At 40.7% G+C, this 576,716-nt stretch overlaps 1 protein-coding gene and 3 long non-coding RNA genes across 46 annotated transcripts; 2 read left to right on the forward strand and 2 right to left on the reverse strand.

The window, feature by feature from the left end:
* Positions 1-66,847: 66,847 nt before the first annotated feature.
* Positions 66,848-90,565, reverse strand: LOC107308058 (uncharacterized). Of its 8 annotated transcripts, none has more exons than XR_014942087.1 (7): positions 85,287-90,565; positions 82,695-82,763; positions 79,208-79,292; positions 78,872-79,030; positions 72,248-72,303; positions 70,203-70,862; positions 66,848-68,695 (listed from the first exon to the last, which is right to left on the reverse strand). It is a non-coding gene; the product is annotated as an uncharacterized LOC107308058 (long non-coding RNA). The 8 variants fall into 8 exon arrangements; XR_014942084.1 differs by having other exon boundaries at positions 82,695-84,928; XR_001552617.3 differs by having other exon boundaries at positions 66,848-70,862.
* LOC107308057 (uncharacterized) lies at positions 84,817-132,267 on the forward strand. 19 transcript variants are annotated; one of them, XR_014942070.1, is made up of 8 exons: positions 84,817-84,951; positions 90,559-90,658; positions 93,533-95,149; positions 95,891-100,221; positions 117,869-118,207; positions 118,667-118,782; positions 119,526-126,674; positions 130,523-132,267. It is a non-coding gene; the product is annotated as an uncharacterized LOC107308057 (long non-coding RNA). The 19 variants fall into 19 exon arrangements; XR_014942071.1 differs by having other exon boundaries at positions 119,526-123,104; XR_014942073.1 differs by having other exon boundaries at positions 122,939-123,104.
* A 2,268-nt stretch (positions 132,268-134,535) lies between these two features.
* On the forward strand, positions 134,536-401,193 carry KLF12 (KLF transcription factor 12). 17 transcript variants are annotated; one of them, XM_085536081.1, is made up of 9 exons: positions 134,536-134,751; positions 206,138-206,201; positions 237,671-237,760; positions 299,432-299,975; positions 318,238-318,373; positions 328,958-329,017; positions 367,238-367,395; positions 375,421-375,464; positions 392,316-392,455. In XM_085536081.1, exons 2-8 carry the CDS (start codon positions 206,181-206,183, stop codon positions 375,450-375,452), a joined length of 1,041 nt encoding a protein of 346 aa, XP_085392207.1. In that variant the 5' UTR covers positions 134,536-134,751; positions 206,138-206,180; the 3' UTR covers positions 375,453-375,464; positions 392,316-392,455. The 17 variants fall into 17 exon arrangements, with proteins under 17 accessions (XP_085392207.1, XP_015707124.2, XP_085392208.1 ...); XM_015851638.3 differs by lacking the exon at positions 375,421-375,464 and having other exon boundaries at positions 392,316-401,193; XM_085536082.1 differs by lacking the exon at positions 392,316-392,455 and having other exon boundaries at positions 375,421-375,553.
* A 101,925-nt stretch (positions 401,194-503,118) lies between these two features.
* Positions 503,119-510,217, reverse strand: LOC146762764 (uncharacterized). Of its 2 annotated transcripts, none has more exons than XR_014948447.1 (3): positions 508,663-510,217; positions 505,528-505,602; positions 503,119-503,796 (listed from the first exon to the last, which is right to left on the reverse strand). It is a non-coding gene; the product is annotated as an uncharacterized LOC146762764 (long non-coding RNA). The 2 variants fall into 2 exon arrangements; XR_014948446.1 differs by having other exon boundaries at positions 505,401-505,602.
* Between the last annotated feature and the right edge of the window lie 66,499 nt (positions 510,218-576,716).

Consider the following 576,716-nt stretch of genomic DNA (forward strand, 5'->3'; position numbering starts at 1 on the left):
CTTGCATTGCCTTTTTCTACTTATCTGGGATGAAATGTCTGTTCTCAAGGCTCTCCCTGTTACATGGCAAAACCATGATTTAGAGTTAGGGTAGTATGGTTACATTGTGGTTGGACTTGATGATCTTTAAGGTCTTTTCCAATGTGAGCAATTTTATGATTCTATGAAGTAATAGCACTATAGTACTGATATGTGAATAGCCAGTTTTCCTATTTTCTGGTAATTCTGAACTTGTTTTACTTAAGTTGACCTGTAAGGTAATTTGTGATGGAGTATTAAGCTACCTGAAAGCAAAAGACAAAATAATTATAGCAATGAATGAGGTATTTCTTCAATATTTTTCTTTCTTTGCGCAGCTTAAATATATTTTAAATTGATAATCTAATTTTTGAAATGAAATTTTATTTCAAAAATATTTAAAGCAGGACATTTGAAATAGTTTTTATGCCGTTTTATTAAGACTTTGGAAACAATCCAGAAAAAGTTGATAACATTTGTCAATCAAAACACTGAATAAACAATGAGATTACTGTAAAAATGTTGATCCTATTATACTATTCACAGAGCCATCAGGCAGTATTAGTTGGAGGACTGTATCTTCATCTGAACTATTGTGCAAGTATCCGCTGTAACTGCACAGTTTGCACCACGTCTGGTATCTTTTCCAGTATCTCATTTGCTCAGCATCCCTGGAGTAACTAAAAGAATTGCCAACATCAGAACAGACCAGATCCCCAGTGCATGCTGCCTTTATACATCTGGGATCTTCTTATCTCTTTGAATAAATGAATGGAAAGAAGAAGGAATCATTGTTGAGTGATCTTCCAGCTTTGCATGATTCACTGAGAACTATATATTCTCACCACAAATGGCTCAAAGGCTGTATACTGGGAATTGTGCTATTTCAAGCTTTGTAGTGTGTAATACAGAAAAGTAGCTTTATGGCTCAACTTACTTGGTAATCCTTTCTTAATTATGGGAATACATATGAATCTAAAATGAAAGGCTATGCTCAAAAGAAAATTTAAAAAAAAAAAAAAAGGAAAAAAAAAAAAAAAAGGAAGAAAACTTTCCATGTATACATTCCTCTTTAGCCATGGAAACAAGAGTGGAATATAAAATCTCACCCAATCTTATAAAAGCAAAAACTAGGTACTTAATTCAAAGCTAGTAACCATGGGCTTCCTTTATAATAAATAGAAAGACATAGGTACCTTCACAGAAGGATTCATTTCAGATGGCTTGTTCTGATACCTACATTAGAACGAGATGAATAGCCTTATGAAAGTGCCTATTTTTTGCCATTGATTTAAAAGGGACCCCAGTGTGACTTAGACACCCAAGGTAAGTGAGATTAATCTTACCTTGAACCTAAAGGGACAATATGGTTTGCTTTCTCTAAATGTACATAGACTTCAACAAGACTAAGGAAATTTCCATTACAGATCAATAGTGTCCTATGCTTCCTATTTTCTGAAGAACACATTTATAAATGTTTGCTTAAGGTATTTCTTGGTAGCTATTATAGACAAGAAAATGAAAGAACAGGACCTTCCCCTCTCCCACATTGTCCTCAGTGGGATGCTTTTGAGTACCTGCATTAGCATTTTGCTTGCCTGACTAAGCCAATTACCAGTATGCAGAAAAGCAGTTCTGAACTTCAATGGGGGCAAGATCGTCCAAAAAAAAAATATGCTCCAACTTCTGTAGAAGGAGAAATGATGACTTTATTAATACACTACTGCTGTCAGAATAGGACGCTGGGGTGAATGAATGAATGCCACTTTTGAATGGCTGTGCATGTATCCTGACCTGGTAAGTGTCTCACAATGGGCGCAATTATCTTTACCGTGATGCCATATCATTAGTTGTCATCCTAATTGTCACACCAGTCACTTGACAAAGATTTATTTGATGTGTAGTACTTCAAGCCAAGCCCTGGGATATACTCACGAATTAGACATCTCCACGTTCTGAAAGAATTGCACCTTTCCAGAGATGAGGATGACAGGATCTCTACAGCAAGGCTTAATTACAGTTAGATTTACAGTGTACTGCTGCTTCTAGTAGTTGGTGTGTGGTAGTTAAATGTGTTTCTGAGTGGGGATGGCAAACAAAGACTCAGTCCCTGAGCTGTATTTTCTCAGAGATGGTGGGGGAGGGGACACAATGCACTCATACAAACAGAAAACCTGCAATAAATGCATATTGATAATTACACCGTGCACAAATTGACATCTTTTATAGTCTCAGTGTTTGTCCTAGTGAAATTTAAATGTGGTCGTGTTGATGTAGTCAAGCTCCCCCCCCCACTCTCTCCGTCCCCTCCAGGCAGTTGGGGTCAGCAGTAAGGACACAGAGCACACGAAGCACGGTTGGCCACAGCGAGACCCAGCTGCTGAGCTAAGGACGATATCTTTTCAGTAGCTGCATCTGGCTCTTTGGCAGGCTCCACAGGCTGATCTGCTGGCAGGCCTGGGTTTGCCTCTGGGTCTGTCATCTGTCATGCTGTTCTGCTGCTGATGGGCTGTCTCTGCTGCCTGGCTCTCCCAGACTGCATTTGCCTTTCAGTTGCGTGTGCTGCCGCTAAGCGCTGAAAGATGAGGGGATGGCAAAGATGTGTGGTTCAGAGTGCAAGATCAGGACAGCATCCTCAGCAGCAGAAATATGCTTGGCACATGCACATTTATGCACAATTTAAAAAACAGCCCTTCAAATCCGGAACCGACTTGCAGACTACTTGCTATGCTTCGCTGCTAGTCGGTAACACAGCTCTCCAGTGACTGATGCATCTTTGTTTTTAATTATGACACCTTCATTTCAGCATATACCTGATGATGACATACACAATCACTGATTAGCAAAGCAGAAGACTTAATGAGCATGGGGTTGCTTTGCAGGCTGCCTGTAAAATAAAATGGGAATGTAACAGATATTTCTCCCTTCCCTACTGCATGGTGCATAATAACTTGAAGAAAACAGTTAAAATAAAATATTAACGGGCTCACAGAACTGCAAAACCAGCTCGCTGTTAACATGTCCGGTAGTGAGAGAAAATTACAGGTTTCATTGTGTATGCTGCACCATCTGCCTACGCACAGCCTAAGCCGTAGGCTCTCCCGAGGGAAATTGCTGTGGATAAGTTATTCAATTAGAACAGCATTATTGGCCAGCTACCTTGGAGAATTGGGTTGATGATGTTGTGATTATCCTGCTCTACATTCCTTCATGTCTCAGACAGGCTGCATTGCTTTGCAACTTCCTTAAGTGTTCACTCAGCTGTACAGTAGGTGAGCAATTGAAATGGGGAATATCAGGGATGTCTGAAAGGAAATCAATTTTGAATGAACTTTCTCTGCTTAGCCACAGCCTACATATTCTGAGTCATATTGTATTTTTGCAGGCTTCAGTGTACTAAGTGACAGAACTGGCAGTGGGAAAAAAAGAGAATCTCATTGTATGCATTTAACCTGCGGCTGGGCACCAGGACTCCTGTGGCAGGTTACAAAATAGGACAATGCTCCTTCAGGTGTGACATTCCTATTACAGGTACAGAAACCTTAAAAGACTGCAGCGAGACTTGTTTGGAGAAACTCCTTTGACTCCTTATCACCAAATCTAAAGGTAAATTTCTCTTCTTTGAAACTATTTTCTTTCAAAACAGAACAAATCAGGGTCTGATCCCAATCTTGCAAACTCGCTTTTTTGCTGGTCTCCTATTGAAGATAATGACATCTGAAAAGTACTGCAATATTCTCAAATAGTTCTCTCAGTCTCACTTTTCTGCCTGCATTGGAACTTACAGAAACCCATGTTGTTTTTTTGTGTGTTGTATTTTGTGTTCCTATTGTTTTTCCTATTGTTTTTTAATAAGAAATTCTGTACCTTAAAAAAAAAAATATCAATTTTTAAAACTAAAATCAGAAATCCCCTATCATTTTTTAGCTGCTCTACTTGTCCCTGGTCTACTTCACTACTATCAATGATGGGATTTTAAGACTGCAGAGATTTGCTGTGCCATTTCTTTTCACATTCTGTGTCACTGTCACACAGCATGTAGAATTTTTAGTCTCACCAAATGAATTGGTATCCCTTTAAAGTAAGCAGCAAAGGTTTATTGCTTTCCCATTGAAACCCAAACACTCTTCCATTTTTTTCAGTTGATCCTACACTCAACATTATAGTCATATTTCTTTTGTGTCTGATCAAGCCTGGAAAGCTTAACAGGGACCCTTACAGTGAGAGCTCCTTGGAGAGGCACGTTTTTTAGTGTGCTTTAAACAGAGCTGAGCTCTCCCGTAAAGGTGACTTATGTGAACTCTGAGTTCACACCACTATCAGTAATTTTTTCCTCCTTATTCAAAGCTGAATGTCTTGTTAAACAAAGATGTACATCATCCACAAGGTCCACAGGAGGGAGGCACTGAGAGGTGACAAACGAGGTCATTGGCTTTGCAGCTGAAGAGCCTTCAGATGAGCTCTGATATGTCCAACCTCTGGAAATAGCAGTGATGTCACATGGCTGATAACAACAGGTCATCTTGTTTCATTTTTTATTGTTTTCCTTTCACTGCATATTTTTTCACTGTATATCACAATTGGGCAGCTGGGAGAGACCCTGCCTGTTCAACTTGTCCTTGGCACAGAGCCTTGCTCAGGAAGAGAGGAAATAGTCAATTGTTCCAGATGCCCAGAACACGACAGGCCATGGGGGATGAAGGGGAAGGACTTCTCAATAATGTTCTGCAATTCTTTGTGCTGCATCTTATACAACTTATTTCCCAGATCCCACCACTGCACCTGTGTGACTCTAGACTGGTACAGAGGCTTTAAACTTTATGATTTCAGAGTACCAAAACATAAGAACTGAATACTGATGAAGCGCTGCTGTAATGTGTTCTTGTGCCCCTAATGAAAAATATGATAGTAATAATGAGAGTCCTTACAGTCAGTCAGTAAGAAAATCCAGTATCTACTTACGTGGTGTCTCTCAGTAACCTTTCCCGCAGCTGAAGGTATAGAATAAAAAACCACCTGCATGCCCATTCCATCAACTACCCATTTCAGTCCCCTGAAGAATTTTTTGATCATCCTCAGTGACTTCATCACTGCCAGCCTGAACTATCAATAATGGGTAATAATCAGAAGAGCGAAGCAGTCCAGGAAGTTTCGTAGAAATATCCCTGACCTGTGCCCCAGAGAAGCAGCACACCTCCCTGTGGGTAGGGTCAAGACAACATATATGCTCTTTCGTTGCTCTCAGCAGGGAGCTGCCTCTGACAACCACCCTTCTGTCCTTTGGTGGGGAGACAGTCTTGAGGCACAGGGTTGATCGCTTCACCTGAGGCAACCTCACAGGTGAACCTCCCTCCACACCCTCACTCACCTCTCTCTCGAGTTCCAGGGCCTCAAACCTATTTCTCAGAGGCACCTCGGGAGCTGAGGATGGTCAGGATGGGAGATACCCACTTCGCCAAGCTGGTATCCATTTCCACTCCTCCTCTCTCAATTTGCCTTGTTCTGCTTGGCAGGGCAGGGAGTCCAACACTGTCTAGTGAATATCACTAGAATATCACAGTGAATATCGGCAGCTTCTCCATTAGTAGGGCTATAGTAACTTCCTGAGGAGGCCTAGGAGGAGAATTTATGGGGAAAGAAAACACCTTATTCCTAATAAAGTAACCTTGCTTTGCAGTGATGAATACTTGATTATACTGATGGCAAAAAAATATTCTTCAGGCAAACCAAGATGAATGTTTGCATGGTTCTCATCTAAATAGTGCTGGAGGGAGCTGTGGTAAGATCTGGGCAAGTTCTGCATCTGAGAAAATGTAAGAGAGTCCCGAATGGATCTATGCTGTTCAGCCTGGAAAAGAGAAGGCTCCGACCTGATAGTGGCCTTTTAGTATCTAAAGGGGAGCTACGGCAGAGAAGGGGGCAGACTTTTAAGCAGGGTCTGTGGTGATAGAACCAGGGGACAGGGCTCTGAGCAATGTGATGTAACCACAGCTGTCCCTGTCCATTGCAGGGGAGTTGGACTAGATGACCTCCAAAGGTCTCTTCCAACTCTAAGGATTCTGTGATTCTATGAATTCTAATTATAACTGAGGGTGTGGGTTGGTAGAGCTCAGGCTGTCTCTGCATTTCTATATTTGTTGAATGTGACAAGAAGAAAGATCAAGATCCTGAAACTTAAGTCTTTACTTGGCACATATGCCTTTTTTTTCCACCATATTCTTTGCTTTGATAATTTCCAAAATAGGATATTTCTTCTTCTTCTTCTTTTTTTTTTCCTTTCTTTTTTTTCCATTCTAAACTAGGTAGTTTTACAAATTCATGGCCCAAAGTATTACTCTGCAGCTGAAGTTCAGAAATATATGAATAAACATATCAACTGGATTGAAAAGACATATTACTGAGGTCACTGCAACAACATATTCATGTTACAATCAAAAAGACATCTCCAAAATCCCTGAAAGTGTTCTTTACTAATTATAGGAAGAAGCTAAATGTCCCTACTGGGCAATGCCTTTAACAGTCAGACATCTGTGTTGTGAGTTTACTAGAGAAGGCAAGAAGTATGGAGTGCAAAGCAAACAGTACCTTTCCAAAGTATCTGCTTTTATTTAGTTGCTTTAAATCTCTATTTTAGAGCATTCTCTTCAGCTAAGTATTGTGTTTGGAAAAATTCCAGAGCTGTCCAATGTTGGTAGAGAACAAGGAGATTTTTCTGTACACATCTGCCTTTGAGAATTCTACAATAATGTATATTTGTGTTGTTTCATCTTTGTACATGCTTTCCCCTCAGGGAGAGTTCTGCATTTGGAACCACATGTTAATTTAATTTAAGAGTAGAACTGCAGCAATAATGGTTTAGCCCTGTGGGAAACTGGTGGTGATGGTGAAGAAGTAAGCTGTACAAGATTGAGGCTATCCTTTCTGTCACCTTCTTATTTGTTGTGAGCATAGGAGCACATATGTACAATCAGGGTGTGAACCTGAACATCTAAGCTAATTTTGAGAAACTGGTGTCAACACTGCCGCAGAAATGCGAAGTCATCTTATCACAAAGGTCAGGAATGTTCTTTCTTCTTACTTTCTTTATTTTTTTAAGATACTTGATTTTAAAATAGAACCTAAGACTCCCACAATGGGAAAAGAGAATCCCAGAAGGACTGGAATGCTGAGAAATGCAGTTGATTTTTCAAACAAGGAGTCAACTACTTAAGAGGTTAGTTTAAAATGAGGAGGGGGAAAAAAAAAAAAAGGACTAAGAACACATAAAAATTCTTAATTTTTAATGCTGGTATATAAATGCTGGGAGACAAAGGATAAGACATTAAGACATTGCTGAAAAAAACTGTTCTCCCAACACTTTATAATAGCCAATGCCTTCCTATTGATTTTTATGAACACAGCTAATTGTGCCAGGAACAAGAATTAACATTTAAGAAATAAGCCCTTGATCTTTAAATGGTAGCAGAATGGATTGAGACAAGGGGAACTATATTGGCAGAAACCTTTTTTGGGGTTGATTTTCCTGTAGTGCCCTTGGTGTGCTACTTCACAAAGCAAAAGAAAGAAGGCATCTGCCAGCATCAGGCCCAGTTTACAATCTTTGCTGATGTCCATCTGACTCCACAGAAGCCAAACACTGCCCTAGGCATGATTCTCAGGATTAGGGACAGGCTAATCCCTGAAAAAGGAATGTCTGTTCTTTGATAAAACACTGAATGAAAGAATATTTTGATACCTATGAAGCACTCCTACAACTCAGGCATTAAATTCCCTTTTATGGTATTGAAGAGCATGTCTTTTGTGCTGTAGAGTTTTACAGATGATGATGGGTAAGTCTTTAAATGCATCCAAGTTAGCATGTGGTAAGGGGAATGTACACAGGACGCGTTCTTGCATGACGGGAACCTTGCAGGCCATGAACCTGAGTTCATTGAGCCTTTGTTTTAGACTAATACCCCTTCCACAGTTTACCAGGTCTGTTACAGCCAGAAAAGAATGATGTTGAAGATACAGGAAGTAAATACAGGATGTTTTGCTCTAGCTTCCACCTCACATAGATGTGACCCAACTGGGTATGCTGTACAAAAACACCATTCAGTCCAGTACTGGCAATGTAGTAAGGGTAACCAGACTTGGCATGCACAGTATTCTTAAAAGCTCAAGATAGTGTCTCCAGAAACAATCCTTAGACAGCAGGAGATTATGTCTTTGCATGCATTTCATAGCTTGTTTCACCTGACACTTAGTTCCAAAACCATTCTCTTTCCCTTTGTTAACGCTGTGAAGTTACCAGTACTTGCCTCCCTGCCATTTTATCAGCATCCTTCTGCACAAAGCTTTTCTTCTGAAGGGTTCACACTACTGGGCAACTACCCATGTTCCTTTCTTAGATGATGGAATGTGCAAGTGTTTGGATAATCAGCAGCTCATTTGTTTCCTGTGTATCTATCAGACTGTAAATACTCAGAAAATAACCTTTGATGACACAGCGGTACAGTTGATAGATTAGAAGGAAGTGAAGCCATCCGGAGGGATCTGGACAGTCTGGAGAAGCAGGCCCATGAAAACCTAATGAGGTTCAATAAGGCCAAGTGCAGGCAATCCCAGGTATTTATACAGACTAAGGGAAGATCTTGAGAGCAGCCCTGCGGAGAAGGACTTGGGGGTCCTGGTGGATGAGAGGCTGGACATGAGCCAGCAGTGTGCTTGCAGCCTGGAAGGCCAATTGTGTTCTGGGCTGCATTAAAAAAGGGGTGGCCAGCAGGGAGAGGGAGGTGATTGTCCCCCTCTACTCAGTTCTTGTGAGGCCTCATCTGCAGTACTGTGTCCAGGCCTGGGGCCCCAGTACAGGAAGGACATGGAGCTCTTGGAGCGTGTCCAGAGGAGGGCCACTAAGGTGATCAGAGGGCTGGAGCACCTCTCCTGTGAGGAAAGGTTGAGGGAACTGAGCTTGTTTTGCTTGGAGAAGAGAAGGCTCCAGGGAGACCTCATTGCAGCCTCCCAATACTTGGAGTTTATAAACATGAGGGGGAATGGCTGTTTACAAGGGTGGATAGTGATAGGACAAAGGGGAATGGTTTGAAACTGACACAGGGGAGATTTAGGTTAGGTATTAGGAGGAAGCTCTTCATATATAGGATAGTGACGCACTGGAACAGATTGCCCAAGGAGGTTGTGGATGTCCTATCCCTGGAGGCATTCAAGGCCAGGCTGGATGGGGCCCTGGGCAACCTTGTCTAGTATTAAATGTGGAGGTTTGTGGTCCTGCCAGTGGTGGGTTGGGGGATGCTTCATGATTCTTGAGGTCCCTTCTTGACTTGGACCGTTCTGTGATTCTGTGATTCTGCGTGACTGTACAAGCAGACATATTTTTATAGGGTTTTTTAAAAGCAGTAACTGGGAAAATGTGATTTCTGCTGTTTATGTATAGTCCGTCTTTTGTTAATTTAGCAAATCTTTTTCATCAAATAGGGATTATATCCTCAGGAATTTATCTGATAAGGAGATCCTCTAGAATCTGCAGCACTGCATCTGACCCTCTGTTTCCACCAGTATGGCACTCAGCCAATGAACTGCATGGGCACAAGCTTGGACCTCTGAGTTATAGCCCAGATGGTATAAGACCTTTTGTTTTGACCAACTAGCCAAATCATGAGGTATTGTAACATGTTCCCAAAAGAAGATATTGATAATGGAGTTAAGATTTCCTTGAGGAAACTGTATGTAATAGGTATAAACAGTCTTGTTTGCTTGATTACAAGAAGAACAAAACAAGAAATTATTCACTCACAATTTCAGCCATTTCATCTAAATATACAATTGAAAACTCCTCTATCTTTTTATCTCTGCATTTTCTCTGTCAAACTACTATTACATCATTGATATTTCCTTGTTCCTCTTGTGGGTTTTTTTCTATAATATTTCCATTGGTGCCATTAATTCGCCTAAGCAATTTCTGTATCGTATGTTCCAGATGTCTTGTTAAACCTGTTTTTCTTATTCACCCCTCTTCTTTTTATGTTTATTCTTTGAAATGATAGTGGGATTTAAAATAAGTGAAACAGCATAAGCCTTAACCAATCCTTCTGTCCCATGCTAATCTGTGTTAAAGGATTTCATACAAATATTTCTTCATGATTCTACTTTCAGCGGAGATATAACTCTGACTGCTGTATACTGTTAGTGTCATTGATTGGCTTTGCTATCAAGTTGTAAAGCACAATAAAATAGGAACTATTCATAGCTGGTTTCTTAACATTTCCTAATATTTCTTAATATTAAAGTTATTGCCCACCATGACACTGTGTGTTTCTACTGTGCTACTTATGTAACACAACTAGCTTGGTCAGAATTTTGCTTGGTTTGTATTTTTGGCAGAACAACTGTCCTTGCAAGTAAATATGGCTTATGAGCAATAGTTATTGTACACAGTTTAAACACTTGCCACACTGTCACGGAGAAGTTCCTTATTCTCTTATTTTGTACATTTGTTCTGGTACTTGTCACTCAAAGCAGAAACAGTCTTGTAGAGAATTTCAGATATTAAAATACACTTGCTTGAGACTGCTCCAGTAAATAGTCAGTGACAGGCTTTGAAGTTTGTGTTTGTAAGGGTAAATGAAGGCACAGAACACTGCTGATTTTGTGTTTCAGTCCTACAGAAGATTGGCAAATAAGGCAAAAATGAATTGCTACAGAGAAGAGATCTACAGAACCAGACGGCTCAAAACTTTCTTCTTTAGGACTAGAAACCTCATTAAACCTCTTAAAGCTCAGTGTGTTCACTGAGTAGTACTCTGAACAAAAGGAGACAAGATTTTGAAAAATCCAATACTCCTGTTACTGTGGATGAAAGTTGGTGCATTGAGGGCCACAACTGAAAAAATCATAATCTCCTTTGAAGGAAAATGTTCCCCTGTTGCTCGTTAGCTCACTTCCATGACTTCATTTAAAAGCAGTCACAGAGCTGGACCTACCTTAATGTGACAATATGAAAATGAAAAAAATAAATACTAGAATATCTCTATGCTTGAGAACACATGGTATTTTCACCTTTGATTTTCACCTTCTTACACAGCAGTAAGAAATGGTGGCAGGTCACCCCAGTTGCCACATTCCAGAGAACTGTGACTCAGGAGCACTACCTCCATATGTCATAATATAATGCCTAACTTATTAAATACCAAGCTCAGCTCTGAAGATCTTGTTAGCTAACTGAAAGTCTTGAAAGCTGCATGCTGAACTTGATGACAGGTCTGTATTTACTTTGTGGAATGTCTTGAGCATCAGACTCTCTAGTCTGTCTACAGGGTAACAACACTGGATCCACTTTCATTAATCTTTTCAGTGTAACTACAGAAGTTGAAAAAGTACTAATAGCAATGAGCTGTGTATAGTGAAATAGGCACTTAAACTGAGAAGTCAAGAACAGCTCTCTGGATCTGAATTAGGTTCCGTCCTTGTAGCAATTATTGACTTTAACCACTTTTCTGAAATATGGCATAGAGTCAGCAAATGATCTACTTTTTAATTTATTTTTTTTTTTAATTTGTCCTCTGCTTTTCAATTAAGAGGAATTAATCTTGCTATTGATAGTCATAATTACTATAGCTAAACATTCCATCTCTGCAGGAATCCAAACAAACAGAAATATTCTAGTACTAGAAAAAAACACTCATATGGAATTTTACTTTGCCTCTTTTACACTAATACTGTTCCTTAGATGCCTCATAAAATTGTAGACTGAAGTATTCCTTAGTATCAGATGCTGTTTTATTTCCACTGGTAGTAATATGACATACTAAAAAAGACTAATGGAGTGAAAGACCAAATTCTTCATATTGAAGTCACATTTGTGCAGGTGTCATCTCAAAGTCAGTGAGTCCTATAGTGCCCAAGATTGAGAGGCACTTAGGACAATGAATGAAAATTAAATATTCCCATCATCCCACCATGAACAGGATAGGATTTGTTTGACCAAACAGGTATTTCCAACATAGATACCTACATTTGAACTCCCATTATAAGTTCAGTGAATAGAAAGGGTATAATTTATCTCACTCTGAAACAGAGATGAATAAATGAAAGTAACTAAGCTCTAGTAGCGTTTGTCTCTTTCCATTGAATTGAGTTACTCAAATAATGAAAGAGAATTAGGCACTTAAAATAGTAGTGGGCATTCACATCTTTGGGATTGAGTCCTTGACATCCCTAGTGTACATCCAGTGGGACTTGGAAAAGTAATGAGATTTCAAGATGCAGTAAGGTTGATTTAGGTGAGATGATATAAAACCTGCCAGTAGGCATTTTGGTGGGTTTTGTTTTGTTTTGTTTTATTATTATTATTATTATTATTATTATTATTATTATTATTATTATTATTATTATTATTATTATCTAGAGGAATGAAACTTGCAACAGCATCAGATTTTAAGAAGGTACTTAGATGGTGGATCTAGCCTTGAAGTAATGAAAAAAATGTCAGGATATCAAGGTGAGCTCACAAGGCCCTTTCCAGCCTACTTTTTTGTAATTATGGACAGAATAAGGATGAAAAAGTACAATGAAGTTCTCTAAGTAGAATGGCCAATCCACGAGCTTAAAGGCAATTCTTTGAAGGTTGCTACCGTTTCATAGGCAACATGGACTTGCTTGACTCATTACAGTCATTACGTCTCATTGCTCAATGAATCTCAGCTCAAGACTTCTTTATTCTGTTTTAGCTGACTTTTGTTTTTCATAATGGCAATTTGCCTTGTGTTTAATGTCAACTCTAAGTGTTTTGGCAGCATTATGCTCAGTGCCCTTCTGTAATCTCTCACAAGTCTGAAAAAAATATCAGAGAAAATAAGCATTTTCAAATGTTTTTAAGAGGTGTTCTTTTCCCAAAGCATATTCATGATGTTTATTCAAGTTTTACTAAATATGCAGTAGTTTACAATGCAACAAAGATGCTTGAACTGGTAAATCAACAATAGGGGAAATCAGAAGGAGGAGGAGGAGAGAGAAGCTGTATTTCCATTGAAGATATGACAAAGCAAATGGGTACCTTTTGATAAAGTAGAGAAAGAAAGCTACAGAGTTGCAAATGCTTCATGTGATTTCTGCCTTTACTAGAATTTCAACAAGTCCTTGTCAGAGGATGAGGGAAAGCAGAGCAGCCTCTTACTGAATTCACGCAGCTATTGTTTTGGAAGTGCTGACCAAACAACTCTCAGGTGCACAGCTACAGCTGGGGAAACTATGATCATTATTCTGAGGACTTATCATGGTAAAACTAAGCATGGATTCTTAATTTTTACCAGATGGGACCATGACTCTTACTTTTTGCAGAAAAGTATTTAGAATCACTCTGAGAATAACTGTGATAGCCAGCAGATTAGTGCTAACACGAATTTCATGCAAATTAAAATTACTTACTACTGGCAGGGAGAACACAAATGAAAATGCAACAACTTGCCAGCACCACACCCAAAAGTTCTTAAAAATGTGAATTTAATAATGTGAATCTAACTTTGTGAGTTTTTCTTCTTTAATATGTTGCATATGTAAAGACCTGGAATAGTGGTTGAGATATTCAATACAGGAGTGAGGGATTCCTCTCAGCTAATCTTACACTCTGTCTGCAATGCGGATACTCCCTTTTAATCCTCTCATCTTGCTTTATAGAAAAGGGAGAGTTGTAAGCACTTATATGAATAATGATTACTAAGCCCTAATTTTTAACCAACATTCAACTTTGTTTTGCCAGCAAAACTCTGATTGGAATGAATTACTCAGTCAGGGTGCATTACAAAGAAAGAATGACTATGACTCTATGACTGAAAGAAAGTTAACCACTACAGCCTGGTCTGTAGTGACCATACTGTGGTTGAGTTCATGCTTTTGAAGGATATGAGACAGATAAAGAATAAAATTAGGATGTTAAATTTTATGAAAGCTAACTTCCAGCTCTTCAGGGAGTTAATCAACAAAAAATCCTGGGAAACTGTCCTCATGGGCAAGGATGAGCTGGCAGATCTTTTGGCAGCCACCCAACCAGTGTGAAGAGGTGGACAAGACACTTCATAGACAGTTGGGTGAGGTCTCAAAGTCTCTCCCCCTTGTTCCTGTGGGGGACTTCAATTTTCCAGACATCTGCTGGATTTATAATACAGCAGACAGGGAATAGTCCCGGAGGTTCACAGAGCGTGGGGGAGATAACTACCTGACACAGCTGGTGAGGGAGCCAATGACAGGAAGCAAAATCTTGGAAATGCTGTTTGTTAACAGAGAAGGTCTTGTGGGGGACATCTTATGATGGACAGTTGGCTGAATATGAGCCAGCAGTGTGCCTAAATGGCTAAGAAGGCCAGTGGCATCCTGGCTTGTATCAGCAATGGTGTGGTGAACAGAACTAGGAAAGTAATCCTGCCCGTGTACTCAGCATTAGTGAGGCCTCAGAGAATCACAGAATCACAGAATGACCGGGGTTGGAAGGGACCTCAAGGATCATGAATCTCCAAACCCCCTGCCTGGCAGGGCCACCAAACTTCCATTTTTACTAGATCAGGTTGCGCAGGGCGCCATCCAACCTGGCCTTGAACACCTCCAGGGACGGGGCATCCACAGAGTCCCTGGGCAGCCTGTTCCAGGACCTCACCACTCTCCTAGTAAAGAACTTCCCCCTAACATCCAACCTAAATCTTCCCTCATTCAACTTAAAACCATTTCCCCTTGTCCTACTATTATCGGCCCTTTCAAAGAGTTTACTCCCCTCCTGATTATAGGTACCCTTCAGGTACTGAAAGGCTGCAATGAGGTCACCCTGCAGCCTTCTTTTCTCCAGGCTGAACAAGCCCAGCTCACTCAGCCTGTCCTCATAGGGCAGGTGTTCCAGCCCTCTGACCATCCTCATGGCGCTCCTCTGGACTCTCTCCAACAGCTCTATGTCTTTCTTGTACAGGCTCCATACCTGGACACAGTATTCCAGATGGGGCCTCACAAGAGCAGAGCAGAGAGGGACAATCACCTCCCTATCCCTGCTGGCCACCCCTCTCCTGATGGAGCTCAGGATACCATTTGCTTTCCGAGCTGCAAGAGCACACCGCTGGCTCATGTTAAGTTTCTCATCTATCAGGACCCCCAGGTCCTTCTCTGCCAAGCTGCTCTCAAGGACTACTCCTCCCAGTCTGTACAGGTGCCTGGGGTTCTTCCGGTCCTCAAGTACTGTGTTCAGTTTTGGGCACCTCAGTACAGAAAGGACATGGAGGTGCTGGAGCAGGTCCAAAGAAGGGCAATAAGGCTCATGAAGGGCTTGGAGAATATGCCCTACTAGGAGAGACTGAAGAACTGGTGCTGTTTAGCCTGGGGAAAAGAAGGCTGAGGGGAGACCTTATTGCTCTCTTCCAGTATCTGAAAGGTGCTTACAGTGAGAATGGGGTTGGTCTCTTCTCACTGGTGACAGGATGAGGGAAAATGGCCTCAAGTTGTGCCAAGGTAAGTTTAGGTTGGATATCAGGAAACACTTCTTTACAGAAAGAGTAGATAACCACTGGAATAGTCTCCCCAAAGAGGTGGTTTAGTCACCATCCCTGGATGTGTTTAAAAACCATTTGGATGTGGTTCTCAAGGACATGACTTAGTGGAGCATTGTTTATTAGTGTAGTATGGTTAGGTTGTGGTTGGACTTGATCTTTAAGGTCTTTTCTCACTTGTGTGAGACTATGATACTTAGGAAAGGAAGGAAGAGACTGGTATGGATGAACTGGGACCTGCTGTTCAAACTGAAGAGAAAGAAAAAAATGCACAGGCAGTGGAAACAGGGACAGGTACCATAGGCAGAGTATAAGGAAGCTGCTTGGCTGTGTGGGGATGGTGTCAGGAAAGCTAAGGACCAGCTTGAACTGAACTTGTCAAGGGATGTCAAGAAGAACAAAAAGGCTTCTACATACCTCAACCAGAGCATGAAAGTCCAGGAGGGAGCACTCCCCTAGTGAGTAACACAAGCAATCCAGTAACAACAGTGAAGGAGAAGGCTGAGGTACTTAACTTCGTTGCCTCAGTCTTCCCTGATAAATACTCATCACACAGCCCTTGAACGTTTGGTTTGTTAGGAGACTGGGGAAGCCATGTCCCTCCCAGGTACATTGACAACCAGGTTTGTGATCAGCTGTGAAACTTGAACATCCACAAGTTTATGGGTCCTAATGAGATGTATCCCAGAGTCCTGAGGGAATTAGCTGATGTAGTTGCCAGCCCACTCGGAATGATATTTGAAAAGTCGTGGCAATCAGGTGAAGTCACTGGTGACTGAGAAAAAGGCAATGTCACAGCCATTTTTAAGAAAGGTGAAAAGGATGACCCTGGGAACTACCAGCCTGTCAGTCTCACCTCTGTGCTTGGGAATGATCACGGAGCAGATCCTCCTGGAAGCTATGCCAAGGCACACAGAAGATAAGGTGATATGGGACAATTATCATGGCTTCACCAAGGGCAAATCCTGCTTAATCAACCTAGTGGCCTTTTATTATAGTGTCACTGCATCAGTGGAAAAAGGAAGAGCAACTGATGTTATCTATCTTGACTTCAAAGAGGCCTTTGACACAGTTCCCCACAAAATCCTTCTCTTCAAATTGGAAAGATATAGAAATTGATGGGTGAACTGTTCAGTGGATGAAGAATTGACTGCAGGATCAAGTCCAGATAGTGGTGGTCAATGGCTCAGTGTCTAGATGGAGAATGGTGATGAGAGTTGTCCCCAGAGGCCAGTGCTGAGGCCAATACTCCTTAATACCGTCATCAGTGACACTGACACTGGGGTTGAGTACACCTTCAACAGGTTTGCTGATGATGCCAAGGTATGGGGTGCAGTCAACACACCAGAGGGATAGGATGCCATCCAGAGGGACCTACATAGGCTTGAGCAGTGCACCCAGGTGAACCTCATGAGGTTCAACAGATCCAAATGCAAGATCTTGCAACTGGGTTGAGGCAACCCCCATTACCAATACAAACCAGGGTGTGAAAGAATTGAGTGCAGTGCTGCTGAAAAGGACTTTGGGGTACTGGTGGATGGGGAGCTGGACATGAGCCAGCAATGTGCCCTCACAGCCCAGAAATTCAACCAGACCCTGGGCTGTATCAAAAAAAGTCTGGCCTGCAGGATGAGGGAGGTGATCCTGCCCCTCTACTCTTTACTAAAACAAGGCATTGTTCTTTTTCTTTTTGCGTATTTTCTTCTGCTCTCCCTAACTTGTGAAGACTAAAGTAGTTTCAGAAGGTAAATGTATGACTCTATTTGGCATGCAGCATGCTGGACAAAAGTGTTAAATTGGCAATGAGGGGAAATATTTGTACTTGTCAACTTTACTGATTGAAAATTAGAATTTTGAGTAGAAAGACATAAAAATTGTTCAGATAAAGAAATTACCTGGCAAACAGTTTTTGCCTAAGGGAAAACTAACTTCTGATGGACCCAATTCACTCAGAACTTTAAATATATATATATTCTCCTAGATCTTTAATAACTGTTCTTTCTCATCCTCTATTTTTAGAGTTATACACATTCCATTTGATGTAAGATTGCACCAAGCAGTGTTCAAACTGATGTTGTACATGCACAAAGTTAGGAAATCTACATTTAATATTCCTACATCAACTGAAACTCATTCTCAAAGTACATCTCCAAGCCATTATATTAATTTTCAAGTTTTTTACCTCACTCTGTTAAAAATAAGAAGATAGTTGGTTGCTGAAGGTGCTCCAGGCTTAATCTTAAATGAAGATGATATCAAAGCACACATATAACAATTCTGGGATTTTGACATGTCCCAAATACAAATAGCATACAAGTAACAAGTAGAACTTTCTCATCTCACCCAAAAATCTACCTGTGCAGTACAATGGTCTCTATCCCTTATAAATCAACTGTTTTATGGAAATTCAATGTTGTGGAAATTTACATCATGCCTAATGGTTAACTTTTGCAATTGCATATACATCAAGAATGTAGTATGCAATTTACAAAATTGAAAAAGGACATTATGAAAAAAGCCTCACAGATAGCCTTTTTTTCTTTTCATAATGTATAGAGTTCAGTTTCAGAATGTATAGAATCGTACTGTGTGTGTCACAGGATGACACCCTCAATCGTGTAAAAAGAACCTACCAGTGATGTGAGAATTTTATGAAAATTTCCCAAGTATTGTGCAATAAAAAGCCATCATCCACCACAGCGCAAATTCAGCACAGAAAGAACAGGACTGTGGCACTGAAATTAGCAGAACACACACTGAGGAACTCATTGTCTGTCCCTTAGGCGGCTGTGGCTTTAGCACAAACACCTTTCTGTATGGGTCTGGAGCCCTTCAGTGTGATATGTAGGGTGTGATATTTACAGCTATATGGATCTCAGGCAACTTTGGAGTCTAGATTTCCACTTGGGTATAGAAAAAGAACTGAGTTCACAGAAGTGAATGCATTATAATCATTTTCATAGGGGGTACTGTACAGCTCTTTAGCTTCCTTGAAATTTATATTCCTCTAAAATATTTGTTCATTTCAGTGAAGTTTTATATATATTAAAAAAATTGAAACTAGTCCATAAAGTCGTCTTCTGTTGACCCCCTTTTGGTAGGGCAGTAACTTTTGCTTTTGTTCAGTCTTTCCTCCTGAGAAATTTGTGAAATAAGATCCAGATGTGGAGTTTGAGTACTTTTCTTTCTTCTCATTAGGGAATGAGACTGCTTCTAAGGGCTTTTCATCTGTGGTCACCTCTGAAGTACTGCCTCACTTGTCATTTCTTCTAGTTCAAATCCATGTTGTTTTCAGTACATCGTATTAAGTTGTACTAAAATAACATCTTTACTGAGTCAAAATCTTTCAGTATGAGTCAAAGGACACCTAATCCTTCTCAAAGTAATTGGGAAGAGCCAGTGACTTTTCTAGCCTCCACTGCTCTCAAACACCAAGTAAATGTCAAATTGCATAAATAATAAAATTATAAGTAAATTTAATTTTAAATAAAAAATGATTCACCTTAATGCTTAATATCACTGAATGAGGCACTATCTTCAAATTCAGAAAGAAGGAGCTGTCTCAATCTGCTGTTAAATAAATTGCAGGTTTAAAGCACACATTAAAAAAAGGTGTTAATTATGGCCACATTTTGAAAAGCTACTACTTGTTATTTCTAAAATGACTCTCTTTTTGGGAAATTATTATTTGCACATTTTTTGCACACAAGTATTATAGTGTCCATTCCTTTAACCGTAATGCAGCCGCTCAGATCCAACACCCACACTGACTGGGAAGGCAGAGGAGCATAAGGGAGAAGGTTTCAAAGATTATCCTGGAAGCAGGACTTTTGGTTTGATAAGAGGAGTTCTTAAAAGATATTTTCCCACGTCACCATCATAATAAAGATACTTATTCCCTACCAAACACTGGATTTTGGAACAGGACGGAATGGGAATAAATTGAGTACTTAAAGCCATCTTGCAGATGCCTTTGGAAAAAAAACCAAAAAACAAAAAAAAAACCCTGTGCAGTCATCAACACTAGAATGCACAAAATTTTTGCCAAAAGTCTTGAAACTTGAAACTTGCTGCTGATTTCGCCATTTTACTGATGAAAATTTGGAAGCTAATAATTATCTAACGCTAAAGGAAAAAAGATACTGCTTCAAATGTTTTAGTCGGTGAAACGTATAGTTCTTTTTTCCAAGGTGCTATGATAAATCTAAATTAATACCACACATTTGCCTCAGAATGATTTTCTGCTTGTTTATGACTATGACCAAAATCCTTTTGTCTGTTCTCCGAATTTAGCTCTGGTTTTTTTTTCTATCTAAAGAAATACTGTTCTTGGACCTCTCTAGAAACTTGACTGAACTCTGATTTCCAATGTAGAGACATTCATTCTTTGTGTTGATAATTGCTATAATCTAATTTTCCTTCATCTCATCTGGTTGTCCTACTCTTTGTCTTGTCCCTTACCTGATTTTTCTCACCTCATACCAGACCTAGCAACCACAATGAGTCTTATTCTTCTCACTTTTCCCAACTGGAAAGATTCTATAAGTTTCAATTCCATAGAACAATAGAAAGACCTCAGGGAAGTGAACCTACTTACAAAGGATCCCCATGGTTCTTGAATGGTAAGATCAGACCACATCCCCAAAAGCTCCTAAGAAAAACAGCTGAGACAACGATCAGACCCATGTGATTATCTCATTACAACTTCTTGTATCTGTCCCAAAGGGTAGATGTTGCAGATCCTCCTGACAGGAGGCCAATTTAGGAGGCTACAAATTATGGTAAGTATTTATTAGAATATCTTTTACTGTTCAATTTCTTATTATTAATAGAACGTGGCCTATGTCATACAGACTGTTGCTGATGCCAGTACCACATCAACTGTGGCTTCAACAGGACTGTCAGCCTTTGGAACGTCACTTTTTTAGGGAGAATTTCACTTTCTAACTCTCAATACATTTTGTTTCACCCTTTGGCCTGCTGTTTCCTGAGAACTATTTCTTCTTCCACACCAACAGCTACTTTACATTCCATTCACACAACCCCCAACCTAAGGGGCTCTTAAGAGCAGCACACCTGGTAACTGAAGGCCCCTGGAGATGCTACAATGTCGGTTGCATTTTACAATATAAGAAAATAAAAATTAATAATAAACTAACATATTTTTCAAAGTTTAATATTTTTAATATTTAAGAAAACAAAAAACTAACAAACAAACAAAAAAAACCCAAAACGTAAAATCTTTGTGTCTTCATCATCTGGCCTATAATGTATGCTATCCCCATTTTTCTCATTAAACATGTACTTAAGATCAGTGTATTTTTTGTAGCCTGGCTCTGCAAAGCTTACTTGCAGATGTCAGTGGGGTTACTTGCCTATATGAGAAGTGCTAATCTGAGCAGAATTTACAGAATTGGGCACTATGTTTTGAAATGTATACTATGAAATATACAGACTCACAAAAGAGACACATTAATCTACAATATGTTTCAACTGTGCAACCTTAACACTGTGTTTATATAGGCTTCTTACATTTAGTGTGCAATATGTTTGAGAAAACATATGGCACATAATCCTCTCCAAATGGTTTTAGAAATGAAAAGGTGTCCTCTGTGAGCCTCTGCCACTGGGGAAGGGAATATTCTCTTATTTCTCTGGATACAGGAACCCCATGATGAGCAGATTTGCATAACAATTAACCTCTAAAAATAATTTATAACCTTTCAGATGAGAAGTCAGCTTCAGGGTGGTTAAAAGGGGAGACATTCCTTATTAATATTACTGTTTGTATAAAGGAGGCATCCAACAAGCATAGGCAGTCCCTCAGAATATGACATAATACTTCCTATGTACAACAGAGAGTGAAAGGTGGTGTATTTCTTCCATTTTCTCTGCAGAAGCACTAATATCTCAAAAACAAAAAATAAACTTAAAAAAAAAAAAAAGAGTGAGAGAGAGAGAAAGAGAAAGAAACTTCATTTATTAGCAGAAAGACTAATTTGGCCTAATAAGATGTTTAAAAGTTTGAACACTTCATTGTTTCTGCATTCATGCAAAAAACACAAGACCCCCTCCATTCCTCACAGCCTTTCTGCCACTCTGGCAGAGGTGATGTTCTGTTTTCATCTACTCTCCCCCTGGCTTTAGGATACAGACAAAGGGAAAAGCAAGGGCAGGGAGAAGGCATGAAGAGGAGAATTTATAGTCTAGATTTGCTGTGGTACTGTTACAAACAGGGCTATTCCTAGGATAACACTGCATCTGAAGTTAAAAGCTGACTTTCCACAGAAGGTAACTCGATTATTTAGAGAAATTTGTTCTGTCTTGCACTCACTTACAAGGCTTTCCCTCACTTCTTCCTCCTTGTTATTCAGAAGGCAAGACCCAATGTAGAAAGAAGTCAAATGCCTTTCAGCATTACTGGAGTACATGCTCACTTCCTTGTGCTGGATGTTGAGAGAATTCACACTTCTTTGCAGAGTGTGACCCAAACATCCCACGCACTAATGAAACTGTTCTACACGAAGATAGTCCTACTGCTGTTTCCCTCCAGTATGACCATCTGTCCAAATTACTCAGTTTGGTGTTTTCAATGTCTTGATGCTTGTCTGCTGTTGAACAACTTCACAGAGGATCATTCAAGTGGAAACAGCAAATGAAACCTTTTCTGAGGTAGAAATGTCATCACAAACTAACAAATACAGGCTTTATTTTCTGTTTTCCAAGCACTGCAAAATATTTGGCACCAGCAAAACATGTTATCTAATAGAAGTAAATGATAATAATGGTAGCCCTGAAGGTGGTGGTGGGGAGTTGTAGCTTGATAGTCTTTGGGGGCCCCTCCAACCGAAGCCATTCTGTGATTCTATGAACAAAAAAAGAATTACCCAATCAGATTTTGATAAAGCATTATTTTTTTGCTTCAACATTAGGAAATACTGGAAGTCTCAGAAGAAACCCTGCCATGAGACTTCATTCCGCTCCTTTGCAATCCCAGGTGGTTCAGCTAAGCTTTGAACAATCAGCCAACATACAGCTCACTTAGCTAGGTTAAACCACTGATGATATTAAGGTTTATCAATTGAGCAGCGTTATGTGTTCTGGGAAGAGATTCATCTAGCGCTCTGGCTGCTCAGGCAGTCTGCTGCCAGGTAAGGTCTGATCAGAGTTCCCACATTCTTATTGCTGTCCGTTACACTCTGATTCACCACTCTATTTTCTGATAATAAGCAATTAGAATATTTCATTGAAATACTTAACTGAGCTTACTTCTGTTTGGGAAGGAAGAGCAAACAAATCCCTGTCTGTTTTCTGACTCATAATTTTATTTGCACGGTTTTGAAACTATCAAGAAATGATAGTGTGTTAATACAGGGCTTGTGTTAGGACACCTTTCATCTATCAAAGAGATGGAAAAAAAACTTGTTTGTCCATCATTCCTACCTTTACTTTCTCATTAACTACTATAATACTGAATGATGCCAATTGGATTTACTGTTTATGAGAAAGGTGTCCATGTCGAAAAGGCAGGGAGAAAGGCATCTACTTCTGCGTTATGGTAGAACTACATGGAGAAAGCTAATCACTGCAGAATGAGCATTGCATCTCCCTTTGCTTATACACAATGAGCATTTCAGGGTTTCAGAGGTAGATGCCCTAAATACTATGCCAGAGTAATATGATTGCACATGTTTTATGAGGCAGATAGTTTTCTTTTCAGTGAGTATATGGGAGTAGATAGAAGTTTGTAGCATTCTGAAGTATCCCTGAGAGACAGCGACAAAGAGTTTCCCTACACAATGAGAATTTCTAACCAGGTAGCAAGACCTTGTACAAAATGCAGACCATAGATCTTACTTCGAATGGTGGCTTAGATGTAGCACTTCCAATTTTAAACTTCCCATTCAGATTCAGAATCTAACACTGGCTTCAAATCTTCCAGAGTTCAGTGTAGAATTTCTTTGGATTGAGTCATTTTAATCAGAAGTGCCATTTTGGCATTTTGCTGTTTCAAAATCAGAGAAGCCAGAGTGGAATGTAGATCAGTACTCCCATGGTATTAATTAGGCAAGTGTCAAACAGTTATTTCTGTTTTCCTATTAGGTACTTATTATGCTGTCCTCCATCTCAGCATCTCATTTTTTTTTTTTTTTTTCCCACTTGCTGTATTGATACTGGCTGTGAAATTGTGTCTCTACTGAAGTGATCAGAAATTGTGCTTCTGCTTCTACTTTGCCAACAGGTTATCCATTGACTGTCACTGCAAGGATGTTGTTCTTACTTTCCTTCACAGTGACCTGGTCTTCTTATTTGATCAGAGTTCCTCATCAACAGTGTAGCATGTAAAATATTAGACTTCTGGCTTTCTTCTGCAAAATATGAAACATTTGCAGGCACAAAAATGAGCTTGTTTTTATTTATTTGTTTGTTTGTTTGTTTTTGTAGTTGTTTTTTGTTTGCTTTTGATCGTATATTCTTCAAGTCAGAAATATGTTTTCCCTGTTGATTACATCCATAAGTTTCTGTTGCATATTTACTCAGACACTCATCTTCATACTGTTAAAGGATCTTTGAGATCCTTTGAGATCTTTGAGTGCAACTATCAAAACTGGAGAACAGGGGTGGTCCTGGATAACACTGAAGTGATGCTGGATGACACCAAAGAACCTTTGAAGCAGGTGGCTCTGAGTCTCCCTCTCATCTATTAAATAGGAAGATTGGTGGCCCTGCCTGTGACAGGAGGGTTGGAGATTCATGTTCCTTGAGGTCCCTTCCAACCTGGGCTATTCTGTGGTTCTCTGATTCTATAACCCAAGCTTTTCAGGTTCTGAACATGTTCTTAGTTCTGTAGTTAATTGAGGACAATGGATTTCTGATTTATGATTCTTTGATTCTACGATTCTATGGTTTGATCAGAATTTGAGCTCTTACTTCTAGGTCTGCAAAGGCTGTACTGTAGACAAGATTAATTTCTCTCTGTATGCTACATGCCATTTCAAGAGAACTATCAAAGGAGATATCAATTCTAAGCCAACTATATAGTATGGCATTAAACACATAGAGGCCACAACGATGAAGCACTATGATCAGGTTTATTTCTCAGTTTCTATTGCTATACTGATTCTGATTGTCATTATCTATCTGAAATGCATTTGAGAAGAACATTTCTATGCTTTTCCACAAGACTATTGTTAGAGAGGTTTCAGGTCAGTTGCCCAGGACAGGAAACCGTAAACTTTACTCAAGTGCTCAGAATGAAGTGTTTCTGTTAATTCAGCTGATAAACGGCTGAGGTGAGAGTCTTTGAAACAGTGCTCCTTTTGAGTGTGTTTGGAAGTAAGAATAACAACACACACTTGGAGAAATGCAGCTCAGGAGACTGAAAATCATGTATGCTCAGTGCTGACAATCTGGCTTGGAACACTGGGCAGTTGTAATGCTAACTGGATATCATCCCTGTAAGTTCAAGGCCGCTTCAAGTGGTAGGCAGATTGTTACTAAAAACAGACTCAGAAGCCTGAGCATTTTGTAGGAAATCCTCCATAGGCAGGGGTGACTGGAATTATGGAACGTATTCTGCTGCCCCCATTCAAGAGCACAAATTTCTCTGCAGGTGAGGACGTGAGGAGAACAAATGCCTGATCATGGTGAATAGATGTCATCTCAGACCCTTCCTGGGGGGGCCTTTCCTTCTTCGTATTCTGCTGGTGACTATATAGTTGCAGAAAGCAGAGTGCTCCCATCTCTGCGCTGCCATGAGATGGGTGCCAGGGCTGACGCATCTCTGCTGGCACATGCAGGAACACAATGTGTGGCTTTCCGACTGTGCTACCATGAGATCATCATTGGGCCCTCCTCCTGCCTCCCACAGAGCTGGGTGCATGCAGCTGCACCACAAAGCCTTTAGCGGCTGTCAGGGAGAGCCAGTGTCTCACCTCCAGCCTATTGAGGAGCCCGCAGAAAATACAGCCCAATCTCGCCCTGGGAAGCACCAGCTGTCTAGTCTGCTGGGTTGGACTGGAGAGTGGGAAATAAGAAATCTGGGGAAACTGTGAGCATGTAAACATCAGTACCTCCTTTCTTCCATGGGGATTTCAAAGGTAAGTTTGTATAATGCCAGCCTGCGCAGCACTATTGTCATATACAGCTGAAGAACTGAGCAAAGGGAAAGATGATACGTTGTTACTCAAACTTTACTGGATACTTGTGCATTTCATAGAATCACAGAATCATAGAATGGCCTGGGTTGAAAAGGACCACAATGATTATCCAGTTTCAAACCCCTGCTATGTGCAGGGTCACCAGTGCATCACCACCCTCTGAGTGAAAAAAAACTTCCTCCTAATATCTCACCTAACCCACCCTCCCATCTCAGTTTAAAACCATTCCCCCTTGTCCTGTCACTGTCCACCATGTAAATAGCCATTCCCCCTCCTGTTTATATGCTCCCTGCAAGGATTGGAAGCAAAATATTTAAAGCAGGCAGGTGGCAGCTGCTGAGATGAAATTGGGAAAATGAGCCCTAGTTTGAATTTATATCTTTGGCTTAATACTCTGCAACTCTGTAGTAGTCCTGCCAGCTTCCTTTTTGCCCAAATAATGGTTCAAATATCTACCCAAATTTCTCATTAATTACTGTTAATTGGTAGAGGGGATCAGCTATCTGCTAGTGAAAAGAAGAAATCCCAGTTCTTCAGTCATTTGTGCAAGAGACTTGACATCTTTAGGAGATCTTCAGTGCTTTACTCCTCATACCATTTACACAGATAGGAGCAAGAGCAAATTATTTTGCCTGATCCCAGGTAGCCTGACATTGAGAAGAAAGTTATCAAGAATGTGGCTGCAAGTTGAACCAGAGTCTTCTGAACACAAAACTCAGCCAACCCTACCTGAAATCAGATACTGCTCCAGAAAAAGCTGTCCTGCCAGTGCTGCTGCCATGAAATGAACAGTGCTATGTTTAATGTCAGGGAAATGCTGAAGAATGTCACACATTTTACTGCTGAAAACCTTGCGTTTTTGGAAGCTCCATGAATCATAAGGATTGAAGAGAGCACCTTACATTTAGCAAAGCTCTGCTCTGAGAGCATCTAGATGGCTAAGTGAGGTCTGTTTTACTGACTTCACAGGATTACAGAATCACAGAATTGTAGGGGCCTCCAGAGATCATGGAGTCCAGCCCTACTGCAATGCAGTCTCCTTACAGCAGGCAAAATGTGGGGGAGGTTACAAATCATGGCATGTGTTTCACCTGATGCAAAGTGTATTGATTCACTGTTCCACAAAACATGATGGAAATGAAAACCTATTAGCACAAACCATCGTGTTTTCAGTGTTCGGCGCTTCCCTGTTCCTCTAATTCCTGAAGACAGAATGCTGCTGGGCAATAAACCTGGATGTTCATTAGAATATGGACAATTCTTTCTGCCACTTCAGTTATCTGATAGACAGTGTTTCCCACTCTCAGTGAAGTAAAGCAACTCTGATTGCCTTAGGTCCTAAGGTTTCTCCTTATCTTGTGGCAGAGATACTGTATGGTTTCAAACAGCTGTGGAGCCCATCTGCCTGAAAACGGACAGTTGGCACTACATTCCTACCATGCAAAAATCTGCCAGTAAGTCCATTTACACTGCAAAGACTTTTGATCTCCTGTAATGTAAAGAATAGCAAACTCTGCTTCACTGTGGGAAACTATCACAGTTTTGTTTCAGGAGCACATTCCAACTGTGAACACAGTAAAATCAGATTCTAAGCACTACAGCTTCAGAAACAATGGATTCCATTCCGAGCTTGGGAAAGAAGGTCTGAGTGAGTGGTGTGGTGACAGGAGGCTTTCATGGGTCAGCTTCCACATAAGCAGTGTGTAAGTAGAGCCCTGACAAGAGTACAAGGGCATTTTAAGCCAACATTACTAATCTATCTTGTTTGGAACATGCATTTGAAAAGGATGACTTCTTTAATGTTTCATTGTCTAAGACTGTTTATGAGGGTGGGTAGTGATAAGACAAGGGGGAATGGTTTTAAACTGAGACGGGAGGTTTAGGTTAGGTATTAGGAAGTTTTTCACACAGTGGGCAGTGATGCACTGGAACAGGTTGCCCAAGGAGGTTGTGGATGCCCCATCCCTGGAGGCATTCAAGGCCAGTCTGGATGTGGCTCTGGGCAGCCTGGTCTGGTAGTTGGTGACCCTGCACATAGCAGGGAGTTGAAACTAAATTATCATCGTGGTCCTTTTCAAACCAGATAATTCTATGATTCTACGGTTTTGTGATTCTATGATAAATTAACCCTAAATTGTTGTAGTATCTCTATACTAAGGATGTAGACCTAAAGCAGCATCATAGCAGTAGTTGGGTGCTCTATGTACCATTTAATTACACAAAACATCCCTATTTCTCAGCCTTTTCTGAAATATTTCAACCTCTCATTCTGTTTCCTGCCTGTACTATACCATCTTCCAGAGCTCAGTTTAAAATTTAATGCATTAATAAATGCCATCAATAAAAATATCCTGATAATTCACATGAGGTGCCATGAATAATTATAAAATCAATCATCAAAATGATCTTCCCTAAAATTATGCATTTTTCCTTTTCATTGCATCATTAATTTGAGGCCTAATCCTGTGTACTTTGGCCTTCCAGTGCTCCTGCTGGTGTCAAGCAGAGCCTCATTAAATTCAGATGTTCTGCCCTGCTGGTTCAAATTCCAGCTTCAGAGCCTAATTTTTCAGTTCCTCTGACTTCCTCCCAGTTTCTGAAGAAAGCCTGAGGAAACCTACTTTGCTTCAGCTTAATTTTGCGGGCTTTTTACCTCCTCAAAGGTCTCAGAGTTGCTGATCCTGGAAAATATCCCTTCATGAGCTGCTCTGGGAAAACAGGGAGCAAATGTGTCTTTTTTCACCTTCTGCTGATAGTAAAGATATGTGGTGAAATTGTGGCCTTCTGTGCTGAAGCAGATACTTCAAAATCATGGGACATTTTTCAGACCCGCCCTTGGTATGTTGGTGCAGACACACAAGTCATTGTTAAAGAACATTCACATTCAGCAAGGATCAACGCCACAGGTATCACGCGGAAATGCTGAATTCCCAGTAGTCTGCCCATTCAAAATGACTGACTTTTGGCCTCTGCCTGAGGAACGGATGAAGAAAACTGTTCATTTTATCACAGAATGGCCTGGGTTGGAAAGGACCTCAAGGATCACGAATCTCCAACCCCCCTGCTGCAGGCACGGCTGCCAACCTCCACATTTAACACCAGACCAGACTGCCCAGGGTCCCATCCAACCTGGCCTTGAACATCCCCAGGGATGGGGCATCCACAACCTCTCTGAGCAGCAGAGAAAACTGTACAAACCATTATCTCTGTCTGCGTTATCACCCACCACACCCAGCTCCTTTTCCTGCAAAAAACCTGAAGAGTCTGTTCCATTCTTTATTATCATGAAACAAAACCACCAAATGAATATATAAAGACATTCCAGTTAATTTCATTGGCCAGCCCCAAATGCTGAACATATTTTTACGAAGCGTTCCTCCCGAGATTATGGCCTGAACTCGTTTTCTCTCCCTCCATCCCCCGACTTTCCCATGTTCCTTCCCCTGGAAAGGCTGAATGCCGCTGATTGTGCAAATTGAAGCCCATCAGCACTTGTCATCTCTCATGGAACTTACCCTTTGACATTCAGCTTCCACTCCCCACTTGGAGGCAGAAGCTTCGTCTTCACAAAGCACAGAAGTTGTTTCCTTGGAAAAATCAAGAAATCTGTTCTGTGGGGAAATTGGAGACCTTAGGGAGACAAATTTAAATGTATTTCATCCTTATTTAACTTAGTGTATTCTTGTGACAGATTTTTTTTTTTTCAAGCTCACGATAAACTGAACAGACAGAATAGGTGCACAGTCCAATTTTCCTGGTTTCATCGCCCAGCTATAAAGCTGTAAATGGTGATTTTAACATTTAACCCCACACTGCAGCACACAGAATCATAGAATCATAGAATGTCCCAGGCTGGAAGGGACCTCAAGGATCATGAACTTCCAATCCCCCCGCCAGAGACATGGCCACCAACCTCCACATCTAATCCTAGACTAGGCTGCCCAGGGCCCCATCCAACCTGGCCTTGAACACCTCCAGGGACGGGGCATCCACAGCCTCTCTGAGCAGCCTGTTCCAGCACCTCACCACTCTCGTAGTGAAGAACTTCCACTGGTATCCAATTTAAAACTTCCCTCCTTCAACTTAAAACAATTTTCCCTTTGTCTTGCTGTTATTTACCCTTGTAGAGAGTTGACTCCCCTCCTGTTTGTAGGCTCCCTTCAGGTAACTGGAGGCTGCAATGAGGTCACCCCGCAGCTTTCTCTTCTCCAGCAAGTCATCTTCACAAAAATTCACTCTTTCTTTGTTGACTTATTGTGACAGTAGCCTCTCTTCTACCTTTAACTGCAGCCTGTCCTATTATGATATATTGATATAATTCTATACATAATAAATAATACTTTTTTTTCTTTTTTCTTTTTTTTTCTTTTTTTTTTTTTTTTTTAAATCTTAATAAGAGAAAATGAAAGAAAGGTGCAAGGACTTTTCCTTCTTCTTTTATCAGAAATTATGAAGTCTCAGGAAGGGGCAAGCCTGTCCTCATTTACACCTGTTAAGCCTCATTGAAACCATTAGGGTTGAGCTACTGTAGCTGGTTCCAGCTGGCTCACAGCCTGTCTCCTTTTAAGTCAGAGCACCATCTCCCACAGGTAGCACAAGCTGAGATCTGCTGATTGCAGCGCCCCATTTATAGGAATTGTAATAGACCTACTACAAGCCCCCAGTATTACTGATGCAGGGAGTTACTCCTCCCCAGATGCAGGATTCTGCACTTGTCCTTTCTGAATGTCAAGAGATTCCTCTCTGCCGATCTCTTCATCTTGTCAAGGACATTCTGAATGGCAGCACAGCACTCTGGGCTATCAGCCCCCATCCCAGTTCTGTATCATCAACAAACCTTCTGAAGAGGCACTCTGTCCTTTCATTCAAGTCACCAAGGAGTAAGTTAAGCACCACTGGAGCCAGTGTTGATTCCTGGGGAACAACACCAGCTACAGGCCTCCAGCTAGACCCTGTGCCACTGATCAGTGCTCTGAGACAGACCATTCACACAGTCCTGAATCCACCTCACCATCCACTCATCCACCCCGCACTTCCCACACTTGTCTATGAGGATATCATGGGAGACAGCATCAAAAGCCTTGCTGAAGTCCAGGTAGACAACATCCACTGTTCTCCCCTTATCAATACAGCCATCTTTCCATAAAAGGCAATCAGATTGGTCAAGAATGATTTCCCTTTGGTGAACCCATGCTGACTACTCCTGATCATTTTCTGGTCTTCCACAAGCAATTATCTCCTTCAGATCCAGACAAAAAAGCTCAACTTTCAGTATCTCTTTGTCAAAGTAGAGCCAGCTTTGGGCTGCTGTTAGCTTTGTTATTCTTTGCGTGTAAGTACTACTAAGAATTGCCTATATCGAACTGAATTCAAACAGTGAAGTACAGCTGATGCTTAGACCCTTGTAGCCAGATTTTCCAATAAAATAAGGCCTATATAAAATGTACCTTCTGTACAGAGAAAGCACATCTTCCTGATTCTTAAACCTGTAATGAAATGATTATGTGAGAGAGACCCATTTATTCCCAGGATGCTGGCTGAGCTCAGTCCTCATTCCCTCAGCCTCAGTCAGATCCTGTGTGTTATAAAATATGTACAGGAAGGTGTATGGTGTATATGCACAGTCCCATGAGGGATAAAGCCACAGAAAACCAGATTCTGTTAGTCCTAGTGTCACTAAACTACCTGTGATTTGATGCATACGCAATGGAGTGAATAAGCAAACCTTCCCAGAGTTTAGTTACACTTTGTCTGCTCCATGTTAACTACAGTTGTGCGGCACATTCACACATCAGAAGTGGGAAATTCAGAGCAGGTAAGCCATAGGAATGCCATGTTCTCTTCTAGATCTGTTTTCCTGTTGTTTTTTTCTCCACTTTTCTCTGGAGTTTAATTTAGTCACACCAATTATCCAGATTTCCTTGTGGTTTCACCTGGCATATCACAGAAGCCATTGCCATGCTGTGCGTGCCTTTTTGATTGCTGTGCTGTTGAGAACAATTTGAAAGATAGATTGTAGAGGACCTAAACATTTCTTTATGCTTACAACTCCAAGTGGCATTAATAAATAACTATAAAATAGTAATATTACAACTATAATTTTTCACACAGATCCTTCTGAAATCATTATGTAATTATTTTCCTTATCAGCCATACAAAGTCTATGTATGGAAACTGGATGTTGAAATATAGCAGCAGCTAAACTCATAAACAACTAAGTATTTCCAGAGATGTGTGCATAAATATGTTCACTCCTTGCCGTTCTGCTGTTTTAGGAGTTCTCCAAATATGAAAATGAGTCCCAGAATTATGTTGTTGAACTCCAAGCATGACAGAAGCCCTGTGGAAGAGTATGTTTTCAAACCTACAGGTCCGGAGGAGGGCCACTAAGATGATCAGAGGGCTGGAGCACCTCTCCTATGAGGAAAGGTTGATGGAACTGGGCTCGTTTAGCTTGGAGAAGAAAAGACTCAGGGAAGACCTCATTGTGGCCTTCCGATACTTGAAGGGAGCATATAAACAGGAGAAGAAATGACTGTTTATGAGGGTGGATAGTGATAGGACAAGGGGGAATGCTTTTAAATGGAGACAGGGGAAGTTCAGGTTAGATATTAGGAGGAAGTTTTTCACTCAGAGGGTGGTGATGCACATGAATAGGTTGCCTGAGGAGGCTGTGGATGCCCCATCTCTGGAGGCATTCAAGGCCAGGCTGGATGTGGCTCTGGGCAGCCTGGTTTGCTGGCTGGTGACTCTGCACATAGCAGGGGGGTTGAAACTGGATGATTACTGTGGTCCTTTTCAACCCAGGCCATTCTATGATTCTGTGATTCTATGATTGGACCTAACTTGGTATTTGTTTTGGACTCAGCAAAGGATGTGTAAAATTAGGGATAACTTCCACTGGCAAGAGCTTTTCCTTGCCAATGTCTTTGTGCTTTTCTTTACCAAGAGTCCCCACTATAACACAAACACATAGCTGTGCTTGCAACTTCTCTGACTCATTTGCAACTGTACAATAAGCCTATGCAATGCCACCTGTGGGCAAGAAAATCTGTAAGAGTCCATATCCTAAATTTGGATTTAGGGTAATTTGAACTGAGGTGGAGCCAGCAACATACAACCCAAATCTTCTAACATGATTTTGCCATCATGTTTGCATATGAAACTTCTTGAAATCAACTGAGGGCAGAAAAAGGTATTTAGATATGGCCTTGCTTGAAATTTGTGTCAGCTGTAGCTGATATCTTCACTACTCCTTTCAGCAACCCTTCCCATTCCCCATCGAGTTCTTTACAGACAGAGTGGTGAGGTGCTGGAACAGGCTGCCCAGAGAGGTTGTGGATGCCCCATCCCTGGAGATGTTCAAGACCAGGTTGGATGAGGCCCTGGCCAGCCTGGTCTCATATTAAATGTGGAGGTTGGCAGCCCTGCATGCAGCAGGGGGTTGGAGCTTGGTGATCCTTTAGAACCCTTCTAACACAGGCCATTCTGTGATTCTGTGATTCTCAGATTTAGGAATTACCTTGCCAACATCCCCAGCACTTGGCTCTTCCTTCTATTCTCCAGATGTTACAGCTGTTACTGCCGCTTGTGCATCATCTCCTCCAGCATTGCAGTAGCCCATTCCTATGTCAGTGGTAATATTTCTCCATTATTCAAATGACACCGAGGTTAGAATTTGTCTCCTTTTTCTTTTTAATTCTTTTGTAACATGCAGTTCTCCTTTTAGTGCCACCTTTACTTATACCTTGCCATTGATGCATGACCTCGCTGGCTAAAAGAGTCATTTTTCTGCTGATACTTTAATTCAAATCTACCCATGGGTGGTGGATAATTTTAATTGCTACCAGCAGGAAGCAGGGCGTATTCCGACCCAGACACCTCTGTCAAGAAATAGTGGTCATTCATGACATGCTGGAAAATAAAAGTAGCCGAGGGCATTGTCTGACTTGAACTGAGCTGACAGATTTTTATAGTGTTATGTCTGAAGTCCAACAACCTACATTTAGAAAAATATACTGAATATTATGTTGGGAAAAGGCAAGGAAAGTCACTATACAGATTAAAATGTGCCCTATGACCTCCAAATCTCAGGTAAAACTGGAGATCTAAACAAAACCTACACTGTGCTTGGATTTTAGATGTGTGTGTTATTTTTCACCTCAAGAAACAGTTCTCTTGTATTTACATATTATTTTATAAGCATTTAGAGGGCTGTAATGAGTGACATGGGATACGAATTTCTTTGTCTTTCACAAAAACACTTAGCTTTCTTAAAAAGCAAATTTCCAGCACAAATGAGCATGTTCTGTCAGTCTTAGGGAGCTCTATAATCAATAGACCATTCAGATGTAGAAACTAATTAGGATGAATAAAGATTATGGAACCTGGCCAGAACTAAGTTTCTACACGCTTTTCTCATCGATGTATACATGTAAGTTAATAACAGAAGTGCTTTCACTTCTGAAGAGCTCTTCACTGAATCTCATGAGTCTAAAAGTGGTGTGGAAACACATCAGCTGAGGATCTGGCAATTTTCCTAAGGTGAAGCGGCAAAGTGGTGTCAAAGGAAGGATATTGGAAAAACCTTGTGGTTTGATGTGGTTTGACAAATGAGCAAGTCAAACTCTCGTGTACAGTAAGCTTGTGTGAAATACCTTCTGTAAAGCATTCACACTGTTGTGTCACTGATGTTACAGGCAAGTGTTATAAAAGGATGAGGAGAGTTATAGGAGACAGACCCCAGACAGAACAATGTATGGTGAAGAGGCTCAGAACCTTACAGGTTATGTATACAGAAAGAGGTACTGGAATACGCCTTGAAGAATTATATTCAGAAGCCACTCTGGTAGGTATAGGCTGCATAAACAAACCAAGCATTGCTCTATTCACTCCCTGGCAAATTCTGTCATAACAATTCCTGATGAAATGGTACTACAGAACTATATGAGCCCATTAAAACAGTGCTTATAACGGTCTGCTCCCATCAGGCTTTCTACTTGGGGAGTACAGTTGCACCTCTGATCTTGACGTATTCTCCAATTAACCCAACTTATCCCGGGACCTTGACTGTCTGGGGGAGAGACACAAACTGCCATGATGTCTTCTCTCTCAATTCATTGCTGCGTCACACTCCTTATATACCATCCTAAATCCCGCGCAGATGCGTACACCCGCTACGCAAAACCCGATGCATGCAAGATATTTGCTCTCTAGAACTTCCTGAAGAGAGGTTGTAGTGAGCTGGGGGTTGGCCTCTTCTCTTGTGTAATCGATGACAGAACTAGAGGGAATGGTTTTAAGCTGCGCCAGGGGAGATACAGGCTGAACATTAGGAAGTATTACTTCTCTGAAAGGTTAGTCAGGTATTGGAATGCACTGCCCAGGGAGGTGGTGGAGTCACCAACCATGGGAGTGTTCAAGAAACATTTCGATGTTGTGTTGATGAATATGATTTAGCTGGGAAGTATTGGTAATGGTTGGACTAGATGATCTTCTAGGTCTTTTCCAACCTTGATAATTCTGTGATTCTGTGAGAGTACCTGTACACACACCTACCTAAACCCCTCGCCACTCTTAACCTACAGGCCTAACTCAGCTATTCTAGAACACTCCATCTATTCAGAACTACTGTATGCACTCATAAATCCTTACAAAGACAGCTTAGTACCCCAACATGATCTGAACAAATACCACATGGGCGCCAGTGCTCAACATTTGACCCTTTGCATTTCTCCAGCAATGACACAGACTTCTCCAAGCAATCAAAACAGGCACAGCCACTAGGTTCTGCCTATACTGCAGAAAGCAACTATCCTGCCTTTGAAGCATCCTGCTGGATGTACAGGTGTTATTATATCCTAACCTGTCTTCTTTGACAATCTTAGATGCTGACAGTTTCACAAAATCTTCCTTTGAATCAGCAGCACTATACAACAATAATAAGAACAAATCCAAACACTGATTGTATTGCAGCCTTGAGTAATGTTGCAGCAAGACCATTTTTTCTACACTTAATAAAAACATCCTGTCAATGGACTTCTGTACATCCTAACTGGATAACATCCAGAAGTATGTGATATGTGTCAAAAATCCTTACTGGATGATATTTCTTCTTGTCAGAACGGCAAGAACATCAATACTGGGAGATCTTCAGAGCCAAGTGGGGCACTGTTTGCTCAGCTACAAACCCACTTTCATCTCTCATAAGCACTCAATGCAAAAATATTCTATTGACTTATCAAAGCTGATATGGGTTGCTAAAGGAAAATAAGAGTAGGAAATGAAGGTGTTTGTCAGAGATAGGTAGAATGAGATCAAGACACTCTGCGAGTAGCTGACAAGCCAAAAGATTGCAGGTCAGCAGTAGCGGTGTGTGGTTTAGCTCTAAGAAGCCACTTGTCACTGAGCTGAAGCCTCAGCATTGCCCCACTGCTCTCCAGCGAGTGCAGCAGGCCCACTTCAGCCATGTGAGTGGAGCGGATGTTTGTGCATCGGGTCTGTTAGCTGCACTACTGACAGCACCCCATAACCTCTGAACAGTAAATCACCCAGTTAGCTGAAACAGTCTGGTTCCTATTAGCAGGGTTTCATTTTCCACTTTGCTATTTACTAGTACAGCTGAAGGGGGGATTTCATGCCATTAAGCTGCAGTCTTTGCTAAAGTTAGGCAGGTAGTTTTGGCACAGAAGATTGCTGCCTTTACTTGCCCTGCTAGATCCTTACGTGGCCATAGAACTGTCCTCCTGTGTAGCTTGCCTAATGTAACAACATGGTACCCAGCCCCTTGGGGAGCTATTTGTCAGCGGCCGTTGCCACATACTCACACTGTGAACTCTCAAACGCAAATGTGGAAAGAGTTTTACGCTGCCTGCTTGGTTACTAATTTCTTGCTTGTTCTCAGCATGCCCCATCATTCATGAAATTCCATGTATTCATAGAAACTTTCTAAACCGATATGAATGGATTACTTAATTTTATTTTTCTGGCATCTTTCCAGTGGCCTGCCTTGTTTTAATCAAAATGGGTGGAATGCATATTGCATTTGTTCACACGGTACTAAATCACTTTAATAAACCCACTGCAGAATTCAGTCAAATGTTGCAAAACTCAGTGCTGACAATCTGTCAACACTTGGAGGCATTTTGCTTAGTGGGATGTTACTAAGTACTCTGCCCACTGAGTTTCATTTCTGAATTCCCGAAATAACAATAATTATTATAATAATTAAAAAAACAAAAACAACAACAACAAAAAAAAAGCACCTTTTTTTGTTCTTATGGGAGTTCTCACATATTTCAATCTAATTTATTAATAAAAAGATGCTATAGCATTACTAGTGCAGTCACAAGCACTTTCTTCTCGCTTGCAATACTACACTAGAACAGATTCCTGCCATTCAGCCAGGAAAGGAGGGGCTGCCTTCTGAAATAAAAATCAGCTAAATGAGAAAGGTATTTTAGGGAAGGGCAGCTCTCCCCCTAAGGTGCTAAATATAAATCCTTGTTGTCAGCTAAAAGCCTCTTGGCTGTGTGGATGCAGTGGGAAGAATTAGCACTAACACACCCACGTTACTGTGATGCCTCTGCCAGGCTGACAGTGTGTTTGTGTTCTTTTCCGTGCCCATTCATTCTAACAAATTCATCACCATCCCTATTTTTAAAACGAAGATTTTCCCATGAGCAGTCCCTGCCAGATTTGCAGCCCCTTTTGTCTTAGCTCAATAAACTGGGAAGGTTCCCTGCAGGAGCTGCTGGGATGTGGATGTGAGCCTCAGGGAGAGGCAATTATATAACCGGCGTCTCTCCCCCAGCCATACGCAATTGATCACCACAACTCCAATCACATTTGCTGAGCTGCATGCAGAAATTGTACGTGATCATCTGAATAAAACATAATCTAAGAAATGACAGTCTCTCCGCAAATATTAGGTGAGCAGAAAAAGATGTCAAATTTGCTGGATAGGTTGCAGGGTGTGGAATATTCAATCAGCTTAACTTAATATGTGTGCATTATATACCAATATTGCTGTCGTTCAAGCTGCAAGAGGATTTCAGCATACAGGCAGATTCCAACAGCAGTGAATGGGTCACTACGTGGAGATATAAGCTGTAGGATAAGATTTTTGCTTGATAGTTTTTAGCATTCTCAGTGTCAGCACAGCGACTAGAAAGCCATTAGAAGAATAAATCACTTAAGGAAAACTCTGCTTAAGATTATTATAGTGGTCTTAAAATGTTGTCTGCCCACACACCTGCTCCTTCAGAAGTCTAACGTAATGGTTAATATTCCTCAGGTCTCCTCTTCAGGAATATTCACTACCTCTTACAATCACAGAATCATAGAATGGTCTGGGTTGAAAAGTACCACAGTAATCATCCAGTTTCAACCTCCCCTTGCTATGTGCAGAGTCACCAACCACCAGACAAGGCTGCCCAGAGCCACATCCAGCCTGGCCTTGAATGCATCTAGGGAAGTGGCATCCACAGCCTCCTTGGGCAACCCGTTCCAGCGCATCACCACCCTCTGAGTGAAAAACTTCCTCTGAATATCTGACCTAAACTTCCTCTCAGTTTAAAACCATTCCCCCTTGTCTTATCACTGTCTACCCTTGTAAACAGCCCTTCCCCTGATTATACGCTCCCTTCAACTACTGGAAGGCCACAGTGAGGTCTCCCCAGAGCATTCTTTTCAAGCTAAATAAGCCCAGTTCCCTCAACCTTTCTCCATAGGAGAGGTGCTCCAGCATGTTTTTCTCTATGTACAGTAGAGCCTGACTTGCAAATTACTTGAAAGACTGTTTCATTAGGAGGCTTGTCAGTACAAATGCCACAGAATCCAACCTGGTACTCAGTTGTTCTTGTTGATTTGGCCCCACACAATCCAGCAACTCTCATAAAATCTCATAAATTACAGAATCTAATCATTCTCATTGCAGTTACTTGAAGATCTAACAAGGGAGCACCAATTAGACCTTTAAGGTATGTAACTGTAAAAGACCAGGGACCACCTTACATCCATTCACTTCTCACATCCCCCTTTGAGGAAAATCACCTTTCTGTGTTAGATGTACCTGAAAGAAGTCATTGATCTGTTTAATGAAATGGCTCTGGAAAATGCAGTGTTTGCAGAAAAACAAAGCAGGTTCCATTAATTTCTCTTTAAGAATCAGTGGGTGTCTTGAATCTAAAATCTCTAGCAGTGTGACTTGCATAGAGACAGCTGTCATATGGTTCCACCTGCATTTACCTGTTCCTGTGTTATGCTGTGGCTGCCCCCTCAGCTGTGCAGCTGAGTAGCATTCTCAAGGCTCAGCCCCTGCCTGTGCCTGACCCCAGGCAGACCTGCTGGCCAGCAGGGTTTCTCTCAGACATCCCTCTGCTCAGCCAGCAGGGGCACAAGACTCACAGACTCTCTTTATGTTAAAGGATCTAGGCAGAATACCATGCCTGGGTATTCAGACCCTCCTATCCAATGTTTTAACTGGCACATGAGAGTGAAAGCAAACACATGAGCTTCTTGCAGAGTTAGCTGGAGTGTGCTGCTCCACAAACACATGGGCACGGTGCTTGCTCCACTGCACAATTTCCTAGAAGCCTTCCCCTTGCTCTCAGGGCCTTTCTCTTCAGGCCTGGGGCTTCTCCTCAAAACTGAAGAACTTCTTAGATCAGCTATTTAGCCCAGCTTTACTTCACCCCAGACGTAAGTCCAAGCTTCAGATTTCCCTGTGAAAGCACCCCCACCTCATTCTTTCTTCACCTCAGAGCTGGCTGTGTATCTTTCCAGGTTTATATTTCACCTAACTCACATATGGATTCGTTTTGCTGTGTCTGGGAATTTGCCACTCCCAAACCACCGCACCCTGCAGAAAGACCTTTCAAGTAAACTTTCCATAGGCTTCAGCTTGCCTGATGTGCTTTTGTTCAGTCATCAAGGTTTTACAATTGATTTTTAACTCCAGTGTTGTTAAAGTGATAGTGAAAGGACAAAGGGGAATAGTTTTAAACTGAGACAGGGGAGTTTAGGTAAGAAATTAAAAGGAGGTTTTTAGCTCAGAGGGTGGTGATGCACTGGAACAGGTTGCCCAAGGAGGCTGTGGATACCCCATCCCTGGAGACATTCAAGGCCAGGTTGGATGTGGGCAGCCTGCTCTGGTGTTTGGTGACCCTGCACATAGCAGGGGGGTTGAAACTGGATGATCATTGTGGTCCTTTTCAACCCAGCCCATTCTATGATTCTGTGATTCTATGATAAAGAATGGTGAACTCTCACTAAGGCAGTTAGCTCTGTTTTTTCATATTAATATGGAATATCAGCCAGAGTCCCTTGAGTGTAAATAGACAGCTTTTCCAACTCATCACACAGGTACTCCTGTGGGAATCATGTCAGACACTTGGCTTTTTCATAGGAAGCACATTATAATTTTTTTATGGTATTAAGAGTCAAAGGAAAGTGCCTTCCTTATATTCTTATGGGGGTAAGCTGAGGGGCATGTGAGGCATTTGGCTACAACCTACTCACCACTTTCATTAGCAAATTTAAAAGATAGCTTAAGCAATGAATCACTCAATGCTTTGAGCTTTCACATAATTTTCTGCCTCGTTATCAGTGTCTTATTTTCCACTAAAAAAAAAAAAAAAGCACCATTCCAAGTTTTTCACTTATGTGTAACAAATTACATTATATTAACCATAGTAAGTATTATGCAAGGACAAGGGCTTTCAATGACAGTCACAGGAGAGCTGTTCACTTAAGTTAAACGTGGTCACGTTTTGGGGCTGTTTTGTTTTGCTTTCCAAGACACAAGAGCCAGTGATTCCTGCCCTCCATTTTGGTCCCGTCTTTCATGCTCTGTTATACATAAAGGGAACTAATTACAGTAGAGGACATTGCAGAGACTGGAAGAAGGATCAATGCGTGTATTCCCCTAAGAGTGTTCAGCCATTAAACCAAAGCAGGAAACTCCCTAAAGCTAATAAAGTCTTTCTGTTTTTACCCAAAAATGCTCCTAATCTTCCTGTGTCTCCTCTCTGCTTACTAGCACAAAGCTATTCTCATCATCACATTTGGGACTTTTAATATAAAAAGCGTATTTTGTTTTCCCTTTTGTAATAGCCAAAGCATTATTATTTATTTTTTAAAGTGAACTACACTATTAATACAGCTTATGAACAATAGTACAAAGCAACAATCTCCCTGTAGCGAAAAACACATTTAGGTTCAAATACTTGAATATCGTTTGACTCCTGAGTAGGCTCACTTTTTCTATCATAGGCTACTAAGTTATTTCACCAATTAGCTTTAGAGTTCCTGGTGAGTTACTGTGCATTGGAAATAAACAGATGTTATGCAAAGATTCGGTTTCAAAATTGTCAGTTCTAGCAAAGCAACACTTAAAACAGATCTCCTCGTTTTTATGTGTCTATAAAATGGCCATGTCTGAGACAGAGAAGCAAATACAACCATAGCTCCTCCCCACCTCTCTGGCTGCTTGGCCTGTATGTCTCTCTCATGGAATACATTCCAAATAACCCTCCCTATAATATTTAATTCAAATCTAGCCATTTCTGTTGTGGCTGCCAGCCCAGTTGTTCTAAAGTTAGGTTTAGACATGATTAGACACTGATTTATGCATTCTACTGCCTTCCTTTTACAATAGCATCATGAACAAAGTGACTTGGGAGGAGTTTTCAGAGGGAAAACTGCATAGGGAATATCAGTTATTACTGAAAATGTAATGAGGACATCAAGCAAGAATGCACTCTCTCAGCTTTGAGGCTACACAGGCTCATTAAAAGTAAAAAAGAACTTAGCATTTAATGATGCTTTAAAACTGTTATATTTAATCTTAATTAGAAACATGACCACTGAAATAGTATTTCTGTCAGTCTCTGTCTCCATACTGCTGTTTTCATAATTTCAGTAGGAAAACTTTACAATTTTGTCTATTTCCTGGTAAGCTGCATTCATGGAAAATCTACGTTTCCAGCATTTTGAATCCTTGCCACAGTCATTCTTTTTGATTTATCCTACTGTTATTTATTCTATCAAATTAAAGAACAATTAAGGCAATGAATTTTGAAAGAAAAGCTCCCCTTTGTGCACTAACATCTTTTTTATTTCTACTAAAGCCACATAGCTCTGCAGGGTCCTAATGCCATAGCAGTTAAAGCAGCTTTCTGGGCATTTGGATGAAGAAGCTGTAGGCAGCCAAACACAGTGCCTTGCCTACCACTTAGTGTTGTCTCAGATGAGCTGGACTTTCAGCTTTGAATGCCTCATTAAATCAGTGAAATTCAAGTGAAGAGGTCTGAATCTGTTGGGTCCGCCCTGTTGAAGGTGTCAGAGCAGCACTGTGGTCCTACCAGCCACTTACTTACAGCAGGCTGCTGCTTCCAGGCCAGGCTTTCCCAGTTTTGGGAACACTGGGACATAAAACCAGTGATCCTGGTACCAGGGGCAGAGATCTGCCTGAGCATCAGGAAATAAAAGTGGAAGAAGCTGAAGAAAAGCAAATGGTTCTGCATGGCTTGTCTCTGTTAAAAATAATAATAATAATAATTAAATTAAAAAAAAAAAAAAGTTGAGAAAACTGAGATGTTCAGCCATGGTCTTGAAGCATATTGAGAGTGGTGAGGTGCTGGAACAGGCTGTCCAGAGAGGTTGTGGATGCCCTGTCCCGTGGAGGTGTTCAAGGACAGGATGGATGAGGCCCTGGGCAACCTGATTAGATGTGGAGATTGGCAGCCTTGCATGCGGCAGGGGGTTGAAGCTTGGTAATCCTTGAGGTCTTTTCCAACGCAAGCTATTCTGTGATTCTACGATCCTATGATTCTATAATTCTGTTTCAGGTTAGGCTTCTGTTTCTCAGCTGACTTGCACATCATTATCCACCGCGGAAACACAGCTGTGAAAAAGGGAAACCAAGACACGATTCATTTGCAAATTCAAACTTCAGTTGAAATGTAGCACACGTATCCACATTATCTTAAATTCTAAGCATTCCTTATAATCAGTGGAGATCTGGTCAAAACAGGTGAGTTTCACTGGCTTTAACAGGGTTGAGGGCTACCTCTCATTTGGGTCTCTGGGTCCAAAACTGAACCTAAAGGCCTTGGACTGAGACATCTTTAAAAAATCTTGACCAAAGCAGAGTCAATAGGCTTGAGGGGAGTAATATGTTTATTCATGCAGAACTTGTTCAAGTGCTACTACTGCAGTGGGAGACAAGCTATCAGCTTACTAGGAATTAGTTAAGGGATGAGCTGAGACACAATGGCTTAGGGCTGCAACTTGCTGAAAGGAGCCATCCTGCAATTCAGCACTGCAGCTGTTTTTGTTGAGAAGTTGGGTACTGCTTTGTCTAATAATAGTACGGTCACATAGTATGTAAAGTTAATCATATGGGCTTCATAAAATTACATACTGCTGCCAGGATCAAAAAATGAAATGTACAGATTGCATACTTTCAACTATAAAAAGCATGGTCAGATGAATTACAGGCATTTTTATCTCTCCGTGTAGTTTGTAAGATGAATTAGAGACTATTTTATTTTTCTATTGGCTGTAGTCATAAACACTGAGGCAAGACATAAGCTTTTACTAGAGGTAAATGAACACCTTGGTTATTGATATCTCTATTCTGGCCCTCGAATAAAGTAGTAAGGCTGTTACATCAAAATCAGTACCCTCAATACTGAGCATTTTGCATACATCAGTTTGTTCCTAAACATTAAATTGTTTAATTTCTAATCAAAATCATAGATGAATTGTAGGAGTAATAATAAATATTGTTTTACTACTGAGAGAGTGTAGTAGAGTATGTGGTAAGACCACTGGTAGGATGAATGCCTTAAGAAAATGTTTAAGCATTTTACTTAAAAACTAAAGTCCATTCTGGTATTCTTCGTTATTTAATTAAAGTGAAAAGGACGTAAGTGATTACAGACATGGGAAGGAGCAAGGTCAATAGCACTTTAACACTGCTGTTGGTTCTGTTCAGTCACTATCTAGCAGTTTAGAGAGGCTACTTGGGGCTCAGAGATGTGTCACCAGTGTGACTACAGGTGCATGCTACAGGAAAATATACTTATCTCAAGAAGTACTCCAAAAATTTGGGACTGATACTCCAGAGGAAGGATAGAGTCAGAAAAAAAGACAGGCTTGCAGAAGGAACATACAGACTACACTACATTATACACCAGAACACAATCCAGTATTTTTATTAAGGTATGCAAAAATAAGAGGAATTTCAGTAAAATCAAAAGACAGCAACACTCAATAGACTTATTTTAGGCTAAATATTGTTTGCCAAGCTGTGGGCAGCCAATTAGCACAACACGTATGTGAATCCTAAGCACAGAGGGTGTTTATATGAATAATTAAAACACACTGAGCTCTAAGTTCAAAATTTTAGGTATGATATCCCCCACATACTGAAGCGCATACAAATATCTGCATGGTAAGAAGCAACTCTTTAGCCTCCAGGCAGATGGTTAAATAGCTGCTTGTTGGCTGTGGCTTGAAAATACTGCTGTAAAATCCAGTGTCGGCTGATAAGGGAATGCACCTTGAGTTTGCTGGGTTGCTGGCCTGGCCTGGTAGGCTGTACCCACAGCCTTCTGCCCCACATGGGCACAGGAACTGCTGGAGTGGCTTCATGGCAGCCAGGAGCCTGGGCTGCATCCACCATTTAAGTACCGCTGAAAATGTGATCAAGAACTAAATTCCAAGTACAGGGAATTAGTTCCACTTAATCCACCTGTCTTATAGGCCTTAATGAATCTCATGAAAGAAAATTTTGGAACAAACATAGTTGCCAACTCATCTCCACATAAAATGTGAACAACAACTCATTAATCTTAAGATCCTATTTGAAAGTGAAACTCTAGTGCACTTGTTCAATTAAAAATAAATATTGCAGTGCCACTGGCAAATTCTTGCTTCACTCTTCTCATAAAATTGTATGCAGTGTCTTAAGTGTTCTTGGCCTATGTTTTACCTACAATAGTCAATACAGTATATTCTGCCTGAGGAGCAACTTCTTCCTACAATATAGTGACAGCAGCAAATTATTAACAAATTATGTGCCTACTCATGCACACATAGATGGTTGTAAGTATTTAACACTGCCCATTACTCAAGTGAATCATTTCAATGGACCCAACCCTCATCTACTCTAAATTGCCTCAGTCTTACAAAAAACTCGTCAAGTAAGTGCAGAAGATGTGAATAAAGCAATTTCTTATGCAGAGACAGGCAAATGCACATACTATTGCAGAAATACACATGCCCAGGAGAACATAAACAGCACTGAGCATGTAGAGAAACATATAGTTGTTTAATCTGTGAACTGTTGAGGCTTTCAAAATAAACAGTATATTTACATCATAATTCAAGTTTTATTGCAACTCTTTGAACTCCAGACAGCTATAATTTCCTTTTGTCTATTAGCCAACAGGAGTTTTACCTCAGTTTGATATTTTGCATGGAGTGAAAGAAAGAATGACTCAGATAATTGTGTTCAAAGCTGCTGGGTAAAGCTATTTTCCCTCCCTAGAGGTAATGTTTTTCTATGCCAAGCTTGAAGTTTTGAACTACAAAATAAAAAGTGTGCAAATACTGATTTTATTAGCCTTTTAAGCAATTCACTTTGAAATAATGGGAGGGAAGATAATCATACTTTTTATATGTGTATTAAATCAATTTTAGAAAGGAAGATGCAATTCTATTATTTAATATTAGTATTTTTCTTAGTCTTCTTAGAACTTCCATACATGGGAAGTGTTTGTGTTGTTGGCATCCTCTGTATAGTCAGATCCTGAAGTTCACATCACCCCCATCACCAGTTTTCTGAAAGTCAGCAGACTGCAAAGGCAGAGCCAAGGAACTGGGAGTCTCTTCTAATGCTATTTATATCAGAAACATATATCAATTTTATGATAGTAAATGTATATTCTATGAACAAAAATGACTTATTAGTGTGCCCAACCCAGCAGCAATGGCACAAAGAAGGGCTAACATAAAATAAATGAGAGCTCCCTGAATCTTTTTTAAAGCCCAAATCTTCTGCCTTGGCATGCAGAGATGAACAAGGTTTCTGGCCTGTTCTTACTTAAGTGAGATAGTTTGCCCTTGCCTGTTAGGTACTGAGGATTAGGAAAAGCCCTTTCAATTCAGAGTTATTAGTGAACAAAATAGGCTGCCAGGGGAAGTAGTTCCAGCATCAAGCATCAGAGTCTGGAACTAATGAGCATCTAGGGACTCTTACAGTGCCGGGTATATTTCCTGAAAGAGATCACAGAATAGAATCACAGAATCATTGAATCATTAAGGTCAGAAAAGACCTCCAAGACCATCGAATCCAACTGTCCGCTTTCCACCAATATTTCCCAACTAAACCACATCCCTTAGCACAAAATCTACATGTTTCTTGAACACCTCCAGGGATAGTGCCTCAACCACCTCCTCGGGCAGTCCATTCCAGTACCTGACCACTCCTTCTGAGAAGAAATTTTTCCTAGTATCCAAAATGAACCTCCCCTGATGCAACTTGAAGCCATTCCTTCTTGTCCTGTAAAGAGTTATGTGAGTTTCATGGTTTTATAATTTTTGGTTATTGGTATTGCACATCATAGCATCATGTAGTGCACTGGGAGTTAAAGAGTCAATGCTCTAGATCTGGGCACCTGCCCCAGAAGAGAAGAACTACGTATCCCAGAGGACTTTGCGTTCAGAGAGGAGATAAAACCCCTGGCAAGGTCACCAGACCTTCCCTTTTCTCTTTTGATCTCAGCAGTTTATGAGCTCCCCAGATCGTCTCACCTCAGCATTAGACTTAGGCCTTTGGCTTTCAGACACTCTCTCATTATATTTGATAGCTTCAATTCTAATTATATTGTAGCATATTGTATTACAGTGTGCTATCTTGCATTTCTATATCTTTTTTAGTAAAATAGTTTGTTTCTCCATAGATCACTGCCGCTGTGTTGCTTTAGGCTCATCTTTCTACCCTTTTTTCTCTCTTTTCCCTGTTTCCCTTTTCCAGGGCACAGATCTGCAGGTCCCTCCACCCAACTAATCACAGAACCTGGCTGAACCAGCCCATAAACCATTGACAGTGGGAGATGAGGCTCATCCCCCACCTCAACACCACCTTCCTTCAAGCATTTGTAGAAAGCGGTAAGGTCTCCCCTGGGCCTCCTCCAGACTGAACAATCCCAGCTCCCTCAGCTGCTCCCCATAAGACCTGTGTACCAGACACCTCACAGCTTCTTTGCCCTTCTCTGGACATGCTCCTGAGCCCCATTACCTTTATCATAGTATCATCATCATAGTATCATAGTGTCGTGTGGGTTGGAAGGGACCTTAGAGATCATCGAGTCCAACCCCCGGAATTCGAGCCTCCTGTGTAGCAGAGCAGCACTTCTACCACTTGCGCCACAGGGGATTTGAACCTGGGCCCCGGTGTTACAAGGCAGCATTCCTACCACTGCGTCACCGGGGCACACTGAACCCCAGATCTTTTTCCTCTGCACAGTCTTCCAACCCCTCTGTGTTGAGCCTCTAGGGTTGCCTAGTGTTGGTGTGACCAGAGTGCAGAACCTGACACTTGGTCTCATTGAACTTCATCTTAACACCATCAGCCCAGATATCTAACCTGTACAGATCCCTCTGTAGGGCCTTCTTACCCTCAGGTAGATCAACACCAACTTGGGGAGCCCCAGCTTGGTGTCATCTGCAAATTTACTGAGGGTACACTCAATCTCCTCATTCAGTTCATCAATAAAGATATTAAACAGGACGGTCCCCCATACTGATCCTTCAAGAGCACCATTTGTGATTGGACATTAGTTGAATCAGATGAAGAAACCCTACACTGCTACCTCCATTTAGGAAAGATGCCACAATGCTTGGCCAGTTCTCCCCCCTACTTACTCTCATCAACCCTTTTGAAGTCCAACTGTGTAACAAATAGAAGTAACCATCCTAGTGAAGCCAAACTCATGGACACACGTACAACTTATTTCTACCAAATGCCTATTCTGCTCATTCTATTAACTGTATTAATATTTTGATTCTTGCAAAGCAATTCTTCTTGGCTTGTTTAGATGAAAGTGTGTTTTAAAAATGAAATTCTTGTAGTGCTGTGACTATTGACCCACCCACAACCTTTGCAGGTAATTCTGTTTCCTTTGGCAAACCTCAAACAGCCTCCTTGTTCACAATAATGAGTAGCAAATCTCATTTCAAAAGGTCTATTTAGCACTTGTCTTCTGCAGGGCACTAGCTTAAACTATCTACATGCAGGTTAATTTCTTGAGTCACATCAGTCAGGTTGTAAACATCACTTGAGCAACACGGTGCTGCCAAAAACTGACTCCATGGTGGCGTAACTTCACCTTGACCTCAGAGTCCCTGGTCAACAAGTCAAGTACAGATAAAAACTGCAAGCAAGATGCCCGGAAAGAAAGTAGTGAGGAAGTAAGAGAATATGTATTTGATCAAACACAGCAACAAGCTTCAGAAATACACCTAATCAAACATTATTTTCTCCACTGTACATAAGAGATCATCAAGGAAGTTCAGTAGAATTAAATGGCCTGTTTTTTGTTTTTTGTTTTTTTTTTACAGTTGTAGCCTTCCTTGCTAAGAGACAAACTATTGTAACATCCAATGCTAGGGTAACTAACAAACTCATGAAACAATCCTGATCGGTTAAGTATTGGAAGACCTATCAAACATGTCTGAAATGAACTAACAGACTGTAGGCGAAGACAAAACCCTGACTGGTTAACAGAATTGGCCCCTGTTACCCATATATTCATCCAAGGCTTGATCTTGTGAATGACTGCACCGGTCTGACTCCGCCAACAGGAGGATGGTAAGGCTGAGCTGCTTCAGACCGAACCTGTTTTCTGCAACCATATTTTCTAACTGCTGCAGTAGGTTCCAACCAAAGTTAACATATCAGACCACCTGGCCCTGACCTTGTTGATGAACCACAGGGAATGCACTGTTGGATAACGCCCCTACCACATCCCACTCACCTTTTAGCACTGCGGCTCACAAAATAGCTGACCACTCCCCCCCCGGTACATAATTGCAGCCGCCCCCTGCGGACGCTGAGGTCTATACGTGTCCTCGTCGGTGTGAGGAGCACCCCGCTGAAACTCAGGCGGGGGCTGTGGTGGCACGGCCGGGGCAGTAGGCGCCGTCGCAGGATCCGGCGTGCCAGACGCCGCAGCAGGATGGCGCAGTGACACCTCAGGGACGGTCGGCGTGGGGGAGGAATCGAACAGAGACCGCGGACCGGCCCCGAACATCGTAACCGACGAGCCTGGCGCCTTCCCGTCATCTCCCGCGCTTCGGACCTGCACGGGTTGCTGACCGGTAGCACGTTGCATATGGTAGCGTTTCAAGTAGTTAGGAACCTCCCGCGAGGGAGCCCGCAGTTTATTAGGATTTTTCTGTTCGTCTGTAACTGCGTTCCCAAATAGTCTATAACTGACCATCCTCGAATGCTCGCCACTCCTTGACTTCAAAAAGGGCGGCATTCAAGTCCTTACAGTGCTCTTTAGCCCGACCTGCCGCGACCAGCGCCGACAGCGTTTAGGCCCCGAGCTTCCTTCAACCCCCGCTTCTCTAAGAAGCTTTGTTAATAAAGACAGGGCTACCTCAAGCTCCATGTCGCTCGTCAGTTGCGGCTTGGGTGCACTCCTGGCCACCGTCCTTTCCCCCGCGAGCACACTTCTCGATCATTCCTTGTTTGTCCTCAAGAACGACCGAGTCCCTGTTCGGGTGCCATTTTGTGAGAGCCGGATTGTAGAACTCACAGATAATTCAACGTGAGCTAACAACTGAGTACAGCTTTATTATGGCGCAAACAACCTTTTATACCCTCCAACTGCAGTCGTGGCATAACATGATTGGATAACCCAGACACAGCACAACAAATGATTGGCTGCCTTCCACCCCAACTAAACAGTTTAACAATACCCTGACACCGTGACAACTTGAGACCCTCACCGCCTGGTCCCCGCCCCTCTGCCTCACAAAGCCTTCTCACAAGGTCGTTATGTCCTTAAAGCCATCATGTCCTCCCTGTTCTCTCAACCAACTCTCAACATTCGGGTAAGCAGTACAGGAAAAAGAATGTACAGGAGAACTTCTGTAGCACTCTTGCCTGGTCAGGTTGGCTAAAGCTGAATCATTAAGCTGAAAGAGTACTCTGATATCCTCCCTTTGGCATATACACTCATATTCTACTGCAGGTTGGAGAGGCTCCAATATCACCTGTAGTCCCTAGAAGAGATTTCTGTCTCCCCATATTGTTGTGCTGCCCGTGGAGCATCCTATATGATGCTTATGGAGCTCATATAGCTCTGTTACCCTCTGGGAAAAGTTGGAAATGTCACTGGGAGATGGAGCTCTTAGTGTAGCGTTGCAGTGGAACAGGTTGTGCAGAGAGATGGTGGATGCCCCATCCCCGAAGACATTCAAGATCAGGCTGGAGCAGGCTCTGAGCAACCTGATCTAGCTACAGATGTCCCTGTTCATTGTAGGGAGTTGGACTGGATGGCCTTTAAAAGTCCCTTCCAACTCAAATGATTCTGTGATTCTATGAAGTCTCTGAAGACTGATATATAGATAGGTTCAATCCAAGAGGGGGCATGCTTTGATATTGTGTGGCCTTAACTCAGGTTTAAGCCAGACTAAAATAAATGCAAATGAAAGCCTGCATTTTCAGCACTCATTTCATTACATCAAACTTTATATCCATTACTCATTCAAAATAGCAAAATCTAAAATATTTATAATAGAAGTAGGTAAATAAATGAAAGAAAAACTCTGCTTTACCCATAGTTGTGCTAAGCTTATTTCTAAAAAAATATCTGCTTCTTTTTCATCTCACTTGCTCACTCTCTTCTGAAACGTTAATAGTCTGGATTTTGAGCTTTGCCTATGTCTTTTGCCTTTGTTGAGTCTGTTCTGAAGACTGCACCAAGAGAACTTGCTGCTAGGAAACAGCACTTCCAAAAAAGCATTCTCAGGTGGATTTAGATAGCTCCTCTCTCCTGATTCTCCCTAGATGGACAATGGACAATAGCCTGTATGCCAATGTTCTGTTGTAGAAGAACATGAAATTCCTATTTCCTCCATAACTGGCCACTTTCTCCATTCAGGTAAAGGCTGTTTCTCTTCTTTTAGCACACAAATGTCTAAATGCTATTTTTGCACTAATTATAGTAAACAACTTTTTCTACTAGACTGAAAATTCTTCCTCACCCTTTTTTCCTGTCTACTTGGCACATTTTAGAGAAGAATCTGCATTTCACTATGCACATACCTATATCAATCCATACATGAAAAATATACATTGAATGAACAGGCAAGGTGGAAACACAGAAATATTAGGAGAAAAGGATCTCTGGAGGTCTATTCCAATAGCATGCTACATCAGGACAGCCAAAGATAATTGTTTTGCACTCTGCGGTTTCGTGACTTCTGTCAGACACGATTTTGACTAAATACTTGAAAGCAAGAACAATTTGAATCATAGAATCACAGAATTGCTCAGGTTGGAAATGACTTCAAAAATCAAGTCCAACAGCAACCTAACCATATTACCCTAACAAACAACCCTCTGCTACTGTGTCCCTGAGCACCACATCCAAACAGTTTTTAAACACATCCAGGGATGGTGACTCAACCACCTCCCTGGGGAGCCTATTCCACTGCTTAACAACACTTTCTGTAAATAAGTGTTTCCTGTATCCAACCTAAACTTCCCCTGGCACAACTTGAGGCCATTTCCCCTCATCCTGTCACCTGTCACCAGTGAGAAGAGATCAACCCCGCTCTCGCTGTAAGCACCTTTCAGGTCCTTTTCCCCAGACTAAACAGCCTCAGTTCCTTCAGTCTCTGCTCATAGGGCATATTCTCCAGGCCCTTCACAAGCCTTGTCACTCTTCTTTGGGCCTGCTCCAGCACCTCAATGTCCTTTCTGTACTGAGGTGCCCAAAACTGAACACAGTACTTGAGGTGAGGCCTCACCAATGCCAAATACAGGGGCAGGATGACTTTCCTAGTCCTGCTTACCACACCATTCCTGATACAAGCTAGGATGCCATTGGCCTCCTTGGCCACCTGGGCACACTGCTGGCTCATATTCAGCCAACTTTCCATGAGTACACCAAGGTCCCTTTTCATCAGGCAGCTTTCCAGCCACTCCTCCCCAAGCCTGTAAGGTTGCCTGATATTCTTGTTGAAGGAAAGTGACCCACAGCTCTTTCTCTTAAGGCTTACCACAGTTTGGTGATTTGGACCTCATTATCTTCTACTGCTGTGAGAGGCATAAATAAAAATGAGATGGAGAAGACTTCCTCATCTCCTGTTGTCTGACTTCCAACAGTTAGTGGACAAATTATGCTCACCTGTAGGAAAAATGTCCAGAGAAACAAATGACTACAATATTGTTCTTTGAAACCCATTGGTAGAATGATTTTCCTTTAAAGTGAAAGTGTTGAAATATTTATTGCTCAGCAGAAGTAGATAAGGTACCAGATGCCTGAAATTATTAGTGTATGAATTCAAATATATTAAATAATGAAATTAAATGTATTTTAAATTTTTATTTATTTATTTTTAATCTGGAAAGTTTGTTTTAAGGATATTACCAGATACCTGTAAATTCCTGAGTTGGACATGAATCACAGGAAGACTTCGGGTACATTGTGACTTATAGTCATCAATTTAAAGCCATTGGTTCCATTAGGAATAATCCTCAGACTGTGTTTACATTTCCTTTGGAGGCTGCCAAGCGTTGGAAGAAGCAACACATATAAAAAAATTCCTAAGGGTTGTGAGGACATGGAGAAGATGCTGTAACTACTGGACAGTTCAGGATAGTTGCTAACTGCTTGCAGCTGCTGTTTGATGCTATGCTCACAGCAGGAACAAACGTCAGCACCTCCAACAGGATCTTGGTGCTTTCTTGTCCATCCTTAAAGAAGTGTCGAGCTGCTGCAGTACCTTAAAGGATTGCTTAAATGAGGTATGATAAAAACAGCTTCAAAAGAGGTCAGAGAAAAAGTCTGTAACCTTACAAAACCTTGGCAGCATAGAGTGATCTCTGTATTTAGCCTATGATTTTATTTACATTTCCCTTATCTTTGAAAATCTACTTATGTTAAAACTGTGAAGTGGAGAAAAAGTCTATTTTTATTTTTTTTTCAAATTTGAAAGCTCCTACATTAATTCATGAGTTTTGGTAGGGCTGTTGTTGGCATGTAAGATATAGTGGATAAGATAAGCTTTCTGAATGCATCTTCAGTGCAAATGCAACTTAATGTGCTCTGTAACAAATTGCTCATAGATGGTGATGAAAATGGTATTCTGCGTCTCATCGCCAGTATACTTCTTAAGCTACATCAATGCTTTATATTTTCCATGAATAAGCTTATAAATTCATAGCAAAAGAAAGTGAAGCCTTTATATTACTATTATTTATTCATTAGTCTTCTATGGATTTAATACTCAGAGACAGTAGATACTTTACCAACACAGTGAGATAAATGCCTGTCAGAAGACTTTAGCATCTAAATAAGTAGCAAACAGAAAAAGGCGGTGATATTGCATTCCTGGTTTCTGCTTCACATTATGCATAATAGGTTTGCATACTTTATTACAAACTTAGAGGATAATAGGTCGGTACATGACACCAGGGTGTTAAAAAGGAAATACAACTTAATTATGTAGGTTTCAAACAATTTGTTGAGACAGACTGACACAGCAGCTGTAGTAGCTCTTTCAGCAGTGTTCTGCTGTCAGCAAGGGCCAACGATTTATTCCAGCATCTCTGCTGGTTTGTGCATTTCTTAAGGTTTCTCTCTTGGTCTCTTAATATTCCTACAGTATTTCTGTAGGAATATACAGTCTCTATTTAAACATGTGGGATCTCAAAGTCCCTCATGAAACTATCCAGCTATCCTTTTTCTCTCATGATAATTCAGTCTTTTAAAATAAAGGCTTTAAAGTACAATATAATGTATAAAGCATGTGACAAAGGGATTTTTTTGCTTTGTATTCTTTGGTTGTTTTTCCTGCTTAGGACAGAGACTCAGTTTAGTTTTAAACTGTGGGTTTTGCTTTGCTCCAAGTGCTCCTTTCTTCCTGCAGTGTGAGGTTACAGTGACAGGGGTACCAGCTTCAAAGTGGTAGTATGTACACAAGGAATGGCCTGAGTTAGTATTGCCAATGGATGAAGAAGTCATTCACTGTACAGCCTAGAGAAGAGAAAGCTGCTTGGTGACCTCATTGCAGCCTCCCAGTGCCTAAAGGGAGCCTACAAACAGGAGGGGAGTCAACAAGGATAGATAACAGCAGAACAAGGGGAAATGGTTTAAAGTTGAGGGAGGGAAGATTTAGGTTGGATATCAGAGGGAAGTTCTTTACTATGAGAGTGGTGAGGTGCTGGAACAGGCTGCTCGGAGAGGTTGTGGATGCCCCCTCCCTGGAGGTGTTCAAGGCTAGGTTGGATGGGGCCCTGGGCAACCTGGTCTAATATTAAACGTGGAGGCTGGTGGCCGTGCCTGCGTCAGGGGGTTGGAGATTTGTGATCCTTCCAACCTGGGCCGTTATGTGATTCTGTATGATTCATTGTGGTGGATGACTTCTGTGGACTGGTGTGGTTTTTTTTATGTGTTTTTTTTTTTGTTTGTTTGTTTTTTGTGTTTTTTTTTTTCTTTTCTGTGTGTGTGTGGTTTTTTTTTTATTGTGTTGTTGTGGGGTTTTTTAAGCACTTTAAATAATAATAAAAAGCTTTAGTTTGTTCTGTGTAGCTCCATAACTGATTTCACCTCATTTGCTGTTTTCAGGAGTCAGATGTCTGGCTATGAAACCTGCTCACCTATGTCCACCATTTATAGGTGCATAGCAAAATTGCACTTTAAAACTCAAGCCTGAGGTATGTGTGTACTTTAAAAAGAACTGTTGGGCTGGAAAATGAGTCAGTCCTTAGTTCAATTATCAGAAGAAGGATAATTTTTCTCTGCTTCAAGTTAATCCTCCTTTGAGAAGATTGGCAAATTAACTTTTTTTTTGCACAGAAAAGATTTCTAATGTAAATATTTAGCACTTAATTCAGGAACAATATTTCCAGCTCTTTAAGTGCTCCATTAAGAGGTCTTTAGATAAACTTCCTGAAGATTTTTAGTCAGAGTTCAACAGTTCACTTCCATAACAATGATTCTAAAAACCTGTGGAGTATAAAATGGGATTTCCTTTCTGTGGGAAGAAAGTTCAGTGATATGGAATGCATTGCAGCAGATGTACCAATGTAATGTTACAGAATGGTGCACAAAAATTATAGCAAATCTATAATTCCAGCCTTATTTTGTAGTGTTAACTTCCAACATGGTGGAAAGCCTGTAGAACAGGAAAGTGATTTGCTTAGGTAGAAGAAAAGATTTCTGGATCAGTTGGTAGCATCTGCCACTAATAGAGAATTAGGGAGCAAATTTCCTCAAGGACAGATTATTTCCTAATTGTCTATTTTAAAGGCTCTTCTTCTTTACAGTTGGCATTTATGTTGTGGTAATGCCTACAGATTGAACTACTACTGCATGCTGAGCAGGCACACAGGAAGTAACTAGTGGCAAAAATAACAAGTAGTTAAAATAACAGGTTATCCTGAATGACAAGAAAAAAATTAAAATCTATAGTCTTAATTTCCATGACAATTCTTTTTGTTGTAAAAGATGGAGCCAGTTAGTTAAGTGACTGTTAGTAAACACTATAATTCTCTGTAGATTTTCATTAGCTGCTGTAATAGAGCCTTCAACACATCAGCTTTTAAAAGCAACCAGATTCTCAGAGCCTCAAATAATGTCTGAATTATTTTTTAATAAAAGATAACTTTTTCCTTTTTAAGTCACAGTCACCAGGAAAGAGGGGAAATGTCCACTCTCATTCAATTAATGGATATTTTGTGCCTAAACATTCTCTCAGAATTTATTTTTTTCATGCTATACCTTCACAGGAATCTGTCAGGGGTAAAATTCTGAGCCACTGTATGTGGAAAGAAACTGATTCTTTTCTTTCAGTGCTGTTATCATCTTGCTTCGATACAGACACAAATGATGAAATAAACATAACAAAGTAGGCCAGCTAATTATATAATCATGTGAGCAGCTATAAAAAGTAACAAGCAAGAAGCATAAGAATAAAGGGTTATGTACACGTCAGTGCCTTAGGACACAGAATGTGTTTTCCACTTTGCCATCTAGCAATGCTTCAAGTGTCTCTTCAAATGGATGATACTAATCTTCAGATCTAAATATTAGTATGATGAGAAAGTATAAGAGCTAGAGACAGGAAAATTAACCCTCCCAATGTTCTGGAAATATCTTAAGAATGGACAGTCCATGTATAAAGGAATGAGAGTGTATTGCTTATATTTCTGCAGAAAGGAGAAGTAAAATTCCCTCAAATCCTTCCAAGTCTACATAAAGACATAGGGATCAAAAAATCACAGAACCAGAGGGGTTGGAAGGGACCTCTGAAGATCACCTAATTCAGTCCCAAAGCAGATTCCCTACAGTAGGTTACACAGAAAAGAGCCCAGATGGGTTTTGAGTATCTCCAGAGGAAACTCCACAATATCTCTGGGCAGCCTGTTCCAGTGCTCTGTAGCCCTCACAGTAAAAAATCCCTTTCTCATATCCAGGTGGAACTTCCTGTGTTTCAGACTGGGCCCATTGCCTCTTGTCCCTTTGCCAGGCACCACTGAAAACATCCTGGCCCCATCCTGTTCCTCTCTTAAGATTACATATTAATAAAATCCACACAGAGTCTTGTTTTCTCCAGGCTGAATAGTCCCAGGTCTCTCAGCCTTCCCTCATACAGGAGATGCTTCTGGCCCCTAATCATCTTTGTAGCCCTTCACTGGACTCTCTGGAAGTTCTCTGTTTTTCTTGAGCTGGAGAGTCCAGAACTGAACACAGTATACAAGATATGGCCTCTCCAGGGCAAAGAAGAGAGGAAGGATCATTTCCCTCAGCCTGTTGGTCGCATTACTTTTAGTGCACCCCAGGATACTGTTGGCCTTCTTGGTCACAAGGGCACACTACTGGCTCATGGCTCAACCTGCTGTTCACCAGGACACCCAGGTCCCTCTCTGCAGAGCGCCTTTCCAGCAGGCCAGCACACTGTACTGATGCATGTGGTTATTCCTTCTCAGGTGTAGAACTCTACACTTGCATTTGTTGAACCTCATCAGGTTTCTCTTCACTCAATTCTCTGGTCTGTTCAGGTCTCACTGAACGACAGCACAGTCACCACAGCACAGTGGTGCATCAGCCACTCCTCCCTGCTTTGTATTATCAACAAACTTGCTGAGGGTGGACTCTGTCCCTCCATGCAGGTCACCAATGAAGATGTTAAACAAGAATATCCCTTCCCCATCTACACTTATATCAATATCATAGTAAACAATGCAGTGAAAATATTTAATAACAGTTCTAGGAATGCTTTTTGCTACTGGGCATCAAATGTGTCCTAAAAGTAATTTTTTAAGACTTGAAATTTCTTTGTGTCTCCTCTAATGCTGACATTATCTTTAACTAGATCCAAACAGCTTTTCAGAAATGATAGGCAATGGATATGATCCAAAACATTAGCTGAGCTGGAAAACAAGATCAGCAGATTGGTTCTCTCTCAGCTTCTGTACATCACATCAATTGATGTGTAGGTTTACATTGTCTTTTTCTTGTTTCTCTCTGTCTTCTGACTGAATTGCTCATCATACAGCACTCAGAGATCTTCTCACGTAAGTTCCTGTATGGCTTAGTTCATCAGGCATTCTTCAAGATCACTGCTTTGTTGCAGTATGTTCGCCTTGTTTCTTTTTGCTTTGCATTAAAAAGCCATTAACTCCTCTTGAGAGTTTGCTTTCTGATAGTAAGTTTTTATTGTCCAAGCTCAGCTGTCAGGCTGGCGTGTTACAGCATTCCAACAGTTCTTTTATTCTTTTCTTCAAAACACTTAATTTCAACTATATATTTCTCTCAAACTGTTGATAAGTGTAATGCATCAGAACAAAATCTGGCTTCTCATTCATTTCAGTTTGCTTGCTGCTTAAAACCAAAACACTCAGAATTCTTTTAAGGTACTTATTCTGTATGCAAAACAATAAGCGGTGAGCAAATTGCACTCATTGTGTCACAAGTTTTAGGAAGGACTATGCAAAATCACTTCCCCCCCCCCCCCCCCCCCCAACATCTAAAACGATTTAAATTCTACTCTGAATACTTAACCTTCTGAAGCCATGTCTGCATATTTTACATAACAATTATAATTCTGTAATGATATTTTCGTGTAGATATTATATACACCACATGTTCTAAGAACAAACAAACACCAGTTATAGATAAATACCTGCATTGCTTTGTTCTTCTGCTGTTGTAGGAATGATGCTCATATTGTTTTACAGCATTTTTTGTATATGCTGTGGCTTAACGTCTTTGACATGAATCATGTTTTGCTCTTATTTTCCATTAGAAGGTTTATTACTTCCATATATATAAATATTTTCAGTTTACTATTTCTTCCTTCCTCTCATACTTTACTATTCAGGATTAAGTACAGAGAAAGAAAATACAAATTCAGTAAGTTGAAATTAGAAGAGTGTAGACTAACCTTTTTTGAGAGCAAATGTTTTTCCGCATTCCTGTGGGGGAAATATAATCAACCAAACAACAACACAGAAATGAGTGGCTCCAAAAAAATTTTTTACACCAGATGAGGAGTTTCCTCCTTGCTGGAGTGAAAATGCCATTTAGTGGCTCAGGACAAACTTCAGGTTGAGTTTTTCCTGAGCCAGGTCAGGTGGCCTAGTGAAGTGGAGGAGTGTAAACGTCCCCATCAATAGCCAGCTTCTCTTCTATTCTGGGTTGGTTTCATGCTACCACCAAGTCCCTTCCCATGGCAGCCTTCTTCTACCGTGGCTGTGTTGAGGTGCTGATGATTCTGTCTCTATACACTTTGTCAACACCATGAAATGAGGGGGTGATAGGAGCAGATTCCATCTCTTGGGAGAAATGACACAACCAACTCTCTCCCAAGATATATTTGAAAGATTTGCTTTGAGGTGAGTCAGTCTGCAGCACTATCTGGCCCCATAGATATGACTAACTATGGCCTCATAGTTAGGATCAGAGCTCAATGCTTGAGTTCTGTTCAGCAGTGTGAATACTCTCATTTGAAATGGAGCCAAATGGAGTCATGGAGAATGCATTATACATCCTGGAGGCAGAGAGACTGGGTGGTACTGTCTCCTTGTTCTGCTATGTCATGTTATTTGTCAAATTAATTGGGAGATGACAGTGAGATTCCAAAAATAATTTTTACTTCTTAGTAAAAATATTTGAGGTTCAGTGTTTTCAATCACAACCCAGAAATGTACAGATTTGGGAAGATTTGATGGAATGATAAGATTTCCTGCCAGTAGTTCTACTTGATAAGAAATTTAATTATCAACATCTGCACATAGATTTGAATGAAATTTATCAGATACTGATTGTGTTTAGAGGTATTTGAGGTGGATTAGGAAGACCCGAAGAAAACTACTGCTGAGGTATTTTTAAAACACTACCTGAGTTTATTTAAAAGGAGCTTACATCTTTATAAAGTAGTTCTGTGGGACATGTTATTTAAACACTGGAATTTAAACTTGGGATCTTACTGCAGCTCAGTTGCTGAGCCCTGGGCAGGTCAATGAGAGAAAAGCTCTGTTTCGTCCTACTTAATTCTGCTTAATTTCTTACTAACTTGAAGGCAAGACTGCATTCTCTCAGTATGACATTTGTGACATGGGGCAAAAAGGGTCAGGGGCTGGGAAATAAAAATCTTTGCAACAGTAAAAGAGTCTGATAAAAAAAATAAGACCACTATGGCCTTTATCTGCTGGCTATGGCCCTATACTGCACTGTATTTAAAAAAGAAAAGAAAAAAGAAAAGTACCTTTGGCCTTTGGAACTACAGAAAAAATGGCAACTTACCAATGCAGTTGTTCATTTCTAATCAGAAAAAGATTTGGTTGGGGGTAGTTGGGTTTGGGGATTTATTTATTTATTTGTTTATTTTTGCTTTAGGCCTTTCGTTTTCATTTGACTCGTATAAGTCATATTTCATTCTCTTATATTTCAAGCCTCATTTCACATCTTTATGCACAAGGTCAGAGAGTATAAGTCTAATAAGTACAGTGGTGGTTTGCCCTGTGGGTATGTGATGTGTGCTCCTGTGTTCTTGTCTTCCACCCCTGAGCTTACTAAATGGCACCCAAGAGATTAATATCCATTAAAGCCAATGATTAATGTAAAACTCTAGTTTTGGATTCTGTACAATAGAATTGTTTATGATACTGTGGAAGCTAATAGTCCAAGCATTACAGCTTTTTACTAAGTTTTACACATGGATAGTTTGCTACATGGGGTGCTTTAAATACAGGTTTTATTTTCTTACTTGATTTTGATAAAATAGAGCAACTTATTTCATTGTTGAGACCAATCCAGAAAATGGATTCAGTGATTATATTCTGTAACTACTTGCAAAGGACAGCAGTAAGATAAAGAATTCCATGACAAACAAAATAAATGCCTCTTTTCCATTTGGATTGCCAAATTCCAATTTGGAATTTCCAATTCCAAAATTCCAGTTTCCAAAAAGTATTTTCTTTGCATTGTTAAATGATTGTATAACACTAAGCTGATTAGCTACCCAGTACTCCATGCATGTGCTTTGCAGGACTCTGAGCGATGAGTTCAGTGCTTGTAGGGACATTGATTCTGCTTCATGTAAAGCAGGAGATAAGTCAAGAAGAGAACAGGGTGTAGTGATGTTACACTATCTATCTCATCACTCTGTGATCCCAAATTACTATCAAAAGTACTTTTTGCTACCCTCAGGTCAAGTTTACATTACTGGGAGATCTTGAGTACTGTGTTCTGTTTTGGGCACCTCAGTACAGAAAGGATGTTGAGGTGCTGGAGCAGGCTCAAAGAAGGTCAACAAGGCTTGGGAAGGGCCTGGAGCATATGCCCTATGAGGAGAGAAAAGGAGGCTGACGGGAGATCTTATTGCTTTCTTCCAGTATCTGAAAGGTGCTTACATCGAGAGCACGGTTGGTCTCTTCTCACTCATGACAGGTGACAGAACGAGGGGAAATGGCTTCAAGTTGCACCAGAGTAAGTTTTGGTTGGATAACAGGAGAAAATTCTTTACAGAAAGGTTTGTTAAGCACTGGAATAGGCTCCCCAGGGAGGTGGTTGAGTCACCATCCCTGGATGTTTTTAAAAATTGTTTGGATGTTGTGCCCAGGGACATGATTTAGCAGAGGGTTGTTAGTTAGGGTAATATGGTTAGGTTGTGGTTGGTCTTGATGAGCTTTGAGGTCTTTTCCTACCTAAGCAATTCTATGGTCCTATGATTCTGTCTGTGTGTAGCCTACAGAGAGCCTTTCATCCATAGTATATGCCCCATATATATAGAGAAAAAAAACTCTGTAAAGAGTTGGCCAGTAAATCCAGTTTGTGGGCTTGTACTATGCAGCAGGCCAGCTTTAGTATATGGCAAGAGAAGAACTTGGTCCTTTTCCCTCATGAGGACAAAAGAATCTTTCTGAGACCGTTCTGTGTGCTCTGGTGTGCAGCTAGTGAGATAGTCTTTAAAGAAGTATTTTTTTTATAGATGCTGATTCATGAAATATCAATGTTCACATTAAAGATCTGGTTTCAAATTTCCCACTTTATGAAAATTCTGGGAAAATTCTCAAAGTGGTATGAATAAACAATGAGGAAACAGTGAGTTCTTTTTATTTAAACAACTTTTTTGCTTTCAATTTTTAAATTAAACATTAAAGTTCAGATGAACAACAGTGTCAAATTACTGAACCAAACTTTTTTAAATAAATAAGCTTCTTATTTGAAAATAGAAATTTTCATGACTTGATCTGCTTTTCTTTGTAAGAGAAGAAGAATGAACAAATCAGCTTGTTTGAGTGTTGTCCAAATCCCATTCATTTAATGGCTCTTTGTAATTAGGTGTCACCAAAATGCTGTGTTTTTTGTGGGTTTTTTTTTTTTGGTTTTTTTTTTTTTTTTTGGCAGTACTTCTTTTCTCAGTGTAACTTTTAGTTCTGATATTCAGCATGAACTCTATTCCATAGGATCATGGGATAGTTCAGCTTTTACCTGAAGACACATATTTTATCTCCTTGCTATGACTAGTAAAGTTTCCCTGTACTTTGTAAGCAAAAATTATAAACATAGAACCATAGAATCACTCAGGTTGGAAAAGATCTCCAAGATCATCAAGTCCAACCACAACCTAACCATACTACCCTAACTCTAACAACCCTCCAGTAAATCTCACATCCCTGAGCACCACTGAAAACACCACAACTCAATAAACCACAACTAAACAACACATGAAAAACAACATACAAGCCATACTTCATACAATGTGTATATATTTGCATGGCAACATTCAAATGAATATCCCTATCTTTTTCTCATGTGAACAGTGTTATATTGTGCAGCAAAACCATGACTCCAACTACTGTAAGAGAAAATCAAGGTATTCATTTTTAGAAAAAAGAAAATTCTTAATAACTTTTATTGGTTTATTTCATTTTTATTTCAGTTTAAAAGAGCCAGATATATTCACCAAAATGCTTCTAAACTTTACAGCTCCCTGCTTTGCTTAATGCCCTGCAACGAAACACAATCCCCTGCATGCCTTTATCAATTTACTGCACATTGTAAAATCCTTCTCTTTTCTCTAATAATTAAGGGGGAAAAAAAGGAAAAATAGAAAGGAAAAATGCCCCCCAACATGTTAAGACACCTCCTATGGAGTTTATCTTCAAGCAGCTTGCATAATTTGTTTCATTCAAGTTCTTCTGAGTACTTTAGAGCAGAATGGTTCATTTGAAATATTCATCTTTTGATAAGTCTTGAGGCTACAAGATGGGCCAGGTGAGAAAAGAGTGCCTGGCACCTCGCTGAATAAGAGCTGTGATGATGAAATCAAATTACCCAAACTACACACACGCAAACTACTTATTTTCACTCAGCCATGTATTCTTGATTTTATTAATACTGTTGTGTATTTATTTTTGCATTATCAGTTTTCAAGTCATAAGTCACTAAGACTAGAATAGAATGGACTATATTTCTGTTTTCCCTGCCAATGGCATAAGCTAACCCCCCACAGCTGATGTTTTGCATAGACTCCCTCGTGCATTTTTCTGTGGGTGGAAGTTTTGGCTGTCTTCTTTCCTTGATGAGCCGTTTTTAGTTTACAAGCAGTATGTGGGGAACTTGTGGCATTTGTTTGACACAAGACATGAAGAAAGTGGTCTTGTACCCCATATCAAAGGTGATTAAGGGGCTGGATCATCTCTCCTACGAGGAAAGGGTGAGAGAGCTTTTAGACTGAAGAAGAGAAGTCTGAGAGGGGATCTTACTAATGTGTGCAAGTATCTTAAGGGAAGGTATCAAAAGGATGGGGGCAGGCTGTTTGCAAAGGTGCCTGGAAACAGTACAAGAGGCAATGGGCCCAAATTGAAACAAAGAAAGTTCCATCTGCACATGAGAAATAACTTCTTTACTATGAGGGTGACAGAGCACTGGAAGAGGCTGTCCAGAGGGGTTGTGAAGTCTCCTTCTAGCCTGGGGAATGTGTTCTAGGTGACCCTGCTTGAAGCAGGAGCATTGGACGAGATGATCCCAAGTGGGCCCTTCCAACCTCAAGCATTCTCTGATTTTGTGATCAGTGTGTAATAAATATTTCATCTTCTTCATCTAATGCTAAAACTCAGAGACTAAAGTAAATGAAAGCAGATGTCAGGATTCTGCTAACTTATAATTAGCTGCATTTTGTTTATTTTCATTGCAACTGTTGCAGGATGCCCCCTCACTTGAAGTCCAGCTGCTCTAAAAAATTAGAGTGACAGACAGCAGTTCTAAAGACACTGTAATCTCCAAGGATAAGACAAATAAATGTATTTTTAGCTTCTATAGGTTAGTGATTTGAGCATCCTGTTGAGAAATCCCATTACCCACACTGGTACTCTCCATGCAACAATTTCTTTCCCTAGGAAAACATCTTGATGGCTGAATATTACACTAGACATACAGATAATGTACCATTTAATCCTGTGCGTGTGTGTGTGTGTACCATATTCTGAGTAACTTTCCAAAAGTCAGAGAAGCCTACAAAAAAGACAAGATTTAATTCCAGCCTCCTGGCCAGTTCGCTGTCCTATAAACTAAAGACTTCCATGTCTACAAAAGTAAACAAGCAAATAAATAAGGCTTCAGAGCTACCTTTTTGTTTTGTTTTGTTTTGTTTTGTTTTGTTTTGTTTTTTGTTTTAATTTAAACGGCAGAGATAGCTGTGCCTGATAGATGTAGATACTGAATGCAGGCACAAGGTGCATTAAAAATATCTAGGCAACTTTGTATGTACAGACTTGGCAATGGGCTCCTTGAAAGACTGACCTTGGAAGAGCAACTAATAAGTATGTAACTAATGAGGACAAGCTTAAAAATCTACCTATACTTCAGATGAACTAATAGAAGTACACCATATATGCAGTAACAAAAATGTAATATTTCTCTTCAGACTTAGTTTAAGAAAAGAAGTCTCTGTCTTATTAACACACAGTCTTATTATCACAGTTTTCACCTCTATTTCCTCTACAGGTAATTCCCAAGAATGAGACATCTTGGCTACCTTATGAGATAACTCAGAATGCAGTGTAACTTCAACACATAAGAAATGTAGCTACAACGCAGAAAGCTGCATATGACCCAATTACCTTAGATACCTGTAGACACAGTAGAGAAATAAACACTATAGCTTGATTCCTAATAATTGCTTAGTGAAAATGTCCAGCTTAGGTTGAAATAAATAGTATGCCCTGGAGGGCTTACATCTCTTCACTGACTTTATGGAGGGCCTCCAGTGACAAGCTCAGATTCAGACATCTACTTCTGTGCAGCTGAATTCCATCACTGCATAGATTGAAGCAGAAAATCTAACCTTACTCTATCAAATTAAAAATTAAAACACGCACATGTAGTAATGGGAAGTAAAATTCATAGGTGGAACAATTATCATATATTTTTATTTCCTTTGTTAGGTTATGATGTTGTCTAATCTATGTAGTCACTACATCAGGGCTGGCATATATGAAAAGATCCTTAGTAACAAATTTCTTCATCCACTTACAGGAAATATCAGCTGTGCAGTCTGGAAGTGAGGTTCTCAATATCTTTTTCTACCAAAACTGAAGATTCCCTCTCAAAAATTAACCATCTCTTATATTAATTGTGTAAAATGACTCTTCCCAATTAAATGTTATGATCTATAAAATGGGTTTATAAATATTGATGTGTCTTAGTCTTATTATGAATATTAACAAGAAAATCTTAAAATGTAGCCATCCTCATTGTTAGCATGTCTACATTCTCAAAATAGCATTTCAATATGTATGTATGAAACAATAAGGTGGGGAAGTTAGTGGATCCAGTGCTAAAATATATCATTTACTAGACTTTTTCATAGACAGGATGTCACAATCTAGAGCACTTGTATCTGTTTTCAAGGCACTGACTTTTTGTTTTAAGCATAAGTAAATGCATCTAAAACCATTATCATTTGTCTTTCTTCATCCCTAATTTGCTATGTAACTCAAATTTAATCTACCAACCAAATACTCTGCCCTTTGCTGCCAGCCCTTCCAGCTAGAATTGCTTGCTCACTCTTTTTTTTGATCCCTTCTGCAAAAGGTCAACATCATTCCTTGTCTGACTCCACAAATTCAACAGATTAGTAAAAAAAAAACAAAAAACAAAACACTAACCACCAGACCAGGCTGCCCAGAGCCACATCCAGCCTGGCCTTGAATGCCTTCAGGGATGGGGCATCCACAACTTCCTTGGACAATACACACTACAATAGTGTGGTTTTGTTTTGGTTACTTTTATTGTTCCTGTGAAGATTTTCTGCCTTATAGTTACCGGTACAAATTAGCTCTTGGACGACGCCGGTGCTTGGAAACAAGAGCTGCATGCAGATCAAGACCTACAGCCAGTATTTCCTCACTAGCTGCCATTTACTACAGTCACTAATGTTAGAGCTAAAAAATCAGTCTCGGCATCACTTTCCAAAAGTATCATTTATCCAAACCATACTGACATAATTAATATCTTTCATTATTAATGTGCCCCTACCTGGGACACCATCTGATCTCCTAGGTTTGAGAGGTACGGGGATAAGTGAAACTGTCTACATGTCAGACATCCCCCGGTTTCACCTGGGACCTTCAATCCATGCAGATTCTGTGCTATTTACTGAAAGTTAGAAGTTAGCATAGAATATGCACTCTTTTAGATAGTCGGCTATGATGAGCTGCCTCTATTAATTCCTCATACATCTTGCTGTATGTAAAATATTTCCTAATTCTACCTTCTCTTATTTACACTGGAGAAACTGAGCCTGTTCAAAAATCATGTAGCATTACAGCATAAAATCTTTATCAAATTCTTCTTTTTCTGAGAGCTCTTGGATCATTCATGGATCCAGTTTCTCACATGGCATGACAATTACAGAGACCAAAGGTACTCTGATTAAATCAATTCATGGCTGTCGTCATTTCTGTAAAAAGAAATTTCCCACTTTCTACATGCCATCTTGAGATCAGCCAGTGTGTAAACAACTAACGTCAACGTCATTTTACTCATGACAAAATGTGGCAGACAGAGGATTTGCTTAGCACAGGGAAACTGGCTTGAGCTGTCTCTACTTCAGGAGCAGCAATATTTTTACATCCAAGGACAGGCCACACAAATGATGGAGCTCTGTGTCAAAGTATTAGAGAGCAAACAATTCAATTAGAATTTGGGAATAGTCCTCCTTTTTACATCTAAGTAAACGAGAAAAAAAGGAGCTACTTTTCTGCTTAAAAAAACAGTTGTAATGGCAGGAAAGAATTTTATCACTCCTAAATCTATTGTTATTATCAGAATAATGAGGTGTTAGAACTAGCTAAGCATACTAACCGTATATAAAATACAAGTAAAACACATAGAAGACTTTATGAAACCACTTTATGAAAAGATATGAACACCAATAGGTGAATTAAATGTAAAATATTCATATGGGACTCCTCAAAATACATTGTTTTGAGACTATTACTGCTGCACAACACTTTAATTGATTTTTTTATTAACTTACTCCTCCATGATGCCTCTTAGAAGCCACATACAGAAAGGTATCCTTCATCACAGTATGCTTTGCAATTACACATTAATGTGGTAAATATCCAGATCCATACTCTTCTTGCCATGCCACATACAGTCATGTTGCATTTTTGTTTATTTGTTCTTAATGGATCTACTTTTGCTGTGTTGACTGTAAACACAGATTTGTAAACAATATTAAAACTTAAATAACACTTCTCAATATATGCAGCTATATCCTCCTTCATTCTGGAAATGAATGGTAGGCATCTGTTTCCAACTGAGAGAGGAAATATCTTTGCTTACTTGGGATAATATTTATTTCAAAGAAGTCTAAGGGTGATCTTGGGAACTAGAGATGACTACTTTTAAGTTCAGACAACTGGTAAAAAGCCACTATGAATAACAGAATAGAAGGAAGGCAGATAAACATGGTATATCAGGGAATAAAATTCCAGTTTCCTTTCCCATACATCTTTGGCTGTACAATGGCCTTAAGTAGACAGGCAACATGCTGTTCCAAAAGTACCAGAGCTAACAAAGCTTGGTTTCCTGTGGATTTGTGTCCTGTGTCTTCACTTCACATGCAAAGATTCACGGGGAGGCCACGTCTTTGAAGGAAGCCTTTCCCACTGCTTTGATGAGAGACTTGAGGTACATGTAACCCAGCAACTGGGGACCATCCTGTGACCACCTGAGTGCAGTGAACAGACTCAGCGTTTTGTGTAGCAGTTTGTGCAGAAGGGCACAAGAAGGTCCTGTTCAGTCTTACTGGCATATAGTCCCTCAGGTATGGTCTTGATACACTGCGAAGCTCATTCTCCAGGAGCTGTTGGAGTTGCTGTGTCGGCTATGGCAGAAGCTCCCACCCAAGCAGTGATGCAGCTCTGCAGTACTCAGATTACAGGGAGCACCTGGGGCCACTCTGTGGAGGCTGAGAGCCATCTCTTCTACAGAGGGTGTGTTGCAGTCTGGAGGAAGTAAGCAGTCTGCAGGGCACTCAAGTAGATGAGCAAGAGATGGATAGGTATTATCAGAGGCCCTACAGCTTCAGGGATCTTAACTTCCTGTTGCAGAGGAGATGCAGGTGAGCTCTGTGCCACGTGAAGCAGTAAGTCAAAAGTCTGTAGAAGATTAAGGTTGGAAACTGGTCACTCCAGATTTAGTGTTCACCAAGCTGAGGAGAAGCTGAGCACGGCTTCTAGCAAAACAACAGAACTGATGCATCATGAAGGAAGAAGTAGTGAGTGCTGTGGGTGACTCCTCTAGATGTGCTCCAACAGGTCCGTGTCTCTCCTGTACTGAGGACAGGGTTGTGCCAGGGTAAGTTGAGGCTGGATATCAGGAAACACTTCTTTACAGAAAGGGTTGTTAAGCACTGGAATAGGCTCCCTGGTAAGGTGGTTGAGTCACCATCCCTGGATGTGTTTAAAACCGTTTGGATGTGGTGCTCAGGGCATGATTTAGTGGAGGGTTGTTAGGGTAGTATGGTTAGGTTGTGGTTGGACTTCATGATCTTGAGGGTCTTTTCCAATCTGAGCAATTCTATGACTCCACCATTATCCCAAGTCATTTTCAACAGAACTGTAGTCTATCCTTTCATCCCTCAACTTGTACTTGTATCAGGGGTTGCTATGACCAAGGTGCAAGACCTTGCACTTGGATTTGTTTAACTTCATGAGGTTCACCCGGGCCCCTGGAAATAAACAGAAGGCATCACTTTCAAAAAGACCTACATGTATGTATATGCAGAAGACCTATATTAAAATAATTTTAAGGTTATGAAGAAAGAAAAAAAAAAAGCACTTATAAGTTAGAAACCTCTGTCATTAATTCTGCAGTGTTTCTGTTGTTCGCTTCTCAAGAATTATGGATAGGTTCCTTTTTTTGTCCACAGAACTGTGCCCCATTCAATGCATCAGATGGTTGCTTTTAAATTAATAAGCAGTTATTTGTTCAATACTTACAGTTCAGACTCTAGCCCCAAGCTTTATTTATGGCACAATACACAAGCACTTCCCTGAAAATTTATTGACTTCCTTCTGGGCAGAATCAATTAAAAATCTTCAAATTAAAAAAAAAAAACCTTCATTTAAAATAATAATAATAATAATAATAATAATAATAATAATAATAATAATAATAATAATAATAATAATTATTCTGTGTCAGATTCCCAGGATAAAGAAATTTCATTCTGAAAAAAAGAAAGAAAGACAGGAAGAAAGGGGGAAGAAAATTAAGGAAAGAAAAAGAAAGTAAGAAAGGTGGAAGACCCGACTTAAAAGCATTTTTATTATGCTGTTTTTTAGCATGTTTTCAAAACAGAATGTACTGCATTTTGCTATTAAAGCAATAATGTATTTTTGTATATGTATGTTTATTAATTGCATCCATCTCCAAAGATTTGACTTTTATAACAGAAATAGCAGTAAAGGCCTAAAGATTTTAATATTCAGCTATGTTCTAAATTGTTGCAGGGCGAAGCCAGTTTCAAATTTTCATTTTTTCCCCTGCATCTCCTATGGAATGCTATTCTGTATCTTTATGATGCTCACTGCTATAGTTCTCTGAATGTGTCACACCACTAATTGCATTGATTCTACAGAACACCAAGATTTTTGAAACTTACTTTACAAGCCAATGGAGGTAAGGAGGGATTCATAGAATCATATAATCTTTTGCATTGGAAGGGACATTTAAAAGCTATCTAGTCCAACTTCCCTGCAATGAACAGGGACACCCACAGCTAGATCAGGTTGCTCAGAGCCTCGTGCAGCCTGACTCTGAATGTTTCCAGGGACAGGACTTCAACCACTTCTCTGAGCAATCTGTTGCAATGCCTCAACTGTCTTATTGTAAAAAAGTTTTTCCTTATATCCAATCTAAATTTTCTCTCCTTTACTCTGAAACCATTTTCCTTTGTTCTGTCACTGTGCTAAAGTGACAGGACTTTTCTTTCTTAAAGCCCCTTCTTTCTTAAAGCCCCTTCTTAGATACTGAAAGGCCATTATCAGTTCTCCTCAGAGCCTTCTCTTCTCTAGGCTGAACAGCCCCCGCTCTCTCAGCCCGTTCTCATGGGGAAGGTGTTCCATCTCTTGGATCTCTCTTTTGGTCCTCCTCTGGACATGCTCCAGCAGGCCTATGTCTCTCTTGTACTGAAGACTCCACACCTAGATGCAGTACTCCAGGTGAGGCCTCACCAGCACAGAGGAAAGCAGAAGGATCACCTCCCTCAACCTGTTGGTCACGATTCTTTTGATACAGTCCAGGATAAAGTTGGCTTTCTGGGATGTGAGGGCACATTGCTGGCTCATGTCCAGCTTGCCATCCACCTCAAGTCCTTTTTGGTGGAGTTGTGCACCATCCTTACACCCCCAGCTTGTCCTCATAGCAGGGTTTGCCACAATGCAGGTGCAAGACCTTGTTCATGAATTTATTAAGCCTTGTGAGGTTCACCAGGGCCCACTGCTTGGGCCTACATATGTCTCTTTGGGTGGCATCCTGTCCACTGAGTGTGTCAGTTGCATCACACAGCTTGTTATCAGCTACAAACTCAATCCCACCGTTGATGCCATTGATGAAGATGTTAAAGAGCACTGGTCCCAATACTGACCCCTGAGGGGCACCACTTGACACTGTTCTTCACTCAGACATTGAGCCACTGAACATAACTCTCTGAGTATAATCTCATAACCAGCCTTAATCCACTGAACAGTCCACTTGTCAAATCCGTATCTTTCCAATTTGGAGAGAAGGATGTTATGAGGGACTGTGTCAAAGGTCTTACTAAAGTCCAGATAGATGACATCAGTGGCTCTTCCTTTGTCTACTGATGCAGGTATGTCACATTCTGCTGTAACCTGAATGTGTAGAAAAAAGAGAAATCTGTAAACATGAAGACTATTTAAAATGATCTCATAACAATCAACAGGAACATTTTCCTAACTATAACCATTTTTCACACACCGGCTACAGTGAAAGACAACGAAGCTAGATCCAATTGGAAACAGAACTTATTATTCCCCTCAGTCCCTCCATAAATTAAGCCATCATTAAGAAATGAAATAGTGGAGAAAAACATGAGGTAGTATTTCTGCATTAGATCACAGCAAAACAGTCATGGTTCTCTTGCAAAATCAAAATGTTCTAACACTTAGATATTACTACTCATTAAAACCAGTTTGAAGGACAAATTGAAATATGAACTGGAACAAGCTCTTTATCCGCTTTCTTTTGCTATGAAATAAACTTTTATCTTTCCACGCAGTGTGCTGCAATGTTCACAACTGAACTGTAAAGTATGATGAATGTGACATTACTGTTACATCTACTGAAGAGCTTTGACAGACCTAGAACTTTCCCCCTCCCAGACTGTCTGCAGTGCTACACACCTTCAAGCTACAGAACTAGTTTCTTAAGCCTTTCAACAGCACTTTCACAACAGAAAATTGTAAATATTCACATATTTTTCATTTCATTTGAATGCTGCAGTTTAAGGGAGATGACAAAATGAGCAATTGGTCCCTCCAGTAAGACATAAACAATGACTACCCAACAAGGACAAATGTTAACATGAAGTCATGGCACCAGTGAACCAGGAGTATATATGCTTGCAAATGGATTTATTATGAAACAGTACTACTGATTGCTTCATAGATTACTTTGTGTAGCTATGTTTTACTTTTGGATAAGCACTGCTGTCTGCAAAAGTGATTAGGGATTGCTGGTTTGAAACTGATCATCTATCAACATAAGTCATGCCCATTTTTAGTCACATACATTCTTAACTTCTGCTGAACTGCACTGAGCTCAGGCATTGAAGTTGAAGGCAAAATATTGTCCTGGTGGCAATTGATGGGAAAAAATAAAAGTGCCTTGTTAGATGCTGTAAAGATAAATGCACTTTGCAACGTTGCAATGGTAACCAGTTACTGTGAATACTGCAGTAAATGAACAAGCTGAACCCCCATATGTATTACATGTCTCTTTTTGCTACTTAAGAAAGTTCCACCATGAATCTGAAAACTTGTAAAAGTTTTCACAGCATGGTGGTGGATGTTTAATCGCCAAGTGCTACAAAGGCACTGGGAAGCTATCTGGTTGTTGTGATTAGTCACTCTGCATCAGTTCTGACTGACAAGCACAATGAGAATGGGATCCAGTGAAGCAAGAAGTTTACTTGGTTTGCTGAAGAAGTCAGGAGGAAAAAAAGAAGAAAAGTTTCCTGACATTTCACATAGATTACCTTTCAGTCACTGGGAGATTGTCCAAATGTTTCCAGTCAAACAGTCTTTACGCAACCTGGATCATCACCAAACCAAAAACAGAAAGCAATTACAGGCTGAGAAACATAAAGACCAAATCAAAGGAAATACATCATATAATATACAGGCTATACAATGTCACTGCTTTCTTACTCTTCCTGGGGGAGTTTATTCACAACATGCAATCTGTAGCATATCTGACCAAAACCAAAACTCACTGGATGATGTTGTCAGACCAGAAGTCTTGTTACCAAGTTACACACAATTCTTGGTACAGCACAGTTGACTGTTTTGTTTTTTTTTTTTGGTTTTTTTTATGCACCATTATCGTGGAGAAAAAATCTAAGAAATGCCAAGAATAATTTCTAGCTGATTCCTCACATGCCCACTTCCTTCGTATTTTTCATGAATCCTTGAAGTGTTAGAAATGCCTAGCATCTATTTTAGGACTTTCATCCTCCCACCAAAAATAAATTCAGGAACATATGAGTGTGGGTTTCTAAAGGCCAATTTATTTAGCTAAAGGAAACAAAACCTTGTGTTTCTATGTTGATTCTAATCCTATGTGGTTCTGTTCTCTCCTTGGAATTTACATTCCCAGAACCAGGTAGTACTATAATGGTAAAAAAAGTGAATACCATACAATTCGTATATAGCAATAGGAGATTAGCAATAGCAAATGGAGATGGCCATTCAGACATGATAGAAAGAACGATTTCTAGACAATACTACAAAACAAACAAGCAAACAAAACAAAACAAATACAGGATGAGTAAAAATAAGAGCTGATTCTGGTTATGCTCTGAGCGTCCTGGTCTGGTGGTTGGCGACCCTGCACATAGCAGGGGTGTTGAAACTAGATGATCATTGTGATCCTTTACAACCCAGTCCACTCTGTGAATGATAATTAAGAACTGAATGCCCAAAGCGAGTCCACATTTTTCATTAAGTTGTTCAAGGCAGTATAAAAATCAAAAACATTCAAGCAGATTTGAATGTAATTTCAGTATAACAGACATTACTGATTCCGTTGATGTTCCCATTCTAAATGAAGGAGCTTGTTTTACAGCATCTTATAAGAGCTCAAAAGACTTTCATTACTAGCTAAAGTGTTTTCAGGTATACAGTTGCAATATTCATATATGCACACAAAGCTTGTGGGGAGAATTCACCTAAGGGTATGTGCCTGGATATATATAAACTGTGGGCACTCTCTTTGATCAGCCAAGTGCGTCCTGAGACATAGCACAAGTCAATTACAAGCAATCGATCCCTGCACCCACAACTCCCCTTGCCTCCTGAACATACCTCGCCATGTTGCATGAAAATAGCCTGGAATTCAGCAGGGCCCAGGAGCAGAGCCAGAAACTGTGGGACACCCAATGTGCAACCACCAATACAGCACAGAGAGATACAGGTGCTTGGCATAAATCTCAGGTAATATTTCACATTGAAAGCACAAGAGTGAGGGCAGGCAGAGTAGAGATACATCAGCATACGCACAGGGATGTAATTATTATTCCAAAGGGGATTCTGACCATCAGCAAGCCATTAGATGTGATGACAGCTTCTTTGTTTTTCTTGCAAAATTCTACCATAATACACAAACTAAACCTGATTGGAAATGATGTGGTATTTTTTCTGACAATCCCAGTCTTTGTCCTCTGTATGTGTATGGTTTGTCCTATACCACTTTTGTGATTATTGAAGGAAGATAAGGAGAAAAACTCTGAGTTAAAAGGTAGGATATTTTTTTCAACAGAACAAACTGTAAGTTAAGTCTGTTCCTGGTTTTGTGTCAAGCTTTGAATCTCTTCAATATTTTTCTGTAGCTTTCATGAATAGATATTGCAACAGACTCCAAGGTTATTATTTGCAGGGATTCTTAGATGCTAAAAAACACAGTGAAACAGAATATAAAACGTTCCTTCAGCTAGTAAGTTGTCTCTTAACTAAAAATACTCTAATTGTTTCAGCTTATTTTCTAATGCATTATCAGTTCCAGAATTTAGTAGGTGACACAAGTGGATTTTAAGAATATTTTCTAATTTCAATGATAAACTACTAAAAAAAAAAAAAAAAGCTGCACTAAATAGATTGTTATGAAACTATACTGATTTAACTGTCGCCAAAATTCTTCTTAAAATCCAGTATCAGTAACCTTGTATTTTATAAATGCAAGTTTAGGACTAGAGGGAATGGTTTCAAGCTGTGGCAAGGGAGATTCAGGTTGGATATTAGGAAAAATTTCTTCTCCATAAGAGTGGTCAGGCACTGGAATGGCTGCCCAGGGAGGTGGCTGGAGTCTCTGTCCCTGGCAGTGTTCAAGAGGAGTCTGGATGAGAAGCTATGAGATAAGGGTTAGTAGCTTGTGGTAGCAATGGTGATGGGAGGACGGTTGGACAAGATAATCTTGTAGGTCCTTTCCAACCCTGTGATTCTATGATTCTATGATCTGAAATGTGCTGGATACTAACAAAGCATTAAAGATTTCTGCCATGTGTTAGCCCTTTCTTTAACTTTCCCCTAGGCAGCTAGTATTGACCACTGCAAAAGACAAGATGTTGGATGATTCAGTCTTCTGATCTAATCCAGGACATTTGCGTGTTCTTCCTGTAATTTTTATCTCTGTAAATCTGCTTGTTCCATCCCTGAAGCTCTATCATCTTTAGTATTTCTGAAGCTTGCTCCAGTTCTTATAATTTACCATCACATCACTATCTCATTGCAAGTAATATCTGTCTACAGCACAAGAAATATATATATATATATATATATATATATATATTTCATGAAAGAGTCAGCATACATGGTTACTAAGAGTAAGCAATTGTGTAGGCATCGTTCTTGAGAATACTTTTCTGTAAGAAAAACACACAGTGGTGGTTTATTTTATGGTACTGTAAAAAGTGATTATGAAGTAAAAAAGGCTAGCGACACTGACTACAGCAACACTTGTATATGTATTTCTTTCTTGGTTAAGAAAATGGCTTTATGCAAATAAAATGCATGAAGCACCTGCAGTTAGATTAAGAACTTCAGCAACCTGACCTCTGCAGTGATGGAACCAGTTTTCCGCAAACCTTTTAAGTAACCCAAAGTATCTTAGTAGTCATGCAATGACTTAGGAACTCAAAATACCACAATGATGAGTAGTATTATGGTGGTTTAAGTGGTTGAAGTGACTTTTCTTGCACTCTTCACACTCTCAGCTCTTAAACTATATTGCTTTAATTTTCAGGTATGCTGAGCTATCAAATCAGTAATCGAAAACTGTGAAAACAAATTCTAAGTTTCCTATCATTCAGGCAATCAGTTTTTGGTTTTTCTTTGCCAGTTTGAACTCCCAGAGACTGAAAATTTATGAACAAATGATAGACTTCAATCGTATAATAAAAAACGTTCTGCCTGGTCATTTGACAAAACGGATTAACGACAAAAAGGAAGAGGATATCTGATAATTTTAATAAGTGACTGAATAAACTTACTGCATCAATGATAAAGGATCCAAATTAGCAGCAGATGTAGAGAATTATTCCATTATCAAGTAAGTAGACATCTAATGGGTGGAAATCTAGCATACTGTGGAGGATGTTGATCACATCTATGAATGAACATCTAAGAATGATAATGAAACCGAGTCAAAATGGCATACATGAGTGTCACGGGTTACTTAGATTTACCTATGCCCGTGACAGGGGAAGCCACCCCACGCCCCCCCCGGGGCCTGGAAAGGAGGGGGAAAAGGGGAGTGGGATAAAACAGCGACAATCTAAGGAGGAAAAACTTATTTTACTAAATATGATATCGAAATACAAGATAACACAATATAATATAATTAAGGCTAACAAAATCGAACGAAACAGAGAGAGAGAGAGAGTCTCCGAAAACCGAGAGGCCTACTGTGAACTCTAGGCGACACGGCTGGAACGCTTCCCACCCTCCGAGAAGTTCGAGAGAAGAAGGAGGGCACTCCAGCCTGGGAACGAGATTATATAGAGTCCTGGTCCCGTGACTTATTGTTACTCCTGTTGTTCTCTGGGATATGTAGTCTTCTTCTGTGGACTGCACATTCAACAGAAGTATCCATACTTGACATGATGTTATGATGTGGAATACTGATAGCAAAATTACAAAATTACAAAACCATGACAATGAGTCACAGAATCACAGAATGTCCCGGGCTGGAAGGGACCTCAAGGATCATGAATCTCCAAACCCCTGCCTGCCAGGGCCACCAAACTTCCACATTTACTAGATCAGGTTGCCCAGGGCCCCATCCAATCTGGCCTTGAACACCTCCAAGGACAGGGCATCCACAAACTCCCTGGGCGGCCTGTTCCAGGATCTCACCACTCTCCTAGCAAAGAACTTCCCCCTAACATCCAACCTAAATCTACCCTCTTTCAACTTAAATCCATTTCCCCTTGTCCTGGTATTGTCAGCCCTTTTGAAGAGTTTACTCCCCTCCTGGATATAGGTTCCCTTCAGGTACTGAAAGGCTGCAATGAGGTCACCCCGCAGCCTTCTTTTCTCCAGTCTTTCTGTTTTGTCCAAGTCCGTACTCCTTTTGCATTCAGATTAAGGACAAATAGGCTCTCACTGTGGTTTTTTTTGTTGTTGTTAATTGTTTTACATACTTAACTCTTGCTCGGAGAGGTGGATTGTGCCCACCAGATCAAAGTTCAGAGAAAGGATGTGATTAAAAGTCTGAAAAACTATAACGTGTCAGAACTGCTACTAGTGGCAAGGAAAGACAGACCGTAGGTACCCACTTTAAAGAAGGAATAACATACAGTCTGAATCCAGCAAATGCAGCAAAAGAAGGATAAAGAAAAATGTCGGAGCTGGTGTCTATTCAGACTCTGGAAGATGAAAAACATGTGAGTTGAGATTAAAGTAACTGCTTAAAAATGTTCAGTACTTGCATAATTAAAAAAAAATATAAACACTTCAGGATTACATTAAACTTTTTCATTGACCTATATTTATCATTCTATTTACAGGTATTTCCAATAAAAAAGTGCAATGCTCTCAAAAGCTCACATTCATATTATGTATCTTAAAGTGTCTGAACATCTTAACTTGAAACTTATTTGAGCTGCAGTTCCTCCACAGCTGTGAAGCAGCTCAGAAAAAAATCTGACCAACAAAGAATGGCTGAGCAGAATGATCCTAAGTGAGACTGTATGCATAATTTACAGAATTCATAAAGATAATGACACACTTATACTGCATATCCAGTGTAAGAATGTAGGGACATGGGCGTTAGCACCTTTCATGCCTGACTCAGAGCAACCATCTGAACATCCTGGAAAAATGTCCTAACTGGTTTGACTCGATGGCATTCTGGCTAAGACTTCGCTTCTTCTCTCTGTTGAACATTTTATTTTGCATAAATTACACATTTGGTGGCGAGTGAGAACTCAGAAAGGTTTGGACTCTGGCATATCCTCAGATCAGAGAGACTATAGGTCTGTTTTAGAAGCTTTATAGAACATTATAGCACAATTCTAAAACAACAACAACAACAAAAACCAACAGAAAAACAACAAAGAACTACCGAATTATCCAAGGAATGAAGTGCAAATCCTTGATTTTGTGTGTGGTACATATTTATTTATGTTTTATCCAGTTTGGAAAAAACACATATATAAAATGTGTAGTTGTCATATATTTGCCATTTTAAACATGAATTGACAAATATCTGTGGACATCCTGTTGCTGTCTTTCCTCTAAAGGATAAGCCATCGACCCTGCAGCGAGGGCTATTTTGCAAAGGTCATAAAAAGTCTTGGGTTTAAAAAGAAGCCCCTTACACAAAAGTGGTATGGTGTGTGGGACATACAAGCTGTATGCACAAACAGAAGTACAGTAGGGGCTCTTAGAATCTGTCAGTGGTTTTCAGTCCATCTACTCCAACACAAATATTGAAACTTCTAACAATGTCAAATAGAGGGTTCAAGAAAGCAGCTAATGAATCTCCTGTGCTACATGTAGCATTAGTTTTGAAAGCTGTTTGCCCCTATATCTCTAAGCTCTGTATTTACTGTCAGACCATACAATAGACCATACAGTAAGGGATGTGGTCATACAAGCCCACTATGTGCTTCACGCTTACTACATTTGTTCATTACACATTTTCAGTCCGAACACAATAGCACAGAGAATGGTTAGAGGGTATAAGTAATTTTTTGTGGATTTTTCTCATTCTACATAGCCCAGAACACTCTGAACCAGCTCCAGGAAAACAGGAGCTTGCCAAAACATTAGTTCAAGCAGGTGGTTCCAATTCATAGGACCTTTACCTTTGCTATGCTTCAGAGGTTCTTGGAACAACAAAAAACCTCACATGCCTGCATTGGCAAGAGTAGGATATAAAAGGCAGATGTTACTCTCACCTCCACCCATTGGAATCTTTTTGCTAGATTAGCTAGTATCAGAACTATTAGTTAGCTTCTCAACTGGCCACATGGGAAGGTGGTTATAACAAGGCAGCTATAAGCCATGTGCTGCCACTTACCTTTGTGCCCCTTACTGGGAAAGGAAAAAAAAAAAAAAAAAAAAAAAAAAAGAAATGAGTCAGAAGAATGGCAATTTCTTACCTGCTAATTTGTTTCTCCACATGCCCTAATATGCAAGCCCAAACACAAGCTGAAACTCCTCCTGACAGCAGATGGACTCAGGGAAAATACAAAGCTCCTGGGGTGTCAGATTCCAAATGCAGAGTGAGGATCTGTCTGGCAAATCTCAGACCCAAAATTCTAGAACAATGAAGGGAAAAAATCTATTCCAGAATGTGTAGCAGAAAATTTTCAGGAAGATAAAATCTACAGACAAAGAAGAGATACTATGATTTTACAAGCAAATGCTAATTAAAAAAAAAAAACAACCACACACAAACTAATTATTCACGGAAGCATTAGACAGTTGATATTTACCTTCTGTCCTCTGTCTCTCTCTGAACACTCTGATTGCAAGGCTGGTCTGTGTCCCTCCTGCTGTTGTTTTTACCTCCAGCTTTGTCTGGAAATAGGGTTAACAACATAGGATTTTGTTATTCCTTGATCATTTCTTACTCGGATGCACATGACACATGGCCAGCCCACTCAAGCAGGACCTGTAACCAAGCAGCAGACTACCTTGTAATGTGATTAAAGCTTATCACAAAGTCATGTGACAATGAAAGATGACTGGACATCTATGAAAGGACTGAGCCTGATAAGAGCAATATCATCTCTCACTAATTTCAGAGCAGTAAGAATGTGCTGGAAGAGCAAAACCTAGGACAACACATCTAACAAAAAAAGTCTGATGGGCAGTAGATACAGTGTGGTTTTGCAACATCATGCATACATGCAACATTTCTATGCCTTTACCCTCCAAACCTATGCTAAGCAGCTGCTCCATAGGAATAAGTAACCCCTCAACAATGATGTCAAGAAGTGAGAATTGAGTGAGGCCTCACCTTGAGTTCTGTGTTCAGTTTTGGGCACCTCAGTACAGAAAGGACATAGAGATACTGGAGCAGGTCCAGAGAAGGCCAACAAGGCTTGTGAAGGGCTTTGAGAACATGCCCAATGAAGAGAGACTGAAGGAACTGGGGCTGCTTACTCTGAGGAAAAGGAGGCTGAGGGGAGACATTATTGCTTTCTTCTAGTATCTGAAAGGTGCTTACAGATCAGCAGAAAAATGGCATTTGTAGGTTTTGGTCCTTGCTTCTAGCAGAACTGTAGTATTAAATGAGTGAAAGGCAGTCAATGCCCACTGGATTCTGCACACTAAAAAGAGTATTATATTCCCCATTTCTGGGAGCAAGAGTGACCTGAATATTTGGCGCTGTATCTGATGTGTGTGTATGCGTGTATATGTATGGGCTTGGCATTGAAGCACCACTGCTTTTTCTTCACCTGTGTTTCAGGGAGAAGCATTCAGTAGATATGCTGTGAAAATGTCTAGCAGATTAAGTGCCTTAAGGGTTTGTAGATGGAGCCTGTTCCCAACTCTCCCCTTACATTAGAAAAAAGGAAGGCATTAAGCTATATATTTTAGCTGTAAGTGTCTCAAGAACTTTACCTCCTGACAGGAAGGTATCTAATCAAGCTAGGCAGCAGACAAACAGGTGGCTTTTGGATCACAGTCCCAGGTTCCCACTCATGGATGCTTCAAGTCTTTTACTGGTTTCTGCCCTGTGAAGGTATTCTATAGCAGCTGTGACTTCAAGCTGATGTTGATGTGAAAAGGTGAAAAGGTTGGAGGATGTTCAAGTGTCTGACTTAAACATTTCACCAGGAAAAGTGCATTCTCTCATGGCACGAGAGCATAAGGTTGAGTTGCTTCTCCGAGTCCTAAAATTTAGAGTCTCAAAAGCCTGCCAACATTCTCATAAAATATTGAAAAGTATAAAAAGATGACCTGACTTTCTGTCACATAAAAGTTATCTGAAGGCAGAAGAAGTCTTTTTAATTTTCAGAAGAAAAAAAAGATGGAAGAATAAGAGAAATTCTTAAACTGTCAAATGTTTCTCTGAGGGAACAGAAATAAAAAATGGTCATGAAGAAAAGAAGTGGTGGCAAATCTCAGCAAGTCTTTGCATCGTTCACGTGGGGTTCACATGGGTACACGTATGGGAGAAGATGGGTCTTGTCCCATGCTCATACCCAATCAATTTTAAGTTTGACTGGGACAAGAAGTCTTAATGTGTACCAGAGACACCTTAAGAGATGTCTTCAGTGTCTATCAGATTTTCTTTCTCTGAGTTACCTTCTTAGAAAAGTGTGATTTTCTTGTTATTTTTCCTTAATTTATTCCCAATGTCTGTATATCTGTTTTTACTGTTATTCTCCAATGTATCAAATTGGTTTTCCTTTATACTTCTGTTTTTTTCTTTATACTTCTCTAAGGATTCTATGATTCTGTGATTCTATTTCCAGTCCTTCCCTGAATGAAACCACTCATTTAACGCTTTTAGCCCTCTACTTTGATCCTATGATCAACCTTTAACTTCAGAGAACAGTAAGATTTCTGCCATTCACTCTTTCAGTTTCTTAAATGGTACTCACATTATCTTCCCCACTTTTTTTTTTTTCCCCATTTAATAAGGGTTTGCACTCTATAGCAGTAAAGATTCTGGAAAAGAGAGATCTTAAGACAGCTCTGTGTTTCTAGAAATGGTTGAGGCTGTGTATCTTTTTATTTTTCTTTTTTTTCTGTGAAGAAAGAAAGAAAGCTTTAGAAGGGAGGTATTTTTCTTAGAAAAATGTTTGAAGAATTACATTTGTGGAAGTAATAGACAAGAAAATACCTTCTTCTGAACGCATAGACTGGCTGTCACTGCAATAGAAGTGGGTCTCCCTCAGGTCCAAGGCAGTAACTGACAGTGCTGCATGGCAGTCTTAAACAGTGCTGGCCACCAGTGTTTAGGCAAGTAAATTAAGCCTGTAGGGCTTAACTTCAAGTATGCCTGCAGGACTCAGCACCTGAGTTGAAGAAACTAAGCACAGATGTCCTGATGAGAGCAAGGTGCCTTGTCAGTGCAGTCACTGGAGACCTAGTCAGCTGAGAAAATGGAAGTATCTACTTCAGAATGCAAACCTGTTCGAGTGTATTAGGTTAGCAGCAGTTGCCTAAATGTGAGTTTGAGTTGCCCTGGCTAATCCTACCTGGCCAGATGTCATGGGTCCCTGAGAGACCCTATGTCATGCTGCATCTGAATGCCTATTTTCAGTGTATTAAAGAGTGAGGCTCAAATAGCTCCTGAGGAGGAACCTGAATCCATTGTCTGTAATGGAAAGTTAAGACACCTCAGTCACATTCTCATAGCTAAACCTCTGTGATTGAAGCCAAAGCTGAACTTCACTCTAGGGGACTGTCTTTGAAATGCAGTGTACAGAAAAAAAAGAACTACCCCCCTTTTAGAGTGGAAACATTAAAGACACTCTCAAATACCTTGGGAATCATAGAGTATAGATAATTCATTTCTGTACTTATTTCTCAGAGTTCAAACCCCATTCTGAAATGTTGGGAATAAGCAGTATGTCTCCAGTAAGACTCTGAGGTTCTTTCTCCCTTCTGTTTCTGCCTTCCTTATGATCACATCAGCGTTGTGGCTGGACCTTCCCTGAATTCCTCTGAACTTCTCCCAACACTGCTCGCCCCTCCCTATCACATCCCCATGCATTCCTATTATCCACTACTGTAATATCCCCTTATTCCAGAGGATCACAGAAAAGAATTACAGGCATGACATGTCATGATTTGCATGACAAAAAGGAGCTTTTAATAAGTACCGTTCTCACAAAGGAACACCATCCATGTATCACCATGAGCAGTGACTGAATCCTTACTGGCATTTTTTCCAAATGTAATGAAAAAATAAACCACATTTATTCAAAATTCAAAGATCATTTTGTCTTGCAGGTGACTTACTAAAGCAGCGTGCCTTCCTAACATTGGCTCCACCTCCTCACATTGGTCCATCTACAGCGGTTGTTTAAGCTGTTGGAGGGAATACAGTGAAAGACTGAAATGACAGTGCAGAATCAAAACTCTTTTAAACTCCCAGTGCTCCTCTTCAGTTCTCTCCTTTGGTCATCTTTCATTCATTTTGCAAAAGAGTCACTTACTGAATACAATAGGGACACATTGCAAAGCACAACCAGCTAAACAATTGGGGGTAGTTGCTTTTTTTTTAAATACATATGGTCCCTAAAATAATTTTCTTTAGAAATCAGGCAGTGGGAATTAGGTGATATCACCCTCAGTAACACTCTGATTCATGTATTTCAATAAACAGCAATATCTTCATAGAATTAGTATTCTGGGATCATTAGGTATTACGTAATGTAAATTACATTATAGATTAAGCCATGAGATACTATAAAAGCACATGGAAAAGCAATGCCACTCTTCTGAGTGCCAGAACTCACTTCATGACTGCACATGCACAGCATGCTTCTTTCAGAGGATTCATAACACATTCTTGAACTGCTTGTTGTTCAGATGACAGCAAAGTTCCAAAAGACATTAATTTATGCTACTTAGGCTTAGTCTTGCTTTTGCTGACTTTCAACTTGTTAAAATGTACAGGTACTATCTTATGTCCAATTTTGTGTTATATAGTTTATGAAACCAGAAAGTTATCCCACAGATAATCTCATAGGAATCACAGAATGGCCTGGGTTGGAAAAGATCAAAATGATCATCCAGTTTCAATTCCCCTGCTATGTGCAGGGCTGCCAACCACCAGACCAAGCTGCCACAGCCACATCCAGCCTGGCCTTGAATGCCTCCAGGGATGGGGCATCCACAGCCTCCTTGGACAACCTGTTCCAGTGTGTCACCACCCTCTGTGTGAAAATCTTCCTCTTAATATCTAACCTAAACCTCCCTCATCTCAATTTAAAACCATCCCCCCTCGTCCTATCACTATCCACCCTCATAAAAAGTGAAATTATAAAATTGTGAATATACAATTCAGTTCAGAAACCAGGTATTTTTCTGTTCTCTTCCACTTTGTTTTCAGATTATCATGATGAACCTTACATGGAAAGAAAATGCAGTAAATATTAGAGCGACCAGATGAAGCCAGCAATGTGCATTTGTGCATACATTGTGTGCAGGGTGGGATGATCTTTTGAGGTCCCTTCCAATCCCTCACATGCTGTGATTCTGTGGAGACCTCAGTACAAACACCCCACTCCAGGATGCCTGGAGGGAGGGCACAGCAGCTCCGAGCAGATGTCCACCACCACAGATGAGAACTCAGCCCTGGCCATCCACACCAAGTGCAAGTGTCTGCTGTTTCCAGGAGGAAGACGTGTCCCTCGCAATGTGAGCACATCTGTCAGCAGAGCATTTGCCGGGGGAGCAGCACGCAGGTGATGCAAACACCACCAGAGATGTTATTTTCGTGTCAGCCCTCCCACTGCCTTAGTTCAGTGGATCTCAGTGGTATACAGTGAGGGGAAGGGGAAGCAATTTGAACGTTATGCGAATGTTCACACAGCAGGGGTACGGAAGCAGAAACACAGCTGCGTGCCCACGGCCTGGGGGGAAAGCCCTTTGCTCAGAGACGTTGAAGACGGCTCAGAAAGCAGCGCGCAGGTGCTGGGACCGCCGCCATCTCCTCTGCCGGCCCTTGTGAACGCGACGACCGCAGCCTGCCGCCGCCCGAGCCACTACGACCGCCTCTGATCGCAGCGGGCAAACGGCACCGGAGCCGAGCGCCGTGGGGCCGGGCAGCGCTAAGCCGGAGGGCAGGGCAGGGAGGCCGCCGCCCCGCAGGCCCTGCCGTTGCCATGGCTACCCGCGGGCTGCCGAGCGGCCCAACGGTTGCCTGGGGTCAGCGGGCAGGGCGACGGGAGGAGGCGGGGCCGGCAGGGCGGAGGGGCGGTGGCTCGTTGATATGCGCGGCGCCTCACCGCGGCGCCGGGATGGACAAAGGCGGGTTTCATCCGGCGGCGGGGCCGCGCACACAAGTCGGCCTTGTGCTGGGCTGCAGATGTGCGGCGGGGGCGGGCAGTTTTTCGCTTCCCCGCCCTCCCGCTGTGGGGAGAGGCCGTGGGTGAGTCCGGCTCGGCGGCGGGGCCCGGCTGGGAAGGCGGCCCGGGGGAATGAGGCGCAGCCCGGCCGGCAGGTGTCCCCGGTGGCTGGGACGTGTGCTGTGGGGCGATTTAACAAACAAGTAAGGAGTATTAACGGTACTTAATTTAGAAACAAGATGAGGTTCTGTGGTGGTGGTTTTTTTCTTTTTCCTCTGGTGGCCAGAAGCCAAAGCTCTCCCAGTGAATACCTCTGGCAGAATGGAAAAACCAGCCCTGTTTAATTAATGTTATTCCCGTCCCCGACAAGAGAAGGAAGAAATATTCCCGTTCTTTTAGCTGTGGAAAAGCCACGGTAGACATGTTGAGCCCAACCCTCCTGCCTGCCTTCCTCCTCCCTTCCGTACACCGCACATACAGGCAGCACACGGACACAAAGGGAAAGGGGAGAGCAGGGAAAACATTTCTGAGCAATTACCTGAGCAATTGGATACGGTGCTGTAGGGCAGCCTGGCTATAGCTCTCCTCCCAGGCATTCCAGTGACAGAGGTAACCTTTGCGGTAACCCCTCTCTGAACCACGCCTCATTTAGTACACTAACCCACCCAGCAACGAAATGTGTTTGTCCAGAGCGCGCACAGAGCAGAGCTGGTAGCATTTGTAATGCAGTGGGATCCAGGATAGATAAAGCCACATGTTTGTGCATAAAAACGTTAAAATCTCACTGTGTATCTCTACGTATCTAATTCTCTCTAAATGTGCAGGAGCAATAGCTATAAATCAGACAGCAAATCAACCTCTTTTTCAGCTGCCTGCTTTCCTGTTCCTATACTGTTTCAAAAATTGGAGTTTATTGTATTTCTGTGCAAGATATAAATCTATGGCACATTGCTATACACATCAACATTCATACAACATTCATATGGAGACCTGTAGGTAAAGAAAATATGTCTGTATTAATTAGACTCATAGAATCAGAATGGCCAGGATTGAAAAGGACCATAATGATCATGGAGTTTCCACCCCCTGCCATGTGCAGGGTCACCAACCACCAGTCCCAGAGCCACATCCAGCCTGGCCTTGAATGCCTCCAGGGATGGGGTATCCACAACCTCCTTGGGCAACCTGTTCCAGTGCGTCACCACCCTCTGGGTGAAAGGTTCCTCCTAATATCCAACCTAAACTGTTGAAGATGTTACAATGAATAATATATGGTGATTTAGGTTTTTCAGGGCATTGCTTTCTGTTCAGGTACTAAAGTTTGAGTTCTGTCTTAACTATTAAACATTCAGTTTTCCCTATGGATTTGCTTTGTTGCAGATTTGCTCTGTGACTGAGGGCCCTATACTTTTGAAAGGATTATTTTTTGCTTATGGGAAAAGTCTGCTGCAAGTTTTAAGATGGGGTTACACTTCTTTTCTTGGCCTTCATTCCATTTACACCTTTTCTTTATGTGCATAGAGCCTGTGATGGTAATTTATTACTTAAGTTAGTTATAGCTTTTCGATGAAGCTAGAGGGACATTTAGAAAATCTCTTAGCAATGTATTAGCATGGAAATGCAGTTCCAAGCAGTAGGAACACGGTGATCTCAAGCAATACTTGGCAAAGGAAATCACTGTTTAAACCCGACCATGGCTTAATTTCACAGTCCCTGCTTAAGTGTTAAAAAATTTCAAACTGAAGTACTCAATAGGCTACCAAGTCTGCAAATGAAGTCAGAATTTGTAAGGGAGGGTGCACTGCTCGTAGCACAGCACTTTTAACGCTCAATTACGAAGCTGCGCACAGAGAGGCTTTTGAGATTGTTGCTAATAGAAACTGAGCCCAAGTCGCAGGGTTGTGGTCTGGCTGCCATCACCACTCTGCCTCTGTTCCCTGCCCGCCTGCCTGCTGACTGACCTCACCATGCCTGGCTGAGCCAGACCAGGGGTGCTGCCATGTTCTACATGGCAGGGCCAAAATGTTTCAGGTGCGAGGGCTGGTGCCATCCTCGGGGACAAGGGTGTTTTGGTTTGCTGAAAACCTGTCAGCCATCACTTAACATCACCGAGTATCATGTAACAAATACAAAAGCTACATGACAGTGGGAATGTCTCCTTTGCTACTGATTTAGGCTGGAACGGAGTAAAGTTTCCATTTACTTCTTGCTGTTGTGGAAAGAGAGCTCTATTGACCTATTTTGACACCCAGCCAGAGAGGTGACTAAATAAGTCAGAAGCTGACAATTTTTGTTTCCAAACTCACCCACCAGAATTTTAATACCGTGCTTTGTTTGAACTAAAAGGCTGTCATTTCAGTGCTTTTATTCACCGTTGATCGCAGCATTATGTATTTCACATAGTATTCTGGAGACAGACTATTAGCCATCATTATTGTATTCACCATATAAAATTATTGCATATGGAAGCCTAAAAAAAAATCCGGTGTATTTTCACGTTACACAGCAGCACTTAACAGTCTTTAGTGCAAAGATTATCATAGGTTTGCTTCTTTGCCTCCTCTGCATCCCGGGTAGAGCCGGATCCTTCTCTGCACAAGGCAGTTATTTGAGGTTATGCAGTTGATTTCTTCAAACCAGGAGCAAACCTTCAGGCCTCTTAATTCTGTGTGTCACTGAGCATGTCCCAAGATGGGAGCCATGGGTATGCAGGATACAGCAGGATCCAATCGTGAGTTAATTCTCCTGGGAGTAACTGATCCTCAGAACAACTACCGCGTGCACAGCTTCTAAAGGTGCTCACTGCTGATCCACAACAGCACAGCAGCAGTTCTGCAGACCAGCCAAGGAATTGTCACTCCAAGCAGTAAAGCATAGGGAATGCTTTGTAGAAACAGCCCACTAGCAGGTGGTTACCACCTCTAGTATGGATTGTCAGCAGGTCAGACTGGATTACTGCTGGCACACTGCAGAGTGTGCTGCCTCAGTGTTCTTGCCCATCAGTTCAGCCAGGCAGGATTCCATTCAGCAGCATTTTTGCTCTTGTGAGAAGGGAAATTTGAGCTGGGCTGTCGACAGTACTGACTGGGTTGTTTTTTTCCCAATAGGTATAAACATCAATTAGGCACTGGAGCTCCACTCCCTATCAATCAGTTGAAAATCTCCCTCTTCATGATGTTGTGTGGCCTCAGGGCTAGAGCAGAAGCTGGGTACCACTTTGCTTCGATGTGACCCATGTGGGAAAACTTCTGCTGAGGTTCCCTTGTCAGGGAAGGAGCTCTTTAAACTTTGCATTCATTACCCTTTTAAAGAACTGTACCACATTCAATCTGAATGTGTAACTAAGCCTTGCATTACAAGGACAGACATAAACTTTGCCTTCTTTTTGAACAAAACTGAGCATCTCAACTGGTACTAGGGGCAGAAGAATCTCTGCCTTCAGTACCTAGAAAAACACTTGTTATGACTGATGTGGATGTTAGGAAAAGTATGAAAAATCTATTTTATTGTAAAGTTGAATCTGTTATTGAGTGTGAGATGACAGTAATTATTTTTAACAATACTTCAAAACCGGTTTTGAAAGAAAATGTGGGAGTTCAAATATGTCTGACATTTACAAGTCAGAAGCAATACCACTGATTGACAAAAACAGCAGTTTTAAAAAATAATCTTCAAGTGCAGTATCTAAAAATGCTGAAATTATCGGAAATAAATCTAAGCATAGGGATATAAAGTTAAAGAACTGAAAAGAAATTTAGTGGAGATATGGTGAGCATAGCCACTGATGTAACTTCTGGTGAGATCAAATATGATAAAGAGAATAGAGCAAGAAAAAGCTTGCCATTTCAGATATCCCCTTTTCTGTAGCAAGCTCAAAATCCATATATTGCCTTTTGCTTTCATGGATAGAACAAGTATTTTTCAAAATAACGTCTTTCTGCTACAAACAGTGTGTTTACAATAAATGTCATCAACACATTAACTGTCTTTGTTTGCAATATGAATTTAAACAAATGAAACTTTTCCAGTGTTTTGATGTTTTGGCGAAAAGGTGAAAGGTTGTATGTCTCCCATTATCTGCAGTAGTTGAGAAGCCAGAGCACAAGCAAGGCTCACTAGATGTGTGTGTCTTCTTCATAAGCTTTGTCCTTGGCTATTTAGTACAGCACTGACCTGTATGTCAGAAGTATCTCAGGAAATCCATAGTAGTATCAGAGTGTTGGTTCACAACAATAGAAATGCTTGGAACCCAATCTGCTATACTCTGCACTATGTTTTCAAGCAGATGGCAAGCATTCCTATCACTTCCGATTACCTTGCAATATTTTTAAATGTAACCTTTTAACGTAACCGAGAGTTAAGCATCTGAGCTCTCAGAATGTCGTGATTTGTTCAATTTATACAATAATCATTAACATACCTTGTTGTTTCAAGAGAATGCTTTTTTCACCTACAAGAATATGACTGGCTGAGAGAATTTAAAATGCATGATTCCCAGGAAGATGTGGCCTGTCTTTAGAACTTCTTGGGGAACTTGGATTATTGGCAACTGGCACCTTCCTTCTTTGGATGTAAAATCTGCCCTTCTTATTGCATCAAATTCCCAGTTCTTCTTAACAAGCTTTTTCGACTCCTCATGGGGGCAACTTGAACAGTCTTCAGACTCATACTCAAACTGCATTCTAAGAGCCAGACTGCAAAAGATTTACTCCTTCTCTCCAAAGAAGATGCAAAATTCCTTTTTCAAGGCTGGCTTGCTGAAGTACCTGCTTAGAAGTGTAACACTGAAAGGAATGCATACTTCTCTTCTGTAAGCATGCGTATTCTCCAGTGTTTCATACATAAAGGCTTCTTAAAAACTCTTCTGGAGCAATTGATGTATATGTCACACCAGAACTGAAGACAAGGAAGGACAGTGGGCATACTTCTGCCTGTGAGCCAGGAAGGCTGGAAATCTACGGAGGAGAGTTCCTTCATTGTCATTTTGTAGCAGCCATCAGGTGCTCGCTCAATCCTCATGTCAGCTTTCTGGCTGAGTGACTAAATGCCCACCGTAGTCTTTTTGTCTCCCCAGCATAGTTCAGCCTTCAGAAATCTAATTATGACAGCAAACAGGAACTTGACAGAAAAGTGATTAAGTTTGCAAAGGTTAATTTTAATGAAAAAATAACTTACGGTACTGAGCAGTCTTTTCTGATATGAGACTCACATATAGTGGGCAAGTGGTAGGAGGAAGAAAATTTTGAGTGTCTTTCAAGCCAACAGCTTAATCATGAGAAATCTTTGGCTCCAAGTTTGGGTTTTGTTTAAAGTAAATATCTTCCTGGCAAGGTAGGCTTCACAAATGAGGAAGTCATTTTCTGACACTTGAACTAATATCATTTTCTAACACTAATGAATCTGCATCTCCAGCATATGTACGGTCCTCAGATTCTCTTTTACAATATGCAACAGTTGAATAAGAATATTGAAGTGAGCAAAGTTGTTACGATTTTACTGGACTACTTGAGAATATAATGTGGCCAACTTAATTATTTGTACCTTCATCAGTTAGCATATGCATACAACGATGCTTTCTGACTTTGAAGTAAAGAACTGCGCAATTGCCTTATATTAGTTACAGATGTTCTGAAAGTGCTTGTAGAACATATTGGAAATTTTTCCATACAATTCTAAGTTTCAAGTTCTAGGAGTTTCTCTTGGATTCTGTGAGAAGGATGCTCTGAAAACATGCAGTGAATTATTAACCCTGACAATGAGACAGGTTTTGGATACCTTAATTTATATTGAGTATTGCTCTGTTATCACAGAAATGAATTTGGCTTGCTCTTCTGTATGGAGACACAGAGCTTCGAGGTAAGCTATCAGATGCAGACCCAGCCTTCATGATTTTTGGAGGGAGATACTACGGTAAGTGTCTGGTACCTTCATGTTAAAAGATGAGCTAATTGGGAGAGATTTTTAAGATATACATGTATATATATATATATACATACATATATATACACATATAATTTATATATATATGCACATATATAAAATATACATATATATTATATATATTTAATAGAAAGCAGTATTTAATGTTTGCTTACACATTTATATAATTGGCTACATAAGTAAAGCAAAGTGCATACATTAATATTTAAAAACAGAACACTAACATTCTACAGAAGGGAAAGCTGCTGCTTCTGTAAGCCACTGCAAAGTTATATTTGGGACAGTTACCAACAACTGTGAGAGCTAGCCAGGCTTTTCCGAGACATCATTCACATATACGCCAAACAGGAATAGAAAGGTGTCAGTGCTTCTCTTTGTAGCAGTCAGGATCTCAGAGTGGTCTTTGCATTGTTCCACAGTGTTGGAGAGGCAGGCATGACTTTGCTGAATTAACATGGACAGGCTCCTCTGAAACCATTCATATCAAAACAATTTCTGAAACACCAAGACAAGAAATTAAACTGGGATTTGGCAGATTAAGGACATACAATTATATAAACACCCACGACAGGAGAGAAAAATGTGATTCAATTAGTTTCTGTGATTTAAGTTGGCTGCCAGATTGTGCTTGACAATCTATACTCATTCCTAATGTCAAGCTGACCTTAATGTGTTTTTATCATGAATTCTTGTTGACAACATACACCACCTGCACAGTGAAATCCTGCTATTACCACAATCACAAAGGGTGATTTTATAGTACATACAGTAGATGGAGTTTCATTTGGTCATATGGGTTTTTGTGAAAGAGCTCCATATTTTATAGCTGCTTGTAGTTACTGTCATATACTGGACTATGAAATCTTGCTGAAGCGCATTTCAAAAATAACACTACTGTGAATTCCAGTGCAGAAGGCACTTGCTAGCTTTTGTGATAGTCAAACACGAGAATAATTTCTGTTACTGTAACAGATGCAGCAATGTACTTGGAAATGTATTTCCATTTCCATACATGCCTTTCTTTGTTGGACAGGGCATACTGTCATGCACATGGCCTTTTGCCTTGTATTGGTTGGAGAAATTTTAAATTGTAGGAGCGATATGGTCGGTCCCTGACTTCCAAAAAACCTGAACAAACAGAAACTGAGAAAGTTGAAATAGTGAGTACTGTGGGCTGTCACAAAGCTGTGTCCTATATAACCAAGGAAAAGGATGAGAAAATACCTGAGTTCTGCCAGGCTGACAGAAGGTGGAAATTATATCTGCAAGTTTACAAGAATGCCTTGGAGTAATTGATCTTAATAGCAAGAAATAGAGTGAGAAGTGTTTATCACCCTTGAGGTAAGGTGAAAGTAGATTTCATGGGGATAGTAAAATAATCTTGTGAGAAAGCAGCTGTCCTTCTTGTTGAAGCAAACAGCAAATAGAAATAAAGACCAAGGAGCTGTGCACGTAATTGGAGACTGACCAGACTCAGCAAGAGTTAAAGAGTCCGCATAAGCAATTACAAGCACTGAGGGAACAGAGACTAAAACAGAGGAAAACACCGGCTTTTCTAAGATTTTTTTCCTGCCTTTTATAACAATGAGGTGTTTGAGGATATATTATATATACATAGAAGTACAAAGAAATACAAAGGAAAATATGGAGAAATTCTTATCTGGTACATAAAATTTGTGATTAGGCCTATGAGAGTAAAATATGTGCTGTTTTGAGGCATATGACACTTACCTGAAACAGAAGCATAGTCTGAAATTTTAATAAGCAAATTATTCAGTTTAAAATTCTAGAGAATGTAAATAATTTTAAAAGAGAATGAAAAAACACATGGGAATTCATTTCTCTTGCAGCAATGGATAGTACAACGTATCAATACACATAATCTCTTGTAGTCTTGGAGTATAGATGTAAATACTGTGCTTCACGAGAGAAACTTAGATCTATATCAGTTATGGCTAAGAAAAGATTTTCCTTTTCTACCATTACATTTTAAATCTCTCTCCAATTGTCTATGTATAGATTTCAATTCTTTTATCATCCTGTATGGTTTTGATTGTGTTGCTGTAGTACTGTGTGTGGTATCAAAACAGCTGTAACCTTGGGGGCTGTGGGTGTCCCTAGGTCAGTACAAACTGTCCCTTCTCTGGATGTGTTCACCTATCACAGGATCTCTTCTTCCAGCAAGTCACTTTATTTCTTAAGAATTCTCAAATGCTTACTGGTCTACAGTGAGAATTTTCTTAATGAAGTGCTCTGGCACCTGATATTGTGCTGGTAGGCTGCCATTTTCACAAGGGCTGAGCAATACTAAGGCAGATCACAGAATCATGTGAATTATCAGGATATTTTTATTGATGGCATTTATTAATGCATTAAATTTTAAACTGAGCTCTGGAAGATGGTATAGTACAGGCAGGAAACAGAATGAGAGGTTGAAATATTTCAGAAAAGGCTGAGAAATAGGGATGTTTTGTGTAATTAAATGGTATATAGAGCACCCAGCTACTGCTATGATGCTGCTCTAGGTCTACATTTTTAGTATTAGAGATGCTACAACAATTTAGGATTAATTTGTTTTATCATAGAATCACAGAACCATAGAATCATGGAATGTCCCGGGTTGAAAAGGACCACAAAGATCATTTAGTTTCAACCCCCCTGCTATGTGCAGGGTCGCCAACCACCAGTCCAGGCTGCCCATAGCCACATCCAGCCTGGCCTTGAATGCTTCCAGGGATGGGGCATCCACAGCCTCCTTTGGGCAACCTGTTCCAGTGCGTCACCACCCTCTCAGTGAAAAACTTCCTCCTAATATCTAACCTAAATATATCCTTGATCACCGAGGTTAACTGCTTCGGAGCTGTCCCGGACCGGACAGAAGCGTGGGCGTTGCCTGCACAACGGTTCTGCATTCACGCCCCCTTGCCTCGAAAAAGCTTCAGAGGCGGAGAGGAGGAGTCGGTGTGTATGAGTCACGCGGGCCGTTCAAACGCGGAGAAACGGTAAGCCATCCATTCACGGGACTACACAGCGAGGAGGGTTGTTATCGCTGTGAAGAGAGAGGTAAGTGCGGGGGCGCCTGTTAACGGGCTGGTAATGAGGTGAGGATGGTGCAGGCACTACCGGCAGCAGGGCAGGGCTGATCAGACACACTCCTTTTAAGGCTACCCGAATAGTGCTGGTGAGTCTGATGGTTTGCCATGGCTACGCCCCGCGGGAAGGCTGCTGCCAGGAAAAATGTGGAGACCCAGATAGAGGTCCCATGCTCATGTAAAAGGAAGGCTGCTGCTAAGGAAAATGTGGAGACCCCGACTGAGACACTGAAACAAGATGCTAGCATGCAGGTCTCTGGCTGTAGTGAGTGCCAGAGCCTGGCCTTTGAAGTGCTAGGTGAGGGAGACACTTGTGACCAGCTCAGTGACTTGTTCAGCCACGTGGTTGACCGGAGGGCGGAGGTGGAGAGGCTGAGGAGCATAAAGGATGGGAGATTGTGAGAGGGAGATTGGTGGTGCCAAACCCTATGGGCCTGAGATCTTGGCAGCCATCTGGGGCTCCACATGGAGCACATCACCTTGCAAACAGGTGACAGAGGAGAGCCAGCAGGCAGGAAATGTTCCTGCTGTAGTGAGCCCCCTGTCCTCTCCTCCCCCTAGCAACAACAGTGAAGAATCAGGGGGTGTGGGGCAGTGGCAAAAGCTCTGTAACTCTCTTCCAGAAGGGCACCAGGGTGATATTCACCAGACTGGTGAATATCCTACCCTGCTGTTGCCAAGCAGACTGAGGCAATCTGAGAGAGGAGGAGTAGAAATGGATACCAACTTGATGAAGTGGGCATCCCCTATTCTGACCATCCTCAGTTCCCCAGGTGTGCCTCTGCAAAATAGGCGTGAGGCCCTGGAACTTGAGGGAGAAGTGAGTGAGGGTGTGGAGGGAGGTTCACTTGTGAGGTTGCCTCGTGTGAAACAGTCTATCCCACACCTCAAGACTGTCTCCACTCGGAAGGATAGGAGCATGGTTGTCATAGGTGACTCCCTGCTGAGAGGAATGGATGAGCGTGCATGCCAGCCTGACCCTATCCATAGGGAGGTTTGCTGCCTCCCTGGGGCGCAGGTCAGGGATGTTTCTAGGAAACTTCCTGGACTGATTTGCCCTTCTGATTGTTACCCCTTATGTATAATTCAGGCTGGCAGCGATTAAGTCACTGATAAAAGCCTGTGGACTATCTAGAAAGACTTAAGGGACTGGGTCAGGTAGTTGATGGAACAGGCTTGCAGGTGCTTTTTTTCTTCTGTACTTTCAGTGGCAGTGAAGGATACTGGGAGGATCCAAAAAAAAAGCACCTAATGAATAAATGGCTTAGAGGTTGATGCAAACACAAGAGTTTTGGTCTTTTTGACCATGGGACTATTTACTCAGCACCTGGCATGATGGCTGCAGATGGAAGTAACCTCTCTCCAAGGGGTAAGTGGATCCTCACTGAGGAACTGGTGGAACTCATTATACCTAGTTTAAAGACTAGGTATATGAAGGGGGAAGAGGACAAAGTGAGAGCTACTGTGGGTAGCTTAAGGGCTCGTACCAAACTTGATGGGTGAAGAAGGTGCAGTATAAAGGGATGGAGTAGCGCAGGGAGATGCTGCTGTTCTAGGGGATCCTAGATACTCTAGAAAGGCATTGAGATGGAAAGCCCAGCTGAACTGCCTTTATACCAATGTACACAGCCTAGGAAATAAGAAGGATGAGCTGGGAACTGTGATGCACTTGGAAAGTTATGGCCTTGTTGCTTTCACAGAAACATGGTGGGATGATTCCCATAACTGGGATACCACCATTGAGGGGTGGTTTCAACTCTTTAGAAGGGATGGGCAAGACAGGAAGGGTATGGGAGTTGCCCTCTATGTCAGAGACTGTGAGGAGCTCCCTCTGAGAAACAGTGAGGAACAGGTTGAGAGCCTGTGGGTTAGAATTAGGGACAGGGCTAATAAAGGCTAGCTGGTGATAGGGGTATACTACAGGCCTCTTGATCAAGAGGAGGCTGTTGATGAGGCCTTCTTGCTTTGGATGCCGGAGCCATCATGCTCACAGGCTCTTGTCCTGGTAGGGGTCTTCAACCGTTCAGATATCTGTTAGAAAGACCATGCAGTGAGCTGCAAGAGGTCCAGGAGGCTCCTGGAATCCGTTGATGATAACTTTCTGGTTCAGGTATTGGACAGATCAATCAGAGGTGAAGCACTGCTGGACCTGCTGCTCACCAGTGTGGAGGAGATCATGAAACATCTTAAAGTTGGAGGCAGCCTGGGCTGCAGTGACCATGCCCTAGTTGAGTTGGTGATGTTGAGGAATGTGGGCCTGGCCAAGAGTGGGGTCAAGACCCTGAACTTCAGAAGAGTGAACTGGCTGAGATCCCCTGGGATGTTGTCCTTAAAGACAAAGATGTTGAAGGGAGCTGGCTACTCTATAAAGATGCCTTTCTGAAAGCACAAGAGCTCTCCATCCTTCTGAATAAGAAAGCAGGCAGAGGAGGCAGAAAACCAGCATTGCTCAACGAGGACCTGCTGGGCATACTGAAGGCAAAGAAAGGTGCACACAAGCTCTGGAAACAAGGGCGTGTCACCTCGGAAGAATTCAGGGATGCCGTCTGGACTTGTAGGCATGGGACCAGGAAAGCCATGGCACAGGCAGAACTGAGCTTCGTAAGGGATGTGAAAAATATTATGAAGACATTCTGGAGGCGCATTAGCCAGAAGAGACAGGCCAAAATGAGTGTACCTCCTTTGGTAAATGTAAAAGGAGAATTGGCTTCAATGGACAAAGAGAAAGCTGAGTTACTGAATGAGTTCTTTTCTTCGGTCTTCACTGGCAGACAGGATTCTCATATTTCTTACATCCCTGAGCCCTGCATCTGTAAACCTCTTGGGCCCTGGGCAGCCTGATCTAGTATTAAATGTGGAGGTTGCTGGTCCTGCCTGTGGCAGGGGCGGGTGGAGAATCATGATCCTTGAGGCTCCTTCCAACTCGGGCCATTATTTGATTCCATGAAGGCTAAGGGTATCCTTAGCTGCAGCAACTGAGACTATGGGGTTGAAGATTGTGAGAGAAGTGAGCAAGATGAACAGCAGAGTTCCTTCCCCGAACTTCAGAAGAGCAAACTTAGGTCTGTTCAGGGAGACTTTCATGGGAAACTATTCAGCAGGGCAAAAGGCCTCAGGATAGCTGGCTGATCTTCAAGGACAACCTCCCCAGAACACAGGAACAGTGCACAATGTTCAGAGTTGAGCAAGCATGGCAGAAGGCCAGTGTGGATGAACATGGAGCTCCTGCCTAAGCTCAAACACAATAAGTACACAGAAGATGGAAACAAGGACAGTCTGCTTAGGAGAGATGAACAGACACTGTTGAAGCATGTAGGAATAAAATCAGGAAAGCCATAGAGTGACTAGAGCTGAAATTAGCAAAGGAAGCAAAGGGCAACAAAGAACAGTTTCTGTAAGTATACCAGTAGTAAAAAGAAAGCTAAGAAGAATGCAGACTCAGTGCTTAGTGGAGCAGTAAGTCTTATGACAAAGGATGTGGAAAAGGCTCAGGTACTGATCTTTGATCTCTCTGGTCCTTGAACTACTTAACTGTCTGTGGGTGTGAAGCAGTATCCCGGGTAGGAGTAGATACAAGTGTGGGACATTTCACCCACTTAGACATCCACATGTGATGATATGGAATATACCTAAGGTGCTGGAGGGACAAGGCTGCTCTCTAGCACCTTTGAAAGGTCATGACAGTTTCTAAGGTGGGAATGACTAGAAAAGGGCAAATATTGTACCCAGCTTCAAGAAGGGCAGGAAGGAGAATCTAGATAACTACAGACAGGTGCCCTCACTTCAGCTTTTGAGATGGCAATGGGGAATCTCCTCCTGGAATCCACTCTGAAGTATGTGAACGGCAAGAAGGTGGCTGTGAGTACCTAGTGTGGATTTATCAAGAACAAACCATGCCTGACCGATTTCATTTATTTTCAGTGATGTTGTGCACAAGAAGAAGGTGGCATGTTTTGGATACCTTTGCTTTACCAAGCCTTTAACATAATTTCCAATGATCCACTTATTACCAGTTTAATAAGATATGGGCTAAAATAGTGGATGATAAGGTGAGTGGAAAAGTGGCTGAGCAATTGGCTGAATAGACTCAACAAGTTGTTTTCAAAGATTTAAAGTGTCTTTTCTGGTTGCAGTAAATAGTAGTATCCCTCAGGGATCAATACTGGAATGAGCAATGTTTTGTCTTCCTATTAAAGACCTGGATGATGGAGCAGGCTACATTCTCAACAGGTCTGTCAACAAACTGGGAGGAGCAGTCAATGTTCTGGAAGGTAGGACTGCCATACAGAGGGACTTTGACAGACTGGAGAAATGGGATGATGGGAATTTCATGAAAGGCAAAAATATGAAGTCTTGCATCTGAGGAGGAATAAACCCATGCAACAATGCAGGCAGTCAGAGAAACAGCTTTTCTGAAAAGGACCTGGGGATCCTGGAGGAAGAGTTGAACATGAGCCAATAATGTGATTTCACAGCAGGGAAGGCCAACAGAACCTTGAGCTGTATTATTAAGACTGTAGGCAGCAGATTCATAGAAGTGATCTTTCTTCTATGTGTGACATTTATGACACTGCATCTGGAGTTTTGTGTCCATTTTGGGACTCTACTATGCATGAAAGACATGGATATGCTGGACTGAGTCCAGTGGAAGCCAGTAAACAGCACTTGAGCTGAGGCATGTGGCCTGTAAGGAAAGGCTGCGTGAGCCAGACCTGTTCAGCGCTGAGAGGAAAGAGTTAAGGATATATCTTGTTGGTGTCTTCAACAGAGAGTGCAAAGAAGATAGAGCTAAACTCTTCTTGAAGGTGCACAGCAATTGAATGAAAAAATGGTCAGGTGCTGGAATGAGCTGCCTAGGGAGGTGATTGAGTTAGAGTCCCTGAAGGTGTTCAGGAAATATTTACATACTGTACTAAAAGACATGGTTTAGTGGAGAAATACTGGTAGTAGGAGAACATTTGGACTGGATGATCTTGGATGTCTTTTCTAGCCTTGGTGATTCTATGATTCTCAGGGGTAACATAGGAAATTTCAATTAGATAGATTTAAGAACTTTTTTTCTTTTTTTGAGCCATGAGGGTAATCCAATACTGAAAGGGAGACAAACACTGTAGGACACGTAGTCTGTTCTTTGAATGTTCAGGACTGTAAAGGACAGAGACCTGTTGGATGCAGTTTGGATGAGAGGACTTCTGAAGATGACTTCCAGCATACCTGGTTCTGCAGCTTCATGATTCTGTGCTTCCTGAGCTAATTCTCCCAATGAGAAATGCATAATGTGAGGAAAAGTTTCAAAAACTGGATTTCAAAATTTTCTAAGATGGATGAAGATATATCTACAACAGCAACATCAAATGACTTCTAGAGGTCACCATAGAAGTCATTAAAGGGTCACAAACTATAGAACTCTAAAAACACACTGTTCTGGTAGAGGGAGTGTCCACAGTGTCTTGTAGATGTAACATCCTGCAATGTTTAGTATTGAGTCTATTGCTGTAATTGTTCCAGCAAACACCTGTAATAAATTAAAGATCCTATTTTTGTCTGGGTAGCTAGAGGTCAGAATCCAGCTTCAGCCTCTGAAAATGATTGATATTGAGCCAAAGAGCAAAGATTGCCAACCCGTGTATGGCAAATATGCTTATTAATAATAAACATAAAACTGCACTAAAATAATATCCATATCACTAAGCCTGGTCAGTCAAGAAACACTGTTGCTTTTGTTTTTGTTTTGTTTTGTTCTTTTTTGTGCCATCAGCAATGTTTTAGCCAAAGTATGTAAGACCAAAACAAAAAAGTGAAACATGTCAGAAAATTGGGATATTCCTCACATGAGTAATAACCCCTCAGGAAAGAAATATCAAAAAAGGCTCAAAACTTATAACTGTACACAGTGTAGATGATGAGTATTAATTGCATCCTCTGTGAACTAGCATTCTAGCAAGGCTGCTCCAAAATATTATTAAGGGCACTGCAGCATATTGCAGAATATGTTGGCAATGCCAGAAACAGAGGGAAAACAGTAACACGGCAAAAACATAAGACAGCTGCCAAAGACTGATTTTCTTTAAAGGTGGGATATGAAGATACTGGGGCTTTTTGAGAGTGAGGAAAAAATATTGAGGTTTTTTTACATGTCTAGGGAGGATAAACATAGTGGTTGAAATGAGTTTAATGTATGCACATTCTGTGCATAATTGTACAAGGGGGAACATATTTGACAAGAAACCAATAGTAGTATATCAGTGTCTGTCTAGGAGCATCTCAGTTGTTACCACGCAGCAACTCATGAGCTGTTGGCTCTTTACAGTCACTGTCAACCAAGATTTTATTTCTGTCCTCCAAAAGCACAAGTCTCCACCACTGGAAATTTGAAGAAAATGAAAAGAAAAAACCAAAAAAGCATGAGCTGCAGCACATCATACATAGCTCAGAAAAGAGGTAAATAAAATCCTTCCTTCACTTTGACTGTTGCCATATGACTGATTTCAGAAAGTTTGTCAATGAATGTGTTAGAAAATTAAAAACATGGGAACTGTATTTTAAAAGGACCTTATGCATGATCTGGTTGCGTCACATTCGTAGAAACTGTGCAGAAGATTGTGGCAACTGTTGAAGAGTTAGAATTCAGAAACTGAAGGAAGCAGAATTCTGTCATAGTACTTGGTTATGAGCAACTACTCAATTACATGTGGTATCAACAGTGAAATAAACTACAGAGAAATGGACCGGTAAAAAGTCCCACTGGAGTTAAAGCTCTATGAATGTGGAATACAACTAAGAAAGATTTAAGTAGCCCTTCTCCGTTGATTCAAATAGTGTTTGGAAGAATCAAAAGTCAGAAATTGACTATTTCTGACTGGAGGTAGCTCTGAAGCATTCAATGTTTATAATATTCAGTTAACAGGAGGCTGACCATGAGACTATTATAGAAATTTAAGGAAAATTTTACTCCATACAGAAATGAAAAAAATATAAGTGATATCTTTTTAAATTGAGAATAAAATAGAAAAATGGAAATACAAGCACTTGCGACTGATTTAAGGGCTTTCATTCAGCTTCGCTTAGCAAACAGTTCAGGTGCTTCAAGATGTTACTGATTGCCAGCTGTTTGCTACGGGCTCTTTGTAAGAGGTTATCACTCTTTAGCAGAACTGACAGGAAGAAATGTATGTCCATGCACAAACTACTTCAGTACAAGACCTTATTCAAACCCATCTTCACTGGTGATTTAAAGTTGGCTGTCAAAGTCTTAAATCCACTAAGACAGCCTTAAACATTTAAAAGAGGTTTTTGTGTGTTGGGGAAGGGAAGTTCACGGGCTGAATCACAGGGTTGAAGGGCTAAGTGAAGGGGTAACTGTGAAAAGACCTGCCATTAATTAAGATGTAGGACTTAACGCTCTTACAGACACTACCTTGGAAAGAAGAAGAGCACTGGAGTATGTCATCCAAGGACTTTGGAAGATCTCAGTGAGTTTCAGAACATAGATAAGAAAATCAAACTGTCTTCCTTTAGCCAATCTCCTACACCCTCCAGCTCAAATTTCTAGGGGAATACTCTTCATCCTGAAATATAAACTGCTTTGAAACAGGATGGAGCTGCTGCTCTGCAGAAGGAAAGCAAATGAAACGGCTGACAGCATGGGTGCACTTTCCTGATCAGAGTAAAGGCATAGTAGAAAGAGGGTGGTTTATTTCATTTCTGTGTAGGTTCTAAACAATGAAACCTGTAAAGTGGGAACATTTTCTTCCAGACTAGACTATGCAGAAGTATAGAGAAGAAGAGTTGGAAATATTTTTCTGCATTTCTTAGAGAATAAAAACAAAAAAACATTTTTGATCAATCTCCCCCCTACTGGGAAACAATGTTTTTGAAGATCACAGTTTGAGTTGTTTTTAACAGATGTTTCACGTGGAAATGCCACCTTTCTGACAATCTAGAGGTTGTTAAATTATTTGCAGATGAAATTTGGATGCGAGAAAAACATAGGTTGTCATGTGACTCCTGGGTGCTTTGGGAAGAGAGCTTCTGGTATAAAGAAAAAAAAAAAAGAAAAAAAAGAAAAATGTAAATTTCATATCATGGAAATAGCATACCTCATTAGGAAGCTAACCCTATCATGTGTATGGGGAAATGAAAATACAGCTGAGGCCATCACTTGCTTGCCTTAACAAGCCAGAAGCAATGTTGGTTTTTTTTTCCTGTTTCTCAAAACTGTATGTTCAAAATCAGAGATCACTACAAATACAGAATGTTGATGAGAATGGAGAGGGGGGAATTTTGGCTTTAGTAATTAGATGTTGAAAGTTTTTGTGTTTGTTAGTCATAAGGTTATTTGTGAGATGTGAATAGAAGCTAACCATAAACCACTTCTTGTCATTGCCAGAAGCACTTCACAAACACCCTTTCTACACCTTGGAGAACAAATATGTATATATATTTAAGACATACATATATGATTTAAGATTGAATTTGTGTCTTGGAAACTATTTATTGATTGTATGTTCTTAATAGCAGGGCACTGCAACTGGCAATTTAGTCTGGCACAAAAATATTTCAAACATTTCTGAAATGCACTTATGCATTGCCAGATATTTAGTCCTGTGAGCTGCTTCTGCATGTATGGATACAAAAGAGTAGTATGACAAAGATGGAAAAGCTTCCAGAACAGATATTGCACAAAAAGTACTTAAAATATTCAAATAGGGAACCTTGGTCTCAGAAAAACTAGAGATGAAAAGGAAATATGTTTAAGTTTGTTGTGTATACCGAACAAATAGGACAAGTCAGATGAAAGAGCTCATATTGACACCACAGAAACTGTTGAACCCCTGGAGCAAGGTAGACATGCATTTGTTTATGCTGGCTGAAGAAGACAAACATTTGTCCTAGCTTGCTGTTTTCAATTTCCTATGATAGCTTTACTAGAAAATACAACAACTAAGTAGACAATTAGGCAAAACAAATTATTTTCTGATAAGAACTAAGCACAATGCATAAAAAAAAAACAGCAGATACTTTGTTGAGTGTAGTTGTGTAACAGCCAATCCTTGTTATTTCAAATCTAAAGTGTTGTTAGAAAACAATATCACAATAATTAAGTATTCTAAAATAACATACACAACCAGACTGATCTGTATTTAGATTAAATTACAGAAGGGCAATGATTAAATTTAGGTTGTCATCTGTTGACATTCTCTTTGACAGGATGCTGAGAATTACTAAACCTGATGTCTGCTGTATAAAGAATGAAATAGAGCAGGATAATAAGCCTGACATGATCTCATGACCCAAGAACTGCCATCACTTCATAAAGTGATGCTATACATCAAAGGATAATGGTCTCAGAAGACAATGTCATGCTTGCATGAGAATATCACTCTTTATATATACTGTGAAAGGATGCACCCATCCTTTTCCTTTTCACAAACAGTAGTAAGAGATCTTGCCAGAAAATGCTGAGGCCACCTTTTCTGAGAAGGCATCTGACACAAACCAAAACAAATGTTGATTGCTGAGCCTTATGAAACTACTGGACATGGTTTAGTGGGAGCTATTGGTAATAGGTGAATGGTTGGACTGGATGATCTTTTAGGTCTTTTCCAACCTTGGTGATTCTGTGATTCTGTGATACTGTCCAGGATCAAAGGCCCTTACTAGCTTTGACTAGTCTACATGGGGCTTTCACCTATACCCTGCCCACAGACAACCACCTGCTCACGTAGGACTTCCATTGGTGCTTTACACACTGAACAGCCCAAAGATCTCTCCATGGGAGAGAAGGGATGCCTCTGAAGTTCACCAGCTATCCAGGTATCAGCAGTGAATGGCAGAAATCCCCCTACTAGCAGCAGCAATTAATCATTTTAACTGCAAATCAAAAATGTAGTAGATTGCCGATTTTCTTTAAAGTGGATATGATATGGCTGGATGCGCTGATATGGAGAGCATCCTTTGAACTGTTCAAACTGATGCCAGGTAGTTTTCCAAATCATTGTCCACAGACAGTAGATAAAAGAGTTGATTCTGTCAGAGAGCTAGCTTCATTCTGCTGAGTATACATAAACACATGCCGAATGATGTACATAGCAATGCTTTGTTGAAAATAAAATTCACAAGTAATTCTGAGGTGAAGGAAAACAAGTTACTGGAAGTCTTTGGGATTCTCTTTTGAATGAAATCCCTACCCATAGTTCCTACCTTGCAGTTTTTGCCAGAACAACTCAGCACTGTATGGTTAACTCAGTCCCACAACTCCTGAAAGCATCCTTCTACTGAGTCTTTATAACACTGTCCTAAGAAACTATGACAGATTTTCTGTCAAAAGAATTATCATGATCATAAAACTGCATAATATAAGCCACAAGACTGATAAAAATTAGTCCTAATTTAAATTCAAGACTTACAATTTAACTAAATAATGTCTTTTTAAAAAATCTGTTTTTGTTTAAAATGTCCAGTATCACAGGATTTATCATCACATAGGGTTACTTTTGTTCTAGAAAGATGTCTTAAAATCTTTTTTGTATTACTGTACTGCACAAAATTTAGATCTTCCTTTCTCCTAAAAATTACACTGAACCAGCATCTTTAATTATGCCATTTGTTCACAATTCTCATGTGTTAAAGTTTTACCTTGTTTTGGTCTGAATGTGTTTAGTTTCATTGTGGAACCTTCAGAACATTCACATGTTTCTTTGTGAGACCAGAGAACCCTCTGTTATTGAGTTTAATATCAGCTACAAACACTAGCTTTTCCAGAACAACTGGTCACAGATTCAGGAGGAAAATCTCCAAATCGTAGGATGGTTGATCTCAATATGAGGTGTCCCTCAAGGATAGTGTTTTGATTCTTTGTGTCTAATCTAACTCTTCTCTGGTCCGACTTGTGGCCATGTCCTCAGGTCCTGTTCTTTGCTTGGGAGAAGAGACCAAACCTCTCCTCATCACAACCTCCCTTCAGGAAGTTGTAGAGTGCAATGAGGTCTCCCCTGAGCCTCCTCTTCTTCAAACTGAATAATCTTAGCTCCCTCAGCCGCTTCTTGTAAGACTTGTGCTCCAGGCCCCTCATCAGTTTTGTTGCCCTTCTCTGGACGCTTTCCAGGGCCTTGATGTCTTTCTTGTAGTGAGGGGCAATGATGAGATGTTGTAAAGAGAATCCAAGAAGCATTTAATGGCTGAATTATCCCTGACCAAATTCAGAAATGAGTCACCGAATCTAGAACACCTGTAATTTATACATTCAATTCATAGTCCAGCTGAAGATAGAATAAAAGAATTAAATTCCAGTTACAAATGTTATATATTTAAATGTCTACTTAACACGTGCATTAAATGGATCATACATAGCTCTTTAAATAATATAAGTTTCAGATACCTTGTGCTTGTAAGACTGCCATCTCTTTAACATAAAGGATAAATTCCAGCCACGGGGCTGGGCTGTATTTCATTTCCCCTCTACAGCTTTTAGTAAGATAACCCAAATTCTTTCAATTTTTCACAGAGCATTAAAAACATATTTTCATTGTGGATTATATAGTATCAACTGGTAATGTGCCGTCTTGTGATGGACCACAAAACATACTATAACCTGCAGCAAATTTCAGATGTATGAAAGAAATTCTAGTTGAACAACAAACCATGAAAATCTGGGGGAAGCTGGGACTCTTTGACTACAATTAAAGCATGCAGAAAATTTGTTCTACCACCAAGTTTTCCAGTGTTACATGTTTGATAAGGTTTATTCAGCTTGTACGGCATCATGAATACCAACATTTGTGCCTTAAAATAAAATAAAAAATAAAAAAAAAGATGTTGTTTACATCCCACTGTATTACTCTTCACAGCAGGAGACCATAGTTTCTTGATGTCCAAGTCTGTATTTATTGTATGGATGCAGTGCTAATCACTGATAAATCTCAGAAAAGTCTTCTATCAACAGGACAGTTCCTTGCACTGCCTTGCCACTATCAGCAAGGCACAGAGTTCCTGGCTTTTCCCATAGAGCCTGATGCCAGTGGATAGTTTCCTCCTCTGTACATTCAGCTCCTTGATTTTCGCTAAGAATCCAGAAGAGTCTTCCTAGGGACAGCTGTGATCTTGTAATTTCATAATTTTGTCCTCAGGGTTTTCACTAAAACTTATTTCAAATCGGCAGTTAGAGTCATTTCTGTCAGACCAATTCAGAGTCTCCACATGAAAAGTGAAATATTATTAACCAGCTCAGTGGTAGTAGGTTTCCAAACATTCTGGATATCACTAAGTCATTTTGTTGCTGGTATTGTGTGTCATGTTACCAGAGAAGTAAAAAGATCCACTTTAAGTTGTTGGCATTTGAATGTATTGCAACAACAGAGTGTTTCTCTCAGCAAGCTTTATGTACATCTAATACCCTCACAAAGTCACATTTGATGACTTGTATACATCAATGTTACAGTAGTTGCGGAAAAAAATAACTGTAGGCTGGTTTCATGGCCAGATTAATTTTAACTGCAGCCTTGAATTTTTACTGCTTTTTGATGATGGAGGACCATAATAATCTGTCACAAGTACCATCAGATGTCACTATCACTGTATGTAGAGTACTGGATTGAATTTGGTACAGTGGCTATTATTGCTAGCATGAAACAGGCTTACCGCTTCATTATTAAGAAGCAAGGAAAGAGCAGCACATGCCTGACCTTTGAATAGCATAGGTGCTTTGAAAGGACAAGTTCATTTTCAGATTTTCTTTAAGCTGGTCCCTTCATCCAGAGCCCCTACTGCTCGTAATGGTTATTTTTAGACAATTTTTTTGCCACATAAGCAAATGCATTGTAGAGTACATATGTAACTTGATGGTTAGAAATCACCTGAGTACACTGTCACTGCATCAGGACAGAAAGACTGGCATCTAATCAGGAAACACAGTGATTTTAGCACATTTGGTCTTGAGAAATGCTGAAGAATAGCACAGTCAAAACCAATGTATTGTAGTGCTGCTGAAAATTTGGCCCTCTATTTCTTCAGTTGACACATTCAGCATGTGGATAGCCCCAAATATTTACCAGTTTCTTCACACTTTTTATTACTCAGACTACATCTTTAACTCAGGAATGGTATAACAGACCCTGGCTCTGAGAGGGGCACTCCAATCATTGCATTCATCAGTTTTTTTCCCAATTCTTGCTGACATACTCAGTGGAAGTAGACCTAGGTTCTATAGTTCCTTAACTTAGAAAAGCAATAATAACAGAGACCAAGTCAGACTCAGTTCTTTTCTATACCTTGAAACTCCTATCAGTATCATACAGCCACCAGCACTGCTGCAAACAGTGCACACTGCCTATGCCCACAACGTACATCTTCACAAAAGACATTACAGGCATATCAGTCTTCTTTTCCTCGCAGCACCCCTTCTGAGACGTTTTTATGATGGGCTGGAAAATACTGATGGAGACAGCTATGACAACTCAGAGTCAAGTTTGCACACTTTCTTTCCTTTTATCTGATAGAATTACATTTTTATTTATTATTACTTTTTTTAACAGACGTTTCTGTAGCTCCCTGTACTGTTCTTCATTCCTTCTAGCATCTCCCCTGCAGCTCCTCACCAGACTGACGGAATTCTTTTGAGACACAGCAACTGGGTGTTCTATATGTACAAGAATTCAGTAATTGCAGTAGGCTTGTGAATAGCGACAAGAACAAGGTATTCTAAGAAAAGCAGATGCTGTAGATAATGCATGAAAGCCACTGGGCCTTGTAGGTATCAGTTATCCAGAAATGCTGTCTCGCCAGGTCAGACTGAGCAGTCAGCAATCACAGGAGTGGAATAAGCATTGCCAAAAAGGTGTTGGTTATGATAGGGATATGTCCTGACTTCTATTTTTGAGTCTATAAATACTTTTTGAGTACTGTTCTATATTTTATGAGCTTTAATAGGCCAGTGAGGTTGTGTTACTGTCATGACCACTGACTGCTCAGAGAAGTAAGTAAAACCCATATTTCTAGGGAGACTTACGAAAAAATGATATGATTTTTTTTTCCCCAGATTAACACACCAGCAGTTATTCTTGAGGGGAAAGACTACACTTCACTTCTTGGCCTCATAAATCCCTATTGCAGATATCAGGACTACTGTTAGAAAATATCTGTTGCTATACAAACAAGTACAGCATGCTTTTCTTACGATAAAAGACCAAAGAGTGACAGGCTAAAACACAATAAAGTAGGCTTGTAGTACAGAAAATGTTACCTTTGTTTCCACTGTGCGTTAAATATAGCATAATATATGTGTCAAACAGGGAAACCTAATCATCAGAGTAAAGAGTAAGGTTAAAGACTTGATTTTGAACAGCTTGTCAAGATGCTATAAAACTGAAAGCTGCTTTATGGTTTGTCACAATATAGTGATATGTCTTGTGTATACTACTCCTTCTGTATGACTTGCATAGGGATTCAAAGTCACTTTTCATATACATCTTGTGAATTCAGTACCAAGTTGCTGACTTACTGTCTCATGTTTCTGAGTTTTGAGCCTAGTTGCAAAAATTATTACCCTTTAAAGCCTCTTTCTGAAATTTACTGGATTAAAATTAGAAAGGATCAATTTAATAAAAGTAGCAACACTTTTTAGAAGACATTAATCTAACCAAAATTATTATGACATTTAAGAGCACAGTGTAAGGTGCTCACTGTTTTAGCATTAATCATGTGCTGGTATGGATGGGATTCATTTCACCTCACTACTTCACCATCCAAAAATAAGTCATCTCACCTTACCTACTCACCTAAATTCCTAAATTAAATCAATGTGTAGAGACAGGAGTCCCCAAGGGGCGCTCCAGCCCATTCTCAGATAGATGAGAGAAACAGCCACCTATTTCTTCCCAGTAAGAATAGACAGATCCTAAGTGATGGGAGATAGGAGATTAATTTATTTGCCCACTAGTAAAGATCCAGGGCCATTTGAGGTCTCTTTTGGTATCCAAGATATCCATGTGGAGGGGAAGACATAGCCAACGACTGACCAGACCCTTCTACAGTGGCAGCTTGGAGGCTAAACAAGTAGATTCTATGCAGAACTGTGGATATCTTGCAGTTCTATAAAATGTACTGAATGAGTGACTGTTGGACTCTGAATCATGTGATGACTATAAGGGGAGCTTCATCACAAGTACCAGCACTTACTTGAAAAGTATGTACCAGTACCATGCTGCCTAAAACTGGTAGGTTTACAGCACAGAGGGAAAATGGGAACTGACCAAAAGTTTCCAAATAAAGATGTTCAAAAAAATAAGATGGCCTCATCAAGATGGCATGGTGCAAGGTCTCACTTCAGCCCTTCTGCCTGCTTTGTAACATGGTATTGAGCTGAAGATCTAAAACCACCAGCTGAAATAATTCCTAAGGAATGAGTGCAAGGATGGTGCACAAAAAATTGAAACAGAGTATTACAAGCAGTGCTTTTCACCACTGGTACAGATTAATGGAAGTACATTAGCACAAATTAGGCAACATTAGGCAAAGTAGTTTGCAATCACCCAGGCTTGCCTGATGCCAGCAGTGGCACCAGCAGCAAGAACCACAACATAGTTTTAGAAGAACAGCATCCTGCTGCTTCAGTTGGCTTCTATCAGCAGTCCAGGAAAGGGTCAAAGACTGTCTTCCTGAACACACTACTGGGATTGTTAGAGGACAAAAGGGACATTCATGCTTAAGGCAACAAAAAGACACATGCGAAAAACTGCTGTGGCTTCCCAGCTTCCCAAGCCAAAGCAAAGTGAAAGCTATGAACCACCCACACTGCCGTTACCGCATCCCTACTCCGCAGTCCAAGTACTGCAGGAGAGCAAATTATTCTTGACTTGAGCAATGGGACTTGAAAACCAGGCTTCTGCCCTCTACAGTCTTCGAGTTACATGAGTATCTTAAAAGCATACCCTTCATGAAAGGTGACTTGTTTGCAACAATGACTGTTTTTTTGTTGTTGTTGTTTGTTTTTTGGTTTTTTTTTTGGTTTGTTTTTTTAACACTGTATAATGTTTATTCTTAGATAGGAGCTGAAGCAAAGATTCTTTTTTATACATATAATCTTTGCTTCTCAACATCCTTACCTGGCTCAAAAAATATGTTTTCCCCAGCCATAGCTGGGCTTCTTTCCTCTTGGCCACTGATGGCCCCCATGATGGTCTGGATTACTCTACTGATGCAGAAAATGACATGCAGTCTGAAAGCAGCACCTGGCACAAGCATGGTCTTGTCACCTTAAATATCTGGTGGAATGGCTTGTTATTTCATTTGTTAAGTACTGTTAGCAGCCTCAGTGGTACCCTTTATTTCACAAATCCTCTGCCTGACCAGGCAAACATCTCTGTTTGCTTGTTTATTCTGAAGGTTGTCTTACTCTGCCTATCCATAAAAGGCTGAGGAGTGCTGCCTGAGGCTGCCGTCAAGGTTCAGTCCACATACACTCTCCCACCCATGCACATTTGCTTGTAGAGGTGGCCCACTGTGCACAGTGGTGAGCTATAAGGAAGGAGAGCTGACCTCTGATTCATACTAGACATTTGGAAGCTGTTCAGGAGTTTCAGGGACAGAGGCAGCCTGGGCAGCAGGAATCAAGCTTGTGACAAGGGCAATCACTGCTGTGTGCCACTAGGGATGTGGACTGCTACTGAAAAGACATTTGGGGCATCATATGCAAGGTAACATTTAATGAAATGTTGTGTGCCCCGGTGGTGCAGTGGTAGGAATGCCACATTGCAACACCAGAGGCCAGGGTTTGAATCCCCTGTAGTGCAAGTGGTAGAAGTGCCGCTCTGCTACACAGGGGGCTCAAATCCCGGGGGTTGGACTCGATGATCTCTAAGGTCCCTTCCAACCCGCACAAGACTATGATACTATGATACTATGAAAGACTGACTGGTGACCAATGGCCTCCCATACTGACCCGTCTTACAAGTGGACTTCTCCCTTAGAGAACCCAGTAAGATAACATTTCTAGCATCCCTACAACATGATTGGGAAGAACAGCAAGTTCTCACAACCGATGTGACTTCATGCTACACATCAGGAATGAATATTTTTTAGAAATACTTCTTTTCCCACTGACATCACTATTGAGGATTTTGCAGCTTTCCCTTCGAGGTGCTCCCAAATGATGTATGCCAGTGTGGCACCCAGCCCAGCAATGAGCAGAAATAGCACTGGAGGTTCTGTGCATAACAGTAAGGACGGACTTTTAAATAACCAGATTAAAACTTCAAAAGTATATATATTTTTTAAATTATTTATTATTTGGTTGGTTGGTGGTTGGGGAGGAAAATATGATGCACACTTGTACTCACCATTGCCATTTCATCATAAATTTAATCTTTACCCTCTCAATATAACTTTGCATTTAAACTCTTCAGTTCTGCCTTCCTTCTAATTGCAGTATCATATGCTTTGAATATACTTTTCTTTTTCGCTTTACCCTCACTGAAGTGTTAAGTGGGAAAAATGATTCCAAACCTCAAATTCTGTTTATTTAACACACGTTGCATCCCAGTCTGGAGACAGCTGCACTTTCCCTGGATGTTGAATGATAACTGACAACGCCAAGCTGAGCGGTGTAGTTGATACATTGGAAGTAAGGGAAGCCATCCAGAGGGACCTGGACAGGCTGGAGAAATGGGCCTGAGAAAACCTGATGAGGTTCAATAAGGCAGGGTGCAGGATGCTGCACTTGGGCCAGGGCAATTGCAGGTATTTATACAGACCGGGGGAAGATCTCCTTGTGAGCAGCCTTGTGGAGAAGGACTTGGGGGTCCTGGTGGACGAGGAGCTGGACATGATCCAGCAGTGTGCGCTTGCAGCCCGAAAGGCCAACTGTGTTCTGGGCTGCATTAAAAAAGAGGTGGCCTACAAGGAGAGGGATGAAAAGCTCTGTGTATATGCCACATGATTGTTATGAAGAGTTAGCTTATAGTTGCTTTCTTTTCTTTTTTTCCTTGATGTCATAGACTCATGTATCAGTGTTAGAAGTTGTAAAGCAGTTCAGCATACAAAAGAAGAAAAATGCATACCCAATATTACCTTGCTTGCTGGTATTTGCCTGTTGAAACAAAGAGGTCTAGCAGTTTGCTGGCTCTTAAAATTATGCAGCTGTGTCTCACAGAAGCTTAGCGGCCATGGCACAGCAGTAATTGTATTTTGCCTTGGAGTTTTCTAAATTATCAGGGCATGAAAATAAATAATGTAAAATGTGAAGTGGTGGATTCTCTGGTGGCTAGGCAGGCAGGTACAAGCAGTCTCTCTTCATTACTGTTTGTATCATGGCACTGCCACCGGAGATCAGTGGAGAGCTGGGCCTGATTGCGCTTGGCACGTACAGCCAGGTAGAGCTTGCCCTGGAGGGGCTGAAATCCAGAGACACAAGTACCAAGAGGGAGGGAGGGTGGCCCTGCGTCACACAGGAGGCCAGAACCTCTTTCCCCAAAGCTGAAGCCTTCCATATCAGAGTGTTTCTCTCTCAGAGCTCTCATCTCCATCTCACGGGTACCCTTCTATCCAGACTGCCTTTTTTTTTTTTCCCTTTTTCTTTGTGCTGCAAAACCTTTAATGTTCTGCCCACGAGGTACACAATATTGATTTAAAAAAAAAAAAAGTGGTGAAAGAGAAAGGAGGGTCTGCTTAGAGCTGTCAAGGTTAAACTCTGAAATGATTAGTCACCTTCCATTTCAGTCAGTGCAAACTACCAGCGTTTCTCAACATTTCTTTTAGCACTCACTTACTCGAATAATTAACTCCCGTGACCCTGCCTTGTCACTTACTGGTTAACATGGTCAAATGCTATCATTAAACTTCCAGCATTAGCTGTGCTTTCCATGCACTGATGTGAATACCCTGACTCAGAAGCTCACATTTCTAAATGCAGTCATGTGGGAACCTCTCAGGGGATTCCTCCAGTGGTCCCCATGTGTTGCAGTCCCCTTGTTTCCCTGATCATCTCAGTTCCTTGCCCCTGGGCGGCCGCAGAGGAAACGTGTCTGGAGGGAAAGCAGGGCTTTACCTCACGGTGGCCTGCTTTATCAGCCGGGCCAGGAAGCTGCACAAATCCCTGGCAAGCATCCACCTTCGGCTTTCTGAGAAGCAGATAGCATGTTTCAGCCCATGCTTCTTTTAAAGAGGCAGGCTGGTTTGGGTGAATAGTTAAAAGCATGGAGCACTGGTGCATCATATTTGCCCATATACATATACACACATGTATGTTCCCATCCATAGAAAAATGCAAGCAGTGCAACACCGCGGACTTCGCAGTTCACTGTAGCTAATAAAATTCTCGGTATATTTATCTCCCGAATTCTTCTGTACTGGACTGAATTTGCACTCTTTAAGCTGATGGAAAATTTTATATTAGAGGTAAGTACAGATTTTGACCCAACTATGAAACTATCATTTTGCACCCCTTTTGGGAGTGGGAAAGTGCAACACAGTAATCTCCTGTCCTCTTGGTACATGGGAATGAGCAAAATGTTATCAGTCTCAAAGAAAGATTTCTGTTCCTGCCCTTTCAAATCCCTACTTTGCATCACACCATAATCACAATATACAAAGTAATGGCAGCAGTTGAACAATTCATGGGAGACTTTCATTTAGATTCAGTCCAAACTTTAAGAGCTGCCTACCCTGCATTGCCACAGAGTGGCATGTTTTTAAGCTAGGAAATATGCTGCATTCAGCAACATCATGTAATGTTAATTGCTGAATAATCTACCCTGTGGTCCCCAGTGTCAGTGCTGTAGGTGACAAGCGGGGTTAAAAACTGCAACTCTGGTTATTAATTTTGGCTTTCTCTAGCAAAGATATTCTTTTGGTTATCATTGAACATGATTTGGGGACAGTAAAAAAATAGTTTTAAACCCATCCTAGTGGAAAATCTCTAAGCTGCTCCTTGGTACATCTAAGAATTCCAATGCTCCCTCTGGGAACAAAATCTAAAACAAAATCTGGTATGAAGGGAACGGATTTGCTCCAGTGCCAGAAGTGCTCTAATTAATGTATGTGGTGCTTGTGGTGATAAATGGGGTCTGTCAGAGGGTAATAATTAATTATTAATAATCTGAACTTCTCAAGGTCAGTTTGCCCTTAGGCTTCTGAAGTGTTCACCGCAACCAAAACACTGATACTGTAAATAAACAACTCTTGATTTGCTACACACAGAGTACAGGTATGTTCTTGCATTACAGCTCCCAGCTCCCCTCAGAAGCAGGTATTTCATTTCTAATACTCTGGCTACTGCCCTCCTACCCTCTGTTTGCACTCACTTATGTGTAGTGCAAATGGCAGCGTTGACTCACTCATTACAAAGCCACACAGCCTCTTGGTAGCAAGGACTGGTCCACAGCCTGCTTGAAGCCAGTAGCCATTATGTGGATGAAGTGCTCCTGTTCCTCTGTGTTAATATTCCTACCTCTGAAGTGATGGTCTACCTTGTAGCTGGAAGGCCTGTTAAAAAGGACGTTAAATGTTAAAATCAGGGGGAGTTTTTAAAAGCAATCATAGATCATAACAACAGGGAGAAAAAAAGAGAGAAATATATTTTTAGGGTTGGTTGTTTTTATGTTTTGTTTTGTTTTGTTTTGTTTGTTTGTTTCTTTACTGAAACTCTAATCTCTGTTCTGGATCTGTCTACTCATTTACCCTCTGGTAACTCTGTCAGCTCCCCCTTTCTCAACAGTTCCCTCATGGAAAAACCGGGCAGGAAGAGGTCATTGAAAACATTCTTGGGGATTGAGGCTACCAGGGCTTGCACAATTACGCAAGCAGATCCTTTTGAAAACAACTTTTAAGAAGGAAATGGGGAGCTTACAGTGAACAAATGAGAACAGTGCTTATTGTAATTGCGTGCCTAGCACTGACTTTTCAGCCCGATAATATAATTGTGGCTGCCCTAAGGTGTAGGACAGTGCAGTAAGGTGGAAAAAAAAAAAAGTAAGTAGATGTCATTTTGGTCATCATTTTAACCTTTAATCTGTAATTTAAACTCCTAAAAGGAACAATACAAAACAAAACAAAACAACCCACAACCCATTAATCCTTAATTTGAAATTAACTCATTTCTTTAAAACGTGTGTTTAATAGTAAAGAAAATGTACTGTGTGAGCGTAAGTGGCAAAGCGCACCCTTCCACTTGTAGTGTACTTACATAAGTCCTTTTCCTGTGAACACTCCAGGCTCTTTCATTTTTTTCACATGGGCTTCTTTCAAGGGTTTTGAAATGGTGAGCTTAGATCACAAAGCTGAGCTAGGTAAACACAGTTATGGATTCTGAGTAATCTTTCATTGCCAATCAAAGTAATGACTTTCTTTTGCTTGCCCTCTTTCTTTCTCTCTCTCACTTTGATTTATACCCTGGAGTTTTGCTCAGTGATTTTTCAGAAGCTCCAGAGAAGTTAAAATAAACATGTTTAGCGTTGAATAGATTCATCTTCTCTCCATATTTTCCCTCAGGTCTTTTGCCACGTTCATAGAGCTGCCTTACAGAATCTCTGCCTCTGTCTGACAGCCCCCGCCGCTGCCGTCTACAGCCAGAGACATCCTTTAGGAGGAAGTGGGAGTTTCTCCTATGCAGGAGTGGCAGCACTGTGCTCTTAAAATTGCTTGCCGTCCGGGTTAGGAAACATGTCCTATGTAGGTCACTGGTCAAATCGTCACATCTGCATGCACAGACACTGAGACCGAAAGCCTGCTGTGGCAGTGGGAGGCTGTGCAGGGGCAGGGTCCAGGTGCAAGGTCAGGGTCCAAGTTTGGGAAATACTTCCATTATTGACTCAGTGTGTTACAGATATGTTCTGCACGTTCAGAGGGAAAGGATAGGACATGGAGAACTTTTGGCTCTCCTCCTCTCTTCCTCTCTCCACTCTGTTTTTAGTTTTGGAGTTTCCACCTGTTCAACACAAGTGCACAAAAGCTGACTGAAAATAATTACACATGCTGAATCTTACACTATTCAAATGTACACACAGAAGGGCTGAGTTTTTTGTAAGAATTATCTCATGTTTTCAAGTGATGCAGCAAGTACAGCCTACCGTAGTGTAATAAACAGACTTAAAGCAGAGGAGCTACTTACCATTAGTAAGGGCATCATTTTAAGGTAAAGGCTTAAAATTATTACATTTTTTTTTAAATGCTGCTGTCTTTGCTGGATTATATTACAGAAATCCAAGGCTGGTGTTTAACAGGCACAGGGTGCAAGCCACAAGAGTGCAGCCATCATTGCACTGTGTTTATCCAGTTCCCTGTAGATTGATTTTAATGTGTGTTTATTTTTATGCTGCTGCCTCTGTGGAAAGCAGGAGCTGGGAAAAAAAAAAAACAAACCCTCTGGCACAGCTGTACAGCTGTCCCTAACCAATACTGTAAGGACATTCAATAGTACTACCAAATACATTTCTAATACTCAGTAGCTGCTGCACATTTATTCTGTGCATGCCTCTCCTCCTTTTGCTCAGCTTGGTTTCTGGTTCCTTTGCTATTGTCGCTCTTGATCATTAACAGACCAGTGGCATATTGCACTCACAGCTGGCATGGTGCTTTCCTGTCTATATGCCTTCATGTAAGAAAAGCACTGAATCGATGCCTTGCCAGTGTGCCTAAAGGTTGAAGGAATAACTAAAAAACTGCTGACACGTGCTTGTTTTCTCAAAATAAACCTTGTGCCCGTGACGTTATAAGCTCCAACTGCCCAGGGGATTTCTTCCTCCGGCTGTGTGGAAGTTGACAGTGAAAAGAAACCTTCTGACATGGAAATCCTTTCCTTTCTCCAGGTTGTTTTCCTACTAACCAAGATCACTGCCAGAGCTACAGTGCAGCAAGGGGAGCCAGGCCTCCCACCCAGCCCTGTGCCAGTGGAGGCCTCACGGCCAGGCCCACCCTGGTTCCCTGCAGAGAGCCCTATTTCCAGTCCCATCTCCAGCCCTGCAGGCCCTAGGGTGGGGCTGGGGCAGCTGCTGTGTGGTAGGCCTTGATGCTCTGGAAGACTTACGATTCCATGAACACCAACATGCAGCTCAGGGCACCTTGGTGCTACATGATTGGAACAGGGATGCGGCATGAGCTGCAGGAAAATGGTGTCTCAGGCCAAAGAGCTCCTGAGGCTTTGTGTGGAACACTTGTGCTTTCACTTGAACTCTTGCCTACAGGGTTTGAGGTGCAAGCTTCTGTGCCTTCTGGTGCTTTTCCCATAGGGTCTGACATAAAGAACTGAAAATCAGGTGGGATACCCAGGGCTTCTAACTTGCTTTGCACAAACAGAGTGTAATGTGCTGAAATGGGAGTGTCAGACTTTGGCTTTCTTAAATTTCCTGCCTATTGTTGATTTATATCAGATCTTTAAAGCTATTTAAACACAGTGTGTTGTTTGCATTTCCTCAGTAAAAATGAGTGAAAAGGATGACATGTTTCATTGAAGTTTTATACGTGCATTATTGTCAGAAAGACCCAAGGGGTTCTTCTGGTGTCAGCACATCCATAGGGCACTTGTTACTAACATGCATAATACACATCAGGTAGACCTTGTGGCTCTGAGACGTTTGTCACTCTGTCTTCCTTTAAACACATGCCTATAATACTTTGTGTATGACAAAGACAAAAACATACGCATCTGTGGTGTGTATGTGTATATTACAGATAGACACCACTCCATGAAACTCTCTAGTCTCTCTTATAAAACACACAGAATTTATGCCATATGTGGAAAATTTCTGTACCAAATTAGATGTTAAAAGTTTTATGCATACTCAGTTGATTTTTCAATCACGCTACCAGGAGCTTTTAAGAAAAAGAGATGTTTCAAAGCTATCAAAAGGAACTGTTTGCTATATGATTACTGCCAGTGCTTACTTTCAATTAAAACTATCGTGACAAAAAGCAAGAATAAAAAGTATATGAAAATAAGTACCTTGAGAGCCATTCTGTTACGCTAATTCTTGCAACTCTTTGTTCCTAAGAGCGCCAGAGGCCAGTTACAATTCTGGGAGCAGTTCACAAGGATATCCCTTTTTACCAATTCACACTTGGTCTACACTAATGGTCTTTTTCTTTCTTTTCCTTTTCAAAGTGGCGATAAAAGCACTGAGCTCTGTGGCTGAGTTCAAAGCTTTGCATCAGTGGCTGGAGACAGCAGAAGGCAGGCTGCAGCCTGCAGCCACAGGGAGTCGTGCCTTGGAGATGGGGACACCACTCATACCACATCGTTGTGGCCAGTGGGCAGTCAGCAGCTCAGCCTGGCCGCATGGTCTCCAACACTGTGAGGGCAAACCGCAGCAAGCATCTGGACAAGCAGAAAATATAACACAGCAAGGCTTCTTTTGACCTCTTTTTCACTCACATGCAAAGCTGCTTTTACTAGAGAAGTCCCAGGGATGGAGCTTCTTTGGCAGTATTCTCTGAATTCCTTGTGAGTATGTTCTTCTGAAGAGTGCAGACTTTGAGCCTCGTATGTGTAGAATAAAAATGTCCTGATGGAATTACCAGCCACTGAAACATGGAATGTACAGGGCCAGACCTATACCGCTGATGCTTTGAATGGCATTATCTCTGTGTAAGGCTTTCGGTGAAGACTGTGCGTTCTGGGAGAGGTTCCAATTTAAGAAGTATGGCAACCAGATTTCTAAACCTAAGCTGTGCCTTTACCACTTGCTGGTATTTCTATCAAATCAACAAGCCTGCACAAGGCCGTGTTTCTTAAAGTCAAGCCTTGTGCAACAACAACTTAAAAGTCCAGAAAGGATATAGCACCTAAAATGTGGGGAAAAGAACCTATATTTTCAGAACACTATACATATATATATCTTTTTTTTTTCTTCGTAATATAAAAAATGATATTTTCTCACAAAGTAATTTTACTTTTTTTCAGGATATACAACTGAAGTGCTGAGAATACTGTAATAGTCATTCATCACAGCACAAAAGAAGCAAAGGCCAAGTCGTTACAGAACGCATCCAGCAGCTGCACTGATACTGTTTTGACAGGTACAACAAAAATATTTCTCACTGAAAGACAGCACCGTAGACTGACTAATATCAGGGGTGCAAAATCAGGGGAAAAAAAAAGAAAGCATAATTTGATTTATAAAGAATAGAGCTTTCTTGTTTTAAAACGTGCAGATACACCGGGGTGGGGAGCTAGGAAGTTCTGTGCTGTTATGAATGAGGGAGATTAATCCCAAGTAATATATCATAACCTAAATGTCAAAAACGTTGTGTGGGTTAAACTGATAAGTTGTTAACGTTAAACAACCAGAGAAGAATATCAGTCAAAAACTGTTCCAAGTGAAGATTTGATAGGTAGTTTCTGAGAAAGAAAAAAAAAAAAAATAAAAATGCTTATTTCTGAAATGGGCCTTGGAGACATTCAGATATTATTTAATGGGAAGCGAGCTTTTCCTGGAACAGGCCACTGTGCAGGAGAGTGACTGAATAGCATGAAAGGCTCCAACTGCAGAATCACAAGGCGGTATCTATCAATCCAACCTTTTCATTTCCCAGCCAGACATATGGCTGAACCTTGTAATTTAAATGCAGATGATCTGTCCCAACAGGAGTGCCTGAACACCCTGGAACCAGGGTCATGTTTCAGTAGGGGTGTCAGGAATGGTTTCACGTTGCATAATTTGAAAGTATTTTGTTCTCTACCAAATTGAAATATTTTTCATATTTTAGAAGATGAGCTTTTTACTCCTTTAAGAGGAAAAACATTTATTTTTTATTTCCAGTACTGCCTGAAAGCTGGTTTGTATCCTATTTACAAAGTAGGAATGAATCTCCCCATTTACAGTACCAGGATGGCTGAAGTTCAGAGTGTTTGGCACCGCAGCCTGGATGGAACTGCAGTGTACATCACACAGTGGTGAGCTTTATGTCTAGGGCCTGCTGATGCAGACATGTCATTTAGTCATGTAAATGTAGGGATTTCATTAAAAAGCAAAGTAAATAGGTTTGTGCGTATAGGTACATAGGTCTTAGCACATGCAATTACTTGCCAGACTTTTGAGCAGAAGGCAGTAAGAGCAACATACACACGTATCAAAATTATCCTGGGACCTGGACAAAATGCAAAAGCCTGAATTGCAGGGATCCATGCTGCCCACTCTCCAGCACTGTCCAATCCACTAAACACTTGCTCTTAGAAACGTCTTAGACTGCCATCAAATCCCTCAAAGCAAAGTTTTGAGTAGGCTCAAATACAGCCCAAGCTGAGGAAATTCCACACATTTCTCACCTAAAATCTGTCATGCTCTGGACTAACCAGACAAGATGTCTGGCTTCTTCTGAAATCCCCAGCAGCACATAGCCTAGTGTAGTTTGAGTTCAGCTTTCAGGATCTCTGGTGATAGCCATCTCGCCTTGGAAATGGGGCACTTCTTGAACTGAGAGGGTTTTAGTCTACAGCTCCTAGACACCAAAAGAATGTTTATGTTGCTGTGCAAGGGACATTCAGAGAAGAGGTGAGCTTTGCTGCTGCTAAAGCTAAGACACTTTGTAGGTGGTGCATAAAAAGCCACATAGAGAAGAGGAAAGCATGAAAGATAAATTTATATTTGAATATATTTTTAAAATATTATAAGAAATTGTGTTGACAGTAGGAGGAGATGATTGTCCTCCTGTGCTCAGCTCTGGTGAGGCTGCACTTTGAGCACTGTGTGCAGTTTTGAGCCCCTCACTACAGAAAAGACAGTGAGGTCCTGGAATGTGTCCAGAGAAGGGCAACGAAACTGTGAGGGATCTGGAGCAGAGGACTTATGGGGAGTGGCTGAAGAAGCTGGGATTGTTCACTCTGGAGAAGAGGAGGCTCAGGGGAGACCTCATTGCACTCTACAACTTCTTGAAGGGAGGTTGTGATGAGGTGGGGGTTGGTCTCTTCCACTGTGTAACAGTGATAGGACTGCAGAGAATGGCCTCAGGGTGCACCAGGGGAGGTTCAGCTTGGATATTCAGGAAATTCTTCTTCAAAACAGTGGTCAGGCACTGGAATGGGCTGTCCAGGGAGGTGGTGGAGTCACCGACCCTGGAAGTATTCAAGGAACATTTAGATGTTGTACTAAGAGACATGGTTTAGTGGGGAAATATTGGTGGTAGGTGGACAGTTGGACTGGATGATCTTATAGGCCTTTCCCAACTTTGGTGATTCTATGATGATTCTATGATTCTAAGAAAAAGCCCTTAGCAGCTGCAATAGGGGAACAGAAGAAGGAAATGAGACAGTGTGGACTTGGGGCAGTGGTTGCTCTCAAGGAAGGTAGGGATGCTACAGATAGCACAAAATGTTCTAAAAAGGATCTCATTTGGAAAGACATGGGCATCCCAAAGTCCCAGTAAAGGGTACTGCCTGACAGGTGCTTGATCTCAGATCACTTCTATGCCAGTAACTGACAGTGCACAGCATATGATTAGCAATGTAACTAAGAATTAATGAGGTCTCTAGCACCACTTTAGCAAACATCACCAGGGGTTAGACTACATCAGGTCTAGAGCGGATGGAAAAAATGAATGTGTCAACACGGCAATGATGAGGAAGCCCAACCATTGGGGCTCTTCTCTCAAGTGAAGGAGAAATGTCCTAAAAAGGCTACTTTTAGAGCATGAAGTGAAGTGCAAATTACAGTGTGGGACCCAGTGGAAGAGACAGCAGGACACAGCAGCAACAGAACAGGATTTAATTGCAGAGAAAGCCACACTGCACAACTGATCTTCATAATCTTGGTGTTATTAAATGGTGGGCAGAGGGAATATAAGCACATCCTGGGCATACCTTGATGAATTACCATTATGGTGTACGCCCAAACAATGGAACTTCTGTCCTAACTTGTGTGTAACGAAATGAATCAAATGGAACACATCCCAGCATAAGAAAAATTCAAGCTACAGTACATTTATGTGCAAAAGATGTGTGAAAATATATCTCTCAGGCAAGTTGTTACCACATTTATTATATAGAATTGTATGTATAGCGCTGTGGAGGGCCTTTGCATAGTCAGAGAATTTACATCCCTCAAAGACACACAGAAGAGAAATTAGAAGCCCATAAAAACTTCTTTGAAGAGCTTGTTGCAGTGTTTGTTCTTCCTAAAAGTTCTTCCTAAAAAAACTACATGCAGGCTCAGTGAGCAAAACTGCAGATGGAAGCGAGAAAGGGGGAAAAGGACAATATAGTCATTTTGGGAGTGTTCCCACTGAATCTCCAATAGTGTCTTTAGCAAAACACATTCAATAGATTAGGAATCGAGGAGTGTTTCCACATTTTTGGATGTTCATCAGTTATTGATAGATGAGAGAATGGTTTGACATTTGACAACCTTCTTTTACAAGCAAAATCTTAAAATCTCTGTGTTTTGGAGAGAGATCTTCACACGCTCATTCTCCAGTCCCCTGGCTTTCAGGCATGTTGCTGCATATTTTGGTTAAAAACCCCAACCAAGAAAATCATCCCTTTCTTTGCCTTCAGGCCTTTGAAAACCTAATGTAATGAATTCTTCCTTTTGCCTCTCACCTAAATAAACAGTGCTCTTTCTTTCTTTTTTTTTTTTTTTAAATTAAAAACAAACAAACAAACAAACAAACAAAAAAGCCCTAACAAACTAATGCCATCAACAACATTAACAAATGTCCTGTCTGTGAGCACAATTAGTAAGAAAACAGCCTTAGTGGTTTTTAGCCTGCAGACACCCTGTGGAACTCCACAGCCATAGATTCTAATTAAGGGATTGACTTTTCAAGAAAGATTAAAATAACTAAATGCATTTAGCTTTGCTAAACAATGGTGGGGAAGGAATAAGAGAATCTTCAGCAACAATAAGAAGATTGTAAACACCAACAATGGACAAGGGCTGTTTAAAGTAAGAAAAAAGCACTTGATCAGGCACCAAGAGTAATAAGGAATAATAGATGCACAAGATAGAATATGTTCAGTGTCGATTATTGGTATTCTTATTACAGCAGAGCTTTTTTACAAATGCAGTGATGCTACTTGTCGAGGAAAGATTTATGTATGACTGAGGAGAATGGAAGGGCTCTAATTACCCTATTAGCACTGCCAAATGTAACATCTAGTCTTGCATTACCATTTGTACAACTCTACATCTACTTTATCATAAAAGTGTTTGAAGTTCTTCAACTGTTTGCTTTTTAGACATCTTTTACAGAAACGCTAATTAGAAATAACATCTAGAGAGCTGCAAACCTTCAAAGGAATGGAGGTGGAACTACCACCTTCCCAACGAGTGAGTAGGATGACCAGAAAAGCAGCTGAGGCCATACAGGATGATGTGCCTGCTGTTTTGATGCTGCATCTAGGGGTAAGAAGTGTTCTGTTTCTAAACAGAACTAAAGTGGATCCTTGGCTCCAGCAATGGGATTTTCTGTTTCAAGCAAAGCTGGAGAAAACTCTGCTCAAAATAATCTGCAACCCCAATGCATTGATTTCTCCTAGTTACTTCAGAGACAGCTACATTTTGAGGTTAGAATACTTGACTGGCTCCAAACCCTCTGGGAAAACGTAGATTTAATTCATATTTAAAAGGCCAAGGTCAGCACTATCAAATATTTCTAGGTTATCAGAAGTCTGGCTGCAGTAAATTCAATTACTAAAAATTGTCATTAAAAACACTGTAAAGCAATCTATCACATTTTCTAGGTCTTGATAGTGGAACTGTATGCTGTCATTGTTGAAAGACGTATAGTTTTTGAATTAGCCTGGATTGTATCCATTAAAGCTCTCGTGTAAAAAGATGTACACTTCCACTGATGTCTTAGGAACTGGAGATAAATGTGGTGCCAATGTACAGATCCATGTGTCAAGACTCAGAGTTAAATCCAGCAAAGATTTCTCCTTTGGTCACCTAGGGACAGTTTCCGATGGACTCTCAGAATGTTTCTTTTCAAACAGCAATGCATCATTTTTGCCTTTACTAGCAATAGATGTCCCACTCTTCTCCCCTGCATGAGGGCTCACCAAGTGAGCATCTTCCCTCTGTTCCGCAATGCACACATAGCTGGGAATGTGCATGATTTCATGACATTTTAATGTGTAGATTTTATCAACCTTTGCCAGCAGTTATTCAAACAGAAGGATATCCGGGGATACTTTTTTATTTTATTCCGGAGCGTGTGTGCAAGTGTAGCAATACAGCATCTATCATGCAATTGTGATGGCCATGTTTCCAAATGGCCTATTGCACAACAAAAGGTCAGCAAGTAACCACTTAGACATACAGAATGACAGACTTCTTTTCTACCTGACATGCAATCTTCTCAGAAAACGAAGACAGAAATTACTAAGTACATTTGAAAAACATGGAGTGAGAGGTGTGTGTACAAAGCCAATTAAGGAAAGAATTGCTTTTTGCTGCTTTTTTCCTGGTGCACTCTTTTGGAAATTTACCTCCATATACTAATTAACCTCTGGGTGACTTTATGTAAATTAGATGGCATGTTTTGCAGTGTTGCTGCGGTAGTGTAAATGTCTTAAATTTATATGAAGTGCTTTGAAGGTAGCCAACAAAGTTTGTTTTTAGTGTATCACACTACAAGATAATAAAATAACCAGGCTTTCTTGGAATGAGAGGTAGATGAGAAGAAGAAAAGATGAGAAGTGATGTGAAAGGTATTGGGAAGATACACAGAATTCTTAGGCCACGTCTCCAGCTTGCTAAACATGGCCAGGACAACCAGCTCAATGTAGATGTTCAAATTGCCATTATTTCAGGACCTGGCATTGTACGCTGAAACAGATATTAAGGATGTTGACTGACGGTCTAGAACCCTTGGTGATCTTAAGAGAAGTAATTTCAGTAACCTCAATCAGAGAGCACCACTTAGGGAATTGGGCAATTGATTTCCCTTATGCAATACTGTTCCCTTATGTGTACCGTGCAATTAGTTTTCTTGGGGGTCTGGCGCATTGGGACAACCATTTTTATTTTTATTTTTTTGTGGGAATTTATATGGATTTGCTTTTATGTCACGAAGAGTGCAGAATTAGCCTTGGGAACCTATTGCTGCCCACAAATATACAAATTATTGGGAGGGACCAAATCAGTGTAGAGAGAGCCGAAGTTTACAATGAAGCAAAATGTAGTTCTGAATGCCCTCTAAGTGAATGGTGCAACAAAGAAGTCTGGTGATGCCAATTAGATCCATACATCTATTTTAGGATGAAATGTGCAAGACCCTAAAGAGGAGTGTCTTTCCCTATTAGAAAGAGGCAAGAGTGGTTGGTCCTGATGTAAATACCTGCAGTATGCATTTAGTCTGAAATATCCCAGTCCCTCAAGCGTGTCTAATATAGGGAGGGAACTGTGTGGGGAGATGAGAGAATTAGGGTATATATCAAGTAAGTGCCTGCTGTCTGTTATTATTTATAACACGTATTAAAGTATTATACATTAACACATGCTTATTACACGCTATACTGCATGTCACACATTTATTGTTGGGGCAGTTTCGCATTGTTTGGAAAAAATGTGAACTGCCCCTGGGAATGATGGCTAAGGTGCTCAACTTGGGGAGAGGGTACGGGCCCATGAATCCCAGTCCTATAACATTTGCTTGCAGCCCACACTTAGGCAGTTTAAGTCTATAGATGAAGGAAATGCTACTTTATATCTGTTTTCTGTCATTCTTCTTGGTTAGTTCAAGAGACCTCCTGCTCAGTACTCTGGCTGTTGTGAATCTGAGGTACCTAATTCTCCCCGTGATATACAAGAATTGCTACTTCACACTGTATGTTAGGAATTCAGTAGTAGGAACCTATGAGTTATGTGTGGGGAAGCTCAGTGTTTGCATGTAGTTTGTAGATGCAAAGCCACATGTCTGTAAGTTAAGCACAGTAGCAGCTAGCTTGTAGGCTTGCAGATTCTGCTGGATTTTAGCCTATGAAATGCTGAAGCATTTGGAGCAGTGCCAAATAACTGTCTTGTTCACCACCTATATCGAAGAGTGAATATTTAGGGTGAGAGATCTACTTCATGACAGTCTGAGGGGGGGAAAAAAAAAAGCAGCATTTCAGAGAAATATTAAAGGAAAAATCATATAATTAGTTCTATCAAAATAGCGTTATGCGAAGTTGAATAATGCTGTTACATGCAGGGACGCGTTCTCAGTCTGATAGAGAGGCAGGCATGGTTAAAGACATAAGGATGATGAAGGTAATAGTTGGAACCTTCCTCCTCACAGCATCCTGACCATCGAAGTCTCCCCAGTTACACTACTAGGAGAGCAACCTGCTAAATTTCTTCCTTTCACTTACTTCTTCCTTGGTCAACTGGTTCTTGAGTGAAGTGGGAATACATATAATTCTGGACGATGGTGCAGAAATTTATGAGACAGAGCCTTCCTTTCCTGCTTTCTGCCTCTTTTTGGATCAGAAGGAATACCGAGTCTGCAACAGCTTCAACACACAAGGGTCCCTGGCTTGGCAATGCACTTTCAAACCTCCTCCCACTGGAACCCACATTTCTTCGCAACATCTTGGTGGCATGGGCAGGGTCCCCTCCTGGCTTTGGCACTTGGATGGTGTGACAAAGGAGGAGTGGAAGTGTGTGGTGCTAGGGCTGTAAGGTGTGCTGCAATCAGCCCCATTTTGCTGAGTGTGAGCATAATTTTGCATTGTTATAAAAGACAGACAGAAGACATTGGCAGAGGAGAGGCATTGCTAACATGCTTTTAAAAAATAGATAAAGAAAAAGAAAGGAGAGAGCGTTCAAAAGGAAATGCAGCAGATTAAGCAAAAGGACGAAGCTGCCTTTTCTCTCTACCCCAAGCTGGCCTCATGCTCCGGTGTGTTTCCATGGAGGCTGTTGCTGTCACTGCATGGCTCATGCTGGAGTGTCACATTGGATGGGAGCCAGCTCAACAAGAAAAATAAAGTGAGTTTTTAAGAGGTAATGTGGTAAATGTTCTTCTCAGTCTGGCTACCAATATGTGCTGTCTAGCCTGAGGCGCGCAGCACATATGGGTGAAGCTACTGAGGTTTGGTACTTTTAACTTCTCAAGTTGCTTTTTACCAAACCGAAGGATACACATTAGATGCATTGACAGGGGGGAAAAATAGGTAAGGAAAGGCAAGGCCAAGCGGTTTGATCTCAACAGACTGTCAATGGCAATTTCTGAATTCTTGCGCTGGGGTTTAGAGGCTTTTCCACATACCGGGGGATTTTCCCCGCTGATGAAGCGCAGGCAGGGAGGGCAGCTGCTTGCAGCAGCACACTGGGCAGCACAGCAGCCTGGCCACGCCGCTGATGCCCAGGCAGGTGACGGTGTCCTAGGCAGCAGCAGATGCTGCCATTTGGGCCACCTGCTTCAGGCAGCTGCACTGGCACCCCTGCCCTCCTGCTCTCTCAGCAGCAGCCTGGCTCCAGTTCTTCCTTTCCTTCCTGGAAATTCAATTTTACCTCCACTGCTGAGATTCTGGCCGGCCCGTTTGGGGGCTGTGTTAGAAAGGGCAACCTCTGAAACAAAGTACAGTTGATGTCTGCTTGGGGAAATCTGCTCTTCCCTCACTTGGGGTCTTTCAAGGCACTTCAGCAGTCACTTCACGCTGTGCCCCTGGGCTTCTGGGATAGCATCACAACCTCCTTCTCTTTTTCCCATCTGTCAGCTCAGTCATGACAATGGGGCAGGCTGGAGTTTCTTTCAGCTCATTCGATTTCTATGGTTAGCATTTGCCAAGTGCTCAACCGTTTGTAAAAATCATGTCATCAGTTGTCATTAGGAAGAGAATTGATAACTGGTATTTTCTGAGCCTTGCAGTCAGTCAAAGGAATTCATTCTCTTCATTTAAAAAAACCCACAAAAGCGACACAAACAAGCCCAAACGTTAAGTAAGCAATTGCCACAACACAATGATTGGGTTTTTTAGCTGTGAGATTGATACCCAGTGGCACAACTATGGCTAATAATCTGTGAAATACCCTTTTTAAAAATTACAACGCATTCCCCCAAAGAAATGTACTCCTTTGAAATGTGATGTGTGCAAGTGAGTCCAGATGAAGCCTCTTACGCAACTGTTAATCCAGAAAGCACCGTGGTATGTTCATTTTGCCCAGGTAAAACAGTGGGAACTTCAAGCCCAAGTCATGAAGTAAGAGAAGTGCTGAAAAGAAATGTTTTCTCTGTGTCCCGATTCCATTCTGATTCCAAATCTCTTGTACTCTTGAGGCAGAGCAAATTGCATCAGAATCCAAGAGAGGCTGGTACTGGAACAGCTCGGCTGTGAGGCCTAGAAATCAAAACAAAAGTTATCAATGTGAATGTCTTAGTTCTACAGGAAAGTGTCTGTAACACAGGGTGGAAGATGGGAAAGGAGACAAAAAGAGAAATGCTGTCTGAGGAAAGAAAAAGCATGTAAGTGCTTATTTGCTCAGGGATTTGTCTTGTAATTTATTTAATACCTCCACAGAGAACAAAGAACTTTGCTGAATTAAAAACAACTGGAAACAAACCACAGAACTTCCTGAAAATATTTGCTATACCTTACACCTGACAAGAAAAGCATAAAAGATCGTTAAGATAATACGAGCAAAGAAGACATCCCAAGTGTTTTAGCTGCTTACAAAGTACAGAATCAAAGAGTTTGGAGCCATAACTACCCAGCTGAATGTGCTCTATTGCCAACCTGTCTACAGAACCCTTCTCATTACCGTGAACAAAACCCAAGTGCTTTTGCAGCACTTCTTCCTACTTTGAAACTGCCCTTCTGCATCTCCCTGCACAGGACTTTCTCTACAGCTCCTGAAGCCTATGCACAGGGAACAAATCACAAATGAGCACTTTTGCAGAGAAACAGTGGAGTGCAACATAAGCACGAGCCACGGAGAACACATCACAGGGTGAGCTACGAGGAAAGATGGTTGCGTGACAAGTTTCTGTCTTACCAAAAGAGATGAAGTCACTCCAGTGTTGATATAAGAATTCACCTCTCTGCTTAAGAGATCCCTCATTTTTTGTTGTCTCCTGAACAACCAAATAGCGCATAATTCAATATACTGAACTAAGACAGTGGAATCAAATATGAAGCTTAAAATGATGTGAGAAGTTTTCTCAGAGTGATCTGAAGTCCATAAATTCAGCTGACATAGTTTTGAAAGGAAAATTCAGAGCTGCTCATTCCATCCCTAGGCTTTGAACTGACGTGCTCCCTACAGCCAGAAAGTTCTTTGCTCCATTTGTTTTCCTTACAGAAATATTAACACCAGAAAGCTGCAAATGCCAGAATTTTCTTTCACAGAATCTGTTCATTGATGACTTCTTTCTCCCTATTAACTTTTGCCAGTGTTAGATTACACTAAATAAGAAGCTGTCCCTCCTGCCATTCTGGAGTTATTCTCTTCAATAAGATCACAACCCTTCAATGGCTCTTGCTGAAAGAAAGCAACTTAAAAAAAAGTGCACGATCACATCCAAGGTGATATAAAGGGCACACAGCTTTCAGATCAAGGGAGCAGAGCACTAACACTATGCAGCTCCACTTTCCTAGAATATATATCTTGGCAACATTGCTAATCTAAATCTTGCAAATTGAATATTTTGATCTCTGTCCCTGGAGAAAAACATACTCTTATTATATTAGATTATAATTTTCTTCTGTTACGCACTGATGCCAAACTGTTCTCTGCTATACCCTTCATTATATAAGAGAGGCTATGTTGTGTACACTAAGGTTGCCATTTATGCCTTGACCCAGGTGTTCAGGCTTACTCAGGAGAGTGGGCTGAAGAAAACACCTTCCTAATTGTCAGTCTAAGAATGAACAACTGGCTGGTACAAAGTACAGGAGAACACTGACATCTACATTACGAAGCTCTGATTTTCATACCTGAGGAATACCACTGTTGATGTTTTCAGTGAGCCCTGTGAAATGTGGTCACATTGTCACTTGTACATCTGTGTTTCAGCTAGGCCACTTTGGTTAGTGGCCACCTAGAAGCTGATTAAAATACCCCAGCACTTGGCAGCACAGTGCTATACATATCGGCATGCTTTATAACTAGATTGAAAGAAACAGAAGCTGATGTCCTCACTCCAAAAAGTTTGCAATCTAAGTCTTTATCGTGGCTTTTAGAAAAAGGGGCAAGCACAATTTATTCACATTAAGCCTAACACCAATGTAGGTGTGCAAAGAACAGAGGAAGTACCTGGCAGCTGATCACAGGCTGGATTGCGAGACAGGAGCCATATCAGAAAGGCTGTATCTGCTGATGTGGTCAGTTCCTTGGCAAAAAACATTCACGTGCCTTTATTCAAAAGGGAAGGCTTGTGAAAGGAATTAGCAACACAATCCCTCAGCTGCAGGTATTTGAATTGATTATCTGTCAACCCAAAGGTTCCCCCAAGTTCAGCAAATGAACACAATCTGTCTTCTAAAATATATAATGTAATTTGTTACCGCTTTTTTTTCTTTTTTTTTTTTTTCTTTTTTTTTCCTAGCTACGCATCACAAATAAAAAAACACTTAGTTTTTGGTTTGGGTAATAAGGCTGAGTTCTTCTTCTTTTAACTTTACTTGATATTTGAATAAGAAAATTAGATACCAGCTGAAATGGAAGGAGCAATAGGAAACTTAAGTATGTATGCATTTTTATAACTGGTGTTAATTTAAATGACAAAGCAGTTCAAACCTCAGCACATTACTGGTTTATTTCAGGTGTATCTTTATTTATTTCAGGCTTGCATTGTTAAAATATGCTATTGATTTTCTGTTTTCTTTTGTTCTGAGGTTCCAGTGTGCTCTCTGCTGGTGATGCCATTCCCCATTTCCCCACCTTGGAAAACAACTGATTCATTTTTATTACTGAACCAAAACAAAACAACAACAATAACAAAAAAAAGACAAAAGTAAAAGTATAAGTTGCTAAACTGTTTTCAAGAATATTATTTGCTTGACTTTTTGCTGGATTAGAATCTAAGATGAAATGCAAATAGGACAACGGCTACTGGGGAAAAATAATGAAGAAATCTGTATCGATGAAGGACAGACATAGGAGGGGTGAGAGGTTGAGGGACAGGACATAGAGATTTTATAAGACTTTGCTTTTGATTAGATTTAGAAAGCTCCGTTAAAGGTAAAAAATCTACAGGAAGATTGAAAATAACCATTTGAGGTTGTAAGAGTGAATAACAGCAAGTATGTAGTACTGGTTTGCAACATGGTAGACCAGGAAAAGGATACTGGAAAAACCCTCTCACATACACAACTATCGGGTCCGCGATCACCAAGAATGTTCTACTGTCTGATTTGTTCTCTTGGCTTCTGAAATCATGTGTTTCTGTTTTTAGAATTGATTATAGCAAGACATCTAAAAAAGAAAAGATGTTGTTCTTTCCAAATCTATGATTCTTGTTACGGGAAGAAAAAAAAAAAAAAAAAAAGGCATCCGAAGAAATCCCATTGATGAACAGAAAATTAAAATTCTTCTGAGAAGAAAAAGACAAAGAAGGGAAATGAGAAATTTGTAGAAATACTGAAAGCCTTCAAAGCACTTCTGTGTTAAACATTTAAGCCAGAACACTTCCAAATAGATGGCGCGTGCTCAGCTTTGGTAAGCTGCACAAGACTTGAAACAGAGGGTTCAGGTATGTGGAGCGAGCCAAGATGGTGATTTAGTAGGACAGCTTTTCCATAAAAGTATGTGATTGAGAACTACATTTCTCTATAAATCTGTGTTATATATCAAATACTAATGTGTAATATCCCTGTTTCTATATCAATCTATTGATATATAATCACGTAACACATTTCTCCTGTGACTGTAGCTACACACTTTAGCTCTAGGTACTGGCCGCAAATTCATGCATATGGGTAATAGCAGGCAGCAGACCATGTAAACAGCCAGCATAGCACACAGTGAAGCTCACAGAGAACACCTTTCTATCACCAGCCCCTCTTCTAGATGATTTCCTTAGAGATATTAGATAAACGAATAAAATATTTCTTAAGTGTGATAAAATATATATTGATGTTTTTAAATATTTTATCTGGGATTGAATGGAAATGAGCTCCGTCTGCCTCTGAGGGCACAGCGACGTGTGCAACGCGATGTTTCCCTGCTACGCACCTTATCACACCATCTACATGCAATCTTCTTCCTGCTACCGCTATTCATTTTTCATGTGCCAAGTATTCATTAATCCTTTAACCTCTGTAGGTAAAACCTAGTTTTTCTCTGCAGAACACTCAAGGCTGGGAAATCATTGCTCCCCATTCCAAGAGCTAATACTTGCGTTTTTATTGATAAATCTGAATAAAACCTATAAATCTGCCCAGGTAACATTTCCAGTAGAGTTCTGTAGTAACCTACTTCCTGCAGGATTGCATTTTTTATCTTTTAAAACATGGTGCTACAGTGTTAACTTTTGACTCGGGTTAAATCTTCTGAAAATGAAGGAATCACATTCCTGATCTCTGGTGAGTTTTTGGAGCTGGCAGTATGTGTGAAGTAACAATAAATCTGCTGTTTGGGTCATTAGACTGTATTTTAACTGTGCGCTCCCTCTTCTCCAAAGGAAAAGATTACACCAGAGACAAAATAATAGCAAATCACACCTAATCTCCTTTATGGCTTGCAGAGACGCATTTATATACAGCGCGAGGTGGACTTCTGTTTCTGTCTGTTTTAGCATTTCTTATTTGCTATTCTGACTTTTTTAACCTTGTGGAAGCAGAGATAATGCACACGGATGGAGAGCAAAGGGCTTGCTTTACCCACAACGCTCATGCCCAGAGGAGGCCGAGTGCCATTCATGGTAAGGGCAGAACACATCAAGGAGTACGTGGCTATATTTCAGGTTAAAGGAACAGATGCTGGTTCTGGTTCCTCAGGCTTGCTGTGTAAGTACCGGGTAGAACATTCGTTTGTATGTACTGAAAGTCACAGCATTCAGCAGTAGTTATTTACCTGGGCCTGGCCTGGCTGTCTGTGTAAATACGCACACCCTATGGGCTGTTATGAACATGGTTGCGTGGCAGGCCAGCCTCACAGCCAGAGAGTGACTCCTGTTGTGCTTTACTCACCAACTGATTGCTATGAAGGCCTGAGAGGTTACGGACTGGGTTTTAAATGTGAGGATAGGCACTGAGGCCTTACTGCAAACATTCTGTTTTCTACACTCTCTGACTGGAGAGCAAGCCAGGGACCAACACGGCAGCAGAACCTGAGGAGGTTTCCTGGCCTCCTTATGCCGAAGGCCTCCTGAGCATCACCAAGGGGCACACCAGCAGCCAGGGCTGGTCACAGCCTATTGGCACACTGCACACGGGCCCTGTTGTTTCTCCCTCAGGCTCCTGTTGCTTGAGGGAGAAGGCGGGGAACAGCCATTTCAGCTCTGCACTCAGCAAAGGCCATTGGGCTGGCTGCAGGGCTTGGGCACCATGTACATGTAGGCCAGATGCTTCCACCAAAATGTCTCACTGTATAAACATGGATGAGGGCCACTCCAAAAGTAACGCCTCCCATTTCATTATGTTGGCCCACAACGTCAGAGGCGGATGTTGGTGGTTTGGGGGTAGAGGTTGAACCTTCTCGACAATATTCCATTACACATTGTTGCTGTATGACAAATGGCAGCAAAAGGGCAGTCTGACAGAACGGCATCTGATATGGGAGTGCAGGTGAAGTAAAAGTACGTAACAGAATTCCGCCATGTGGAAAAAATGGCACCCACTGATATTCACTGATGCTTACTGAACACTGATGGAGACCAAACAGCGGATGTGAGCACTGTGAGGCAGTGGGTGGTGTGGGTCAGCAGTCCCAACAGTGACAGGGGGTCACCTCCGTTTGTGAAGAGCACAGACTCTTCTTCATCACTGGTGAATATGCATAGGTAATGGTTGTTACCATTGAAAGATAGTGCTTCATAACTGAGAATGTGCTCTACCTAACAGTTTTGTGTTCTTTAAATTGGTTGAATTTCCATGGAAATAAATAGGAGGCATTACTTTCGGAGCGACCTGCACCTTAGTATGCATACTCTGAAGATGAAACAGGCATTTACTTCTCAAAGTTTAGCCACCAAATCTCAGGATTCACGTTTTTGTTTCCGAAGTGCTTTAAAGTAACGCTTTCGGAGCAACCATGCTATAACGACTCTCACTAATTTCAGGATGTCGGACTGCCTCTGTTTGTGCTGCCACGAGAGCCCCAGCTCGGTACCCGCAGTCCCTCCGTGTGAAACCCTTCCCATAAAGGAAGTTCTCGGTTTGCAAAGGCGTGACCCTGCCCCTACGCACCCACCTCCCTACAGAAAGAAAAACAACAACAAAAAAGCGCCAAACAAATCGCCAAGCAGCCCTCACGGAGTTCTCGCAACCTGCAGCGTGTTTATTTAAGTAAAAAATTACAACGGGAGGTCGGTACTGCTCGCCGCCCACCCCTGCCAGGTGACCGCCCGCACCCCCACCCAAGGACGGGGCCCCCGCCCACCGTTCCCTCCCGGCGGCCACACTGCGGGAGGCGGGGAAGGGCCACCGCCCGGGCTCCCCGCGTCCCCTCCCTCCCCCACCGCCTCGCGGGGCTCCCTCCCCGGGCATCCCCTCGGCGCTCCCCTCCTCACGACGCCCGCCGAGCCCTGCGCGCCCCCAACCCGGGCCCCGCCGGCGGCCCCTCCCCCGGGCCGGGCGTTCCCGTCTCCACCCCGGGGGCGGGCGGCGCACCGAGCCCCGGGGCGGCTGCGGGGCGGAGGCGCGGCCCCTCCCTCTCCTCCCTCCTCCCTCCCCGCCCGGCGGCCGGTGGGGGCGCTCGGCGTGCCAGCGAGGAGACCGGCGCCCGCCGAGGCGAGAGGGGACCGGCGCGGCGCCTTTGTCTGAGCGGAGCGTTTCGGCTCGGCTGCCCCGCGCGGGGCTACGGCCGCGGCGCTGCGCGGTGTTGTGGCGCGGGCGCGGCTGAGGCGGCGCCGGGAGCCTCCACCCCCCGGCCCACCCTGCCCGTGGCTCATCATGTGACGCGGGTAAGTCGGCGGCGAGCGCCGCTCTTCCCCGGGGTGCCCCCATTCATTTCCTGGGGACGGCGGCGAGCTGCGGGCGGGCGGGGGGCGCTGCCCGGGCGGAGGGGGCCGGGTCGGGCCGGGCGGCGCGGGGACACCGCGCCGGGGGGGAGGAAGCGGCGCTCCGGCTCTGCGGCTCCGCTCAGGTCTGTGCCCGTTCCGTTTCTTACCGGAATAAACGTAACGTCGGCGTTATTTTGGTTTTCGGCTGTCCCGGTCAGATCTCATCACCGAGATGAAGTGAAATAATTAAGAAAAAAAAAGAAAGAAAAAAAAAAAAGCGAAACGACCCGACAAAAAGCAGGAGGGAGTGATGGGGCCGGGGCTGCGGCCGGGCCGGGGGTCCGCGCGCCCGAACTTTCCCCAACTTTCCCGCTGAGGCCGCTGCGGGCTTTGGCCGAGGGGCAGCGCGGGGCCGTTCGTGCCGCCCCTCCCCGCCCGTTGACCTCCGCCCGGGGCGGCCGCGGGGTCCGGGCGCTGCCCCCGCCCGGCCGGGGAGAGCGGGGGGAGCGGCGGAGTGACCCGGTCCGCGTCCATCCCTCGTCCCTCCGGCGCTGTCAGCCGCGGCGGCCCCCCGCGTTTGCGTGGCCGTTGTGTGCGCGGGGCGCCGCGTGCCCGTGGCTGTGCCCGGGCCGGCCCGGGGGAGCCGTGCGGCGGAGGTGCGCTGCCTTCCGTCCGTGCCCTGCTCGGGGCTGTGCTGGTGGCTGTCAGCGCCGTGAATAGGAGCGGATGTGTTTGTGCCGCCCGGGGTCGGAGCGCCTCGGTCCGTGCGAGGTGCCGGGGATAAGTTCGCTCCCCCCGCACCGTGGCTTATGACAGCCTTTGGCAGCCCCCCGCTCCGATCTCCCGGGTAAGTAAGTAAACCATTTCCTCCCCCCACCCCACATCGTCGTAGGATAAATGGCATTCTCTTCATTTTTCCCCTTCGTCCCCATCCTGCCCATCCCGGCAGGTAGCGACCGCGGCAACTTCCCAGGGCTGCTCTGTAGCGCGGGCACCGGGCTCCATTTTCTGGAGCTCCAACTCCGGAACGTGAGGGAGCGGCGGAGCGCTCCGTGCGGGATCGGGGCCGGGGGAGGAGAAGGAGGAGGGGGGGGGGGGGGCACGGGCAGCGCTGTGTGCATGATGTCAGGCTACGCGCACCGCGCCGCCGGGCTCCTGCGCGGTGCTCCTGCGGGGGTGCCCGGAAATACCTTTCTAACGGGACGTAATCAACTCGCCAACACCGCCTGGAAGCCGCCGGGTCGCCCACCGGGAGGTACGGGCGAGCCCTCTGCCGCGCTGCGAACGGAACGCCGCGTCCCCCCCCCTCCCCTCGCTCCGACCGCCCCCGGCTCCGTCGGTCGGCGGCGGCCGCTGCGGGTCCCCGGGCTGAGCCTGGCGGATGACATCACCGTGCCGCCGGCCGCAGTGCCCGGGCTGCTCCCGCACCCCGCCCCCCCCGTATCTCTGGAACCAGGCGGTGGGGGTGGCCGGAGAACGAGGTGGTCAGTTTATTTTTATTGTTTTTTGTTTTTTCCCCCTCCCTTTTTCCTTATTCTACCCTCCCAATTCGTGGAGCGGTGCATAGCATTTAAAAGGGGCTGTGGAAGAAATCATCTTTTCCCTGCCATCCGCCGGTGCTTGGCTGCAGGGAGAAGCGCTGCGGGGCATTTGAGGAATGATTGAGTTGCCTGCTGGAGGGAGTTGGGGATTTGGGAGGTGCTCTTTGGTTTCTGCTGCTGCTAATTAAGTGGTATCCGACGTGTGGAGAAGGGGAATGGGAGATGAGGGTGGTTTTTGTTTTAATTTCTATTTTACTCTTTTTCTTAAACAGTACTTCCTTGTAGTAGTATTTCCAGGCTGCCTTCTCCTTGTTCCTCTAGAAAAGACCTTTGCTGAAAAGGTGTCTGAGAGCTCAAAAGAGGCCAGAAGAAAATCTGTAGCAACTTTATAAATGAACTTTTAAGATGATTGCAGGACTGGCTAATAACCATGGAGCCCTCTGCCTGCTGGGATTAGCCAGATCTGAGCGAGTGCAAACTGAGCTTCACTTCTGAAGTGAGGTTTAGATACTGCAGTGTCAAACCAGTTCTTGTGCCACAGAGAGGGGTTGGGCTGCAATCCCCAGTGGTAGGAATAGTGCTTCTGTTCTTGAGCTTGCGGACTTCTGCAGTGCATGACTGAACCCCCTGTAATTAAGTAGAAATACAGACCACGCTATTCTGGCAGAAAGTCTCTTCCTGGTGTTTGAGGTGCACTTGACCACACTTAAGTGTTGGCTGAAACCCTGTGAAATTCAGAGTGTGAGTTTTAGTACTTAGGCATCCTGTTGTTGAGCTTTTGGATATGCATCTACCCACCCAGAGAGTTTATCAACCAAAGGGAAGGTGTGTGCTGTGTAAGCGGCGCCTGCTGACTCCACCTTCCCACTGCTATGGTGTGGCAGCCTTCATCTTTGGGGCTGCTGGATCATCTCTGAGCTGTTCAGGATGGCTGATCTCCTTGCCCATTTCACAAAGACATGAACGTTCTTTGTGTTGGGTAACAGATCTGCTCAGTACTAGGTTGGTTTTGACCAGGTCTTTGTTCCACTCAGGTTGAATATACAAGTGTCTTATTCACCATCTCATATTAATAATGCTGGGGTAGTACTCCTTTTTTCTTTTTTTCCTTGAAGTGTTTCATTTTTGGTTTCCAAAGATTTGCCTCGATTTATTGTGTTGGGACATAGTTGTGGTTTGCTTTTTCATAGAATCATAGAACGGCCTGGGTTGAAAAGGACCTCAGAGATCTTCTGGTTTCAACCCCCTCTGCTATGTGCAGGGTCACCAGCCACCAGGCCAGGCTGCCCAGAGCCACATCCAGCCTGGCCTTGAATGCCTCCAGGGATGGAAGCACTTTCCTGACTTAAATACAAACAAAATAAATAATTTCTTGAACTGGAAATTTCAATTTTAGAAAAGCTGAGATGGATGCAGCAGTGAGACTTTGACCTTCTCAGCTCTTGACTGGTGGTTGTTTACTACAGCTGCAGCTGTGTGCTTTTCACAGAGGAGGAGCTGTGCATGCAAGCACGCTCACTTTCCTCAGCCACGAAGAAAAATAGGAAGAGGCACGATGGTTCAAAGTGAGATTTGAGAAAAGCGTTGAGTCAAAGCGCAGCTTTTCCTTTACTAATGTGTGTGGTATAGCTGTGCCATAAGACAAATACTTGCATCTTCAGAGTGCAAATGAGAAAGCATGAAGTGATGATGTTCCTTATGCAGTGAAAAAGATTACTTTTTTAGTGAAATACATGCTAGATAAGTGAAATGCTTCTATGCTGTAGCACCAAAGACACTTAAATGGTGTTTGCCAATCAAAAGCTGTATGTAAACTTACTCTGTTGAACTTCACACAGACCTGTACCAGCTAAATGGGTTGTTTCTATGTCAGTCCTAAGCATGAAAATGAATGAGCAACAAGAGCTATATTTGCAGGTTGTGTTTTGCTGGGATAGTTTCTATCTGGGCATAGAGCTCTGTAGCAAAGTTGAATAGAGCACTGATGAAGCTGACTACATGTGTGTAGCCCGATTGCTCTAGTGGGTAGAATTGGACCTATATGAGGAAAGTTGTGCGGTCTCTTTTGGTTTGCAATATAACTGCGCTGGTGCTGTTAGAGTTAGAGCCTCAAAAGGTGTGAACTTTCTCATACTTCATTGAGGTTTGGTGTGATTGGTTGAAGCTGGCTTTGAATCTGTGCTTTTGTTTTTGGTCCCAAGCAATAACTATAATCCAAAGATAGACAGCAGTTCTTTAATCAATTCTGTTTATTGTTTGGTGGCAGGGAGTTCTTCAAAAACAAAACAGACACTGTGAGACAGAAGGAAAAAAAGAAATCAATGTGGCTTTGCCAAGAAGTGAGTAGATCTGTGCTGTATATAACATTGAGCTGGGTGTGTGTTTTCCTTTCTTACTTTCAGCGCAATACTTCTTGGTATTTTTCAGAAGAAGTAATTTAGACTTTAGTCTAAACTACAGTCAAAGTATAACATAGATTTTTTTGTTTGCTTGTTTTCTTTTTGTGTCTATAGCAAAATAATGTGATTTGAATTGGAGAAGGCATCTTGACGTTATGGCTGTGCCTGGCTCATGTTGCTATTTCTCTTTCATTTCCTGCCTTTTTTGGCAGAGGTGATAGCATGAGCCATTGCAGCATTGTTCAACTGAAATACACAGTACGACTTGGCTCAGGAGTCAACGTATGGGCTCGTGTGAAATGTCTTCAAAGACTGCATGTGGCACAGCACAGGCCCATGGGTAAACTTGGGTGCTGATCTAAGTGGAGCTGTCCTCTTGCTTTGCTGCCTCTTTGCAGTGTGACAGTGTAGAGGTGACTGAAGCTGTATCAGGCCACCACTTGTAGCAGCCCCAGTGGTCTCTGAATAGTGAAACACAACCAGTGCTGGATCCTGAGGTGTTGGCTCTTCTTCCCCTTCAGGGAGCTCCCTTGCCCTCCAGTCTAGATACAACCTACTGACCAGGCACATGTCCACAGCTGTGCACGTCAGCTCCACTCAAGAGGAGTCTGTTCATCTGCAGGTGCAAGGGTAGGACTTGCCTTGCTGATGGCGCTGACTGTAGTAACCGTTGTTTTTAACTCTACTGAAAAACCACACGGTTAAGGATGCAAAAGCTAAGGTATGTCAGAAATAAAGCTGCATATGTAAGAGTCAAGGGAAATCACGTGATTCAAGACTAATGAATAAAGTTTACCGAGACCATTGTAGCTCGACGTTTCCTCTGAACGCAATCCTAACAATGTCTGGGTTTTTATTTTTATAATCTCTTGGTTTGTTTATTCATAGATACCTTTTTCCCCCTCTGGAACACAAGAAAGACATTTCCTCGTGGTGTTTATCCTTCTGTGGGTTGCTGGTAGCGCTTGTGTTGATGGGCTTTGGAGTTGCAGCATAAACCAGCATCACTTGGGTTAAGGCACGTCTGGTAAGCAGTAGCAAGCTTTTGTCCTCTGCGTGAACCAGCCCTTAGAAGAGGAATGAAGTATGCTTTTTGCTAATGGCTGGCACAGTATTTGCTACATAGCAGAGTAATGATGGGACTCAGAAATCCCCAGCTTTGTTCCTGGCTGTGGGGTGAACGTGCTGTCTTTGTTTAAACACAGAACAATCAAATGCATGACCTTGGACATCAGCGCAGCAAAGGGGATAATTAATCAGACCTATCGTGTTGGAGACCTGAGCTCTGGTCTCAGCTTTGTCAGATGTCGCGTTAGGATAACTGCTTTGTTATCCCCCTGTAAGGTGACAAGCGATGAACCCAATTTCTAATTAGTGTGGGCATTATCCAGTGGTCAGTGCTGCAAAGAGCACAAGGTGATGAATGCTAACACTAGTCCTGCTGACTATCTAAGGATGGTTTCTTTTTCTCTGCCTTGGCCATAAAGCCCATTGGTGACGGTGAGATTGCATCTGTTTCCTAGGGGCTTAGATCCCTGTCTGCAGTGCAGTAAGCACGGTGATGCCCTCGGCCTGCAAAGAGGAGTGTTCAGGGCCTGTTAGCAGAGTTGGATGCCCTGCCAGCACGTCTCTGGAAGCCTGAGCATGTGTGGACTGTAACTTGGGTAGTGGTGTTCAGCTCTGTAACAGAGTGGCTGTGGCACAGGAAAAGGTGATTCTCTAACTCCAGAGGTTTCCATTAGCAAAGTATTAATGTCTTTCTGTGGATCTCTGAGGGAGAGTCATTCCAAATGAAAACATTCTGAATTGTTCTTTAGACTTTTTCCTTTACCAATATAGCCAGAAATACCTGATGTATTCTTGAATACTTTGATATAAAACTTTGAAGAAGCAGACACCGAAAACTTCAGCTGAGATGATTGTTAAATAGAATGGTCTAGCACTAGAAGTTTGTTGCATCAAAATGAACTGGTTGTTGGTTAATGTGAATTACCAGTTGCTGGCATTTTTAGATGATGTGCTAAAAAATCAGGATACTTTTCAATGCAGGTGTGATAGTATATGGTCATCCTTGCTAGAATTAGTCACAGTAGTTGCTGGCTTTTCCTAGGTAAGAAGGAAGGATGGCTGTATTATGCAGTGACACTTGACACAAACCTGAGCAGGACTTACAATAATGTAGACAGTCTTTATTTTGAGTGTGCTATGCTGGCATAAAACAGTTTGGAATAGTTTAGGAGTAAGAGTTGGCAGTGCTGCAGGAGAGCATGTAAAGAGCTATGATTGATGATGCTTTAAAATCTTTTTAAGTGTTGGACAGTAGCTGGAGCCATTCCAGTTTCTTTTTCATGGAATCTTACAGTTGCAAGAAAATTTGGGTTAAGTGGGAAATAAAAACATTTTCTTAGGAAAAAACGCTGAAAACAGAAGTTGGGAAAATCATTCCTTTTCAGTCCATTGTACATCAGTAAGTTACAAGACAACTTAATTTTTCACTGTTTCTATCTAGTCAATTAAATCTTTTGTATAGATGGGGCCTTGCAGAATTTTGAAAGGAAAAAGTTAACAAAGTGAGTTGTAGTGTTGGGTTTTCTCCCCTTCTGACATGGAAGGTGTGCAAACCCAGTCTAGTTGGCGCTTAGATTTGGAGGCTGCTAATTCAGAAAGTATTAACGTTTTCAGTTTCACTTTCCAGGTCTGTACTCAGCTAAATCAACATTTTGTTAAGAAATGTCTTCAATGTATATTTGAAGAATATCTATCAATAGTTCTGGGCCTTGTGTTTTTGAGAAGATCCATGGTCACATGAAACAAATACAATCATAGAATCACAGAATCATAGAATTACCCAGGTTGGAAAAGACCTTGAAGATCATCAAGTCCAACCGCAGCCTAATCAGAACCCTAACTCTAAAAACCCTACACTAAATCATATCTCTGAGTACCACATCCAAATGGCTCTTAAACACAACCAGGGATGACGATTCAACCAGCTCCCTGGGGAGCCTATTCCAGTACTTAACTACCCTTTCTGTAAAGAAGTTCTTCCTAATATCCAACCTAAACTTGCCCTGGCGCAACTTGAGGCCATTTCCCTTCGTCCTGTCACTTGTCACTAGTGAGAAGAGACCTGCTCCAATCTCACTGTAAGAACTGTACAAGCACAGGACAGTCTGAAAAACAATATTAGATTTGGAACATTTATTATTTTATTTTTATTTTTTTCCACATCCCAGCCCATATTCAGGATAGATTTATTTAATGCTTGCTGGAGATGTGCTATCTTTTAGTTTCTGTGTGCTGCGGGATTTAAGAAGGCAATATTTCTTTTTCATTGCGACTGTAAAGAAGCATGTGGGCAGGGGCAGTGGTGGGAGTCTCTGTCTATGCATAGTAGTTGAAGGCACTTGTGGAAGGCAGTTCTGGTGGATAGCTTGAATAAAACTCATTTGTTGCCTTAAAAGAAGAGCTTTGCTCATCCTTACTGTAGTGGTTGAAGTCAAAATACCACAAGTGTTCTTAAGGTTTAAAAAAAATAAAGTCTCATTGAATAACCCCAGAGAAAGTCTAAGGTGATTAGCTTGCACATAGGTGTGCACACTGTTCTTTTTTAAAAACAAGTGAGAGGTGACCTGCGCTGATCAGCTTAAATCCTTGGGAAAACATTCCTGTCTCTGTAGGATTTACTGGTGGTGAGACGGGGAGATTCCATGCTCTGTGTGCTGTTCTTTTTTGTGTGGTTACCGCACTAACAACATGCACTGTGAGAGCAGACACCTTTAACCAGGCGGTGGTTTTCTTCAGTGGCGAAAAGAACCAGGAACTTAACTGTTTGGTGCCTAAGTCATTTTGTGGGCATGACCTGAAGTCCACCAGCAGAAGTGAGAAAGGCTTGTACTTTCACATCCCTGTCAAGTGTGGCTACAGTTCCTTGTGTCTGCAGCTTTCATTAACTCATCTTTTTCTTCTTCTGGAAAAAACAGGACTTAAAAATGCAGGACATTTCTTTCTGTGATTAAATTGACTACAATCAGAATTAGCTCCTTCATATCCATCAGTTCTTCTCACTGTGTACTTAGCTGTTGCTGCTTCTGCCTCTTGTGTTTGCCTGCACTTCTTCAGATGAAAAGTACTGTTTTCTACCATGTCTTCTGTTGTAGCCCTTCCACTAATGACATGAACAAAACAGCCTTGTAATGAAAAAGCTTCTTTAATTTTTAAGTTCTATTTTTTCCACTCTTTTTTCTTAATCTTTCTACTTGTACTCCTTTGTATACCTCAACCTGTGGGCCAATAGCCTGTCTTTTGGTCTGTGTTTGTTGTGATGGTGGATGTTGTTGCTAGAAGTAGAGCTAGATATTTAAGATATCATAGTATCATATCATATTATAATATATATACCATAATATAGTATATCATAGTGTATTATCATAGTATAATATCATACTACTGCAATACTATAAATAGCAACATAAAATTAGCTAAAAATTAGAAATACAGAAGTACTGTCTGTTGAAATGTTCTCCATATGTTATACAATGTTACAATTAATTCAGCAAAACTGAGAAATTTTATCTGTATAGATGAGTCAGTAAAAGTAATTTCTGAAGAAGTGAGGCATGTGCCGCAGCAATCATTTGATACGATCTAAAAGTTTAATTCCTGTCAGACATGATAGACTTTGGGTTTCAAAGTTGAATGAGTAAGTTTTTGTGGAGTCTGAGGATTGGCAACTGTGTGAAGTACAAGAGTTATGTTCTGAAAGTGTCTTAACAGCACTGTGAATGCCACAGAGAAAGTGAAGCCAGACCTGACCAGCGTGTAAGTACTGAAGACTGGTAAGGAAATTCTGTCAGGATAAATAGGCTTGCATTCAGCTGTAACTGTCAAATTTGGTTCATCCTTTCACTTCATAGAATGACTGATTACTTTGGAGACCCATCTGGAGGCAATAAGCTTAGAACTGAACTCTTTACTTGGGGTTTAGGTGTATTTCTAAGCCTTGTTCCTATAAGACTACCGTTGTTCTTTCTGTCTGGCATGGGTATTCCTATCTCTTTGTATGGTGCTCTTCTGCCTAAACGTAAAGCCCAGATTTGAGAGTGAGGTTTAATTCCCTGTGTCCTAAGCTAAAGATCATGTGGCATAACCCCAATACAGAGGTGTGTAAATGTGTATTTTTAGATCTGTGATGATTTAGTGAAAAAGACTTTAAAGCCTATATTTAAGTTGTTAATTAAGGAGTAAGGCTGAATTTCAAGTTGTTTCCTTCAGAAGGACTTGGTGGGGTGGGAAGGGGGAAAAAAGGCTGATCAGCCTCACTTTGGTGCCTGGCAGAATATGGATGTTATTCTGGTAGTTAACAAGTAAACACCTGAAAGACAACATAGTTATAGGTCAGGATTCATGAGGAGAAGTTCTGTACAGTAGATGTAATCTCCTTTTTATGACAAGATTACTCACCTTGGATTAAGGAAAGCTGTTGATGTAATCTTTAATTTCAACAAAGTTTTTGGTGCTGTTTCTTGCAGAATTCTTTAGGACAAAATGTCAACATAAAGGCAGACAAACGCATAACACAGAGGGTGAGCAGTTGGCAGGCAAGTTGGGCTCAAAGGGTTGCAATAAAATGGTTTTATACCAGGATGACTGCCAGTCACTAGTAGGATTCCACTCTGTTTTAGGGCCAGTTACCTTCAGTGTTTTAATCAATGATTTGGGGACTGAACTTGAAGCCATACTGTTCCCACTACTTGTGGGAGTACCTGTGATTGCCTTGGTAGTAGAGAGACTTCACCAGGAGAATGACAAATAGGAGGGCTGGACAATTGCCAGCTGTGTAAAAAGAGCAGCTGCCAGGTTCTGCATTGGGTGTGGGTTTGAGGGGAGGGGCTGGTGAGCAGCTTTACAGAGAGGGATCTGGGGGTTCAGGTTGATGACAAGCTGAATGTGAACCAGCAGTGTGCCCTGGTAGCCCAAAGGGCCATTGCCCTGGGGAGCAGCAGGCCCAGTGCTGGCACTGGGCTGTGCGGCCTCACCTCCTGCACTGGGGGCAGGGCTGGGTGCCACAGTATAAGAAGGACGTAGAACTATCAGTGTCCAAAGGAGATCTCTGAAGGTGGTGAAGGGTCTGGAGTGGAACTGTATGAGGAGTGGCTGAAGTCCCTTGGTTTGCTCATCCCAGAGCAGAGGAGCTGAGGGGAGGCTTGATGGTGGCTGCAGCTTCTCACAGGGAGCGGAGGGGCAGCGCTGAGCTCTGCTCTGTGTGACAGCGACAGGACCTGAGGGAACCACATGGAGCTGTGTCAGGGGAGGGGTGGGTGGGGGTGAGGAACAGAGTCTGCTCCAGGGGGTGTTGGGCACTGAACAAGCTGCCCAGGGCAGTGGTCAAGGCACAGAGCTGTGGGAATTCAAGGAGTGTTTTGGACAATGCTCACGGACATTCAGGTGGAATTTTGAGTAGTCCTGTGTGTAGTCGGTTTGGACTCCCATGATCCTTTGGATCCCTTCCAGCTCAGGGTATCCTATGTTTCTGTGGGGTCAGGTTGTAGATTTGTTATTTTGTAGATCGGATAAGACTGTCTCAATATGCTAATTTGATTTGAATTGAGTCATCAAGAGAACGTCACTTAGGCTTGCATTAAGCCAACTTGCTTTGCTAGAGTTGGAACACTGATGAATATGTGATCATAATGCAGAGGATGTAATGCAATGAAGAATCACCTCTATTAAGTAAGCAGTTCCAGGTATTTATAATTGCCGTAACCTTTGTGCTTTAGTTGTACCCTGAATTCATCCATATATTTGGCTTCCAGCCATTTAACCTTCTTGTACTTCTGTCTCTTAAGTGAGTGGTCAGCCAGCCTCCTGTCAATTCCTTCTCTTTTTGTTTCCAGAGTTTGCATAATTGAACAGTGTTTTAATTTGCAGCTGTTGAAGAGGGTGAATTGATTTAAATCATTTTTACTTCGAAGTAGGAAGCAGGAAACCTTTGTTTAAACAATCAGTTTAAACTTTTTTTTTTTTTTTTACTGTATACTTACATGTTGTTTCCAGTGCTGTCTGTTGTCTAAATGATGTTCAGCATTCTGATAAGCAGAAGTCTTTACACACTGCATATGCTGCTTATATATAAAGTATATTTCTGTATTAGCAGGATTGAAACTGAATAATCATTGTGGTCCTTTTCAACTCAGGCCACTCTATGATTCTGTGATTAGTGGAGTTGATTTTTGTTTAAATTTTGAGTTATTAAAACTGCAGTATGACAGGAGTTGCATTATTTCCTGGATGGCTTAGTTTTAATAGTGACTCATTCAAGCTATACTTGGGTGGAAACTGGAACTCTCTTAAATTGTAGGAATCATCAACTTCAATTATTTGTATTATTTATGTCTCTTTTCAATGTGCCTAGTTATTATAAAAACCATAATAACAAGTATTTGCAGTTAAAATTAAGTTTTATATTAAATAATGGGAAAATGTAATAAAAGAAGGAGAAACAGATGACACTCACAGGCTCTGTTTAAACTGTACTTGAGAGTTTTAGAACCAGTATGTATCATTCTTCAGCATATTATTTATATTAAGGAATTGGAAGAGAAATGAAATGTGTTTTTTTTTTTTTTTCTTTTTGCTCCTAAATTTTTTCAGCTTCTGTGTGGGCTGTTGTAGTCATAGAATAGGGTGTGAGAGAGATGATGCTCTCTTGCACCTGCTTGATGGTTAATGTGTTACATTTCAGTTCTGTTTAGCCCATAACTTCTATCAGATTAGTAATGGTCATTTCCTTGAAGCCTCAACAAGTGAGAACAGCTTGAATGTGGACAGGAGAAGTTTAAGAGTTTAAATAATTTTTACAGTTTTAGACTTCAGTATTTCAACTTTTATGAGAATAATCACAGAATCACAGAATTGTAGGGGTTGGAAGGGACCTCTAGAGATCATCGAGTCCCCCCTCTGCTCTCATGCTTATGTATCTGCTGCTCTATTTCCTCAGTCTTCTCAAGGCGATATGTCAATAAAGCTTAATTTCTATGTATTCTGATCATAAAAAAAAAAAAGATAATGGAAGAGTTTGTTTTCATAAGGGAACCAAACCAAAGATAGGCTTTTCTCTTTTTTCCTCAGCTTTTTTTTCTTAACTTCTTGAAATAGGCCAAAACAGTTTCTTTATTTTTATTTACTTGGCAGCTTTTCCAATATATGCAATTTACCTTAGTGCATTAATTCTGTTTCTGCTTGTATTTCTCTTGGAGACAGATAAAAGTATGTAGGATTCAGCGTGATCAAAAACTGTACAAGTGGAAGTGTTGAGTCTCTTCCTCCTTCTTGAGGAAGAAAAAGGACATTTGTCACTTTCTTCCTCCAGGTTATTGTAACTACTGTAGATCATGTTGGAAGGATTAGGTATAGGAACAAGTACCATTGTGCAATATAGCCTTGTGCAGCAAGTCAGAAAACTGAAAGGAGCCGTTCAGAGGAAAGATATTATTAATGCTTCAAGCTGTATGGGGAAAAAAACAAAGCAGCTCACCAGGTAAAGAACACTAGAAATACGTTCAGCTGAGGCTCTTTGCCAAAATAGTATCTTGTTCTGCCTTTGAGAGTTCAAATCAGTGTTTATTTATCTGTGCTTTAAAAAAAGGAAAGAGAAATATGTTCTAAAAACACATTCTATACACGTCTCATATAAAACTATTGCAGAACTGATTGGACTGTGGGGAGACATCACCTTTCTAAAATCAAATTGATCTTCCATCATCTGTTACAATCTTGATTTTTGCTCCACATCCTCCTGCTTGTAAACTGGCTTTCATTTCTCTCTGTGATAGCTTTATTTAGGCTTCCAGTGGAGCGCTTGAAGTGGGCTTATACTTTACCCTATTGGACTTAGTACTATTCATGATTTTTGTGCTCTTTGTGGACCACCAGTTTATTAAGAAATAGCCTCTTACAGTCAGGGAATAGTGTTTCAGGCTTCTGAACAGCTCTCTGTGGAGCATTTGAACTCTCTATTCTGAGTGCAGTTCTTCACATGGCAAAAAAGAAATGTGAACCTAAAGCGTATACAGCCATTAGCTTAAAATCCTAATACACTATTAATGATTTCATTTTTTATTAAAGTGGAAGCTTTAGATGTTGCGTGTTGTTCTTTACCAGTAATGTTGCTTGTCTTCTCCACCCAGTGTCTGTTAGGCTTTTTATCTTTTTACTTTCAAGCTGTTTTATTTTTTTGAATGCAGCATTAGTTTCCATTGCACGCATTTCTAAATGTAAAAACCAGTCATTCCTTAATTTATATTTTTGTGTTATAGATCACATAGCACGTTACAGGTCCCTGGAGTCCTGAAATTCTGCTGAAGATTTATTACAGCAGTTCCTGAAAACACTGTGGTAAAGCAGTAACCCATTATTTTCTGAGTTAATGCAGTAGACAGCTGGAGCTGCACGTGGCATCTCCTCGCTGCTGATTGTATTACCTTAGGGAAAACCTGTGATACCTCACTGCCTACCACGTGGAAGGCAGCTCCATTTCTTCTTCACAGGGTGACTGTTGCATGTGTTTTGTGTCCTTCTGGTTTGGAACTGGAGGCATTCAAGGCCATGCTTGATATGTTTCTGGGCAGCCTGATCCTAGTGGTTGGCAACCCTGCTCTTTACTAGGAGAGTGGTGAGGTCCTGGAACAGGCTGCCCAGAATGTTTGTGGATGCCCCGTCCTTGGAGGTGTTGAAGGCCAGGTTGGATGGGGCCCTGGGCAACCTGATCTAGTAAATGTGGAGGTTTGGTGGCCCTGCCAGGCAGGGGGCTTGGAACTAGGTGATCTTTGAGGTCCCTTTCAACCCAAGTGATCCTATAATTGTGTCTCAAGGTCAAGGTAACAATGACTTGGCTTGTGGTCTAGGGTTTTCCCTGGAGCCATTTCCTGTTCTTGCACACTGGGCAGGGTCTGCCTTTTGTATATCTTTTGTATTCTGTTGTGTTGAGGAATGGCTCCAGTATCTTTTGAGAGTGTTTCTGCTGTTTCTCATCTATTTCCCACTTGTGTGATTGGGTTCTTTGCGAGTCTCTTCGGGATGAAGACAGATTGCAGGATAGAGAAACTGAAATCAAGGACTGAAATCAAGTTGTAGGGCTTGGGAGTGGGGGAAGGACACAAGTAGTCCCAAGAAAAGTAAACTAACATGTGCGCATGTGTTTTGTTTTGAAGTGGCATAAAGACAGCCCACTGTCACTGAGCAGTGATTCAAGACCTTCTGAAAGCTACTGGATGCTGAATATACTTTTAAAGCAGCACTGACTTCTCTTACTGCAACATGTTGTTACCCATTGAAGATCTTAGTAACGTATCAATCCTCAGCTATAGAATGGTATTTGTCATACTACAGACAGTTTTGAGACCTTTTTTTAAACAGGACTTGGCTTTCACTGCTTGCCAAGAAAGTTTGTATAGCTAATGTAGTGCCTGATACATTGTGTAAAGTTCTTTTTTTTAGTGGCTTCAGTTTTTTTGGTGCTGTACGAACAATTTTGTAGCCTGTTGAGAAGCTGCAGGTTGATTTTATGTGGTGTTCTCAAATTTGGATTCCTGTAGGTTGTAGATTTGTGTGGATAACAATAAATCTTACTGTCTTGCTCAATGAATTTGGCTTGGTGTCTGTTCTGTCAGCAGTAGGTTTTGGCCCTTTCTTGAAGGGCTGATATTTCTCTTGTTATTCTCAGCCACCAGAATACATTTTGTTACCAAATGTGTGTTTGTCTTTTTTTCCTGAGTGAATCAATTGCAACATCCTGAGGAATTTTGATGATGTATTTTCAATGCTAAACAGTTCTTGGGAGTGTCTTACAGGTAGATGTGAACAGATGAGAAAATACGATGTGTATTGTTTTTCAGTCTGGGTTGTTTTTTTTTTTTTGGTAAAGCTTGACTCTTTGTTTTTCAGCAAGGATTTTTGGGCAAATAATATTCTTCAGGAATGTAATTGTAGAATCACAGAATCACAGAATTGTAGGGGTTGGAAGGAACCTCTAGAGATCATCGAGTCCAACTCCCCTGCCAAAGCAGGCTCCCTACATGACGTCACACAGTCAGGCGTCCAGCTGGGTCTTGAATATCTCCAGAGAAGGAGACAAGGAGCACCATTACCATTTTTTTTTCTTCTGGAAACTGAAATCTTACACAGCTTGGCAAAAATAGGAAAATCATTTTCTTTTTTGCTTTGAATTGTCCTAAGTTTGCAAGAGCACAGAAATACTGATGTAGGCATTTCATTCGCTTATTTTTAAAGTTTGAAGTCTTCATATGAATCAAAGTGAAATTCATAGGTTTGTTAATGTTTTTTTTTCTATGTTACTTTTTCTTCCTCTCCAGATAGGTTATTTCATTGTTGCTTTGCTGATAACCATTCCTTTTCCAAAGTTCTCATCCACAAAATTACTTAGAATCATAGAAACATGGAATTACCCAGGTTGGAAAAGACATTGAAGATCGTCAAGTCCAACCACAGCCTAACCAGAACCCTAACTCTAAAAACCCTACACTAAATCATATCCCTAAGCAGCACATCCAAACGGCTCTTAAACACAACCAGGGATGGCGATTCAACCACCTCCCTGGGGATCCTATTCCAGTACTTAACTACCCTTTCCGTAAAGAAGTTCTTCCTAATATCCAACCTAAACTTACCCCGGAGCAAACTTGCCCTGGCTCTGTGTTTTTTATTTTGTTTACAGGCTCCATTAAGCTGGTCGTTCCTTAAGCCGATTTAAAGGTTTCCTCTATTTTTTTTTTTTTTACTTGACAAGCAAGTTCTATTAGAGTGTGTTGTTTTAAATTTGATCTTTTTCTTCATTAACATTTGAACTTGATTGTGAGATGCGTATTACATTTTTAGGGTGGTGGTGATGTACTCAGACCTTTGTAGGTGGTGCACTGGTTGATAATTTAGAGTTTACTCAAGAAGTGCTTTATGGTTACAAATGCGAAATGAATGTACTGCTATTTACCCCGAGCATTTTAAGATCTGGGAAAATTACTACAGAAAAGCAAAGTAATACTAGGGTTATTATATATATTCTTTATACTGGGAAGTCCACAGTTATTTCTATATGTTTTTATCGTGGACATTGCTTCTGCAAGCTGACTTTTTTTTTACTGGACAGTATAAGGAAAAGTAGAACTTCTTTCTTTTGTGAGACCTAGAAAAACTTCAGTGAGCCGTGTAACCATGAAAAGTATATTGAAGGAGCTGTTTGCAGGAGTTATTACCCAGTTGGTTTCCTTGGAAACATGAAACGTGATTTACAAATATTGACTTGAGAAAGCTGCAGCTTAGAGGAAATCCTGAATTGTTGGTTCAGGCTTTTAAATTAATATCTCAGAAGAGTGTTGTCCATACTGAAAGTTACTGCATGCCCATGAAAATTATAATTCTGGATTTATATGTTCCTTAATGTAATAGCTAACTCTGTATGCAGGACGGTAGAGAATCTTCGGGAGATTTGTTGAATAAGAAGTGCTGAACTGGGATTCTTGGCTCTGTTTGCACCTGTGTTAAAAAACTCATCTCCCACTGAAGTTAGTGTATGTGTTCATGAAAATCAAGTCATTACTGACTTGCATGCAGCTGGTAGGCTGCAACTTGGGATTTTTTCTTATGCTTCCCAAATGCTTCCAAGCACCTTGGAGGGTGATTTCTATGGTCTTAATTATGTTTATTCGGGATGGTTGGTGAGAAATTATAGAATGACTTGGATTGGAAGGGACTTCAGGGATCATCAAGCTCCAACCTCCCAGCCTCAGGCAGGACCACCAACCTCCATTTAATATTGGACCAGGCTGCCCAGGGCTCCATCCAACGTGGCTTTGAACACATCCAGGGACCAGGGCATCAGGCAAGTGAATTGCATGTAGTGAATAGATTATTCTTATCACACAGAGAAACATACATGTATTTACTTCCAGTGGCTGCTGATTGTAGTTTTGTCTTGCTGGACTTTTAGTATTTTTAGAATAAAAGTACCGTTATCCCTGGAGTACGATGTGTACTATACAGATCATCTTGAAGCTGATATTATATCCATCGTTAGGGAGAATAAGCATCTGTAGAGGAGAAAATTATACAGTAGGGTTTTGTGTATGTTTCAAGAGAGCTGAGCTGTATGTAGAGTGGACAGTGATCACCTCTGTGTAAGTAAGTAGCCATGGTTCTGTTGGTCCAACTGTTGTATTTCCAGCTGTGGTTTTAGATCTGCTTCTCTTAGTGGTGACTTTTGCAGTCACTGTTGACATCAGTCTCACAGAGTGCCTGTTTCTCATCTGTTGGCTGTAGGCATCACTTATACTGGATCTACTGTCAGCAGTTCTTCACGATGAATGGTATTTTTGGGTCGTGCTGATTTATGCTCTGCTCTGCTTGTTATCCCAGTACGGTTGGCTGTTGACCCCCTGAAACTTTTGTGACTGCAAGAGGTGGAAGAGGTGTTTAGTGGCTGCCAATGAAGAAGTACTTCAGTCTCTTCCCGAAGTAAGGAGTGTGCCTTATGTCCTCTGCCTTTCTATTGAGAGGAATGACTGCAGAGCAGAAGTTAGATCTTTGGTTTCTCTGGGAAAATGTCCATCCACCCTGTTCACCATAGTGCTGGTTGCTTCATAGTCGTGACCATAAGAGTGTGGCAGTGCACAGTTTGTACAGAGATATGTGTTATTATGAACAAATGGTTGAAAGTTTTAAGTTTTTCCCCTAGAAATTTAACAATATTTTGCATCCTATTTATAAGGAGTATTTTATTTTTCCTTGCTTGGCAAATATAAAGACATTACAGTGAGTGGCTTAAGGTAACCTTGTATGGTTTTCTTAATAAGGGCAGAAGAATGAATCTAGGTCTACCTACATCTGTGGCTGTAGGAGTATTTCATATTGGAAGTGGTGAGATGAAGGTAGGAAGTTGAACAGTGCTTGAACGGGTGGTTCTTAAACATCTAGAAGCGCTGGTGGCTTGACAGGCAAGAACCACTCGGTTGATGTGTCACAGATGAGACATCTATATGCACAATCTATCTATCTATCTATATATATATATATATATATAGTGGGATTTAAGAGTCAGAACAGATAGAAGACCACAAAAGCCATCTATGGATAGATAAGTATCATTGCTTTCCTTATGAGGTTGGTTTAACTGAGGAGAAGGGCTTTGTTGATTGCTTCTGTAAATAAGGTGTAACATCCTGAAGGCTGTGAGGAAGTTTATGTCAGTTATAGATGGTGAAAAAGGATTCAGCTATTTTGTTTTTGTTTTTGGTTTTATTGTGGCTAGTTCTGCCTGTTGAAGGCAGTCTGCTCTTGGCTTTCCATGTGTAGAGGCTGCAAATGACAGTGGCAGAGACTGTGAAATGGCAGAAAGATTAATTAATGGGAAGAGGGTGCCAATACAAGTGGAATTTCATATTGAATGACCGATTGTAAACTAAATGCCTCTAGATGAAAGCTAACTTTTCTTAAACTTAGAAGGAATGCAGTGAATGTGGGTGGAAAGTTATCACAGTATTAAAATGAAAAATGAAAATGTAAGAGATACTGGTGTAATACTCTTAAAAGGATCCAGAATAATCCTTTTATCAGGATGCTTGTTTTCTAAACATTGCATACTCATTAGAATAGTAGCCACGTAACTAAGATATGCTGCCCCTAGGGCAGTGATCATGAAAAGAGAATATTCTTTAGCCCTACTACACTTCTCCAGTTTTGTTTTTCTACGGTGTCGCTATTAAATTGATGGTTGCAAGATCTCAGTCCTGCAGGAACATCAGGAGAGCTTCCAGTGTTCAGTATTTTCGTGTCAGAGTATTGATGTTCATAAAACCATACAGTCACCAAGGTTGGAAAAGACCTCTAAGATCATCCAGTTCAACCATTTGCGTGCCACCAATGTTTCTCCACTAAACCATGTCCCTTGGTACAACATCTAAATGTTATTTTAACACCTTCAGGGACTGTGACTCAACCACCTCCCTAGGCAGCCTATTCCAATGCCTGACCAGTCTTCTGGAGATGAAATCTTTCCCAGTATCCAAACTGAACCTCCCTGGTGCAACCTGGGGCCATTCCCTGTAGTCTTATTGCTAGTTATGCAGGAGAAGAGGCTGATCCCCACCTTGCTACAGCCTCCCTTCAGGTAGTTACAGAGAGCAGTGAGGTTTCCCCTAAGCCCCCTCTTCTCCAGGCTGAACAATCTCTGCTCCCATAAGACCTGTGGTCCAGACCCTTCACAGCTTCATTGCCCTTCTCTGGGCATGCTTCAGGGCCTCGATGTCTTTCTTGTAGTGAGAGGCCCAAAACTGAACACAGTACTCAAGGTGTGGCCTCACCAGTGCTGAGTACAGGGGGATAATTACCTCCCTGCTCCTGCTGGCAGCTCCAGGTTTCTTGTTGTTTCCATTAAGTATCAACAGATTTCCAAAATAGTTAGGTGATATTTAGCTATTTCATGAGTAATACTGAAGGCTCGCAGTGTCTTACACGTTTGTCATGGCTCTAGACAAACAGCATCAATGTCAGTCTTCAGATATGTTGGGTTTTTATTCCAGCTGTTCTGACTTCTGGGAGTAAGGAGTTGGAAGAAGTCAGGGATGACATTAATCACAGATACGCAGAAATATGAGTTTTAATAGAAAATAAACACCTCTTACTTGCCCACCTTCAGCCTACAGTGTCTTTGAACCCCCAACTGTAAAATGCTTTGTGTCCAGGCATTAGAGCTGCATGGTGTAAGGTGCTTTCTAGATGGAGTACTTGACTTCTCTGTGTGTGAGCACCAGCAATCTAGTGTGATTACAGAAGTTCTTTTCTTTAGCGAAAGTAGCAGAGATTTTTTCAGCTCTGTTGTTATTCAGAAGAACAACAAATAATAAAAATACATAAAGGTTAATGAAGAGCCTAAGACAAAACAGTGCATGTACTGATGTGGAAGGGCTGTACAGGCAGACAGTAACTCGTGGTATGGAAGCAAGAAAGTGTGTTAACTCTGGATTTACTGGAAGTGTAGAGTGAAAGCTCTTGCAGAGGAGTATCTACTAAACAAGATAAACCACTGCATCCCAAAATCTCAAACAACCTTTGGTAGATTTCTTTTATTGAAACAATTTTGCCCTTTTTCCCTTGAAAAACAACAGGGACAGTGCATGGTGAAGTTTCACTTTCAGAACTAGTGGGTATCCACTTCTGGAGCTAGAAGGGTTGGTGTGGGCGGGGTATTCTTTCCGGTCAACTGTGTCCTGAATGTCACTGCAAGCCAAAGTACAATTATTTCTTCATGGTTTCATCATACTGTTTGGATTTGTAATAGTGAAAATTTCTGTAGTTGGTTGGCAGACACTTTGGGGATAAGGATGGGCTTCTCTGCATAGCTCTTTTCTTAGATAACTAAAGTGAAGGTCTTTTTCAGGGCTTTAAAGTCTTGGTACTAAGTTACCTGTAGTATACGTGACTGTACACTTAATTCCTTATCTTTGTGGTTTGTCATTGTGACCGGGCTTCAAGTTTGTTTTCTTTGTAAGTAAAAAAGTATTTTTTTTTCCTTCTCTTTGACATTAAAAATCTGAACTGAAGTTGTGAGGTGGTTTCATCAGTAATAAATTCACAGCAACTCCACTCGTGTGTAATTGCATTGCCTTAAAAAAAAATGAGTGGAATATAGACTCTGTCTACTTTCATTTCATGGCAGGAGGGAACAGGTAACTTCGATGCAAAACTACGAAAATAAAGGAACTCTATCATTGTTCTTATGTGAGTATAATACTTAAAAGAAACCATGAATTCAAGCTTACACTTGCATTCCTTCTAGTTCTTAGAAGTCTCTTCTGTTTTGCTGTCAGTTCCTTTTTAATTAGTGTCCAACTGTAGTATTACTTTCTCCTTTTCCTTTTGGATCCTAATACTGTCCTTTCTCATTTGGATTTTGAAATGTAACCAGGTAATTGGTTGACAGCCTTCTCCAAATGCACTTAGCAAGGACTGACTTCTTTTCTAACCCCTGTTTCCCATCAGCAGGTACCAGTTAGCGATGCAGTAACACGCAGAGGAAGATGACTGTGGGGCTGCAGACTGGGGGCTTTCCGTTTCCATTCCTGTTACAGTCTGTGTGATTCTGGGAAATTTCTCTTAGCATTAAATCCTCTTGGACTCAAATGATGATAATAGTTGGGGGAAAGCAGCATTCTCGTAGAGGTGCCAAAAGCTGGAGGTTGCGTTAAACTACTTTGAGACAGTCGAGGTGTGATCTAGAGATGCCAGGTTGTTTCTACTTATCTGCTGAAACATCAGGATTAGTCTGAAAATTTACCCTCAGCGCTTTGAAGTTGGGTACTGAGAATGTGCCTACTTTTGAAACAGCTCAGCTATTTGTATTAGTTCTCATATTGAGACATTGAGAAATGATGGGCATATATTTGTAATTAAAAATAGGATAGTTGCAAGGGGCATTCTTTACAGTTTACTGTACATAGAAGGTCTTCCGTAATAATAATTGTCTCCAGTTACATCTTAGGGTTTTTTTTGTTTGTTTTTCTTGGCTCACAGTCATACATCTTGCTTTAATGTCAATCCTGGTAAGCTGGTAGTTTATGGAAAACTGCTCCTTTCATCGCTGTCTATTCAAATTGTGAGTGGCACAAGGTGCACCTCGTGTCATAACTCTTTGAAGTGACGTGAACTTTGCTTCAGTCATGGTTTCAAACAGTTGAAAACAGCAATAGTTAGCTGTTATAGTTTTGGTTCTTTGGTCTAACATACGAGAGTCCTTATGGGACTGAAGATTTAACCTCAGCAGGTGGTAGCATTGCAGTGACAATGGGTTCAGGTCTCACAGAGGTTGACTTTAGAGGGAGGTGTATGCTTTCTGTGATGCTGCTAGAATGAAGTGAGGGAGGACAGCTTGGTTCTTTCTTTTCAGACACAAAGTTTATCAACATTTACAGTATGTCTGTTTAGTGCATTGGTGAGCTATTAAGCTGGAATTAGAAAGGTGAAGTGTAACACTACTTTTTTCTGCCTCGATACTGAGCTCTAATCAGAATCCAAATGAATGCTGTTCAGTACTTCTAACACACTTCAGTTTCACTAACAGTGGAGCCTGACTAGAAGGGCATGGAGAATAGCAGAGAGAGAGCACATGGGTGGTCCATTTGAGGAGGAGTTGATCTCTTCATTTGGGTCTGTCCAAAGACTTGGTGTCTCTGAATTGCTTCATCTGCTAGGAGAGCACAAAAGCTATTCAATTATGTTAATCAGGGATTCTGCATCATCACAGAGTTGAGCTGTGCTTTTCTTGTTCTGCTGGAGATTATTGTCCATAAGTATATCACAGATGTTTTACTTTCAAATAATTTCATTCTTTTGTTTGCAGTGCTTACAAGCCTCAGTCAGAGGTCAGGATTCACTTCTAGTAAGGGGTCCACAAACAAACTCCTGAGGGTCTAGGATTAAGAAAGCTGGCAGTAGATGGACACATGCAGGCTAACAAGAGAACACAAGGGAGAATGGAGGACAAAACATACAAAAAACCAAACCAAACAAAACACAAAACCCTGCAAGAAAATAACAAACAAACCTCAAATCATAATGAGAAACCCACAAAAGTAAAAGCAACTCAGACAAAACTAGTGGAAAAACAGCTGGTCTCAGCAAATTAGGATCAAAGAGAGGGAAATTTAAAGCTGGACAAATCCCTTTAGTTGCTGGAGTGACTGTAGTGCTGTGTATATATAGATACGGTATTTTCTATGTGTTCCATTGGCTGTCCCTGTGCTGTACCCTGTGTATTTACATCATTTCAGTGCAATTGTTACTTGCACAGTAAAAATGCAGCAGTGACGGTTGCCATTCTCAGGGTTTTTTGCTCTTTTTGATGTAATCCTGACTCTGTGTTTCACACAGGAAACATCTCCTTGGATCACAGTGTCTCTGCTACCTGAGGTACATCAAGTTAAGCTTCCCTTAGCTTGTAAACGATTTTAAGAGACTTCCCTGTTTTTGTTTCCCCTCACATTTTGTTTATTATGATTCATTATGGCCTTTCTTTCCTCCTGTTTCATCTTTTGGGTTGATATCCAGCCCAAGGGTACGTATGGACATTCCAATCTATTGCCTTTGCACAGATGTTTTGTTTTACAAGGGAGTAGCTTTCCCTTTACTGTGTAATGAGGTTTTTTTTTGGTCTCCATGTCTCTGTGCTGTGTTTTTGTAGATATTGAGCCCTCCTGGTCAGGAGCTTCACATTAAAAATAAATAAGAATGTGTCAACCAGTGTTAGAAGTTTCTGTGGGATGTGTGAAGAGAGGTCATTTGTTGTGGGGGCTGGAAGCAGAGGGATGGGTACTTGGGCAGGACTCTGGTATGGTGTGGCTGAGGGATAGAGCAGGGCCTGGGCTCCTCAGGGGAGTGGGATGGATCCGTGCTATGGAGTGAAGCAGGGGTGGTGGCCTGCAGCAATGAGCTTTGTGGGTTGCAGGGCACATGCAGGCTGCAGGCAGGGCAGGCTGGGGTTATGTTACCAGCTGGGAAGGTGCTGTATTGCTGTATCAACTGGCACTGGAAGAGGGGCAAAGGTGGTGGTCATGGTTTAATCACAGTTGAGGGGGTTTTGCAGAAGCCTGAGATGTGTATGGTTTTGTTGATAATGGCATGCAAATCCTCTTGCTTAACAAAGGTTTAGTAGGCTATCAAGTGACACTGGCTACTGGCATAGTTCTTAACTTGTGTGTCGTAACATGCAGAGCTGAACAAGAAATGTGACTTGAAGAAAACTATTTTGTATGCCTTTCTCTGAAAATGCTGTCAGATTAAATGCTCTCTCCACCCCCCTCCTCCCTCTAGCCTTGTATGACTGCATATGTATCTGCAGGCAGGATTGGTTGCCTAGGGCTTTGCTCCATGGCCAGAGCACTGTGTGCACTTGACTTGCTGATCTTTTCTTTGAGGCCGCATAGGGCTGGCACTTGGTGCTCCCAGCTCCTTAGTGGGTTGAGGCTTCTCCAAGCATGGCTGCTTCATTCCTGTCTGTCTTCAACAGCAGCTGGAGCCAAGCACCAGAGCGTTCAAAGTGAAAAGAAGTTCGTTGTGTTCTGTTTTCACAGAAAACAACACAAAGAATTTCCTCAAGGAATCCTGAGCAGGACTTGGTACTTGTTCTGGGCAGACCGTGCCTCTGATGTGTCTTTCAGATTTTTCACCTAAAATTTTCTGTGCAGTTCAGCTGTCATGTGCACAAGGGAATTGGAAACTTGGGAAGATTCTACTTGAACTTCTGGGAATCTCCACACTCAGCCATAAACAGGCTCTGCGGGGCAGATATCTCACTTGGCAATTGCTTCTGCTCAGCAGTAATAAGAATTATGAGATACTGAAGAGCTTTTAATATTTACTTTGAATAAATTGGTAAAGTGGGATGGACGGCAGCCAGAGGAGATGAATCAGTTTGTTAAAGGTACTGCAGCAAATCACAGCTACTTGAGTGCTATGTGCTAGCCTCCTTATCCCTTCCACACAGAAGTGTCCCTGCCACACCACAGAGAAGTGAAACTAATTTGCAAGCCAGGTGGTAGATTTCTTTTTTACTTTTCTCTTTCTTGTCCCCAGTAACCTTTATGACCCTCTTATTGTGGTTTGTGTGTGTGTGTGTTTTCTTTAGTAGATGTTCTTGGAAGGTTTCAGGCTGCCAGTGAGCATCACTTGGAGCTAATTCCCCGAAAGTGACTTCTGTGAAGTCTCCAGTAAGCTGTGTTGATATGGTCAGATGATCCAGAGCAGCGCTCCTCAGCTTGTAAGCATCAGAAAAGAAGTCATAAAGTGCCAGGTACCTTTGCAAGGAGCCATCAGACCTCTTTGGCTTTTACTTAACGTTGACTAAAATAATGGGCCCTTGTCCATTCTTGACTTCTTTTCTGTTTTTGTTCCCCAGTGAACTGAAGCCTAAAGTATTTTTGTGCAAATAATGTTTACACTAGACTACAGAACTGTTTGGAACCTGGAAGGAAACAAACTGAAGGCCCTGTTTGGGTAAAAATCATTTCCCTTAATTTCAGTCACTGTAGTTAGGATCCTAGTTTAGGCTAGTTCCCTGGATTTCCTCCGTCAGCAATAGAAAAGGGTGATGTTTCTGCAGAGCAGTTCCTCCCACCCATCACAGAGATTAATCTGAAAGAAGGATAAGGTGTTGTATAGGTGTGGTTGGTAAACCACATTGTATAGGTGATGTTAGGTGAGCTGAAATCCAGTCTCAGTTTATAGTGCAAGTTGTGCAGTTGGAGTAACCTTTTTCCTGCGTTATTCTTCTCTTAATATGTATTTAATTAAAAAATAAAGACAAAATAACAAATCCTACCTGCTGTAGTTGTGGTGGGTTATGTATCTCTACAGCAGAGACTGTAAAAGTCAAAGATTTTCTTGAATTATGTAATGTGCAAGGGATGGTTATCGATCAGTTGGTCACTGAAGGAGTGGCATGGGAATATGTGTAAATCTTTATATTTTGTCACCTTTTTCTGTCTTTTATTCGTACTTCCTGCCCTTCTCTTGTACAACTTAGTGGAGTTACTCAAGTAAACATGTACTTCTTCCCAGGGTTACTTTACCATTCCTTCCAGTGTTTTTCTTCTTAGTTTATTCCCTCACTTTTACCCTTTGCCCACCTGTAAATATACTCAATTTTGATGGAGAAAGGATTTTTAAGTAGTTGTTTTCCTCATCTCCCTCTGAAAAGCTATCTGCACTTTTGTCCCAAGAGCAATTCATAAAAGGCAAATTTATCCTCCCATATGCAGGCAGTAAGAGGAGACTGTCAGAGCACTGTTCTAAAAGCTTTTCTCTGTGAATAGGGGGGAGAAGAAACCTCAACTGAGTATTCTTAGGGCACCGATTAAGTGTTTAATTAAGTTTTGTGCTTACGCTTCCCTGAAGTACCCAGCAAGGTAATCCAGTGCCATGACTGCATTGGTAGGCTTGGTTCTGAAGATGTGTTCTGGGCGGAGCACTTTTATAATGAAGCTGTGCAGCAAGGCCTGAGCCTATCCCTTCCTCCATTCAGTATCACAAGTTTTCATCTGAGTTGTTTCAGCCTAGTGGCATCCAAAAGTTTCCCCTACGTAAGGCTGTGATGTAATCTCTGAACCTCTGTTTCTAAGAAATAGATTAACCCAAGAGAAAGTGAAGGGAAAGTGAACTTACAGATGATCATGGCCGACTGAGTGGACAGAAAATGGCTGGTGTGAACAAGTGTAGAGATATTTGACTTACGAGCCTATTATTGCCCTTGAGGATTAGTAGCCTTGATTAAGAGGCCTAGGTGGTTCAGGTCTTAAAGCCTTTCTAGGCATTCCTTTGTGTTTGCTGGTTAAGTAACCAGGGAAAGCAAAAGCATAAGGGGATGCTGCTGTGCAGTACTTTGACAAATACTGTGATTAATCCAGAGGAACACCATCCACAGTTGATACTTGAGCTGTCAAGTTTAGGCTGGATATTAGGAAGAACTTCTTTACAGAAAGGGTAGTTAGGTACTGGGATAGGCTCCCCAGGGAGCTGGTTGAATCGCCATCCCTGGTTGTGTTTAAGAGCCGTTTGGATGTGGTACTGGGAGATATGATTTAATGTAGGGTTGTTAGAGTTCTGATTAGGCTGTGGTTAGACTTGATGATCTTCAAGGTCTTTTCCAACCTGGGTAATTCTATGATTCTATGGAGCTGTAGCTCTGGCAGCTCCAAGGGAAACTGCACCTCTTGTCAGCTCATGCTCCATTTTGTATGCCAGTTCTTTCTCATTTTCCTCTGTCTGTGGTGCTTGGTCTCTCCCAGCAACTCTTCCACTAATATTTGTCTTGCAGGTAGCAAGGAGAAGGTAGGCTACTGTTCTGATGCCAGTGGGCTGGTATTTAAGGTGCACGTTCCAGTCCTTTGAGGCAGCCTGTGTGTGCAGGAGAACGCTGTGCTGGCTAAAAGGGTGATCAGAGCACACAGCTGTAGAAAGAGACAAGCCAGTAGGCTCTGCTGAGGCCAGCATTGCTTCTCCTACTCTCATGGTGTTGTTTCCAGCGCTGGAGAAGTGAGACCTCCAGAGAGTCATTGTTGTCTTTCCCATCTCCTCCAAGGTGTGAGGTACATGTCACACGCTCCTCGAGCCCCATGAGGATTATGGTATGTAGTCCGTAGGTTGGGTGGGCCTGCCTCCTGACTCCTTCCCTATCCTTTCCTGAGCGCTTTCATATTTTGCAGCTGTTCTGCTTCCCAGCTGCTGCTGCACTGTGTTCCCTACTGGAGAGGGCTTCACCACTGACATCTTTCCTTTGCCAAAAAGTTGATGCATTTCCAGCAGGGTCTCTCTCCCTGTCTCCCCCCCATCCTTCCAGAAGGGGGCTTTACTTGCCTTTCTCATCTGGAAGCTCTGTACTTTGCTTTGGCCCAGCCCAAATGTCTGGCAGCGGCTGCATCATGGGCATTGTTTATACCAGTGAGCCATTGCAGTGGTGTGTGGCTGTGTCCAGTCTGAAATGACTCCTCCGTGTGCGGTTCCCAGCACCTCTGTGATATGTAATTACTAGTGTCCCTGTGTGCTTTCCTTCATATCACTTCCTAAGTGATGGACAAAACAGAGATCTGTGTAGTCTTGCAGCAACATTGCTGCTCTGTCTGCATGACTAAAGAGTCCTGAGTTCTCCAGTTCTTTGGGCTGTCTCACCTTGACTTTGGGTGGTGCTCATCTGCAAATAACCTGTTGAATGAATTGCTGCTGAAATTTTCATCTGTATTCTTGGGCTGCCTACTTGGGGTTAGTTTGTTGTCTAGCATTAAACTTACAGAAGGATTCTTTTCCTTCTGTGTATTCATAGAACAGAAAATCTGTGAAAGTGATGGTAGAAGTCAATTGAAAGCTGTGCAGAAAGCTTCTCTGACAGTCACCCTGCAGTATTAGTATAAGTAATGCTTGTTTTGTTACAAGTAGGGCTATCTACTAAGAGCCTCTTCTTGTGAAGGATTACCCTTAAGCATGGGCTTGGGTTGGATGCTCTGTTCAGCTGGGTTTGTCTCATTGCTGTGTGAAAGCCAGGCAATTTGAAGCACTAAGAGGGGACCCGTTCTTAAAACTTCTTTAAGGTCTGCAGGATTTGTACACAGCGGAACGGCTCCATCTGCTTTTCATTTCTGTATCAGGCTATCTGCAGTTTGTGGGTCTGTACTTGAGGATCTTTCTATTCCCATTCTTGTAATTCACCTACTAAGTTTCCCTTTTCAGACGGCAAACCATCAGCTTTATTGTGTTTATTTTTGTCTGAATCATAGAGTGGCCTGAGTTGGAAGGGATGCGTGAGGACCGTAGAATGTGGATGGGGCATCCACAACCTCCTTGGGCAACCTGTTCCAGTGCATCACCACCCTATGTGTGAAAAACTTCCTCTTAATGTCTAATCCAAATCTGCCCTCACTCAGTTTAAAACCATTCCCCCTTTTCCAATCGGATCCACCCTCATAAACAGCCATTCCCCCTCCTGTTTATAAGCTCCTTTCAAGTACTAGAAGGCTACAGTGAGGTCTCCCTGGAGCCTTCTCTTCTCCAAGCTAAAAAAACCCAGTTCCCTCAACCTTATAGGAGAAGTGCTCCAGCCCTCTGATCATCTTAGTGGCCCTCCTCTGGACCTGCTCCAAGAGCTCCATGTCCTTCCTGTCCTGGGGGCCCCAGGTCTGGACACAGCACTGCAGATGAGGCCTCACAAGAGCTGAGTAAAGGGGGGCAATCACCTCCCCCTCCCTGCTGGTTACACCTTTTTTGACACAGTTCAGAACACAGTTGGCATTCCAAGCTGCAAGCGCACACTGCTGGCTCATGTCCAGCTTCTTATCCAACAGGGCTCCCAGGTCCTTTTCTGCAGGGCTGCTCTCAAGGATCATCAAGTTCAACTTCTGGTTCCTCATAAGACCGCATGAAAATCAGACCATATGATTGAGAGCATTGTTCAGACATCTGAGATCTGCAAATGGCTCCACCTGTGGCTTTTGCCAGTCTGCAGCATCAGGTGTGAAAAAGGGCCCAGTTCCCAGCTGATTGTGCTTTGGTGTATCCAGCTTTCCTGGGTCTTAAATAACTGAGTCTTAAAAATGAACTAAGGACAAACCAACGCACACAGAGTATTCGGAGCTGATGCACTTTTCTACTCTGTGCATCAGCATTCCACCTAATAGTGTATTTTCCTCCTTCTCAAGGTTCCTGCTTTGCAGTTTTAGACTATTGAAAGTAGAATTATGGGCTTTGTTGCTGCACCATGACAGGATGAGATGCTCAGGAGATACGCTAGGAGCACAGCAGCTCAGTGATGCTGCCAGCAGCTGTCCATCTGGGAGAAAGCCAAGTGCTCCCCTAATAACCACACAGAAGTGCCCTGTGGTCTTGTATATATGACTGCAGTGCTAAACGTTTGTGCTGTTGTACTGACTGTTTTAGGTGAGCTGTCGTGTGTATTTTTTGGCTGGATGTAAATGAGGACGAACGTTTCTGATAGTCTTTTAATCATTCTGGCTTTAAATGAGAAACAGGCTCTGAAAACTAGCAGCCTGAGCAATAGAACTGAAGCTTCTGAAGTGGAGAGATGACCTTGTTAGTGACCTGCATGGTACTGAGATGGTTGTTTACATTCTGACATAATGCAGTCTACACCTTTTTGCCTTAGGAGATCTTCTCTTGCATTTGCACAGATGACTGCTGCCAGTGGTGCTTTCTGTCTGCAGCATGGGCACACCTGAGCCTCATTTGATGTCCTGCATAGGTGACTCATGTCCTTAGTGATGTAATTGTAGAAAGGTGTAGAGCGGTCATGGGCCAGAATAGGTGTCAGCACAAAAGCACGCAGACTGTGCCACCTGATTGCTGCACTTGCAGCACGCTGCTCTCCAGCCAGCCATGCAGAACTGGCACACTGCAGTCCCTAAACAGCAGCTGTGCTGTGCAAACTGGGGTTGGGGTAAGACCATGGCCTTGGTGGTGTTTCTTTGTCCCATTGTACAGGTGCTGTGTGCTGATTTGCACATGGAGATCTAAAGAACTGATAGTAAAATGTCTCCAAGTGTTTTAAGGCTGTGTCTGAGCAAGGCTTATGGATGCAGGCATTATTATAAGAGCACGTTGGTATGTGTTTAAGCTTAATTAAGAAAGCTTATTTTTGCAGCAGGGCAGTTGTCTAATGGAGTGTTTTGTGTTTCTTATCAGGCTTGGTCTCTGTGCCCTCAGTCTTGTAAGTGCACCAGAAGAGTTCTGGGCACTACCACTCTTTGTCTTTTCCTTGCCGTCCTGGCACAATTTCATTGTGCCCTGTAGCCCTTCACATCCCTCTCACTGGTTTGTTTCTCAGGCTTCCTGTGTGATGGCCCATGGCTGGAAGAGCAGCAGTGTGAAACAGAGGTTTTTCAGTTTGGGCATTGTCCCCAGGTTTTCTGAGCAGGAGCACTTTTCCTCTGAAGCAGCATAGCAAGGTACAGCGGTAGCACAGGATATGTTTCTTTAGTTCTTTGCCTCACTTCTTGGGTTTGGAAGGTTGTCTCTACAATAACGAGTTTAAGGCTTGCTTGCTTCTCATTGGGAAGAGAAGGTTCTGCAGCACCTGAAGCCTTCATGAGCATCATCCTACTCACCAGGTGTGGGTGGGTATCTGGATGTTTCAGGTTTCGTTCAGAAGAGAGAATTTCCCCCTCTCTCCCCTGTGATCAAAATGAAAGTGCACGTTCAGACCTGAGCAGTAGGAAGAGAACCAAAAAAATCAAGTATGTATCTATTCTTTTTTCTGCTTGGGAGTTGGCTAGTTCTGCCAGATGGGCTCTTTGAGAGCCAAGGCAGCTGCTGTGTTTTAATCACTGCCATGATGCTCTGGGTCAGCGGGAGGTATGGGCACGCACAAAGCAAGCAGGGGAGAGGGGTGGCTTTTTTTTTCTTCCCATTTTCTGCCCCTGTAGCAGAAGTTGTTGGTGATTGGCAGCTTCACGGTTCAAATGCTGCTGAGGTTTTGGTACATGGAGCAAGTTGAAGGGGCTGGAAACGTCTCAGTCAAAAGCATTAGAGGGGCAGCTCACCATTTAGTAGCTCATCTTGCTTTCATGTGCTTGTGGCTCAGTGTCAAGGTGCTGCGATGCATGTGTCCAACAGAGCCGCTCACCTTGGGTAAGTGAAATAGTGACTACAGGGAACTGCAGGCAAAACTCTTTGTTTAAAGAAGGAAATTGAAATTTTGTGACTAAGTAAAGGTCAGAAATGCCGGGGCTGCTATTAGCTGACTCTGTCCTGCAGGAGATTATCAGAAAGGTGGTACTACAAGAAATAGGACACACATCATTTATAATTTATCAGCTTATAGGAAAACACATTTAATGTCCTGCTGTGCAATAAATGTATCCTCTACAGGAGCACCAAAGAGTGCATAGATTCTCTGCTTGTTTCTTAATTCATCCCTTTTCACCTACGTAAGAAAAGTCAGGTTGTCCTTTATCGCTCCCTTAATCAAGAGCTTTATTTTGCGTGCTTGAGTCTGCATGGTTAGAGGAGCGACTGACGCATGGTTTGATCCTGGGATCCTGCCTAGAGGATTACGTACTTGTCACCACGGTGCATTTAAAGGTGTACCACAAACTGCCTATTGCAAAGAAAAATAATAATGAAAATGGTGTTATTCTGAAACAGCAGATACTGCTCTGCTACCCGCAGGACTATGCTGGCAGGTTCTGAGCTGGCGGAGAGGAGGCTGTTCTGGACGCAGCAGCAGAAATGCTCTCTCACTGCTGTGTGTAGTTAATAGAAGCAGACAGAGTTGCAGCATGAGTGCATTCAGGGGTCACAGCTGTGAAGGATGCCATGCTTCAACCTGATTTAGCAGTGGGAACCTTGGCAGGAAGTTGCCGTGTTTATGAGAAGTAGGGTAACCACAACTGCAGGCAAACCTGAAAGATTCCACTGTGGCTTTCATTATGAATAGCAGGCAAGAGTGTTGAAAACTGGCTGTAAAAAATCTGAATACCAGAGAGAGAGAGAGAGAGAGAGAGAGAGAGAGAGAGACGCTGTGTAAAGGAGACATAAATTCCGCTGTGATGTCTCCAAGTAACAATAAAAACGCTGGTTCCGTCTGCCACAGTTGTTCGCAAGGTAGAAAATGATCAAAGATGGAGTAATTCCAAACCACCAGATTTTCTTTTTTTATGTTTTTCAAATATGGAATCGATGTTGGAGGGCACTGGAGGAAGAGGACAGGCAGTGCCATTTTGGCCGCTTTCAGGAGATGCAGGGTAGATGTGCTCAGCGCAGTTGTCATTGTGTTTCATTGGGTTAAAGGGCTGCTCCTCCCTGTGGTTTGGTTTTGTTGCAGAAATCAAGTGTGTCTTTTTTTGTTTTTTAAATGGTAGCCTGTGATAGTCGAGCTCTGTTGAAATGATGTCTTAATCATCTGAATGCCATGTGAATATGCTGCATTGGCAGCTCCGCTTGGGATATAGCTGGGAACTAGTGAAGTTTTTTACAGTCATTTTTGTTTTGTAAAAATGAAGGGATGGATTTCTTTTGTCTTCAGTGATAAGGAGAGCATGGAGGCTACACACCTCAGTCAAGGTTGACTCTGTCCTGATGTGACTTGTATTTTCCACTGTGGGTAGCTTGTATTTATGCACAGAGCATCAGATATGGAGTTCCTAGTCTCTGGCAATGATGACAAATGAGTCATGCAAGCCAGGATTTTTGGCTGGTGTATTATTGTGAAACAAAGTGTCAGTCAGTTTTGCCTTCTTGACATAATTTATGTGAAAATGCTTAAAATTGCCAAAGATAAATTAAGAACTTTCATGTTGCAAATCTGTTACTCTACAGCAGTGAAGGGCATGCATTTCACTTTTAACCTTTGTTATCTTACATGAAAGCTTGTATTAATCTCTACTAAAGTAATAATAATAAAAAGTTCTCTGTTGGTTTTTCATTCTTCAGTCTTTTAATTCTTTTTGCTCCTCATCTTGGCTCTTTGCTTTTCTGGTGCATCACTGTGAGTGCCTAAAGGGTGCTGCACCTTTCTGGTACCAGACTCAGTCTTACCCATTGTTTCCTTCACACAGCAGTGCAAGGACTGTCCTGTGTGAGCTGTTGTTGCTCCGCAGCTCTCAGTGGGGCTTGCTGTGCTCACCGTGGAGCTGGGTACATGGAGAGAGCCTGGTGCCATCCTCCCACCCACAGTGGTGCTGTGGCTCATGGTGCTGTGCTAGGCTGCGGGGCCCTCCCAGGAGGGCAGAAGGGCAGTCTGGTTGTGCTGACCTTTGCTGACCTGCTTGAGTTCAGCTGATGAATTGCGTAAGTGTCCTGTGTGAAATTGGTGAAGAAAACATGGGGGTGGGGAGGAAACCCACTAAGTTGCTATATGCTATAAATTGGTTCTTGTTGCTTCTTGGCATCCTGCATCATAGGGAAATTTGATGAAACCGAGCAGACAGTCAATTCTGAACTTTACTGATGGTTATCTTCTTCCTCAGAGGTCAGGAAAGTGCAGACCGGAGCTTGTTTTGGTCACCACAAGGATTGAATTACAGGCGTGCTGTGTGGGGTTGGGCAGGTTATGAACTCCCCAGCTGCAGAGATGGGAACAAAGAGCTCAGATCTGGCTGCTTTACCCCTTGTTCTGTACCTGTGTAACCAGATTAGCTCCTTGCAGATCCTACCTAGCTTGCACACACACTGGAGGGCTGGGCAGACTAGATGCACCTATACTGGGTTAATTGTAGCAGTTGCTCTTGTAATGTTTTCCTGTAGAGTTACGGAGGTGATACCTGCAGTCCCTTACCTCTTGATACCTTTAGAGAACATACAGTTGTTTTATATGGCTCTATTTGGCACGTTGTGTAATAAATCTCAGGCGATCAACATGTTTAAGAAACCTTAAGAAACCTTTGCTGCTGTGATTAAACAGATTACTTGAGTTGCAGTCTGTGTCATATCAGAAGGTAGTTACTAACAACACATTTTTTGTGCAGAGCTCTGGACTTTGGAGTTCCTTTTCTAAATTAGTCCAAAGCTGTTTGGTAGCACAGGAAACCCCCCACCCCCCACCCAACAGCCTTGTGAACAGATCACTGAGACTTCTGTCTGTGTGCTAAGGAATGAATCTTAACGGCCAGATTGGCTTTTGTCCTATGAGGAGTCTGCTAAACAGTTCCTACTTGCATTCTTGTATTTGTAAATGTACCAGATAGAGGGACTTGCCTAGAGTTAATTTATTTATTGCTCTTCTATCTCTTGCAATACAAGTCTGAAGCGGTTGAGCTGGAAAACCTCAGTATTACAGAGCAATGCAAATAGGTAGTGGGCTGTGACATTATTCAGTGTATTAAAACAAATTAGTGTTATAACATCAGTGCGGAAGAAGTAAAGAGCAGAGTACCATTTTGCATTGACACCCACGCCTCCTGAAAGCCACAGGAATCTGTAGGTCTCTTGGTTATGTGCTTCTCAGCCTCAGAGGCAAGCTTTAAAAGAGTAGCACTGCACATAAAGCCAAGCCACTTTAAGTCACCTCAAGTTAGTTGCCCAGGTTCTGAGAACAGCATCCCCTGTTCAGGGGGGCAAGGGGAAATAGTTTCAAATTAAAAGGGAAAATTTAGAGTGGGTATAAGGAAAATTCTTCTACAATAAGGGTAGCGAAGCACTGGAAAAGGTTGCCCAGAAAGGTGGTGGATGCCCCCTATCCCTGGAGACACCCAAGGTCAGGCTGGACAGGGCTCTGAGCAATACGATTTACCTGTAGGTGTCCCTCCTTGTTGCAGGCGGGTTGGACTAAGTGACCTTTAAAGATCCCTTCCAAATCAATTTTATGATTCTGCGAACTGCATTTGTGTGCGAAGACCTCATAGCATTAATGTAGATCAGAAGGGATATAAAAAGGAGAGTCTGGATGGCCAGGAGAGATGAGTGGCATGAATGGATGTCAGGAGAGGGAGGGTAAGGGTGGGCCCACACATGTGCTGCTCTACGCTGCCAGGTTCTTGCACCCTGTCCTATCTGCAGAGCCTCTAGCTGGAAGCAAGGGGTTTGCAGTCCCTTTGTGCTGGTGATCCAAAGAGAGTGGTTGGCAGCTGGAAGTGGGAGCATGAAGGAGTGGGCTTCAGAGGAGTCGGGCACACAGGAAAAGTTCAGTTTCTTTTGATTCCTCTTAAGTGAAGTTTGTGAGGTTTTCTGAGGAAAAAAAAAAAAAAATCTGTTTTGGCAGACGCTGTTTAGCCCTTCAGAGCTTCTCATTTTTGTATTTAACACAGAATCAGAGAACGATTAATGTTGTAAGGGACCTGTGGCTCCGTGCGGCCTAGCACCTGCTCCAGCAGGGCCACCCAGAGCAGTGTGGCCAGGCCCATCTCTGGGTTGTTTTTGAAGTGCTCCAAGGTAGAGACTTTACAACCCCTCTGGGCAGCCAGCACCAGTGTCGTGACACCTGTCCAACACAGAAGTGCTGTCTGGTGTTCAGAGGGAACCTCCTGTGCTCCGGTTTGTGCGCAGTATCTCTGTTCCTGGTACTGGGATCCACTGAAAAGAGCCTGCCTGCAAGTATTTATATGCAGTGATCAAGACCCCCCCCTGAACCTTCTGTAGACTGAAGAGGTATTCAGTTCTGGATGTGGTTACCTTTTTCCTTCCCTTCAAAATGGGTAACAAGTTGTAGCCTTTTCCAAAATCACTGCTTTCCAGGGACAGCTCAGGGATGGAAATGACAGGAGCTTCTTTCTGAAAATGTCTGCAAGAGAGTTAGTGGCAATTCCTGGGACTCCACGGTTAACACAGTCTAATTTAGCACCCTGTCATGAATCAGATTTCACGCTTTGCCTTTTTTAGTGTCTTCTATTTTGAAGAAGGGAGGTTAAATTTAATATCACTTGTCTGAGTGCCTGGATTTGTAGTAGAACAGCCAATTAACAGTTGTATTATTCTTAAGTTGATGATGCAACTTTAGGTGTTGATGGTTTCTAATACTAAATATGTTGCAGTTGTATTGTTTCAGTAGGGGCTGTTTGCACATGCCATGGCAGCAAGATAGTTCTGTGAATTTTGTGGGTTCACAAATCCCAAAGAGTGGGAATTTCTTACTTTTATGGGAATAGAAAGAATATAAGAGATGAGCAGAGGGTTTCATGTACAATACATGGAAAAGCTGTGAGCTACATTTCTGCATATTCAAGCTGTGATTTCTTTAAACTACTAATTAAAAACTAGAGGAGGCTGCTGTTATGGTGAGAGATCACTGCAATGAAAGGAGTGTACTGAGGGTGCTGTACCTGACCACCTTTAGAAAAGGTGTATCTCCCTGAGTGTGTTCCTTTTCAGTTTTCTGAAGGTGTGCTAGCTAAAGATGTGTGTGGTGTGTCTTACTTTTTATCTAGTGGGACTGCTTTCATTCCCCTTTTATTTTCTTGGTTTATTGCTACAGACCATCTCCTCTCTTAATGATGCTGAGGCTTTTCTAGATCTCGCTGCTCCATCACTCCTCCCTGAGGTCATTCTCAACTCATCCGTGTTCTCATGACTAAGGGTAGACAAATGTGCAGATGTGTGTGGGGGATAAAACGAAGAATGAAATAACCTCAAATCCCTCAAATGCTTCAGTGCACATGTGGATTTTCCCAGGAAGAATTTGAGAGAAAGTAAGCCCTAGATGACAGATGTAAGTTATGTTTTTTGCATACTTTTGGAAGATGCTCAGAAACTTAAGGAGCAAAGGGCCTGAATTAATTCCATTTGTTCAAATATCCTTGTATCTTTTACATTCTGCTTTCCTTATGGTTGGCAGACTTTGAGATTATTTTATAACTGCGTGGTCTTTTTTCTTGCCTTGGGCAAAAGGATTTAAATAAAGAAATAATTCACATAACCTTGTTTGAGACACACACATTTGTTTCTTCTCTAGGAGCATGAACTCATATGCAGAAGTAGCAGACTGCCATAAGGGAAGCTTTTTTTGTAATATGTTAAGTCTCTGCAGTTGTGAAACTCTTAAAATTCACCTAAAATTTATGTGTGTGAGGATTTGATTTCTTAATGCCAAACTATTTTGTGAAATCATCTGTTAGCTCTTGATAAAAACAGTGGTCTTTGCTTTTGAAGCAGCTCACTTTTCAGCTGCGAGAAGTCTGAAGCCATACTTCTTGATTGAGGACAGCACACTGGAAGACTCGTGGTGCATTTTACCTTCTCAAGGAAGTCACTGAATCATTCTTCTGTACCTCACTGTCTGTTTCAGGCATGAAGATGGTCGGAAGCAAACTTTGTATAGGTTTTAATGGTGGTAAATGCTTCTTTTTTGTACAACCGTATTAGCAGTGAAGGATTCTATCTAGATGAGAAGGATTTTTCATTTTTAAAATTAAAAGCTAATTAAAAGCAACTTACATCCTGGTCTTGGTATATTTCATGTTTTGGCTTTCAGAATTCAACACATGTCAGTTGCTGTTTTCATTCTCAGCTGCTATTAGGGGATGCTGTGCGAATTCAGGACAGGGAGGTGTTGGGTAAGAGGTGTGGTCAAGCAGCAGAGAACCAGAAGTCTATTTTTAAAGCTTCTGGCCTTTTATAAGTAATTTTGCTCATAACATTCCAAGTACAATGTTCTGTTCAGAACACTGGATAAAATAAAACGTGCTAAAGTGAAGAAAATATCCAGAATCATTTCACAGGTGTGTTTTTCTATAGTTTTAGTCTCAATAAAAAGCTTATATTTGATAGTAAAAATTTTGAAAGAGTTTCTGTATATTGCTTTGTACAGAGTGCACAGGTGTAGTGGAAGAGGTGAATGTAAAATAAAGGCATTAAGAGGAATTGAGGAGTAAAAGGACTATGAGATTTTATCCTTCTAAGTAAGGTTATGTAATCAATAAATCTATAGCAAAACAGTATATTTCAGTGCTGTAGCTGTGAAGCAAATACTAGCATTTAAGCATTAATCTTGCAAGAGGGAGTGGTGCCCCTCATGCTGCCACTGGGTAATTGATATGGTGGTGTTTGGCTCTTGTGAAACTCTGCTCCTCTTGGCCAGGCAACCTATTTTGTTCCTTCTAAATGAACTGATTTAAATAGAGCATCCTTTTTATTTCTGCTGCAGTGAAAAGTCAACTGTATGCAGTTCAGGAGGATGTTTCCATGGCAAAACTATAAGGCTGTCACAGGTCAGAAGTGAAAATGTTGTGGCCACCTGCTGAGCTGCACGCTGTGCGCCTCATGCCCCAGTTCCTGCTGCTGACCAGGGCTGTGCTTGTAGATGTCACACTGTTGTGTGAGGGCTGTGGTTTCTGGAGGAAAGGGATCCCAAAGAGTGGATTTGATGAGCATGGAGAACACTGTTTCAGGAATAGAAGGCTTAAAAAAGGCAGCGGTGGGGGAGGGGAGAGAGAGCAGCCCATGTTTTGGTGAATGGCTGCCCACATGCAGCTACCACACCCAAGCTGCCTCTTTCCCCAGCAGCACCTTAAAGGTGCTATAATCTATCTATATTAACTGCCATATGTGAAAGGTGATGCTTATCTACAGTTCCCTGAATGGAACTTCGGTAGGCAAGGCATGACTGATCATATGCGAACAAACCAAAGCAAGCATGAGGTTTTCGACAACATGAAAACTGTCCTTGGTGGTATGTGTTTGTTACACTTGGATTTTAACTCTGACAGGGCATGACAAGAGACATGAATTTAGCAGTGGATCAGTCAACCTGAAGCACTGACTGAAATAATCTCTCCTGTTTGCTGGTGTCCAGAAGGCAGACATCTGCAGCTGAATGGGTCCAAATGTGCTGCCTCATCAGAGGGACAGAAGCTTGCATGCCTAATACCTGATGTATGGTTTGTTTAGATACCTACTTTAGGGTGAGAGAAATTGGCACTAGAAGCCTTTATTTCCATGGGCAGTAGGGAGGGCCTTGGATGATGGGCTCAGGTGTGCAGCTGCCTGAAGTTATCATAGAATCATATCGTAGAATCATAGGATAGAATGGCCTGGGTTGAAAGGGACCTCAAAGATCATCTAGTTTCAACCCCCCTGCTATGTGCAGGGTTGCCAGTCACCAGACCAGGCTGCCCAGAGCCACATCCAGCCTGGCCTTGAATGCCTCCAGGGATGGGGCATCCACCAGCTCCTTGGGCAACCTGTTCCAGTGCGTCATCGCCCTCTGCGTCAAAAACTTCCTTCTAATATCAAATCTAAACCTCCCTTGTCTCAGTTTAAAACTGTTCACCCTTGTCCTATCACTATCCACCCATGTAAACAGCCATTCCCCCTCCTGTTTATGTGCTCCCTGCAAGTATTGGAAAGCCACAATGAGGTCTCCCTGGAGCCTTCTCTTATTCAAGCTATAAGGGGACTGGTCAGCTGCCTACGTTTCATCAGAGGATGTCTGTCAGTTTCACTTCTGTTCCCAGGACACATACTGCTTCCCAGTGAGAAAGCCACCCAGCTCTTTGGCTTCAGTACATCAACCTTTGGGCTCCTTTCTGTGATTTTGTAATTTTGTGTAAAGATAGTTAGTAGTTCTACTTGGAAAACTGGATAAGGTTGTTCAGAGAAGCAGGAGTCAAGAGGAGTAAAGGGAATGGTAGAATATCCAATACTGATCTACTGATATTAGCAAGTCATATTTCTTATGTTGGGCAGTGTGAGTTTATTTTAAATGTGATTTGAAGCAGTCACAGAATGTGCTGCCCACTAGATTTCGATTCACCTCACCTAACTTTGACACCAATGTGCTGGAGGCTATGTCAGCATAAGAAAGTAATTTGGAGCAGGAGGAGCTGATCAGTAGATGAAAATGATGAAACCAGTCATTAATGTGGGCTTCCGTGATCCCTCTGGGGGTTGATGTGTGCTTGGTATGCTGCTGCAGAAGGGCTTCTGGTTCAGCCTTTTCCAAAGGCATCCTGGTGTGCATGCATCTCAGCTCTGCTGGGAAGAGGGGTGTGCTGGCACTTCTGAGCAGAGTCCTTGATGCCGTGGATTCTCTCCACAGAGGGGCACATCTGCAGGGAGGATTCGGCTCTCCTGTCTCTCTTCAGAGAATATGCCAAGTTGGAAGGAATCCATAGGGGTCATCAAGCCCAACTTCTGGCTCCACACAGGACCAACCTATTTGTCTGTATTTGAAATGTAGGGTCACCAAGCTCTTAATTAAGGAACTTTTTCATATAAAGCTGATGTGGAGCAAAGCTCAACCTGGCTGCTTGAAGAGTGCTAGGAAATTGCTCTGTTTGCCATAGTCACAGCCTGTTAGGCCCATCTTGCCCATCTACGTCCACTGTACTATCTGCTACTGCAGTACTCCATCCTGGGGCTGGAGCTCCTGTGCCTGCCACCCTGAGGGTTCTGCTTGGTGGTTCCTATCCCCATCTGCTTCAGGCTGGGGCTTACAGGCCTGGGCTAGCTACATACCTGTGGTTAGGGAATAAAGTAACTGCTGTGCATTGCTTAATAAATAAATAAAACATCTTTGTTATAAGAAAGACATTGAGACCCTGGAGTTTGTCCAGAGTAGGGGCAGTGAAGCTGATAAGGGGTCTGAAGTGCAAGTATAATTGAGAATGGCTGAGGGAACTGAAATTATTTAGAGCGAAGAAGAGGAGGCTCAGGGTACCCTTATCAACCTTCTTGAAAGGAGGCTGTGGTGAGGTAGGGGTCAGTCTCTTCCTAACAGCGATACTTTGAGAGGGAATAGCCTGATGTTGTATTAGGGAACATTCAGGTTGGATGTTAGGAAAAACAACTCAGTGAGTGGTGAGGTGTTGGAACTGGCTGCCTAGGGCGATGGTGGAGTCATTGGATGGATGTGAGTGTGGCAGTGAAGGAAACTGTCTAGTGTGGTCACAGGCTGGTGGTTGGACTAGATGATCCTATTGGTGGTCTTTCTGACCTTAATGGTTCTGTTAATTTGTGGTCCTGTGTTGCAGCTCTCTGTTCTCAGTAATAGCTGCAATTAAAGATTTGCTGAACACTTACTTCTAGAACCCAAATTCACAAAAAGATGCTCCTTCCACTTCTCAGAAAGGGTAGGGGTCTTATTTTATTTACTTAGCACTGCACTGGGTTTGTTTTTTCTTTGTCTGGCATCGTTATTTGGCCTGAATACTACCCTATGAACAGATGAATGATTCATCGTTGTGCCCAGAGGAAGATGCTTTATTTTTTCTTTTCTTTTTTTTTTTTTCTTTTTTTTTCTTTTCTATGAATAACACTGCAGAAGTTGCCTTTATTTCTTTTCCTCTTGGGAATCGCTGTTGCATAGAAAATCCACCGAATGGGATACAGTTATGTAAGGGATGAATCTACCCTTGCTGCATCTCCCTGGAGGAGTCTCAGCATGATGTGCCATGCAGGTGATTTCCAGTTAGACTGTACCTGTATGGAGCACTGTCACTTGAGACCCCCTCTCATGGGCTGTGTCTGTGTCCTGTGCTGAGTATGTGTGAATGCTGCAGCATCTGGAGTGTCGCCTTATTTCCTACTACAGAATTATTGAATATCCTGAGTTGGAAGGGACTCATAGGGATCACAGAATCCAACTCCTGGCTCCACACGGAACCACTCCGAAATCAGACCATATGACTGAGAGCGTTGTCCAAGCACTTCTTGAACTCCATGATCTCATTGCTATGGCCACTACCTTGAAGAGCTTGTTCCAGGGCCCTACCACCCTCTGATGAAGAACCTTTTCCTGACACCCAACCTCTCTTCCCATGACCTGTAAGCAGGATGTGCAAATCTTATAGTGAATCTTGAACTGATAGTTCTGTATGTTTTAGATACATTTTGTAATTTGGTTGTGTATCTGTTCGTGTTGTAATCAGTCAGTCCCCTTTCTTTCTGTAGTTTGATAAGTGGGTTGTACAACTGTCTAATGAGTGCGTGTTTACAGCTCTCTCTATGGATGTTATTGCTGCCAGTGGACGAAAGGGATAGGGAAAGATGACAGTAGGCTGTCATGGTTAGGCTGCAGTTGGACTTGATGATCTTCAAGGTCTTTTCCAACCTGGGTAAATCTGTGATTCTATGAAGGGCTTCAAATAATTTGAATTAAACCTAGAATAGCTAGTACAGTGGAGACCTTGGAATAGGAGCGTATTTCAGATTTGCAAAGACACAAATTAGCATAATGGCTAACTACCTTAAAGTTAAGTGGCCTATTGTATGTATGAGAGTATTTTTGCATGCTGAATCACGCGGAATCACAGAATGGTTCAGGTTGGAATGGACCTCTAGGATCACGAAGCTCCAATCCCCTTACCACAGGCAGGGCCACCAACTTCCACATGTAATACTAGACCAGGCTGCCCAGGGCCCCATCCAACCTGGCCTTGAACACCTCCAGGCATCCACAGCCTCTCTGAGCATCCTGTTCCAACACCTCACCACTCTCATAGTGAAAAACTTGCCCCTGATGTCCAATCTGAATCTGCCCTCCTGCAACTTAAAACCATTTCCCCTTGTCTTGCCATTATTTAGCCTTGTAAAGTGTTGACTCTCCTCCTGTTTGTAGGCTGCCTTTAGGTAGTGGAAGGCTGCAATGAAGTCACCCCACATCCTTCTCTTCTCCCGACTGAACAAGCCCAGTTCCCTTAGCCTGTTTTCAATGCTACATCAAGCTCTAACTAATGCATTTAATGACTATTTCCAGCATAGATGGGTGATACTTCGTTGTGTTGCTTCTTCATTTCCCTGTGACTGTTTCCTGGCTTGCAAAAGATCTATTTCCAAAGTGGATTAATGCCTTCCACATCTGCACTTCGTAGTCCACATCAGAAGTGAAGCAAGCCATACGTGTTCTGAGTGGCCATGTGCGCACATCATAAATACTGCCTCGCAATCTGGCCTGCTTAGAGAATTAAGAGCTCCTATTTCGTGGGAGAGATTCAGTGTTAAAATATTAGTATTTCATAAGCACCGCAGATTTACCCTCAGTTACATTTTTTTCAGATTAATCCCCAAATCATTCTCCGAGGAAAATTTTCAGTCAGACCTCAGCTTTTTGCTGCTTTTAGAAAGATGCTCTGTGTTAAACTTTGCCAGTTTTACAGCCGCTGGGTTTTAAGGAGCAGAGTTGGCTGGCGGTTTTCCAGCCAGCCCAGCTGCCTTGGGAAGAGTGGTGCAGGTTGACAAAGTGCAGTGTGGGCTCCTTTGTTGAATCTATTACTCTTGTACTGAGAGGGTGAGAGAAGCAGGTGTTAACTGCAGAGAGGGCTTCATTATTTGAGAGTTTTCTGCCTTTTCATCTTGACCTTCCAAAATTATCTTCTCTGCCCAGGTACTTCTGGGCTCTGTTTCATTCCAAAATTCCACACGGCTTTCAGGTGTTAGCGAGCCTGGAGGTTTTGCTCTGCTTCTTTCACTGGGGAACTATCAGGGGGGCCATGAGTCTGTGTGGCCTCAGCTGTGAAGTCAGTGCCATTGTGTGGAAAATACATACAAGTCTATAGAGGGGCCCTTCTCTGAGGGTCCTCTGAGTGTCCTCGGGGGATACAGGCACAGCTGCCTCACATTTTGGTCATAGTGTGGGAAAGATACTATATCCAGGCCTTTATAAGAAGACCAGTGAGTGTGGGACAGTGTCTCCCAGTTGTTTATTTTACACGGCTTACTTAGAGGTATGGATGAACAAATACAAAGATTAATGCAAGCAGTGAGCTGCAGGTTGCGGACACCACAGCAAACACAGACGAGAAAAAATCAATTTTTCACAAATGAAAAAGGAGAAGAAAATCAATAGGGAAAGGGCTGTTATTTTCAATTTAAAACCAGAGGAGCTGAGGTTTGATCTCTGAGTTCACGCTTTTTCGTTCTCATTCACATGTTCCGCAGCTCTGTTATTGGAGAACTACAGACTGAGTGGTATAGAGATCATTAAATATAAATGGCTAAAAGAGTGTGAAATGCTCCCCATCCTTATTTATTTACTCATCTTGTCTGCTGGCAGGTATTTATACATCTTTAGTTAACTCCTGCAGATGTTAGTTCTCAATATAGGAATATTTGTGTGCACCGAGCTTGCTCTCTGAAGTCCACCAGCCTTTTTCTGGTGCGTGTTTTGACAATATTTAAAGCACAGGACTCAGGCTGTCGTTATTGATCTGTGTTTGTTTCTTTTCAACAGACTGTGATTCCATCTGGCTACCTGATGGTGAGAGTGCCCCACAAAAACATTACCAGTATTTTAAGCGTAGAAGTGCAGAATTTGTCTTTGCGGTGCTGTCTGCATGGGGTCTGGTCCAATACACTGTGAAGGGACCCTAACGGGATGCTGAGGACCCTCTTATCTCCTGTGGTTGCAGCATGCCAGAATGCCACCGCAGAGTGCCAGGTTCTTCTGTTTAAAAGAGAAACCAAAACAGTACTTTTTGGCTGATTTCTGTCACTGGATTCAATGTTGCCGAACACATCTGCAGCAGTGTTAACTGCGTGAGAGCTGGGCTACCTTTCAAATCTGATTATCCAGAGACACAGCCTGGTAGATAGTAGGCAAAACTGTGTGCTGGTGCAGAGCCTTTTCTTATTAGAGGCCCGTGAAAGTGGAGGGCTTGTTTGCAAGCAGGCACTTGGTAGGTCTTGGCTCAAAAGAGCAAGTGGAAATAGTCATTAGGAAGGTACTGCCAAGTTCATGTAAGTAAGTTCATCTGCAAAACAAAAAAAAACCTTTATCGTTGTTTAATCTCTAGTAATTACTTTTATAGTGCTTTTTTAATCTTAATTGGATTTGCTTATCTCCTGTGTATGACTCCTACTGTGGCACTGCAAAAGAGTGTAAGGAAATGCACCCACTAAAGCTTAGAGGTTCTGCAAAGGTCAGTGGTAGAAATAAGAGTCCAGTCTGATGTAATGGTTTCAACCTGACAGGCAGCTAAGCTCCACCACTCTCATTCATGAAGAAGTGTTCAAGGCTTGAGATGAGGATGGGAGATCACTCACTTAGTACCATCACAGGCAAAATAGACTCACCGTAGGGGTATAGATGTAATTTATTGCCTATTGCTAACAGATGGGAGTAAGAACTAAAAGCGAACTTTGAATACCTTCCCTCCATCCATCCTATTCTGCCTTCTGGTGGCCCGGGGGAACTGGGGCTATGGTCAGTTCATAGTGCTTTGCCACTCCCCCTGCTCCACATGGGATGACGTCCTTCCCAAATTGATCCTGTTTGGCCTTCCCACTGGCTGCAGCTCTCCAAGCACCGCTCCAACATGGGTCTGTACCACAGGGCCCACCCTTCAGGCACTGCTCTACATGGGTCCTCATGGGCACAGCTCCACCAGCCCTTCTGCTCCACCACAGGTTGCAGCTCCGGCCTGGGGCTGCTCCTGCAGGGGTATCCATGGGCTGTGCCTCCTCCAGGCCACATCCACTGCTGTCCCATGGGCTTTTCCATGGCTGCACAAGAAAGTCTGCAGAAGGACCAGCTTGCTCGTCCATGGGCATCTCCTGGCCTTCATGGAGCTTCTGTTCAATGCCTAGAGCACCTCCTGCCCTCTTTCTGCACTTACCTAGGTGGCTGCCAGGCTGTTTTTCATTCTCACGCCTCTTTCCCAGCTGTTGGTGTGCAGCAGTTATTAAAAATCCATCTCAAACTAATAGATAAAGACTTCTGAACTGAAACAGCTGCAGGTATATGTATAAACTGCAAGCCCATCAACTTAGGAGGCTGTGTTCCTGTGTGAACTGGACTGTGCAGCTGGGCAAGAGTACTGTGTGTTTCACCTTGCGTCCTTGTCCAGCCTCTACCCCAGAAAGCTGCTACCCAGCCCTCACCCAGTGGTAGTTTACCACTCGCTTGCATTTGTTGTGTATTTGAATGCATTCTTTCTCCCTAAATGACTTCTGTTGGAGCACTGCATCCCTTGGGAGGGTGAGCACTGGCCAGGGGCTGTGGGTAGCATCTTCATCAGTGGTTGCAGTAGTGGTGGGAGATGATGTGCTCAAACCCTCAATTGCCTGTGTGCAGTATTATTGCATGGAGAAGTGTCAAAAAAGACAATGTGATCTCTTGTATTTTTGTTCCTTCCTCTGCAGTTTCTGAGGCTGTGCAGGTTTTCTGTCATTGCAGCTTCTGATGTGGTATGAAATTGAGCTGGCACGTCTAATGAAAAGACTTTTGTAGCAGAAGGAATCCTTTCCATGAGGTTTGAGGGAAGGTTGCTTTATTATTTTAAAACCTTTTTTTTTTTTTCTTTTTTGTTAAGACTGCAGGAAGGCATGGGAGACGAACAGGGAAAGACAGAATACTTTGCAGATACACAGAAACTGAAGTGTTAAGGGATTCTTTCATTATATACGTGCACAAGTCTGGTTGGGAAAGCAGCCAAAGAGGCTGACAGTCTCTGGGACGTTTAGTAGAAGATCAGAAAAAAGCAGTAGTGTGCCAGACAACCTCATGCGGAATGTCTCTCCTGCTGAAGAAAAGGTAAATAGTATTAGCTGCTCTGTTCAGCCTTGCTATAGAGTACGTGAACAGGGTTTGAAAATCAAAGGGCACAGCAACTCAAACGTATCATGTTTCTCACTTCAGCCTTTTAATAAAATGCACAGCATTACTGTGATTCTGCTGCAGAATGGAGCTTGGTTGGTCTCGCAAAGGACTCAGTCATGGTTTGCTGAGGTTATCAGCAGCAGCCAGGTACCCTCGTGGCACTGTGGCTGTGAAAAGATGTTCTGGTGGAGGAAACAGAAATAGCCCTTGGCTTTGAAAGCAGTCCCCTGGCTGCAGTCATGTCGGGATTGGAGAAAGCAGGACAATGTGTAGGATGATACGACATGCTCTTGCTGGGGAGTTTGACTCCTTCCTTAGAGGCTGCGATAGTGGCCATGGAATTGAAAATGCTTTCAAGAAACTGTTCTTCAAGTAAAGCCTGAGTGGTTCGGCTTAGTGCTTCTGCTGAGCTTGAGCAGAGGTGCACTAAACATTATTTTCTCTGTCTTACTGTTGATTTACTAAAATTCAGGATAGTCAGAAATAATTACATAATGAAAATACTACCAGTAGGTATATTATCTTCTTAGTATGCTCATAATCTTAGGACGTTGGCCAGATTTATATAATATGTATTAAAAATGAACAAGCCACAAGTTTTACAGATGAGTAGCATAAAAGTTGCATCTTTGTGCATTTTTCCATCCTCTCATTTCTCTGAACACTTCTTTTTCCCTCTCTCCGTACCTGATTCATCTTCATATCAGTGTCTTCTTTACATTTGTCTGAAGTTCTCTGTTCATCGTCCTCTCACTTTATTGTGTTTTTTTTCTATTCTGGTCTCTTTCTAATGCAGATACATATGAAAGATGCTCTTGTGATTTTAAAACACGTAAAATAAGTAGATATATATTTTTTTACTTAATGACAGTGACCAGCTCAGCTTGCAGATTCAGTAGTTTCTGTGAAGAACAGAACAAAAAAGACAACACATAACAACAAACCACCACCACCACCTAAAAAAAAAGACATTCTTCCCTATGACCTTCTGAAGCTTCTTAAAGTACTTTACATTTTTATACTAAAAGAGCTGTTTATTTTACTCCGTTTCTTCTGTATTTCCTCTCTCTTTACCTCTTGTTGATGTCTTCCTACATCTGCCCATATTTTTTTCCCACTTTGTGTGCTCTGTTTCCTTGCCTCCATCTTTCTCATGCTGTTCTTCCCTTTTTTTTTGGTCTCCTTCCCTATAAGGAGGTTACACTCTGGCTGTTCCTCCTTTCCCTGGTGGTGACTGCTGCCATTCACCGCTTCCTTCTCTTTGTTTGCCTCTGTTAGTGGGACACATGGAGAAGGCTGCTCTGCTTTCTTTCAACTTTATGCCTCATCACATGGCTCATAGTCTTTGCCCCTTCATCTCATTATAAAATCATAGAATGGCCTGGGTTGAAAAAGACCACAAAGTTCATCCAGTTTCAATCACCCCCCCTTGCTATGTGCAGGGTTGCCAACCCCAGACCAGTCTGCCTAGAGCCACATCCAACCTGGCCTTGTATTGCACCTTTTTATTTGTGTTTCTAGCATTTAGGGGTAATTTGAGATTGTGAATAGCTGGTAGTGAAAAATCATTGTGACCGCATCAGAATCAAGCAGTTTGAGCTGTAGTTTGAAGGGTACTTCATTGCAACAAGGAAACCATTTAAAACGAAAGCTGAGATAAGCACTATCAGTGAAAGGACCTTAAAAAGGTTGCAGCCAGGAGTCATAAAGATAGGATGTGTATGGAAGTGATTGTAGACGATGTTTTACCTTGAACTGTCCATTTCTTTTTATAATCTTACAGCAAAGGTTTAATATTAAGTAGATGAAAACCTGTATTTCTTTCAAGATCTCCAGTTAAATATGTTCGTGCTTCTAGTAGAAGTCCATGTCTCCAGAAGCTGATAATGCTCTGCTCAAAAAATTTATTCGCAGTAGAAATTTAGCACAGGATATTGCAACAAAATTAAAATTAAAGTGATTTCAGATTTAAATTATCTTCTACCCTTATGAATTGTTTAACGGGACTGCAAAAATTACATCATACTGTTCTGCAGAACTGACTACTCTGTAATAGCAATGGTATGTTTTCCAGAAAAGAAAGGTAGTGGGCTGCATGTGAGTACAGTTACGGTGTGGCCCAGTGATGGTGTTTGCTTTGCATTACTTGAGAGGGACCAGTTCTCCTAAATAATATGTGTAGTGACCATGCCAGAGAAAACCCAAGTGATTCTAGGACATATATTCCATAGCAGCTGTGTCAGTGGTGCATCCCTGTCCCACTGCTAGACCTGCAAGCAAATCTTGGAGGTCTCATTGCAGCATTGTGTTCTTTTACCTCTGTAACTGGGCACGTAACATGATTATGCCTTTTGTGCTGCATACTGTGAGTCAGCGCTCAGGTAAAAGTTAAAACTGCAGCCGCATGCATTCAATTGTGCAGAAACAAAGTACTGAAAATTGCCGCGGCGTATCCTGCCTCTGGCCTCTGACTGCCTGCTTTTTGTAGTCACCCACTGGCGTTGTATTAGACAGTTAAACGTCACTCATGGGTTAATTAAATTTTCTTTTGAACCACATCTGTATATATATCAACACTCCATCTTGAGCACTGAGAACTGGAAATGCTCTTGTGGGTTCTTCATTGCCTTTTTAAAGAGAGTTGTCTTTGATTCACTCGCTGTTCCAGAGGTGCCTTTCATTTTGTTAAGGATTGATCCCACTGATGTTAAATGATGGAACATATAGCTCTGTCAACAGTGGGCAACTCCTGAAGTGATTTCAGAATTACAGGAAAAATAAAGCAATTGTAAGACCACAGAACTCAGTCCTACCAACTCATGCTGGTAAATTTTTGACATCTCTCTACTGAACAAAAGTCTAAGAGTTGTTTTTAATTCTGTTTAAAATGTATTGAGGCATTAAGATAAATATGAATTAAGGAACACAAGAAGTGGCTTGAGTTGAATTGTTAGTTCTAGTTTTGTAACTACAGTTTTCTTACCTACATGAGATGATCTAGAAACCATTCTTATCACTGTCCAAATCTGTTTTGGTCAACCTGCATAGCAGCAGTGATGTTAAAAAGAGAGCTGGCAGTTGGAGATGGTGCGTAAGCCTTTGCATAGCTCTAAAACAGCTCACATTTCTGATGTCAGTGGGTGTCCCGAGTGTTTGACATCTCTTGCAGTCAAGTCAGATATTAATGTATGGAAAAAAGTAAACACGAAGTCTGTAGCATACTGATAGGTTATTCTTAGGGGATTAGATACAAATGTATGATATTAAAAATTTGAGCTGTCTGAAACAATGTTTTCCTCCTCCCTCTGGGTGTATTTATGTAGTGTAAGCCTAATCGGAAGTGTCATAAATCTGTTTTTCTCGTTCTTGCAGTGAAAGCCAATATGTAAAACTGGGGTAGCCACACTTGTCTCAATATTTTCATGAGTTGCCACTATAATAATTAATTTAAATCCCTTCCTTTTACCACTTCAAAATCCATGAGAGTGAAACTGTCTTTATATTTTACCCGCAAAAGTATTCAGGCAGTGAATCTTCAATGTTAAGCCTTCAGTGTATGACAGTTGCTCCAAAAGTAATGAGTGCAGCATGCAAGCTCTTGTTCATCACTGGTGAAAACACATAGCTAATGGTGGCAACTGTGTTAAAAAGTAGGGCTCTGTAGCTGAGAATGTGCTACGCCAAGTAGTGTTGTTGTGTTCTTTCTGTCTGTAGTTTCCATGGAAATACATAGGAGGCATTACTTTCAGGGTGACATATTTATTATCTCCCTCCCTCTCCCCTGAAGCATATGGGTTAAATAGAATCGTAGAATCATAGAATTGCTCAGGTTAGAAGAGACCTTAAAGATCATCAAGTCCAACCACAACCTAACCATACTACCCTATCAACCCACCTCTAAATCGTGTCCCTGAGCACCACATCCAAATGGTTTTAAACACATCCAGGGATGGTGACTCAACAACCTCCCTGGGGAGACTATTCCAGTGCTTAACTACTGTTTCTGTAAATAAGCTTGTCCTGATGTCCAACCTAATCTTAAACATTGAAGTGTCTAAATTTTGAGACTGTATGTTGCAGAACTGGAGCTGTGTATTCTCTGTAGCAAGATAATTGATAATAATATGGTGGTTCTCTTAGAAATTAGTTTCTGTGGTAAGGTTGGTTATGGGTTAGATGTGAACTATTGTTTTGTTCTTATTTTTCATTCCATGTTGCTGCCAGTTGCTCAGTTGCTGCTCTCTCACAAAATTAAATGCTGAGTGTTGGTATGACCCAACACACTGATGGGGGTTGCTTGCCCTTGGGCTTTGCTGTAGGTTCTTGATATGTGTATCATGGAGTGACATGCTGGTGAACATCTTTGCTGTCAGTAGTGGGGCTCTGGAGAGATGTCCAGAGGCTGTGAAGGTAGGAGGCTAGCCCCAGGCAGAGCTCCCTTGCTCTCTTCCAGATATTTCCCAAGGTCAGACATGTCCCACGACACCAAGCCAAGCGTGACCATCATGATGCTGAAACAGTCAGGATTTTCCAGTCTGCTTTTTCTTCCTACTTTTGTACAAAATTCATTACACCATTGTGAAAAATGATTTTGGATGTTGTTGAAAAATATTGTTGTAATGCAATGTGAAGTATTGTGGAACTGAGGCATGACCTGGGCACTGCATTATTGTTCTGGATCTGAAGAGCTGTACAATCTAGGGTTGCATAAATTTTGAAGATGAGGGGGAACTGAATGTGTCCTCAGAGACCTCAGTCTAACTTTAGCATAGCAGTATAATAATAACCCTGTATTCCATATGTAATTCTGCTGATGCAATCTGTGGAGTCCTGGCTGATTAGTATCATGTATGTTTCTCAGTGCTTTGTTCACAGATGATAAGAAACTGCAGAAATCTGCTCGTCCTTCTGTTCTATCATGTGATTCATATTCTTGGTTTGTACATAAAGATCTGAAAGTTGAAATTTCTGTTTGGAAGATATTTTGTATCTCAGATGGATTCCAGTATGCTTCCATAAACATTTCATGTGTGCCTGGAAGACAAGAAAAGTTACCGGTGCAATTACTATTACTTTGCTTTTGTACTTCATGAAAGTTTGCACGGTTTTCCTTTGAGCAGTGAACACTGAGCACCCGAATTCCCAGGGAATATAATATGAAATATACGTTAATGATGGTGTGATTTTGCAGTCATGTACTTCTGGTTGTTCTTTTCACATGCTGTTACTTTTCTAGCGTCTGTAGGCCCATAACTGTAGCTGTTCCTTGTAGGAAAACAGAATTTTAAGGTAGGTTGCTCTGCTGTTGTTTAGTCAAGTTCTGAATATCCTCAAGGATGGATGTTTTGTGACCTTTCTAGGCAATCTATCCACCCATATAATAAAACTCTTTTCTTATATCTAAGGAGAGTTAATTTTGCTTGCTACAGCTTGTGTCCTTAGCTTCCTGCCATGTGCTTGTGCGAGGAGCCTGGCTCTGATGTTTTTGTACCCTATTAGATAACAACAGTCAGCAGTCGTATCTCCTTCACACTTTCCCTTCTCCAGGTGGAACAGCCCCAGTTCTCACAGCCTGTCCATGTGCACCATATGCTGCAGCCCCCAACCAGATCAGTGGCCTACGCAGGTTGTTAATGGAGCTGTTCTATCGCACTGGTGCCTAGAAGACAGCCACTAGTAGGACTTGGAGTAGCTGAGGTGTTCTGAGCCCAGTGATCCAGCTGGTTTCCCACCTGTGTTGCACTCCAGTAGTGGGAGGTGAAGGACAGTTTATCTGACCTGCTCAGTGAATCATGTGTGTTTCACAGTAGTAGTATTTCTCTCTGGTAAATCTTGTGGATTTTTTTAGAATGTAAGTCAGAAGATTGATTTCATCCCCACGTCCTCCGTTTCCCTTGGTCTTAAGGGTTTTGTTTCAATCACTCTGCCTCTGTCAACCATCTGCAGTGTTCTTGTTCAATTCACATTTTCATATCTCCCCACAGACCTTCCTGCCCTGTATTTTCAGGAGAAAACCTGCATGTTTGGTAGTTACAGGAGGCAGTCTTTGCTTTTGAAGGTCATGGTATTTTGCTTCCTTAAACTAATGCTTTCTTCTGTCCTTCTCTTGTTCCACCATATGCTAATATTTCTTCTTGTTTCCCATTCTCTCTTCTCCTCATTGTTAATCCTTGCTCTTTGAGACTTGGTGCTCTGTTTTTTTATTTTCCTTCTTTTCAAATATAAAACACGGATGAAATTTTCTGTCTTTGTCACTGTGCTTCCTTGCACATCTCCCCAGTGGTCTGTGTGTGACTTTGGTGACAGGGCTTCCTGTCTATGTGTGAAAGAAGACCTGCCTCTTGAGCTCGTTCTCACGGGAAGGAATGGCTAAAAATGGCAAAGCTGGGGCACTGGGCTGTGAGAGCTTTTCAAGCAAAAAGTGATGCATATACCCATTTCAAAGGAAGTAGGAATGGACAGTCACAAAACAGCAGTCAGATGCTGGAGTTACCTGCTAATCCTGTGAAAAGTGCCTCATGTAAAAGTATGAGACTTACGTGAAAACACGAGCACAGCAAAACACATTTAAAGCACAGTTTTCCATTTGCTGTATCTTTCAGTCATTTAGTCTTTTCAGAGAAAGGCTGGATTCAACCCCAGCTTTACACTCAAGGGATCGATTGTGTCTTGCATGGTTGCAGTAAGCAGTAAGTTAATACTCCCCTGTTTTCATTTATGAGTAGCAGGAAATACAAATGCAATAGAGAGTTTCATTAAATATGTATTCATTGCCCTTCTATAATTTTCAGTAGTATTTTGATTCTTCTTGCTCTCTTCTGCTATTACCTTTTCATTACTGTTAGTCTCCCCTTGTTTTTCATAAGTATGTATTGATGTTTCTTCTCACCTTAAAAAGCAGTGAGCTACGTGACTATAAAACATAAAGGAAGATAATTAAAAGATACGTGATTCCTAATGGCTTTATTAATCTTGCTTTCAGGCAGTACATCCTTATAGCATAGTACGGAAATGAAGCATTCTGTCTGACAGTTGCCCATTAGAGTACATCTACAGATCCAGGATCCTTAATAGCTAAGAACTATTCTATGATCAAATTGTAACATGAAAGAAATAGTTTGCAAAGCTTTGTGTGTGGAATAGAATAAAACCTAGTATTATTTGTGATGGCTTTCTGAGCGTGACTAAGCTGGTGTAACCAAATCCCAAGAGATCAGAGGCATTTAGAAGTATCCGTACATAGAAATAACACCTTTGGTGTGTGGTTACTTTGAGAGTGTCTGCATTTCTGTGTGCCCTTTTGCTGTATTATAAAGATTTTTATTCTCAGTGTTATTTTGTGTGTATGCACGATGATTTGTTGCTACTATATAGTTGTTGGATGCTGCAGGTCTACTCTATGTACTTACATATCTTGAGCTGAGATGTATGGAAATTGTGAGGGGAAAAAAAAGCAAAAACCTGTCATCACCACCAAAAAAACATGGACCAAGTGCTGACTTCTGTATTCATTAGGGATCACCATCGATTAGATCATCAGCTCCAAGGACCTTTACAATGACCTAGATGTGCCACTATCACAGAGTTCAGCAGTATCCAGAAACTTAATCTGACTGGGATTAGCACCAGACTTGCCTCTTTCAGAAAATAGATTTAGCTGGGGGAATGTGGACTTGTGCTCTAAGGAGCTGTCTTTTGCTGGTTATGTTGTTCTGAGAGGGGGGCATGTGTCAGAAAGCTCGTGTTCAAAATCAGTTTTGAGAAACGGATGAACTGATTGCTATTGTGGATGTATAGATAGATATTTTGTCATTTAAAATACTATCGTATTGTTCAGTGTGGTACTGAGGAATGAAAACATCTTTTTCTTACATTCCCTCTTGTTTCTGACAGCTAAAACTTTGTAGCAACAGTGCATAGTGGAGGGTTCAACTACGTGGTCTCCAGAGGTCCCTTCCAACCCTTGTGCTTCTGTGATATTGCTTTTTGTCTTTATTTTTGTCTTTACAACACTTTGCAGACATAACCTGTGGAATATAATCTGCAAACAAACAAACAAACAAACAAACTAACTAAACAAACAAACAAAAAAACACCTGTAAAAGGTGTACAAGTTATTGGAATTAATCACAGTCTGTGTGGAGTCAAACCCTAATTTTGATTTATAAGTGTTATGTTGATAGGAATAATTGAAGCAAATAACTGAACTCTTGACAAAACTCCCAGCCCACAAACACTGTTTTTTGCAGAATCATAGAATGGCCTGGGTTGAAAAAGACCACAATGATCATCCATTTTCAACCTCCTTGCTATGTGCAGGGTTGGCGACCACCAGACCAGGCTGCCAAGGCCCACAGCCTGGCCTTGAGTGCCTCCAGGGATGAGGCATCCACAACCTCCTTGGGCAACCTGTTCCAGTGCATCACCACCCTCTGGGTGAAAAACTTCCTCCTAATTTCTAGTCCTAGTTGTAAGTTAATGCAGAACTGTTGTGTTCAGACTGAGTCAGGATGAATCCAGATGCCGCAAGCTGTTCTATTGCGAGTCCAGTGATTTGTTCTTAATGTTTGTATATAGTGGATATTATGAGGCTGTAATGATTTTGAGGCAGTCACAGTGGTGAGAAATGTCAGGGATAGACGAGATGATCTCTTGAGGTTCCCAGTGGACAAGCTGTTAGAATTTCAGAGTTCTTGCTTGGTGGCTCTTTAGGTTGTGAACAGAGAAGATGAACCTTTGGAACAAGAGAGGTGCCAGGTGATAAGGATCCTGCTTTGGCATGTACCAGACTGAAGGGTGGGGGGAGGGCTGATGCTTTTTTTTTCTTTGCTTCACCCTTCTTTTGCTTAACTCTTCTAGTTTGTCATTGGCTCTTCAGACTCCAGTGTCTGATGCTTCTTACCTCTGGGTCTGGTAACTGCTTGGTACTACAGTAATTCAGTATTAACAGCATCCTCGCTTATGGAGGAGGTGTTTTGTCTTGGTCTAGTTATAGGGGTGGGTGGGAAGGAGAGGGACGAGGGGTGACAACCATGGCATTGCTGTTGTCTTTGTTAGTGTGCTCATCTTTGGGAAATTTCTGGAGATGTTTCTGTGAAGTTTTCCTGATGCATGCCAGGGTACTGTTGTTTAGTTTGTGGCCTTACTAGGGTTGTAACAAGATATTTGTGAATGTAATTCCTGGATATTGATGCAACTGTATTTATATAATACACTCCTTTTGAACTCATTCAGTGTAAGGCTTCTCTGTGGGCTTTTTTCAAACACTGATAAGAAAAAGAACACAAAAGAATACATCATTATTTCTTTGAGTATGCGTTGAGAACAGAGTATTTTGTATTTGCTGACAGACTGCAGGTTAATATGTTTCCAGTTAAGCTTGTGTATTTTTAGTGGGTTTGTTAGGAAGCCAAACCTTGCTGCTATTTCATTTTGAAACGGTGCCGCCTGTTGTAATCCTGCTCAGTGTGTCAAAGCCCTTTAAACCGCTGGGCCGGGTCCAGAAGATCTTCCCTTTGAGAGGATGACTTACATGTGTGATACTCTAGAGATTAGGGAACTGTCGAGACTTGCAGTGATGCCTGCTGTGAGCAGTGGGACATGAAGGCAGGTGAATCGCTGGGCTGATCTTGTGCTGTTGTCACTTGCTCCGTTGATAAGGGAGAGTGAGATGAGACAAGTGGGCTCCCTCTGTACATTTTATTAGAAATTTAGCTGGAAAGCAAAATAAGCTGGTAGTAACGTATCAGTGGTGCAGAGAATAGATGTGAGTCAGTGGGCAGGATGACCCATAAAGGCAAGAAACCTTCCCCTGTTTGCCATCCCAGCTACCAGGGCTGCCCTGAATGCCAAGCTCCAGTAGGCAGCAGCAGGGTGACAGTAGGCCTCTGCTGAGAGGGGTTCTGGTACAGCAGTTTGCTCTGACTCTGTGATATGTGTGGGTTTGTGCATACGTCCATGTATGTCCTTGTGTATTATGGATGTGATGTTCTCCTCTTGCAGCTAACTCTTCAGGGATGCAGAGCAGCCTGATACTGCACCTTCACATTTTAACTTGAGTATTGTTTCCAGTACTAACTGCAAGCACATAGTACCTGACCTAGTATAGTTATCCTCAGGGCACTTCATGCCCTGATCTGAAAGTCTGGGTTGGAATGCAAAATACACCCTCAGTGATTCAGGTGGAGACAGTTAAAGAGCTCCTCCTCCATCTGGACTGTCACAAGTCCATGGGACTAGACAGGCTCCACCCTCAGGTGCTGAGGGATCTGGAGGGAGTGATTGCTGAGCTACTCTCTGCCATCTACCAGGACTCCTGGTTAACTGGAGAGGTCCCAGAGGATTGGAGGCTTGCCAATGTGACTCCCATCAACAAGAAGGGCCATAAGGAGGATCTGGAGAGCTACAGGCCTGTAAGCCTGACCTTGGTACCAGGGAACGTTATGGAACACATCATCTTGGGTGAGATCATATGGCATGTGCATGGCGTCCAGGGGATCAGGCCTGGCCAGCATGAGTTCATGAAAAGCAGGTCATGCTTGACCAATCTCATTTCCTTCTACAACTGGGTGACCAGACTGGTAGATGAGGGAAAGGCTGTCAATCTAGTCTATCTAGACTTCAGCAAGGCCTTTGATACAGTCTCTCAAATTATTCTCCTGAGGAAACTGGCTGTCCATGGCCTAGACAGGTATACCTTCCTTTGGGTAAGGAACTGGCTTGAGGGTCGTGCCCAGTGGGTAGTGCTTAATGGAGTTAAGTCCTCCCAGTAATGGGAGGATGATTGGACTAGATGATCTTGTAAGTCCTTTCCAGCCTTGTTATTCTATGATTCTGTACCCTCGTGCCTTTTTTTTTTTAACTCCCAAGTATATTATTTTCATTGTATATTACTTCTCACTTGTATATTAAAATATTTTTCATTTCCTGCTTCCCCCAAAAGAGACAAAACTTTTGTTTTATAGTCAGTAATTCATTGTCTTATGAAACCAGAAAATTATGACCTATTTCAGATTATAAATCTAAATTACAGTTAACTAAAATAAGTTATTTTCAATGGATGTCTTAACAGAATCATAATTGTGATAAGAGGATGCAACTCAATAGGGGTTATCATTAGAATGATGACATTTGCCACTTGTGAGAGAGTTAGTTATTTACAGTATTCCTTATGCTTATCACAAAGAATACTGCAGTACTGTACAGCATACAGCTGTATTTGTTTGCTCTGGACTGCTGTCAGTACTTTGATTGTGTGTGTTCTTGTTATTAACTGAAGTTTGCTGTTCTATCAATGCCTTTACCATCACTTATTCTTTTCATTATCATGGTATCATAGAATGGCCTGGGTTGAAAATGACCACAATGATCATCTAATTTCAACCCCCTGCTATGTGCAGGGTCGCCAACCACCAGATTAGGCTGCCAGAGCCACATCCAGCTTGTATACTTATTTTAAAAGTTATGCTTCATCTGCATTTCCATGGAAAGGACAATTCATACAGAGAACACAGCATTCTTTGATAGAGCAGATTCTCAGCTACAAAACACTACTTTTCAGCATAGTTGCCATAATTTGTCTGTGTTCCAGGAAATTTGGAGGGATCACTCCTTTCCTGAACGGAAAGATAGTGCATTTCAATTCTACCCTCAGAGGACTGTATCTTGAACTCGTTCTTGGATGGGGAATTGCACTCCCTGGAGTGCAATTCTTCACTGTTAATGATGAGATCCAGAAAACTGTCACCTTCAGCCACATAATGGTTCAGTAGATCATAATGTATTTGCATGAGGTGTTCTTTTTTCTTCCTGTGTGAGCATTTGTGAGACCAACCTGGTGCAAACTTTGTGTTATTCCAACATTGCAGTCATCATTTCCAATGCACTGAAGCTGATATTCAGCTAGATACACAGTTTCCTGGCCATAATATGACGATTTACACAGATGAGCTGATTGAGATGCTCTTCATTTCATGGTGTGACAGCTGTGTATAGCCATTTGGAGTGCGGGTTGCCTTGCATTTCGCTGTCATCACTGCTGAAACACACAAGCCAGTACATCACTGTGCTTGCATCCACTGTTTGGTCTCTATAAATATTCACCAAGCTTCAATGAATGTCAAGGGATGCAATTTTTGCCACGTGGAGGAATTCAGTGGCACCCCTTCGTGTCATGTGTACTTCTGTGTCAGACACCATTTTGTCAGACTGCCCCTTTGCTGCCATGTGTCACACAGCTACAAAATATAATGGAATATTGGTGGGAAGTTTCAGCCTCTACTGATGTTTCTGGCCAATGTAATAATATAGGAAGCATTGCTTTTGGAGCAGCTCTTTTAACAAAACCTCTTCAGTAGCGCAATGTGTGAGATGTGTTCAGTTTGGGTATCATGGGAGTAGGTAGCAAAAGCCGCATGAGCTGCTAGCAGTGAATTCAGAGTGAACACTTGAAAAATGGAGGAGAAACAATATGTATTTCTAGTGAATAATCAGGAGTAAAACTTATGATATAGAAAAACTAATTATCTTTTTTATATTAAAGACGTGAAAAACCCAGCCAGCCCTGTCAACATTCATAGTTAGTGGGTGGATTACAGATTTAAGTCAGAATTTGCCTTTTTAATGGGAAGAATGCCAATCTTAGTGAAGCTCTGTGCAGGTTATTGATGTACTAACACCAGTGAATGTGTGGCCGACATAAGACAGAAATTCAGGGAGGAGATTAAAAAGTGAGCTGTGTTGAAAAGCACAATGAGAATAGGTGGGACAAATCACGGAATTGTGTTAGGTTCATAGATCTTCATTGACCAGTTTTTGATTATAATTTTAAATTTTTTTTTAACTACTGCAGGTTGTGAGATGTGCTTTGAGAGCACTGTCTGTGAAGTAAGGGCAGGGTGATGTGGTTACGAGGCCTGGGCCCCTGAAGTTTGTACATGGATTTCTCAGTTGCCAGCACTGGTACCTGGGTGTACACCTGTGAGTTCAGCTCAGGCACCAGAAGTCCATCCTGGCTGCAGTGGGGTGGGAAAAGGAACAGAAACACAGTGGTCAGGATAGGGAGATGTTGCTGCCTGATTGTGTTACTGTGATCTGGGACTGATGGTGGTTGAGTCCCAAGGGTGGCCATATGAGCCTCAAACCTGAGAAAGATCTGGGGAAACTTGAGGCTTGAGATCTGGAGAACTGATGATTCTGCAGTGGGTAATGCAGAAAGCAAAGCCGATGTAACAAAGGGAATATCCAAGAGATACTGTGAGATGAACCAACTCTGTGACTGGTACTGTTGATGAGGGGTAACAACTTGAAATCAGTATAATTTTAACAGCAAGAGCTGTAGTTACTGTTTGATACTGAATTAAATTACAGAATATTTTTCAGTAGGTGATTTAGTTTAGGAGCTTCCTCTTAATTCCAGAACATGAGATAGGTGTGTTCCTGGAATTAAACCAGGGTTGGGTTTAGCCCCAGGTGCATCTGTAGCTGCTGCTGTCCGTTAGCATAACTGCTTTGTTAAGCAGTTTAAGTGATGTACCATGTCAGGTGTTACCTGCACATCAAAAAGTAATCAAAGGGAATTGATATAAATACAAAAGCTTTGATTGTCGGGGAATTACTGATCTCGAACCTCAGAGAATTTGTGAATGTAGTTCTTAGTCATTCATGTTTCTTCTTCCCAAGGATGGTTTGTACTGATTACAGATTTCAGTGGTTGACCAGAAATTGTTTGTCTTCGACAGAACTCTGGTGCTTAACAAGACTGTTCAAGCAGAGCAGTGTTTGTAACATCACAACTGTGTTGGTTTTCTGTTACTCCTGGAACAGTGAAAAAAAATAGCAGTTCTGTACTCTTTAGCAGAAGCCTTTTCTAGTATTCCTGCCTTGTATTATTATTAAATTATTTACTACTGATACTAAGTCATTTAGTTTTTTGTTGTACCCTCTTTTTCCTGTAAGATAATAAAATATAATGAGCCCACTTGCTTGCTAGTAGTGAGTGTGATGGGAGCATAAGTTGGGATTGATTCACTTCTGTGGCACGGAGTACAAAAACAGCCAGTCTGACTGAGATCCAGTAAGTACAGGATGAAAAGCTCTGCTTTTTCACTGAGCTTTCCTCTATGCAATATAACATTGTTTCTCTGAAGCACTTTCCAGTCTGGTTTAATAACCTAAGCAATGAAACTTCCTTATCATTGTTAGCTTCTGATTTTGTAATGATTTTTTACAGTTTTATCTGTACTTCTGTTGTGCTAGCTTTTATGTATCAGCTTGGTCTTCTTTTTCAATTAAGAGTGACTGCTGGAATGTGTGTGATGTTACAGAATAATGACTCAGGCCCTTGCACTGCATCCTTCTCTCCTTCATCTCTAGAGGCATGAAGGGCAGCAAATGCAGATATCACTGTTTGTAGGTAGCTGGGATGACCCCAGTTGAAAGATGGCCCTCAGCTGGTGAGAACTTTATCCACTAAGGTTACTCTTCAGGTTGAGCCCACCATTGAGGGGGTTGCTGATTCCCCTTGGCCTGAAGAATGCAGTGGCTCCTACTGCATGTAGATGGTAATTGCTGCAGCCTCCTGTAGTTATCCCTTCCCCACTCCCTGAAGTTTCTGTCTGGTTGGGTGTGGAACTGTCTGACAAGAGGAGTGAATATACTTCTCTCTGAAAAAAAGTCATAAAGATAAGCATAACAGCTCTGTCTCTTGTCAGAAATGAGTAGATCATTAAAACAAGCAGAGAAATGATTGGGGTATGAAAGGCAAGGAAATAACGTGAACTGGTATGTAGCAGGTAGATCGTGTCTCCTAACAGTACACTCTTTCATAATCATAGCTTGCGCTGAGATCTATAGTATATTATAAAGGCTGAACTGTTAGAACAGAGTTTCCAGTTGAAATTCTCAAGGAACAGTACTGGAGTCAATTTTACTCTTCTCAGTCCTCCCAAAGACATCAAGAGGATGAGTTTGGTTCAGTGACTTGCTTTGGGTTTCAGATTATTAGATTTGTAGCTGCTGATTCTGCTAGTGGAGCTGTTTCAAGCTGGATGCTGCTGAATATTATATATTCATATATATATATTCAGCTGTGTGATTTCTCCCTTTTCTGAGCTTTTTGCCTACAATATCTTGAGGAATAATAATTAGTAATAATGCTAGCCTGCGCTTTCAATAAAAGCCATGATAGGAGAAGAGCCATTAAAAATGATTAATGAAGACTACTGGTCAATTGATCAATTTTAGAGAGCTTACCTTCCTATTAAACCAGACACTCATCAGCCACTTTTGTGTCATGCCAGCCAAATGGACTCGTAAAACTGATTAATGGCATCGCTGTTATCACATAGCATGCAGGGCTCTAGAGCCTCCATGTGTGTAAAACTTATCATGCTGTTTTTGTGCAAAAGCAAGTGGTTGGGATGCTTCTATCTGAAAACAAAGAAGGGTCCCAAATTGCAAAGAATGCAGTGAGGAAGCTTGCTGGGGGCTGAGGGAAGGCAAGAACAGGAGCTGAGCACAACTACCCAATAGATAGAGCAGCGCACATTCAATGGCGGCTTCCTCTTCTGCTGGAAGCATAACTGAGCCTGGAAGCAAGGCGTCTGGGCTTCTTTGGCATGTATCGTAACTGGAGCACTGTGGTTTTGTTTCCTTGTTTTTCTTTGTTCATTTTTCCCGGCTCTGTAGTAAATTGTGAGCATGTGTCCTCTCCTAGCTGCAGCTGTCCCAGCTATAGGCATGTAGCACCTTGGGTTTTTATCCCTTGTCTTTGGGAGGAACAGAATGGACTTGCTTGAACAGCTTGGTGTAGGTTCTTGCTGACTCACCTTACCCTGATCAGTGTGGTGAGGTGGGACTTGCGGATGGAGCTCTGAGGAGGTGGCCACCTGCCATCTGCAAGGGAGTCCATGTGGATCTTACAGACTTCTTTTGGTTATACAGAAATAAAGAGCCTCTGTAGCCATCTTTGTTGCCAATGGAAGTTGTTTTATTATCTCTTTTAAAGCAAGCTTACTTGGTGCAGCTCATCCTGTTGCTGCTTATTCATTAAGTGCATTTGCTATTAAAGCTGGCAAAGCTTGGTAGTGCAGTTAGGGGAAAGCTGTGCACTATTTCATGCACACTGAGACGATGGGTAGTGTGACGTATTCGCCAATTAACCCGACTTATCCCGAGACCTCAACTGTCCGGGGGAGAGAGACACAAACATGGATGCCATCATGTCTTCTCTCAGTTTATTGCTGCGTCACACACCTTATATACCATCCTAAATCCCGCGAAGACACGTACACCCGCTACGCAAAACCCGATGCACGCGAGAGAACCTGTACACACACCTACCTAAACCCTCTGCCCACTAACTCTTAACCTACAGGCCTAACTCAGCTATTCTTGAACACTCCATCTACTCAGAACTACCATATGCACTCATAAATCCTTGCAAAGACAACTTAGCACCCCCCAACAGTAGTGCTGATGTTTAACTTCTTTACAGTTTATTTCAGAGTGTAGAAGGAATGCCTCCAGGGATGGGGCATCCACAGCCTCTTTGGGCAACCTGTTTCAGTGCGTCACCATCCTCTAAATAAGGAAATAAGGAAAATCCTTGTTGAACTGGGGTAGGATATAAAGGGTTCGAATCCCCCCTGTGGCGCAAGTGGTAGAAGTGCCGCTCTGCTACACAGGGGCTCGAATCCCAGGGGTTGGACTCGATGATCTTTAAGGTCCCTTCCAACCCACACGAGACTGTGATACTGTGATAAATGTAGACTATTTTGCAACTTCGAGTGGAGAATGTGAGTATTACTGCCTGCACCACAAGTAGAGCCAGCTTGGTTCTGTTCTGAACGTAAAGCTGGTTGCAGTAGTGACACTTAAATCAGAAGGGGTGTGGTGGGTGATAGCATTTGGTAACGCTACTCCTAATTAGCAGGAAGATATAACAATATGAAACCTGCCCAAACAATGAAATACTTTCCTGTGTAACCTCTGTAGTCAATACAGTCACTTCATTTAGGAGTCTGTTGGAGAGCTTTGGGCTTTGTCCCCTTCCCCACCATGATGGTAAGGAAGAATCATTGGCAAGTCTTTTCTCTGTTGTTCTGTGTGGAGCATGAGCTGGAGTGCAAACAAAGTGCAAAAGCATAGTTTCAACCTGGAACTGAGGTAGCACTTGTTTTGGTATTACTGTTTTGGAATTACTTTCAAATGGAATAGAAATCTTGGAGGGTTGTTGTCATTTTGAGAGTAATAAGTACAGTTATATAGTTTTGCTAAAGAAAGTCTAAAATAAAGGGATAAAATGACTTTTCTTAATTCCATTTCTTTGAGGGTTCAGAAATGTTGTTTTTCAGACTTTGGCTGAGCTCCCATGTTGTTTTGGTGATGTAATTGAGAATGTGCTTTCTTGCAGGTTCCTTAAGTCACTTACTCACAAATCAATAGTTTATTGATTCATCAGAGTTCTGTGGCTGTGTGCACATATTTTCATGTATTTATAATCATATAAATGTGTGTGTGCTAAATATATACATATACTTATTTAAAAAGTTGCAAGTAATTTTTCTGCCAAGAAGGAGCCTGCTAAGTCCTTTGACTTCATGTATGTGGGATGGTAAACTGGATTTTAACTGTAATGCGCAGTTTGGGCTGTGTGTGAGGGTAGGTGATGATCTGAGAGACCTTGTGCTGAGAGAGTGTGCTGTGTAACACAGACATTTCCTTATGTCAGCAAGCTGTCCAAAGTGATGTGTGGCTGTGTTTTTCAGAAAGTTATTTTATTTAAATCTAACAGAAACCAATGTCATTCTACTTAGACTAGAGGTGCAAAGGGAATAGTGAGATTTTGGAGCTACCCATTCAGTCAACAGAAAGCATGGAGGATAATCACTGCTTTTGTAATAATAAGTCAAGGGGTTACGTTGTTTTGCTGTGGTTTTCTCTGCTCCCTGCTATCTACAGCACTATTCTGGATTGACCAGTGAATATTACTTAAATTCAGATGTTTGAGGACTCTGTTCTTTCTATGTATTTTAACTGCTAAAGCTGTTTTACCTTTGCAGTGTTTCTAATCTTCTTTGCCACGCCAGGATTCTTTGTGGACATGCATACAGTTGCAGATGTTTTCTTTGTTGAAATACACCTTTCTCAGAGTGACGATTCTCTATAAAGTCACAGCACCAGAATTCTAGTATGTTTCTATGTATTATTTCTGTCAGCTGCGCCTTTGAGTTGTAGGGAGGTTGAAGTGCATCTGTAAGTCCCAGGAGGTCTGGGTCTGATCCTTGAAGCTGTTTGATTCTAAACAATTAATTAGTGTCAGATATGAGGCCTGCGGAGAGTAGTGTTTATTTCTTTAATGCTCTATTGGAAGTCTTTGTAAGCACTCCTTGGAAGTTTAGCCATTGAATAAACCTTTTAAAGGGAGGAGGTGATGTGTGTCTTCCACCCTTCTTGCCAAGGCTGTGTATGTTCTGTTAAGGACAGCTTCATCCACAACTGGCCAGCTGCAAACCCACTGTTGGAATACCTAGATTTAAAACACAACAGCTTTTACAGTCAGATGTGTGAAGGGTGCAGTTTCACCTGCTGCCAAGATCTTAGTGGAACTGAGATAGCTTTAGTTTGTTGTAGAAGGAAAGCTGTTTTTTGGAGGTGTCTCACTGCTGGAGCTCCAAATCAAGGCAGACTCCGTGGAGGAGCTGCGTCAGCCTCCCCCTCAGCATCCCTGTCATGGCGCACCCCAGGGACTGAACTGGTGGCAGAGCTGCTGCTTCTTACCTTGAATCATGATGCATTTCAGTCAGCGTGTCTCTTCTTTCTCTATACTGGATGTCATTCTTTGTGGGAGTCTGGATAAATATTTCAGTCTGTAGGAGTTCAGGAGAGCCTAGGTATCACCTAGCAACAAACATCCCACTCTCTGCCTCCTGCTTCTCTTTAGTTTTATTAAAATACCAGTCCGTCTCTTTACTTTTATTAAAATACCAGAAGTTCAAACTTTAAGTTAATTTTCAGAAATGTTTTTGAGGTATTGAGATGATTTGAGGCAGCCTAAGGTATTTTTGTTACCAACACCACGTCAGAAACAAAGATACTGGGAGGTGTTCATCATCTTAGGGCAAGTAACTCATCTTAAGAGAAATTGTCAAAGACAAGCAAAAACTTTAGCTGAGAACTGAGTAAACTTTATGTTCGCAGTTGGGTTGTCAGTGACAAAATGCATAGCAGGTGCTCTTGTGGTCTTATTACTTGGCTCCTCTCAGACTGTGATGCCTGCTGATGAGACATTGGCTCTCATTGCAATTTATTTTTTCTCAAAGTATTTTGCCTAGTCTAAATTACAGTTGTACAGAAATCCAGTTTATGAAGATCTTTTGGGCCAGATCCAGAGAAAGAAATGTAGGTACTTCAGTGCAGGCATAGGTAAAACTTTGGGTATGCTAATACAGTACAGTGCTGCACTGAATTTTGTTTTCTTCTGTCCCCTATTGGTTCTGAATGGAGAGATGTTGCAAATCTGGATACATACATATAAATACATAGGAAAAATACATACATAGGAATATATTATTTGTAGATTATGCAGAATGCCTGGTTTATGGAGTTTACAGATGTGTGCCCCGGTGGCGCAGTGGTAGGAATGCTGTGTTGCAACACGGGTAGGCCCGGGTTCGAATCCCCCCTGTGGCGCAAGTGGTAGAAGTGCCGCTCTGCTACACAGGGGCTTGAATCCCAGGGGTTGGACTTGATGATCTCTAAGGTCCCTTCCAACCTGCACGAGACTGTGATATCTGTGCAAGAGCCAGAAATGTAGGAAAGAAAGGAGGCAAGCATGTGGCTACTATTAACATACAGGTAGCCATTCTCATCATTGAATTGATGACAGCCGCTTTTCTTGATGCTCTGTACAATGCTGAAAGTGTCCTTTCAATTATTCTGCTGCATCTGGTGATTAGGATGGCCTTGGTGAGTTTGGAAGTAGTCACTCTTAGTCTTCACGAAGCTGGATGTGACTTGAGGTGTTTGCAAGGGATTACAAGGGGATTTATTGAAAGGGACTGCAAGTGCAAATTCAAGAGCTTTGAAGAATAAATGCTTCTGAAAATGAGGCTGCAAAATGGTGGAGCTGCTCTTTGAGCAGGTATTTTCAAATAGAGGTTTTCCTCTCAGTGTCTTTGTGGTACTAAGAAGCATAGTTGAGTGGGCAATACTGGTGATAGGTGGACAGTTGGACTTGATGATCATAGTGGTCTTTTCCAATCTTAATGATTCTTTGATTTTTTTCACTCATAAGCAGCCTAAAAAAGTCATTATCAAGTTACTTCGCCTGTATGTGTGGAATTAGTGGCCAGTGTGCATTGCTCATCACCATCAGTGCTCTTGGCCATCCTTGCTGTCCATCTTAGTGCTGGGAGGCCAATTTGTGTCCTATCTTCAAACCATGTGTACGGTATTTTGGGTGTCCTAGATTGTGTTTTGTGCTGTGGGATGGTTGCAATGCTGGAGCTTGTTGTGCTTAGCAAAGAGGAGGCCATGCAGAAGTACTTCCATGTGTGTGGAGTGCACTGGGGAGGGACACTGCAGTGATGTAGTGTGTGGAAGGAAATGGAAAATGGGCAATTCATTGCTTGGTAAATCATGCAGACTTGAAGAAAATGAATAACTAAAGGCAGTTATTGCTAAAGAAGTACATTTTTCATGAAAGGGCAGTTGTACGGGATTTAATAATGCAAACATGGTCATGGCTGTGATTAGCTACGTAGCTGCGTGTTAGCAGTTTTGAAACACTGATCTGTGTTCTTTTCTATTGCCATGGCTTCAGTAACCTAAGAAGACTTCCAGCATTTGTGTGTTTTGTGAAGCTAAGTTGCATTGCTCGTGTGTACGTGCATGCACATGTCTGTGTGTATTTAAGTAGTAATGATGAGAAAACGTGGAGGACTGGAAGCAATTGTGCTTCAGTCATGTGGTCCTCTGACAGAGACCCCACAACAAAAATTTTGAATACATTACATTTAATTTGTGTGGACTTGACTAAATCATTTCCTGTTCAGGTTAGATAACCACTACGTGAAGTGAAAAACTGATACAGAAAAACCAGTCCATTTGCCTTGTTTCTGAACACTAAGATAAAGATCTGCCAGAAACTCAAAGGAGATTCTTCCAGCCTGCAAAGAGGATCTACTGCCCAAAGCTTGCAGGCTTAGTTGTGCACCAAAGAAAATCTGCTTCATAAGAGCAATGCGGATAACAGCAAAGGAGGTTAAACAACGAAGGAGTAAAAAAAAAAAAAAGAGCCTATGAGATGCATGACATCATACAATCATAGAATCGCTGAGGTTGGAAAAAATCATCAAGTCCAACAATGACCTTACCATACTACTCAAACAAACCTCTGCTAAATCATGTCCCTGAGCACCACATTCAGGGATGGTGACTCAGCCACCTCCCTGGGGAGCCTATTCCAGTGCTTAACTACCCTTTCTGTAAAGAAATGTTTCCTGATATCCAACCTGAACGTACCCTGGCACAACTTGAGGTGATTTCCCCTCAATGTGTCACCTGTCATCAGTGAGAAGAGACCAACCCCGCTCTCACTGTAAGCACCTTTCAGGTACTGGAAGAGAACAATAAGGTCTCCCCTCAGCCTCCTTTTCCCCAGACTAAGCAGCCCCAGTTCCCTCAGTCTCTTCTCATAGGGCATATTCTCCAAGTCCTTCACAAGCCTTGTTACCCTTCTCTGGAACTGCTCCAGCACCTTAGTGTCCTTTCTGTGCTGAGGTGCCCAAAACTGAACACAGTACTCGAGATGAGGCCTCACCAGTGCCAAGTACAGGGGCCGGATGACTTCCCTAGTCCTGCTCACCACACCATTCCTGATAGAAGACAGGATGTCACTGACCTTGGCCACCTGGGCCCACTGCTGGCTCATATTCAGCCGACTGTCCATCAGCACACCAAGGTCCCTTTCCATCAGGCAGCTTTCCAGCCACACCTCCCCAAGCCTGTAGGTTTGCCTGAGATTGTTGTGACCAAAACACAGGACCCAACACTTGGTCCTATTGAAACTTATACGGTTTACCTTGGCCCATTGATCCAGTCTGTCCAGGTCCCTCTGTAGTGCCTTTCTCCCCTCAGGCAGATGAAAACTCCATCCCAACTTGGTGTCATCTGCAAATTTGCTGAGTATGCACTCAATCCCCTCATCAAGATCATTAATATAGATGTTAAATAGAAGCAGCCCCAGTACTGAGCCCTGAGGGACACTGCTTGTGACCATTTGCCAACTGGATTTAACTCCATTGACCACAACTCTTTGGGTCATCCAGCCAGTGTTCCACCCAGTGGAGCGTATTCCCATCCAAACCATGGAGAAGCCAGCTTCTCCATGAAAGATGTGGGGCGCTCCTTTGTGGTTTTGAAAGATGACCTTGTTTAAAGGATATAGAAATAATAGAAGATTGTTTGTAGTAACTCTGACTGCAGATTTACACCACTTACATTATTAAATGAGACATGCATAAGTAACATTTTAGTCCAGATATATGCACGCACACTGGCAAGAGTTTTGAGACACATTGTCAGTTGTTTAAATTTTGAACATCTGAAATTTTTCTTTTTAAATTTTTTAAAAAGTTGGGCTTCTTGTTTAGTCTGGAAAAGAGGAAACTCATGGGAGACCTCACTGCACTCTATAACTGCCTGAAGGGAGATTGTGGTGAGGTGGGGGTCACCCTCTTGTGTAACAGTGATAGGACTGCAAGGAATGGCGTCAAGTTGCACCAGGGGAGATTCAGGCTGAATTATAGGAAAAACTCTGAGGGAGTGGTCAGCCACTGGAATGGGCTGCCCAGGAGGTGGTAGAGTCACTAGCCCCGAAGGTGTTCAAGAAACATTTAGGTGTGGTACCAAATGGCGTGGTTTAGTGGGGAAATACTAGTGGTACGTGGATGATTGGGCTGGGTGATCTTAGAGGTCTTTTCCGGCCTTGGTGTTTCTATGATTCTGTGACTGTTTTTCTTAAATCTGAAAAAGTGTCCCAAAGTTCAGTAGAGTATTCTCTATTATACGTTTTTCTTATGGAAATGAAAGATAATGGGGAGCTGGGGAGCTGGCTTCCTCAGACTCAGAAAAAACTCAGGTACTCATTAAGTGCTTTGCTTCAGTCTTCATGGGTGGTCAGGCTTCCCATGTCTGCCAGGACCCTGAACTTCTAGGTTAGGGTGTGGAAAGTGGTTTCTGTCCTGTTGTAACAGTAGAAGAAGTCCGAGTCCTCCTCATGAAACTGAATATGTGTAAGTCTGTGGGGCCAGATGGTTCTGAGAGAGATGGCTGTTGTGGTTGCCCGGCAGCTCTCCATCATATTTGAAAAATCCTGGCTGTAGTGGTGGAACAAGTCTGAGCCCTTCTCATGAAACTGAATGTGTATAAGTAAGTCCATGGGGCCGGATGATATCCATCCTAAGCTTCTGAAAGAGATGGCTGATGTGGTTGCTGAGCCACTCTCCATCATATTTGAAAAATCATGGCTCTTTGGTGAAGTCCCCAGTGACTGGAAAAAGGGAAACGTTCCTCCCATTTATAAGAAAGGGAGAAAGGAAGACCTGGGGAACTACAGGCTGGTGAAGCTCACCTCTGTGCCTGGGAAGATCGTGCAGCAGATACTCCTGGTTACCATGTAAAGGCACACAGGAGATAAAGAGGCCATCCAAGACAGCCAGCTTGGCTTCACCAAGGGCAGATCTTGCCTGACCAATCTGGTGGCCTTCTGTGATGGAATGATGGCTTTGGTGGGTGGGTGAAGGGCAATGGATGCTATCTACCTGGACTTGTGCAAAGCCTTTGACATGGTCCCTCACCACATCTTTCTCTGAATTGGAGGGGTGTGGATTTGAAGGATGGACTGTTCAGTGGATTAGGAATTGTCTGGCTGGATGCAGCCAAAGGGTTGTGATCAGTGGTTCTGTGTCATGGTGGAGGCCAATCACAAGTGGTGTCCCTGGGACCAGTGCTCTTCAGCACCTTCATCAGTGACACAAAAGGTGGCATCAAGTGGAGCCTCAGCAAGTTTGCAGATGACACCATGCTGAGCAGTGCAGGGGATACACTGGAAAGAAGGGAAGCCACCCAGAGGGACCTGGACAGCTTGGAGAAGTCTGGGCAGTCTGGTCCTGTGGTTGGTGACCCTGCACATAGCAGGGGGATTGAAACTAAATGGTCTTTGTGGTCCTTTTCAACCCAGGCCATTCAATGGAATCATAAAATAAATAATCATGTATTTTAGTACGTATTTGGGTTTTCTGATAATCTTATCCAGCTGCAGGAAATAACTGTGTTAATGTCTGATTTCACTAATAAGTGGGATGTGTTATTGACCAGACCTTCCTTAGTGTTTCTGGGAAACACATCTGGAAATACCAGTGAAGAATATTCACATTAGGTAACTGCTGGAAAGTGTACCTTGAGAAAGTTTGCCCCTACAAATGTGGTGCAAAGAGATTGGGCCTTGAAGAATAACTGCAGTCAGCTTAGAAATGAATAACTCTGAGGATGTTGAATAAAATAATTTGTTAGCAAGGAACATAAAGTTTTCTCCAGTATTGTTGTATCATAATGATTCGTTTTTATTTAAAATGCTTACAATCTTACTGCTCTTCTAAGCTGTTTCACTGTGAAACAGAAGTCTGTGCTTACATTTTAACCTATATATATACATATATACACACACACACATATATATGTGTGTGTGTATATATATATATATATAAAATATATATTATGTATATATATATAAATATTTTGGAATTTAATTAATAAGCCTGTTTGAAAATAAGTCAATTATACGTGAACTAAATTATTCTCTTTTTTCTTTCCAGGATTGAAGTGGATCTAGGAACGAATGGATGACTGAATATTCATATGAAGAGGAAAGCCATAAAAGTTGGTTGACATTTTTACAGCCATATGCATTATACGTATTGCTGCTATTATAAAAAATTTAGAGTGTATTACAGAATAGATGAAGCAACCAGTCAGAGCTTTACATGCCATATTGTCTTTCCTGCAGGGGACTGCTTTGGCTTGATGCAGCTGTAGCTCAATGCAACAGTTTCTGACTGTTCTGACTGAAAAGAAACAGACAAATGCCACAGACCTGAACATTCTAAAGAATGTGTAGTAGTGCCTTAACGAAATGAGTAATGCCATGCCATAGCAATCAGATGTTTGAATGGTCAGACATTAGGGCGTGTTACTCTTCTGCACAGGGATATGTAGGGTGAATGGGATAGGTGTTATCTTCTGTTACATCTGATGGCTATGAAGCTTTATATGTTGTTGTGTGGCAGTCAGGTACCACACTGACAAATACCATTTTAAGTCAAATAGGATGTGATGTCTTAGTAGATATCTTGATGCTTTCCTTTCTTACCACACAGATTCAAGTTATACCACCTGTGTTTTCTATGATAGATGGAGAGGAAAAACTGTTAGTGGACCTCTGTGCATTACTGAATTTATTATGTTTCCTAAGATGATAGAGTTCAGCAGGACTTGACATTTGTCAGTCTGACCTGTTGGTGAACTATGGACTTAGCTGGGGTGCTGTGTTATCCGGTGCCAACCGAGGATGTTTAAACAAAGCTGACGGTGCCTGGGTTTGCATCAGATCAAAAGAATTGCGGTGGCAGATGCAATGCACAGAGCAGTGAAATGCAGTGGAACAGCTCGGTTAAGTGAAGCATTCTGTGGAAGCTATTTGTTGAGAAGGAGTATGTTACAGTAGAAAAGCTGTTTCCCAGAAAGTTTTCTTCATCCCCTGAGCCTTGGTCAGGGGCAGGAACAATTGAAGAAACAGCAATTAAGGTTCTCCAAAGGTGCAGCTGACTACCAGAAATTTGTAGCTCTATTTGAGTGAAGTATTTTAGTAGGGCTAAGATTGTCGTGTATCACAATAATTATTTGGTTACGTCAGTACTGGGGTGGCTCAGATGTTTTACAGGTTACTGACAGCTGACTTAGGTACGGAAGACTTCAATTCCTGGGTTAGTCTTTTTAGTGTTTGCAACAGGTAAAAGATTCACTGATCCTAAGTACCTGAAGTTTCACAAGGAGTATGAGCCTTGAGTGAAGCATCTGTCTCCTTGAACCCAACCTCCTGAAATAACAGCCATTGAAACAACATTTAGTTTAGAAACATCTGTAGAACATCTGCATTTTACACCATAGGTTGCTGAAAACCTCCAGGAGCTAAATTTAAACCTTAATAAAGATGAGAAGTGGTATTATTGACTCTGTAGCATAATTCCTTTCTAGGATCAGGGTCTGTATTCCCAGATATGAACCAGCAGTTGCTGTCTGCAGAAGCCAGCATGCAGAATCTTAAGGAATTTCTCTTTGGTTTAATTGCTGATGTCCATGGCTGCTCTCTATAGGGATATGTATGATAGCTTGGGATAGGATGTCATAGTGGAGGAGCAAACACCTCCCTGCTCAGAGTTCTTGGCGTATAAATAGTAGTGTGAAGAACTGATACCATTGAGACTTTGCTTGTATCTTGCAGAATGACAGTGACAGAATTCTTTGTTTACAGGCTAAAAGGGGGGGATGATGATGATGCTTCATTGGCAAAAACCTAATGAGTTTGTCAGTACCCTCTTATTATCTGTAAGTTATTTCTGGATATCAGAGTTGCTGTGGGCTCCACATACTGCCCAGAAAACAGTATAAGACAACACAGACATGGTGTAATAATGTTTGTGTTGGAGGAGAAACTTGTTTAGACTAGAGGGCCATGCTACATATTGGGCCTGGGGTGGGACACCAGGGCAGAAAAAATTGAGGATCTGTCAGATCCACAAGATTGGCTGTTGTAACCAGGGGAAAGTCAGAATGCTCCTTGAGTTCATATGGCCACTTTCCAAGTCTCTTGGAAAGTTGTGTGAGAAATGCAGCACTTCTTGCTCTGTATCTCTGATCCTTTTTCTTCTTTTTCTTGTTTTGCTCAGTGTGGAGTGATGGCAGGAAGAAGGGGAGAAATGAGATGGCGTTTTTCTTTTCATTGTGTTGGTCTACTCTTGTGTTCCTCTAATATCTCTCAGTAATCATGGGGAAGCTGTTCAAAATATGTGCGGATAAGGGAGAGAATGCTGCCTTATTTCATTGTGTGTTTTCAGTTAGGCAGTCAGCATTGGTGGGGCCTCACCTCGAGTACTGTGTTCAGTTTGGGACACCTCAGCACAGGAAAGACATGGAGGTACTGGAGCAGGTCCAGAGAAGGGTAATGAGGCTTGTGAAGGGCTTACCAACCCTATGAGGAGAGGCTAAGGAAGCTGGGGCTGTTTAGTCTGGGGAAAAGGAGGTTGAGGGGAGACCTTATCGCTCTCTTCCAGTACCTGAAAGGTGCTTACAGTGAGAGCGGTGCAGGTCTCTTCTCACTGGTTAGAAGTGACAGGATGACAGGAAATGGCCTCAAGTTGCGCGAAGGTAAGTTTAGGTTGGATGTTAGGAAACACTTCTTTGCATAAAGAGTAGTTAAGTACTGGAATAGGCTCCCCAGGGAGGTGGTTGAGTCACCATCCCTGGATGTGTTTAAGAGCTGTGGTGCTCAGTGATATGATTTAGCAGAGGGTTGTTAGAGTTAGGGTACTATGGTTAGGCTGTGGATGGACTTGATGGTCTTCGAGGTCTTTTCCAACCTAAGTAATTCAGTGATTCTATGATTCTATGATATGATACTTTGCAAACGTAGGGCTCTGAATTCAGCTGTTAAATCTTTTAGATTAAGAAAATAACGTGGTTAAATCATGTAGCTGAAAAATAAAAAGCAAATGTGTGTTTTGTGGAGTAACTCAAGGCCCGAGACAAAAATCCTTGTCTGTGAAGACTGATTACAGAAAAATTAAGCAAACAGAGGTGGAGGGGCATTCTCTGTGGTCACTTCTAAGGTCAGTTGATAAGATTCTGTGGGGATAAAACTCCAGTGGGGAAGAGACTGGAAGATTTCACCCAGCACCGTGGTTTTCAGTTCATTGTGTGGATGTGAAAATGCTGCTTAAATAAATAAGTTTTGAAAACCAATTTTTTTTCTTGTGATATGGAATGAGTATGTTGATATGTCACTGGTAGTATAAAGATCTTGCGTTGCATCAATTGTATGTTCTGTTGGTATTTTTAAATTCTTTGTTGGTCTCCCTCAGACCTTATCATGATGCATGTAAATAACTGATATCTAGCCATATATGCAATCTTGGAAGAAATACTGTCTTAATATATGGTCTTAATGTTTTAATTTCCATAAAATAAGGTCAGATTAATCTTTCACAGCAAAGTAAGAAATGTGCATGATATGATGGCATGTGTGCATATTGGATGCATGTAACTTAAAATGGTTCCGTGTAATCTTTAACTGTGACTCAATCCAGAAATTCTGTTCTTTGTTGAATATGGCATTTATGGTTTACATTTTTCAGTCTACAGTGAATAAATGTGAATTTATAAAGAAGAGAGCCAGGTGTAGAAGCTGATGAGGAATTTGATGGCCGGCAGGGAAGAGCTAGAGCTCCATAAGTCCAGGGCAACATAGCATTAAGACTGCAGATGGAAAGAAGTGGATAGGTTTGAAAGGTGGTCAGAAAGCTTAATTTAAGGGCAGATGGGAGAAGAAGTTGCTTAGATTAACTGTAGCAGACCTGCCTTTTCAGTGAATGATCTTGAGTACAGTCTACCTGTCACACTGTGGTTTTATGGACAGCCTGCTCCTGGACAGCTCCTTTCATCAAACTTAATGATGGTCTGAATTATTTAAGGTCTTGCTCAAAAATAAATAAATAAATAAATAAATAAATAATAGTGTAATGCAACATACAGAATTGTACTGAATTCATCTGAATTCGTTGCTGACATGGTGAGGACAGGACTGCTGTTCAGGTTGGGTGAATGGGCTGGCAGGAGACTCGTCAGGGTCAGCAGAAGAAAATATGAAGTCCTGTACATGGCGAGAAACAACTCCATGCAGCAGACTGGGCAAGTCCCTGATTTGCCCTTTTGGATGGAGTTGGGTCTTGTTGGACTTCAGTCTATATTTTACTTTGATTTTAGAGTTTGATAATAATAAAGGTGATTGTTTTTGCTACTAACATATATTTGAGGTTTTTTTATGTTGCTGTTTGTGTGGTGTATCCTGCTGTCACAATACTGGTAGCAGTGTGGCAATACGTTTATTCTTTGTCATCTGCTTTGTCCTCTGTATCTATTGCAAACACTTTTCCTAGAGAGGAAATGACTGCTCTTAAAGTGGTCTTTCACGTCTAACAACGTTCACTGGATATGATTGCAGATAGAATCATTGACAGGATAGAATCATTGACAGGATAAAATGCATTAATCTCAAGAGAGTTATCTTGCACTGGCCATCAATCCTTCCTTTCTGTCATGTTCTGTTCAATGTAGATTAAGGCAAAGAGGCTGTAGTTTGATGTTTTGTTTCAAGTCACTGTGATTGTAAATGCCTTGGATAAAACAATATAACAAACAACCACTCAAATCACCAGTAGCCGGATTCAGCAGGGCACAAAGCCTGCGAAGTTCCTTGGGTTTCATCTGCTGGGTAACATTTGTTGAGATTAGTCCCTTAGCAGTCCATTGGTGGTTACTGTTTAACAGATACTCAACAGCCAAAACAGATAGCAGTGTTTATTGTCTGGGGTCCATTCATATATATTGAATAGAGCTGCTTTTACTTTTAATTGTTTAAAGATATAAAGATATAAAGGATTCTGAAATGATAACATGGGAGGAAAAAATTTACTTCTTCTGAAGCCTTCTAAAAGGGAAGTGCAGCAGAGATGCTCTGTCTTGTTCTGTCCCTTACAGTGATGTGCAGACATTGGGTCTTGGCTCTGTTGTGTTCATTTTCCCACCATTCTGCTGTGTTTACAGTGTTCTTCAGCAGCTGGCTTGAAGCAAGTGTCCAAAACACACCCACATATATGCACATAAAACCAGTTCATCAGACTTAGAGCCTGATCATGTTTGGTGTTTGGCTTGTGACCTGACCTTGTTTAAACCAAGTTGGATTTTAATTTTGAGGCTTTTGTGCTTTTATTTTATTCTGGCCAATGTGGACTGGGGACAGAGGTCTATGAAAGATCGTAACCATTGCTTTAAAACTCATATCACAAAACAAAAATATATTTGCAGAAGTGTTACTTCAAAAGAATACCAAGTAGTGGTTAAAGGTAGCTGTGCTTTTTTCTGTACCCTCAAACTTCAGAAGGGCTATGGAAGGACAGAGGGGGATCAGGCCTTCCATGTCAAAGCCTCGTCTACTACAAAAGCCTCAAACTTCAGTGTAAAATCAATAAATAAAGAGGTTCTTATATATAATAAATAAGGTTGTGTTTTCAAGTTGTCAGTGCAGAGCTGTCCGGGAGGCTTTGCTAAGATTCAGAGAGATGTCTTTGGCTTAGCAGCTGCTCAGTGGTGGTGTTGCAGGGTTTGCATCCTGGTGGCTGCACAGGTTTCTGTTCTGCTTGGAATAGCTGTGGGATGGCTCAGGTGCATCCACTTGGTTCCTGAATTACAATCCTATTTATTGAATATCTTCTGTGAACTGGAGAAGTGCATTAGAAAAGCAAGGCAGCAATATTTGTCTAAGATGGCATAGGAAGAGGCAGCAGCTCCACGTTGTAGTGCAGTGTAGCTTGCAGGAGAGTAACTAGTATAGAACTGACAGAATGTTACCAAACTGGGGAATATTTCTAATAAGCAAGGTGTTTTCACAGTGTGTGTTGCTGAGATTACTAAATCCCAGCGTACTTAAGGGTAGATCTCGCTGTTGTCGCCCAGGTCATCACTCCACAAGATGCTGTCCAACCATAATGAGCATGTTGGTATATTGTGGTTGTACGGGAAAGCTGTGTTCAGGGGTCTGATTTATTTGATATAACTCAGTATAGTAGAGTGCTTGTTAAACTACTTTTGAAAGTTAATAGGTGTCACCTTACTATTTTAGTTAGTAAATGTGTTGACATGTATGACATTACTAATTACTGATGACTGTAAGGCTTGCTTTATGATCACTTGACCTTTGGAACTTAAGTTCTTCCTGCAATGAAACCATTACTTTGCTTTTTCAGAGTTTTCATTTGAAATTCATTGAGGAGTAAAAGCCAAAGAAACCCTTCACTTTGAAAAGTCTAACCAGAGCTGAGAACAATTAGAAAAGCTAACTGATGAATATAAAATGATAGGCTGCTTTATAACGCAGACAACTTTAATAGCCGTTTCTGGGACTCTGAAATGCTTGGTTGTGGTAACTGATACTGGGAGAGGGAGAGGAGAGGTACTACAGAGTCCCTGCCTCTTGGGAGAAACTGAAACAGGTGCTGTAACCTCATGTGGTCTCTGAAACACATTTTAAAGAGTGCAGTATGATGGAAGCAGCGTGAAAATCAAGTTGAGAAAGCTTGACTTGAACATTTCCTCCATTCTGGCTGCTGTGTGAAAGCATAGGCTGTCTGCTGCAACTGATGGGCTCTGGCGGGAGGCTTCGTGCAGTGGCTTGAGGGGGCAGACCTGGAGTGCTTGGCAGGACTGGACTGGTGCAGATTTGTCCCCATGGTTACCAAACATGCCTGGAATGATCCATCCCCCAAACCATAGTCCAGTTTGGGTTTTGGTGATAGCGAGTTTGGACAGGAGCTGGCAAGTGAACTGAGTGTGTTACTGTTGTAGCTTGGATCAGGAACCACATCCATGAATCTTGTCTCTGTGTGATTTGGTGAGTGCTAGCATGGCTGTGGGCTGTGCATGCTGGCTTACTTGTAACAGGAGCTAAACTGGGAGATGCACTTTAAAAGCTTATCTCACGTGCTCTGATTTCTCATGGCCTAAACCAACATAAATCCCTCCAGAAGACATGGGCTATGGGCGTCTTCAGCAAAACTTGTCTCATGGAGGAGGTCCTTTCCTGTTGCATGGTGTCCTTGCTGGTGAAGACGTAGGCTGGTGGTTCTGCTGGGTGAGTGCCACAGAGACCTACCAGCTGGAGTGGCACTCTGTATTTCTGTCTGTATTTCATGCTGCTTTCAAACCAGCTTCTTTAGTTCTTTTGCCCTTGTTGCTCCTGATGAAGACTAGTTCTAAGTGATGGGACGGAGTCCTCAGGGAGCTGGATTTCATATCCATCCCTTTTAGCTGAGTGGTTTTGCTGAAGGTTCTTGTCATCCACGAGCTGACAGGCAGCAGTAGGCATCTCCAGAGGGTAGTTCTTCCCATTGGACTTCTGTTTTCTCCCTGTAAGAAGCGACATCTTCCTGCAAAATGTTCCGGCCCAGACATCATGAGCGTACAGGGCTCTGCTTTGCAAGACTTGTTCTCCATTCTGCGGGTTTTCGGAGCATCACTGAGTATCTCTGTTCTTGCATTCTGACTTCTCTGCTGTAATACATACTCAAGGGAACGAAAGAGCAGCCACTTAGCTCATTTCACCTTTTATTCCTAGAGCACTTAAAGAACAATTATACTAATTGTAATAATGACTAAATTTATAGTACTCCAGAGAGAGAAGCAAAAGGCATTTAATTTCCAAGCAGTTTGACAAGACCATTTTGATGTGTTTTCAGAAGTACAACACGAATTACCAAGGTGGGGAGAAAAATGTTTAAATTCATATTCTCAGGTTCCTTGTTTCCAAGAAGCTGGATACTGTTCAGATGGGTATTGTCCATCAAATAAAACAAGTTGAAACCAGAGATTTATAGAACTTAATTCCTCCTTGTTTCTTAATTGCCTGTTTCCAGTCATTAGTTATCAAGAGTTTAAGTGCTTACCTGGAAACTTAGAAAACTTCTATTGAGGATTATCAACTGCAATTTGGAGTTAATCTTTATTCTCAATGAGAAGGGAAAAAATATGGTCTGCACAGCCACACTGATTAAGAAACATTGAACCAGAAATGGAAATACTACATGTACTTTATTGCTTTCCCTTTCCTACCTATCTGACAATAAATGTGAATGCTGGGAATAAATGTATATTTTTGGCATGTCATGGGGAGAATAACATCAAACAATGCAATTTGTCACTTCTCAAAGGAAGGCATAGAGTAATGTGTTAGAATTCAATAGCACGTAAGGAGAAGGCAGTTATTTTAATACTGATACTCACTGCTCACAGACCTAAATAATGATTGTACGGAATACAGTATTTCATGTACCCAAGGACATGTGTCTAGAAGAGAAAATAAGCTCCTGGTATTAATCTAAGTGTTGACCTGCTTGTATGCTTCCCACACGGCATGTCAGATGTAGTCTTGGTGATTCATTAAGCCTTTCTTGTTCATGGCTGTAGTGATGAGTCATGAAAGGGCAAGTTCTCTGCTTTTGACGTTGCTGCCTTCTTTTGAACTCTACTGTTTACCTGGATTTTTTGTTATTACTTCAGTTCAGTTTGATAGCAGTCCGCTACAGCTGTGATTTCTGCAGTCAGATGTGAGGGATGTGTGGGCATAGCTCTACTGAAAAGAAAAGCCTTAGCTTTTGAACACATGTAAAGATGCATTGGCTCTCTGACTGAATTCCTAAGTCATATAAGAAAATTTCACTGTTATTGAAAAGCAGACAAGAAACTTCAGTATTATAAAAAAAAAAAACAAAACCAACAACAAAAAACTCACAAAAAATCCAGTGGAAGAAAAGCAACAAAAAAGATGTCATCCTAAAAATAGTGAGATTCAAAGCGATCCCAATGCTTCTGCCTTTGTTATATTTTCCTTTCTTTTAGGGAGATGATGCACCCCCAAAACACGTGTTTGGATTTAAGTCTGAGTTGTGTTTAGAACTGTGTGGACTTGGGCTTTGGTGGTTATTGTTTGAGGACAGACGATGGTAAGACTGTCTTGCAAATTAAAGGGCTTCTTTTGGTCCTAAGAAAATGAAAATTAACTTAGTTGTGTAGGAAGCCTTATTAAGTGCAGTGGTACTGGGATGATGTTTGCTGAACTACTCTGTGGAGATCTGCATAATGGATGAGATACGGGAACTCCAGGCTGCATGATAGTGGAGTTTATTCTATCGCGGAATGTAAAACAAGTGAATTGCCTTAATAATCTCTGCAGAGAGCAAGGATAATCTTTTTATATGCAGAAAGAGAGTAAGAGATTTTATAATCCTGGCTGATCATGTACAAGGAGCCAAACTTTTCTTTAGAATGATCTGGATCCTTTAAACACGCTGTCTTATTATGCGCATGTGAACTTCTTTAGTAATGACAAATGGATGCGCCTCTCTCTGTGAAAATACGGCTTTTTCACAGTAAAAATATAGTATCTACTGGTAAGTCATAGCTCGATAAAAGAGGCCTGGAAGAGGTTGTGTAATTATCTCAACAGCTACATATTTAACTATATGGAAAGCATTTCTAAATCAAGCTCACCTACTATTTATTTCTATAGTGACAATAACAGTAATCTCAAAAAATTTAAAACCTTCGTGAAGTGGTTGGGAGGATGTTTTAATATTATTCATAGAATCATGGAGTTATAGAATGGCCTGGGTTGAAAAGGACCACAATGATCATCCAGTTTCAACCCCCTGCTATGTGCAGGGTCGCCATCCACCAGACCAGGCTTCCCAGTGCCACATCCAGCCTGTCCTTGAATGCCTCCAGGGATGGGGCATCCACAACCTCCTTGGGCAACCTGTTCCAGTGCATCACCACCCTCTGTGTGAAAAACTTCCTCCCAGTATCTAACCTAAACCTCCCCTGTCTCAGTTGAAGACCATTCCCCTTTGTCCTATCAAGATCCACCCTCACATACAGCCTGTTTATACCTCTCTTCAAGTAGTGGAAAGTTACAATGAGTTCTTCCTGGATCCTTCTCCAAGATAAAAAAGCCCAGTTCCCTCAACCTTTCCTCATAGTAGAGGTGCTCCAGCCCTCTGATCATCTTAGTGGACCTTCTCTGCACCTGCTCTAAGAGCTTTACATCCTTCCTGTACTGGTGACCCCAGGCCTGGACACAGTACTGCAGATGGAGCCTCACAAGAGCTGAGTAGAAGGGGGCAATCAACTCCCTGGCCACCTCTTTTTTAATGCTGCCCAGGATATAGTTGGAATCATCAGGAGTTTTCAGGCTTTAATTTACTTGAACCCATTCACCCATTTTGATTAGTGCTTGTTTTTTGTTTGATCCTTTTTTTTTTCTTTCCTTTCCCATACCTTGGTTGAAGGTATCTTGTCATTGTGGAATATGAATGAAGGAAATTCTGAAAAAGAGGATCAGTTAAATGTAGATGATAATAATAGCACTCAGCTCCTATTGTGTGCTTCTCAATTACATGTTTGGCTTCAGGCAGTAGTTTGCCTTCTATTTTACTCTGAGTTTGTTTGTGCCATCACTCTTTGATCTGTAGCAAGTTTATCTATCAAGGCTACTTACCACATTTGCCAGAAGGAAGAGATTTACTGTTGGGCATAGCAAGTTTCCAAAACAATGAATGATGCCCTTAGTTTCTGGTTTCTATGAGCTATATGCAGCTTTAAGAATCCTCCTGTATTAATCTGGCATCAACAGCTGCTACTTTTTGAATAGTCTGGGTAACTAATTCATCATACTGCGTTGTACAGAAACACACATTTATTTGCTTTGTGTTATACCACTTCCTGTCAGTAGGAAGGCCACTGGGAAAAAGAATTTTCTTGAAGGTAGTGTTTTGACAGCAGGATTAGCTTCTGTTTTTGTTGATATCAGCAGTGACTGACAATCCCAAGTCCAGCTACTAAATGTGCTGTACTCCATTCTTAATTCCTCAGTACACAATGAAATTAGTTCTGTTGACTTTACTTTGGATGCTGGATAGTGACTGCTATTTCTCAATTCAAGTACAAAGTTAGATTTTCTTTTTTCATAGGTTCTTTTTCTGTCTGAGTTTCTAATAAAGTAGTTATTTTTGTGCAGTCACAAAGTTCTAATAGTGATAGTTACTGCAAGGGAGGGCACTCGTTTATATTTGCTGGGCTCCACCCACATGATGGCCTGATGGGCTCAGAGACCAGTGAGTGTTTTTTGGTGACAAAGTGCATTAGAAAGTGTTTCAAAACATTCTTCCACTGCTATGACTCTGAATTCTCCCAGATGGGGTCTTTAGAGTAAATAAATTAAAGATACACCAGATGTATGTGACTTAAAGCATCTGTAACGATTCTCAGAATGATGTTAAAATTCTAAGTATGATAGAAGCAAGATGAGGAAGGGAAGAGTTGAATTCATCTTCTAGACCTTCCAGCGCGCTATATAATACAAGAACGCAAAGACAGAGGAGAAAGGCTGCTAAAGAGTTGTGGTGTCTGAAAGAATCCTGCAATTATGAGAGCAAGCTTCCAAATGCTGCAGCTCTTGGTACTTTCTTTGAGATATGTGTACATTTTAAGTATGTTTTTTTCCTTTTTACAGTTGTTCCTGGTACATATGTTGTATGAAGGGTTGGTGTGCAAAATAATCCGTTAGTCTCAGGGAGATGTCTCCTTTTTCCATTCCGAACATAGGCCTAAAGGTATTTGCCTACATCTTACCTAGTGAGATGGCAGATAATGTATTTTTCACATGTGGTTGAGATAATGCTGTATTTACTAAGGAACCTAAGTGCTGACAAGCATGAATACTGTTGCTGTTTAAACTGATGTTCTTTGAGGTAAAATTTCCCAGGCTTTCATTTTGAAAATTTCATAAGTTTAAAAAAATGTTGAAGGGTTAAAAAGTTGAAACATCTGCTGCTTATTGTGATGTTGTAACATGGAAGTGCCCATGTCCCTTACTTTGTTCTGAGATTGCAGCTCAGGATCACTTGTTACTCTGAACGTGATGAGCCCGTAATTCTTGCCAGTGAGATGTGAAGCTTAGCATTCTCAGTCCAAATCGACTTGGATGGCATGGAACACTGTGGGATGACCCACGTAGCCAGCTGAGATTTAGACCTCCACAGATAGTAGTTATTGACCTCTCTGTAGGCTCTTCAAGATGATTGGCATGTAAAGTATGTACCTGCTATCCAGGTTGCAGGATTACAGTACAAACTCTGCAGTTCATGCATAAACCTTTGTCTTACGTTTAAGTGTATGGCAGCTGATGATGCCTAAAATGTAAAGGATTATTTGCTAAACTATTCTAAAAGGTTTGCTTTGCCTGAATAGGGTGTTACCAGGTTTGATAATTAGATATAGCCAGAGCAGTGTTAACATTGATCTTTTGAATTAATTTAGTAGTTGCTCAGAGCAAAGTGATTTATTTATTTAGCTGGTTTCGGCATGGTCAGGTTAATACCTAATTTACTGTTTTAGAATAACAAATATAATCCACTGAATCAGTGAGTGGGCTTTCAGGTTGGAAACGAATTTCTCTCCCTACTTTTTCTCAGACAAATGGCTGCCCACAAAGTGTAGTCATTATTTAAAACAAAAAAAAAAAACCAACATTCTGAATTATACTGCAGAGACTATTTTAAACTCGGGGATAAACGATGATAGTCAGACTTGCACAATTTGCTCTTAATAGTGGATAATTTATTATTGTTCCTGGCACCAAACAGGAGCTATAATTACTGTGCTTTTTTTTTCTGTAATTCTTGAAATGCAGAATTTATCAGTGTCTTCAGACGATATGAAGTATAGCACCACATACTTAATGTGCACACATGTGCACAGTGAGTTCAGCAGTAAAATGACTGTTTACATGGGTGGGCAGTGATAGGACAAAGGGGAATGGTCTTGAAATGAGACAGGGGAGGTTTAGGTTAGATATTAGGAGGGAGTTTTTCACACAGAGAGTAGTGATGCACTGGAACAGGTTGCCCAAGGAGGTTGTGGGTGCCCCATCCCTGGGGGCATTCAACGCCAGGCTGGATGTGGCTCTGGGCAGCCTGGTCTGGTGGTTGGTGACCCTGCACATAGCAGGGGGGTTGAAACCAGTTGATCATTGTGGTCCTTTTCAACCCAGGCCATTCTATGGCTCTCTGAAAAAATAGAGGGAGACCCTGTGATTGCTTTGCACCAGTGCGTCCCCGCAGTAAAAAACTTTGGTTCTTTTCATCACAAAACATGAGTTGGATTCCTGACATATATTCTTCTAGCCTTGTTTAATTCACTTTTAATTCTTTAAGCCTTATGAGGATGGATTTTAAGAAAAGCCATATTTCCCTTGAAGATGTATTTTACTCATATGTATAGCCCAGTGACTTGGCATGAGCTTTCAATGTGGAAAGCACCGCTGTTAATCATCTGCGTTGACTGAGGGAATTGCTGTTCAGATTTGTCTCCTGCATCATTCAGCATCTGATAACACTGCTGGTGAAACCACTACGGCTGTGATTGTAGTGGTTAGAATAATTTAATAATGCTTATTGAATTTCGGCATCCAGAATGATGATGTTGGCAGTTTGTCACAATATTAATGATGGTGGTCCAGGTCTCTTCAGAAGGATGTGGTGCAAATTTCAGTGCATATAACACTCTGTGTAGAAATCACGGCTTAAAAGTATGAGTAGCCTAACCCATCCAGTTTTGGTGGCACAAAGTAAATCTAATAGAAACATTTTACTCTACACAAGACATAGCTGGCGTATGTAGGAAATTATTTCCATCGTTTTACATAGCGTAACTGAGCCACGTGTTGGGAATAAATATGTGATTTATACAGGCACAATTTCCTATTATGTTCTAATGAGAAACGTTAAATATATTAGAATGACTAAGGGCTTGACACGCAATAAAGACTATGTATGATGGCAAACAACCAATTATCTCAGTGCATTATTTATTTCTTGAAAGCCTTGACATGGGTAAGGTCACTATACATTTTTAATGGGAATGAGATGCTAGGTTATAAAAAGATAATTCAAATAACAATACTTTGTTAGATCTTCCTGCTGTGCGATGTATAATCAGGTGCACTGACTTAAAGAACACTAATGAGGATTTAAAGACACAGCAGGGGCACATTTAACAGTCGCATACAATTCTGTCAAACGCATTTACATAGAGCACCTCTGTTTCAAGCTAGTGTTGAGCAGCTATAGTAGAGATGTATGGTTTATTTTATAGTGTGGCATACTTTGTGTGGATAACAGTAGCTCTCAGCATTTAGGTCCATGCACCATCCCTGGAGGTGTTCAAGGCCAGGTTGGATGGGGCCCTGGCATCCTGGTCTCGTATTAGATACAGAGGTTGGGGGCCCTGCCTGTGGCAGGAGGTTGGAGCTTTATGATCCTTGAGGTCCCTTCCAAGCCAAACCATTCTGTAATGATTGAGGAAGACAAAGGAAGTGGCCTCTGAAGGTATCATTTGAAGTCCTTGGCAATCATTGGTGGTGGTTTAATTTACCTCTGCAGTGAACCACTGGGATTGAAGTGCAGCAAAACAACACTGATATATTTCAGACAGTGGCCCACATGGTTTGAGGACTTTTTCTTGATAGTAACCCATACCACGTGCTACCAGAGAAAAGTAAATTCAGTCTTGAGTATGGGCACTGGAAACCCATAATTTAGAGCTGCAAAAAGTCTAGGGCACAAATACATTTGTAGCCAGAATTTGCATGTTTATTTTTGTGCTTAATACGTCTTGGAAAAACAAGGTTGTAGAAGAAAAGTCCAGTTGTTTTTTAATCCCTTTGCAGGTCACAAGACAAGTGGACTTCTAATGGCTGAATTCCAGTGCTAAAATAGTAGTATCACAGGAGGGAGAAGCAGGGATGGGCTGCAAAGAAGGAGCACATATATTGTGCAGGTGTGCAGGGACAGCACCAGGAAAGCCAAAGCTCAGAGTGAGTTCAGGCTTGAAGGGAATGTCAAAAACAATAAGAGATATGGGACAGTTGGCCTTCCTTCAGTCCACAGAAGAAAGCATGGAGCCAGTCCTCTGGGACCACACTTCTGGGCACCGTGAATGAAGAGATGACTGGAAATAGTCAGCATGGAGTCACCCGAGGGTGATGTGTGCCTGAGCTGCTGTCTTGCTTTCTGTGACTTAAAGTGGCTGGAGTAGTGGGCAAGGGAAGTGAGAACTGTTCATGTCAACTTCTGCAAGGCTTCCAGCTGTCTGCAGCAATGTTCTTGTATCCAAGTTACAGTAAGTGCAGCAGGGATGGGGCACAGTCAGGTGTGCAAAGCTGAGCTGGATGTATCAGCTCAGAGGGCTACAGTTAGTTGGTTTCATCCCAGCTGGAGGGCACTGATTGCAGGGGAAGGGAAATGGTAGAAGGAGGATAGTTCAGACTATGAGGAAAACCTTATTTTCTGTCAGTAATGCATCTTGCCCAGAGGGTTTGTTCCATGTCCATCCTTCCAAGTTTCAAGACCCAACTGGGCATAACCTTGAGCAACCTGGTTAGAGCTCCCAGCTGCTCCTGCTTAAGGCCAGAGGTTGGACTGGAGACCTCCTGAGGCTCCTTCCCAGTGGACTTACCCTTCAATTCCATCCAAGAAAACACTGGCTGTAGCATTCATTACTCCCTGAATTATTCCAGGGTATCACAAAGTGTCATGCTAACGGATGTGTTACAAGTTATGCATCTATTTTTCCCCTAGAGACACACGTTTATTTATTTTATGTACCCAGTTTGATTGACTCCATACAACAAATGTGGTATCTCTGAATTTTAAGGGTGCTATAGTCAAAGTGCAAACATCTGTTACTGTAGAGCTTTCTATGGTAGCTGAGTATCTCTTTTTCAGATTATTTTTTTCTGTCATTTTCATGGCTATTCCATAGTGCTGGAAATGTTTTTTAACGTTAAAGTTAGGCAGGTATTTTAATTATTGGCATAACTGTTCATACGCAGTACACTCTGCATCAAATGTGTTTGAGGAATTGTAGCTTCACTTAGAATCTGCGAGAAATGCATGTTGTTGACATTTGAAACTCATTAATTAGAAATTCTTAACACTTAATTACAATTGTCTTTAAAGTGGACCCTAATTCCACTATAATTTATTGCTTGTGGAGTTAAATGTGACTGTTCTCTATTATGTACAAGCATTTTGGTCACCCTGCCTTGGGTAAGAAGACACGTTGAATACCCATCATATTGGCTGTGTATGAATTGATGTGAGCAGTTTGCGGGTGATGCGTTATTTCAGGCATTTTTTTCCTGCCTATTTGGTAGATACTTGAAAATTCTCATTCATAAATTGAGCTTCTTTATAATTCAGTCTCTTAACTGCACAAAAGTCAGTGTTTGCCTTTTCTTTTTTAAACACTAATGAGTGCTACTTGCCAGCTTCAATATTAACATGTTCTCTGGAGTTCATGCTGAAGCCTGTGGGGAGTGGGAAGGCCTCAAACTGATGTTAAATAGGACTGAGATGGTGCTGCCACAGAATGTTCAACATTTGCAGTTTGGGAGTTACATCACAGTGTATATCTTTCCTTTTAAAGCATCAGAATAAGCAGATTGCTTGCTCCACAGCAAGAAGCATCTGCAGCTCTTACTACGCTTCCACATACTGCACCGTGCAAAAGGGAAAGTTGATAAAATAATGTTTTGCTTCTGGCAAACTCTCTCCTGAGCATACAGTTGTTCAGCTTAATTTTATTATTCTTGTGTTATTTTGGTATGTGCGTGAATCAAATGGTATTTATACGCAGATTTACAAATAGCAGCAGGAGAAAAAGTCCGTGCTCTCATTGCTGCTGCTCTGGTGGAGCTGCTGGGGCGAGGGCTGTGGTTACAGCCCTTCCTAGCAGGTGGGATGAGGCCACGGACATATTATTTTTGGTTTCATCACTTGCTGCCTATCATCTCTACAGCTTTGTACTTGAACTGTGGCAGATGGTTTCTGAGGCCCTGTGAGAGTCAGCTATGCTGCTTGCAGGTGTGTCCTACAGTTTCTGGTCTTAAGGGGTGCAGCTGCATACAGGCATCTCCTCTTCATAAGCCTGCAGTAAATATGCTTTATCTTCTGACCCTCTACCTGGCAGTGCAACAAGTTGAGCTGGAAAATAACATCTGACTTCTGGGAGCAAAAGCTGTCACATATTGGTATACCTTTAATAATAAAAGGATGAATCTAAATTGAGGCTGAATCTGTACAAGTCTATGGGGCTGGATGGTGTCCCAGGGATCTGAAGGAGCTGACTGAGATGGCTGCTGAGCTGCTCTCCATCATATTTGAAAAATAGTGACTGTCAGGCAAAGTCTCTGGTGACTGGAAAAAGGAAAACATCACTCCTGTATTGAAGAAAGGGAGAAAGGAAGACCTGTGGAACTAGAGAGTGGTGAGCCTAACCTCTGTGCTTGGGAAGATCATGGAGCAGATCTTCCTGAAAGAGATGTTAAGGCACATGAGAAATATGGAGGTGATCTGAGGCAGCCAGCACAGCTTCACCAGGGGCGGATCCTGCCTGACCAATCTGGTGACCTTCTGTGATGGAGCGATGGCATCAGAGGGCAAAGGAAGGGCAGCTCATGTCATCTATTTGGACTTCTGCAAGGCCTTTGACATGATGGCACACCACATCCTTACCTCTAAATAGGAGATACATGGATTTGAAGAGTGGACTATTTGGTGGATGTTAGGAAGAGGGTGGTGTGGCACTGGTGCCGGCGGCCCAGAGAAGCTGTGGATGTACCATCCCTGGAGGCATTCAAGACCAGGCTGGACAGGTACCTGGGTATGCAGAAAAAGTTCCATTGGCTTAGAGCACTATCAAGTATAAAAATGTCTAGAGCCCAGCTGCAAGAAGGAAAGTAGGTATACATAAGGACTACATTGCCTTATATTACTCTTGTTAAAATGACGTAGTTTGTAATGTCTGTGATTTATAATGTGTCAGTTTTGGTCACTGACAATCAATTTATAATTATTCTCTGTTCTAGGGGAGGGAATGTGATATATGCAGGAGCAACAGTTTGCTCCCTAAATGGAAGGGCATGATCCACCAGCCAGTTGTGCTCCAGCAAGGCATACAGTATTGCTTGTAGGTCATTTGTTTCCCTGGAGAACTGGATTGGCAAAGGGTGGTGTGATACAAGGAACAAGTACTGATGTTCAGACCTGCAAACCCACCTCTGTGGCTGTTTGACCACCCCTCTGGGGCTTTGCTGTGGCAGAGCTGATGATGGGCTTAGGATGTGGCAGAGCCAAGCAGGTCCCACAGGCTGCAATGGGGAGCAATATTAAACCATTTGACATCTCACCCAGGGTCTCAGACAGAAATGCTGGCTTAATCTGTGGCTACTGCTACATGCTAAGTGCTCTCTTTATTCTTCAGTGTACAGTGCCCCTGTTGTATCTGTCTTCATGGCAGCAGACTTTGTACATTGGCAGGTGGGTAGAAAAGTATGCCAGTAACTCCTCACAGTTGAAGCAGCTCGTTCTGCTACCTGAGCAGCTCAGGATGAAATTCAGAGTGGAATTCCAGTCAGTGCATGTTTCCAGGTAGGCTCCTGGAACTTAATACTTATTTGCTCATCAATGACTAGAAAGCCACAAATTGTGCAGTTAACAGGTACAGGAAGATTTGTGCCGAACTATTCCCCTGTCACATTGTTGATATTGTATACTCCTTCCAGCACCACGAGAAGTTAATTAAAAGCATGTTGTGACTTGAGACTTATTTTTGATTTTACAAATCTTGATTTTAGTCTTAAGTAAAAGCAAAAGATAAGGGGACTTCTTAAATAGAAATCCGAGCTTGTACAAACTCTGGTGATGCACTGGAACAGGTTGCCCAAGGAGGCTGTGGATGCCCCATCCCTGGAGGCATTCAAGGCCAGGCTGGATGTGGCTCTGGGCAGCCTGGTCTGGTGGTTGGCGACCCTGCACATAGTAGAGAGGCTGAAACCATATGATCATTGTGGTCCTTTTCAACCCAGTCCATTCTATGATGTTATGTTTGTTTTCTGCAGTCATTTTCCTCAAGTTCAGTAATGAAGCAACAGCCCAACTAATAGTAGGGGTAACCTTTAAGCAATATTTATTTTGTAAATTGGATCAATATTATGTTTGCAGGACTGCTGAAAAATCTTCCACGTTATCTTGACCTATTTTATTTTTCCTGTTTGTTTTTAATTTTAAGCATCATGTTCTTCAAACTCACTCCAGACTCGAGAGCAATTGACATAAGAGCACAAAACTACTTTGGAGATTGAATAGTAGTTCTTTAAAATCACTTCGTTTGTAAGTGTGGTCAAGGAAGAGTGGCAATCTAACTCAATTACTGTCTTTTCGGTGAACAGTCGTACATTTTTAATTCATAGTATCCTTCACGAATTGTCTGTGCTTGAAAAAAAACACAGCAGAGCATCAGAATTTCTTATTGTTCTATATCATGAAGTATTACAAAAAGATCTTTTTAGTTTGTAGTAATTCCTGTGCAAAGATAAATGCATTGCATGTTTCTTTGAAACATATCCATTTTAAAATACGCTTCTGTCCTGAATAGATGGATCATTTTTGTCTCTGTGTGTGTTTTTGAGCAAGGCTTTTAAGTCTGCAATATTTAATTCATTTGGTGTTCAAAAATTCTTATTCAGTTGTTCTGTGAATATTGTGCTGGAAGGAAACTGAAGTCGTTATTCTTGGTATATAGTGAAAAATATGATGCTGATATGAGGACAGGCTGAGGGAGTTGGGTTTGTTCAGCCTGGAGAAGAGAAGGTTGCGGGGTGACCTCATTGCAGCCTTTCAGTACCTGAAGGGAACTTACTCCCAGGAGGGGAGTAAACTCTTCGAAAGGGCTGATAATAGCAGGACTAGGGGAAATGGTTTTAAGTTGAAGGAGGGAAGATTTAGGTTGGATGTTAGGGGAAAGTTCTTTACTAGGAGAGTGGTTAAGTCCTGGAACAGGCTGCCCAGTGAGGTTGTGGATGCCCCGTCCTTGGAGGTGTTCAAGACCAGGTTGGATGGGGCCCTGGGCAACCTGATCTAGTAAATGTGTATGTTTGGTGGCCCTGCTAGGCAGGGGGGTTGGAACTACATGATCCTTGAGGTCCCTTCCAACCCGGGTAATTCTGTGATTCTGTGATTCTGTGATATCTTTAATGTTACATGTAACATAGTGTTGGAACTATAGTCTTGGTTTCAGGTAGACAGCCCGAACAGCAAACTGATGTTTGGGCTGTTGCTGAGTGATGGATGCACCCGCAGGGCCAAGGCAACTGCTTGGCAGGGAACAGCTCCCGCCATGATGGAGCAGGTTGGAGCCAGTACAGGTAGCCTGGATTGGCCAAGTGTTGTCCCATCCTCCGTGACATCGTGTGGAAGGCCATGAAGCTGTGGTCAGTTGGCTGGGGGCAGCCCACTATTCAGGGGCTGGCTGTGGGGTCCATTGGTGGGTGGTGAGATTTCACGCTGCTGGTGAACAGTTGTGTTGTTGCTATACGTTGGTCAGTGGGTGGCGTGTAATTGTGTTGCATATAAATATATAAAGTCATCATAGAATCATAAGGTTGGAAAGGACCTACAAGATCATCTCATCCAAGCATCCTCCCATCACCATTGCTACCACAAGCCACTAAACCAGATCTCGTAGCTCCCCATCCAGATGCCTCTTGAACACTGCCAGGGACGGTGACTCCATCACCTCTTGAGCAGGTCATTCCAGTGCATTACAGGTCATTCCATTGGGGCCACACCACCACCTTTCCTTCCTTGTCTTTCCCTTCTGAAGAGCTTGTAGCCATAGATAGCCTGACACACAATCACTTCCAACTCCTCCTGCTTGTTGCCCATGCTGCGTGCATTGGTGTAAATGCACTTCAGCTGAATCATCTCCCTCACCCCCAGCTCAAGCACTGTTCCCCTAGGTTCTTCACTGGTGAGTCCTGTTTTGTCCCCTTCTGTCATAGCCAGTTTAAAGCTCTTTCGCTAAGCCCTGACCGGGGCCCCAGGAAGGCAACACACTTCCCAATGGCTTGGGTCCTATCCGCATATGGGGCCTTCAGTTCCTCTGAGAAGGGAGTCGCCCACCACGACCACCCTTCTTTCTTGATCACCAAGGTTCGCTTCTTCGGAGCTGCCCCAGCCAGAGCTGAAGCGGCTGATTGCGGGGTGTGCGGGGGTTTCCAACCATTCCCTCATCCAGGGATTCCCGAGGCAACAGAGCAGCCTGGCAGCTCTCCTGAGAGTGGCTGACTGGGGCGTTGCCAGGGCAATGGCTCCGCATCCATGCCCGTTGCCTAGAGAAGTCTCTGGGACCTTGTCACCAGGACAAAGAGGAGGAGTGTTATCACTGCGAAGTGAGTGGTAAGTGTGGGGCACCAGTTAACGACCTGGTAAAGGGGTGAGGGCAGAGCCAGCACTACCAGCAGCAGGGCGGGACTGAACAGTCACACCGTGTTAAGGCTGTTATAATTGTGGTAGTGCTAGTGAGCCTGCTGGTTTACCATGGCTGCACCACTGTGGAAGGCTACTGCCAGGAAAAATGTGACTGAGGTCCCAAAACTGTACACTAGTGTACAGGTCAGTGGCTGTGATGAGTTCCACAGCCTGCCCTTTGCAGTGCCAGGCAATGGAGGCAACACTTGTGTATGGTGTGACCAGCTAAAAGACTTACTCAGTCTTGTGGTCCTCCTGAAGGAGGAGGGGGGAGAGGCTGAGGAGCACAAAGGAATGTGAGTGGAAGATTGATTGGTGGTGCCAGTCCCTGTTGGCCCCGAGATCCTGGCACACAGTTGAGGCTCCACATGGAGCATGTCGCCCCGTTGCCTTGCAAATAGGTGGTAGAGGGGAATCGGCAGGCAGACGGTGTTCCTGCTGCAGTCCTCCCTGTCCTCTCCTACCCCTGGCAATACTAGTGAAGAACTGGGGGGTGTGGGGCAGTGGCACGGGGGATGATTATCTCTCTGCTCCTGCTGGCCACACTATTTCTTACACAGGCCAGGTTGCTATTGGCCTTCTTGGCCACCTGGGTACACAGTCAGTTCATGTTCAGTCAAGCATCAGCCAATACCCTCAAGTCCCTTTCCTCTTCACAATCATCCAGACACTCAGCCCCAAGGCTATAGCGCTGCATGGGGTTATTGTGGCCAAAGTGCAGGACCTAGCACTTGTCCTTGTTGAACCTCATCCCGTTAACCTCAGCCCCAGATCCAGCCTATGCAGATCCCTCTGAAGGACCTCCCTACCTTCAGGCAGATCCACATCATCTCCCAACTTGGTGACATCTGCAGATTTACTGAAATACACTCAATCCCCTCATCCAGGTGATTGATGAAGATGTTAAACAAGATGGGCTCTAGAACCAACCCCTGGGGGACAGCACTTGTAGCGGATAGCCAGCTGGACTTATCTCCATTAACCACCACCTGCTGGGCACGACCCTCTAACCAGTTCCTTACTCAAAGAAGGCTTTTTTAAGTATGTTCCTTTTAAGTAAAAGGAAGACTAGGGAGAATGTGGATCCCCTGTTGGGGGGGGGGGGGGGAGATTGTTGGATTGTTCTGGTAACAGGGGATGCTGAGAAGGCGGACATACTGAATGCCTTCTTTGCTTCTGTCTTCAGTGAAAAAGCTCTCCCTCAGGAATCCCAGACCCTGGAGGTTAGTGAGAGGGTCTTGGGAATGGAAGACTTCCCTTTAGTCAGGGAATATTGGTCTGTGAGTGCCTAGGCAACAACAGTGTTCATAAATCCATGGGACCCAATGGGGTGCATCCACGGGTGCTGAGGGAGCTGGCAGAGGTGATTGCTGAACCACACTATAATCTTTGAGAGGTCTTGGAGAATGGGGGAGGTGCCTGAAGACTGGAGGATAGCCAGTGTCACTCTGGATTTCAGAACAGGTGAGAAGGAAGTTCCAGGTGATTACAAGCCAGTCAGCCTCACCTCTGTCCCTGAAAAGGTGATGGAACAGCTTGTGCTGGCTGCAATCTCCACGCAATTGGAAGAAAAGGAGGTCATCAGGAGTAGTCAGCATGGATTCACCAAGGGGAGGTTGTGCTCATCCAACCTGGTAGCCTTCTATCACATTGTCACTGGCTGGGTGGATGGGGGGAGGACGGTGGGTGTAGTCTACCTTGATTTCAGCAAGACATTTGATACTGTCTCCCACAACATCCTTATAAACAAAGCTGAGGAAGCGTGGGATAGACAAGTGAACAGGGAGGTGGTTTGAGAACTGGCTGACTGGCAGAACACAGAGGGTTGTCGTTGATGGTGCAAAGCCTGGTTGGAGACCTTTAACTAGCTATGTTCCCCAGGGGTCTGTGCTTGGTCCGGTCTTGTTCAACATCTTCATCAGTTACATTGATAAGGGGACAGTGGCCACTCTCAGCAAGTTTGCTGATGACACGAAGTTGGGAGGATTGGCTGACACGCCTGAAGGCTGTGCTGCCATTCAGCGAGACCTGGGCAGGCTGGAGAGCTGGGCAGTAAGAAACCGGATGAGGTTTAACAAAAGCAAGTGAAAGTCTTGCACCTAGGGAGGAATAATTGCATCAGCAGTACAGGTTGGTGGATGAGCTGCTGGAGAGGAGCTCTGCAGAGAGGGACCTGGGCATCCTGGTGGACGACAGGTTGGCCATGAGCCAGCAGTGTGCCCTTGTAGCCAAAAAGGCCAATGGCATACTGGGATGCATTAAAAAGAGCGTGTCCAACAGGTCGAGGGAGGTGATCCTCCCCCTCTACTCTGCCCTGGTAAAGCCTCATCTTCAGTACTGGTTCCAGTTCTGGGCTCCCCAGTACAAAAAAGACAGGGGTCTCTTGAAAAAGTCCAGCAGAGGGCCACAAAGATGGTGAAGGGACTGGAGCATCTTCCCTGTGAAGAAAGGCTAAGTGAACTGGGTCTGTTTAGCCTTGAGAAAAGAAGACTGAGAGGGGACCTGATCCAGGTCTATAAATATCTGAGGTGTGGAGGGCAGAGTGAGGAGGCCAGACTCTTTTCATCTGTGTGTGGAGACAGGACAAGGGGAAACGGCCAGAAACCGGAGCATAGGAAGTTATGCACGAATGTGCACAAGAACTTCTTTACAGTGAGGGTGATGGAGCACTGGAACAGGCTGCCCAATTTGGGGCAGGTGGTGGAGTCTCCTTCTCTGGAGATATTCAAGAACCTCCTGGACACCTACCTGTGCAACCTGGTGTAGGGAACCTGCTTTGGCAGGGGGGTTGGACTCGATGATCTCTGGAGGTCCTTTCCAACCCCTACGATTCTGTGATTCTTTCTTTTCTGCCAGAGGAAGTCTTAAGGTGTGGGGGTGACCGCCTTGCCTTAGGCTCCCTCTTAGGCGGTTCCGTCATCATCTCACCACTCACCTTCCCTTCAGTTTCCAGCGTCTCAAACCTGTTGCTTAGTGAGAGCTGGGGAAGTGGGAAGGCAGGAGGGGCTTCTGTGACACTGGGTCAGGACTGTTTTCCAACCCTCCTCATCTGTCAGGTCTGTCCAACTGTGACAGGATAGGGGATCCATCACTTTTCTGAGGGTATCTCCCTGGCACCCTTCCCTCCGGCCGGCCAGCAAGTCACTCCACCAGTTAGCCTCCTGCTCTTTGATGGTCCTTAGTCTCTCCACCTCCTCCTTGAGCTCTACCACCAGGCTGAGCAGCTCACCCACCTGCTCACACCTTACACAGGTGGAATCCCTGCCACCCTTCCCTGGCAGCAGCAGGCTCAGGCACTCCCTGCAGATAGTGACCTGAACAGCCACATTTCTGGGCAGGCCCTCCTTCTGGGTCACCACAGTCTTCTTGGAATAAGCCCTCTGTTGGTGGAGACCATGTTTAGGCCTGCAGACTCAGAGACTGCCAAGAGGAAAGCTGGTCTCCTGAGCAAGGAGGAACAGTGCTTACACGCCTCACCACATGACCCACCTCCCATATCCACAGCTGCAGTGCCACATGAGCAGTGTAGGCTGTGCTCACTCACTGAACCTCCCCATTCTCAGCAAACAACAGTTACTCACCAGATGCGCTGTGTGATCTCCATGCCTTCATGGAGAAGCTTATTATCAGGTGGGAAGGTTAAGGGCGGGTGTTTAAACTGTGCTGCTAATGTGCCAGCTCCATGCCTACTGACTCAGGAGCTTGCCCACAAGCTGCCAGCTCCTCAGCACAAGTGCAGCACTGTTGCTTGCTTAAAAAAAAAAAAAAAAAAAAAAAAAAAAAGCCTTAAAAAGAGCTTTCTGTTGGCCTTTTTCACTCCAGATCCCTTGCCCAGTGCAGTCTTACCTGCTCTGAAGCTAGTCTCCACAGCAAAATTGTTGCTTTTTTGTTCCAATTTTCCTCTTTTGTCATAGTAAGTGGTTTTTATATATTTCATATCCACTTATCTTCCTCATTCCACTTGGGAGGGAGTGAGTGAACAGCTGTGTGGTGCTGAGCTGCTGCCAGGTTAAACTACAAGAGTCCTTTTGGCACCTGGTATGGGGCTCAAAGGGTTGAGATAACAGCAAGTCTGACCCGAGTTAGTTCAAATTGTTCTAAGTGGGAAAGTAGGTTAATAGTCACTGGTCACAATATTATTTTTATTTTCTGAGGTTTCTGTCAGGAGATTCTAGTCCTTAGGAATGAAATAGCATTGTCAGATGGATGCGATCAATAAAGTAACTACCATACCTGCGCCAACTAGTGAAAAGGAAACAAGCTTAAGTTGTGGGTTTCTGGAGAATGCATATACCAAATGATTGTCAAGCTACTTGGAAGAGGAATAATTTCACATGGGTGCAACAACAGGCATTTGAACTAATTGAATGAGAGAGTTCCTGCAGTAGTCCTTGGGACAGTCCAGACAGGGTAGGATGTTAAGAATGTGTTCTGCACTGTAGCCAGGGAGTATAGTCTCACTTGGAGCCTTTGGCAGAAAGCACTGGGGGAATCTCAAGGTCGACCCCCTTAGGGTTTTCGAGTCAAGGATACAAAGGTTCCCAGGCCTGCTATACTCCAACTGAACAAGAGATAATGGCAGCATATGAAGGGGTTGAGGCCACTTTTGAAGTGATTGGTACTTAAGTACAGCTCCTCTCAGCATGTCCATCCACATGTGTCTATCATCACATTTTTGTACCTATTTTCCTCATTTCACTTTGTTTGGAAAGTGAGCACACAGTTGTGTGGTGCTCAGCTGACTGCCAGGTTAAAGCATAAGTATATACTGCAAGAGTGTTGATAATAATTGTTGTTAGAGTTGGATAAAAGAGTCAAGAAAGCAGAGCTGATGTGGTCTTGAGCAGTCTAAGCTGCCAGAGTTGCCTGCTGAGTCAGAGAAACAGCAGATTGGCTTCTAGTTGCCAATGCACTTGATGCTTCACTGACACCTGGAAGCTGACTGCATTTCTTTCCTTCTATTTATATTTGCTTCAACTAATTTAAACCCAAGCAAACCAAAAAGATTTCAAAAGTGAAACTTGAGATCTTGGTTCTCTTCCTGGTTCTGTCAATCCCTGAGTCTTGTCTGGATTTGAGCTTGTTCCCCGGAGACAGATGTATAAAAATATGTAGCAAATGGAAACATTGCTTCATTCTTAGGGCCTTGGCTACTTAACTACTTTTGGAAACTTGTCTGCAAAATTAGTACTTTTTTCACATAGGAAGCAGTGTAGGAATTCTGGAAGCTTGTGCTGTATGTGCGTTTCCTTGTACTTACAAAAGCAGAGTGTAGCTGGACATGGTCTGGTGCATCAGAAGGTATCAGAAGAACAGCATGAGTGTTCTTCTCACATACATGTGCTTCTCAGTTGTTGACTGCATTGAGGTCAGGGCTGTACTCTCACTGTAGTGAGAGACCACACTCAGAAGCCATCTTGGAAGATGCATTTCCTAGATCTAGGGCAAAGATGTCCCTGTGATCACTGGATGCCATGTAGATGTGTGTGTGTGTGTGATACGTACATCTGTATGTAGATTGCCCTGCTCTTGCAGCTTCTTGTGGCATGATATAATGTTTGGCATGTTACGAACTGCATTTGGGTTCACCCCCCAGCTCTTCATAAGGCTAGCAAGGTTAGCCATAGTTAATTATTCTTTACAGCCTCATGCTGAGCTGATGTCCTGGAGTATTCACAAAAGTCCTATGCTGTTTTATTTAAAATTGTCATCTAAATAAGATGTAAAACACAGCACTTAGGTCCATGTTGTTCACACAGGCTTCTGCAAACTCTACATTCTGTTCTCACTTAAGGAAATTAACTTTGAATCAGAGTGGAATCAGATAAACCACACTGAGTTTCACTTGAAAACTGTATGAAAATTCAATGTTCAACCTCTTCTTTTTTTATTATTTTTTCTTGAAGCATCAATAAATGCAAGCGATCCTTTTCGGGTGCATTTGACATGAAATTCAAGCTCAGAGTAAAATGCAGTACCGCCAGAGTTTCTGCTTTCATTCCGAGCATTTCACACAGCAATATACATAATTACATATGATGAAGATCCTATGGCAAGACATGGACTGTTAACTCTGGTTCTCTGGCAGAATTCCCAGTTGAGTGATTACCTTCTGGCCACATAAATTTTATTTTCTATTGGATGGTTGTTTCCTTCGCTTATTGGAATGCACTGCTGTTATACGAACTGTGGCAGTGTTAACTTGTGTGCTTTACCCTAAAGATAACATCATTTCTATGACTAACGTCTCATTCTATTGGTGTTTACATTACTTCTTTGGAAATGAACGTCTTCAGCAAGTATAGGAGATTAAGTTAGAAGGCAGTTTCATGCTTTCTTCCAGTGGGAATTCAAGAAGGATTCTCCGTGTCGCCTTCTCCCCTTGGAGGTGGTAGCAGTGTTTGAGAAGAGATTGTGATCTTTCATTCTTCTGGTTTCCCTAGAGAAACTTTTTTTCCCAGAGAAAAAAAAAAAAGCAACAAACCAAAACATATCAAACTTTCCAGATGATATCGTTATATCATTAAAAGGTTCTTATATTTGCTCTCTATATCTTTGCTTTCTTATATCTTTGCTCTCTATAACTTCCTGAAGGGAGGTTGTAGTGAGCTGGGGGTCGGTCTTTTCTCTCATGTAGACAGTGATAGAACTAGAGGGAATGGTTTCAAGCTGCGCCAGGGGAGATTCAGGCTGGACATTAGGAAGTATTACTTCTCAGAAAGGGTAGTGAGGCATTGGAATGCACTGCCCAGGGAGGTGGTGGAGTCACCAACCATGGGAGTGTTCAAGAAACGTTTGAATGTTGTGTTGAGGGATATGATTTAACTGTGAAGTATTGGTAATGGTTGGACTGGATGATCTTCTAGGTCTTTTCCAACCTTGATAATTCTGTGATTCTGTGATATTTTCAGAAGCTTTACTTTGAATGGATCACTTCAGGTATTTTTCTCTGAGTTGTCTATTGCTTTGATTGATGGATACTGTATTTTCAGTATAGTAGTGTAAGTAATGGGAATAGTATGAACCCAGGTATTCATTAACCAAAATAGCAGTCATCCTATTGCCAGAGCATAGAAGTGATGTGAGCTGGTTTTTAGTTCTGTGATTCATTTAAGCTGTCTGTATTAAAGCAAACAATGAATTTGGGAGTCCTGCAAAAATTACTCAAAGTTTGAGAAATGTGCAATGAGAATCTAATGATGAAGCCTGAAATTCCTGCATGTGCAGAAAACTTGTGTGAAAACGACTGGAGGATGAGGAAGCAAGACAAATTATCAGTCATAGCTTTGAGACAGGAAGACTTTAGAGGCTGTCCTCTGCTCTTAGATCTTTGAGCACGCTCTCATTAAGCCTGAAACCTGCTTATTGTAAATCTAAAGCTGAGTTTGCAGCTATTCTTCCACTGCCTGATACTGCATTTCTCAAAAATAAAAGTTGTCACATAATTATCACAGAATTATCAAGGTTGGAAAAGACCTAGAAGTTCATCTAGTCCAACCATTACCAATACTTCCCAGCTAAATCATATTCATCAACACAACATCCAAACATTTCTTGAACACTCCCATGGTCGGTGACTTCACCACCTCCCTGGGCAGTGCATTCCAGTGCCTGACTACCCTTTCCGAGAAGTAATACTTCCTAAGTATTCCTAAGTGACCTCTTATTAGATGTTTTCTCAAAAAAGGAGCATGTAAACCTTAAAGCACTTTTGATTCCTGTGACAACTACTGTAATAATAGTCATTGTGCTTTAATAACTGTAATTGCACATATGAACCTGGGCATACTTTGTGTTTTATCTTCATTTTTCAAGACAATAAATGTCCGAAACTGATCAGTGAAAGGCTGAAACAGATAGCAATGAGAAACAGAGGTTTCTGGTTTTTAGGGTCAGTTAGTTTATTGATCCAAGAGAGCAGATGTTTCCATAAAATCATGCAGAGCTAGGCTTGGTGATGTGCCTGGTTTAGGCTGTGCATCTGCTGTGCTGTGCCTAGGTGGGTGAGTGGGGTCCAGCAGGTGGGCAGGGCTGGGAGGTGGAAGGCTGGGCTGCCACAAGAGTTCACATCACCTTCACCTTTGAGATGTGAGAGGGCTGCAATTTAACTGCTACGGTAAGGTTTAGTGAACCAGGAGGGAACTGTGGCGTGAAAAACATTTTGACTTAATACATCATAGTGGCAATCCCGGCTGGTGGGTCTCCTGAGTGTAATAAATTATCATGGGGCATTGGAGCAGCCTGGCCTCGCTCAGGTGTGAACGCTCCATCTGGCCCAGCTGACCAAGGGGTTGCAAGGGGAGCTGAATTCACCTCACCAGCCATCTCAGTTGAGTCCGTTCTCCTTAGATGGCTGCCCAACATACACAAGCCTCAGCAATTATACTGTATTTGCAGAAAGGCTTTCAGCATACTGTAGAGCAAAGGCTTGTTACTGCAGGAGAGCAAGAGTTCAGAGAGATCAGCTCTTTGAGTGAATACTGGGCTAAATATTTCATCTGTGTGTGTAGATTAGATCTGCTCAGGTCTGCCCGGATATGTCACACAATGTCCTTTTGGTTACAAATGCAGAAGGATCAAGTAGTTTGGAAAGAATCTACTCCTGTGATTGTTGCTACTCTTGAATTATGAATGACCCAAAAGCCCGCACTGTTCACTGTATTCATTCTTCAGACCGATGCTCAAAAGGCAGAGCATTGCTTTAAAGAAATACGATTTTAGACAACAAAAAGGAAACAGGTGCTGGGAAAATTTAGTTAAATGTGGATGTGTTAAATGGTACATGAACTAGTCGGGTTTTTATGATTTATCAGTTTTAAACTTCAAAGGCTCTGGTTAGCTTGCATTTTTAGAGCTAATGAGTTTATCACAGCCAGTGGGAAAAAATGGTTCAAGTATATCAGCTATAAATTGGTACAAAGCACTAAAAGGGACATTAGCCTCTAATCAGATTCTAACAGTTCATTAAACCTGCCTTTCCTCAATTGCGCTTTGTCTTCCCCCCCCCCCCCCCTCCTGCCTGTGTCTCCTGCAGCAAGCAGCTACGTCCCTTTTTTCATTTGGGTAAGACCTCCTCGGGGACACAAAGCAATATCAGCTCATCCTTCTTTGTCTACAAGCTAAACAGCCTAAGGGATGCTTTATTATGGTATATTCCTGATCTTTCTGTATAACAAAACCGTGCTGCTTATAAATCAAGAAAGTAGGGGGACTTCCCTGCTTGCAGAACAGGTGCTGGGAGAGCCCAGAATGTTAGCCTGGCTCCTGCTGCTGCTCCAACCCAAACCACATCCAAGCCACTGAGGCACTGTAATGCCCTGAGGTATGGGATTCGCTTCTGATAAGTAAACACAATGCAGCAGCCCTTGCTGGGAAGAGCCTGGAGTGATTTCTGAGAGCTATTCTGTAGCATCATAGTTCCATTGTATGCATTTATTGAAGTCAGTGAGGTAACAGAGTGAAAGTGAGTTTCCAATCTCAAGTACTGCTTTCCAGAGGGGGCTACAAATAAGTAGCTGTGAAAGAGTCACTTAAAAGCTTGTATACGTTTTGTAGTTTCATATTTGAGAAATAGCTGTGAGGCTTTCACATTTTCGTACAGCTGACCAAAGCGTGTTGATTCATCAGGTCATACTGTCATTAGAGTGAAAACATATCTTTATTCTCACCATCTTGTCCAATCCAAATGGCTGCTGAAGGGGCTTGCTTTCAAGTACCAGCCTTGAACTTTGGCTGCATTAGAAAATGAACTTGGGTTAAGGTGGGATCCGAACTGAAGGCACAGTTGATTTGTTCTGCATACTTCCTAAGAACACTTAAGAAACAGTGGAATGGGACATCATCAACAAGGATGTCAATTCAGAGAATTTAAGCTTTTCAACTCTCTCTTCTAACAGAAGTTCTCAGCATGTTTTGTCCATTACTAAGGCAGTGGTTTAACATCATTATTACAAGTTATTAATGTTGTTATTGCACGTTCATGAACTCCAGTTAGAAGAAACTTTACTTCCATAATAGTATAGAATTACAACAGTGACTTTTGTCAAATGTTTTTCATGTTTGTTTTTTAATTGCCCTTGTCTTTTTTTGCTCCAGGACGTCAGCGCCTTTGAAAACAGAATGTTAATGCTGGATGGGATGCCGGCAGTCAGAGTTAAAACAGAGCTGCTGGAATCTGAGCAAGGGGTAAGCAGAGGTTTCTATGGATGTAGCTTTGTTCTTCAGCAAGCTGATGACCCTTGCCAAGCTACTCTGTGGTTAGCTGGCCCTCTATTGTATTGCCCTTTTCTCTGTTACCATTTTGGAGCTCATTTTCTTGGAAAATGTAGTGATCTGGTCTTACCTACTGGGAACACAGAACTCTGTGGAAGACGTACTGAAATCAGCTGGTTTAGCAAAGATGTTTACTGCAGTGTAATTATAAGAGTACCCAAAAGCATGACGTTGGAAGAATGGGGAAGAGTAATGGATTGCAGCAAAGAAACCGAATCCATGTCCAATAAGGCCCACATGTTTATGCTACTCTACCTTTTTGCGTTCTTTGCCTTAGTGCAGTTAGTTTTCCTCTATAAACTTGTCCTATTTCATTTTCTCTTTTTTCAAAACTATGCGAAACTGCTCTTTGGGGTAGAGTATATTTGTTTTTCATTGTGATGAGGGGGCTGGAAGTATGGTTAAAGTTAGCGTTGTGGAGTCTGCTGAAAACTGCCCCTATGAATACGATTCTTAATTTCTGCAGAGGAAACATTTGGTGTTAGAGTGGTGGATTTTAGGAAAATGGGTGGCTATGGTTATTATTTGTTCATGGCATTTTCTTATACGTGTGATAATAATTACATTAGAGACTGCAGATTGCCATGAGAGGATCTGGATTTAATGGGAATGTTTATAGATACTAACAAGACGAGGTTTTGTTCTGTCATGGAGACTTAGTTTCCTTGTGTGCATTTTATGGCGTGCTGAGAAAGTCAAGCCACCTTCCTGCTCTGGATCCAACAAGCGGAGAGTATTATGGAAGAAGGAATTTTATTGCCATGTAAGGATGGGCTTTTGCCTCCTTCTGTTAGCTTTTTTCCTTCCTGCTATTTTCTCAGTTATTTAATTGAGAACTTAAATGATATGGAAGACAAGGAATTAACTTTCAGGATGGCTTAATCTGAAAGACTTGCAAGGAGAGATCAGTTATTCAGAATGTTCTTGAGGCTTAATTTGAGTAAAAACCTTGACATTTAAGGGCGCTTTTGTTCATTTCTCAGTCTTCTCAAGAGTACCATCAGAAAATATACCAGCCCAGCACAGGCTGAGGGAACACTGAAGTTTGACTGTCTTATCAGCCTCAGTGATGAAAAGACAGATCCATTAGAAGTAATTTTAAATCCTCTGGATGCTTTTTATTGTGTCTTTAGATGTAATACAAATCTTCATATTCTCCAAAAGGCAAATGCTATATATATGTAAAATTTACAGTAAGTTCTATGCATTATAGATATTGCTGGTCCCTTCAGGAAGAATGCTTCCTTCAGTGAAGTGTGATTTCATTCTGGAAGACCTATTTGGTGTCTTAGAAACTGGAAGGAAATGAGTAATTTATATAGTTTTATTAATTTCCTTAGGTTTTATTTTTTAATACAAATGTACAGACTTCTGTGAAAGCAGAAAATGATGTAATCTCTTTCTTTCCCAGTGACTGAGACTATGGACAAATTGCTCAGTTTGATTTGAGATTTTATGTGCTTTGGTACTAATTAAGAAGTGTCTGGTCAAGATTTTCCAGCACCTTTATGGCTCTTCATGAGGGAATAATCAATAAAAACAAAATGAATTCTCCAGTTCGCTAACAGAGGAACTGGCCATTAGGATGGCAGTTTTCCAGAAAACAGCTCAAACTCTAAAGAGAAAGATGGTTGAAACAGATGTTTAGCATGTGCTTCAGAGACTGTTTTGAATATGTAGATGTTTGTAGACATAACAGGAACAAGTGTTTGAAGGCTGTGATTATCAAAGACACGTGCTGTGAAACTGTTTGGGAAGGTGAATATCATAACTGGGAAGAGTGGGGTGGGATCTGACGTGTGATCTGAGCAGTATGAATTTGAAATAGCTCCCTTTCTGTTTCAGTGCCTGCAGTGCCTATAGTCACACCTCCATTGCAGCATGTTGGAGCGCAGGGAGACATTTCTACTTTGAAAATTTGGCAAATCAGGACAGCATTTTTGAGTCTTCTTAAAAGCCAAAATTTCATCATCTTGGAGGCAAACTCCTCCAAAACCTGTCTAGGAAGACAGCTGTGTTTTAGCTGTTTCTGCTTGGTTTTCTCATTGTTGGTTATAGGTTGAAATGAAACTAATTGTGAGTTCCAATAATATGTGACTGTTCCTTATGTGGTGTACTGAAAGCTTCCTTGCAGGACTTATGAATCTGTCAGCTAGAAAAGGTGTTTTTGTATTAGTTATGCCTTTGTTAGCTGCCGCTTCTGGTTCTTAATCTCCAAGGTGGGATTCACAGAAAAGGCTTTTCCATAGGAGTGTGGATATTGGTTAACCATGTGTGCAGTGCTGTTTGGAACCCCCAGCCAGTCCTCTGCTGTCCTGGCTTTTGAAATGTTCACCTGGTGTGAGAGCAACTGGTAGAGGAGAGTTTAATTGCATACTGGGCAGCTGTTGCATGGATGCAAGTGGATGCATTTGGAATGATGGCAGGTGAGAACTGTAAAGTTCTGTGCCAGCGTGCCCTGTTGCCTTCATGCTCATGTGGAGTGCAGTGCATGATGCAGGTGAAGGAAAGGTATGGGGATTTTCTCAAGTGTCATTCAGTCCCAGCACTGAATTACTAGCAAAGAACAGGAGCCAGAAGGTGCCCCTCTGATTCTGGGTACATCTCCAAGGCCACAAGGAGTGTAAGCTAAATGCCTCCATCATTGCTTCAAGTGGGAATTGCAAGTGTAAATGTAAAATGCCAGCTAGGCAGATGACTTCAGCAGATGACATAACCATAGCATTTGAGTGTGCACTCCAGAGTTTCCATTTATTTTGTAATTTGATGTGTGTAATGATTAAACAATATGTGTTTCACATGGGACTTAAAAGCCTTTCATAAAAAAATCACATTTATTCTTATTGTTTGTGAAGTAGTAATCTCCCAACCTATTGACAGAAGCAGTAAAAAAACCTGCTGTGTAGCAACATAGCTGAAAGCGTACAGTGGTCACTGAAGTAGTTTGACAAGGTAGAAATAAAAAGCTCAGAAAACAGTAACATTCAATTTCCTTTTACTCCCACTCTGCCAAAGCAGAATCATGATAGGAGGGAAAAAAAACATTCCTTATACAGACAAAAACAGGTTTTAACCTGAAGTTGGCTCATACTTCCTAAAATCAGAGTATTGCTGGGTTTGGAAAGGACCTCAAGGGATCATCAAGTCCAACGCCTCTGCTAAAGCAGGTGCCCTACAGTAGGTCGCACAGGTAGATGTTCAGATGGGTCTTGAATATCTCCATAGGAGACTCCACAGCTTCTCTGGGCAACCTGTTCCAGTGCTCTGTCTCCTTTACCATAAAGAAGTTCTTCCACATGCTAGTACAGAACTTCCTGTATAAGTTTTAGGCCATTACTCCTTGTCCTGTCACTACACACCACTGAGAAGAGCCTGGCTTCATCCATTTGCCTCCCGCCTCCATTTAAGTACTTATAAACATTTATCAGATCCCACTCAGTCTTCTGAAGCTTGACAGACGCAGGTTATGGTTATGGTGAAAGAGGCACCATTTGTCCACATGTACTTCCATTAGAAATTTGTCTTCTATCTTCTGCTCCAGGTAACCTGGTATTCACCTGATGTTGTCCCTCGACAGCACGTGGTGGTTATAGAGACCCCAGTTGTGAACCAGGACAGAGCAGTTAATTAAACCTGAGACTAAGCATTTTCTAATATGTTTGGAGTTGATCCATTGTTTTCTTTTTGGAGTGCTTGATCTTTTTGTAGGGTAGGTTAAGTATGTTTTGCGGTTCTTCTTTACCATCTCTGTGTTGAACTCCAAGATCTCTGTCTATTTTGCAATGACATCTTCCATTTTGCTTTCATGATATATCTGTTTCTTGCATTGTGTTAGGGTGTTCTGTATCCAAACCTGAGCTGACATCTCTGAACAGCAATGTTAAGAAAGTATTCTTATACAGCAGAAATGTTACGTATCTAGTGCAATCAAATATGTATTTAAATAGCAACACAGCAGAAGGAACACAACAGAGAAGGAAGTATAGACCAATTGAGATTTCAGGGTAAGCTTAGAAGAGCAAAGCTATGTGAGCTGCTCCTACAGAAGAATAGATAAGTTTCTTGTTAAGCTTTAAGAAACTGGGGAGCTAAAATCTGTATTTCAGCTATGCCTGAAGCACCAGGTCCTTCAGGCCTGTGACTAGAGAGAGATGGTCTTGACTTGGGGTCTACAGACTGTAAATGTAGTAAAGAGAAGCTTTTACTAATGCAGATTTAAAAGATACTACATAGAAGCTAAATGATTGTGGGTGAATGAGATTTAGGCAACTTCACAAGAGAGAAATGCTTTATGAGGTACAGGTTACCAGGTTACTGGGCAAATTTGGAACTAAGTATTTACAAGGAAAATGGATTTTCTCTTTGCTTTGGAAAAAGTTAAAACAGTTTTTCTTTGTTTTATCATTGCCAATTTAGAATAGTTTAATGATTTTTAGAAGCCCATCAGCATTAGCAAGAACAGATGCTTATTTTTCCCAGTGAACTACTGTCCTTAATTTTGCATAGGAGATTTAATGCCGACTATTGTTTGAAGCTTCAAGAAGATACAGTGGTGCTTTAATGACTTCATCACAAATTAAAAAAGACATTACATAAAAGATATCACATTGCCCTTTAACAAGGCTTCGTTATTACCTCCCCTACTGTGGAACGGGAGCTGGCATTGCTAATAAATTGGTGGAATTACTTTAGAAATGTGAATTTGCTTATCATTTAATATCCTCCAATGACCTACAGCTTTAGATCTTTTGGTGCGCAGTAACATATTTGCATGTCAGCAACTGCCTTCAAAGAAGGACATGAAGAAAATTATCTCGGCCTATATTGGTGAAGGTGGAAATAAATAAGTGTTATTTGGCTATACCAAAAACTAATTTAGAAAGTTATGATCCTCATTGTAAAAATGCGTGGAGGCTGCATTAATTTAAATGGCAGTACAAACAAGACAGTGGATTCATTAGCTGATGTCTACTATCAAGAAGTTAGGGTGGATACCGTTGACTGCCTTGAGTTTGATGTTTTGATGGCCATTGCTGCTGATGAAGAGCAGTACTTTAAAACTATTGTCTCTCACTCAGATGTGTGACGTTACGCTTTCTTCAGCATTTGCAGATTCAGACCATAAGCCCTTATGGAGTAAGTCCATGAATTAATCCTTGAATATAGACAACAACACACTTCTAATATTTGTCAGTCGTTTTGTTTCCGGATCTCCAGTTCCATCTATTCCTGTCATTGTCTCCTCTCAGATCACTGTTGGAAGATTATCCTGAATTCGTCTTCTAAATCTGCATTCCAATGCCTTATCACGGCTGAATTATGAAAAGAATGACTGAAATAGCAGAACCCTTTAGCAGGCCAGTATTGTGCTGTGCCTTTTGCCAAATTATCCTGTCAGGTCTAAGGAAAGCCACGAATGCTTAAGTCTTATGTAGAAATGTGTTCTGCTTGGGTGGTAGCAACAGAAATCTCTTTTATTTTCAAAGTCATCTATTGAAATTCCTCTGAGAAGTGTGTCAATAGCAAAACTTGCTCCTTGACTGCATAGGGAAACTGTTTATATTGATTCCTTTTCCTCACAAACATCTTTGTGTTGCTAGAAGAAACCATATGTGTAGTATTCGGTGCTGTGATTTATGAATCCTTTATTCTTCCACATAATTTTATCTTATTTTTTTCTTGCTGAAATGATACTTCACATTTAGCACTATGTTTTGGGAAATCAAGCAGCTTAAGGGCAGTGTGCGTATATCAGTCTCTTCAGTAAGGAAACTAGCCATCTTCTGTTGTTTTTCTTCATCTTGGAATAGGCCATACTCATGGAGTGTTATTGAGGTGTTGGAAATACAGCTGATATGACTGATTAGTTGCTCTACTGAGCCATAAATTTGACGTTATTTAGAAAGAGATCAAGATCTAATTCTAGCATAAAGTAAGGGCATAAGGATGTGGCATGATGCAGTGCAGCATGAAACATACCTAAAGTAGCTCCTGACAAGAAAATACTATTATATGTTCCATCACTGTTCTGCTCGGGGAATATGATCACAGCCCACAGTCATAGAATAACCTGAGTTGGAAGGGATCTACACAAAATCCAAACCACACATAGTCCAGATGGTCCTTGAATTCCTGCAGCTCGGTGCCTTGACCACTGCCCTGGGCAGCCTGTTCAGTGCCCAGCACCCTCTGATGCAGACCCTGTTCCTCACCCCCACCCGCCCCACCCCTGGCACAGCTCCATGCCGTTCCCTCGGGTCCTGTGGCTGTCACACAGAGCAGAGCTCAGCGCTGCCCCTCCACTCCCTGTGAGGAGCTGCAGCCGCCATCAGGCCTCCATCAGCTCCTCTACTCTGGGCTGCACAAACTCAGAGACCTCAGCCACTCCTCACATGTCTCCCCCTGCAGACCCTTCACCATCTTTGTTGTCCCCCTTTGGATGCTCTTTAATAGTTAAAGTCCTTCTTACACTGTGGCACCCAAACTTGCACCCAGTGCAGGAGTTGAGGCTGCACAGATCAGAGCAGAGAAAAACAACCCCTTCCCTCACCCAGCTGTCAGTGCCAGGCCTGCTGCACTACAGGGTGGGGTTGAGCCTATGAGCTGTCAGGGCACACAGCTAGCTCATATTTAACTTGCTGTTAACCAGAACTCTCAAATCCCTTTCTGTGGGATTGCTCTGCAGTTTCTCATCCCTCAGTCTGTACACACAAGCAGGGCTGCCCCATCCTACGTGCAGAATCCAGCACGTTGTCTTTTTGAACTTCATGTGATTGGTGATATCTAACCCTATCTGAAACAACACTGTTAGACACCTTCACTGCTTCTCAGACACAAATGGACTTCCCTCTGTAACCTCGCCAAATACTGCATGTTTTTGATATAGCTCATTTCTTATTCTTTCTGAGGTCAGCCCTTCCACTTACATAGAATGTAGAGATAGATAGAATACAGAACTGTTTTACACCATGGTTGCACCAACTGTGGTTTATTTGTTTGGGATTTTTTCCCTCTGGGATCAGATGCAACAGTACTATGGAAAGGTAATCAGTCTAAGACTAATAGGAAATGATAGCTTAAACAGCTCAGTCGGCACACCCACTTTCACACTTGCCTGACAGCCTTTAGCCATCTTAACCAAGTTTACAAATGTAAAATGCAGGTGGGATTGCAGGATGTATCATGCTGTCTAAAATTCTCACTAAGAGAAGAATCTTAGATCCTCTGAGACTTAATTTACTGACCACTGTCTTCCATTGCTTTACTTTCCAAGGCAGGTAAGTTGGCTGTTATAGAGCACTGCAGGGAATACAGTTCTTGTTCTGTCTAGTATTGTTTGTTATATATATGGTAGTAATGTGTAGATTTTCAGCTGTGGATGAGGATTTCATTGCACTAGACACTGTGTGAATAAATAATAAATGGACAGTCTCAGATTATCTCTGGTTTAATCGATCAAAAGATGTGTTTAGACTTCATTTCAATGTATATTTTCAGATAACAATGATCATGCAAATTAGGAGTGTAGTAGCAAGCCTAAAAGGAATGAAGCAGAGAAAGATGGAAATAGCCTCAAACAGAATGTGTGATATTACCCAGAAACGAGCATAATTGAGCACTGTTAAAATCACATAGTAAAATTGTCATGCAGCATACTATTCCTTAAATATATAACATCAATAACAGTTTCATGTATTGACTGTAAAGAAACCAACAGCATAAACTAAAAAACAGTGTACCTAAAAACCACACTGTATTTGGGAAAAAGGAAGTCAGCCCTTTGATTTGAGTGTAGTACTGAAGTCCATCATGAGGTTATAGTCTGGTTGCCTTCTATCCACAGTCAATTATTTTGTGAGCTCACCTTGAAATCTGCTTCTTTTGATAACATATGACATCTCAGCCTGCTCTGCTCCCAGAGTTTATGATGGGAATCTCAGAGAAGATTTATTCAGCTGAGAAGCACTAGCTGTAAAAAAGAAAACTATAGAACGTACAGGCTGTCTGTCTATTACTGTGAGTTTCTAAATATTCTTTTTGGATTGAAAAGAGTTGGTTTTATAGAGTTGAGAAAGATAACGTTACCTTGAGCGTGTTAGAGAATAGCTTAAAATGTAAATAAATATATATATGACATAAGGGTACATATTTGGATGGTATGTGACCTTATGTCATTCCCCTGATAACTCTAATTCTAATGATGGTTATTTGTGCTCCATGTTATGTTTCTTCTGGGAATTTGGCATCCACAACTTAGCTGTCACTTTTATCTTGTTTGGAATCTTAACTAGGAAACCAGTGAGGTACAGATTTTTGTTCTTTGTATCCTGACAGAAAGGTATTAATGTTGTACTCAAAGGAGTACGAGGTGTTCTGTAAAGACAACTGATACACAGCACTGTAGTCTAAAATCCTGTTATGCTTGATACACATACAGACTAAACACAGACCTCTCTTCTGTTGTGTAGCAGTGCAAAACAGTTCAAAGATACAATTAAATGAATTTTAGACTTCACAGAAAACAATTGTTGGCATCTAAAAGGCAGTTATTTTTCCAGTCTCGTGATACACTTAGTGGGGTATCTCTAGTTTGCAGAATGCTACTGTACTGAAATTTAGTACATTCCAAAATATGGTTCATATGTTCATATGAAGAAAATGATCAAGGTGAGGCAGGTAATCTCTCCTTTATTAACTAGAAAGTTACCTTATTTTGCTTCATGTTTACCTCTGTGTGTGGTTATGTACACACATAGGTAATGAACACCTGCTGATGGATGGATGGTCTTCGCGTTTCTAAGTTCTTTATTTACATTGTTTTCCACTCAAATGTATCAGAGATAATTGTGAATACAAAATCTAATTGAAATGAAGAAAAAAGAGCTAATATATTGCATCTTGATCTACTCCTCAGTGAATCTGATTTTTTTTACTGTTTGCTGGAATCATCTCATTCTAGTGGTCTGCATTTTGATCAACAGAGTTGATATTTGTATTTTGAGAGTACAAGAGGGATTGAAATGACTGGGCTGTAGTTCTTTTTCTTTGTGTTGGCTCAGTGTGAAGTGAAATCTCTCTCTGTCCTTCGTTCTCACTTACCTAATTGCTATACTTTATTTCTTTAAGAACACTTAGATACTTCAAGTGAGAACTATTGTGGAAGTGTATGTTATTATTACATTTTTTATTATATACTAGTTACCATATGAAAAATAAGCATGATTCAGTAATTTACTGTATGACAGAACACTTCAGCAGCATGAGCCACTGCGTTACGATATGACCAACGTTTTTTTAATCTTTGTTTTTTTGTTAAGAGATGGGATTTCTTCTAGTTCTCACTTTTTTTTTTATATACTTTCAACTTTTTTTTTTTTTTTTTCTTTTTTCCTATTTGAGGTTGCCTTATAAATAGTCCTTTTAATGTATATTTTACTCTTTCTCCATATCCTGCTGGGAAATACTGAAAGAGCTATATATTTTTTAGCATTATTGGTTTTTTCCCTGTTTCTCTCTGTGAAGATGAGCTCTTACATAAATTAAGGATCCTGTTTTTGTGATTTTTCCCCCTCTTTCACGCTGGGAGGATTGAGTATTTAATAAACTGTATTTTAGGAGAATCTGCTTTCACAGACATGGTTTACAAATGTTATTTTTTTGTTGCATTGCCTAAATGCATCAGAATATTACAAGAATGACAGGCCAAAAAAGCCCCAAAACCCTAAAAACAACAGCAGTGACAGGCGACATTCATCTTCTCCTCCGGGTCTGCGTATGCTGTCTGACCAAGCATAGAGCTCAAACTAATGAGCATGAGGAGGCCCATGAGAGCTCAGTGTGGGATCACCCCATGTGCACCTGGGCCAGGCCCTGCACTTGACTCTTTCAGTGAAGCCAGAGCTGTTTTGGGTTGTCAGGGAGTGAGGGCCTGGTGGTGGAGGTGGTGCAATGGATGGAGGACAGCAGGTCTTCCATACAGGGTAGTTTGTGGAAAGCCACATGCTCAGTCAGCCTTTCCAGCTCTACCTCTTTCAGCTGCATCTGCTCCACTTTACTTGGGTGAATATGCAGATGACACCAGGTTGGGAGGGACTGTTGATCTGCCGGAGGGTAGAAAGGCAGATGGACCTGGATAGACTGGATTAATGGGCCAAGGTAAACTGTATGAGTTTCAATGGGGCCAAGTGTCAGGTCCTGCATTTTGGTCACAACAACCCCAGGCAACCCTACAGGCTTGGGGAGGAGTGGCTGGAAAGCTGCCTGATGGAAAGAGACCTTGGTGTGCTGATGGACAGTTGGCTGAATATGAGCCAGCAGTGGGCCCAGGTGGCCAGGAAGGCCCGTGGTTGGTGACCCTGCACATAGCAAGGGGGTTGAAACGACTTTATCTTTGAGGTCCTTTTCAACCCAGGCCATTCTGTGATTCTGTGATTCTATTTTCAGTTGAAAATCAAGTACAGAGTGATAACACTTCTGATACTTCAGAAGTACTTCAGTGTCTGTCAGCATGTATACTAGGGACCATGCAAATGAAGGTGAACCTTTAATATTGCAGATTGTCACTGCTCTTGAACTCCATGGAGAAATCTGTTAGAACTGGAGGCTGTGGTATTGGTTGTAACTTGTAAAACCTTAAGTTGTCTTGTACCTGCCTACTGCTGTCCTGATACTAATGAGAGTTTAAGATAAAGGTGCTGGTGGCAAAGAATGTCTTATGTGATAGATTTACTTCCCCGTTAGTCAAAGGAGAGCAGACTTGGGATTTTTAGAGATCACTGCAGAAGATGTCCTTGTCTTGAGGTTTCTGGAGAGAACAGAAGCTGTGCCATTCTGAAATGTGGAGGATTTTTTTTTTCCTGTGGCTACTGTGCATTGTGGAGCAATGCGGTGTAACAACTTCATGTGACTATAAACCGCGTGCTTAATAGGATACTTACAGCTTGTATACTAAATGTGTCTTTGTATTGTTGAATCAAAAGCACCTGAAGAGCTAATGTCACTAACAACTTTTTCTCATGGAGAAAAAAGACCCCCTGTGGAAGAAGTAGTGTTGTAAAGGCAGTAGCTTTTATGGCAGACCATTAGTTGAGAAGCTCCTGTCTACAGTTAACTCTTCTGCAGTCATACGCATGGCTGGGCTCTAAACCAGAGCTCGAAAAGGAATCCTTGGGGAAAAAAAAGCAGCAACAACAAAAAACCCTCTAAAACTCCTTGATTTTATTCTTTCTAAATTCAAGTTATTTCATGTACCCAGGTTCGAATGTAGGTATAAACAGATTAAAGCAATGAATCTGCAATATTCTCAGTTCTGTATAGTTTGCGAGTTAAAGCATGCTGTGTGGATGTAGCATGAAAAGCGCTATTAATTTTCATGATAGAAAACTTTGAAAACAGCAGACAGAATAGAAGCCAAAACTATTCGACCGGAGTAGCAAGCAGGACTAAACCTTAGATCTATACAAATCTATATATATAGAGAGAATACAGATATATATATATTATATATATATGTATCTATTATATATATATATAATACAGATCTGCTACTATAATCTCTAGAGCCACTGAGGTGTGTATAAAAGTCTTTAAAATAATTGGAAGAAATCAACCAGGCTAAATTTCCTGGGCTTTTTAAAGCAGAATAATATATTATGTGTCAGATACAATGTTTCTTCTTAAATTTGTTTAAAATCTACTATGAAATAATCAAACTATTTTTTTTTGTATGTTGTGAATGTGAAATATTCCTTATGTACTAATATTGAATGAAATAATGTTGTGAAATCTGTATGAGATGGGCTGTTTTGTTGATTGTGTACCCTCATTATTATTATGTTTCTTGATTCAACTCAAGTGATTTATAAAGCTTTGTAATCTCTAAAAAGATGGATGTTATTTCTTGTTACCCACTAGTTAATGGTGAGTGCAAATTACATCAGCAAATATACTTAGAGTGCATCCTTGGATAAAATAATTTGGTATTGAAAAATTGTGCACGTAATATCAGTAGATAGATTTGCCCTTTTCATTTTAGGGGAAAGATATCAGAATTATAGAATATCCTGAGTTGGAAAGGACTATCTTGGATCATCAACTCCTGGCTCTACACAGGACCATTCAAAATCCAAACCCTTCATCTGAGAGCACTGTCCAGACACTTTTTGAACTCACACAGCTCGGCGCCATGACCACTGCCCTGGGTAGCTTGTTCCATGGTCCAGTCCCCTGGCACAGCTCCGTGCTGTTCCCTCAGGTCCTGTCGCTGTCACACAGAGCAGAGCTCAGTGCTGCCCCTTCACTCCCTGTGAGGATCTGCAGCCGCCATCAGGCCTCCCCTCAGCTCCTCTGCTCCGGTTGAGCAAACCAAGGGACCAAGGGAACTGTATGAGTACAGTTCCCCTCCAGATCCTTCACCATCTTTGGAGCCCTCCTTTGGACACTGATAGTGCTATAACCTCCTTACAGTGTGTCACTCAGCCCTGCCCCCAGTGCAGGAGGTGAGGCTGCACAGCACAAAGCAGAGCAGGACAACCCCTCCCCTCACCCACAGGCAGAGCTGGGCCTGGTGCGCCTCAGGCTACAGATGGCCCTTCAGGCTGCCAGAGCAAACTGTATTTTCCTCCTGAACTGTAATTTTTGTATCTCAGAATTTGCATAACGTAGGCCAATAACTGATTACTGACCATTTTCACTATATGTTCAGATATATCTCCTTAAATTGAGCACGCATTCCTGAAACTGCTCTCTGTCCCCATCTCTGCTGTAGAAGGTGTTCACCAGAAAATGAGATGACCATGTGCACCTATGGATGCCAGAAGAAATTTAATTAAAGTACCATGAAATGGAATACGGTATGGACTGTAATTGCACAAAGGGCTAGAAATGAATTGGTTGATATTCACCATCCTCAGGACCTGAAAGGAGGAACAGGGATAGAATTTCAGGGTGGGAATGTTACTATGCCAACAGAGTAATTTCTCTATCAGGAAAAAACAGGTAATGAAAAAGTGCTGAATGGAAATTTTAAGAGAAAAATTATACCTGGAGAAAAAAGAGGGATGTTCCATCTTTAATAATTGACCTTGACTCTGGCCCTTGTGAAACCTTGTGCTGGGAATATCTGTGCTGGAGATTTCTGCAATCCTTTACCAGGCCCTGCTGTGCCCATCTGCCAGCCTGGGAAATGTCCATGCACATCGTGGCCATGGGTGCCAGTACTGAACCTGCCACAGGCTGGCGAGAGCCCTGTGTGGATTATTTGTGGATCAGCTGAGAAAGCCAAATGAGGATTTCACAAGTTGGTCTCACTAACAGTTCTGACTCTACCTTTTAAATAACTTGACTGTATTTGTTTTTTGTCTTCCTTGGCTCTTGGCTAACACAAAGTGAGAACTGTGAGGAGGAGGATTTTAACACTGGTGTTTCTTACAAATACTTACCTTAAAACACTGATTAGCCAGGTGTCCTATAAGTTGAACATGTGCTATTTGGATATTTTCTGCAGCTCTCTAAAACCTTCTAAAAAGGTGAGGAAAAAAAAGTCAGTGAAGTCTACATTGTCTGAAATGTTGGATATTTGCTTTGCACTGCAGGAGCAATGAGCATTGCAAGGCAGTTGCACCGCTTTACCTCTAAGGCCCTTAAGCCAAAGTTCAGTGTGAATTTTGAGCTGTTTTCAGGGCAGTGCTCCCAGTCTTTTCATGCCCTTACCTTGCTGCCTCTGGGACTGGAAGCAGCCGATTTGTGGGAACTGGGAACACCTCTGCAGAGATGAGCACCCTCTGAGATTTATGCATTTGGTTTGTGCTCTTCTGCTGCTTTCTCTCAACAGCCCCACTAATGTTGTTTCTTGTACAGACATACAAAACCTCAGGGCAGCAGCTTACAATGTATTTCTACCTGTCTGTGCTGCTGTTCTAAATGACGATCTCTACTTTTTTTCTGGCAGTATAACACGTGTTAGCAAACTGTCTTAATAAAAGAGCACAGTGCTTTCTTGAGGATTGTACTGAAGGAATGGGAATTGACTGCTCACTGATCTTAGCAAGATTTAGTATTCCTTGTAGTAAAAGTCTTACTGTTATGCTTGTTATCCTCATCCTCTACCTTCCTTGACTTCTGCCATCCTTGGGCTGATGCTGGCACTTGTGGAACCCTTTGGTGAGCTGGTTCAGCTTTCCAATCTGGTATAAAAACAACCTGGTGGAAAGAAATGACAAGAATTTTGACTTTCTGAGGAGTCCGACATGAATGGGACAAGTGACAGTAAGCTGTTGGGTTGGGTCTGTGCTACCTAACTAGTGGGTCTTACTTGCAGTCATGCCACAAAGATGAAACGTGCACGCGAGGCTTCGTTGTGTGTTTTGCAGGTGCTGAGTGGATGGAGGAGGCAGGTGTGTGAAGGACTGCTAAATTATTATTGTGTGAAACAATGGAACTGCACGACAGCACAGTCTGGCCTTGTTAGGCTGATAAAAGGCTTTCCATGCAGCCCTACAGAGCAGCCCTGCTGCTTTTTTTGGTTTTGTTTGTTAAGGCTGTTCTGAGTCTGAGGGAACGTGTGTGCAAAGGAATGGCAGTTTTCAAACACTGTGGAGAGCTATGTCCAGGGCCTGTCCCATTAGGGACATGCTTGTGCGTATCTGTTTCTGGTGATGGAGTACATCAAACTTTCGAGTTGCACACGGACTGTAGGACCACGGCCTTTCTTTATGAGGGTGATGCATCTGCAGGCTAGAAATCTTGGAGCATGTCGTGAAAAAACAAAGTGCAATGGTACAGATCTGTTAAGATTTATTGCATCATTATCTCACATGAAACAGTAAGATGATCCTGGCATGACTGAGCAGAAACAATGGTTTGAGGGTACCATCATTTATTTTGATGCCCTGCTGATTATACCTAGACATTACTGGAAGCTGCAGCACTCTGTAGAGAGTATTATTTTTTTCCGTGTAGTTTCAAACATAGCAATTTCAAGGAGGGAAACCTGATCTACATCATGTTTCCTTCTCCCATATATTCCAGGTAGGTTGTGTTTGTTTCTGAGTTAGTGAGATGTTGTACTGGGAATAGTTTCTTCTCATGACTTGTGTTTGCTCATATAAAAACTGACAGCAAAGCCCCTAGGCAGATGACTTGCAAGTTTACACCAAAGAAACATAAAGTCTGATCCCTTTCCTTGCAGACTTGAAGAAAAAACAAACTCCACACAATATATTCTCTTTCTTTTTAACAAACTGTTACTGCTGCCTGCAGGAGCAATTGGAGACTCAGCAGCTCAAGCTCAAGACACGGCCCTTGACTTAGTTTTGTTAGGTGTATGATCTTCCATTATTTCTGTTTTTCTGAATTATTCATTAATATTGCCACAGCATTAATGTGATCTTGTTATGTGTCCCAAGAAAGGAACCTGAAATGAAGAAGATCCCCAGTTTTATATGAGAGGCTTAATAACTACAGAGTCAAAAGACTCACAGAATTTTAGGGGTTGGAAGGGACCTCTAGACATCATCATGTCCACCCTCCCCTGCAAAGCAAGGCCCCCTGCAGCAGCCTGCACAGGCACAATCTGGAATTTATGTGCTGAACACAGAACTGCAGTGTTTTACATTGGATAGTCCTGTGCATGTGGAATAACTTAAAAATGAAGGCCACCAGCTAATAGCAGGGGGTACTTCATCAGGTTGTGTTTTAGAAATCAGTAATCAGTATGGATAAAACAGGTGTCAGTAGTGCAGCGTTACTGTTTCTTACAGCATAGAGGCTTTGAACATTTGCATTTGTTGAATCTAACATCCATGGTCTTTTAGTATGAGCTTCAGTGTGGGTAAGACTGTTCCCATTATGCATTTCTTTTCAGTATTTTGTTTATATATTTATTTTATATTTATATATATTTATTTTGTTTATTTTTTTTTGTTTAAAAGCATGTTGGTGTATTTCTATAGACATTTCTTGAAATTCACTTACCAATTTGCTGTAGGCACTAAAGTGCCTAAACTGGAGCTTGCAAAAAACCCTCTTTCTATGAGCTAGAGATAAATATATTCGTTGTGGTCCAGCTTCAGTTGAAGGCTTGGTCTAATTTTGAATTCCGAGTGTGTTTTCTCCCAAGTAAATCATTTAGCTTGCTGTTAACTCGCCACTTCAGGCCTGACCTTGAGGAAGTAAAAGAACTTTTCATCACTCATAAGCTCAGCGGGAACAGGAAAAATAAGGTTGGGCTTTGCTGGGCCAAGGAAGGCACTCTTGTTACAAATGCCCTGAACATCTTAATGTGGTCAGGTTTGAGCTGGAGAACCTTATCTGAGTCCAGTTGTCAGGGGAGGATGTATGGATGAGAGTTATCTGGGCTAACCAGCCTGTAAGTCAGTAAAGAATTCACAGATGGAAAACAACTGCTTCCTCTGCACCCTGATAAGAACAAGAAGCTTGTGCCTTTTACAAAATACAGGTATTTGTTGTATTGCACTTTTAGGTTCAAATGAATTTTTTTGTGCCTAATAGGAAGAGTTAGCTCAATGCCCAGTATATGTAATCTTATCTTTACTGCGTTGTATTGACCCTGTGTCAAGTTTCTGCATTCTAAAATAGAATTGTGCTCAAAACCTAAATACCAGCGCTGTGTATATCACTAAATATGAGTACAGTTCTTGCCTTCTAGTACTTCAGCCCCTGAATAAGTGTTCTGTGGATCTGTTACCCTGTTTGATGCTCTGGGTGACTTTAACAGTGGGTGATCAGATAGGCTCATTGAGAGGCAGTGGTGCCAAGAGGTGAGCTTGAGGGAACACCTGCGCCTGCAAATTTGTTATTGCTGTCTGAAGCCTTTGGTAAAGACTCATCTTCACCCTATGGAAGCTGTGTGGTGTGAGCCCTGCCCTCACAGTGCTGTTTGTTATGACAGGAAAGAAATACAAAGCTGTATTAAAGGAAGAAGCTGCTGCTTTATTTCATACTTCGATCAAATTCTCTCCTGCATGGTTTTCTTACTGGGGAACATTACAAAGCTTTATAACTTCTTGGTTAGATTTGTATCCAAATGGCATCTGGCTGTGTACCAGGCATGACATCTGAGTGATAAAATCCACAATAGGACCTACACTGACTGTTAGCAAACAGACCCTTTATTATATGAGTATGTGGTGAAGCATATTGTGCATTAGAAGAGTTTGTGGTTTTAATCTGCCTACATGAGGTGGCATGGTTGTTGGCTCTTAAGGAGTACTGTAACCAGCATGGTGAGGCAAGCCGAAGGTGTAGACACATGCTCCAATATGGTCTGCAATGAGTGAGGAAAACGGGAAAGATGGAAAATGGTGTATGATGTAGAGTTCTTCCTTGGACAGAACTGCTGTCAGTCAGCTGTTTTTAGGGGATGATAAGCACATTGCTGTACTTGGACCTTTGTGTTTGATAGCTACTAATGAACTTTCCCTTGTGAAATTGTTTCGTTCATTTTTAAAACTCATTTTTGCTTTTTAGTCTCTATAAAGCTTGTGACAATGTGGCTGTCGCATGTGTTACATGAAAGACTACTATTCACTTACTGTATAGCCATTGTCTGCTAATTGCACTTGTGTGTAACCCTGTCAATCAGGATTTTTATGCTTATCATTGAACTTTATTCATCTTATTCTGAACCATTCTGAAATGCATTCTGAAAAATATCTGTTTTATATATCCCTGAATGTTCACTTCTCAGATCATCCTTATAGCCTTTTTGCACATTGTTTCAGCATTACCATGCACCGGGTTTGTGCACACCCGCAGTAAATGAACATGTTTACACCATCTCTGCTAATGGCAGCACCCTTGCTGATAGCAGTGATGTCTTCATTACCATTCCTGTTGGAGGAGGGGAAAGCATTCATTTAACAGCCAGTGATCAGACCAAGAATTTACTTCATCTCAATCTTGAGGCATCAGGGATTATGGAGAAGCTATCTGTTCGTCTTGCACAAGCTTGTAGCAGTGCAAAAACCCACAGGTGAAGGTAAATGAACGTCAACACCTTTTGTAAATGTAGAACTACTATAACCTGCATGTGCATTTTATTTGGTATCTTATAATACTGTGTACATTCATTTAAACAAAACAAAGTGAAATAATAATTTTAAAAGCTACCAGAGCTGCTGGTTATATGGAGAGGTCCCAGAGGATTGGAGGCTTGCTGGTGTGACTCCCATCTACAAGAAAGAGCCGTATGGAGGATCCAGGGAACAGACTGAACTTGGCACCAGGAAAGTCATCTTGGGTGAGATCACACAGCACGTGCATGGCATCCAGGGGATCAAGCCCAGCCAGCACGGGTTTGCATGCTTGACCAGCCTCATCTCCTTCTATGACTGTGTGACCAGACTGGTAGATGAGGGAAAGGCTGTTGATGTAGTCTACCTAGACTTCAGCAAAGCCTTTGACATGGTCTCTCAAAGTGTTCTCCTGGGGAAACCGGCTGCCCAAGGCCTGAACAGGCATACCCTTCTTTGGGTAAAGAACTGGCTAGAAGGCCATGCCCAGGGGATAGTAGTTAATGGAGTTAAGTCCAGCTGGCAACCCTTTATGAGTGGTGTCCCCCAGGAATCGGTACTGGGACCCATCTTATTTAATGTCTTCATTGATGACCTCGATAAGGGGATTGAGTGTACCCCCAGTAGGTTTGCAGTTGACACCAACTTGAGAGGTGGTGTGGATCAGTCTGGGGGTAAGGACTCCCTCCAGAGAGATTCAGATAAGCTGGATCACTGGGCTGAGGTGAATGGGTTTAGGATCAATAAGGCCAAGTGCTTGCATATCCCACACAAATTAAGTGTATCAAGATGAGTTAGAGGAGTTGACTCCCATAGAGGAAACTAGAGCTATGTGGTGCCTGTTGGATTTGTTAAGTTGGTCAATGATATTTTCTGTTTTGCTCACTCCCTGCTCGCTGTTTGCATCTGGGAACATCTGAACATTGTTGGACTCTCAAACAAGTATCCACTATAGCTTCAAGGTCTTCTGAAAGAACAGCGTTGTCATTCATTATATATGTAAAATACAGATTTATAATGAGATTTTCTGTTTTCTGTTGTGGTTGGCTTAAAACAAATATGTTACTTAAGACTCCCACAGCCTTCTACCCCAAATGCTAAGTCAATATGATTAAGTCTTTAATGTAAGTGAAATGAATTCCTGAAAAGTGGGAAGTCTTTTGCTGCTTAGTCTATCTCCCATGCTGCACTTGAAGGAATGTGTTACTCATCTTATTCCACAACCTGACATCTTCTTTTAAAAAAAAAGAAAAAGTCTTGTTTCTCAGCAGAATTACTATAATATAACCCATTAGCACCAGAACAGCTACATATGCACATGTGACCAGTTGACATGTCATGGTTGTACATGCCCAACAAAGGTTAGTTCCCACATGCATTATGTGTTGCTGCTTTGTCACTCAGTATTTCAAGTTCTTTCCACGAGTCTTCATAAACAGAGATCTCATAAAGAATGTAAGAAAAGTCTGTGAAGCTTGACATAAAAAACGCAAGTGCCATATGTTAAGTGTTCTTTAAAGGCCCGGGAATATAATATATTAAATAACGTGACCTTTTGTGTCAGTCTCTTGATTTAATTAGCATCAGTCTTCTCACTTATGCAACTGCTGTATGTCAAGTGGCAAGTTCTTCTAAAGCACCAAGCTGTTGAACGTGAAGTCTCCTGTTAAGGAAGTGGCATTCTCTTAGTGCAAGCCTTGCTTTGGCTCTTAACTACTTCCATTTTTAAATTGCTTAGGGATTTGATTAGTTGAAAAGTATATTAAAAAAAAAAACAAAAAAAAACTCTTTACTATTCTTTTCCTACTTTAAAATTCAAAACTGTATCGGAAATCATAGGAATGTTTTTAATGTGTTGAAAATGCCGGTGGGATCTTTAGTTATTTCAGCTATTAGGTGCATTGTTCTTGGCAAACACATTGATTGTGAAGCCAGTAATGCTACCAGAGATCATTTGTTGTACAGCTAAATGCAGCTAGATTGTTTGTCATTATCTCATTGGTCTTAATTGGAACTGGATTGAGTTTAGGATCTACAGAGATCTTTAATTTCCCTTTTTAATTGAAACAGTTTTACTGACCTGCATATTATTCCTGCTGTTCGTCTGGAATAATTTGTATTTAACACAGCTTAAGTTAAGCTTTGTGATTGGCTTTCTATTATTATTCAGTTGTTTAACTTATGCAGCTTATATAGTGTGGAAGAGAGGGTGTGCAGTTTGTCTCTATCATCCTCCTTTACTTCCATCCATGCTTTATCACAGGCAGTATTGCCTGATCTGCCTTAAATCAGAGTGCTACCTTTGAGCTCAGTTAGTTAGCTGGAGTCTTTACGCTCATGAAGACTCATACGCTCATGAAGACTCATTTTTCACCATCCCTAGTTGTGTTTAAGAGCCGTTTGGATGTGGTACTCAGGGATATGATTTAGTGTAGGGTTTTTAGAGTTAGGGTACTGGTTAGGCTGCGGTTGGACTTGATGATCTTCAAGGTCTTTTCCAACCTGGGTAATTCTATGATTCTATGATACCTGTGGCACAGCTATCCGAAGGAGGATTTCCAGAGGCGGAGGCTGTAAGGACAAATGGTCCTGCTATCTTGTGCCTTGCAGGGAATAGAAGCATTGTGGAGCTCCGAAGGCATCATTTTCTCTGTGCTTCAGGGTTTCAGACAGTGAAGCATAGAGTTCCATGCAACCATGGGGAATTCTGTAAACCTTGAACTCTGATGGTGTCTTATAGGACATTAATGAAAAGTTTTACATAAGGTGGCTGAGTGGCATCTTCCAAATGAAACAGAGAATCTAGCAGCCATCAGTGATAGTGGAATAACAGATAGGACATATTGTCTTGTTCACTGATTGCCATTTATCATGAGCGCTGAATGAATGGGAAGTTTTGCACTAATGGTAGTAGGCAATCGTGTAATTTAAACACACGGGAAAACATTTTCAGTCAGCATGAAGACTGAATGACCCATCCTCACAAATCATGGTGGGCTTACAAAAGAAGACAGTTCACAACATGACTCAATTGCACAGGAATCGAACCACTCGAGCAGATGTCATTGGCCTTGTCCTTTTGTGCCACCCTCACACCTCCATTAGCTACTAAAATTGACCAGAGGGCTGGAGCACCTCTCCTATGGAGAAAGGTTGAGGGAACTGGGCTTGTTTAGTGGGGAGAAGAGAAGGCTCTGGGGAGACCTTGTTACAGCCTTCCAGTACTTGAAGGGCGCATATCAACAGGAGGGGGAACAGCTGTTTACACGAGTGGACAGAGATAGGACTGGGGGGAATGGTTTCAAACTGAAACAGGGGAAGTTTAGGTTAGATATTAGGAGGAAGTTTTTCACACAGAAGGTGGTGATGCACTGGAACAGGTTGCCCAAGGAGGCTGTGGATGCCCCATCCCTGGAGGCATTCAGGGCCAGACTGGATGTGGCTCTGGGCAGCTTGGCCTGTTGGTTGGCGACACTGCACATAGCAGGGGGGTTGAAACTGGATGATCATTGTGGTCCTTTTCAACCCAGGCCATTCCATGATTCTATGATTATAATTCTGTGATTGTCACCATCACTGGCAATGCACAGCAGCCATCCTCGTACCTCATCTTGGCCACATGGGATCGACCCCAATCCCCTTCACCAGCCTCAGTCTTGCTGTGGCATCAGAGGCACTGAAAGGGAATAAAAATGAATAGTCTTTTGGGAGGTGATCTCAACCTGCCAGTTCCCTCGTGCCAGTGCCCCTGCGGCAGCAGATGGAGGAGACAAGATGGGAGCAGGAGGGAGGTGGGACTGCTACTTCTACCAACAGCAATGAAACTTGAAAGAAGTTTGCACTGACCCTGGGATCATGTTGTCATGGTTAGAGAGACAGGAGTGATGGAATGATTCCTTGGTTGTGGGGCTGCATGTCTGGCACTGGTGGTAGCGAGGCTGCTTGTTATCATGTGAACATTTCCATCTTGCAAACCTGTTCTCAAGCATTTCTGATTTTACAGAAAACATCCATATGCTTATTTGAAGAAGCAGTTTTTTTCTTCGGGGGAATAAGATTAAGAAGCAATAAAACAGAAGTGTGAGGAAAGGTGTAAGGAAAAAGAGGGAAAGCTCAGCTTTTAATATGAAAATAGATGTTTTTAAGCTGTTGACTGAGCTTAATGTTACTTCTGAGCAATAACTGCAGACTTTTTGGGGTCTGCAGGACAATTTCTGTGACGTTTTCTTGAGTCAGCAGTTCAAAAATAGGTCCTAAATCACTTGTCAGACTCCGGGCAGCCCCATAAAATCTTTTTTATTTTATTTATTTATGTATTTATTTCCAGACACATCACGTATTAGAAAAGAAACAGGCCTGTAGAATATGGTTTTGTTATAGTTTTTGTTATCTGAGAAACTTCAACAGTATTTTCACTAGCAGATACAATTCATACCAGCGGATGTAGCGATGTATTTCCTGGCATTCTTCTCATATCTATTTTTCATGTGTTTTTATGCTGTCGTTCAGTTCCTGCTTAAGACATTGCCTATATTTCAGTGGACATTTGTCTTGAAAAGTCTCTGATCAAATATTTGTTGAAAAAAAATTAAGTGTCGCAGTTCAAGGCAAGGGAAAACTCTTCTGATTGATTTTCTGTTTGAAAGTTATTGACAATATGAAATATTGTCAGTGTAAGGAACATCTTCAATTATGCCCTATTTAATTTTAGAGAAGCAGTCAAAATGTCATAGTTAATTAAGAAAAATGTAATTTCTAAGCTCGGAAGCCTCACCCTGCTTGAGACCAATGGTTCACGTCTCAGCAGAGGTTATTTTCTCTCTTCAGTTATATGAAAAAAAGTAAATTGAATCCTGTGCACTTGTCTGTGTGGGTGTCTTTTGGATGAGAGCTTAAAAACTGAGATCCTGTTTATTCTGTGTGGGTGTTAAAGATCTCACTGTTGTGCTGTATGCTGTGGGCAAGTCTCTTAATAACCCATACCCTTGGAGTGGCTACATTTCACTGATGCTATGTGAGTATGGTTGCAAAATGTTTTGGGGTTTTCCATGTGAGAGAGTTTATCTGTTGTACACTTCTACAGTGCCTCTTACTGTAGCATCTAAGTTCAAGGTCATTTGATGTTGTTTATCATGCTCCTGACTGCTACTGCATTAATTATGTGTCTCAAAAAGCAATAATCTTTTTAATGTGTTGAACTGACGTGACTTAAGTTGTATCCAAACTTCTACAGCAACATGAATAAAATCAGGTTGTGACCTGCTGGAGAGCTGCTAGAAGGGCTCCTCTCCTTGTTGACTTGCCCTGATGTCCAGTTGCCAGTAGAAGCTAAAAATGTTCAAGACCTTACAAAAATAAAAGCTGTACAACATCAGGCAAGTGTTTGGTTTGTCTGAAAGCAAAGGCAGTTACCCTTTTATGTAGCAGTTATTTGGAATCCCTCAGAGTCAGATGTAATATTGTTTGTAATAATCCAGTTGTGGTGAGTTAGTCCATAATTTGTACTAATACCCATAGAAAAACATGATAATAGGTTAATGTGGAGGTAATGTGTAGAGCTAAAGACAGCTCGGCCTGAAGATATTTCCATGGCAACAGAAGGGTCCCTACAGATGTCTTCCTTCTAAACTTGATGCTGTTTATTAAAGGCTGTCTGTAGTACAATCTGTAATTATCATTAGGTAAAGAAAGGTTGTGAACGTGGGTGGACTGCTTGGCTGATGCTCTTTGACTGATTTGTTTAGCATTGCTTTGAAATACAGTTACAAAAGAATATTAAAAACCTGAGATCTTTTAGCCATTTCTCTCTGCAGGTAAGCTGAGACTTGATTGAGACTGTTGTCAAATAAGAGTGAAGTGTCTGAACAGCAGTATGGGAGGCAGTAGGGAGAAATGTTTTCAAACTCTGGCAGCATGGTAACTATGAAAATAAAAGAGCATCAGAAGCTTACTGGGCAAATTAAAAGTTGCTGAGTTACACACAGTAAGGGAGGTGACATTAAAGTTTTGTTAATAGCAAAAGCCTTCTAGGGAGGGAGACAAAGGAAACAATAAGGCTTAACTGAAGGAGAAAAATAATGGAAGACACAAATGTTGGAATAGAATCACAGAATCACATAATGGCCTGGGTTGGAAGGAACCTCAAGAATCATGAAGCTCCAACTTTCCCACCACTGGAAGGGCCACCAATCTCCATATTAATACTAGACCAGGCTGTTCAGGGCCCCATCCAACCTGGCCTTGAACACATCCAGGGATATTTGGATAGGAATTTACCTTCAAATAGGAGCTTACCTTTCTTGCTTCCTGTCTTTGCAAAGAAGGCTGTTTGGAATCAAATGCTTGACATGGTTGAAATAACAGAAACATCATAGGAGCACTGGGCAAAAAAAGGTGAGAACAGGTTAAATAACTTCTTTTGTGTTGAAAGCATTCAGGTTAATAGTCTTAGGCTAGAGTTTGTTCTGGGCTACCCAAACAACTAATTGAAGAAGCACCGGGTAGAAGAAACATTGACAGATAAATGCTTGCTTTGACTAGAAAGGAGAAAAAAATGATATATTTTTTAAGTAAGTCTGCATCCTGAAGTTGTAAAACCTGAGTTCTGAAAGGTTTAACAGTGACTGAATGAACCTCTCCAAATCTGTGTGCTCCAGTTTTTAGGATGACGACATTAATTAGATTCTGCCTTGCAGTCCCATGTTTCTGCAATACTGTAATCTTCTACAAATGTGATTTTCTTCATTTTGGGGAACTGAGCATCTTTTGAATACGTTTTAGGATAGAGTCTGTCGTCATTACTGTAGAATATGTTTCTTTAATGGCTTTCAAGGTTTTTGGTTAAGAACTGAGGCAGATGTACAAACCAGAGTCAGCTGGCAGAATTAGGGTGGTGCTGTTACTCCTCATAGTGTGTGCACATCTTATTAGGGGCCAACTCTGTCATTACTACAGGGAAAAAATTTAGCAGCAGTCCATTTTACAGCATTAGCAAATTATGCCCTTGTGAGTTTTGCTCACTTGTTTGCCTGAGTCTGACATTTAAATTGCAGTTTGGTCAGAAGATGTTAGTTGATGCTCATTGTAAGGTTCACTTATGCATTTGAAATGTAGTGATTTTGGCAGCTAAATACACAGCAAGGAAGAGTGTAGGAGAGATGGGGCAAACAGATCTGTACAATATTTTTTATAATATCTTGCATCGATAGTGTGGGACGGTGCTCTTCTGTTAATGTGATAGTGAGGTGTTTGGTATGTTACTGTATAATACATGAGATCATGAATGGCCACATAATGGAGAGTCTGGTAAAATTAGGGGCTTATCTCTGTATACCTCAAGACAAGAGTGAACCTTTAATTTATTGCTACCCTGCTTCTGCAAATCGTTGTTCGCATCTGAAACTTGGCAAAAAATTAAGCGGTGTTGACTGCAACATTCTACATAAATCAGAAAGACAGAAGGCAGATAAGAGGTGGGTGCAGTTGAGTGAAAGCTTTTGCTTTCCTTTTCTTTGGTCCTCATCTTAGCATCTTCTTGAGAAGACCTTTTTTATTGGGAAGACATGGCTTAATGTTGACTTCAGATTTATTTAAACAACTTAAGCATACTGAACAGCTCCCACATTCTCTAACAGTTTTCTCACAGTCCATTACCTTATGCAGGCATTTTCTATAATATGAGGGCAGTTGATGGAACCTGCTAAGGAAAATCCCTGTTGCTGTCAGTTTTATATGGAAAGTGCTCAGGTAACACAATGGGATAAGTAGCAATATAAAATTTTAGCGCTGAGTTTGGAGAGTGAGATGCTGCTCAGTGCAAGTAAGGCTGGTAGCAATAAACTGGTTATGATACACAGCATATTTGTGTTCATTGTGAGCCCTCCAAAATCCAAAACAGCAGACAGTGAGGTTTTGGATTCATTGATTCATACAGCAAAGACTGTAAATAACACATGGAAAAGTGCCACTGATCGCAGTCACTGCTTATAAAGTTAATCCCTAACTGTATCTGGGTTAGTATCTGTGGGGAGAAGAGAAAATAAGTTGTCAGGAAGAGCAAGGCAGTGGCCTTACAAACAACTGGGACCATTCCTTGAGCCCTTTGAACCCATGCCTTTTATTTCATGTATGAAGCCTTACAAATATTTTGTGCTTGGAGGCAGTTTACCATAACCACATGAGGATGGGAGCCTGCTTCATTTGAATTAGACAGTAGCAGTTGTTTTATTGTAGAAACTGACAAAGAGATATCCTGAGATCCCTCTTGTAGGCTGGTCAGTCTCCAAGTTAAATGATAAGCTGAGGTACTTACTTTTGAACTGTGTCTTGTGCTGCGTAGGGATGGAGTCATATTATAATTTTTCCACTGAAACTTTTCTTTATAAACTCAACATAGAGGGAAGAAGGCACGTGCCTCAGTCTCCATGCTTTACGCAAGTGTGAGGAAGTGATTGATGTGCCTATAATCTCTGGCATCTCTAAGTGAAATGAGTAGAGCAATGCATACATACAGCCCACCCTCCCCCAGCTGCATCCACAAGAGGGGCTTAGATTTGTATTACATTGGGATGTAGAAAATCCTGCTTCAACTTAAGACCCCACTGTTGTAGGAGTTGTTCGTATTTCCAAATTTGAGTTGTTAATCCCTCTTAAAAAAAGGAAACCTGAGTTGTTTTCCCGTGCATTGATCAGTACAGCAACTGTATTTGTATTTGAGAATATGATGGTTTATCTTATAACTGCTCTTTAGAATGACTGATTTCATATTTATTTAGACTCACCCACCATACTACACAGGCAGGTGGAGAAGGATAGAGGAAAGCTTTTTGAAGGACTGTGATGGCCAAAAACTGTATAAGACACATCAGTGTAACAGTACATGTTGTATTGCTTGCTTGGTTCTATTTTATGGGCAGTAGAGAAATACAGTTGTTCTTAGTGCCCTGTTGGTAGGTAAGAGATCTTTTCTGGTAACAGTCAGAATTCTGATTTAAAAAATGGGCCTCGACATACACGGTGAATACATTAATGCCAGTGTGGAGTTTGCATTTTCACTTCTCTAGGGGTTAGGAATGTTTTGCCATGTTCCTCTTCGAACCTCATTGGGTTAAACTGGAGAGACTGGGATATATGTGTAGACACACCAAGTCTCTCCTTGAACAGCAAAAACGTTGAAAGGCACCCTCTGTAACCAAACTCTGCTCTGCTGTTTTGTTTTAGACTGTTAAAGCAATGTGCTCACTGCTTGCTTGTAACTCAGAGAAAAACCGAAACTTCTCTGAAGTGCCTCATCCTGTCCCTGCATTGTGTGCTCCCTGCTCTGGCTGTGCAGAGGGACGCTTCCCAGTGTTTTCCTTTCTGCTGGGTCGGTTAAGGTAACTGCTTGGCTTCTTGTGATACAAAGAAAATAAGCTTCATACACTCAGGTTTAAAAGCTTGGATAGTTTCAAAGTCCACTGGAGACTAGCCAGAAGTTAAGATATTTTCCTGTAGCAGTCATTGTAAAACATTTCTGAACAGTGTCAAGCAGCAAGACAGCTTTTACTTGAAAAAAAAAACCACAACAAAACACCTAAAAACCCCTGTGTTTATTACCACTGGAAAGTAGTAGTGTGAAGGACTTTGAAATGAAAACACAGGCTTAGTCGGCAGGCAAAAATACAGGCAAAGGATCAGAGTTGAAAGTGCCTCAGTAGTGAGTGGTGCTCTGTGATAATGCAGTTTTTAATAAGCTATGGGGAGATGAGAAGAGGATGATAACACATCAGCAGGCTTTGCTGTCAGGAGCAGCCTGTGTACAAGATCCAATTTTTGTAAAGGTGCCAACTTTTATAAAGGACGGGGTCTGAGTATGAAAACTGGGATTATCTGTTGGCAGGGCTGTGGCTGTGTGCTATTGAACACTGAGTTTAACATCAGCAAAGAAAACTGTTGCTGAATGAGTGGTATTAAATTACTGAATCAATACATTTCATTTATAAAGATGTCTTCCTTTTGAAAGAAATTCTGCTTGGACAGCTTCTTTCCAAACTCTTCTATACCCCAGAATATGTGGTTACTGGAACACTTTCCCTGCTCCTTTCTTATGCAGCACCTTTGACCTAAAAAAGTTGTCGGAAACCAAAAAACAAGCACAGTCCATTGCAGCTTTTTTGGATTTGGATTGCCCTTTCAGACAAGTTTTTGGATTCTTGGATCCACCAACCAGGACTCAGCATATCTGAAGATAATTGCCATTAAATCTTCAGTGTTTACACTGTATACTTTCTGTCTGAAGAGCGGAAATTTATCTTCGCCTCTTGACCATGACAACAGATAGAACGTTTGATTATACATTAAAAAAAAACCAAAAAAACCCTAACACAAATGTGTTCTTCAACTTTTTGTGAGTTTCAAAATAACAGCTCATTTGCCTAGCTGTGACTGCAGCTGAAATCAAATAAAACCCACAGAGTTTTGGCAGTGATTAAAAACAGCTCCTAATTAAAATAAATAAATAAATAAACCGGCATCTCCGTGAAGGAAAAGATGTTCTGGTATCAAATTCAATCTCTCTCCTGCTGCTCCAGTAGTTGGACTGGCATATCTGGGAATAAAGTCCAAGTTAGTTTTGGAAGAGATTGTATAACAGCATAAATCACTGCTTCTGGAAGAGAAAGGGTTTGAAGAGGAGGGGTGGGGAAAAGAAGATACTTTTAGTGTGGTGTTCTTCATTATGGGATGCAAAGTAGAGCATGGAAAGGCTGTGCCCCATGATCTCCGTGGGTGGTAGGAGATAAGATTTAGTGTGTGGGAATGGCCTCTAGGGACATTGTCTTTATCAGACTGTCTAATTTAAAGCTAAAAATAAGCTGAGATGCAACCCTGTAAGATATCTTGTGTCCTTCAGTCCATAAGCAACATGATGATGTTTGATAGAAAGGTTTTAGCTGCTGGTAACGTCACACTTGTGATTTGCTTTCGGTTCTTTCTTGTTCATGGTGTCCCCAGATGGCTTTCTGTGGCATCTTGTATGGGTATAGGTCCAGTCCCTCTGTAGCTACACATGGGAAAGAAATGGCTGCTACTCGCACTGATCCTGGTGAGAAGATATTGATGATGCTCTCTCTGGAAATGTAGTTATGCTTCATCAAAACAAATATTTTAATTACTTCTGGAACTTCTTTGCTTGGCTTTTTAATATGAAATTGGTCAGTAGAGAGGAGGTATAAAGCCAGTAAAATAAGCTATATCATGAAATATTCATGTAATAAAGACAATACTTTCATAAGGACCTCTAAATCATTGCTTAACATAAATGATAGCTCATGAAGGAGCTGTATCCCCACTGCTTCTAAGGCTGTTGCAGAGGGCCATATCCTGTTGGACATATTCTCTACAGGAATTCAAAAAGGAGCAAAGTGATATGAAATTCATGCTAGTGTTTACCTAAATTGTTGTTTTCATAGTAGGACTGAAAATTTATTGAATTAGAAATGCTGTGCAGAAGGGCAGCACAGAGGGTGTACAGCCAAGGTAAGAGGATATTTGTATCTTTTACAAACATGCCTGGCCAGTAACCTTGGGGACGGAGTAGTTAAGTCATGGTCAAGTTTGCCTTAGGACATCTATCATCACTATTTTGCTAATTTTTAGGAAAGGTTTGGATGTATTGTCTTGAACTTGTAGGTTTGAAGAATCACAGAATCACCAGGGTTGGAAAAGACCTACAAGATCACCCATCCACCAATCACCAATAGTTCTCACTAAACCATGTCTCTCAACACAACGTCCAAACGTTCCTTGAACACCTCCAGGGTCAGTGACTCCACCACCTCCCTGGGCAGCCTGTTCCAGTGCCTGACTACTCTTTCAGAGAAGTAGTGTTTCCTAACATCCAGCCTGAACCTCCCCTTGCACAGCTTGAAGCCATTCCTTGAAGCCATTCCCTATAGTCCTAGAAGAATGATGAATGAAATTTACAAGTATGAGAAGCTTTTGCAAACCAAAAAGGCTTATTTCTGAGAGCTCTTTAGCTGCTGTGATTTTAGTACTTGTCTGAAGATTAAACTTCACTTTTTCTGGAGAGATAAATCAGTGACAGGATCAAAACACTACAAAGTGGGATCAGCAGCTGTTGGATTGTCTTGGAGACAGAGACTGAAAGAAGTACTTATATTTCTTCTGTATACATATTTATTCCCTGTTACTTTTTGTCATCTCTCACTGTGTTCATAAATTCTTGTGCCCCGATATTAGGAAAAGCTTTACAGAAAGGGTTGTCAAGCACTGGAATAGGCTCCCTAAGGGGGTGCTTGAGTCACTATCCCTCGATCTGTTTAAAAACCATTTGGATGTGGTGCTCAGGGACATGATTTAGTGGGGGATTGTTAGTTAGGGTAGTATGGTTAGGTTGCTGTTGGACTCGATGATCTTTAAGTTCTTTTCCTACCTGAGCGATTTTGTGATCTGTAAGTTGAAAACCAAGATGTTTCCTATAAACCTCAGAATTTGAAGATTCCTCTGAGATGGACTCCATTTCAACATGGAAACTTCACAAAAGAACTTGTTTTCATGCCTTTCGAGCCTTTGAAGCATTTTTGCGGTGCTGTGCTTGTGGTTAGCGGGATCTGAAACCATATTTGGGGAAACCCAAAGGGTGGGAAATGGGCATGGTGTGGGGGACAGGCAGTTTTCCCTGACTAAAATTTTCCCAAATTTAACACAGTCAGTGAATTTGGCTTGTATCGTACATATGGGTTTTGACAAATGTTTTGCTCCAGTCAGTTCACTCATCCCCAGTGCAAATCACATGCAGAATGTTTTCTGGGAAATCTGTGGCTCTGACCCCTTTTCCCCAGTAATTTATGCTGTAGCAGTTGGGAGACTTGAGCAGAATAACCTTCCCTGGTTAACTGACACAGGAGAAAGAAATGGAAGGAACCATTATTTTCCTGTCAAGATTTCCCTGAAACAAAGAGGTGCAGAATTATGCATGCTGAGGGGTGTCTTTGGTCCTTTGATTAGCAGCAGAGGCCCAATTTCACCATCAAAAGCGATTTTAATTATAAGCTCTGTTGAAAAGGCTGCCTTGAACATTGCAGAAATGATATTACGGGAGCACGTCTTTCTTAGTGTAGGTGATCTGCACATGTTTCTAGGATAATTTTATTAAAATAACTTGAAATAGCTATTGAGAATGAAGGAAAACTGAGATTATCTGAAGCTCGTTTCAGCCAATAGCAGCAGCAAACATTGCGTCTGTGCATCAAGTAGCGAGACATGGCTAGAATGTGAGAAAGCCTCCTCTTCTACTACCTTAGCAAACTCAGATCCTCTCCCTTTGCAGCTGGTGACATAATGTGCATCACAAGGTCTTCCTCAAATAAAAGACATCCATCTTGGTTATTTTATGAGCCTGCTGATTAAAGAGATTTTATTGTAATTACTATGACTAAAAGGCTACAGCAGAAGATGGAAATGTTAATTTACAGTCTGCTTGCTGACCAAGTGTCATGTGGTAATGGATTGGGACAGGCTGTGGTTTACAAATGGACCTGAATTTTCAGAGCTGCTAAGTTGAAGTGGCAGATGAAGTAACAGCATGTACATTTGAAAGGGGATGCATTTGATTAACCAGCTACAGCACAGTAGTAGTTGTTTGACAAGTTGTTTTGAGAAATGATCACCTTTGGTTTTACAACAGCAGCAGAGACGTAAAAGAGCAGAGGGAAGTAGCAGAAAGACAGATGGGCAGAACTAGAAGGTAAATCTCTGCTTTATAGTAAGCAGTCTATGTTCCAGACCCACCACAGCATTCATGTCCCACTTCTCCAAATCAGCAGAGAGGATTTAGGTGCCCACCTAGGAATGCATATCTCATCTTTAATGCTGTTGATCTTTTAGGTTTGTATATATAGTCATAAACACAGCTAATTCATTTTATGTATATGTGTTTCATCAGTAGCCTTGGCCTTGCTCTCTTTTGTTCCAGAGTCTTAGCAGCTGGAAATGCAAGGTGTCAGGCACTCTCAGATATGGCATCAAAGGATTTGAAGGAGTTTTGGAGGCAGTGGGCTCTGATGTTCCAAGCAATACAAGTGGTGGTAGCCTGATAGCATTTAAAAGGAGTTTTAAACTTTTTGTGGAAATTTTGGGATAATGTATTTTACAACGGGGAGAAAATCTTTTCAGAGGCCCCCCACTTGTTCTGTGTGTCTCGTTAAAAAGATTATCCTTGTGTGTAAAGGTACAGAACAGTTTCTTCAAGTCTCAGTTCCTTGTGCTGCTGAAACCTCTTAACTAAATAAATCTGTACACAATGGTGCTGTCAATGGTGGGCTCTTGGTAGGGAACTGTACTGAAACGTTAACTGCAATAGTCTTGCACTAAGAAATACATCGATTGTTAAATTCTTAGTTTGTACAGTAGTGTTATGTTACTGCAATGGTTGCTTGCAATGTGGAACACCGGACTTTATTTGTAGTGCGTGAAGATTTTACATTAGTCGCTCTAAAAATGCATGTGCTTCTGATACCATATGGAGGTAGTATTATTCTGTTTTCTAAAAAGGAGTTTACTACTGTTGGGTATATGAATTGAAAAATAAGACAAGCTTAAATGCAGATTTGTTGCAGGTAGAACAGATTTCTAAATGGACAGCATGGCTTTACAGAGTGATGTATGGCGCATTGCTGTGAAATCTTTTCAATAATACATGGATTACAAACGATCAGTTCTGCTTTAGAGGTGACAATGAAAAAGAGGGATAGAAATAGTTTTGTTGCTTTATTTTACATACTGTGAGGCTGTGCAGGCTGGAAGCAACAAGTCTGTGCAGCGTGTATTAGGCATCTGTTTCTGTGCACTGCTAACCACAGTATATTGCATATACTCACAAAAAATTCATTGCTGAATGTCAGGAGCAGTTAGTGCATTTCTAAAAAGATACTCTAAAAGATACTTTTAAAAAAAAGCTAAAAAAGACATTTTAGGGATAGGCCCCAAAGCATAGAGTCTTAAGCACAGCTTGAAATCTAATGACCTAATAGAATTAAAGTTGATTTCATTAGAGTTTTCCCTCTATGCCTTTGATCTTTTAAGAGACTGCAGTAAGGTTATGCTGGTGGAAACCAACTGTAATAAGCAGAAATTCTCAGTCTAAAGAGTTCGTTAGGATATTCATAGAATCATAGAATCACAAGCCTGGAAAGGACCTTCAAGCTCATCTCATCCAGCTGTCCTCCCATCACCATTACTACCACCAGCCACTAACCCATATCTCATAGCTTCTCATTCAGACACCTCTTGAACACTGCTAGGGACGGTGACTTTACCACCTCCCTGGGCCGCCACTCCAGTGCCTGACCACTCACTGAGAAAAAAAAAAAGTTCCTCCTTATGTCTTATGTTTGTTTCCTTGAGCCCATCTCCCTACCCCTTTCCCTTTTTCCATTCCCATTTCTCAGGGGCCGGGGGGCCCACGGGCCTACTGCCCCCCCTGTCACAAACATAGATTGATCTAGATAACACCATGACACTCTGGATGGCTTCCCTTCCTTCCAATGTATCAACTGCACTGCTCAGGTTGGTGTCATCTGCAAACTTGCTGAGGGTGCGCTCAGTACCATCATCTGTGTCATTGATGAAGATGTTTAAGAGCACCAGTCCCAGAACCAACCCCTGAGATACACCGCTTGTGACCGGACTCCACCCTGACACAGAACCATTGATCACATCCCTTTGGCTGCATCCAGCCAGCCAGTTCCTAATCCATTGAGCAGTCCATCTTTGAAACCCATGCCCCTCCAATTCAGAGAGAAGGTTGTGGTGAGGGACCATGTCAAAGGCTTTGCATAATTCCAGGTAGATGGCATCCATCGCCCTTCCCCCTTCCACCAAAGCCGTCATTCTATCATAGAAGGCCTCCAGATTGGTCAGGCAAGATCTGCCTTTGGTGAAGCCATGCTGGCTGTCTTGGATCGCCTCTTTATCTCCTGTGTGCCTTAGCATAGCTTCTAGGAGGACCTGCTCCATGATCTTCCCAGGCACAGAGGTGAGGCTCACTGACCTGTAGTTCCCCAGGTCTTCCTTTCTCCCTTTCTTAAAAATGGGAGGAATGTTTCCCTTTTTCCAGTCACTGGGGAGTTCACCAAAGAGCCATGATTTTTCAAATATGATGGAGAGTGGCTTAGCAACCACAACAGCCATCTCTTTCAGAAGCTTAGGATGGATATCATCCAGCCCCATGGACTTACTTATACGCATTCAGTTTCATGGGAAGGGCTCATACTTGTTCCACCGTTACAGTTTCTGTCCCACTGTAACGGTAGGACAAGTCCAAGCCCTCCTCATGAAATGGAATGTGCATAAGTTTGTGGGACTAATCTAATATAAACCTCCTTTGGCACAACTTGTGGCCATTTACTACGGTCCTATTTGTTGCTTGGGAGAAGAGGCCAAACCCCCCCTCATCACAGCCTCCCTTCAGGAAATTGTAGAGTGCAATGAGATCTTCCCTGAGCCTCCGGTATTGATCCCCCATATTGAGGGGATCTTAGGAAGAACTGAGCAACTGAAAGGGAAGAACGGATGCTTTTTTATTTTGTTTGTTTTTTTGTTGGGTTGTGTGGGTTTTTTTTTTTGTTTCAGTTTTTTGTTGTTTTGTTCTGTTTTGTTTTGTTTTAACAGAGAGTTTGCAAAGGAAAAAAAGAGAAAAAGATACTTTGTCTTATGCTGATTTTTATGCTGTTCTGAGTGTCACTAAGAAAAAACGTATGGTGCAAGGAATAGCTCTGGTCTCAAAAATGTATGAAGTGCTTATAACACTTGTCTTTCTAGTTACACATTTTTATCCTATTTCTATAAATAAAAATGTAATATAATTACATATACAATCAAACTGTATATAACTACACAGACTACACCAAACATGTAAAAATTTTATAATTTTTATTTCTATTTTATACTTTGTATGCATGCATATGTATCTGTCTATAATTTATTATTATTATAGTATTCTTGGTGCATTTCAAAATGAATGAATTTGTGGTGGATGGTTGTTACAGACAGATACATGCTTGGGACTGAACTTGGCGCTTGTTGGTGTCAATTCAAAGGCAGAATGAAGAGAATATAACGATTCAGTTGATACTGTAAGGTAAGGCAGGCATTTGTATTATAAGATGCCTGTTTGGGGATAGCAGAATGAAGAGAATACAACAATTCAGTTGATACCCTAAGGTAAGGCAGGTGTTTGTATTATGAGATGCCTGTTTTGGGATAGCAAAAGGAATTGCAAAACATTATTCTGACCCCCAAACTACCTTGAAGCATGTGCTTTGCATTCACTGACTTTGTCACAGTTCTTAATGTTGTGAGAAACTGTTACCGTCACTGACATAATAAATTAACAACTACTTGTTAATTTATGGGAGTATTGTTTGTGAAACAACTGATATGCTATAGAAAATAGTCAATCAATCACAGTGTTCTGTAATGGCGAGCACTGCTGTGGTGTAACTCTGTGTTCGAGTGATGGTAGGAAAGTGCTAGAAACTGGGTCAGACTTTGAACTATTCTCAATTTCTGAATAAGAGGCAAAGGGAAAAGGCAAATAAATCTTGACAACCTGTGTTGCCGTTGTAGTGCACTTGCATTGTATTTCCAAATAAAACTGCTTCACCTCCCTGTCATCTTGGGCTTTGAAGGTAGTGGGAGTGAAATTTCTAGCCGGTGACGGCATCAGGGACGTCAGCTGGCCCTGTTCCCAGCAGCCTGCAGTAAGGCTGCCAAGGTCTTCATGGAGAGCGGGATTTCAGAGACACACTTGAGCTCAGTGTATCAAAATGTTCAGTTGGGTGTTTGTTTTGTTGGTTTGTTTTGTGTTTTTTTTCCCCCAATATTTGCAAGTTCATTCAAGATTTTGACAGAACTTGAAATGTTATTGTGGTAGTGTAGCGTGAGTTTAATAGAAATGGGCTACATGGGAGTAGATTGTGCTAGGCTCTATCATAAACACCTTTTATGACTTCACAGAGTCCTCCATCATTTGTTATTTGGAACTGCTGGTGGAAATAAAGATTATTGTTACTACCAAAAGCAAGGTCTTTGAGACCCACATCTTGGTGGGTGATTGGCAGATGACCAGGGGCTGTGGATGACACAGCAACCTTGGATTGTAGGATTCTCAGGTTTGTCCAAAATGGCCTCTTGACACGGCTCTGCCAAGAGAGGTGTTGGTGGCTTGTGTCGTCTAGAAAAGAGGTTTTCAGCAAAGTGAATAAAGCAACATTGTGTGGCTGGAATGATGACAGTGATTCATCACCCCAAAATAAGCACTGTACTGATTGTAGCTGTCAAATACTCAGTCATCAATTTAATCCCTGTTAAGCATTTACCATCTCTCCAACTGTCGTAAGCAGGTGGTGGTAGAGAGAGTTAACCACTGATGAAGTCAGTCGTTGCTGGAGCTCAGTGGCAGCTTTGTGATAGTCCCACTGTTAGAATCATAAAGTCACAGAATTACCACGTCTGGAAAAGACCTCCACAGTCATCCAGTCCAACTGTCCACGTAACAGCATTATTTCCCCTCTAAACCTTGTCTGACAGTACAACATCTAGATGTGTTGTAATCACTACCACGGATGGTGACTCCACTCCACCACTTTCCTGGGCAGCCCATTCCAGCTCTTAACTGCTCTTCCAGAGAAGTTGCTCCTAACATCCAACCTGAACCTCCCCTGGTGCAACTTGAGGCCATTCCCTCTACTCTTGTTGCCAGTTATGTGGAAGAAGAGGTCGACCCCCCATCTCACCACAACCTCCCTTCAGGTAGTTACAGAGAGCAGTGAGGTCTCTCCTGAGCCTCCTCTTCTCCAGACTGAACAATCCCAGCTCCCTCAGCCGCTCCCCATAAGCTCCCTCACAGCTTTATTGCCCTTCTCTGGACATGCTCCAGGGCCTCAATGTCTTTTTGTAGTGAGGGGCCCAAAACTGAATACTACTTGAGTTGCAGCCTCACCAGTGCTGAATACAGGGAGATGATTACCTCATTGCTCCTGTTGGCCACACCAGTCACCAAGGTGACTGATGTCCTCTAATTCTGGTGCTCTCAACAAGCCTCTAAATGGTGCCTTTTTAAAGAAAAGGAAAAAATTATTTCTGGAGCATCCTTTAGCTGGCTGTGTTTTTGTCATCCTATTTCTACTTCCTACTAGGCTCTCTGTATTCTTACTTCAGTCATACTCTAACTTCCCATACCTTTGACCATAGGCTAATCTGATCAAAACAAAGAGTGTACTGGTAGACTGAGAAAAACAACCAAAATATCTTAATGAGAATATTCCTTTTACTGAGTTACTTTGCTTCCCTCTTTTATTTCTAACTATTTTGCAGCTTGGAGTCTCCAGTTAGGAAATCAAAAGGGTTAAAATCTTTACTATCACGTTGTACATTGCCTTCTTCCATTAAACAGATGGAAAATCAGAGAAAAAAAAAAAAAAAGAAAGAAAAATCAAAGCTGTGTTTTGTCAACATTAGCTTTCAGACTATGTGTACATAGGCTGGTAGTAGAATCTGGCTGGTAATGAATGCTTTCTTCCTGGAAGCCTGGACTTTGGAGAGGCTCCTGTTATTCCTTGTATTGGCTTTAACCAAACACTGAACTCATAACTCATGTGCTGACACTTCCTTTGTAGACACCTAAATTACAGAAGTGGACAACTGTTTGTGGCACACCTTTATGACAGCAGCTCTCCATTATTTTTTTCGTTTTTTTTTTTTTTCTTTTACAGTATTCAGTATACATATTCTGTGGTTTTATTGTCATAATAAAAACATTTCAACAGCTACACTCCTTTCTTCATCAGTAATTTTTCTGGATTTTATTTTATATTTTTGACCTGTCATGTTTCTAGTTTATTGGTTTCAGCTGTATTTTTTTAATCTACATTATTTGCTTGTTAAGTTAATTAAGATTTGCAGTATGGCAAGAGACTTGTTGACCCATGAGTATCATAAGCAGAGTAATATTTGACAGTTAAGTGCCTCTCAAATTTCATAAGTTATCTATCTATTAAAGAAAGGTGGTTTTTTTTGTTTTTTTTTGTTTTTTTTTTTTTTTTTTTGCTCTAGGTTAAGAATATAGCAGTAACATATAAAAATATCATGCTTTGATATTTTAAACAAAGTGTACATTCTGATTTTTAAGCCATTACATTCTTGTTTGGGAGAAGTTTTACTTGCACGTATACACCTATTTGTAGAAGGACACTGCAGTACTTGCCATGGCTTTGAGTTCATCTCGCACACAGATGTTCTCTCTGTCTCTGTATGTGTACATGTCTGTACAGTGGAAATGCAAGACTGAGTCTGTGAATTTAAACCTGATGACAAAGGGCTTGCTTTGCCTCATTTTCAGTCATGGATCCTTTAGGAATGACTTAGATGGACTGAATGGGTGAACTGGTTCAAATTTGTTTCCTATCTTTTTAATTTTTCTTCTTATTAAGTTTTACAGTGTTCTGTGTCTTAGTGAAAATGTACATGGCAGGGAAATGACTGGCGCTTGTACTATTTATGTACCGAGGATTTGGCCTTCCTACCAGATCTTTGAGGACATGCCTCAAAGACAGTCTCTTTCCCAGGAGGATTTGGTTGAGAAAAATGGGCCGAGATCCTTTATTGGATAAAGCTAGTTTGTAAGGGAAGTTCACCACCTTTCATGCAGGAGAGGTTTACTGAACTCAGCATGAACTTAGGACACCCTTCCTTCCAAGATCCAGTTATCTTATTTGTTGTCATCGCTGTGCTCAATTGCCTTTCAAAGAGCTACGTTCTCTTCATAAGATGTATTTCTGTTATCTCAAAAAAGCTACAGAGTAAACACATTTTCCAGAGATAACTGACTTAGTCTCACAGTGATAAACATATCCCTCTATGTCAGTATGCAGTTACTTCTGAATGTAATGAAGATGTGATTCCAAGTATTGTGCTTTTGGTGTGTAATCAGTATTTCCAACATCAGCTGTATCATATGCATTGATATTGTTCTGTAGACTGTGAAATCTTGGAGATGGGTAAAATGAAGGCAAAGCATAAAATACATTTTACTTACAGAATTTCTCATTTTTCTTAGGTTCACATCTCTAACAGGTCTATTAAAAGTTTGGTTTTTTTATGTGTCACAGGTTAAGCGAAAATCTACCTGCTCTGTTTCCGACCTGGGCCGGTTCACCCCTCCTTAGGCAAACTGGTGCACCTCGGTTCCCCGGGGCTCACCATAGTAGGCAGAGACAGTACCATCGAAAGTTGATAGGGCAGGCATTCGAATGGGTTGTCGCCGCCATGGGGGTGTGCAATCAGCTCCAGGTTATCTAGAGTCATCAAAGCCACCTTTCCTTAGTCTTTCATTTTTAAGTGCATCAAGGCTAGCATTTTGAAATAGCACTGGTGCATGAACTAGGACACAGTCTGCAAATTCTGGCCTAAACAAATGTGCTTTCTCTCCTGAGGTGCTGAGTATGAATTAATAACCTGAGAATTCCCTGGATAAAGTCTCACATTCAGTAATGTTTTTGGCGGTCAGCTGGCCTTACTGTTTTAACTATCAGCTCTGGTGTGACATATTTTTAACAGTTGGAGCTGATCAGTTGGTAAGCTGGCTTTCCTGGCTGTCTGAGAAGCTGTTCAGTGGCTCTCAGCAATGGCTGCATCCCGCGGGACTTGAGCTGGGCTGATCTGTGCTCATGATATTGGATACTAGTATGCGTTCGTAAAAATGAACAAGAAAATTTTACAGGATGTTGCATTCCAGAAGAAAAAAAACAAAAAGCAAGTTGGCAAGTAGAACCCCCTTCCTGTAGTGCACGGGTGTATTGGCAGTGATTGTGGTGTGCTCTTTCACATAGCACAGCTGCTGCTATTTAGTCTTCAGGCTGTTGCAGCTTAGCCTGTACTGTCCAAGCAAAGACCTTTCAGCATGATTGTTAATTGACTTTGCATTTAATAAAGTTGGAATATCTGTGACTGACAGTAAAACATAACTGTTTTGTTTTTTTTTCTTTTCTTTCCACATAAGAAGAATTCAGTTTTTAAAAGGGAGGGAAAAAAAAAAAAAAAGGTGATAAAGCTTGTCATTACATTCGAGGATAATAAAGCAATAAAGTTATCAATTATGTCATGTGCAGCCACTGGATTAGTTATTAGCTGAATATAAATTGCTGTCTGAGCAGTAGAATCATTGGGTTTGAAGTTAAACAGATTCCTCAGAAATGCTTTCTGCATTTGAAGAATAGGCTCTTGTATATCAAAGTTCTTGTTACCACGTAGTGTGATGAAGTACCTCATCTGTCTGTGAAGACCACCTGGGTTTGTATTAACTGTGAGTCACTCTATTAAAATCCTGTAATGGCATTATAAACAGTCTTTTCGCAGCACTGCTGTCGCTCTAAATTATCTCTGTGTCATTTGGACACCTGGTCATGTGTGACTGAGGATCTGACTTTCTTCTTATCCCCTGGAAAGGGCCAGATCTTCTGCATAGCAAAGTAAATGGCTTTTAGCCTGTTATGTTCCTGAAATGGAATATCAGTAAGAATTGCAGTGCCAGAATTTAAAACTTAAATCCTTACATCTTTTTTACCGCAAAAATTGAAGGGATGTGATTTCTTTAATCGTTTATAATATATTACACTTCTGAAGGCCTGAAATCTTGTTTATGTTTATATCATGTTTTTAAAAGCAGAACAGCTCAGTGATGTCTGTGTCTAATCAGGCCTAGGAAAACAGGTGATCCATATATCTCCTGTCGAGGGTATCTGAATTTATTACAGCTTCTACTGCTTTGGCCCAGACTCTGCTTTAAGCACCCTTAAACCTTGTATTTATAATACGGAAATAGCTACGTTCATGCCCTCCTTTTACCCAGAAGCATGGATCACTTACCCACTAATGATGTGGAAGACCTGGCTTTAGTTTTCACTGGTGCCTGAAGAGATTGAAATCCATCTCCAGTACTCTCAAGGAGAACTCTATTTATGAGGCTTTTTATGGTTTATGAGGTGCAGTTACGAGGCTGTTCTGAGATGGGATCTTTCTGATGCATCCTTTTGCAACTGGTCCGAATTACAGATTATAAGATTTACTGGACATGAGACAGACAGAATATTTTGATGGCAATTTACTTGCCAGGCTGAGGCAAGGCAAATTTTCAGAAGTGGCTTCTTGCCTCTGAGAGGTGGGAAATTTGGGCGCCGCTTTCCACAGTCTGTGCAGTGCCATCTTTGAGACACAAGCCACAGGTGCTGATAACTATGCTAGGAGGCAGGCACGCACTGTCTCAATCACAGAATCACAGAATCATAGAATGGCCCAGGTTGGAAGGGACCACAAAGATCACCAAGCTCCAACTCCCTGTCACATGCAGGACTGTCAGCCTCCCCATTTAACACCAGACCAGGTTGCCCAGGGCCCCATCCAACCTGGCCTTGAATACCTCCAGGGATGGGACATCCACAGCCTCTCTGGGCAGCCTGTTCCAGCACCTCACCACTCTCACAGTGAAGAACTTCCCCCTGATATCCAACCCAAATCTTCCCTCTTTCAACTTAAATCCATTTCACCTTGTCCTGCCATTATCTACCCTTGTAAGAAGTTGACTTCTGTTCCCTCCTGTTTGTAGGCTTCCTTTAGGTACTGGGAGGCTGCAATGAGGTCACCCCGCAGCCTTCTCTTCTCCAGGCTGAACAAGCCCAGCTCCCTCAGTTTTCCTTCATAGAGAAGGTGCTCCAGCCCTCTGATTGTTTTTGTGGCCCTCCTCTGGACCCTCTCCAACAGCTCCCTGTCTTTCTTGTATTTCCCTGTCTCAAGTGATGCTTACACAAGACCTTCAATTTATTTCTTGATTGTCTAAGTAACTCGGGGCTGACACTGGCTGACTAATTCTGGTAGGTTTCTTTCCACTAGATTTTATTTGTTAGGGAATTATTTTTTTGTTCCAAAGTTCATCTGAAGTACTTGACCCCCCCTGGTGTGTAACTAATGAGGATACCAAGAAGCTTTCCTTTTCAAAATGTTCTGTAATTGCTTTTTTCTGTTGTTGTTTCAGCCTTCCTCCTTGAAACTGTCCAGTACACAGTTGGAAATGCAAGTACTTTACCTGTTGGTCACCATGGATATAGCAGTAACTGTGAAACTTGTTGCTTGTTAAGCACATCCAACATGAGCTCCTTGCCACGGCCAGCACATCTGCTAAGATAAGCAGCATCTGGCCAACTTAACCCAGAAAAAACAGAATAATCTGTGCTTCTCTTGGAGTTACATCATGCACCTCTCCTGAAGTAAAAAAGAATGTGGGTTTTTGCATGCGGCTGCTCTACTTTTTGAGTTAGAACAGCAAAGCAGCAAACATGTGGGAGTGGATCAACTCTTGCACCTTAAACCTTGGTGCTCCTTGAACAGGGTGTGTAACGATAGGACAAGGAGTATTGGCTTTAAACTAAAAGAAGGGAGATTAATATTACATCTAAGGGAGAAATTATTTACTGTGAGGGTGAAGGCAATGGCACAGGCTGCCTATAGATGTGATGGATGTCCCATGTTTGGAGGCATGGGATCTATATCTTTTGCTGGGGTGGCACATTTAATGGTTGCCAGCTTCATCACCCTGTGCCCGCAGAGGTGCATCGGTGTAGCATGATGCCAAAGCATCTCCACAAGGATGCCAGATCCTTTACAACACCTTTTCTGGTCTTCCACAATGCCAAAAGATTAAATGGCTCAGTGTGCATCTGTAATTATGTTTCATCTTATTTATTACTTACAATAAACAAATACATCCAAAGAGCTAGAAAGTAAAATTGGACTTTTCGTTCTATTGAAAGATAATTGATGGGCTAAGCTGAATGACTGCTATCCATTTATCTTACTTTTCCTATGGACAAGTGGAAGAAATAGTCCCAGTCACCACAGAGGGCACATAACAGGCTTCCATTAAATTGAAATCTATCTCTCAAGGGGACTTGAGAACTGTTTTATGAGCAGTTTAGCTTTAGGTGTCTAATCTAGTGTTTTATATGCATTATTTGTCAAAAGCCATCAATTTGTCTCTAATAACACTTAATTTTAGTCAATGTCTTATATTCTTGAGTTGAAATAAGCTTATAAATGAGAAGTTCCTAGGCTGCTCTTATAAATACTTTCTTTGGAAATAGATGTTTCCTCTGTTAAAATCAGTCTTCCTGAACAAACTTAAAGTAATGTCCTCCACAAATAATACAGTGGTGTTCGTATTACTCAAAAGTAATACAAATATTTCTATGTTCCAAGAAAAACATGTAAAACCAATTTTTGTCTGCTGTGAAATTAAAAGACATCGGGATAGTAAAAATTTAAAATCACAGAATTATCAAGGTTGGAAAAGACCTAGAAGATCATCTAGTCCAACCATTACCAATACTAACCAGCTAAATCATAGCCCTCAACACAACATCCAAACGTTTCTTGAACATCCCCATGGTCGGCAACTCCACCACCTCCCTGAGAAGTCCATTGCAGTGCCTGACCACCCTTTCTGAGAAGTAATATTTCCTTATGTCCAGCCTGAATCTCCCCTGGCACAGCTTGAAACCATTCCCTCTAGTTTTATCAATGATTACACGAGAGAAGAGGCTGACCCCCAGCTCACTACAACCTCCCTTCAGGAAGTTATAGAGAGCAATAAGGTCTCCCCTGAGCCTCCTCTTCTTCAGGCTGAATAATCCCAGCTCCCTCAGCCGCTCCTCATAAGGCCTGTGCTCCAGACCCCTCATCAGCTTCATAGCCCTCCTCTGAACACGTTCCAGGGCCTCAATGTCTTTCTTGCAGTGAAGGGCCCAAACCTGATCACAGTACTCGAGGTGCAGCCACACCAGTGCCAAGTACAGGGGGACAATTACCTCCCTATTCCTGCTAGTAACACTGTTTTCGATGCAAGCCAGGATGCCGTTGGCCTTCTTGGCCACCCGGGCACACTGTCAGCTCATGTTCAGACGAGCATCAATCAGTACCCCCAGGTTCATTTCCTCCACACAGTCCTCTAGCCACTCCGCCCCAAGCCTATGGCGCTGCCTGGGGTTGTTGCAGCTAAAGTGCAGGACCTGGCATTTGGTCTTGTTGAACCTCATTCAGTTGGCTTCGGCCCAGCTCTCCAGCTTATCCAGATCCCTCTGCAGGGCCTCACTACCCTCAGGCAGATTGACAATTTGGTGTCATCCATGAACTTACTGAGGGCGCACTCAATGCCCTCATCCAGGTCATCAATAAAGATGTTGAAGAGGACAGGCCCCAGCACTGACCCCTGGGGAACACCACTTGTGACTGGTCTCCAACTGGATTTAACTCCATTTACCACCACTCTCTGGGCCCGGCCCTCCAGCCAGCTCCTTACCCAGCCGAGAGTGTACTCATCCAAGCCACAGGCTGCCAGCTTTTGTAGGAGAATAGCATGGGAGACAGTGTCGAAGGCTTTGCTGAAGTCTAAGTAGACCACATCAACAGCCTTTCCTTCATCCATCAGACGGGTCACAGGACCGTAGAAGGAGATCAGGTTGGTCAAGCAGGACCTGCCCTTCACGAGCCCATGCTGGCTAGGTTTGATCTCTTGGTCATCCCACATCTGCCACGTGATCTCCCTCAAGACAATCCGTTCCATTACTTTCCCTGGCACCGAGGTCAGGCTAACAGGCCTGTAGTTCCCCGGATACTCCTTACAACCTTTCTTGTAAATGGAAGTCATGTTGGCAAGCCTCCAGTCTTCCGGGATCTCACCCATTAACAGGGAGCGCTGAAAGATAATGGAAAGTGGTTCAGCGATCACTTCCGCCAGTTCCTTCAGCACTCTCGGGTGAATCTCATCCGGACCCATGGACTTGCGACAGTCCAGTTGGAGCAGTAATTCCCTGACCGCTTCTTCCAGAATCACAGGGGGTTCAGTCTGCTCCCCAGCTGAGACTACCAGGTCGGAGCATGGGAAGCCCTGGGAATAACTGAGATGACTTTTAAAGACAGATGTAAAGTAGGCATTCAGAACCTCTGCCTTTTCCTTATCCTCTGTGATCACATGTCCAACCTTGTCCAGTAAAGAATGGAGATTCCCCTTTGTCCTCTTCTTACAGTTGATGTACTCGTAAAAGAGTTTCTTGTTTGTTTATACCCCAGCGGCCAGCTTAGATTCAAGCTGGGCTTTTGCCTCTCTGATTTTCCCTCTACACATCTTGAGAGCCTCTTTGTAGTCATTCTGAGTTGCTGTTCCCTCCTTCCACAGGCGGTAGATTGTCTTTTTCTCCTGCAACCTTAGGAACAGCTCCCTATTCATCCATGCTGGTCTTCTTCCCCACTGGCTCATTTTACGGCTCAGGGGTACTGCCCACTCCTGCACCTTTAAGATTTTCTTCTTTAAGAGCGACCAGCCATCTTGGACCCCTTTGTTCGCTAAGACTGAATGTCAGGGGACTGCCCCTTCTAGTCTTCTGAACAAGTCAAAGTCTGCCCTCCGGAAGTCTAAGGTGGCAGTTTTGCTATTCTCCCTCCAGGCTCCATCATGAATCGAGAACTCTACCATTTCATGGTCACTCTGTCCAAGACAGCCCCCAACCTCCACATCTCCCACCAGACCTTCCCTGTTTGTGAACAGCAGGTCTAGCAGGGCAGCTCCTCTCGTGGGCTCTCTCCCCAGCTGCATTAGGAAGTTATCCTCTGTGCATCCCAGGAACCTCCTAGACTGCTTCTTCTCTGCCGTGCCGTATTCCCAGCATATGTTGGGGAAGTTAAAGTCACCCATGAGGACAAGGGCTGGTGACCGCACAGCTCCTGCCAGCTGCTAATAGAACAGCTCATCTGCCTCTACATCTTGGTTTGGTGGTCTATAACAGACACTCACCAGGATGTCTGCCTTATCGGCCCTTCCCCTGATATTTACCTATAGGGATTCAACCACATCTTCCCTAGTCGCAAACTTTGCAGCATGAAAGCATTCCCTGACATAGAGAGCTATGCCGCCTCCCCTCCTTCCTCGCCTATCCTTTCTGAAGAGTTTGTAGCCATCCACTGCAGCACTCCAGTCATAGGAGCAATCCCACCATGTTTCCGTTATGGCAACTAGGTCATAGTTTGCCTGCCTCACAATGGCTTCCAACTCTTCTTGTTTGTTGCCCATGCTGCATGCATTGGTATAGGCGCACCTCAGCCAAGCCCCTCACCTCGCTCCTAATCCTAATACCACTTCCTCCCTAGAAGACCTGGCTTTACCCCTTTCCCCCTTCATAGAGTCATCCTCCTCCGTCACGAAGGCACAAGACCATGGGTTCTTACAAGCACATCCCTCTCCTGCAAGCACGGGGTCGCTACGCACCGACTTTCTGGTAGCAACCCCAATTACACACCCATCCCCCTTCATACCTAGTTTAAAGCCCTCTGAATGAATCTGCCCAACTCTTGGCCTAAGATCCTTTTTGAACGGTGAGAGAAGCCACTCCTATGGGTTTCTAGCCAGTCCAGTCTGCTGCAGACAGAGCCGAGGTCAAAGAACCCAACCCCTGCCGAGCAGACCAAGCTCGGAGCCAGGTATTAATCCGCTGGCCCATTATATTAACTCCCTCATTATTCCCTATAGCTGGAGGGATAGAGGAGAACACAACTTGTGCTCCCGAACCCTTTGCCTGTTTCCCCAGGCCTCTGAAATCCTTTTTCAGAGTCCTTAGGGAAGTTCTGTGTAAATTATCACTACCAACCTGAAACAACAACAGAGGATAGTCATCAGTGGGTCGGACTAGGGAAGGAAGTTTCTTCTTTACATCCTTTACTCGGGCACCTGGGAGGCAGCAGACCTCCCTATGCAGAGGGTCTGGTCTACATATTGGCCCTTCTGCTCCTTTCAGCAGAGAGTCACCAATGACAATAATCCGTCGTGCTTTCCTATTTGATGATGTATTAGGCGAAGACTGGTTAGACTTGGGAAGCACCAACTGAGGAGATCCATCATCACCACCATTATCCAGTTGTCCCTGCAGAGCACTGTACCTGTTCTGCAGGGGCAGCTGGGGGGGCCAGGGACTCACCGGGGGGGCACGCCTGCATCCATGAGCAGGGGCCTTATGCCACTGACCTACATCCTCCAGATCTTTGCCGTTGTTCCCAGAGGGGTGAGAGCACAGTGGGTTCACTATAGCAGGAACGCCATCTGCATGTAGGTTCCCCTCTGTTACCTGTTTGCAAGGCAGCAGGGGGTGACATTCTCCATGCAGAGCCTCATCCGGCTGCCAAGATCTAGGAGCTGAAAGGGCTTGGTGCCAGCAGTCAATCTCACTCTCAGAATCCCTAATGCTTCTCAGCCTCTCCACCTCCTCCTTCAGGTCAACTACCAGGCTGAGCAAGTAGTTAACCTGGTCACAGCGTACACAATCACTGCCTTCCTCACCCAGCACTGCAAGGGCCAGGCTCTGGCACTCAGTACAGCCAGAGACCTGCACACCAGCATCTCGGGTTGGGGGCTCAGTCTGAGTCTCCTCAGACTTTTTGGTAGCAGCCTTCCGATCAGGCATGTGCAGGACCTCAGTCTGGGTCTCCGCAGTCTTCTTGGTTGCTGCCTCACTTTTCTGAGAGCATGGGACCCTTGTTTGGGCCTCCTCAGTATTTCTGAGTATTTCAGCCTTCCGCCGGGGCACGACCATGTCTAAGCAGAATAGTTACCAGCACTGAAACAGGAAGTCACGAGGTGCACGGACCCTGACCCCTCCTGTCCGTCTCTGGTGGCAGCGACGCGTCGCTGTCCTCCCTGTGCACGTTTCAATCTCCCGCCGTTGCCAGGCAACGCCCACGGCCCGTCAGCCCCGTCAGCCCCGTCAGCCCCGTCAGCCCCGTCAGCCCCGTCAGCCCCGTCAGCCCCGTCAGCCCCGTCAGCCCCGTCAGCCCCGTCAGCCCCGTCAGCCCCGTCAGCCCCGTCAGCCCCGTCAGCCCTGTCCCGTGGCCCCTCCCGCGAGAGCTGCCGGGCTGCTCCTCTAGCCCGGGGGTTCCCTTGAAGGAACCGCCCGAGATCCCCCTTGAACCACGCGGTCAGTCGCTGCCGATCGCTCCGGGACGGCTCCGAGTCAGGCGACTTCGGCGATCAAAAGGCCGAAGTAAAAGTAAAAAAGTAAAAGTATCTGTTTGAATTCATTTTGGTTCCTCTGTTGAGGTTGTATTGTTTGTAGAGTTAAAGATGCAAGGAAATAAGAATATGAGTGTGTATAGTTGCCTCAGGTTTCAGTTGTGGTAGTTTAAAATAATAAAAGTTGTTATAGATACGCACTGTAAGCTTTACTGAATAGTGTGGAAATGACTGTGAACAGGAACAGATTTTCTTGTATACCATTTAGTAACCCTTAAAATCAGAATGAATAAAACAATACAACTACAGCTTCATGCTTAAAATATGTTTATGTTTTTTAAATTTTGTACTGTAATGTTTTGGCTCTGATCTCGTAGATTATAGAAGAGCACATTCACTTTTAGGGGAAAAGACAAGAATAGCCATTTCCAACCATCGCCTCCCAAAAGCTTTACTAAAAGCAACATTACTAATCCAGGCTGAAAGATGAAGCAATCGGCCTTTTGGGAATGTTAGGAAGAAAACTGTCTTCTTGTCCAGACCCTGTAGTGGGCAATTACTGCAACATGTATTTCTTGTCTTCATTTTTCTGTGGCCTAGTATTAACAGAGGGACAGGATGTTTCAACATTGGGTTTTAGGAATATCTGCTGACAGTGGAGGAATGATGAATCTCTAGGTCTCATGTCAGCCACTGGCAGGGCATTTCGCTTTACTTGGCAGAAACTCTTTCATTCCCATCGGGACCATCTCCTCCCCCCGGGCGAGGTCATGCACGCTGTTCCTGACCACGAGCCAAGGCCTACAGCCTTGCCAATCAGCCCCACAACCCTGGGGGATGAGCACCATTTTTTTCTCATACTCATCTTCTTCAAAAAGATTTACTCATAGCACACTCAGTTGCCTCTAAGGTGACATTAGGTAGCTCTTTTAGGATTTGTAGGACAGCTCTCTTAGGACTTACCATGGTGGAATCCCTTAAATCACAGCTCCCGTATCATGACCCCTGGAAGCTCTGGTCCCTATGCTGATCTTATCTCAGCCTTTCCAGAAACAACTTGCTATCTGTTTCCTTTCTCAGAGAACACCAGACCCAGTCTGCATTTTGTCTGTTTGTAGGGCTTTTCTCCAGCCAGCATTACTCTTCTTCCAAGTTCAGCTGTTATTCCTTCTCAGAGGTCAGCTGGTGCTGCCTGGTCCCAGGGGAAGGGCCGTGGTGGAAAGCAAGAGGAGTTCAGGAGATCAGAGAGATGCTCCTTAGACCCAAGTTCTAATGAGCAGGGAGTAGAGCTCATTAGACTGAGCTCTCATCTTGGAGGATTAAAGATTTCGGCTGTGTGATTTCACACTGAGGACCCTCAATGCCATCAAATAGTACAGGACACATTTGTTTCACCAGGCCCAACATCAAGTTAGAAGAGGGTGTCCTTTGGTTTCTGCCCGAGGAACATGCTGGAATTCACTAGTTTTTTAAAAGCTTATTTGGATTCTTTTCTTTCTGAAGTGAATCTTCACTGGCTGGGGGGGAAATGGCTGAGTGTCACCTGGAGCTGTGCAACAACTTGTACATATTTAAATTATTCATGAATTATTTGTCGTAGTCTTCTTATTGCTTTTGCATTGATAAATATTCTGTGGCCAACTCTTTGTGTAAAACTTTCACTACTATGTCTTCAGCAAATTATTGACTTCAAATTACTCTTCAGGCTGTCATTTATCAAAGCAAACTGGTTTACTTGTATGCACTGAATACATCCAGCTTAAATAGAAATGAATTTTAGAACATAGTCTGAATGTGTTCACTTAGAATTATAAATAATGCTCAGCACTTCTTTTCAAGAATGACTTTCACTAAGCCTTGCTAGTTTGCTGGACCTTTCTATCCACAAATCTGTGTGGTAGGTACTTGCAGAAAGCTCCTGATGTGTTCCATTTCATGCTAAATAATCAGCCCATACTGACAACTTCAAATTCCTTAAAAAATGCAAATGTATGTTTAATACATTTTTTTTTTCCTTAGTATTCTTTAATGTTAGTGTTAAGGACTCAAAGTTATTAACTCAATCTTCTTTGGCTCGTAGTACTACACAGTGCATAGTTTTTCAATAAACTATATGGAAAGATTCCAAATTAAGGCTGGACTAGAGAAAGTAGAGAACTAATTGAAGTTGAAGAAGAATTACTCCAAACACTTGAGAGAAAATGCTATAAAGAGTACTACTGAATAGATATGTGACATTGTTTGGGATTTTGTAAACTATTTGTTTGATGCCAAGAATGATTATGAATTGGGGGAAGTCAGATATTTTAAGTAGTATTTTACTTCCCTTTAGCTTTTATTTAGGTAATTGCTGTTACTTCAGAAATGATTCTCAAATCTAAAATGGATTAGTACAAGAAATTCAAGTATACTTATCAGTATTCTTTATATGCTAGAAGCAAGTGTTACTGCAAGAACTTATTATACTACTGTTGTTCAAAACCTTTGTTAGACTTAAGTTTCTCTTGTATTGTTTTATACCAGTAGACGTCTATTAGTTTATTTCAACAGATTGTTCCTTTGGTAGAGTATTCTAGACACACTGGTCAAATATAAATAATCAATCCGTGCTGGACATCTTATTTTCTGAATGTATTAATGATGTAGGAATTGAAGACATAGAGTTTTCTATTTCTTAAAAAAGTTGTGGTAGTCCTGTGTAGACATTGAAATACTGTAAGTGAGGGCTCATGTACAAGAAAGGTATTATTTTGACATTTAACTTATCAGATAGTACAGGATCTGATTAACTTTTTGGGCTGTAGAAGGTGTTATCACTTTTTCTCCTTGTGTGCCATGGGACAAATGCCTTGATAAATCTGTGTGGGCATGAGAGGGTTAAACACAAAGTAACCTTAGTGCTTACTCCTTCTTTGGAAATGCATTATTTAAAAATAAGTCATTTTACACTAAGTGTATTTGTGTTCACTGTTAAACGTGTTTAAAAATTAATTATGTTTGTATAGGGATCTCTTTTTAAGCACATTTCCCTGCACCTAGTTCGAGTCATTGCGAAAGGTTTGAGGTTTTATTATTGCAGTAATTGTGGAATACCTCCACACAGTGCAGAAGTACCTTAGTGTGGCTATTCAGGAAAACTTAAGAAAATATTTTTATAACCATGGAGCCTGAATTTTACTTTCTGTTTATTAATGTTTGGCTTTACTTACTTCCATCTCCCCATCTCAAAGTTGTTCTCTTGTTTTGTATCATAGAATCATAGAATCACAAGGTTGCAAGGGACCTACAAGATCATCTCGTCCAACCATCCTTTCATTACTGTAGCTACAGCAAACCACTAAGCCATATCTCATAGCTCCTCATTCAGACGCCTCCTGAACACTGCCAGGGACAGCAGCTCCACCACCTCCCTGGGCAGCCATTCTAGTGCCTGACCACTCACTGAGAAAAAAAAAAAAAAATATTCCTTCTTATGTCTAATCTAAACCTCTTCTGGGTCAACTTGCAGCCATTTCCCCGGGTCCTGTTTGTTGCCTGGGAGAAGAGGCCAAACCCCTCCTCATCACAGCCTCCTTTCAGGAAGTTGTAGAGTGCAATGATGTCTTCCCTGAGCCTCCTCTTCTCCAGACTGAGCAATCCCAGCTCCCTCAGCCACTCCTCATAAGACTTGTGCTCCAGACCCCTCACCAGTTTTGTTGCCCTTCTCTGGACACGTTCTAGGCTTTCAGTGTCTTTCTTATAGTGAAGAGCCCAAAACTGAACACAGTACTCTAGGTGCGGCCTCACCAGTACTGAGTACAAATGTGCTGTATGTTCTATACATTAAGCAACAGTCTGTTAACAAGGAACACCTGCACCTCATAGATTGCACTGAGTTTGTTTTGCCTCTTCAGGGTCACAAAGAGGACAGAAATTCTATTGCTAGGCATTGAGAGTTGGAACCATCTACTTTGAAATCAAACAACCAACTGCTGTGCTGAGATAGTGATCCATGAAGTGGGCATCATCCAGTCATTCCTGTTGAACTGGCACAATTTGTTCAAGTGCATTTTCACTGAACCCATTTTAATTTCAGTCATCCCTGGACCCTGCCCCTCTTTCTCATGGTACCAACCGGTGCTGTTTAGAAAAGGAGCAATGGGAGTTATTGGAATAGAGTCTGACTCAGCCTAATTCAGGAGTGCAATCTCTTGGGGATCTCATTTTCACTCTGAACACAAAGTTCCCTTTAACCCTAAGCAGTCATTTCTCAAAAACTAATGGTAAGCTGCTTTTAAACTTGTGCTTCCTGTGAAAAACAGGAAGATCTAGATGTCTTCTTCAGCGTGACCTCTTGGATTTGTCTACTGAATCCAGACAGTGCATTCATAGAATCACAGAATCATAGAATGGCCTAGGTTGAAAAGGACCTTGGAGATCATCTGGTTTCAACCCCCTGCTATGTCCAGGGTCACCAACCACCAGACCAGGCTGCCCAGAGCCACATCCAGCCTGGCCTTGAATGCCTCCAGGGATGGGGCATCCACAACCTCCTTGGGCAACCTGTTCCAATGTGTCACCACCCTCTGGGTGAAAAACTTAATATCTAATGTAAACCTCCCCTGTCTCAGTTTAAAACCATTCCCCCTTGTCCTATCACTGTCCACCCTCATAAACAACAGTTCTCCTTCCTGTTTATATGCCCCTTTCAGTCCTATCAGCAAGGGAAGGCTTGGAGCAGCAGCCTCGAGCAAAAGGCACAAATGCCTGCTCACTTGGAGCTTTTCCACTCAGAAACAAACTGTTACATCCTTTACTTGGCTTTAATTTTCAGCTTTCTGTGTGTTTCCCCATCCGATTCTATGTAGTGGTCTGTCACCACCATTCTTTTGTTATTCATCTTTATATCCATTTGTTATTTTGAACATAGTATGAGTTTATTTTCATGTGAGCTGCTGAAATATTCCTGCTATCCAGGTTTTGCCCTGCACACATGGCAGCTGGGGCAGAAAGCTGTTTCAGATGGGCACAGTTCTGTGCTCACAGCACCCAGCCTCCTCCTTTGGGTGCAGCTGTGGTGGGCATAGCAGGAGGGATATGATTTGCTCATCTCACCCTCCTGTAAGAATTTAACAAAACAGAATCATCCTGCCTCAAACTGCTGCTGCTAGAGCAGGATGAGGTGGGGCAGCATGATGACTACTGCGAAGGGTGTGTGCTTTTTTGGTGATGTTTGAAGAGTTAAATATTCAGCAATTTATTTTTTAGTTTCCTGTCCTCAAAGGCGGCTTATTTTATAAAGGCTAAATTTAGTCTGTTCAGCTTCCGTCATCAAGGACAGCTTTTTTGGTCTGCTTTCTTACAAACTGTTTGACCTTGTGAGAGTGCAGCTAGAAAAGAAGAGCAGTTTGAAAGCTGACAGCTGATTGTTGAAGGGTCGTAATCTGTGCCATGCACTCCACAAAAGCATGAAGCCTCACTGGAATCTGGTACCCCGTGAACTTCATGAGTGTAAAGGTGCCAGGATGGACTGCTAAAAACAAAATGATCTCTGATTTTGTGCTGTTTTTAATCTCTGCTGTGCGTACAAATGCTGGTGCTGAGAGGAGATTGCCATAGAGTGAGGCCGGGGCTGGTCTCTTCTCTCTGGTGACAGGTGACAGGATGAGGGGAAATGACCTCAAGTTGCACCAGGGTAAGCTGAGGTTGGATGTCAGGAAACACTTCTTTACAGAAAGGGTAGTTAAGCACTGGAATAGGCTCTCCAGGGTGGTGGCTGAGTCACCATCCCTGGATGTGTTTAAAAACCATTTGGATGTGGTGCTCAGGGACATGACTTAGCAGAGGGCTGTTAGTTAGGGTAGTATGATTAGGTTGTGGTTGGACTCAAAGATCTTTAAGGTCTTTTCCTACCAGAGCAATTCTGTGATTCTATGATTCTTTGAGTAGGGTGATGGCGTGGAAAGGGGCTGTTACAAAATGCAGCCTATCATAAGTTGAGTTGGGGGCACTAGAAAGAAGATGATGTGTAGCTGTGCAGGAAAGGGTGGCCATCCAGCAGGTAATTTGCTATCAGCCACGACTGTATTGTGCTTCACTCAGGCATGATGACTGGTTGTGTGACTGGCTGCTTGGTTTTCCAAGAGAGATGGGAAGACGGGCAGTAAGGAATGATTTTTCACAAAACCAAAAAATGCTTTATGAACAGGGAGATCACGTGCTGTGTGTGCCTGGCAACATTTATTAGCAACCAGCTAACGATAGGGAGCACTACAAGGGTACTGGTTACAGTTCCAAAGGGCTAGCAGAAAGCACAAGCTAAGAACAGTGACCAGCAGAGTCTGCAGTGTTGTTCAGAACCCTTTCTAGCAGGGAGGCATGCTGGTCTGCCTTGCAGTTCTGTTTCTGCCTGCATTTCAGTGGCCCCATTGTGCAGACACGAGGGCAGGGACTGAGGCTGCTCCTCTCCCTGACACCAGAGGCAAAGAACACTGGGATAAAGGAGCTGCCTGGAGACACATGCCCTTGTGTTCGGTTTCCGCAGGCTGGGACAGAGGCCAGGGCAGACCACTGGGTCACAGGGACCTTCAGCTGAACCCTTCCTGACCCACCAAGTGCTCTGGAAGCTGCCAGACTCCCAAGAACAACAGACGTTTCTGGGAGAAGGCTGGGGAAAATATGTTCAATAAATATTTCTATAAATATTTCTATAAATACATCAACAGCAAGAGGAAGGTTAGGGAGAATCTCCATCCCTTGTTGGATGCTGAGGGCAGCTTGTTGACCAAGGATCAGGATAAGGCTGAGGTACTTAATGCCTTCTTTGCCTCAGTCTTCACTGGTAAGACTTGTTACTCCCTGGGAACACCGCCCCCTGCGCTGGTAGGTAGGGATAGGAAACAGAATAGGCTCTGTATGATCCACAGTGAGATGGTTTTGGACCTGCTCTGAAAGCTGGATGCTCACAAGTCCATGGGTCCAGATGGACTGCACCCTAGAGTGCTGAGGGAGTTGGCAGATGTGGTTGCCAAGCTACTCTCCATCATTCTCTGGCAGTCCTGGCTAACTGGGGATGTCCTGGTGGACTGGAGACTGGCGGATATGACTCCCATCTTCAAAAAGGGCCAAAAAGATGATCCTGGTAGCTACAGGCTTACAGTCTCACCTTGGTTCTGGGGAAGTTTATGGAGCGGATAATCTCAAAAGTCATCATACACCAATTGAAGGTCAGTCAGGGGATCAGGCCCAGTCAGCATGGGTTTACAAATTGTAGATCCTGTTTGACAAACCTGATTTCATTCTATGAGAAGGTGACTCACTTAGTGGATAAAGGTAAGGCTGTCGATGTCGTCTACCTGGACTTGAGTAAAGCCTTTGACACTGTCCCCCACAACATCCTTGTGAAGAAGCTGGCTGCCCATAGTTTGGATGGGTATAAGCTCTGCTGGGGGAAACGCTGGCTGGATGGCCAGGCCCAGAGAGTTGTGGTCAGTGGAGTTAAATCCAGTTGGTGGCTGGTCACAAGCGGTGTCTTCCACGGCTTCGTACTGGGGCTGCTTATATTTTACATCTATATTAATGATCTTGATGAGGGGATTATGTGCACCCTCAGTAAGTTTGCAGATGACACCAAGTTGGGAGGGAGGCAGTGCTGATCTGCCTGAGGGGAGAAGGGCGCTACAGAGGGACCTGGATAGACTTGATCGATGGGCCAAGGTTAATGGCACGAGTTTCAATAAGACCAAGTGTTGGGTCCTGCATTTTGGTCACAGCAACCCCAGGCAACCCTACAGGCTTGGGGAGGTGTGGCTGGAAAGCTTCCTGATGGAAAGGGACTTTGGTGTGCTAATGGACAGTCGTCTGAATATGAGCCAACAGTGTGCCCAGGTGGCCAAGATCAGCAACATCCTGGCTTGGATTAGGAATGGTGTGGTGAGCAGGAGTAGGGAAGTCATCCTGCCCCTGTACTTGGCATTGGTGAGGTCTCACCTCGAATACTATGTTCAGTTTTGGGCACCTCAGCACAGGAAAGACATGGAGGTACTGGGGTAGGTCCAGAGAAGGGTAACGAGGCTTGTGAAGGGCTTATCAACCCTATGAGGAGAGGCTAAGGAAGCTAGGGCTGTTTAGTCTGGGGAAAAAGTGGCTGAGGGGAGATCTTATCGCTCTCTTCCAGTATCTGAAAGGTGCTTAGGAAATACTACTTCACTGTGGTCAGGCACTGGAATGGAATGCCCAGGGAGTTGGTAGAGTCACCAACCCTGGAGGTGTTCAAGGAATGTTTGAACGTTGTGTTGAAGGACATGGTTTCATGAGAACTATTAGTGATGCGTTAGTGGATGGTTGGACTCGGTAATCTTGTAGGTCTTTTCCAACTTTGGTGATTCTGTGATTCTGTCATTCTGTTAAGTACCTGAGGAAAAGACCAGAAGTTGTGCTATGGGAGATTTAGATTAGATACAAAGAAAAAACTTTTCTCTCAAAGAGTGGTCAGGCACTGGGATGGCCTGCCCAGACAGGTGGTGGAATCACCATCCTGGATGGTTCTCAGGAGGTGTCTGGAGGAGGAGCTTAGAGATATGGTTTAGTAGCGCTGTTGTAGTAATTTTGGTAAGAGAATAGTTGGATGAGATGATCTTGTAGGTCCTTTCCAACATTGTGATTCTATGATTCTATTATTTTATGATTCAATAAGGCCAAGAGCAACTTGAGAGCAGCCCTGTGGAGAAGGATTTGGGGGTCCTGGTAGACTAGAAGCTGGACATGAGCTAGCAGTGCGCACTTGCAGCCCAGAAGGCCAATTGTGTTCTGAGCTGCATTAAAAAAGGGGTGGCCAGCAGGGAGAGGGAGGTGATTGTCCCTCTCTACTCAGCTCTTGTGAGGCCTCATCTGCAGTACTGCATCCAGGCCTGGGGCCCCCAGTACAGGAAGAACATGGAGCTGTTGGAGTGGGTCAAGAGGAGAGTCACTAAGATTATCAGGGAGCTGGAGCACCTCTCCTATGAGATAAGGTTGGGGGAATGGGTTTGTTTAGCTTGGGCAAGAGAAGGCTCCAGGGAGACCTCATTGTACTTGAAAGGAGCATATAAGCAGGAGGGAGAACGGCTCTTTATGGGGTGGGTAGTGATAGGACAAAGGGGAATGGTTTTAAACTGAGACAGAGGAGATTTAGATTAGATAGTAGGTGGAAGTTTTTCACCCAGAGGGTGGTGATGCAATGGAACAGGTTGTCCAAGGAGGTTGTGGATGCCCCATCTCTGGAGGCATTCAAGGCCAGGCCGGATGTGGCTCCGGGCAGCCTTGTCTGGTGTTTGGCAACCCTGCACACAGCAGGGGGGTTGAAACTAGATGATCTTTGAGGTCCTTTCCAATCCAGACCATTCTATGATTCTTTGATTGTATGAAGACCAAGTGCTGGGTCCTGCACTTTGGCCACAACAACCACAGGCAACTCTACAGTCTTGGACTGTGTGACTGGAAGACTGTGCAGAGAAAATAAACCTGGGGGTATTGCTTGATACTTGGCTGGATATGATCCAGCAGGTGGCCGAGGAGCCCAGTACTGTCCTGGCTTGTATCCAAAACAGTGTTGCCAGCAGAAGCAGGGAAGTAATTGTCCCTCTGTACTCAGCTGTGGTGAGGCCACACCTTAAGTATTGTGTTCAGTTTTTGACCCCTTGCTATAAATGGCAACAACACTGGTAAGGGCTCCGGAGTACAGGTCTTATGTGGAGCAGCTGAGGGAGCTGGTATTGTTCAGTCTGGAGAAGAGGAGGCTCAGGGCAGATCTCATTGCTCTCTTTAATTTCTTGAAGGGAGGCTGTGATGAGCTGAGCATCAGCTTCTTCTCTTGTGTAAGAGTGATAGGACTGCATGGAATGGCCTCAAGTTGTGCCAGGGGAGATTCAGGCTGCATGTCAGGAAATGCTGCTTTTCTGAAAGAGTGGTCAGGCTCTGGAATGGGCTGCACAGGGAGGTGGTGGAGTCTCCAACCCTGGAAGTCTTCAAGAAAATGAACTAGATGAGGGGATCCCCTAGGTGAGGAGATTAAGTGTACCCTCAGTAAGTTTGCAGATGACACAAAGTTGGAAGGTGGTGTGGATCTGCCTGAGGGTAGGGAGGCCCTTCAGAATGATCTGGATAGGCTGGATCGCTGGGCTGAAGTGAATGGGATGAGGTTCAACAAGGCCAAGTGCTGGGTTCTGCACTTTGGCCACAATAACGCCATGCAGCACTATAGGCTTGGGGCTGAGTGTCTGGATGACTGTGAAGAGGAAAGGGGTGTTGATTGTTGCTCAGAGAGTGGTCAGGCACTGGTGGAGTCACCAACCCTGGCAATGTTCAAGAGGCGTCTGGATGAGGAGCTACAAGATCTGGTTTAGTAGCTTGTGGTAGCAGTGGTGATGGGAAGATGGTTGGATGGGGTGATTTTGTAGGTCCCTTCCAACCTTGTGATTCTATGATTCTGTGAAAACATTACGTGTTGTGTTGAGGATATGGTTCATTGAGAACTATTGGTGATAGGTGGGCAGTTGGATTGGATGATCTTGGAGGCCTTTTCCAACCTTGATGACTCTACGATTCAGTGGTTCTAAACAGAGCTTTGGCACCTTGGGTTAAAGTCTGAGATCCTGGAAAAACACCTCCATCATTTTTGGGTCACTGGTAGGGTGCAAGTTATTGGAGTAGTTGTCTCTGTTGACTACTGTCAGTACAAAATATAACTCACTTGTTTTTATCTGAAGCCAAAGGAGACACAAAGTGTTGCTAGTAGGGATCCTGCTGTGTTTTGTAATGTCAGCTGAATTCAGCAATGGCCGGAGTGTATGAAAGCACAGACATTTTTAATTTCAGAGTTTTGGGAGCGAAAGGAGGGCATAGGAGCACAAACCAGTTTTATTCTGTGTAGACATTCATGAAGGCGTCATTATTTTTTCAAGTTTCATCTTAATAATGAAGGCTGAAATAGCAATAGTAACTGTATTATCGTACATAGCTGCTAGTACATAGCAGCTCCAATCATGTACAAGCACTGATCCAGAAACCAGATTGAAAGAGTGTACTAATGAAAGATGGAAGTAGTATAGGGATCGTGCAATAGAAAACTAAATATACAAAGACTGCTAAAATATAAAATGATTTATATGGTAGCCTGTTCTTACATACTAATTTTTCCTTTTTTTTTTTTTTTTTCTTTTTTTCTTTTTCTCAAAAGAGTAGATATAATTACTTCAGTTTCCATACAACAATTGAGGAAAGATCTTTAAGACTGTGGTGACACATGAACTGCGCTTTATCTCAAAGGCAACTTTATCCATGTATAGAACACTTACTGTGCTTTTCTGTCTGTCCTGTTTGCACTTGCAGTGGTGCCCTTGGCTTTGTACAAGTCTGGGTCCTTCCTTGCTCTTCCTGCCGTCATCCTGTTACTACTGAGGCAGGCAGCACTATCACTGGAATCTGCCTCACGTACCCAGGGGAAACCTGGAAGTCTGTCAATGTGCAGGAATTCCTCCACTGCCCATTTGTCTGCCCATCTTCAACCAGGAGCTGGCAATTCGTACTGCTTCTAAATGCTGTATCATACCTTTGCCCAACCCTGTGCACAAGGGGATGCATGGCGATCTCACATCTCTCCTGTACATGGAGATGATGAGAAAACAGCTATCCCCCTTCTCTAAGGCCTTTAAGAAACATGATCTTCTGAAGGTTTTGCTATATGGTGTGCAGGGTATCCCTTCGCACCTTGCCTTCCCTCTGTCACTGGTCTCCTTAGCTAAACAAAACCAGGCTGCTTGCCTGTTGCATGTTAAGACTTCTGTCAGCTGTTGTCAAGAGCTGAAAAATGACCCACTTTGTGCTATGTATATTTATGGTTTTGTCTTTATCATTGCACAACCAGTGTGCCTAATGCTGAATCTCATTACTGGCAGTATCCAGGGTAAGGTGTTTCAGGGTAAGTTGTAAGCAGCTGTCAGTGAGCAATTACAGACTGTTCTACCTTTTTGAGGAAGAAATTTTCATGACCTCGTCATTCACATTTGTTGCATGCTTTGAAAAGTGACCTGTTCTTTATGCTGTGTTCTTTTTTAAGCAGAAATCCCCATTGTCTTTATAAATGAAATTTTGTTTTTCTTATTTGTATTACAGCTGAACAGCAGGGTCTGTGGCCGGATGAATTGGGATCTCTTTGTTTTAAGTTGATTTGTATGTGAATAGAGCAGGAGATGTGCTGTTCCAGAGATGTTCTTGCTTTCAAATGGGAGGAAATGTTAGGTCCAAGAACAAATCTAAATCAACTGAATGGATGAGATCTTCTAAACATCTCATCTTTCATAATGTTAGGGCTAATACCCACTTAGACTGTTGTTATTATGGTTTAATATTAATGCTTCTGTTTTTCCTTTGCAGTCAAAGTTTATTCTGTGATAAAATTTGGCTCTGACTCAAAAATGGTGATTGTCAATGAAAATATTTGCCCTAGTAGATTATAAAAATCCCAAATCAAATTCATAGTTTGCCTGATTATTAGCCTACTTAGAGTGGGTGAACTGAAATGTTTCTGGGTTACTGTGTCTGCCTTAGTATTTTAGAAACTACATACTGTGGTCTAGAGAATGAGGGTATGCATTTGGGGCTGCTTAGGTACCATAAAAAGATGGCTTATTAGATCTGTGTGTGAAATAATTGTTTTGGGTCAGGGTTTGAAGTAGCTTAGCAAGCTTCTTTGATCTGTGTTGGGTTCCGTACTACAGTAGGGAATGGAGATGTGGCAGTGTGCCCACAGAGAAGCACTGTTGCAGTGTTGTGCCAGGTAGATATTAAGCTTTCTCTTACTACCAGGTTATCAATGGATATTTCCTTCATTGCTCTGCCTATTGCAAATGGCTTGAAAAAACATTTTTGTAGGGTAGTTATTAATGATGTGCTGTCATGAAAGGAAGATGCATCAAGTGGGCTTCCCCAGGGATCTATCTTTAGCCCAGTATTGTTATCCAAAAATTCTGTTAACCGCATTGATGATGAAAATAAATAGTCACAGGTGTCATCATTCTAGAATAAATTTAGACCAACTAGTTTTGAAAGGATTAGCCAATGGCACAAAGCTATTTTGCAAAATCAGGATTTTATTTTATTTTTGATTTGTATATAAAATAAATTTTCAAAAAAGAGAAAGTATATCAGTGAGGGAGAATATATGGTGTTCTAACTCAAGTAAGAATTGCTGCTGCAAAGAGTGAACAAGTGATTAGACTTGTTCTTTTAAAGGTCACTTATGACAGAAAGATGAAGCAAGGTCTGCCTGGTCTCGAAGAATGTAGGCAAGCAGGAGAACTTACAGGCTTCAAGCATTTGGAAGGTTGTTGAGAAAATACTGTTGACCATCTCTCTGGGGGATGACACACTGGGCGTTCATGTTGCCTTTAGCCACATATGTAACTAAAAATATGTCCTTCTGTCCTTCCTCAACAGTCTCCAAACGTCCACAACTACCCAGACATGGAAGCTGTACCCTTGTTACTAAACAACATGAAGGCAGATCCTCCGGAGGATTCATTATCTGCAGATCATTTCCAAACACAGACTGAACCAGTGGACTTATCGATAAACAAAGCCAGGTCATCCCCTACAGCAGCTTCATCTTCACCAGTTTCCATGACAGCATCAGCCTCCTCCCCTTCTTCTACTTCTACTTCTTCTTCTTCTAGTCGACCAGCTTCATCACCCACAGTAATAACGTCGGTATCCTCAGCAGCATCTGTACCATCAGTATTAAGTCCAGGTCCTCTTGTGGCCTCTGCGTCTGGTGTCGGAGGCCAGCAATTTTTGCACATTATCCATCCAGTTCCACCTTCAAGCCCCATGAACTTGCAGTCCAATAAAATGAGTCATGTGCACCGTATACCTGTTGTGGTACAGTCAGTACCTGTTGTCTATACAGCTGTGAGATCACCTGGGAATATGAACAACACTATAGTAGTGCCACTGTTGGAGGATGGGAGAAGCCACGTCAAAGGTAAGGTAGAACTGGTTTTGTATGTTTGTGGCATCTGTAAAATCATTCTTGTATGAAGAAAACAGAACAGCCTTATAAAACTGTTAGTTTGCAAGCTTGCTGTGTCACTTGCCAAAGTGACACAAAACTTAAGCTACTCATGGAGGACCTTTAGAAATCTTATCCTCAGTGCTCTTTAAAATAAATTCCAGAAAAAAATAGTTGAGGTCAGCAGTGATGTCAGGTGCTTAGACAGCATATGTCAAGTTTTGTCCTGCAAGAAATAGATCTTTCCTAGGAACTGAAGAAATAGGACAACGGAATAATGACAATGTATAGAATATCATAGAAGGACATGAAAAACTCACTAGGTGATACAGAGCTCAAAAAACGCGAGCAGGCAGGAGAGTCAGAGAGATTGTTTCTATCAAAGAGAAAGCACTTGTACTCTAGGAATGTGAAAAGGGAAGGCTCTTGAGTAGCACATACAGAGAGATAGGTTTTATTAGGCTCAAGGAGTGGCATATTTTGAATGAAGTTGCCTCTTCCAGATTAAACAGCAGAAGGGAAGGAAACCACACAGAGTGCTGGGAATGAAATTTGCAGACACAGGATATAAGAGGTTCGTGGAGGTGTGAAGGGAGGAGGAAAGCACATGCCAGAAGGACAGATGCAGTCTTAGAGAGGAGTCCAAAGAACACAAAAAGGGAGCTGTATAGCAAGAAAAAATGAGAAAGTGACAGTTACCAATGCAGCAAAAAATTGTTAGAGATGATGACATAATGGATAGAGGAAGAAAAGAGAAAACAGATGTGCCCAGATGCCTTGTAAAGAAGACATTAGTGACAGAAATGGGAACATGAGGTAGGGAATGAGGGATACTCATTTCAGGGTTCATTGTATATGGGCGTATAAAATATGGCTAATTCTCCCCTGAAATGAGGTATTGCTTGAAGCGGAAAGGGAGGATACTGGCAGATAACCTTACTTTAGGGCTTATGAAGTTATGGGACATTTAGTAACACATAATGTCTCTTGAGTACCTAATTGCATAATGAACAGATACCCACAACTGAAAGATGTTTTTTTCTTAATAACTCTCATGTCTGTCTGTTAGTGTATATATGGCAGTGGTTGGTCATTCAGATGTTTAGTACTATTCTGTTGTTCATAAATCTATGGTTCACCCATTCCTTCAGTACTCAAGTACAAGGTGTGTCTTTTTACAGGCTTAAACCATAGGAACCAAACTCAAAGCAGATCCATGTTTCGTTTTAAGCCTCAAAATGACTATTTATGAAGTTTTAGTACATTTCATACAATTATGCAGTTTTGGGACCTTATGGCATTTTTGTCAAGAAGTGATAAATGAAAGCAGAATGTTTCAGCGTGTTGTCTGAAATAATAATAATAAAAAGCATTAGTCTGAGCCTATATTTTGGTTTTGGAGTTGTGAGCAGCACCTGACCTTGAGCTCATCGGAATTTCTGCCATGTGTTTTCTTTTCTGAGGTGCTGCTTGGCTCTGGTAGTAGTCTCCTCCATGTGAAGGACCTCTTGATCTTGTAAAAGTTGGATATTCACTACCTTGGCTTCATCAACGAAATTCCAGAATTTAATGCGCTGTAGGGATTTCAGCCCATGAGCTCCAGGCCTGCTGAGCTGCCCTGACAATCTCTCTTTTGTACTATTATTGGCAGAGATCATTAGCCAGCCCTGCTACACCTATTAAAGCTAAAAGAAAAGAAGGGATCAAGGTTTCTTTTTATGTCATTTCTCATCAGTTGTACCCATTTTGCTTTCACTAATTATTTAGTTAGAAATGTTCAAGTGGATTTGAATAAATACAGTAGAAGAATAATGGGCAGCAGTCTACTCTAGGTACTCCTCTTTTGTCATCTTTTGCTGGAGTATACTTTTTGTCATTTTTAAACAATATAAATATAACAGTGATGTTGCATGAAATAACTGATTAAACAAATTTCATAAATGCACAGGCTAACTTCTCTTAGTTAGCTTTAAAGAAGAAGTATATGGATGCTAATGCTAACAAGACATTTTTGACAAATTGAATTGACTGCTAATCCTCTACACCAACTGAAGGAGAAATGTGGGTTCAGAAATATCTGAAGTCACTACTTCTGACATTTCACAGAATCACCAAGGTTGGAAAAGACCTACAAGATCATCCAACTTAGACTATTTTCCTGAGCAGATGTACTTTCAATGATAAAACTATTCAAAATTAAGTGTGACCTGGTTCAGAGCAGGGAAAAATGCAAGAGATGGGGAATACAGAGAAATACTTTCCATTGTTATTTCCTCTTAGATACCAGTTTTCCTTGTGCTGAAATGTCCTGTTCCTCCCAACTTTCACTAGAACCTTTTCATGTTTAAGCTCCCAAACTTCCTTTATTAGCTGAACCCTGCCTCCAGATATTTTACTCAGGTGGCTTAGTGCTTCCCCTTGTGCTTTATGGGAACCATGAAGTCCACCTCTCTCTCCAAGAAAACTGTCCTCCCAACAATAGCCTTGTGGACAGCTCAAGTAAAATCTGTTAAAATCTTCCTCTCTTTTCATCTCCTCGTTTTTTCTACTTCATTTATTATTATCATTCCTTATTATTCTTTGAGCACCAGAGTTAGCAGCTTTTCATCTCTTTCTCCTTATCTGTTAATATTTCTGCCCCATGCTGTCATCTCTGTTGCCATTCTTTCTTATCCATGGCATCACTGATCCATGCACTCTTACTCACGCCTTTCTCCAGTAGAGTCTCAGATCTACTTTTCTGCCTTCATCTGTACTGCTCATTTTGTTCTGTCTTGCCGCCTCTATCCAATTTTTCACTTGCAAGATTCCCTGTTGAAATCCAACCTTTTCTGCAGCACTGAAAACTATATCAGCTTGCAAAGAAATAGCTCCCATATACCTGAGATGTTTGCAGCACAGATTCATAAAATCACAGAAAGGCTTAGTATTGGAAGGGACCTTAAAGATTATCTAGTTCCATACCCCTGACATGGGCAGAGTCACCTTCTATTAGACCAGGCTGCTCAAGGGCCCATTTAACCTGGCCTTGAACACTTCCAGGGATGGAGCCATCTACAGACTTTCTAGACTACCTTTTCCAGTATCTGGTCACCTATAGAGTAAAAATTTTCTTATTTATATATCTAATTAGTGGAAAGCTATTACCCTTTGTCCTAACACTACATGCTCTGGTAGAGAGTCTCTCCCTCATCTTTCCTGTAGCCCCCTTTTAAGTATTGGAAGTCCTCAGTGAGGTCTCCCGAGAGCCTCCAGGCCAAACAAACTAACCTTCCTCAGTCTTTCTTCATAGGAGAGGTTCCCCAGCCCTCTGGGAAGCTTCATGGACTCCTCTGGACCTGCTCCAACAGCTCCATATCTTTCTTGTCCTGGGAGCCCCAGGCCTTGGTACAGTACTCCAGATGGGGCTTGATGAGGACATAGTAGAGGGGGACAATCACCTTCCTCACCCTGATGGCCACACCTCTTCTGATGCAGCCCAGAATACAGTTGGCCTTCTGGGCTGGAAGGGCACAGTGCTTGTTCATGTTGAGTTTTCATCCACCAGTAGCCCAAGGACCACCTCTGCAGGGCTACTCTCAATTCATTTGTCACTCAGCGTATGCATGTTTGGGATTGCCCTGACCCAGGTGCAGGACCTTTCATTGGGCCTTGTTAAACTTTATAAGGTTAACATGGGCCCGGGCTTGTCAAGGTCTCTGTTCTTGGCATCCCATTCCTATAAAATGTCATCTGTACTGCTCAGCTTACTGTCATCTGAAAGCTTGCTGAGCATGCACTCAATCCTGCTGTCCATGTCACCAGTGAAAATACTAAACAGCAAGGGTCCCCCGACGGACACTTCTTGTCAACGTTCTTTGCTCGGACATAGAGGCATTGACTGCTGCTCTTTGGAAACAGACATCTAGCCAATTCCTTATCCAATGAACAGTCCATCCATCAAATCTGTGTCTCTCCAGTTTAGAGAAAAGGATGTTGTGTGGGAACATATCAAAGTCCAGGTGGATATAAAAGTTGGTTGTTCATTCCTTGTCCCTTATCACTTCCCCGTCTTCCATATGCCATAATGTTTTCCTGGAAGATCTACTCAATTAGGTGACGAGGCACAGAAGTGAGCATCCCATCAGACCCTGTGTCATACTACATTTCAGGAGGAGCAACAGCAACCCTGGCTTTGCTACAAAAGCACCCTTCTGTCACAGTGATTCTTGTTTCACGATAAAAAACCTCTCAGTTCACCTAATTTAAACCAAAATCAGAATCAGTGTTTTGGGAATTTATTAAAAATACATAGTAAGAAGGTAATCAAAGACTACATATTCAGGATGTATTCTGGTGATGTAACAGCAGGCATGTGAGGTTTCAGTAAGTACCTACACATTTCTAACACCTTTATGTGATCCCAAAACACTCTAATCAGATGCACATGCAGATAGACACGTACTCTCCTACCATCTTTGAGACTTCCCTTCCTGCCATTCCCATTGCGGTGGAAGTCCCTGCATGCTACCACTGCACTGCCAGCTCACCCACAACCCAATTCTTAGCTTATTCCATATGCACAAAGTGAGGCAATATGTTAAGGCTGTTAGGGCATAGGGGGGATGGAAGCCTTACAGAAGTTCCATCCCTTACCATCCCTGGAGGCATTCAAGGCTGGGCTGGATGTGACTCTGGGCAGCCTGGTCTGGTGGTTGGCAACCCTGTACATAGCTGGGGGGTTGAAACTAGATGATCATTGTGGTCCTTTTCAGCCCAGGCCATTCTATGATTCTATGAGTCTGTGAAGTTCCTGGAAGCCACAAGTCTCAACCCCCAGTGATGAAGAGATGAAGATTGCTTCACTGTTATTCTGTCATCAATAATCTTGAAAAAGATTTTAAGATTTTTTGTGTGTGTGATGACCACTAGGCATTATTACATACTAAAGCATTCCAGCTTGTTAAAATCCCAGGAGAAACTTTTTCCTCACCTTCTTTTTTTCCCTGTTGAGCAATGGCGTGTGTTGCTAAAATGTGTAATTAGAGGCACAGCAGGTAGCAACACCTATGGATAAGGCTGCCTGAGAGTTCCCATTAAAGCCTTGTCTTCAGCTGCATGGAGATCGTCCATATGTTAACCATTTAGGCTAACACTTTTTCATGCCACATTCTTGCCTCAGGCCTTCCCTTTTTTTTCTTCTTTTTATTTCTTCTTTTTCAAAAAACAAAAAAAAACAAAAAAAAACCCAAAACAAAACAAAACAAAAAAAACCCACAAACTAATCTTTTCTTCCTGAGACTGAGACAGGGAAAAAACAACATTTTCTATGTTGAAGAATTTATTCCTTCTTTTTTATTAATTTTTTGGTGTAAAACTCTAGAACCTCTGTGGTATTGAGCCATGAGCCTCAAGTTTAGTTTGGATTTTGACCATTCTTTGGTATTCATAAGCATTTGCAGAAAGCCAGCCAGATTCAGAACTCTGAAAAAAAGAATAAGCCTGAGGAAAAGCAAGGAGAAACTATACTGGGAAGCTGGAAAGGATGGTGGTGAGGTGGGTATGGATGTGTGAATATGTTCAAGAGGAAAAACAGGATAGGACAGGAGAGATGGAGGTAGGAGACAAAAGCATAAGGAGAGTAGCAAAGAGATGTGGGCTGAATTTGTAGTGTGAAATGGAACAAGGAGAGGCTCAGAAAGGAACAACATGGCCTGGTAGGACAGAAACACATTCCTTTGCAAACTCTAGTCCCATTACCCTAAATCCACTGATTTCCTTTCAGATGATATCCATGAGTACTACCAGCAAATCACGTCCCTCTAGTGGCAGATTTTGTGAAAGATAATATCCCTAAAACTTGTTCCCCATGGTTCAGAAGTGTTACTCCATTCACTGAAGGGCATTTCAGAAGCTCTCCCTGGTGATGGTGCACCAAGGACCTGCACAGTTTTGGTGTTTCTGATTTTTCAGATTCAAGTGTTTTTTCACTCTTACAAGCTGTAAGGTTTCCAGAAGATAGAACCAATTACAAAATCCTGCATTCAAAGCATGATAACCTTAAATTTTCCATTTGAACTTCAACTTCTCATGTACATAAGCATCCATAATGACACTGGCACAATCTGTTTTTATGTTATTATATTTGCATATAGACCTACAGGAATACCTTGATTGCATCTCTTCACAGCTTACACATACCATATTCCTAACTAATAAGTTGAAAATGCAGTACTTGTTGCTACAGATTTTGCTGTGGCTTAAAACTGGAGTATGCTGTCCACTACCCATTTTTTAAAGTACAGTCTATGTTATTTATATAAATATACATGCTATATTTCAATCTACTGTAAAGTCTATTCCACAAAATAAAATGCAATTTGTAGTATAAAGTTAGGAATTTGAACCATTCTGTTTGTTTAAAGGTCAGATTATATCACAGAATTAGAGAATCATGGAATGGCCTGTGTTGAAAAGGACCACAATGATCATCTGGTTTCAACCCCCCTGCTATGTGCAGTGTCGCCAACCAACAGGCCAGGCTGTCCAGAGCCACATCCAGCCAGGCCTTGAATGCCTCCAGGGATGGGGCGTCCACAGCCTCCTTGGGCAACCTTTTCCAGTGCATTACCACCCTCTGTGTGAAAAATTTCCTCCTAATATCTAATCTAAACCTCCCTTGTCTTAGTTTAAAAGACCATTCCCCCTTGTCCTATCACTATCCAACTTGTAATCAGCCATTCCCTCTTCTTTTTATATGCTCCCTATATGGTCTGCTTGTATCATTTTTGCTGTGAAAGAGACTCCTGACTAAAACCAGTAATGTTGCCTTTTTTTGTTTCATGGGAAACGATGATACTCTGCATTTCAGTGGATTTTGGGCTTGAGTTGCATCAGGGTGGATCTAGTTGAGCTGTAATTTTTTGTTGTTGGATGCAAAAATATTTTGAGTCTGTATGTATTCCAACCTGTCTGCCCACACCTTCCTACCCCCCAAAATGTTTGTGGCTTGAGTCTCTCCTTCTGTTCCTGCAGTTTGTCTGGAAGAAATATTAGTTGTTCTTGGAAAAGCCAGTTGGCAGAGGTTAGGCTGGGAGGGAAACAGGCTTGGCTTTGGGGTGAAGTCAATGTCACTGGAGATGGTGTGTACATTTAAGAACTAGAATAAACAGTAATTCTCACCAGAACAGAGAGTTAAAATACAGGTTGCAAGATATACTTTGCTGTTTAAATTGAGAAGGAAGATTTAGACAAAGTAGCTTGAGTGACAGTCTTCTTCAGAAGGTCAGATCTATTTACTCACTAGCTTCATGTATAGATTATATTACCATTGAAGCAATCTCTTGTAACATTTATCAGCAATGATCTAGACTCATGTGTTTCTTGTTAGCAGCATGTTTGGGGAAGGGAGCAAGATAGGTATGTATTCCAGCTTTGTTTGTGAAGCCAAGCATAAGGAGGATTAGGAAGGCCATTTCAACATGTCCTGAGTCCCTACACCTATTAGAAGCTGTTAATTCTTTGCCTTCAGTGCCAGGAATGCCTCTGGTCCTTCAGTTTTGTGCTCTCAAAGCATTGAGCTTTGATCTAATTGCTTTTATCCCACAAATTTGGATCCAGCTGAAACATGCATAAAACTTCTCATTTATTATATCTCTGTCTTGGGTTTTATTTTGACTTGGACCAACCTACTGGAAACTTTCTCATGTCTAAAATATCTTTAGACTGTTGAAATGCATTAGTTGCAATCTGCTACTATTTTTGTAGGGGCTTTGTGGTATTTTAGTTAATCTCCCCTGTTAACTTCTAGTGATACAGTATTAGTGCATTTTATGCTGTGATTTAATTCTCAGTAGTTTCAGTAGTTTGGTGTTTGTGTAGATAAGAATCACAACATTCAAATAGCTTGGAATGAGAAAAGTCCTTTGTTTAAATAAAATGGTGTTGTATGTCTCTGTATACAATTCAGTGACAGAGATTCTTAAATATATGCATGCATTCCATTCATGTAATCACTCTCACCTTTATGTTTCTACATACAACCATTCATTCACAGGTTTATGGCAAATTATGCGATTGGTGAAATGATTTTAAATATTGCCTTTGATGGGATCATAGCAATTAATATTCTATAGTAGATTAGTTATACTGTGTTCAGTGCCAATTCCTATTCTCCATGAACCATGGCTATGCTGGGTGCAGTTAACTGTTCTAGCCATATAGTTCTATAAAATCTCAATAAAATCTGAAAACTGTGGAGTATGGGTAATCTTGCTATAAATTGTAATAAAAATTACCCCTGTAGACTCTATATTCTGACCATTAAGTTCATGGATACTGCTGCTTTATACATAAAATTTTATGAAATAAATCGACCAGTTCTACAGCCCCTACCAGACACCGAGCTGTTTTGACTGAAAATCTGATAGGTGTGCTCAGAGCGTTTCTCAGCGCATAAAGTGCTTATAATGAACTTTAAATAGGAAGAAAAATGCTCTATATGTGCTTCATATAGTACGTACCAGATTACGAGGGGAAAGTCGTAAATGCCTCCATTCCCACTGTGAGTGCATTTGCTAGGTCTCTAGAGCCAGGATTTGGTTTCCTATGGCACCTGGCTGAAAGACACTAAGTAAACCTGAGTATAACACCTAATCTCAGAAGACTTTATTTCAAATATCATGTACATCTACATCTGAAAGTGTTGTTTCTACTGCTCAAAACAAAATGTGGCCTCTGCGATGTTCTCCTTCAGTCTTTTTTTGTGGGACTTGGCATTGGGCTCTTGCTCTGTGGAAGCCTGCCAGGAAGGAGGATTTGCAGAAATGGCTGGGACTCGCTGGCTGCAGAGTTGCACAGGCAATTATTTCACATATTGAACTGTGCCACATGCCAGATGCAGAGAGCAGAGTTATGTTTGAGACACTACCGTATTCATAACCCTTGGCAGATGACTGGTTTTAATGACGATTCTGTGCCCCCCTGTGAAATACTCATTCTCCACATTTGTCTGTTGAGGCCCTGTGGCCAAAAATTGTTTTCTTCATTGTTGCTGATGGTGACGAAGACATCATTTTCATAGAATCATAGAATCAGCAAGGTTGGAAAATACCAAAAAGATCATCTAGTCCAACCATTTACCTATTACCAATAGCTCCCACTAAACCATGTCCCTCAAAACAACATCCAGTCGTTCCTTGAACACCCCCAGGGTCACTGACTCCACCACCTCCCTGGGCAGTCCATTCCAGTGTCAGAAACAGGCAGAGAGGGAGCAGTGCTCCTGCCATTGTCTTCTTCAGGAACTTAGTGAGATACTCTACAAAGTTTGGCTCTTTTCTGAGGATACTAAGGCACAACTTGTAGAAGGCTCCTTTCCTTTTCCCAGCAAGGAGTGGAGCTGTAATTGTATTACCTGTATTTTCCAATACATCCTTCTGTGAGTTTGGCAGCAAATGTCACCTTCTTAGAATCACAAAATCATAGAATGGTTTGGGTTGGAAGGGACCTTGAAGATCATTGAGTTCCAGCCCCCTGCTATAGGCAGGGACACCTCCTTCTGGAACACATTTCTCAAAGTCCCATCCAGCCCGGCCTTGAATTCTTCCAGGGATGGGGCATTCATAACCTCACTAGGCAACCTTTTTCAGTTTCTCACCATCTTTACAGTAAATAATGTCTTCCTGATGTCTAAATCTACCCTCTTCTTGTTTAAAACCATTTCCTGTTGTCCTGTCACTACATGCACTTACAAAAAGTCCCTCCCCTCCTTCCTGCAGACCCCCTCAGGTACTGGAAGGCTGCTATATGGTCTTCTCAGAGCTTTCCCTTCTCAAGGCTGAAGATCCCCAGCTCTCTCAGCCTGTCCTTGTAGGGGAGGTGCTTCAGCCCTCTGATCATCTTTGTGGCCCTCCTCTGGACCCACTCCAAAAGCTCCACGTTTTTATGTCGGGGGCCAGAGAACTGGATGCAGTACTCCAGGTAGGGTGTGAGCAGAGCAGAGGGTCAAAATCACCTCCCTCTTCCTTCAGTCACACTTAATCTTGATGCAACCCAGGATACAGTTGGGCTTCTGGGCTTCAGGCTCACACTGCTGACTTATACTATCCTTCATCAACTAACACTCCTAAGTCCTTCTTTTCAGAGCTGCTCTCAAGCCATTCTCTGTCCAGCCTTTATCTGTGCTTGAGATTTCCCCAGCCCAAGTGCAGGACCTTGTACTTGTCCTTGTTGAGTTCATGAGGTTGGCATGTACCCACCTGTCAACTCTGTCCAGGTCTCTCTGTATTCTATCCCTTCCCTTTAGCGTGTCAGCTGCACCACTCAGTTTTGTGTTGTCAAGCAAACTTGCTAAGAGTGCACTTAATCCCACTGTCCGTGTCTCCTACAAAGATGTTAAGTGACACTGGTCCCAGTACTGATCACCGAGGAATGACTTACACATAGATCTTCCTCCTCCAAGTTCTTACCTTTGCTTTCTGCAGCTTGGGTGGTGTGGCTAGAGCCCTTGCCAGAGAAGGCTGAGTCAAAGAAGTCATTGAGCACCTTAGCTTTCTCCATATCCCTTGTGACCTGGTCTCCAGTTCCTTCTGGAGGGGACATGCATCTTCCCTGGTCTTCCTTTTATCCCTGATTTGTCTGTACAATTTCTTCTTGTTCCCCTTTAATCCCTGGCTAGGTTTAATACTATCAGAGTTTCAGCTTTCCTAACCTGATCTCTGACTGCTAGGATGACTTCTTTGTAGTCCTCCCAGGTTTTGTCTTCCTGCTTCCACTCCCTATGGATGTTCTTTTTGAGCTTAAGTCCAGGAGCTCCTTGTTGATCCTTAGAGGCCTCCCAGTGTTCTTGCCTGCTTTTTTTCTTGGGATGCACTGCTTCAGGGCTTGGAGGAGATGGTCCTTGACTACTGACCAGCTTTCTTGAGGCCTTCTTCCCTCCAAGGTTTTCTCCCATGTCACCCTGTAAGGCAGTTCCTTGAAGAGTTTGAAATATCCTCTCCTGAATCCAGACTAGCAACTTTAATGTGCACACTCTTTGGTGCCCTAAATCTTTGGACTCCACCATTTTGTGGTCACTGCAGCCAAGGCTGCCCTTGAACTTCACATTACTCACCCACCTCTCCTTGTTGGCGAGGACAAGGTCCAGCCAAGCACCTTTTCTCATGAGTTTCTGTACCACATGGAACAGGAAGTTATCATCAACACATTTCAGGAACCTCTTCAGTTTCTGATGTCCCGCTGTGTTGTCTCTCCAACAGTTATCAGAGTGGTTGAAGTCCCCCATGAGGGCCATGTTTTGTGAATGTGAAACTGTTTCTATCTGTTTATAGAGGACATCATCCACTCTGTCTTCCCAATCAGGCAGCCTGCAGCAGACTCTTACTATGATATCTCTTTCCTCTGCATTCCCTTTAGCCCTAATCCATAAGCTCACAGTTAACTTTTCATTTATCCACCAGCAGAGCCCCATGGACTCCAGCTGGTCACACTTGTAGAGGGCAACGCTCCCTCTCCTCCTTCCCTGCCTGTCTTTCCAATAGCGTTTATACCTGTCTATTCCTACATTCTAGTCATGAATTCCTTCTTACCTCACTCCTTCCCTCTCTGTGCCCATACAGACACACACGTGTGTCTCAATCATACTTACGAGGTTCTTGTAAATATAAATTTGGGGGCATTCAGTGGTGCATTTTTCATTCGTAATGGAAGTTAGTGCAGAGTGACTGTCACTAAATACTAGTTATGATCTCTTAGCTACTCTATGCCATCATGCACTGGAAGCAAATGGAGAGGAAAAGTTCCTAATAGAAAACATGACTCTTGGAGACACGTATGAGTTACATCAGGTCTTTTCATTTCCGCACAATTTAATTTCTGCAGGTCTCATGGTGGGATGTCAGGTCATTTAGAAGCCCCATCATGAACAATCACTTTGATCAGAATGTTGGATACTAGGCGTTCTTCAGAGAAGTCACAGTGGGAAGTTCAATGTGTGAAGCAAAAACAAGCTAGGTCTGAATTTGGAAATCCATTCACCAAGCAGAAACAGATTTTCAATTATTTTAAGAGGGTGGCTAAGCATAAAACATGTTTATGTTTTTCTGTAGTGTATCACCAGACCTACATGTACATATGTTTACAAAGCTATTAGCAGAGAAGTTAACTTAATTCAGAAAAGTGAGGTATTAAAGTAAAATGAGCCAGAGGCTTCAGTTCTTCTGGATGCTGAAATTTTCTCTATTTTCACACCAGCAAGCATCATCTAATAACATGTCATCTTTTAAATCAAAGATGGTGTGTAGATGTGAAATAATCTAGTAGGTCTTAACAAGCCTACTGATGGGATGAATCATTTCACTTGCAGGAGATTTCATTTGAGGAAGTCAAATTGAGTTGTGGTTGCTGAAATCTGTCAGCAGTTGCAGATGTTTATGTATGTCTTATTTCACCCCTGAGAGGGGACAGATTCAGAGTGCGTACTACAGGCATCCAGTCCCAGGATTTTTGATGGTGCATGGCCTTCCCAACTGTGTCAGAGCTATTGGGCTGCGTGTCTCTAAATAATTTCTGGGAAGAAGTCAGGTGATGGGGAGGGACATGTTAGGGTGGAATAAACCTCTTTATTCTCTCTTGAGGGAGTTCAGCTCTGTTCATTACCCCCAAAAGCTGAGGTTTAGATTAAAAAGAAGGAGAAACTTTTTCTCTCAGAGAGTGGTCATGCACTGGAATGGCTGCCCAGGGAGGTGGTGGAGTCGCCATCCCTGGTGGTGTTCAGGAGGTGTCTGGATGAGGAACTACGGGATAAGGTTTAGTGGCTTGTGGTAGCAATGGTGATTGGAGGATGGTTGGACGAGATGATCTTGTAGGTGCTTTCCAACCTTGTGATTCTATGATTCTATTATTCTATTTTCTGGCCCCAGAAACCGACATAAATTTTACTGCCAGAAACTGTCTTTAGTTTGACAGAAATAGAAATGAAGTTTTATCTGATCCAGATCAGACTTTCTCACACTGGCAGCTGACAGTCACCAGATACTGTATTAATGAAGGTAGACCAAGTCTTGTAGTATTTACAGGGTGGCATGCAACTTTTGTCAGATCTGTTTGTGTATCCTCCCTTACAAATTCAGGATGAGTTCATTTGTACTTCTTAGAAGCAAACTGTTTTTTAGTACATTTTGACAGGTTGGACATCAAGGAGAGACTGTGTGTATGTTTGTGACAGAAGCAATTCTCTGTATTATGTTTAGTAGAAAATAGCATTGTTTCTTGAGGCTAATGGAGTGAAAGTGATATGGCTGTTTGCAGTCTTCTATGCTTAAAGACATTCTTAAATAACTCTTCTGATTTGGCAGTCTTGCCAGTGTGTAGTGCTAAAGTCTTGCTTCTGCAACTCCTGTGCAGTCACAGGATCATCATCAACATCAGTGATGCCTCTGTCTCTTGAAACTTATCTCTTAACTTGCTGCTTCTTGCTTGCCTCACCTTAGCCTCATTCACACTTCTTAGAATCACTGGATAGCTGGGCACATCTTGCCTTTCAAGAGGAGTAGTAAGGGCAAGAAAACCAGCTCATTTTCAGAGCCTAGGCTTTATTGATTAAGTATGTCTGTTTTTACTAGGGAAGACTTGATTCAGTGATGCAGCCAGATTTCTTTAAGACCTGTGGTACTAAGTTCAAGAAAAATGTTGGTCCTCAGAGGAAGGCAAGGTTAAAATAAGCTGGCATGTCCTGTGGACTCTCTTGCTTGCCAATTATTTTCCATTACTCACTTGTCCTCTACTTTTTTCATCTAATTTTGTTAAATTATCTCTTGCCTACGTCTCTTCCTTCTTCCCAGTTTCATGTTCACTGGGCCAATAATTGCTTGTAATTCCTCACTTATGAACTGCTGCTGCTATTTATAAACCTTGGTACCAGCCATTCAGCAGTTGTTCTTAGATGTCCAAGAGAAAGTGAAAGCTGTTGACAAATATAGCAATTGTGAACTATGTATGTATAGAAATCTGTACAGTGGCTTATGCACTGTAGTGAGCAGTGAAGAGAAATCTGTTAGGCTTTCAGAAAGTTGGTTTTTCCCATGACTCTTTTGAGGGAGGAAAATAGCTTTAAAGGCTGCTTCTCCTTTCAGGAGCTGTAGCCATGCTGTGGAGAAAACAGGGCAGTTTACCCCACATGTCTGAGGCAAAGCTCAGCCTCCTGGGTAGTCACCTTGGCTCACCAGCATCATGGCTCTCCAAATGTGAAACAGGAGAAGGAAGGAAGTTGAAACCTATTTTGCTTTTTGTTCCATTGTTCCTCTATGGAGAGTCTTTGGGGCAAGGAGCACCTGTAGAGCTTTTAACACTTGCTTTTCCCTATTGTTATCAAACCCTAATCTCCACGTCTTTCCTGTGTTGTGGTCCCTGACTTGTATGCAGTACTCCAGATGAGGCCTCATGAGGGCAGAGTAGAGGGAGGCAATCGCCTCCCTCATCCTTTCTGTGATGGAGATGTCATTGGCCTTCCAGGAGAAGGAGAGCAAACAAACAGAGGGCTGTGGGGAAACTGAGCAGGAGAACAGGTCACAAATGGAAAGTGGAACAAAAAAAACAACTGTGTATGTATATGGCAGACATCGTTTAAAAAAAAGAAAAAAGGGAATAATCCTTGCATTGTTCTCTAATTTAATGTCCATCTTTAATTAGGTTCACTGTGAAAATATAACAAAAACGTCCTTGAATTTGCCAAGTGATACATTTCCATTCCTAGCATTTCACTCACCATACTGATGTGTCACAACGCCGCATGATGTTCTCAGATATTGGCTGCTGGTGAAGGAAATAGTGTCCATGGGGCTGCATTATCCTTAGCTGCAAAAGCACAGTCCCACTGGCAGCCTCATGGGTTGATGAGGAGGATTTGGAGCGCTGTGCACCTCATCGAGCACACACAAACAGAAGGTATTAATTTATTATAATTGAATTTTCACCTTAACACATTCCTCAGGTTATTTAGAAACAACAGCAAATGTTGTAGAAATTTCAATAATTTATTATCTTAAGAGCTGGCAATCTATAATAATAATGAAACAGTGTGCCTTATAAGGAACATAAGTATGTAAGATACTTATTGTATTCATATATATCAATGCAGTAGGTGTATTCATAGTAAAGTGTACAAAATTGGTGTATAATAACTATACTGTGGACTAAATTGCTAAATAATGCCAGTGATTTTAGGTTAAGCCTAGGTGTAAACATCAAGAAAGTATCTGGCTCCTTGAAGCTTCTTCCATAGTGCAAGTTGGTTTAAGCCACAGTAAATGCAAAGTAACAAACACTTTATTTTTTAACTTTAATTTTATTTCATAAATGCATCACCTATAAAACATTTTGATTCTGGGTGTATATAAATGTATTACTTCCTGCAATGAGACCTGCTTTAAGGAAAAGCAAAGTAATGGAATAAGTAACAATCATCTTAAAGTTTCATTTAACAAGGTAGCCTTGTTACAGAATAAGTAAGCTCAGAAGTAGCACCTTCTTTCCAAACAGTCTTCTGGGGCCAAATCAGCTGATTAGGGTGTTCTGTCACACTTAAATCATATACTGAATTATCCTTGATGATCAGAAACACATTGAATATCATCATGAATAAGTTGTAATTTTCAGAAGCATGGTGAGAATGGTTATTCTACCCAAAATAATTAAATGTTTGAATAATTTTTGAGGTAGTGTATGCTTGTCTCAGCGCAGGTCATTTTTCAATGTCAGCAGTCTTTAATTTGATAAGCAAAAGGTGCTTTCTTGGGTCTGCGTGCAGAAATAACAAGCAAACAGAATGCAGCCAGTAGTACTGAGGCACTTAAACTGTGCTAATGGAAATAATCCTGTGTGTCTGCACAATGGGCTGTGCTTCAGGAGGGGATTGTTACATGGGCATACTGAACATATTTTAATAACAATTTCTTTGTGAACTTCTCTAACATAAATAAAAATGCAGCTGAAGGGTAGTTATAATCAGTCACTGTTCTTTCACTCAGAAGTGGTTCGCCGCCAAGATATAAATTAAAATTTAAGACGAACTTTCCCTAGAGTCATCACTCATTTAGGGAGTGCTTTCTTTTCAAGAGCCTAGCTATCCATCAGTGCTACTTTTATGGCCACGCAGCTCTCTTAGTATTATATTCCTCCCATTCTTCAGTCTAACTCAGTCCATTTTCTAACGTTGTGTGAACACAGCAACTGAAGAAATGTGGTGAAATGGGAAGTTTAACTGTGATTTTCAAAGTTGTTGTGTAGCCACAGACCTACACCTAATGAACTGTTTGTGATCTGTAAAGAAAACCTGCTCCGCAGGGCTCTCTTTAGCCAGAGCTTGAGGGAGAATAATTACTTGAAACATGTGTAAGCAAGACCCAGAAAGCATCCTCTCTCTCACAGTGTTACAGGAGAGTACAAGCAAGCAAACTGGAACAGCAAGCTCATTAAATAAATGATCTTGTGTTCTTCTGTTTCGCCTGGCCAGACAAAATATGTACATTTATAAACAAATCTCTTGCCTGCCCTCCCTTCCTGCTCCTCCCTTGCAGTGTCTCTGGTTTTGCTCTCTGCTCCACATGCTTTCAGTATCTCTCAGAACTTAATGATTGTGCATGGTAATTCACAGGTGACATGAAGTGTTTGTTTACATCACCTCTGAAGTTTATCTCTACGTCTGTCCCTTGATGCAAGCAACTCCAGTTTTTCTTGCCAGTATCGCAGGCCACACTTCTGCCCCAGGTTTCCTCTCACTCCACCTCTTGGTTTCCTCTCTGAGCCTACTGTTGTCTATGCTTCCCTTTAGAGGGCAGTAGGCTTAGGGAGGACACATATAGCCTGCATTTTTCCTCTCCTTTCCTGTCTCTGTTTTCACAAAAGGTACCTCTGGACAGCTGACTCTTGACTGTCTGCCAGTCTCCATCCACTCTTCTCTGCTTCAACAGAACTTGGAATCATAGAATCTCTTAAGTTGGAAGGGACACTTATAGGTCATCTAGTCCATCTCCGCTGCACTGAACAGAGACACTTACAGCTAGATCAGGTTGCTCAGAGCCTGGTTCATCCTGACCTTGAAAATATAATGAGAAAATAAGATGGAAGAGTTCATGGATCAAGATGGAGAAAGGGAGATTGCTTACCAATTACTGTCACAAGCAAACCAGACTTGGGGAAGTCATGTAATTTATTTTCAATTAAATGGGTGAGCCCCAGGTTTTTGCTTCACTCCTTCATTTCCAGCCCCTCCATCTCCTTCCCCACAGCCACACAGGAAAATGGGGAATGAGGCTTATGGTCAGAAAACAGCAGTTTGTCTGTGCTCCTCCTTCTTCCTCACACTTTCCTCTAACTCCAGCATGGCTCTTCCTTCATCTTTAGGAAGGATGAGCCTGCTTAGTGTGGGCTCTCTATGGCTTGTAGTTTTTGTCATAAGAGCTTTCTCCAGCATAGGCTCTCCTGGCCTTCCCTGTTCAGGTATTACCATACAGTATGGATGTTGTAAACTGTGGATGGACAAAATAGTCCTGCAGTGAGAGTTTGGATGTTCTTAAGACTTGAGAGCACATGACCTTTCTGAAAAGTCTGACTTAAAGGAAGAAGCTCAGTTACCCAGCATCAGCCACCTGAAAGCGAGTCATCTGTGCAAATTTATTTGTAGACACTTTGACACACTATGTGAAGGGAAGGCACCTTCTGAGGTTGACACTGGCATTGAATCGAGACAGAGATCCAGATGCCTGGCCTATTTTAGTTGCCTAGCTGTGAGCTGACAGGAGTGACACAGATCTCTACCCAGTGTCTCAGAACAGACAGTCAAAACCAAAGAATTACTCTGGAAATGTAGCTGTAAAATTTGCTCTCAGGTGAGATGTACAAAGCACAAAGCAAATGTGCTGCGTTTTCTTCACTTTCTGAAGACAACCAGAAAAACTGAAAAGTGAACTGATTTTTTGACACACACTGTATGTATAATCATCCGTGTTCAGTGGCTCAGGTCCACAGAATGCATTCTTGTAGCTCATATGTGTTCAAACAGTTGCATGCCATCGGAAACGTTCATGTTTATCTGTAGTACTGCTGGATTATTTCGCAGATTTGTCATCTGATTTGTGAAGCTTCAAGCAAAATGTGCCATGCAGCCTAAGTGGATGGATGTGTTGTACACCCTAATGTTGTTCTGGGACAAGATTAATTTCGGTGTGCTCATATTAATCCATTATATGTCTCTTTTCAGCACAAATGGACCCCCGAGGCCTATCTCCCAGACAAATTAAAAGTGACAGTGATGATGACGACCTGCCAAATGTGACCTTAGATAGCGTTAATGAAACTGGATCTACAGCGCTCTCCATAGCCAGAGCAGTACAAGAGTAAGTATCACTTTCTCAGAGTGAGACAAGTATTGCCAAGGTGTGCCCTGGCTGATGGAGGTACTGGTCATCAGCAGCTCTACAGAGGTGTCCCTCAGCTGCGAGCCAGCCTACTTGCTAGCAGCTTTGCTGCTTAGCTTCATTCCCTTAAGGAAGAGATGGCTACCTCTCTCTGCTCTCTTTGATTCTCTTTTCATTTCTTTCCTCCCCGATTACTAGGTAAAGTTTCAGATTAAAATTATTCTCCATTATTTGCTTGCAAAGCTTGTAGTGTATTTATAATTACTCCAAAGCGATACCAGTTTAGACTTCCTAAAGTACTTTTTTTTACTGATTGAAAGCAGCATCAGGAAGTTTCTTCCAGTTGCTGTCAAATAGAAATCACCCACGTTTCTCATGAAGAATGGAATAACTGAAAGGAAATTAGAAGGGCTTTGAACATTTTTCCCACTACTGCTATTTTTCTTTGTACTTCTACTTTCTGGATGGACAAAATATATTCTCGATTTAATTTCTTTATTGCTTGTTCAAGAAAAAAAGGGAAAGTTTATCACAAGCATTAGTGATTCTGCAGGCGCGTAAGCTTGCTCAGTCACTGTAGCAGCTGGAAGGGAACCAACTGTGAGGTAAATAAGTATTAATATCCCCATTTTATAGGTGAGGAAAATGAGGCTATGTGTAAAGGTCACCCTGTAAGTCTGAAGCAGGGCTGGAAATAGAACTAGAGCCTCCAGGCACTGAAGTCTGTGCTAGCCCTACAAAACATATTACTCCATCTAAGAGGTTCAAACTGTGGGCATTCTGGACATTATGAAATAGGAAGGGATATAATAAAGGCCACAAGACATGGTCGTTATATAATTAATTATAAATGCATTTTAAATGTATTAATATCTAAAAGTACTCGCATTCTCTTTTGTTCCCTGCTTATCAGTAGACAAAAATGCTGATGTTCCCAAAGCAGTATTCTATATGGTGAGAGAAAACTGTTGTGTTTGAGGGAGAACTGCATTTTTTGCACTGTTCAGGCATTTGGGACATGAATTTTCTTCCTGCGGTGTTCCTCACATCACCTCATTCCCACTGTAACACACCATTCCGCTCAAGGGTACAGAAAGGAAGATGTGTTGCGCAGGGGAAGGCTGGCAATAATGATTCTCCAGTGCAGACTTAGCAGGTACTGAGATCCTTTAAGAGCATGCAGCCATGCTGCCTCTCTGAACCAGTCCACCTGTCCCAGCTTGGGAGGACTTTGATCAGACACCTGCTAAATCATCTTTGGGTCAAGCGCTGTAATAGAGATCCTCAAATCTGTATTCCCCCTGAGCAGAGAGGGAGTTATGGCTAAGGCAGTGTGCTGGCTTTCACTTTAATTAGCATGCTCCTGTTCTGACAGTGATAGAGGAAGGAAACAGTTCTTCACAAGTGCTGCTGCTGACTGACTGACAGGCCTCACACATATTTTGAATGTGCTGGTTACAACAACCCAACCCTGAAGTGCCAAGTAGTTTTTCTTTTTCTCAGTTTATAGCACACATAATAAGACAGAAAAATAATATGACCCATCATGATTTTATTTTAAATAGTTTTGCCTAATTAAAGAAAAGAAGGCATGGACAGCTACTGAACACTTTTAATATATGAGTGGCAGGAAGGTGCTTGATATGATTTTATGTGCTTGATATTGCTGGAACATTTAGAGAATCGGTCAAACCATGAAAAGCTTTTTTAGGATAATGCATTCCACAATTTATGAAGGAAAATGTGTTGAATATTACTTGGCTGGCTCTGGAGCTTAAGAATTAAATTAAGAAATTTAATAATGTAACATCAACTCATCCTTGTTCCAGGTTTTATTTAAACAGTAATCTGTTAGTTTATTTCAAAAGCCCCATTAGGAAAATTTAATTTGACTGTGATCTGCAATTTGTCTTATTTTTTACTTCATTCTCAGTCGCAGACGCTATGCATACAGCTGCTGAGCTGAAGGAAAAGATGTTAGCACATTATACTGACTCCATTCAATTCATTTCTTCCTTGGTCTATAATACATTGCCTCACGGGCAGGCTCCATTCTATGATTTTGTCATCAAGCATGTACCTTAATTTTAGATGTCTAGCAAAGCAATCCACTGAAATTAAAAGCCTGCATTCTGTATCCCATTGTTGCAGAGAAGAAAGTGCCTTTGAAGCCTTCCAAAGGGAGATCCTCAATTTAGTATCTAAACTTAGCAGACAGGAATTTCCTCTGAAGACGTGGACAGGCACCTCCTGTTCCCTGAGTAACTGGGCAGCGTAGGTGCATGCAAAGAACGAGTGTTTCAGGTGGATCTAAGCTCAGTGCTGAGATGAGGTAGGTTGACCTTAGAGTCTAGAAGACTCTCCTTTAGAAAGTGATCTTTCCTAAGCAGTATATAAGAAGTGCTTTCTTGTGGATAGTTACTTGGCTACCAATGACTGGTTAGAGTATTCTCTTCATGGAGGATACTGGCTGGCGAGTCCAGCATGGCTGCCTCCAAAGGGATGTCAGTATCCTGTTCTTCAGTATTTGATTCCTGTTGTCCTTGATTAACAAAATGCCAAGCCTAGTTTGTATGTGCTAGTGGCAGGTGCCAGGCAGCATTTGACCTTTTTCTGATTGGGTTTCATACATTTTTTAAATTGTCCTTCATAAGGATTATAAATACACGTCTGTGTAATATATATTTGCCTGTTGGCCCTTATCCTCCAATTGCCTAATTAGACATCTGCAACACAGATATCTGCATCCAGGCTCATTATCTGACCTCCCAGCATATGGAGCAGCTAGCAGGAGATGAGCCCAGCTGGTAATTCTTTTGACCAATGCTAGTTGTCTAATTTAGGGAGAAAGAGAACCATGTAATTTAGGGAGGCCACGTGCACAGCTGTTTAGGGTGTGCACATTGGCTCTGCAGGTCTCCAGTACCAAGTGAAGGTAAGTCAGCCCATGGCTGGACTTGAGGGTCAGTGTGGAACCAGGAGTGTTGGTGCTGCATGTGCCAGTGTCTTCCTTTGGGTCTAAACCTGCTAAGATGGATGAGTAACACCAAGAATTAACCATAAGCTGGAGCGAACTAGTCAGTGTCTAAGGGGGAATTGTATTAATATAGCCAATTTTAAGCTTGTTGCCTTGGAAATTCCCCTTATGTGAGTAGGTTACAGGATAGTCTGGAATGCCTATATGACAGCTTTGCTTTTCATGTCTTGTAAAACTGAAGGCATCCTCCTGTGTTTCTGCTTTGTTTCAGGTCCATTATAATCTTACTAGGAGAAAAATCTTACCAGAAAAATTCCGACAGTTAGATGCTAAGAACCACATGTTTGGCATTAGTTCTTATTTACTTAAACAGAAATGTAATTTGGTTGCATATTTGTAAAATAACCAAGTATGACTATTTTTTCTCAGGGAAATTGCCTTCTTGCTGCAAGCGTTGTATTGGCAGAGCTTGCAGACTTCTCATTAGTTGGTTTGGAATGACTTTGTAGTCCCACTTCTGCTCAGCAAACCCAATCAATAATGTAAAGTTATAGATAAACAGAGTCATTATTTCAAGCAAAGCACTTGGGTGAAATTTCTTTATGTGAGAGTGCTGCTTTATGGCAGTTCCCGTGCCTTACCATATCTTAGATTAAAAATAATTTATTAATCTTAGATAATTTGCTCTGTCTGGTAATAAATATTGCCTCAATATGTAGATTTCAGTGAGCTTTGCACTGTAAGCAGCATTTCATCCTTTTTCTAGCATGGTTTACAAACTCATTCTGACATGTAGCTCTCTAACAAAGAGCAGATTTGCTTCTATGTGCCTGAGACCACTGGGTGCTTATTGCACAGCAAGAGTGGCGTTGTATATTCAGAATCAAATCTCAGACACACTCCAGAAATCTTTATGAAGGCAAGGAAAGAGAAAGCATTAGTCAAGACCGAGAAGACCAGTAAAATGTTGTAAGGTTGGAGGCTGTTCCTTCAGCCTGGCGGCCCTCCCACCCCTGGGTAGCTGTGATGCAATTGGTCTCAGGAGCCCCCATGGTGCATAGCAGTACAAACTTTGAACATGGCTTTCATCTCTTTCTTGTCCTGCGTGCTTGTACCACATAACTTCAGTGTCTCAAAACATGCAGCTCTCTTCCCCCCCCCCCCCAAAAAAAACATGTGCCAAGTCATCTCCCCTACATGCAGAGACTGAGGGCCGAAGTGGGAGGGCAGGGGGTGAATTGTAATGTGAACTTATGATAAATGTATTGGTTAAAATAATAATAATAATAATAATCTAGAAATACCTTTCCTATTGACTTTTTTTCCTCACTGTGGGATGTAAGTGGATGAAACCTTTTTTTTTTTTTTTTTTCTTCTTTAGATAATGTTACGGAGAAGATGTACAGTGCATGTAAAGTGGTGTTGCTTAAGGTAGCTTCTTGTTTCTCTAGAGTGACAGAGAAAATTCAGAAAGGAAGTCTTGAATACTGGTAGTTATAGCTGCACTTACTTCATAGAAATGTGATTTGTCATCTGGATGTGACCACGGTGACCTTTTGTTTGAACTCCTTTTGTGCTGCGCTGGATGCTGCCAAATGCTTGCTTGAAAATGAGACTGTGGGCTTTGACCTTGCTGCCCCTTCTCTTTGCCTGTGTTATGAGATTGATACATTAATGCTAACGTGATCGTCTTTGTTTTTAAATTCTGTTGGAAGATAGTTTTGATACTGCAGTAGTGAAAAGCAAAGTTCCCAGCAGGAAGATAGCACAGCCACGGTACCAGTGTACTCTTCAGATTGTATGTAGTTTTCATGGCTGATTTGTTTCTCTTTATCTCTCTTATTTTCACAGTCCTGTGGTTGATTTTTATCTCTCACAAGTTTTATAAATGTTGTTCCCATCAACCATTCATTTTCTACACTGATAATGTCTGTTTTCCTGCTTTAGCTGCAATCATTACTACTGCTGTGCTATTCGTTATGGGGAACTTTTCCTCAGTTTTTTCCTCTACTTACAAACAAGATGCTTTATCCTGAGTCTCCCAGGAAACCTTAGTAAGGGTGTTCTGAGAATACATGTGTGAACTTTGCTTCTCTCCCTCTCCTCTGGTACATCCGCCCTCTGTGAACAAATGTTCAAATTAAAACTGGCACACAGCTGGGAGGTGATTTTGCACATGGAGAACTGAGTAGCACTGCTGCTCCACAGCTTCTCAATAAATGAGAGAATGCTTGTTTGTCTAAAGTAGAACTGTGGGAATATGTCAACTTCAGTTTGACTTTTTGCATGAAAATTTCCCAAGTCTGGGATGCGTTTGTCCATTGCTGTAAGTTTTTTCCATCTCAATAAGACCTTAGAGCAGAAGATCACACAGGAGTTCTAGATGCCCCGAACTGAGAAAATAATAGAACTGCCTGCAGGTCCCCTGTCTCTTCACAGGTTGTTTTGTCACAGGGCTTCCCCTCATCCCTCGAGTCACTGTACTGAACTGACTGTACAGATATCAGCAGAAGTTGGATGTACTGGTGATGTAGAGCCCAATCATCTGTATTATGGTTGATGATCTCACTTTGTGGTTAGTTCAAGGATTCTTTATTCTCTAGTTTTACTTTTTGTCAGCAGTCTCACGCGTATACTATGGCAGAAAAGAAAGGCATGGTGCTTTGATAAAATGGCGCTGGGTTGGGCAAGGGTTGGCAGAGGAATGCTGTGTCTCATCATTTATGATCATCTGCCTTCTGGAGGTGCCTGACTTCGCCAATGGTTATGAGGGACCCTGGGCAAATGGCTTAGGGAGAACAGTTAACCCTAAGACTACTGCGGTTTTGTGAAGCATCGTGATCCACAGGACTTTCTAAGGCCATGAAAGAGGTCTATGACTTGTGAAGAAACTGAACCAGCACATCTGAACTTTGGGCCTGTGCCACTACTACAGAAGATAATCTCTTCTTACATGCAGTTTGTATGCCTCACTAAAGAAACGCTGATTTTATTTATTCTGCGCTTTACAAAGTTGTTTCTAGTTCTACACTAATCTAAAAAGGTTGTTGGAAATCTGCTTGTGCATATCTCAGAGCCTCTTGCCAAGAAAACAGATTTCCCATCAGCCAGTGATCATTAGGAACAAGTGCCAGGTGGACAGCAACTGTAAATCAAAAGCAGCTTCTACTAAGAAATTACCATAGCTGCCTGCTTTGAAGGGATGGTATTCCTTAAATGACAGTGTATTAGGAGATGGGAATATTGTCAAATTATTTCCTGAAGAAAGCTAGTTTAAAAATGAAAATGCTTTTAGCTTGATCTACACAATATTGGTTTCTTCCTCCCCACCCTCTAACAGTGAGTTGCAAGTGACTATTGCATAGATGAATCTAGAGCAAGGAAACATTGCCATTAGGAAATCTGCCCTCTATTTTGTATCACTTTGAAGTGCCAGACATGGAGCTTCACTAGATATTTTACCATATCATTACTAGGACTAATATTTTCTTTTTAAGAGGAAGATTTAAATTAAGTGCATAATAAGCTGGAAGAACCAGGGAATCCTGGCTCTGTTAAAGCTCAAAGGAGTTTTATCGTTAACTGCATTGCATCTGATGATTAATCTTGAAACCATAACAGAGGTCTGGATTGCTAAAAAGAAAGAAAGTGACAATTAAGGTGTTTGGGGACCAGGCTGGTGCAGCAGAACTCTTACTTATAACGTGTGGGTTCCTAGATACCTTTCCGTAAGTCTTTATCATTATCATTATTCATTGCAAACAAATTTTCAAAGATCTTGTTTTCTAGCTTTAGTTCAGTATCTATGTTTGATTGTTTCATATAATTGCCTTCTAAAAATAGATTTGATTTGTCAGTTAATTAATTAATTTGTTAATTTGTTGATCTGTGTGCAGATCTGGGTGGTGACGCACTGGAACAGGTTGCCCAAGGAAGCTGTGGATGCCCCAACCCTGGAGGCATTCAAGGCCAGGCTGGATGTGGCTCTGGGCAGCCTGGTCTGGTGGCTGGTGACCCTACACATAGCAGGGGGGTTGAAACCAGATGATCATTGGGTTCCTTTTCAACCCAGGCCATTCTGTGATTCTCTGATGAATTTTTGTCCCAAGAAGTGCCAGTCATTTCAAGGTAGCTTTCAAACTTCTCAGTTGTTGGGATTTTACATTGCTAAGCATGTTTACACAAGTATGCCTTGTAATAAAATGCCTCAAGACAATATAGTACAATCATAATTCATATAGTGTTATTTATCTTTGAAGAGCTTGCAAACATTAAGTAGTTAAATTGTACGGGTCCCCTGTGTGTTCAGATATTATAATTTATCCTCAGGTTAGTGACTTGCTCAAGGCCACGCAGCAAAGCAGAGGGTGAGCTGAGATCAGGAGCATTCTAGTCTAATCATTCTGCCTTCTAGTCTAATGCTGAATCCACTACACTGTATTGCTACAGAGTGAAGCTCAAGTCATTAGTGGTTAGAGATGTGAAATGTATTGTATTGATACAGGCAGGCATTGTGTAATTGCTTCAAGAGCATGACACTGAATATGAATTATAAATAACAGTATGTATTACTGCTACGCAGTTAGCAATTTATGCACCTATTTGACAAGAGTTTCCCCAGTGATTCATTATTCAGCTTTTTCTGTATTCTTCTTTCTAAATCAACACTGAAAATAGAGGCAGAGATGTGCGTGTTAAGAGGTTCAGAGCTGCAGCAAATATTCATCAGTGTTGGTTAGACAGCACAATTCTGCCTGGAAAAGCCTCAATAAAACTATGTCAGTGAACTGCTACCTTGACATACTGATAAGAAGAAGAAAGATCATTGTCCTCTGCTGTCATTTGAGCCAAAATCACTTCTTTTTCATTATCTGGATCAGATAAGTTTTTATCTTTCCTATTCTGTGCTCCTGTTCCTGTGATTTTGTGACAGACAAACATGCAGCGCAATTAATTTGTAATAGCAGTGCTGATGTATGGAAAAAGGTTTCCTGAGTGTGGAGATCAATACATGCAAAAACATGAAAGACGTGTGTCTTGTTTTAACCATGGCAAACAAAAGATGCATCAAGAATGAAGTGGCAGAACCACTCTTGCTTAGTCTGTATCTAAACTCAAGCAGAGTGGAGTGGGCTGGCAGGCACCAAGGTCAGAGGCTACCCTGAAAAATAACTGACCTATTTCTACTTGTTTTAAAACCCATCCTATTTCTGCCAAGAAGAGATCCACTCATTTTAATACCATGATGACCAGTGGCAGTAGTGGGGAGCCACTCACATCTGGCATACAAACGTAGCAGTTAGCACACTGACTTAGGAAGCCAGATACCTAAGCTTGCCAATTAGTGAATGCAAAGCTAGGATATGAAAGAAATGTAGGAGTGGCTTCACAACATCCTTTTCCTCTTATTTTTTTTCCAACACTGGCATTTTGGATTGGAAAGTGTCTATTACAAATCCTGTTTTATGCTGATTCCATGTTGTCAAGTCTGTTTTAGCCATTTCCAAAGCAAAGAAAAGCTTCAAGTGCCAGAATGAAGAGTTGGGCACTTCTTCAGGGTCTGAGCAGTGGGAAGTGAGTGCTTATCTGCCCACACAGGATGTTTCCCTGCATACGCAAGCACTTTAATGCTGGTCTTTGCCCAGCCCAACTCCTCCTCAACTTTCTGAATGGTATATTAAGGTACATTTTACTCTGAAAAAGTGGCTTATAATCTCTGTTTGTCCCACTCAGATATTGGTAGAATGAGAGTGCTGGTGCAGGAAACTCATTTGCCATCTCAGACTGAGTTGTGTTCACTTGTGAGCCACAGCCAGTTGGCTTTCAGGCCAAACAAAGAGGAACACAAATGTTTGGTGTCTTTTGGGTTGTTGGGAAGGTAAGATTTTTTTGTGGTTGTTCTTACCGGAATTTCTCATTGCCAGAAATTCAACATGCAAATACTTCTCATCCTCATCAGTGGTAATTCTGTCTTCCCTATTGCTTATGAGTTAAAATTGAGTGTTATGGAAGGAATTGCATAAAATTTAATCATGATTTATAAGTAACATATTGCTGCATTTATTAGCTATGGGAAAAGTATTTTTCCACTAAGACCTGAAGAGAACTGAAGGATTATTATAAATCGACAGGGGATTGAACAGTCAATGTCATAGCTTCCAGTTACCATTCCTCTGGTGCATATTCATTTCAGCTGAGGGCTAATGGAGTGGGAGAGATAGTGTTTGGTGACTTTGATTGTGTACTAGTGCAGTTGTAGTGTAAGATCTGTACCTGGTGATTTGATGGGACATGTACCTCAGGCACGCTTCTGAAGAATGCAGAGACTCTACATACAGGGTGGAAAAAGAGTGGGGAAAAAATGTCATGCTGTGATAGAGCTGATTTTGCTGTGAAAGATTCTTTGCATCATTTTGTCATTTCAGTAGCAGATTTCTGTCATTACCAGAAATGAATCACTTAAGAAATGGCAAAATCAAACAGTAAAGCAGACAGATATTTACTGTACAGTTCAAAACATGGAAGCATGAGAGGTTTGAAAGATGCAGTGCAAAATCTTGGGGAAAAATAGATTCTTTCTAAACACTGAGATGGCAAGTTAGGCCACAGGAAAGGGTAGTTGGATAAATCAAATGAAGTCACTTTGAAAGTTTTCTTTTCACTTTCCACAACTGCTGTGCCAACCTGGCCATTTTAAGTGATTGCTGTAAAGGATCCAACATATTTGCAGTACACATGCTTTCAACCACTAGTGTGCTAGAACATTTTTTATACTTCAGGTTATTCTGATATTTTTGCTGGTTTCTTGGGTGTTGGCCTCATGGTACATTCAAGATCTAAACTACAGAGGGAAGGACTGAAGGGGATTATTCATGGACTTCGCTTTATGCAGGTCTCTTTTTTTTCCCTAATATCATAGAACTATTTCAGAAAGCCATCTGTCTGATGCTTCTTGCTTGAGTACATACAATACATCAGGATTTGTTGGAAGAAAGGACTGCTTGTGTCCAAATCACAGTGTAAGAGCTTGTATAGCCATTAGGTATTATATTTATACTGTTCTGTATTCCAGATAGTATTCTAGCGCATTATCCGTTTTCCTTGGAGTCTCAGTTTTAAGTAAAAAGCGTTTATGGCTAGTTCTTTTCTATGATACCTTGGGAATAATGAAGCAGCAGATTTTTGGGAGAGGATGTTTGTTCCAGCCTCTATTCCCTCTTCATACAATATCTGCCTGCTCTAAATTCTCATCAGCGTTTTCTTCTTGGTCACTGATGATTTTTTAATGAGAAAATGTGTTTCACCGTGATCTGGAATGATGACCAAGTGACACCTGGGTCTTTAAGCCTTGACTCTGCTCCCATGCAAATTAATAGCAGAGCTCTTAATGACTTGCTTAGGTATGAGCTGAGACCCCTACAGAGCAATTTTAGTTTAAGGAGGAGTTTTAAGTGGGAAAATTCTGAGTCCCTTCCGTGGTGAGGCTCTTTCCTTACTTTGCAGTAAGTGTTCCCCGAGTTTGTCTAAGTCCCCTGCAATTGTTTGGGGTAACTTAAAATTCCTAATTGTCTGTGTTCAATTTCCAGAGAGAGCATGTGGGGCTGTGCCAGGTCAGCTGCTAACCCTTTTCGTTTTTTCAACTCCAGGTATGAAGCATTTTATTGTGTATTATATAATGTTCTGTTTTATTGACAAAAGTCTGGTAGCGGTACTTCTCAGCTTTATTTCCCTCTTTATGTCATGGCTGGGGAATATGTGGGGCTGGGCAAGGTCCAAAGTTGATCTTTGGTTTTGGTTTTTATTCTTTGGGTCTGGGAGGATGGTGCTGTGCAAAATAGCTTACTGAAATTGAGTAATACCTTGATTTATAGATGGTCAGTGTGGATCTTGATAACGTATGTTCTAATGGCTCATTGTCAGTTACCATGAAATAGTAGACAAGCAAAGCTGTAAAATGCAGGAGGACGTATTCACAAACAATCCCTTGTTTGGTTTTTGTTTGTTTGTTGTTGGTTTGGGGTTGTTATATTTTTTTTAGAGGATGCCAAAATTCTGGAACTTTACTATGCAGTATGTCCAGCAGATACCCTGGTGTAGAGTTTACAGCCAAATCTAGTGGGAGGTTCCAGCTAGTCTGTAACACATTCTAACACTACAGGGTACCTCATGTTCACCTCACCTGCACTAACATGGCATGTATAGCAGAGCAAGGGTACGGTTACTGTTTTTGTTGGTTTCATTGCTCTGGTGTTATTAAGTTTTAAAATGGTGTGCAATGAAATGTCCACTCTTAGTGTGCTTGCTTGTTTGCTTGTCCTCCTCCCTTCCTTTGTTTTATAGGCCTCTGAAAAGATTTCTTTGGAGTTGCATTATGTGACAAGGGTAAACCATCAACTCACTGCTTTATTTACTCTTAATGTAAATCCATGGGCCATCTATCCGTGGACTACCAAAGGAGAAACAACTTCATTCTCTCACTGTAGGCAAATAAGTTGCGGCAGAAAAGTAATTCTTCACGTTTACAAGTAGATCTAATCTTCATAAGAAAATTAAGAAGATGGCATGTTTAAGAGCAATTACGCTTTCAAATTGCTAATGAGTAGTCAAATACAGAAATCGTTCCTCAAATCTACTCGTATCACCAATTTGCAGTTAATTGCATTACAACTAGTATATTTATATTAAAAAATTGCAAGATCTGATTACTCAAACATTTTCAAAGTAGCAGCAGCAACTTCTGTGTTAAGGCCAGAACAGAGTTTTAAGCTTTTCTGTTAGTTTCTATTTTACAGGAAGTTTTACCATTATTATGTTTTTGTCCAAGTCTGTTATGTAGTCAGTAATTTGCTCAAACAGTTGGTTGTGAATGTGCACATACCATAACAGAGAACATGAGATCCCACTTAATAAGATCCATGAACAGCATGCTTAGTTATAAGTAGATGGAGACAGTGTGAAACAGCTCATATACCATCTCTGCCACTGCAGGTTTGTTGGCTTGACGGGCATTAGTTGAGTCTGAAATGCAGTATTTTGGTGAGGCAGATAACTGTTAATAAAGCCATAAAATGGGAAGAGATATACAGGGACTTCTCTGTCTTTTTAGATAATGGACCACATTGTTCAAGAAGGTCACATCTGTCAAACCTCGTTTAGACCACGTGGCCTATCTGCAGAGTGATATGGGAGGAGTGAGGCCAGTGAGATGAATATCTCGCTTGAAATTCTGAAATCCTAGGGCTCACTTAAAATTTCTTGCGTTGCTGCGAGTATTTCTCACAGCTGGCCTTGCTTCTTAGAGTATAGAGCTATTACCCTTTAGGAATAGTAATTACTTGTCAGAAATGAGCTACGTTACCAGTAAAGGCAGCTATCTGAGGATATGTGTTTCATTTGAGTGATATTTTATGCATCTCCAGCTCTGTTCTTTTTTCATTTCTTCCTGTTCAATTATATTTTCCCACCAAATTTCAGAAAAGCTATTTTTTTTTCCACAAAATGACACAATGATGGTATTTTAGTTATGAAAGTACTAAAATATTTGCAGATATTTTACTTTGTGGCAACAGGAAAGCGGAGTGCATCATCAAATCCTGAAATAACGTTTTTGTAGGTTGATTTCCATTCTTTATTGTTCTCACCAAATCTGTTTTACTCCGAACTGATCCCTCCCACATTCAGCATCTGCTGACCTCCATGGTTGGCTGCATGCTGAGGCTGTTGTTCCAGTTCAGAGATACCAACTGCTCTTTTCCCATAATACGCTGAGCATTTTGTCCATACTCTCCTGATCCAGAAGTCACCTGCTCAACCACTTCACCATTCACAAAGTGATTTTTATGTGGATGTTAGATGTTGGCATGCACAACGTGCCTCTTCACCCTTCGTGTCTTGCAGACAGTTCTGCTTTTGGTCCTTGCAGTTCACCCCGTTCTACTTTTTAGCACCTCAGTCCACAGATTTGGCCAGATGGGAGATGTTTGGCAGCTGGAGGACCCAGATGCCAAATTCTGGAATATAGCTTTCTTGCATTGGCACGTGGATTTGTTACTGGCTTCTTGGCTTGCACCTCAGCTAGCATCTTGGCTAGCTATCTAGCTGGCAGCTGCAACATTGCCTCTGGGGCTGTGTTAGGGTCAAGCTGCTATGGAGTTGGATGACTTTCCTGATCTGAATCACCCTGCCTTAGTTTCACCTTAGTTTGCTTTGATTCTCCACTATTAAAAGTCAAACGTTTGTGTTGTTGTGTTTTATTCTTGCCATTTGTTAGACTAATTCAAAGTAGATCTCACTTGTCACCAGTTTAAAGAGAAAATAAGCATGGCAAAGTACACTGTTTCACTTGTTGGGATTCCCATTAAATCAGTAGGAATTTTAGATCCAGTTCAGTATTTGCAATTCATCACCCAGACCAAATATTAACTGCAGAGCACAGGATTTAAAATAACAAATGTTTGTGTGTAAACTTAGATTGCTTTAAGCCATGAGTGAATCTTGTCTCTGTTGAACAGAAAAAAGCAGCATATTTGGGAGACAATCTGCATCATTTTTAAGGAAAAAGAATAGAGAATAATGCTGATAATAAATAGAATATAGCTGACAAGCAAATTCTTGCTCTTCTCTTTGCCTGATTTGTAATGTCCTCATTACATACTTCAGTTTTATCTTAGTTGTTTTTGTTGTCTTTTTGTAACTAAAAAGTGAGGTAATGAAAAATTAATGCATCTAGGATAGCCGAAGCATTTGAAGTAATTTCCTATTATATCCCTTTATCTTTTCCTCCATGCACCTCAGTGCATAAACATCACCTTCAGTGGGGAAAACTTCAAAAGCTGGAGGTCACTGAGATTCCCGATACAAGTAGTAAAGTACGGATAGTCAGACTTGCTATGAAATTTTCATTCCTTCTCTCAGCTGTACTGAGAACATATTGAGCCACACTGGAGGCAGCAGTACCTCTGTTTCACACTGTTAAAACTTTTTAACCCTATAGCAAAAAGCACTTGCCTAGCTTAGATACAAACTTTCTCTTCATTGTTTATAATTTCTGGGGAGTGGTCTGAGTTTGCAATTCCTCATTGTAGTCACTGCAGACTCGCACCTCGGGTGTGACCGAAGAAAAGGCAGATCCTCTCCATCTAATTTAGTTGTATACTTCTCTTTCATGACTGTCTGCAGAACTTACATGATTCCACGGGAGTACAGCCCTGTTACATTGGGAAACTTGTTAGGGACTGCATAGGGGACTGGCAGGAACTAAGAGCATCTTAAGGAAGATCCTTACAGCCTTTTTCTGGATGATAACAGAGCAGAAATTGTTCTTTTGAGAAACAAGCTGGTAGCTGTTTCTGGGACAGCGGGTAGGTTTTGGGACACCTCCTTCACATATTTCACTTTTAAAACTGTATTTTCTTCTTTCAAATGAGCAGACTCAGTGCTTCTTAGTGTTGTAGAATGAAAGGTATTTTTCCTTTATCTGGAGGACTTCTTAATCCTTGTTTACCTGTTTCTGTCCTTTGTCTGTCAAAGAATGGAGCTGGCTGTCCAAAATTTTTACATCTCAGCCACAGTTTCTGCCCTATTAAAGAGATTCTCATCACTTTGCATATCTAAATCACTTTGGAAATAATATCTAAAGTACAAAAGAATCTCTTTAAATAAAAAAAGCAAAGCATATACAACAACAACAACAAAAAAAAAAAAAAAACAAAAACAGTGATACAGGATAATAGCCCACTATGCATTCGTGCCAAGTGGAAAAACAATGTATGCTAACCATTAAAAAAAAAGGAAAACAAACAGCTGCAAAGATGGTTTTCTCTGCCTTGCATTTCCAGTATAGTCTATAATCCAACAATGCTTAAAAAATCTTTTTAAAACATTCATGCTGCCAAGAGGTTGCAGTAAAATGTTGTAAAACAAATAGAAGTATTTCTCATAAGGCCAAAGTGACCACAAGGGATTAAAAAGATGACAGAGCAAAAACAAAATTCCATGTTCTGTTTATCAACAACTTTGTTTTTTTTTCCTAATGGCAGATGCTTGCAGAGAGAATCTGTTTACTTCTGTGAAAGGCTTGCATAGGGTTTGCTGAATCCCAAGGCAAAAAGAAGGCACAGCTTCCAACTTGCAATCTATTCACTGTGTGATGAGCTAAAGCCATTTGTGGATTTGTATGTTGCATTTTGACGTGATTAAATGTTGTAAGTCTATTGATTTAATGCTGGGGATTAATGATGCTGAATGAAAGAGCATCAAAGAATAAAATGTGTTTACATGCCTGATTAAAATACCTTAGAAAAGAACCAGAGAACCTTTTATTGGGTAGAAATGAGATAGGAGCAGCACAGGGCCATTCATGCATTCAGCATTGGAAGGAAGCTGAATCAACTTCTTTGGGCATGAAGAGAAGAGCAAAGATGTGATAAGGATTGACTGTGCCTTTCTGAGTGCTTGTGTTTGACTTGTTATTTTGGAACAGGGGATTAAAAAGGTTTCATTCCTGCAGATCTCTTTTATAGAGTCAATCCAAACATGATGCTTAGCTCTGTTTAATGAGACAACCTTTTATCTTGAGGACTTGTTGGTGATGGCATGTTAATAAAGGAGAAGACCCAAAGATAGTCACTGCAACTATGGATGTGAGATACAGTAGGGATGACAACAGAATTTGTTACTTTGTACATGTATAATACCTCTGCATCTCTTTGCCTTAGCATATTAACTCAAAAACCATCTCCTAGTTATTTTGAAATATTTGTGGTGCTAATTGGTTTTTATCTGCTCTCTGCAAATGTGCATAATGGCTGTCTAGATTCATGGCTCATATCTAAACTTGCAGTTAGGTGTGACATTTTGTTTACCAAAATAATGGTAGATGAAGATGGAAAAGACTGATGGGCTCATTAAAGCCACCCTGCTGAAAGCACAGTATTGACTCTTCCAGCAGTATTAAACTGTTAGTTTCCATGATGGTAGCCAGAAGGCCAAGGAGAAAATGCATTTCTGCTGTATCATCTGTGGAGAAAGATGCCTTAACAATCAAGTTAGCACGTGAAATGCTTGATGCCCTGAGCTGGAGAAAAGTTTAAACATGCAAATTGACACAGCTGACTAAATATCTGGCAGGGCCAGTTCATGCACACATTGTTTTTTCTCTGCTGATGCTCTGGTCTGGATTAGCATATGTGAGATGAATTCAGCACTGTGATACAAGCTGCCATTTGTCCTAGAAGGGGTTGAATGATTATCCAGGGTTTGGGGCAGCGGAGGGGGTTTTGACAATGTGAGATTTATTTTCTTCTTCACTTCCACTGCTTACTGTGGGACCTGAAATCCTTAGTTATAGAACAAAGCATCTGAGCAGTAACTGATCTTGTGCAAACCTAAGAGAAGAGTAATGACTGTTCCTTGGAGCTTCCTGCCACTGTGCAGGTGCAGGAATCAGGATCGCCTGAATAATTCATAATGTGCAAATTAGCTCTGGCTTGCTCTCACTACTTAATTTTTTCTTCTGCTTACCTACCTAGTTGCTAGAAAGAACAGAAATAGAGGGAGCTGGTGAAACTGGGGAGGGAAAAAGCGCTGCAGTTTAAGGGCCAAAGTTGCAGAAACAGCTCAGTGCTGGGTGTGCATACTCTTGGTAGAGTATGCATTTCTTATGACAGAATGTGTCTGCACTTACAGGGCTGGATAAATTCCACTCAAAATTTCAGACATCAGGATGGTATCTGCTTGGAGTAAATGTAGATTCCAAGGACTTGTATTAAGGTAGCTGCATCTGAGTTTTTCAGTGTGTAATCAGTAATCTGCACAAGCAGCAGCAGAGTGGGTGGTTCTCCACACGGACAGGTGCTTGTGTGGAGGGAGAACTGCTCTTCATGTTGTGCTGAATATGGAAAGAGAAAGCAGAAAGACTCAGAAAAAATAAAATAAAATAAAATAAAATAAAATAAAATAAAATAAAATAAAATAAAAGGTGCTTTTTTTAGCTGCTTTTTCATATTGTGTTGTTTTTTTCTTTCTCTTCTCCACACATATTCCTCCTCCTTCCATCCCCCCATCCTTTCCCAGCTCCCGCCCGCAGCAGCCAGGTCACGTTGCCATCATCTGTTTTTGTATTTCCCTCATTTGAGCAGCAGGAATAGGAGCTGGCTCTCATTTCTCGCTGATTCTGTCATTTCCGTTAGGCCCCAGCTTGGGCGGGCGCCAGGGCCAACAGGTGATCCTGGGAGCTGCAGAAGCAGCAGGAAGGAGCCCATGCGGAGGAGGCCGCTCGCTGGAGGGGCTGTCTGGCTCCGCTCCATCTTGCTGTATAATTAACACCCCCTCCCATACCAGGCAGAAAATCTGTGCAGAGCAGCTCAGCTGCTGCAGCCGTTGTAAGGAAAATGTTAATAAAGAGTGCTGGAAGAATAGCAGCTCGGCAAGGGCAGAGGTGAGCTAAGCCTCAAGGAGAGGCTGCGGCTGGACCTCCCTGCTGGGGAGTGCAGCGCTCACAGGCTTTCTTATTTGTGTGGAGCCAGTGTGGAGGGAGCTGCTAATTATATTGAGCTTTTTATTTATTTATTTTTTCACGTGGAAATTATTCAGGCAGGGAAGGAGGCTGTAGTTGGGAGGGGCCATCCCCAGGCAGAAGGCTGTGGGCAGCAGCAGTGCGGGCTCTGCCATCTCTGGGCTGGGTCTCAAGGAGCCCTTTCTGGTACACAGGAAAAAAAAAAAACAAAAAAACTTACAGGAATCCTCAAGATAAGTCTCAAAGATTTTTAATTATTTATATATAGGAGGAAACTCCCAAAGGATTTACTTATTTTTTTTAATAAAAACAAAGCTGCATTTGAGAGATGATGGTACCATAACAAAACCCACTGTAAAACATTATCTCTGAGGCTTAGGTTAACCCATTGGCCTATCCCGTCATGTGAGATAATGTCGCTGGAAAGTCAAGCCACATGTTTGTATTTGTGAGGCAGGCTGATGCCGTAAGGTAGATGCTTGGTAGCCTTAATCCTCTGCAAAATAGACGATATCTCATATTCTTTCTGCTCTGTACACATAGAATTGCCTCTCCCACCTGTGGAGTCCGTGTTAGTGGTTTGAAAGCTGAAGGCTGTGTATAGATGACGTATCATTTTCTGTCTGCACATTTGCAAGGAGCTGTGCTCTCAGTGCACCACAGCACATCTCATCAACAGGGGAAGGCTGCTGGGAGAAACAAGCTGGGAAGCCTTCATCACTCTGCCAACGAGGGTGAGGCATTGCAGCAGCTCTGCACAGCAGCAAGTCTTCGCAGTGCCCTACTCTTCTGGCAGTACAGAAACCAGAAACACAGCCAGTAATGAGAGCAAGCTCAGGACTGAAACATCAACATATTTAGTAATGCTTCCAGGAGCTAGTCGTCTGCAAGCCCTTTAACTAAGCCAGGAATCTAGGATTTCATTCTATGAGGAGGGTGCATTGCTCTCCCCTTTGTCGGGCATCTGAAATGAGAAGGGCCCTAGCAGGAATGTGTTGTGTCCCAGGGGTAGTGTGTGAGTGTGGAAACCTGAAGGTGATCCAGGACTGTGAGTGCAGTGCTTTTTTAATGAGTATGCAACTTACTTCCCCCAGATGTGTTTCCCCCCAGCTAAAATGAGCACTGATGGATACTAGCATCATAATTTTTTTGCCCCTCTCCCTGCTGCTTTTCTCAGTGCTCATTCACTGCTGTTGTGCCTTTATGAAATCTAAGGTATTTGAGCCTGATAGCAGGAACTGAGCTGTTTCCATCAGAACATACTGAATTTTTCTGTTTTCTTTATTTGCTGAGGATGTCCTATTCTTTGTGTTTGCAGTCGGCTGTGGACATACCTGAAATAGTACCTTCAGCAGGCTCTGCCATCCTTCTTGCATCCCTTTGAGTTAAGGGACTAGTTGGAATACTTTCTTTATCAGACATTTGCTTGCTGGCTTGTGACCTCTTCATACACCCCTGGGTGTGGAGTAGAAACTGATACAGCTGGAGTAGGCAGGGTCACTAGCTCAGTGACTGCATTTTATCAGGATGCAGCAGTACCAGTTAGGGAGACTGCAGAGCCTGTGTTTGTCTCCATATAAGCCCAGTTCAGACATAGGTTCTCATAGAAGTACTGTGGTCTAGAGAAAAGCATCCTTGGTGGACCCTGGAAAAATCAAGTTTTCCAGTGGATTTGGCAGGCAGCCTGGAGCAGATCCATCCCTTGTACCAGCATTGTGGAGCACCACCCCTCTCAGTTCTTCCTCCTTCTGCAGCTCATACCTTACTATTAATAATAATCTGGAGGCACCAGCAGCATGCTTTGTTCTGAGTGTATGCAGCTGCCAAAAGAAAGAGCAGGGAGCTGTATGACAGTTGTTTATCTACTGGTAGATGTATTTGGAAATGAGTGCTCTTGTTCTTCCTGCTTATTCTTTTTAATGCACCTTCCTCTGTTTTGCCTCCTCCCTAGGCTGTCCTCAGCGCACTCAGCACACAAAGCATCTTGCAGTTCCTCCTGCAGAGGACAGGGAAATGCTGTCAGTGCGCAGAAGTGTGGGAGCAGCAGGTTTATGTAGCATCATATTGCTTCAGCTTCATCAGCTCCAACAGGCTGTCCAGTACCCAAACAGCGAGTCCTAAAAGTTAAATGAAGAATCGTTAAGAAAAATACATCTGTGACAAACTCTTGTGGCTTAGTCTGCGAGTGTGCAGAGTCCTACTGTGTGATTTGTCAGTGCGTTATGTTGTGTGCAGGGATGTGAGCTGCTCCTGTGTGTTTGGCATGGTGTGACTTGGCACAGAGTCACAGACATTGTCATGCCATCACTGTGAAATCAATGAAAGCTTCAAAATATAGGGCTGCTGTTTGCTAAACTGAAAATCCTTCATGGTCATATTTACATTAAAACTGACAAGACTTTCAAATAGCGTTATTCTGAGTCTGCAAAAACTGAGCAACATAAGATATAGATATTTTATTATGGATTAGCATGCTTTTGGAAGAAAATGTGGACTAGGAAAGCACACATTCACCAAACATCCTTTACAGGGACTCCTCTGTGCACAAGGAATAAGAATTGTCGATGTTCATTGCACCTGGTGTATTGCAGATCTGTTTGGTGTTATTATTGGTGTTATCAGTTTGATCCCTCAGTAAGTGGTTTGCTGTTATTCCTGTAACTCATCTGCTTTCTTGTTCCACCGCCTCTTCACGTACTTTCACCTCATGCAGTTTCACTGTTTCACCAAGTATTAGCTCACTGCGCACACAGTTTGTCTTTTTAACTACTTCATGAAGTACCGAGTGCTCTTTTGGGTGCCATAAAAGTAACAATAATAATAATAATTTGCTAGGTGCACTGTGTGAGGTTTTTCCTGCATTGTTTGTTATACAAATGAAGGGTGACTGCTGACTACTGGTAGCTCAGCTGTAAGATAACCTCTAACGCAGGAAGGGAAAAGGTCTGGTTTATTCATGAATGCCCCCAGAAACTCTGTCTGCATTCCAGTGTACCCACACTTTTCTAGGACAGCGCGTTTCACTGCAACATCACCAAAGATCAGTAATCATCGTGGTTAAATTGCAACCCAAAGGTAATGCAACAATCTCATTACACCAGTCATCATTTTCATTCTTAATCCCTCATTGTTCAGATTCTCACTGCTTCCTCCACTACAAATGTGGCAGCAGACAGCTGCTACTGGTTCTTGAAAAGCGCAAAAAGGCATCGCCAAGGAAATCGATTGACTGCGGTGGCTGCATTAGCCAGAGACCTCACTTGAACCAGAAGTAACCAGAGGGAGGTGAAGAGTAACTGAGTTCTCCAGCAGACCTCTGAATATTAAAGACATCCACAGTAGTTCACAGAAGGCATACAGAGTCTGCTCATGTTCAGATCACATTCCCTTGGCTTCCTTGTTTTTACTGTGTGTTCTTGCAGCTGAGGCAGCAGACGGGAATTCTCTAGCTTTTGCACTTAACATTAGATATGTAATTGGGTGGAGAATTAATGTAAGCTTAAAATAATTTAGTTTCATAGTCATTATACTCGTTCGCTTTAAATTATTTAGCTTTGTGTCTCCAGTGTCTCCCCAAAGCCCTGCCATTACTGATCTCCTGGCTCTCTTTATTAGCTTGTATTTTCTCCTAAAAGCAAGGCCTCGTGTACAGTGTAATTATCCAGCAGCGCTGATTAACTGCATAATTCTCTTTTCTGTAAAACTGCTGTGTAAATTACTTTTCATTTCACAAAAATGACTAGTATGGCCATTTCACAGAAGGTTTTTTGTTGTTGGTGGTGTTTGTTTGTTTTTCAAATTCCCCTTTCCATCCCCCTTATTCATCACTGTGTCATGGTAAGAGATCATTAAGTACTATTGTGTATAATCTTGGTGCAAGCACTAAGCCATACAATAATTTCAGTGGAGAAAATTAAAGTGGTTTCCATGGTATTGTCAATTCCACCACCAGACCTGACAAGTAAAAGTTACTAAGACATCGTACCCTCTTCAAATGGAGATTTTTTTAGGGAAGATGGTCTTAACACCAAGGTGAAGGAAACTTATTCGTTACAGTTAGCTGATGAAATCTCTGCCGCTTCTCAACTTTTCAGATTGCCCATTACTGCTTTAGTCACCTTTGTTGTGTGCATGTGCAGCTGATTTTGGCTGTTCCTTTCTCAAGCCTAAACTTACATATCTTGGCAGTGGCTCTTTTACAGCGCCTTGCATTGAAATCAGGAAGCCTACCCATCATCCTTCCACGCTCTTAGCAATTTCTTACTGTTCCCTACAGTTACTTCATACTCAAGATGATACTTGAAAAGATGGCAAGTCCTTATGGAACTATAAAATATTCATACATAAGAAGTCGTACTATGCTCCTCAGTCTGTCAGTTGGATTAGGCCTGAGCAAAAGAGTGAACAAAGTACAGCAAGAAGCCCTGCCATGTAGGACAGATGGATGGTCCAGATGCTGCAGACAAGTTGTGAGGGAGTGTTGGTCTGCCAGAGGGTAGAAAGGCACTGTAGGGGGACCTGCGTAGACTGGATCGATGGGCCAAGGTAAACTGTTTGAGTTTCAGTAGGCCAAATGTTGGGTCCTGTGTTTTGGTCACAACAACCCCAGGCAACCCTACAGGCTTGGGGAGGTGTGGCTGGAAAGCTGCCTGATGGAAAGGGACCTTGGTGTGCTGATGGACAGTCAGCTGAATATGAGCCAGCAGTGTGCACAGGTGGCCAAGATCAGCAACATCCTGGCTTGGATTAGGAATGGTGTGGTGAACAGGAGCAGGGAAGTCATCCTGCCCCTGTACTCAGCATTGGTGAGGTCTCTCCTCGAGTACTATGTTCAGTTTTGGGCACCTCAGTACAGAAAGGACATGGAGGTGCTGGAGCAGGTCCAAAGAAGGGCAACAAGACTTGTGAAGGGCTTGGAGAGTATGCCCTATGAGGAGAGACTGAGGGAACTGGGGCTATTTAGTCTGGGGAAAAGGTGGCTGACGGGAGACCTTATTGCTCTCTTTCAGTATCTGAAAGGTGCTTACAGCGAGAGCGGAGTTGGTCTCTTCTCACTGGTGACAGGTGACAGGATGAGGGGAAATCACCTCAAGTTGCACCAGGGCAGGTTTAGATTGGATATCAGGAAAAACTTCTTTACAGAAAGGGTTGTTAAGCACTGGAAGCACTAGGCTCCCTGGAGGTGGTTGAGTCACCATCCCCGGATGTGTTTAAAAACCGTTTGGATGTGGTGCTTAGGGACGTAATTTAGTGGAGGACTGTTAGGGTATTACGGTTAGGTTGTGGTTGGACTTAATGAGCTTTAAGGTCTTTTCCAGCCTGAGTGGTTCTATGATTCTTTGAAACTGACCTTTTCTGAGTGTGATCCTTGGATTTATCATTTTTAAAGCTGTCCTTTGTTGCACATGACATATATTAGTAAGTACCTGCAGCAATATGAGATACAGCATGGGTCACGTACTAAAACTGGCATTTGGTTTCATAAGTGTATGTTTCATTACTCTGTATGTAGAAAAAAAAAAAAATGGTTAGTATTGAGGGTGGTGAGGCACTGGAACGGGTTGCCCAGTGATGCAGTTGATGCCCCATCCCTAGAGACTTTCAAGGTGTGGCTGGATAAGACCCTGGGCAAACTGATCTAGCTATGTATGTCCCTTTTCACTGCAGAGGAGTTGGGCTAGCTGACCTTTCCAACTCTGAGGATTCTATGATTCTATGAAAACCTGAAATCCTCCGTACCAAGTCAGCCCAAACAGAGCTGGTAGCCTGTCTAGTGTGTAAGGAAAGAGAAAAGCAAGGTTGATACTGTGTGATTCTTTCTCTAGGTTGCCTCCTTCTCTTCCACTTCACATTTTAAAAGAGTCAGTATTTTATACAGATTCAGATTCTGTTTCTGGACCTTAATGTTTAGTATATATACGTGATCTCACCCTTTATGATCCTCTCTCAAACCCATTTATTCTTTTGACCTCTACAGTATGTAGTGGCAATGAGTTCCAAGTATGTGTTGCATGAGAAAAAAAGTTCTCCCTCTGTTCAGTTCAAACCATTCAGTTCTTAGAAAAAACAGTGAATAGTCACTTCCTATCGTTACATTCTTGTCTGTGCAGAGCTCTGCGATCTCAGTTATCTCACAAATTTGGCGTGGTTATGGGCCAACTGTCAAAGATGTGGCTGAAAGAATTTTCACAGAGGGAGTTTTCACTCTGCACTCCTCTGTGAGACCAAACTAATCCTAGATCTGACAGCATTTCAACCTGTTACTAAGAATAGGATAAATTAGAGAAACATGCTTCCCACTACTCGCACGGAGCTGTTCAATCGCTTTGTATGTTTAGAGCATCACTACAAATCATTTCTTGTGGCACAAATAGTTGCCAAGCATGAAACTGCTGAAATGAGAGTTGTTTAGCTGCTCTCACCATTTGCTTGTAGTGAGTCAGTAATTTGTACAGCCCTTTATTTTGTAAGTATGACAAAATGATACTCGTGGCTGCTTCAGGTAGGGGTATATCCCTGTAGAAGTAGTTTTTGCAATGCCAGGAAGAACTAGGGTTACTGTACTTACTAACTGTTCTAATTAGTTCTAAATTTCTGTTTCTAGCCTGTGTCTCTGTAATAAATTTGTGCTTTCACACTACATACCCTTCTGCTAATGTTCCGTGTTGCAGTGAGTTACAGCAGTGAGCAGGTGGAGTCAGACAAATAAGTTTGTGGGTTTTTTTTATAATAATAATTCTTAAAAGTTGCTTTACTGTGTCTAAAAATGCAAATATGAATTTTGCAGGTTTTAATTTCAGTTCCTGAATTGCAGACTTTAGCTGCTTGTGTTAAAAATGAGCCCAACACTGTTATTTCTCTGTCCCTTCTAGGCTCAGTGACCTTAACAGCCAGTATTTTTGTTGGCACACAGTTTGGCAAATAAGTGCTGATATAGTAAATGAACATTTGAGGGTGGTGACGCACTGGAACAGGTTGCCCAAGGAGGCTGTGGATGCCCCATCTCTGGAGGCATTCAGGGCCAGGCTGGATGTGGCCCTGGGTCTGATGTTTGGTGACACTGCACATAGCAGGGTTTTGAAACTCAATGATCACTGTGGTCCTTTTCAACCCAAGCCATTCTGTGACTCTGTGATTCTATGATGTTTTCTTTGGTGTTTTTCATAACTGTATTCCATCAGGCATTTGCAATACTGTTTTAAGGTGTCAGAATATTTAGAACACATTTTTCTGCCACATTTGTCCAACTTTGAAGGGAGAGAAGTAACCACTTCAGTACACTCTTCTTTTTCCCCTCAATTCCACAGCACATATGCTTTTGATAGTGTTTTCTCCTGTTAGTTTATTAGCTCAACAGAGAGATCCCTGTCTCCAAATGTCTATAGGCCATCAGCTGATGATGTCAATACTGAGGACAGATTTTTGGGAGACATGAGAGGATGGTATTGCGGAGTCAACCGTAAACCCTGTGTTTCCCTCACTCATGTTTCAATAGCACAACTCTGTATCACAGAAGGGATTTGCATCAGTGTATGTAATAAAGAGTTGTTGTGCATATCAGTCTGCCCCTTGTAATAGGCAGAAAAAGACACAAACATGTTGCTTTGCAGCAAGGATTTGTTTAATTGTAGCAGAGGGAAGGCTGTAAACCATGCTAAGTCATAAAGGTCACAGCTTCTGTGAAAAGTTTCTCTATTAATAGTCTTCAAGTATTTTGTTTCTGCCAAGCTAGTGCTTAGAACCAAATTAGTCCCTCATTACAAGCCCAGTGCGTTGAAGTCAAGGGTGTATCAGCATGACCTGTGTTGCCTCCAGACACCCTCTGTGGCCCCTCACTCAGGCTGCATTTTCATAAACGCATTGTGTGTGGCAAATTTGAGTAGACAAATGACTAAGCAATTTGTTGAGTAATCAAACAGCTTGTTAAAGAAATGAGTCTTTTTCTTTCCTTTTCCTTCTCTCTTAAATATGTTTCCCAAACCACCACCTGGTTTATCATCTATGTGGAAGTAGTTGCCTTGATTTCTCAGTGTCAGCTTTTGCCTTCGGTGAGTTCAGTATAACAGCTGAAGACATTATCATCAATAAATATTCAGTGCTTCTCTCAGTGTGACTCCTTTTGCTAGTTAAGAAGGGATGTAGAATTTTTTCTGCCTTTAATGGAGTGAGATGGACATTTCCATCCCGTTTTAAGAAACATATGTGTGAGATACATTAGGTGAATTATCACAAGTAATGCCAGTTATCCCTCTCTATCTATCTATCTATCTATCTATCTATCTATCTATCTATCTATCTATCTATCTATCTATCTATCCATCCATCTATCTATCTATCTATCTATCTATCTATCTATCATCTATCTATCTATCTATCTATCTATCTATCTATCTATCTATCTATCTATCTCTATCTATCCCTCTCTATCTATCTCTATCTCTCTGTCCATTGGCCATCAAAGGAATCTAGGCAGACCACTTAAGCAGGTTAGAACAGAGTGAAAGGGAATGAGTTTTGAAGAGGACATAGCAAATGCAGAGGAATTGTGAAGTAAAATGCCATCCTGGAGAAAAACATCCTCCTTGGAAAATTAGTATGTGAATTCTGATCTTAAGTGCTGTGAAACAAACAACAAATAAATGAAAGCCATGAACGTGGAGTTTGAAGGATCTGGGATTACATACACCTTTGTGTTCAGTACGTATATGGGACTGTGACTCAAGGTTCCTTACTTGCTATAGATGATTTCTGTTACCTTAGATGTCTTATGCCTTGTCTTTAAGGATCTCTTATTTTCTATTGTAGATCATACCTTTTGTAAAAAACAATAATTAAAACAACAACAACAACAACAACAAAAACACAGATAATTACTCTGTTATGCCATTCCTTTGTCTGAAGAAGGGTAGTAACATTGTCCATCAGCCTCACGTGGATATTGAATCAATTCAGAAACCCAAACTCAGTTCAGTTATTATGTTGATTCTCATAGTAAAGCTCATGAATTATAGGTAAACCTGATAAACGCGAAGAGTGAAGAGAAAGAAGTTTTACTGCTTTCTTTGCTCTCTTTTTGCTTCCTCTACTAGGGCCAAAATGAATTGTTCATGACTATAATCCTAAGGGTGAGATAACAGGTGACTTCTGATATTTGAGTCTTGAATTGTGTTGAGTCTTTGAAATACAGCCTTTAACATGGCCATACTTCACATGTGATGCCTGAACTTCATGTTAGACACAAAACCAAAGATTTTTATCCCAGTGCTGCAAGTGCATTCCTGCAAGCTACCCTTTGTACCTTGAGGGAACATCTTTAACTTCACTGAGGTTCCATGTGGATGTTGAGGTAGTACTGGTGTGCTGTTATGCCTGGATTGCTTCACCTGTGATGGGAAAACCTTGTGATGGGAAAAATATGCTTTTAAATTTCTTTTTATTTTAAGCTTTCTTGCCTGAGTCCTTTAGCAGTGACGCAAGTAGGTGATACTGATTACCTTTCAAGAGGTAGCAGGTAGGTATGCCATAATTAATTACACAGGGCAGATCTAATGGGCGGTATGGCCATGGACTTTGGTCTCTTCTTTTACATGGGCACTGGTGTTCATCTAGGGTTAGATGAGTGCTAGCAGGTCAGGCATGTATAGCGTGGGTTGGAGGGGGAAAAAAGCAAAATACTGACTTAATTACCAAGTTGGCTCATTCCTGATGCAACAAAAGAACAAAACAAAACACACACACACACAAAAAAAAAAAAAAAAAAAAAAAAAGCCACACCAAGAAAACTTATGCAATGACCATGTAATTAGTAATGGTAATCAAGAAGAGTTTAGGAGGAGACCTACTTTTTATTCAGACACAACAAAGTTATCTGATCTTGCTGTAGAGCAAGTCAGAGATGAATTCAGAAGTTAAAACTTTAATTTTCTTCAGTGTTTTTGTATTTCATAGTGTACTTTGTGTTGGTCTGTTACTCTTAAGTTCTTGTTTCTTTGAAAATGCTCCTCATAGAAAAGCATATTCACTGACTGCAAGCAGAGGAAGATGAAGATATTAGTTTGCTGTATTTTTATAGTCTTCTTAAGTCCAGAAGATGATGTGTTATGTTTCACAGCAATGTCCATCCTTCTAAACCTTAGTTTTACCTGTTTTTGGTTTGTTTTCTTAGTTTTACTTAAAATTTCTGAGGGCTGAAAATAGCATCTAAGCATCTTCCCTTCCCTTCCCTTCCCTTCCCTTCCCTTCCCTTCCCTTCCCTTCCCTTCCCTTCCCTTCCCTTCCCTTCCCTTCCCTTCCCTTCCCTTCCCTTCCCTTCCTTTCTCTTGTCTGGCCCTACATTTCCTTACCAGTAGAACAAAATATCATAACATGTCTACAGGAATCCCCAGAATGCTGACAGTAAATGGCTTGGTTTTGAAAACATATATGTGGAAAACTGCACAGAGGGGACTGATAGAGCTTTACTGGAGTAGTGCACCTGAATGATATTGCTTAGGTGCTTGAGGGTTCACAGAATCAGACTGTAATTGTGACAGATGACAGATGTTAAGAAATTAAGTAAGGATAGACTTCTAGAAATCTGTTTAAGATATTTCTGTTTCCATTTGATTCACATGGATGACAGAGAAGTGATTATGTCCAAGAAAATGTGGAGTTGGAGGAGGTACAGCACTCTAGCAAATACCCATTACAAGGAAAGATGTTCAGCAAAGAATACCAAGAATGGTGTTTGAGTGGCAAAACTAAATGCTAGTATTAGGGGAAGGAAAAAAGATCAAATGAGGGTTTCTAGCTTAAATGATAGCTTTCCTTATGTGTTAGTGGCCTTGGCCACATAAACTCTACCAGCGTAGTGTCAGTGTACTGTGTCCAAAGAGAGATTTGTAAAATCGTTTGTTGCTTTAAAGCCATATTCTTTAGGTAGACTTTTTTCCTGGTTCAAAGTCATTATGAAATGGCACCTTTTGTTCAGTTTCTTTTTCTCTGTTTCTTTATTTTTCTCTGTCCTTTGCTCCCTCCCTTTTTATTTGAGGGGCTGTCATTAGACGAAAAGAAGCACTTTTTTTCCTTATACTTCTCCAGGTGACTGATAAAGGGGGGAGGAGGAGAAAAAAAATCTTCCTTTCTTTTCTCCCCCACTTCAGGCCTCAATTATTCTATATGCTTTGAAGAACCATGTAGCTTAACTGCAGGAATGGCCTGATTTCTTTCGTGAAAGTGCCTTGCAGTGCTCTTCCCCAAACTGCTTGGAGCACTGAAGTCTTTATTTTGTGGTAAGAGAAGGAAGTACAGAATTATTTGGAGAGTTAAGGAACAAAGACCAGGAAACTAAGGAAGTAGAAAACTTAAGAATTAAAGGGGGATACTGCCATCTAGAGTTGAGACTTCTTGTTGATTATGTTCTCAGGAGTAGCATTTGAATAGTGCATTTGTGGAAACAATTGTAGAGAAAAACCTGTCAGAGCAATAGAATTGCTTCTTTTGCTTTTAATTTCAGTGAGAATAGTTGGAGCCTATAAACATATTTTGAACTTTATTGTGTGCTTTTTAGTGTACAGATAGTCCAAGTATATTGGTTCTGATTAACATTTTCTAATTGCATGTAAAAATTTAGAAATGCCACAGATGATGCATGATTAGAAGAATGATGACTTACAAATAAGTAAAAGTGCACAGGAGTTGCAACAACAAAAACTTGCAACCAAACTGGATACTGATCACTAAGACTGAAAGCATTTCCTTCATTACTTCAGTCAGTAAAGATGCCATTTCCATTTATATTTATGATACCTCTAGGATTTGCTGTAATATCAAACACCAACATGTAGGCTTAACTTTCTTTTAAAATCTGAAAATATTATCATAGTGTTGTCGAACCTCATATTTTACCTGGTGGTCAAATTGCATGAATATCAATCTGAAGTGATGTGTGTATAAAAGCAAACTAAGCTGGTTAGATCCTGTCGTTCCTTTCCACAACCTTATGATTCTATGATTCTGTGATTCTCTGTGGTGCTGCAGAATTTTCTTTATCTCCTTTGTCACCTTCCTCAGATGTCCCAACAGCTTCAGCCCCTCAGCCCCATGTGTTACACAGCACTGAGAAGTTAGAACGCACATCAGGTGGTAGCATGCTGGATGGAACTGGGAGAAGGGCAGGCAGGTCAAAACGATACAGTGCAAGGTTGTTTGGATTAAGGCTTACGAATCACAGAACTGTTTGCTTCTTTATTACAGTCCTTTCCCCTTCTAATTACATTTAGAAATCAAAATGTATTACCTTAATCTGGACAACATGGAGGTTTTTTGCACCTTATAGTGGGGCAGCAGCAGACACTCTGTCATGTGTGATGCCCTCATTTGCCTTGTCCCCATTGCTGCTCCCTCTGGTTGCCCAGATTCACAGCCCCAAGAGAACAGCTGGCAGTGAGTCCTTCAGGGTGGAGATTCTCTCATGCAAAGGGCTACTCTCCTCGGTCCCAGCATGGCAGCATGCCACCTGGGATATGAGATATGGCATTCGATACCTACAGGCTAACAGACTCTTTCCATCTCAATTATCTATGAATGTCCCATTCCTAACATAGACTGCAGAGTGGTGGAACAGACTCATTCCCCTTGGTGGGTCACGCCATCTCAGTATAGAGGTGCTGGATGTGGCAAGGGAAGGAGGACAGCCATGAGCTGAAGCAGAGTAGGGCTGTGTTCAGCTTCCTGCTGGCTGCAGCTCAAGTTGCACTACATGGTTTGGTGCTGTGTACTATTAGGATAGGTACATTCTGCCACTGCAGTATTGTGCTGTCTTTACATCCCTAGTCTCTCAGGGATCAGACTTGGGACCAGTGCTTTTCAACATCTTCATCAGTGACACAGATGATGGCATCAACTGCACCCTCAGCAAGTTCTCAGATGAAACCAAGCCAAGTGGTGCAGTTGATACATTGGATGGAAAGGAAACCATCCAGAAGGACCTGGACAGGCTGGAGAAATGGGCCCATGAAAACCTAATGAGGTTCAACAAGGGCAAGTGCAGGGTGCTGCACTTGGGCCAGGGCAATCTCAGGTATTTATACAGACTAGGGGAAGATCTCCTTGAGAGCAGCCCTGTGGAGAAGGACTTGGGGGTCCTGGTGGACAAGAAGCTGGACATGAGCCAGCAGTGTGCACTTGCAGCCCAGAAGGCCAATTGTGTTCCGGGCTGCGTTAAAAAAGGGGTGGCCAGCAGGGAGAGGGAGGTGATTGTCCCCCTCTACTCAGCTCTTGTGAGGCCTGGGGCCCCCAGCACATTAAGGACATGGAGCTCTTGGAGTGGGTCCAGTGGAGGTCCAGTAAGATTATCTGAGGGCTGGAGCACCTCTCCTGTGAGGAAAGGTTGAGGAAACTAGGATTGTTTAGCTTGGAGAAGGCTCCAGGGAGACCTCATTGTGGTCTTCCAGTACTTGAAGGGAACATATAAGCAGGAGGGAGAACAGCTGTTTACAAGGTGATTATTGATAGGACAAAGGGGAATGGTTTAAAACTGAAGGAAGGGTGATTTGGGTTAGATAGCAGGAGGAAGTTTTTCACCCAGGGGGTGGTGACACACTGGAACAGGTTGCCCAAGGAGGTTGTGGATGCCCCACCCTAGAGGCATTCAAGGCCAGGCTGGATGTGTCTCTGGGCAGCCTGGTCTGGTGGTTGGCGACCCTGCACACAGCAGGGGGTTGAAACTGCATGATCTTTGAGGTCCTTTTCAACCCAGGCCATTCTGTGATTCTGTGATTCCCTACTTCCAGAGTCTTGAAATGACTGCTTGTTAATTAGAAAAAAGGGTTTGAGTTAGTTTATGTATTTCCATTCTCCATATAAAAGGCAGTGTTTTAATTAGCCTCCATTTCATTTGTGTTGTTTGCTACTCTTACTTCTCAGCTATTCCATTTTTTGTCTTTGTCTTTTAGTGAATTAAATACGTAAAAATGCTTTGTGTTCAGGAACTGCCTTTTAGCTACATATATATTGACATTTGTGTCTACACATGCAGCACTACCTTATTTAAAATCAAAAAGTGTTCTTCCTTTTCTTGGGCTCTGTCTGTGTTTCTCTGACCTCAGAAAAGAAAGGAATCTGATTCTGTTTTCATGGAAGTTCAGTTTAGGATCAAACATTTCACACCCTTTGATAAATCTGCTCAGCCACTTTTTAAAAAGAAGGCTGTCAAAAAGTGCTTTATAGTTTTCTTTTCCTCACTTCTTTGAATTTTCCTGTCTTGAAAATAACTGCACACTCTTCAGTAGTTTTGTCTTTATCAGTTTTTCCCCAGAATGCTTTTGTCTTGTTATTGCAGCCCAGACAGAAACATTAAGAAGAACTTAAATTCACAAAGTACTTGAACTCTTTTTACATTCACCTCCTTTGAACTTCTTCATCTCCGTGTTTAATTCTTAGAGCTAATATGAAACCCTGGCACTGTATCTTTCTACCTTGCTCTATTTTCCACAGTTCTGAAAGGAGAAAGAGACTTAAGACAGTTTACTCGCAGTATTTTGCTTTGTAGTTGCTTCAGTTATGAAGATTCACCAAAAACTTTCCAAGGATCTGGACTTTGTGAGTTGTTTTTATGGATCCTTCTGGATTAAAATACTGTACTTGTTGGTCTGACATGATTACCTCCTCCAATCTCTTTTTTCTTACTTCTCTGCTAATAGAGTTTTAAACCAACACGATGGTTCTGTTTATTTTTGTATTTGGGCACAGGTGTCCCAGAGTTTATAAGCAGTTTGCTTGTATACTCTGATAGATTTATAGAACTTATAATTTATGCATTATGGAAGAAAACACAGAGTGGAAAAATATTCTGCATGGGAGATTCTGCTTTTTTTTTTAGATTTCTGGATGCTTTCTTCATTTCTGTGATGGTAGTTTTACCCACCCTCACATACAATGGTTTTTATGTATGACATCCACAGTGTAATGTTGTTATGTTACACCATTGCCATGCTTCTTGGCTGAGAGCAAAATGTTATTTCATGGAACAGTGCTGCATTCAGTACATTTACAGATCTGAACAAGACCTGAGAAGGGTAGCAAACTGCTTAGATTACTGGAGGGGATAGCTAAGAGGACAGAGTAAAGGAGTTAAATATGTACTGCTTGGCTAAATAGTAATCAGGGGAGTGTAGCATCATGTCTTAGAAATGCAGAGGCGAGAAGATGGAACAAGAAGGAATCAGTAAATACTACAGGAATGTATTAGGTAAAAGCAGCAGCAGCAGATGAATTTCATCTGCTTCAGTTTAAAAATGTTCTGCCAGCAGTTTTAGTTTGCATCACAACATGTGGTGGGGAAAAAAAAAACAACACAGCAACATCTTTCTGATATTTAAATGAATTAGGAAAATATTTTTTACAAAGATACTTTATGGATAGAAACCAGAAGAAAGTATGACAGTGTGCTCTGCAATCTCAGTTTGTTGGGTGATAAGTTTGGGGTTCTCCTAATCTAAATGTAATAAGTTGTCTGCTCCTTTTTTGGATGATTTATACTACCTATTTCTTTCTCTTGTCAACACGTCCTATAGGACCTTTGTTACTACTGACAAAGTCTGCTTACAGTTGCCTCCTGGAAAGAAGATGAGGTGTCAGGTGGAGTGTATTCAAAATTCTGCTACACTGCAATTTCTTTTGTCTGTGAAGGCCAACAAAGTGTGACCCATGCTGTGCTCATGCCTCCTTGTACTCCTGTTAATCTATATTTCTTTATCAGTTGTCAGGCTGATAATCTGCACAGTGTTATTTGGAGGCCTAAACCTATTCAGAACTGCAAAGGAAGTAGGAAGGCTTGGGTGAAATTACATCTCCATGCAAATTAGTAGCAGCTACCTAGGTGACGTGACCCAGAATTAGCCCCTGAGATAGTGATCTGTTAGTAGAGCTATCTTCATTTTAGAAGGTGGCTGTTCTGCATATTGTAACTTGAGCCATTAGAAAATTTCTTCTTTTAAAAAGTTCAAAAAGTTTGTTTTCTTTATATATTTACTGAACAGCTCTTCACCAAGATGCCCTGTTAGATACCCTATTAGCTCAAGCAAAGAAATATTTATATTACTATGTCTCCATTTAAATAGACACTACTGTCCTTGAAATGTCAAATATAATATGACATGTCAATTATTGTATGTCAAGCGCATGATGTATTTTCAGCCCCTGTTGATTTAGATGGGTTTTGACGTGAGCTTGACGTATTATAATGGGGCTTCTTCAGTTCAGTGAATGTCTTGAAAACAACATTGAATGGCACATAAATCACCGCACCACCTTTCTCAGGACATTTGCCAGAATACGAAGGGGAGGCTTTGCACTCCTTCTAGGCTTTGGCCAATAATGACTCTCTTGTTCCAGGTCTGGGAGCTTGCAGTTTCTAGCTGGTTTGTTAACAGAGCAGAAACAGTCAGATCACAAACTGTTATACTCAAAGATTTTTTAATCATTGCTTTAGGACAAGAAGATTTAACATTTTCTAAAAAGTCATTTATAAATCACATACCATTTGGCTTGTGTTTTGTCCAGCGGTGTGTGTGCAATGCTGTAGGACTGTAGGACTAACCATGGTGCAGCATAACCTGTTCCTTACCGTGTTCACCCCAAGTGTGCATCTAGGCTAAGGAACTATGAACATCGTTTCAGACATTAAGTAGCATTCACTGACTGCTGGTAGAATCAGACATTAGAGGATATTATGTTTTGAATTTTTTGTTCTGTATGCGTTGGTATTGTATTAGTTCTATTTAGAAACTAGTATTTACTGTTCTACTTGAAAATCATAGGTAAGTTGGAGCCCCTTGTTACTGTACTTGTACAAGCATGTGGTTAGATTCAGCCACTACCCAAAATGGTAATAAATCAAAGGTGGTGAGATGAGGAAGAAGGAATGAGGAATGATATATGGTAGTATCCCCAGTGTTTTCAAACTGAGACGTAAAACACAGATTGAATAAGGGGTGGAACTGAGGTTATCCAAGAGATATAGGTTGCAGCATTGTGGAGTCCCACCTTGTTCTTCTGATGATCTTTGCTATTAAGTGTAACATGTTGCTTTAATGGAAGCTGTGTGTTTAATTCAAATATACATTTGAAGGACACTGTTGAGTAGTACAGTAACTGAAATAATGTGAGACTTTGCAGTAGTGATGTGCATCATAGTGGCTTTTACATACAGTGGTTTTAGATGGGTAGTTGGGCTCCAGCACTTCAGGACAAAAACCCTCACCCACAGCACATGTATGTAAACCACATCTCCCCTCTAAAGCCCAGTGACAGAACTGGAAACAACCTGTTACAGACAGATTAATAGTGGGCATTTTTTGTTGTTGCTTGATTCTTTGTCATAAAAATGAGATAGCAGAATTTAGCATCCCAGTGTTAAATTCAGAGAAGTGCAGCATGCAGTAGCAGTTTGGCTGATACTCTATAATTTTACATACCAATTCCCTGCCTGCCCTGCCTTTCTAGAAGATGTCTGTCAGACTTCTAATATGAAGAGCCATGAGTGGTCTGCCAGCCTGACCACGGGCCACTGAAAAGGTTAAAGATGTTCTGAAAATGACTATAATTTGCTGAACACAAAACACATTGAAATCCTGACATCTCAATTTTGTAGGCCAGCGAGCACAGCCTTGTAATGCTGATAACTAACGCATTGGCAGAAGCTTTGGAGCTTTATTCTGGGCTGTGTGTTCCTGTTCGTATGCTCTGTGTACCTACCCTGTGTATGGCAAGCAAGTACTTCCTTTGGCACAGGTTCTTCTATGATGTATTTAATTCACATTTTTGCTTTAAAAAAAAAAAAATATATATATATATATATACATATATATATCAGTATTCCTTCCATTTGTGTAGCAGGCTGCATTTGAGTAGCCCAATATGAGACTTCATTGAGAAGTAGATCTTATGGCTGATGTTACAGCTAATAAAAAGAATTCCAAATGGACATCCATTTATCCAAGCAAAGAAGGACAATGTGGGCTTGGAAATGGGAATTTGCGGAGAGGATTAAGGAGCATAATTGGAGTAAATGTATTTACTGCAGTAGTATTTCTGGGGAAAAAGAAAAAGAAAAATGTATGCAAACACTTAACATTATGTGTATGTGTCCAGCATGACACTGAATGAGGTTGCCCAGAAAAGCTGTGGTTGCCTCATAAGAGCTGGGTTAGGTGGGGCTTTGAGCAGCCTGGCCTAGTGGAATGTCTTCCTGCCTCTGGCCAGGGGGCTGGGATGTTTGATTGCTTCCAAGCCAAACCTATGTATGATTTAGTTCTGTTACCTAGATTCAAACTGATCAGGAATTTTCCCAGTGAGCTGCCTCTGAGCAACTCATTGCTGTGACCCCCAGTTCAATTTGTGATAATAGTCCTCTCTCTATCCATCCCACATGAGGTAAAGGAATACAAGAGGAAAGAAATAAAAGCTGCAATGGGACGGGTGAGCCTACCTCTCTACTCCCCCTAAAACCTGTTTTCTGCCTGCTGTGTAGGTGTCATGAAGTACTTTAAACAACAGCCCCACACCTTGGGGTTCCAGCTGGTGTCAGCAGGGACCCCATTTCCAGGCTGCAGGGTCAGACGTGTAGCATGTCTCATTCAGGCCATCATTCTTGATAATTGCAGTTATCTTGTCTGACCTTAAGCTGAGTACCTGTCTGATTTCTCCACCTGCCCAACACTATCTCTTCGTAGCTACAGCAATATCATTCTGTCATGCTGAGAGTGAGTTTTATTTTTCTTCTCTTTTTTTTTTTTCTACATGTGCCTCTTCCAAAATGAACTATTGTGCCTGTGAAATGCTTTGATAATTATCCTTTCTTACTTCAAGCTAAGGCTGCAAATGTTTTAGGAAATTATGGAGATTTTTGATCTTGAAAGTTCTGGTATGTTCCATCCCATTTAACAAAACAAAACAAAACAGCATATGTGCAGGGTTGAGTTTTGCAAGATTTTGACAGACTGATTTCTCCAGTAAAAGCTTGATTGTATGCACATTGGTTGTTCTTAATTACTAAGCTGGCAGTACTGGTTGGTGCTTTATCTGATGAGTGAGACTGTCTGTAAGATCTCAACATGTAAGCAAGCAGAGATTTTAATAAACGAGGGATAAGAAGATATCCAGAAGTGGTGGTGGGTATTGACTGATTGATTGATTTTAAGAGGATATTCTAATGAAATTCTGTTTAGTACTATTTTAAAGTAGTCGTGATGTGTTTTTAAAGCTTTTTATATTTTTTTAATCAAATGTTAATTCTGTTAAGGTACACTCGCTGTTTCTTCTGCAGAGCAAATTCTGTCTGTAAAACCACTCCAGGGAAGGTCTGTGGTCATTTGTTTTATGGTGTTTTCTCACTGTGTTTTCCACTGGAAACATCTGTAGCTATATCTTATATGAGGGCAAAAAGTGGTGGTTACTGATTGAAGCTCTTAAGCCAAAGACGCTGTTGCTTGAAAATGTAGGAGATTGGTGCTTTCAGGGTAGCAACAGAAATTCCGGAGACCAGTGAGCTGCATCCTGGGTCAGCGCAACTGGTTTTGAGTATAGATTAACGCATAGGAAACTTGAAGCAAAACAAGAGGCCTCTGGATCAGTGCTCCTGACCATGAGTTTAAGATACTTGAAATTCAGAACACGCTCTTCTAGACACTCAGATCTGTTGACCTACCTTTGGGACTTGAAAACTGCACTTGGCAGAGCACTAATGAGCAACATGCATAAATTAGCAAGGTTAACGGAGTGGGCCATTATTACAGTCCCTTGGTTTTCAGCACTGTAGGAGATGCAGGAGGGAGGGAGGGACATGCCCAGTGAAGAGACAGCAGCAGGCAGACAGATGTGCTTCGCTTCTGTGTGAGTTTCCCATTGTAACTGCATGTGCTTTAAAGTGTGAAAAGAAATGAGGGTGATAGTAGTGTAAAATATAAATACAGCAAATGATAACAAGGCCATAGAAATATAGAGTATATAGAATATATAGAAATATGTTTAGCACTGAGTAGAACCAGTAGTGTCTTGTGGATGAAAGGGGTCTGATACATGTTTCTAAGGCATCTGCAAGAAGTCCATGCAAGAAATTCAGATGGTGATTGGATGATGCTTCTAATCATATAGAAAGCGAGTTCCTACCTTCTTCCTTGAGACAGTTACAAATTAAAGGAAAAAAAATGTAGTATCAGAAAATTGTGACTACTGAATCTCTTGTCAAAAAGGCTTCGTCTGACTACAGTAGTATTCAAAGACTACCAGTTCTCTCTCTGTTTCAGCAGCATTTTTTCAAAATATTTATAATATATTATAATTATATATACCATAAATAATACTTGTGGAATAACACTAAATAAAATTTCATACAGCTGCAAGCGTACAGTTCCATCTGTTTGCTTGTGCTTAGGGAAGGGCTGGGTCGAAAATCTTTCAGTTGCAAGGCTTGTTCAACTTTACATATTTTTGTCCTTTTCTGAACAAAACACTGAATGCCTGTTGGAAATAGCAGAATAATTCCCCTCAAATAATTGAATACTTGATGTCCCAGAGGGAGACACACACCCGTCAGCCAGTGGGAAAACATTTCTTATCAGGCGAGAGCATTGTGTTACATTTCAGAAGAGCTAAAGAGGCAACATCATATAAATCTTACCCAGTTTAAACCCTTGCATGAGAACTTTCTTATAAACCCTCGTGCAAAGTCAGAGTTGGGAAGGCATAGTTAATATAACCAGCCAAATCTTCACTTAGATTTTACTGCGGCAGAGTTGAAGCACGCATAGAATGAAATCTTGACCCTTTCTTTTGACAGTGAAATGTCATCAGGATGTTGTTCTTGCCTTTTGATAGAAGACTGTTCCCAGCCTAAAGTCTTCTGTAGTTTTTCCCAGCCAGGGAGTAGCCACCCTGAGGTCTACACAGTTGTTTGAGTGGAGAAGCATGAGAATATGCAGCCCATGCAGCCAGCTGGACCCATGGAAACCCAGAGGAAAGGAGCTGCTTGGCTACCAGCCTGATCTATGCTCCTGAAAAAGGATTGTGAGGAATTTGTGGTGGAGAATAGAGACTTTGTTATCTGTCTCTGCATGTGGAACAATTTCTAAAGCAGCAAAAAGATCTGGAGAAGATATATTTCTTTATATTTCTTAGTGCAAAATGTACCGTATGGCTTTATGTAGACTGTCTACCCATGTAATTTTGCTCTCAGTCAAACCTTGTGCCTCAGATCTGCTGTTCAGATATTAAAAGCAGCACTGCCTGGTAAGAAAGCATTAAAGAAACCAATTCATGGAAATGAAGTTTCCTCTTCCTCCTGGGAGTGTGTTTTTGACTCTACTAAAGACACTGACAGATTTGCCAGACTTTCTGTGGACCTGCATCCAAACATGATACCTTTTGATTTTTGAACTGATACTGAGTAGTATCGCTACTACTGAGGTAGTGATAACTAAGTAATTTTTGAAATTCACCTTTTTGGTACATTTGAATTGTTGGTGAGCTTAATTACAAGTGGAAAGACTGCCTACTCATGGTTAACTGTGAATAGAGTCCTGAAGAGAGAAGCCTGCTCTGCCTGCCTCCCCCACTACCCCAGCTTCCTCTAAGCAACAGGTTTGAGATGCTGGAAAATGAAGGGGAGGTGAGTGGGGAGGACCTGCCTACGAGGGAGCCTAAGGCAAAGCGGTCACCCACAGGTCTTGCGACTGCCTCTGTCAGGAAAGAAAGAAGGGTGGTTGTGGTGGGCGACTCCCTTCTCAGAGGAACTGAAGGCCCCATATGCACACCAGATCCATGCCATCAGGAAGTGTACTGCCCTCCTGGGGCCCGGGTCAGGGACATAACCAGGAAACTCCCAAAGCTGGTTAGGTCCAGTGATTACTTTCCACTACTCACAGGTCAGGTGGGCAGTGATGAAATTGCGCAGAGAAGCCCACTAACTGTGAAAAGAGATTTCATCTTAAATCTCAGAGATTTTCATCTGCAGATTTCATCTGCAGGATCGCAAGTGAACTTTTGTTCTGTACCTTCAGGGGCAGTGAGGAACACAGAGTGGACTTGGAAAGCACAATCAATAAATAGTTGGCGAAGAGGCTGGTGTCGAGGCAGAAACTTGGGGTTCTTTGATCATGGAACTGTTTACTCAGCCCCTGGCCTGCTGTCCATGGATGGAACCCACCTATCTCAAAGGGGGTAACAAATCCTAGCACAGGAACTAGTGGGGCTTAGCAAAAGAGCTTTAAACTGGCTATGACAGGGGAAGGGGACAAAACAGGACTCACCAGAGATGAGCCTGTGGGAACAGTGCTTGAGCTGGGGGTGAGTGAGATGACTCAGCTGAAGTGCATCTACACCAGTACACGCAGCATTAACAGTAAGAGAAGAACCAAGGAAAATTTCCATCCTTTCCCTGCATCAGGGAATGTGACTGCTGAGGATAAGGAGAAGGCTGAGGTCTTAAATGCCTTCTTTACATCTGCCTTTGATAGTCACATCAGTTATCCTCAAGGCACGTTATGCACTGGCCTAGAGGTCTGGGATGGTTCACAGAATACACCCCTGGTGATTCAGATAGACAGTTAGAGAGGTCCTCCTCCATCTGGACTGCCACAAGTCTGTGGGACCGGATGGACTCCATCCTAGGGTGCTGAGGGAGCTGGCAGGGGTGACTGCCAAGCCACTCACTGCCATCTCTCAGCGTTCCTGGTTATCTGGAAAGGTCCCAGAGGATTGGAGGCTTGCTGATGTGACTCCCATCTACAAGAAGGGCCATGAGGAAGATCTGGGGAACTACAGGTCTGTCAGCCTGACCTCAGTGCTGGGGGGAGTTACAGGGCAAATCATCTTGGGTGAGATTACACAGCACGTGATCCAGGGGATCAGGCCCAGCCAGCATGAGTTCATGAAGAGCTGGTTGTGCTTAACCAATCTCATCTCCTTCTATGACTGGGCGACCAGACTGGTATATGAGGGAAAGGCTGTTGATGTAGTCTACCTAGACTTCAGCAAAGCCTTTCACATGGTCTCTCACAGTATTCTCCTGGGGAAACTGGCTGCCCATTGCCTGGACAGGCATACCCTTCTTTAGGTAAGAAACTGGCTGGAGGACTCTGCCCAATGGGTAGTGGTTAATGGAGTTAAGTCCAGCTGGCAACCCATTATAAGTGGTGTGCCCCCAGAGGTCAGTAAGGGGGCCCATCTTTCAGATTCTAACAGACATAATGAAATTCTGAATATGTAAGTATCTGCCCATGTAAATATGGGGGACAAAATCTAGCCCATAGAAAGGAGGTTGCTGTGATGCCCAGAACCTTGATGTGGTCTCTTTTTTCATAGGAATCAAAGGATGCAAGGAGAGATAGTGGAGTTTCTTCATGCTGAATTAGTGATGTCTTTGTTCATCCCTCATTGATTTGAGCCCCTCTGTACTTACTTGCTACGCAAAAGTGTAATAGTGATAAATATGTAGCCAGGAGATTGTAATCTAAATGAAGATCTACAATGGTATGTGTGACTGTAAATCCAGGTTCAAGTTAAAATTTTGAATATACCTAGCATACCTCATAAATATATCAGTGTTCCTCACAGTTAATGAAAATGTATGGTGGCACAGTTTGTACGGCCTCTGGGGTGTAGTAACTATATTGATTTCTAGAGTATTTTCTCATATTCTTTTATAAAAACTTCCTGTCATTAAGAGAGGGAGCTGTGGAAGAAAAATAAAAATCTCAGACTTTATTGTTTAGATGGGAGTTTTAGAAGAAGAAATTGTACTCACTGAAGTATGACCTTGCATTCGATAATTCTTTTGTCCCCAAATAATTAAATTACTTCATCTCTTTTTCTTATACAGATTCAGTGGGTATGATACTTTATCTCTGCAATAAATACATTCTTTGCTGTATATATTCTCAGAGACAGGAGCATTGTGAAGGGCTGTGGAGCATATGAAATTGTTTTTTGAGATAACATTCTCTTGAGCGTAGCAGTTTATCTTTTCCTATTATAGCTGAAGTGTACATGTCAGTGGAGTCAACTATTTAGTAGTTACCAAAGTCTGCTTGGTGGCAGTGTTGCAGATGACCACCCTGAATTGCAGAGGCATCCAGGGTAATAAAATCTTGAACATATTGATAATGAGCCTCCTGAGCAGGAAGGAAGGAAGGAAGAAAAGGTCACTCACATGAGCTCCAGTCCCAGTGGATGCAGTGTCCTCATTTAATGTCACTGACTGGGTGAGATACTATGTGACAGTTTCGTCAGCTGAGGATATACTGGAGAGTTTTTAATTATCAGTAATGTGATCAGTTCCACATTCCTTCATATGAGCATTAAGAGGAGGTAAATAGATAGGTAAGAGTCATCGTTGTACAGACATTGGAGTGACTGCTGTGCTACACAGGTACAAGAAATCAGAATCAGAGATACAAGAATAAAGAGGGAAAAAATGGTGAGCAAGTTAAGACGTGCAGGGAGTGCTGCAGTAGAAAGTGGAGTAACAGCACTAGTCCTGCAAGCAGCCAGAACAAAAATGAAAGGCATGAACATGTACATTCTCATCTAATTTCCACACTGAAAATTTCAGCTCAACTCGTGTCTCCAACATGAAAGAAATGTATGGATCAGAAAGGAACAGGAAGAGTAAAAAGCAGAGCTGTGTGCTGTCAAAACTGAGTTGGAAGTGCTCAGTTACCCAATTTTCTGCAGTTTAGAAGGAGTCTCAGGAGATGAAGTTGCCTATGTTTGACTGTGGCTGAATGTAGTTTTGCAGAAATCATTATATTTCTTTGCGGGAGCTTGCTCAGATTCTGATTTTTACAGTGGGATCTGCAGGTAGAACAAGTTGTCATACTAAAGTGAGCTTGCTGCTTCCCGACATTGGGAGTAAATGTTTAAATAAGCACGCAGTGCCAGGTTAGTTAACATGTAAGTCCTGTGCTCTTTTACACAGTAAGTCTCTGGGGTAACAGTTTCTTAGCTATTGAACAGTGTAAAATAGACGGGAAGCTCTGGTAGAGGCTTTTTTGGCATTTATTTTCAGACTTCATCACAGGCTTGATTTATAGCATTTCTCTATCTTGCAGGCAGTGTGTTTTGAAGCCCTGGTCCTCCAATCAGATCCAGGGGAGATGCTGGAACATGTCACATATGTTTTCTGGCCCAGCTCCCTTTCCTCAATAATCCATCACAAAGGAACAGGGTGAACTGTGTGTGCTTGGGTCTCAGCCTAGCGTGGAGCTGGAATACAGCACAGCTATGGGAGCTGGAAAGCACTCCCACAGCATCACCACAGCTCAGGAGGATCAAGCAACCATCTCATTCTCATATCTTAGTTTAACACAGCTGCTAATGGATCATTTTGTTAGGACATGCTGCAATTGACATTGGCACTTTTCCCAATAGACCCCCAGGCTCTTTCCCACCAGCAGAAGTTTGTTCCACTTACAGACTTTCAGTTTCACTGCAGCTGGAGGGATGTAACATCCTGTAGTGCTGCAAAGCAGCTCAACAGTTCAAGTGGCTTCAGCTGATCTCAGTGGAAATAAATGCTATGGATGAAGTTGTGGTCAGAGATATGGGGGTGTTTTGTACTGTGGGCACTCTGGACAGGAGCTTAGAATCTTTGAATATCCCAATTTGAGAGGAAACTATAATAATCATCAAGTCCAACTCAGGAGCACAGGAATGGCCATAAGGGGCCAGATAATAGGATCTCCTTGCCTGGATGCTGCTGGTTATTCAGATTGTCTCTTATCTATGTCTCACTTACCCATGTGATTTTCCTATGTAATGTATGTGTTTGTGTATGCTGCCAAATTCATCCTTTCTTTCTTGACAAAAAGTGTAATTTCTAGTATAAAATCACCTTTGCAGTACACTGATGGAAGTAGCACTGATAAAACAAATAGTACTTCCCTTCAGTGATCATCCTAAGTACTGCTTGATATGTTCTAATGTCAAACATTCCTAAGGCAGATGTTTGCCATTCATGAAACATTAATTAAGGTCTGAGAATCAGAGAGGAGAAAAAAGTACGTGTGTGTTTATGTACATGCATCTGTTTGCCTGTGAGCAGGACACAATAAAAACTTTGCATTTAAAAAAAAAAAGGGCAAGTAAATATTTTAGGATGTTCTTCAACTGCCCGTTGAAATACTGTCTGCAGATACATAACACTTAATTTTCTGCTTTTATTTCATTTGCCGGCACTTTTAGTTACTGTGAATGAAAGGCTGGCCAAGAAGGTATACGTGTCTCATAAATGAAGTGCTACATTTGTGCTATAACAGCTGATTGCCACTGGGGAGGGTGCTGACACTCCCCTCATCCTTGGCCATCCTCTCCAGTGTGTCAGGGCAGGCACTTGGCAGATTCCACTATTTAGAAAACTAAATTACCAAAAACAAACAAGCTGCTCAGTTTCTTTTTTTCAGAACTGACTTTTCATCATCGTGAGTCCCTGAGTTGGCTCACTGCAGGATCAGACAAGCACCTGTGCCGACTCAGAGAAAGCAGCTGTAGCAGGACTGTCCTGTTATGTCAGCTTAACCAAATCACATCCTTCAACAGCCTGAAGAACATTTGAGGACCACATTTTATATTATGCCTACTTTGCAGAGCGTGCTCTGGCTTGCCAAGACTGTTATCCAGACTCAGCAGCTGTGAGGTGCCAACCCCTCTGGTGCTCCTCACAGAAGAGTAGAGGGGGCAGTGTTGATAAATGCCTGTTTTTTGCCCCAAAGTTAAGTCAGCATCTGTTTCTAGCAGCCATAGACCCACTGGTAAAGTGGTAAAATAGCAGTAAGTTTTGCATCAGCTACAGGACCAACCAGAGGAGAGGGTAAAGCAGCCGTGACACTATGTGGTACTGTATGGGTGCTGTATGGTGCAGTTTGTCCAAGCTCTTGCCCAGGTTGCTGGGACACTGGTTTGATGCCGAAGGTAACACTGCATTTACCACATGGAGCAGGCAGTTTCTGTAAAGCACTTGTCACCACATGGCACATTTTATTGTGTCTCTGAACATGGTTCAAGGCCTTGGTAGACAGCACTCTCGCTGAACAGCTGTGCTCTGCGTATTGCTCAGAAAACACAGGGTTAGTGTAGAGGCACTGTGTGTGCTTTTAGCAGCATTACTGCAGTCTGTATGAGGAGCAAAGGCAAAACACTCAGGGCAGCATTCATAGAAAGGGAAAATAATTTCGCATTACCGGGCTTGTTCTAATCCCCACTGAATGTGGAACAGATAAGACTGGAGATCTTGATGGCCATCTACTGGCAAAACCTGAATCTGTATTTTGCATGCAGACATTTGCATCAGAGAAAAGCACTTGCATGTACTTGAATTGTAAAAATGCACGTTTTCACTTCTAACTGGAAATAACAAGTTTTATAAATCACCTTAAATACTCCCATCCAAGAAATGTCTTATTTCATTCATTCCAGCCTATGAACAGTTATGACTATAGGTGTTGCAGCTGCTTTTGGAAGTAACCAGCTGTCTCTCAGGATTTATGTTAGTGCAATACTTTTGATAAGAATATAGAAATTACACTGTTTTTGGAAATGATGAGTTGCAAATAAATAAATGTCAAACTGATGAGCCAGAGCCAGAATACAATTTTCTTCTTTGTTATTTTACCTTTCAAACTTGATGTATCAGCAGTAATTGGATATAACCTGCAATTTGCCCAAGATGTTACACGTCATGTCGATTCTATTGCTAAACCCCACCTTGAGCTTGAGATCTTGGATATCAGCAGGAGAGCTGACAGCTCCTCAGGGCACCCTGGCAGCTCACAGCTGCTGATGCTCTTTCAGGTCTTCATTCTGAGCAGTCTGTGAGAGATGGTTGCAGTCAAGAGAGGTTACTGCTAAAGATGTTTCCTTTTTAAAGTTGTTTTCAAAACTGTTTACATTACATGAAAGCACACTGTAAACAGAAAAAAAAAAAAAAAAGAAAAGAAAAAAAAAAGAACAATTACAAAAATACGTTTGAGTTCCCAATAATTTCTGTTATCAAAGTGTTCGTCCTCTGTGATGATGTTGAATAGTAATTCTGAAGCTCTATGCTGACCAGAGCCACCTGGCCGAGCTCAGTGACCTTCAACAGGCACAAATCATGGTTTTGAGGACTTCAGTTTCTTTTCTGTCTATGTGAAGTTATTTTGTAGAAAATAGACAAGAAAGCAGAGCATTTCAGAGGGTGGTGATGCACTGGAACAGGTCGCCCAAGGAGGTTGTGGATGCCCATCCCTGGAGGCATTCAAGGTCAGGATGGATGCGGCTCTGAGCAGCCTGGTCTGGTGGTTGGTGACCCTGCACATAGCAGGATGTGGAAACTTGATGGAGGTCCTTTTCAACCCAGGCCATTCTATGATTTTGTATTTCCCTTTACTACTCCACGACCGATGAGAAGGACTGAACTGAAGGTCAATGTGAGAGGCACGAAGCTCAGCTACCAGTCTTTATGCTCTTTTTAAGGCTTCCTGTCATATCTGCAGTTGCACAGTCTTAGGGCCCGTGCAGGGCTCAAGCAGAGCTGGCAGTGTCAGGTAAGACCTGGCCCTTTCTCAGCCTGTGACACCTGCACCATGGGGTGCCCCTGCAGCAAAAGGGCTGGAGGAAATCCCTTTGTGGTATGCATTCAGCTGTCACCTATGTGCCTTGTACTGACCAGCACGTCACTTAGCCTGCAGTGCTGAAGGACGTCATGAGGTTATGTTTGCTGTTCCCTGATGGTGGTAACCTTTCTCCTTGTGTGCTCAGCTCATCAGGGCTGTGGAGCTCACAATGGACAACAGCGATGCACAGCATTTTCTGTGCCTTATTTGTCTATTCCCCTGTCACCTACAACCAGGTAGCCCTGATGCTTCTCTTTTTAGACAGAGGGAGAAAAAGAACTGAGAAATGGCAGCATGGATTGCGTGGCACCACTGTATTCCACCTTCTTCTGTATAAATCCTCAGGAAAGAGAGCAGCGGGTGGTGAGGTCACCTTCTGTACGTGACAAATAGCTTTTTATGAGGTGCTGACTGTGCTCAAGGTTTGTTTTTTTTCTCAGTGCTGGCAGTATTGTGTGCTCGATCCTCCTCCCATTTAAACAAGCTGTATTATCCAGGTTCTGAACACTCAGTTACAAAACAGGCTTTTAAGACAGCTCATAAATCATGCAAACACAGGAAAAAAAAGAAAAAGAAAAAAAAAAAAAGATTCACAAATATTTATTTTTGAAGATGAAGATTTTCTGGTCTTGTGTGCTGCACTGTGTACCTTCAGTGCTGAGTTCTAAGATTTGATTTACATGTTTGCTTTTTATTTTAGCTGGTGGGATGTTAAAAAGCGAATCTGGAGTAGTCTGACTGATCTCAGTGATTCATCTAACCCGATACTTTTATTTGCCCTGAGATGCAGATGCTTTGGTACAATTCCTTAGCCATTTCGGCAGCAGCTAAACATATCTGTATTCTTGTCATATAGTAAAAGTGCTGTTGTGTTCTCACTCTCTTGGGGACTCCTTTTTGCTGGTTAATGTTGATATTAAGGCCCTCTGTCCATTTCATCTGCTACTTTGGAAATCCCCTGTAAGCCCATTTACACATATTGTACGTTAGGCAATAGTAATTAATCTGAAAAATCTCTACCTGAAGGTGAAGTATAGCTGTATATCAAGTGTTAAGAGAAAAATAAGGTTGTCAGAGAATTCTTTCTTCAATTGTGCTTTAAGTTGGAATTGTACTATAAAAACATTTAGACAAAAAGAAAGAAAGCACAATTTGGACTGTCACAGTTTGAGACTTTGAGTTTTGAAATGCAGTAAATTGGAACATCAGTGAAATCACATGTTAGTTGAGTGAGGTGCTTAAAATTTTAACCCAATACAATCATCAGCAAGCTTCAGAAATCCCTCGAAGTATTTATGCCAGGACAGCTATAGCTGCAACAACAGTGGTTGTTGTCACAGACTGAATAGTGGTGTTGACACGGGAGCTTCTCATTAAATACATCAGTATCGGTATTTCCAATGCCATTCTTAGTATCTTAGATTCCCCAGAAGTTCACGCCTCTTTCTGGGAGCACATTCTGTTTCCTTTTGTATGATTCATTTTAATTTGACGGTCACAGGTTATTTCAAGAGCTGAGAACTTCCATCTTTAGAGTTTAAAAGTGTTGGCTGATGTCAATAAACCTGGGAATGTGGTGGAAGTCCCAGAAAGCTGAGGAAGGCTAATGTTGTTCACACACTCAAAATAGCTGAGCAAGCTACTATAACTGTAGGTGAGCAAAGCCGCTGTGCAGTATAACTATAATGGAGCTGATAAGGAAATCAACTGATAATGATTTATAGGTAGGTAATATAATTAACACAGATCAATAAGGGTTTGGATCATGTACCAATTTGATAATATTTTATGGCACCAGCTTGTCTAGCTCGAGGCAAGTGTATTGTAGCAGAATTTCTTCAAGAATTAGACTTGATGTGCACTGTGTTTATGAACTAAAATAATGTGACTTTCAACACTATATTTTAATTGCTTAGATTTGGGATAACTGATAGGACATTGGAATAAACAGAGTAAGTCTATGAGCATATATGTTTTTCTGCGGATGGTCCCCTGGCCCTGTGCTACTGCTAAATTCAGTGGTCTGAAAGGAAATTCACTGTGCCTTTGAGCAACCTGGTCTAGAGGGAGGTGTCTCTACCAATAGCAGGAGATTGGAACCTGGTGATCTTAAAGGTCCTTCCAACCCAAACCGTTCTCTGCTTCTGTTTCAGGTGATTGAAAACTGTTAAATATGGAAATGGAAAAAAATCACTGCTGCCAGGTGATGAGAATCTCTTGGCTATCTGTATACGATACACAACAGATAATTGGCCAAACATGAGGTTTCATAGCCAAGATCTGAGTACTAGAAACACTTCTTCATAAATGTTGTCAGATTTTTTACCAGTTTAAACACATCAAGGAGATATTACTGAGCCTTTGTAAAAGACTGTTTAGAAATGAAGTTTCAATGAAATTGGAACTGGACATGTACAACAGAAATAAAACTTAGATAAAGTCAGGATGGTTCATTATTGAGGCATTATTTCAAGGTGCTTTCTCTGGCAATGAGCACTTCTAAATCAAGACTTGAATTATTTAATACTGCAAAGTATACTCTAGTTCAAGCATGAATAGTTTCAAAGAGGTGCTTCTGACTATTATGCAGAAAAGGAAATATTTAACATTTAAGATCAGGTTGCCTTTGACACAGTAATCTACAACTACTCATCTTTTGAGGTCCAAGATATATGTTGTGCTCTTGCTTCATTTTTCCTTTTTCCCTCCATTTTGTTTTTTAGTTCAATTTCACCATTCAGTATTGAGAGCACAAGGCGTCAGAGAAGGTCTGAGTCTCCAGACTCCAGGAAGCGACGCATCCATCGGTGTGACTTCGAGGGATGCAACAAAGTATACACAAAAAGCTCCCACCTGAAAGCTCACCGGAGGACGCACACAGGTAAGGCTTTGCTGGCACTGTATTGTGTGGTTGTGACAAGCCTTTCTGCCTAATTTAGTACCTTTTAAACGTGCTATCCAATGCCAGGAGACCAAAGTCTGGATATAGATAACAGGGATGTCTGCAGGTGCATCTGCTTTGGCATGGTGGTGCAGTTGGTGCAGATCAAAAGCATGCTTTGGAGTTGAACTTCCCTAACGTCCACACTTCTCATGTTTTGCTTCTCAGTATGAGTTCTCTCAACACAAACTGGACTTTTTTCAATTGAAAGTTAACAGAAAAGCAGCCTCCATGGATACATGTAATGTGTTTGAACCAACAGTGGATGATCATTGTTGGGACCAACCAAAGCTATTCAAAATAAAAAAAAATCCCAGGAAGTGTGGACATTCATAGATCTTCAGCACCAACTTTTTCACTCAGCAGCCATGCTCCTATTGTGCTATTGTTTGCTTATACAGATGAAGCCTTTTAGTGATAGGTGTTGCTAAATATCTTCTGTTCAATTATAAACACAAGAACTCAGAATTTCTTTCTGGATCCTTTCTGGGGCACCAACCACCTACTGCAAATGGAAGTCCATCATTTTCCGAGAATAGATTGCACTGGGTCCCTGCAACACAGATGCAAGAGAGATGTCTTCATGAGCTGGATCCCATTCAGTGATATAATACGTAATCAATACCTGGTTTTCCTATTGACCTTAAGGGCTGCTTGCTACTCTGCATGACAGGCATAGAGTAGCTGAAGCATTGATGCATATCATTGCAATTTTATTGTAGATAAACTCAGGAACACCTCTCTGAGGTCACCTAGAACAATTTAAAAGGTTACCACTGGAATGGCTAAGAAGGCAGTGAACAGAATGCTGCTGATCTTAAATTAAATGTATTGATTAATCTATTCTTAATGAACTTCAGCATTCTTGTAACTCCTTGGAGACAAGAAGGTGTTTGTCCAGCATTTAGCGCAATGTTGGTCTTTGTTGAGTACCTGCTGGTGTTTTCTCTGTTGTTGCACACTCTAAATGAGATTATTTTAAAAAAGCAAGTGATGGCTTCTCCGTTTCAGATGAAGCTGCTTCTTCATCACCCTTCAGTATATTTTTTTGATTAGCAGGGTTTTCACTGAGCAAGACTTTTTCCTGATATTTATCACTTAACTCTTTCCTGTAAATAGAAAATCCCCTCCTGTAACAGCAGAAATGTTCTGGGTATTCCTTTGATTCCTCTCCAAGCCAATTATTCTGATTTCTTCATATCTTCCCATTAACGTTTGTGCATTCTCTCTTAATGTATTATATTTTGTCTTAATTGTTTTTTCTTCTTTCTTATTCTTTCCTTGTATATTTTGTCTTCTAACGTGTTCTGTGTACCCCTATCCTTTGCCTTATTCTCTGCCTTTTGCTTTACTTTTTTATCCCACTCTAGGTCTACTCCTGTTGCTTCTTTTTCACTCTCTTGTTTCCTAAGCTGTTTCCCTATCCTCTAATGATTCTGTAGTTCATTAATGATCTCCTGGCTGATAACTCTTGCATACAACGCACCCAAAATCAATGTTAGGTATTCTGCACAACTTGAATGCACTGAGTGCTCAAAACTAGGCACCAAAAGCTAAAATGTAGTTGTTAATTCCAGCTTCTGCAGCTATAACTATCCAGTAGCATGAAGGGAGTTTCTGTACCAAAAGTAATCACAGAATTCATCTATCCATCTTTGGCTCATCAGCAGTTGGATGTCTAGGCTATGCTATCTGTCTGGAATCTCTGGGTAGTCATAGGAGAGGGATTGGCACCTCTGGGGCACGTTATTCCCTCTTCAGGTTGACCCAGGAATAGGCATCTGACAGTACATCTCTTTCACTGTTTAATGCAGAGGAAGCTCAGGTACTTTCCTGTTTGCTGGCTGAAATGAGTACTCATCCGAAAAGGCAGCTGCCTAAAGTATTTTGGATATTGGTTCATTCCTGCTGGGAGAAAAGAAAACATTAGGAAAAATAATGTCCAATCAAAAACCTTCATTAAATGGTTGGTTAGCTGTTAACTGTTCTATCTTATCATGTCTTCATGTATGCTGCATCATAAGAAGCAAAGTGTAGTCTATAAAAAGGGTAAGCACTGAATTTAGCCACAGATCCATTGAGAAAGTCCATATTGTGCTGATAGATTTGTTTTCAGACAAATACTTCCCTGGTCTCGGTAAGAAGCTGATGTATTTTGACTTCATGTGTAGCATTGGCCATGAGCATACTCTCTATGTAGTAATCTCATCTTACATTTTTTATCTTGGCTTGTACTCTTGCTTCAGGCAAAATAAGTTAATTATTCACGTATGACCCACAGTAATTAGTGTGCAGTTTTGGATAGGTATAAATGAATTATGACAGCTATGCACGCAAGGGTGAGCACGTTTGAATAGGAAACTTTCTGAAGAAGGATCACAGAAACTCAGCATTGCATAATCTCAACTTTTTTTTTCAGGCGGGCCGATTGTGCTAAAAAATTTTTAGCTATGCAGAAAGTGTTTGAAAACTATTTTTCATTTACTACATGTGCATAGTAAATTCATTCACTTTAACATTCATTTGGGTATCAGAATAAAAAATCAGTAAATAAAAAAACAGTATTGGTGATTGGAATGAACACAGTTAAAAATGGAAACAAAATGTTATACCCAGTACCCGTTGCATTCAGATCTCTTTTCAGGATGCTATCATGTGGCTCCTGAGTACTTCTCAGCTTCTCCTCCAAGCTTAGTGCAGTGTGAGGGCATGGAATCCACTGGGGGGCGGCCTTGAATTGTGCATCAGCTCTGAAACTCAGAAACGTGTGAGTGAAACCTGGAATCTTTGGAGCATTTCATAAATCACAAACACTTGCTATTGAATTTCTCTTTCTAGTATCAGGTTCTTGGTGTTGTTTTGCCAAATCATCAGATAAAGCTATCAGGAGGTATCGGGTGTGATGGAGAGCCTTCTGGGCTCACTGTTAATCTTGCAGCTCAGGTTTATCAACTCTTTCTGCAAGGAGAAAATGGTGAGAAATTGGCTTATCAAGGTTGTGTTGAGTTGGTTTCTTCTTCAGTGATCATAAATGAAATTACTAATGTGTGTTTCTATAAAGGAATAATCTCAAAAATCAGGAAGTTAGCAGCCTTGGGTTGCATTCCTGGTCAGTGTGTATCTGTGTTGTGTTCAGCAAAGGCACTTCTGTCAGCCCAGGGAGTTAATGGTGGAGAGATAAAACTTCCATTCCCTGCAAGCTCAGTGCAGCCTGATGTATTGACTTGTAACTCATCTTCTTTAGTCTGCATCTTTTGCTTTGAGGACAGACAGGGGAAAAAACTATAGCATTATTTCATGATACGTAATTGCTATTTCAGGTCATTTAGGAGGTATTAAAGTTGATGTTGATGCTCTTAGTAGGGCAGCTAAACATTTCAGACCAAAGCAATACTCATTCTTTTCACTTTTTTTGTTTTGTTTGATTTGTTTGGTTTGTTGTTTTTTTTTTTACCATCAAAATATACTTCTAAAGATACTTATATTTACCTTAAAGAACTGATATTTCCTTTTCTATCAGACCTAGTTTGTGAAAGGTCTACTGACTCTCTTCCTTTCAAACAGAGATTCTGAAAATCTGCCATGTTCAATATAAATTGAAGAGGCATATAATACTTTCTGTTGAGAAAGTGACATGGGTTATAAAAACTAGATTTTAATATCTGATCTGTGATGCTGATGCAACTGGAAGTCATGGGTCTTTGCAGCTGTAAAATTGGCAATAACTGTCAAAGATTTCATTGTTTTGGCGAAAAGTACGCATTTATTTTCATGCCATAAATTCAAAGACGTACCCCAGCCTTCTCTCTAATTGGCTGCACATTTCTGAAATGGCAATGAAAAGCTGCAAAGCGCTCAAAAATATTTGCAATTTCCCCGCAATATTTCATGTGCCAATTATTTTTTAATTATCTGCAACTGTAATGAAACTAAGTGGGCTGGAGATGGTGAAGGCAGATGGACAAAGCCATGCAGTTAGGTTAGTACAAGACAGTAAAGTCTCAGGTGACATAATACATCTCAAGTGTATATGCAGGTCACTTGGAAAGTAACACCTTCTACTTATTTCCATGGAAACTACAAGATATGAAGGGCACAATTACATTATGTGATAGAGAAATTCTCAGCTATAAAACACTATTTTGCAACATAGTCACCACCATTAGCTATGCATTTCTGCCACTGATGAACAAGAGCCTGCATGATACACTTGTAAAAATCTGCATGGCCATCCAGTACGTGGTTTGTCTTTTACGTCACTGTCCCTACTGCTGCAGTATATTGCCCACCACCTCACTGTGCTCACACACACAGTTTGGTCTACACAAAAGTTCTGCAGGCCTCAAGGGATTTCAGTGTGTGTGGTTTTTTTCCACACTGGAGGAATTCAGTAATTTCCATGTCAGATGTCATTCTGTCAGACTGCCCCTTAGCTGCCATCTGTCTCACAGGAACAACGTGTAACAGAACACTGTTGGAAAGGTTCAACCTTTGCTGCCATACCACCAACATCTGCCACTGATATTGTGAGCCAACATCATAAAGTAGGAGGTGTTACTTTCGGAACAGCTCTCATGTTGCTCTAATAATTTCTGTCAGCGTAGTAGAGTTGGATAAAGCTTATGTATGGAAAGATGAGAGATCAAGGAAGTGAGTTTTAAGAAAGGGAAGAGGGAGTTTAAGAACAGACACCCAGGACTCTCTAGGCTAATTGCCATAACATTAAAACAAGGCCTGAAAAATTGAAAATACCAATTGGATAGATGACAGTTATCACAGGAAAAACACACAGAGCCATTTCTATCTGTAGTGGTTGCAGTTGTCTTGTTATAAAATGCACTAAATAAGAGAAAGTGTAAATGTAGAAAAATGACAGTTTCCAGCTGCCTGCAGAGATACTGGAGGAAGCCCATCTCTGCATGGCTGGCTGTCAGTGACATCCCAGGGCATGCACTGGGTGCACTCCTGAGTTCTTCCACACAACAAGGGTAAGCTATCTCATTGGCCAATATCTTCTCTTTCAATCCAGAGGCAACCTGGTCTACAAATCCTAGTCTGTAATTTCCTACTTCAACCTGAATGACAGGCCAATTGGTACCAAAACTAACCTTTGCATATTGTGACCCAATTTTCATAGACATTATCTGTTTCCTTGTAAATAGAGAGAACATGTAAATTTGAGCCATATTATGTAAACTGAAGAGGCAAATTATCCTGTCTGCTAGGGGACTTGGTAAGGAACACAGATTTGAAATGTATAATGGATAGTACATGTGGAGTATATTTAAAGCTCTTCCCTTTCTTCTAAGTGTGTGGAGTACGCTGTGCGGTGTGAATGTGTCACAGCCAAAGTGTTGCCGAGCACAGGGAGTGTGACCTCAGAAATCTAACCCACTAACTACATAGTTATTTAAAGAGATTTTGTGTTGGGTTTCACATCTAAACTTGCTCACAGCTAAACCCATTTCTAACTTCATGTGGCCACCCTCTTACCATATGAAAATGCTCAAGGAGTTAAATTGTGTGAATCATCATGAAGAACTGAATAAAGAAATGGGGTGCCTGCTTTAAGGTTACATGGAACGTGATTTACAACATCTGATACAAAAGAGATTGTTTTCTGTCCTCACTTCTGTGGTGTTTTTCTTAGAGCCAGCAGTGTAGGAGTAATAGGCAATTTCTTTTTCCCTGAAACTCTATTTTCAGTCATTAGGTACTAATTCCTAGAGGAATGTGGCAGAGTTGCTTCTTGGGGTCAATGGCAGCAAAAGCCGGGGATGTTTCAGTAGGCGAGAAGTGGGAATGGATTCAGTCTGTGAGTGTAGCGCAGGATGGGTGTCTTATAGGCACCACTGTGGCTTTGCTCCTGCCTCTGAGGGGTGGAGGAAGGCATAGAAGCTTCCTCCCTGTCTGAAGCACCTCCTGTGAGACTCAGACACAGGGCTGACTGCTGCTTTTCATCCATGAGCCCCTTCTGATACTGAGTCCGTATCACCCTTCTTGGTGCCACTACTGCAAAAGTTGGTGCTGCACACTAAGTTGTACTGAATGCAGCCCCTCGGCCAAATAGTTTTTTTCAGTGTTCAGGGTTTCGTCCTTGATCAACGCCTGTATCATTCCTGAGATATGAGAGCAAATACCTTTGCAGCAGACGTAATGAAACCTACTTGTCAGTGTCAGGGTGTTCTCCCCAGCATTACACTGAGACACTAAACATCTCAAAAATGTGATTTTGTACCTGAGAAAATGACATTTCCTCCCTGAGAAGTTCCTTTTTCCCTGGGTTGAGACACCACCCTAGAGGAGAGAGGGCTGGTGAGTACATGGGTGTTTTATTTAGTCTGTGCTTTTTCAAACACTGCATTCCTCTCGCTCACTGTTGCTCCATATATTATTTTAATATGAAAGGGCCCCTGTCATTAGTCTTTGTTCACTTTTTCCTTTCAGCAATTTCAGAGCAGACTTAAGAAGTCGGAGGCACCAAAAAAGTTATTTTTGCACTGTAGGTTTTAAAACTCCATTCATTACCTGTTGTTTTCTTAAGGTCTGTTTAATGCCTTTTGCTAGCTGTATGTTCCAGAGATATATTTACAGGTTTGTAATCCCTCCTGTAGACAAATACTGGGAGGAAGCAGCATTTTTTAAATAATCCTCTTGGATTTGACTTGAACTGTGTAGCTTTTTGGCCTCCTTTAAAATTAACGTCTCTTTGTCACCTGCCTTCCAGACTCTTTTCAAAAGCCCAGCTTTCTCATGTCCTACGTGCTGCATAGGCTCTTATCCCAGAACTCTTCCTCCTGCACGTAAACCTGACGGGTGAATAAAGCTGCAGCAGCAGGTTCCTTTGCTGTTCCAGAACTTAGGAATTCAAACAAACAAAGCCAATTTTGAAAGCAATTTGCTTTAAGTAAGATAGGAGGTTCTATTTGTATTGGGTGACGCTTTTATTTTTTAAGAAACAATTTTCTTGTAGTGTTTAAAATTTACTGCCAGTTTCAACAAACAGTAGAGCTCTCCAGTGTGGAAACCAGTCTATTTCATGGAAGTCTTCATGTCGAGCTTTTTTCTCTTTCTTCATCCAGATTCTATTTAGAAGAAACGCAAATTGGTCTGCTGATATAAAGGCAGACTCAGCCATGCCACCACATCCTGGTAAGGTTCTGTTCAGAAATACGAACCTCTGCTAACTGCCTGAATGTACTGAGATAGTTGTCCGAGTCCAGCTACTTACGGGCAGGTGTCCATACCACAGGGAGCTTGTACATCCAGTTCTCTTCCAAAAGCTGCTCTGTGGAAAGTTAAATGATTTAATTTCTGGCGCATTTTGCAAACTCTGAACTCACCTTACACTCAGGGAGTCATTTCTCTGCATTGTAGGTCTGATGCTGTGCCGATATGGAAGGGTGCCCACATGGTTATTCCAAGGCACTTTGATGGGAAAGCAAGTCTAATTGTGTCTGTGATTGCTTTCAGTCTCTAGGTTATGAAAAATATTCGAAACCATGCCCCTTGACTTTGTAAATATGGGGTGCATATGTGTTTTGTCTGTGTGTGGCACGAGGGAATAATGATGATTTCATTATGCAGAATAGAATTTTCTCTAAGTGAACCATTTAGTTCTTAATATTCTACCTCCAAAGAACTGTAGTTCATCCAAGGTCTCAGGCATGATTGTGGTCTACCATTTCTGTATAGCCCTGCAGTGGCATGAAGACGAGAAAGACCTCTCTAATCCCATTCCCTTCAAAGTGCTTTCCCAGATGTTGCACCCAGATGCACCCAGACCTAGAGGAGTAAATACGCATCACAGAGCTTTCAGGAACATTAACTCTTGCAGCCCACTTTTCCAGTCCCAAGCAGAGAATAGGATAGCAGTTTGCTGCTGAGATGTTCATTGATGGTGATCCCCACATGTCTTTTCTGAAGGGCATCTGGAGTTGCTCATGCCCATCCTGTCTTTTGCAGGGCAGCCTGTCGATCAGAAACAAAGTCTTTGAGAGTAACTACAAGTAAGTTTCACAAAAGCCTTTGCTTTAATGTTTTACTCAAATTTCCTTTTTTGTTGATTTTTTTTTCCTTCTTTGCTTTATCCCATGCCTAGAAGGAGAAAAAGAAAGCAGATCCCGACAGCTGGTATTTTCAGTCTTTATTTCTTGAAATGAGTAGGCAGAAAATTGGGAAAATTCTACAAAACTTCTTTGCTGTGAAAAGAGAAAGATGAGATGTGTAGGACAGGTGGTTCTTTTCTACACTTCAGTATTTACTCAGAATACGAAGTTTTGTGGTATCTTGGTTATATTAACCCCAATGATCTTCTCCCAGACTCTTTTCCCTCATCTTTTGTATTTTGTTGGTTATTTTTCTTTGGTATTGTATTTATTTATTCTATATTTTATGGTGATAGAAATTGGTATCTTTACATTTGGAAAGCTCAGTGCTATTCATAGTTCATTTTCTTAGTCAGTAAAGTTTTTAGGGGAGGTGTTTTTTACTGCTTTGATTCTGTAAACACAGTGGCACACCAGGGTCCTGCCCTCTGAATGAGGCAAAGCTCATCCCTTGGAGCCTTTGGCTGTTGGTTTTTTATTATTATTTCTATGGGGCTTTTCTTTGTTTATTTGTTGTTGTTTTGGTTTTAGTTTTCATTCCATGAAGCATCTGTATCACTCTTGCTGAACATGGTGGAGCAAGTCCTGGATGCATCCAGGAGGAGTGTCGGGAGCAGAATCAGAAGCACAGTTCTTGCAGACAGAAAGGGAAATGTCACTTAATTGGCATCTCCCTTGCAGTTACAGACCACAAACAAAAAATGATGTTTTACTTGAGTAATCCAGACTAAACCCCAGGCCAGCAGCACTCTAGCTAAAGAGAGTCAGTGTGCAGGTATGCTACCACTCTGTGCAGTTGGCTGCTGATGTAAGCAGAGGCCTATTGCATCACCTTTCCCCAATTTCTTTGTGAGCGGATGTTGCCATAAAAAGAAAAATCTCATCATTACCCAGCGAACTGAAGTTTTGAAGGTCCCAAATTGTGGCTGGAGAGCAGAAGGAAATTTCCATATACCTTTGTGTGCATGCATGTGCATACATACATGTGCAAAAGTGCCTTGACATATGGGAAAAAATGATCAGGAAGTGTAATAAATGCTATTCAATGTCTGTTGTTGGGATTTGATCTGACTCCTGAATTCTGGCGCATGGAAAGAGGCCTTCTACATTTCCAAAAATGTCTTTTTTTTACTGTTGTAATAAGCATTGTGTTTATGTCATGGTTTAATAATTTTGTATTTTTTGCTATCAGTATTCCACATCATAACATCATATAAAGCATGAATAATTTTACTGAATCTGCAACTTACAGAAGAAGACTACATCTCCCAGGGAACAACACGATAGGTCACGGGACCTGGACTCTATATTAACTCTGTCGCAGAACAGACTGACGTCTTTCGAGTTCTGGCGTTCAGGGGAGTGTGTGGGAGCCTTCAGCCGTTCGCCTAGATTCACAGTAGGCCTCTCGGTTACGGGACTCATTCTCTCTCCTATTTTGCTTGATTCGTTAGCTCAATTTTCAATTATATTTTATTATATTGTGTTATCCTGTATTTCGATATAGTATTTAGTAAATAAGTGTGCCTCCTTAGATCGTTGCCGCTGTTTTCTTTTCCTAATTAACTTTTTCCTTTCGGCCTAGGGCCCCTCCGGGGCCCACGGCCCCTGTCACGGGCGCAGGTGGATTTTTAGTTCAAACCATGACAGATTTTGGTGGAGAATGCGGGCAAATTGAGTTGCTGTTTTTTTTCTGTGTTTTCTTCTGTTGCTCTTTTAGCTTTTAACAGAGCTACGAGTTTTTTTCCCTGTTAAGGAGCTATCTCGTGTTTGCGATTCTGCACCTGCGAGCTTGACCTTGAAAGTCCAGGCGGACTGCCAATACTCCGGTATATTTTATAAACAGTGCTGAGCTTTGTTTTCTTTTACTTTTTTCTCTCTATTGGAGGGAAAAAAAAAATGTTTTCTCTACTAAATTTGTTTTACCAGGGACTGTGTGCCATTGGTTCCTTTTTTGAGACGCTCCGAACATATTGGGCCATGTTTAAGCTAGCCACTTTTTCTTATGGAGCTATACAATTGTATAATGGATTGAAAGCATGGTTAGCAATGCTCACTTCGTATCTGTATACAGCTCCAGAGGGAGCAACTAATGCAACTAATTATACAGAAATGGTGATTTTTAAGCGTGCTCCTCTTTCTTTCTATGAATCCTTTATGCAGTTTTTGAATGATCAGTGGGCCACACTCTTAATCTCCCTGATCTTACTGTTGATTATTGTAATAATCTCACTCAGTATCTGGATTTATAACATCCGGAGGAAGTCTTCCCTAGAACCAGAGAATACTGAGTGGCAGGGAATTGAAGAGATTCTCAAAGGACAGACATCTTCAGTGTTATGGAGCTTCACTCCTGAACACTTGAAGAATCCTGAGAGTTTGATTGCATATTTGAGGCAGGAATGTTGTGGCTCAGGCAGATCTCAGGAGGCACAAATGATTTTGGGCCTAGCTAATGCTTATTGGGCCTTAGTCAATACCATTCCTGAGAGGGAAGTTTTTGAAGCTGAGAGAGAGAGTCTCAGGGCCGAGAAGGAGAGTCTTAGAGCTGAGGCAGAAAAACTTTGGGCTGAGAAGGTAGAGAGAGAAAAAGCTTTTGAAGCTGAGAGAAAAGATCTCCTGTACCAACGAGACTCAATCTGGTACGAGAAAGAGAGTCTTAGAGCTGACGCAGAAAAACTTTGGGATGAGAAGGTAGAGAGAGAAAAAGTTTTTGAAGCTGAGAGAAAAGATCTCCTGTACCAACGAGACTCAATCTGGTACGAGAAAGAGAATCTTAGAGCTGACGCAGAAAAACTTTGGGATGAGAAAAGCTCCCTGCAATCCCAACTCAACACTCTCCAGTCCGAGCACAGCGCCCTCCGGTCCGAGCACGACACTCTCCAGTCCGAGCACAGCGCCCTCCGGTCCGAGTACAACACTCTCCAGACTGAGCGCGATGCCCTCCGGACCGAGCACAATGCCCTCCAGACCGAGCACAACACTCTCCAGTCCAAGTATGACGCCGTCCAGTCTGAGTGCGGCACCCTTCAGGCCAAGCATGATGCCTTCCAATCCAACTGTGACACCCTCCAGTCCGAGCACAACACTCTTCAGTCTGTGCATAATGCCCTCCGGTCCGAGCATAACGCTCTTCAGACTGAGCACAATGCCCTTCGGACCGAGCACAACACTCTTCAGTCCGAGCATAACACTCTTCAGACCGAGCACAATGCCCTCCAGACCAAGCTCAACACTCTCCAGACTGAGCGCGATGCTCTCCAGTCCGAGCACAGCGCCCTCCGGTCCGAGCATGACACTCTCCAGACTGAGCGCGATGCCCTCCGGTCCGAGCACGACACTCTCCAGTCCAAACACGATGCCCTCCAATCTGAGTGCGTCGATCTCCAGTTCAAACATGACTCTATTGACTCGTTGTACACTGACCTCATGACCGACTACAACGCCCTCAAAGCCAATCGCAGCACCCTCCGGTCTTTGTACGACGAGCTCCTGTCTGACTACGACGCTCTCCAGTCTGAACACAAAGACCTCCAGTCCAGGTACGACAATCTCCGGGCAGCGCGCAGCGCCCTCCTGTGTAAGCACAACGCTCTCCAGTCTGAGCACGACGCCCTCCAGTCTAGTTATAACGTCCTCAGGGCAGAATGCGACACCCTCAAGTCTGAACCGTATGTACTCCAACTTAACCAACCACCGGGGGCACCAGATACAATGTTGGTTGCCCCTGTAAGAGGGCGAAAAACAAAACGAGTTTCAACTCAGATAGAGAAAATGCAGAAGGAGTTAGAAGAGCGGAGGGAGTTAGGAGAGCAGGACTCAGGAGAGCAGGGGGACTCAGGAGAGCAGGGGGACTCAGGAGGTCAGGGGGACTCAGGAGAGCAGGAGGAGTCAGAAGACCAGAGGAAGTCGGCGGAGCAGAGGTTGTTAGAGCAGTATAAGAAGATGTTAGAGGAGGAGAAGAAGTCAGAGGAGCAGGGAAAGTTAGGAGAGAGAAAGTTAGGAGAGAGGAAAAAGGAGGAAGGTCGCCTGGAGGAAATAACACAAGCGTCAGAGTCAGGGTCAGAGTCAGACGAGGAGCCAAAAGCTAGATTTTCTTTACGAGAATTTCTCGAGTCCAAACTTATAGATGGGGCAGCCTCATCAACACAGCTGCCAACATCAACACCTGGGACTCTTGATAGAGCAAAAGGTGAGCAAAGTATTACGACCATTATTGATCGATCTTTTAAACTGAGTGAAATTCGAGATCTAAGAAAGGATTTCACACGTCAGCCAAAAGAAAATATGGTCACTTGGTTACTTCGCTGCTGGGACAATGGTGCCAACAGTGCGTGGCTCGATGGCAGTGAAGCTCGCCAACTGGGTAGCATTTCCAGGGACTCACATGTGGACAGAGGTATAGGCACATGCCAAAATCGGTCCTACACCCTCTGGAAGCGGATGTTGATAGCGGTAAGAGATAGATTCCCCTTTAAACGGGACTTGGAGCCTGAGAAAAAGAAATGGACTGATATGGAGAAAGGTATCCAATTTTTGAGAGAAAGGGCTCTGGTGGAAATGCTCTACAGCCCCCAGTTCAATCGTAACAATCCAAACCAATTACATGATCCTGAAGCAGTCCACGTTCCACGACAAATGTGGCGTGACTTTACAAAGGCAGCTCCAGAAAAGCATGCCAGTGCACTTGCATTGGTATATGGCAAAGGGGAAAGAAAGCCCCCTGTAAATGAGCTAATTAGCAGACTTCAGGAGCTTGAATTATTTATAAGCGCTACAGAAGTTAAGCTTTATACTTCAGCCATTGTCCAAATGGGAAAAAAAATAGTGGAAAGGTTAGACAAAGTGGAGGAAACACAAAGTGATATTATTGACAAATTGGCTAATGTGCCTGATGTAGATGAATCCACGGTGGTACCAGATGATGGAAACCAGGATTTCCACGATCGCCTATTGAGAGAGCTAAACAACATGAGTTCCTCTCGACCTGTATCATCGAAAATCTCAACCATAAAAAAGAGACGTCCTCGTATTCAAGTAAATGACAACGATAAGTCACCTCGAATCAACAATGAGACTACACGTCTTGCCTTGTTGCTTTTCCTCTGTAGTCATGGGGAGGACATGAAGAAGTGGTGTAATTCATCCACTTCTGCACTTCAGGCACGAGTGAAAGAATTACAAGGTGAAACAACTACCAAGGTGAACTCTTCCAAGAAGGGGAGAGTTCCAGTTGCTGCAAGTCAACGAGGTAAACAATAGAGGGGCCCTGCCCCCAGCCAGGGGGGGGAAAGGGACAACAGAGTATACTGGACTGTGTGGATTAAGTGGCCTGGCACATCTCAACCACAGAAATATAAAGCCTTGGTGGACACTGGTGCACAATGCACCCTAATGCCCTCAAGTCACCAAGGGACACAACCAATATATATCCATGGAGTGACTGGGGGTTCCCAAGAATTGACTATGTTGGAGGCCGAAATAAGCCTCACTGGTAAAAACTGGCAGAGACACCCTATTGTGACTGGTCCAGAGGCTCCATGTATACTGGGAATCGATTACCTTAGGATGGGATATTTCAAGGATCCCAAGGGGTATCGATGGGCCTTTGGGATAGCTGCTGTAAACACAAATGGTGTTAAGCAGCTGTCAACTTTACCAGGTCTGTCAGATGATCCTTCTGCTGTGGGGTTGCTCCAGGTAAAAGACCAAGAGGTACCAATTGCCACCAGAGTGGTTCACAGACGGCAGTACCGCACCAATAGGGACTCATTGCTCCCCATTCAAAAGCTAATTCGCCAATTAGAAAATCAGGGAGTGATTAGCAAAACGCACTCGCCTTTTAACAGCCCCATATGGCCAGTGCGTAAAACCAGTGGGGAATGGAGGCTGACGGTAGATTACCGTGGCCTGAATGAAGTTACACCTCCATTAAGTGCTGCTGTACCAGACATGCTAGAACTCCAGTATGGAGTCAAAAGAAGCTAGGTGGTATGCCACCATTGATATTGCTAATGCCTTCTTTTCCATCCCATTGGCTGCAAAATGTAGGCCACAGTTTGCTTTTACCTGGAGAGGTATTCAGTATACCTGGAACCGTTTACCCCAGGGGTGGAAGCACAGCCCAACAATTTGCCATGGATTGATCCAAGCTGTTTTGGAACAGGGTAATGCTCCTGAGCACTTGCAGTATATTGATGACATTGTGGTGTGGGGCCATACAGCAGCAGAGGTTTCCAAGAAAGGGAAACAGATAATCCAAATTCTTTTGAAAGCTGGTTTTGCCATTAAGCGCAGCAAGGTGAAGGGGCCTGCCCAGGAAATCCAGTTCTTAGGCATAAAATGGCAAGATGGATGTCGTCACATCCCAGCAGATGTGATTGACAAAATCACTGCTATGTCTCCGCCCACAAATAAAACAGAGACCCAATCTTTTCTGGGAGTAGTGGGCTTTTGGAGAATGCATGTCCCAAACTACAGCCACATAGTGAGCCCTCTCTATCAGGTAACACGGAAGAAGAATAATTTCTCATGGGGTCCTGAGCAGCAGCAGGCTTTTGAGCAGATAAAACAAGAAATAGCCCGTGCCGTGGCCTTGGGGCCAGTACGGACGGGACAGGATGTGAAGAACATCCTCTATACTGCTGCTGGAGAGAAAGGTCCCACCTGGAGTTTGTGGCAAAGAGCCTCAGGAGAGACCCGAGGCCGACCCCTAGGATTTTGGAGTCGAGCATATAAAGGGTCTGAGGAGCGCTACACTCCAACTGAGAAGGAGATCTTAGCCGTGTATGAGGGGGTTCGGGCTGCTTCTGAAGTAGTTGGGACAGAGGTTCAGCTTCTTCTAGCACCTCGCTTGCCAGTAATAAACTGGATGTTTAAAGGACAGGTTCCCTCCACCCATCATGCTACTGATGCCACTTGGAGTAAGTGGATTTCATTAATTACTCAACGAGCTCGAATGGGAAAACTCAGCCGTCCTGGAATTCTAGAAGTGATCATGGACTGGCCTGAGAGTAAAAAAATTGAAACACCACCTACAGAAGAGGTATCACGTGCTAAAGAGGCACCACCATACAATGAGCTACCAGAAAACGAAAAGAAATTTGCCCTATTCACAGACGGATCATGTCGTATTGTAGGGAAGCATCGCAGATGGAAAGCTGCTGTATGGAGCCCCACACGACAAGTTGCAGAGGCCACCGAAGGTAAAGGAGAATCAAGTCAATTCGCAGAGGTAAAGGCTGTTCAGCTGGCTTTAGATGTGGCTGAACGGGAGAGGTGGCCAATGCTTCATCTTTATACTGATTCATGGATGGTGGCAAATGCCTTATGGGGGTGGTTGCAACAGTGGGAAGATGATAATTGGCAACGAAAGGGTAAACCTGTTTGGGCTGCTGAACTGTGGAAAGACATTGCTGCCCGAATAAGGAACATTGTTGTAAAGGTGCGCCATGTAGATGCTCATGTGCCTAAAAGTAAGGCTACTGAAGAACATAAAAATAACCATCAGGTTGATCGAGCTGCCAAAATTGAGGTGGCTCAAATAGACTTGGACTGGCAGAACAAGGGTGAATTATTCCTAGCTCGGTGGGCCCATGAGACTTCAGGTCATCAAGGAAGGGATGCAACATATAAGTGGGCCAGAGACCGAGGGGTGGACTTAACTATGGACGCTATTGCTCAAGTTATTCATGATTGTGAAACATGCGCCATAATTAAACAAGCCAAGAGGATGAAACCTCTTTGGGGGGAAGGGCGATGGCAAAAGTATAAATATGGAGAGGCATGGCAGGTTGATTATATCACCTTGCCACGATCTCGCAATGGTAAGCGTTATGTACTCACCATGGTGGAGGCAACCACTGGGTGGCTCGAAACATACGCAGTACCCCATGCTACTGCCCGAAACACCATATTAGGGTTGGAAAAGCAAATCCTGTGGCGGCATGGCACTCCAGAAAGAATTGAATCAGATAATGGGACCCATTTTAAAAATTCCCTTGTAACCACTTGGGCCAAAAATCATGGCATTGAGTGGATTTACCATATTCCCTATCATGCACCAGCTTCTGGTAAGATTGAACGATTCAATGGGTTGTTGAAAACTATGTTGAAAGCAATGGGTGGCGGAACGTATAAAAATTGGGAGAACCATTTAGCAGAAGCCACCTGGTTGGTCAACACTCGAGGATCTAGTAATCGCAATGGTCCTAACCAATCCAGCTCCCTACGTACCGTGGAGGGAGATAAGGTTCCTGTAGTACACATAAAGAGCGTGTTGGGAAAGACGGTTTGGGTCCTTCCAGCGTCTGGAAAGGGCAAACCTCTCCGGGGTACTGTCTTTGCCCAGGGACCTGGGTGCACATGGTGGGTGATGGACAAAAATGGGAATGTTCAATGTGTACCACAAGGGAATTTGATGTTGGGGGAGTGCAGCCAATGATTTTCCTGTAAATATATAGGTAGAGTCTCAGAAAATATTCCAATTAGGTACAGAATAGTTCAATTAGGTATAGGATTTAAGATAGAGTGGATTAATGTTAAGGAAACACTTTTCTCTATATACCTTAATTAGGCATTCTGTAAGCAAGTTTTCCATCTGGACTCTATATCCTGCACTGGCCATGCATGTGTAGAGCACACATGGAAAGAAGTATAAGTCAAAAGGAAATCTGCTGTGGTGGCTGGGAAAGGATGAGTGCACCTTGATGTGGGGGACGCCCTACTAGCGCTGCCTTTCCCCTCTACCGCTGACATGTTTTCCTTTTTCTGGCAGTTTTGCCATTTTCTCAAAATTAATAAAATAGTAGGTTAGGTTATAGAGTTTTGTTCTCAACTTAGGGATTTGTATGGAATAAATATAAATTGTTGAGAAAAATAAGGTTGCTGATTATTCACAATTATACATATGAGTGTGTATGTATGTATAAACATAATGTAATGATGTAGAATAAGGGGTGGAATGTCATGGTTTAATAATTTTGTATTTTTTGCTATCAGTATTCCACATCATAACATCATATAAAGCATGAATAATTTTACTGAATCTGCAACTTACAGAAGAAGACTACATCTCCCAGGGAACAACACGATAGGTCACGGGACCTGGACTCTATATTAACTCTGTCGCAGAACAGACTGACGTCTTTCGAGTTCTGGCGTTCAGGGGAGTGTGTGGGAGCCTTCAGCCGTTCGCCTAGATTCACAGTAGGCCTCTCGGTTACGGGACTCATTCTCTCTCCTATTTTGCTTGATTCGTTAGCTCAATTTTCAATTATATTTTATTATATTGTGTTATCCTGTATTTCGATATAGTATTTAGTAAATAAGTGTGCCTCCTTAGATCGTTGCCGCTGTTTTCTTTTCCTAATTAACTTTTTCCTTTCGGCCTAGGGCCCCTCCGGGGCCCACGGCCCCTGTCACGGGCGCAGGTGGATTTTTAGTTCAAACCGTGACAGTTTATCACTTTATTTCAGGTACATATTTGGTAAGGCACATAACCAATCCTTGTCCCAGAGTGTTAATTCATTTGTTTCTCACATAGTGCTAGGTATATCCAATCATAGGACAAAGTCTCTGCAGAACCATAAAGAGAAAACGTGTAAGTGAAGCTTCGTGTGTTAACAATTTGTTTCTCTTCTGAGTATACAGTGACAGAACGGGGCTAAGACTGATGAGGTGAATTTGGAGAGATGGAGTTAATGGAGAATTGAGTTCTTGTGAGTCTGGAAATAAAGAGTTTTTCTTGTTGCAATTTGTATAGGATAGCAATAAACTGAAGTGGAACCTAAAAGAGTGTTGGAACAGTGTGCAAGAGAAGGAAATAGATAATGGTCCTGAGCTAGTACTGGTCTTGCAGAGGGATTGGCAAGAAGAGCCAGGGTGGCAAACAGCACCCAAAGTCAACAGCTCAGTGAAATGAAAGATACTTGGGTATTGTGATGTGGGAAAATGACTTGGGTCTGAATTATCAGAAGCAGAGCTTGAACATAATTGCTTTCATAACTGCTAGAAATCAGTTGAAGTTCTGCCTGTTGTTTAAGAGTGCAGATTGTTGCTGTGCTTTTGAATTGAAGAAGTCATTTTGTTCAGTTTTCATATGAAGTAACCGTGTCGCCTTGCTTTGCCTGAGAACAAGGAGTAAAAAACCTGAATTTCAAGACTTGTCACAATTAGCACCGTACATCCTGTTCTGCTCGTAGAAATTATTTTCCCAGACTTGCTCAACTGATATGAAACTTTAATCTCTTCCCAGAAAGATCTTTTATTTGCATATTTCGACAATACTGAAACAAAATTAAAATTCACAATATTTACTGAAAAGATAATTTGGAAACAGAGATTCAAAATTACCTTTTGAAAGACATCAGAATAATCAAATTAGGCTTTTGAATCAAGATGATTGAAAATATTTCAAATGTTCAGAGGGGTGGAATTGAAACCTAGTGGTCTTCGTACAGAAAGTTGTTCCTAGTACAGTGCTGTTCACATTTTGTGCAGTTTTGGGAAGGCTGCTTGTTCTCACTGCATTGATTTCCTACCTGCAGAAGACAGAGTGTTTGCTACATGGTGCTATTATGAAGAGAGACTTTTATAAAGTATTAATATACTTTTGTAAAAAGATAGCTTTGCAAGGCACTTTGAAGTTGAAAAGTGCTTTATAAGTGCTCAGATGTTTTTTCATTAAAAAATTACACTAATAAAAATGTCACACAAAACATAAGAGTTGTCATTTTTCCCTTTTCCTTGTGCCTAAAAGCAAAGCTGCCCTCTTCCTGCCAGGAGTGCCTGAGGATGCTCTTTATAAGATGGTGTTTTTGCTGTAAAAAGATCCTTCTCTGCCTGAAATCACTTATTTTTAGTAGAAATGCAAAATCTAATTACCCATTATTTGTGGTTTTCAGTTTCTAATTTTCCCTCTTGCAGTCTGTCTCACAGTATGTGTTTTAGAATGGTTTTGGTGTTTATGTGGGAGCTGAAACCAGCTGACATAAATACTACATGCTATATATTTTGCATAGTGCTCCATGTATATTGCATAGTATTTCCATAACAGAAACCAAACCAGGAATAGCTCTGAGATGTCCTGACCCTGCAGAATTGCAGACCTGTTGACTTCAACTATAATACATAACATCATCAGACATAGGTAGAGGCATGGTTGCTGTGTCATTTGTTCTCTTTCAACTTGTTATGGGCTGATTCCTTAGGACCTTGTTCTGTTGTGTTTTGGCTTGGTGGTTTTTTTTGTTGCTGTTGTTGTTTTTTGGGGGAATACTCCTTCAAGACTAATGACAACAGAAACCGAATGAAGAATGTATAAAGATGTGGCTGTATGTAGCAGAGCCAGGAAGGAACCACCTGTTAAACCGTGCAGGTTTGGCTTAAGCAATTGTAGTTTGTGAATGGAGTGAGGGACAGCATCTCCCTTATGCTCCCATGCTCCTTGTTTGGAAACACTGCACAAAACTGTAAACAGTTTCGTTTCAAGTGTTTTGCAAACTTTTTCCTTCTAAAAAAAAAAAATTAAAAAATGGAATTTTAACATGTGGCTCTTTCACAAGATAATGAAAGCTTAAATGCAGAAAAATCTGACTAGATGGCTAAGCCTGTAACCCTGAACGCTCCCCTGTGTATATTTTGTTGGTGAATCGTACTTTATGTAAAAATATTATCATTCTTTCAAAATGATGAATACCATTGCAGAAGGGGCAGCAGAGAGAAGTAAGAACTCAGACTCATGGTGAGAGTTACATGGAGAAGAAGCAGATAGATGGACATAATTGGGAGGGGTCATGAGATCACCTGTAATAACAGAGAAAGAAAGGAGTTTATGTCAGAGAAAAATAGGGTTGCTGCTAGATCACTGGGATGTTTTCTGTCCTGGTAGTAGACAGTTACCTCATCATTACTCAGTAGCATAATTGCCAAAAACCTGCTAAACAGATGAATAAATGAAGCTTAAATAATACACCAACGAAAGGGACTACAAGTGCGCAGTAGAGTATCTACAATTTCAGTCAATACATTTTCAGGGAATGCAAGTCCAGCTCTATTTTATGAAGTTCCTGAGCAGCTTCCATGATGGCAGCACACCCCATTACTCTTTACGTAGGACTTCTGCTGCACCTTCCTCTGAAGCATCAGCATCGAATACTGTGATTCCAGCTAGTTGGTGCACAGAAGAAAATTGTTGAGGAGTGTACTATGCAGTACAATTCTAGTGCAGAGCAAATTGTAGTTCCTTCATCTGTTTTACGGCATGATATCTTGCTGGTATCAACATATGGCATCATATCAACATATGGGAGATTTATTTCCTTGGATGAACAATCCCCCCAAAGTTAAGAGTACATGAATACTGTAGGGAGGATGGAAAACTTTTGAAGGACTGACTAAATAATGGTTATTATTCAGCATTATTAATTCATTATTTGCCTGAGTTTAGAGAGATCGTGCGAGTAACTGCTGTAACTGTGTTCTTATACACTTAAGTGAGAGGCGTCATGGTAGCGTAGGAAAATTAATATAGTAGAAGTAATTAAACTAATTTGGATTGTGGCATCTGGATTAGAAAAGGCAATGTTTTGGAGGGCTCTTAGAAACAGATATTTTGTTAATAAAAGATTAAAAAATGACTAGTTCCATCCAGGGCATTGAGTCATACGTTTAAAACTTTCTAATTAACTTTTCCCCTCCAGACAATAGAAAACACTCATTTTCTACAGCAAACAGTCTAGAAGAATCTTCTCATGCTTCTCAGTCTCAATATACAATATACAAACCAGTCTCTGGTTTGTATAAATATCTGTCAGGATATACTGTTTACTGTCCGTTTGTTGTAAAGCTGCAGGGTACCATCAGAATGGGATTTCTTTGTGTTTCAGGATCATTTTGTCAGGTTTCAGGTCCAAGTAATAGAGTTTTCAAATTCTGGTGGGGAAGTGAAAGGTAAGCTCCCATGAAAATGAGCACAGCTTCAGGCTTTTGTTTTTAAACAGGCTCCTTCTACAAGTCTAAAAACTTACTAAAACTTAAACTAGCTAATGGTGATTTTCTTTCTCCAGTTTTCTTTTTGTCCCTAATTACTGCAGGTTCTTAGTTTCTTTCCGTGGCTATCTTTCCTGCTGTTTTCCAGAACTTGTGCACTGTTTTGTCTTCTCTTCCATTCCCATGTTTCCACTACTCCAGGCAAAGAGCCTGCCTTTGCTCCTTAGAGCTGAATGAGCATGTGAATGCCTCAGTGCAAGGTAGTAACTCTGAGGCCCATGCTCTGGCATCTGCTGAGGTATTGAAGGAACTGAAGGACAAGAGGTACTTTGAACCCAAGAGTGTCTTAGATATTTAAAATCAAGCACTTGCACAAGGCAGAAGTGCCTGAGTTGAAATGGTTGAGTGTTTGACTTTGACTTGGGATGTTACCAAACAAAAGGATCATAGTTAATGTAGTATTGCCTGTGAATAAGAACTTATTTTTTCTAGTGTGTAGCAATCCACAGATAATGTAGGAGTTTAATAGAAAAGTGACATCATAATTTTTCCCCTAAAAATTAGGTTTGTATGAAATGTTGTCATTAATCTTTAGGAAGACTTTCTTTGACAGTGGCTTTTTTAAGGTGCATATTACTGAATGTTTTTAGAGTAACACTGCATTGACTTGTTTTTTTCTTTCTTACGCTATGCATCTATATTTAATTGAAAATAATGAAAGGTCTCCTTGGGTTGAACTTGTAAGAGATATTTTCCGTCAGTGGTGTAAATAGCGTGAGAGGAATGCAGTTAGTCCTGTCTCTTACACATAGCTCTGCAGGGGCTGGGTACACCAACTCATTGAGGAGAAGGGGTCAAAGCAGCACCTGGGAACTTCAGCTGGGTGACCCATGCTAACATCTACCTGTTGGCTGACTTTCATTTCCTATCCACAGTGACACTCTTTTTAAAGGACAAACGAACTAGTTCTGGCATTTTTTTGTCACCCTCCATCCCTTCCTGCATCAGGTATTCCTACTGCTTTTCTACCACAGAAAACGATCTGGGACTTGTGTTACAAAGTGGTTGTTGCTGGGAAGGATCTCGGGGTCAACAAAGACACAGATTTTCAGATATTTTTCAGTGAGGATCCAGAGCACAGGAAATACCTTCCTGCTTTGTTCTGGAGGTTTCTCTAGTCAAAGGAACCAATGGGGGTAGGATCACAGTTTCAAGAGAAGAATATTTACGATAAAGCTGGAAGCAGCAAGTGCTTCACTTGTAAATTGTTCATGCAGTGTGACAAGGCTATTGGGTAGGCCTGCTAGGTCACACAGGGAGACTTATATTGCACAGCACTTTGCACCCACTGTTTGTGGCAAGGGCACATATGCAAGACAGTTCAGTGGCAGATCAGGGCATATTTTATAGCGCTTTGTCACTGGCAAGAGTGTGTGATCTGCTGTCTGCCATGCAGCTCCTGCCTGTCCCACTCACAGGAGGACAGTGAATGCTTTTCTGTGCTTCGTGCTCTGGCTGAGACTCTTAAGGTCAGGTCGGTGACATGACTGCTGACAGAGCGCTCTGACTATGCTCTGTGGGCTTTGCAAATTCAGCCAGTACTGGGTATACATGGAGACTAGGGGATTAGAGGGTAAAAACCAGCCCTATGGAAAGAGGTCTGGGAGTTTGAGTTGTCAACAAGCTGAATGTGAGTCAGCAGTGTGCCCTGGCAGCCCAGAGGGTCAACCATACCCTCGCGTGCAGCAGGCCCAGCATTGCCACTGGGCAAGGGGAGGGGCTGTCCTGCTCTACTCTGTGCTGTGTGGCCTCACCTCCAGCACTGGAGGTTGGGTTGGGTGCCACAGCGTAAGAAGGACTTAATACTATTAGAGAGTGTCTAAGGGGGGCAACGAAGATGCTGAAGGGTCCGGAGGGGAAGATGCATGGAAAGCAGATGAAGTCCCTTTGTATGTTCAGCCCAGAGGAGGGGATGCTGAGGGCAGACCTCGTGGCAGCCTACAGAACAGCATGGAGATGTGCCAGGGGAGGGACAGAATGGATGTCAAGGAAAGGTTCTTCCCCAGAGAGTGAACAGGTTCCCCAGGGCAGTGGTCACGGCACTGAGCTGCGAGAGTTCAAAGAATGTTTGGATAGCACTCTTAGACATAGGGTTTGGGTTTTAGGTGGTCCTATGAGGAGTCAGGAGCTGGACTTGAATCTTCCAGCCTTGCATATTCTATGATTCTGTCACCTTGGAGACCGGATCACTGGTTTCTCCTCACAGCAACAGTTTCTTACCCCATTCAACACCAAAACTGCAGTGCAGCCCAGATGGAGCCCAGAAGGTACCACCCCAGTGAGCTCATGTGCTGCTGACAACCGTACGGGTGGCCAAGGCCTGTACAGCATCTGACTTCCTGACAAAGGCAGCAACGTCCATTTCAGCTGGGATTCTCAGACCTGTTTGAACATTGCATTGATTTTGAAACTTCGGGCTGTCGGCAAAACATTTATTGACTTTCAGAAATGCTTGGAGGGAGGTGCTGCCTCTATGACAGAGCAAGTGTTGCATCACTGGTTTGTAAAATTGAAATAGCATCTTGCAAGCTGCTTATGATTCATAAACGATAATAAATAACTTAGGAATGATTGTGTCTGACGAAGGAAACAGTTGTTGCAGAGATGCTCTTATGTTGTCCTGCTTGTGGTTAGCTGGTGTAGGACGGGGAGGTAAGAAATCACTTCTGACACACCAAGGGAACACACATGTGGACCTCACACAGTTTCTCCTCCTCATGTTTGAAGCATGCTCAACTGTGGGATGAAGGTAACTCCCAAGAGCATTTAAGTTGTATAATAATGAGCAGTGATAAAAATCCCAAACAAGAAAAGCCTTCAAAGATGACAAAAATGGGATTTTATTACAGTTCTCTTCAACAAAACACAAAGTCTGGATCAGCCATAGTAATCTTCTCCTGTGGCATTGTGCAGCACAGTAGCTGAGGCAGAACATAATGCTCAACTTCAAATAAACAGCAGAGGGTGGGATTTTCCAAAGATCTGCTCTTAGCCCAAGTCTGATCTCATTGAAGTAAATTGGGTTTTGTCAACAGCTTTGTGAGAGTCCTGCAGCTGAGTACTTTTAAAGATGATACACCATTCCTGTTAACATCTTGCACGCAAAATTAATCTTACTGAAAGTGAGTGAGAGCAGTAAATAAAGAGAACACTTTGCTGATTGAATTTTTATGTTTCCTTGGGAAATGATCAGTCATTTTTATCAGCTTGCTAAGAAGTGGCCTGCAGTGTCGTTTATCCAAATAATTAGAAATCTTCATAAACTTCCTTAAGAATAACTGGAAATCTGTGGCACCCTTTGATAACTTGGTGAAAAATAGCACAGGCCGTCTGTTTTGGGAGAAGGTGTAGCCGGATGGGATGAGGCTACCAAACTTGTACAGTAATCATGAGAATAATTACACAGCCCTTTGTCCTTATGCTAATCCCCACATCACTCCTGCAAGGTAAGATCTATACCGGTGCCTTAATCCTGTTGATTTTCTTAGTCATGTGAATGCCACAGGAATGATAAATCTCAAGGCCCTTTCCTTATATTCAGCAGATTCAGTACATAGTAATTGTGTAATTTGGCCTAAAGAAACCCCTAGGCAGTGGGTGTTCATGGGAAGCCTACAGAGGGGGTTGTGGGGATTAAGAGCAATGAGGGAAAAGTCACCACCTGTTTCCCACCCCCCTCTCTCTTTCTTTTGTCTCTCACAGGAGAAAAACCCTACAAATGTACCTGGGAAGGCTGCACCTGGAAGTTTGCTCGCTCCGACGAACTGACGAGGCATTACCGCAAGCACACAGGAGTGAAGCCATTCAAGTGTGCAGACTGTGACCGCAGCTTTTCCCGCTCAGATCACTTGGCGCTCCATCGCCGCAGGCACATGCTGGTTTGAGAAACGCTACCTATTCCAGCTGAGCTTAAGAGCTGGGTCTCTTAACTACCCGGAGTGAATTCAGCAGGGCTGAATCCCCTTCTACAGTGTTCACAGGCAGGGCTGTCTTTGCTGTCTGTAACAAAAAATAATAACAAAAATTGAAAAAAGAAAAAAAAGAAAAAAAAAAGCAGGAAAAGAAGTGCCACTCTTCTCCTCGCCATCTGAAGCTAACCCCATCTGCCCCTCAGCATGGTTACCCCCCATAAGTGTCATCACAATCGCCTGGGAAATAGCAGTCAAAATGCTACAGGAATGGGCATTATTTTACATGCTGCATCCTTTGAGAAAAAAAAATGTTTATAGCTTGTATGTTTTTTCAGCTGTTGGACATTTTGTTCCTGAAAAATCGCTGCTGATTGGAGGATTAGATGCCGCAAACCGATGATGATGATGAGAGCAAGAACAGTAGCCCTTTGTTATCCCATCTTTCCCCTTGTTTTGAATATCACCTGGCCAGTGTCAGCATCACGCCTGAGCTGTGCTACAAACGAGCTGCATGGGAGTAGGCAAGAAGATCCTGCTGGAGAGGTCCCACCATCAGAGCTGAAGGGTTGCTCGAGCTGACTTGCGCAATAACAATGGTGGCATTTTAATGCTGTACCACAAGTTGTCATTATGTCCTATAAGACACCAGCCACTTAACCCTTTTCTTTTATCCTTTCCATTCTTTTCTTTTGGTCTTCTTGTTGAAGTCTGTAAAATAAAAAGGGGGCAGCAGCATTTCTGCTGCAAGTACAGCATCAAGTATCTGTATTTTACCATGGACTTATTTAGAACCATTTTCTGATTTGTATAGAGAAAGCCAATCTGAAAACTACTACCCCATTCTCAAAGTGCAGTTTTCTTTCATGCAGGTATCCTCTTCCCCATGACCAGTGTTTGAATACGAGGAAATAGTCAAATCTTATACTTTCTGGTACCGAGGTTAGTGGTGCAGCTATCCATGAAATGGAATTGAATGTACCAACAATGCAAAATAGAGAAGAAACAGCTGTGTCTCTTTGCAGAGAAAAAGCAATAATGAGTAAAATGGCTCTCAAGACAATAATTTGCTCCACATCAACAGAAGGGAGCTATGCAGAAATTGCACGTAAGATAATTTAAGTTAATCTTCCTGATGGTTTCACTGACCTGCTAGTTACCACAATTAAAGTACTACTTTCATTTCCTTAAACATAATGCTTACTTGTGTCTGGAAAGCAAAACATATAAAGGAAGGAGCTGAGTGTTGAGGAGTTGGTGGATGAACTGTAAGTAGGAAGAAGAAATGGTTCTACAGTGGTGCTCTGCAAGACATTAGGTTTCTCCCTGGGAGTTAGGGAATAACAAGACATTGCCAGCTGTCTGGTATGATACAAATGCTCCTTTATATGGGTATCGGTGGCTGCCTCTACTGGGATTTTCAATCCAAGCCTTTTCAGATTAAATAAAAAGAAATTCTTGATCATTCCCATACAGCCCTATAATTATGAATCAATTTGTATTAATTAAATTATGTAGGAGAGAGAGAAACTCTTAGTCATCAGTTGTTCATGAAAACAGAATTGTGTTTTTCTGTTTTCCTTCTTCACAAGGATCTGCCTATTCAGCTAAATGAGACAAAGAGAAGGCTTGGCAAGATTTTTTAAGTGTTGAGATTTTTATAGTTTAGAGATAAAAGATGTATACATAAAGGTCTTTTGCAATGCATTTAATTACAAATATTTGGTTCCAGGAGTTGCACACATTAAACTTGTGATGCCACTTGTTCATTTTTAAAGGTTAGATCAGTCTGAATTCAGTTCTTATTCCTGAAGTATTAGTTGAAATGTTGGAAACGGGTTCGGAAGTCAAGATAATCTTTAAGAAGAACAGAGAACCCTTACACACACTGAAAGTAATTGCAGTTAATTAAGGATTAATAAGACTGGAATAATACATCAAAACAGCACTTAGAGGCTCCAGAGTTTGATTGTCTTTAAATACATTGTTAACATTCTCCGATGCTGGATAATCTGTCAGTTCCCTAAAAGAAGAACTTCAGTACTGTTACTATTCAGTTTCCCCTATGGTGAGCGGTCAACATAGAAACTGCAGACAAATTACTAGCAACAACAGTTTGATGTCCCGTCCCTATAGGCTTTCGAGGCAAGACCCTGAGCAACCTGACCTAGATGTGGTGTCCCTGTTCATCGCCTTCAGAGGACCTTCCAACTCTAAGGATTCTCTGATTCTATGATAGTGGGAAAAAATGTCTCTCCCATTCCCACTGTCTGCACTGGTGATCAGCTTCCGTGAAATTTTGCAGCATTTAAGCATCCAACTCAGAACTGGACATTAAGCAGCAGTGCCAAGTGTTGATGCAGCTTAAAATAGCTGAAACAGATCAGGGCTTCTTGATAGCCTCTAAGCCATTGTGGAGCAACAGAACTGGGTTTTTGCCTACAGCATTACTTCTTTCATTTTCAAAAATGGTTGTCGGTGTTGTGCCTGAGGTTGTGCATGGATTGCATCTGCAGTCTATCTTTTATGTACTTCGAGGTCATTCCCTTTAATTGGATCAGTCAATCACAGTGTTTTGGGGAAAAGAGTCAGGTCTTTTACAGGCTTCAGTTTAGTGATTGGGAAGAAAAAATATCCAAGAGCAGTTGAGAGGCTTTAAATTTCAGTATGCAGCTTTGAATTGTCCTGTACTGACTTCACAGAGGTCCTGTAGGAAGCTCATTTCCCAGGGCAGAAATCACTCTCTGTGAACCCCATGTCTTTCAGCTGGCTACTTTATACATATGAAACACTGCAACGGAAAGAGGATCTGGTTTTATCCAATGAACCCCGGGTTGATAAGGGGGTGAAGCAGTACTCACATCAAGGGAAATAGTTGCAGAATGTGTCAGTGAGAACAGAATAAAGCCAAAAGATTGAGAGGTGTACCCTAAGTGCTATTACTTAGCAGCAGGAATTGTATGCTCAGCCTTTCCAGCAGCCACGTAAGACCTTTTTATTCTGCTGTTACTTCTTGACAGCTTACACAACCAGCTGTCATCTACTACTGGGTCTCAAGTAGGCAGTACGATCCCTAGCAAATTTCTCATTTGTTCAGAGCTGTCAGGCTTTGGCCCCAGATACTCTGTGGGAACATTTGTTATTTTGTTTTCCTCTTTGGGAGTATTTTAAGAGAGATTACTTTGTGGAAGGAGTGTGTTGGGACGTGGAGTGGATGTCCCTCATGTTCTCAGGGTGCTCTTCCACCTGTATTTCACCAAGTTCCTGTGCTTGTACAGAGACCAAGGGCAACTGCTCCACAATGGTTTCCTCAAAAATCACCATAATTCACTGCAGTGCCGTGGCGTTGCATAAACATGGTGAGGGCTGACATCACATGTGGCATGCAAAAATACCAGATCTTGTCTTGGCACAGTGCAGTAAAAGTCCATCTTAATTAACTGAGCAGTTGGGAAATACAAATGTACAGTGTCCCCGTCCTTTCAGACAGACAGAGATTTATGCTTTCTAGTGTGAATAAAGGATGGGTAATACCCACTGTGAGCATAATGGCTTGCATGGGGAACTCTGCCATGAAGTGTCAGATTTCAGAAGTTTTCAAAAGGATTCAGTGGATTTGTCAGGAAATCTCAGTAGCCAGCATTACATGAAAAGATAATGAACAAACAACTCAACTTTGATAAAGAACTTTTTACATTTTAAATTGCCATTATTTTTTGAGCATCTGTTTTATTCAGCACTGTAAAATTGGCTCATTGCAACAGCAGTTTATACTGGGGATGAAGATGCAGTATTCCTTATTCTCTATCGTGCTTACACAATTAATGGAATAGATTTAGACTGACTTGTATATATGATTATTTGCTGGAGTAATGTATAACAAAATTAACAGTGTTAAAAATGACATCAGTGATGTTGATGTTTGGGATAAACTTTCAGTGCAGAGCATGGACAAATAGCTGGACAACCTTTCTCCCCTTTAATAATGGAATAGCAGTGATCATAAATCTCGTTTTCCATTAGCCACATTGAAAATGTATTCTAGTTACCATTTATAAATTTATCTTCTGATAATAAATGATGTTTAATGGAAAAAATCTCTTTCTCCTTTATTGAAGGTGTGTACTTCAAATCAGAGTAAGATTCACTGTTAATACCCTAATTATTTTTTAGTTTGAACATTGGTTTGGAAAGGTCAGTGTGAGGAACCACATCTTCCACAGTAGATGTGTCTAAAGTAAATCTGCCCTGCTACATGCTCACCCAAATACCCATGCCTATAAATGCCAGCACTTCCACATCCCTCCTCCCATCAGCAGATATAAACAAACACGTTTGTAAAAACAAAGCAGAAGATGAAGAATTGGAAATAAATTGGAAATAATAAAAGGAAGTGCTACCTTCTTAAGAAACCAGCTCTATTACTGTATTACGCTTTTGCCTGTGATTTATAACTGGAGAAGCACACAGATTTAAAGATGACTGTTGTATTTTCACAGTTTCATGGGAGCATTAGAGTTGCTGTGGAACATATTTACAAAGTTGGTACCTTAAAAATGCTTGATTTCTGATCAACTGCAGCAGCAAAGCAGGTTTTAGTAGAAAAACAAGTAGCTATAAGGATACTGCATCTTTAGAAATCGAAATGCATTGAAAGTATTTTACTAAACTTGTAACAGTTTAAATATTCTGTAATATATGTGATAGTGGAAAAGTATTTTCAAACTCACGGTTTTTCATGGGGTGTAAATAGGTTAAATGAAGTACATTTTTAAAAATCCTTCTGTTTTCATAAAGAAAAAATTGTTAAATAATGCCTTGCAAAGCTTACACAGAAAATGCTGAGACGTAAATTATTCTGTTTTGGCAGAACACGTTTTCTCTGCAAAATGGAATAGCCACTTCTTTGCTGTTTTGCAGATAGCATGTCATATAATGAAGTCATATTGAGTCCTTCAGCATCAAATAAGTCAGCATTCAGAATGCCTTTGACTGGATAAAGGAAGAAAAAAAAACAACAATGAAAATGAAAACCATATGAAAAGGTTCTGTTTTGTTTTGTTTTCCTTCTGTCAATTCACGGTGAACTGCAGATACAGTAACAGCAAGCTCTCTGATTTTATTTGATTTTATTTGTTCTTGTATTTCTCTGACTCAAAAATAAAAGGTTGCAGAGCTGAAATAGGCAGCTGCTCTTTGCTGATTGCAGGGGAGTTCAGTCTTCGTGGTACAGTAGCACGTCAACAATCAGTGGTAGCGGGACAGTTGTGACATTTAGAATGGTCACATACTCCAGTATGGTAGTCTAAAAATCCATTTTAAAAGATGAAACAGAAACTGAAAGTGCCTGTTATTAGAACTGATGGGATGTTCCTATACTTTTACACAGCAATAACTTATGGGATTCTGTCAACAATAAAATGAAAATAAAATTAAACTCTGAGAACAATAATGCAGCACAGAAGCAAACACAAAGTGCCATTTGTATTTTCATGTTGTCATATTTTGTTAGGAATTTTAGTTAATTTCTCAAATAATGTCTGTCAGATATGTAAGATGAAAATGAATCCTTGTTTACAAAATTTTCTCATATCCATATGGATTCCAAGTAGGTGTAAGTGGAGATCACTGTGTTTTGTGACATTGCTTCCTAATTTATGTCTGATTTGCCCATATATCCATGGTATTCTCTAGTAAAATAACCACAAAACCAGCAATGGAGCTTCTTTAGGTTATACACCAGAGCAGATTCTCTTGAAAAATCCACTGCATAGAACTGTGGAGTTGAGTTTCTGTTCTTTTTTGTAATGCTAATATTTAATACCATCTTCAAAGTGGAAAGGTCGAAATATATCTCTTTTTAAAATGATTATTTTTTGGAGAAATAAATGGAAAGGGGAAAAAAAAAAAAGTGATAACTATCAGTTTAGGGGCTATTTGAATAGCAACAAGAAACTGATATTCTTAGAATGGAGAAAGGATATTTTTTAATATTAAGTGGCCTAAACAATTGCATCAGTGGGCTGGTGGATCTCACTAGAAAATGACCAGCTGTGTCTCTTCCACTCTTTTTCATTTTTTTTTTTTTAATCTAGTAGGTTTTCATCAAAAAGAAAAAAAAAAAAAGATTTACTGTTGCTAATGGGTTCTTAAAATAGCAGTGTAATGTCGTCCCTCATACTTCTGCTTCTAAAAATGAATTTATTGGAGATCACAATGTAGCTGGTTCTCCTAATTTCAAGAAAGATTGCTTTCCATTCTCTAAGCTTGTATCCAGCATTTATCCATGCAGAGCTATGCTCCCATCAGTAGGTTGCTGTTTGAGTGAGAGAATGGGATTTTATTCACCAAGGCAGGATTGTGTTTGCACAGACACTCAGTGCAGAAGAAAGTGGAGGTGCAAAGTGAAAGCATGTGAACCTGCATGTGAAAACTAAGACACCTATGCATGCAGGTTAATCGTGTGATGGCCACTAATTTACTAACAACTTACACCTGTTGGACATCAGTGGAGATAATCCCATCAGATTTATTTCATGCTGGAGATGTTAGGAGAGCACCAGGGAATGTGTCAGGAGAAAAGAAATGTGAATTTCTTATGCCTGAGCTGCTGTTAGAGAGGAGGTCTCAGTTACCTGCTCTGAAGCAGTGGTGTTCCAAGGAGGCACCCATAGAAACCCATAGTGTTGGGTTGACTCCAGAGCTACATGTATTGGTTCTTCCATAGGAAAGGACACCAAGGCTTCAACTCAGGCTTTTTTGTGTCTTTTTGAAAAACAAGTAGGAGATTTGCTTTTCTTTTATTGACTTTCCAACAGCTTGTGCTTACTGATTTCAAATGATGAAATTAACTACAAATCGCTTTTGAAGCAATTTGTAGACTGTCCAGTAAACAATCATTCAGTCCTCTGACCTAGCAAAACTGTATACAAGTTTCAGCTGTTGTGAAAATAGGAACGGTACCAGTTATTTGGGATCCTCTTGGCCATCTGCGTGACTTAAAAGTCACGCTTCCCCCAGCTCATTCTCAGGATGCTCACACTTTTTATAAAAGATAATATGAATGGAGGTTCATACTTTAACTTCCTAAACCTGGTTATTGATGCACCTGGATGCATTTGGAAAACTCATTGTCTGCCAGGAAACGCACTCAAGTAGGTGATGACTTTCATGGATTGTCATAAACATGAACCGTGAAATGCAGACATTGGTTTGGATGCTGCCTTTCTCCTTGTTCCCATCTTTCTAGATGTAAAGAACTTCTTTGGAAAGGCAGTTTTTGACCCATAATCTTTGCAAGAGAACTAAACTTTTTCAAAATTCCGAGTTGATGTTCTTGTCTCCGATTTTCTGATTCCAGTGGTTTTCACGGCTAGATTTCCATCTTATTTTGTTGTTTAAAAAAAAAAAAAAAAAAAATTATTTTTTCCCTGTAGTCCTATATATTGCCTCCTTTGCAATATAAGTTCTCCATTTTACACCTACACAGTGTGCTCCCTTGACCTGCTCTCTGTTGCTAAGAAGTTATAATACCCCATTTGCACTTCCAATAGAATATACACAGAGATAGGAATGAATGACTTAAGTTTCATGCACCGCCAGCCTTAAACCCTCCAACCCACACACGCAGACACACACATGCATACGCTATAAATGAAAGAGAGATTTGGACACTGCTATCAACATGTGGGGTCAAAAACACCATTAATTTGGAAAATTCTTTCAGCTGTGTTTAGGAAGAAACGGCAGAATAATGAAAAATACCATTCCTGGCCAAGTCATTTATGGATGAAGCAAATTCCCCTATGGCGTTAGTTGAATGAAATCCTAAGAATGGAGTTGTATTTGGCCCCAAACTCTTCCTTATTAATCAGGTTGCTAAAGTTGTATATTCCAATGAGTGTTCATTTGATCCTCCTGTGTAAAAATACAAAAACATCCCTTAGTTTTTAAAGTGATTAATTTGGGACTGAAGCTTCATGACAATGGAATTAGTGTTTTTGGCACCTCTTTCTTTTTTCCTATGATAAGATGCAAAAGGGAGGGTCATTATCAGTAACCCCATAGAGATTATAGTGTCAATAGAAGTCCTATACTTCAAAGGAATAAAAACAGCAGTGCTAGCAAGCAAACATCGTAGTTTCTTAAGTCTTTTTTGTTTTTGCCTTCTTTTCAAAAGAATTTAAATGCAAAAATTTCTTCAAAAATAATAAAAGTAATCATCTGATGATCTAATTTCCCGATAGTTTCCTCCGCATTTATATAGTATGTAGTGTTTAGGCAACACCTATGTTATAAGTTTATTAATATTATGTAAGTGTTGTTCTTGTATTTATGTATAGTGTATGTATTGTAAATATACTCAGAGCTTTTTTTCCTCTTCCTGTAAAATGGTGATTTTTTTGCCCTATAATAATGTAAAGGGAATCCCGTAATGAAATTCTGTCAGAGGATGATTATTCCAGTCTATTCTCAAAGATTTAAATGAACAAGTGTTATCGTTTTTAATGGTGTCTCAGACATATTTTGTTGGTGCATTGCTTTTCTGTATTCAACTTTCCTATGAATTGAGCTGTGAATTGAAATAGAGTTTAAACCTTTAAATGTATGCATTTGTATAATTATCTGAATGGAGGCATGAAGGTTAAATAAAGCATTTTGTATGGAACAAACCCCCTAATTATTACTGTGAATGACTCAAGCCTTCTGGAATACCCAGTTATTAACTTTTAAAATTAAACCTTTGTTAAAAAAAAAAAAAAAAAAAAAATCTTTTCTATAAACATATAGTGATTTTTTAAATGGAATGTTTTCTTAAGAAATGGGTTTTACTTGCTTTTCTGAGTTTTTAAAAGCCATCGTATAGAGTGCACATTCTTTCTCCTTTCTCAGTGTTTGTGCATCTGTGGCAAGGCTGGAACAAATAAAATAACACTCAGCAGTATAAACAAAAATGTCCTGGGATGATATAAAAATATTTTGCATTACTATATAATCTGACTTCGTTACGTATTTTAAAATGGAATTCTGTGTCTGCCTGTTTTCTTTTTTCTCTTTTCATTCCCCATTCGTAGGGATGCAGTTAATTTATAATGTTCTTAAGATTCCCACAATGCTGAGAGGGGATTCACTCATTGTGTGCGTGTCAAGTGAAGGAACAGCGGTTGGAGGAGGACTTTAGTGAGCTGGAGCATTCAGTTTTGTACTTAGATGAAGTTGGGTGGTATTTGTGATTGCTTCTAGGGATGTTTTGAGACCCATGGGCTTCTTCCTCATGTCATTTCCACAAAGAAGTTTCCTTTTTGTTTGAGCCACTATTTAGGACAACTGAGGAGATCAAGCTAGAGGCTCTGAGCTGCACTTTTCCCTTAGTGGTGAAATTTCTCCTTAAATGGGGTTTTCCTTTCAACCCCAGTTATTTACTTTTAACCAATATGATAATTTATCTAATAAAAGCCTCACTGTTACATGTTTATAGGCAGAAGAAGTAAACAAAGAGATCTAGAGACCTCTGAACCTTATCAAGAGATGTGTCTAAACCAAAACCCAGCTAGAACAGATTTTGGATGTCTGAGTAGGAACATCAGCTCATCCTGCTGGTCCTTCCAAGGTACTTCTGCTCTCCACACAATGCGTTGTTTGTTCTTCCTCAGTGTCCTAACTGTGCTTAATATCATTTTTCTCCCCACGGTGCCATAAGTGTAAAGCACATCACTGCCTGTTTAGTCTGATGTCTCCAGTGAACGCCCACACCATCCACTGCTCTGACCCGTGATCTGTTCCTCAAAAGTTATTTCTTCCACTTGCACAAGCAACAACTCAATTGTCAGCTAATCCCTCCTCCCCCCTTTTTTGTTATTGAATGGTCTGTTTGGAGTGAAAAGTCGGTGTGTGTTTTTTGTGCACCATATGCAGCATATTCAGCTCTCTGTGTGCGTGATGAGGAGCGGCTGCTGGTAACCACCTTCAGCTCTGCACACTGAGCTGCAGCATCAGATAAGTAGGGATCTCTCTCTACGTGTGGAAACAATCACAACAGCAGCTTCCTTGAACCTTGAGAACCCGCCCACCTCCTGAACGGAGCTCCGATGATGCAGACTTTCACCTACACATTTATGATACCATTTCTCCTCGCCAACCTGCAATAGGGAAGCAACACCAGGTTTGGCTGAAAAACCTGTTTGCTGTACTCCAGCCTGCTTTGCTATGACCCAGAGGCATTAGGTTTTGGCTGCAAGTTGAAAGGGTGAGGCTATGGGAGCCAAATTTTGGTGGTCAGTTGGAATTTTGCCCTTTCCGAAGAACCACCCCTGTGGGGCAGACTGCTCTTGGACAAAAACAATCTCTTGGTGGTTGTCGTGAATGCTGTGGAATCATGTCCCTTATCAACACTCCCATCCTTGTAAACTGGACAAAGTTGCAACTCTTCTACACTCAAAGACCTAAAGGTGATCAACAAAGTGGTTGGGTTTTTTTGTTTATTTGTTTGTTGTTTTTTTTTTAAATAAAAAACAGCAGAACTGCAGATCTTCAGAATGCCTGAGGATGGAAAGGACCTCTGGACCCACCTGGCCCAGCCCGGCTCCAGCAGAGCCACTTTGAGTGGGGTGCCCAAGTCTGCGTGCAGGCAGAAGATCACCAAGGAAGAGAACCCACAGCCGCTCAGGGCCATATGTGCCAGTGCTCAGCCCCCTGCACAGCACAGAAGTGCTTCCCAAACAGTACTAACCATTTCACATCTCTACCTGCCTACTTCAGCCATTAGGCAGAACTTTTTCCCTCACTGAGGTTTTGACCCAGTCTCTAACTGGCTACGCTTTTTTTTTCAATTGGGGTATTTTCTCTGAGAGGCCCTGAATAGCAGCAGTAGCCACTACCCTTCCTGTTGGAACATACTAACGAAGGCATTTACTGCCTCACATATTTGTCTTAGCAAAAATATATAGCCCATAATAACTGAGGCTGCCACTTAGGGAGGAATGAATAACCAGATTTAGCCAGTAAGCTCAAATATGTCAATATATTTTATCCCTTGTGTTTTTGTTTATATCTTTGCACAACCTCTCTCAGAGATGCACTGTGCCCTTTCCTGGCTATCTTTCTCATTTTCTGGGGATAGTGATCTATAAAATCTCCTTGTAAAATATCTCCAATGTTGGTTTTTTTTTTAGTTCTGTTTTTTTTTTTTTTTCTGGGGTGACTTCTTTCCACATGTATGTTGGGGGCCATACAGAATATTAACAGACAGAAACTAACAATAAAGCCCAGCAATGACTGCAAAAGCAAACACTGAAACCAAGACACTCACAAAGCTCTATAAATCTCCACCAAGCTCAGGTTGCTGTTTAATCTTTATATACAGGTACGTCTCAAGGTTATCTGCTCCTGTGGGGTTCACTGGAGGCTTTTGTAATTTGTCATCCGCTCAACTCCTTATCAGCCGAAGGTATTTCCCCTTGTAACATTTATTATGGGCTCCCCTCTGTGTTTCTTACTCATGCCGTGTCATCAAGGTGCGCTGATATGCGGTCTGTAAGGAGCTACTAAATTTCCCCCTCTTGTGACCAATGGGATCATAAATGTGACACACACAGTGTAAGATAGGCAACACCACAAGCAGAGAACTTTGACACCACTCCATGCTCTGAATACAGAGTGAGAGCAAGGGAGTTAGCAGCTCTAGCAGCTCCATAACCACTTCCACCAGCACTGGTGTGGCCACTCTTCCATACCATATGATTTCATTTTAACAGAGATGAATCCAACCTTTGCTGATAGATACAATCATGCGTTGCCATGTGTGAGGAACCAGCAAGTTTGGGAGAAGAGTGCTCCAGAACTGCTCCAATGCCGCAATGAGATAAAGCCAGTCTCTGTGTGGCCAAGGCAAGAGCAGCAGCGGATGTTCTGCAGTACAGCTTCTGCCTCCAAAGTCTGGTGGAAGTGTGTCAGAGCCACCCAATGGGAGGGCCAGCTGCTGCAGGGCACTATCTGCCAATGCTCCACAGCTTTATCCAGCACACAGAGCACCTGTAATTCCCATTTGTTCTTAAGTACAGGCAGTGCCCACACTGACATCATAGGTCTGGCTGGTAGCACAAATAGGCATGCAAGTATAAATATTTGTACATAGGATCATAGATTCACAAGCATACAGTCATGCCCAAGCATATAGGCACTGACTGCTATAGTCACCTCATTGAGCACAGATCTCTCAGCACAAGGAGAATTAATGACAATAACTTTGGAGTTAGGTGATCACAGCAATCTCATCCCACAGAGCCATTTTGGAGATCTTTAAGTTATTAGATCTGAAAGGCCAAGAGAAGGACATTGAATGCCCAACCTTTTCTTATGCCTAGCACCACAACTGAGATGATTTTTCAAGAGGTGCCCTGAAGGCACTTTCCAGACCAACCTGTTGTCATTTTGCATGCAGTCACCACGAACCCAGCCTGAGCCTGGACTACAAAGTCCATCTGACAGGACTGCCTGGCCAACTGAGGAGAGTCCCCAGGCCACCATGAAAGCCTAGTGTTATCCACATCGTGCTGCTACCATCACACATGCTATGAGCAGAGGTGAATGAGGGAGACACACTCCTGGAGGTCAGCAGGGGCACAAAGCAGAGGTTTCTTCATCAGAGAGGGGTAAGGAGCTTCAGCTATCAGTGTAACAGCAAACCTGTAATTATCCAATGTGAAATTGATCCCCTCACATGTGAACTGGCAACACAGCTGTTTGAGTCGGATGGTGAAGTCTGCAATCTGTTTATGAGGTGTGCTCCTAAAAAACTGGGAAAAAAGTCAGCATTTCAGCAAGGCTTTTTGGTTCTGTGTATTTATTTATTTACAACGGAACATTTGTACCAGCTGGGGCTTTTCAGCTTAACTAAGAGTAAACTCTGAGCGTTCTCAGATGCTACAGGCATGCCAAGAAGGGAATGCTGTAGGGGCTTTAGAGCAAATAAAACAGAAAAAGAAAAGCAGTTCATCGTGACAAGACGAGGGAGGAGAACACAGGGCCCAGGCCATTCTCTTTTCTTGGAGCTGCTTTGTTTCCCGTTTTGTTTGACATCTATAATCAAAGCCTCAGCACCCTTGCTTCAGGTATAATAACTTTGCTTTGGTTATTACATGAGGCTTTGCAGATGAACACACAACACGAGTTTTTAGCCTCCGGCACTGACCACTCCCAGATGAGATGCTTGTTCCTGTACCACAGTACGTGTGCTTCTGCAAGTTCTGTTTATCACAAAGCAGCAGTACAGACACAAGAAAAGTACAGCGGGAGCCAGGGGCTCAAGACGAGGTTTGGCACAACGTACATCAACAGCAGAAAAGGCTTATTCCTCAGGCTTTCATCACTAACAGCAGCTGGGAAGATGAATGTAACTCAGTCTTGGTTACTGCAAATTAAAATAAATGAGTAACTTGCCAAGTGTGGGACAGAAGTGCTATATTTGTGGGTGGTTGGGTTTTCTTTTTTGTGGGAAAAACTAATGTGACCTTTTGGGACCATCAGCTTTAGTGTGATTCGCTTTGATAGCCATGTACCCATAAATTTTACGGAGGCTTTGGAGCTCAAAATATTTCTTATTCCATTTCTGATTTAGGCTGCTGCTCATAGATTGAAAGACCGCACTTTCAGTGCAGCAAGGCTTGGGGTGCCATCCCTGTTCCCAAAGGCATGACATGAAGGCTGACATATTTATATGTTTGGTGCCAACCCCCACTAGAGCAGATTGAAGCAGGAGTGCCCTCAACCAGGATCAAGAAAAGCCCCACTTGCTATGCAGTACTGCCATAGTCAAAGAGGCAATGATTATTTTCTGCATGTTCTCCTTTTCTCAAGGGGTCTGGGGCAGAAGCAGGGCTGTGCTGTGGGCCATTGGGGCACTGGATTTCCAGCTGCAGGAGAAGGAAGGCTGTGTGTGCTCTGACATGTGGCACCAGGACATGAGGGGTGTCTGAAGGTGCAGAGCCTACCGGGATAGTGTGGGTGGGTGATGGAAGAGCCAAGCTCCGTGTACTACCAGAAGTGCTCTTCTGCATGAGCCATGCCAGCTGGGAGGGCTCTCCAAGGGTCAGCATCATGATTTCCTGAAAAGAGAGCCCACTGGGGAAGCCTGGAGCAGAAGCTAACGTTTCTTCCTGACTTCTGCAATCAGAATTACCACACAAATGCACAATCACAGCATGGCTGAAGTTGGAAGAGACCTCTGGGTCCCCCTAGCCCAACTCCTGCTGGGCCCATGTCCAGGCAGTGCTTGGAGATCTCCAAGGAGGAGACTGCAAAGTCCCTCTGGGCTACTTGTGCCAGTGCTCCGCCACTTGTACAGAAAAGGAATGTTTCTGATGTCTCTAGGCAGCCCCTTGTCAGTGGTGACTGAAGACTTACCCTTGCCCCAAACCTACCTTGGAGTTTTATTTTATTTATTTATTTTTCCTCAAATGACTTAACGTACTGCATTTAGAGTTGTTTGTCTGACTTCATGACAAAGCAAAAAGTCATCAAATGTATCTTGTTTCTCCAGTGTAATCTATGCCGTGTGTCTTAGTAGTACACATAGCAGGCTGACTCGAGGGACATCTGCGTAAGGCACGGACACCTTACAGGTCACAAAGGACCTGAAGGGGAAGTACTTAATCGTTGTCACGAAATATATTCAGTTGTGATGATAATAATATATTAGTTGATGCTTTTACACATAGGAGGAGCACAGGATGCAGAACTCAGTGTTTCTCAGCATCATTTTGCAAACAACTGAATTACTCACAACCACAAACAGCACAACCGGATAATGCAAGTCACCAGTTCCTGCCTGAAGAAGCAAGGCTCCCACTGCTTGTTAGACAAGATGACAACTGCTCTGGCCTTTGTGCAGGCACAGTGTAACAGATTCAGGTGAGTCTATTTGGGGTTGTCACCCTTAGCTCCTTCCTGGCACAGGGTGGGACTGGAGAATAAGCATCTGGGGGAAAAGAAAGAGATAACAGCAGAATGGAAAAGTGGTAAAGCCTCTGTAGCATGAACCAAGAACTAAGATAGGAGGGATACAGGATGACAGGAAAGGGCTAAGGAATATAAAGCAGTATCAATAACAATGAAGCTGGGATGAGAGTGATATATGATTAGATATGATATGATATATATCGCAATCCTATGAGTCCAGGTTAGATAAAAGAAAATCATGGCAGTTCTGAGACACAAATATAATTAGGTTGTGAACCATTGAATCAGGTGATGCCAAATGCAGGCATTTGTGCTTCTTCACACCTTCATTTGTATGTGCTACATAAAGGCTTACAGGTATGTTTTTACAAGCTTTGTAGGAATTACTGACTGGTGTATTTCTCCTCTTATTAAATGTGGTTTTCTGGGCCCATGATTCAAATTAAACAAATGCAGAGAGACAAATCTAAAAAACTGTGCAATTTTATCTGAAGTGTCAATTGTGTCAAGTTTACATCTTGCTTTGTTACAAAAAAAGTAACAAGTGTTTTGCATCCCATGTGGATTAATAGGACTTCCCATTCTTTTTTAGTGTAAAAGCAGTATTTCTAATCTTGACAGGCAAGATCATGAGTCACAGGCTTGAAGATTCAAGTCAGTGCAAAGGAAATACTGGTAGTGATACTCATTCCTGTTTATGACAGGTGTTTCAAGTTTCTCTAGAATTTGGGAGTTTGGCTAACTCTTGAAAAGCCTGTACGAAATGACTTAAAGGTCAATGAAGAATGGTGTAGTGGTTTTTTTGTTTGGTTGATTGGATTTGTTCTAATTTGGTTATTCGTTTGTTATTTTTTATTGAGGGAGCAGAGGAGACTATGTGCCAGTCTGGTTTTAAGTCAGACCATACATCCCAGACAGTTCGAGTCAACTTTAAGGAAACCCACTGTGCATCCGACTAAATATATGAAGCTTTTGTTGTTTTCACTGCCAGCAGAAATGGGGGAAGTTGGCATGTGCATATTTACTAAGAAGCTGTGAAAATTCATAGGGCCCAAGGAATTGACACAGACTCATTTGGGATCTGAAAACATCCACGGGTTTATTAAGCATGCATTTAAATGTCCTGGATGGATCAGCAGAGCTCATTCCACAGATGTGTTTTTCAAAAGAAACTCTTTTGTGGTGAAAACCTGTTGACTGATGTTCCACTTAATGTGAAGGAGGGGGGGATTAGATTCAATCAAATTCTATGACCTCTTCCTCTCATAGGCATTCTCTCTACACAAAGGGCAAAGATGCCACAGATTGAACCTGAAAGACTAAGCAGTATCTGCATCATGGTTTACTCTGTATTCCCATGAAGAGGTACAGCTTCATATTTCAGATATACAACAATAGAATATGTGACAAAAATAAAAGCAGTGGCCCCAGCGCTTGATTGTAGCATGAGCTTTTACACTGGTGGACATGTATACTTAACCACAGCGCCAGTGACTTGTCAGCAGTTTATGGACTGGAAAACAGAGCAATTAACTTCTTTTGGCATTGCATTTCTCACAACAAAAAAGAAAGTCTGAAGAAAAGGAGTTACAAAAACGTGTTTTACACTAGAGGCCCATTAGCTCTTTTGGTTGGAGAAACTGCTTTGCAGCCTACACCTGCAGTATTGTGTGTGAGAGATTTGTTTTATGTACTTTTAATCACAACAAACAGACCTCCCGAGTAGCAATGTGCATTCTTATATAAAAGTTAAGTTGGGGGATGAGAACACTAGAAAGTCAAATTTGGTCATAATTATTGGAAGGTCACCTAGGAATTCTGGAGCAGTTTGTTTATCCTGATTCCAGCCTGTTATGTCCAAGAAAATACACTTAATTCAATCCAGGTGACTCTTCATTAAATATAATCTTGTCCTAATTGGTGCCACCTTGACCTCTACTTGTGAAGTCTGTTCTGTGGTCTACAAGTCTAGCTTTCAGTGCTCAAACACACATTTTTCCATCTGATTCTCCATTATTTCACTAGGACAGCACACTTCATAGCAGGCGTGTGTGTGTGAAATGTAAAGATTTAGTAATGAGATGGTGTCTAAGCAGGATGGCAGTGGCTTCCTTGGACTGCTGGTCACAATGTGCATGTTGTTCGCATCCAGCATTGTTGTTGCAACTTTTGAGAAGTCTAAGATCAAGAGATCAGTGATCCATATGCACTGCTCTCTGGTGCTTCCCAGCTGCTTCTACAGCTCATAGAGAGCAATGCTAGTGTTAATTAGCCCAACTGGTACACCAAAAGGATCAGGTATGACCACTCCCCTCCATTCAAATATTCTACTCTGACAACCAGGGGCAGCAGGAACCAAACTGAATGCTGTTCATACTCCCACAGAGAGGTCTCAGTGTCTGATTTATGTGGCCATGGAGCAGCTGCATGCACCAATGAGTTCCAGTTTATGTCCCCTCTGGAGCACTTCCCTCTGTGAGGTGATCCTTTTGCCCTGGCAGCCCTATAGCAGACTTGAGACTGCTCAAACAGAGCTATTTCCAGAAGATCTTAACCACAGTTAATTAACAGAGCAGTGTGCACTGCTCTGTTAAGGGGAGAAACAGGAAGGTTGAGGTGCCTTTACAAAGTGGTGGACTGACGAGCATTAAGAACCACAGCTCAAAGCAGTGTATCAGATGCCCTACACTTGGCATCAGGGCTTTTAATCTGATGTGGCATTTCAAGCTGATGAAAAGATTGTGCTGAATTTCCATTTCTGACAGCAGTGGAGAAACAGAAGCTCCATTATTTCACCAAAAGCCACAGTTTCCATTCTGGGAAGGAACAGAAGAGTTAAGTAGCCTGTACTACAGGCGATAGCCAAAAGAGAGCTTGTCATCTTTGATCAGCTGCCGTTGGTAGGAGATTTTCTGTGAAATGTGGTACAAAAAATGGACTCAACCGCTGACATATATTAATACACTAATGATATTAAATCTTGGCTCCAAGGCTGGCTGCTGCTTCAGAGCATTTGAAAACCTGAAGTTCTTGAATTATGTACCAAACCCTTGCCACCAATTCATCTGGCAACGTTTACAAATGTCATATCAATACTTTGCCAACTAAGAACAAAGTGAAAATGCTGACAGGTCCCAGCAAGCCTCAAATAGGTAGAAATTAGATAGAAATCCATGCAGAGTGCTTAATACAGGTACAATCTGGTTTGAGCTGCAGGTTGGCATGTCAGGTACTTTACACAAGCAAAAGGTTTGAAAGCTTTCAGTTAAATGATATGAAATCCAGTACTATTAACAAAATTACAACACTGGCATAAGGAAGCCAAGCACTGCTGATGGAATACACATATTCATTCTCAAGATAACATGCAGTGTATTTTGTATGTTGCGCTTGAATAACATCTACTTTTTGCATATTAAAAGGCAGATATTTTGGCCTTCTTTGAAAGCCACAGCTGCTGGAGTTGCGTGAGACTCAGTCTTAAACAGAGGCAAGAGCTTATCATTCTCAGAGCAGCAGAGAAAATTTAAAGTTGCATTTGTCCATGAAGGGAAAAAGCAAAGAGAAGGAACATGTTTTTACAGTATTATTATTTTTAAGCCAAGTCTAAAGTTGGAACACTAACATGAAGATTTTTAGAAATATTTTGATAATGATATCTGACATTTTGGACCAAGCTGATAATTGATATTGTAAAGTACTCTATTACAGAAAACATTTTCCTATCACTGTCCAGGAACTGCATGCAGTTTCTGAAGCAAAAACTGGAATCTTCAGCTTTGCACTGGTGGTGTGGTATGAGATTCCATTTGTGCCACCTTTAAGGCATCAAGGCGGAATTTTATTAGAGAAAAGAAAGAGCTGGGTGCCAGAAATGGGCGAGGAGAAATTTAGCAGAGACACCTGTTAAACTATCTGAAGAGAGATTAAGAGATTGTCACGGTTTTATGATTTTGGTTATTGGTATTCCACATCATAACATCATGTAGTGCACTGGGAGCTAAAGAGTTAATGCTCCCGTTTTTAAGGTCATGGAATATAGGTCTACTTAGCAATGGTGGTGCGGAAGGCAGCACTGAGGATCCTGTTTATCAGGGTGTGTTTAAAGGATTTTGTTTAGAGACCAATTAGTGTTTTACGGACATGTGCTGTGATGTGATTTGAATTTCTTGATACCCAGAAACTCACCTCCTCCAAGCATCACTACATTCCATAACTGCTGCTGTTGGTTCAGGTAGGAATCAGTCACCCTTTCACATGGGAGTGCTCAGATTAGTCCTCAAAACCCACACAGACATGCTGAGCTCACCTGGATGCAGATACAGAGCATGGCAGCAGTACTAAATCAGAGCCTGGGGCCAGAGGAGGCCATCTGTGTGTCCCTCTTGGACAAAGGCTAGGAAGCTAATACAGGCAACTGGGTCTGGTTTGTTCTTTCTGCTGGGTCCATTGCAGCCATATGCTTATGCCATGGTGACCTACTGTCTGCTCGAGTACTGCTTTAGCTAATCTGAAACAATTAACAGACTATTGCTGAATGCATTAGGTACATATGTGTTTTCAGTTTATTTTACATTCAACCGACCACACTCTTCAAAGCACATTATCTGCACAGAAGGACATAATTAGGTAGTTATCTGTATGGTTCCCTTTTTAAGTGATGAATTTTCAAAGGAGTTGAAATTCACCTGGCTGCTATTGCCTTTCAGAGTTGCTTTGGCTTTCATGGTACTATGCCAAGAAAGACGTCTTTATTTGTGCCCTTAACTACTGGCAGTGTCAGCAAACTACTGGCAACAACATGCATTAGCTTCTTCATCAGAGCAAGGATTTATGGTGTCAACACTAACTCCATCAGGGACATTACATCCTTATAATTCATGGGTGACTCTTGTACATGTGAAAGGGATGGCCATGCGCCAGCTAACAAATAATAATTTTATTACTTACCTCAGCCACAGTAATTTGCTTAAATAATAAAAATATACTTGTGCGGCAAAAAATTAATGCTCTGATAAACACAAAGGAGGAAAACTGGGAAGTACTCAGCAGTGTATTAAATATCCATCTTTTTGGCAACACCATTTTCAGTTTCTGATATTTTTAGTTGATTGAAGCTTTAATCAATATTTACATTTCAATCAGTCAGGAGGAGCACAGCATCATTATTTGAGTTTAATGTAATAACCAAAAGAATAGCAATACTGTAGGGCAGGAAAAAAGTGTGCAGGCAGCAAGTTGCAATTATTCCATACTTTTAAGGTAAATTTTACTGAATATGCCCAGGAAAAGATATTAAGAGGATCTTTCAGAAGCTTAATTTCATACCAAGAGGAAGGTAAGCAGAAGAAAGAGGTACAAACAGGCCCCCACTGCAGATTTTTCTTCACTGCTCATATGAGACTTGCTTTTCCTTTAAGCTTTTCTCAGTGAGAGATGATCCATAAAAACACCAGTAATAAAACTAACCAGAAAACGGGATTATTTTCCCATTTCTTTTCCCATCATCACTGCTGTTACGAGTATTTTTGCAAATGTAGCTTTTTGTTTCAAAAATGCAGTGTATTTACTTGGAAATTATCATCTTGTGTATGGAAAAGTGTCAAGACACCTTGTGGCATCTGTTACTGGAGTGTTTCTGTGAGCTGAACATAGTGGAGAACGTCACTCATACAAATCCATTTCTTTCTTGCCAAACTCTCTCATGGACCTGGTGGCTGCTATGAATGATGGGAAATGTATTTCATGTAACACACTTGGCCCACAGAGGAGAATTACAGAAATACAGAAGCACTCATCTCAGGATATACAAACTGAACATTTTGAAGTACCTGTTACTTCACCAAAATCTCCAGCCCACCAAAAGGCTTTTCCCCTCTTTCTCTGCTCTCTGCCCTGAAAACCTCCTTTAAAATGAACAAGTGAACAAACAATCAAAACCACTTATCACTAAAAGTCAGTCTCAATGGAACGTTTCCAGTCAATTCAAATGAATGTGTTTTTGATAAATTGAATGTTCTCAAAGAAAACTATGAAGAAGGAACATTAACCAAAGACATTTGCCACATTAACCCATCCCTCATTCACTAAATGACAGAAGGAACTCTGCAGTCAAACTGCTTTGCTTTTCAAAACATCACACTTAGAGGGAAGGGGAAAGGAGGGAGAGAAGGGATGGAGAAGCTTGATGTAAGAAATCATCTATATAAGCTACAAAGGCTGCCAGACAAAATATTAGTCTTCTGTTAAATTATACAGTGTGATATGAAAACGCATTCCTTTTGGTTTCTGAAATGCACCGAAAGAGGAAAATAGTGGCAAAGAAACTAAACCTCAAAAGCCAAAGTGAGGGATGACATTCCCCACTCAAAGGTAATTCCTCTGCTTATAGCAGCTCTCTGGTAATGCCAAAGGACAGTGAGCTCCAGTGATTTCACCACCACTGTCCTGCAGCCCATGAATCAGAGACATTGTATTGCCGCCAGGAAAAAGGAACCTGTTGAAAGAGATGTGCTCTGTAACCAGGGCACTCATCAAGAGGGTTACAAATTTTAACCACATTAATGAGTAAAGTAAAGCAAAGCAAACTGTCAACATAAGCACGTAAAAGGGAAAAATCCAGAGAGAGGCAAACTACTGCCGTGATGATATTTCCATGATTATGTGAGACCGGAGAACAGTGCACACCTTGTTTTGCAGCTTTTGAAAGCAGTTATAATTTGTGCTCCTTACCTTCTGGAAGATGTTTACTGGCATAGATCATGTTGTTAATGGTAAGAAAAGCTATCTGTACTTACTGCATTAAGGGTAATGTGTAGCCAGTCCAGATGCTTTTAGTTTCTTATCCAAAACTTGTGAAGTGCATTTTCTCCTGCAACTTCTATTAGCCAGCCAGAAATATTAGTACAATTACTCTACAACATGTCATGTGTTATCTTGAATACCTGAGTCACTTTGTACTCTGCATACTTCCAGTTCTTTTAGTGCTCAGGCTGAATGTTATCATGTTAAGATGTTGCTACAGGGATTTATTACTATAAATATTTTTCTTATGACTCCTTCCCAGTTCTTGTTTGACAGTGATAAAAACCAAACTGACATGTGTCCATTGTGTGGTAATGCACTTAATCCATGCTTTGTCTCTTGAGTTTTATAATCTATAGACTGTATTGCATAAAGGAATGGCTTTTACAGTACTTCAGTCTTTATAAAGCAAACATTCATGGATTAAGGGTGCATTTCTCTACATGTTGGCACACCTCATTCTAATTTCCATTGCACAGGCCAAGATAGAATTCTGCTTGGTAAGAACATGTAGATGTATTGGTGCAGGTGAAGTGTGGTATAACTGCACTGCATCCCAAGGGTTACCTGAGGCCATCCTAGAGCCAAATCCACTACTGATGGGCTGGAAGGCCGTCAAACAAATGCTGGAGCAAGTGGAGACTTTTCTTCAGGGAATTTTAGTGCTTCCTGAGTTCAGATACGTCCAGCAGGTTAGTACACTATAAATATATCGTTAGGAGGTCAGGGTGGAGAGAGGCCAGGCCAAGCATACCTGGACAGATTTCTGACAGGTTGCATATAAGGAGCTCAGGTGGGCAGGAGGTGGGATTGTAGCTATAGATGCATCAACAGCATCCCTTGGCCAAAGAATGCTGAGCACACACCTATGATTAAAAAAGAAAAAAAAAAAAAAGCATGGCACTTTTATTTAAATTTGCAGGCTAGTGCTGAGCATGACTTATTACTCATTGACCTACTGTGTGAAAATGCATGTGCTTACGAATAATCCTTACAAATAACCCAAAAATCTGGCTTGTGTGAATTAACCCATTGTTAAGACTGTCTTGGATCCAAAATTGTCATGAGCCTGTTATTTGGATTTGTTTCAGATGTGGTCAGAAATGTAAGTGGATGATTACTGCACTTGGAAGTACAATTTCGGAAGGACCATCCATCAACACGGCTAAATCCAACTGAGTCATCTTATTTGTGTGCACATTTTGAATCCAATCTACTCCCTTTCCCATGTTTCAAAGATAATGCATTCAAGCCTAAAGCACTCTTCTGTTATGAGATTTGCAAGAAGCCTCACAAATTAGTGCATAAAATACAGTTGCGGTCTGTAACAGGTCAGTTGAAGCAACAAACAAAAAAGGCAGCAACTTCCTCATAACCCACTGTGAATAAAGAGGGTGGAGTCCATGTAAAAGGTGGAGTTGCTTTGGAGAGCTTTTCAGCAATCTGTTCAGGAATCATCCAGAGGCAAGATCAAACCTGATGATATACAGGCCAAACGGTTCACAGCCATGACACATACTGCACGGAGATATTGCAGCAGAACAGCTATGATCTCATGATCACTGAGCAGATGGGCTGCTTTGTCTCCACGTATATCTCTTCCTAGTCCTATATGGACTAGTAGGGCTGCACACTCTGTTTAGGGCCATGAGTCAAGGGAACAACAAGTCTGTTGAGTAAAAGAGGGTGATGAGAAAGTCTGAAACTTGATACCCGAATGGACTTACAAGGTGAGGATCACCACATGAGCCAGAAAACAGCTGATTAAGACTGTCTGTTCTCTGCTACCAACACTCTTTCAGTGAGCCTTGGAGACAGGTAGAAGGAAATCTGGGTGTGGTGTAGTGGAGGACAGGCAATTGCTACCTCAGCTCTTCTTTTTCTCTGAGACACATCTAAACCTGAACTTTTCCATGTTCAGCGAGGGACTGAAGGCCCACCTCTTTGCTTAGGCCTGCAGCCAACTTCCCTCTCTGATAAAAATAACTAATGGCGAATGTGGAGTTCTTGGCAGTTGTGCAGCAAACTGGCAAAAGTTTCTACTTGTTCTTCTTTTAAAGCTGAAGTACTTCAGCCATTCACAAGTCATTTGTTTCTCAAATCAGGGAATGGTGTTTCTTTTAACTTGAAAGTTTCCGAGTACCTCAGATACTTGGAATAAACAAAAACAAATAAAAGGAAACAGCGTTTAAGGACACTCTTCCTGTTGTGGAATACTGCTGATACTCTGGACTGCTTTCACCACAGTAGTGTCCTCCTGTTTCCTGCTGCTATGCCTCTTTCAGTTCAGCCATATCCCACAACAAGTCTAGGCAGCTCTGAGGGTTTCCCTAGAGAACCCAAAGAACTTCTGGAACACCATGGAATAAAGTTTGCAGGTCTTCATTCTCAAATACAAATTAGTTGCATAATTTGCTTACAATAACTTGATTAACAATGGAAATGGTGACAAACAAGTCTCCTCAGGAGTAGCACTGAAGGGCGAGAATTGTTACACGGAGAGGAGAGAAAGTAACAACTTCTTTTATAAATTTCCTTCATCTTAATAAAACAACAAACTCTGGAGAAAGGTTTATATGTATGTTCTCACATCTCCACACATTTGGTTAATGTAGAGAGCAGATTGCAGTCAGCATCTATTCCACTCCTCCTCCCCCAGTCTTTCTCTACAAAATGACCAGAAGAGTATTTGAATTTCTAATACTTCAGTATCCAATTTCATTCAGAAAATATCACCTCTTTCAGATGGGGAGGCCACTTTAAAGACAGTTTGCACAGGGCCAGATGTTTGGCCTACTTTTAGTTTCAAGTTTGACAATAAAAGCCTACTCTGAACAAGGAATCACAGCTTACAATGAGCAGAACTTTTGCTGCTCTTTCGTATTAAAAGGTCCTCCTTTATTGGTGACCCTCTGCATAACTGAAAATGAGGTGTATCTTTCTTTATAAGGGAGACTGTATTGTTTGAAAGTAATCTCCTTGAGATCGTTTCCAATATCTGCTTGATTATAACATTCTATTTAAACAAACCAGCAAGCCTGTCAGAAATGGTACTTACTGCAGAGCAAGAGGCTTTTGACCTTCTGTGTAATTATTCCCAGCTCACCCTTGGAAGTCTGCATTACTCTGAACTGAATTTGTGGCATTGTGTCATGCAAAAAGGAACGGACTTGTACCCATTAGTAAATTTGAACTGGAACGAACAGTAAATGTCAAGACTCTTAATTGCACTTTCTATAATGGGTTCCAAGCTTACTAAGAAACAATCAAAAGCTATTAGTTATGACTAGGTAAACATTTAGAGGATATATTTTTTTATTTTTTTTTGCCAGAAGACTCTTCACTTCTATTTGATGGTCTTTGTACATGATTTAATGTAAATTTATGAAAGAGTAGATGTGTTTGTGATAAAATTTGTGTGGGGAATTTTATGAGAACATCTAGAACTAAATACTCTACTAAATACTAAATACTAAATTTCAAAGTTTAAACTAAATCTTTCTGCATTGTTATGTATTCAAGTTTTTATTTTTTAACTTTTTTCCATGCTAAAATAGCTGAGATGCCACCTTACTCATTAGTGCCCAACTTTCTCCTGTTAGCTGCTCCCTTCTCAGTAGATGCTGACCACGGAAGTGATTTTCCTTTTATATGAAATTAGTGATGGAGAATCTGCAGTTTTATTTACTAGAATCACAGTTTTCCCAAAGCTATATAGCAGTCTTATCAAAGATCTGGTCAAGAGCAACATAATACAGTCTTCTTCCATAGGAAATCTCTAACCCAGCCAAAATAGGACTGAAATCTGGGCAAAGGGCAAAGACAGTAGCTACTTGCTCCAAAGTCAGTAGCTGCTTGCTCCAAAGTCAGTGTTATCTGACCAACCTTAACATATGGTTATCCAAGACCAAGTACCTGTTCAAAGATAAAGTAGTTCTGCAGCTAGACTGGTTAAGATACAATGCTTTTTTAGCCAGCAGCACAAAAGGGAACAATCTGTTTATCATCAGATCTAGGTCAGATCTCAGCTCACATAACTACATAGACATTTAAGTTGTGCTCAGTGGAATCAGCTTTCAGAAGTAGAGAGACTTGAAGTAAATCCAGATTAAAATTTGAAATCTTATCAGTGAAGTCCTAATTCTGCTACCATCACTCACAATCTCATTTAAATGTTCAGAAAAAGTGTACATTGGGCTGCATGAGCATATGGGGTACTTCGGGTATACTATACTCTGATATACAGCAATGATATACAGAAAATACCAATACAAAACCAACCAAATAACCAAGAAGAAAAAAAAAAAAAAAAAAAAGTTCTGAAGTCACTTACTGGCAAGTAACTAAACGACATAAGAAGCACTGAGGCACTGAGCACTGTTACAGCCAGGTACTAAAGTACGGGATCAGGTAGTAAACACCTGACCTAAAGTTCCTGCACTTATTGTGCCCCTATGTCTCTGGAGACACAGGAAAGCCCAAAAGGAGACACAAGTTTTAAGGATGTAAACAGACTACATACTGCCTTAATCTATGCTTAGGTGCTTTAATGTACATCGTTCTAAAGACCATTTTATTCACTGCTTTTAAGAACAACTGCCATTTGTTAACTAGGAAATGAATTTATGCTGATTAACCTTTAGAGAATTATGCAGTAGAAGTGTAAAATCATTAAGAGACAGTGGCTTGCAACTGGCTCATTTTCTCCACAAGTAGAAGCACATGTTAAAGCAGTACTCTTCATTGACACAGGAGCTGCTAAATTAGAGATGGTGCTGTTGACAGGGACTGTGTGAGAAAGAAGATACTCTATAAGAATGTAGTAAAATAGAAATGAGAAACATTCCAGGAAGAAATCCAGAAAGCAAGTTATTCACAAGTAGTTTTCAAAAAGATTACCCAAACTAAAATAGCAAAAGCAGATGGCAGTCAAGAACTTCATTTATTTATTTACATTATATATATATATTGATTTCCATATAGTCTCGAGTAATAGTGTCATGGCAAACTGGAATGTGAACTTAAGAGGAAATCACTATAAGAAATACTTCATAATATGCTACCAGTGTTTGTTGTCATGTTGTTTCTTCAAAATAATAGTTGAGTTTGTGGGATTATTGATGTGAAGAGGTGAGTTTTAAGTAGAGAGGAGGAAGGATGAAAGACAACCACAATAAAGGAGAAAGGATAACTACTTTTGCGCCACTATAAAAGTTAGAAGACAGTGATAAACAGAAATAATGTGAAATGTTGGCAGTAATTACGTATTTCTTTTTCAAAAAGCAACTTTGCCCCATTTATTCTTCCGCCACTGCCTGTCTAACATACTTTCATACTGTTCCACTGTTGTTCAGCATCTCTTTATGAGGAGGTGCTGCATCAGAGTGGGATCCACCTGCCATACTTCAGGTAGCTGGGCTACTTCAGGCACCCAAATGTTTAGTACTGGATTATCTAATCCTAACACTACCATCAGCTCTCCTGGATTTGTGTCTAGTAAGTGACTAAATTTGGGTGCTCTGAGATACTCATACATCCATGCCAACAGTTTCAGCACACATATCTATAACAATGTATGTCTCTAAACCAGTGTAAAACCCGTTACTACTGGAAAACCATTACATTATTTGTGGGCAAACAAGGTATCGTGGGCGGCCTGAAACAAAAGCAGCAGGACAGTCTGAAAAGCATCATGGCCATACATGGAGTCCCTGACACTTAGGTTGCTAGATAGGAGTGAGACAGGATTTCTATTGAGAACAGGGTCCTTTTTGTAGGTCCTTGAGGTTTCATGAGTACAGACAAGCCAGGAGGGACTACCTTACAAGTCTTTACCAAAATAAATGTTTCTATGATTCTATGACTAGTGGAAATAAGGGTAGTTGTAGCTTCAGCTCAGTGCAAATGTCTGGTGAAACACAGTTTTCAAAGCCATAGCCAGGATGAGTAAACTGTGAAGGACAGACGTCTTTCCAGTAATGTAGTAACACAGACACTACTGTTCTTTGGGTATCCATCTCACCTAATGCTTGGCTGGATCTCAACTACTGCCACGTGCATTGGACTCTACTTCAAAATTATCTGTTGTTTTTTGGTTTTGTACTTTCCCAGCAGAAGCTAATGTCTATCTTCCAGATCTCCTTCAAAGCATGCTTAAATCCATTTTGAGAAATAGCATGATTATTTGCATGGTAATAGACTCAACTTTCATTAAAATCCTGTCAGTGAGATGATAGCACTTCTGGACTGGCAGTGCATTTCAGTACACCCTGGAGAGAGATGAAACAATGCCCTGCTTGCTCCTCTACCTCTAGGGAGCATGACAAACATCAGCCCTTGTGGGGGAGGTAGTTATGGAAAGGCTTCATGGAGGCTCGAGGGACTTGGAAAAGCAAAAGAGAAGTGATCTCTAGCAGACTGTGTAGGAAAGTAGGATGGTTGCAGCTCCCAGTGCCAGGAGTGTCCCTGGGTACTATGAATGTGGTAAACTGTTTTCAACCACATCTTTACTCAAACGTGGTTGATCCCAAAGGGGAAGACAAGTGACCACACAGGGACTACGTTGTATTAACTTTAAAAACATAGGATTTATTAAGAGAGAAAATGAAGAGAATGCAACAGAAGTGTGATGTGAATACATATATGAAAAATGGACACATGCTGTTTACTTGTGCCCAACAGTAATACTGACCAACAGTCACCATTGGAGAAAACTCTTGTGCCTGCTCAGAACCCTTATTTGGCTTGGGACACTGTTTCTCCTGAGCAGAAATGAAGGGTCTAAACACCTCTTCAGGAAAGACAATTGTTATCTACTTACCCAGTAAACCTTTGGTGTGTGAGACGACTACTGAAAGCCGTTGAGTATTGCCCATGCCTCCTTTTTGGTCAAGAGAGCTGACCACCTCACAGCCGGAAATCTGACTCAGCATTATGGCCAGGCAATGCAGTAGTTTGTCCGACTTACTGAATCTTCACAGACCTATAAACCTAAGCACTGAGCAGGGAAGTCTACTGTGACGACAACTGTACCTGTAAATGGAGCAGTGATGGGAAGTAGTCATGAACATTGCTGTACAGCTGCCTCTACTGTCAAATTGTTAGAGTGGCCTCTGGCCTGAGATAGCATGCTTCCAGACAACACCCAAGCATCACTCAGAAGCCAGCCTGGCCCAGGGGCCATTCGCAAAAGGCAACTTGATGCTGTTATCCTATTTCAGAGACTGAGAACTGAAGATTGTAGACATGATGTGTTCCATGCCAGCTGGCATCAATGCCAGCAAATGATTTCAGGTTGCTGGTTTGGGTTGGTTGTTTTTTGTTGTTTTTTTTTTTAATGTACCAGCCATTAGGTAGTAGTGCAGCACCTCTGTTATTGCTGCTTGGTGTCCCCAGTCTTCAACATCTGAACTGCTGACATGTTTCATAAGAAATTTAAACACCTTCTGGCTTATCCTACTTTACTGAAGGCTATGGGCCTTGTAGTCAGTGATTTTGACATATTAAGACATGTACAAAAGTCCTTACACAGTTACAAAAGGAGCTCACAGGAGTGGAGCGGTTTTGCTTTCTTTTCCTGTGCGGTTCAAAATAAAACTCATTAACTACCTTTAGTGAGCTGAGATGTTCACAGCAATACACAGGTTGAGAGAGACACATCTTGCCAGCAAGTGGCTGTGGGCAGGAGCAATGAGTTGCTTAGGACTCCATGTGTTTTTCTGAGTGCTTGTATCTACTGTAATTAGAAACATCCTAGAGGAACCTCCCATGCTTCAACTGCCTCTGCACAAAGCCAAGGATCACCAGGAAGCTGAGCTTCATAGCTGTCATAGAGCCATAGAATAACTGAATAATTAAGGTTGGAATAGACCTCCAAGATCATCTAGTCCAACTGTACACCTACTACCAATACTGCTCCAGAAAAAACATGTCCCTAAGTACAACATCTACCCTATCCTTAAACACTTCCAGGAACGGTGACTCCATCGCTTCCCTAGGTAACCAATGCCTGATCAATCTTTCTCAGAAGAAATTCTTCCTAATATCTAAACTGAATCTCCCCTGGAACAACTTCAGACCATTCCCCCTTGTCCCATCACCAATTATATGGGACAAGAAGCCAAACCCCACTTGGCCACAGTGGGTGGTTCATTGTTCACAGTGGTGGTTCATTGTGGGTGTGCAGAAGAATTACAACCTCCTACAGCACTGTAGCTCAGTGCAAGCATCTAACTGGAAAAGATGTCTACCGGTATGTTGGATGCATAGCTTAGGGCAGATAAATTACAGTGAAGGAGTCTAATAAATCGTTTTGTCACAAGCATAACCGATGCAGTAATGTGCTTTCATTCAACAGAAGCAATAAAGTTCTATGGAAACATGCCAGTATGGTTCAGAAATAGAAGTCCTGTAGTGATATTTGCTAATGGTGTAATTGTACTTTTGGAAGTTCTTTACAGGGAAGAGTACCCATGCTGTCTTGCAAAAAGGCTGGAAAGTAAAGAGATTTATAAACAACTCAGTGAATAACTCAGGAATGGCCATCCTGGACAACTCTCATGGCCATCTGCTCTTTTCTTTCTTGCTGTGGCTGCAGGAGAGTAGGTGGGTAGATTAGGCACACAGTGACATTTCCCTCCAAATGTAAAAGCTTCAGCTGCTTTCCCTAAACCGCTATCTAAATTAATTTAGGAGACTGTCAGCCCATAGTCAATTCTAAGTGCACAGACTCTTGAGCACAGGAATGAGCTGGTGACAAGGAACCATAGCAGTGCCTGGGGCAAGGATTTCCTGGAACAGAGTGCCTGAGCATTCAGAATCACTGAAATGTTATGGGGAAATTCCAGTGGTCCTTGTGACAAACCTCTGTGAGAGGTTGTGAAGATGGCAAATGTTCCAGGAGGGGAAACCTTTCATCCCATAAAAGCTACTGCTCCAGCAATTGGAGGTGACATTTCCAGCAGTTCTCACCAATGCTCAAAGTCCTTTTATCAGAGCCAGATGGATTTTCTTCCACTGACACCTGTAAGATTAGCGTTACACCAGCTAAACCACCTAAACCAAAATAAGTAACTGTGTCATGCTATGTAGGAAACACGAAGACCTTCAAATATGTCTTTTTTTTTTTTTTTTTTTTTTTTTCCCTCTTTGAACAGCCAGAATAGGAAGTGACTGATAATTAGTAGTGCACTTCATCATTGGTCTTGAATTCAATGCACTCATAATTCGAGCTCATAAGTAGGAAGAAAAGCTACAGAAACAAATAAGTCCCACATACATACACAAGGTAATCCCAGAGGGCTCTGCCAAATGAAACAGGGAGCTAAATAATTTTAAAAGCTGGATTTTATTTATTTGGGTATAGCAGAGTAAACAAGGTAGAGAATGTGTTCTCCTGATGCTCAAAATTGCATCACAGGAGCAGTAATCACTCTTAATTACTATTCTCTGTAGCCAGCCAAGATCAATATCAACTTCTCCATTTGTTTTATTTGAATCCTCCCTTTCTCTCTTCCTTCCTTTCTTCCTTCCTTCTCCCCTCCTTCCCTCTCTCTCTCCTTCCCTTTCTTCATTCCTCTCTTTCCTTCCTTCTTTCCTTCTCTCTTCTTGTTTTCTTTGAGGAAGGACATTGCATGACTGTGCAGGTATTGGAATGGAGAAGAGATCTTAAGGGATTGGCAGGTGAAAGCTGAATGCCTGTTGGAACTGACATGTAATGCTCTTCCCCTCCAGTGTTACTTTCAGTAAGAGATTTGCAGTGTATATATTTTTGACAGAACAACAAAAAATAAGACCTGATTAAATGAATCTGTGACTTGTTTTCACCTGCAAAGGTGGGCTTTCCCTGACTGTGCAAACTGGAAGTGACTCAAAACACATGAAGTTCCTATAAGAATTACCTATCTAAGCGGTAGGGATCTGGTTGTGACAACCCAAGCCTGCTTTCCTAAAACAGATGCTACTTGCTAATGTGAGAAGCAAGCAAATAGGAAAAATGGAACCCCTCTGAAAGATATTTCAGTGTCTGTCTCCCCTATTTCCCATTATTTGGTGTGCCCCTTGTTCCTGAACATTAGGAGCATTTAACTGGTTCTCCCAGGACCAATTTAACATCCTATTCATGTAAGTGACCTTTATCCACAAAATAAATAAATAAATAAATAAATAGATTATAAACAGAAAGGATGAGGAGTCTGAAACAGGACAGAGGTGAACTTCAGGTGCATGTGATCCAGAAAACAAACAAAAAAGCCCACACTTCCTCTGCCTAACTGTGCTGAGCTGATTACACCTGTTGAACTGATTTACTGTTTTACCTGAGAGTTACCTTGGTGCCCACATGCCTGAGCATGTCCCAGAACACTGATCTGAGCGCTTTTGGGGCTTAGTCTACAGTGTGCTGAGACTCAGATGTTGATGGAGCAGAATGGTCTAGTCCTGAAGTTCCACAGGGCACCGCCACAAATTCATCTCAGGTTGGGACTGCAGAGAGGAGGCACTCGCTCTCACATACTCTAGATGAGCATTTACGCATCTGGTGGAATGAATCCTAGACCCTGGTGCCTACAGCTGAGGCATTCAAGAGCAACGCTTTGAAAAGTCTAAGAGCCCAGCTGGCTCTGTCCTGTTGTGTCATTGTAAATTTGAAAAGTATTCTATTTACAATAGGAATGTGCATGTAGAATATGTCAATTTTAGGTGATGGTTTCATACTGGCACTTTATTTAGTCAGCTGCAAGCTAATCAAAAAAGAAAAATGTCAGGACTAATTTTCTATTAAAATAAGCTAGCAGCGCTCTATGGACATGTCCCATTTTGCAACACTGAATGCAAAATGCTTTCTTATATAGGTCTTTTGGCTGGGGAACAAGTGCAACGGGAAAAACAGCAATCAAAACAGTTCAATTTAACTACATTTATCTCGGCAAACACATAGAAAAGTCTGGACAAGCTTTGGCTCTTAGAAAAAATTCTCAAGCTTGAGGGCTAGAGTGCCAAGATTTCATTACTGTTATGCTGAAAGAGTTGTTGCTTTACTGAAAAAGCTGGAAACCTGCACCCAAATACCGAATATGAGTTTGTACTTAATATTACAATCTTCTACTGGCAGTGAGAGAATGAATTAGGTGATGTAATAACTGTTTTCAATCTCAAAGTTCTGCTAGGCCATGTATTTTCTTTGATAATTATTGTGATTTCATCTAATGACCTGAAAAACGCCTCAAGTTTTGGCAGAGAATTGAGTTTTGTTAATCAGAGTATTATTAATTATAATAATTGCATATTTCAATAAATACTTTTTGCCACAGTGTATTTTGCTGTTCTTCCTTGAGATATCCAGCAGTTCCTGTTTTAAATTTGTTGAGAAATTGCTCTAGACTCAATGCCCAATATTCTGCAACGATTTGGATGGGCAGCAGCCCACAAATTGCAAGTCCAATTTAGTTTCAAAACTTGATATCTTCTCGTAGTGCAGAGTGAGTGCTAAGCAGGAAGTTCAGTTTCTTTGTTTTCAACATAGCGAATTTTAATCAGATCTCACTTGAATTTCGATCTGTTGGAAAAATTCTGCAGACTCAAAATTGAAATAAATAAATAAATAAATAAATAGATTCAGTGGGAAGTTTAGGTTTCATTTACTCTACTTTTTCTTCTTCATCGTATCGTGTATGGACAAAAACAGAAGTGTTGCTGAAGTTCCCTCAGATACAGCTTTACTGACTGGAGTCTTGTTATGCTGAGTTATGGACAAAAGAATGTCATTTTGAAAACACAAATGATCTTTGAATTCTGAGATGACAATTTGATAGAGAACAGGAAGGACTGCCATAAGTATTGTAGGAGGTAGGTGATGCTTCATTCAAGTGCAGCTTGCTTTGTAGAATGTTGATAATTACGTTTTAGATCTTTTGATTGTGAATAGATACTTAACAGATGTGACATAGAAAAAGTAACAGGACTGAATAGAGAAGACAGTGTCTGTAACTGATGAAAAAGGAATGCAGTATCTGCCAGATAACTTCCATCTAAACATCATAAGGAATTTAACCAAGGTCTTTGAAGGCCCATGGCAAATTTTTGTCAAAGCATGGAAAAGTGAAAAAACTGAAATCTTCTGAGAGGACTGACAAACTCTTGATAATGGTCTGGTGTTTGAAAATGAAAAGAATGACAGAGATAGATACCAGGTTATTACACTGCTACAACTGGGTATAAAAAAATATGGAACCATGGGTTTTGGATACAGAACAAAGAATTAGAAGCTGCAAGTATTTCGATTTGTTTCGATTTGTTTGCTGTCTTTTGTTCTGAAACTGGCAGGCAATGGTTACTACACTGATATCACATATTTGGATTTCTCCAAGGCATTTGACTTTTTATCCATAACTTTTTGACTAAGAAACATGAATTATATAAAATTAACATAACATGTAGCGAGTCTGTTATAAAGTGGGTAAAAAATAAATCTGTATCCAGCACTGAATATTAAGCAGACATTGTTCAGCATTTTCACTAACAACAAAGATGAATATACAAAAGCGTTTTCCAGTAGGATGCTTACGCATCACAAATGGGGTTCCTTGTAGAAGGAAACACAATACAGGCAGCATTGACATAATTGCCTCCTTAAACAGTCACACACAGTCCCATAAAATGTGTGTCAGTAGAAGAAAATATCTCTAGAAATAAAGATGCAAGAAACATTTCTTCCCATAAGAAAGTGGGCTTCGCCTTGGATTTGCTCTGACTTGTGTTAGACTCTGTCCTGGATACTTTCCACAATCACTGGCGAGAGATATGCAGCTCCTGAGGGTCTTTCAAACAGAATCAAGATGTGCTCTGACCATTGTTCATTAACTCTTTGATTATAAGCCTTCTATAAAGTTTTATTTTAGTCTTATACTACCAACTTAGATGTCATCAGGAGTTGTGTGTGAGAGTCTAGGGTTAGATGAGATTGTGCTGAATATTTCAGTGGAAAACATGGCTCAAATAAATATTCATTCATTTATCTTCAGAATTTTGAACTTAAAACAGTGTGATCCTGGCATGTAAGAAGGAAAACATTACACTGATACTACAAAATGCCATGGCTGTCTGCACAGCTTTGACTGGACTGTTACTGCAGTACTAAGTCTGCTCTTAAGTCCACAGTTATAGTAATAGTAATAGTCTTGTGCGGGTTGGAAGGGACCTTAGAGATCATCGAGTCCAACTCCCGGGATTCGAGCCTCTGTGTAGCAGAGCGGCACTTCTACCACTTGCACCACAGGGGGGATTCGAACCCCAGGCCCTGGTGTTGCAAGGCGGCATTCCTACCACTGCGCCACCGGGGCAAACAGTTCAAAAGAATGTGGAAATATCAGTTCAACTATAAATGGGACATAGTTTTGGGAGGCAAATTTTCTTTAAGGATTAAGATATGCAACTTTCTAAACTCACTGAAGAGAATAAGAGAGGTCATTCATCCCATATTCTAGTGTGTCTGATAAGACCTGATAGTGGTATGTTTTCCAGTCTTGACTACAAAGGCTTAACAAGAGCTAATGGCTTGAAATTTGACTTAGAGAACTTGACCGTGAAGTTGGAAGCATAGTTAAGTGCTAAGGATAGTTAAGCACTAAAAACATATAACTAGGATGGTAGTGGATTTACAATCTCTTAAATAAACAGAAGTTTTACACTCTAAACTAGAAGCTGGATTCAAATATGAGGATTACTTTGGTAATTTTCTCAGGCCCTGGAATCAGCAGGTCCATAAACTATGTTTTTTATCTCTCTCCTTAGTGAGCCACAGTGAAAACAGGAGAGTAGCTCAGCATACTTTTAACATCTGAATTTCATCATGGACTTGTAATGTATCTCATACTTCACACCTCCAGAAAGATGCTGAGGAAGATTTCCCACTCTTTCATTATTTTTTCCAGATATATTTGTTTACTTGTTTCCTTTTATCCTGCCTCCCAACCATTACAGACCTGTCTCAACTGGAGGAAGGCCATCACAACAAAGTTCTTGGGGGAAGCAGATGCCAATTTGTCCCTCCTGCTAGTGTGCTCAGAAGTCTGCTGATCACCAAAATATTCAGGTACCAGCAGAGCTTTATTATTCTGTGCTTGTGACATTTGTAACACTTTTTGGTCTAGCCCTAGCATATCCCTGTAGGCATTCAAGGTTGAACCCAGGTTGGCTGGGGCCCTGGGCAGCCTGAGCTGATGGGTGACAGCCCCTGCCCACAGCAGGGGACTGGAGCTCAATGATCTTTAAGCTCCTTTCTAACCCAAGCCACTTTGAATATACTACAACTGGTATTTTCCCCTCACCTGAAAGGGAATGAAGGCTAGGATCTTTAATAGGAATGACTTGAACAAAAATGCCAAGAAATTAATACCATAATTCTACAATCATTTGGCATTGTGTCTGCCATCTATTTCCAGTTAAGCATACTCACAGTCAACAAAAGATGACAAACTGGAAGTTTACAGAAAATACATGCACTTGAACTCTGATACAGGACTGTTATGCTGTCTCATTCATGCAAAACTGAATAAGGACCAGTGGGTGAGTGTTGAATTAATTCATATCATGTTTTAAAGGGAAGGTCTTCGATGTATTTGAGTCCTCTGAATGTCAGTTTAGTAAACACATAATGTCATTATGAGTGATTTTTGGCTCACCAGTGTTTTGTGAGGTAATGCACTGTGTAATGGTTACTCGTTAGCAGTTGTGATAAGGATAACACTTAATTTGTCATCTTACATTGCCTGCAGTCTATAGCTGAACGTTAATTCATCTCAACCAATCTGATGCACTTGGGACTAAATTACTCTTGGAATTTGTGCTTGATTGAGTATTTTGGACATCATCTGGAGACCTGCTGTCTGAACCTTACTTTACATTCTCTCCTTCCAGGCATCCAAATATTGCAGTGGCTCCATGTTTTATAAGAGGGCAGCACACAGCAAAGATGAAGAGTCTCTTCTGGCTATCACAATAATATTTAATTTACTTTTGGTAACACCAAACAAGATGTTGGCAGCAGTGAAAAGGTTGGCTCCACATGACTCAATTTCCAAAATAATTGGTTATTTTTGTTTGTTTGTTTGGGGGAGGGGAGTAGTTGTTTGGTTTTGTTTTTTGTTTTTGGTGAAAATTTGGGCTTGGGATGGATCCAGTATGACTTTCAGAAGAACAAATGGTAGGAATAGCAACTCTTTGGTGATGTGAAAGACTACAGCTCTGCTGAAACCAGCTGAGCTCTTGCAGGCCGTGTCGTGAGAGAAGACAGCCAAAGGATGATAGTCTGAGAACCACTAGCTGCTGCTCAGGTAACAAGTCCCTCAGCTGAGTGGTACTCTGAGCATGCAAGTATAACAGGCACAGGTTTTGCTGTGAAGCTGATACATTCCACAAGTGTGGAACATCTTTTTGTAAAGGTAATTTATTATTTTTCATAAACTGTATCAACCCTTTTCAATTACATTTGCTTTCTTTAATTATTTGCTCACTGATTCATGTGCGCTTGCTGGATTATTTTGCCTAGTATTGGCATCATGATGACATATCTGTAATTATCCAAGTCATTTTGTTTACCTTTTTGAAGTATTGGCAGAATGCTCAGGTTGGGGAGGAAGGGTGATGCTATTTATGTTGCTTCTAAAATGCAGCAGATGTTTCAGATTGCTTCTCAACATTTCATTTTTTTATTTTACTGTTCAAGGTATCTACTTCTTTAAATTAAGAAATACCATTTCTTCTTTCCTAATTACTAATGTGGAAAGAAAGATTTCACCCTCCAAGGGTGGTATGATGATAAATGGAAGAAGAAGAATTAATGACTTATTCTGGTTGGAGCTTCTTTTGCACTGTAGATAAGTCAGACGTTCTGGCTCTTTGAACAAGCCTGAAGTCTTAAAATTTACTTGCCCATTATGTTTATTCTGCGTAAATCTCAGTGTTACTTAAATTGTGGGGATATCAACGTTTCAGAAGATAACATGTCAGCATTAAATGTTAGAAGAGTGACGATGCTCCAAGAATACACAGGGTTGATGGCAGATCGTCTCAGGGTTTCTTTAGAAGGTGTTAAAATTAATTTGTATTTCAACTTCAGTCTTCCAGAATAGCTGGGTTATAGCTACAATAATTAACTTCTCTTGTGTATCATTACCAGTCATTAGCAAATGTCACCTGTCATGTTTTCCAGTTCCCGCATTATGACGTTCATTTCTGCTTCTCAGTGACTGTGAATTGCCCCTGTTCAATCCTGAACTGTTAAGACAGCTGGCAAGAACATCCAAGATGTCAATTATCTCATATGTTTGGCAGATGGGCAAGACTTTTTCCGAAAGACCTTTCTAACAGACTCTTACTGAGGCTGTCATATCCCCCACCTGACCCTTATCCTTACTCCATTTACTTCTGTCACAGGACTTTACTATGTATTTTCATAATTACTTTCCACAACTTATCATATAACTCATACTCTTAGTGATGAACTGTGAAATGTAACAGATGGGATTGCAAATCCCCAAAAGCCCAGGAAGTAGTCATTTTCCACGGTTGCTATATAATCATGCAAGGATGTTAGTGACATGTGAAATTACTTGAGACTTGCAAATCTGTCAAAAACACCTGCAAAAGAGGTGCTTATTTTCTGTTTAAAATACTAGCATGAACTTCCACAACTATTATCCATTTTGGGTGGTAAATTTAAACCTTTGATTTTAAAAAAGATGTCTTTAGGGAGAACTGACCATGAGAAAATTCTGGACTGAGTAGAACATAAACTTATGGGGGGGTGGAGGGGGGAAAGTAAAGAAAGTCACTAATGATTTCACATTGGTTTTCACATCCAGTGGGGTGAAAAACCCACCTGTCAATTCCTGCCACTTTATTACACTTGTACTTGCAGATGAGCCAGTATTGTACTTTTCATTTGGCATGCCCCAGCCATGATGAATGTGACTAATGACACTGAAATTTCACCTTCCTGGAAAGCACTGAGGTCACCCCAAACTCTCCTTTGCACCAGGCATTATTGGTGTGCTCAGCATCAATCCTGCATTTTATTGTATACAAAATAGTACAAGCATTGACAGAAAGTATATGTACCTAACACTAGTTTTAAAAGCTCACTAGAATAATACTCAATTCCTATTTTTAAAAGGAATGTTTACCTGAGGCTTCTGGACAGATTCCATTCCCACTAATTATGTTCATGAAATAAATTATCACCTGCAGTTTTACTTGGACAGACTACAATTTGTTTCGTTCTTGCTCCATTTGGGCAAGCAATGTTGCTCTGAGGTGCAAGCAGCTGCTATATGTATAATTCAGGGATAATTTTGCAGGAAAATAAAGACCAAGGAGCTTGGTCACATCCGGAAGAGATATTCAGGATGTTTTGCAGGTGAGCAGGCAGGACAGGTAAGGACTATAAGGATTCAGGATATGGTGATTAGCATGTTCTCAGCCAGTCAAGGTCCTAGTTCTCAATCATTTTCTGCTATAGAAATTCTTGAGTTTCTGCTTAGAACCTGGTCCTGACAGCAGTTACATGTGCAATCAATTACATCAGCATGCTTGCTCCCATTAACTGAATGGAATTAAATTCATGAATGAAGTTACACCTTGCCTTATCATGCTTCCATTTTTTATCATAACCAATCTTACTTCTTCAGAAATCCTTTAATGCCTTGATGATCTACTGGAAGTAGTCTACTCTGACTTTTGTCCTTTGCTGAAAACAGTTTTCACTGCAATTTCTGAAGCTCAGACTTACATGTAAAATTATTTCACTCAAACACTATAATACTGTAAAAATTCACTAAGAAAATATTTATGTTCATATACTGGCCACATAAAACAAATATTTTATCACCATTAGCATTCCATGGCAGCTTAAAAATGAAAAAGCATACAATATATTTATTTCTGAAGTGTTGAATATATTCCCTTTCAAAACATTTTCAGAAATATTATTAGGATGAATCACTGAATTTCTTTGCCTTTTGGGCTCACCAGAGACACTATTATTCTCTCTTGTTTATACTGGTAATTAAGTTTTTGGCAGTTCTCCAGATATATTCACTAACATGAATAGAGTGTAGTGAACAGGACATCAGAAGACTGGTATCTTGGAGTGTATCTATTTGAGGGGCTGTTAAACACAGTCATTCAGCTTATGACCAGATATAACTCTGAGCCAATCCAGAAGATCTACAGACCTCTCAGCATAGCTCTGGGCATCATATTATAAGCTTATATTAGCTATGAGCCAGCAAGGTGCTGATATTGCTCCTAAAATGTAAGATCACACGGAGGCTGTTCCTTTCTAGTTTAGCTCAGAGCACAACTGTTCTGTCTGCATCCACCTGGAAAGAAGCCTTTCCATATTTCCCATAGTCAAAATGGAGCTTGTACTCATTTTTTCCCAAATGTTTTCTTTGCCTTAGCTTTCAAATATAATAATAGTAATAGTAATAGTAATAGTAATAGTAATAGTAATAGTAATAGTAATAGTAATAGTAATAGTAATAGTAATAGTAATAGTAATAGTAATAGTCTCGTGCGGGTTGGAAGGGACCTTAGAGATCATCGAGTCCAACCCCCAGGATTCGAGCCTCTGTGCTGCAGAGCGGCACTTCTACCACTTGCACCACAGGGGGATTCGAACACCCGGGCCCCGGTGTTGCAAGGCGGCATTCCTACCACCTGCGCCACCGGGGCACACAAGAGTAATATACAAAGACAAATATAATGACAATATACAAATTACTACAAACTTTGACTGAAGGAGTTACTGAACGACTATACTGACACGGAATTCTAGTTTTCATTGGTTTTGAGTGGTCTGGCTTTTTTTCTTTTAAAACAATGACAATTTTTATCTCATTCTTTCTTCATCCTTGACTGCCATCAGAAAATCTCAAATCCCACTTCCCCTCCTCAGGCCCTGCATGGGGTGCTATCAGGCTGGACAGTCTTGCTATCTTGATCATTTTCTTAGTACCTGAAACTTTACTTCTTTGCTTTTCCTTATCTTTTACAGACTCCACCTGTTTCTCATCAGATTGTCAGTGGCATTTTTCCTCCAGGACTTTATCCATACACCCAGTCTTGACAGTTCCTTCATGGCCTGCCATCACTAGCACAAATAAATAGATTCTTTGCTTCACTTTCAAGTGGATTGTCAATATCTGCTGATAGATATGGCATGACTGAAATTTGCTAGATTCTTCCCTAATTAATGTGAAAGGTCCCCAGGCATTTAAGTTTAGTCACCCACATGTGGTGAGGAGCATCTGTTCCTGGTTTAGGAATTGTTTAGGTAAATAGACATATGGCAAAGACTGCAGTTAGTATCATTACAAATAGTCATTCTTGCTGTTTTCTGTAACAATCAGGTAGATTCACTTTTTTTCCAAGACCTTCTTCCCATTCTTTCCAAGAAGGGGGACATCACATTTTTAAACTTCAAGAAGGATTTATGTTTACTAAGTTCCCTGAGCTTGCAATCAGATATCCTTGCTGTTTTTTTTCAACTCTGCATTAAATCCAGGTCAAAGCAAAACAAACAAACAAAAACCAAACAAACAAATAACAAGAGTCTTGGAGCTGTACAGAGAGTTACACGAGATCCTACTTCAAGTCTGGGGACTCAGTTCCTCAGCTGTATATCCTGAAGTTTTTCTTATGTTTTTGGTTCTTGTTCCTTTCCAAGCAAGACTTTATTCTTCATCCAGTGTCTTACGCAACCAGCATACTCATCCAAGGAACTTGGTGTGAAGCTCCAGCTCTGAAGCACATGTGTTTCTTGTAGACATACAAAGAGCCACTGTACAGAACAGGCACCCTGTCCAGGCATACCTGGATTCACCATTGGTCATGACATCATTGTGTTGCTGATGACAATAGCATCTTTCTTCCTTGAGCTTTGGGAGGAAATCACAGCAGCAAGATTTTGCAGTCAATAAAGAAGGCAAGATGCTCTGAAGGATTTAAGCAGTTTGAGTAATAAATTTCAGGCAACTCTCAGTTACCTGCACTTGTATCCAGATTGAGGATTATATGGATCAGAACTGCAGGGTCATATAAACCGTTTCAAGGCTGGGTCAGATTTAGTACCACAGAAACAGCAGTCCCTGAGCATGAACATGCTATTTCTTAGGAAGAACTCATATCCAGAAGCATCATAGCTACTTCAGCATGTCCTGCAGTTCAAGCTACCAAACCCTGCTAGACATATACTGATTCAGGATAGAACCAGCTCAGCTACCCCTGGTTCATATCCTTGGGATCCAATGATATATGAAATATAGCGCATGATACACAACCAGCTCAGAACCAGGAGGGTTTATTAGCCTTGCTTGACCTGAGCTACTTCTGTATACTTGTATTATTCACTAGCCAGTTTAAAACCTCTCCTGGCCCTCTGAAGGATGGAAAATGAGGATAAACAGGCACAAGAGAGATTCTCCAGGAGCCACTCTGAGTTGAGATAGATATTGCTTTGGCCAGTGCTTGAATATCCTGATGAAGCCAAACAGACTGAATGAGGATGAAGTTAGCACTCTGTGTTCAATAACTCAGGCACTGGATTTTCCAAGTGTTTTCATCCTCAGTAGCCCAGATAATGAAGAACTGATGGTGCAATTTTTACAAAATCACATTTGAGATAATCTTCAGATTGATGTTCATACTGCTGCTATACATCATGTTAAAGTATAAAACATAACTTAAAGAGCAACTGCTCCAAGGACAGGCAGAAACTTGCAGCTTCACACAAGAGGGAGCCATTTGTGGAAGGTCTTTGTTTGAAGCAAGCCTCAAATCTGGAATTTTGACAGCAAGAAGAATTATCAGGTCCTCAAAGCCATATTAAAACAGACTGTAAAAATCTTAACTTGCAGAGTCTCACAGTTGGAAAGCTGTTAGCTGACTTCTTTGGGGTAATTTTCTTTTTTCTTTTTTCTCTTTTTTCATGTTCATTTCTTTGAAGTGTTTTGCATGAAATTGTTACTGCATATTTTTGGAAGTGATACTGTCCCTGGGTTTGCTTCCAGTGTAACTATAAATTTCTACTCAAATAAGCTCAGAAGATGTTCACTGTCAGAACATGAAATCGACTAGTAGATAAGCATATATAAAGGTGGTTGTTTTCATACAGAAATCAAAGGCATAAAACAAATTAACAACATTCTTTGAGTTTTAAATACAGACAGCTATATGGGTGGCAGGATAGGTGTTTTTGCTTTTTAAAGTATATTTCCTTAAGCAGGAGCTTGAATTTAAATGTCCCCAACATGAATTTGCATCCCAGTACTGAAGATCCTATCAGTTGTTTTATTACACTTTGTTCACAAAACTCTATCTATCTCATATTTCAAACAGTGATAGATCATTGATTTTAACTGTCTAGAAGTTAGTTAGACAGTATAAAGCATGTCATCTACCTACCTCAATGGTGCACTGAGGAGGAGAAGCAGCTCCTAGAGGTCATCATCCTAGGCCCTCGAAGTCCTCTGGGATACATAGTTTTCTTCTGGGAGCTGAGTATTCGGGACGTTGTTATTCCATGGAACTGGAGTATGAACTTTTTAATGATCCATACTGCACATGATGTTATGATGCAGTATATTGACAGCAACATTACAAAACCATGACAGTGATCTAAAAGAAAACTTGAAAGCAAATAAAAGGACAAGAAATTAAAACAAATTAAATAGGCATTAATGTTAGGACAGACCAAAATCTTTCTGTACTTCTTAAGATTTACTTGTTTCTTACTCATTGCACATGTATTTATTTACATTTTTAAAGAATTTTCCCCATCATTTACTAAAACCAGATATTGATAGCCTGCTGTTACAGTGGATCTTCCACAAAGCAATTCAATGTCTGTTTCCTTTTTCTATCCCTTATACTGTCATATCTTAAATCCCTCTGTCCCTTGCAAGCCATTAGAAATGATTTTTTAATCATTATTTTTATTTATTCATTTATTTTTTAAATGTAACAAAAAAGAAGGCAGGAAAAAAGAGTTCACCTCATTGTGAAAAGAAAGGTGAGAACTTCAAGGGTGATTCACCCGCTTGAGCTCTGGATTTCCTTTAGAACATGGCACAGTTCAATATCAGAATTTCAATGAGTCATAGTTGTAGCTACTATCTGTCATCAGGTTTTCCTATAAACATCAGGTCCATGGGATGAGTGAGTTGCTTTTTATGCAATGTCTATACTACAGGAATAGGGCCTTGAAATTATTTTGACTGGATTGCTAGTGGACTGAATAAAAAGGGCATGAAGCAAATCCTGAGAAGGCAATAGAGAAACATTTGCATCCTGCCAGCACCAAAGGAATCCGGATGGGAGGAGCTCAGATATGGTAGAGGCATAGAGGCAAGATGAATATATAAAAGAGAGCTGATAGAAAAATGTCTATAGCAAATTCGCTATAATAAACCAACTGCACTGCAGAAATAATTGGAGAATGCGCAATGAATAATATTCAGTGAGCTTTTGATTCATGTTTCCCTTTTCAAATTGTCCCTGAGCCATTAGAAAATTTAAAATTACAAGATTTCATCAAATCACATGATTGATAACTGCAAATTGCAGGGAAACACTGACCCACATGAAACTGGTGAGATCTTTGAAAGCTTTCTAAACAAGGTGTATGCATCTCATCATAGTATATACGTATAAAACAATTGGTTAGTTGGTAAATTTCCCTTAACAGTAAAGACAGAATAGATTTCTCGTTGTTGATTATCTAGCAAAATAGTAAGAATAATAATTATAATTATAAAAAGAGATCCACAAATAAACCTGTATTTCATGTTTTTTTATTAAATTCTAAAAATACATTATTTTAGTGCTCTTACTGCACTGAACAGATTTACTGGCATTTCAACACAGACAGGTGGAACTTTTGCAAAATTTGTATGTGTTGACAGGCTGTTTTTGCTGTTTTTTCCTCTAATTGCCTAATTATTAGAGCTAATTGTCTAATCATTAAATTATTAACAGCACATTTATAAACTTGGACAGAGCATATCATTAGTTAATTGAACTTTGCTCACTATTTAGAATCATGTTCTCAGCTGCTGTAAAGATTGTAGGATATGCAAGTATATCTATCTCTGTTTACATCACTGAGCCTGGACTTTTGTATTCTTTAGAAATTCTGAGTCATCAAGCACATCTTCTATGTTCTGCAGAACTGTGCTCCAGACTATCAGATCCCTGGCACTGAAATAAGTGAAATAAGTGAGAGTTCTGTTGAGTGATTGGTCTGATAAGAGTGAGGAATGTTTTAAGAAGAAAAAGCTCATAGCTGGAATTGCAATCATTGCAGTTAGTGTGAGCTGGTCTTAAAGTAGATAGATTGAACTTTAATCAATCAGTATGCTTTTCCAGATGGCCGTAAGTATGTGTTGTATAATCTGCAGTTTATGGAGTGTTTGTTTCTTAACTCCTGAGGTAAGAGTAAATTAAGATATAACCCTGAAATTAGTTTAAAAAATACATATGCTGAAGTCTATTTTGCTTTCCGATACACAAATAAGATATTGTTGAAAGACAGTGATAGCCTGTTCTTTTCCATTTCTGTTATGCGAACACATGCAGGTGCCATGAATAGTTTGCTGCCAGCACTTTCATTACTTATTCATCAGTAGAAAAGCCACCAGACTCTGAAGTCTGAGGTTAATCAGCACTGCCCCAAGCATTTATGTCTGTGTGCTTGATGCTAGGTTAAAGAACGTCAGGCTGCTCCAGAGGATGGCCTTTAGCAGCAAACCTCAGCATCAGGCAGGTCCAGGCCCCACAGTGTGCCAGTCATTCTAAGCAGCCCCTATTATCCTCCCTTAGGAAGGAGCAGATCTGGAGGGAGCCTCAATTGTATAACACCGGTATTAGCAGGGGGATCAGAAATGCCCTAATTCCTAGAATAATTTGGAGTTGTGTAACTCAGCGAATGAGCTTTGCTTTAGCACATGCTCTGGAGCAGGAAGGAGGCACTTGAGGGAACGAAATGAAACACACTACAACTCGGATGGAGCTGTGGATTAAATGGGATTTTAAAACAACACAAGCATTATCTGTAGCAGCGGCAGAGTGTACCAGAATATACCGCCTCTCTATCTCTACAGGAAAAATCAACAAAGCAAAAATCAACAAAGCAAAAATCAGTGGTGAAGGAACAGGACATCAGAAAGCTTCAGAGGGCTGAGAACATGGTGCTCAGAGATTACAAAGCCTGCAAACTCCTTCTTTACAAAGTTGATCTTTTCAGTGTTTCTTGCACTAAGTGCCTTATCCCCAGTGGCTACCTCACAGAATGCATGTGTTTCTTCACATTTTATTATTCAGCATCTCACCAAGTGGAGCTTCTTCCTTTATGCCCCACGCACCGTAGGAAGCAAGAAAGACTCAGAAGGAGTCAGAGGGAAGTGAGCAAGGACAACAGCATCAAGAAAAGCTTAAAAACTGTTTGTTGTTTTTTTTTCCAATATGAATTAAGAACATCTAGCATAGTGCCCTTCAAAAGTTCTGTAAGTCAAACAAACTTGCAATAGAAAAAAGAATGTGTGTCAGGAGCTCTTCTAGGAGCATATAATATAAGACGCATAGGAGTCTTCTGAGAAAGTCTCAGACCTTGCTTTGAGTCACTTTCTGGAAATCCCTTCCTCTCCATTGGCAGTACAAAGAGGGGATGAGAGGTCTGCTCCTAGGCTTCTGCTTAGGGAGCAAGGTCGGTTGAATCTGCAGATGGATGAGTATGTGTTTCCCCTGGAGAGCCTTGTGTAATTTGCCTCTGAGATATATTAAAAAAAAAGGCAGCACAGCAGATCATGACACTGTGACAACTGTTGCTGCAGCTCTCCAGTAAGCTCTTTATGCTCCTCTTATTTAGCAATGAATGTATGGGAACAACTTGCTTAGCATCTCCTGCTACAGTTCCATGTTCTGATTTTGTTTTCTTTAAAGCACAATCAGAAGATGTCCCTTCTGGATAGATCTGCATCGTAAGCAATACCAGGGGCAGAAAAATAAGATCTACATGACATTTTAAATTTTATTTGAGAATAGTCTCTCAGATGTATATTTCAAACTCAACTTACTAGTCTCTTGCAAAATATGTCCTGGGAGCTTCAAATGTGTACACTGAAAAACACAATGATGTGGGTTGTTTTTATTTTTTTTGTTATTTAAGATTTTGTTAATCTATGCATTGGGCTACTGGTATGTAAAACCTACACTGAGGTGTACATTAACATTCTTGCAGTATGGTTAGTTGTTTTTTTCCTCCTCTAATTCATTATGGAATATCATCAGGAGGGAGCAAAATCTTTCACATCCAGTCACATTCTGAAAGGCAGTATCAAAGAAATTCAAATGCCATGAATGGAAGCAAGACTTGTTTGCCATACTTAATGTCCCATATCATGCAACTACTCGTATGTATTTGTGGAAGAATATCTGTATGCACAGAAATACCTCCACTAGAACTCTTGGCAGTGCTCTTGAAAGTTTTTAAAAATACATATTTTATTACCTCATCTGGCTTATTATTGTACCTTGTATTATTTTCCTTCTTCACTAGAGTTCTGTAAAAAGTATTTGGTCTTTTTGTTAATTTTCTTTCTCTCTCTTTTTTCCTCCAGTCTTAATTGTATACCTCTGAAAATGTGTTTCTGAGGTTTTCGCTTTGGCTGGAAACACAGTAGTTATATTTATGGGTCTACCGTCAGTTTGCTGCAGTTCAAGTGATTTTCTGCTTTTTGCTTGTTATGTTTTTGCCTGGACTTGATATACTTTATGAGTTTTTCTGCGATATTGGCTTGTGTATCTGGCATAGATAATATTTTGCCTTTCTGCTAATATCCTATCAGAGACCCAAAGAGTAATAATTTTTTCTTCCTGTGTAATGTTGGGAGATTATTTTTTTTAAAATGAGCTGGAAAGCTTTATTAGTTTACCAGAAATGAAAGCTTGTAATGAATCCACATGGAATTCTTTAATCATATCTCTGTTATTTTATAACTGTACCTTCAAGTGGAATGTGTTTATATTTGCTGAGGGGAAAAAAAAAGAAAAAAAGCGTTCTTCTCTTGTTTAGCATTTCAGCACTATAAGAGAATTTTCAGTGCATGGTTGCTCATCATTTTTTGAAGAGTACAGATAGTTCTCAGAAGGGAAAGAAGAAAAAGGTGAGAGGTGCTCTTCCAGCCTGAGAAAGGTGAAACAGCAGCTATTCTTTGCCATCAGATATTCAACTTCTGGCAAGCTAACCGAATGGTTCTGTTTTATTAAGCTTGCTCTACATGATGGTGTTCCAAGAGATCTAGGCTAACAAGGTTTCCGCCTCCAGAATCTATTAGATATCCAGATAGATATTTTGAGATGTTGTTCTATGCATATCGTAATATAAAAAGCACGCACATCCCCAGCAGTTTGCAGACAGCAGTTTGAGATCTCACATGGAGATTTTGTTTGTACAAATATGAACTTAGCCCAACCATGTTTGGAGTGGCAGCCTTGACCTGCAACCTTGGCTGAATCTGTCTGTAGCTGTGGATGCTCTGGGTGGTACACACGAGGCCTCAATGTCTGCCAGATGAAACTGCTCCTTCTGGGTTTTCCTACAGTCCCCAGATGGGCTGCTGGGTCTCTCCGGGGAGGATGTTCACTGCCTATTTCTGTGCTGCTGCTTCGTCCCCTGGTGAATTCCACAACCTCTCTGAACCATATCCCTCACCTGTAAGACCAGCACTTGCTGGTCTCCGGACTGGGCAACTCATCATTTCACTATTATCTTCCTGGTGGCTGGCAGCTCCCAGCAACATTTGCAGCAGAGACGGCTTAAAGTGACACAATAAAATAGGGAAAGGAAAGCTTCTCCAAGGGTTCCAGGGAATTTCTGTTCTATATGTTGGACTTTTTGTATTTTAAATACTGAATTCTAACTGATGGCAGATCCTGGTTGCAGAAAGGTGGGCAACAGGCCTGGAGTTTCTCAGCTGATAGATGCCTTTCATAACAAAGCATTAAAGACTTAGCAAAAGATCCAGGGGCTGTCTGGTTAAAACATCTAGGATAAACAGCCCAAATCCTGCCACTTTCTGATGCGCAGAAAAGGTTTTTCTTATCTCACGTTGCTTTCAGCTGTCCTTGGAATTGCATAACATGGAAAGAAGCATTAGAGCATCGAATTGTTACAATATTTTAACACTGTCACAAATAACAACATGCGTTTATTTTTGAAAGTATTGTAAGACCTCCTCCAAAGAATCCTGCAGAATTCCGAATTGCCTGGGCTGCTTTCTTAGAGAAATTAATCTCTCAGTGGTCTTAAAAAAAATTCCATTTCTCTACATTATGTCAACTGCTTTTTGTTTCTTTCCCCAGTTGTTAGGTAGCACTTTCATTGCCACCTTTCAATTACTCTGAATTATTTTCTTCCTTCCTAATGTGGCCATATCTACATTACTTCATTTTATAATTTAAATGGGATGCCTTTGTTCCATTCTTATTATTTCTGGAAAACATTTGTAAAAAAAATGTAAGTAAAGTTGAAAGAAAGAATATTTAAGGCCAAAGCAGAATCAAATTAGAAAGACAAAGGAAGTGGCAGATCCCTGAACAGTCTTATTTATTCCTCTATTTATTCACTCCTCAGACATTTTGCCAGGAAGGCTGTGTTTGGAGAGTATGCAAATGGTAGCAAAGGGAGAGGGTGGAGTTATGCCGAAACAACGGATATGTTGTGGGGAACAAGCCAAGTGCCAAGGGCAGCTATGCACCTGAACAGTGGCCAGAAGATGATGCCTGCACTTCAAAGAGCTTTTGACACTCTGTGGTTTAGTTATGGTTGAGAACAAAAATGAGACCTCTGGTGTATTTTTTGTGTAGGAGGAAACAAACAATAAGCAAAACTGTCAGAGACCGCTGGCAGCATAGTGCGGGCATCTTCTGTTGAAGTTAAGCTGTAAGGCACTGCAGAGCAGAGACTTGAAGTCTGCATGATAAGCACCATGAGCTCTTGTAGGGTCTGTCTTGCTCCTCTTCCTCCTCTTCCTCCAAGCTATGCAGCTACAGCAGGAGGCAATGACCATGGGATCTAACTGTAGCTAACACTTTTCACAGTAATGTGGCTGATCCAGATTAAAGTTTTCCTCTCCCTCCAAAAGTACAGAAAGCCTTTAATTTGGATTCTGTCACATTTCCACATTGCCAGACCTGGGAGGGTCCCTCCTGTGTCTACCTGGAGCCTGAGTAACAACACTGTTTGACAGAGGGAAAATGTTTCAGCCAGCTCAAAAAGACTCATATTTTGGTCTAATACATACCCTCGGGTTTACTCCGCATGTATTAAATACATATGTAAATGTCTTTGCATTTTTTGACATATATGTCACATTGTACAAGCTGTCTCGAGAAAAAAGACGAGAGGTGCAAGTGTTTAGTAGGAGCTGCTGACATGCTTCAGAATTCTAAATAAAGTGTTACTGCAGAAAATTGTGACAAGCCTGACTTCTGCCCTCCTCAGTGTCTCAGCACTCAATCAGAGAAAACTTAAAAGGATCCTGGTTTTCAGAAAGTGTTTTTAACACCAAGATCTTTTACGATAGCAACTCGAGTAACCTGAAACAGTTAAAATTCCCTATTTGTGTGTAAAAATTTAAACCAGGAATTTATTTTTCAAAGTTACTTGATAGACTATTACTTGTTTCATCTCCTTTCAGAAGATTGATAGTATATCAACGTCACATATAAATCTTGCACAGATTTTGAGAACAACATCCCCATGGAGATGGTTTTTACTCTTAATGATATATTTTATTTATCATGGCACTTGATAATTCAAGGTTTTTGCACCTCTCCATTCAATAGTGTCAGTGTGAACAAATCTCTATGGCTGAGTGTTCTCCATCAAAAAACAAAACAAAACAAAAAAATTTAAAAGATTAAAATTGGAATAAGATGAAGCTTCACTTTTAAGAAGAAGTTAGAAACAAGAACAAGAACAAACAAAAATACTATATATTTTAAAACAGTTATTGCTTGTAGTGCTGTCATCACTACATGTGCAGGAGGGCAGCAAACTCTAGGCTGAAGATGAGGGAAAGCCAAGATGAGGGCAGGCATGAAGTCCTGCTTAAAGATACATAACACTCTGTTAAGTTACTATCCTGGAAATGTACATTAACTCAGAAAAATAATAATTCTCCTATGCATATTTTTGTTCACTCTGTACGTCCATTTCTGTTTTATTTTCATCCTAAAATAGTTAGAAGATTGGATGGGCAGTTCTCTGGAGATACTAAACTATTTCTGTTGCTTCTGTCCACTGATATCTAAAGATACTCCATTCAAAAAATCTTGAGAAGTCTGTGTCTGTGATACTGAAAGAAAGAGAAAAGGGAAAGGAGGAGAAAGTTGTGATTTCAGTTTGCTTCCAAAGTGAGGTATGAATTTCACACCTACCTTTTTCTTCTTCCTTAGCGCTCTTGGCTTCATGGCTTCCTTCTCAGATGTACAGACCTTTTTTCCTTGATCTTCCTTCTGTTTCTAATTTTCTCTCTTCTCTTCCCACCAGTGTAAGTGTGTAGTTCTTCAGTGCTGCTACAGTCCCACTGTCTTTCTCCTACAGGAGCAGTCAATAACCTGTGGGTATGTGCCTGTGAAGTGCTGTCTCCTTGCTGTTCCTTCAGGTCCTGCCAATAGTGAAGCTGAGCCCATCGCAGGGACGGGGTACCAAGGTGCAAATCTGTGGGACTGGGCCTGCACTCATAAATAGAAGGCTCTCTAGACTCAGCCCTGGTCATGTCATAGTTTAGTTCCTCTGCTTAGTGTTGGCTCTCAAGAGCGCTTAATAGGAGCTGGCTGGAGTGCTCCAGAGAAAAACTAGAGAATAACCATTTCTCATAAGGGGGTTGAGTCATCAAGAGCCCCCTGCTGGAACTTTGTCCCTGTACTTCTTGTTTCAGCTGCTTAGATGTGCCATAAAACTCAGTTCCATGCAGATTTATTTGTGTAATAGCCATTTAGTTTAGAGAGCACAGTGTCTGTGTTCCCCAGACAAACCAATATGCTGTGTTCACCAAATGGTCTTCCCAGTCATCAGAATTCTGCAGAATAAAATCTTCCACTGCTTTGAAATTCCATAATTTTTTTTTTCATTAGATAATTAACAATTTTCACAGATTTATCTTCAAATGAATTTCTAATGGTTCTGAACACGTTTATTCCTCTATAATTGTGGGTTTCCATAAAGTATAATGTTCCCTCTATAATTTTTCCAGCTGAAATGCATGAAGATCTGACAAGGGTAGAGCTGGTAATTCTATAAACTCAGCCTCTAATTTTCAGTTAGGATTCTGTGAGATAAGCAGTATCTATTAAGGGGGAAAAAAAAGTTTAAAAAAAAAAAAATTAAAAAGAAAAGGATGAACTTTTAATGCTCTTTTGTGATTGTTGTTTGTTTGTTTTTTACTATGATATTGCCAAAAATCTTCCTTTCACGGTGATGGATTGTGAAGTGTTTCAAAGGTTCAAATGCTTTATCGTTTGTAAGTATAAAAGAGTAAAAACTGTCATAGATATTCAAGGGGAATTTAATCTTGGAGTTAACTGCACAGTTGGTTCAAAATTTACCTTAGGTTGGATCATTTGTTGATTTCTTTCCTTTATTTCCTTCCTTCCTTCCTTCCTTCCTTCCTTCCTTCCTTCCTTCCTTCCTTCCTTCCTTCCTTCCTTCCTTCCTTCCTTCCTTCCTTCCTTCCTTCCTTCCTTCCTTCCTTCCTTCCTTCCTTCCTTCCTTCCTTCCTTCCTTCCTTCCTTCCTTCCTTCCTTCCTTCCTTCCTTCCTTCCTTCCTTCCTTCCTTCCTTCCTTCCTTCCTTCCTTCCTTCCTTCCTTCCTTCCTTCCTTCCTTCCTCTGAACAACTGATGAAATGTTTACTGCTAATAGTAACTAGGTATAGTCAGCCAAAAAATATGGTTCTTGGACTGAAAACCTTTATGCAATAAAAGAGGGGGGAAAATCAGAGTATAAGACAATTCTTTTTAACTTATTTCTCGGTTTTCTATTTTTTCTCAACAATTCCACTTATCATCTGCCTAAGATATTCATTCCTAGTCATAGTTATAGAAGCTCATGGTCTGTTCTATGTCTTCTTAAACATAACACTGATGTATACAAGTTTTAACAAACTTGACCATGATACAGTTGATTACACATTTGATAATAAATCTAAAAATTGTCAGAGTGGAGTCTATTTAAGAACCTGAGAGAAGCAGCACAGTACAGACACCTCATGCATCTAGGAAGATCAGGAAAAAAGTCAGGTATCATATTGTAGTCATCCTCCCATACCGCATAGAGTAAAAAATAACTGCAAATTCTAGAGAAAACTGAAGGGTTGACAAAACATATGTAAAAAATCCTGGAACATTTACAGTGTGACAAAAGAAGAAGCAACGGAGAGGCTATAACATGTATAAGACTGACTGCAATGTCACAAGGATTGCAGAACTGATGAAGATCTGATCAGCTTTGATAGACCCCATAAGCAGACCAAAATGATGTTATCTCAGAAGTTATTTCTTCTGTGCTTTGCAATTGCAAAAAATGGAGCAAGACAAAAGTTTACTCTGTACTAAAAGAACCCGCAGATGAAGTGGCACTTTTAAAATAGAAAATAAGAGACCTGGAAAAATGAGGCTGTGACAGGAATGACTGCTGCCATCTGCCTTCTGCTTAATGGATAAGGAGGAGGTTAAGGCTTAACTGTGCTTTTATCTGAACCCACAGGGCATGCCTAATGTGGGTATGACGAAGCTTTAATATCACAGGACACCTACCCAACTGGTGAAATCTGGAAATGATAAGTACTGTCATCCTCTCGAAACCAAGCAGTTATTTTTCTAGATAGTGTTGAAATTGGAGGCAACTGGACATTAATACTGTAAGTTTTAAAATCAACTGCAGATTCATGCAAGTTGCTCACCCAACAGCTCATGCAAACAACGGTAGCACAGCAACTCCAGTGGCATTTCAGGTGCAGCTATGGAAAAGAATCTAAATAGTCCTCCTTTGCAGGGTATAGCTTTGAATAACCATTACTCCACTCCCCCTGCTGTCTCACTGTTGAAGAGGGACATCTCATACTGTAAACTCATTATAAATTCAAGCCCCCAACCACATGTTTTAGCAAATGTTATATGATGTTAGGAAAAATAAGTCTGTCTAATTGATTTTTTTATTTTTTTTTCCATGTGGGAATTAGAAAAATTACCTCTGAAATCTAGGTGTAATTATTCCTCCTGTTTCGCAAACTGTAAGTAAACATTAAGCAATCAGTATCTCCTTTTTATTTCTACAAGCTTTGCATTGAGTAATGCCTAGAACTCCATTGGATCACATCAGGAGACATGACATGATGTACTGTACATGTCAGATGTATTTAATTTTGCCACGCATTCTGTGGGTGGCTGAGGAAGAAGCACATTCCAGGACCTTGAAAATCCACCTTGTTTTGCAAAAAGAGAACTTTTTTTTTTCACTTTTTTTTTTTTTTTTTCTTTTTCCCAGTTATCTTATAGTATTTACCCTGCAGAACAATAAAGCTACAACGGGACAAGATAAATTTTAAAGGGACCAGAAGGTAAATCAACCAAGTGCTCAGAAGGCAAGAAAATACGCCACCTTCACCCATTTCTTAAACAATAAGCTGATCTCATGAGATACATAGAGTTGGATTATTTATTTATTTACTTACTTATTTATTTCGGAAATTGGTATATTGGCACAGTTAAGAGGCACATACATGTTCTAGTCATTAAAGTTTTGCAAGCAAAATACTGTATAATTCAATAGCTGACACTTCACATTCAACTTAATCTGCAGTACCTTTTTTTAGCTACAGAATCAGCTGCCATGGTCAAACAAGGTCAGGACTATAAGTAGCTCCGATGAATTCTGGAATGTATTTTCCAGTAACAACATCTGGCTATTGAAAACTCCACTGACAGCTGCATTGGTGGCTGCTGGAGGCTATCTTCAGGTCAAACTGCTGTAGGGCTGGCTGAGCCCTTTTTTTCACCAATGAGATATTCTTTTTCCATCCATTTTCCTTTGAATCTGGATGATATCAAATTTTCAGCCTTTTCTTGGACTTGTGAAAAACACACTAATCATGTTAAGCCATGAACAGATGTAAGACTATAGTTGAGCAATAGTATAGTTGAGCTTGAGCAGCTGAATATAGTTGAGATTGTAAGATTTATGTGTATATATTTTTACTTTACAAAAATGTATCTAATAACCACATTTATATTATCTTGTGAATTAGATAAGGCAGCCTGTTGCACCAGCTGATCCCAGGATAATGTTGGCTACCTGGAGGACTGTAGGTCTTTCCTAATGTCTCCCTCATCCAGAAACAAATATGTTATCACAGTGCCTTGTGAGGTGAGGTCTGGCTTCAGTGTGTATCTTCCTAGAACAGAAGGAGAGTCTAAGTTGTATTTCCTCTGAAATTCACATCTCACATGTCTCTATTTGGTTGTGTTTATTTCTTAATTTCTGTTTAATTGCTCTAGGGTAATCATCCCATTGGAGATGATTTCCAGAGAATACAAACTGGACTGATAGGTACCAGAATAAAAGCTCATTACAACAGGAATTAGGAAACATCACTGGAAATGTTAAAGGTTGTGTTTCTAGGAGAGGCTGAAAATTAGACAACTTTTTTCCAGTTGTCTTTAATGTATGATTAAATTGCTTTGCATAGTTGAGAACTGAAGGAAAATTACTGCTTGTGAGCAATTTACTAGGAAATTGTTTTAGCTAGAACATTAGTTTTGAAAATGCTCATTTGCCATTAATTCTGGAAACACTCATGCCCAGTCCTCAGTGAATTTCAGTGTTTGTGAAGGTCTCGGTCAAACTACTGAAGTAAATGGAAAAATCTGAGTAGTGGAAAAGTCTCTAAATATGATCAAATGTATCTTTCCCTGCTTTCTCAGAGGACTTAACTGCTAAGATTCTTAAACGAAACGCAGACAAGAAGTACAACAGATAAAATCCTGTCCTCTCTGAAATCAATCACATATTTGCCTTTGACTCTAACAAAACCAGAACATTGACTAAAAGGCAGAACTGACCATGACAGTGTAGCCTTTACTTTTTTCCATATATTTTTGTCTATTACTGTCATTTTTCCCAAAACTAACATGCAATACAAATTAAGTTTTAACTCTGAATAATAATTCAGCATTAGCGGAGCCTGATTATTATCTCACTTTATATTTACTACTGATTTTGTGCAATTATTCATGATATACAGAGAGATAAGAACTGACTCATTTCAACTCAGTTAGATACTGTTCTGCTGAAATCAGTGGGAACAGGAGTTAGCCATAATCCAAAACTTATTAAGAAAACTAGGACCTTTTCATTCACTTGGATGGGTCTCACTTCAGATTCTTGTTGAGGACTGTTGCTGATGCACAAAACTTTCCCTCATTTTCTCAATGAATATTTAAATCTTACCTGGGCAAAAGCCTTAGATGTTCTTTAAACCCAACAAAGTCTTTCAAAACCAGAGTTGCAGCTTAATGTTTCCAATGATAATCTCTTTCATACAGAAGAAAATAGTCACGTTGTATAAATGACCTTGGTTTATTAAGGAAAATGACTGCAAATGGGGATAAAAAAAAATCCATTTGCAATACTGAACGTAGGCAGCATTTGTATCTGGCAAAAACATTCTGTATGCTACTATACCGGCTTTGAACTTATTTCCCATGGGAGTAAATGTTGCTCAAGAAAACAGGTGTTTCAGTATAATACCTGGAGGGCATTATTTAAGTAAGTTTAATATTATTTGTTTAAGAAATCCAGTGAAGGTATCTTGCACTTTGTTTTGACACAGTTCAGCAGAAGATATTTATTAGGATTTAAATAGACTGTGATTTCTAATTGTAAATGCCCATGACTGCTACATAAATCTGTTTAGACCTGCCAACAATTTAAAGTTGTATCAGGACATCACATTTTCCATACTCCAGTTTTTATGTGCTCCAGTTCTCAAAACTCTGAAAACAAAGTCATTAACTCTTTGGCTTATCCTGTCTGAGACATCCGACCCAGGCGGCAGCCGTCATGTTGGCCGGCACCCCACTGCTATGCTCAGTGGAAGGTGCTCACAATCTATCCCTTGGAGATGAGATTCTTCTTACATAATTCCAATTTCTCACAGTTAGACAGAGGTTGAAGGTAATTGCTGCAGTCCCTGAGAGAATGAAAAGAATGGGTACTTCCAAAGGGAGGTTCTTTGACCTGTCTTCTGGTACAACAAATTGCTGCTTGAGCTGCCCATCTTTCCATGACTTAAAGAGAATCTCTTCAACTTGCTTTAACACAGATGGTGTTAGGGAAGTTAATCCCATGGTTGTGACTAATGATTTACATAGCATGCCTGCACAGGTGGGTTCAGACAGCCCTGACTTCCTCGTGTCCACAATGCTGCTCGGTCAGCTAGCTCTGAGGAGAGGTAAAATGAGCTCAGGTCTGCCTGTACCTGACTGGCTAATTCACATCATTGGAAGAAGAGAACTAAGGGCCCATATGCTGCCTCCCACTGTACCTATCCAGGTCTGCTGAGGTCATACTAGTGGAAAAAAATCAGTAAGAGGATCAAAAAATGCCCTCTTTCTTACCCTGAGTACAAAAGACATGTAGAATACAGGAGCTACAGCTTTGAGATATAATTAATATGTGAGACTATGTTGGGTTTTTTTTTTAAGTTTTTTTGTTTTTTTTTTTTAATTTTTTTAAGGCCATTAGGCTCTAATTGCACTGAAAGAAAGCCAAGTTCCATAAAACCAGCTTCTCACAATAGCAAGCACTCTCCTTTCCACAAACAGACTTCTCCAAGTGCAAGGCAGATTTGGAGGTGTCTATACCACCAGTGAAAATACTTATTTTCAAAACTCTGAGTGCTGGGAGTTCTATTTTTATAGTGTAAGTAAGCACAATAACATATGAGTGCTACTTTTAAAAAAGCATACTTGTGTACTTCAACAAATTAAGCATATTGAAAGTGCCTGGTAGTGAAATTTGCAAAGAAAAATGCATAAACATATGGTTTTAAAGCTGGCGTGTTTGCATTTTTTAAAATGGCATGCTTTACTTCTGAGTATAATTTCTTTTTTCTCCATTGGAAATTAGATAAAGATGAATTAATTCTGGAGACAAATCTCCTATCGTTAGGCTGTCTATTGTTAGTCGGTTGCCATCTCCTAGCTGATGGAAATCATTCACTTAATCAAGTAAATTTTGAAAACACAAATTTCCCACCTTCCTCCTGCATTGTTATCACTAAATTGGATGAATAACACTAATGACATTTCAGATAGCCAAGGTATCTGCTGTAAATCTATTTAAAAGTACAAAATTTAATTCTGAAGTATCCAGATATAAATACACCTTTATATTTTGTCTCCAAATATACACCCTGGAAGCAATACATTGTTGATATAAAGATGCAAGTCGAGAACTACAGTACTGTGTGATATTGCCAATGGAGGCCGTGACAAAGAGTAAAGTTCCTCTAAAAGAAATAGCCCTGTTAGGTATTGTCTCTTTTATAGCCACGCTCAGCTGAGGCAGAAACCCCATTTTAAGCAAACAGATTCATAGAATCATAGAATTTAGTTGGAAGGGACCACTGAAGGTCATCCAGTTCATCTCCTCTGCAGTGAACAGGGACATCTGTAGGTAGATAGGGGTGCCTGGAGCCTAATCCAGCCTGACCTTGCATGTGTCCAGGAACTGGGCATCCACCGCCTGTCTGCACAACCTATTCCACTGTCTCAGCACCATTATTGTAAAAACTTTTCCTTTATATCCAATCTAAATATCCTCTCTTTAGTTTGAAAACATTTCTCCTTGTCATTTTACAATGGACCTTGCTAAAGTGTCCATACCCTTTTTTCCTATAGCCTCTTTTTAGATACTGAAAAGCCCTATCGGGTCTCCCTGGAGCTTTCTCTTCTCCAGGCTGAACAGCCCCAGCTCTCTCAGCCTGTCCGCACAGGGGAGGCATTCCATCCCTTTGATCATTTCTGTGGCTCTCCTATGGACCTGCCCCAGCAGGTCTATGTCTGTCCTGTACCAAGAACTCCACAACTAGATTCAGTACCCCAGGTGAGGCTTCAGTACAGAACAGAGGGGCAAGATCACCTCCCTCGACCTGCTGGCCACACTTCTTTTGATACAACCCAGAATACAGTTGGCTTTCTGGGCTGCGAGGGCACACTGCTGGTTCATATCCAGTTTTCCTTCCACCAATATTCCTAAATCCTTTTCAGCAGAGTTGTGCTCTATCAATCATTACATCTCTCGACTTTGTCATGGTTTTATAATTTTTGGTTACTGGTATTCCACATAATATCATCATGTAGTGCACTGGGAGTTAAAGTGTTAATGCTCCAGTGCACAACATGATGTTATGATGTAGAAAACCAGTAACCAGAAGTTGCATTTGGAGGATGCATGTTCCAAACTACAGCCTCATTGTAAGCTCCCTTTACCAGGTGACGTGGAAGAATTATTTTTTGTGGGGTCCTGAGCAGCAGCAGGTTCTTGAGCAGATCAAGCAGGAGATAGCCCATAAACAGCTGACAACTTGTACTGATAGCAGAGGCCACCACAACCCAGGTGCAAGATCTTTCCCTTCAATTTATTGAACCGCATGAGATTCCCTGGGCTCACTGCTCAAGACTGGATGACATCTCGCCTCTTGAGCATGACAACCCTCCAAACAGTTTGGTGTCATCTGCAAACTAGCTGAGGGTCCCACTGTCCGTATCCCACTGTCAGTATCAATGATGAAGATGTTAAAGAGCACCAGTCCCAGTACTGACCCCTGAGGGACATCACTCATCACCAATCTCCATCCAGACACTGAGCCACTGACCATCTCTCTCTAGGTATGATCTTGCAACTGGTTACTCATCCACTGAACATCTATCAAATCCATATTTTTCTAGTTTGGAAAGAAAGCTGTTGCAGAGGACCGTGTCAAAGATCTTAAACAGGTTGTAAGACAATCAATACACTTTATATCACTGAGAAAGCAGAAAATAGTTGAGGGAACATTGATGTAGAAACACAGAGGAAGCAGTCCAATGCTGAACCTCTCTGCCAGAGCTCCATGATTATCGTGATTATTCAGATTATCATGCAGGTCCAATTATATTGCATTGCAGACTACTGTCATACTAAGGACTATTAGTAATCACAGAATCACCAAGGTTGGAAACGACCTACAAGATCATCCAGTCCAACCATCCACTGATCACCAATAGCTCTCACTAAACCACATCCCTCAACACAATGTCCAAACATTTCTTGAACACCTCCAGGTCAGTGACTCCAACTCCCAGGGCAGCCCACCCTGACCACTCTTTCTGAGAAGCAGTATTAGGTTTCCAGCCTAATTCTTCCCTGGTGCAGCTTGAAACCATTCCCTCTAGCCCTATCACCAGTTACATGACAGAAGGAGGGCAACACCGAGCTCACTACAACCTCCCATCAGGAAGTTATAGGGAGCAATAAGGTCTCCCCGGAGCCTCCTCTTCTCCAGACTGTACAATCCCAGCTCCTCCAGCCTCTCCTCATATGGCCTGTGCTCCTGACACCTCACCGGCTTTGTAGCCCTTCTTTGAACACGCTCCAGGGCCTCAATGTCTTGCAGTGAGGGGCCCAACACTGGAAACAGTACTTTAGGTGTGGCCTCACCAGAGCAGAGTATAGAGGGACAATCACTTTCCTGCTCCTGCTGGCAACACTGTTTCTGTTGCAAGTCAGGATGCCATTGGCTTTCTTGGCCACCTGGGCACACTGATGACTCATGTTCAGCCCAGCATCAATCAATACTCCCAGGTCTATTTCCTCTACACAGTCTTCCAGCCACACTGCCCCAAGCCTGTAGCGCTGCCTGGGGTTGTTGCAGCCAAAGTGCAGGACCTGGCATTTGGTCTTGTTGAACCTCATCCCATTGGTTTTAGCCCAGCTATCCAGCCTGTCCAGATTTCTCTAGAGGGCCTCGCTACCCCCAGGCAGAACAACGCTTTCAGCCAACTTGGTGTCATCTGCAAACTTACTGAGGGTGCACTCAATGCCCTCATTCAGGTCATCAATAAAGATATTGAAGAGGACAGGCCCCAGCACTGACCCCTGGGGAACACCACTCGTGACTGGTCTCCAGCTGGATTTAACTCCATGTACCACCACTCTCTGGGCCTGGCCCTCCAGCCAGTTCCTTACCCAGCTATGAGTGTACCTGTCCAAGCCATGGGCTGCCAGCTTCTGCAGGAGAATACTGTGGGAGACAGTGTCAAAGGCTTTGCTGAAGTCTAGGTAGACCACATCAACAGCCTGTCCCTCATCCACCAGATGGGTCACAGGATCATAGAAGGAGATCAGGTTGGTCAAGCAAGACCTGCCCTTCATGAACGGATGCTGGCTAGGCCTGATCGCCAGGTTGTCCTGCACATGCAGCGTGATCTCCCTCAAGACAGTCTGCTCCTTCCTTGGCACCAAGGTGAGGCTAGCAGCACTTGCTGGATGTGAATAATTGTTTTATCCAGCTAGAGATTTCATTCTGAGATTCTATTTGCTTTCTGGAGTCAGAAAACTTTTGGTGATATTTTGTGTTCTATTCATAGACACAATGAAAAATGATTTCAATATTTATTTTTTTTTTAATAATCATATAGAACTTTTTGCTTTGCTGTTCAACTACGTATTTTTGGAGTGTTTGGTGCCTAGTATCATGTCTATCATCTTCTTTCTATGTCTACTGCATAGTTACGAAGTTGTGTCTAGATCAAATGTATCTAGATCATGCATGCAGAAATCAGTATATGATTAATTTTCTCCAAGGTGAGTTATCTTCAGTCACTCTTTTGTTCTGCTGTGTCATCATTGATGACACAAAGCCATCATGTATCACCATCAGAAACAGACGCCAATGTAAAAAGTGGTCCAACTCATCTAGCTCACATATCTAACTTCCTTCTAATTTTAGGTTCTGAGTTAACTCATTCTATACACATAGATGCTTATCCAGTAAAAGAATGGTAAGTGCTTTCAAAGGCACCCAGACAGAGTTAATACCCATTATGTGTATGGTATCTAAGTTAGGCATTGACTTTTCTCAGTTAACAGAACAAAGGTCTTTGTTGCTCATGGTAATGCTTTCCTAGATTCCTAAATCTTAGATTCCTGAACCAGGAAGATGCAATCCCTATTAGTGGAATTAAAGTGACTTGTGGTTAAATATCTGCAATGTAAATATCTACATTTTCAGAGATCTTCCTCAAGAAATCATAAACTGCATGATAGAAATGTCTCTTTGTTGATTATTACAAAGGGTAATTATCTCAGAAGCAGGTACCAACAGAGTGCAGGCATTGAAACTCAGACAGATTATTCACACTGTTTGCAGTGGTGACATTTATGGTAAAGACTTCAGGAAAATGTTGGAATATCCTTTAAATTAGGAATCATCTTGATTCATACTGAAAGCAACTTCCTGTGATAGTTCTTTTGCCTGGAAAGGCTGTGGAATCTTCTCCTTGGAGAATGATCCTTGGACATGATCCTGGATCTATCATGACTTCTACTTGCATATCCTTGCTAGCTGCATTTTGCAACTTGCTAGTTAGTTTTCATAGCCTTGGTGGTTACAGCTGTCCTGTTAGACTTTCTTATTTTTATTATTCACTGTATGTTTACCTGACTGTTAATTAAACAGGTCTGCTTTTGTAAAGTAAGGAAAACGTTTGAAGAACTACTAAACATTCTCAGCTTCTTGAGTTTCAGTTCAGGAAGGTAAGGGTATTCCAAGTGGATATGGAACTTTACTAGGTAAAGTCCACACAGAAAATGCAAGGTACTCAGTCTCATTATCATAAATCACAATAAATACTTTAAAATAAGACAAAAGATTAACAGATTCATTTGACTTCAAATTCTCTGTTATATGTGGGCATTACTATGTACGAAGATCATATGAAGAGCAGAACATAACATCACATACAGTTCCTTTATTAATAGGCAAGTGGACAGTAGAGTACCTTTTATAAACTGATAAGTCATTTGAAAATATCTAGATTTCTTCTGTTCATTACTGTTCTAAGATTCACTTATTTTACTTCTTAGAGTCCTTCTTTTATTTTCTGTTCTGAACATTATTAGTTTCTAATTTTTAACTACTTAATCTATTCAACACAGTACTTCAGCTTAGAATTATTAATTCACTTTCTTATGTTTACCTCCTCGATTAAAAAAAAAAGACCATGAGCCTTCAATTTTGCTAGTGAAGGAATCAAAGACCACAGCAGAAGTCTTAATGCAGTGAAGTTACAAACGTTTTTGGTCTTTGGACTTAGGAGTGGGGATTAGAAGCCCAAATAACATATTTAAACTTTTCATACAAAGATTTGGTACAGTCCAGTGCTTGTGAATAGAACTCACTCACAAGACCCAACATGCCAGCATCTAATCTAACTCTTCCAGAGAGAAGAAAATGCCTGAGATTAGCCACGGTCCCTACCATGATATCTGTACTTTTTTTTTTTTTTTTTCCTACTTGAAATATCTGGTCTGAGACATCCTAAGAATAGCATAGTACTAATCAGTTGTCTCTGGAGATTTATGTTCCTAGTTTAATACACAAACAAGCCATAAACTATGCTGGAACTTCTATGCATTTAACAAAAGTTCCGACTTTGGGGTATGCTGGGATATTGATATCTATGAGAGTTGCTCTGAAAGCAGCATCTCCTATTTTATTATGTTCACCCATAACATCAGAGATGCTGAAGGTATGGCAGTAGAGGTAGAACCTTCCCACCAGCATTCAGTTCCATTTTGTTGCTGTGCAACAGATGGCAGCAAAGGGGCAGTCTGACAAAATGGCAGCGATCTGCATATGAGGTGCATGCTGTGAAGCACATGTAAGTGCACATGAAGCAAAGGTATGTCACTGAATTCCTTCCTGCATGTAGAAAAAATGGCACCCATTGACATTCACGGATGCTTGATGAATGTTGGTGGGGACCAAACAGTAGATATGAGCATACTGAGGCAGTTGGTGGTGTGTTTCATCAGTGGTGACAGCAACAGTCATTCAACAGGTGCAGAAATTTGAAGCACAACATGCAGGCTCTTGTTCATTGCTGATGAAAACGCATAACTAACGGTGGTGACTGTGTTGAAAAACAGTGTTTTTTAACTGAGAATTTGCTCTGTCGGATTGTGTTATTGTGTTCTTTGTATCTGTTATAGTTTCTCTGGAAATAAATAGGAGATGTTATTTTCAGAGTACCATACATAGCATCCAAAATTTTAAAATCATCAAATCCAAATGTGCAAAATTTAATTCTGAGCTAACACTATTAATGTCTCATTATTTTAATAGCTCTGCACTATTTCAATTGAATAGGAAAAAAAAAATTCAATGTATTTATATAAAAAGCAAAATTATCGCCTGCATAAATGCCATGTTGCAAGAGCAGTGATGCATTAAGAAAAAAGTGTACAAAAATGAAACAGACCAAAAGTGATATAAATTAAGAAGTATTTTCTTATTAGAAAAGTTTTGTTTCATATAAACAAGATATTCTCAATAATCATTTGTTAATCTATTACAGTAGTAAATCTTTCACCTTCTAATTATTTATATTTCAGTCTTAGTCATATTTCTATAGGATGTTGGGATATTTAACTGACGTATTCGCCAATTAACCCGACTTATCCCAGGACCTCAACTGTCCGAGGGAGAGAGACACAAACATGGATGCCATAATGTCTTCTCTCAGTTTATTGCTGTGTCACACACCTTATATACCATCCTAAATCCCGCGCAGACACGTACACCCGCTATGCAAAACCTGATGCACGCGAGAGAACCTATACACACACCTTCCTAAACCCCCCGCCCACTAAGTCTTAACCTACAGGCCTAACTCAGTTATTCTAGAACACTCCATCTACTCAGAACTACTGTATGCACTCATAAATCCTTGCAAAGACAACTTAGCACCCCAACATTTAACCTTTTGCACAAGAATGTGAAGACTACTATCACCCCAAATTTGAAACTCCACAAAATCATAATTGTAAGAGCAAATATAATGTTATTGAGAAAATAACTAGTTAAAGCCTCCCTGAAATTTTCTCCACCCATCAGTGTAAGATATATCAAGTTTTTCACATTCTTTGTCAGATTTATTTGGTTGTCAGTTCAGTTACTGATGCAATTAAAAGGCTCTATGTAAGTAATACATTTCTGACAGGAAAAAAAAAAAAAAAAGAAAGAAAGAAAGAAAAGAAAATACTATTTGTGCATTTCACTCATTCATCACTGTTTAAAAGACACTTTTTTGGAGTTTGGTTACATAGCAACATTCCAGTCAAACATCCCCATGGGCAAATTTTCTATAGTTACCAGAAATGTATCAGTCAACAGGTGATAGTGGCAGTTACATTAGGTGTTCTGGTGAAATATTTCAGTGAGCTAAACATTCACAAGCACACAGATACCAAATTTAAGACCTTAAGTTACTGGCAAATTAAGTTTTGTTGTTCTTGTTGTTTTTCAGTGTGCCTATTAAACACGTAATTAAGTACATCACAAAGAACCATTTAATATCTATGAATGTCCAGGTAGCAATAACGTGTATCAGTAGAGATCAAATATTGGTTTAACTGGGTCAAAGTAAATGCAAATTATCTCTGAAAATAGAATGAATCCCTCAGTAGTTATCTAAAATATATTTATTATTTTATTTTGATATCCATGTTAAAGCAAGATCAGTTCATCTGACTTGCCTTCAGGTGCTCAAGCTCAGTATTACCAGACTACCAGCATCTCAAATTACCTAGGTTACTCTGCCATGCTTTCTACTACCTCTCCAGAAGGGTACAACGTCTTTGGATCTTGTCTAATATCTATCCCTATTGAGATTTTTTTAATACCATGGAATATATTATAAGAAATACTACATGCCTACATTTAGACAGCTGGCTTGAAATTCCAGGTGTTTAATTTGTCTTTTGGAGAGAGTTTTATGTATCAGCATAGAGGTGTATAGACATCAACAAAGTTTCTAAGCAGTGAAATTAATCTGAAGCCTAATTAATACAGTTGTTGAAGTATGGAAGTCTTGAACTGACCAAATGTAGTTGTCTAATGTGGAAAGAGTTGAACAGCTCTCTAGATTATGGTTCTGCACAAGCTGTTCTAGGATACTCTGACTAATGTCTAGCTGCCAGTACAGGTTGCTTTGGCTTTCTTGTACATCCAAATAGATAGCACAGGCACCTAGAATGTCTCCTCAGCATCTCAGTGAAGACATACAAATTAAATCCTGCATCACCATTGAATGTAATGAGGATGTACACATCTGTCTTACATGTAAACAAAATTAGCCAATCCAAGTACCTGTCCAGAACCAACAGACAAAAACAGGCCCCTTCAGCGGGAAGTTCAGACCTTCCTAATGTTGGATCTGATTAGAACAAAGTGGCTGATTCTCTCAGTGGACATTTCTTTGTGTATATATGGGCAGAAAGGATAGTGTAAAAGAAAAAAGGTGATGCTGAGGTAATGACTTACCTGAGACCTACAGATAGCAGAATGTGTGCAGAACCTTTAAATATCTGAGAAGATAAAAGCAATAAAACATGTTACTGAGGTAAGTGACAAGAATTTAAAACTTAAGATTCAGATGGAAGTCACAAAATCATCAGAATTTGGGGGTGAAATTCATAAGATTTTGTACATCAGATGCTATCAGTATCAAGGGGAATTATTGATTTTTTATTTTCTGCCTATATCACAAGGTCAATTATGTATGAACTTTTTGTCAAATATTTAATTAATTTTCAGCTAGTCAATGGATGAATAAAGCATACTTTCAAAAGAACACACAGTCTTAGCATAGAACTGTCTCAGTGTATGTTTTGCAAAGGAAAATAAAGAGACTGGGAATCCACATTGTGAGAGCTTCCTTCTGTGTGGATTGAACAATGCAAAACAAATTGTTTTCTTTCATTACTCTGTGGTACTGACTTTGAAGGCACAATCTGAATGGGTGTGGAGCAGCTGTTTTTTAGTTCTTCAGAGTTTAAAGCTTGACAGTTTAAATGCAGTAAATCAAGAGCTCTGAATAAGTTAAGAAGAGGCTTGCCTGCCTGTCTCTTTTACTAGACCTATGAATTCATAATATGGTATTATATGACTGTCTAGTGTACTAGGAGATGCAGAGACAAAGCCTTGCTTTAAGATAACGATTTCATGAGCTTTGGTCTATACCTCTTAAAAAAAGATTAGTTCTTAAACCGTTCTCTTTAATCCTGTCAGAATCAATCTGAAGTTAAAAACATGGCATAATTTAAACAAATTCTTATCTTCTTTTATCGAAAGTAAAGAGAGAATGGTAACACAGCTATTCTGCTGGACATCAGCTGTCACTTTGGACTTTAGAGATAGTGGGTGCTGGAACACATCAGGAAATAAACACTGCAGAGACAGTAAATATCTAGGATCCATATCTTGAGACTCTTTGACTCACATTGTACAGTTTCTTTATGTTTTGTTTCCTCCTAGAGATCTGAAGCCTGTCTTACCTTTCCTTTGGGTCTCATCTGAAACAGAAAGCAAAAATAGAAGAAGAGCTTATCTAGATTCCATCATGCTTTAGACTCGCACCAGACACTCTAGCTTCATCCAGATATATTTCACCTCTAAAATTCATCATTGTTGCTATAGAAGTCATAAATGAGGGCTATGACTATCCAGTGTATGCAAATACACACTTCATCTTTTGAAGATTTGTTGACTGTTTTGCATTCCAAATTGTTTTTGCAGCTGTGCAGTGCAGTGTTTCCTACTTCTTTCCAATGCAGTGTCCTTTCTTCTTGCTTAACAATGTGTAGTACATGTAAAAAGCTCTCTGGAATCCTCCCTAAGAGGATAAAAATACATCCACTGTCATGAAATCTATAATTGGTGGACAGCAACTACCTAAATGAGTAATGAAATAATAGAGGGAAAGTGTATGGTCTTAAATTCTAGGTGCTACCTGCTGAAAACAGAAATGGGCTTAGGTATTTCTCTCTAGATCTTTTCAATAAGGTAGGTAGATACCTATGTTCACATGGCCACATAAACACATCTGGACAGGCTTTTTAATTAATAGCTATTTAATTTACAAAGAATGCTACCAGCATTAAAGACATGTTAATACCAATGGATAAGCTAGTTAATCTCCTTTTATAAACTGCCAACATGTAGTGACATTTTCTGTTGTTTATTTTATTTTTTTATGAGTTTCATCATAGAGAAGTGCTGGTTCTGATCTATAATTCAATCCATTTTACTGACTCATAAAGGGTGGAGTAAAATGACAGTGTCTTTTGGTCCTTCAGTCAGAACTTTTCATAATACTGAGCGATTATATATTTATCTGCTTATTAACATCAAGAACAGCACTATGTGAACTCTTCATCCATAATTACTATTATAAAACTAACTTAAGTACAACAGAACTACTCTGACATGTTAAGAGACAGATAAATATGCTGGATCTAAGGAAATACATATAAAACTCTAGTCTATTATTACCAAGTGAGAGATGGGGGAATCCCAACCCTCATGTTATAATGAAAAGAGTCTTGGCCAGAGACTGAGGGCTCCATGTAGCAGTTAGTATAAAGAAGCCTAAGAGGTATTAAATAATGCTTCTGTGCCATAAAACAGGAATACCTATATTAAGTGTTCTGGAACAAGGAGGAAGGAGATCATGTGTGTATGAGTCTGCTTTCATCCATGCTTTGTTTGCTGGTGAAAAAATAAAATACACTTTATTTCATGTGGTTTTGACATTCATGTCATGTAGGTAGAATTCAAAGGTTTTGTAAAAGAGCTTCACACGGGAGCCTGCTCTTTGTGGCTAACCTCTGAGGACTGCAAAAAATAAAGTGATTCTACACAACTTTTCAAAGATTTAAGAAAGTGTACTAATTTTATATAGGAATAAAACAGAAGACTTTCCCTGCTAATAGACAAAAAAAATGAGAAAGCCCTGCTTTCATAAAGGCTACTCTTAGTCGTCATATTATTTAGTTTTGATGTGCTTTCCCATCCAACTATATTGCATATCTCTGGTAAGCATCCTTACCGCTAAGTTATTACTCAAGATTTTATGATGAATCTTCTGAAGTAATTTTACTGTGCATTGGCTAAAAATACTCCAATAATACTCTAATGTATTTATTTTTTCTCATTGGAATCAAGGAATTAACAACCCCAATTGCAGCAGAGGATGGAGAAGAAGAGGAGAAGTAGAAAACAAGGAAGAACAAACAAGTATGCAGACTTCATCCTGTCAAGTTCCAATTTCCATCAAGGAAAAGAAATAATGAAGATTTCTGAGTGGCTTAGAATCTTGAGGCTTGTAATTCAAGGAGATAGATCCTTAAAACCAGCTAGACAGTTAATTATTTAGATACAGTCATCAGGGAACTCTGATTTTTAAAACATTGAGCAGCCAGCAGAATATAATTATTGAAATCACTAGGAGTTTGTTCTGAGAATAATGCATTGTTTAGAAATCAGCAGGAGCCCGGATGTTCACAGAGTTCTGTCCTCCTAGCTCTGACTGATTGGCTCAATATAGTAGCCAGCTCTGCTGACTTCTGACCTACAGTTTTCAAGGTGCTAGTGTCAGACCAAGTCATAATGTTTTCCTATATGCCATCAGTTAATTATTCCAGAGACACAGCCTAAATGGAAAATAATGGAAGAGCTATGATTCTGTAATTCAAACTGTTCCGTCAGAATTGATATCAGCTAGGCACTAAGATACTCTTTTGGAAGGTCAAAGTGAATTAAATGCCAGTGGAGAGACCTGAACCTAAGTCTTTCTGAGTGATTAGGTAATTTAACACTGATATTGACTGAAACTAAAAAGTCAGTTGTTCTAACCTTATAAAATTTCTTTGTCGTCTTGTTGTTGTTATTTCTGAGTATGTAAAGCTTTAAATATTTAGGCCTGTCTTCCGTGAAAAGGCACTGATAGAACACAGCTCAGATCTTGGGTGAACCAAATCACCCTCCAGAGATACATGTCTCCTTTGACAAGCAGGCAGGCTGTGGTGAACAGGCGCCTAACTTAAGTAGTATGAAACCAGCCTTTCCAGTCTGGAGCTTCTGTGTTGTTGCATGCTTTTGACAAACTCTTCTTAATGGTTACCTTTGGCTCAGGTGATTTATGTTTACGTTTCTGTGTTACTCTCTATACACAGTATGTACACGTGTGTACAGGTACAAAATACAAATGTACTGCTGGTGAATCTTATTAGCTTCAGAAAGTATAACGACCAAGAAAAATGGAATTCATGATTTGAACTACATGGGTTATAAAAATACATGTACCGAGAATGAAATGGCGGTTCTTGCCATTCTTATTAGTCACCATGAAAGTCTAGTGACATGAAAGGCCTAGGCTTATTGACATAACATGCAAATTGTAAATGGGACACGATCTGTGATTCTGAAGAGAGTCCAATTCGTAATCACAAATGTTTAAATTAATAAACACCTACTCCAGTACCTCTTTGATTTTTTACTGCTCTACTATCCAGACTTTCTGAACAAACTTTGTAGTTTATTTAGACCAAGCTCTTAGACCATCAACAAATCCATGTACTTCAGGTAGTTACCACAGAAGCAGAGGTAAATAGGACAAATTCTTCAAGACAATTCTTCAATTCAAAGAATTCAGAATGAAACATTTAATAAAGAGGTCAAAATTTCTGATAGAGTCAACACAAAGAAAACACTAGGGGTATGTCTATTTAGTAATTTAAAGCAAATGTAAAGCCAAGATTTGAAATCATTCCATTTATATTGTTCCCTCAAAGACTGACTGAACAGGCCTTGACTGATTTTTTAATGTGGAGGAGAGAGGGTGAAAGGGGAGAAGTGAAGTCAAGATTCTGGGCCTAGGGAAGCATTTTCCCTGGCAGATCTAGGAGCTCAAGGCACTGCTGCATTTCTATCTGACTTTCAGGATGACTGTATGAAAACTGACACCTTGTTGTAAACAAATACAAAGAAGATTCTTAGAAGAAACTGTTGACTTTGAAACCAAGATTGATAGACCTAATGGAAGGATGACAGTGTAATATTTTACTAGGGAAGTCTCACATTATTTCTTTGTTGTTGTTGTTGTTGTTGAAATCCAAGTTCTCAAGACAAGCATTTATCTGTAAATCTCAGGTGTTTTTTGCTGTTTTTGTTTGTTTGTTTGTTTTGTTGTTTTTTTTTTTGTTGTTGTTGTTTTTAATGGGAATTTAAGCAAGATATGTTGGCCTCTGTATACATAGTAGATGTGGAGAAAGAGACACCTCTAGAAAGTGATTCATCTCATCCCAAGATAGGTATCTAAGATAGGTCATACGAATTGCCTCTGGTGATGTTTATATTCTCCTGTACTGACTGTAAAAGAACCCTTGGTTAACTAGCTCAGACTTAAATGTCCGATTTACAGACATCTGGAAGCCATCTGAAGGCAGTGTTTGAGAACTGGATTAATAAGGGCAGTTGTGCTAATGGGATGCATGTGGCTTTTGGTTTTCTCAGAGACTGGGCAGCACCTACTCAGCACCTGTGTAAGAAAGACAGTATAGGCACACCCTGTGAGAGGTTATCTGAGGGTATTCCCTTAGAGAAGACAGAATTTTTTACTTACCTGCAGCAAACTTTGAGCAATAATGGCAAAATTGCTGTAAACTACTGGGAAGATGTGGTGAATACATGAGGAAAACCAGAAAGATATCTCCCAAGAAACTGAATTTCTTTATCTGCCCTGACCTCGGCAGTAGGAATAGCCACAGGTGATAGAAATTCCACCATATATCTATCTCTCTGAAAAAAATGTGAAACCAATGACAAAGAAATATCTGCAATTTCCAGGCACGTTTTGCCTGGGCGTTCAAATGGTTACAGCAGGCTTTCTTCATAGCACCAAGTTTTACAACATGCATAACAGACCTGTATTCTTTCACTTCAGTTTATGACTCTATATACACAACAATAGATACTAATTGTTAGCCATGTTTATGACAGTAATGTACCTGGCAGTTTTAAAGATGAATGGACTACCATCAGACTTCACAACCGACTTCTGTGTTTCTTGCTTTTCACAGCTAAGATATATGACTTTAGTGTTAACTGGAAGATGCACCTGCTTTCCCAGGCTTTGAATGAGTAGAAAAGGAGGGGAGAAACTGAGTGAATAATGGCTTTTTGGGCAGACTTGTGTGGTAAAAGATTGTTTTGATGCTCAGCATTAGTGGATAGCTTAGTAGTTATTATATGCAGAAAGAATATGGTTTGAATGATTTAGTACAATTCAATCCATTGTTTCCAGATTTCAGTTCACAAATTCTTCAGTGTGTGCAGACTATGAGATATCCACAATGAAAACCTAAAGAAATATAAGGTAGGAAATAAACTTGTAATCATCAGACTGTAAAATTATCCAAATATGAATAGGAAAAAAGGTCTTGCATTTCTGTTTATGTGCACATTTGGAATCTTGAAGCCTAGCTCAATAGCTCCATCAAAAGAAATAATTTCTAGAAAGATGAGCACTGCATAATTAGCTAACCTGTTTAACCTGGGAGCATCAGAAGGCAATGAATGTCTATACAGCTCACTTACATAAATGAATAGCATGCAATGTTTTGTGTGTACACATTCAGCATAGGTTCAGTCAGTTATTCATTTAACATAAACCAGAAATGCTGGATTCTACATGCATATTACAGTAGTTTTGGGTGCACACTATGCATAGTAGCTATGACAAACAGCATTTCTTGTTCACTTCCAGAAACTTTATGTGCATTCTTGGTAATCAGGTGTCCAATGTCTTCCAAGTAGACCAGTGAATTCTCAGCTGAAGCTATCATACTATGTCCTTCTCAATATTCTTTGACTAATTATAGCGCAGTCTATATCTGAGTAATTTTAAAAGTATTGAGATGACTATTTTAGATGTGTAGGTGACCTAAATGCTTCAATAATCAATGGGGAAAACCAGTTGCTTCTGAGTGTTCTGAATTACTTTCCAAATGTGTCTTTCCCTGTTTACTCCTCAGGGGCCTGGAGGAATGAATTTTCTGGCTTGCATGCTTCGGTTAAAGTGTTTAGGGGAGGAATTCAGGCCTACATGCTCTCTGGCACAAAAGCATAGAACAAGCCAGACTGCATTCCCTTGATCAGCTTTCTCATGGAGGCCTATGTGTGCCTTGGCTATACAGTCTCCACCAGCAAACAGAGCTCTGAGGCCTGGTCCCAGGGCAAGTGATGCTAATTGCCTCTCACCACTGTTTTGGATTTGCTCCTTCTGGAGTAGATTTCCCTCAGGCAGAAGCAATTGGAGCAGCCCAAGCAGAGACTGGCAGCAATTAAACTGTGTGAACCTTCAATGCTCAAACTTGCTCCCTGGCCCAGGCTTACTTCTCCAGTCTTATTATTATCCTGCATACTAGTATTTACATTCCAGAGAAGTATCAGAAATAGCAAATTATTATGCACCCATTCTCTGTCAAAGATGAATATTCCAACAAAAAGGATTTATGCTTCAGGTTCTTTAGCAAAATACCTATCAAGCCTTCCCATCCACCCCTCACTTGATAGCTGCTGATTGTTAGTCTAATTCAGAAGATGAATGGACATTTGAACATCACACTTTTGCATGGTGCTTCCACCTGGAAATGTAACCACTGTAGTAGAGAGAGATACCTGAAAGCCACCTGAATTCCCCCCTTAATCTTTTTTTCTTTTGGGGGTACCATAAGCTGTTTTAATTACTACTTTGGCTGTATACATTTCTGTATTAATTGTAATTTCTTTTTAATATTTTTGAATCCTTTGGAAATATTCAAGTTTAGTATTGTGTAGCAAAATGACCAAGAGAGCATTTTGAGAAATCCTGCCCATATGCTCTAGACCAGTGTTACTCATTCTGCAGTCACTGGCAGATGGTTCATGAAACATTTATAAAGAAATTGAAAACAACAGCAACTGATATATACACACTTTCCCACATGCGCAAGCTATTGATTGAAAGCACTTTTCCCCATGAGGACAGCCAGACAGTAGAGCAACCTGTCCAGAGAATTTGTGCTTGGAGGTTTTGAAGATCTGACCAGACACGTCCTGAGCAACCAGGTCTGGCACTTGAGAAGGAGCTTGGGCCAGAGAGGTCCTCCCGCCTGTGTTATACTGTTATCCAGTTATCCTGTGTTTATTTCACAGCATGAGTGGGAATATAAAATCAAGGAAATATCTACAGACATATAGTTGAATATTGATTTAATTGTAAGTAAAAAATATTGATGTAACACTGCAAAATACAATTCTTGGATATCATTCAAGACAGGAGGCCATATGTTTTTCCAAAGAGATTTTACAATAAATGCACCTCATGGATTGAGCTGTTTTATGCAATTTTGTGTAATGAAATAAACTGTTTTTCCAGCATCCATTTTTTATTTTTGAAATAAAGAATGCAGTGAAACATCAGTTTTTCTGCCTGCTGCTAGAAAGAATAAATATTTTGTTATTTCTCTTTACATAACACTGATAGTATTTCAGAAGAATATAATCAGATAAAATGCATTTTCAAATAAGAAAGTGGTAGTAAAAAGCAATTTAAATATATATATAATTCTTTTTTAATACTGATTTTAGTAGTTAAACTTACTTGTTGGATTGTTTTTTCCTTCTTTCTAATATTTGATTTAGACTTTAAGTGCTGTTTTGGAATTGTTAGGATTTTGTGAAATTGTTACAGTATAGGATATGGATGCACAGGTTCACTAGTTGTTGTTTTTTTTTGTTGCTTGTTTGTTTGTTTTTAACTCCATTAGAACAAGTTTCAGCCAACTTCAGTTTATTTCCACATCAGATATGTTATCTATATTTCTTTATTTTCGTTACAAGAGCACGGTCTGTATCCCATAAATGTTTGTTTTTTTACTGTTTACTTACAGACTTGTTGCATTGAAGTGGTTCCATGTTTTGTTCAGTAGTTCAGTGCCCAAATTATTAGAAATGGTCCACTTGTTTCAGAGTTTCTAGCATACTGTTTAACTGGAAATTGTTCTCTGACACCTTTTCCCATAGCTTTTCTGGGAAAGGACAAATATTTAAAAGGAAATAATTGCAAGACTACTATGAATTCATCTGCTTAATCATTACATGTAGATAAGAATCATGCATTCCAAATACTACAGATAGTGAACACAACATATCTAAATATAGATGAAATTTGCAGTATATACGTTACCTGGAATAGACCGTTTTATAGTTATGTGGGTAAAGATGTTTATAATAATTCTTGCTCATACTAGTGTAGTGTTATTGATCTCTTTTATCGTAAATGAGTCCTGTGGGGATAGGCAAATTACCTAGGAATATGGGAGTAGAAGTGTTCTTCCCTTATCTCTGTGTCTTTATCTCCTTTGCTTTTGTAACTGATAAAAAATAATCCCTGATCTGTGAAGCCTGATGAATCAAGTGACCTATAATGGGAACAGTCAGCTCTGCTCTCCCCAAAGCACAGTGCGGGGAGGTATTCTGAATGTCAGGATTTTGTGAGCTGCAGAAAAAAATTAAAAGTTGTGTAATCACATGCCACCAGATTTCATTCACTGATGTGAGTGATGGAAAGCTCTGTCATTCCTCCTTCTGTCCTGGACTGCTGCTTGGTGCTCTATGTACAGCAAAAGTTTTTCAACCTAGAGGAATTTCCAGGTGGTTTGAGGGAAGAAGCTTCTGAAACTCACTTTGGAATCACTGTGTTCAGCAGCAAGTCTGTATTAATAGGGATATTATCATCTTACTATGATGCTGGCATCAGAAACTCTCAGTATTCCAGCCAGTCTGCATGATGCCTCGCACCCTGAATGATCTTTAATGGCCCTGTGGTGTGCTGCCCATCTGGGATTAGAAAATCCCACTGAAAATCGCACCACAGAAAGTCACACCACAGTGACCTAGATTTTTGTGTGTTGCTTCAAGTACTTTCCACAAGATATCAGATTCAGAGAAACTCCAAAACAAGCCTGACATAGATATCAAATAGATCCAGTCAACATTTTCTATTAACTCCTCAATTTGATAAAAATCATCCTTGTTCAGTCTGAGTGAAGAGCAAACAAGCAGTCCTGAGTCAGCCCTTGCAGTGTTAGCTGTCAAATCATCAATTAAATGTTTCAGTCTGTGCCTCTGGTGCTTAACTTCTTAGGAATTATCAGCCCAAATTCTTTTCTTATTTCTCATTGGCCAGCTCTCCTCATCCCTTACCTACAGACTGATTAGAAGAAGCTAGTGAAAAGGAATTTGAACTTGTACAATCAAGCTGCTTTTGCATCACAGCTAGGCCAAAGTGAGTTGTACGTACAATAGCAAGAAGCATAATAAATAAGGACTTTGCTGGTGTGTGCTTCAGAAATGACTTGGCTAGTATTTTCCAAACTCTTCTAAAACCAAGCAACAAACTTTCCAAAGTCAAGGAAAAAATGTTTACTCCTTTTCTGTCTCTAAAACAAAGGTAGAAAAAAGGGGGCAAGAATACAGCAAATGCTGAATAGAAAATAAATCACATTGTAGAGGTCTGTTGTGACCTCAGTGTGTGGTTCTCCTTTGAAAAAGGTTTCTCTAAAGCTTTTCCAGCTCCCATCATGCACTCCAAGCTCTGTCCCTCTCTTTATTCATCACCTCCAGTTTCAAAGATCATGTGGGCTAAGCTCAAAAAGAATAAATAAAATAAAATAAAAAAACATTGAAAAAATGGGCATTTTTTCCTGACCGTAGTCCAATGGAAAACTTCTATGGGCCTCCCCAGTCTGTTTCCCAGCTCTTGAAACATCTTTGCCAAATTGCAATTTATGTAATTTGCACTTCAAAATGTGGGCACGTAACTTCAGTGCTCTCAGAGTTGTGGGAATAAACAGAATTTCTCCACAAATCTTCGGGGGAGCTTTTAATCAAAAGCCTGCCTGGGGCTGGATGTTATCACGCAACATGAAGAAGCAGGATCCTGATAGATCTACACCCAGAAAGGTTTAATCAAATCTGTTCAGTCTGAGTACTCTGCCTTTGAGTCACTGATGGGCATAGGCAATGCAGGAATGATGTAAGAAAGTCCTTAAAAAAGTACAGCGCTGCCTTGTCCCTTACATCAAACTGTGTCAGTGTAGACAACTGAGCCCTGCCTGCTTTTTTGCTCTTGGGATGATGGATAACATGCACTTACTCTCCTTCGTAGTACTCGTGTAAATATCCTCTTAAATCACATGACATTTGTATGTGTCTCTGGAAGGTGTTTTCAAAACTCAGTAAGCCACAAATGAAGAATAATAAAAATATTTATCACCAACAGAAGAGTAACCCTGAGGAAATCTCAGGCAGAAACAGGGCATTTGTGCTGTGATTTATTTATTTGTAAGTTTATGTCTAACTGCATATAAATTGGCTACGTTGATTATTAACTAATAATTTATTAATGCCACATTTGCATGTCAATTACGCTAGTGCTATTCTGAAATGACTCCTCCAAGTTAATTCTTTTGAATCCAGCAGTCCAATCTGTATTTTAATCTGAAATTTCCCCAGGTTTATACTGTTCTGTGAGTGTGGAACAAAGACTCATGTCTGGAAGAGAGGCTAAAACAACCACAAGCAAGTTGCTGTAGGCTGTCAGGGCATCAGAAAGAGACCATCAGTGAAAAGTGGCTTAACCAGATGAGGTTTAACAAAAATGAGTGTGGAGTCTTGCACCTAGGGAGGAATAATTGCATGCACCCATACAGGCTGGGGGATGACCTGTTGGAGAGGAGCTCTGCAGAGAGAGACTTGGGTAATCTTCCCCCTCTACTCTGCCCTGGTAAGGCCTCATCTGCAGTACTGGGTCCAGTTCTGGGCTCCTCAGTACAAAAAAGACAGGGATCTCTTGGAAAGAGTACAGCGAAGGGCCACAAAGATGGTGAAGGGCCTGGAGCATCTCCCCTTTGAAGAAAAGCTAAGTGAACTGGGTCTGTTTAGCCTTGAAAAATGAAGACTGAGAGGAGACCTGATCCAGGTCTATAAATATCTGAGGTGTGGGGGGCAAAGGGCAAAAGCCACTCTCTTTTCAGCAGTGTGTGGAGACAGGACAAGGGGAAACAGCGAGAAACTGGAGCATAGGAAGTTCCACACGAATGTGTGCAAGAACTTCTTTATGGTGAGGGTGACAGGGCACTGGAACAGGCTGCCCAGAGGGGTTGTAGAGTCTCCTTCTCTGGAGATATTCAAGACCCATCTAGACGCCTATTTGTGTGACTTAGTGTAGGGAACCTACTTTGGCAGGGGGTTGGACTCAATGATCTCTAGAGGTCCCTTCCAACCCCTACAATTCTGTGATTCTGTGGCTTACGTATTTACAGCTCAGAAAGAATGACATGCTTAGCTGTGGTAGCTGCTTTTCAAATATCTGGGGTCAGCAGGCAGAAAATAAGGGGCATCTAATATAAGGCACTAAGTTGCAGTTGGGCTGAAAATGTGCATAATTTGAGCTGGATTTGCCTTGTGCCTTGGTGTGCCAGAGCAGTAGGACTTGATCCCAGTAGTATTGATCATTCAATTATTTTGTATCAATATTGATCATTCGGCCCTAATACAGCAGGGCCAAATAACCCTAAAATTAGATGTGAGTTCACCACCTGGTTGTAAAACTAATTAAGTGTGCTGGTTGGGCAACGATTGGAACAATATTTATTTTAACATTTTTCCACAATTTCTCTAACCAAAACATCTTCTGCTTAAAATACATGGGACACTGAACTTTTAATAAATACGGCTGTCGGAATGTGGTTACACTACTTCATGTGTCTACAGTTTGGGATTATTTTGAAGAAATAAGAGGACTTGGTGTATTTCAAATGCTTTCTCAGTTGAGTAAAAGAAAACACAACTTTTAGGAAAATAATTCCCAATAAGTCAGGTTTTGGTCTTCCTCCTACAGGAAAAGTACAGGCTCCGCAGGGATAGAGCTGTGTAGGAATTTTCAGCAATTCAGACTTTAGCAGACAGTAATGATTCAGTCAAGAGGTTTTTCAAGGAAAAGATTTAGCTCTCAAAGTTGTGGGTTGTTTTTTTTTTTTCTATCGACATTCTTTTAGGAATTATTTCCAAAATTTGTTTTTCTGTTGCTAATAACATTTGAATCAGTAACAAAGGTAAGCTTAAATTTCTCCATTAAAGAAGAAGAAAAGAAAAAAAAGAATTCTCAACAATTTCCAGAAGACAGATGCTCTGTGTGACATTGGTTAAGATCTGAACACAATCGTCTTGCCAACTTGTGTGTGTTTCTTTCTGAATTTTTCAATTTATCAAGATATAGACATGTTTTTAGAGTCTTCTGAGAACCAGAAGTGCCAGCAGGGCCCTTTTGCCCCACAAAAATCTTGGCTAACAATGGGAAGCACTCAACACATGAAAAGTGCAAATATCCCAAACTGAGATATAGTTCTGAGAAGTTACTACTAAAGCTTTTGCCTTTAACTCTCAGTGTCCCCACCAAGAACTTGGGAGAAAGCAGAAGAGAGGGAGTCTCACCTGCAGCATTTTAAATCATTCTGATAGGGATAGATTTACAGTATCCCTTCGGGCCAGTGTGAAGGGGATGTACAATGCTGCAAACAGAGACTGAAGATGTTTTACAAGTTGTAAAGACGTGGAGACAAAGACACAGAGCAAAGCCAGGAGTGAAATCTAGCCAATCTTGCAAATGGCTTGATTATTCAGCCTCTGAGTAGGAGCTGAGACTTCATCCCTGTGAGCAACCTTTGAACTGATCTTATGTTAAACTTCAGATTATATTGACAACTGCATTTCTAAGGAGTGCAGGTCCCATCAACCTGACTGAGAGCACATGAAAGCAGAGCAACTACTGAGTGCAGGAATGAAGGAAAAAGCATTGACTTGCTTTAAGAATATGAAACAGATCCCACATCATTTATAAATATTTACAAAGTGATCAGAAAGAAAAAAACAAGAAAAAGGAAAGAACATACACATCAACAAATGAGGCACATCAAAACACTGTCACTAAAGCTTGCATTTCAAAAAGTTAGGAGGAAGAGAAGGTCAGCTGTAGTCTATAGAAAAGTTCATTAATGTTTTCAAATCACTCATAGGATTTAGGTGCTGAAAGGCATGCTAAATTGCGATTTATACATAATCAGATCATTGAAAAACATACAAATGGCTGCCAGAGTAAAGTACAATGTTCACTTTTGAAATTACAAAAAATCTTTTGTTTTGGATAGTGAATTGACTAAAGTTTAGTTTCAGTGAAGCATGTTTTTGCTTTGGGTGTCATTATTTAGTTTGGCATCCTTGCCAGAGAAACGTTTTTACTGACTGCAGTTCCTTCAACTGTTGTTTTTATTCTCCAGCAACTGAAAAGAAGAAAAAAAGAAAGGAAAAAAAAAAAAGAAAAAAAAAAAAGAGAGAGAAATCTAGGCTGTATCAGATGCTTCATATTTAAATAAGAATTGATCTGTGTTTACCTTTAATTTTGAGATGGCATAGGAGGAAATTTTCAGGGGGCTTGATTGCTTGCCAGCATTTCTAAAATAGATGGATTTGGGCCTCCTTACTTAAATAACCTGGAAAATCAAGTTAGACAGGTTGAATCAAAGAGCTGGCGAGTGGGTAAAGAAAACATCCATCCATCCATCCACCCATCCAGCCATCTATCTCTCGAGGCACCTATATCGTTCCCATCACCATGGTATCTGTGCACCTTCACTAGCAATGTCAGGCAGCAGTTCCAGATTCCACACACCACCAAGCATGCCCCTGGCAAAAAGCCAACAGCTTTGCCAGAGATAAAGGATTAGGTATGTTATGCCTGTGCATACTGAGGGAAGCGGTTTTGCACTTTATCAGGCATTTCTGAGGTTTCTATGGCTAAGATATTCAAGTACAAACATATTCTAAATCTCAGTACTTGGTGATGATGAATGGACCTAAATGTTCAGTTACTGTATATTCACGTAAACCTTGCTATTAGAGAAGGAGTAAACACATATTTCCTTTTATGGTTAGATGGAGGTTGAAGGTAGTGTTTCCAGGTGGTTACTAGGTAAACTCGTTTGTCATCATTTTGTTTTCTTTTTTTTTCTTCTCTCTTTCTTTTTTATTCCGTGTGAGAACTGCTTGTCTCAATACCTGTAGAGACAGGAATTATTTAGATAGGAATTCATTCAGAGGAAGGGGGAGAGAGGGGGGTAGAGCTGAACGGTCTGTTTGGACATCCACCCTTGTTGACAGTTGTTCCCATGGATACAATATAAAAATACATTTCTGTACAAGGAAGAGTGAAGTTCCAGTAGGGAAGGAACATAACATGTTCTGTACAGACTCTGATCTTCCTAAGCTCCATGGTCTGTGAAAGATATTTCATAGCAATAGAAAGAGTTACCACAGCCTGTGTCCAGCAGTAATACTGCATGAAAAGGTCCTAATAAAGAACCTGAACCATTTCTCCCCCTCCCCAGCCCAAACTTGGCAGATTGCACTGATATCAAACCAGTTTACAGATAGAGAAACAAGCAAAAGAATTAAATGAGTTGCATACTTCCTGGTATTATGTATTGCACATGATTTGTAATGATTTAAGAATTGATTTGTTGCCAAGAATCAATGTAGGAAAAAAGAAGACACATCTTTTCTGTACTATATGTTTATAGAGACATACGTGGTTCATAGGAGTACTCATTGCTTAACTGCACTGCTTTCTGAGCTACCATTATTTATATCATAGTTCCCATCTTCCTTATGTTTTCTAGCAGGTCAGGAGACTCCCATTTCTTCCAGTTGAACAACACTGCAATAAAGTTGTGGACGTTCTTTCCACGAGATGCTGCAGATGTGGGATCTTTAATTTGTTCACACAAGATTGACCAACTACATGATACAGGGAAAAAAAATAAAAATAAAAAAAAATGGGGGCAATTAAGCGTGATGCCATCATTACCGGCTTAGGAAACACATCTTCCTGTACGTGGCAGGCAGAACCAGTCCTTCAGCACTGCGGGCTGCTGGTGGAAGCAAGACACGGAAAGGACATTGGTCTGACCACTGCAAAAGCTGTTATCCTCTGCTGGGTTTGGTGACTTTTCAGCCACACAACAAGAGCTATAAATACAACAACTCATCTAAATTTAAATACTTAACTGAAATTCTTGAGTTACAAAGTGAGATGTGCCGCAGATACTATTAGCCCCTGGAAGGGGGACGAATGAAGCAAATACTGCACCCACCTAATATCTGAATTGCCCTCTAGAGAGACCTCTCTCTCCACTAAATAGAGACTACTGGGAAGCTGGACTCTGAATTCCCTCAGTGGCTAATTGCTTAAATTTAGGTAGGCTAAATCTAGGCCTGTGCTTTCATACGTTGCACTTGAAAACTCTTGAAAATGGATGTTTAGTAATTGGCTATAATACTAAATGTATATGTGTACTGGAACCTGGAACCAGGTTCGTTTCAAAGTGTATAACAATAGAAAACCCTTATTTCTGAACTTCTATTTTTTTCTTCAATATTTTTAATGTATTTTTCATTTATTTGTTTCTTCAAGGAACGTTAATGTTAAAAAAATATTTTCAAAAAAAGATTAAGAGAAAAAAAATAGCTTGTTTTCTTTTGAAAGTCCTTGAAGGGCACTAGGGAAAAGCTCTAGTTTGCTCATTTCCTATTAAAATGAAAAGAAAGAGAATATGAAATGTCAGACAGAACAGCTGTGCTCTAAAAACTCTTATTGTGGTCAAAAAATACTTTTCAATTTAAAAATGCCAGTGACACAATGTCTCTATGTTCTAATCTGTACTTAGAAGTGCTTACAGATATGTGCAATCAATGACTTTATTAAAAGCTGAATGATTGTTATTTTTAGGCATGCACAGTATACCCTAAAATTATGATTTTTAAAATGGTACCACCTATTTCATTCAAGCTGATGAAATCTGAAGGCTCTCTGCATCTTAGAAAACTCAGATCCCTTAGATTTATTGGCAGCAGTGCTTCATGTATCATTGTTATAGTGTTTTTGTTTTATGTTGAAATAACATCTAGTCCCCAAGCCTAGACAGGACGTTAGTGTAATGCATACAGGTACATGGAAAACAAGTTTGTAAAAGGTTTTATAAAAATCACCATAACATGCTGTAATGCAAACATAAACAGTTTTCAGTTTGGCTGAGTGTTAATGCAGCTATGTTGCCAAGGCTGGGGCATAGAAGCTCTCTGCACACTTATTTAATTTGGGCTGGAGTATGTTAGCTTTATTTACACGGAGTAGCAGTGGAATACCTGTATGAATCAAAGAAATATTTATAGGGCATAGGGCTGACCATGACCAAGGACATGTTTACATCCAAAGTGAAAGGGGATGCAAAAAGCCCAGTGCCTGCTCTGAGACTGGAACTCTGGAAAACAGTACAATAAAATTAATGTGACAATGATGTTTCCATCTATACTGCAGAATTCAAGATTTGCAGTCCTTGACCCCACAAAATGCAAAGTGCTTGTCCTGTGTAGACCAAAGAGAGTCCATAATACAAAATACATGGCTTCAGCTCTCACTTAAGCTGCTCCTATAGTTCTACTTGAAGGCAGTGCTGTAGCTCACTAAGGTAGTGTTTCTATACATGAAGCTAAGAGTGTGTGTGATGTACTCCCTAGTGTAGAGTGATGGGAACAGAGCTCTTTGGTGGCGTAGCTATAGCTGCTGCCAAGCCCTGCTCCTTGCCAGTCACAATCAGCCTGCTGACAAGAAGACCTTGCCTGACTTCACTCCCATCCTCTTGTCTCTAAAGAGTTAAACAATCTATTATTACTTCCATTTTATTTTTTTTTTCCTCTCACCTGAAAAAAAAAATTTAGCCCTCTTTATCTGAGGGGCTCCTTTTCATCTTCTTTATGCTGAAAATCTGAAGTGATCATGCAGGTCACTGGGCCTCAGTGCTGGTCACATCTTCAAGTTTTAGGATGCAAATCACAAGACTAAGCAGAGACAATGTGTAAATAGTTCAAAAATGCAAGTGCATTCTTGTTTTGCCTTAGTTTTTTTCTACTCAAAATTATATGTTCTCTGTGTCCCTACTTGCTTCCTTTAATTGGTTTTGTAAGTCACATACTGCATAAAGACATGCATTCGTGCACTGTGACTATGTATAAAACAACCAAGAAGAAAAGAGGATGGGTCCTCTTTTGCTCCTCAAAGAGCATAAACAGCCAAAAGGATGGGCAGTGAATCACTGGAACAGACTGTCCAGAGATGTGGTGGATGTTCCATCCCTGGAGACATTCAAGGCGAGGCTGGATGAGGCTCTGAGCAACCTGATGTAGCTGTAGGTATCCCTGTTGATTGTAGCAGAGTTTGACTAAATGAACTTTAGGGGTCCCTTTCAACTCAAGTGGTTCTATGATTCTATGATTATGAAGAAAAAAAAAATCAAACAAAACAACAACAGGAACAACACAAGATTTGATCTTAGGAGAAAAATACTTGGATTCTGAAGTCCTACCATCCTTGTGCCATTGTTTCAGCAAGGATACCATCCCCGTAAAGACAGGGAAGATAATTTTACAAAATGTCACATACATATGCTCACTAAAATTTCCTTATGTTCAGTACATTGGAATAAGTAGTGGGCAGGAAGTTACTGATCTCACTGCAGAGTGTACATGAAAGAGGCAAGATTAACAGGTTCCCTAAAAACGTTTGTTTCTTTACCCAGACAATAAAGGCAGTTTAGAGCAATGCAGATGTCTATATTATAGATGTTTGAAGTTAGATGTAAACAAAATATTTACTTCTGGATTAGGATGTCTTTGTGCCACTAGCATAAATGCACAAAACTCTTCTTTCATACCTGCTAATAATTATGAACTTGGCCCTAATATCAAAGATATTTAGAGATGAAACATATTTTAGACCATTTTATTTACATTCTATGTTGTGGGGGGAAGTTCAACCTTCAAGGCACAGTTTGGTCACATATTTATGTTCTCATGTAGAATGAAGGCTAAAAGTCTCATGTAACCCAATGACTCTGGAACGTGGAGTTTTAATATTCCTCTTACCTTTGCTAGGAGTTAGAGAATTCAGCGTAATTATTTGTTTATAATGTAAGAATTGGAGAGATGTTTTCTACAAAAATATAATACCCATTGCAGGAGGTTTTTCTTGCTTTTCTTTTAGACTTAAAAGGAATAAAAACTGTATTATCAAAATCATTTATTCTTGAGCATCTATGCATCAAAAAGATGGAGAAATTATATTTTAATGCAACAAATGGACCTCTGGGGACTTTGTTTTCCTTCTTCTATTTTAGGTGGATATACCATTCGGGCAGAGCTGGTAAGATGGAGGCTACCTCAATGCCATCCATTGTTTCGGGGCACAGCTGCCTATCCAGAAGTGTGTGCAGGCTCATTGCATTACAGCACTATCCCAAATGGAATCACTATGTTCTTCAGAACTAAGTGGTTGCTTTTAAAAGATTAAAAATCACATCCTATTTTTCATATTGAGTCCTGTGAGGTGAACAGCTTCTGAAAAAGAAGAGATTATTGCACAGTTACACATAATAGCACAGCACATTGTGTTTGAATGACACAGTCCTTGTGGATCCTGTATGAAGAAAATGTTGCTGGGTAGGTGATAAATAAAAACAAGGTGGGTTGCATGTGAGGCTGTCTGAACACGAATTTTCAGAACTAGCAAATGAATACGATGTGAACAAAGGAGTCAGCAAGAAAACAAGAAAGAGTTTCATAGTAATGCTTGTTACTTACATTGCTTTCCAGAGGTAATTAGGCACAGTCAGGTGCAGCAGCAGCCACTGTTATGTGGCTGCAAAAATTAAGGTGAGAAAGACAAAAGCAAGTTAATTTTAAGGTGGAACTAAGGCAGCTTTGTAACACAGAAATACAAATTCCGCCAGGGCCTCCAAACAGGCAGAAGAGTTAATTTAGGTCAGGGATGAAACAACGTACAAATAAAGCAAACAAACCACATAGTAAGGAATAACCTATGAAATCATTTATTCTTAGAATTATTTAAGTGCAGACTAATTTCACAGCTATGTGACACAAATTACATATAAATATTATTTTCAAGAAGCAACCTGTGAGATGCTGCAAATTTTGCTGATCTTACAGATGTAAGGCTTGAACTGACTAGTTTAGTGAAGTTATGTAGGTTTAGGTTGGTTCATAATAGTTGGTAAGCATCATCCCAAAGTTATTGCTTTGCTGCTCATACCACAACTCCATGTTGTTTTCCTGTAACTTATTAAAAATAGGATCAGACCATGTCTCCCATATCAAAACTGCAATTCTTCTGTTTGCACTGAGAAGCTTATAATTTCCTTTTATTTTTTAACCACACTTTAATTCAATTTATGTCATTCTTCTTGACATTTATGTTAGATTATGTTATTTTTTGTTTTCTTGACCTCACATATAGTTCAGGACAGATTTTCTCTCATAAAGTAACAAACGGATCTTTTTGACTTTTGAATTTCACTAATCTAACAGTATAGCAGTCTCCATGTAAAGGAAGTAGAAAACATTACCTCCTCTCCTTCCTACTGGAATTTCCCCTCAAAGTGATGGCACACACCAGAAATGGGGTTCAGAATAAGTGATATTCAGACATAGTGGGGGTGGATTTAAAAGGCAGCTTATGCAAAGCACATGTTCAGTAACTGTTTTTTAAAAACCAATCAGCCGTGCAGTGCTAAAAACCAGAGCTGAGAAGGTCCCACAATAAATATTAACCCTCAGAATTGTAACATTTTTATGTTTAGGAATTGAGATTTGTGAAGGTTCTTTATGATTCTTCTTGACCTGTGAAAGGTAGGATTCATGGTAAATAGGGCATGTGGCTTTTCAAGGCTACATAGCATAGTCCCAGTAAAAACAGGCAACACTCCCTCATTGCTCTGATGGTTAAAAACCTCCTTCTAATTTCTAACTCCAATTTATTCATGGTGAGTTTATACCATTTGTTCTTGTGCCAGCCTTATCCTTTATTTTTAATAGCTTTTCAACCTCCCTGTATTTACCTTCCTAATGTATTTATAGTGAAAGATTGCATCTCCCTTCGGATCTCTGCTAACCTTTTTCAGTGTCCTCTGGTTAAAAATATTTAAAAGATTTTGCTTTTACATACTCAGAATATGCAGAATACATGATATTCTGCTATAAAATTATCTAGTATCTACAAGGACTGCTCTGAAAGTATTACCTCCCATTTTATTATGTTGGCCCACAACATGAGAGGTGGATGTTGGTGGTATGACAGCAGAAGCTGAACCTTCCCACCAATATTCTGTTACATCTTGTTGCTGTGTGACAGATGCCAGCAGGGGAGCAGTCTGAGAAAATGGCGTCTGACACAGAAGTGCTTATGGTGCAAATTTGTGTCATTGAATTCCTCCATGGAGGCAAAATGGCATCTCTTGACATTTATTGATGCTTGCTGAATGTTTATGAAGACTAAAAGAGTGGATGCAAACACAGTGGGGTGGTGGATGGTGTGTTTCAGCAGTGGCAACAGTGATGTGAAAGACAAGCCATGTTCCAGACAGTGATGCATATTCTTACAAGTGTGGCACGCAGGTTCTTGTTCAACACTGGTGAAAATGTATAGCTAATGATGCTGACTGTGTTGAAAATGGTGTTTTGCAGCTGAAAATTTTCTCTGTCAAATAGTGTTACTGTACTCTTCATGTCTGTTGTAACGTCCATTGAAATAAATGGGAGGCATTCCTTTTGGAGTGAACTATGTTTTAGAAGACTTGTGATAATGTCTTAAGAGTCAGCAGTGCTGACTTATAGAAATAGAAACATGTAGGTGGTAGGGGCCAAGGGAACAAAACAGGTAACACTGCTGTTGATGGATTATCGGCAAGGCTGGAGCAGAACTCATCTTTGGGGGAAAAAAAAACAACAGGGGAACTATTAGGAAGACTTGAAAGTTCTAAGAGTGTTCTGATTATACTTTTAAGAATTAATGTGAAGATGATCTCTTCCCACAAAGAACAGCTTAATGCATCACCTTCTGCTGTTCTGGGTCATGAAAGAGACTTTTAGCTCCTTGATATCCCAACTTCTGCATACTTGGAAATCTTGTGGCTAATTAAAAGTGTGATGGATAGTAGCCTTTATCATATGGGAATTACACAGCAGAGATGACTGGAGAACAGCTTGCTCTAGTCACAACCCTTCCAGCTATTAGAGTGGTCAGCTGCATAATTTGGACAGTTTGCCAGCAGTCTTGTGTTGCCAAGAATGAATCTAGCCCAAAATATATGAGGAATGATAGGTTGGAGCAAGTGCCTGAAAAGTCCATAAAATAAGGGGAGCTGTTTTGAACTGGATCTTGAAATCAAAAAGAAATTTTTACTGTTGCTTCAATGTGGGGGTGATGTGTCTGCACTTCTTTGTACTTATGAAAAGGTGCCAGCAGCACTCTGCACCAGTTCTAGTCTGGAGGTCTGGGACTTCTGGAGGCCAAAGAGAAGCAATTGCATTGATGCCAATAAAAAGTATATGGTATGCTGAAGTTTAGTTCAAAAGCAACATGACTAGCACACCTTCCAAGGGAACAAATAACCACAAAAAAGGAAATCAAACCATGGAAATTGTTTAAAGAAGAAAACTCACATTTAATTGAGAATTGCTTCATGTGAGGCAAGGGAGCCAAACCCACAGAGTGTTTCAGCTATACTTGATTTATTCAGCACAGTGGGCTTGTCTCTATCAGCTGACACAGTAATTTTAAACTATCTTTGAATTATCTTTTTAAATTAAATTTCTAAGGGATGATTGAATTTTCTGTTTGAGGGATTATTTGTTTGCTTAGAAAACACACTAGACATCTTTCGATTTGACCTTCCTTCAGGCAGGGCTTGGAAACACTTAATAGCTGGCTGCTGTTAGCAGTCACTGAACTGCAGCTCCAAAGCTGGTACATCCTTTCCTAGCAGGAGTCCTCCAACCGCACGAGAATTCTTCGGTAGCACAGATCTCCAATAGAAGCCTGCATGTTTCCCATCAGGTTTTGCTGTTGAGGTATGAACTTTCCTGTCTGTGTCTTCCCTGTCCGCTGTACTGGACACCATCTTCCCTGAGAATACCAAGGAAGACAGTAAAGAAATCTTAATGTGTACCTATATGAGAGGTGCAGAAAAGGAAAAAGCAAATAGAGGTGGTTGAGGCCACAGATGGAGCTCAACCTTAATCAGTGCTTTGTATCAATACAAAAACAGTAATTGTTACACCTTGAAGAAAACAGAAGTTAACTTCCTACAGATTAAAGATGAGTACAACCAGAAGCGGACACTTCACTCTCATTTCAGTGGTAGTAAACAAAGCTGAATGCTTAAGATTAGTCTTGTTTAATATCATATTGCGGAATCAGAGGTACAGTATCAAGAGTGGGTTTTGGTTTATAAAAAATAATGAGAGGATTAAGCTACTTGGCTACATTAACATTAGAAAAGCAGAGCTAGAAGAACACATCCTAATAGAGAATGAATAGGCAGCAATCATTCTAATGTGAGTGCTGGAATTAGATCAGAAACACATTTTAAATGACTGACCTTTTCACAGTCACACTGAACCCTGGGATTTAGGCACAGCTCAGATTAACACTGAGCTATGGAATCCATAGATTTTATCCCAAGTAATTCGTGAATCAGACCAGTGGCCATTACACTGTTATTTTATCCCTTGGAGGGAGCGTTACTACTATTAGGAATTTTACAAAAAAACAGAGAGAGTTAAAGACCTGACTTCTCAGACAATTTGCAATAATCAGCTAACTCTTTCATTAGAGCACCTAAGCAAATTTCAGAGTTGGCTAGAGATCTAGCAAGCCATTTGGAGGAATCTTCTCATGTTATTTTGCACTTGTACCGTGTAGACATCTACATCTGATCTAGTCTTAGTAGTTTTTGTTGATGAAAGAAATCAACACGCGGGGTACAGTTTGTCTGAACTGGTTTAGATGTTTCTGTTATGATAGAGGTGCATCACACATGAAAAGATCTTTTTCTTGCCAGTTCCTGTTAAGGAGGTCTCAGATGTAAACACCTATTCTATAGAATGAGCATAGACATCTACAGACAATATATTCCACCCTTTCTTACTCTTATGACATAACATTACACGTGATCCTAAATCCTTCTGTTTTGACTACTTTTTTTTTTTTTTTGTCTATTTATTTATGATGACAATATTTGTGCACTATCAGCTTCATATTTATAGACACACCGATTTTCTGATCACACAACCATTCTGAACCATTCATTTTCACACATACAAACATACAAGTGCACGCTTATGCCCAAGTAGAAAGCACATTATTATAGTTGATCTCATAATACCAGCAAAAAATAGTCGTCGTTCTGTGCTGAATGACCTCAGCCATGACCTGTAGATTATCTGCAGATGATCCGTCCTCTGTGACTCCCTAACTGTTCCTCACACCATTCTTCTCCTTCACAATGATGACTGGTTGTGATGTTGTGAGCCAAATGACTCAATTTCTTAGTATCTCTGATTAAACTGTTATGCTTCCAAAACCAGTTAAACAGTTCTAATTTAATTTTAAAATTGGGTTTCATTTCTGATGGGAAGAAATGATTTGTTTCTTCTTTATTTAGAATTTTCCATAGCTTGATGTTTCCATCTTTCACTTTATTTGGGGGTATTTTTTGTTGTTATTCTTCAACTGAAAAAATCAGCAGATTTTTTTTTTTTTTTTTTCAATGATCGGAAAACATTTCTCAACTTTTTAATCCTTTAAAATTGTCTAACTATTAGAAAGTGTTAGTACAAGAATAGCTTTCATTGTGTATAGTCCCTTACTCATCACACAATCCATTTTTTCAGTGGAAGAAAACAAAGGGCAAGAGAAAAAATGAGTGAAATCTCATTATCGAAGGACATTATTATATTTTTATTTTTGCCATCCCCTGAAAATAAAATGTTTGACTAAATTAATTTTTCACTCCTTTTTATTTGTTTGTTTGTTTGTTTGTTTGTTTTGGTCCATTCATATTTTTAATATAAAATTGGCCTTTCCTCAAGGAAAATGGCAATAAATTGTAATTAGCATCACAGTCTTTTAAAATACTCTTTCTTTTTTTTTTTTTTTTTTTTTTTTGCAGTACCTGGGATGGATAGCACAAGACTCCTCTGCTTTAAGAAAGTCTTATTTCATGAGCACAGATAGCTCACCCAGCTCTTGTGTATACTTTCTAGTTCCAGGGAAGATAAATTTACTTTCATGCTATAAAAGGTTTTGCTCATTTATCCTGTCCACAGGACAGATGATTTTCTACTGCTGTACTGAACTAACCAGGCAATGCTCTTTCAGATGAGAGGAAGGCAAACGGTCTCTGCAAGTATTCACACTCAACAGATTTCCTGAGCATCTCATGCATATAATTTTCACTACATTTGTAAGGAAAGCACCCTTCCCACCCATTTCTTGTTACAAACACTTGTTTACTTCAGTGGTATTGTATCAGAAATCACTGAGGACACAAAGACACAGGAGGCCATGGAGGCTTCTGGAAAGTTTCTGAAAGCTTCAGCCCAGTCCTGACTTCTCTGGTCACCATGGACAGATGTACATGCCAGGGTAATGAGTACGAATGATGAACTGCTCTTTGTCACAAACCACCCTATGGGTTTGTCTGCAGGGAAAGTTTAGAAGCAGATAACCTTTGCATAGTAGGCTCTGCTCTGAGTGGACAGATGAGAAGAAAATAGCTCTCAGTAGATGTAAAGCTAGAGATAGTCTAATTGAAAAGAAAGTAGGGCTCTGGAAAAGCTCTGCAATAATAGTGGGGAATTTGGGACATTTCTGCAGTGAGGAAAGTAATATAGTGTTGGTGAACAACTTATCTGCACAATTTGTCTTGTAAGACTGACATTTGTACAGATATAACGTCCTTCTCAGCATTTTCACTCTACTCTGGCATGATGTGGAGCAGCAGGGCACCAACCAAAACCTGCAAGTAGCCCAGCCGTGTCAGAGCAAGTGCTGAAACACACATTTTCAGCAAGCTGCAGACTTATATAGGTGTGCAATCTATGATATATATACAAAATTTTAGACTTTAGATTGAGACATAGCCTAGATAAAGAGAAGACAAGAAGTGAGGCAATACAAAATATCCACTAGTATTCACCAAATGAAAGTAAACCATTCACTTTGATACATGTTTTAAACTCTTTCTCACAGACGTGAAAACAAAGAATTGTTTTCTCTTAATTCTTTCTGTGAAGTGGCAAGTAGTATTAATTTGTTGTTACTGATATTGCCAATAAACAAAAATCGCAAGCCAATGCATAAATATGAACTAGATTTTAAGGTGTTAGAAGGCATGAATTAATGGATTTTTTAAAAGTAACTGTTTAATTACTTAACCATACAAGTATTTATCCATTTTTAATCCCATTAAAAGGTATTTGTTCCTACCATTTATGAATGCTGATCAAAGAACTGTCTCTCTGTTTTTAAAGAAGGGGTTTTGTATGGTTCTTTTGAAATCACTTTTATTTCTTGTTTTATAAAAATGTTAGTTATTCTATGAGGTAACAGATATGACTGTACCACAGGACCAGTCAAACTCTACAGACAGTTTCTAGCCAATACTTTGGAGTCTGTACAGTTTAAGTAGTCCATGGATGGCCTATACGCTTACAGAAGCTTTCTCAGAAATATTTCAGATATCTTTCACATAGAGAGAGACAATATTTTTTTGACTGTTTTCTAGGAGTAGTTCTTCCAGCTCTAAACAAAAGTGTAATTAGAGTTCCCAACATCTGAGATTTTTTTCTTTGTTTTGGTTTGGTTTCTAAACACACCACGTTTTCTCCTTCCCAAAGTTAACTTCTGTATTTTGCAAAAATTAAACATGTAAATGCCTACTTCAGAAACTGGAACAGTGAATTAAAATGATATTCAAAAGGAGCTGAATTCATCTAAAACTAAAGTACATTGTCAACCACCTCCACTTGCTCCAGGCACTGATGCTATGATTAGCTATGCAAGAAGCTACCTGCCAGTTTAGAATTATATGAAGTCACCTGAGGGTATCTACAAGCTTCTCACGCACAAGATACTGACAGTTTTTTTACTTGGCTTGAAACACAGTTGTTGCTACATCCAACTACTATATCACAGATTGTTATTTCACAAGCTGTCATTAAGGTAGCTTGCCTTATTCTCACCAAACAATTAGCCTGCAAACAGCAATGGTTTGTTCCAAATACCCTCAAAGATTACAAGACCTCTAGCATTTCTCAGGTAATAACTTTTCATCTGAAATATTAATGTGCACTCCTTTTTTAATAATAGAGAAGTAGAAAAAAATATAGAGCAGTCTGCCTTTAGAAAACAACTTGAACTAGGTGGTAGCAGAAAAAGGGAGACTTACCATGATACTAAGATGCCTGGTAACAAATACCTGGGAATCTAAGCGTTAATATTTAGGTACAGAAGTTTGAAGCTCAAAGTGTTTTTACCTGACTTGCCCAACTTTTGAGAACTCATATATTATTTGTTTGTTGTTAGTTACTGTGTACGTGAACAGAAAATCCTGGCAGTGCTATGGAGGTAGTGACACACATATTTATGGTGTCTCATGATGAGCAGCATAAATATTGTTTATTCTTTTTTAAATCAGTGAGAATATTTAGGTTACCAGGTGCTCTACCTATCTTCAGTAGCCTTTTTACACACTATTTTTGATAGTTTGTTCTCAAGGTATCACCAAACCACAAGTCAGAAGGAAAGGAATAGTAGTTTTTATGAGATCAGGCTTTTTGTAAGCATCCTTATGCAAATGCATCAATAAAACTTGACACACACAGTCATGTCTTTGCCCTTCCGTATTAAGGTGTCTCCTAGACTGAAGTCAACAGACTCCACTGCATTTTGCAGCTCTCTCTGTCATGAACAAACATTTCCTTAAGAAGGTGCTTCAGTAATTACGCACCTCATTATTCAAGATTTTGTATGACTTGTTTTCTCTTGTAGTCTAACCAGACATTTAATGCCATAAAAAAAAAACAAGTCTAACAATCAGTCTTCTCTCTGATCTCCCCAACTTCTGTGCTCACTCAGTCTCCCTGAAGTGAGTCCATATACCTTTCCCCATCCTTGTCCTTTTATGCTTTCAGATGGCACTCATGATATCTACGTGTGTTTGCATGTCAGGAATCCCTGCTTGGCACAGCACAACATGAACATGCCTGTTAATAATTCTACCAGGGAAGATGGGAGTAGATGCTGTCAGCACCATCCAGGAGTAATCTGCACCTTTGAAAAGAAACTGTTTATATTTAGGTACATAAATATAGACTGAAGAATATAATTCTTAGGTTGAAAATGTTTACCTCAATGAGCAGACCTTCCTGGCAAAAGCCAAAGAAGAATTGTATTATTAAATAGTCAAAGAGGATGATTTGAACTCTTCATTGCATTAATCTATTGGTACACTCTGCAGCCCTTAAGCAAATTCTTTCTTGAAAATTATCATGATCTTAGCTAGCACACAGAATTCACATCTTAACATAATATAACTGGCATTAAACCCAAATATCATCCATGAGCAATAAGAAAAAACATGTTTTTATGATGGAGGAATTGTAAGACAGAGCTATAGCTGTGCTTCTAGAAACTCTTGCATGGAAGTGTGTAGAGGGCACAGAATAGGGGAGACATTATGAACAGAAATAAAGGCACACAAACATATGTATGGGTATACATGTTGCAGTCAGTATTCCTGCCTCAAAAAGTTGATACTGTAATCACAGACAAGACTTAACATTAGAAAACCACAAAAATAGGAAGTAGAGGGAAGGAGGAAGAATGGTAAATGCTAATGCTAATGATCAGCTGAGATTTCACCACTATATGTTATTCAAAAACATACTCATTAGTGACTTCAAAGCACACGGAAGTCAGCATAAAGGCTCTTATTTGTCTGCCATAGATGTTGTAGCAGGCCTTTGAAAATGTAAGGCTACCTGCTTTGTGTCAGGTGGTGTTAGCCAATGCAGAGTGTCATTCACTGAAACAAACAATGTGCATGAATAACTTTTCTGTTTCTTCTATATTTTGCTGTCAACCTGTCATACCGGCGTTGCTTCACAATAACAAGCAGACCATGGCAGGTTTGATTAATATCAGGTTTTTATTCCTGCAGTTTCAACCATTAATTATCTGGCTGACTAATGATGAGATGTAATGTGGTTCTAATCTACTAGACAAGGATATCAAGTTCATTAAGGTTCATTGAGTATAATGTAAAAAATTAGATGCTACAATTTTTCTGGAAGTCTCACAAGGGCAAATACTGTATTATGCACAGTCACGTGGCTTTTTTGTCCTATCATGGTATAAAACCGAGGCAGCATTAAACAAGAAGAGCAATTGAGAACTAGTTGGAAGAGTATTTGAAGTTTCTCCAATCTTAAAACTATTTGTTGTTCCCGAAAAAATATTTAGTAGCTTCCTTAGTGGGTGTTTTCTGTTATGATTTAAAATTATATCTCATAAATCCCTTGAAGAATTATCCTAAAAATACAGGATGAAACACAGGCCTATTGAAGTCAATGCCAAGATTCCCATTGACTGCAGCAGAGCCAGGATTACACCCACAGTAAGATTCAAAACAAGAAATTACAAAATGTCCTTTCTTTATACATGTTTAATACCATTGTTCAGTGCCCCATTCTTCAGTGGTTTTAGTCTTCACTTTTACCTTGTCTTTGAAAGAGGTTTTAAAGCTTAACTTTAGCAATTTATAATTGCTCTGAATGTGGTTTTTTGTGCATTTGTGCTTGTATTTACAAAATCTATGTGTGCTCACTCAGTATCTAAAGAAATATGGTACTTGCACTTATTCCTTGCCCTTGTGTATCCAAATATTTTTCTGCTACAATTTGCATGTATATTAAAAAGCTTGATTAAGGCAACGGAAAAAAAAAAGACTTGTAAATGACTTCAGCGATAACTGCTTGCCTTAGAGAAAAGGCACGATTTCTGTAACGCAAGATAAGAGAGCTCTTTCTTAAATTGACTACATCTTGAATTTTAAGCGTTTGGCATCCAGATGACATTTTAAGAATTTAACGTTAATATCCAGGAAATAATGAAGTTGTTATAATTAATACTGGGAAATCTTGCCTGTGAAGCTCATGGGACTACTACATATGCAGCATATTCAAATCAAGACTAAAAAACAGGGAAAATAAACCTTAAGCTACATGAAAACATGCAGATTCCACTTCTTTCAAAACTTGTTCAAGAAGCTTCTCTAAGAGCACCAAACCCCTGCCATTCATTTATCCAGTTTTCCAAAACTGTCAACCAGATTTTGCTCACAAATATGGGAGACTTCCAAATAGCAGTTCAGCAAACATGAAACTGGACCAGGAGGTGGAACAGATTCTTTGTGAACACAGTGGCTGCATGACCATGATCACCTTCTCCTGTGGGTAGCATCCTTTGCACAGCAGCCTGGGCATCCTAAACCATCATGTGCCACCATCCAGAGAGCTCTGGATTCTAAGGGCTGATCTCCATTAATGAGAAACAAATAACTGAGGTTGCCATATAGTTCAGTCCCATCTGCAAAAGTTTTAATGAGATTAAGTTCTGCAATGAAAATGCATAATTAATTTGCCATTTTCATTCTAGCTCTTTGTATCCACTTGCCAGATAAAAATGATAAGATGATATGGTCTCTCTAGCAAGAACCTATCTGCCTTTAGCTCCAGGGCATTAGATGACTTGTTCTCACAAAAGAAGATATTAATAGTACTCATTAACAGCAGTCTGACTTTCTTTCTAACAGCTTATTAGAACTCAGAAAGGCCAGAGCCTATTTACTAAGGCCTGGCCAGTGGTTATTCAGCACATTCAGAACAATGCGTTGATGAGTCTGAGTTACTCAGACCGAAAAAGGCACTTTTTATCCCGAATAGCTCTGATGTGGTCCTGGCAGGCTGGAAGAGCACAATGGACAAGTGGAACAGCTCATTAGCATCTGCAGCAGGATGCTGTTCAGAGTGAACATTATTTTATGACATACAGGAGAGGTACATAGCCAAGCTACATTTTGTAAGAAACAAAGGCATGTAACTTCCCTCTTAGCTCTAGGAAGCATTGTGTTTTGGAATAACATGGAACATACAGGTCCTGAATCCTATATTAGTGCAACTTTCATTCCCATAGATGCAGGAAGAATGGCAGAACCATAGAATGGTTGAGCTTGGAAGGGATCTCTGGAAGCCATATTGCCAAACATCTGCACCAACAGAGCCACCCAGAGCAGGGTGCCCAGGGCCAGGCCCATGTGGCTTCTGAAGATCGGCAAGGAGGAAATTCCACCTCCTCTCTGGGCAGCCCTTGCCACTGCTTCAGCACCCACCCAGCACAGAAGTGTTCAGGGGGAACCTCCTGTGTTCCAGTTTGTGCCCACTGTCTCTTGTCCTGGCTCCAGGAGACACTGAAAAAAAAAACTGGCTCCATCCTTTCTGTACCCTCCCTTCACTTATTTACACACATTGATCAGACACCCCTGAGCCTCTCCGATAGAAAGCAATGACTGTCCAAAGATGTAAAAGCTCTCTCAAACTCCTGCCTTTCTCTGGCTAATTATGAGAATCAGCATTGCTCTGTGTCCTCAAGGCGCAAAAGAGACAGCAGCACATTCCTCACAGAAGCCTTGTATAACTAGAAACAACTTGCTCCTATGACCTCCCAGAACCAAGCATGGTGATTTTCAGAAGGTGGAGCAGACTGCTTATTAATTCTGGCATTTCCTCCATGTAAACTTGTGATCACAACTTCCTTGTTTCAGCCTGACAGTGTTGTTTCTGACCTATAAACTCCTAAAAGGCTTGACAAGTGTTTACCTGGAGGATTACCTCTTTCCCTGCTCTGTGCTGCTACAGCTGAAGTAATACTCCCGGAAGACAAGACACTGTTGGCATAGCATGGAGATGAAATGAATTCGGTTGGATACCTGGAGGAAAAAGTTTAATACTTTGATGTTAATGTGAAGTGGACTATGCTGTTAAATGTCTGGATGGGTGGCTAAATCCTTTTATAATTAAATGGTAGATACATCACGTTAGAATGAAATGATTGATTTATCAAGTCACCACTGGACTCATAAACTTCATTGCAATGTTGAATGCAGAACACAGAATTTGACAAGCAAAATGATGTGGATCCCTTACACTGTTAGTGCCTGAGGAGAATGGAACAGAGCCTTCTAGTAGGATCCACACAACACTTAGTTTATGCTCCTGCTCTTTCCCAGGAGCAAAGTGCAATTCCCTTTTGTGCAGCCAGGGATTTCCAGCTGCTTGCTAACAGAGTTTCTTGCTGGCCCACAAATATTTACAAGGGCCTTTAATATCTGTAGCAAATGGACTGCCCTGGTGCAGCTCAACTGTGCCCAGAAGAAAGCACCATTAAAACTCTCAGCCCATCCTTTTCCCTTGGCTGCTCCCCTTTTCCTCTCTGGATATCTGGCCCATAAAATCACAATGGCCAGTATAGTGTGGCAACTACAGCAGCAGGGTCACACTTGTACACATATCCAGGCTGATAGGTTTAGATTTTCTGTGGGACACAATTTAATTGTTGTTCCTGTCTGTTGTGGATGGTCTACATCCTTTCCCCAGAAAAATTTGAAACAGGTGTTGTGGCAATTGCACTGGCATTTACAGTCGTGTGTGGAGTATCTCACCGTTATTTCAGGCATCCCTAGACTCACTAGTCTGTGCACATGTGAGATTCTATGGGCCCTATAATGTTGAGATAGTACCTTCCCTCATTGAGATATATGATAGCCATAGCTCTGTTGATGTAGCTGTTTGAAATTGTTATAGGATTAATTGATAAGAATACACTTTCATGTCCGAGCTTTGTTTACTCCTTCTGAGCACACATAATGAGACTGTCAAGAGCAACACTGTACAGTAAAGAACTACTCCTGGAAAAGCTCTAATGGTATTTAGATAGGACTATTGTGTGGGGGATTGTAAAAGCAGCATACACATAGGCTAATTTATTCAAATGAGGTTCGTCATGCCCCCAGCTCTAGTGCAAAGCACTAGTGAGACACCTGTTCTGCTCTATCTACAAAAGCATATTACTGGGATTGAGACCATTCCCTTGAAGTCCACACTGGAAAACAAACCAGGAACCAGTGTGGACCAGAGTAATTTTACGGAGCAGATGTTTATTGCAGGTGTAGTCCTACCACCATAGAACAGAGAGAACTGTCACTCTTCCTCCTTCTGTCACCACCTTGCTGAGCTGTCTGCCTGCCTACTGGGGACTCTGCATGATACACGTGAAGTGAGGAAGGAAGCACTGAGGAACGCACAGAAGATATCTGTCAGGAGCTAAAGCTCAGGTAAACATACCAGAACTGCTCATTAGCTCAGGCAAAGCTATCAATGTAGCTGTGACAACAGAGAAATTGGGGCAAGGTGCAAAGGCTGATCAAAAATCTGACAAAATTCTTGGGTAGTTAGCTCATGAAGTGCAGTGTGCTGTAAGGCCATGGGCCAAGGTTGCTATCAGTACGTGGGGAAGGAGGCACAGGTTGAAACTGAACAAGCTGAAGTTACTGGATGAAGGAACACAAAGCAATGAGTTTCCAATGTGAGATGTGTGGTGAGGAGGAGAAGAAATTCCATTACCACAAAGTGATACTTCACCTTATACACTACACATGGAGGTCCTCTATGCTCAGTAAATGAGTATCTAAGAGATAGCAATACTGTACAAGTGCTAGCATGCTAAATCTATTTGCATCCACCTAGTAGAGAATATTCTCCAGCATGCTTTTTCCTCTTGGCTTTGTGGCTGGTCATAAATGGTCAGGTTCTTCTCAGTGCTCATTTTGCCAGTCAATATTACCCACAGAGGGTCAAAAACCCCCTTACATCATCTTAAATGCTTACTGCTTTCAGAGGAATGTTCCTGCATGGAAGGAAAGCTCAGCTGTGTAGACCATGGCCAGACTGATTGTGTTTCACAACACAGAGTTCAAGTTGGAGGGGAAACAAAGCAAAGTAAATGTGCTCCCACCCTGCCCATTGCCTCTGGCAGAGGTGATATTACAGGAACAGAGAAAAAATACCAATATTTTTGGGCAGTAGTGAGATTGGACCTTAAACTTACATTCAGGCATTCACAGTGTATAATTATTTTTAATATCAGAGCTAATGAAGAGTCACAGCCCCTGTTAGGAGACTGGCATCAAGGGAGCGAGGGATTTCTATGAATCAGAAGAATGGCCTCAGGCCTAACTTTGAGATAAAGAGCTCCAATTTTACTTCCCCAAGACCAGATCCTCAAAGATATTCAGAAGCCAAATTCCTGTTGACCTCTCTGTAAGGTTTCAGGTTTAAAATTTCTGTGTTTTGGTACCAAGTATACCTGTATGTTTCTTTGGTCTCTCTAAAACCAAGATTAACCTTCCATTTGCTTCCAGCTTATATCACACAGCGATGACAGAATTTAAGGCAGAGTATTTGACTGGTAATAATAACATTGTGATTGTTTTGTATTTCTGGGTGAAAATCCAAAAGGAATAAATAGAAAAAAATATTTTTCCTTCATTGTAGTGTTTGCTGAACCAAATTACACTTACAAATGTTAAAGCTGTATATGGAATACATTTTGGAAGTGAATTTAATTTGGAAATGAATTAATAGAAACATGCTGATAGAAAAATAGATACAGAATACCTATACATATATAATGAAAAAAGTGTTTGTCTATATCTCCTTTTCTATGTAGTGTCTAATTGAGTGAGATTAATTGCTTTCCTCCATACACTGGATTCAGGATGCTCTAGAAATCGCACTTCCATAGCAAGGAAATGCAGAAAATTTAAAATAAGAAGGAAGGAAGGAAGGAAGGAAGGAAGGAAGGAAGGAAGGAAGGAAGGAAGGAAGGAAGGAAGGAAGGAAGGAAGGAAGGAAGGAAGGAAGGAAGGAAGGAAGGAAGGAAGGAAGGAAGGAAGGAAGGAAGGAAGGAAGGAAGGAAGGAAGGAAGGAAGGAAGGAAGGAAGGAAGGAAGGAAGGAAGGAAGGAAGGAAGGAAGGAAGGAAGGAAGGAAGGAAGGAAGGAAGGAAGGAAGGAAGGAAGGAAGGAAGGAAGGAAGGAAGGAAGGAAGGAAGGAAGGAAGGAAGGAAGGAAGGAAGGAAGGAAGGAAGGAAGGAAGGAGAAGCCTTTGAAAACAACTATTTTGATAACTTGCAAAAATACACAGTAAATGGAATTTATAAAAATAAAATGTAAAAAATGCTGTGAACAGGTTTTATATATTTGATGTCACAAATGCCTCGCACTTTATTTTTAAAGGAATTTTGAAATCACTGGATATAGTTATTTTTTTAAAGCAATAAAGCTATAATGGTGATAAGTACATCTGAACTTAGAATGTCTTGTTATGCCAGTCTTGTCAGTTTATATGTACTGATCATGCAGATAGGTATAACATTACATGTAATGGAGGATGAGAAATTCACTGAAATCCATGCGTGAGGAGGGAAGGAATACCATCTTTCATGAAGAATTTGCTAAATATGGAATATAGATGGTTGAAATATTATTTTGAAAGGAAGAGATGTTATAAAATCAGGAAAAAAAAACAAAACAAACAAAAAAAAAAACATTATTCCAGACTAAACTAAAACTTTTCACTTGCCCATTGCCCGTGGCCAATAAATTGTCCATGAATATTCCCGGTATTAAGTAGTTTAAATTAAAACCATAGTGCTCTATTTCATCACGACTTATTTTTTATATCCAGTGCCAGACACAGTAAAGTTTGAATGACAGAGCCACATCGCAGTTTCAATTCCAAGTGTAACCTGCAGGGAAGCATGAGTGTGTGAGCAAGAGCATTCCAACTGTGTCTAGAGTATCTGGACTGCCAGACTTCAAATCCCCAGTAAACAGCCTGTTGCGAACCTAAAAATAGCTGGACATGTGCATGACACGATGCAGCAGCTTTCCAAAGGAAGATTCCCAAGCAAGGGGACAGACAGAAGGCATTAGGAGTTCTACCATTCTACAGATGATTTTCACTTTAGTATTTTTCTCTGCTGTCTACCTCTTTATCACTCTATAAATACTCCTCTGAGTCAGAACATCACTCTGACACACAGAGGAGTGAGGAACACAAACTTTCTAATCTTTTGCCAGCTACACCGTCAAATCAGAATGTTACAGATTTTTTTTCCCAACTAAATAGTAACAAAATTGTCATTATAGAGAAGGTCCACACATCTGGGTCAAACTCTTTGACTGCTGAACATCAGTCACTTCAAGAGAAGGATTTGGTCATTTTCCTCTCATTTTTCTAATTTGTTCTCCTATCATCTATCTCAGTTTCAGGGTCTCCAGAAGGTCTCTGGATTTTTAAGAACATGGAATTAATCTATAATTCTGAGATATTTTGGGTTGTAAAATTGTTTCAGATAAATGAAAAGTGCCATGGGCTATCTTAAATATTTCCTTGCTGTATGAACTATATGGCATATATGGCTTCCATCAGGCCTATATGACAGAGAAATAAAACAAGTACTCTTCAGTCATAATGTGGCATATAAAAGAAATGCAAACTTCATGAGGGAATGATATGCAGCAGCTCATTAACAAAAAATATGTTGTTAGCATTACACTAAAACACAACTTGGAATTTCTCAGTGTACTTTAAATATTTAGGGAAATCTACCAAAATTTTGTGATCAGCTAAATACAAGCTATTTTCAGTTGTTCCTCGTGTCTGAAATCTGCACCCTTTGGAGCATGTCCAGAGAATGTCAGTGAAGCTGGTGAGGGATCTGGAGCACAAGTCCTATGGGGAGGGGCTGAGGGAGCTGGGATTGTTCAGTCTGGAAAAGAGGAGGCTCAGGAGTGACTTTAGAACTCTCTACAACTGCCTGAAGGGAGATTGTGATGAGGTAGGGGTCAGCCTGTTCTGCTATGTAACTAGCAGTAGGACTAGGACAACCTCAAGTTGTACCAGGGGAGATTCCGGTTGAGTGTTAGGAATGATTTCTTCTCCAAAAGAGAGGTCAGGTGCTGTAACAGGCTGCTCAGGGAGGTGGTGGAGTCACTGTCCCTGGAGGTGTTCAAGAAGCATTTAGATACTGTACTGAAGGCCTTGGTTTAGTGGGAAATATTGGTGATAAGTGGACAGTTGGTCTAGAAGATCTTGGAGGTGTTTTCCAGCCAGTAATTCTACGATGCTATGCTTTCTGTATTTGAGAACACATACCACTATTATTTCTTTCAGGTTAGATTGAACTTTAAAGGTTATCTAGTTCAGATCCCTCAGAGTTGAGAAGTCAAATGCAATAAACAGTGTACTTTTTAATCATTTACATTAATATTGTTGAGGGGGCTCAGGACTTAGAGTTTCCTAAATAGCCCCCACAAAGTCCAACAGTCCATCCCTCTTGCTCTCCATATACATGCCCATGTGCACCAGCCAGCCATTGTTACCTAAACCAAGGGCTGCTTGGAACGTTGCCCCTTCTGCTGCTTGGCACAGAGCACCGCCAGCGCTGTTTGCCAGGGTGGGCACCTCAGAGTGCACATCTATGAAGCATCCTAGGCCTTCTCAAGAAATACTTTTCCACAGTACTACACTTCCTCAGTAAAGGTCATGTTATCAGTATGTCTTCCCATTCTGTGCTGTAACACAGTGTGATAATCGGCACAGAGATAAAAGTGGGATAGCGAAGTACTCACTCATTGGGCTGGGAGGCAAGCACAAACAATTGCAGCTCTGTGGAACTTCCATACATGTACAGCTTATCAAATAAGTGCATTTGAAATATGATTTATGTGTAAAGTTCATGGTGTTCTTTTTCTGACTATGACTATGCTGAAATTACAGTGTAAACATTATATAAAATGTTTTGAAGTCTTAAAATAAAAAAGCCTGGCACTTGTTATGTCCTCCAAGGACTTATACTGCAAATATACATGCGTGCTGAAACAGTCATATTTCAGCATCTCATAGCACCTTGCATATGTAGTTCACCCTTTCCAAAGAATTTCATTGCATGGATGTTTTGATCTAGTTATATTCATCCTGCAGCAAAGTACATTCAGGATCTACTTCCATGACTTACGTACCTATTTTGGAAGACCTGTTCTGATGCATTTATGTCTTACTTACTTACATAAATCCAATACAATAATAATCTCCAGTTATCATTTGGTTACTCTGTACACCAGAGACATTGCACACAGTACAACCAGACTCCACAAATCATTTCACCCCACACAGAGCCAAAGGAATTTTGCCACTACTGTATGATACAAATGCTCTTAAATGATTGTCAGTTGGTGTAAGTCATAAAAATCTTAGTACGTTCAGATCTGAATAATTAACATATGTGTTTACAACAAATTCTCAAACACACAGAATCTCAAACCAAAGCACAATTTTTTGTTTGTTTGATTGTTTTATTTCTCAAACAGGAAAATAAACCAGTAATTTATCTTTCTCTTTGTGCCAAAGGAGATCAAGGTGCTCCAAATAGTAAAGAACACATTTTCACAATGGCTCGTTTCTGTGTGATAATGCATTTTTGAACATTTACATCTGTGACTATTTCTTTCTTTTAACTGCAAAAACAATGGACAAATTTAAGTGCCCTTTGATACCACAGTTTTCTCTTTGTAAGTCACAAACATTCCATTTTTCTATACTGAATTGAAAGGATGCCTGAAGCATGAAATTAGTATCGCTGCTTAGGGTGGGATAAACTCAAAGATTCAAATCCGTGCTCATTTGAAATCTGCAGGAACTTCAATGGATTCCATAACCAAACTGGGATCAAAAGCCAAGCTCCCATTAAGAAGGAGATCAAGTCTCATTGGAACAATAAATATAGCCAAAATTCTCATTAGGGTTTCCATGATCCCTAAACTTGTAACTTCAACATAATTGTTGGATTAAGAACCTAATCTATCTCATATGGATTTGAGAATAGTGTTCTGTCTTTTTCTTCACTCATCTGTTTTACTGAGGGAAAGCACAGAAAAGAATCACAGTATTGTGTTAGTGTGTAGTAAAGCATTAGGATGTGATTCAAGAAAGTTATCATGAAAGTAAATACAGGGAAGTTGTGAAATACAGCACAGAACTGTGCTGCTAATTAGCAAATAACACTTTCCTCAGCAACTAAAAAAATAACGAGAGCAAATGGAATGTCTCCTCCCTTTTTCTTCCACAGACACATCTTTGCCTTCTAGCAAATTGCTGCCTGTCATTCAAGCTGTGCCACGTCTGGAATTACATAGTGCCCATACTGAACATATATTCCATGCACTGACAGACACAAGTGACATAGGAGCCACAGCATCCAGAGGGACAGGGGAACCCAAGAGAAGGGGGAAAGCAGATCGTCTCTCTAGTGACTCTGGCATGGACTGAAAAAGAACCAGACAAAGGCATTTATGTAGGAGGCTTTTCTAGCAGGATTATCCATGCTGCTTAGGTACCCAGGGCTCAGTGCAAGTTTGCCACATAGGCCCATTCCCAGCTGAGGCACCTACATCCTCTTGAGGATTTCTGCCAGGAACTGTGTTGAAAAAAAGTGTTGGACTCAGGTCCTGTAAAGACTTTGGCTAGTGCCCTAACCACCAGAAAATCCTTCCTCTTGCTGTTCTTTATCATTCAAATGTTAAGGAATGATCTTGCGGTTTAGCCCCACAGAATCAGGATCAGAAAACATAAAGCCAAGCACCCCAGGCATAGGCAGGTGCAACAGGATTTGTAATCAGTTGGAGGCACACCCACCTTAAATCAATGGCAGGTTTGCTTCCTGGCTCATGTTCCTGGCTTGGACCATGTGTAAGTCACTTGAACTGTTGGTGCTTCTGTTTCCTCACCTGTAATTTTAGGATAACAAAGCTGGCCTACCTCCCAGGGCTATTGTTAGATTCCTCCAATTCTCACATGTAAAGGGCCACGAGACTGTTGATTGGGAAGGTGTATGTAAATGGTATGTTTATCTTTGACTCTGCTTGCAGAGAACTCAGACATAAAAATAAACATGCAATCATATAGTTTATTGGTTCATTATGTACAAGTGAACTAATTGAGAATTATTGTGGCACTAATCTTAAATAATGTTCTTTCTGGAGTTACTGAATTGCTCAGCCAAGTGACAAAGCCTGCCTGAATATCTTTAAATAACTTGGGTCATTTAGTTCTTCGTATAAATCAGTGGCTGTGGTTTTGCATGTTTGAGAATTTGACTCCTGAATTTTGTTAGGTTAGGTTTTAATCACTGCCATGGGCAATTACACAGTGTTCTAAACCTGAGAAAAAATCATGAATAATCTGGAGTGTTAAGTCTATTCCCTCTCCCACCTCAGAGCTGCAGGCATGCCTGCCCGTGTGGGATTCCTGGAAGGAGGATGGGCTACGGGAAGGGTAAGTGTGCTGTGCTTAGCTGGTAGGGCTGCAGCCTGGCTCCCTTCCCACTGGCAGCTCCCAGGCATTCTCAGTGCAGCACCGGCTGATGCAGCATCACTGGTGGCATCACCCCAGCTTTAGGTCAGCTATTCAGGTTGTTATTGTTTTGCCAAGCAGCCAATATATTTCTGAGGAGCTCAACTGGTTGGAAAGTAGGAAATGTCCGTAGCATGTAAGTCAGCTGGTTCCCCAGAAAAGGCATTTCTTTCCCTTGCCAAAAGTCAAAGTCTACTATATACAAAGGAGGCATTATAGCTTCTCATAAAAAGGTCACAAGACTTTTTTATAATGGAAAGTGGTATACAGCCTAAATATAGGATATCTCCCAGAGTTCCTACACTGTGTAGGTTAAATTCTGTTTATTAGTAATGGAGAATGCTGCTGTGCTGTTCTTTGCAACATTTGGCAGCTGAAACAGAAGAAAACCCATCTATTCTGTGTGTAGCTATGTAACTGGAAGGAGGTGCAATTTTACATATTTTAAAGCAGAGGAATTTTAACTCAACTGCAGAATATTCCAAGATGAGTCACTGACTTCTTGGTCAGTGGAAAAGATGTGTATTCTGTTTGTTTTCCTTCCCCAGAAATGTAACCTATGGCATCTGCATTCACTGAAGTGGAAATAACTGTAAGTTACCCTTTAAAATATATTATAAAAATCCATACTGTGAGAAGTTCCTGGACAACACAAACCATCATGCAAAAATTCCTGAGTATAGATTACATCACAAGCCATTATTGTGTCAAAATATGTAAAGATTAGCTCTTAACAGCCCCTGGATCAATAACAAGCATTTGAAATGTCCCTGAATGCATATTCACAAGATACTGTTCTCCAGACTTACAGAGCTCTTACCCAAAGGTGATGGAAGCTGATTAATTACAGTTAACCATAATCCTGTTTAGAAAGCACAAGTCATCCAATAATATATCATGTGCTGCCCAGGGAAATAGCAGTGGGAATTTCCCTCCAATCTATCCTTGGCTGTAATGTTCATGAAAGCTTCTCAAATCCCAATTGTATGTGGTTGCCACTAAGAAAATCTCATGCTAGGAAAGTACACTGGACGCAACTTATCCACTTAGGCAGATTTAAAAAAAAAAAAAAAAAAAAAAAGGCATCTGAAGAAAATGATGGAATTTCCAAACCTTATATTGGCCCCGCTTAATCTAAAAAACCTGCTTGGCCTTTCAAGTACTGTTGAAAACCTGGCAGGCATCACAAAGAGCAAAGCAATACTTATTAGCTGTGCTGCTAGATATTCACTTCTAGGAAGCTCTTCCCTTTTGACACTGCAAGTCTTGAAATGGGGAATTACTGGCAATTTTAACATCAGAAAACCAAGCCAGCATTTTCCATGGAGTAGCTTTTCCTCTGCCTGCTGATATTTCTGACTACTCAGAAACAAAACAATTCCTTATCAGTACAATTTCAATTCCATTCTCAAAAATTGTGCAGGTTCTTACTAACAGATATTGCTGCAAGAAAAGCAGCTTTTACTATCTGAACTTTTTATGGCAAGAAATCATTAACCTTTATAGTTTCAGCTTATATTACTGTTTGCGCAAGATGAAGCAGTGATCTCTCCTACTGGGAACATAGTAAGGCATTTGCGGAGGGCGCTCATTCACGTACCATCTATACTTTGTACACATATATTTTTATACACACATATAGTCATGTGACATATAGTTATGTGGCATATAGTCACATGCACATGAGTTATAACAGATCTGTGAGGGAAATACTGAACAAAAAATAGACATTCAAAGCATGTATTTCTAAATTGCTATACTAGCGTTACACACAGAAGACAACAGAAAATTCATACTAAAAATATATTAATATGAAGACTGTGTCCTGGATGCTGATCATGAAATTCCAGTGAATGTTCATCCTGCATTGCTGAAGTAGTATACAGTTAGGATACCAGTGATTCTGAAAGCATTTGACTTGCACCAGGAAAAGAAACATATTCTGTCATAGATAGCTGAAGAGATGTGTTTTAGAAAATATATGGTTGCTGGAGGCCACGATTCTGGTGAGGTAAGATTCCTCTTCTTACTTGTGTCATCTAAAGGAGAACTGTCTTATCTAAACTTGTCACCTCATTCGTCTTTGGGGAAGTCAATAAGGAAGTGGCAATTCATCTTATTCCACAATAATTGTCTAAGATAGGTAGCATGAGCTGCCCTCCATAGGAATCTCATTCTTTCCGCTGACTGCAGAGAGACAAGATATGTTATTTACATTTTGTTTTTAATTTTTAGGTGATTGATTGTTAGTGAGACCTGCCTCCCATGGAGGAAGAGTGAAATCTCTCTCTGTAAGGCCAGCAGAAGGAATGAGGCAATTGAGGACCTGGAGGCTGCAGTTCATCACTTCCTTGAACTGAATCAGTGAGTCTGGAGGGAGGGAAATGAAGGGCTCCCCTCTTTGCCATAATTTGGAAGAAAGATTTGTATTTCCCATGCCATCACTACTTTCTTTTTTTAATAGCAAAAAAGTGTCTATTCAAATAAAAGGATTTGCCTTTTCTTTTTAAAATATGTAACAGTAAGTCCTGCAGTGTTGCTAACTCATGGGCACCACAGATCTGTTTCCAAAACCAATTTCTCTGTGAGACACTGCTCTTCTGGACAGTATAAGAGCTGGATTATGTGGGAAGGGGACATACAGTAATTATCAGTAATTTATGAATGTGTGTGTTTGGCCCCATATGCAGAGTGTGCTCCTGCACCATTTGAACTGCCAACTCATACTGATTGGAAGCAACTTGTGTGGAGGTGAATGAACATTTGGTGTAGATTGCTCCTTGCAAAGGTAGTCAAGGAATTCAGAGATCACTGACCACCATTCCATCACACCTCAGGAGATGGCTTCAGTATGGCCATGTGGATGTGAATATCACAAACCCAAACCAAGTTGCTCTGGCTACCTAGACAGACTTTCAGATGAAGCTTAAACCATGTGTTAAAAGCTTTCTATGATACTACCAGGCCATCATGAGGAGGCAGGCATAGCATCACAGAGAGCACATAGGCCTGAAGGAGAAACACATGCACACTAATTTGTTTTACAGAAAGATTAATTACCAGAAAGAACAACCACAGTGTTACAGGGCTGAGCTCTGTTCTAATCAGCATTGTGTGCATGTTTTATTCTGCCGTCCTCCACTGAATGAATTCACAGCTGTCAAAATGGATAAGTGAAAAGGGTGACTCCATTGTGATTACTAGCTAAAAAATTAAATAATGTAAGTAGTCCAGTGAGGAGTAGTTGGAAATATTTTCTTTGTCAAAATTCTACCAAATGCAGCTAGCAGGATGTAGAATAAGCTGAACTAACAGCTTTTCTTTGATGGTACCCTCTCATTTCTGTTTCCAAAGATTTGATTTGACAATTTTGGAAATTTTGCCACTTTGTTGTATTTAATGAGGAATTGGTGATAGGCACAGCCACCTGCTTCACTCCCCTATTTGGCAAGTGCTCAGGCTGATGTTTCCTACACTTGGAAAATAATGTTTGCACCCCTTCCATCCTGAGCATATCTGCCAGGCATTTCATGGGAATTTTAGTGAAGGACACACTTCTGGCAATTTTTATGTTTTTCTCTATTTCCTTTTTCTCCCTGAGGTATTTCTCACACTGTCATACACAGACACATTACTGTAGTCCCTCTGCCCCACAGACATGTCCTCATGACACAAGACAGCAACAGCAAGTAATATCCATGCTCACTAATCTGCTGAGAGCAGGATGTTAGCATGGCTACAATGCTTAAAACTTGGTATCTATACTGCACAGCTTGTTGTGCTCTGCAGACACACTGTGAGCACAGCCAGGCCTACCAGCATATGCTAGTAACTTGCTAATAGCCTTATTTTGGCTGAACAGTTTGCTGTTTCAGCTGTCCCTTCCATAAAAATGCTGAGTTCCTTCTTAGAATTATCCTGAGTCAAATAGAACTCTCATACTAAATACTGTTAGTGAGTTAGCTTAATAAATTTGAATTTATTAGAGTTAATGATAGAGTCTTTGGCTCACTCGAGGTATTGCTTATAAATATCTAGACTTCAAAGCAATTAAAAAAATAAATACTCTAAAAATCTACTGCAATCATTTGCAATTTATACTAAATTCTTGACTATTTGTGTTTATGCAAGAAAAGTAGAAAAAAATATTTTTGATAACTCAATCTGGTTTATATCAACTTTCTGTTTCTGGAATGTAAAGCAAAGACATAAAGTATCCCATAAATTATAACCAAGCTACTGGGAAAGAATCCATGAAAAGCAAATATTAGAAGAAATACAAAAGCTGGCTTCTTTCTCTGATTAAGAGTTTTCTAGTCTCTTCAAAAATAGTTTTTTTCTAAACAAAGCAGTACTTACTTACCATAACCTAATAGTATACCAAAGGCATTCAGAATTTTACCTCAGAAACAAGTACACTTGTGGCATAGAAAGCTGCAGGTAGACATTTTAGTTGGCATGCTTTTTGAAGGAGACATTGATTCCACAGAACATGAAAAATGTATTTGTTTCAGCATATAATCATTAACTATTTAAATAATAAATAAAGCAAGGAATAATTAAAATGATGTTGAGGAGACATGTGCACTTCAGTCACTCTTGAAGCATTTTGATTGATGGAAAAAAATTCAGTTATTAGTACTTCTGGAGCAATGTATCTCTTTGGCTTAAGCAGGAACTGATGTAGGTCCTTGAGAGGAGATTAAAAAAGAAAAGAGGAAAAAAAAAAAAAAAAGCCAAATTAAAAAGCAACTTATAAAATGTACCTTCTACACAAGAAATAAGTTGAGTATTATGCAGCAGTAGATGACACTATATACTAAGTGGGGAAGTGCTTAAATGAGGGAAGTGCTTTTTAGAAGGAGAGTGGGATTTACCGGAGCAGTCCATCCTCTGATTTGGTTTTGCCCTGTAATAACAAACATGGCTATTCCCAATTGCAAAATGTATAAAGTATTCTTTCTTTCTGCTTCTTCTCTGCTTATATTTGGCTGCCTTCTTACCCAATAAATTCCACAATGCCTGTACTTACCAAATAAAAAACTCTGGTACTTTCCAGCACTTTCCAAAAGATCTTTCTGCCATCTGTCAACATGAATGACTATCTCTTCTTTACAGTTTTTCTCCAGATTCTTTTTTTTCTAATTGGCTATTGTCTGTGATAGGGTAATGTGGTAGAAGGACCTGTGTTCGAATGTAGTTTGGCTGTCCTTATAGTATGCTCTTAGGAGAGCAACATAGATTTTTCATACACCAACCTTTTCCAAGTGAAGCTGTATGTCATAAGTATGAAAGTGACAAACAGATTATGACAGTCCATGGTGCTGGTAAAACTGATTTATTTACTTTTATATTAAAGTGAGTGATAGTCAATTTTGAAAGCTGAGCTTTCTAAATAACTCATCCTATCTATTACTATAAATAAGTTAATTGTGTTTACCATCTAATAAAAAACATACTTTGGATTCCAAAATATATCAGAAATTGGTAGCATTTTCATTTGATAAATGAAACTTAAACATGTATGTTCATTACTTAAAAGGAATTGAGGTAATAAGAATTCTACATAAAAAATAAAGGACAGCAAGGTCCTCTTTTTATTTGGTTACTGGTAATGAAACAATATATATACATAAATATATACATATTAGGATAAAATTAAGGGGAAATTAATTCTGAATACAGGGAAGGAAGTAAAGGACAGCCTGCCATGTGGAATTAACACCGTGGTCTATTGTCATTGACTGAGAAAGTCCCTGAGCACCATAGTATAAATTCAAAGCCAGTTCTGCTTTGAGCAGTGGACTGGATAAGAAGACGTTCAGCTGTCACGTCCTGCCAAAATTATCCTGTGATTTTATGTCTCTCCATAAAAATAGGAAGAGGTGAGGAATTGGTAGTAGAGTAGTATCTCTGTCTTCTCTATTAAGGATGGAGAAGAAAGCAGCAAACCATCTAGTATCCATAAATTAATATTATAGCACCAAAGACAACTGAGGATGTGTATGGGCTGACATGTGACTGTAACCTGAATGAACAACACAAAGAAGGTTTTCCACTCCATCGGCACTGAGGTGCTTTCCAAGTTTGTCATCAACAGCAGAACTTCTAAACAGAAATCTGAAACTCTTGACAACAGGGATCTGTGAAACTTTGTTACACTTGTAAATGAGGAGATAATGAGTGTGGGCTTTTAGATAGCAATTTTCAGGGTTCAAATAAAAAGATACAACTTCCAATTGAGATAAAACAGCTGCTTGTGGCAGCAGAGATGTTGGTAGTGCAATTACTCACCTTTATAAAAATATGATGATACAAAAGAACTTCCTTATGGTAAGAATGATGGAGCACTGGAACAGCCTGCCCATACAGGTTGTGGAGCCTCCATCTGGAGATACTCACTACCCATGTGGATGCCCACCTGTGCAACCTAGTCTAGGGAGCTTGCTTTGACCAGTGGTTGGACTCAATGATCTCTTGAGGTCCCTTCCAAGCCCTGTAGAGAGATGCATAAAATGGAACAGAGAAAATATAGTTAACCACAGCAATATTTCAGAGTGAAAGAATGAAAAAATTTGAGTGTTTGGATTTTGTTCTTTTGTTTTTATTTTGCACAACCTAAATCACTTTGAAATGTAGGAAATGTACCTTATATTTTAAAAACATAATGTCTATAAAATTTCTGTGTAAAAACAATATTTGTTGTTGACATCTCTCAGTTTTACATAACAACTCTAATGAGTTATTAAATTAGACAACTCCTTCAAGCTTTGTCTTGCTTTTATTTTTTTGGTTTATCAAAACAGACAATTTTGATTGTGTTTCCTCTGGTCCAAGATACACAACTTTGAGGAGGGGGTTGTGTTTTTAAGAATATTTTCCCTTCCTTATCCCTTATATAAACTCTTTCCAGATCAAAAACAATAGTCTTTCATTTCTGAAGTCAACTGTATATGGAACCTTCAAAACAATCCCTTAGCATAAAAAAATAAAATCAAATCTAAAGTTTTCCCTCATTGAAAGGTTACGTATTAACTTGGGTCAAATAGAAATATGTGACAAACAGGGTAGGATGCAGCCTTTTTAGTTTCAAGCTTTTACAAAGCACCAGCATCACTTCATTATTTAAATGGGCAATGAAAACAGCTGCTGTGTGGAGACCATGATAAGTATTTTATGGGACCCTTAAAGGGAGTGAAGCAATAAACACTCATGCTTGATTAATAAAAGACTTCAGGAGACTTCATCTCCAGGTGCTCTCTGCCTTGTGAGTTGCAACAAACTATTTAGTATGGGAGATGCATCCTGAATAACAGCATCAGCTAAGTAGCTGAGCAAACTGCTACCAAATACAAACAAAAAGGTAAGAATCTAATCCTAAATGTGGCAGTTAAATTTGTTGCTCAAATAAGTTTATTTTCTACAGAGAAAAAAAAAGAAAGAAAGAAAGAAAATGAAAGAAAGAAAGAAAATGAAAGAAAGAAAGAAAGAAAGAAAGAAAGAAAGAAAGAAAGAAAGAAAGAAAGAAAGAAAGAAAGAAAGAAAGAAAGAAAATGAAAGAAAGAAAGAAAGAAAGAAAGAAAGAAAGAAAGAAAGAAAGAAAGAAAGAAAGAAAGAAAGAAAGAAAGAAAGAAAGAAAGAAAGAAAGAAAGAAAGAAAGAAAGAAAGAAAGAAAGAAAGAAAGAAAGAAGGAAGGAAGGAAGGAAGGAAGGAAGGAAGGAAGGAAGGAAAGAAAGAAAGAAAGAAAGAAAGAAAGAAAGAAAGAAAGAAAGAAAGAAAGAAAGAAAGAAAGAAAGAAAGAAAGAAAGAAAGAAAGAAAGAAAGAAAGAAAGAAAGAAAGAAAGAAGGAAAGAAAGAAGGAAAGAAAGAAGGAAAGAAAGAAGGAAGGAAAGAAGGAAGGAAAGAAGGAAGGAAAGAAGGAAGGAAAGAAGGAAGGAAAGAAAGAAGGAAAGAAAGAAGGAAAGAAAGAAGGAAAGAAAGAAGGAAAGAAAGAAGGAAAGAAAGAAGGAAAGAAAGAAAGAAAGAAAGAAAGAAAGAAAGAAAGAAAGAAAGAAAGAAAGAAAGAAAGAAAGAAAGAAAGAAAGAAAGAAAGAAAGAAAGAAAGAAAGAAAGAAAGAAAGAAAGAAAGAAAGAAAGAAAGAAAGAAAGAAAGAAAGAAAGAAAGAAAGAAAAAAGGAAAAAAAAGTTTATTTGGGATTTTAGTGGTTTGGCTTGTTAAAATAAAACAATCTCCTTTTCAAAAGACCAATCTCTTCCAGTTGGGTTTTGCATTAGAACTTGGGTGTGGTACATGGATCTGCATCACCCATTGCAAGGTGGTAAAGAGCACAAAGAGGAGCATTTATGTCCAATGGCACAATCGAGCACTCAGAGGCAGTGAGCACTCAGATCAGGACCTGAAAACAACATGGTGCTATCAGTGCAGGCCTGACATTATTGCTCATTTTATTCATATAGGTGAAGCCAAAATTCTTTTAATGGTAGTTTTATTGAAAAGAAAATAAGAACCTCAGAGTTTTAAATGTTTGTGTGACCATGTGAAAAGCGATTCTTTTTTCCAAGAGATCATAAAGAGTAAAATTTATTAGTTGTCTTTTGTAAAAGAAAGAAAGCAAGAAAGGTGTCCCTTTATGCTTTATGTAGGTTGTTTGTTTTCTGCTTGTTAATTCCATAAACTCCCAGAGGTGTTTGGAGCCTCTTTGCCATGGAATAGCTACAACAAAATCAACCTACACAACTCAGATTTTCTCCAAAGGCACTTCTTCCTCTGTGTCAGGAAGGAGTGGGAAGAAGGGGAGTTAACTAGATTAATGTTTGTCTAGCTAGCAGAATGCTTGTCATCTTTGATCAGGACTCTAATTTATGTAACCACATGAGAGATAGAGACTCTCAGTCAGCAACTCTCTCATTCACTACTGGAAGACAGCTTTGGCCAAAAGTCAAACCTATTATTTATTTTTGAAAATACAAATACAAATTCCACTGGGATTTCCCCAATGAATAACGGCATAGCCAGAGAGGGAGGTAGGACCAAATTAACAGAGCTAGAAAGCCACATATGTGTGGAATTGCCATAAACAGGGTATTGTCCAGTGCAAACTTGTATTCATTATTAATTATGCTTTGATTTCGTGGAACTTTTAATTTCTATAGCATTTCAAAATATTATGTGAAGAACTACAAGATTGTGCCCAGTTTTCTTTGTCTGAATTGAAGTTAAGTTATAAAGAACATGCCTCAAAGAGAGAGTGTGAAAAGATGAAATAAAATTTGTCATCAAGGCTGAAGTCGTACATGATAACGGATGAGTAAGGAACAACAGTGTAGTCACTGAGGTGTTCAGAGAAAAGATCAGTGAGGTTTGAAGGCTTTCCTCCTACATGGGAAGAACTGAAATGAAAGCTGGAGTCTGAATTTCACAGTAGAGAGAGATGGAAAATGGTATTAAGCTCTGTGAAATATCTGTGTGTAAATACAGTGAAAGTAGCTGAAGGAGCAGAAAGATCATGACTATGTGTCAGAAGATGCAAAGCGTGAAGAGTTAGTTTTGTCTCACCTTCAAAAATCTCTTCAAAAATCTTGGAGTTAGTCATTCAGATTCCCTTTATAGTGAATAAATACTTCCAGAGAGTGAGTCACCTGACCTAATTTAGACATCTATCTTGAGATGGGATGAATCACACACTCAAAGTATCTATTGACATCTGTTGACTATAAAAGGAACTAGAACTTGCTTGAATGGAGAAATTGACATTGTAGATGAATCCTGTACTTAGGCATTTTACAAAGTAACTTGATAAATACCAGGAGAATCCATTCTTTTCACGTAGGTCTCTAACACGCAAGGTACTTACGGTGGATGCAGGGAATATGGTAGCCCTCCTTATAACTGGAAATTGGATAATCCACTACTGAGTGAAGAAGGAGGGCCAAACCTAGGAATATTGTTCCACAGAAAACTCTGCTGTTAATGACAATAATTAGGCTGATCTGGAGGCTCTGCTTAAAAAGCACAAGTAAATGTTGGGCAAAGAAGAGGAGGAGAAACTGCCTTTCTTCAGTTTGGAATGTAGAATGCTGAATCTACTCAGACTGATATCAAAGTGTTAAAACTTTATTAAAAGCAGAATCTAAACAAATGCCTTTCTCCTCTGCTCACCCTCCCAAATTCCTTAATGGAGATTTTAAATGAAAATAAAAGTTCAAAATGAGTTCAGTCACTCTTAAGAAGCTCTCATATCTGAACTTTCTCCAATGAGAGCAATTTGTTATACTTTAACTGGAAAGCCAAATCTTTGAAAGGTGTTGTTCATACTAGGAAAAATTTACCACATATTGCTAATATCCCACACATTTTGATATTGTATGTTATGATTACTCTCCCAGGATATTGAATATAATCTGTGTTTTTAGAACTTTGAATGTTCTCATGTCTGTGTTTTTACCTGTACGCAGTGTCCTCACGTGAAAGAGGCAGATAAAAATTTCATGATTGACTTCTGATAGTATTACACCCACTATGTGGACAACGTTGAATCTGTTGCATCTACAAGCACAAGACTTTGGCCACAGCACAGTAAGATTTTACCCAGTGTGTAATAGACATAGTATAGGCATTGATTTTGATTGCCATTGTTTGGGTCTGCTGCATTTTGGTTTGGGAGTCCTTTTGGAATTTCAAGTGCTTCAGTATATTTCAGTAGTGAAATAGTTAACCACTCCATTTTTAAATTTTGTTTGGCCTTTTCTCAAGTAGATGCTTCCTGTTGATACACGGCTTCCTTATTTTAAAATTAGACAGGTGCTCTGCCTAGGATCACATCTCTTCCTTCATGGTGTTCAGCATGTTGTGGATTTCACTGTGCTGCAAGAATCAGTTTATTGATTTCCACAATCCATCTGTTGAGGGTATCCATGATACAACCTAAAATACAGATATCAACTTCAAATACTGTTATTAAACAGATGGTGTACTCATAAAATTATATTATGCCTACAATATAATAAGATTGCATCACTGACAATGGTGAATTTTTTTCACCTAGTATTGTACAGAAATTTTTTGAACTGAATGATGACTACATTATTGAACCATCAGCAGTACAACTCCAACCAATGTGCAATAGGTTAAGTGAGGCATATCATAAAAATCACCTTTTAAAACAGCAAAACTCCAGGGAGACTAAAACATGGAAAGATCTACATAAATCTTGCTTGCATAATTCATGGCAAGGTTTAGTATCATCTCCATTAGAGCTAATATAGGGAATACAAAGACAATTTAAAAACAACCAGTGAAACTTTTAAATGTACTCAGCAGTCAGACTTAGTGTGGAGATTCCAGTGAATCTTAGAGTGCATTTCTTAGTTTAACATTTGTTTTGCTAATTCCTCCGTGTCTCCATGGATTGTATTTACTGTTCTGTTGCTAATGCATTTTAAAGCTTTAAAGCTTTTAACCTTTAATCTCCACTTATTCAAGAGAGGTTAAGTGATCTTTTTCCTTACCTTGTGTCCAAAAACAGGTCTTCAATCAAACATTCTTCTGAAAAGACCACACTCACACTTACCTATATCCTTATAAGCTTCCTTTTAAACATGGAATCCTTTCATAATGGTAATTCATAAGAAACTTACTAAACGGTTAGTGCATAATTCAAGAGCAAAATAAACACTGCTATTTTTCCTCTGTCGTTTTATATTTAAAGAGGGAGATGCAAAGCATACTTGATGGAGACACAAGAACAGTCTATTTCACAGCAAAAATAACATTAGCAATAGTGCTACTGTACTGTAATACATAGATTATACTGAGATAAAAGAAAAGCTTCAGGGAAAAATCAGAAAATTGGATGTGCAACATCAAGGCAGATTATATGTTTTTAAACAAACCAACCCCAGAATTAGTTTTGTAAGCAAAAGTGTCATGATTAACTCTAAAATGATTTCAGGATTTAGGGCTGCTTTTAGACATTCAATTGATTTTTCCTTTGACATTTCTCCCTGATTCAACATCTACTATTCTAGTAGATGCTTCTGCGGGTGCTTTCTGTTGATTGGGGGAAGGCTGGGAGACCAGCTCAGAGCAAATGCCCAGTCTTTACACAAAGAACATAAGTTCTACTTCTAACTAAAACTACAAAGAGAGGCATTTGGATGTAGTTGAAAAGTGTGGGTCTAACATACCCAATTCTGCATGTTTCTTCTTGCTCTGCTTGGATAAGACTTGAATGTGACAGCAACAGAAGCAAAAGGCCTGTAGAACAGGAAGCATGTAAGCAGGAGGCTTCTATGATTCTCTTAGTGAAAATATCGCTTTCAGAAATGGGACTCACAGATTAGCTAAATCCAATTCTCATTTACTCTTTGTCCTCCAATTTGAAATTCCCATTCAAGTCCCCAGTTTACAATTATGAGATTTGCTAATGGAAGTGAGTTACATGATCTGACCGTGACATTTCTTTTCTGAAATTTTCTACATCCTCTAAATAAATAAATAAATAAATAAATGATGATGATGATAATAATAATAATAATAATAATAATAATAATAATGACTTGTTCTCTGTGGAAATTCTGTTTACCGTGTGAATTTTCTGTCAGGCTCCAAACGAATCATATAGCAAAACACTGTTTCCATTTCAAAAGCTTATGTCTGTTTCTTGACTATTTTCTACACATTGTAAAAACTTAGGGGAAATTTGAAACTAAACTAATTCAGTAACTTGCAGAAAGTGGAAATGAAGTTGACTCTCAGATGGTGTAACAACATAAATATCACACCCTGTGACACTGCATACCAGTAAATACCTTTTTTCAGTGTCCAACAGTATAAAAAATCTTTGAAGGTATTCTGCAACACGTTTGTTCAAAGATAGTATTCTAGGGGTGTTTCTTTTTTAATTTGAGTTATAATTATAGCAATTGCCTTAATAAAAGGTTCTGAGGTAAGGACTTGTGCATGCCATTCACTCACTGCCGTGTTTAATTCCTATCACTGTTCAATCACTTGTTACTTTATTTTTAGGGACAAATTTATAGCAAGCTGCTGGATCACATGTACCCAAGTATTTGAAGTATCTGCAGCTGCTTACATTGCAGGAGATCCAAGCTGCATTCCTGTCATGAATCATAGATTTGTGAGGGCAGAGCCACAAATATATATTTATAAAAATGCAGCTTAGGCTGCTGGCAATCAAATTTTAAACAGCTTTCCTAAAGATCTATTGTGCCAGCAGAGCTGAGGCTCTCACTCTTGTTATGATTTCTTTCCTGGGACATGGCATCTTTAGGTACTCATTAAGAGCTTCTACCGGAATGTTTACTCGACAGAAACTATAATCACTGAGTGACTGTAGGTAGAAAGGTTAATTAACAGGTAATTAACAGAAAATCATTCAGGACCAGCTTCCCAGGGGGTTTCCCCTGTCAAAAGCATAGGCATTCTGTCATTAGTGTAGATTATTTCCTGGAGGATTTGCTTGTGCAAACAGGATTTGCACCTATAAATTACATCACTTCTCTAGATACCAACGTCATCAAGGTGCACTGTTAAGTTACTGCGGGTGAAAGAGGCAAGGCAGGAAAGCTATCACTTGAATATTTCTATAGCAGATCTAAAAAACAGTGACTATCTGCACTTGTGAAAGGACTTGGGCAGCTTTTAGTTCATTCTCAATCACATTCCTTTGCCTGAGAATGTTGACAATCGTCAGGTTATTCTGAAAATAGTTAGGACTAAAATGTTTCTCAACTGCTATTGTGACTTGCTAACAGAAAAGAGTGGGATTTAGTCAATAGTAATAGTTTTGTGATTCAGCTTTAACTTCCAATCACGAAGAAAAAAGTTATCATGTGACACAGATATCAACCCAACCAATACAAACAGAGTTAAACAAACAGTTCGTGAACAACATGGAATCTGAAATTAAAGTCTTCTCCACCACTCCCTGTTTTTTTATTTTTTTCTCGTTTACAGATTGTGATAGTTCTGAAGGGAAAGAGCTCATACATGAGTCAGTATAGAGAGGGCTAAGCTGCCTGCTTAGTTTGAAAAGTTCTCTGCATTAATAAGATTAAAATAATATGAACTTTTTCATATAAGGATAAATAGTTATAATATGAAAATGAGAATTGGTTAGAATCTCTTGTGGTACATATAATGAAATCTATAATTTTTTAACCATTTAAAGTGTTGTCTCAAATACCATACATTCACAAGGCAGGTGATTGTCAGAAGTTCCAATCTAAACAAAAGCCATGGTTGTGAATTACTGTGTGAACTGCATGAATCTATTTTATCCTACAAAATGTCCAGAAAAACACTTGTCCTCAATTTCTGTCGTATTTACCACATCCTTTTTCTCTTTCTGCTTTTCTTTCCTAAACTACAGTGTCATTTCAATGCCTCAAACTCTTTTTTCCCAGACCTTTTTTAAACAAAGCCCTCATAATCCAGCCCGTTGTTAATTTGAAGTCTTATTACTTGCATTTGTTTTTCCCTTCAACAGGAGATATGTATAATTTCCTGAAGGAAACAGAACATCCAAATATTTGTCTTGGTTAATAAGAGAAGACAGAGGAATAACGAAGAGGGTTTTCACAAAGTGATATGCTGGGAAGATGAGAGTAATGCATTTTTTTCCCTCTAAGCCTCTGATGTCCTTGCCCAAGTTCAGACAGGCTGAAAATGCACCACTTTTGACACAAGGCACATTCAAACAAACTGCTACCAGACAGACACAAGAGTTGTAAACCTGATATACCAGAACAGTCTCTCTACATTTTATGAGTACTATAGGCAAAGAGTGCCTGAGAGTATCAACGAACAGGGAAGGAACATAAGATCTGGGTTTGTTTTTTTTTTTTTTGCTGTTGTTTGTCTTTGTTTTGGTTTTGCTTTGTTTGTTCTTTTTTTTTTTTTTTTTTTTTTTTTTTTTTTTTAAAGGGATGCTTTACCTACACTACAGAAGAAAGGAGAATTATGGGTTCAAACAAATACCATGTCTATTATATATACTACGTTCTAAAGGCAAACATCCAAACATCCATAAGATGTCATCAAATAAAATTTTATATATAGATGTCATAGAAAGTCTATCTGTAGAAGTGTTTTCTGAGAGCATTAGTACATTACTGCTCACACCAAGATGACCAGCAATTCTTCTCAGAACGTGTGCCACATCTGGTAAATATGTGCATGTTTACATGGACACATGCAAAAACCCATACCATGAGAAGGCTGAGCGCATGCCAATTCTGCCTGAAAGGTTTATGGTCCTATCAGCAGGAAAATACCCTGCCTTCTGTAATTAATTCTCTCTGCCATGGAGGTAGTCTCTGTTGTTAAAGAACAATCTATGATCCTACAGATTCTCCTAAGGTTATTGTTTTGGACTGTGATGGTGCCTAAAGAAACACGTGATATCATTTCCTTCAAATTCCTTATAAAAGTTTGTTCAAATATTTATTAAAGAATTGCAGGGCAAGCATTTTCACAGCTAATTTGAAATCTCTTTGATTTCACTTCTCTTCAAAAACATTGCAGTTAATCAAACATCAGAAACAGCACCATATGTTTAATCTCAATAAAATTAGAGAATAATTTTGTGTGGAACAAAAAGAACAAAGACATAGTCAATGCAAGTGTCCTAATTCAGACTGCAGTGTTACCAGGACAAACATCCTCTATTTCAATAGGTCAGTAACATACTTAAGACACTTTTTCCATGAGTATGGCTCAGACTTCTGGCTTCTACTACAATACAGGATATTTTTGTTGGGCAAAAAAATCACAAAACTCAGAGCATGGCCTTGTCTGTTTCTGTAGTAAATACATAAATTATACAAGTTTCTTATATTTTTGAAATATTTACAAAAAATGATAATGAAAAAATAAATCATTTATTACATAAATTCACAAAAGATCATTTTGCTTCATATGACACGTAGACTAAAAAACTATACATTCTTAGATCCTTGTTTCAGCCTTTGTATTTAGAGTAAATGATCAATCAGTACAGACGTGCGTAAAAATCAATAAAACAAATACATTTTCCTTGTGACTTGTCCAAAGGTTGTGATTTAGTTATAGTGCAACTTAAGTACTTAAGTTGTTGGCCCTGTTATATCACGTACGACAGTATAACGTCTTTTTTATTTTTTTTGAGGAAGAACTATGTAGTTCAAAAAACAAAGAGGAAGGGATTTAAAAACCCTAAGACAAAAGCACCAGTTTTGCGTTAATGGGCTTTATTACACCCATTTCCCAACACTGTATCTTGATCTGAAGCCCACTGAGGTATGCATCTCTCTTTCCATTGGCTAGACATCATTGAAACAGGTTTTTGAAATTTTATATGGTTAAAAAATAGCAATAAAACCTACATATGTGAAACATTCACCAGATGCATTCCTCATATGGTGTTTCTCTTGATGACAATGACATTTTCTTGCACAGAATGCGTGCAGAAGTACTGCATAGAGCAGAAATAACTCATTCCAAAGAGGTATAATCCAAATTCTCCTCAAACTGTTCATCAAACAGTAGGAGTTTTAAAAAGTCATCCTTTCATGGAGAACATCCTTTTCTAAGAGAATTCTCTAAAGGCAAGACCTCAAAGACCAAGCTCATATGAGTTCTCTAATCTTTGCTGTATGTGAATTAACATGTGTGTGTGTATTCATGAGTGAATATACACGTAGTGGAAAAGGCCTCCTCCTAAAATCAGTTGTAGCTCTTAGCTTGGGAAGACTGGCTAAGGGCAAAGGGAGAGGGAAAGGGATTTTGTTAACACAGGCACAAAAAAATTCTGGCACCACTGCTTGCAACCACAGAACAGATCAGAGTAATGTTAGTTTACATTTTTTAAATTTCCAGGAGAACATATTTAGCATCCTATGGGCTTATCACTTAAAAATATATGCCATTCACTCCTTAAATAAAATTCCTATTTTTAATAGCTTATGCTGTGACCTTGCAAAATAGGCAATGTCATAATAAATTAACCCTAATGCCTTCCTTAAATATCCTCTAAAATGTTGCCTACTTCAATGATAAAAATAGGATCCTGATTTTGAAGATGTCCCAAGTGAAGTAGCAAGCAGCATCTGCTGAAATCAGAATGTATTGGGCACAAATTGCCCAATACCTCATTAATGCCAGTCCCAACCAAGGAGATCACTAAATATGCATTCACTGATTCTGGAATTGTCCAAAAAAAGCCAGCCTGGGGAAACTGAGGAAAATGAGGAAAATGCATGTCCCTGGGATCTGTTTTTGCCCTGTCATTTCATAATGTAGAGGTGAGCTAATGTAGTTATCTCACCAGCTGAGAGACAGAGATTCTGGAAGCAATTTGGAGTTTTACTGCCTGCTGAATACTAAAACTGAAACTTGTTTTCCAAGCAACTGATCATAGAATCATAGAATGGCTTGGGTTGAAAAGGACTATAATGATCATCTAGTTTCAACCCCCCTACTATGTGCAGGGTCACCAACCACCAGACCAGGCTGCCCAGAGCCACATCCAGACTGGCCTTGAGTACCTCCAGGGAACTGAACTTTGCCTACAATAAGTTTGGCCCAGTTACTCCCTGATTGGTTCTAGCCAACGTTCAAACTTATAACTGACATAGGATATTAACAACTTTTAGGCTTCCTGAATGTGTTATAGGCACCTTCAAAACGTAAATACATGTTGATGCACCCCAGTGCTGCATATTCTCACTTCGGTGAGTACTGAGTAAGCTTCAACTGACAGCACAGATATAAGTAACTCAAGAGGGATTAATTCAGGTCCTGATTTCTTTAAATCAGTACTAAATGCTTACTTTTAAAAATGAACTAACTTTCATACAGATACATTCAGAAAATTTACTGGTGGAACTGGTAATTACCAGGCAGATTTGAGGTTCATAATTACAGAATCATAGAATGGCCTGGGTTGAAAAGGACCGCAATGATCTTCTAGTTTCAACCCCCCTGCTATGTGCAGGGTCACCAACCAGTGAACCAGGCTGCCCATCCAGCCTGGCCTTGAATAACTCCAGGGATGGAACATTCAACCCCCATCCATCCAGGGATGGGGCAACCTGTTCCACTGTGTCACCACCTTCTGGATTAAAAAGTTCCTCCTAATATCTAACCTAAACCTCCCCTGTCTCAGTATAAGACCATTCCCCCTTATCTTATCACTATCCACCATCATAAACAGCTGTTCCCCCTCCTGTTTATATGCTCCCTTCAAGTACTGGAAGGCCACAATGAGGTCTCCCCAGAGTGTTCTCTTTCCAAGGTAAATAAGCCCAGTTCCCTCAATCTTTCCTCACAGGAGAAGTGCTCCAGCCCTCTGATCATCTTAGTGGCCCTCCTCTGGACCCACTCCAAGAGTTCCGCATCATTCCTGTACTCAGGGCTGTAGGTCTGTATGCAGTACTGCAGATGGGGCCTCACAAGAGCCAAGTAGAGAAGCAGAGGGGGACAGTCACCTCCCTCTCCCTGCTGGCCACCCCTTTTTTAACACAGCCCAGAACACAGTTGGCCTTCTGGGCTGCAAGCGCACACTGCTGGCTCAGGTCCAGCTTCTCATCCTCCAGGACCTCCAAGTCCTTCTCCCCAGGGCTGCCCTTGAGGAGATCTTCCCCCAGTTTGTATAATGTACATGTGGTCGCCCTGACCCAGGTGCAGCACCCTGCAATTGGCCTTGTTGAACCTCATTAGGTTCACACAGGCCCACTTCTCCAGCCTGTCCAGGTCCCTCTGGATGGCTTCCCTTCCCTCCCACATATTGACTGCACCGCTCAGCTTGGTCTTGTCTGCAAACTTGCTTAGGGTGCACTCGATGCCATCATCTGTGTCACTGATGAAGATATTGAAGAACACTGGTCCCAAGACAGACCCCTGAGGGACACCACTTCTGGCTGGCCTCCACCCTGACATAGAACCATAGATCACAACTCTTTGGCTATGTCCAGCCAACCAATTCTTAATCTGCCAAACAGTCCATCTTTCAAATCCATACCTCTCCAATTTATAGAGGATATGGTAAGGGACCATGTCTGGAAAGATGACATCTGTCGCCTTTCCCCCATCCACCAAAGTGGTCACTCCATCATAGAAGGCCACCAGATTGGTCAGGCAAGATCTGCCCTTGATGAAGGCATGCTGGCTATCTTGGATCTCCTCATTATGTCTCATGTGCCTTAACATAGCTTCTAGGAGGATGCACTCCATGATCTTCCCAGGCTTCACAGAGGTGAGGCTCACCAGCCTGTAGTTCCCCAGGTCCTTCTTTAATAGCATAATGGCATTGGTGACCTTTATATCTGTGCGCCCATGGTATAAGATACAGGGCTAAGGGAAAGTATCTATTATTAGTCTGGCTATAAAAACTTGTACTATGTGAAAAGTCTATTACATGTATATCGATGTTCTATACAGCCCTGCAGTGAAGAATCATGAAAATGAGTATACTGCTGAAATATATACTAGTGGATTGAAAAATGAAGCAAAGTTTGAATGACCAATTTGCAATGATCCATGTAAGCATATAATTCACAACAAGATATGCAGACTGATCACAGTTGCCTTTCTTGAGATAAATATGGGTTCCAAAACTTCGCTTTCCTTCTCTATATAATTGTTTTCTTTGTTGTTGTTGTTGTTGTTGTTTGGTGGAAGATCATTTCCTGATCAAATATCAACTGATGTTCACTTTGTACCAGTGTTCTTTCTTTGTTACTCTGTAAATGACCTCACAGTCTTACAGTTGCTGTGGTTGTTGCAAAAAGTCTTGGTTTCTTCATCAAAGTATTTTTTTACATATAAAATGGATGGGAACATTTTCTGAACCTTCAGTATTTCCCTTGTCCCTTCCTTTGTTCTTGTTTGTTTGTTCTTTATTCAGTCTCATCATCTTCTGGCATTGTTCTTGACTAATTGTAATGGACTGATTCCTAACATGTGTTGTCAATGGATTGTTTGCTGGCATATCTGACAATGTTACCATCCACTTCAGCCGTTTATAAATTTTGATGCTTTTATACTGTGGAAATTTAATAAACGGACTAGTAATTTAGAAAAGAAATGTCAGCAAGATGTGTGGGATAGGACAAGGCCTACTCTATATTCCATATTCTTCAAATGCAATTGTTTCTTTTCAAAGCAGCACAGCTGTTCAGCAATCAAGGACTATCTGTATCCCATATGCTAAAACCAGATGTCAGTATTACTGTGTGTGAATTTGCAATGCAAGACTGTTCAGAACAGTCAAACAATAATTCAGGGGAGGACATTGTCCAGGGAACTGTATTGGGAAGAGTTTCCAGCACAGCTCCCTGCCAAAGTAGTAATAAATCCTTTCTTTAGGGATTAGGCAAAAGCTTTGCATTATGTAGAAAACTAACTCTTCTTTCTTAAGCAACAAAGCCACAAAAACCCAAACTAACGTTTTTAAAAACACTTACCTCTCTCCACTGCCTGTAAAGGGCACAGAGCATGAGTAGCTCAGATGGGAACATCTACTTTTTGTCAAATGAATCCCACCGAGATCGTCTAGTCACATGTGATTATGAAAGAATAGATTTACTATCCTCCTCTCCTACAGCGTGTGCTGCATCTTTCCACTCATTACATCCCCCCCCCCCAACTCCCCACGATGTTCATCATATGTAGCTCTCCCTCTGATGCCTTTAAACACTCCTCTCAGCCAGTACTGTTGAGATAGATAGCTACAAACCTACCACCACTCCAGTGGCAGCAGCAACTGAAGAAGCAGCATTGCTTTCTTGGCTACTTACTTTCCAGCCTCCTAGTAGGGTCTAAGATTTCTTCTTGCTCACTATCTGAGTGCTGTCACCACTTAGTTGGAAGGATTCAGGTTCTTCGCAGCTCCCATGTCCCTCAGAGCACAACATCCACATTAGGGCTGGAGGGGTGGAAATAGAGAAGCAAGAGAAAGGGCATGATACTAACTCTGATCTCAACAAGCATCTTTCTGAGTTTATTTGATCTTAATTAATTTTTTCATCAGTGGCTAATAACCTGAATAAGCAGAAGGAACAAAGCAGAGCCTTTTCACATAGTAGGATGACCCTAAAGACAGCACTAAAGAAATATCATCTGTAACTTTACATCTGGGACTATTGCTAGTGTGGAAGCTGTAAGACCCCCCAGGATGTGTGAGGAGTTTCAGTAAAATTTGTATGCTGAATCATGAACATTAGAATCTGCATGAGCACAAGTGAATGACTTCATCTTTCTAATAATTTGAACCAGGATGGTCTCTTTACAGAAGAGAGACTGTGGATTTGTTTGTGTGTGTGTAAATCAGGAGAGTACACAGAAATAAATTTCATATAAGAATAATTCAAAGAGAATCTTCACTGAGTAAATACTATTGTCAGTTAAGAAACACAAAGCTTTCACCAAAATTGAAACAAGAATGTAGCTTCTTTTCTTTTTTTCCATTACCATGCTAAAGACAGATGCCATTTCCATTTTTCCTTTCCTGGAAGACCAGATGGCTAACAGCATGCTACAGGAGCTGAAATCAGAGGAAAAGAGATGGATGCTATTTCCAAGAGCTGTGTAAGTTTCCAGATTTCTTTTTGAAGGTTTTTACAGCACTGTTGTTCCCAACAGTTTATTGTATCCTGACTAGAACAGTTTTGGATACTTTCCCGTTACATAGCAGCGTCCTGAAATGCGTTAAAACAACTTTTAGCACCTCTACCATCTGACTGAAAATGTTAACTTCTCAGGTTTATTAGCCAAAGAGTGTAATGAAAGAATACATATTTGTCAGCACCTAGAAGTATGACATCAAAATAGCCCCCTAAAGAACAACATCAATCTCCTTCGTAGATCCAGATTTGAGTCAGTACCCAAAGGAAAAAAAAAAAAAATCTAAGGCACCTGAGTAACTTGACATCTGAGTAACTTGGCATCTTAGGCCCCAGTTTCAAGGATATATTATCAAATTTTCTGAAGGTCTTATCTACAACTTCAGGCATCTTAATGTGCCAACAACTCAAGTTTTAATGAGAATACTAACTGAGCCTTATAAGCGTTCAGACGCAAAGCAAGAAAACAGCCTTTTCACAGTGATTTAGAGAAGTCTGCATGACTTATGAGTTGATTAACACAATCATTGGATTAAACAAGATGCTTCTACTGTATGAATCAGTTCTTCTTTCGACAAGAGAATTTTTGGGATCCAGCCAAAAGAAGCCAGCACTGACCTGTCCCTTCTCCAGAGCTTAGGCGGCTAACCCAGGATTTAGGGAGAGGCACACCTAATTACATGATTTTCAGGCTGCTGAACCCAAACAGAGATTAGACATTCACAAAGGTAAGACTTGCTTTTCTAAATATAGATTGTGTACTTGAACACTCACATGGGACGCAGGAAACTTGAATGCTTGAGTCTTTTTGTCTTGAGGGGAGTCAAATCTCATTCCTTCTTCCTAAGGCTCTGCCCTAAACTTTATGCCATAGATCAGGATCCTCTAGGCACAATACTTTCTTCCAGTTAAGGCTTTGTTTTTTTTTAACAGGACAAGATTTAAGCCAGATCATTCCCTTCCTGCTGGAGGAAAAGCCACAAACAATGCAGTAAGATAGTGGTTAGGTCATTCAACTGGCAGGGAGTGACCTGGTTCAGGTCATGATCTTAGAGTGTTGTTTTTTTTCTGAATCCCTTGTCTATCTCATGTAAAGTGCACAAACAGCTCTGGAAGAGAATCAAACATCTCTCTGCTCCCATTAGAGTGCTTAATAGTGAGGAGTCAGAGCTCCAGGTAGATTATAGTTCACTGTGTGAGGCACTGAATTGTTCTCTCAAGATGCCTAACTTTCTCATTTGTCTGACCAAGCCGTCCAAAAATCTGATTTAAGTACTTCAACTTATTCCTTGAGCACTGGCTATGGAGGCAATACAAGCATTATCACAGCAAGCACTATTAAACTAGCTCTCATTCACTGTTCGCAGGTAGTCCAAAGTCTATCAAGTGCAAATGAAAAGAATCATCATGAGTAGCTTATATTTCTATAATCTATAATGATATATTTCTGTATCTTTTGCTTTGCCTCAGATATTCTGGTGTGTGTTGAATTGTGCTAGTATAGACACTTCCTAACTCTCCAATGGGAAACATTTATGTTGTCCAGACAGCTAGAAGACATCATCATTATTGTCATAAAGGTGCACAACAGATGTGGCAAAGCTGAAGTCCAAGTTAATTTTCTATGTGGCAGCAGGTCTCAAAAGAAGTGCCGATTCCCAGTCACAAAGGTTCTCCTAAGGAGAAAAAAGGAAAAACTGAACCACACATGGTGGTACAATGTTGAAGAGCACAAAGAAAGCCTGAAGAAAATAGCACAGCATAGTATAGCACTGCAAAGAATACAGTATTCATCTTCTGCTCTTGCCTCCCAGTGATTTTGCTGCCTTGCTCTCTGTACTTTATATTCTTTAGATATTAAATGAATTAAAAATTCAATAATACACATTAAAAATTGTATCCTTGACCCAAAGGAATGGAAGTTACTGTTGAGGCTCTCTAAATTTTATGAGAGAAAGCACCAAAAACATTTACAATTCTGCAATTCATCAAAAAGCAGCAAATTGCTTTCTATATACCTTCATTCTGTGCATCTTTAAGGCTTGAGTTAGTTTTATGCAGAAGGTCAAATTAATTCCACATGTCATTCAACTTAGAAGTGAAGCTACATTGTGGTTTCTTGTGGCCATATAGATTATCTAGACTATTATTTAAAAACAACAAATTACCCTGCTTTAAAATTATTTGTAATAAAACAAATAAATGTTTCATCATGTTCCTTCCTGTGGCACTTTACAGCTGTGGCTGTTGGTCTTTTACTGGTATGTTTCAAATCTGTGAGAGGGTACTGGAAATGTTTTGTGGCCTATGGTTTGAGGGGATGTTTGTAGTAGATGTGCCATGAATCATTCAGGACTATCCTATATTTTGCATGCAATTGTAGAGGACTGGACTTGGTGATCTAGGTGGTCCCTTTTGCACTATAATCTTATCTATTCATTCTTCAAACTCTTCACCATATACTTCATAATATCTGTCTTTCATATCTTGGACAAAATCACTAGTCTCAAACCACTGATGGAGAAAATTTAACTATTATATAAAAAATGTTTGAAGGGTAAAGGACTTGGACAGTATTCACTTCCTGCAGTGGGTTATTAATCAGAAACAAAAACAAAAACAAAAACAAAAACAAAAACATTTTACTGTAGGTTAAAGAAAAATCTTTTTCAGTTCTGTGACTTCAGCCGGATTTTGCTTCTACTTAAACAAAGGTATGTTTTCAGGTAAGGCAAGTAGTTACTACTGTATGTAGTATCTGCTTGAAACTTCATTGGACCATCCTGATTCATCTTTGTCAGAGACTAAGCTTTTCGGCTACAGTCTTATTTTTCCCACAGGTGTAAAAAATGCAAAATTGTAATTTATAAAAAAGAAGATGACAGAATCCCATTTGTACAATATATCTAGATGCCAAAAGGTAATCTTATTATAAATAACACAATCTTCTCACAGCACTTGCTGTATTATTTTCCGGGTGGTCTAAAAAGTTGATTCAGAGAATAATGCCACAACAGCAACTTGTAGTTCCTAAGGCCAAATAGCCAGATGTGTCAATAATCAGTGCAAACTAGAAACAGATGTAGGTCCTTGTTGAATAATAAATGTAATGAAAATACTTCCTTAGCTCTCTCATGCTTTCACACACACAAGAATTTATGTCTTCCATATTTTTTTAATTGAATTTATTTGCCGCTTCATTTTTATGTCACCAGGATCTCTTTCGAAATCTTAGTCATTCCAGAATGAACTAATAAAGATTAGCATATCTACAGCAATTGCTTAACATATGGTCAAATTGCTTCTGCCTGATCATTTTATCAGAAAAATTCCTTATCATTGAGATAAGATGAAAACTGTTGAAGGCAGATGTGAAGGCCAAGTCTGAGTAGTCTCTAGCACCCACATAGTTTCTTTCTATATGTGTATGAAGTAGACAGTCTATAGAATTGATAATAAAGTTCAGGCCACTAGCAATATCTCTGACATGACTAAAGAGACTTAAGCATTGGGTAAAAGTCAAAACAATCTTTCAGGAATATTTCATGCCACCAGGATCTTTGTGAGACCTTGTATAAAGCCACATGTCCAAACGTGATCTGCAACTTCAGATCTTGTTTGTAAGTGATGACAGCTCATTTACGTGAAAAGCTACTTTAAAACAAAATACCATCTTCAAAACTAAAAATAAGTATTTTTTGTGCTGAGTATTCAGCTACTATTTATTTACATGATTGTTTTCCAAAACAAAACTTACTCCTTAAAATGGTATAAGCCACATTTTTCTTACCAGAAGTTGTTTGTAGAAGTTTGAACACTGCACCCTATATACAGACAACTGTTTTCACTATACAGAAGACACAGTGTTAATGTCAGAAAAGCAGAGCCTTTATACAAAGCTTATATTGTGCCTTCAGAGACTAGCTGGAACTGAAAACCTTACAAAATGAATGAGGAAATTGGGAAAGAAAAGTTATCTACTTCATTCTCCAGGTTCCAGCATGCACATTGATCTACATCAAACATTTACCAGTCAGAGCGGTTATTTCTGCATATGAAAAGGACAAACAGGAGTGAGGTAGAGATGAGGAGAGTGAGTCATTGCCACAGACTAAACTGGGGAAAACGCTTTGCATGCAGAATCCCAGAAAAAAAGTCACAGAACTCATCTGTTTTCCTAAAAATAAGTGTGAGAGGATAGTTGATGCTGGGTGGATGGGGGGTGGGGGGTGGGGGGGCGAATGGCACAGACTGGTTTTACTCTGTTTATCAAGGTGCATTCACCCTTTAGGTTCTGGCTGTGGTCTACAAGCAGATGGATTCAGTGCCAGTGCCAGTTTCAGGAATTCCCAACCCACCCAGCCCCATCTCTTCATTCAACCTCATTCTTCCTCAACCTTGCTCTCTTTCTCTTCTTCCTCCTCCCTCCTCATGCCAAGCCATCTCCACATTGCCAGCATGTCTGATCAAAAGGCTAGGCTTTGAACCCCCTTCTAACAGACCTTTTCCCCAATACAGACCATTTCAACAGTCCAGTTCAGATTGTATCTCTGTCCACAGTTGTGTCAGCACAGAGTGGGTCATCTGCTCTGAACAGAAGAGCAGGAAGGCAAGGAGCAGAAGAGCCAGACTTCTTAAGGTGGCGTTGCCCCATAGTTGCTGTATCCTAAAAGTGCAGCTTCAGTAATAGTGCTTCACCCTTCCATGTTTATTGTTGATGAAATCCAACATGGGTCAAATAAACTATGCGAAGAGTGTACTAACATATATATATACAGGATTATTATCTTCCTATAGCAATATAACCTACAAATGATAGCCTTATATCAGCATCCATGTGTCTTCTTGGCTGTTGATAATGTGATAAGGGAAAATGGGCAGATTTTAAGCAACTGTGAACAAAGCTGCAGTCTGGACTGTTGAATTAAATTTATTAAGACCATGTAACCATGTCCATGGGCAACTAAGGGAAAGTCAAAGTTAAAATACATCCCTTTCCCTAGTTTGAATATATTTCAATTTAAAATCTAATGTTAGATACGATCTAACAACATTATTTTCCATATCATCATAAGAAATATGAGGATAAAAGAAATATTATTCACATTTACCAGATGAAGGACTGCAATCCAGAAAGCAGTGAAACTAAAAAGAACACAGGAGTCAATGTCCAGAACCACCTAGATGTGCCAACATTCTATTCATCCTGTTACAAAAGCAAACTAAGACATTACTCATACAGACAGGTAAAAGCTGGCATTACCAGCATTTATAGCACTGGAAAGTCACATTTCCTGTATCTAGCATTGCTGCCCTCATTGAAATGGATGTTGAAAACCCGGTGAAGATTCATATAATAGTTAGCTTTGGTTTAGAAATTATGCCATATAAAATCAGATGAAGGTCATGCCTGCAATCTCATACCACTGCTCAGTCTTTGCTGGATAGTCATCCTGCTGAACAGCATAGAAATACTCAGCCACCTGGCATGGGTTCCCACTAAGTCTTTAATTAAAAACTGGGCTTGTGATGAGCTACTGCTGAAGCAGCTGACTTACTTAGAAATATGGGTCTCTCTCAGAAATAATCCAGGTGTGAATTTGCTTAAAACCCGTGGTGTGCAGCAAGCAGCTTCTCTCTCGTGCTTCAGTTCTTTTCAGGCAGGGAAGAGAAATGTACATCAGTTTCCCATACATCACATTTTGGATGTGCTTTATGAGAAAGTTCTACATTTCACCATGCCTGTTCACTTGGCCAAGAAAACCTGCTCCTGCGTCATTGTGGAGTATAAACAAGACAGTGTCTATACTTCACCATCACCTGTGGCCAGGTAAACACTGGGATGCAAAATCTGTAAAAATCCTAGATAGACCTCAAAGACAAACAATAGCTGTTTGTTGCCTCATTTGTGAAAGGGGTGTGATACCTTTCTGTCTCACAAGGTTATTAATGAGGACAAACACCTTAAAAGTATTCAGATATAAAGACAGGACTATGTATGTAATCTATGCACTCAAGTAGGTAATGCAAGTCATGGTAAAGAAACTCAGACAGGTGAATTCTTAATCTCAAAGAAACTACAACAGAGAGGATAACCTCCTTTATCATAGAGATAATAATACTGACAATTTTTTATAGCATAATACTCAAATAGACACGCTTTTCCAAAAGATATCCCTCACTTTGCTTTAAACTGGGGAATTCATCCTATGTACATATAGTCTGCTACTAATAAGGGTTAATTAACTTTGTGAAAAATCTCATCGTATTTTCTGTTTATGCTGTGTTGACTTAACTTACAGCTATTAGATCATGTAACAGCTTTGATAGATTACAGAATCATTGCAAGGGTGACTGGAGCAGTGCCTAAATACCTTTGAAAAACACGCCTGAGCTATGTGCCCAAGGAAGCCTGTTGGAAAAGGAACCTTGACTTCTCAGGTTCTGGGCTGGCACTATAATCATTTGCCCATTTTTTCTACAAGCAAAATCACTCACCTGCCTAATTTTTTGCATACAAATAAACATACAGTATTCAAAATAACATAGAATATGTTTTGTTGTATGTGCAAACGAGCTAAAACTGCCGCTTATCCACTTTCAGTAATATGAAAGCCCTCTGAACATTATTTTCTTTCACTGTTACTTTGTGGTAACTGATGGAGAAGTGCAAGTCTTTCCCCAAAGAAGATGATTCAGAGGAATTGTTCTTATAAACACACAACATTCAATACAGCTGACAGGGAAAAAGAAAAGCCATTTCTATAGTATTTTTTAGATCCTTCTTACTTCAGGAATTACAGATCATTACACATTAGCCTGTTATTTGCCTAGTGTCATTCACAATGGTAAACTAATATTTCCAACAGGTTATGCTGAATAGCCAGCTCGCATTTTTAACACTAGCTCTCGAGGACCAGGTTCCATGGGATAAAATAACTTATACTGAATTCCATTCTACAATAGCAGACCTTACTCTGGTAGTTGAGATAGCTTAGGCATATATTGCTATGTATATGTATCAAATAGGATTAATCTCAATTAATTTAAGACATTTAAATCTGAGTTGGCTATCCTCATCTTCTTTTACTATAATTTGAGAAAAGTAAGGCACAATAAAAGATGTAAAAATAACACATGTGGTCATGTTCCTTCCAAGTTCCTGTTTGTCTCCACTTACTACAGTGTGGTGAGTAGTTCAGGTATTGTTGCAACTTTCGTTGTCTAAGGACAAAGGTGAAGCAAAGTTTGCAGACAGAGTTAATGCTTTTTACCTGAATAACTATTAGTGTTGGGAAAGGTAGTAAAACGTTTGGCCATTGCAGACTTTCTGTTTAAAGCAGGACCTCTCTGCCTGAAATCTTGCTGTTCCCCAGTTATAACAGTTGATCAAGTAAAGTTTCAGCTCTTCCTATAAACCTGAACTTAGCTCTGATGGAAATGTATACATCAGAAACATTTCCATTTGGTCAAATAAACCCACCTTGATGCTCAGTAATGCTTTTGTAATAATTACTGTTTTATTTGCAAATTAGAACTCTGAATTAAATACAGCCTGCTGAGAGCACTTGTTCTCAACGTTCTTGTTTACACTTCACTTACCACTCTGTACCTTGCTCACCTTGTTTAACTACCTAATAAATATCTCACTCCCATAAAAGTTAGATATTGAGTACTAGCATAACACTTTATAGGTAGAGAAGCATTATCCAAATGAAAAACAAGAAGAAAGAAGAAATGAAGAGAGCAATACCAGGAAGTTGTACCTATTCAGTGCTTCTGAAAGAATCTTCAGAGACAAATTATTCATTCCAGAGAAGCATGGCAGCACCCAGTGTTTCTCTGGGCCAGCTGTCAAAATGTAGGCCTTCCAAAATGGGATCCTTGGCCAAGTGATGCAGAATGGTTCCACTTATACTGCTCAAGAGAGGTATGTTTCAGAGAAAGCTCACCACATCTGCTCTGATGCAGCATACACCTTTTTGAAAGGATGTCTGCAAAGCTCTTAAACACAGTTGTCATTTTCGAAAAAGGGTACGAAAAATGATCCTGGTAGCTACAGATCTATCAGTCTCACCTTAGTGCTGGGGAAGGCTATGGAACAGATAATCACAGGAGCCATCATGGACCAGTAAAAGATCGACTAGGCGATCAGGCCCAGCCAGCATGGGTTTACAAATGGTAGATCCTGTTTCACAAACCTGATTTAATTCTATGACAGGGTGACCTGCTTAGTGGATGAAGGTAAAGCTGCTGATGTGGTCTACCTGGACTTCTGTAAAGTCTTTGACACTGTCCCCCACAGCATTTTTGTGGAGACGTTGGATGCCCATGGTTTGGATGGGTGTATACTCCACTGGGTGAAACACTGGCTGGACCACCAGACCTAAAGAGTTGTGGTCGATGGGGCTAAGTCCAGTTGGCTGTTGGTCACAAGTGGTGTCCTCACCTTGAGTACTGTGTTCAGTTTTGAGCACCTTAGTACAGAAAGTACACTGAGGTGCTGGAGCAGGTCCAAAGAAGGGTAACAAGGATGGTGAAGGGCTTGGAGAACATGCTCTGCAAGGAGAGACTGAAGGAACTGGGGCTGCTTAGTCTGAGGAAAAGGAGGCTGAGGAGAGACCTCATTCCTCTCTTCCAGTATCTGAAAGGTGCTTACAGTGAGAGCAGGGCTGGTCTCTTCTCACTGGTGACAGGAAAATCACCTCAAGTTGTGCCAGGGTAAGTGTAGGATGGATATTGGGAAACACTTCTTTACAGAAAGGGTCGTTAAGCACTGGAATAGGCTTCCCAATGAGGTGGTTGAGTCAACATCCCTGGATGCGTTTAAAAACCATTTGGATGTGGTGCTCGGGGACATGATTCAGTGGAGGGTTGTTAGTTAGGGTAGTATGGTTAGGTTGCAGTTGGACTTGATGATCTTTAAGGTCTTTTTCAGCCTGAGCAATTCTATGACTCTATGATTCTATGCGTATTCCATGTAGGTACCAAATATAACATAGATCTGCTTGATAATCCACATAGTTTTGTTCTTTTAGCTTGAGCCTGAATAAAGTGTTATATGCCCTGTTAAGTCTGCAAGGAAATTGTTGGAGGACTGTGTAGGGCAGAGGTATCTAAATGTGAGGTGATCTCATCCTTCTTGCACTGTGATGACATTTTGTTTTAGAGGAACTGTTTAGCTTATTTCAGAGAATAGCCTTGTAACAAATGAAGACTTACTGAATATGATTATAAGGGAGTAGGGACACAGGAATGAGCTAACTGATTTGATAGCGTAGAAGTATCCAAGTAGGTCTGAAACATGTCAGGTACTGCATGGAAAACTAAGAGCATGGGATCTGACTAAGCTTTTTTTTTTTTTTTTTTTTTTTAAAAAAAATTACTTAATTAATTAATTAATCCTGATCTTGAACAATGTGCAAGGGAAAAGCACAGCAATGATCAGTACACCCAGAGCTAGGTTTCAAATACTGCTTCAGCCTTGGTCATCACCTAAGCAAAAGTAAGCAACCGATAACATTATTTGTTTGACCCTTCTTGCATTATGGAGAAATGAATGTAACTGTGAAATGAATGCTAGTGTTTTCCAGAAAGGAGTATTTTCAAATGTTATATCAGTTGCTGTACTAACTCTGGTGTTAAGCTAAAGCAAAGGCTGGAGTTGTCACTAACATAAGCAAAGTTTCCTTGTCCCAGATGAAGTGCTTCAATAAGTTTTGTGTTGTTTTGTATTCCTAGACAATTTCAGACATTATTTTTCCTTATTTCAAAATTTCTCAGCCACAACCAGATTAATAATATTCTTATTTTTTGTGGTTATTTCACAGAAGTTGTACTCCTGTACACATCTCAGCCGCTCTCAACATTCTTTCAAATCTGCTGACTCTGCTTTTCAAGGCTTAACCACAGTAGTCCTGTCCTCCGTATTTACCGGGTTTGTACAGTTAACATTACATCTAGCTGAGAGGGTAAAGGAGCTCTTCTTGCCTTTTTTTTTTTTTTTTTTTTTTTTTAAACACTATAAAATAGGAGAACAGGTTGAACTAACCTGTGAATACCTGTGAATAAAAAACAGATTTAGTGGCAGTTCCAGAATTCCCCTGGATTTCCCATCTTTTATATCACATACACAAAATCTGTGAGCCTCATTTTAAAGCTGTAATCTGACTCCTACAGTAAACATGAATACTTTCTTCATATCTCTACCAGCACTATCTGAAAATGCCCTGGAAAATGGCAAATACTCATTCCTAGATACAGTTTGAAGTGCGGTTACATCACATTAACCCATATTACGAAATTGTTGTCAAAATAACTCCTCCATGTTGTTACAGCAAACAAAGAACTGGTTGGATTATTTCATGTCCTACAGATAATTATTTTGACTTCATACTTCTTGAATAGATTTTCATTGAAGATACAAACTAAGAAGTGTACCAAATCCAAACCTTTGTACTTATTTCATGATATATTTTGCAGTAAGTAATTGCATTGTGTTAAGGTAAAAAAAGTGCTAAATAATACCATTAAATTTCACCTTCTTTTTTTGTAAATTGAACTAATTAATTTTATTGCTAATATGTCAAGGGCCAATAATATCTGTGTAGAGTAAGTTTCATCAAATGAAAAGTAATTTTAACATATATTTGAACATATGATATTCACCAAAGTTTAAAATAATTTCAAATTCAATTCAGAACAAAATTATCTTTATGCTCATGCACAATATAATCAGTGAAATTTAGTGAACAAGATTACTCCTTATTCAGAGGGGTGCCTCTTGCAGTGACAACACATAATCCCTTCTCATTAATACTAGATTTTTCCCTTCCTTTTCCCTCTCCCTTTCTCCATCCCTTTCCTTTACATTTACCTCTTTCTCTTCCTCTTCCACACCTTCTCCCTCCCCCTCTTCTTTTCCCTCTTCCTTTCCTCTTCCTTTCAGTTTCTCTTTCCCTCTTCCTTTCTTTTCCCCTTTTCCTTTCTCTTTTTCATAAAATTTTATCAAGACTCCAAAAGAAAAATCACTTCAGACACTGAGATTTTATTTTGATATAGGGATATATTTGCTATGTAATCCTATGTTACTGTAGTCAGTATTTCAAAATAAATAAATAAATAATGGATAGAATTGGGAAAACAGAACTTCATTCTGCATTTCAACAATTCCAAACTTTTATCTCCAAATGATTTTCAAGACTCTGAATATATCAAAACCAGCTACTTCTTAAGAAGAGCTTTGGCTTTGATGAACTGCCATTTTTATTTTTTTTTTCAATTAAAAACATTTCACAATAATTTAGTTCTCTTCCAAAATCCATTGAAGTCATTACAAACTTTCTTTTGATTTTGGAAGTTTTTGGATCAGGTCCACAGATGGGATTTATGAAAGCAGGGGAATTAAGTAAAAAGCACAACTATTCTAGTGGTTCTGATTTAAAACTCAGATATACATGCTTAACTTGAGAGACAAATACATATAAGGGCAATATTTGGCACTGAGAATTTTTTTCAAACATAAATGAAACAGAAGCTGAGATTAACAGCTGAGAAAACAGCTATTTACTTTTTTAAAAATTATTTTTACTATTATTATTTGTGAATTATACTGTAGTTCTTGACTATTTTACTGCATTAAAAGAAGTTAGCAGTCTACATTGTAGATTTAAATCTTCTTTATTAAGTGCTGATTTAAATCCAAGCAATGAATTAATTTCATGTTCTTGACAGGACCTCACTAGTCACAACACAATTTCTCTATAAAATAAACATAAGAAAAAGGAATGCTTTAAATCTACAAGATTTGGGCACATATTTCAAATAAATTACTTAATGACTAGAACATTCTTACATTGCTTGTATTCTTCCTACATTGTGGAAACAGTCCTGAGCTGTGCTTAGTTTATTCAGTGTCTCTCTCACTAGTCTGGTCCTGAAAGTAGTTGATCCAAGTAAGAGCAGTCAAGCCATTTCTAAGTTCTCACCTACCAGGATCTTTATGGTGCATAATTGGCAATGCAGTGAAACAATACACAGTCGCTTGTCTTCTTGTAAATGCCATTGACAAAATGAATAGGAAGGAATTTAGAGAACATTACCATGTCTTTCACCATCTTTGGACAAGCAAAGATCTTTTAGTTCACATAATATGAATTTGACATACTAGTAATTGTATTGGATAGAGGTATATAGAACATATACATGCACAAGTGTATATCTACCTATTTTGAATTTCAAGATAAGTAATATCATATTAGTAATATAACAAACTAAACTTAGTTCAGAACTGCTATTGCATAAACTATATTGTATGTATACATATGTAAATATATATGTGTATAAAAGGAATGGTTTTGAAGATACAGGTATATAACCATAGGATATACCATAAAGAACACCAAATATGAAGTGCAAAGTAAGTAGGTTTCCAAGTTTCCATCTTGACTCTTTTGTATGTCTATATATATTTATAAAAGCCTAAAAGAAGATCTGTGTGCCTGAAATTTTGTCACAGCTACAATAGGATGTTATTTCCACTAGCATGTCTTAATTTTCTTATTCACATGAACATATGAACATATGTGAACATATGAACATGTACACAGAAAACACCTTTTTTCATTCTAGGTAGCAAGATAACATATAAAGATAAGACATAAAAACACAATGTAAAATAACCTTTCACCTGAATTTAATGTCTTGTAATAACACTTGTTCCATTAAGTGTCTTTAAGTTCACCAGTTATTTTTTCAGGCTCTGTCTTCAGTGACTGGCAAGAGACAGGCAAATGATACTTTTGTAAGATAAGTATCTAAGATAGGTAGGTGAATCACTAACTGAATGTGCCTATTTCTCCCCAGTAGAAGACAAAACAAGTAGATTCAATTTTGACAATTAAACATTAGACTTTTTAAGTCAGGAGTGCTGAATCACACCCCAAGAACTACACATGGAGAAGCAGATGAATGCAGAAGCTGAATTACATTAACATGCTGTGTTGGTCATCTAGCATACACTTGTAGTCTGGAAAAAATCCCGGACTTTCACCCCTGGGTAATGGAGGAAGTAAAGTCCACATTACTGGGCTGATGCATCTCTTCAGATGATCTAAATTTTAACAGCCTTTTCAGCAAAGTAGGGTATGTGTGTGATGCCATGCTATCAGGTGTTAAACCTGCACTGAGGGCTAAGCTGTGGTTGGCCACAGGCTCATACACAGAGTAGAGTTTGGCAGAGTAGCCTCAGACACACACCACAGAGTCTCTTGATAATGGGATGACCATCAAGATCAAAACTTGCTCCTCTTCTGTAATCTTGTCCTGGATGACAGTGTTGACTGTTAACCTCACTGTGACCCTGGACTCAAAGCAATGTATGTTTTCAGGCTAGAAACTCCATCTCCTTTCATACTTGCTCCATTCTTGCAGAAAGAGAGGGAGTAGTGTCTCTGTGTATTCTGGCCTATTGTGCTTTCCATAACACTTAGCAGTTTAAATGTTTTAATGCTTGTCTATTGAAAATAATTTGGGCATTTTGTGTGCATATTCATGAACATGGCACATTTTATCTTGCTTTCAAAGAGTTCTAGCTAATACAGAGGTAGGCATGGTGCACAAGAAATAGACTGAATTATTAAAATTTTGACTTGAGAAAGAAGCCTGTATTGTCCCATATCATGTTGCTACTGCATGGAAACCCAGCTTCATTTTTTTTTTTCTATTGTGCAAAAAGACTTCTATGAAATGATTGAAGCTCAATTTCAAAGCATTGCTATAGTTCCTTAAATGATGTTTGGAATATATGTCTACAGACACTTCTCATTTATGCAACTATACAAAATGTCTATCTATAATAAAAGGCAGTAATTCACTCTTTCAGATTCAGAAATGTCATAAGCCTCCAAAGTTGAGTTAATGTAATTGTCACTGGAGAAAAATAGAAAATTGTATTATCGTTATATATGTGGGTCTTTTTAAATAACACACATTTAGAATATTTCTGCCTTGAAATGTTCTCTGAGACATCTTAGTAGAGTTTATTTAATATCAGTCCAAGTTTACACATTCCCTCAAAACTAAACAGTAATTATGAGGTTCAAGTAAAAATGAGTGAGATCATGTAAACTATGGTGAAAAGGTGCTCTTAAATATTCAGGACTCAAGCATTTGATACCACACTTAAAGGTTACCACATCAGACATACTTTTCTATTCCTGCTCCTACCTGTTTGGAGTAATACACTGGCATCAAAGATAGGTAAGAGCAGATGCAATGGGACTTGGCTGCTGGTAAACAAATTCACACTAGCTGGTTTGATCTCATCTAATTTTAGTCCATTAAAATAAGCATGCAAGTTAAGATTGTGTTTTCTTCTCACCAATTCTGTCAAAGGAAAAAGAAAGAGGCTTTTCTCTAGGATGATTAGTCCATGTAATTGCTTTTAGTAAGTACCCCCTCCTTTGTCATACCAGTCTTAATGTCCAGTTCTGAATATCCAGACCCTTGTGAATCAAGCTGTAATACAACTCATTGAGCTGAACTTTTCAACAGTTTGGTCTCTCTTTCAGATACAGGTGATATTCTTCAGGTAGTTTGGAGGAACATTTGGGAAAGAATTGGCCCAGGCGAGCCATGTGGAACTTAGCTTTGCAAAGGCGACAATTGATTGATTTGTTCTATCAAGGAGCAGGGCACTATGGCTTTTCATAGTTTCATAGTTTCATAGTTTCGTGCGGGTTGGAAGGGACCTTAGAGATCATCGAGTCCAGCCCCCGGGATTCGAGCCTCTGTGTAGCATAGCGGCACTTCTACCACTTGCGCCACAGGGGGATTCGAACTCCGGGCCCCAGTGTTGCAAGGCGGCGTCTTTAACCACTGCGCCACCGGGGCACACAGACAGCTTGCTCCATTTATCCAAAATACTGTGTTTATCTGATACCAGTCAGCTGTACACAGACAGGATAATTTCTGTGGCTGTGAACTGCCACCATCCCAAACTGTGCAGAGTCATGAGGAGAACAAGATGCTTTTGCTCTCTGTCCTCACTTCTCTCACATAGGGTTGGGCATCGTCTGGCCATAATAGAGACTTAAGTTAGCTTGTCTTTAAAGTGGGAGGTTGAGTCATGCCATCTGTGAAATCTTCATATTTCATCATTAAGAAAATGCATCCCTGTGCCTGGGTATCCCTCTGTTTATCCACTGTTCTGGCATGGCCATTCTGGAAGAGGGAGGCCAATCACAAAGCAAACTGTGAGAGGCAGACAAAAGCACTAGGTGAGACTGGTTAGGCTATATAGGCTAGACATTTCACTCAAAAAGGGGCCAGTTTGTTGTCAATACGACTGGAAGCCCTCACAGGCTTCAGAAAGGTGCCCTTTGGTATTTTGGCTTACAAGTCAATTATACAGGAAAACTATATGAAGTTTTTCTAAGCCCAGCAACAATCTCATGCCTCAAAAAAAGTTAGATGGGTTTGCTTTTTGAAAGTAATGGGAAAAAAAAAAAAACTCTTTGAACTAAAGAGATTAATTCATGCATTTGCAGTTAAATAAAATGCATGTTTTTGCCAGAATATCTTCTTATGCAGCCACTGTTTTGGCATACCAATGTAATGAGCATGCCAGTTACCACATAGTTATGAAAGGGATCAAAACAGGACTGTCTCTTGTACCTTTTCTTCTTTCAGACTAGCAACCAAAATGTCATCCCCTCTGAAGTATGAGTACCTTCCATAATGAAATCATTATTTCATGCATAACTTCTTGTTGCTGCTGTCAGTGATAGATTTCATTAATAAATTACTTCCTTTGCTGACAGTAAGTCATTGTATATATTAATTATCACTAATTCTCTATCTGAATTTGAGTTTTCAGTAACTTTCTAATACAAATACCTCACCGAAGTTATTTGCCAACATCTAACAGTGAAATAAGTTCTTTCTTTCCTCCTTTTTATGAGAACTACAAAAAGGCTACTGAAGAAAAGTAAGCGATGTAACATAATGGTAGTGAAAATTCCTTTTAGACTATACTATGTCTTATAAAATATAACTATGTGTTATGTAATGTTAACATATTTAGCTATTTCTGAAACAACATTTAATTTTAAATAAGAGTTGAGGTTCTTTTGTAAGTACATGGCTTCAGAGAGGCATAGTTTTAAGGAAAATATTAACTGTGATGTAGATTCATAATAAAATTGTGATATATAGCAACAAAGAGTCATTTTCAAAGAAAAGGAGAGTAAACAGTGTTTAACTCAAGAAAATACTGACCTAAATCTTCTCTCAGTTACAGTATTTTTATATTGTAAAATCCTTGAGTTACTCCCAATTTGAATTTCTTGCTGGCATTAAAGATCTGTCTGGAGAATACAATGGAATACAGTGCAGATACACCCTGACCCTCTCCAAGCTAATTCTGGAACTGGAAAATGTATTTTAATATAGTAATGCAGCTCTGCTTATAAGCTAACAATGATTGTTTAGAGGTCGGCTGAATTAGTATTTGTGTTTGATGCTGTTTTATGTCTCAGTCCACTTAGGTAACTATTAAGTCTAAAGACTGTATGCTCTGTAGGTTTCAAGGCTTTTATTCTCAAGATCTGAAGACAGGACATTCAGTAGGGTAGGAACATCTCTGAAATGAAGTCTTTGAGCACTAGAGGAGGATTAGAGTATTTGAGGTGCTAAAACGTATCTAGTATACTGGCTGGTGCAAGGAAGATGTTTCTTTGGTGGAGGAATATCAGTTGAACAAACCAAATGTTTACAAGGCCGTGGATCCAACTGGGATGTAGTTATAAATGCTGAGATACTGACAGCTGAGATTGTGAGGCTACTTTCTACAATCCTTGCTCAATCAAGTCATCTTAAAAGAAGTGCCCAAAGGCTGGAGGAAAGAAAGTATCACTCCTATCTTTAGAAAGGACAAGAAAAAGGGAACTACAGTCTGATCAGCCTCATCTCAGTCCCTGTGAAGGTTTTGAAAGAAAGCTATTCTTCGGAAACATTTCTAGGCACATGAAGGATAAGAAAGTCATCAGGAGTAGTCTGCATGGATTCACCAAAGGAAGTAATGTCTAACCAAGCTGGTAATCTTCTAAAACAAAATTATCTGCATGATGGATGAGAGGCAATGGATATATGTGCTCTATTCATTGTGTTTTGCAGCACTATAGGAATAGTCGGTTATATTCACATAGCAAATCTCCTCTATAAATATGAGACAGTAGGTTTTCCTAGAGCTTTTGAACAGAAGATTGTCATAACTGAGAATGAAATACAATGGGCATAAATATCCAGATTTTTTAAACTAAAAATAAATGCTATGCTTTTCACAGGAGAGTGGGGGGAAAGTTGCTTAAAATAACATTCCTCTAGGTTCAGAAGTGGTCAAATTATGAGCTCAAATACAAGCATTTAAGTATCCATATTGTTTTGTATTTTTAGATAAACCCTGATCTGGCTTTAGCTCAGGCTAATTACCTACCAGGGGCCTCCGCACTGTTTAGAGGGCAGTAACGGCCAAGAACTGTTCCAGTAAGAAAACAATAGTTGCAGACTCACTGTTTTGGGGATGGAGGAGTTTTAAACTATATGCATGCGATCCTTGTCTTGCCACTTCCCTGTGAATGAGCCTGTCTCATCTAACAGTGCACAGATATAGCCACCAGCCCTTTAACTGTGTGAGATTGCCTATGGTATTCAGGGTATACTAGAAATGCCCTACCTGTGAGGCAGACTGATATACCTCAACTGCAATGGGACTGTAAACAACAAGATACCATGTAAACATCTGTATGAAGACATCTGCCTTCAGGGATCTGAGTCTGTGATAACAAGCTCAGTAATTAGATTCCCTGACCATGGGATTCAAATTAGATGCTTAAACAGTATTCAACACCGTTCAAGGACAGTTTTTTATCCTGCCTGACCAACAGCAGCTATTGCAGAAGAGTATAGATATCCCATACCTTTTAGCACCATGCAAGTGTCTTAGATACCCAGATGACTTCGTATCTATACAGAGTCTACTTCAGCTGGCAATAGGCAGCTAAGTCAGGCAAATAAATCCTATGTATGGTGATCATATTCTGAGTAAATTTCTAAAACATGTTGGATTGTTGGCTCAGGGTGCTTGAGTGAAGCATATCAGGTCCAGATCTGCAGAGACTTAGTCATAATGCAATACTAATGATTCATGTGGGCTTCCAAGACAGCAGAGTTCTGTACTACAGATGATCCAGCTATCATACTATTGAGGTTGAAGAAAGGCCTTCTCTTTGTTTCCCCTATGCAATAAAACCCATACTGACTATGGTTTATAAGAACAAGAGGAAGGCCCCGTCAAGGCTTGCCACCTGTATGTCTCAAATTGTCTATATATGATTTCAATACTGATATTGCTTTAACCTCTGTTATGCCTCTCTCTGCCATCTGCAAAGCTGGGGGAACTGGTTTCCCTTCTACTTACCATGACAAACTGTGTTATAGATTAAAGGAAATCATGTTTATATAAATACAAAGTGTGTATACAGTACATATAAAATAACTTGAACAACTTGTCTGAACACCAAATACTCAGGAAAGGACAGTAAGTCACCTCTGTTATCAAAGTGCAAACAGAATTTAGTTCAACCAGAACATTTCTGAAACAGGTGGCATGCAATAGTGTGTTTGAAGGTTATGTGTCTATGTCAAACTTAGCTACAATAACTGGTAAGAGTAGAAAAGTCTGTATCAATTAAAAGTCCAAATAATAATGTTGAACTTTCTTTACTATTGATACAATAAGTAATTGTCTAATAAAGAAGCAGCACAAAAGTTTATGACTATTTCCGAAATGTTGAAAAAATTTGTCAGTTAAAGATATGCTTTTGTAGAATGGTAATGAATGTGTTTATGCTTTCCCTCCAGCAACTGTCAAGTGTAGGAACACACAGGGAGGTATGAATAAAAAAGAGCACCTCACTGGCTCTGGTAAGCATGTCTCAGAAAGATATACTGAGAGAAGCCAATGAACGTCTGAGCACAGGCTCTGGGATCTCAGTATGAAACAGCCTATGTCACTTGGGCTGTATGGAACATCGTGGGCAATCTTTTCCCTCGGTAAAATTATCTTGGAATTAAAGAATTATTTTAAAGTACCTGCTGCTTGTCACTTTCTTAAAGATGGCATTGGAGAATGATGAAGGATCTGAGAACCAAAGTCTTCCTTTGTCATTTGGTAAAAGACTTCAGACCTGTGCCACAAGTCACTGAGATCACAACAGACTTCCAATTGGCTTCAGCATTCTTTGAATCAGGGATGGCATAAAAGAACAGTGAATGAAGGCACTTAAAGCTGAATATTTCTAGGCACAAAGGGACAAGATTTGATAAAATAAGAGAAGAAATCATGAGACATACACGCTTAAAAGTTCAGGGGAAATTTAAGGAGTACAGGTTATGTGCAACCCTCAAACTGTGAGTCTGAAAGGTCTACAACTCTGAAAAGCACTGAAGAACTGACTGCTCACCCAGAAAGTGGCAGACCCACAGCAAATACACCTTCAGGAGCCTGCCAAGCACCAGCCTAGTTCTGACTCACAAAGAAATATACAATATAGTGAGTCACAAACATCACTTCCTTCTGCACAGTTCATTTCCTGAAGGTTTCCCATCAATTTCTGCTATTCTGTAAGATCTAGAAATGGCATGGCTGAAGATCAGCATGAGAAATTTCTCACTGAAAGAACAGTTCTTCTCAGAACATGTACAGAGCATTATATTTACCTATTTTTGTGGGAGTGGTAGCAGAAAAGACAAGTCAATTTATAAATTAGACCTGTTTTCCCAGTGTTGTTTTTCATGTGAATCATCATACTGAGTTGATCGCATTTTCTGATTTTAAAAGTTTAAACATGCAGAAAAATGTACCTTTTCACTCTTAATCTTATCACGTACATCATCAGCACACTACCACCCTCTTCCACTAAAAATATTCTCCACCATGCCAACTATGAACATGCCCCAGGCTTATTTCTTAAGTAACATTAAGCATTACCTCATAAAGCACATTGAAAATATGTCCAATAACAACACAACATCTAAGAAAAATGCAGAAACCTTTTCTGCTGTCAGTGAGGTTAGCAACTAATTTTCATCTTAGTATGAAAAAAAAGAAGAGTGGTTTTCACTTTACATTTTGATTTCTTGATGCAGATTGCACCATTTAGACTCCATGTTCCTTTGAGCAGTCTCACAAGCAAGACCAAACTGGTCAAGTGAGTAGATTTTATTGTATGTCACTGTCAACAATATCTAGACTTCAAATTCTTATGGAAAACAACAGAAAATAAATCCATAGGTTCAATTATAGGTGCAATTATTATTCATTAGAGTTGGCACAACACTCAAAAACTCAGTAAATGATGAAGACTGTGGAAAGTCTCAGTGAGTAGGAATTCCCTTGGGCTAGCCAAAGCCACTGCTACCCCAGAGTAATCATGGCTGTTTCAGATACATTGCCTATTTGCACTTTGCTCTTGGCATGCCTGAATTTCACATATTTATGCTTAGTATTTTTTAGCCAGCAGCACTTACTGAGGTTGCACATGTACCCTAAAGCTTCTCCTCCCATTGCACCAAGAGCAACTTATTTTTGCCATTACAGAATTCAAGTGTTATAAAACTCCACAGCAGTGAGAATCAGAGCTGGTTGGGCAGCATCTCAGGGAATCCTCAAGGTTACTGCAACCATTTTATTCTGCCAAAGGGAAACCCTCGTAATGGAAATTTCCATAGCTGACGTCCTTTCTTGACATCCTTCTGTTTTCTGCTGCCATGACTCACAAACAATGACCTGGTGTGTAGGAGGTGAGAGTACTTGGAGACTACCTCAAATAATGATAACAGGACACCTCTATGAATGCAAACATCAGATTTGTATTTGTCGTCCAAAGAATATTATTGTGTAAATGTGTGGCCTGATTCCTGGTCTCCTTCAGATTTCAGAGACAGGCACACTTCTCAGGGAAGCCACAGAAGCTGCCGGCACTCTGGTGGTGGCATGATCTCTAGCCCAAATTGGTAGATCTAATCTGGTTAATTCATAATAAACTTAGCTCAATTAGACACCCACATAGATAGCCTCTGGCTAACTGTCTGACTTTCTATCTTATCTGTGAAACTGGCAAACATTTGCGAAACTTAAAATTTTGTCCTATCCTCATTTTTAAGAGTTCTGTGTAGATCCAGAATGTCTAAGTGTGACTTCATTGTGTCAGAGTCAGGTTTGATAAATGAATAATCAAATAAGTCATCTGATTTAAACCAAAACCATAATATGCAGAGTTACAACGTGGTATAAACATGACTCTGTCCTTATGGAATTTAGTGTCCTTATGTACAGTGCCAGCACTTCCCTATTTCACTGGCAAAGGGAAAGATAAAAATGTGTGTTTCATAATTGTTCTTTAACTCTATCTGTTTTAGAAGATGTTGTTACATTTGTCAGCACCAAATGTATGTTTCTCATTAAATTCAGTAACCATTTCTTAACCAGCTTAGCCAAGTGAGCAAACACCAGTCTGGGGATGCCCAAGGGTGTGTGAGACAGAATTTTGACTGTGTCATTTCTAAGGATTCCTTAACATTTCCAGCTGAAGAAGACAGTCCTGTGATATTTGTTGTTCATCATGCCAAAATGAGGGTTACAGGAATTTGAGATTCTTTTGAGGATAACAAAAGGACAGTTTAGGGTTCAAGGGTGATATCTGCCAAAGACAGTCTTTCCAAGGAGAGAACCATGGAGCCATGGCTACACTGTTGCTGGTGGAACAGTGATTTCCCAGGGTAAGGTTATGTATTACATGTCTTGAAGTATGGCATATATTCACTTGGGAATGCTTGGGGAATAATTTTGGAGAAATGTAGAGGTGGAGGGAAACAAATTTGGTGGTGATGTATCCATATTACTAGAAATCTCTGAAGTGAACTATCACCAGAACTGACTATAATCTTGAAGGAAACTAGTTGGTTTGCTCCAGAAGAGATACTGAAAACAAACAAATATGTGACGTGAGCAACCTGAAGGAAAAAAAAAAGGGAAGATGAGTTTTTTGATAAACATGACAGTGGGGCAATTGTTTTGCAGATGCTTCTTGTCATTCTCTTCACTGAAGCTGATACTTAGCATCATGATTATCTCAGTATCAGTGGCCTAGTTCTGAAATGTGTATAGCGAATGGTTGAGCAGAAAGGGGTCATGGCAACATGTCTTCTCTGGGGCCTACATCTATTGCGTCTAGCAAACAGGGATTATGTCACTAGCATGCTTGGAAGATGATAAATGTTTATTTCACAGTGAAAATAACCTCAGCAGGCTGAATTAGGCACTCCTTCAGCTTTAGGAAAATACTCGTTACTGTGGCATTATACCACAGGTTGCATACATCCACAAACGCAGTTCTATCAGCCAGTTCTGCAGAGGATGAGAATGTGAAAGTCTGCCTGGGATCTAACTTCTCTGTTAGCACATTAGCTCTAAGTGATGTGATATTAACACTCCGCTACAAAGAACACTGTTCTATCGGAAGTCTGACACTACGACTATTTTTACCTACCACTGGCCTTCCAACTATTAGCTATGACCTACCTTTTGAGAATTACATAAAGCCTCTCCCTTCCAGGGGCTTAGGAATGCAATCCACCCTTTTAGTCCCTTGAGGAAAAATGCTTTTTCCAACCACTGTCAGGACATTGTGTGAAGGAGGACTTGGCTGCTTTTCTGGTGCCCTGAAACCTTCCTAACAGAAGGCACGCAGTAGTCTGATCAGAGCCAAAGCGCGCATGAAATCCCTCCTAAATAGGACTGGGTCTGTAGGAGTAGAACAAGCACTCCAGCCCTTCTAAACTGAAAGGAACTGTTTGCAGTCATAATCCTCAGAATTCTACCATCTTCCATGGAAAGAGAGACAAATGAAATATTCTTCTCCTGAAGGCCAAAAAGTGCTTCTGTGGATCAGTGTTTTAAAACACTGAAGGGGAAGAAAGGCAATTCTTGAAATCAGAATATTTTGTTTAGTTATTGAACAATCCCCAACACTGTAAAAATATTTCCTTAACATTAAAAAAATTGCTTTTGCTGTTTTTGAAATGATTAACAGGATACTGCATGCTGACACTATCTTTAACTAAACAAACATATAACTAAATATTTACTAAAAAAAAAATAAAATAGCTTCCTTATGCTTGGAGAAGAGAATTCTGCCAAGGGTTTCTTTCTGGCAAACACAGAGTCATAGCCAAAACTCAAGGAAAGGCTCCTGCTACATCTCTCATAACTTTCAGTGGGGTATAAAGGCAGTCAGAGTGCAGATGTAGACTTAAAGGCTAAAAATGACGATGAGAGGCCAAGCTCACACCTTCTGGAGACAGTTGCATAAGAATTAGAAAGTACTTGGTTCAGCGGAGATCCCACCTACTAACAGCAAAGTTGTTGGAATGATTAACAGCTAAGACGTTCTAGTGCCTACTTTTTAAAATATATATCACTTAGTTCTGGTAGTGGGAAAAAATTGCATTCCAGGAACGTAAGTGCAGTTAAGCATGCAAATGTAAATTTATAGTGAACTGGCTCCTGAGATATTAATGGTACAGACTTCAAATTGGAGTACTAATGCTTCTTTTTAAAAAAATTTACATGAAAAATTGTAGAAAAAAAGACCTGATATTCAAGTGATCTAAACTACTAATTTACTCTTTCTGGTTCTTGGATAAGAAGTTATAAAGCAAATTAAACTTCTATATTTCTTACATGATGCAGGCAAGTTTATTAACTGCACATGAAGCAGCCACCAGTATGATGGGCAATACCTCAACCATTAAGAAAATCATGGAGATGTGAGTAACCTAACCAGGTTGGATGTCTCATTAAAAGCCTCTGTAGACACTTTGATTCGAGAGTACAAGCAACTTAAGCCCTTGCTTTGGATTGACGTTCAGTGTTTGGGTCCAGGTAGTTAGAACTGCAATACAGATGTCTCGTATAGACCTATTTGAATTTGGTTCTTTGTGAAAAAACATAACTAAGGTACCTACTTTTTCTATTTGGGACTGAGGATTAGCTAACTTTTCTTTACATGGATGACTACTAGTAGAAATACCCATAGCATTTAGAGAAGTCATCAAACCACCAATTCCAGCATCTATATTTATTATCTTTGGTGTTACTCAATTCCTTACTGTAGAAACATCACAAAGAATTATTCCCAGTGATGAACACCTGGTGAAGAACAGAAAGTATATAGATCTTTATAATTGTGAGTTAAGGAATAACTATTCCTACAATAATCACAAAACAGAGCCCAAGTAATTAAGCTACCAAGTAGAGAGTTTACAAAACTTTTTCATACAATGGCTAACTACATATTCCATGAACATTCTGCAGACACAGAGATGTGAATGGGTTCAAAGTGGAATTAGACAAACATATGCAGAAGTGTTCATCCATGGCTAGTAAGTACAATGATTTGAATATATCTTCAGACTCAATCATAAAAATCCAGAAAACTACATTAAAAATAGATTATCTACATGTTTATGGGATCTTAATCTAGGCAACTATTCCTGAATGTTACCAAAGACAGACATATGGGGAGATGTATCTTACCTAGACTAGTATTTCTTATGCTTATTGTTCCCTGAAGCCATTGAATATGGACATCAGAGGAAGGGTTTCCCTTTAGTGTTTATATCAGAATCCTACCACAGCATAAACTAATCCACAGATTGTCAATTCTAGCTGTAAACTCCTTCCATGAGAATAAATAAAAGCAATATGCATCATAGATTATTCTGACATAGGTAAATATAAACACTTTCACTCGCTATTTAGCTGTCCAACTGCTTTCTGAAGCTGTATTTTGGGACAGATGTGAAAAGCTGAACTTCACATTTTATCTTTGAATAAGGATAGGGAGCACCAAATGCTGGAAATGTGTGTGTGGGCTTTTGGGAAGGATTACTGTTAATGAATATATAAAAACTACTGCCAAATATGCTACAAACACAGAAGAGCAAATTAAAATTTCTGAAAGAAAACAGTATGGAAATTCTAACAAGTACAATTAAAATGATCAGAAAGTCCTGTGGGAATTTCCTAGGGGGATGTGAAGACATTGCTTCTGCTGAAGAAATGTTGCCCACAGTCAATGAAGATAGAAGTAGCTGATTACACTACTAGACTGGAGGTATGGTTATATTTATTGTTTGGCTGACTACAGACAGTGTGCTTTATTTATACACTTTCTTGTCTTTGTTTTCTAATGTTGTATTGATTAATTACAGCTGTCCAAAAAAAAAAAGATTATTTGGTAGAAATATTGAAATTAATTATTTTCCCTAGTCTTTTTATTTCTAATACCTTTCCTAACATCTGAATATATTTATTTTTACATACATTTCCCTTTCCTATAAAAAGTGTTGATAGGAAACAGATTTTTCCTAGATTTATGTGAAATAAATTAAAAAAAAAAAAAAAAAGAGGTGGAGTGAAGAAAAAATACTCTATTACATATTATATGGAACATATATCTAAACTGTCCAAACCTCAAAATTTTCATTCATAGTGAATACCACAAACACAATCTTACATTCTGAAGAAAGCTCATGTTTGTGGAATTGTAAAGCTATCAATAGTAAAATAAATTAAATTACCTAAGTGAATGACAGGCGCAAATACATCAAAGCTGAGCTGGGTCTGTTCTACTCCAGTTATGGAGACATGTAAAGGTTTTTTCATGGAACTCATCAACTCCAACTCATGGCTGGAACTCAAGAGCATGTTCTTTAACTCACCCCTTCACAACTGCTCTTTCAGTCATTAGAGAAAACTCATAGAGATGTCACCCAGCATGAATTTCTCTGATGTCAGTAAAAATCATTCTGCAACATCAGTAATTCCTTATCTGTACCACTAATTGAGGGCCAAGTTGAGACCTGAGAGATAATGGAATTATGAAAGGATTGGGAAACAAGGGACTGTTCGATGATTACAAGAGTGACAGAATATGGACCTTGGAGCAAGATTCCTCAAGTGAAGGCCTGGAGGCCAAAGGCATCTTGTGATGCCCAGCCAAAGCACCTGACAAATAAGCCTTTGCAGGGAGTGGCCTCAAATCCAGATGAGCAAGTGATAATGGTTCTGGGATCTTGCTCACACATACGCATGAGAAGCGTGGAGAAGCAGCGACAAGTAGCAGCTGCAAGGGCACAAGCGCATCCTGCTCTTCCTGTTCCCTTGTGCTTCTGTGCATATTCCTACTTGGGTGATGAGATGCCCACTCTGCTTTGTTAATTTTTCTCCTTTCAGAAAGTGGCTTAACTGAACTAAAGCTTTTAAAAAAGTGCTTAATATGGGGCTTTAGTAAACCTTTCATCTTTTTTTCTTGTTCCCAACTACTCAGATCTTGGTGGAATGCTCAAAGAAAATTACTTGAAGATGTTTAAAAAGTCCTTCACTTCTTTTTTTAATGAAACAAAAATTTGGGGCCCAAAGAACATGAAGAACATAACATAATTCTCCATTCATCTGTTATTTCTGTTCCCTCTTTTTTTTAAGTATGCCCTTCTAAAGAAGTGCTTTGGCTTCAATTCTAAAAATATAATATTCTGCATATGAATACTTCAAATGTAACTCCACATTTTGTCAACAGATGAATCTGTTTTAATGATTGTTTTAATAAGTAGAAATACATAACTGGATCAGTTGATAGGTAAAGTGTATATGTTACATTGGCATATATTTTAGTAGCTAAAATAGAATTATTGGCAGTACCTGTTTACCTCCAATGAGTCACAACGGTAACATTTACATGGCAAAAGACAACTGCTTGTTCAAAAGACAGTCAGGCTTGTTAACCACTGTGCCCCTGCTTGAACCAGCTCACTCCTTGGCCCTAGATACTGTCTCCCACCAGTCCCTGAGATAAGCCTGATGTAAAAAGGACTGGTACTGGGCTTCACTAATGCAAGGCAGCTAGCATCACCCTGTCTTTGGGGACGAATGATGTCTGCCCTTTTAGGCAGTGTTATTTCATATGCACACACCAGTGTTTATACATGAGATTAACACTCATTTTTACCTTGCATTAAGTGCATCATTATTTCAGCCAGGCAAATATGACTTCAGATTGATAGAAATAACTTTCTATTGGGTTACCAGTGTAGCAGTCAAATTTTGCATGCCTTTCCCTGACCACCTGCTAGCATGTCCTTTTTAGATAAATACAATAGGTGGGTTAATTTGTAGGGCATTATCTTGACACCACTATATGGATGATAAATTGAAATAAGTGAGTTATGTCCTTTAATATACCTCTAAAAAGTTATGGGGGTAAGGAAATACTGTCCCTTTTGAATTCTCTTAGAAAAAAGTGTTGTTGATGGGACTCCAAGCTTCAAATTTTCAGAGTCTCAACTTGTGTATAAAGGCCAAAATACTACTGCTGTCCTTGCAACCAAGGCCTATCCTGGATAATTTACTTGTAAGAACCACAACTTTATTCTAGCTGACATCTTTTTTTTTTTTTCTTTTTTTTTCTTTTTTTTCTTTTTTTTTTTTTTAAATGTATTTCTAGTGTATTTTTTATGCTATAGTTTCATGATTCATTCCAGTTTGGCTTCAGCACAACATTTTTCCACCCACATAGAAAAGCATGCCAAGCCTCCAAGGTTTTGCAATATTCTTTTGTAGTATCACTTTTATCAGGCAATCAAGTAAATATTAATGTAACTTTTTTTAAGGAAAATCAACTTTTGCTGCCAACTGCACAACTTTCAGTGTGATAATATGAAGTATCAGCTTGTATCTTCCTTGAGAAATTCAGTTTATGTATTCCTAAACACTTGTAACTTTAAACTGCTTGTGGGTATGAACATAATATCACATTTATTTTTATTTTTTTCCCCATAAAGATTGCTCATGTTGATCAGGACCCACAGTTTGTTCATTTTATGCGCGTATATATTCTCATTTATATCAGTGACTTAAAAGCTGGTAAAACTGGAAGCTTTATGAGCACAGTTTTGTTCTCTAAAGCAGACATAGTTATGCCAGCATATACATTTTAATGCTATGATGGCTTATTCTAGACCCTGAATGGGCACAACCTGCAGTAGTTATGGTAGTTCTAAAATTATGAGTGTTTAGACTGATATATTTTACCAGTTAAACAATGCAATTAAAACTGAAAACCTTTCAGTTTGAATATGATGACAGAGCATGAGAATCTGCCTCATATACCCTTCAAATTGTGATTCTCTAAAAGATTATTTTGGAGATGGGTGAGCATGAGAAACTCTGCCCTGTTTCACAATCTTTATGTATGATGAATCACTTTTGTACACTCACTATGACACTTCAAGTGAATGCAATCAAAGCAAAAGTTGAAGCGTAAAATCCATAAAATATGTAATACAGCAGATAAGCTTTCCAGTCATGCTGTGAAATAAGGTTTATTATTTCCTGTCATATCGCTACACATTAATTTTCAGTTTGTGAACTGGCAGTTCCTGCCCAGCATCCTTTCTTTACTTTTTAATCCACAGCTAAAGGAATATAGCTATCATGCTTAACCCCTGGCTACAGACTATGGATAAATCTAATTCTCAGTCACCAATGAACCAATTGAGAAACATGTTCCTTACAGTAGTTAAACAAAACAAAACAGAAAAGAAAGAAAATCATCTATTTCAGGTTAACGGAAAAGAATTTATCTTCTAGTTTTCAGTTCAACCACCAAAGCCCCAAATCCATTATTTGTGCAGTTCTATTTCCAGCACACGTAAATATGCAATTCCTGGTCATTAACAGCACCACAGTCTACCTCTTTCCACTCTTCCCTGTAAATAGGGCTATTCTTCACATTGCCAGCACTTGTTTACCACTTCCACTGCATTTATTATGAGATGCTGGATAGAATTCAGCTTGTCTGAATTTAAGCTCTGCAACACCACTGTCTGCATTTGAGTTTGCCCTGTTCCCATTATAGTCAAGGAAAAATTCAAGTCCAATTTGATTTACTAAACATAGATGTCTTACTGGCATGTTAGATTCTGTATGGTGTCACTATTTGGCTGCTCCAGAGAGCATGGGTCACCCCTAGGTCATGTGCCTTATCTGCAGGTTTCATGCAGATGTCTCATATTCTTGATGTCATCTCAAATGGCACTATAAGACTCTGCTTAGGCAACTTTCAAGCTCTCCATTAACTTTAATAGAAGCTTAACACTTAATTGAGATGCAGATATCGACACTGCAGATACCATAAATTAGGCTGAGCTGAATCCCGCACTCTCAGAATTGAGACGAATAGAAAGCAGAGGGACTTGGGAAGACTTATCAAACTTATCCTGACTTATTTAGGACTTGTCTGAATTTCGGCATTCTTCTCATGAGATGCCTCTTCCTTTGCCCTTATACCCCAAATCCTTACACACTGACAAAGGCATCCCTTATCATTTCTAAACAGACACTGAAACTCATCTATATATTTTCTGCAGTCATTTACATCAGTGTAATGCATTACTATCTGGCACAGAAAAACATCTCACAAAACACAAACTCAAGAGGCCCATCTGCACACACAGTGTTAAGTCTGTCCCAAGGAAAGTAATGTCCAAATATTCACAGGAATTTTATATAAAATGTATTTATTTATTTATTTATTTATTTATTTTTCAGGATCCCCCAGTACTTTTAGAGCATCTTTAGTTCTGAATATCAGCAAGAGCAAAGTAAACCAAGATGTAAGAAAATAGAAAGGAAATTGGGTGCTATGGAGAAAACCATAATCAGCTTAATTAGCCTCAACATCACAAAGGAGATTACTTGCCCACAAGTGACCAGAATAAATGGACATTCTTAAAGGTTCTCAGGTCTCTAACAACAAAACATCTCTGTAAAAGAGAGCTGACAAATTTTTAAAGCTTACTGTACCACTCTTACCACAAATGAACAAATGGGATAGCTGCAAATTGCAGCTGAGGTGATTTGGGACCATCTATTAAGCCTTCTCAAACCTCTGTAGTGAGCCTCTCAAAACTTGAAGTATCTAGGGCTACACCTGCTCTAGCAAACACTGTGCAGTGGGAGTGTGCACACTACACACACTTCATGAGTTTGACGTCAGGCTAATTCTAGTTTGGTCCTGTTGACTGAATTTCCAGTAGCAACTGGATGGTGTTAGGTATGCTGTCTTCTGGAACACATATTCTAGTTAAGTCATCTAAAAGGAATCCAGTTTGCTTGCTCTGAGGCTCCATGATGCAAACCAAAGCATACTAGGTAGAGACAGTCAGAAGATCCTTTTCAAAACAGTACTCATAAATCAAACAAACAAACAAAAAAAGTAATAAAGATCTATCTGTAAGCAATTTCTTCTCCTGTCTTCTGACTTCAGTAATATGTTCTGCTTTTGTTTTCTGGGACACGCTTGTAAACTATATATATTAATTAATTAATCTTCAGAAGGATTTCTGTCCTTTAACAGAAGAATTTATCAGGATGGAAAAAAATTAGAGGTCTGAGCAGATGCAGATACCAGTGTTAATACTTGAGATGATTGTGATTGCCTGAGTCTATTTCCCAATACACAGATGTACTCATCAAAGAACTTATCACAATTAACTTTCTTTGTTACAGTCTTCACAAACTGAGCTGTCAGAGAAGTAATACATTAACTTAGTAGGTTTATGGGGAGATTTTTACTCTGTGCTTGTTCTACGTCTGTACTAATGGCTTCTTGTGCTAGGTTTTACTATTCAAGACCTTTTGCCAGTTCTGTCAAAAAAAAAAAGAAGAAAATTCCTTTTCTGATTTTTATAATCAGTTGCCTCCCAGCACTCTTCATTTACAATTTCATTGCATCTTTAAATTTGGTGATGAAGTAAGCGGAGCATAAATGGTTAACCAGTTTCCAAAGAGTGATGTTTAACAATGGTTGTCCTTCTGAATCATGGATTAGCAAATAATCATTTCTTCTGGTTATGTAATATCTGTACCTTACAGTAATGTTACTAAAGGGAGGAGTTCTCTGAAAATTGGTTTGAACTGGTCTCTCTGGTTTATGATCCTTCCTGTTCCCGCGTTCGTGCACTGATTTAATCTTACTCAGTAAACTAATTTGTTTCCTAATTCTCCATCAGATATTAATTTCCAAAAAGCACTGATTTCAACTCTAAAAGGACCAGCCAAAATAAATAAATAGATAGATAGATAGATAGATAGATAGATAGATAGATAGATAGATAGATAGATAGATAAATAGATAAATAAAAGTATCTTGGACTGAAAAATAAAAGTCTCTTAGCACTGGAAAATGATTTACTTTCAGTCACTGCATTCTAACTCAGCATAAAATTAACTCCCTGGAGACAGCTGATAAATACATTTATCTTACTAAACTTTCATTTGGCTAAGAATCTGGAACATATCAAGGCTTTCTTTTTAAGGCATTTCCTACAAGGCAAGACTAAATGTTTCCTGTTGTTATTAGAGGTTAAAGAAGAATAAATAAACATTAGATCATATTAATATATTTACTGTTGTAAGAATAGAATGTGTAAACACTTCTAGATATTCAGGTGAAAAAAAAATCTGTTAAAATTTGTTATTTCAACATGGTTGCAGACTTTCTCAGGTATAACTTGGATTAAGATTGATAAATTCTGAAATGGTATTCTGACTTTTTCACTATTTCCTTCCCTTTTACACCACTCATAAGTGATTCAAAGTAAGGATTATCTCATCACTCATTCACCCCAGCAGTGACGATTGTCGAAAAATCAACAATGGTTGTCTGTTGTTGCACCACAATGTATACCATAATGTTTAAAATAAATGGTTGCTTTCAAGTATTAAAAGTCAATACAGGGAGTATCTCTGTTGATGATGACTAATAAATATTTACTTTTTAATGATATCATATCATGTATCTGATTATGTTCAATAACACAAAACATATGTGAAAGATGGAATGAATTCAAGATGGAAAATCATGCTTAGTCTGTGGAGTGAACAGGAAGGAGGAAGCCATTATTCTGTATGATGGATTGTGATTGTGGATGTGACAGTTGCAGGATGGAAATTAGTGCCAAATGCCAAGCCACCTCCTCTGCATGCGTCTGCAGCATTTCTCAACTTACAAACCACCTTGACTGCATAGTCCTAAGCACAGTCCACTGCTGACTTGAATCTGTAATAAGAAAAAGAATCATAATGTCTCCTCTTAAAAATTAGAGATCTTTTGATGCTCAGATAAACTGAACTTTTACAACAAAACCAGTGATGCCAATATCAGCTCCTTGCCCAAGAGAAGCAGTAGAGCTGCTCTTTTACTGAAAATCACTCTTAATAAATTATTTTCTCATCTGAAATTAAAGCTTGCGTGTATGATTCAAACAAAAGGCAGGTTATCTTGAAAAAAAACAAATATTCTAAGAATATGTATAGGATTATGTGAGAATTTTCCCAAACTGTGAAATAAATAGATTGGCATGCAAAGATGAATAGGTCAATCAAGTTACAGCATGATTTTTTTTTGTTTATTTGTTTGTTTAATAGTAGATGATACTTTGCAAACAATGCGAACATTTTTAGTTGCACGCTGCGTACTTGAACAATAGCATAAATGTATTATTTGTGTGCATTCTTTAGCTCATATTTTATTCAAAACAGAGTAATCTTTTTTTTGTTTTGCTTTGTTTCTTAGGTCTGGATAATTTTGTTTTTGCAGGTTGAGTAAGCGTTTGGTGGCTTTCTTACTATTGCTATAAAATGCTTTGGTGAACAGCAGTACTTTTTATCCATTTAGAATACATTGTCCTAGAACATTTCTGAAGAGTATTCATTATATCCTTAAGCACTTAGCTTAATTCAGTAACTTAAAGCCAAATACTTTGGGTAATATCCAACAATTTAGTGCTATTGCTGTCCATTGACCCACTACCAACAAAGTTCGCTCGTCACTTTCTAAAACTTTATTCAGACTCAGAAATGTGGAACTGATGGATGAGTGTCTATTACGTTGTTGGGACAAAAAGATTGGTTCAAACTGTGAGAACACAGTTTACATTCAGGAGCATTTCAAAATTTGTTGTGGAGTTGAGTTACAACTAAATCACACATTTAAGAAGTTGCCAGAGATTAAAGGCTTTACATTTTTACTTTAAAAATTAATCTTGAGGGAAATTCAGATTTCAATCCAAAATAAATTTTCTCATTTTCAGTAATATCATCTAAGCCACTTCAGTCATAGATCTCGACTTAATTTTATGATTGGACTGTGGAAGTCCATAATAAAACACATGCCCTAACAAATTAGTTGAAGCAGGATTGCAGCGTAATGGGTTGATAAACAGCTTGCTTCCCTAATTAGTATGTCAAATGTTTTTGTGCTCTTCTTATTAAGTACCAAACAGTTTCATCAGAACAAAAACATGAGATACTTTGATCTGGAAAATAAGGCAAGATGTTTCAATGATGCACTGTAGCCACAATCCATCCTACCTAACATTAATCACCTATGTGAAGCATGTAAATTAGGGGGTTAGTCACCTTGGGCTCCTTCTATAATCACAGGAGTAAGATGGACACTTTCTAAAGGTGGGGATGAGACTTGACAGCACCTCAAGAGTGGTGGCAGGATTCTAACACCAGTGCTTGAGGGACAAAGTATAGGCACTACCCTCTTCTTCCTCCACTTCAAAACAAATTCATAAAATAGTGTAATTGTTTCTACTTTGTCGTTCTGTTTGAAGATGGTTTATTTGTAAAACACAAAAGCAAAGGCAAAACCTTTCTGATTTTTCAAAAACCTCAATGTTGTTGTAATGAAAAACAAATTTTGTCTGAACCACCCCCCAGCTTTAGCTGTGAGTGCTGCAAAAGGGAATTATATTATCAATTCATACAGGAAAAGGCGTGTCTTTATTCTTCAGCAAACTACATTTATGACTTCAGAAATGGTCCTTAGCAGGATCTGGAAAGAACCCAAGTCAGCTTCCCTTTGACCTACAGGGAAGTCAAGCAAAAGTGATGATTCTGAGGCACAAAATGGGGAGATCAGAAAGATACCTGAAGTGTAAGATGAATTCAGCAAGAAGTACATAAATTCCATGGGTGGCCTTCTTTGTATTCTCTAAATCAGAATATTTTTGGTTACAGAAATATGAACTCACAATACATTCTGGCAAGCCTATGGGAACACCAGTTTCCAGACAATGCAGTTACGATTAACTGCTATCTTAAGCAAAAGTAAAGGGGAATTGAACAAAGTATAGCATGAGATGTCAAACAAAGGAATGCTTTTCAACCAAAAGCTTCCTGAATTCCTGCAACCTGTGACTGTGTGACAACCTTTTGGAAAGGAGTGCTGAAGGCCATCTACTGCAACCTGTGGCTTGAAGTGGAACTAGCACTAACAGTCAGCTCAGGCAAGGCCTTCTCCAGCTGAGGACTGGAGTTTGTGGGGGACAGAGATACCACAACTGCTGAAAAAGTTTGCTGTACATCTTATGCATCTCTGCTTTTAGGCAAGAGTTTTGAGGACCTCAAATGTGGAAGCAATAAGGAGGGAAATATGAGAAAATGTCTCCATCTCAGTTTTATTTCCTCCAAAACTAATCACCGTATTTGCGCCTATTCCCAATATATACAATGTCCTTTACCTGAGGGGAAACTTCATCCCCTAGCACAAATCTCAGGTCTTATATTTAGCTCTCTTCAAACACAAATATTTCCTGACTTCTCCTAAGTCTCCTTCTCTTCTGCAGAAAAAATACCTCCAACTTGAGCTTCCTACAATATCCTTTCTCACTCTTACAGACTAGGCCCCAAATTCCCTGTGTCTCAAAGCCTCCATTTTTCCTGCTAATCCACCTCAACCTCCCACTCCTGGTCTCTCACCTCAGAAACTTGCTGGCTCCTGCAGCCTCTTTCTGCTGATATGACCCTCCTGCATTATTGTCACCCTCTGCTGTAGTCATCAGTAGAACTTCCACTGAGTATTAATTAAAATCCAGACCACTCTGCTTTTACCTTCCTTTCTCTATTTCCTCTGACTGTCTTCTGTTTTGACATGGATCTAAAGACCTCACATTCTCAAGAATCCATTTCAGTGTTTGCTTAGTGAGTAAAGACAAGAAGTATATTCATGAAAAAGAGAACAGAAAAAAATCATAAGTACAGTTGAATATAAACTCGTTGCCATTATTAATGATTTGAAATCCTTGTTGTAGAAGGAAGAAATACAAGCAAGAAATACAGGGTTGTAGAAAGAAAAGTCAAATTAGAAACAGTGAAATTATATAATTAGTTAAAGACAGTTGCTTGTCTGTTGGCTAATATGCAATGGAATACAGATTGGCATTATTAAGTCCTACCAAGGATTGAAGAAATTAAATGTAGTATAGTTGATATCAGAGTGAAAACCAGAGCCTGTGTATGAGATAGACAGCAAAGCAGATGTCAGATGCCTCAAGATAAGATCCAAATCTACGTTATCACCATATTCACCATTCAAGCCTGTAAGTGGGTGTCTACAGTTTCTCTTTTTGAGTTATATTTCTGAAATGTGCTTGTGATACAGTAATGTTATCTGGAAAGAGCTGTAGAGGAATGAGTGGGAGAGCAGCATTTAGTTTCAAGTTTCCCGCTCATTGGTGATGAATTGAACGGGTGTTGACTATAAAGAATATAAACAGGCCTGGAAGGAGGAAACTCTGCCAAAACCTATTCTCTGATGGCTCTAACAACAAGGCTACAGAATAATGCACCTCTAAAGAAATGCCCGCCCAGTGACTTTTGCATTCTCTTCTATATAGTAAATCAACATCAACAGGGAGAGTCAACAGTGTGACTCTTGGAGAAGAAAATTTTCCTTGGAAAAAGCTTAGTTTCAGCCCCTTCGGTCAGAGAAAAGTGTTGAATCCAAGTGTAATTTCCTAAGTGAACAGGTTAACCACAGAGTATTGTGTAAAAGGTAAGTGGCAATCCTCCTCAACTGTCTGTTCTGGAAAAGCACCCACAAAGCATTTTCCAAGGAGCCTTCTCAGTTAGTGTTTGGTGTTTTTTGAGAATGTCTGCAAGTTTTAGCCCCCCCAGGAGACTTCAGCTGAAGGATGCCTAGCTTCTTAGGTGGGAGATAACTATCAGGCTGCTTAAACTGTTCTGGGTATGTGCCAAATCAAAGTTCTGGACACCCAAAAGAGCTGAAACTCAGACAGATAGGTGCCTTCAGCAAGATTCAAATGAAGCACCTAAGCACTTACAGTGAAATTGAGGAGAATTTCATCAAAGAAAAAAGTGATTTGCCCAGTAACATCTGCCTCACTAAGGTACCTAAAATTTCCATTACAAAATTTACTTGAATGCCAAAAATTACACCACTGACACCTTGACTGAAAACGAAATGTAGATTGCCATTTGGGATTTATTCAGTAGGTATTCTATTGTTTAAGGCATCCAAGGATCCCAGTCTTCTCAGCATGTTTAGATTCTGCCTAATGCATATCAATAGCACTGAGTTCAACACAAGACAAAGCAGCCACGGTCACTGTAATTCAAAAACAGTGGTGTAGGAGACCTTTATCTACCTTTTGCATACTAGCTTACAGGACTGACAGCCTACTCAGCCATGTGTGACCCAGGTTCTCTGAATTCTAGTATCAGACTGCAAGCACAAGAGCTGACAAATCTTATGGAAGATTTTTCTGTCCCAGTTGATGTCCTGCATGGACCAGTTCAGTCCACAGTTAGGTTAATTAATCCTTTCTATTCAGTAAGTTCCCCTGTTCTATGAAAGAATAATTCAGTTTATCGTGTCACATCCAAAATGGATAGGGACTACACCACAGCCACCTATCATGATCCGTGACTAGGATGAATGTAGCCCATTTCCACTGAAAAGGGCAAACAGTGACAGCAGCTGTCTGTTGGGACAAGGTGATAACAAAGTGTGAATAACAAGCCTCTCTTTCATGAAGACATTATGTAGATTATTCTTATTTGGTAACACCCAGAGTTATTGAGAAACTTAAACACATGCTGTTTGGTTAAGTAAACTAAGAAAGAATATCCAAGCAACCCGAAGTCTCAAAAAACAAAAACAAACAAATAAAAAAAAAAAACCCTCACTGCCAGATTGGATTCAACATTCTGCAAAGCAAGTGAACATGGATTGCAGAAAACCCAGCAATGCTATCTATGACACAAGAAAGAAAATAGGAAACTCAGCATTAGGTTTAAAGATTTCTGTGGAGGTGGGTGAGTCACTGTTGCTCACACTTTGAAGTGAGCGAGACAAGCCCGTGCGTCATATACTGTTTCCTCTTAATCTGCAGAGAACAGGCAATCCCAAGCCATTGATGGAAGCCAAGCACTTGCAGCTCAAATGAAACGTGACTGGACATGGGTTTCTCTTAGTCAAGCATCCTGGGAGCCTAGAACCACAAGTCAGACTCTGTCAGCAGTTGAAATGCCTCTGGTTTACAGGTTAACAACCTGGCGATAAAAATGAACTGTGGCTGAAACTAATTCTATGTGGGCCTAATGCAATTAGGAGCCAAGTTTCATACCGCTATAGGGCTGATACTACACCCACTGAAGTCAAAGATAATCTTTCCATGAATAATAGAGGCAGATCCTTTCATCTCTCAATGTGTGTATTTATAAAATGAGGATAACGGTATTTTCTTTCTCCTATGTTTGAGGCCTCAACAACAGCTTGGGGAAATTACTGTCTCTTTCTAGGCACTCCATGTGGCATTTAGCACCTCTGGATTCCTGTGTTTGTTGGAATTTGAAGCTAGAGAAAACATTAGGATGGCATGACCTTTCCAGCAGATACAACATTCATTTAATACAGAATACCTCAAAGCATACAGAGTATACCACAGACTTGTGCAAATCTGAGAAAGTAAGTTTATGGTTCCCACTAGGAATTCTGTAAGTGCGTGCTGTAGGTAGTTTTTGAAATCTTTGTAGAACTCAGGATGAGGGGGGATTACTCCTTCTAAGAACTGCTGCAGCACTGTAAAGTTTTTGAAAGCAGCATAGCTGGTGAGTGAGTAAGAATTTTGTAGGAAGCTACAGGAAGAAGGTTAATGCCACAGTGAAGATATTTATGTACTTTTTATTCATACTGCACTGGTTAGATATACAGATCACCATATTAGTGATATTACATTAAGAACATAATTGAGATGGCTCTTTCATCTTTTAAGTTGCTTATGTGAACATTTGCTTGTTTATTTTTTCCCCTATGAGGAGAAAATATACCTTGCATACAATGTAATTTTGCACTGTTTTGGAAGGGATGCCAACGGATTTGTTAGTTTACATCCTCTAGAGGGAGAAAGGGGCTTGTTTTCTTTTCCTTTTTTAACTTTTCTCTTCCCTTCCCTTCCCTTCCCTTCCCTTCCCTTCCCTTCCCTTCCCTTCCCTTCCCTTCCCTTCCTTTTCCTTTTCCTTTTCCTTTTCCTTTTTTTTCTTTGTCCCCCTATGAATGTAAGTTCATAGATTCAATTTTGTACCAAAGCTCCACAACACCTAATACCATGCAAGCATATACAATACATGAAAGGATATTAATATTTGTTTAGGTGTAAGTACATAATCGTGGCCTTTGTAGGATATAAGCTCATCATTAATAAGTGTTATAAAGTAAACAAGTGTCAATACTTCAGAGGAATGCTTCCTCAGAGTCCTGAAGAGCCCTCAGTTGGATCTCCAGATGTGGTCAAACTGTGGCTTGTCACTACAACCTGACAGATACATCAGGTCACAAATTAGGGAGAAAAATCAGAGATAACATCCCATGAGTCCTTCAAGCCTTGTAAAGCCCATTCCATTTTGAAAGCCTGCTGTCTGTTCTATTGAAACTGTACCTTTTAAGGATAGAAAATCTCTCAAAATGATAGACTCTCTCAAAACTTTTGTAAGCCAAAGGCTTTGTTGTTGCTCTTGGAAGAAAACAAAACCTTGGGCAACTAAGCATAGAAATAGAGCTGAACAACCTGTTTAGAAATCCCAGCCTGACTGAACACAGCAAGTTTCAGCTTGATGAAGACTGATTGTGCTGAGGATGGCCTGAAGCCCACATAATGCAGCTAACTTCCGTATTAGTTAAGAGCTTCAATGAATTAGAGGTGAAACTTGCATTTAAAGAGAAGGCTCCACTCAGCTATTGGAATCAGATTTAGTTTTGTTGATAAAGCATAAACAATAGAAAAACAATATTGAAATAACCTGGGTGGCATTTTTCAGTATAAAGACATCATGTTCACTAAGATGCTTGTCAGAATTTTAGAGATGCTGTATCTTAAACTGCTTACTCAGAAAGCTCTCAGATGTAAAAAATCTCCCTGAATGACCATGGTGGCCATGAGAAAAAGCAAAACAAAGGAGCAAAGGAGGCTGTTCACTATAGTGCTTTATGCAAAAACAGCATGGATGTAATGCTGTTGGGATTGATTAAATTGTACGAACAAAAACTTTGGTTGGAAAGGTAGTGGACTGGGCTCAAAATATTTTAAAATATTTTAAATTTTTTGGCAGCCATTTCTACCTGGTAACAATATATATATATATATATATTTTTTTTTTTTTTTTTTTTTTTTTTTTTGAGGAATGGTACACTGCCTCCTACTACTTCAAAATAGCATTAATTATTTTTTCTGTAAAATAGAAGTTGCTGCCAATAGTTCAGCAAGTGGGTTGAAAACACTTTCACATGACCAACCATATGTTATAAACTAGCTGAGATCTGGGAAAACACTCTAGGCAATTGTAGGCAGACAGGTAAACTCAGCCTCATCCTTTGCTTTTAGAAGTTCCCGTACATACTGCCACAACCAGTTTTTTGTTTTGTTTTGTTTTGTTTTGTTTTTTTCCCAGAGAGACAGTCTGTAACCACAGACAAAAGTTCTTCTCTGCTGAAACTCGTCGCTATTGTACAACAGGCTGGCTTATTCTTAGTTATACTGGGTATATAATGAAAATGCTCAAACATAAAAAGGATGAAAGACCAAAGTGGAGGAAATTCTCCCCCATCGTAATTTTCCAGAAAAGCAAAATCTGACATACTTAGGTCTTTTTTTTTTGTTGTTGTTCCCAATGCTCAGACAGGGTAAGCAAATAGCATCCACTGATGCCAGATAGGTTTCTAAATTTATTTAATAACTATTACTCTTAAGCTTCCCTTTGACAAATTTTTCTTAACTGTTCTGATACTCTAGATTGAGTTCATTCTGTTCTGTAACCCATGATGTATAGACCTACTCTTCTAAATTCTGAGGTCTAGACTCTGTCATCTAGTTTCTGTTTTTTTCACCTTTTGTGACTAACCTTGTAGGTCACCCTTTATCTCACTTAAATGTAATTGTGCCAAGAAAAAAAAAAAAGAAGCAATAAATGACGTTAAGAAGCCTTATGTTCATGTTCTATGGTTGTGTCAAAATACTCCAGCTAGCAGCTTAAGGTGAAAAAAAAAAAAAAAATTGTTAGCTCCTTGCCCTGAAAATTCATCCTTGACATCTGAAAGTCAAATTGTTCTCTCTCCATATATTTAAACAACTATAAAAATTCAGCTATGGAAATGAGGTCTTCAGCAAGCACAACTATTTGCTTAATAATGGATGAGAGAAGGCTGATCCAGCTCACTTTTCCGTGTTTGGCCAGTGCAAAGCCAACGAGAATTAAGGAAGTAAGAACATAATTTTCATAAGCAATGGAGTTGGGCTCAACTTTAGGAAAACAAGGGGATTTTTGTTTGAATTAATTTCATATTTGTATTTGTTTGTGCTTTCCACCTTACATTTGATCATGGATCCTCTGCCCTATGCTGGGGCTAACCAAGTTGCAGAGAGGGCTTAGAGCTGCCATTATGGACAGGTCTGGGTATTGCTGACTGGGTCACACTCACACGGTGCTGTTATTCAGCTACCCAGCCGTGCCAAAGGAGCTAATACTCTCTTGTTTAGACTTACTCCAACTATCTTTACTCATGGTGAGTAATTCTTTTGAAGTCAGTGTGTCTGCGCAAGTGGGTAATGGCCTCAGGATCCGGCCCTTCAACAGTGTATGACGTGTTATGTTTCAAATGTTTCTTCGCTGTTGTTTTAATACTGCACTGCAATTTACTTACTGGAATTATCTTCTGAATAGCTTCTTTCCATGGATTCCATTATATATATTATTTTATTTATTACATTTCCACTTTGATCTTCATGCCAATCAAGATAAGCTCAATAAAGATAGAATTTTAATGAACACAAGGAACTATGTGTAGCTGCAACAGCCAGTTTTACTAGTTTTATGGGTGTGTGCATTTATTTTTACTTGTGTAACATCCAGATTGTAAGGCTGAGTGTGTGAAGCACTTCATATTCAATTGTTTTTTGTAAAGAATGAGATATCTCTATCATATTCACAGTTACCATGGGTACCTCATTTTATCTGGGTTGTTTTTTGTTGTTTTTTTTGTTTTGTTTTGTTTTGTTTTGTTTTGTTATTTTCTTGTACAGAATTAAAGGAGACTGTTAAGAAAAACAAATAGTAAGTGAAATCATGACAAAAACAAATATCTTCCAGAGGGAATTGCTGGAAGACTTCATTGTTAGAGACTAACAGAAATGTCTGCTGCCAGTACAGGTTATGGATTCCATAGGTATGGATCATTCCAAGGTATGGATCAAAGAAAATTCAACTTGTTAAAACCCTTTGTCTGGACTAGAAAGAGTGAGAACAAGAATAGTTAATTGATATCACTTAGGTATTCAGTAGAAAGTGGGATAGAACTGAGAGGAGCACATGCAAAACATGGAAGGAAAGCTTAAGGCTTAGAAAGAAAGATGCAGATCTTTCACTATTTTGGCCCCCTGTACTCAGAAACGTATCTTACAACAAATAACATGGGGGTTACTACAATAAGGCAGTCAACACAAGCTCTTGGATGTGTCAAACCCAGTGACATTATAACTGGTGGACAGTGGTAGCTTTCCCCAGTCTAAGGTTGAGCCATAGGGATGTTAGTGAGGGAGTTTCTATTCACAGTAGATTTGGAAAAAGAGTGGATTCTACTGTTGAAATAGATTTGAAAAATAAAGAAGAAAATAAGGGAAAGAAGTCTGCAATAGAAAAGGTCTTGCAAAGGGATCTAAAACATGACTTCTGGTAAAAAGGTGTTTCAACAGACAACACCCACCAGTACTGTGTATGTATATGAAACCGATAAAAATAGAGCAGTTAGACTTAACTGTCTGTCATCTAATATAACTGAAAAAATTGACCTTTACTTCATAATTGAAGTTGGTTATAATCAAAGAAATTTTGTTTTGGCGCTAGTCAAGCATTTGCTTTATATTGCTATCATTTTTTTCCCATTTGAATTACCCTACCACTGAAGTTACTTGTATGTGCTTGATTGTGACACAGTATGGAGAGAATACTGGATCACAAAGCACTTCCCAGTGGGTACACCTGGGAAGTAGCTACTCTTGAAGCCCAAGGAAATGGAAAAAATGGGCTTAATTTTGTGCAATTTGTTGTAGTAGAATTATAATGTAGTGAAATCTGTTATAGTAAATCTATACTGCTGTGGAGCCACTCCAAAACAAAATATCACATCTTTTCTGGCAATGAAGTCAACACCAGTTGTCTGCCCAACATATGCATTGCGATGCAAAGCAAATTTCCCACCATCCCAGATTTTTTTTGCCATTGCAAACAGAACTGTGTACTTGCACAGAGTGTGAACTGCTGGAGGATATAGAAAAAGTGCTCTGGAGATACCTTGCACCCACTGAAGAGTTCTGGCTGGAGCCATGGGGGTTTATTTCATCCTTGGTACCTGGCATGCTCTCATATGTGTGTTACAGAATCCCAAGAACAGAAACAAGGCAATTTTTCACCTAAATGATAGATTCTACAGCACTAGCTAACACAGATGTAACAGTTGAGCACAAACCTATACCCCAGAGTGAATACTGGCATTAATCATACTTGTTCCCTTTCAAAATTGAGAATGTTCCCAAAAATTAATTGTTCTCCTTCAAAAGTGAGAAATGCTTGCATCAGAAGATATTTATGCTCTTCTCTATCTGATATTTACTACAGTTTAACAATTGGTAACAAATTGGAATCTGCATCATATGTCTACAGAACCATAAATGAAACACCAGTGAAGTATGAAGAATGCCCTTAGATTCATCGTCATAATTATTTTCTGTACATTACAAATGTTAGAATAAACAAGGCCAGATGCATTTATGATTTAAACAGAGGTAAAGAAATAATAGTTCAGTGGGAAAGAACTTAACAAGAATAATCAAATCCAACTGCCAGACTACTTCAAGGACAGCGAAAAGTTAAAGCATATTATTGAGGGCATTATCCATATGCCTCTTGCACTCTGACTGACATTGGACATCAACAAGCTCCCCTGGAAGCTTGTTCCAGTGTTTGACCCTCTTACAGTAGATGAGTTTTTCCTAACATCCAGTGTGAACTTCTCCTGATGCAGCTTTGTGCCCTTCCCTCACATTCTGTCACCAGTTCCCACAGAGAAGAGATCAGCATCTCCCTCTCCACTACCTCTCTTCAAGAAGTTGTGCAGGGTGGAAAATGAGGAAATGAGGAAAGTAAAGGCAAGTTTTCCAGAGATCCCCTAAAATCACCTATATTTTCCAAAGCCGATCAGTAAATGTTGAATCATCACTACATGTTGACCAGTGTCAAGGATGTATCTTATCATTTTATTGCTGACAAAAACAAAGCATTTGTTGAGAAAATGACAACGAGCTCTGGTAACCTAGTGGTTAATCAGTTAATCGGTGGTTAATCTGGTAATCAGTGGTTGTGGCAGCTCAGGTTGTTTGTTTAACAGAAATAATAATCATTTGCAGTGTAAATGAAACAGAGGAAGTACAGAAAACACATGGCTCTTCAGAAAGGATCAAGGAAAAGGGGACTGAGTGTATAAACTAGAATGAAGGATGAGACAGTCTTCTGACCTGATTAAGGGAAAGTATTATTCTAGTTTGGAAGCAGTGGAAGAACTATGTAATTTTCAAGAATAACTGATAACGTTCAAACCATTTATTTCCTTCTACTCATGAATGTAGTGAAAGATTTAACTTCAAATCATTATCAAAAACCCATTGCCAAATTTTCAGGATGAACAACTGCAGAAAAATCCACAAAGGAAAAAAACAAAAGGTTTCCTGCTGACTTAAATTAGGCAAAGTCTTTCTGGGCTGATCAGTCCTTCAGTACAGTCTACACATTTACAGCACCTGGCATATAATTATGGACTTAATCCCAATTTCTGCACTTTTAAGAGCCAGTCCTGCTTCATTGGCTTCAGAGAAACCTGAAGAATTACATCATAATACAGTGCCCTACAGGCTGAGTAAATAAATGGAAAATTTGAGCAGCATTGCAAGTTCCATGAAGGAAAGCCAACAGCAAACAGGTATTTGCCCATTACCATGAGGAAAATGACTGGTATATACTAGGCAAACAATTTTACCTCCCTCACCTCAGAGAGAAAATAACCACAGGAGGTACATCCTTGCTGTAAGTATTTCTACCCAGACAAGAGGGCTGGAGTAATGAGCAGCTCTACTGAAATCCCTGCAGGCATGTGAACTGGCGTGTGACCTCTTCCAAAGAATGTCAAGTGGAAAGGGAATTTAAAGGGAATACTGGTAAAATCTCACAGAACAGAGGAACCACCCCATGCAAGGCTTGCTGACTCAGTGAAACCAAAATGTGAGGAAGCACACTTGCAATCTGTCAGTTTGTTTGACATGCATAGGGTGGCTCCACTTAGATGACTTCACATCTCAGAGATCTTCTGAGCCACACTGCCAGACTGCTGACCCTGCTCATTGCCCAGAGCTGCTGCATTTTCTCTGCTGCCATTATCCCTCCAGGAGAAAGCTTCCCTTTTCAGTCATGGTGGGAATCTGTGGCCCATAGGCTGAATCTGGTCTGGAGCTCTGTTCCAGAAGGCCTGCAGCCACATGAGTGGGAAGAAGGCAGACAAACATCTTACTAGTGCAAAAAAAGGTGAATGCTAATTATGTTTCTAGTCATCACAGAAGTCTATTGTATACGTATTTGTCGATGTGCAACCCACAGAATATTCACTAAAATCCCAGCTAAAGCCTGAGTTAAAAAAACAAATCCCATTCCGTGACTGCAGGATGTGTTCTTCTTATAATCTACAACAAATGATACGATAGAATTGCATCAGGTGCAGCATCTGATCCTCTGCATGCCTTTAAGTAGATGATTTATCACCTAACTCTCCACACAACAGAGCTGTGTTATTACTGCAACAGGCATAACCTTGTACTCTGTCAGTAATTAATTTATATGTGTCTTTCCCGCTAACAAATGGATTTTACAGTGAATGCTGATGATGAGACACAACTATATTCACTGAAAATGCATTGATTTGAGTCAAGTCAAAATGTCTTTAAAAACAGTGTCACTTTAACACTTGTTTTTAAATATTCCTTTAAGGAGAATGTTAAATTCAATTTTAAACCTGCACAGTACATTCTATTTCCAATCAATCCAAGATGATTTCTTTAATGATAACGAAGTGTTATCAAGATAACAAGAATGTCAGTTATTCTCACAATCTTGTCTTAGTGACTACACTGAGAGTAGCATCCAGAGGTCACCACTGTTGATGTTTTTAAAGAGTAAGTCTTTAAAAAAAAAAAAAAAAAAAGAACACAAAAAAACCCCAAACTGTTGCAAAGCAATGCAAGTGAAGAAAAAGCAATGCAAATAAACCTTCTTATTTCCAATGTAAAAATACCTCGAGATACTTAGAAACAATTTAGGTTGCTCCAAAAGTAATGCCTCCTGTATATTTCCATGGAAACTACAATGGCTACAAAGAGCACAAGAGCACTAGTTGACAGAGCAAAATCTCAGCTACACAACAAAATTTTGCTACACAGTCATTACCGTTAGCTATGCATTTTCACCACTGATGAAAAAGAACCTGCATGCTGCACTTGTAACAATCTGCATGGCCATCCAGAATGTGACTTGTCTTTCATGTTACTGTTGCCACTGCTGAAATGCAGTATTCACCACCTCACTGTACTCACATTCACTGTTGGTATCCATAAATGTTCTGTAAGTGTCGATGAATGTCAGTGGGTTCCATTCAGTTTCACATCTTTGCTACATATGCACTTCCATGTCAGACACCATTCAGTCAAACTGCCCCACCGCTGCCACCCATCACACAGCAATAAGATGTAATGCAATATTGCTGGGAAGGTTCAGCCCCTACTGCGAATACCAACATCCTCCTCTGATGTCATGGGTCATCATCATAAAATAAGAGGTATTCCTGCCATTTAACAGACACTTCTAACATTACAGCAAAAGCCTTTGGAACATGATTATTATTTAGAAAAGACCTTCTAAAGCTTCAATATGAATATTTATGACAGTAATTAAGCACTAAGAAAACACAGACATGAGATTTCGAAAACTATCTGTGCAAAATAGTAGAAGGTAGCATGCTAAATACAATTCCCTGCCTCCCCCCCCCACCCCCCCCCCCAAAAAAAAAGAAAAAAAAAAAAAAAAAAGTTGTTCTATTAATCTGCTTAAGAATATATGCTTGATTTCAGATGCATTTCTATGGAATGAATTGATGGATCATAGCAGTATAAGGCTGTAAATAAACTTTAGAGGTTGCTGAGGAGAAGTAAGTATTCCCAGCTCATCCTTGTGGATATTTTCCTACCTGATCCTTAAAAACCTCAAAAAAGTATATTTTTAGTCCTCTCAAGTGAATCTGTCCTTCTACAGTAATCTTATAATAGTAGACTTTCACCACATTCCAACCTCAGCCTTTCCCTTTCAGACCAAGCAATCCCATTTCTATCATATGTCATGTCTTCTAAACCTCTTACCCTGCTTGTTACCTTTACCCTGAATTTGCATATATTCTTTCTCAAATGAAGTGCCTCACAGTGGGCAGTCTTCCAGTTGAGGCTCCACGAACACCAGGTAGGATGCTAAGCAGTTGCTTCCCAGTCATCTTTGTCCTGATCAAAACAGCAAGATAGAGCTGACTCATAACTGGTTTGTGGCTCACAGTAATCTTCACATCCTTCTCTTTTGTGCTGCTGTATCTGACATTGTCCATATTATTTGTGTGTTTTATTTTTCCTACTGAAGTGTAGCTCTCTGTCCTTCCCCTTATTTTATTCCATCCAGTGGATTTTGGGCTATCTAACGATTTTACCCTTTCAGTTTCTGAAGATGCTTGGATTATTACCCCAACAGTGCTGTCTGAAAATTGACTGTTTGTGTATGCTTTCTAACCTATCATCAAGATCTTTAACAAGAGTCTAGAGACTGGGACCAAGACAAAAGCTTGCAAGCACCTGACTTAGAAGGACTTTAGAATTCTGCAGTAAATCTCACACTGTATTATTAAGAAAGATATTGCAGACTGAGCTACATTCTAATTATTTTGTAGGGTCTATGATTCTTTAGCTTGTCCGTGGCATTCTGAGAGGGAAAACACAAAATTCTCACTAAAATGTCTGCTGTTTCCCCACTCTTCAGCAGGGAAAGGTATGTTAAGGTAAAACTTTCACATTTAATCATGCAGTAATTCCTAAATTCCCAATGAAATCCTAAAGTAAAGCAATTTCTTAAATAAATGCCTAAACTTTCCTTACAGTGATTTAATAAACTTCCCACCTTTAAAAAAAGGAAAATGTAAAATAAAGTCATACTACAAATGTGTATAAATTCCTTTGACTGGACAGCAAATGAATAAAACCTAGGCTTCACTTATAAAGTGTTTGCTTCAACATTTGCCACAAAATTTGTCTGTAAAAAAGGAAGGCTGTATGTGTAATAATAACTATTTTCCCACCTATTTTTATTACAAAGTTTCTTGGAAATGCAGATTCTTTCTTCACCGCCTGTACATAACCTCAAAATACTATCTTATGGTCACAAAACTCTTATGTTGTGTAAATATATTTTAGGACATTTGATCTTTTCCCTGTTCTTTCCTCTTCTTCCGTTAGCAGTTTTTATTGCAGCTGCTTGAATACAAGGCTCATGTTTCTGTTTACTCTAGGTCTGTACTGGTACATATAACCAGAGAGGAAAAAAAGTCTGGGCATCATTATAGAGATTGTCATCAAACAGCCAGTATTTTCTAGTTTGTACTTTAATCAGTGTCTGGTATTACATTTCAGGACCTGGCAGTTAGTGCATTAAGGGAACATTCTCAGGCATTCTTTGGAAGATGCTATTTTATTTCCGTGCATCAGTGAAAAGCAGCACATTTCAACATGGAAAACAATTTAAATTTAAATTAAGTTCCATGTAGATGCATGATCGGTAACTGTTTTGGGACTGTGCAATTTTTTTCTGACACCATACACCACCTCACACCTGTGGCTCTGCTAAGCATTGCACAGGGATGGGAGGTGAACTAGGCTACTACCTACATACCCTTTGAGTCTGAAGGACTCTTCCAGAAGAGCAATAGAGAACCTTCAACAGTGCAAATGTTGCTGCAATATCATACACAAGACAAGGATAATTAGACAAGCCCTACAGAGACGTCATGTAAGCGCAGGAAGATGCGTCCTTTTACATTACTATACTAGGGCACATGGTAGGAGCAGAAGAAAATAGGCTGACATTAACTTTCCATTAATTATCCACTTCTTGTTGAATTTCCTCTGTGTAGAGATGTATAAGGTATTAAGGTCTGGTGGCTATTTCAGTTGCTGGTCCTACAAGGTCTGCACGCAGCTCGACTGTCACTGCATGCAAGAGAAGGGTCTCTCTTCTCTTTCACCTCATCTACACCATTAAAACAATTTCTGTTTTCCTTTCCTGAGTCTGGTCTAGGGGATATGTGGAATCTCTGAAATTCAGGCCTAAAGTGCGTTTTCAGCATTTTTGCTGTTATCTGTACTGAACACTTCACAGCTAAGGCCCATCTGAAAACAAGTGAGCCATCTTGTGTCATTGACCCTTTGAGCCAGTGTGTTTGCAGAAGAAATATGATAATCTTTTGGTATATTTATTGCAATCAACACTATTAATATCAAGGTTTCTAGAAGATGGCATTCCTAATTCTAAAAATAGTGTTTTAATTACGCAAGCCACACAGAGTCAGCCCCTTAGCTCTGGGCTATCAGCTCCTCACCAAACTAGCAGTCCTTGTTCATCAATTAACCTCCAGCTCACCGACAGCTCTCATGGGACAGATGATGATATGATAGCAGCTTTTGCAGGCAGGACAGAGCTAACTGTAAACTAACAAGGCTGACCAAGAGCAACTTTAGTACGAAGTTCAGTACAGGCTGCATGTACATCTAGGCCAGGTAAATATTTGTGTTGTCTCTCCTAGCACAGTACTGTGCTGCTGTAGATATACTAGTTGATTTAGAGCTACTGTGGGAATATTAGCACTGGCTACAGTGATAACCTTGGTTGTAGTATAGATACACCCTAAAGAGGAAGAGATTTACTAAGCTTGCTTTCTAATAATTTTCAATAAATGTCAACATAAAGTGTTTGAGCCTTATTATTCTTCTAGTTCCACTCATTCTGTAACATTTTAATTTAATGAATAAATTTTCCAGTAAATATTTTCAAATCTCCATACAAGTGCTAAATTGGTCTCATTTGAAACAGATAAAACTATGAAGGACATCAGAAAACTAGACAACTTACATGTTTACTAGGAAGTGAGTCATACTGAATTGTAATTTCAACTGTATCAAACTTGGAGTATCAAAGTGATTATCTGTGAGGTACTGATATGCAAAGTGATTAAAAGGGAAGTGTGTAGAACAAAAAATATTAATGAAAGAATGTTGACAGTACGCATAAAGAAGTTACTAAGACAAGGTATGGATAAATACATGACAGACAGAGGGACAGATTTGGAATGGGGAACCATCTACATTATACAGAGAGAAGTGTTTGGGGAAATATTCTATTTGTATTCAGTTAGTATATAAATATTACAGTCTCCATGGTGTTGGTATTTGTCAAACAACTTTCTAAGGAGAAGTTCAAATAGTGAACAGTTAAATGACTAAGAATGTCATTTGAATGCTAGTTACTTAAAAAAAAAAAAAAAAAAAAAAAAAAAAAAGTGGTATGTAACAATATCCACCCAAACCATTCACAAATTCCAAACCACCACAATTATTTTTGAAATTATAGCCCCTCCCGTGAAATATGTATAAACAGAATTCTCCCTAGAGAGTGCTTGAAAATCTGGCACTTTGGCCCCAATATTTGGTTCCTTGGTTAGTTAATTAATAGGTTTTTCCCAGAAAATAAATTTCATACAAATCCGAACAATGGACAAATTCATGGAAAACGTAAACAACTCACAGATGATTCATGAACAGAAGAAGTAGTTGGAGTTCCTCAAAGAAATTGATAGTCATAGGACCTCTTATTTTGCTTAGGTCCTACTATATCTAAGAGGAAGTGTAGTAGTAAACCTATGCATGGTTGAGATAATTCTGGAGAGGAAATAGCAGTCAAGTACCACAGTCATTAAGTCTCTTTCTATTATTGGCATTCCTGTTAAATTTAACCTGCTTTTTCTAATTCCCTACACTACAGAATCTGCTGTTTTTTGAATTACATTGCTGTAAAAGTATACTCTGTATTAGCTCTTCTGTAATTACTACATGGAGTACTAAAGAAATTGTTATACAGGGAATTAGGAACGTGATTAAATATATATATATATTAATCCCATTGAACCACATCTATATTTCTGGGCACATCAGTACTTATAAAATCTGTCTTTCTGTGTGCATAATTTCAGGCCTACTGGTAGCTTATTGCAGTCAAATGATATCTTTCACATGCTTGGAATTACACATATTCCTAAGTTCTTTGCAGATTCAGGGTCTACTTTATCTGTCAAATGGAAGTACAAACAGCTGGAAACTCTTTCTTAAGCAGCCGGAAGGGTGGGAAATAAAATGAGAATTTAATAAATCACAAAAATGTTCTAACGATTGGTTTTACATGAAAAATTTAAACAAACTCCAAACAGTTTTGGATGAAGGTCTCAAAGTCACATCAGTATATTCCAAACAATAAAATTCCACCCTTGTGCTCACACATTTCATTTACCCAGTTGCTGGCTTCATCCTGTACTTTTGAAGAAGACAAACTCTCATTAAAACTAATGGCAGCTTTGCCTGAACATGCACCTGCAGGATTGGACTTCATTTGCTGAAACTAACATTTACTCCCTGAAACTACCAGCAGATCAGCATGTTGATAAGCTTGAATACATTACCACAGGAGAACATACAAAGCTGCGTTTGAACAGGTGACATTTCCTTTTCAAGGCAGACCTGTTCAGAAGCTTAGCATTAATCATTTCCAAGCAGGCATAACAGAATTATCTACTATATCTGTCAACTTTCTGCTTCTTATAAAGGTAAACTTCTTCAACCTGTAGAAAGCAATGTCAAAAACAATAAAATATGGCCACTGATTAACTACTTGGTGCAATTTAACAGCAGCATCAGAGCTTACTCCATCAACAATTGCTACATCAGCAAAATATGTGTGTATATGTATATAGATTTATATACTGCTTGAAGTTAGAGACAATATTTGGTTTAGTTACCTCATGCTCGGCACAAAAGAGCTCTACATAGTGCTATGGTCACAATTAGCTTTTCACAGATGACTGAACACACTGGACAGAATCAGAACTAGATACCCATGTATGCTACAAGAGTGTGCACTTGAGTCCTACTTTAAAGGTCTTCCACTGCCTTCGTTTCAATCTCTTGAAACACTAAAACTCGCCTGTTTGCAAGAAATGAAAGGGCGAAGCACTTGGATGCTTCTAGTGATACCTGCAGTATTCCCTGCCCACACTGTGGGAGAGACTCCCTCAGTTTCCCATTTCTGGACACAGACTGCTATGGTGTGTGTAGTAAAGCTGCCCAATGGGCTGTGTGGCACATAACAGGACTGTGAACTGTTAGGGAGTCCCCTGAACTCTGCAAAGTGGATTTCAGACGCAGCTGAAAAATCTGCATTTGCCGATCTTAGCATTTGTGCTGCCCAACTGCTCTTACACTAATAAATTACTCTTGTCTGGGACCATTCTTCAGCATCAAAACTGGCCAACCCACAGCATACTATGCCACTACTATTAAACTCTCTTACTTCCCCAAAGCAGGGTGGCCACACTTACACAGCCATCTGGGAATAGTCCCTTGCCTCTGCTGACTCCCCAGTCATGCCAGGGAATTGTTTAGGAGAGTGCTTGCTGGCCAAGGCCAAAAGCATGTCAACGGCTGCTCTCACAACTTCAGTTCCAGTGCCCTGGCACTACTTAATTTACTAGCAGAAAGGCAGACTCAGTGCATGTGGTCTTGGGAGCAGCTTCAGGGAGCATCTCTAAATGAAATGTGGAAATATCCCCTGAGGCTACTAAAGGGATGAGGAACTCCTTGATCTGAGCAAGCTTATCAACATCTGGCCTATAATTAACTCTGCTGTCCAAGCTGGCAATACACTGATACAGTAGCACTTAACATTGTTGTAGCTTGCTCTGTTTTATTTAATGAGTGTGTTTAACTAAACAGTATGTATTAACTGTTATTAATGGCAGAATAACCATTAACTACGCATTGCCTAAAAAGACTCCCTATTAGATAATTCTACATCAATACATTAATTAATATGCTCGTAGGTTAAATACATGCATAACCTATTTGGAAAAACTTATCTATTGATCAGGAAAAAAATTTTATAAATGATTACTCTATGAGGATTCTGATTAAAGAATTCTGAGCATTTTGATCTGTTTCCTACTGCAATATCACTAATCACCTGGCTGTGGAAATATCACTCTACTTATACGATTCCTACACAAATGCCACATTCCTATAACCTATAACCCTCATGTTATCATCATCTTTGTAATCTTTATAGCACCTGGTTTACCAAAGTTTATCCAACAAAAATGTCTCAATATACAGTAAAAAAATATTAGCGCTAGAAAAATACCTGACTAATAATCTGATAATCCTAAATCAAAAAGTTTTCTTTGGAATCAGAATCTTAGGTTTCTATCTTTATTTTTATTCATCAGGAGGTTAAGCAAAACTAGGTATGTACTTGAACACTACAGCCATAAGCACCAACTAACTTGAAAGTTAACCCTGAGCTAGCCCATGGATGGAGGTCTTCTGTTTGCTCATACAGAGCTGAACACACTGAATTCTGTGATGGCAACTCAAAGCTGGACTGGGAGAAGCCTATAAAGCAGACTTTAAATGACATGTGTTCACTTATGCCCAAACTCACTTTTCTCCAACCACCCAGTACCACCACAGGCATCCTACTTCCACAAATTATTGCCTTTTTGTACTGGGAAGTTCTCCATAGACCTTGAAATGTGTCTTCTGGGCATTAGCAGACATATTTTCTTCATGACAGGTCTGGGGATCTTGGCCCCTGCTTATGCTTCAGCCATTGTGAGATCCAGAACCTGAGGAACTTTTGTCTATTGGTCTTTCCTAAGGCATTCCACACAGTCAGGAAACAGCTGCCTCCACACAACAGAGTGGTTCATACCACTTTTTGTTGAACATAGCCAAAGGAAGAGCTGCCAACAATCACTTTGTATACAAACACTTAGTGGCTAGGGTATTCATGAAGGATGTGTGATATGGAGTCCATGTTTTTTTACCTACTTGGAGAGATTCAGCTACTTATCTTCCAAGTCCCCTGGGAGTGCTTAGGTCAAGCCTGTACTCAAGTTGCCAAGCTGCATGGAAAACAAACTTATGGACCTAAAGAGAAAAAAAGGAAAAAAGGGTATGACTACAACACAGCAATTAGGGCCATCAGCTAGAAGAGTTCTAGGTGCTAATTCTTGTTCCAAGAGCTGTTTGTACACTATCTAACAATTTCATGTAAGCAGCTCTTGTTTGAGAGTCTGGAATCTCTGGGGCAGGTCCAAAGCCTGTTGAAGTCAATGGAAATCAAAGCCAACTGAAGCAAATAGAAAGTTTTCCACAGATTTCAGTAGGCTTTGGATTACTTCGGGAATACTTCTTGGGTGGTAAAGGCTCGATGCCAATGCACTGAAGGCATGCACCGATTGCATACTAACACACACGTTGTTGTGGCTTATTGCTATATTGGAACCAGCCTTTGAAAACTATCATAATATCCTGAGGCAAACTAAAGAGAGTCAATTATAAAAAATTGTTGGTCTTGAATGTTTAAAGGCCCAGTCACGGTCTCCTTAGGCCAAGTTCCCATTGCCTGCAATGAGAAATCTCTCTGAGGAGCACAGGCAGGGGCAAGCTCTGAGATTCACATTTGCAGGGTATTTTGAAGCCCTTGGTTGAGCCATGATTGCAGTTTAATGCAGAGGCAGTCAGACTGACTAGAAAATATGCACTGTGGGTTGCAAACACAATATAGCCATATTAGCATAATACTTCATATGGGTTAACAACCCTGCCAAGAGGTAAAGTTCATTAGCCTGGGGAGTAAGCTATATGAAGATGGACTACTTCCGACTCATTTACAGGTAGCTTTGCAAAGCAACACTTTGTGCCATGTAGACATGCTAAATATCCTCTTATTCCAAGTATTACACAACTTCCAAGTCTGCAACAGATATAGAAATAGTGCAGTAATTGTGGACTTGTCTTTCTTTTGAAAGGAAGAGTCTATCACACATACTTCATTTACCAGAAGATACACACTGAGGCTGTACTCTGATGAGGCAAATCAGTCACAAGTTAAAGCGTGACAAGAAAAGTTTTTTCATTACTTTCTTTAAATAAAACAAAATAAAATAATTAAAAATCACAATATGTTTTCCTAGTGATTTCAGTAGTGTATGGCTTAGATTCATGGAGACAATTTACAGCACAAAGCAGAAGAGTCTCATCACTAAGCCTTGACCATGTTTCTCATTCCTGTATGCAGCAACCATTTTTCTATGGTTTGATGGATAGTCCTTTTAGACCCAAAGATTCTAGTTCAGATATCTTTTTTATTAAGGCTTGCCTTCCATTAGAACTGTTTTCCTGGCAGTTCTGCCATTTTAATTTTCCCAGTGCAGTTTTAAACATTTGCTCATTAATTTGCACATGCAAGTCACTTCAGCATCCTGACTTTAATAAATCCTACAACTTTAACCCAGGAACAAATTCAGATACAGAGAATGACCCCACAATCCATTTTAGGTACTATTCATACTTCTAAATGAAGTATATATGAATATACTTAATGAATATTGTGCTGTCCATGATTATTGGATCTGTCCGTGCCCTTGTACAGGTCTCCTTACAGCAGGTGTCATGATCTCCATTCCAGAAGATCTGTGTCATCAACGAGGAACCTAGATGAGAAACTGCTCAACTAAGGACTCCAATAAGAGACTTGTCCATGAGCTAAAGAGGCAAGTATATGAACAGATCAGATACCTGCTGTCTTTCTCAGATGAGTTGCCACTTTGTTGGCATTCTCATTACCAACGTGGGAGGTACAAGAACAGACAGGAGCAGGGTTTGATTTGATGTGATCCACTTTGCGCTCCCTCCTTTTGGAGGTACCTTACACCACACTGCCAGCAAGGTGCACTCATGTGTGTTCTGCATTACTCCAATCACAGACAAGACAAACTTGCACTTCTCCAGAGTGGTAAATAGCTAATGTAGATGCACGCACAAAGTGCAGCAAGCACCTCCTTACATAGACCGCAAGAAGCTACCAAGGAGGGAACTGCATGGAAGCACTAAACCCCTTTCAGACTCTGGCTGTAAATTTAATTTCTTGTTATCTTAACAAAAGAGTCATTTGATGCTATGGTGAGATCCTAATTTGAAGTCAGTTCT

The sequence above is a fragment of the Coturnix japonica genome, chromosome 1 (assembly GCF_054131305.1).
Source record: "Coturnix japonica strain WE chromosome 1, WE-NBRP24, whole genome shotgun sequence".
Lineage (NCBI taxonomy): Eukaryota > Metazoa > Chordata > Aves > Galliformes > Phasianidae > Coturnix > Coturnix japonica.

What these genes read in the sequence shown, in the direction of transcription:
- KLF12 (XM_015851638.3), top strand. Translation starts at nt 206,181, where the DNA reads ATGAAGAGGAAAGCCATAAAA. An exon ending in TGCTGGAATCTGAGCAAGGG is followed by an intron (nt 237,761 to 299,431) that starts GTAAGCAGAGGT and finishes CTTCCTCAACAG; the next exon opens with TCTCCAAACGTCCACAACTA. An exon ending in ATAGCCAGAGCAGTACAAGA is followed by an intron (nt 318,374 to 328,957) that starts GTAAGTATCACT and finishes TTCAATTTCCAG; the next exon opens with AGAGAGCATGTGGGGCTGTG.